Source organism: Anser anser (assembly GCF_964211835.1).
Source record: "Anser anser genome assembly, chromosome: 4".
Taxonomy (NCBI): Eukaryota; Metazoa; Chordata; class Aves; order Anseriformes; family Anatidae; genus Anser; species Anser anser.
In genome coordinates, this window is record NC_139724.1 from 71484174 (window position 1) to 72060889 (window position 576716).

At 40.3% G+C, this 576716-nt stretch overlaps 8 protein-coding genes and 5 long non-coding RNA genes across 42 annotated transcripts; 9 read left to right on the top strand and 4 right to left on the bottom strand.

Moving 5' to 3' along the window:
• Positions 1 to 7682: 7682 nt before the first annotated feature.
• Positions 7683 to 16078, top strand: NKX1-1 (NK1 homeobox 1). 4 transcript variants are annotated; one of them, XM_083835203.1, is made up of 4 exons: positions 7683 to 9670; positions 10143 to 11239; positions 11471 to 11899; positions 15129 to 16078. In XM_083835203.1, the coding sequence occupies exons 3-4, from the start codon at positions 11548 to 11550 to the stop codon at positions 15950 to 15952; spliced, it is 1176 nt and encodes a 391-aa protein (XP_083691329.1). In that variant the 5' UTR covers positions 7683 to 9670; positions 10143 to 11239; positions 11471 to 11547; the 3' UTR covers positions 15953 to 16078. The 4 variants fall into 4 exon arrangements, 3 of the variants coding, with proteins under 3 accessions (XP_083691329.1, XP_083691330.1, XP_083691328.1); XM_083835204.1 differs by having other exon boundaries at positions 10143 to 10241; XR_014584033.1 differs by lacking the exon at positions 11471 to 11899 and having other exon boundaries at positions 10143 to 10241; positions 15129 to 15262.
• Positions 12423 to 15706, bottom strand: LOC310899149. Its single transcript, XR_014584034.1, has 3 exons — positions 15572 to 15706; positions 14228 to 14558; positions 12423 to 13921 (listed from the first exon to the last, which is right to left on the bottom strand). It is a non-coding gene; the product is annotated as an uncharacterized lncRNA (long non-coding RNA).
• A 10908-nt stretch (positions 16079 to 26986) lies between the features above and the next one.
• On the bottom strand, positions 26987 to 79518 carry UVSSA (UV stimulated scaffold protein A). 2 transcript variants are annotated; one of them, XM_083836282.1, is made up of 13 exons: positions 79460 to 79518; positions 78765 to 79095; positions 74173 to 74293; positions 72449 to 72883; positions 71227 to 71336; positions 70505 to 70627; positions 55324 to 55432; positions 42220 to 42397; positions 40776 to 40928; positions 37628 to 37811; positions 36679 to 36790; positions 31561 to 31744; positions 26987 to 27380 (listed from the first exon to the last, which is right to left on the bottom strand). In XM_083836282.1, the coding sequence occupies exons 1-13, from the start codon at positions 79501 to 79503 to the stop codon at positions 27287 to 27289; spliced, it is 2178 nt and encodes a 725-aa protein (XP_083692408.1). In that variant the 5' UTR covers positions 79504 to 79518; the 3' UTR covers positions 26987 to 27286. The 2 variants fall into 2 exon arrangements, with proteins under 2 accessions (XP_083692408.1, XP_083692407.1); XM_083836281.1 differs by lacking the exon at positions 79460 to 79518 and adding an exon at positions 79187 to 79445.
• Positions 79519 to 79564: 46 nt separating this feature from the next.
• Positions 79565 to 97633, top strand: LOC310899643. 2 transcript variants are annotated; one of them, XR_014584440.1, is made up of 4 exons: positions 79565 to 79815; positions 80450 to 80573; positions 87026 to 87144; positions 89188 to 97633. It is a non-coding gene; the product is annotated as an uncharacterized lncRNA (long non-coding RNA). The 2 variants fall into 2 exon arrangements; XR_014584439.1 differs by having other exon boundaries at positions 87026 to 97633.
• Positions 96413 to 146822, bottom strand: MAEA (macrophage erythroblast attacher, E3 ubiquitin ligase). 7 transcript variants are annotated; one of them, XM_083836283.1, is made up of 10 exons: positions 146667 to 146822; positions 130590 to 130772; positions 126764 to 126967; positions 112548 to 112670; positions 111665 to 111778; positions 109605 to 109681; positions 103126 to 103234; positions 98900 to 99033; positions 98039 to 98234; positions 96413 to 97633 (listed from the first exon to the last, which is right to left on the bottom strand). In XM_083836283.1, exons 1-10 carry the CDS (start codon positions 146733 to 146735, stop codon positions 97538 to 97540), a joined length of 1305 nt encoding a protein of 434 aa, XP_083692409.1. In that variant the 5' UTR covers positions 146736 to 146822; the 3' UTR covers positions 96413 to 97537. The 7 variants fall into 7 exon arrangements, with proteins under 7 accessions (XP_083692409.1, XP_083692413.1, XP_083692412.1 ...); XM_083836287.1 differs by lacking the exon at positions 146667 to 146822 and adding an exon at positions 146191 to 146333; XM_083836286.1 differs by lacking the exon at positions 146667 to 146822 and adding an exon at positions 145881 to 146044.
• A 654-nt stretch (positions 146823 to 147476) lies between these two features.
• LOC310899646 lies at positions 147477 to 233020 on the top strand. Its single transcript, XR_014584447.1, has 11 exons — positions 147477 to 147537; positions 169137 to 169280; positions 169419 to 169584; positions 170049 to 170175; positions 200847 to 201007; positions 208863 to 209088; positions 210244 to 210425; positions 210517 to 215302; positions 215792 to 225617; positions 226727 to 231235; positions 232418 to 233020. It is a non-coding gene; the product is annotated as an uncharacterized lncRNA (long non-coding RNA).
• A 638-nt stretch (positions 233021 to 233658) lies between these two features.
• CTBP1 (C-terminal binding protein 1) lies at positions 233659 to 381029 on the top strand. 13 transcript variants are annotated; one of them, XM_083836300.1, is made up of 10 exons: positions 233659 to 233845; positions 338155 to 338371; positions 341976 to 342130; positions 353192 to 353336; positions 358073 to 358279; positions 364202 to 364416; positions 368420 to 368550; positions 370748 to 370875; positions 373909 to 374026; positions 379563 to 381029. In XM_083836300.1, exons 2-10 carry the CDS (start codon positions 338365 to 338367, stop codon positions 379747 to 379749), a joined length of 1293 nt encoding a protein of 430 aa, XP_083692426.1. In that variant the 5' UTR covers positions 233659 to 233845; positions 338155 to 338364; the 3' UTR covers positions 379750 to 381029. The 13 variants fall into 13 exon arrangements, with proteins under 13 accessions (XP_083692426.1, XP_083692417.1, XP_083692427.1 ...); XM_083836291.1 differs by having other exon boundaries at positions 233661 to 233845; positions 379566 to 381029; XM_083836298.1 differs by lacking the exon at positions 233659 to 233845 and adding an exon at positions 313196 to 313449.
• Positions 233852 to 248421, top strand: LOC310899647. The gene is made up of 3 exons (XR_014584448.1): positions 233852 to 240566; positions 241043 to 241165; positions 247821 to 248421. It is a non-coding gene; the product is annotated as an uncharacterized lncRNA (long non-coding RNA).
• A 42489-nt stretch (positions 381030 to 423518) lies between the features above and the next one.
• On the top strand, positions 423519 to 467422 carry LOC310898962 (uncharacterized protein). Of its 4 annotated transcripts, none has more exons than XM_083834767.1 (4): positions 423519 to 425155; positions 425416 to 425524; positions 463018 to 463129; positions 463511 to 467422. In XM_083834767.1, the coding sequence occupies exon 1, from the start codon at positions 424060 to 424062 to the stop codon at positions 424609 to 424611; it is 552 nt and encodes a 183-aa protein (XP_083690893.1). In that variant the 5' UTR covers positions 423519 to 424059; the 3' UTR covers positions 424612 to 425155; positions 425416 to 425524; positions 463018 to 463129; positions 463511 to 467422. The 4 variants fall into 4 exon arrangements, 2 of the variants coding, with proteins under 2 accessions (XP_083690893.1, XP_083690892.1); XR_014583877.1 differs by lacking the exons at positions 423519 to 425155; positions 425416 to 425524 and adding exons at positions 461252 to 462271; positions 462433 to 462515; XM_083834766.1 differs by having other exon boundaries at positions 423519 to 425524.
• A 7712-nt stretch (positions 467423 to 475134) lies between these two features.
• On the bottom strand, positions 475135 to 523056 carry LOC310898197. Of its 2 annotated transcripts, none has more exons than XR_014583071.1 (4): positions 522922 to 523056; positions 491520 to 491746; positions 491264 to 491403; positions 475135 to 477692 (listed from the first exon to the last, which is right to left on the bottom strand). It is a non-coding gene; the product is annotated as an uncharacterized lncRNA (long non-coding RNA). The 2 variants fall into 2 exon arrangements; XR_014583072.1 differs by lacking the exon at positions 522922 to 523056 and adding an exon at positions 495289 to 500427 and having other exon boundaries at positions 475135 to 485101.
• On the top strand, positions 500589 to 524169 carry SPON2 (spondin 2; the record flags this gene model as incomplete). 3 transcript variants are annotated; one of them, XM_083832756.1, is made up of 7 exons in its annotated part: positions 500589 to 500732; positions 517358 to 517421; positions 518235 to 518460; positions 518828 to 519051; positions 519324 to 519515; positions 520573 to 520747; positions 522944 to 524169. In XM_083832756.1, the coding sequence occupies 5 exons, from the start codon at positions 518238 to 518240 to the stop codon at positions 523120 to 523122; spliced, it is 993 nt and encodes a 330-aa protein (XP_083688882.1). In that variant the 3' UTR covers positions 523123 to 524169. The 3 variants fall into 3 exon arrangements, with proteins under 3 accessions (XP_083688882.1, XP_083688881.1, XP_083688880.1); XM_083832755.1 differs by lacking the exon at positions 500589 to 500732 and adding an exon at positions 505992 to 512911; XM_083832754.1 differs by lacking the exon at positions 500589 to 500732 and having other exon boundaries at positions 517254 to 517421.
• Positions 524170 to 529082: 4913 nt separating this feature from the next.
• Positions 529083 to 536626, top strand: LOC310898196 (transmembrane emp24 domain-containing protein 11-like). The gene is made up of 5 exons (XM_083832758.1): positions 529083 to 529341; positions 530172 to 530272; positions 531040 to 531165; positions 533421 to 533567; positions 534456 to 536626. Exons 1-5 carry the CDS (start codon positions 529212 to 529214, stop codon positions 534603 to 534605), a joined length of 654 nt encoding a protein of 217 aa, XP_083688884.1. The 5' UTR covers positions 529083 to 529211; the 3' UTR covers positions 534606 to 536626.
• A 194-nt stretch (positions 536627 to 536820) lies between these two features.
• RNF212 (ring finger protein 212) lies at positions 536821 to 560581 on the top strand. Its single transcript, XM_083832757.1, has 12 exons — positions 536821 to 537468; positions 539012 to 539073; positions 543023 to 543097; positions 546371 to 546427; positions 550990 to 551048; positions 552266 to 552330; positions 552420 to 552489; positions 553290 to 553335; positions 554599 to 554662; positions 556496 to 556565; positions 557346 to 557542; positions 558908 to 560581. The coding sequence occupies exons 1-12, from the start codon at positions 537357 to 537359 to the stop codon at positions 558943 to 558945; spliced, it is 915 nt and encodes a 304-aa protein (XP_083688883.1). The 5' UTR covers positions 536821 to 537356; the 3' UTR covers positions 558946 to 560581.
• The last annotated feature ends 16135 nt before the right edge of the window (positions 560582 to 576716 follow it).

A 576716-nucleotide genomic window follows, 5' to 3' on the forward strand; every position in this document is an offset into this window, starting at 1 on the left:
TATATTAAAACCAATTTTTTTCATTTTAATTATTTCAGTTAAACTGAGAATGCTTTGCACTGTGAACTGAACAAAGCCACAGCAAGATACTTGTGCCAAACTCTGCCCTAGAGCCCGTGGAAAGATGCTGCTTTCACGTTGCACACTTACCTACAGCAGCCTGCCACCCCTGACTCCAGAAAGGAAAGAATAGCTGAAAGTTATTTAAAATGAAAAATGGGCAGTCATTGCCAGTGTACACACTTCAGAGTGGTCTGTATATTTCTACTAATGTGACAGACACTTAAATGAAAGAAGTGAATTCACAGCTACAATAAAATAGTGGCCAGGTCTCCCTTACTCTTATTTTATTTCTAGCAACAGTAATAAAATGGCTGTTTATTGAGCTTTTCTCCTCTTTTTCTTTACCTCTTTTTCATGATCAAACAGCAATGTTATTTATGAGAAAGTAAAATAATCTATTTTATTAAATTCTTGTTCCTGTGGTCCCACAGTAAATGGTGGCAAGATTTGACATTTTAACACATGCTGATGACAATATTTTCTTATTTTAGAAATGCTTGGATTCATTTAAAGGGCTGAGGTTTTACTTGGGCATTACAGAAAATTCAGCCAAGAATGAAAAGTAAAACTGTGGAATTGCTGTAATCAATGAGCACATGGTAAGGATAACAAGGCTATGCCAGTTAGATTAAAATACCCATGAAAACCAAAACACTAACAGAATAAATATACCATATGACTCTGCATGGGATGTGGGTTTACCATTATTTCCGTATCCTTGTGAGCCCACGCCAACAGTTTCTGCATTGCCTTCTCTCTACAAAGTCCATCACCTGTTTTCAAATCTCTTTCTTAAGGAGGGCTGCTCTGTAGACATTTGCAAAGAGTCAGTCCAGCAGATACTGCCTTGCTCCTTTTTTCCCTGTTCAAGTTCCTCGGCTGGACCACACGGTCTGGTTGGGCCCAGCACATCCTGACACAGGTCCAGATGTTACTTCTCTTGCTCATCTGTGAATTCCCATTAACCTGACTTGGTTCTTACATGAATCAGCCATGTAAAATTTGACCCATTTCCACCACAGCCCTCTTCATTTAATCCTTCTGCAGAAAGTGTCACCTCAGATATTTGTTTCAATAAAGTTATTGATTTCATATCTTCACTGCTTTTGCTACAGTATTTTAGGTCAGGAGGTCATGTGGCCCTGCCTCATCCAATAGCTGTCTGGTCGATAGCTTAGAAAACCTCAGTATTGACTGCTGGAAGAATGATCATGCAAAGAAATGGACCTGACATCAGTCAAACGGATTGTGTTTGGCAACCCAAGGGGGTACAAAGTGAACCTATACTGATAACTGGGTCAGCCTAATATAGATACACGTGTCACCAGTTTTAAAGTAATTGATTCTCTTAAAAACGAAATGAAGATGTGGCTGAAATGGTCTTTGGGACTGAGCCAGTGTCCATTAAAACCAAGATCCCCCTCAGTTTCATTGAGGCTTAGAATAAGACCATAGGACTGTGTCAATGAATGAGATAAGAGGCACGTGTATCTGATGCGAACCCATCATCTTGATGCTGCAGTTTGGAAATAAAAGTGGATTTAAAGCAAAAAGAAAATGTCAGAACCATCAATTTCAGCAAGGCTTCTGCCCTTCCCTCAATCTCCCAAAAGAACCCAGGAAAGTGTTATGTGCGTTTCTGTGTTTGAACAGCAGATGTAATCAGGAACCTAGACCGATATCTCTGCCTGAAAAGGCAGAAGAAACAGCTGTTTGTTATCACCTGCATGATTTCCTCTGTGTGCCTTAGATCCTAAGAAGTCCAAGACAGGTGGAAAGAAATGCCCTATGGAAACATTTTCCTCTATTCAGTAGTTAAAGTGCCAACCCAGACAACTAACATAGAGTACACAACTTTTGGACAGCAGAATTAAAAGACAAAACTGGTAATCTGGTGACTCTTTCCAACCCTCTTCTATGTTTCATAACCATTTTGATCTATTTCTCAAACAAAGTTTGAAATAGCAGCTAGAATCTGGCAGGCAGGAGTTCCGTTCCCCGTGCCAGTTCCACCACAGGTACCGATTATTCTCATTGCCTGTATCTGTCATTGTTTCAATAGCCAGAAAATGGGAGTCGCAACAGTCATGAGAAAGAACCATTGTTACACACAAACCTCTGAAACAGCCACAAATTGCACCAGGGGAGGCTTAGGCTGGATATTAGGAAGAATTTCTTCATGGAAAGGGTGGTTAGGCGTTAGAACAGGCTGCCCAGGGAAGTGGTGGAGTTGCCATCTCTGGTGGTATTTATGAGATGTGTGGATGTAATGCTTGGGGACATGGTTTAGTGGTGGACTTGGTAGTGTTAGGTTGATGGTTGGACTTGATGACCTTAAGGACCTAAATGATTCTAAGATTTATGACTTTTTCTTCTTCAATTTACGATATGCTTATTAAAGAAACACTATATGTACAGCTGTTCTTACATTCCTGTCATCCAGCGGTAAAAACACTGGAGGAAATGATGCTTCCTCTGAATAAATGTTATTCTTGATCAAAGGCTCCAGGCCTGACACACAACTCTGCTTGGTAGACAATGATACCTTTTACCGAACAATGCTATTTTCAGAGCAAAGTCCAGTACACCTCAATTATAAATACCTGAGTATTTCTGTAACTGCGATTACTATACTGGCTGACACTTGTTTTTAATGTCCTGAGTATTGATACTTGGCTGCTAAAGAAAATAAATATTATCCTTTTAACTACTCTTTTTATATATATTAGGGACAAAGCAATGTTCTTTGCTGCTTTGGACTGCAAGATCTGTCACTTTTATGCCTTTATCTGCAAATGCTCTCCCCAGCTCTCCCTAATCTTCACAAACTGATGTCCCAATGATATCAAAAAGTGTGCACTTCCAAACACAACAGTATTATGAGACAGTGACTTACCATACAATATTATATTTTCCTTCACATTTAAGCTTCCCAACGGATGGAGTTCAAACCGGCTCTTTCTGTAGGATTGGCTCTGCAGTCACCTTGTGTCACGTACCTCCCCAGATTTCCCTGCAAATACCCATCAGCCTACATTGCTTGGGTCTGTTGCGACAAGCAAACAATCTGCGTGATGAATATTCTGATCGTTAAGTTAAATACTTCTGAAATTATAAATCAACCTAATTCGGAATTGAAGGTGCAAGGCCTGCCTGAGGATCCAAATTTTCATGTCAAAATCAGCTAAAATGGGAGTCCCAACAGCTTATAACTTGGATCTATATCCAAGCTTATATCTTGGATTCCTAATGCCTAAATTAAGAAACATTTACCTCTAGCACCAAAGCATGTGGCATTTCTGTTGCTTCTTGACTGGTGTAGTTTTTCATATCCATTGTAAGTGCACAGAAAATGGTTACAAAAACTAGTTTGATAGCAGAGTATATCTACTTTGTTTGATATGAACCAGAGGACATCCCTTCAATCTGCGTTCAGGCAGCCGAAAAAATTGCCTCGCCTCCTCCCCAGTCTGGAACTGAATAGTGAATTACCACACCTCAGCTGAGGCCATAGTAATAAGAAGTAACTGCATGCTAAGCATGCCTTAAAATACTCCGACCTCGTTACAGAATCACATTGAGCAGTGTCTTCACTATGCCTGCTTGAGTATACAGGAAGTTTCGCAGTACTGACAAGCCTGGGATTTCAACAAGGTTTTGCGATAAAGCATCAGGCAATTTTGCATTAGATTCCCTCCTGGTGTAAATCACCTGATGGAGCTGGTCTAATTTGCACCAGTTTGTAGAGCTGACCCTTTGACTTAACTCTCTAGATTAGATCTAAAAGGATAATCTTTTTATTCTCAGTGCATCTCATATCTCTATCACCTTCATTTCTAAATGCCTAAATAAAAAAATCATGATAGAGGGGGATTGTGCAGCCATCTGAGATTGTCTTTGACAAGTCTGATTCATAACTATATATGCAGCCTGTGTGCCTCCACTGTCCCCTCTAAATCCAATTCATCACAAATAGCATTGCGGGGATTTCAGTGAAGTTCTGTGGTGGAGACAGACATTTGGGATGTAGCTGAAGTTGGTCAGGTTCAAAGAACGGGGATGTGACTATGGGATGTGACTATAGGAACAGCTTGGCACTGTTTTCTGTAGCTCACCATATCAGAAACAGGTAGCCCAGAGCAGCCTGTCAATATGGGCAGATCAGGGATGTGGCAGCATTCTTTGAATTCACCAGGTTTGTTCTACTGAACAATTAAGCTAACAAGGGTGGAGTTTTGGCTTCTTGCTTTGCTCCTGAACTGAAAAACTTGGAGTCTTGGTTCTACCTGTCTCCTCCTGCCCCACAAACACACACACAGGTGCACTTCCCCAGCTGTGCCAGCATCTGAAAATCACACAGCCCTCGACAAGTGCTGGCAATATTTTAGCTAATCCATCACAGCTAATAAGCCCTAGACATATTGTTAGCCTTTTTTTTAAATATGAAGAGTAAACCATTTCAATTTCCTATTAATTTACTCCTTTGCATACAAAAAAAAACAAGAAAAGAAACAACCTTTTCCTCCCTCCTTGGCTAGTGGGAGAGGAAATTTCATTTGTTGAGAGTGTTGTTCCTGCCTGAGAAGGTGCTGTGAGCAGTGCCCCCAAGAGCTGTATTTCCCATGCCCATCCGGCAACTTCTCAGGTTTGCCTTCAATCAGCACCTCGTTGCCTTACAGCTGGCCTCAGTTAGGCACTGGCTGGGCAAAGGAAGGAAATAGTAGTGATGGATGCAAAGGAGATGTAGGGTAGGGTAACATCAGCTTGTTTCTGGCATCTTCTGCCTTGGGCTTCCATTAACAATGGAGAATAGTTAGGGAAGGACTGAATCCTACCGAACTATAACAAACAGTTTCCCAGAAGGATCTCTGTCATTGCAAGCATTTTTTTTAATACTTCTGTGGTTTCCAGATCCAAACAAAGACTGTCTTATAAGTACAGAGCTGGGAAAAGTATGACCAGGAGAGGTCTATTGAAAAGGATGAAATTAAGACGTTACTGGGGAAAAGAAAGGATTAATACCCTGGCTAATCTAAGCATAACTAGAAAATGTGTTTTTCATCATTCTGTATGAGAGGATGTTGTTCAACACACCCTCCTGTAACTAATAAGGGTAGAACTAATATGATAAATAATACACCCCTGGAAAAAGGATTATTGTAGCAGTAGAAGGAGCGATTTTTATAATCGATGTAAAATAGGTAAAGCCTTGAGTGTCACACCTAGAATATTGGTTAGTAACGCTGAGCAAGAAGAGAGCTTATAATTCACAGGGTCTGGCTTGAAGTTCATTTGCAGAGAAGGGAATAAAACCATTTTATGTGCCTGATAGATGCAATATACATGAATGCTTTAAGATAGATAAATAGATGTATTTACATATGTGCATTACTATGTGGTTAGTATTTATACTTTCACAAGTGTATTTGTGTACATTCCTTATAAAAATAGGTAGGTACCTATAGCAAGAAGTATCCATATATATATAATGTGTTTGTAGACATCGATATATACACTCACACGCATGTGCCAGTAGTGCATGGATGCAGGTATATGTCTTAAATGACTGGACAACCGGGGCACCGCAAGTGTTGTTCAGATGCCACAGCCAACATCAGAAGCTGTACCTGCAAAGAGAGGTTTAGCAGCAGTTGTAGGGACGGCTGAACTCCCCGAATACCTGAAGAGTGCCCACATCCCCATAATAAAAGAAAGCTGAGTTGCTGTGGGGTTTATTTGTTTGGGTTCATTTTGCTTCTCTGGGCTTTTGTTTTCTGTTTTTGCACGAATTCCTTAATACAGGTCAAATCTTTTTTTTTTTTTTCTTCATTCTCTCACTTCCCAGACACCACGCCACCTTAGTGAGAGCCAGGCCTGTGTGGCCAGCGATGAGTACTAGCATAAAGAAGCTGGGGGAGATGCTCTCAGGGGCAGCCCCTGTGCCTGGGCGCTGAGGAGAACAGAGGTGCATGCACTGAGCCTGCACCAGCCCTTCCTTCTCCTTCCCTCTCGCTCTATCTGAAGTCTGTTGTATATTTGTTCCTTCACGGCTCCTCGTCCTTAGATTAGATTTCTCCTTTCTCATTACCAACCTTAATAGACCCTTCAGACCTCATTCCAGCCCCAGATATTATCTGACCCGTATAATTAATTAATTATAGCCCAAATATTATAGATTATTAAAAATAGCATAACTAATAGTGTAATATCTCAAGCTGTCGACTTTAATAGTCAACATTGTCTTGGTCTCTCTTATCAGGCTGGGACACCCGGTGAGAATATTGATTTCTGGTAATTTTAACCATCATCTGCCATCCTGATGGGTAATTGTCAGATTTTCACCAGAGTCAGAGCTCATTTGAAATCGTTAAACCGTCGGCAAGGCTCACAGTTGATCTTAATGTTTCCTTTTTCTCCCCCTTCAATATGTTTCAGCAACAGAGAGGAAAATAAATAGAAAGAGAAAGAGAAGGAGAGAGAGAGAGAGAGAGCGCTGCCTGCGTGCCAGCCATCTGATTTCTCTCTCATTTTTTCCTCCACGCTCACGGCCCCCGTGGATGCAGCGTGTGCCCCCTCCACCACCCCTTCCACCCTCTTTGACCCTTTCGTTAGGACTGAGAATAACAGCGAGACGAAAATAAACGAGATGTTTGTCCCCGCAGCGCCCGTGTGTCCCGGGGGGGGGGGGGGGGGGCTTTGCAATCGGGACGGCCCCACTGCAGCTGCAGTCCCCAGCCCGGGGAGGGGGGACAGAAATGGGGAAGCCGTCCCAGCAGGGCTGTCCCCACCCCCCGGGGATGCTTCCCACGGCTGTCCCGGCCGTGTCGGGGGCTGAGGCCGCGGGACCTGGGCTTTTGGCACCCTTGTCCCCCCGCCTCGCCTTGCCCAGCATCCCGGTGGGCGGCCGGGGATGCTGTGGGCGGCGCGCATCCAGCCTCCTGCGGGTCGCTTTTCCGCGATGTGCGTGAAAAAGCGATCTCCCGGCCGGGATAAGTGACAGCGAGGCACTTTATTAGTGTTTTATATAAACTCCCGGCTGCTGGGAGATAAGCGCCTAAACCTGGAGGGGGGTGATGGGCTGTTTAAACGGGGATACGCAGAGATGAGGCTTGAAGGGCGACGACGAGGGACCGTGGATGCTGCTGCCCCCCTCTCTGCGGGGTGATACCCTGGGGGGGGGTGACACCCGGGGACTGTCCCATCCCGTCCCATCCCGTCCCGTCCCAGCAGCACCCACCACCCACCTCCTGCCGCCCCCCGGGCTGCCCTCGGGCTGCCGGGAGCTGAAAGGGAGCAGGCGGGAGAGAAGGGAACTGTTTAATAGATCCTCCGAGGATTCCCCTAGAGCATTATTTAAACTTCTAATTATGATTCATGTGTGTGATAATATTAATTTAATAATCAAGGAGCTGTGCAGGAAGCATTAACCTCAATTAAGCTCATTACTACCCTAACCTGGAATCCCCAGGGCTTTTAAATCTTCTACTATGAGGACCTGACACTGCATTGATAGAGGGCGAGATCTGCTTCAGAATCTTTTATTTTTTTTTTTCCCCTGAAATTATTTGCCTTCGTGGGTAGAGTTAATTAATTCCCCGACTTGAGCTCCGGGGGGGGGGGTTTCCCCGGGGAGGGCTGGGCACCCCGGGGTGACTGCTGGCCCCGGGATGGGGACCAAGGCAGGATGAGACCGAGAGCCGTGTGCGGGGCAGGTCTTGTAGCCCTGGGCATAATAATAATAATAATAATAATAATAATAATAATAATAATAATAATAATAATAATAATAATAATAATGAGGCAGCAAGAACAACAATAATGGTGATGTTGATGGTGGCGATGGTGATGATTTGGAAGGAACCCGCTCAGGACGGGATGGGTTTTGGAGCCCGGCTGCGTTTGGGAACAAAAGGGGGGAGTCGAGCAGCCTGCAGGACCCGCCGGGCCCTCGGAGGCTCGGTGCAGCCACCGGAGTGACCTTCCCGGCTGCTAAATTGGTGCACGGCGGCGATAAATGCCCGTAATTACCCGGAGTGAGTTCCACGCTCCCCGGGGACGGGGAGGGAGGGATGGCGAGCAAATAAAAAGAAATCAGGAAAGAAAATAAATAAAGGAGGAAAAAAAAAAAAAAAAGGAAAAGAAAAAGGATCGCTTGCCCTGGAGTTTGCCGAAATCCGATTTGAAATTCGGTGCTAACTGATGAAGGCCGAGGAGAAAAACCGAGCTCGGCTCTGAGCCCCGGCATCCCGGAGCGCCCTGAGCCGGAGGCCTCGGCTCTGGAGGCTGCCAGGGGCTGGGGAGCAGCGGGGAGAGCCGGGGCTGCCCGGTCCCGGCAGGGTGCTGGGCTCGTCTGAAGCCGGGGCCGAGGTGCTCAGCATCCTCCCTTGGGGGGCGAGGGGGGAGAGCCCTCTGCGGGTCCTCCCCGCAAAAAGCGGGCCTTGGAAGCGGCCTCTCCAGGGCGGAGGAGCTGCTCCGGCCAGCGGTGCCTCGGGGCCGTGGAAATATCACCTCCCCGCAGGTATAATTCAGCCTAAGTACAGAGATAACCATCGCTGAGGCGGGGAGGGAGGCTTGTCAAGCCGCCAGGGCGTTCCGCGACTTTCCGTGATTTATTTCGGGGAAGGGAACGGCTCCGTGGGAGCCCTGCCCCGAAGTGCACGGGGGTCCGGGGCCAAAATTTGGGGATCCCCCCACCTGGATGGCCTCCCTCCTGCCTCCAAAGGGAGGCTGTTGCTCGTCTCTCCGGCAAGAGATGGAAAGAAAGGGCTGCCTTCCCTCGGAGAGAGCCGGGACCGCTCACCCGGGCCGAGCAGGGGAGAGATATTGCATGTCACAACTCATCTAGGGCCCCGGAATCAGCGCTAACTTTCTGGTGAACAGATAACCAGAGATGGCAGATGGATGGAGATTGCACAAATGAGCCTCTAATTGACAATCAATTGTGATTAGGAGCAATAGAACATCTTTATAACACTCGATTTAAGCCGCCACCAAACAAAAGCGCCGGGCGGGCCGGGGCCCCTCATCTGTGGGGTTTGGTCCCCCAAGGGGGGCACATCGGAAAGGGGGTGCCGGGTGTGGGGTGCTCCCCGCGGCTGTGGCTTCTTCTCCCGCAAGCACCGAGGGCGATGCGGGAATTTGGGTTCATTTACCCACCCGGGATTCCGCCCCCGTGGGGATTGTCCCTGCCCGGGCCACCGGGAGGAAAGGTTTAATCGCAATTAGGATACAAATCTGCCGAGGTCTACTGACCCCAGAGATAAGAAATATCCCTACTGCTCCCCACCCTCCAAAATAATAATAATAATTAAAAAAAAAAAAAGTAGAAATGTAGGTGACTTCGGCAGCAAATCTGACCAAGACAAGCCCTTGGCATCTACCTAACCCGCCATCTCCTTTTCATAAATATCCCAGATCTGCGGGCAGAAGCACTGGAAGGAAAAATTATCCGAAACAAAAAGCCGATGGGAGAGACGGCCGGAGGAGGAGGAGGAGAGAAAGAGGAGCTGCAAACAAACCGCCAAAGGAGCCCGCAAACAAACCGGCAGACGTGTGGACACGCGGATTAAAACTTGGCTCTGGCTGGATGTTCGCGGCAGCCCCGCCGGTAAGGTCAGGAACAGGGGGAGAGGTAATTACCTACACACGATCAGAGATTATACATACCATTTCAAGCCAGGAGGTGATTTATAATTTAAAGATAAAGCATAATAAAGTCATAAAAGGGAAAGGACACTGTTGTGGTGTCTGATTAAAATCTAAGGGCTGCTGTATAATATATGAGCGGGGGCTGTTGTGGGCTCCCGCTCAGCGGGACTCCCCTGGGCCCAGCCCGCTGATGGACTAATCATGTCCAAGCCCTACCAAAATTACAAGCTGATTGTTTTACCCATTATTTCTCCCAACTTTTAATTTCTGCTTTCTAAAGGATCATTGCCCGCGGTAATTGCAAAGGACCTGTCCTTGTATGTGTCACCAGCCTCAAAGACAAAAAAAAATCTAATTTTCCTTTTATGCTTTCTGTATTTTCCTTAACACCCCCCCCCCTTTTTTTTCCTTTTTTTTTTTTTTCCTGGCAGCTAATTCACACTGAGTAGCGAGTGGAGCGCCCAAAACAAGAATGAAATTGATATGATCGAAGCACACCCGGCTACAACGCGCAGGGGAAGGAAATTAGGGTAGGAGAAGAAATTCGCCTTTTGTAATTCGCAGCTAATTCGTGTTCCCATTGCTTCATTTTCCGTAATTAAGCCCTCTTTTAATAAGAGAGGGATTTTCTTTTTGTTTTCTGGAAGTGGAAGTTAGCTCTGGCTGTGGCTTTCCTCCTGCAGGGAGGGAACACACCTTTTCTGCCGGTTACTCGGAATTTATCGATCCCCTTGCTTTGCCTTGCGCCGTTTTTAACGTATTAATTTTCTCCCCGCGGTTTCCTGACACTTACGTTTGGCGTTTAATTTTAATTAATTAGCTAAAGGAGAGAGAGAGAGAGGGGAGCGTGTGAGGGTGCGTGTCGGCCAACACAAGCCCTGCTCCAGCCACTAAACCATAATTTTCTCCTTTTGTTCTAATTTAATAAAAGCAGCAGGGAAGGGAAACAGGTGCTGGGGGCTGGCCCCTCGCCCCCCCTCCCCCCCCCCACGCACACACACAATCCCCTTTGATCACCTAACTTCCCTGCCAGGGATGGAAGCCCCCCAGGTTCTCATTTCGTCCCTATAATATCTTCGTGATATTGATCCCGCAATTATTTAAAAGAAAGCGTCATCTCCTCCCACTTCGCCAAATAAGGCTATTTAGATGCTTTCCAGATGAGTGGAGGTGTGCTGAAACAGAGCTGACAGCGAAGTATATCACGGCCAGCACCATCCTTCATTCGCTCTCTCCCTCTGCCCCCTTCCCCCCCCCCCGGCGCACACTTTCACTGTGCCTCTCTCTCCCAGCGATGAAGATTGCAGACTATTACGGGCGAGGGATTAATTTGTAGCCAATTACCAGCCGGTGCTAAATATGAATGCATAAATAAGAGCCAGCCTTGCCTCCGTGTGTGTGCGAGAGGAGGAGGAGGAGAAGGGAGGGAGAGCGGGGGGGGGGGGCCGGAGTGCCTGGGCAGCCCGGTGAGGATGATGAGAAGGAAGAAGGAGCAGCAGAGCGGAGGCTCGGAGCCCGGCATCACCTTGTGAGTCCCGGCCTCCCCGGCTGGCCTCGGAGCAGCCCCGGGGAGCTGCCGGAGCGGGGCCGGGGAGGAGTTTCCAGCTCAACTTCGCCGGAGGAAGGAGGGGGGGAGGAAAAAAAAAAATAGAGGAGGGGAAGGGGGGGGTGGGGGGCTAGAAGTTGCAACCGAGAGGGGCTCTGCAAGGAGTCATGAATGTGAGCAGAGACAAGGTGGGTGACATCTCCATCCCGGCAGCGGCAGCCGCGGCGGTGACAGCCCCCGCAGCCTCGCTTGGCATCGGCGGGGAGCCCTGCGGCTTGCCCGGGGAAGGCATGGAGAGCCACGGGGAGCAGCGGCTCTCGGCCGGCGGCGAGCTGCCCCTCTACTCCTGCCCTGGAAATAGGGACAGGCAAGGGGACGGGCAGAGCAACACCCCCGGACAAGAGGGGGCAGCGGGGGCCCTGCCCGCCGTGCACAGAACCACCTCTTTCTCCGTGCTCGACATCCTGGACCCTAACAAATTCAACAGCAAGAGGAGGCAGTGCGGGGGCTTGTACAAATCGGGGGGAGCCCAGTTCCCGCTGGGGGCGGAGGATAAGCCCGAGGACTCAGGGACGGAGCTGGCCGAGCAAAAAGCTCTCGCCGAAGATTTCGACGCGTGCAAGAAGTCCGCGGAGCTCATCAGTAAGTAGTTGGGGGCGGACCTCGAGCCCCTCGGGATGGGGGCAGCCTGGGGAAGGGGCTGGCATGCTTTTAGGGACACCTTTTCCCCCTTGGGAGCTCGGGGGGGGGACACGGTGGGGCTGTGGGAGCAGCAGGACCGGCCCCGGGAGAACCGGGCCAGGGCCCGGGGATGGGACAAGGGGCCGCATCCCACTCTTGTGGTCCCAAACTCTCCTGCACCCTGCTCCCACAACCCCCTGAACCCCTCCCGAGGCATTTATGACTTTTCTCTATGTTCTTCGCAGCCTTCAAAGCCGCTCTCCCCTTCCTCCTTCCCCCCCCCCCTCCGCGCGTTGCTCTGGGCGACAGATTCAATTTTCTCTCTCCCCTTGGCTTTTTTAGGACAAATCAGACTAATTGTGACAAAATGCTGGTTATCTCTGGAAAAACAATTAAATTCCTTCGATTACATTTAAGGTAAAATGTGCTTAGCAGCGTAAAGAGGCTGGATAATGGGGGAAATCGCCCCAGAGTGGCATGTAGGACTGCCTGGATCGATATCCTATTATCGAATTGTGCATATCTCTTTCAAGCACCTTGCAAACTCTTCCCTAACATCTAAATTATAGGGTCAAAATTCGGATAATTACTCGATTAAAACCTATTACACTTATTAGGGCTCGCTATTGATCGGGAATTGCATTCGACCCAAGCTCGAGATTGCTTTTTTCTTTCTTGGGTCCAAAATATCCCAACTTTCTCGCCTCTAAACACCGCGACTCTGGGGACAGCGGAGCCCTCCCGGGAAAAGCCAGCCCCCAGGAGAAATAGTTGGGGCTGCTCCGTGCCCTGAGAGGGAGAAGGGGATGGCGAGGGGCCGAGGATAAACTTCTCGCAAGGGGGAAAATAATATCTCTGCCTCTGGGGCGGGAGAGGGAGGACTCTGCGCTCTCCGATCCGGCCACAGCGTGACTCTTTCAATTAAAATTAAGCAGGGAAAAAGGGCTGAAATCTCCTCCAGCCCGAGCCTCGTGAAATCTAGAAGTTTTTAATTTCTAAAGCAAAAGCAGGAGCGGGGCGTTAATGGAATTCAAGAGAGATTTTTAAAAGTGGTCTCTACCTGGGGTAATTATTCGTCTAAACCCATCCGGCTTCTGTCATACTAAATAGATCTGTGCGATCGGAAAGACTGACGAGGTCAGCCTATCGCTAATCTTGCACTTTTATCTCCAGACAAGGAGAGAAATGCAACTCTATCGCTTCTCTACACCCAAATATATTTGGAGCCATCAGGAAGCAGCGCTCCGCGCACTGACAACTTTCCCAGGCGCTTCTAACCCTTCAGCCCTGACCTTTAATTTCATGTAAAGCGGCCGCAGTCCCGAAGAGATCTGGGACTGCCCGAAAATCACGAACCTTAATGCCCCCATCGTAATTAACGCAAGTTCAATCGGTGCTTTAATTTAGAAGTGTTCCGAGAAGTAGCTCCGGCCGGCAGAGAGCCAACACCCCGAAATGGGGAGGCTTTCTGGCAAAAGGAGAGCGAAATCAGAGATTGTCACAGGTCGCTCGTAAAACTAAGTGATAACAATAACAGTTAAAACTCCGTGTTTAATTAGCATTTAGCATCTTCCATATACAAAATCGCACCTTCAGCGTCAATCCCCATCGCCAAATGTATTTGTGCTGCATTTTTCTGTTTTAAGAAAATTTTAGTAAGCTCTTAAATTAAGCCACGGCTGGGATTTCCTACAGTTTATAGGGAAAAAAAAATTAAACTCAAAAAATTAAACTGTTTTAACACAACCCGCACATTCCCTGTTCGCTACGGCGCTGAGCTCATCCCGGGTCCCACAGAGTCGTCTACACGCACTTTTTGTGTATTGTTATTGCAAAAAATTGTGCACGACGATTTATACCAAGTGCTACAGGTTGGGGATACTCGTCTTCACGCGGTGTGTCAGACTGGGGAAAACCTGATCCCATTCCCGGGTCCGTGCGGCGGTGGTTGTGCGAGTTTTGTTTGCCGGTTTGAACAGAAAGCTGGAAAGGATTGGATAAACCCGCATCGTTATAAGGGATATTTTGGGGTGAAGAGGATTATAATCAACTTCTTTGTCCCTTTTTCTCCTAGCGAGCCAGCCGTATCTGCTGTTAGCCAAAATCAGTTTTTCTAACAAAACGCACTCTTTTAAAACACCCCTAATCTTAGCTAGAAGCTGTCCGGCGTTAGGATGCGGACCAAGTTTGAGGTGCAGTGGTCTGGGGAGTTTTGGGGGGGATTAAAACCAACAGAAGCGCACACGGGATGAGGGCGACAGACGAGCGAGTCTCTTGCTCCGCGCTTACCTCGGGTAACCAAAAGGAGCTTGGGGGGCTCCCGGAGCTGCGGGTGAGAGCGGAGGGAAGTTGGCGATGCCCGAGCCAGCCGGACCGAAAGGGCCGTGGTTATGGTCCCCTGCCCGAGGTGCCTCCGACCCCGGCCGGCACTTCGGGGGCAGGATGCGGCGAGCATTTATTTGCCTGCCCGTTCCCCCCGAGGTCCAGAGGAGCCGCTTTCCTCGCCGACGCTGGGTTCTTGCCGGCTTCAACACGACAGAACCGTCAGGAGCAAGTCCAACAGGCTTAAATATCGGATAATTACCTTGTTCTCCGATGAAGACCCCTTAATTGGAGCGTCCTATAAACCCAAATAAATTAAACGCCCGTTAACTAGTTTCTACATCGCGCGAAATGAGTTTAATTAAGTTTGCATCTGCTCTGCTAATCAATACGAGTATTTACTCCGCTTTAACACTTCCACCTCGCGAAGTGAGGAGAGGTCAAGCCAGGGGGAGAAAGGGTTAAAAACGCCAGAGCCCAAAAACCAGCAGCGAACCGTCGAGGCGGATATTTTTGTTACTAAAAGCGTTAAAAAAAAAAAAAAAAGTGATGTGCCACCTCCGGGGCCCGCTGCTGGGGTCCGGGGGCCTCCGGGCAGGTCGTGTGTTGTCCCCCCCCCCGGTTCTTTCTGCAGGGGGAGGTCGGACGGGGTGTGTGTGTTTTGTGGGGCCACCTTTTGGGGCCAGCTCTTGAGCTGAGGCAGCTCCGAGCCTTGTCGCCTTACCCCTGGTGCGGGGCGGCACGATGTAGGGTGAGGTGCCCAGGGGGAGCCGGGTGTCTCCTCACTCACCCCTTGCCCTGAAAACCAGCGTGTAGGGCCGGGCTGGGGGCTGCCGAGACCTAACTCCGCCTCGTCCCTTGTTTGCAGAGGAGGACGGCGAGCTCTACAAGGCCGAGGAGTGCGACCTGGACTGCAGCAGCAGCAGCCGGCCGAGCCGCAGCCCCGACAGCGAGCTGCAGGACGACGAGGAGCTGTGCGGCGAGGAGAGCAGCAGCACCAGCACCACCACCACCACCAGCACCACCACCACCACAGGCGGCAGCGGCTCGGCGGCTCCCGGCGAGGCCGACCCGGGCCACCACCACCACCACCACAACCACAACCACGCCGAGGCCACCCCGCAGCCCCCTCCTCAGCCCCAGCAGCCGCCCCCGGCAGCGCCCGGCGGGGGGCAGCAGAGCCAGCAGGCCAAGCCCAAGAGGAAGCGCACGGGCTCGGACTCCAAGTCGGGGAAGCCCCGGCGGGCTCGGACAGCTTTCACCTACGAGCAGCTGGTGGCGCTGGAGAACAAGTTCAAGTCCACGCGGTACCTGTCGGTGTGCGAGCGCCTCAACCTGGCGCTGTCCCTCAGCCTCACCGAGACGCAGGTGAAGATCTGGTTCCAGAACCGCCGCACCAAGTGGAAGAAGCAGAACCCCGGCGCCGACACCAGCGCGCCCACCGGCGGCGGCGGGGCGGGCGGCGGGGCGGGGGGCGGCGGGCTGGGGGGCGGCCTCAGCCCCCTCAGCCACTCGCCGCCCATGGGCAACCCGCTCTCCATGCACGGGCCCGGCAGCTACGCGGGGCACCCCGCCGGGGGGCTGGTGTGCGCCGCCCAGCTGCCCTTCCTGCCCAGCCCCGCCGTCCTCTCGCCCTTCGTGCTGGGCTCGCAGACTTACGGCGCCCCGGCTTTCTACACCCCGCACCTATAAGCCCGCCGCCGTCCCCACAGACCCCCCCCCTCAGGCGGCCGGGTGGGTCCGGGGGGGTTGTGTGTGGGTGAGGGGGAAGCTCCGAGGATGGGACGGAAGGGGAGAAGGGACGGAGCCGCCATGGGGTGACGGGGCTGCCGTGAGGTGACCGGCTGTGAGGGAACGGGGCCGCCGTGAGGTGACGGGACCGGCTGTGAGGGAACGGGGCCGCCGTGAGGGGACAGAGCGACCGTGAGGGGACGATCAACGGTCAGCGATCGCCAGCGGCCACCAACGGTCAGCAACGGTCGCCAACGGCCACCAACCGACGAGCCCCGGCCCCTCCGGGCAGCTTCATCGTCCACAACCGTTTCTACGACCCGTTTTTATACGCGACGTGTATACTGGGCTTCTGAGGGGAGGAAGAAAGCCTCCCTCCCCCCTGTACATAGCGGTAGATGTAAATCATCGTTACCTGTATATATATATATATATTTCCCCACCCACGATGTGCCCTGTTGCTGTGTCTTTTTGTTTTTGTCTTTTTTTTTTAATTATTTTTATTTTCCCCCGGTCTGGCCGCTCTTAAAAAAAAAAAAAAGACTTTAAAAAGCTTACGTACCCATTTGACTCTCAGGGTAAAACAGAGAACTATAGTCTTGTCCCTCGACATTGTTGAGACAACAATGCGCCGTTTCCTTGCCTGATTTCACGATTTTTTTTTTTAAATTATTATTATTTTTGCCCTCAAGCGCAGCCGCCCCCGGGGAGGGAGAGGGGGCGGCCGCCGGCCCCCTTGGTCCCCTCGGGGTGGGCTTTTTTTCCCCTCACGTCCCGCATTTCTGTATATTTCTGGTTGTTACAAAAGTTTTAACTTTATAATTAATGTATAAGGTACGGGAATAACGGTCGAAAGATGATAAAGAAAGCACTTTGTTTGCTAAAAACCACTTTAACGCAATCAATAAACTTTAAGGAAACCGCGACTCTACTCTCCGTGGTGCTGTCTCCCTGATTTTCGGGAATTTGTAGGAAAAGTTCCCTCTGGAAAACGCCTGGCACAGGGGCATCTGGAGCGAGGTATCGCATTAGGGTTTTGTTTTTCGTTTCGTTTACTCTGGAAACACGTCGTGTGTTTCTGACACACAAATAAACTTTATTCTTCTACGGCAGAGGGCATGTCCCTGCTTAGTTCCCGTGATTGCATTTTCTTAACTGTTTTTGCCGATCTTAATGCAATATTAAGGAAAAAAAATCTTTTTTTTTTTTCTTTTCTTGTAGATAAAATCCTTTGTTTCCGCAGACGGCGAGTCTGATATTTTGGATTTATGCACGTTTAACAAAGCGGTTCTTCCCTTCAGTTCCCAGCGCTTTAAAAATAAAGCAATCTTTCCACAGCACTTCCGCTGATTATTTGGGAACTGCTTTCAAAGTCTTTCACAATCCTTATTTTATTTTTTTCTTAATTGCAAAGCAAACAAAAGGCTGACCGCTTTGCCCACCAGCAGCCCCCAGCCCGGCGGACGTCCCAGCTCCCGCCGAGGAGAAGCTCCCTGTTTCCACTGTTGCTTTGTTGCTTGCCCGTTTCTTTTGTTTTTCAGCCCAGAAACGTGACGGCCGCTTTCCCGGGGTGATTTCACGAAAACAGCGTTTTCTCGAGTCATTTTAGCGGGCACGGGGACGGAGCAGCTGAACACCTCCCCGCCCGGAGGCCCCGGCAGGCTGTGGGCATCCCCGCTGCCTTCCATCTCCCCTCCTTTAGGGCCGTGCAAATGCCAGATGGCTCCCAGCAGACTCATTTGCCTTTGCTTTAACAGATCTGAAGTGAATTTTCAAGGGAGAACGCTGCGAGTGCTGCTTGGAGCACGGCTCTCCGTGGCTTTTACCTGTAGGGAAAACCAGCTGAACGGGGAAATGGATGCTTAGTAGGCTCTTCTGTGCTGTAAAACCATCCTGGTGCTGCCCAGGTTTGAGCAAACACTACGAGCATTTGTGCTCTTAGTTCAGATGGGGCATGACCCAGCTTCATATCAAAGCCTGTCTACACACAGCGAACTCCCAGCAGAAAATATTCCAGCTCCAACAGGGGGATGCTCGGAGAGTTGGAGCAGGTGATTTTCCTGCTCGAGTCAGTTAGCGTCCTGCCAGTGAAACCTGTTTGTGTGAGTGTTATTGCTCACAGCTGTTGAATGAAGAAGATAGCCTGAGATTCCCAGTCATTAAACTCGATTTAACAAGACTTCTGATATTTTATAGCAGTGCTGAAAGCAAACTCACAGATATCTTTCTCAGCGTAGTTTAGGAAGTTATTGATAATTCTTGCTTGAATGTCTCATGCAGCTGATCCTCTGCTTGCAGAAGTCAATAGGAGAACTGCAGAGCCTCGGCTGCAGCACGTCTTCCCCAGCACTCGGACTGCAGCAGTGCTGAGCACACCGTGGGCTCGGTCTCAAGTCACAGGATGTTGCCCACATGCGGAGGGCATTTAGTGTGAGTATGAGCAGCACCAAAGAGCGAGCTCTCAGATGCTGCTCCCTGGACCACTGCCCTCTAACCAGGCTGCATGTTTGGCAGTGAGACATCTGATGGTATCAGCTGATGGTATCGGCTGTTGTTCAGAAACATCCCTGGTCTGAACGTGCAGCAACCAGTGCACTAAAGCTCGATGCTCCCACCTGTCTGAATGTCCTAACTCCATCACCCTATGTCCCTGCCTCTGGCTCTCCAAGAGAATGGAACAAGCTGTGGGCTTGATGCAGCAATATGAGGTTATCACACCACAGCGATCCCACTAAATAGTCATAAAAAGACCCAAAACATGCTAACGCCTAGCAAAGCCCAAAAGCAGATTCCCATACAGTGATGCACCTTCTGCTCAGCATGCCATAGTTTGTGCTTTACCCCGCACGGAGGTTTTTGCAGAGACTCAGCTTGGTTTTCAGTGAGCAATAGAGATCCTGGTACAGCATGAGTATAATCTACGGACTGAAAGCAAGATGATTATTTCTCTGTGGCACAAGCAGAAGGTGGTTGCTCTGGTTCATTCTGTGAGTTATATTTTTTTTTTAAATGACTTTATTATTCATTCATAAAACTTAGAGGCTTCACAGGGTATATGACAAAGCATTTGCCAGAGGACAAACTCTCTTCTCAGTTACACCAGGTAACACATTCAGAGTCTGATTCAATGTTTTCAGCTGAAGCCTTTGGCATCTACCAAAGAAGATTTGGGATCATCAGCATATTTTTGAGCTAATTCCCACAAAGTCAATGTTAAATCCAAGGATGCAAGCCTGTATAGTGAGAAATGTTTCTGACACTAATTGAATCTTACCATTGTTCACTGTGTTTATGATAGAATTAGATTGAAAAAGAAGGAAAATGTGTCCATTTTACTTTGTTCTGAATATTTTAACTTATACTGAACAACAAATTTCAGTAGTTTATGCTTACTGAATAAATGGAGCAAAACTTCTTACTCTTAAAGGAACACATAAATGCAGGCAGGTATGTTCCAAATGTTTGGGAGATATTTGAAAATACTTTGAAATATTTTCTCTCATTGCTTACACAGCACAGTCAATTAAATTACACAAAATCATTGGAAACCAGTGCTCTGTAATTCTGCCCCCCAAAAAATTTCTTGGTGTTATTGTAGGTTGGGCAGATCTTCAGGTGGTTTTAGTAAGTTATGGTTTTAGGTGAATTCTTGGTGGTTTTTTTGTTTGTTTGTTTGTTTCTGTTTTCACAAGTATCACAGACTTTTTGTTTTGGGCTGAATTCACAGTCATGTTTCACATTTCTATTCTTATATTACATAAGCAAAATGTTAAAAAATAAAGTTTTGTCTTTAAGAACCTAAATCATTTCCTGAAAATACACTGTGTCTGCCCTGTTGGCAAATATACTTATCTATTAACAGGTGTTACAGGTATAAAATAATTCTGCTCAAACATAGACGTATTTAATTTAAATAGTCATAGGAATGTCATTTTACAATGTCTGGACAGTTCTGGTCTTGAGGTTGTGCTTCACACAGTAAGCAAGAAAGTGTGGTTGTCATAGAGAGTCACATAAGAACAAGTAAAAGAAGATTTATTTTTTTATCATATTGTGATAAAAAAAGATGTGACACACTTTGGGATTTAAACCAAGGCACAGACCAGAGTGGACACTGAAGATGAAGGGGACAGGTAAGTAAACGAATGGGATTGTAATCAGTTTGTCTCACAAAGTGGGTTTATATAAAGTACATTCTTCTCTATCTGGTGCACTTCTGTAAGTTTTTGTTTGTTTGTTTCTGACCATCCTGTTTTGCAACACACGGTCACACTACATAGACATCTCAGGGGGACAGAATGACAGCTGTCACGGTGCAAATAACCCTGGCGGGAAGAGCTCTTTCTACTTGTCCAATACCGTCTGGCAGAGATGTGGATTGATCATACAGAACAAGCTTCACAGCTATGCAGGAGGATATCAGAGCATCAGAAATCTAGAGCTGCTAAGTCTGCAGTGCCCATTCAGGAGAAATCCTACGGGTGCTGGAAATACTATGGATGCGCCCTATTCCAACAGAGAAACACCAGGGACACGGAGGGCAACTCATGATCAGGACCCAAAAGTCTGCATGCCAGGTTCAGGCAATGCGACAAATAACTGCAAATCCAATATATGATTTACTAATTTAATCTCAGTATATGACAGATCCTTAGCTAGTTAAAACCATCACTCCAGCCAAAGTGCTATAGATTTAAATATGTATTTTAAATATAGTTTATATTTTTGTCTGCTCTGTCACAAACCAGTAACATGTTAAAGTCACAGTCAAGAAGGGCAATCTACAGCAAAGAACTGCAAGTCACAGGAATATTTGTGAGATGAGGATTGACACAATAAAGATTCACTCCCTTTTGTAAACTGCTGCGTTTTCAATAGAAAAGATAAATCTTCTAACCTTAGCACATGTATTTCAACTATTGCCCATTTTCTGTTTTTTTTTTTGTTTGTTTGTTTGCTTGCTTTGTTTGCTTGCTTTTTGTTCTTCTTTTGTTGTTGGTGGTGGTTGGTTGATTGTCTTTGTTTGTTTGTTTGTTTTTGGTTTTACAACCACAGACACACACTGGAAGAACCTGCCCTACACAGCTGAGCATAAAGGGACTCTTTCCCAACCTTCCACCCATACCATAACTTTATTTCTTCTGCTTTGGACCCCAGAGACTGCATGAGGGGAAGAGAAGCACAGGAACAGAGCATTTTGGTGGGCTGTTTGTAGGTTTTTTTCAACTGGTTGTGTTGACAGACAGCAAGCTGCACTATGAACTGCTAAACATTTTGAGATTTGCAATTAAGAAAAGTCTTTGGGACTTAAACAAAAATACTATTACAAAAAATCAAAGATATCCAAAAGCAATTTCCAAACAAGCAGAATCATATATTACATTTCCATATACCTTTTACAGACTGGAGGATAAGAGCAGCCCCATAATGACATTATACATACAGCAAACTAATGCTGGATGCAATGCCAACACCTCGTCATTATGCAAATTGGACTGTTGGCAGAAATGGCTATCCAACAATCTCTTGCAAAGTAACCAGACCCCTAGTGCTGTCCATTACAGCTAAAATAATTATCACCACATTTAAACGATTTTAATAAGCTTTTTCCTTAACCTCTTGACAGAGACGACTCCTGAAGCTAACGCAGAAACGTACGAGCACTTCACACAGGAGGGCTGGGGTTTTGCTCAGGGCACTGACAGGAAGAAAAGCAAGGGGAAGTCTACCCGGAAAGCCAGATGACAATATTTATATTACAGACCTGTAGGGATGGAGAGGCAGATTGCACCGGAGTAAAGTCTAGCTCAGTTTGCCAAGGCTCTGGTGGAACCTATCCCTAGCACTTACACTGCTGTCCCTTCCACCAGAGACCTGCCCCAGTAACCTCTCCTGAACTGGTTCTACGTTTAGGCTCTGTATTGGCAAGTATAGAAGGCAATGGATTCGAAACCTCTCCATTTCAGACACTGCTCTTGGAAAGCTGCAAGAATGAGATACAAAAAGTGGCTTTTGCCTACCAGTGCTGTCATTTTAGGTCCACCAGTCTCAGAGGAATCCCTGTGCAGAAGCTGTGCACAGCACCCAACTTGCATAGGGCCAGGCATTGAAGTACCATGATCAGCAACAGCTGAGCTGCTAGGAAAAGCTCAACAAGGGCATGATTTCATTTCTCTCTCTGCTTGATCAGTTTTGAAGTAGAGGAAGAGGAGGGAAAGCATCAACCAGAAACCTGAGCAATTAATAGCTTTCTCTCCTTTTTCTTCAGAAGCAGCATCTGTCTCTGGCAGCTTGAAGGGCAATCATTGCCCAATGACATTGTCCCACAGGGCACAATTTGTCCATTTGTTAGGCAGACCCAGCTCTCCCCAGTGTGCATTTTCCAGGGGATGTGCTAAGTTTTGGGGTCTCCAGCATCAATTCCAACTGAAGGGGTCACCAGTGCTGCTGGACAGGGAAGGTCCACACTGGGCTTGATCTACAGGCTTGGAGCTCTTAGCTTAGGGTGCTTCCCACCCTCTTTCTTAAGTCCTTCAGCACCTGCAAAGGATTTTGTAATAGAAAGCACTGTCACCACATGAATTTAAGCGAGATGCTCTGAGGGCTCTGAACGTACCAACAGGCTCCAATTTCTATCTTTTGTCATCTTTCTCTGCAATCCTCCTTGGCATCCTCATCCCAGCCCCTGGCAGGTGTTTGAGGTCAGCACTGATGTGGCACAGCTGCACGACCTTGGCTCAGACTGCCATGACACCTACTTAACTGGGAGAGCCCTAGGCTGGGGTCTTTGCCCTTCAGTTGTTTGTGGGGGAGCTGTGTTTAGATGAAGTGCCTTGCCGGATGTGTGCTTAGTTTTGTACCTTGCCTATGCTTGCTGACTTGACTTCAGACATGCCTTTTATCTTGGTGGATGTGGACTTTCAGGTAACTGCTAGCTGTTGGCTGTCTCTGGTTGCTATCACCAAATTTGTTTTTCTTGTTTGGGTGCTGGGGGATTGGGCCTGTTGTCAGGAAGGCCACTGCCCCTTCCTGCCTTGTTGTCACCTTTTGCTCCTGGCTCACCTCTCCCTGGTGCCTAGAGCCTCTGTCCTGTCTCTTCTTCCTCGGTGTGTTACAGACTGGGCATTGTTGTGTGCTTTTTGTGCTGTAGAGTTTTCCTTGGGCAGCACTTGGTGCAGGGCTCTCCTTCCTGTTTCCAGACATACATTCAAATGTTATTTTCTCCCAGGAGCAGGATATTGTTCTGTTTTACTTAAATGTAGCCATCCCAGTGTGTACTAAGAGAAATTATTTTCCAGTAGTTGCCAGAGCAATGCCTTTCTCTCAGGGGCTGGTGTCCAGCAGGTCCTCAGGACTGATCTTCTACCTGGTAACAACAATTTTTATGAACAAACTCCAAGCTCTTGCCTGAATCTGTGAAGCTCAGCAATGTTTTTCATGGTAGATGCTCAGGGAATGAGAATGAGGTTCCAGTCCTCCCTTGCCCCAATCTGGGGACTGTAGTCTAGAAGGCTCTTCTCGCCTCATCTAGTCTCCTACACGAAGTATTTTTACGTCCACTGTGGTTGAGTTTCAGGTCCCCCACCCCAGAAAAACAAGTGATGAGAATTGTTTCCTTCTAGTTCCTTTGCTAGTTTAGTTGCCTGTGGCTTGGGTTGTCTCCCATGGTAGGATATGTGACTGTTAAGCCTTCTAGGCTGAGAAGGGACCTGGAACTTCACCTTCCTTGTTTGTGTGCTCCAGCACTGCAGCCATTAAGGGCACTAGGATTCCCACTGCCTCTTTAAAAACAGTGACTTTTAAACACAGGCCATGCATTTGGTTAGTGTTAGATGTGCTGTGAAAATACAAGTCAGATCAAACCACCTTAAGGGCTCATACTTTTTTTTTCCCCCTTTCCTCCTGGGTCTTATTAGGCTTAAGTGGGAAAGTCTTCCTTTCATAAATAAGTCTTTTAAAGAACACTTCTAAGAGCTGTTAAGGGTTATAATTTTCCAGTAGAAAAGTAGAAATCTTCAACCAGACCTGGATTGCTAGCATGCCTAAAGTATGTTTAGAGATAATAAAATTGCAAGGAATGATGTAAGAGATGAATATGAATATTTTCTATCAGTAACTTAAGAGCAATCCTTCAGCACGTGCCTTCTAATTCAGAAGCTCTGTGTGAGCACGTGCTCTGTTCACGGACCTCATACCAGGCCTGTTCATGTCACTATGCACTCACTACGTGCTATGTATCAGAGAGCCAGACCCTTCATTTCAACCTTAAACAGCACTAAATTTAAGTATGCTATAGTTTCTTCCCTGCAAGTTTTTACTTCCCAGATGCAATTGTGCTCTAGTAGGAAAAAACTGGAGAAGCCTTTGCTTTCTGTTCTTGTTTTTACCACGGAAATAGCACCCTTAGAAAAGGATGCCTCAGATGTATCAGCATAGCTCACTCCAGCTCAGAGCTACTGTGTCCTTTTAGAAATATAGAAAGATTCAACCAGAAGATTCTACAGCTATTCATCTTAATAACACCCAGATAACACAAACTGAGGGTCAAATCAACCAAGGTGTTTAGGTATCTGAAAATCCTATTAAGTATAGGAGTATGTTATGGTACATTGCAAAGGTATTTGAGTGAGTTATGACAACAAAAGTAAACACCAGAGATTATGTGAATGACCTTCCCCCCCCCCCCCCCCCCCCCAGCACTTACAGAGCACTTATAGGACAGGAATAGGGAGGTTTCCAGTAGAAAAGTCACAGACAGTTAACTAAGATGTTTGAAAAGGTGTTGAGCTCAGAATCATGAAACCTGAAATTTCTGAGTTGTTGTGATGCACAAAGAGGTCTGATACCTCTAAAAGGAGGATTCATTCCTTTTAAACTTGAAAGGATTTCTTCTTAATGAAGGTGTAGAGGATAATTGGTGATAGATGCTGTTCTAAGATTTTTTTTCTATCAGAGCTACAGTTAGCTGGCTCAAGTCTGCTGCTGGGAAACCTTAATTCTGCAAATTGCCTTTTTGCATGAGGCAATCTACAAAAATGTATGTGTATGTGTGTGCCTTAATTAAGGAAGGTGGGAAGTGACGAAATATACAGCTGACCTAATAGGATCAGGTTTAACTGTTGCCTTCGATACTTGGGTCCAGGTAAGAAGTTTCAGTTGATAACTACAGAACTGATAAGACTCTGAGTATGATAATTCTAGAACTGATGTGACTCTGAGTAGCATCATAATTACTTAAGCATACTACTTTCTCTCAGATTTCTATAATTTCCTTTTCCAATCTTGTTATTTTTTTTAAACTAAAAACCCAAAATGGGAAAATCTGAGGTGCAGTGAAGTACACCTGTTTGCTGGAAGCTTTATAGTGCTGACACCTCATGCCCACAGCAAAGAAGGGATAAGTGTCACTGCACCATACAAATTCCTCTTTCTTTTTACAGGGAGGAGCTAAAACATATCTTACAAATTAACACCTTCAGGCTGTGCAGGCTCAAAAATATCAACAGTGTATAACTGTTGTTGTGGCTCTCATGAATATTCATTTCCAGATTCATTTGGACTGTTCTGTAGTATCAGCATCCAATGATCTATACTGTACTCAAGTGTGTCAGCTTTGCCTTGTGTTGCTTTTTTGTTTATTTTTGCTAACAAATAAAATCAATTCAGCAGTTGATTCAACTGACCTGGTGATGAACATGGTTTGTTGCTGTCTACACTCTCACCTGCAGCCTTCATTGCCAAGTTAGCTAGACAGCTAGTAGATGTGGCTCTGATTCCCAGTGCAGTAAGTACCTTTGAAATTCCTGCTTAAACAGCTGCTAGCTATTTATTATTTGTTGTAGTTCAGGAGTGTATTTCTAAGTATGTATTGGAGAGGAAAATATCTTCCAAACTGTAAAGACCTGCAAGATAAATTATCAAGAGTACACATTGTTTTCTCAGCAGTACTTGCTCAAATCAAGAGGTATTTGGCAGAGCTGTAAATTGTTTTGTCTGAGGTGGTCAGAAGCTACACTGAGGATTTTAATTCTTAGAGACTCTTGATGCATGAGGAAATACCTCAAATAGGTGAGCGACTAAGCCAGTGCTGTAGAGAATCCATTCTAATTTGTATTTTGTGTTTTACTGGAAGTTAACTTTAAAATTGAATTTCACACACACTACCCTCCTTGATATTCTTGATTTTCTTCACCCATGAAAGCTGTATGAGACCCACCAAGAGCACAACTGGTCAATGTTTGTTTCACTCTACTTTAGGCATGACTAGAGCCAGTAAAGCAGGTGTGAGAGATCTGACTAAGTACTCAGCCAGTAAGTCACATCAGATCCAGTTGCTTGATTTCAATGTGTGTTAAACCTCTGGAGTCAGAGGAGTCTAGATGGTTGTGTTTATTTAGGTCCTTAGATGCACTCTTGGGGTTGAATGCTGATACAAGCCAAGCAGTTCACTTGTGCAGTAAGCCACCCAAGTAATTTTTTAAAACTTCCTATTTTCACTTTGTACTGCAGCTTTATTATTTTTTGGTATCACTTAAACCCCAGCACATTCCCCGTATCTCCACAACTTTTCATAAGTGCTTTCTAGATTCAGTTCCAAAAGATACTGGGAGAGTATCTTGGGAAGACAAGAGGTAGACCAGGACTAACTTCAACAGTTCAGCTTCTATGCTGGTGCCACAGTTAATGAATTTGAATTAGCTCCTGGACCTGCTGGAATCAAACTTGATTCCATTTGTTATCAGAAGCCATCAATTGAATGGCATCTTTTTTTCATATGTATGCAAGAGGCCTTCAAAGGTACTGCAGGGGCTAGAGGGCTGCTTGATGTGGTACTCTTTCTAGAATAGTAGGCTGAGCAAGTACTCCATGAATTGCCAACTCTGATTTAAAAAAATCTAATTGATATTGTTGCTAAGGTATCTTTCTGAAGGTATGAAAGTCGAGACAAATTACAATACACATGCTGACAAACAAGGTATCAATTACGTGAGTCCCTTAAGAAGGCAAAAAAAAAACCTGACCATTTTATTCAGAGTATGTACAAATCATAAAATAAGTTCTATTTCATGTACATTTCAAATAATTATCAACTTGTTAAACGCAATGATATACCACCATATCTTTGCCAAAAATTCATGTTCTTTATAAAATATATTAGAAGTTGAAAATAATTTAAAAATAACCCCAGTAAAAATACATACAGCACCATATTTTAGTTTAAAGATGAAGGCCTGTGCTAAAGGTTTTGAGCAGTTGCAGTCTTGTTAGTCTTCTTGCCCTTTGTTTTATTACAATTTAATTCAGTGCATAGTTAAACTGGTTGGCAAACTTCTCATGCTTTCTTTGGTCCATTTGATTCATTGCTTTCACCACCCGTTTCACAGCACCTCTGAAAGAGAAACAAAGTATAAAAACAGTTATGCTGATTCTAGGCAATCTCAGACTGTTTATGAATGTTGGGGGAAAATGAACTATGATTAATCGCTATCAGGCTTCTGAACACTGCACTGATGAGGCTGAACAAATTTGTCTTGTTAATCAAATTAGCTGCAGCAATACAAATAGTTTAATTCGGCAATGATTTTATTAACATGAGTAAACAAATTAAAGTCTTTCAGTTTAATAGCTGTGCATTCCACCCTCCTAGCATTATTTTTGACAGTCACACATAAGTTTAATTTTTTCAGAAGCAAATAACCACTCTGTGATGAAAAAAGTGACTAAAAGCACCTAACAGGATTTTAAAGAGCCTCGCTAACACTCAGAAACCCTTACCAAATACCACCTGCAAAATTTAGAATGTTTTTATATGGCAAAGAGTTGATGTTCAAGTATGACTCATTTAGCAACTTCCCTTCCAGAGGTTCCTAAAAAACCAGTTTCATCAGTCATATGCAGAGTAAGGCTCTCTTTTACTTACACCATCAGCATCCCCATTGCTGAGCAGCAACTGCTTAATCCATGAGCACAACACTAGCTTAGGAAAACAGCAGAGACTGTCATACCTCTGTATGCAGAGAAATAAATCAGTGTTGCAGAATAGCTAAATGGTGTCCTTCAATTGGAAAAGCAGAAGGAGTTCACAGTTTCAGAGGTGCAGGAAAGCAGAAGAAATGCAGCAGCAACAATCAAGAGTATGTCCTATTGTATCTGTCCCTACAAAAACTTATGGAAAGTGATGAGTGCAGGATGCCCAAGGTATTTTCTTCACTGAACTCCAGAGTTCCATTTTTTTCAGTTACTTTGGAAGCTCCTAGCAGGAAAGATCAAACATCTGAGGCTGATAGTTGCAGGTATGTTAAAATGTCACCCCGGTGCTGCTTTTTGAAAAGTCATTTCCCAACACTCTGTAAAGGCCTGGATGTTCTGCCAGTCTGGGAAGTATAGCAGCTAAGGGCTTGATCTGAGGGGCTGTGTCCAACTTAAGAACGTGGCACTCACAGATGTGTCCCTGTTCGCTTCTGTACCAGAAATGCAGTCTGCAAGTCCTCTCGCACCAAGGGGATGGTTTCAAGTCTAGTGCTGTTAGGCTCTGTGTTGTCACAGTCTACCTTTCTCTGCCACTTCTGAGGATGCTACAGGGTTTCAGGTAAAATGAGGAAAAAGCATCTACCAGGTACTGTGCACTAGCCTTTTTCAGGATCAGGCCTGACACTCTTCTAGCTCTGCTCCTATGGTTACCTCTGAAAGGCAAGTTGATTTCTGTTATAGCTAACTGCTCCTTTTAATGACTTCACTTTAAAAGCAATTTTGAAACATCTTTAGACAGAGGATACTTCTCAATAATGCTTCTAAATGGTGGGATTAAAGATTTTCTCAGCAGCAACTGTAATCAAAGACAGCATTCTGAAAAAAACACCTTGGAAGTGGGCTTTTTTAGCAAAATTCTGCCAATAAAGTTACCAGAGTAAAGAAAATGTGGTCATGGTTTTGCACTTCAAACATTGCCTAATTGGTAGGAGAAAAGTGAGCCTTTAGCAGTGCTGAGTGGCCTTGACACTTTCATGTCATGTAGGTTTTACATTAGCACCACTGGATTGTGCGATACTGTAAATGAAATGAGATCCCACTTTGATGATCTCTGTGCAATTTCACTTAACTGTATTGGCAGACCAGAGCCTGGGTTTATCACCTATACATTTCAAGTAATTTGGGGTTGTTATAAGGAGCCAAGGTTATCATCTTGTTTAGTGCTGCAAAGCATGAAACCTATTAAAACATGACAGGTTTGATTCCCTATGCCTGGCACTAACACACACTCAAAATCATTAGCACAAAGCATAGTAAACCAAAACCAACTTTTTCAATTTATTTTGTTTAACATGATATGAATTTCTTCTTATAATTGTATGCTTTTTTGACCTTAGCTAGTATTGAGTAACTTGAGAATTTAACAGAAAACATGTTATTTTGTAATAAAAAGCAACATGGATTTGGCTTTATTGTAACCATTACATCAGTAAAAGGGAAAATAGATTTTAAACAAATATTGTCTTAGATGTTGTTCAACTCATCTAGTATGCTTAGGGAATAACTTAATGATTTTAACCTTTTTTTGATTTGACAACTTTCCACTGCTTACTTGGCTTTAAATACTACTTTTTTAACATGTGAAACTCTTTAAATAGTTGTAGCTGCTTCTTGTAGGATAAAGACCAGAGCATGCTTGGACAAATTCGTTGCAGCCACACCTAACCAAGGCTAGATATAAGAAATGACATAACAGAGCGGACATACAGTGCTACATATGTTCTAACATCCATTCAGCCTGGGAGATTGTAAAATCCCACTTGCATCTGAGCTAGGTTTTTTGCTTTAAAGTTCTCATATATGTCTACATAAGTTACAGACAGCCCTTTGTCTGAAGTGTCTAAATGCCAGTGAGTGTCCATCAGGATGGCATGAGAATATTTTCTAGAAGTAAATTCTGTTTCAGAAAGAAGAAAAAAAGTAATTTCATCTGTAGAGTCATAAAAATAAGTGAACAGGTTTCTACAATGCCCATATTTACTGCAGTTACTCAAGCTACCTGCATAAACTAATAGTTCCCAAATAGCAGTGGCATGAGGCATTTTAGCACTAAGTTCACATCTTGTACCACTGTAGGTTTTGGGGTAGAGAGCTGGCTGACAACTTCTGGAACTTAAACATCACATTCACAAGCCTACTGTGAGAGAGGCAGGTACGCTGCAAACCACTTTGGTGCCATGTTTGCAGAAGCAACCCTGTGATACTTTACTTTTCTGTAATATTCTTGCTTCATCAGAACCACATTACTAACAAACAACAACCTGGAGTTTCAGAACTGTTTACCTCGAGCTAGAAAGTTGTGGGACTATCGAGGTGAAATTGTGAGAATGTTCAGTCAGTGACCCGAATAATCAATTCATTAAACTGTTATCTCAGAGAAGCCAAGCTTTCTTACAAATAACTACCTATTGGTTACATTTTTTAAAGGTAAGGGTGCATAAATGATCTTGGGTGCATTCATGTTTAGACTTCAATATGTGGAAGTTATTGATTATTTTAGGATCTTAACGCTTCTGAGGGTTGCTGCTTTGCAACCCAAATAGTTTGCTCTCTGGCTAAATGTAGGCCTGGAGCTACTCTTTGCACATGTGCTAGGAGGAAAGGGAGAAATATAGGAACAGCACCATCCTGAGAACGACACCATGTCTGCATGTCTCTGGTACAGGGAGTATTCATCTCCAAACTCTTCCACTGAAAAGAGATGTGCAGCAGGTTCCACTCCCTGATATTAACAGCGGATGGCAAAGGTTAAGTGAACAAGAAGCATAATACAAGGATCCAAATATTTTTCTGAACACATTCAATGCATTCTCAGTAAAGAAGAAAATGCAATGGCAGTGTCTGAGTAATACATAAAAAGAATCGCTGTGTATATTGGAAAGTGGTGCATCACACCTGGCTACAAGTTTAGCATATACAGGAGTGAGAAAAAATACACAGGAGCAAAGAAGCCCAGGTGGCAGTAAAAAGTTTGGGAAGGTCTCTGAACATACACCAGAGGCTTGAGGGCAACTGCCAAGCTACTGGTACATGCCAAAATGCTGAGGGTTTTTGACAGATGCTTTTTGACAGATGCTTTTGTTAAAGTACTGCTCAGGCCAGCCTACTGTGGGCTTTCAAAAGGTAAAAAAAAAAAAAACACTTCAATTTCACTTTATCAACACTACTACAGTGTATGTTTGGTGCCACAAGTTGTCACTCTGAATGCTTCATCTTCTCATCAGATCCAGTATTTTTTGCATACACACAGTAGCATTCATCTGGTTAACATATGATCATCCAAAGAAGCCACTACAGCAACTACAGGTTTAAAAAAAATAGGATTTTTTTCTGAATTAGCTGCAAATCAACTTCTAAGAAATAACCACGGTCATCAGTACCTGCTAGTCTCTGCCCTCCAGAGACATGAAAGGCATTTGTGTTCTGCCATTGGCCAAGGAAGCTGTTTGCTAAGTGCATGTTAATATAGAAAGGGAAAACACTGCTGAAACAAAGAGAAACAACAATTTAGCAGACTTTAGAAAACTTAAGTATCTTACTTATTGAAGACTTTCTTCTCAAGTCGTGAACGAGAAGTGTTGGCCTGCTGCTTCAGGTCTGTCAGATTTGGGTATTTCTTCCTCTTCCCTTTCTTTTTCCCTCCTTTCCCATCATTTTTAGAGGAACCGAGATCCACTCCTGTAGCTGCTTCAACTTCTCTCATGAATTCTGGGTCTCGCCACTCTGTTTAAAATAAAAAAACCACACACTTTGAAACTTCAAAACCAAGTAGAACTTGCAGTCTCCTAAGGTAACAACAGTTCTTGCCACCACTAGGCAAAGGCAGGGTCAGTGTGATGTAAGTTGCGTACACAAAAGGAGGGAGGATAAGGCAGGTAGCCAAAACCACAGACCTTGATGAAAAAGCCCTGCCAGGCTGGGATTGGTATCTATTAGCTGCTGTAGACAAAACGGGTCTGTATAAAGGCTTACGTTTTTACAGCAGCACAGCAGCAAAATTTCAAGGAAGCTAATCCATGCATGACATAAACACAGTGATCATCAGTTAGAAACTGAGCAAAGTGCCAACAAAGTAGCTGAGGTACTTACATCCAGAAATAAATTCTGGATAAGCTCAAAAATAAAAAAATATGGAATTTGTCAATTTTAGAGTGGGGTGATGATATTGTAACATTTCTTCATCTGATATTTTAAAAGCATTCTTGAATATGACAAAATAACCCTGTTGCCATGAGCCCAATTTTACATCTGAAAAAAATCTTTCAAAATATTCCACAGTTCATCAGCTTAATTATCTAAATCAAGTTTTTTTTCTCTTGACAATAGCACAAGCGAATTTCTCTCTTCACAAACTTGTTTTACGGTTTTATCAAATTCTCAATGCTTCAGAATCCAACCACCCACTGCGAGTGAAGTCTGTTCGCAGTTGCCACCATGGGAATAAGCATAAATGATTTAGACTGTAATTTCAAGGAAGCAGTCATCTTTCATCATTAGCATTGTGTCTTGCACACCAGAACAAGAAGAATGAAAAATAATAGTAGTAAGTAAAAAATGTAGCTAAAGGACAGATATCTTCAAGTACAAAAATTGACCTATGCAAACTTAAGAAAATGGTGCCACATTTTAAACATTTTGAGCATATGGTTTGAGAGTAATGTTGTCCAAATTCAGCGTCAATGTCAGAATTCCTCATTTTAATAACCACTAATTGCCAGTCATTTGTCATACAGGTTCACGTACGTCAGCCTGACTTTGCTGCCTGCAGAAACTGTAACGCCAAACTTCTTCTCTTATTTAACATCTATGCAGATACAGGAGAATATGCATTGCTAAATGACAATACAACTTCACTTCTGCACCACGATGGTCAGTGAGCGCGACAAATATCGGTAACACCATTTCAGGAAGGTCAGAGGCACTTAAGAACACGGTGTTTAGGAATCCCAAAGCAATTTTCCCAAGGAACGGTTGGATCTAACCTACTAGTATGATATACGAAAGCAAGGACAGATTAAAATCCTACATGGACAAAAAAACGAGGAAAATGGAGCTATGTAGGAGCTGAGCAGGAGAAGCACGAAGGGAGAAAATAGAGCACATATACTTGATAGATCATAAGACTTCAAGAGGTGGGTTCTTTTGGTGTCTTTTTTTTTTTTTTGAGGTAAAGGAATACAGAACAGCACAATTCAGATACAGGAACGATTAATCCAAGATTAAGGAAAACTGTCTAAACAGTTTATCTCCCAGTAATAAGAAGGCGTCACAGTTTAGGAACCCAGTGAATGGAGCAATTGTTTAAACACAACGAAAAAATGCCGGCATCCAGTAGAGATGAAATGAGCATTTGAGTAAAATGAAGGAGCAATTTAAAAGCCTTTGAGAAAAATCAATAGAATGCCAGGGAAGAGCAGCCTTTTTGAGCATTGATGGGCCCCTAAAGCTCTTCATACATTGTTACTGAGTTTAGCAGCAGGGAAAAGAAAATTACACAGTTTGCAGGGGTAGGCGGGAATCAATACTGTAGTTAGTAAAGAGATGCTATTTCACATCTGACTGGCCAGCGGCCTGCCTTCACCAGCCTGTCCTGATACCTGTTTGTTAACAAGTCACTAAGGGCTGAAAAACCAGATACTCTTCAGGGTTGACACAAAAAATAGGCACTTAATTTGCTCCTGTGTGCGAACTATTGGAAAAGGATGAACAGTGCAGATTAGCAGGTCAGCTTAATCCCTTATGATTCATTGTTTCAGGACCAAAGAGCCCAAAGCACCATTTTGTGGACATTAGCTCGGATTCAAAATTTTATATACTAAGTTGAAAAATGCTTCATGCTATCAATGACAGTGTTATCAAAACACAGGGCCTTATCACACGAACTGTGTTACTTTTACATAATTGTTTTCCTCTTCAACCATGTAAGGATGAAATTAACCTACTGTCCAATAGGAAAAAGATGTAGGAAGAATGTTTGTGGAATTTAATTATGCAACTGATCTCCCAATTTTAATGTTTGGCATTTTTCAAGCTGTCATCATTAGCAAATGATGTTTTCAATCATATGATCAAAGCACTTACTGTGGTTCTCTATTTGTACATTTTCCACAGCAGCACCTTCTTCAAGTCTAAGCTTAAAAAAAAAGGAACAACAAAAAATAACCCTCCCTCCACTCCCCAAACCACAAGCGCAAACCAACCAAACAAAAAACCCTTTGAAAAGGTTAATGAAAATATTATAAAATATATATAAAAATACAAGGCAAAGGAAGAAAAGAAAGAAACAAAAAGCAGCGGATAAAAGTATTCAGTGACATCTGGTGTATATATGGCTTTAGGAACCTTGAAGGTTTTGTCCAATAAATTAAGTGCTGTAGCCTGCTCAGTATCTCCCCAGACAGCCAGGATGGACCTTTGTGTGACATCTCAGCTTAACAACGGCACTCAATAATGCAACACAGCAATGTCAACACTGGTTTGGGACTAACACACACATCCTTGTGGGCCAGAGGTGAGAAGCCTCTAACAACACCGTGCTGACACTGTAATAAAAATAAGTATTATGTCTAGCCTCGAGCAATGGCAATTTCACAGAATAAATAAAAAAATCAATATTTTTCAGTGCAAGTGATTTTTATACCAAAGTATTAGTTTCCAGTTTGAAACTAGTCCCTCAAGAACACCTCGTAGCTTAATTTGGTGGTTTTAGTTCGTCATAACTGAGTTGGGAACTTTCCTTTTTAGCACAACATCCCCACTCCTGGCCTGCCTCCACTGTTCAACATTTCCTATATTTCCATTTCCACTGTTGGCTGGACGCCAGCTTAGAGCACTTCACTCTACTTGGAAAAGGATGGAAACTGCCTGTGAACGCAGCACTTCTTGACCCATGCGGACACCGAAAGGTGTTCACTGACTGCTGCTTTCGTGGGGCGCTGGTAATGCCCAAGCACAGTCACTTGAATCTGTACCACAGGAAACTGGTTGGATCAATTGTATGTTTAAATGCACCTTTATTCATCACTGACCTTTTTGGATAACGGATCAATTACTGTTCTTTAGGCTCGGAAGAGGATTTGTGAAAAACTCAGAAGCCTCACTCAGAATGTACAGAACTATGAAACTGGTGAGAAGTCAGCCTGAGCTTAAGAAAGAAATAACCAACTCTCTTCTTAAGGGACCATACTGCAAGGTATTAAAATGATAAAGCCTAAGGGTAAGTTTAATTGGAATGCAGAATACTCACCTAGACTAGTTTTAAACAGACAAAACTAACACCTGCTGCGGGAAGGCAGAGTAAATAAAGCCTCTGAAAACAAATCTGTTCCCTCCAGTTATACACTATGTCTCGCTGGATAGATCCCTCCCTCCCTTCTTCCTTTGTAGTGCATCAACTTCCTTTGGCTTCCTTCCTGATATCCTCTTGGGGATCTATGAAAATCTACCTTCTGTCTATTGCTAATGAGGTTTAGTTGTACCACTGAAAAAAAAACGTCCCTTAGTCTCCTTGGAAGTCTTCTGCCTGTGTATTCATTGGTTGCTGCCCTTTTCACTGCCTGCATTGCTTACCTAACAGTCCAGAGCTTTATCTCACCTAAAAATGATACAATAATCTTGGGGAATGACAGGGCTTCACTCCACAGCATTCGTCCTGAACGCAGTAGCCAGAATACAAGGATCAGACTAAATCATTAGCTTTGTAGTCCATCCCCATTGTTTAAAAACAAACAGAATATTGTGCATTAAACAGTAAACAATTAAATAGCACAGGTTCTTTTGCTGCCTTCCTCAAGCCCATTCCAAATACCAGGTCTGCTACCAAACTAGATAAAATGCCAACAGAGTTCTAGGTGAGTGCTTCCCTAAGTCAGACTATTTTGTAGCCCAGCACAGAAAGAAAGCATATGAAGGACAAGAATTCTCCTTCTAAAATATACATAAATACAAATGAGAACATACAAGAAAAACAAGTGACTGCATTGTGACAACAAAAACACTCTGCCAATATTTGGAGTAGTCCTAATAATATTAAAATTTCATCACATAAACTACAACTGTTAGGGACCAGCAAGGTTAGACAACATATTTTGCCAGGTGTGGGAATAGTCACAGTCAAGCATCTCCCAGGAAATAGGCTTAATTGTCTTCAATATACACGTTCCTTGTGATAAAGAAAGTAATTGGTCTGCCTGAGAAGTGTTAGGAACATTATGAGAACTACTGAAAATAAAGAACAAACGCAAAAGTTAACCTTACTCTGTGTATACATTCATCCATACTTATGAGATAAGCAAGAATCATTGCAAATGATCTGCAAATTAAAATCAACAGGAATTTAAATGAGGGAACAGGGCTAGGAGCAAAACAGAAATATGATCCAGTTCTATGGCTCTTAACCTGTGCCTTCTTAACAAAAGAATCAGGTTTTCCTCCATATAATCTCTCAATTGATGTCCAACTGTGTACTGAGCTTGTAGATATTGTAGATACTGTAAATAACGTAATATAAATATGTAAATACATTGTAGACAGTGTAAATATTTTATACAGTGTATGTAAGCATATGTAAAATAATCTTTGAAAAAAGCACAATATGTTTAGCTCCCACATCTATCTAATATTTTGACATTGTTTTTAGGTGCTATGGAGACACAAACCTGGCTGAGCTGCTTGCTTCTCAAACCGCATCTTTTCTTCTCTGGCTCTGTCCTCTGCATTAACAGGAATCCCAAGGTCATCCCGAGGAATTATCTTTCCATGGAAAGGGCACTGCACAAAGAAAGGGAAAAAAATCTCTAAGCTTCTGAATGAAAAGGTGTTTACATATTATCCAGCATAGCTTGTGCCTGGAATCAAGTCATAAAACTGTACACCTGAACCCCAGTCCTCCTTAGAAGGCATCAGGATCCCATAAGCATCATGTGTTGAATACATTCTGAATCTCAAAGAAACAATCTTTTTGTGATACAAATATTTGGTTTCAAGAGAACAGGTAGCACAACCTGTCATGTCTGGAACAAGGGTGCTCATCCTACATCATATTTGTTGTGTACACTACATCCTTATCACATAACAATCCCATCTGAAGTACTTCAGTGCATTCAGATCCTTCAATCTCAGATAATACAGGAAGAACAGAGATATTAGAACAAAGTATTTAAGCAAAAGATCTCTGCTCAGTAGAGCTCATACTTTGAGGTTGTATAGGATTTAGCTTTCATAAAATCTAATTTGTAAATAAAATCTCTTTGCCCCCCAAACACTCAAGTTTCTAAAAACAGTTTATGTCAAATATGCTCCAAACAAGGAAATTTTTTAAGCAAGCATCACTGCTTCCCTGTGAGGTACTTAAATGTAACAGTAATAAATATAAATACCTATAACGAATGCTCAAAATATTTTAGAGTTCTTCAAATTTCTACAAATTTGTTACAGAAAGGGCGCTTCCTATATAAAACACACACCAACAGCAAACTTCTCCAGAAATAACTTTCGTTCAACCCCTTGAGCCATATTTACAAAGCAAAATTAACATTTGTAGGTATATTTTAATGACATCCTCTCCATACAGCACACATTCTGGAAGTTACGTTACTCAGTGCCCACCTTAATCCGATCTTGTCTTTCGCACAGACTTCCATCAGGCATGGGCGCTCGACATTTATGCTTCACTGGTTCAAACTTGCCAGCAAATGTTATATATCTAGTTTTTAACATTTCAGCTATTTCATTATTTTCCACCTCTTCCTCTACTTCACTGGGTGCCCAAAATCGATGTTCGGAAGTAAATCTGGGAAAACAATAAAAAAATGTATTTGTCTATAGAAATGTTGTGCCCTTCCTGTCCAGGCTTGCTGAGCCATCCGCATCAGACACAAGTTCAGCGTATATAAAGCACATAAAGGGGCCAGCATAATCCTGTGGTAAACCTGCATGTAAAAGGAGGGGAAACTTTATAATAAATTAGAAAAAAAAATAAAAATAGGAATCTACCACTCTTTTTTAAGACTCCCTTTCTTTCTTAAGATTCCCTTATTGTGAAGGCAATTTAAAAAATATTACCAAAACCTGTCTACTGTCAATTTCTTGTTTAATCTGCTCACCTTCTACCAGTCTTAGCTCTAGCTGGTGACTTGGCATTGAGAGTCAGTTATTCAATATCCAGTTTCAGTGAATAATTTTGTAATTCTGTATTAATATTCTTCATAACAAAATACTTTTACAGTGAATCACAGAAGAGAGATCAGGGAGGAAACGGCTTGATCTTAACTTGCCCGATCTTATTCCTGGCAGCTGTACTCCTGTAGCAGCATTGAAACAGAAGCTGAAATCAGGGCATATGGCAATATTTTGATATCCAGAAAAAGAGCAAACCCTCCGCTGAGTCTTACAGATTTTTTTTCTTCTAGGTTCTGTGAGCTGTTCTTCTATATGGTGTTAATAACTCTGAGAAACTTATGAGGTGTTCCTCCAGGAAATTAAGCTAATCCATTGAAAATCTATTTTAAAATTAGAGAATCTTACCTACATTTACAGACATATATAGGCAAATAAACTCTTCATTATTTACTGTAAAGATTAGTATCATGCCAATAGATGTAGGGAATGGCAGAGAAGGGAAGCAAGGATTTCATGGTGCAATTTAAGCAACGCTTTAAAAAGGCAGATTTTTGTTTGAAAAAAAGATGTATGTGACAAGTAAAATCTTTTCTTAAGAGGCGTGAGTAGGGGAACAGATGAGCAGCCAGAAGCCCAACACCTCACTCCTACTCACGCAATCTACCAGCTAAAGAAAAAATCTTTGAAAAACAATCTTCCCAATAGCTAGTCTCACTATCAACATTTTAAAATCTTTCTCATACATGCTGTTGGGAAGCATAGTGTTAAATAAGTGAAGGGGAAAGACTTTTCCATTTCAGATTTTAAAAATTCAAATTCCATACACACTCCATTGTTGTCTATTGTTGGTGGTTTCTTTTTTTTTTTCTAGGCATGTCTGTGAGATAGTATGTGTGCATATAGAAAAGTTAAAAGAGTTGGTCAATGACTATCTTAATTTTTCAATAAATAGATTTTACATCCAGGGGTCAATGCTATTGTGTGTGCACAGTTACTTAAATTATCTTTGGTTAGATTGGCATATCTGCAGTTATAGACCATAAGGTTCAGAAGTGTGCCCTCTATTTTAATGGGAAGCATAAAAATAAAACAGTACAACATAAGGCAGACAGGCAGTGAAATATGCTTCTGATTTTACTTATGGCTTGAATAACTCATTTGCAATGTAAAATAAAGCCTTACTACCTTTTTGGCATTAGCACAGACAAATGCTTCTTAAAGCCTTGCTGAAAATCGTAACCAGTCTTTGAAGAGCTTACACCTCACCAGACAGAACCCAAAGCTTGGAGTCTTGGAGTATTTGTGTTAAAGCACTATTACGTATCAAATTTCACTTGTTTTCAATAATTCAAAACATACTCAGCAGTTTATACAAGTGAGTACTGGTAAAAAGTTTTCCCCTTGATCCTTTCTGCAAACACTCTCTCTTTATAGCTAAATCAAGTTGGAGTGAAATGTACCCAAACCAATCTAACTGATGGAATTGAGGGGGTATTATCTTAAAAATGCACTGGAAAACAGAAAATTAGGCTCATTTCCAAAGCGTGGAAGTACACCTAGCTATTGTGAAGAAGTGAGGAATAAAAATGTTACATGATATAAGGCAGGGCAGAAGACCTTGTCATGAAAACCTAAGTTCCTCTGTGTCCAAATGTGGAGACGATGATGAAGTGAACCCCTTGGGTTCACACTCAAGCACCATTTCTGTGGGTTTTTTTGTTTGTTTGTTTTGCATAGCATTATTACTCCAGCCCATATAATGCTTATGGGGTTTTTATTTGATTTGTTTTAGTAAGAGAACAAACTAAGTTAAAGTAATACTGCTGAGAATATACGAGTTTGATTTGCAATTCAGCCAGTCAGTGATTTTTGCTTTATTCAAGCCAAGTATGGTACTAAGTTTCTGGTGGACTTGTATGGAATTTATACACACAGGAAAGACTTTGCAACCCAACTTTCATATAAAAATGCTAGTACTAAAAAACAGGCTTTAAAGACAAACTGCCAGAAACAAGTTGTGATGTATACCTCCTAATCTATTCTCCCCAGCACTGCTAGAGCTTTCCCCAAACCAGCAACACTTCATCTCCAAGAAACACAGAAACTTCCCAGACAAGGATGAAAAGTTAAGAGATTGAAATGCAAATCCTGTAACTGCTACCTCCTCTTGTGCGACTAAACAAGCATATCAATTTCCTCAGTTACCACTCTGTAAAGTCAGGAAAAATACCCCCTGACACCTCCCTGGTCTTTCTCCTGCCTTGTCTGTTATTTATTTATACTGTGAAGCCTCCAGCAGAGGGACTGTCTATCACGGACTTGCACAGTACTTTACATAATCAGGTACCGATTTAAATTGGAGTGAGTGCTGCCATACTGCAAATAATACACAAACATGAAAAGAGCAGAAAAAATGTGCTTTGAAGCATCAAAGGATATTTAATTAGTACCACATCTTCTCAAAACAAATACCATTTTAAGGTAGAATTTCTGACTTTGTTTATGGGTCCTACAACACAAAGAAAAGAAAAAAGTAATTATCAAAAGAAATAGCAGTCACCCCACTGCATGACCTCTGAGTAAAAGTAAATCTATGTATTTGTTTAATTTGTCTTAAAAGAAAAAGAGCATTTACTTGAGAATCTTCCCAGCGCTTGGCTGATCCTGTCCCCAGTAGTGAAGATCTAACCCAAAAGGCATGAGGGGAGCTTTAGCTCTTTCCTCTTCTAGTTTTCTTCTCTTACTGTCAGGCTCTTCCGAAGCTGCTGGCTCAGTAGATGCAGACTCGCTGGAGAAAAATGATGAAAAGTCAATAGAGAACAACCAAAATCACAACTTTTTCTCTGTTTACATTAGTTTTTCATACCAACATTAATATTAGCTTAGATCTAGGACTACAACTACCTTTCCAGGGTTGTCTTCCCCCCACCCCCCCACCCCCCAAAAGACACAGACTGTAAAACCACACACTGTAAGTATAGCACAGTGCATCATGAAACTTAAGTGCATATTCAGATAAAGCAAGCTAAAACATATTATACCATGAATGTAGAATACTGCAGATCTGATGAGGGCAAAAGTGCTGTACACAGCTCATACATGCTATACTGTAACAAGAGCTACAGATCTGGTATTGCAAACCATTTTCAGAATGATCTTGCTTCTGTAAAACTCACAGCCGTGTTTGCATGACAGATGCACAGATTACAAAGTCTGTTTTTGTTGACAAAATGCCCCCTTGCAGACCTGTAATGCTCATTGTGCAACATCACTGCAGAATTCATTGGTTCTCAAGAAACAGCACTACTTAATTTGGGTATTCACTAATACAGCTTAGAATGATCTTAATCACCTTACTGAAACATTAACTTCTTAAAAATTAAAACTCAGAATGTATACCTGGTTATTCCAAACTCTGGAGTCCTAATGAAGTAAACCCCTTTCTCTTTCTGAGATCACATTCCGGTTTGCTAGGTTTTGAGGGCTTTCCCAAAGTGGCTTCTTTCGGACAACACAGAAGTGTCTTTTTAGGAACACACCACTAAGTAGATTACTCCAGACTTATCCCCCAGAGACTCACAGATAAATGTTAAACAAGATTAGAATTTCACCAAGCTTTGAATAGGATTGACAACAAATACTTCTTTGGAATCAGCACAACATGCCTCCAAACAGCACTGATAGCATAAGTCACTAGGAACAAGAGACTGCTGAAACTACTTTTTAACTTAACATACGATACGTTCTGTTTAGCCACAAACCGAAAAATCCCCCCAATAAATGGGGCTGGCTTTGTTGGTTAGGAGATGGGATAATGTTTTATCTTTTCATAGAGGTCACTTACACAAATCAAACCTAAATCAAGTGATTAGTAAAAGAGTCCTTAAGGGCCTACTGCAATCACTAACAAACCCCTACATTTTAGGCAGTATATCTGAGGAAAATAAACGTAATTTTAAGATGTAAACAAGACAGCCTAAACCTTAGCTTGCCCAGTTCAGGAGTACTTTTCTGTGACTAATAAACACAAGTAAGAGCAAGAGGTTTCTACAAATCATAAGAATTAAAATGAAAATAACCTGGCATCTGGAGGTGTTAACTTTGGTAGTTTGTCTCTGATGAGTTTCAGTGTTGCAGCTGCACAAGTTGGGTCAAGTTCATCTTCATTCCCTTTCAGCTGGGCTCCGGAGCTCGCTGGAGCTGGTCCTGCTGGTGTCTTCCTTGCTGGTGCTTTTGGGGGTGACTGAGGCTCTAGCCCTGAAAAAGAACTCAATGGTGAGTTTTGCTTGAGGTTTGCTTCCCCTGCCCTCAATGCTTCACAACAGGGCCAAAGTGGCTCAGAAGGCTGACTACATGTAGAAAGCTGTCTTCAATTTGCATTAGACATCAATCCCACTCACAGAGTGGGATTTCTATCTCTGAAATTTTTCTTATTTTGGAACAGAAACATACTGAGTAACTAACTGCAGCAAATCAACTTGTAAATTGTTATGACATGGTGTGACAACAAGGAGTGATATTGCTTCATCTTGGGAAGAATCGTTTTAACAATACATGTTTGCCTAAACTGTGATGATACATGTTTCTAATGTTTTTTGTATTCAAGTTCCTACAATAGGAATCATCACGGCACAGCACAGCTGGCAGGGAAGCACACCTGGTGGAAAAACTGTGTAAGGCACATCCCTGTGCTTTGGAGATTCTCTGCTACCATACTCAGCCTTTAGAGCAGAGACTATAAAAGCAAATATTTCTTTTTTCTTATTGTTAAGAGGCACCACTGACAAGAGTTCAGTTTCAATTCCTAAATACAACCTCAAACAGAATTATCTAGGGAACGTTCTTCTTTCGCAGATAGTAAAAGATACAATTTGCCAAGATAAAATATCGGAGCAGCACAATGGTATAGTCACAGGGTGTTCTGAAGAGAAAATAAATGCATGAATGACACCTGAGGAACAAGCCCACACTGGAAGGCAGTGCCAGACACAGAAGTTCAGCAGCAGCAGCTCAGTGGTGGGGCAACTTAATTAATTTATACAGCTCGATTAGACCATCAGCATGGACTGTAATGATGCAATTAGATAGACCAAGCAGTCAGACAGCACATACCTCTACCAGCTGAGCTAGAGAAGCAACTCCATTAGCTGGCAGTAGTTACAAGAACTTTTCAGCCAACGACAGCTAAAACGGGAGAGATGTGATCCCTCACACTAACATAATAGCATTTTATCCTTCGGAAAGCTTTTTCATAAAAGAATTGGTTGAAACGCCACCCACCCAAAAACTATCACTAAAAAAAGTCACAATTTCACATGACTAAAATTTTCAGCAAATATTCTCAGCTTTCTTACAAAAAGCAACCTGTGTTTACCCGACATGTTTTAGCTGTTATTAAATTGGGATTTTCCTTCCATCTCTTGCCCACTTCTAGACAATTCTGAAGCAAGTGAGTCCCCCAATCCTGAAGCTGTATCCTGAAGTATTCTTGCTTGGATAGTTGTTTTTTTTTAATCATTAATTATATCACAAGCTATCAACTAGAAAAGTTGACTTGGTATCTGTGACCTGACTACTACGTGACAAACTGCAGGACCAGCAGTGGCAGGTAGCTTTGGTGCAAAAATATTTGCAATGATAAAATTAGATCAACATGACTTTATATAGAGACCATATAGGCTTACATCAAAATTTGTCAGAGAAGATATCTAAAGTCTATTGCATGCTGTCTTTCCCTTCTTTGTTATCTACAATACCAAAGTTTCCATTGAGTGTACTCTGTACTTTATGTAATAGTCAGTAACTAAGCATTTCATAATTAAAGACTAAATCATATACATTTAAAAACAGAAAGCTTTTGAGGACAAGTAGAAATTTAAACATCTGCCTAACGCAGGCACCTGCTGCAAATTCTGTTCTGCAAGTGGAAACCATGAGACAAAAGTCTTCAGTGAGCCTCAAGTGTGACGACAGAACACAGGGTCAAATTGTCCTTTATGCCCTGGGCAAGCCTCCCAGGCTGACACACACCATCTGCACCCACACTGGGAGCTCTTACAATGCAAGCAGTGCATCCACACTACCCCCACACAGGACCCACTGAACAGGACATCTACCTTGCCAGCCCTGACCCCCCCCCCTTTCCACCTTACAAGGTCTTTCAGTCCTGATTCACGTGCACCATCCTGACCTGGATTCATCTGCACCACACGTTCCCTGTAACCTACGGGGTGCAACCAGGCAGAAGGCATTGCCTGACTCTGGCTACAGGTTACACTGGTGAGCTGGTGACCTTATAGATCTGCCCCCTAGGTACATATGGGCCTACACTTTCCAAGTACCTAAATCAGGAGGCGAGTCCTTGTGCAGGGAATGACATCTCCTCCGCTCCCAAGGCTCCGAGCTCAGGGCAAAGGAGGAAGCCTTGTCAGCTCCCTGATTAACCCAGCTCTTGCACATCCTCTCTCTGCAGGGAGCTACAGTGCCAATCCAAACTCCACAAAGCTGAAGCCGCTAATAAAGAGAGGGTAAAGAGAAGAAGACGTCCAACTGGATCTGGCTTGTGTATATGTATGGCCTTTCAATTTTGCTATATACAGTCACTTCAGTCATTCCCAGATCTTCTGAATACAACTGATTCCACAAAGAAGACAGACACAGAACACTCTCAAGGCTGAGGACTCTTCTAAGACCACTGGAGAACAAACGTCTCTCTCTAGTATGGTTTATGCTAGTCACAGCAAAGGAAAATGTTTTAAGAACAGGTGATGCAGGGCAGAGGTCAGTAACAACTGTGGCAGACGGCTTACCTTTCCTTTCACAAAAGAAAGAAGCAAGCAGGACTCAGAAGAGGATAAAAGAGCACTAGCCATCAGCAGTCAATAAGCACTCACGGAGACTCTCTTACTCAGCCATGCCCACATCATCTTCTCTAATGAAAGTGAGAACATGTCACATTCACCTTGTTGTCTAACTTTGATTCCTAAAGTCAATAAGGCTTTAAAGAACACTTTTTTTTTTAAAAAGAATCATTTATAAGAGCAACCAATACATTAGAAAACATTAGAAAACAGTCTCAAAATTAGCAGAAGGACCAGTAATAACAGAAATTATAATTAAGCATAATAGGATGGAACTAAGCAGAGGAATATCTAGGATAAACAGCAAAAGAAATGATCTCACGTCATTTATTCAGCTGTGGACTTGCCATTCAAGAGCTATAATGGTGCCTCCACAAAAGTGTTTTTAACAGTAGTTAATATTTCACTGAAGGGAGTAATTCTGAGTTTGTCTATCTGGTAAGCAGGAAGGATAGGACTGCACCTCAGCTTCATTGCCTAGAAAGGGAAGAAGTCCTTCTAAGGTGCTTTGTATCAAAGTGAAACAGAATTAACCTGAAATATTTTGTAATAAACTCTTAAAGCATCAGGATTTAGATGAGCAAACTTTCTTTTATGTTAGAAACAGTTACAAGCCAACAGAGCCTTTGGCATCAACAAGGTTAGCTGAGAAAAATGTGACGGACAGTACCTGTAACGCTTAGACTGTATTTGCATATTAAACATTTAGCATTTAAATGTTCTTTTTGTTCATCTTTTTCTTTAAGGACAAGAATACCTTTCTGAAAAGAGCTGTTCAAAGCAAATGTTCTGAGAGCACTTGCGTGTGTACCTTTTGCAAATTGCCTTTAAATCAAAAAGAAAAAAACAGGTATGCATCTCTCACCACACCTTTATTGCTCCTTCAGAGAGAATATGTGCATATGCGTCAAAAGTTCTCAGAAAATCCTCGTTTTATTCAAAAACTTTCTACGATGCTTATGGCAAGCATGATTGCTCATACACTACACTGATTTTGTTTGGGGGGAGAGAGGAGGAGCACAGCAGAGACAAGCACTCAGCAACACGCAGAAACGAGATAAATGGACAATGTGACATTTAGATAGATAAAATCACATTCAGAAGATCAATACAGGAATTCTTAAGAGTTACAAGAAAAACTATTTTTTCCATTGATTTCTTATTTTAAACCATTAACAGAAAAATGGCTAAAAGTAAATACCTTGCTACATCACCTCTACTGTGTGTGTGGTTGTTTTTAAGTCTCTGTTTATAAAATTAGTTCTTGCTAACCAGATAAAGAGTCACCATGCAGACACCGGTATCTGAATGGTATCCAATGTCAGGGTGGGTTTTGTTTTGAAGACACAGGTGGGATTAAGTGTGGTTTTCAAAGTAAAATTCCTCTTAAGATTTCTGCTGCTCTGTGTATTTTCTTTAATGCAAGTACAGTACCTAGGTTCAAATTGTTCCAATAGCAGCTGTTAGAAAGAATCATAAAAATGTTCAAATCCCCTTTTTTGTTTAAATTGACCAAATGGCACCTATTTGCCTGAAGCAATAAAGTAGACCGTGTTCACAAGACAAATCGATAGAAGGAAAGAGAGAGGCTGGGGTTTCAGCTGAAGTTAGGCTGCTGAATGCTGACATTATTGATTTTAGCTAGTTCAGCTGGCCTTGTAATTAAAATGTAAATTTGAGAAAGAGATTATGTCCTGACAGAAATGGTGGGATTAGGGGGAGATAAAAGCCCCTCAGTGAAAATTCAGAGAAAGAGCGAGCACAGGTTTCCTCAGCTGTGTGGATTTAGACGAAATCTAGCTACTTCAGATTCACTCAAGTTTAATTGAAAAAACAGAGATAGAATATAAACAAGTACTACTGACTTCAACTTGCCTTAAAAATACAGTAATTTCTGCTTCCCATTCGTTGAATCTTAGTCAAGCTGAATGTATGTGATTTGTATTAGTACAGACAACTCCAAAACTGTCAAGAAAATCTAGCAGTTGAGGTAAAATATTTATGCACTTACTCTCTACTGTGCTCACAATGAAAAAATCAGAATGTATTTTATTCAGGAGCCACAATAAGCTTTCCTGTTAAGTAAGCAGAACTTTGCAAAGCTTACTTTACATGGACTTACAGACCAGAGAATTTATGGCAACATCTGGGGCAGAGCTTCTGAACAGCTTCAGTGTTTAAGGCCAGTTTTGCTATCTCTCACCAAGCACAACTGCGTGTGTGAACACAATTATCATAGGTGATCAGGTGGTAGGAAGATTGCATTATCTCTGGTTCTGCTACTCACAAGGGATGAAACTTTGAATTACATAAATCATCCCTGACGGATAGCTGATCATTATGAAACCATTACAAATTAAAGGAATATTCAGTTGTTTTTTTAATTGGGAGAATGAGAAATTTCTCACTACTAGATGCTATAAGCGAACTCTAAAAAGTCTTCATACAGGGATAAACAGGTTACAACAGTTATCAGTTTTTTGGGGTAGGAAACTTCCTCCTTAGTTTTAAAATTGAGTAACAGATACAGTTTCTTATCTTACCCTTGAATGCCACTAATCAAACTGCTGCCTAATGCTGCTGTGGGAGGATGCTGAAATGCCAGAAGTGGTTTCAGCAGAAGTCTCACAACACAGGGAAGCCGTGCACACAACCCAAGGCAACTTATCGCATGGTCAGCTGCACATTACTGTTTCTACATGAATTACACTGCTTTCAAAAAGTTGTCAAGACTTCATAATCTACGATTTTAAACAACCAAAAGAAATGCCCACAGCTGCCTTTTAGTGCATGTGCAATCATTTACATTTATCAAAAATTTTTTGAATTCTACTTTGGAAATTCAAATTTGGAAATTCAAATCATTCAAAGAAAAAAGGTAAGTTAGTTAACTACAAGAGTTCATTAACATTACATAAAGTGTTTAAGTAAAGTATTTAAAGTATTTGTTTAGTATTTTTTTAATTATAGATTATGCTAATTTGTTATAATGATAATTGTCATTAATTAACCCTAATTTTTATGTTTTGAAATCATAGTTAAGAATCAGAATAAACCAAAGTGGCAGCATTTAGATTAAAATCTTTCTATTCCTTACACCCTGATCTTTCAGACTTCTTGCGTATACTTTTGCAATCCCTGGCCATTGCTTACTTCCTGTGAGGTACACTAATATCACAAACAACTCAGGAGTATTATCAGCATCCTGTACAGTCATTAATTTCTAAGAACTTCAGAAGGTATCCCATATATGCTGTGTCCTGTCAGATTTCCCGTGGAACTTATTTACATAGAAGGACCTTGCTTGAAAGTGAGGAAGGGCTTGCAGAATCTACTGATTAGGATGCATCAGAAGAAACATCTACAATCAATACTTCTACATGGATGTAGAAGTATTTTATTGGAATGTTTTTTTCCACAAATATGCAGTTATCTTCATTTTAAATACTGTATTATAAAAGCTTTACTCAATTATTGTCCTAAATGTAACTATATAGAATGTGTTTGCCTATATATATAGATATATACAAAATATTACTATAACGAGGTAATCTCACCAGTAAAATTGTAATTAAATACTTCTAATGTTGTAAATGCTAAGAAAAATTCAGACTATATGTCACATATTCAATTATAGCTGATCAGGACCAGGGTCCTAACTCCAGTGCTGATATCTGTTATCTACACATCTATGGTAAAACAATGCATGCTATTTCAATCATGTAACAACTTTGTCTGATTTATATTAAAGCACTTCTAGCAATATTAATATAAATCTTATTCTAAATAGCAGGCTCCCATCTAGGGAAAGAAACACAACTCTATGTGAACTGCTTTTTTTAAAATTTGGGAAAGGGGATCCAAATTTCACAGATTACCAAAAGCTGCAAGTAAATTCTGCTTGTCCTTCCTCCTGCAAAAGCTGATTTGAGTTTTCCCATAAAAAAGTTAAGTAATACCCACAAGTCCTTCTTTAGCCTAACAGGAAAGAGCACAAAGCATTAGTAGTGATAGCATGGTTCCAAGTTTCAAATTCAGTTCCCGACAACTGTGTTCCATACACACTGAAGCCTGTCAGTTTGCCTTCCCCACGGTCCCCACTGAGCTGTTTCTCCGTGCAGAACTGTTCTCCATGTTCTTCACCTGTAGGAAGAATTCCCTCGGGAAGCTCCCAAGGTATGGAGAACAGACAAATCAAACCAGACTAAGAAGCCATCAGGCTTTTAAAGCAGAACCCAGAAAAACTGAGAAGCCATCGTTTCATTTCTTCTCGTTTGAAGAAAAGCTTAAGTGTAACTTTTAATTTCCGTTTATCCATCATGTGTGTGTCTACTTAGTGATTCAACAGTCAGCAGAACCTCAGCAACTTCATTCCCAGATACTAAAGCCATCAAAAACATTTCATTACAGCTGACGTAGGACACAATCTTTTGGTTAGTTTCAGTGATGCACTTTTTTTCATGTAGCTGATGAAAACAATTTGCTAAGCTGCTCTTCTGACATACATCTCTCCCCAGATAAACTCACCTTTCTTTTTGTATGAAACACAGCAACCTGTTGGCAACAAAAGCTGCTGTACCAAATCCACAGTGTTCTCTTACTTGCATTGACTCATCCTTAAGTCTAGCCATGAGAAACAAGCTCTCTCCTGTGGACGCCTAGGCTTGACGGAAACCGAACCATTTCAAAAGCCATTTCAAAATGACTTTCAGTAAGTTTTGCAAATATGCCTACCACCAGGGAACCATAATCAATCCTAATAACAGAAAACTAAACAAATTATTTTCCTGAAAAACTAATAAGTACTGAAAACAAGTCTTTCACTAAGTATTCAGACATGTTTAGATGCTCTACTTAGACATGTGCTCAACACTAGGCACATAGAGTTTGTGCTTTTTCCCTGTGATTTCCAGATTTTCATGTATACCATTAAAAAACATGGAATAGAGAAATACCTAACTGGAAAATCAACAGACAGTAGAAATGTAATCTGTTAGTCTATACAGCGTGTATATATATATATACACACACATTTTGTTGTTGTTATTCCCAGTACAGGCTGTTAATGGTTATAGAAAATGCCAAAGCTGTAAAAATCCCACACCTTCAATGACTGGTTACAGCTGTGAGTTTATCCATGTTTCTAAAATGCTCAGGAAGCTGCGCTAGAATATTTTGTGTAGTCTGAAATATTCTAAGTTCTCTCGTTGTAAACTCAGGTGGTGCATTCTCTACTAAGGAAATAGTCTCGTTTTGTGTATATACTTGTCAAGTTGGGGTACAAGCCTTCTTTCCCGTGTTGCTATGACATTTCATAGAAGAAAAAAAAGGTACTTAACACACAGAAAAGACATGACCCAGACACCATCAGATTAGGAAAGGCAGTTTGGGGACATCTAACCCACAAAAGCTCATCACTCTGTGATGTGAAGAGGGAAGAATTTCTGAAATGGATAGAACTAACCCCTGGGATTTTAGAACTGCAGCATTGATCTTGATATGAAAAAAGCCCAAACAGATTTTAAGACACAATGTGAGCCACTGAAGTGGTTATCAGGGACCTAAAAACATTTTAGTATGAGGCTTAAATACAAGAGAAATAATCTGATGAACAAGATTTGAAATAACGATTTATGTTCTTGATTGCACAGTCCTTTCCCACATAATTCTGAATAAAGGTTGAAACTTGACAACCAGTTGATTGCTCCCTAATCAGATGGCTTCCCCATGTCACCACTTGTAAAATGGCAATACCACTTCCCTGTGCCTCAAAGTAGTATCACAAAAATAAATTTGTGAATGCCTGCACTGAGACCCAGGCAAGAATTACGAGTCACGAGAAAACCCATTAGTACCTTGATATTACTTAATTAGAGCGGGATTCGGCTTTTAGACAAACATCCACATTTAACCATTAGACATAGGTGCCTGAGCTCTCTCTACAGCAAACAGAGATCTATGCAATATAATCACTGGTGTCAGGAGAGATAACAAAGGCCCCTACATTCCCTGAGTGGAACAGATCCCCAGACTCTGTGGCCCTCCCTAAGGCACCAGCAGCAGAAGAGAGCAGTTGCTTGAGGAGATATTTTGGACTAGATCAGAGAATTGTTCTGTCTTCACCTGGAAAAGCACCTCTCTCAAACCTGATTGCTTCCCCATGTGGTTCAGAGCTCAGCTACAGCAACGTCAGGGCAGGAAGGAATCTCTTCTCCCAGTGTCAGCTCCAAATTCTGTCTTTGGCACAAGAACCGTGTCATAAGCCACAATTTCGTTCTTGCCCTTACCCACCTTCAGGCTTTAAGCCCTGACAGTTGACTAACAAAGGCTGGAATGTGGGAAATCTCACGCGGAAATAATGCTTTATATTCTTTAATTGTACTTCTTCTCTCCCCAAAGCTTGCTTTTAAATAAATAACGACTCAATTTTTAAGCAGTTAGCATACTGACCGTACAAGGGGCAGTTGCTCTTCAATAGAAATGAGCAACATTGGTGCAGAGCTCTGAGAGAACTGGAGTGCTCCTATGAAAATTATCTTCACAGTGCCATTTCTTTTTCAGCCCAGCATTTCTCTTTAACAACAAACTGCATTTACGACGGCTCTGTGGTACCACAGGACGGCTGGGCTCGTCTGTTGCAGACATCAGGTGCAAGTGTAAATAAGGATTATACAAATGGGAGGTCATTAAAAGTCTGGTAATGCTAATTTGGCATGACACCCCTAATGGGTTATATCTTCACACTTCAGTTATCTAATCACCTAAATTCTTTTAACAAATTTCCATTTCATCTTACACATGGAGATTCAAATTGACTTGTTTAATTCTCCCTCCACCCAAACTGTGCCCATGCTCAGTTTATCTTACATATTAAATATCACCATCAATTTTGGGATAATCATTATCAACTACATACACATGCATGCACACACACAGAGTTATTATTACACTTGTACATGGCTTCATGCTTATGCATACAAAACCTACCATCTTTATCTTTTCCTTTTTCACTAACTTTTCAGATCTCACAAGAACCAAAAAAGGATGTGGGTGTTATTGGAAACAGCATCTGAGCTTGAAAGGTTGTACCTTGTCGGTAGGATACTTCCATTTTCCTAAGAGAAGTGAAAGGCAATAAGTGACTTTTATATTAGGAATCTAGATGTCACATTCCAATCCAGTTCCACGGTCATGTTTTACATCTTTTTTTTTCCTGCTTAGTATAAAAAGTTAATTTGAGAAGTTGCTCACTTTTCCTGGTTTGTTCAGGTGAAGTAACACAAGCAAAAAAAAGCTTTAAATTGTTCACGCCTTCTCCACAGCACTGAGAATGTATTTTACATGGAAGGTTTAATGTTGCAGTTAAGGCATTCTGCTTGCACAGACTTTCGTTTTCTTAGCTCAGCCTCTTCATGAACTGAACGTGAACTAATGAAATGCAGCAAAAACCCAACAGGATTATATTAAGATAAATCTAAAGTCCTCGCTATGATAACTGCGCTTGCACACAGAATAAAGAACCATATTTAATTAGAGAGGTGGCCATCTAACACAGCCAACTCTCCATGGTTAACATGCTACTTTGAAATCAATAAATTCTTGTGTAATATGGTAATTCACCTTTCTAAACAAAAATGTGCCAAAGGGATGCTTACTTTGCTTTTGCTCATTAAAAATATATACACAAGTGAGTCCAGTAGAGCAAATACTGTTCCTGATTTTACTCATGCAGACCTGAAGTAATTACAAAGAAGTCAGTTGATTTATGCAACACTTATATACTGGCTTCTGAAATTGATTTTGAACTAGTAACTGATAAGTTGGTCCAAGAAAGCACTTAAGCATGAAAAGATGGAAGAAAGGACATGCATAAAAAGACTACCTGAACAGATACTCTTTCCTGAACTGGGAGTTTAGGTAATAACTTTAAACGAAAGTTTAAATGACTTCCTAAATGACTTCAGGAATATCAAGAACGGTTCATATCTTTCAAAATGCTATTTTTAACAAACATCAGATAAAGAACAACCAAGTGCGACCATTAGCTCCTACATAAATGCATGCAAACAACATGAGAGAGGTGTCATTTCCTGATTGGCTTTTTCACTATAAGGTATGTTCCTATCAGCAACAGTTTAAATACAAATTGAGAATTTCTTAATTAATTGTATAGATTTTTAAAATATCCTTGAGTAGACGAGTATGACTGGTAGGTGACCAGACTAAGTTATCATAACTTGTTCTTTTATCCTTTTCCACGAGCAGGAATTCAAATGGCAGCTAAGTGTTGTATTAGTGTGATACAAAGGGTGGTAAGATACTTTATTTTTTAAATATGTGTCCATGAGAAAGACAGGAGAAGGAAGGGAGAGAAGGAAAAGAACACATTTCACTTCCAGTAGAAGTTAACAAGTAACAAAGAAAAATTTCACGTTGGGACTCATCAGGCTCCTGTTAAAGATACAAAACTCAGGTTCCAGTGCCTGGAACTATTAAGGACCATAGCTATCTTAATAACCAACCTCATTTGTTCATTTATTTACTATCACCACCAACATTTTGTTTTACTCTTGTTAGCCATGCATGCATAAGAAACTTTTCACAGCTACCCAGAAGACAGCTATCCCTTTCTACCATTATATTCTTTTTTTTTGCAAGTCCCATTATTAGCAATAATTAGAACTTAAGAGTTTATTGCAGGACTGAGGCAGGTGGAATAGCCAACATATACTGTCGTCATTTTATCAAAATCTAGCATCATCTTGCAAGAACAAAAGAACAGCTACTCAGTTCCTATGTGTCCTTGTGTCCTCAGTCCTTCACCACTGTCCTGTGTTTGTTTCTAAAAAGTACACCCCATTCCCACGTCACTTTCCAGCCTCACCACTGTCTCAATACTCCCTGTTGCACTTCACCTTCCCCAGCAGCGGCTGGACAAAGTACCTGCCTGTTGACTGTTTCAAGCAATGCATGTGCTAAAAGTCAAGTCAAACAACATTGCAGGTGGGGAAAACAGACAGGTGTGCAGTCTGATCAATGCAGGCCTTCCGTCCAAGGGTGCCAGGGTGTCCTCGCAGGTTAACTCCAGATGGGTTAAGACGGACTGAGGCCCTAGCAGGGCCCGGCAGACCAGGAGATGTCCTTGAGCTGACCCGAGCCAATACAGGTTATCACTACCAAACATCTTTCGCTGTCTGTAGCCAAAACTGATAGCAGAAGACGGTTAAAAGGTCACCTGAGCCACATCTCCTTGGGTTTACGCAGGCACACCTCTTTGTTTTACAAAAAAGATACATTTGGCTCATAGAGATAATAGCTACAGCCTGAATTTTATGATGCAAACAGCAGGTAAATTACACATAAATATGAATGGGATCAAAAAAGGTAACACAGAAGCAGCCTTACACAAACACCTGTGGAGAAATGTAGGCACAAGAAACTTACTATGATGTCTAACTTTTTTTAACTTCTATGTAATAGCAGCTACCCTCTCCTCTCCTCTGAACCATAATCTTCTGACTCTTAAAATACACAATGCTATACAGAGCTGCAAAGCCGCAGACACTTAATAAGCTAGATGGACAAAGGACAAGAAGTAACACACTGAGATTTAATTATTTGAGATGAACTTTCTTCAGAAATTTCCCTCTCAATTTCACAGAAATACATTACAAGTACATAATTTGTTTTTTTTTTTTCATCTTTAAAATGTATTAAAAGAAGGCTTGCTTTATTTAAACAAAGCAGTCAAGACCAAGATTATATTTTGTCATCTGGTATGTGCTCAATGGCTATAATTCTGCACTTGAAGGTTGAGATCCTTTTCTTATCTTGTGATAGCAACATCCAAAAAAAAAAAAAAGCCCACTTTGTGAGCTGTAAATTGGCTACCCCACAGGAGAAAGCAGCTGCACATCTCCAACTTCTTTTAATACTACTAATTGAGACAAAACTTTATCCCATCTCACCAGACTGTTACAAATATTTCTATTATTCAGGCTTGTTTATAGCTTCACTTTGCAATCCCTTTGCTCCCTGTGTTTAGCACACATATAAGCACACACAGTGCTGCTTCTGGCTCTAAACTCCAGTGGAACATGATGGAATGAAATAAGCTTCTAGTCTCAGTTGCTCTTGCTCCTAGAAAGTATTTGTTTATCTAGAGCCAATCACTGCTCCCCTATCTATGTAATGACTTCCTCATAGCAGCCAGAGAGATTACCCACACCACTGATCACTTTATTACTTCATAATGGCTGTTTATTTACTTTAGTGCAGCAGTAACATGCAGGGATAAAGCTTTTCACAGCTGGGCAAACTCACCATATTCCTTACGCAGGTGGTCTGGAATGTGGGGCTCATAACCTTCCTTCTCAGGGACCTCCACAAATTCATCTTCGTCATCATCGTCATCATCATCTGAGGCTTTCATCTACAGAGATTTTTTTTTTTTAAATGTGAAGACAGCTTTTCATTTCCCTTCACATTGCAAATATTTCACAGACATCGTGATAGCTCTACTCAGACTCTGTGACAAAAGTATTTCCCTAATTATGTATTTAATCTTCATCTAAGATCAGAACTTTGCTTAACATTTTATCTCTAAAGCCATCCTCTATCCTAAGGGCTTCTTTAAAGATTACAACAGATGCCATTGGTTAAGTCTGAGAAAGCGTGAAGCTATAAATAAAACCAAAAAAATCTTAAAATAATGTCAAGATTTTGACTTAATGAGCAAATTACAGCCTTATCTCTTTCTCCTTTGGTTGATTTTACTCATTCAGCCGCAGCCAAATAGTCTGTGGCATGTTATGTAGTACTGAAAAGCTAAAGGGCTCATAAACAGAGCAGGCAAACAGGACAGGAACGATAAACCAGTAGGCTAAAAGTAGGAATATTCAGATCAAAGTAAGCCTATTCAGTACGAATATTCAGATCAAAGTAAGCCTATTCAGATGTGTCTGCATACAACAGTGTTTTACTGTGTTTCTTCACAGCAGCACTAAAAATACTTCGATGTATTCATTTCTTACCTAATTCATCAAAACCTAACCATTCATGCCAACAGACTGCACAAATTACTACCCAGAAGACCAGCAAAACAGGATTTTTCAACTGTGAACTTCATCTATATTACACTCCAAAATGGAATCCCTATGAGTACCTGAAATATAAAAACGCAGTTCTTACCAATTAACTGGGTCAATTAATAACCTAAGTGACCTCCCATATTTCATTTCAGCCAGCCACTACTGTACACGTGCCAGCAAGCCTCTACATTCTTTTCTAAGCTTGTTTCATACCTGAAAGTGAATTGTTTTTGCTATAGTACGCGTAAACTTAAAGAATCTGTGCCACCCAAACATGGCCTGTACGATCACAACTACAAAACAGCAAACGCCTACTACTCTAAAAGGCAGCAGTGCTGAAGGTTTATGCTCTGTTTTGTTTGTCCATCTCAGGAATCATTTAATTCTTAACAACAATACAATTAGCATATTACTGTATGTTTTCCGTGCACTTCTATAAGTCTATGAAACAATAAGGGCATATCAACTAAAAGCAACCTCACCACAGAGCTATTACTTTTTTTTTTCCCCAACTTCACTGCAATAGATAAGGAAAGGCATCATTTTTTGTATTTTCAGCTATGTTCTTTACTTCTCCTGCTGCACCTGACTTATGTTGATATTCATATCAACTGCTCATTGTACAAGCATGGGAGGATACTGCAGGTTTTGCCTGCAGCAGAATTTTCCCAATTTATTTCACGACTCTAATCGTGTGTCACAGCTGCACAGCTGAGTTCCTTTAAATCATACATATACTCTGAAGCCAAAAAAACCTAGAAACCAATCTTGGTATATTGAACATAGTTTAAAAAAATAAATAAATAACAAAACACCATTTCTTTTTGGTCAGTATTACTTGCAAGCTGAACTGAAACTCATTTCTAATAAGCAACATTAATTGATATTAATATACACTTGAACTTACACTGAACGGATGGCGCAAGTTGAAAGTATGATTCTTCCCTTCGTTTAAAATATGACTTTAGGAAAACAGTAGCTGCAAGTTAAATTATATATATTTTCTTTCTTGAAGAACTGAGTAGATTTACTAGTGCGTCCTTGCAAGAGAATACCTAATTAGTCTTTATTTTAAAATTAAGTCCTAGCATAACCATGTTTGGAAGTATCCTGCCTTCAGGCCCCAACCAGCATGGCCAAGACAGATGCAAGCTAAACCTGACCTCTACAATAGAAATCAAAATAGAGTTCTAATGAAAAGTCAAATACTCCACCACTAAAACTTGCGAAGGCACTAGATGTGAAAGAAGAGTATTTGTGTTAAACTGCAACCTTTAGAAGACCTTCCCAATGGCCTTTAGAAAGAAAAACACCATAAAGTTTTTTATTCTGTACAATAGGAGAGGGCTGGAGACTGAAGAAAAGTTCATTTGTATTTTGATTTCAAAATTCTGCTGGTGTTGTCATCCCCTTTTTATCTGTCAGGAGCAACTGAATTAAGTTTGGAAATAACAGACGTTCCTATTTCTCCAGCTAGGAGAAGGGCAACACCATGTTTTCCATACTCTGGTTCCATTTCTCATTTAGCTACCCAAAAAGACTACACCAAGCTAAAACTTGCCATCGATGATCTTAGTCTACAGCTTTGTTCCATAACATAAAAGAAGACTAACTTTCACATTATAAAACAGGGTAAGTAAGTTCAGCATATTTCTATAGTATTTACTCAGTAGTCTGTTCACAAATAAACCGCAACAAGTTTAAGGAATTGAGGAATAATGTCACACTAGTAAGAAAACTCAGTTCAGACCGATCATTTAACTTAAGTCTCCAAATAATACCTAAGGTATCAGTGGGTATACTACAAACACTCATGTGCATGACAATCTGAGAAGTCTACAAAGAATGCAGATTACTTCTTTAGCTGAAATTTCCTCTCGTTTTTTTCACATGCCACTGGAGGCACATGGCCCTCTGTATATTAATATACTAAAATTAAGCAGGCCTCAACATGAAAACTGAAGTAGAAGCAACTTTACTGTATTACCTGCATGGTCTGAAACTTTAAAGCACGTGCCCAGCCTGACAGAGAAAAGGCATAATCAGATGCAAATTCACTTTGTTTAGGTACAATCCATGAACTGTGCATTCAAGTAGTATAGAAAACATTAATCATAGGAAACTGTAATTTTTGTTATCAGTCTAACACTAATCAAAAGGGAAACCTGTCACTACCGCTGACCTGTGAAACGTCCCAATTATACTCTTCGGAAATGACAGGAGCACTTAACTTCCTCACTGAGTAAATGACGACGATCAATCAAGTTTGAATAACAATGAGCCACGGAGCTGAAAATTATTTTTTGTATAGAATCTACCCAGGAATTTATGAAAGGTGAAAAGCAACCCAAGGTTTTAGGGGCATTATGGCTTTCAGCTAGTGCACTGCATATCAAACACTAAACAGAATTTATGTGTTTTAATTTTCTAAAAGGTAGATGTGGACTTGGTGCTACAATGCATAACATATAATGCCAGATTTTAAATATGGGGGTCATTTTCATAAAATATTATGCTTATTGTTCACACCCTTGAATTTCACTGGGGTCTTCTATTAAATTTAGATTTCCTGTAAAAAAATAAATTAACTGCTTAGCTAACTATCGGGAATTAAGCCCCCCTCTTTTTCTTCAAATAGACATAAATCTTTATTTCGATAACACCTTTAACAAGACAAATAAGTTATCTTCTTGCTCTCAAATACGAAGATCACCACTGGTAGAAATTCAAGAAGTTGCACAGTAGCAGTGGCTAGCTATATCTCAATTTATTTCACTCCAGTGAAATAAAACACTTTATAAGAGCCATCCAATTTATGTTGTTTTGTTCAATTCCCTTTCCTCAGAAAGGAGGAGAGCTTATGGGCAACATTATTAGACAGAAAAGTGTGGTTTTTTTTTTTCCAATTCCACTTTTCAAACATATAGAAAGTTCCAAAGCAAACTCTAGAGATGTCATATAAAAGTTCACCTGTTATTTACTTTTCCACTACAGGTAAACTTTTTTAGTAATTAAAAAAAAAAAACACAAAACTATCAACAGTTACTCAGAAGAAGAAATAAACGTTTAAGACCATATTTTTAGTGGCAGAATTAGTAAATTGCAATCAATACGAGGAAAGTCACCAACACAGCTTGGCAGTCTTAGAGAAACATTAACTACTTTCTCTCTCCCACCAGAGGATGGTTATCCAAAGGAAGACCAAACAGAGCCCCAGACACCCAAGGCTACCTGCACCACCACTGCTCATCAAGTCCGATGCAAAGGGGAAGTTTCCTGGTTCATTATTAATCTGCTCTACGACAACAGTGACATTCACTTGTAACTAAATGAATCATGCTTCCACAAAAATGTGGTTTTTTTTTGTTTGTTTGTTTGTTTGCTTGTTTTTCCTTCAAGTGGTAGCATTCCTGACTAGGTATCTCACTGTCGAAGGAAACAGGATTTAGCTAGACAAGTTCCAGATTTTTGGGCTATACTTATTTGCAGATAAGAATACTGAAGAAAAAAAAATAAAATTACAGAAAACACACATGCATTGTTTTCATTGTAATCAGTTACAATGTCTCCTCAATTCTCCTAACTTTCATTAAAACCTTAAAATAGTGCTGACTTCTCTGGCTAGACAAGTGCAATCAAACCATTTGCTCCCTAACTCATTAAAAAAACTTGAAAATCAACAGATGTTTCCTTCCCAATCTACGTCTTAAAAAAAGAATAATACTGAAAACAGATATGGGATGCCAGTAGAAATGCAATTGTATCTTCTGCTTTGGAGTCATCACTCCAAGAGCCTCCAGCTGTCAGCGTAGCTCAGTGCGACGGCAGATCCAGTTAAATGCCTTGCTCATCCATCCCATTTTGTAATAAATACAAATAAAAATAAATAAATAAATAAATAAACCTCCACCCACGATACAACACTTTGGAAGATGTAAAGGAAAGCCTTTGGTCCTCTTCCCAGTCTCATACAAATTGACTACTACATTCTGTTAAGAGGATTTAAAAACCTGAGCTTCTGCAATCATAATTAAAGCAAGCAATAAAATGGCTGAAACATACAATGCAATCAGTTTATAGCACTAGATGTACAGCATTCACTAATTATTTCAGAAAAAGAAGAAAAAGATAGTGTACGAAGAAGTCATATCTACTTACTAAAACACCACTTGCAAACTACAGCTGGGACCATTAAATAAATTTTGCATGGTCTAATTAACTTGGTTTGCAATCTCAATTACTTTTCACCCAAGAAATCACTTTTGTTCAGTTTTATGCGTCTGTTTCCCTTTCTTAAAAAAAATGATGTAAGGCATCTTCAGACAAGTGAACTCTAAACTTCATTTGTCTTTCACCAGGCTTGATGGCTATGCATTTAAAAACCCATTCTATCTTATAAACTAAAAATTAAATGTACTCAGCTGTGATGGTCGTCATTGCATCTGCTATTTATATGCTAATACCCTCACTGGAAGATCTTGCAAATTATTCCACCATGCCAATATCTCATGTGCACCTACTCAAAGCCAACTAAATATTTTTCTAGAGGCAGAAGATTTCTGGTTAGGGAACCAGAATATTTATCACCATAGAACCCAGCTAAAGGGGCAACCTTAAGTGAATACATTTTTTATTCAGCCACAACACTGAACACAGTTCAGTCATCCTCAATGAAATTTGGGAATGCTCTATGCAGTCAAACACTGACTGGGGAAAAAGAATTTCTTCAGTACCGGTAATAGAAACTGAATAGTCAAACAATGTATCTTACAGGGAAGGATTTCAAAGGTCCTCCTTTTCTTTCCTTTTATATTATCCAACACAGGGTGAGAAGTAAATAAATGCTGGCACCTTGACAGATTTCAGACCTGTGCTACAGTTTTCCTCAATGCAATACAAACAGAACAAACTACTAGGAGAGCTACATGTATAGGGACCTCCCACACACATTCCCTCCCCTCTTCTTCATGATTTGAGCATAAATTCAAACTTAGATGACCACAAATTAGATATGTGGTCCAGGCAAACCCCATTTTATGTTTACCAGTAAAAGTATCACAGTTCGTTCTGTTTATATTTGCTCAGCAGCACATAGGCTGCTGGGACAATCTGACTTTTATTGGGGAGTGCACTTTTCACACTACTTCTTAATTTCCAGAAGTTAGCAGAAAGGCTTATAGGGCTTCTGCTGGACAAGTCAGAGTAAGTACAACGCTGATAAACCAGCATACCTTGCTGCAAATTGCTTTAGCAATAAAAAAATATCCAACTATTGTCACAGTCCTACAGATGCGAGCTTGAGGTCACTCAAGACTTGTGTCAAACCCTTCTCCTTTCTGGCCGGTGGTAAACAGAGCTTGGACACAGCCCTTGGAAGGACAACAGCAGTGAGGCACATTGCTCAAAACCTGTATCACTGTGTTACTAGCTACTGTGTCTCTGAACCTGAACAGGTAAGTAAGCTTTGGAAGGATTTTAACACAGGGCAGCAAAAATTGACTCAAAAAAGACCAGAAGGTCTCAAGGCACAAGGGTTTTAAAAACCTGTTTTGAAATCAATCATTTAAAATGAATCATTGCTCGAAAGAAACGACTATGTCCAGTAACATGTGCATTTACAGTTTCATAAAGAATAAATGAAGTTACTCTGGAAAATGGGTGCATTTAAAAGCGTTATCTCAAGAAGATATTGCAAAGCAAGGTTAGTACTTCTTTAGCAGTAACCACTTTAGATGCATCCTCAGATGTACACTGTGCCCTACTGCTTGGGCTCCTATCAACCACCACAGAATCACAGAATCATCTAGGTTGGAAGAGACCTCCACGATCACTTAGTCCAACCTCTGACCTAACACTAACAAGTCCTCCACTAAACCATATCACTAAGCTCTACATCTAAACGTCTTTTAAAGACCTCCAGGGATGGTGACTCAACCACTTCCCTGGGCAGCCTATTCCAATGCTTAACAACCCTTTCAGTAAAGAAGTTCTTCCTAACATCCAACCTAAACCTCCCCTGGTGCAACTTTAGCCCATTCCCCCTCGTCCTGTCACCAGGCACGTGGGAGAATAGACCAACCACCAAAACCAGCAGTAGTCAGTTGCACAAATATCCTTAAGCCTTAAGAAAGTATATCAGAACAGCAAAGAACTCTTGCATAATCCCAGCTTTTCATAGAAGAAATACCATGTTCAGGGGTACCAAAGATCCCCAAGTCTAACAACACATTTCTTTTCCACAAGAGCTAAAACAGAAGTCTGCTACCTTTCATTATTAAAGCTAATAAAGTTCTCCAATGTAAAAAGTCTCCTAAAATTTTCTGCTGACCACCTACACTTGATACCTATATTTAACATGTAGCACCAAAAGTGACTGTAGAGTGCATTAATCCCTTGAATGTTTTTGTGTAATACATATTTAAAAAATTTACACCTCTTTTCGATGTAAAGGAATGTACCTCTCAGACATGGTTACTGTACACACCTCAGGCACAACATCTTGCACAATTATATACATATATATATATATAAAAACAGTACAGCATTTTCTGCTGCTTTTTTCATCCAGTTTATTATTCACACTGGTAGATGAGCTAATCATATCTCACTCCATCAATTTCCAAGTCCTCTGGCTAAATAAAGATTGAATTTCATAATCAGATGTGCATTACCTGAGCGTATTCAGTTATTCAAAGAGACAGCCCCACTGCTGGGCTTACTGCTTGTACAGAAATCTTTTTTCTGGATTAGGTTCCAGCAAGTTCAGGTCCCTGCAGCAATAGGAGCTCTGGTGCTGGTGCAAGGGAGGCACTGGGAACCACCACGGGAGGAAACAGAGACAGGACTGCCTCTTCTGATTGCTGCTCACCAACTTTAAGCCAACCCCAAAATCACAACCAAAATATATAAGCTGCTTCCCTGTTCAGCTCCCACAAGTAGTACAACAGCAACCTGTACAAAAAAAAAACAACTACCCGCCAAGAAGTGGATTTGGTAACTGCATAACACACTAAGAAATACCTGGTAGAATTTCATTTTTAATGTTCTGAGAATTATGGAACGGATGAAATAATTTTAAAAGGGGCAAGCATAAAATAGCATTGCTCATTCCTGTGCCTGGAAAAAAACAAACTTGGTTTATTCTTAACTCATGGGTTATAATGAGTAAAGAATCTCTGTAAAATGCCTACAATCTCTTATTTGTCTTAACATAAGGGGAAAGGTTTGCAGGTTTGAAGACTGAGGTGTGATGAAGCCAGCAAAGCTAGAGAATGAAGAAGCCAACTGACAGGAAATCCTGTTTAGAGTCCACGCTCAGACAGGAACATACCAGAGCAGCAATCCTGAGATGTTTTCCATTCCTAAAAGCAGTAGGAAAACCCTCATTTTTGTCACCAAGTAAGAAAGCAGCTGTCATCGAGCCACTGTCACAGTTCCAGTGTTACCTTCAACAGCCCATATGCTTCAGCTCCCTCTCCCTTCGTCTCCTTTCCTGACCAGGTATTTTTCTCTCTGGGCTGTTCCCTGCACGCAGGCCTAGCTGAAATTGTTCCAAGCTATTGGTTAACGCTGCAGTGGCCATTTCCATTCCTGAACCAAAAAGTTGTTGTATAGTCTGATAACTCAAAGGGAAACTAAATACTTGTTTCTTTTCCCCTCTACAGAGGAACCTTTAGGTTTTCCAGTGCTTTTCAGTTAGTCCAAGTTATTTTTGAGGTGATGAACAGTATTTCCATAACCCCCTTGAAATATTTTAGGTAGTGTTTTGAATTACTGAATTCCTTTGTGGCTCAGAGGCTTATACATGATTACAGCCAAGTTTTAGAGATGAAGAAAAAAACTCATCACTAGTCATCATCTTTATGAAATTTTAAGAAATGTGATTTTCATCACAAATGTGATATAACAAGATTCCCATTAGCACTCATTTGTGCACTCACTCGTTCACCACTGCTTTTGACGGATTACCACCCATCACTCAGACGGGATCAAACTCATGCTACTAAACCTCTGTATCAACCCCCAGCGTCTATATCCTGACGTTGTATAGTTTGAACTCACATACACCATAAAATCAGTAACTAAACTGAAGTTTACTTCAATGATCTTATTTATGAATGAATCTGAACTACGTATTTGTTAAAAGTTGTTTCAGATGTTGTATTTTTAATAGACAAATATATGCCTCAGTTAAATAAACCTAGTTTGCTGACTTGCTGCCTGCAATAGATTATCCTATGCAAGACACAGATAACCTTACTTATATCCCTGATGGTAGATTTTAGGCACAAAGATGTCATTGATGTGAACGTATTTACTTTAATATTACTGCACGTACTAAATTTAAATGAATTACTGTAATAAATACACTTGGTAATGTTCCAAACCTGATTTTTTTTCCATTTTTTTTTAAATAAACACAATTAGCTATGTACTTTTTCTGAACTTCACATGTATATTCTACCCACCTCAATGTACAGTTTCTCCTTGTAAGGTACAATGGATGAAAGGCAAGAATCAAATTTATATCCACTACCTGCAGAACAGACATTGCTCGGCATTCAAAGATGAATCAAGGGAGATGACCCTTCGGCCTGGAAAACTTAAACACTTAACATAAGGGTTAACGTGATGATAGAGACATCCTACTTTATTTTACACTCTATTAGAAGAGCTCCAAATTGCATTGTGCGACCTGCGAATCAGATAGGGATCAGAGGTCGTCACAGTGACAACTTTAAGAATTCATGACTAGATCTGCATAACAAGATATTTTTAATAACTTCGTAACAGCGGCAGGCTGCATAGCTAGTGCGAAGCATAAAATACACCACGGCAGCATCCAGTTCTGGAAAAGTAGATCAAAACAACGCAAAATATCACACTAGCTGATTAAACACTTGAAGAAGGAAGTAATATTTTGAGAATTAATTTTATAGTGTTTGGTTTTATGTCAGCCTTATTTCCCAGCAAGGCTTAGAAAAATAGAAAAGCTCTTTTAGCTAAAAAGGGATTAAAAAAGATGTTTCATATATATAAATAGTTATCATATGAGTGTGAAAATGGGGGATAAGGGAAGAGGAATTCTAAGCAAACACTCCATCTGCATGATCTACCCAATATTTTGTGTTTACTTTTACAGTCATGGTTGACCTGACTTTTTAGATAAATATTATCTAGACAAAAAAAATTAAAATGTTGCCTGGGGTACTATTTTGACCCCTCAAATATTATTAAACTTTATTCTGAATACATTACATGCTAAAATGTATATAAACTGATTCAAGTGTGATACTGATATATAATCTTTAGGTGTATACTGTATATATTCTTTAGGGGTGATGCTGATCTAATTATCAAATATTCCAAGACTTCTCTGAAGCTTTAGAAAACTTACAAACAATCAAATTACTATTTAATCTCAACATTAAACACTTCTGGTTTTCAAAGCACAACTTTGCCAGGGTTTTTGTTTGTGCGCGATTTAAAGGCATCAACTGGGGGAAAGATTTCTTTTACGAAGTGTCTCTCTTGCTCCTTGGGCTATGTTCTAGCAGATGTGGATAAAGGCATGGTGAGGGATCACTATGGAAAATGACTTACCCCTCAGAATCAACTTCTCTAAAATGAAGAGAAGAGGAAAAAAAGTGAGAATGTGAGCACAAGAAGCTGTTACACAGTGCAGAAAGCTGGCAGCTGGACCTTACTCTCTATGGCTAAAGGATGATGCAGAAAGAGAAAACAATACAGCCCTTGCTTTTGATTCAAAACTCAAGTGTGCTTTTCTTTTTTTTAGTAAAAAAAAAAAAAAGGCACTCACCTAACTAAATGAGAGACTTAAAACAGAGCTGGTTATAAAGCCACAAAATGATTAGGTAGAAATAACTCATTAGCATTGATAAAATGTCAAGCTGTAGTTAAAGATACAGGAAAAAAAGAAATCAGCAAACAGTCTAGCAGCCAAGAAACTGGTAGAGCTTTTGGCTTAATTTATTACATAGTAAAATTTCAATCTCCTTACGTATTGAAATATTTTAAGACTAAATTATGACCATCAAATATTTAGCTTGTAAACATCATTTACAACATTTTTCTGATATTGTTCTTCCAGAAAAAATCTGAGTTGTATTGCAGCACGGTTTGGGGCTCAGATCAGGTTCTGTACTATACACGGAGAGCCTCCTCCGAATCTAATTATTAATGACATTATTGAATCCAGCCAGATGTTTCACATGGATAAAATTAAGTACATGTATAAATCAAGATCCAAGTGCACACTTAGATTTGACAGATGATAAGGAAAGGTGAAACAAAAAGTAATGAAGACAGTTAATGAAAAACTATATTTTCCTGGTTGTTAGTATAACTTGAAATTAAAAATGAAAAATGGAATAGACCTGTTAAATTATCACTCTGCTAATGACAAATAAGCAGGGTGTTTCTCACATCATATTGCTTACTAGCTTCTGTCTGGTCACATTTTAGTCAGCTTAAGTATTACATTTTTTACTGCTCCCCAAAGGTAACTACATAAGAGATAAATGTACCCTCAGTGTACAAAATATAGCCAACGAGCTACATTTCTATTAATAGTGTGAGAACTTCAAGTATTAATCCAAATGGGTAACCCTTTATGTAAGTGATGTAAATTAAAGGTAGTGTGCATGATTTAAAATACAATACACATCTGTGCTGTAAATATCTTTTAAAATTGCAAGAGCATTTGCATCTAATCAGCTGCAAATCAGACATTAAAAAAGAAGAATTTTAAATATAGTATTTTAAAAAAAGGGGGAAAACATTACCAAATAAAATAATTCCTAACCACGAAAGATATTTTTAAATGAGCATTCCAGCCTTAAGCAAGTTTTTCTTACAAAAGGAAAACCTTGGGAAATAGGAATTTCTATTAAAACACCAATCTCAGCCAATAATTACAATTGTTCTCCTACAATAACTCATTTCAGTAGAGTCAAGAACTAACGCAAAGTATCTCTAGCATACTGCTGTTGTACTAAGTTTACCTGGAAACACAGACTGAGACGATGGCTGGCTTTGGATAAAGGTGGTGTAGAGAAAAATGTCGAGCATGCAGTATGCACTCCCTCTACTGGACACTGAGATTATCCTGAACAGGCACTGAGAGAAAGGAAAGGACATGTCCAGGCATCCAGGTATCGTGAAATAAAAGCCTGTCATAGCGTCCGTACTCTTCCCTCAGATTCAGCTACAACTCAGACTCACAGAAAAAAAACAGATTTCAAAACTCTTGTTTATATTTCAAAACACATTCCCTAGCAGAAGCTAACACCTGATTCACTCCCCAAACAAACACTTAACTACGGTGAACTTGTGTAAGCACACAAAAACTCACGTGCCTCTGACCAGTACATGAGGACTGCCACTGTCTGTCCATCTCCCATCCCTATGAAAAATAACTCTGGCAGAAAAGTGCTGATGACTTCTGATCTGCTGGGGGAGCAGAAGGAATGCATAGTTTGGGCAGCTGGGATGTATTGACATTTATAAAAGCTGTTGCAAAAGATTTGTTTTTAGATAGTCAAAAGCTAACCTTTGTCAGTCTTTTCCCTCCCACAGCTCCTGAGAGGTACAAGCAGAGGGGTCTCACAGCTTACTTGGTTGTCAGGGTCTAAATGTTCCATAGGAATGACAGCTCTCCCTATCATTAAGGCTTTCTGATGGTTTGAGCTCTTCATTGTGGAGGCAAAAAGAAAGAGGCGGTTATATCGCATGTCACTATAATCCATTGCAAGTCCAAGTGTTTCACTGCATAAAGTTCTGTGCCCTCCTTCAAGTGAGTTTGTGTAAGAGAACTTCCATAAACTTACAGAAAGTTTTCGCAGAGATTGCAAAGCAGCGGGGCTTCACGTTTTTCAGTAGAGATAAAGGCAATCTCTCGCTAAAACCCTCCCTTCATCAGTTTTCTTGATCTCAGTTTGAGGGTGGGAAAAGCCTTCCTCCCCACACATCCAAACAGAACCCTAAGAAGACATTCTAGCTCAAGTGGGGACAGAACAGAAAGAAAGCAGAGAACAAATGAGATGAAAGAGGCATTAATTAGAGACCAGAGAAACACAGAGACTGAGCACAAAATAAAACCAGAAAGTGGAGAGTGGACAAGCCCAGGTCCCCCACCAAATTTCCAAATCCCTACTGCTGTATTTTATATTTGCTGATAAAATAAAACCGCATTCTCCCTGAAGGTAATGTGGTATAGTGCAATAATTACACTCCAAGAAATGAGCAAGTACACAAACAATTCACCTTTATGCTCTCCACCTGACAACACACGTACTTCAGACTGTGATCATTAGTTGCCAGGAAAACTGCTATCACATCAAAATGTAGAGTTATCACAGACCAACTACAAACCAGACGATTTACAGGGGTCCCTCTGTGCTCAGACACTTCATTTGCTCACTCTCTCCGCTCACAAAACGTTCCCTTCGTTTCTAGACGTGCTCATCTCTACACACACACACGCAGGTCCACAGCGCCCACTGACTCCACGTGCTAACAAATGACATTTGTAATGCACTAAGCTCTGTTGGGCTGGGATGGCTCTGAGCCAGTGCTCAAAAGGACAGACTATCAGTACTTCTTTTGGATCGAAAAATACAGAATATAGCAAAACTCTGGCATGGCAAGAACTACAGTTCTGGTAGCACAAGGATACGAAGACTGAAGAAGCAACACATGATGCAAGCAGCAATGCTGAATTGAAAACGAGCTGAGTGTAACGTTTCATATGCTGACGTAAATATTTGACAGATTGGGATCTAATAATCACAGTCTAAGAGATGCTGTTGTTTATTTTGCTCTATCAGATTCTCATTTTACCGTGTTTTTAAGTTTCAACCAAGTCGTCTGACACATTATTAAAAGATAATTTAAACAGCCTCTTTCTGCAGCACAGAGCTGCATATGGTCAGGTTATAAATTAAAATAACTCAGCACTAAAAACAAATTTGGGTATTTTCTACTGGAAAAAAAAAAGAACAACAACTACATATAGTTTTCATTGCATGAGTTAAAACCTCAAAATGCATTGCTTCATTTTGAATGTATTCTTTGAGAGCATTGCTAGATATTTTCCTTTTTTTTTCCTCCTTTGGAACGGTGGAATTTATTAGCCTTCACCCTTCCATACATAGCATTGATCAGTCTCCAGAAGTGGTAACAATACCACTTTAAACACATACACATGCACGCACGCACGCACACACACACACACACAAAAATCAAGGCTTGAATGTCCTTTATATCTTGCAAGAAATATAGCAACCAATATTCCATGCAGAGGTACAGCAAATGAAGGCCTGTCAAGCAAATGGCAGGAATGACAGCAGATGTCTGGATTCCTTCATAGCTGGTTGCATAAAGGTAGCACGCATATTTCACTGGGGGGAAAAAAGCCTCTGACAAGACAGTCTAACAGTACTTTTTATTCATAGTTGGCATTTTTGACTGGTGTGGTACATCAGTAGGTACTAAGATGATGAGCCAAATTAATCTTGATAAAGCTTCATTTGCACAAGGAAAGCAAAGCCTGCAACACTCAGTCATGGCTAAACCGGGCTACCACAGCTTAATCCAAGGTGTAACATCTGGATCAAGGTTCTTACAGTCCAGACTTTACTCTGCACCTGACCCAAAACACTTATTTTCATGTCAAACTATACAGTAATTCTGTCTGGTTGCAACCAGCAGAAACGAGCATTATGCAGCTCTGCTACTTTAGATACTCCAACAAGCCACAGACTTCTTTTTGGATTTGAATAAAGCATTTCATCTTTCAGCCTCCCTTTATTCATGAGGTTTACCTGTTTCACAAAAAGCTGTCATAGGGAGCTAATCTTTGTGCAGTATTTTGACACTTCAAAGCGTTATATACCGACTACTTCTTTTGAAGATGTCCTCAGTCATATTACCTGCCACTGTAGTAAGTAAATGCTACAAAGCAGAGACACTATTTTCCTAAATTCAGAGACACTAGCATGGTTTTGCATGTTGTGAAAGAGTAAGAGCTATAGAGTGTTACTGAGAAATACATAGCTGCACAAATGAAGCTGAGGACATAACATTGAAGAAATGAAGAAATTAAGTATATGAAATAATTAAGTATATGAAATCTGAACTTAACCATCTCCCTGCCCAAAAAACCAACAGCGCTGTCTCACATGGTTTTGTCTAATAACCTACCCCCTGACATATACAGGGAAGTTGCACTGAACACTTGCTGAGTGAAGCTATGACCACCTGAATAAGTAAATCCATTAAACTTGTGTTTATTGTTTAAAGTTCGCCACACTGAGGTTTAAGTGCATTTTTTGTATACAACCTAAACATTACTAATGGTCCTCTCCAGTAACACAGAATTTTTGAAAACTCACCACATTTCTCTCCTTAAAGCAAATGTTCATTTCCTTGTATTTCTTCAAAGCAGTCTCCAGTTTATTTTTCAGATCAATGGCACATCTCAGCCGATCATCATTTATTCCTGCTCTGGTAAATAACTGCAAAGCAAAAAAATCTACATTGTTATTCTTTTTTTCTAGACACCTGAGACAAATATTATTTGGTTTTCCTGCATCTTTAACGAAACAACATTGTCACAAATAGCTTTATTTTACAAGTAGCAATTACTGAATGCACTGCTTTTCCCATCTAGAATATGAAAGCTAACAGCAACTACTAAAGACAAATAAAGAATGAAAAACTGCTATAAACACCTCCTGAGAATGGCCTTCAGTGGGCCAAATTCCATGCATGAAGCTCCTGAGCAATAATATCAATAGCCAGAAAGGACATTGTATTTTTCTGATACTGACATGTTTCACAAAAACATTTTTCAAAGAAGCTGTATTTTCTGAAATGTCTTTTTTTTTTTTTGTAATTTAAACGTAGCATACCTAATGATGAGAGCTGAGCCATGAAACAAGTTATATAGCTCCTATAGTCTCCTTCTGTCCACCCCTACTGAAACAGCAGCCTTCTTTTCTATTTGCACCAATGTTTCTTCAACCTTACTTTCCTTCTTGCTCACTCTCCCTCAAGCTTTACAGTGCCCACTTCATCTTTTTATAGGAAGTGAAGAAATAGCTCTCTATCCCACCTGAATCCAGGACTGCACGGAAGGCAAGAACTTATTTCTGAGGAGTTTGTGAGCATCCACAACATTGTTTATTACAGCAGTATTGTCTTCATTCTCGTGTACCTTTAAATCTAATCAAAACAGGAAAATAAGAGTTAGAGCATGGTATTTATAGTTTTAGCTTCTCTAGTGAAGATACTAAGTAGAAGGAGACATGAACCTTTCTAAAAGATTTGATATTCAATATTAATTATTCTACTGTTATTATTCTACATGTTGAAAAAAAGAGGAAAAGATGAAAAGCTTTCAGTCCACTGTTGAGAGCTGTTAAGCCATCAGAACTAAGGAATCACTAAACAAACCAAAGACAAGTGCAGTCTTCCTATTTACATCACACCTTGTCCTATGCTCCCATCAATGAACCGGGCCTTATTGCACCAGTTTCTGCATATTCCATATGAAATGATCCTTGTCCCCCCATAGCAAAAGGCACTTGAATGTCAAAGAAGCCAAGTGTGCCACTACCCAAGTACAGATGGTACTTTTCACCTGTTAGTCACTTGCAAGCCCCCACAGATACCTTTCCAATTCTGTTGCCTGCAGGCACAGAAGTAGATATCCCGTCTCACTGGCGGTTTGCACTTGAAATTCCACTAGGAATCTATTTGTAAGAGATTTCTCTTGGACTAACAAAACACACTCTACGTTGATTTTTCTAGATGTAACTCATATTAGCAAAGTTATAGAGAAAAGATATAATCATAACCCTTAACTCTTCCTGGCAAAATACTATTTACTGCTTCTTGCAAGTTGTCAGTAACAAAGAAAAGCTTAAGAAGCAGTCAATTTGAGGACTTCTAAATTAGCAGCTTATACACAGGTTATAGGGAGAAGGCAAGAAGTGAATGGTGAAGCATATGGAAAAGAAAATTATATACGTTAAACAGATTGTTATTTTTTAAGTACTTGGAACTCATTACGGTACTACAAAGCACTATAATATGTTTACAACAACTAGTATGAAAATTCAATCTTAGAAACTAATTAATAAAATCTGTAAATCCTATGCAAAGGCATCCAAAACTAAGAATGGTTGCTAGATGAACCAGAAACAGGAAAGAACAATGTACCAAAATGGTGCTCAGGAACCTCAAACACTTAAGTCATAGTAAAAACAGAACAACTACAGAGCACTTCAGACAAAGACCATTTCCAGCTGTTTGTGAAAAACTGTTCCAGGTACCTGTGGAGATTTCAAGGTCTAGAGTATACTTATGAGAAATAAGCCCATGGTTCCTAACAAAAGTTTCGTAATCATCATCGTGGAGAGCAAGGACACCAGATTCAACTCCCGAGCATGTGCCTCCATCTAATTCTTTTTGCTCAGGCGCCTCCTGTTTGTCATCTAACTCTTCATTTTTCTCAGTTCTAACACCCTGAGAAGCAGAAAGGATGTCCTTGCTGCAGCACGGCTGTTCATCGTCCAGGCATCCGACATACGACTGGGTAACTTCTGTCTGGGAGGACAAGGAGGGTGCAGGACTGTCCTCATTAGCAGTCATTTCTTTGTGGGGTTCCAGAGTTGTGTCATTCACAGTGAACTCAAAAGGATCTGGCATCAGAAGCCGGAAACAGTTCTCCATCTCTGTCAGTGTTTCAGCAATCTCTTGGGACATTTCTATCAAGAGACAATGGTTTTAGAACACTGTTAAACAACGCGAAATGCTGATGTCTCCAGAGCAGAGACAGATCTACAAAACAAATACCACTGCCAAAGAGGTAATCCTTTACCTAGTAATCAGTCATAATTTATCCATATGTATCTCTTTCCCACGCAAAAATTGTCCTTATAAAAGTGACAATACTATTCTTAAGCAGGAAATCTAGAATTTTCTGAGCAAAATATTTGGGACCAGTGTTCCTCCTTTCCTATCCTCCCTAGAATTCCATTGTGTATCAAAGATGACTCAAATACCTCCATTGGTATACCTCCATACCTCAATTGCCTCAACTTGAGGCAGAAGGACAGTATTTGTAAGAGACAAATATTCTCAGTGATGTCCGTGGGTACTCCTTGTGCAGCCATGAATGTTAGTTGTTTGTGGGTGCACTGACGAACATATGCTACAGCTGAAAGAGATGCTACCAATAAAACTGACTTGAGGAAGGTTAAATCTCTTGAAAATTGCATCGTTGTGCAAGGAAATGTTTGCAGCATGCAGGATAAATGCAGGCATAAATGCATATATTGCAGAAACTGAAGCAATTTAATTAAATAATCCTTTGTAACTGCAATTTAATACATTATCTCTGTTCTTCTTCCATGCTGCAGACATATGTTGATGTACACATATTGCTTAGAGATTCAGCTCCCAGTTAGACACATTGTTTAGCAGCAATATGCTACTTTTCATAGACTTCCTACACCACACCCAGGATTACTGCAGACCAGAGCTCCTTCTGGAACACACACAATGACTGTGTACACAACATAATTAAGGTTATCAGTCAAGAAGGTGTTGAGCAGCCTGTACCTAGTCATAGACAAAGAATTGAGCCGCCAGCTCCAAACCACTTTGTGATATCATGGAATCACAGAAGCTGGAGTTAGAAGAGATGCACGAGGATCATTGTGCCCAACTCCAGACGTGCCTGCTTGAGATTACACATTCACACTTTACTGAATTACAGACCACACCTTTACACAATACCTTTTTTTTTTTTAAAAGCTTTTCATTCAACCTGGGCTTAAAGGACTGTCACTTTATTCTTTTAATTTTATTTATTTCGTGATATTCTTTAGGTGAGAGAGACAGAGGGTCAAACACTAACAAATGTATTATTCCTGCACTCTGTGGTCAGCTATTGCTTGGATAGCTATTCTGTTGGAATCTGTTTTACGTAACCTCACAAACGGTTGCTTTAAAAACAAACAAAAAAGCCAGCAAAAGAACCAAAGCACTTTACCTGCCATTTCTTTTTCAGCTCTTTTGGCTTTTTCTTTGTAAATGTTATCCAATCGTTTTTGCTTCTCCTCTTCCCTCTGCCTTTCAGCCACGGTTCTGGCACGCACATCTTGAAAGTCCACCTAAGGAAATAAAGAAAAAAGTATAACATTCCTCGGAAGAAATATATAGAAAATCCATTTCCTAAGATCCTTATCTGTGTTGAAAAATCCTCTAACATCAGCAATCAGCCAGCAGCTCAGCAGCACTTCCTTTTATCTCTTCTCCTCCTGGAATCAATAACTACAGTAATTCTGAATGGAGGTTTTGCTTCTACTAATAAGGGACTGCGGAGAATCAATGGCTTTCAAAAAGGAATCATAAGGTAGAAAAACAAAACGTTTAGTCCTACATCTAAACTGCAAAAATAAACTAGGCTGTGGGAGACCTCTGTCACAGCACTGGAGACAGGGGTTAGGGAGTTGGGCAGGAAGGGACAACACAGGGTAAGTATTCAAGTTAGATGAAAATATCACACCATCTCTACTTGCAGGAAAGGAAATTGAGGAGAATTTGTAAGCACTACTAGCACACATAACCAGTTACTAAACAACTTATAAGCAAGCAAAGTGCTAGGGATGATATTAAAACTTGTTAAATGAGATCACATTTTGGCTTTTACAATTATATTCATTAGATCTGTGGACCGAGGGAAAGGATATCAGTCTCACTTTACCTTCTGACTAAAACATAAACATAAATCTGAATGATTCAAAACACTTTCTTAAAATATTTGCAGTGGATTTTTTTTAGTTTGTTCTTAGACGGGCTTGAAGATTAAATATTTTTCACTTTTATTTCAAGGAAATGAATCCTAAATTGTGATATTAGATAAGAAAAGCCTTTCAAAAAGGAAAGCCACCGCATTTCCTTTTGATTGCCACCACATAAATTTCATTAATTTCACCACAGGTTACGCTGAGTGCTGGGCAAGCCCATACTTTACTGCTAATGAAGCCCACAGCCTCTCCAGCACGATTCCTGTACTACAAGCACCCACTGAACATTCATTTCCACTGTAATTGCTGGAAGAGAAAGCTTGTCAATATACAGTAATGGTTCCTAGATACTGACATTCTGCACCAACATTTTGGAGCCACGCAAAAGCAAAACAGTAAAATTATGGGGTAGAGGCCCATATGATGTTGGGATTGCTCTACACTGGACAATATCTCACTTTCTGTTTAGTCCTAGATACTACAGATACTTCAGCTTTCACAGCAACTGACAGGGACAGTCTCCACCTCTCTAGACAGATTTACCACATTTACCAATCTCTTTTTTATTGGGAGAGTGGGGAGGCATAGGGAAGGTACAAAGAAATTAGCTCCACAACCTATAGCAGCACACGGCTCCCTGTGGCGAGCTTTTTGCTTTTCAGGATCTTATTTTTTTGCCAACCTTGCGTAGTTCTCCACACAGCAGCAAGAGAAAGAGAACTGCCCAAGGATGCACCACTGGCTTTATATAAATCGACATCATCCACAAAAAAACGAACATACAGAACCCAAAAACTAAAGCTACCATTTCCAAGCATGCAGATTTGACTTGCGTAGAAAACCAGAGATACCGAGGGCTTCCTAAACCTCTGCTTCTTCCCCATATCAGAATAACTGTAACAGAGCCACCTGCCCATTCTTTCCCTTTCTCTGTCCCAAAAGGCAGCTACGGGCTGCTCTGCTGCGTTGTTTCATGCTGTGGTACTTGGCCAGAGGCTCCTCATACAGCTGTTAAATCATCAGGGTTTGCCATCGATAACGAAAGCACATCTCAAGTACTAGATCTCTATCACCAGCCCAGTCCACAGCACACACACAGCTTGGAGCTGCCCACTGCGAGGCACACCGGCCTTTTGCAGAAGTCCCACGAGGTCAGAATAACTCGAGGCCCGATTTATGGATGCACTCATGGACTCACAACCCGGTGTCAGTACAAACTCAGGGACTTGGTCAGGACACACCTGACCTCATTTACACAACACGGATACACACTGGAGTTGTTATGCTGCCTTTGCAGTGAAGCCTTTTCCTACTGGTCCATAATTTTGGAACGGGAAGAATTGTTTTCACCTCTTCACACCTGTTCTCTGTTTTGTTCTCATATTTAAGTATGTGTATAGGTATAGCTTCAACCTGCTATGTTTAAACCAGTGAGTAGCGCTCTGGGTTTATACCCTAAAAGGGCAGCACTTGTCATTTTCTGACAAACTGTTTATAAGGTGGTTTCGGTGATGATAAACTGAAAACAAAAAAAAAAGAAAGACACAGCTAACAGTCCTCCAATCACCCCATACTATTGTGCTAAACCTGTAATACAAAAGAGCAGATGTACCTGATTTCTGGAAAGAATCAGGTTTCTGATTTCTAGGAAGAACAAGTGCCTCCTCAAGTCTCCTGGTTGCCTCTTGCAGTTCAAGTATGAAGCTGGCATAAGGCCGACTAGGTCAGTTGGCTGGTACTAACTGGTGCAAGAGTTGAGAAACTAGATTAAGTTGTTTCTATTGAAACCTGTGTTCCTAGAAGTGCTCGAATTTGGCTGCCCTAAAAAATAGCACAGCCAGCCTTGCTGGGTAGCTCAGCCCCCATACACACACAGTGATCACCCTGTCAGAACTGGGGAGCAGGCACTGACCAGACGAGTACAGACAAACATGCCAAACCTCAGCTGACTTACTGTACGCTTGAGTATCCAGTCTGGGAAATCTGTGTTGTGTGTCAGAGATCCCTGCCTCAGTCCTGCATTTCCCTTTACCGCTTTTTTTTTTTCCTTTATTCAATAAAACCATAAGGGAGGATGCAAACACAAAGGGAAGATTCAAATACCCTTTGTGATCAGATGCCAAAAATTATACAGAGAAAAAAACACAATACAATAAATAATAAGAGGAGGGGACATTATTAGCTTAATATGGAAACAGAAAGGCAGACATGCATCGTTTATCGCAGTTGTTGTTGTTGTTGTTTTCTGTTTGTTTTTTTTTTTGGTCTGTTAAGAACGCACAGCACCCATCTTTCTGAAGAAACAGAATTAATACACTTCCTCAAAGTCTGGTGTGATCATTGCATATAACATGAATGCTAAAAAAGTGTTTCCAATTTCCACCGTCTGCATCTCAGAAGAGATATTAAAGCAGAAGGATGACCAAAATATAGTAATTTGAAACCTAGAAGGGAGAGCTAGAAGCGTTTACATGAGAAATTCCTCTTTAATAAAACTGTTGGTATGACACACGCTAGCACTGTGTTTGAGGAGGGCTGGCACCTACACTTTGTTGTGCTGTGAAAAAAGCCAGAACAGGACAGCTCAGGACAGAAATAAGGATATTTTAAGATTTCACATGATGACTTAATAGCTGATTATTGTCAGCTGAAGCTGTAAGTATCATTTCCACTCTGAACAGGTTGGACTTTATGGATTCAGGTGGAAATCAGCGGCTGGAGGCCTACTGGTGAGCAACGCTTATGCACACTGGGAAAGAGTTGGTTGAATCCCGCTCTTATTTCAAGCCTAGGATTTTTAAAGCCTTTTTGCCGTAACAAAAGATGTACAAAAACATCTCCCAATGGGTAATCTATTCCGATGTAGATGTGTCCTTTATGTTTTGTCCTAGATTGTTTGTTTTTAATCACTTTAAAGAAAGTTTTTCCCCGTTTATGTAGTTCAGCCCTTTCCACAAACATACCTTACCGCTATGTATCTGTCATGCTGTAACTGAGGTTGGAGACAGACAGACCTTCTCTTCAACTCCAGTAGCTGGCCATTACTTAGGACACTTAATAATACATCTGGGCAAATTTAATCACTGAGCTGTAAGTTACATACAGATGGTATTCAACTGAGAAGCTTAAAAAAAAAAAATAAATGGGAAAAGAATGCTGGAAAACCAGTGCCTTCAGTCAGGATGCTGTATGGGTCTCGGTAAAAAGGCATCTGCCTTGAAAGTAGTGCCAGAACACTTAGTTCAGTTTCTGGTCAGCACTGAATGTGATGTCAGTGCAGATGGTGAACTGTAAAACATTTCCTCTACCTAGCATTCACCTTGCTAGCAGGTTACAGGAAAGAACTAAAGAATGGCTTGGGTTGGAAGGGGCCTTAAGTATCACCCAGTTCCAACCCCCCCCCCCCCATAGGCAGGGATGCCACCCACTGCATCAGGCTGCTCAGAGCCTCATCCAGCCTGGCCTTGAACACCTCTGGGGATGGGACATCCACAACCTCTCTGGGCACCCTGTAACAATTCAACTCAAAGATATAACATTTTTGTAAATAACATCTCACATTCTGAAAAACCTTTAGAAAATACTTTATGCAAAGAGATAGACATTTGCTAGCTTTAATTTGTGGAGATGTAAGAAGAGCGTTCTTGCTTCACATGAGGATAAATCACCACAAGCCTAATGAAGACTAGGTAATTTTGGGATCTGTCTCTTAGGGACGCCTCTCACAGAGAGCACTTGACTCCCAGCGGGTTTCCTTCCCAATTTATCGATTCTTTCCCTTCAGAGGCCTAGACCTCACCACCTCATGACACCCGGAGGCAAAGCCGCAGCCTACCTTCTTATTCTGCCTCAGATAGTGGTACCCCAGCGCCAGCTTCTTGTAGGCCTCCCCGTACTTGTCGTGCCAGTCCTGCACGCAGCGGACAGCAGCCTTCCTCAGCTTCTGCGCCACCTCGGCGGGCGGCGGGAGGGGCTGCCGGTGCTCGGTGCCCACCGCCAGCTCCAAGAACTCCTGGAAGTCGGCGACGAGCAGCGTGCGGAACCGGTGGGACCTGGCGAAGAGCTCCTGGACGGCCTGGAAGGCCGACAGGCGCACCTGGGCGTGCGGCTCCCTCAGCCTCGTCAGCAGCAGGTGGTAGGCATGGCCGATGTGGTCGTCCGAAGACCTGAAAGGAAGGGAAAACAGACAAAATTTACCACACAAATTGTCTTTTTTTTTTTTTTTTTTCCCCGTTAATTTTCGAGGCCGCCTCATACTTGCAGATTTTCTTCAGCTCCTTCAGCCTGCCCGGCTCCAGCTGCGGCTCCCCGGCCGTGGTGAGCTCCTCCACCAGCTCGGCCAGCCGCTGCGCCATCGCTCGGGGGCCGCCGCGTCCCCCCCGCTCCTGTCAGGCCGCCGGAGCCCCTCACGCCGCTTCTCCCCCGCCCCCCGGGGGAAGAAGGCGGGTGGTGCTTTCCGCACGCACCCCCCCCCCCGGAACGCGGCGGGTGGTACAGCCCTTGCTCCCCCCCTCCCTTCCCGGCGCCTACCGCCGCCCCTGCTGCTGACGGTGTAACAGCGCGCGTGACGTCATGCTGGGCGGAGGAGGGGGGGTTCTTAAAGGGACCGTGACGGGATTTGTGTGTGTGGGGGGTGGTCCTTAAAGGGACCGCGACTGGATTTAATTGGGGGGGGGATAAATTACAAAGTTTCCACAGAATTGATCAAAAATCCACAGCAGGGCTGCGAAGCTGGTGAAGGGTCTGGGACACAAGTCCAGTGAGGAGCGGCTGAGGGAGCTGGGGGTGTTTGGTCTGGAGAAGAGGAGGCTCAGGGGAGGCCTCATCGCTCTCTGCAACTGCCTGAGAGGAAATGTGGGGAGCTGGGGGTCGGCCTCTTCTCACAGGTAACCAGTGACAGGACGAGAGGGAATGGCCTCAAGTTGTGCCAGGGGAGGTTCAGGTTGGAAATGAGGAGACATTTCTTCTCAGAAAGAGCAGTCAGGCGTTGGGACGGGTTGCCCAGGGAGGTTGCCCTGGCTGGCCCTGCAGGACGCTTGTGTCACGGGAGAGAAATGACATCTCCTCCCTCCCTGAGTGCCCGCTAACATTTAACGTTTCCATCCTGAGGTGCCACGGCTCCTAAAACTCACCTCCTGTCCCACGATGGGTGATTTTAGAGTTAAATCCTGTTTTTTTCCAGTGGTCTTCTGCCTCAATGGCCTTCCAACCTGCCACCCCCCTCTCTCTCTTTCCATAAGACACTAGATAAGAGGCAATAAGTAAAGCAAGGGGGGCAGGAAGCCAGCTCCTCCAGACACCACACAACCCGGTCCCACTTCACTTCTGCACCGGAAAGCAAATTTTGTTGAGTTGCTGCTGCTGTCCAAAGCCCGGAGGGTCTACGGAGCCTTTCTTTCACCACATGAAATGTCTTAATAACAAGGATTTGTAGGTTGGGGATGCATGGGCACAGTGGGGTGAGCGAGTAAGCAAGCACAGTCCAGTCCTTGCCAGGCAAAGCTACATTTTTTTTTCCAGTGCTTCGGCATGTTTGGCTTCCCCTTGGAAACAGACACACTTGGAAAGGGTGGATTTTCTCCTTGGGAAAGCTCCTCCACTTTGCAGTACTCGAAAACCAGGTTGCCTTTGGAGCATTTCACAGGTGAGGATTCTTGCGGTGTAGCTCTAGCAAAACGGTACTTCTGCATACCAGTGAGTTATGCCCCGAAGGAAGCAGAAGGGTGGGTAAAACCCAGCTGTTGGGACTCTCGAGGGAGCTTTTACAGCATAACTGTACTTAATGCAACACTTTCCACCTGAGAGCCTCAGAGCGCTTGGTGAACATTGTAGGTAACCCATCGGCATATGGAGAGAGAAGTTAATGCGCCTGTTGTATAAAATGATGAGACTTTAGTCTAGATAAATGGCTGTTTTCAGGTGGGCTGAGCAGCCAGATGAACTCAGCAGAGCACAGGGGTGCTTGCTATCACTGAAAATTAACATCTCCTTAGTGACTTCTTAAGGCGATCTATCAGGCCTACCTAATACTTGAGATGGCAAAATAGCTCCTGTGATCTCTTTAATTTCTATCCACATGGGTTTCCCAACCTGCAAACAAAGTGCAAATGTAAAAACTTCTCCTTGCCCAAACCCTGGCCTGCAAGATCTTCTCTTCTGGGCAAGGCTAATAAGACCATCAGTAATTCCACATAAGACAAAATGTCTACGCGGGTCGCTATTTTGGAAGGCATCTGCAGCATCACAGCTTCACTTCTCCCCTTTCTTTCCATTCTATGTGCACATACAACTTTCTGATCTTTTCCCTGCTTGTGTTTGATGCCTTTTAATCATAGTTGCAGCAGTAGGTGGCTGGTTGAGCCGAGGTACAATACGCTTTGATGACGCACTGAACATGCTCAGTACAAGCCAGGAGGAGCCAAATAGCGAGAGGTTGGAAAATAGTCTGAAATGAGTCAATTTAGATGCGAGGGGGGTGGGGGGAGGGTGATGCCCTGCTCTGGTGTCCTCCTCCAGCAGCCACATGAGTGTGGCTCAGTTACTGGAGGTCGTGGGGCTCTCCTGGGTTCATTCGTGGCAGCACTTGTCCTCCTTTTGGTTTTGGGTGCCTCACTGGAAATGTTCTGCAGGCCCCCATTTCTGAAAGTGCTGATTAAACACTGGGAAAGACTAAGCCCTTGCAGGTGCTCACTTTGAACATCTCGAAGAAGGGAGACATTTAAAATGGGTATTCCCATTTGAAAATGTTGTCAGGTATTTGAAGGGTGTTTCCCTTAACCCACAGTTAAGGCGTGTGTTGAAAGCAGCATATGTAAATTCATATTGCAGCTCTCTGTGCTGGCTTCTGGGATACGAAAGACATCATTAAACACTTTTTACAAGCAGTGAACTCATATTTTCAAGCACATTTACTACAGTGAAATCATACACACGTTTTGCAATGGTTCTGTTATTTTTGACTTGATATATGAAACTAATAGCATTTTACTTTTAAATAATGTTTTTCCTTCCTTGTTGCTTTCCATCTAGTAAAACGGATGTCCTACATTTCTGTGTGAAAACCACATACAATGGCACAGTTAATCTTTAAAGTTTAGATCCGTTTACTCTTTCAATATTTCTTATTCTTCTATTTCTTAACTTGATTGAAAGTGCCTAAACAACTGCTTTCTATTAGATTATTGCTTGCAACAATAACATTGCTTTAATGTTTAGAAACAGTATTTCAAAAGGAGCCTCAAGCAACCTACTTAACATCTACAAAGTCACCATTTCATATCCATGCATAATGTTTAAGAAATCCCTGCAAGGAGCCATATGGTTTTTGCGAAGGATCGGTAGATGAATGAATGCTGAGTTGTGTAACTCATTCATGGTGGTCCCTTAGGCAAATCCCAGCGACAGCTAAGCTGTTTGTTTATTTATTTATTTATTTATTTAATCGCAGGCAATTACATAAAATTGTGTTTGCTCGAGTTGCTGAGTTTCTTTCCCCATCTACTTTTCAACGAACATGGTAAATATCCACCATTCAAATATTTCCGTGCTTCCTTCATCTGGACCAGTCTGATAAAAGGCCGAAGAGAGCCGGACCATTTCAGAATTCATTTTGCTGCAGAAGTCCCAACCACTCTGCACTTACTTTGATTTTCCCTCCGCTCAGGGCGGCGCAGGGGAACGCAGGACACTGTGGGGTGCAGAGGCAGGAGCCAACAGCGCCTGCTGCCCCTCAGAGCTTCAGGGCTGAGTCTTACTACCAGTTTACACCTGGTTTCAGCAAAGCCTGAGTCTGCTGCTTCATGTCACATGGATTGGGACAGGTTGTTGGTTCTGTAAGTCCAGGAGCTTTGGCCAAATACATAGACAAAGAAATATAGGGCCACACAGAATTTTATCCATTGAAACCACTTATTTGTGTCTGAGGGGTCTTGCATTAAAGGAGAGCCAGCTGTTCTGTCCCATATTTAAAATGTCAGGATGATGGCTCTAGGAAGGATTGTTTCAAACTTTCATGTAATATTCAATTTTCAGGTGTAGTCTTTTTATAAAAGAAAGATCCAGGTAGGAGACAGTTCCACCATGTTATTAGATGATTCTTTGCCTGGGATTGTTTTCAGCTGTGCAGTGAAAGAGCATGTCAGGCAGAAAGAAACCCCACTGAACTTTTAAAATAGCTGTCTTCAGCTTAATGATATGAAATTAAAAAGGAGGGTTTATTCTCCTGCCAAAATGGAACTTAGGCAAAAAAAAAAAGCTTTCCTACAAACAATCTGGAGTTAAAATAACTTTGGTTTCAGGCCTGAAGATGCAGAAACATGATAAACACTGATATTAAGTTGTCACAGAGCTTGTGCCAGTTGGTTTGCAAAGAAAATACTGACCTCCTGTGTGAGAAGAATAGATGCTTAACCACTAGTTTGACTCAAGCAAAAGGATGACAGTTATTTGAGAGCCCTAAACAAGCTCATAAGGGGTAAGGACTATATTTAAACAGATGTTCTCAAGGAAAAAATGCTCTGTTCATTAAACCATCAATAACGCAAGGCCAGAGATACTTGGCGACCTCCTGTAACTATGTGAAATATTGACTGTGACAACACTTCGGCCTATTGTAACATTTTATAATTCTGTCATAGGAGGAGATGAATGAACCTGCTCCGTATGGTCTAGATCACTAATTAAATAACCATTTGTAAGTTGGATGGAGCAGGAATAGCTGCAGGAGAACCATCACAAATCAAGGAGCACCCACCTACACTTAGCTTATACTTGTGTCTAGAATAGGTTTTAAAATGATCCTACAGCGTTTCCTGAAAACTCCAGGCCAGTAACAACAAATTGCTATTTCTTCCGTGGAAAAATCTAACTGGAACCTAAAGAGAAAGGCAAATAATGACTCCCAAACCTGCTGGCATTCTTCCAGGTTAGATAGGTCTACAGCACAAGTTAATATTTCTATGAGAATGTGCCCAAAGAAGAGCAACCCAACCTGCAAGCAAGGTCTTTGTTTGTTTTTGGGGTGTGGATAGCAGCCTTTAAGGCAGGACTCAGATCGGGTGGCTCAGAAAAGGAGGATTTTGTAGCTTGTTACCATGTAGAAGAGAGAACAAAAGAGGAAATACAGCCCAAATTCTGCTTGAAGATCCCCTGCTGCTAAATTGCACAGTGACAGAAATGCCACATGTATACAGATGAGACTGCTTTCAAATATATGATATTAGCAGACATTTCTTAAACAACCTAAAGATACTGGTTTGGGTGTCACGTCGAGTCCATGACAGTGTATTCTGGAAGCTCTTTTTGCCTGACATCTGAGCCATCCCACCCCCAGAAAGCCATCACCTGCAGAAGAACCACAGTTGCTGTAGCTGGTCTCTCCAAATGAGTGGCTGTGCATAGTTGTGGTTTCAGATACCAAAAGGTATTGCTTTTTTCTTCCTTTCCTAAGGATGCAGAAAAGGGGAGAACTGCTCTGAAACTGCTAAAGGCCTCTGGTTAAAAGGGGAGGGTTTATAAATAATGCAGCTGTGAGGAGTTATGCCCCAATGTGATGTGCTTATCACAGTTTAGCAAGGTTTCATACACAACACCTCTAGATTAGGCCTAGGGGGAAATCGACTCCTTTTAGCCTTATGAATGTGTCTACACCAGTCACCTAAGAAAACCACCCATTTAGAAATGAAATGTCTTGTTCAGTTTAGTCATCTCAACTCTCTGTATCTCAACTCGACAACCAGCAAGAGAGCAGCGCTTCCACAGAGAAAGCCATGGAACATTGGGGGGACAATTGAGTGGAGTCTAACTCTTAATTGGCTCTGTTTTACCAGGATGAAGTCCGTTCCTGATGTGAAGCTGTTGTCACCTCCACCAGCCAACATGAACAGCATTGCACAAGCACTGGCTGATCGGTGCTGTTCTGTTTCAGATTTTTCCAGCCTTTTCTTACACCAGGTAGCTACAACCCAGTGATGCCATGATCATTCACTCACAGGAGCCAGTCCTCAGTCACCAGGCAACTGTCCCAAGCAGGCACGCTGTCAGCCTTCAGGCCTTTTTTTTGCATTTTCATCATCTTTCGTGAGTAGCGACTGAGAAAGCCACATGGATCAAAACAAGCTTTTCTAGGGAATTTCTTTTACTGCTACGATAAAAGAACACTTTGTCTGTATGAAGAGGTTATTTATACAAGTCAGCTTTTGCAGACAGAAGGAAAGTCCCTGGTTTGAGATTACGAGGTGGTTGGGACAAAAATAGAGTGCAAAGACCACAGTTAGGGAGAGAAGGAAATACTGAAGTATAATTAAAAGGAAGATGGAAGTATCATGAAAAGAAGAAGGCAGCAAGTCTTGTGAACTGTCTGGAGCCAATCATTTAGATGGATTTAGATGATCTTTAAGGTCCCTTCCAGCTCAAAGTATTCTGTGATATATATTTTTGCTTTTAAAGAGATGTTTTACACTTCTGTGGCTAGATATTTAAGTGGGAACAAAATGCAAAATGATATTTATTCATGTTTTCTTGTATTTGCACCCTCGTTTTTTTGCAGCAAGTGCATCGTGACAGTGCCACTGACCAACATAGAGCTGTTTTTTTACACTGTGCACTTCTGAGACTCCCAAACTGTTTCACAAACTTTCAGGCAATTGAACCTCAACACAATGCAGAGCAAGAATTGTAGATGCAGTCTACATATATAAAGACTAAGCTGACAAAAAGCCTTCCAGAAAAGCTGAGCACAGAGTTTGGAGCGCTGGCCCTGTTCCCTGGCTTGCAGCACCTCCAGTCACACGTCCCTCAGCAACATCACTCTCACAGCCCTGTGTTTCAGCTCGTTTCATGCAAGTGTTAAAAGGCCTCTTAAATGATTCATTGCTAGTTTTCGTCATTGTACAAGTCTTAACAGTAGAATTGATATAAAATAATGAAAAAGCAGTTGTGGTGAATACACCTGGGTAAAACATACACCAAGTTTTCTTGACTTCCTATTAAGAAGGTCAACATTTCCAAGAGAGACAGTAGAACAAGGACCAAAAGTTTTGCTCCTCTAATAATTTCCTGCATAAAAATGTATCAGTTATTGACACATGTAGCTAAGGTGAGAGGCTTTTTTGCCAACAGAGTCTGTGTGGATCTATGATCTATGGATATGCACAGGGCTGCCCTGGAACCGTCATTCATCAGCTGCTGGCAGGGCTCAGCACTGCCCCAGGTCATGGAACTTGAATTCCGGGAAACATTTTTTCTTTTTCTATTTTTTTTAAAGTTAAATGCAAACCTGGCACTCAGTAATTTCAGATGGACAAGTTATAGGATCAGTGCAGGCAGGAAACAGCACTGCCAATAGCAGTGAGCTGGATGGCTGTGACAGCATTCTCTCCTCTTAAATCACAGAAAATATTCTGTCACCACTTTCCTATGTGGCCACGAAGGAGGCACAACCACTGAGAACCACAACTTCCTCAGCTATGGAAAAAAAAAAAAAAAAAAAAGTTGTGATTGTTTAAGCACACAAAGCTACAGGAAGTATAAAGGGCTTTACATTTACAGATAAGAGTCAAAATGAACTTTATAAAGCCCTTGACTTCTTTGCCCTTTGGCAAAGGCATGCATAATGCTTGATAGGACGAGGTGTGAAAGCTTTAAACTAAAAGAGGGGAGGTTTAGATAAGGTATTAGGAAGAAATTCTTCACTCTGAGGCTGGTGAGGCACTGAACAGGCTGCCCAGAGGACCTGTGGGTGCCCCATTCCTTGAGGCGTTTAAGGCCAGGCTGCATGGGGCTTTGGGCAGCCTGGTCTGGTGGGAGGTGTCCCTGCCCATGGCAGGGGGGTTGAAACTATATGTTTTTACTGTACGATTGTATAAGGTTAATTATAAGCACAAATTAAAGTTCGGCGGCGTTTCGGGGCCGGGGCCGGCAGGTGGCGGTGCAGGGAAAGCCGCGGCAGGGCCGGAGCCCGGCCTCGGGCCTGGTCGTGAGGCGAGCGCCGCCTCAGAGAAATCCCGCCCGGGGTGTTACCGCGTCCCGCCCGGGATGCTGTCACTGTCGTTCCTGAAAATCCTTTTCACTCTCAGATGTTTTAATTTTGTTTTCCAGGATTTGAACCTACGGGCTCGGAGCATCGGCTTGTGGCAACAGGCTTGGCGTCCCAGAGACAAAGCCTTAGGGTGACCTGCGGGCATCGCCGGGTGCCCAGGAGCTTTCAACAACCAAAGGTGGAAATTACCATTCTAAAATACACGTATACGCACACATAAATACATATATGCACATGACACAGATATATATTTAGCACATTACACACAAATATCCATATATACACAAACACATATTACATATGTAAATATTGCCTATGGATTCTACCTACAACACATTCTCTTGCTGTACCTTCCATCCCTCCATAAGGCTACACTGTTTCCAGACCAGGAATTAGTCTTTAATTGGATCAGTCCTTAATGTGATCAGAGACTTGCAATAAAATCTGTAGAATTTTATTTGAAAAACGCATTCCTGGGTATCACATCAAGGAAACTACTTTTAACAACAATTAAAAAGAGAGCACTTCTCTCTTGGAAGTAGCCAAATGTGGAGGCATTTCCCAAAAAGAACTACTCACCACTGTCCCTGTGCTTATAGACAACAATGGATGTATTAAAATTTTGGAAAAACATAGAAATATTAAAAATTTCTAGTGGCACATGTCGCCTTTTATATGAAAAGGAAAAAACAACAACAATACAAAAGCCTTTAAGCCAATGACAACAGCACAGAAGATATTTAGACTTTTTTAAAAAAAAACAAACAAAAAATGAAGAAAGCTCATTTGTACGAAAAAGCTGATGAAGAAACTTAACTTTTCTTTCTCTGCATTAAAGAATAGTGAATAGAATAGGACCTGGTAGAATAGCGGTTCTTTCTTGAAAGGGCACCAGTGTTGAACTGAAATCACCACTGAGTTGTAAAAATGCTGCATGGGCACAGGTGGGTTAAAGCAACTCCAGTTCTTTCAGGATAGTCTAGCCCTATCTGTAGTGTTACAAGTTGCCAGAGTCCATGGCCTTGCTGGAACAAATAATGAAAATGCTGAGAAATCCAGAAAAGAAATAGCTGATAAAATGTCTTTAAAGATTTATATCAGTTATGATTCTCTAAGAAACAGAGGTAATTTTTCAAAAAATAAAAGGATCTTCAGGGAAAGATGTATTATGTATGAAAGAAGCTTTAATAAAGCACTGACAAACACAACAAACAAACGATGAATTCAAACTGGAAACAAGGCACATATTTTACCAGTGAGAAAACACATTCTTGCTTTCTTGATGATGTTTTTCTGACAGATGTGCTCTAACTGAACACAGCTCTGTATTATAAAAAGTTTGAGAGTGGTCATCTGAAATCAGGAGACTGTAGATACACAGCTCCTGACTCTTTTGTAAGGCAATGAGTCATGTAGAAGACTATTTGTCCACAAAACAGAGGAGGCAGGACTAGGAAAAGCTGGTGATTTAGTTACACAGTAAATCTTAAAGCAGGAGCCTTGGCTACTCCTGTGGTTCAGGTCTCCTCCTAAAGAGAGGACAAGATAGAGGGAGAGTATTTTGCAAATATACATACATATATATTTTTAAAAGGGTATTACGACACTTTGAAGAGTCCCTGAGTTAAATGCAATGTTTCAGAGAATGTTCTCAATTTCAAGACACGATTACGTGAGGATATACAAGGGTGGCAGGAAGGTTCCTCTAATGGCTGGAAGCCATAAGAGCAGCTCCTCTGGGTGCTTGCAGGGAGGACTGGTTGGAGCAGATGAAGTTGTGAGGTTGCATTTTTAATCTTTTGGATTTTAACAAAGTTGATCCATACTGGTACACTTAGTGGGATTTGCACAAAGCCGGTTTTATAGTATTCAAGAAACCAATGAACTACAAGACTAAGCTTTAGCCTAGACATTTTAGTTTAACATTTAGTGCGAGACTTTTGAGAGAAGCCCGAAGTTCAACTACTTTCAATGTGTAACCAGGCATAATTTGTGTTCTAACAATTCTGATGCTTTGTTTTTTCTTATGGTGTGAAATCAGGAAAATAATCATTCATTTTAAGCTCATCAAATCCTAGGTGAAGGAATTATTTTGCAACAACATTTTTTAAATAGGCACCTGAAGATACAAGACGAGAGTTGTTGACCCAAAGGTCATAACTTTTTCAACCAAGAACACGAAAATGGTACCAGTACTGATTTCTTTTTATGCTGTTCCTAGAAAGAGACTCCTGGGAGGAAGCAATGAAGACAAACTCTGCATTCAGATTCAGCATTTCATCCAGCATCTCACATCTTCAAACATGGAGATCCCAGGCTATGTTATTTATGGTTCCCTGATGCAAGGAAACCAGTTGTTATCCTTTGTTAATTGGTTTAGAATAAGACAGGTATTTCTGGAACCAGCAACTGCTAACCTTACTTCAGTGAGGAATTTTTCATTTTACCCACAAGTGGAGGGCTCTAAACATAGAGGTAGGTAATACACAGTAGCCAAGGGCAGGATAATCTGTCTAACAGGGCAGATGACATTCTTCCCAATTATTATAAAAGAAAAGACACGATAGGTGTTATGTCAAAGAAGGTCTGGTATTCACTGAACAGGCAAAATTTTATTTAAGAGAAATGTTTCAGCTGTGCCTACAGTGTTATTTTTTTTTCTATGCTTAGTAAACTGAATAATTTGCTGTCCTACAAAAATATCACCCTATTTATTCACTGTTTTTAGAAGTGGGAAGTGCATCACTGAAGCTAGAGCTTTGCAATGGGTGTGACAGTGAAATTCAAAGTAAACAGGTATCACAAAGTCTGGATCGTCAGCGTATGCATACCTGAGACCAATATTGACAAATTGCTCCTAAAAATAAATAAATAAATGAATAAATAATAATAAAACACTGAATCAGCAACATCAGTTCCCTTCTATTCTTCACTGTGTGACCACCCAACTAGATGAGGTCATGTCCCGATGGCATTCAGCCTGTACCAGGGCCATGGCTCCTGGAGCTGGACGTGGCTCAGTTCACATGCACCCAGGTGAGCTGTGTAGCTGCTCAAAGCACTTCCATACCCAGAGGATGGTTAAATTGCAAATGCTCTGAGGGCAAGACCCACTTACAGACTCCCAGCTTCTTCCAAAGCGCTGTAGGAGATTAGAAGCCACCCATCAGATTAACAGGATCAGAGCTACAGAAAACGCTTTATATAATAGTATCATTAATGATTACATCCAGGGTGACTTGAGCCTTCCTAAACCTAATTCCCCACCCCTTCAGTTTTTAGCAAAGTATTTCTATTGTTCTAGTCCCTAAAACTGCTGCTTTAAACAGAGGAGACACCTCCACATGGGGCATGCACAGGCACCCTGAAGAACTGCCCGCATCTCTGGTCTTGCCTCGTCTGAGCAATTTGTCTTGCTGTGGTTTGCAAAGGAGGAAAAGGAAATTGTCTGCTGATTTTATTATCTGTTTATTTCCTTTGGGGATTTGTCTATACGATCCTGCTTAATGTCCATGGGTGGGGAACAAAATATTTAAGTTAGTTAACGATCTTTTTGTCCTGAATTGAATGGGCTTTTATCATCTTTCTCTCATTCTTCCTTCTGGCTCCACCAGGAAAAGGTCCTGGCTGGGAACTCAGGAGGAGCTCCCTGGGAAAAACTGCTCCTCTGCAGGGTAGATAAAACTATTGCCTTAAGGAATGGACAACATAAACGTTAATCTCATGAGATAGGAAACAGGGTCCAAGGTACAAATCCAGTTATAGTACGCCCTTGGGTGTTATCACCCACTTAACCAGCCTTGGTTTTCCACAGGAATTTGGGAATAAAGGAAGCGTCCTATGCAGAGCCAGCTGGGCCAGGAAGGGATTTTTGGTTCACCCCGGTGACCACCGTAGCAGTCTCCCTCTGCTCCAGCTTCAGCGTAAGACAGCCATTTATGCAGTCATTTTGGGTTTGCATTTCTGTTTCAAAGATACAAGACGGAGGCTCAAAGCCCTCCACAGTCACAATACTTAATGAAGACTCTTTCATGTGAAGTCCTAATCAACAGCTGAATGGACTCCAGTGCTAAAATCATCTTATCTGTTTGTTATCCCACTCCTCCAGCTTATCTGTTGTACTTCCCGGGTAATATTCTAGCATCCTCCAGATTGAGGTTATTTTTGTTATGAGCACATTCCTGTTTTTTGTGCAGCATCGGTAATGATGGAGTATCAGCTCCATGACAGGTGCCCCAGGAACCCTATCAGTTACTTTGCCCTTCAAACTGCCAATTTTATCATCTCTGAGCCAGATCCTCATGCAGTTTCTAATTCCCATCTTCTCCAGCTATTAGCCAACGCACGTAATGCTGCATTACATCTGTACTTTGTTTGAGAAGACTGATCCTAACAGCAGCGATCATCACACCTGTATGGCATAATGAATCCTCAGGAAACATCTCCCCTTCACTCCCAGTTATCATTCTAGTGCATTCTGAAGTGCAGCACATTTTGAGAATATTTGGGCAGCTCCAGGTTACTTCTTTTTCCTCCCTTCCCCTGAAGATGGATCTACTCCAGCTCTCCATGCAGGTGATATCATACCCAGGCTGGATACTCTAACAGCTTCTTCCCATTAAAACCAAGCAATTAAGAACTCCAGGAGAGAGATTACTTGTTTTCTACAATTTGCACACATTTTGTTTTTCCCCACTTCCACATTGCCAAATTATTTCAGTTCACCATCCACCAACGTTGATCATCACCTTTATCAGAAGCGAGAAGCGAGGCGCTGGGTGCAGTTTTGCAATGAAGTCTGGCTCTCTACAATGCAGTTACGCAGTAATTTCATGTTACTTTTTTCCTCTTACTTACACTTTCCAAAAAAAATTTGCAGTTTTTTCAATCGCTGTGAAAGATAACTGGCTTTTAGCCATCCTTAACTCCACCATGACACCCTGTTCTCATTTTCAGTAAGTCAAAACAAAAAGCTGCTCTTCTTTATCAGCCCTTTCAATTTCTTGTTCTATTTCCTAATGTTCTTTTTGTGGTACTAACACTCCTGCAGCTGGCTTTCTCTGGCTTAAGATACAGATCTCTGGCAATTTTAACATGGTCAAATAGTAGAATTCTGTGGCGGAGTTTGAAATATCTTACTCAAAACCACGAGCTCCCCAGTGAAATTATCATTGCTAGTTAGCAACAAAGTAAGAAAATTTCATTGAAATGAAGAACTTCCTTTTATGGAGTCTTAAAACTTGAGTTCAGACTAAAATCAGGATTAGACCTTGAGTTTTTTTTCAATGAGTAGCTCAGATACATGTTGAACCTCTTAACAAAAGTCAGCTGTAATTGAGAACTACTTTCTGTTGGCTCCATAGCTATCGTGCCAAAAACCACTCCTGTCCTCACATCCAAAAACATCAGGGCCCTACAGCTGCCTGCTCCCTCTCGCTGGGCATGAGTGCAAGTTGTCTTTCCCTGACTATTTGCCAGAGGGATTTTATTCTACTTACAGAGCCCACCTGGCCATGAGAAGATGTGTTAGTGAAGAGCTAAGAACAGATCCTGCTGACCGCCTCTGCCCATCCTTGCTCTTTTCCTAAAGCAAACAAAGTTGAGCTGCATTCCTTTCCCAGGCAAGCTTAGTTAACAGAGCCAAGTCTTTACTAAAAATGCTGCCTTCCAGCCTGGCTGGGAGTTACACATATTGCACAACCAACCTGAAGACGAGTCTTTAAAAAACAAAAGGGCAGGGAGATCGCTTTCAGCACTGAACCTGCAGATGCCTCTTGTCATCAAATAAAAACAAGCTGTTCCTGCAGCATTCAATAACCAGAAGAAATGACTCGCAGCTTACTTGATCCAAGGATCAGATAAAGATCAGATTTTATCAGCTCTCCTGTGGATCTGTACTTATTTGGTGCGCTAGTTCAGAAAGCGTGGAGCAGGACAGCTGGAGCAGCATATTGTCACTAATACCTGGTTTTGCCTTTAAAGATGCAGATAACTTGTACCAAATGCTGGAAAGTCATGCCACAGAAGAGCAACTGTTCAGAGCCAGGTAAACCAGGAAAAATGGCCCTCAAGTGGAGTATGTTGGAGAATGCAACGGCGAACTCCGGCCTATGGAGTCCAAGATTAAAGCAGGGAAGGCAGGAAGACCCATCGGCCTGCCTCCGGGACAGAGCATGCGTTGCTTTGCAGACTTAGGATAGAGCAGGAAGAAGCAACATGCTGAGCAGAATCTGACACCTCGTTACAGAGCAAGGAAGAACAGCAGAGAGCTGACTACAGCTAGGCCTTACAGGTACTGATGTTCTTACAGCAAGGGACCTCTGTACAATGCTACAGAAGACAAATGTGTATCACAACGCAGCCATGAGTCCCAAAACCTGCCTTGATGAAGTACTTGCTCTAGCTCTCCCAACATACTCTGCCCAGGCTACCTGACACAGGAAAGGAGAAAAAAAGCCATATATATATATATATTTTTTTTTTCCCCTCCTCTCAACAATTGTCTGTTAAGAATGTTAAAAAGGCTTTCGACAGATTACCAACTGTTCCATAACGTTTTCATTCTTCCTCTCCCAAATCAATCCTCTCCCCCTTCCCAAAGTAATCTTACTAATAGAACAGGAACGGATACACTTAGAGTATTAAAAACAAAACAAAACCCAACAACAACAAAACCATACCAGCCCTGGAGTCTATAATACTTCCTGCAAAGTGTTTTGCCTGAACATAGTATCAGCTTCATTATTTCTCACCATAGAAAGTGTTGCCATCTCAGTATCTTGAACCTTCTGTACCCTGATGGGTAATGGAACACTTCAAGCTCAAACACACTGAAGAAACCCATGGGTCAAGTCACCTGCTGTGACAAATAGTACCATTACCTCTCTCCCTGTTTGCGATATTCAAGAACCTTCAGCTCTGACAAGTGATTTGGTCCACAAGAAACAGAAAAAGTTAAGGCAATTCTCGACCTCTGTGTAACTACAGAGATAAATCTGTTCTGACCACATCTGGGACAAACCGTTGCCACTCAAACATGAGCACCATAACTAAAATCCAGAGCCTCAAGTCTCACAAAGGCTGGCAAGGCTGAGAAAAGGTCACAGCACTTCCCAGTGTCATAAAGGATAGAGCTCATTTCCAGCTCAGCCAGATCCTGAGAGAAGATAGCATTCACTTTACTAATTAACCTCTTCCATTTCAAAAGGATGCCCTTCATCACACAGGCAGTAACTCGTTCCCTTAAGGAAACAAATGAATTGTCTTAGGTCTTCTGCCTCAGCATACTGCCAGGCATTTAGATGATGCAGGTCACCCATAAAAGAGACTGCGAATGTCATCTAAAGTAGCTGATGGCCATTTTTTGACTGATGTGAAATGCAGGCATCGCTGGTGACACAAGCCATACAATTGGCAGAACAGATCCAGTTTTCAGACAGCAGGATATGACAAAATTTGTGGAGTTTCCACGTACGCTGACAGTCAAGTCATATGACTGACTCCTCACCGTAAAATTTGATCTTAGTGCTATATAAGATACTGCTAGAATGGGACAGGTTTTGCAAACCTTTACCCAAACTTTCATCTGTTGAGGAAAACAACTCTGTAACTCTGTCCTACTTTCAGTCTTATACAAACGGTACTTCCAAAACCCTCTTCCCACTGTACACAGAAGCAGGAATCAATGCTGTGTTGACCCAGGATGTTGACAGAACATACCCAAACTATACTTACAGCCAAAAAGATTATGAAATGCAAGCATACACAGGATATCCCCTCTGTTGACACACAAAAATCAAGATGCAGAATAGCAAAGCAGAGTATAAAGTTATTACAATACTGTTTACAGGCAACAAGCTTATACTTGCTGTGAATCCCACGCCACTCTTGGTTTAATGCTTGAAGGCACCAGAGATAAGAGCTCTGAACTAAGACCTCTGCTGGACTCTAAGCTCCAGGCTGCAGAGAGCAGTCAGGGAACACAAACCAGAAATCCAGGCTGCAGCCCAGCAATCCTCCCCTGCAGCCATTTCTGACCCCCATAAAGCTGGAAGGCTTCTGGAGCCGTGCTGGAGGAAGCCAGAGAACGAAAGCCAGCCTATAGTGCATTTACTGGACCCCGTCCACAGGGGTCAGCCAGGAGGCTACAGTTGCTTGGAACTAACTGGGCTTGCTGTAGTCAAAGCAGGTGGTTTGACTGCAGATTTCTGATGCGAGCAATGACAGCTAAGAAACAGCTCCTTCTGGAGTGCCTTCTTTCTAAAACACCACTAGGGACATAGCCCTCAGGCTGGCACATGGCCTGCGGAAATATTTTCTGTAAATGGAGGCCCTCCTATTGCAGGACAGAAGCTCTCCTCCCCTCGCTTCCCAAACTAGTTTTATGGAAGTGTGGATTTCTGAGGAAACCACAGTTCTAACTAGCACTTAACGAAGCAAAAGCAACAATTTCCATGCCTACAATTGTTAGGCAGTTACCATCTGCATTTCCCCAGGACTTACTAAAAAATTAAATAAAAAAAAATCAACCCCTTCTTCCCTGCTTTGGGCTTCTATGCATTTCTGCAAAGCAGGGAGAAGTGAGGTTGCCATTCTTAAAAGTTCTCCTTGCCCTTCTCCTGCTATGATGCTGCGCATAGTCAACCAAAGGAAAAATGGATGCTGCTCCATTCGGATTTCAGCGATGCTGCTCCCCAGGGCACATTTGAGTTGATGATGCTTCTGCTCTTGCATCAACAGGAAGGAAGAAATCAGTTAGTGCTTAACTGATAGCCAATTACTCCAGTTACTGATGCAAGCTCCCATCATCTGTCTCCATCTAAGAAGAAAAACAAAGCAGGAGTCACCTGTATCTGCCACTTCAGAAAATGAAGAGGGAAACAAGACACTTCCAGCAGCAAGCGCAAGAAAATCTGCTCTCCGCCAAACTGACAGCTCTGCAGTGTTCCAGATCTACCAGTTCTGAAGCATCAATAATGTATGCTTATTGAAAAGGGGACCTTTGAAGACATACCTTACTGGAGGTATTTACAGATTCAGAGTAGCAGACACATACAATCTGTTTATATTTTTGTAATCTATAAGTAAAATTGTGGTCTTTCCAGTATTCGTTGTAGCTTTCTTTAAAGCACTCAGTGATGCATCAAAACCTCATACCTAGCATCTCCCACAAAATCATTTTAACAGAAGATCTCCAGGACATTAGGGAATCTTGTAGGAAGTGACAGAATTGACAGGAATGTAGACTACGGTGTATGGTTCATGAAGAGTTTAAACCAAAAATAGATATTTGACTGAGGTGCACTTATTTATAATTTATCTTGCAGAACAGTAAAAGACACATGGCAGTTGTATTCATTTGGAGACCCTTATAAAGATTTTTTTTTTTTTTATGTTTAAATACAAAGCAACTTTCTTATTTTATATAATCAAGGAATGGAAAACAATTTTTATTAACATGTTTTACATTTACAATCTTTTATTAGCTAATCAACATCAACATGCAAAAATAAGCGCTAAATACAAACCTCTACAATATGGTTTTGTTTAAACTACAATGGTTTAATTCTTTTCAAAAGTCATAAGGATGTGTTCTGTAGTCAGTAAAATTGAACTATTAGTTTCAGTAATGAATACTATTTAGACCCTAAAATTATGTAATCATCCTGCAAGGCATCTTCAGAAAACTTCGCCCAACACTTAAGAATACCAGCTCATTTTCATGTGAGTACATTCTCAAAGCAAGAAATAAGGCAGTAGCACTAATGATTTCATATTGAACCCTATGCACATAACTAATAACTTTAGAAGGACTTTAACACTATGGTAGACTGGAAAAAGAACATTTAAACAAGCATTGGATTTTGCCTGAAATGTTCTCGGTTCCTCTTGATACTTATGCAACCTCCTTAAAATATTTGGGTTTGGAAAAAGACTTCATACTCCTTCAAACCAGTCCCTAGTTGATCCTCCAGAGAAGCCAGTCTTGTGTCAATGACATCAACATCTTCCCATGGAAATAAGTTACATGATTCATGTTCATGATTATTCACGTTCATGATTACTTCACGAGAGGATCATAAAGAAGGCAAAGAGGAGCTTAAAGGAGAACATATTTGTGGTACTGAAATCTTTCATAACAAAAGGGTCTTGGACAATTGTGAAGAAGAGGGAAGAAAAATGGATTTAGTTTCAAATCTGTTGCAACTTTTCCCCCAGTGCAAGTGTCCATCTTTAAAGAAAGTTATCCTTTAGAAGATGAAAGTACTTTTGAGAAGAGTCCAATTTTTGACCTTATGTTACAAAACCTTAACAATCAAAATTTGTTTTTGTTTTTATTCAAGTACAAACTTAAGTCATAATTCCTCTCTCTTTTTTTTTTTTTTAAACGAGTGTTTATTGTTGCTCATTGATCTTTGGTCGCAAGAAACAATTAATGCCACCGACAGGTCTGATCGCCAAGGTGGCAGGTTTTGCTTCTTTGCCACACATTAAGGCCCCCCCCTTTACAGGGTATGCCAAGATACACTGTGTCAAAATTCCAGCGGCACTTCAACGTGTGTTTTACGGACCTACATGATGTAGACTTTCTCAGCTTGTGAGAAGTTGAAGACTTCTTTGGTTCTTGGGCAAATTACTTTGTCATCTTGACGAATAGAAAGCAGAGACTAGAAAAGAGTGAAATCAAAAGATAACATTCACAACAGAAAACCAAAACATCAGTAATTCAAAACATTACTTAACTGTTTAGTAAGTAACATAGTAAAAAAAGTTATACCCTGAGGTCAAAATATCTTTGTCCACAAAAGTTACTTACTCTGTATTAACACACTCCAGAAGAGAAAATTTCCATTGCCATTTGATATCATGCTATCAACTCCTGCATTCAATCATACATTAGTTTCTTTAAAAAACAATTTTATCACATATAGTCCCTTAAAAATTACTGTTAAAAGTTACGTATCTTCTGCTAATAGAGATGATGCTTCCGTCTGCCAAACAAAGTTTAAAAGCTTATTTTTATTAGGAAGTTCCTGTGACCACTTCAGAAAGTCATTGATATCAACACTTACATTGTATCCATAGACATATCCATTTGGTAACATCATAGGAGGATTATTTTCATTCATTACATCCCCCGAAATCTTGCAGACTAGTCGGGAGTTGGCACAATGTGCCATAGGCAGAGGCTGAGCCAGCTTGTTCAGGGATTTGCTACACACAGGGCAGTCTGGGTTTTTTGAACTCCCGTCCTCTTTATAACACTGTCTATTTAACAGCAAGTTAAGGCACAACCAAAGAATGCAACATGAATTAGTTTAATTAAATACATTAGAAAGGCAGTAAATTGTGCAATATAACATAGGTTATAGAATGTACTTAACTATTCAAGTTTAATATATACATATAAAAATCAAGTGCTTGGTTTCAAAAAAACAAGAGAGAGCAAAAAGTACCAGCCACACTCCACAGGTTAACTTCCCACTCCAAAGCATGTCAGTAGCATCAGTACTTCTCTAATACACCAGAGTGTGTAGGAAACCTCAGTTTCCAAGGATGCAGGATATATTTGAATATTCATATCAAAACCAAACAGGATAAATTTGTAAGTATTTTTAAGAAATCATAGTTCTGATCCAGCTCACCAACCTTTGCAAGTATATTATCTTAGGACAGATGGAAAGATGGCCTAGTATGAAAACAGCATAGATTGCACTTAATTTTTTTTTCCCACCTCCACTACCCCCTTTCTTTAACCTGTAAGGCCATTTATTACCATCTGCCCTTAATTTAATAGAGGCCAATTCATACTTCACTTAAACTCATGAATAAAAATATTTAAATGCCAGATTTCCCCTTTGAGTTCTCTGAAAAGCATTTGTAGAAGGAAAACCATTTCTGTGCTTGCCGGCAGTATGTGCATTAAAGGATACGGTGTTTTTATAGCTGAAAGGCCTGCCTGGAGTGTTATAGTAAAAACAGAATTGTTTCCCAGCTGATGTAGTCTGTAGTTATCATATCTAAACTGCTGGATCAGCATTCTCCATCGAGCAGGGTCCAAGAGATCCTGTTAAAAATACACCACAGCTATAAGTTGTTTTTAATCTAGTTGTCCTGAAAGGGGTAAATTGTACAGAACTCACTAGACTGAATCCATTACGAACTAAAAGTATACACGTTAATGCACAGCATGAGGGTACTTGTTTAGAAAGGACCTTTTAACACTAACTTTTAGAAATTTAAATCGATTATTACATAAAATAGATGACTGATATTCCACCTCCAAACTTACTTTTCATATTTGTGCACATGAGCTTCTAATGCCATCAGATCTTAGCTCAAAGAAAATGCTTTAGCTTTTACAGCAAACACAACTATGTTTAAATTAAATGATTCTGCGATAAGCGTTCTGTACCTATGCTCTTTGCTCTATCAAAAGCGATCTAATTGCAGATTTAAGTGTTATATCCACCCTCCCCCACTTCCCCATCTATCCAGTGCTCTAATTAAGGTACGTAAATCCTGGTAAGGCTTTTCTTTTTTCCTTTCTAGAATGCCAGTCTGCTCATGAAGCAACATTAGCATGCGGATGTTTGTTCTACAGCCTCTGCACCAACATCATACTGGGCAAACATCTGTTGAATAATTAGAAGCTTTCTTATTTTTTTACCTCAACTCAGGCTAATTCTACTGATACCTCCTAGTGATGTACTATATATATATATATATACGCACATATACACACACACATATATATATTTACAGAACTTCATATCACTTCTGAGGGGAAGAAGGGTTTTAAATCAAAGAGCTGGCACAACTCCAGGTTAGAGGATGCTATGCATTTAAGGACAGAATTAATACATATTGTAATGCTGAGAATTACCCTAAAGAACGGGGAATGGTAGTTAATGTAGCTTATATTTAAAAAAAAAAAAAACAAACCAAAAACAAACAAAAAAACTAAGCCCACAGAGTCATGTAGGAAGTGCAGACTGAAGATATATTTGTGATATTTCCTACATACAGGTAAAGACCTTCTCCTTTCCTCCTTCATATCCATAACCTGCAGTTTTTGTTATGAGAAATGGCAGTGCTGACCACTCTTAGAAATAAGCTCAATATTATCAACTGCACATTCTACACTTGGAGGCAGCTAGAAGAAACAGTATTTTTAGTTTATTAAGCATGTTTTTAAAGAAAGTTATTTGAAGACTTGATGACAGACAACACACAGAGAGAGCAGCAGCGAATTCAAAACACGTTATACCAAAAGTCACTAGGCAGTGACATCACTGTGATGCAGACATCAGTCTTCACGCTTCACTCTGTACCACCTCAGCCCTCTCTACCTCTCCTTAGTTTGCTGCTCATGCAAGAAAAGAGACTGAAGAAGGATGGACTCCAGCACCACCTTCTCTTGTAACCTGTACTCTTGAATTCCCCCACCCTAGAAAGATCAGACTGGCATGAAATTATATATATATATATATATATAATATATATATAAATAAAAAGGTATTTTATGAATAAGTCTTTCATTGTTATTTTAAAGTTACATGTTAAAAGAACTACATTTGAAAGAAACTTAGGAAATATGTTGCAGAACTGCAAAAGGCCAGCTTTTAGGGAAGTGCTAGAGTGGACTTGGAATGACCTAAGCACAGAAATTTCTCCATCCCTTCTGTAACTAACAACAGAGCTACCTGAATAGTGTGGAGAACTGGTTTACATATAACTTTTAAGTGTTAATACAGAATGAAATTGTGTCTCCATGAACAGAGGCAAAATGACTATTGGACTGGAGACAGGATCTGAAAAGTTGACATTTTTGGGGTTTTATTTTTATCTAAAGATGTTCCCAGTTTAAAAAAAGGTAGAGAACAGATGCAGCTCAAACCAGTCCTGGTTTGTTTTTCTGACGAGCATTTGGAGAGTGGAACTACACCGAAGATGCAAAACCACCAGGAATACTAGATGAGAGATAAAAGGAAAATGTCTCTCAGAAACAGTTGGACCAACTGTGGGTCTACAGTGAAAAAAGAAAAACAGCACAAAGGAAGAGGTGACATGACACGAGCAAGCAGCAGAAGAACATTCAGATGTAAATGCATGGGGAAGGAAAGAATCCTGTAGAATCTGTAAGGAAATATTTGCCTGGCTTTAAATGCTCCAAATCTACAAGTAAAACTGAGGCTGAGAACTCATACAGATGTAGGCAAGAGTTAAGGCAAGAAATGTGTATGCACTTAGTAAAGCAAGAAGCATTATTTCTGCCACCAGACTGCATAACTGTTTGCTCTATCAAATGCCCCATCTAGGACCGGAATGTTCCCAGAGTTCTAGCTTTTGTTCTGACCTTAAGGCAATTTCTGAGAAGAGTCTAAATTAGATCCCTAATTAAGAGCAAAAGTACCACAAATGATCAAGAAAATCCTATGACTGAGAGCGTAGGTGATCGGACACAAAAGCAGTCACTAAATGCCCAGATGGAATAATTCTAGCCAGAGCCACACAAGCGTGTTCACAAAATATCAAAAGAAACTAGCTTGTTTTTCCACAACACTAAAATGTCCATCTTTCTACAAGTTTTCCTCAAGTACTAAAAGACAGGACAACAAGCTGGAGAAAGTTCATTTAATTGGTTGTAAAGAACCTTCTTCCCCTGGGTTAACAAAAATCAATTCGTTAGAGATGTCTTTTCATTGATTTAAAAGTAATTCTACTTAAAGCTATTTTAAGGAGCCATTTACGCACACAACTCGCAGTCAACATCCTAAAAGTATCTCCAAACAAGCTTAGACTGATTCTGTTTTATCTAGGTAATTATTAGAGGACCAAAACCATAACTTACATGAACTAGAATTTTTACATCAGATTCATAAAGAATAGTAGGAAATTTGTTCCAAAAGGATGGCTGTATGTGAAACAATACTAGCTTTTTTTGTTGCTCTCTCTCACTGAAACACTCCATCTGAAATCCTCTATTCTGCTTCAAGTGCTGGTTATTTCCTGCCTATTTCTTTAACTAGCAAAGCAATAAAAGCTGCCTTACATCCAGTCTTTTACATCATCTATGTTCTTTTATCAGGACGAGGGGGAATGGGCTAAAGTTGCGCCAGGGGAGGTTTAGGTTGGATATTAGGAAGAACTTCTTTACCGAAAGGGTTGTTAGGCATTGGAATGGGCTGCCCGGGGAAGTGGTTGAGTCACCACCCCTGGAGGTCTTTAAAAGACGTTTAGACGTAGAGCTTAGTGATATGGTTTAGTGGAGGACTTGTTAGTGTTAGGTCAGAGGTTGGACTGGGTGATCGTGGAGGTCTCTTCCAACCTAGACAATTCGGTGATTCTGTGATCATACGTAGAATACAAAATACCAGGATCCTTCTGGGACTCCAGGATTAGCAAAGAAATTGACCTTAATTCTGTTTGTTTTTAAACCATTGATTTCAGCATCAATTGTTTAAAAAACACGTTTATATTGACATTGCCACATATTGGCATGGCACTTCACAGGATTCTTGTCTTGCATTGCCAGCTCTACTCTTGCCTACCTTCTGCCTCCAATACAACATTAAAAGAAATTGAAGAGAATTAGCACGATCACAGAATAAACTTGCTATCTGTAAGAACAGTAACTGCCTATGAATTTCATTTAATTCAAATTCAGATGTAGTTATTACCACTAATACCTATATTAATTTGTATAACTCAAATAAATGAACCCCTTTAAGCATTAGAAACACTCTTTTCAGATCATCCAAATGATCCTTCTTCATCCCAACCACAAGAACATTAATTTGAGTTCAGTAAAGAACTACTGCTAGTATATTAAGGCTACAGCCTAGTATCTTTTTTCCTTTTACTTCCCCATCTTCTGTCTCTTGCTGTAGATTTGCATGTCATGTTTCCGGTCCCCAGTCTTTAGTGCTGAGATTGTGTTATTATTAAGATCCAACTGCAACTATACAAGTACTATCTGTATTAATATAAAGGCAAGCATTGGTATTAAAATTAAGGACTATAAAGACAGATTTTAAAAAGACGAACTAAAAAAACTATTTTATCTACAGATTATCACTGCATTCTCCTGTGAGGAAAGAATTACAAGTATGTTTTATTATTCCGCTCTATCAGTGAATTTCAAGCATAATATTACCTTATAGGGGGAGATATGAGTGTCTGAAGGAAAGGCCAACATTCCCATCACTTGTCGAACCTCATCCAGCTGGCTTCCCTCAGCCTGACTGAAATGCTTCCTTGCATGTCTGAAATACAGAATTTAGACCTTTTAGATACGTTTGCTTCTAAATCAAGTAAATTAATATAGTTAAGTTAGAGTTCAGAGAAAAACTCTAGATTCTACTCCCAATACACAAAATCAAAAACGCGGTGCACTTAAGGGCTTTAAAAATGTCCTACAAATGGGAATGCAAGAATGACTTTAAACATAAGCAATTTTGTACTGTAATTTTTTTAGAAACCAGAACTTTCTCCTGTAGCACGAAGTCTAACCTCACCTACACCCAGAATGACGTGTCCGTGACCATTAGAAGAAATGTCTCCATTTATACAAGCTCAATGCATCACACTCCTTTTGCAAACACTTGCGAAAAGGAATGTGGTCTGATAACCAGGTATTACAAACCAGTAAAAATTTTAAACACTTCTGATTTTATCTTGTTTATACTGACATTTGGGAGAATGCTTGCTTTTGAGTAAGTGATTTTTTGGTACAGGCTAGAAGGCAGCGTCACTTTCTGTACAGACCACTAGAAATTGTAGGGTAATGCAACAAAATAAGCTTCTTAGTAGCAGCTTCTTACTTTTTGCCTGGGAAATGCAAGCGTAACCTATAATCAGTGTGAACTTGTTCTTAAGAGATTCACAAGACTGAAAACTTGGATATTTGAAGGAAGTGACAGAATTACTATCAATATCTTTCAAGCAAAAAAATTCAGGTATTCCACAACACTAATACCAAGAAACTAGAGAATTATCAGATAAGGCTGACTACTCTAAATGCTGTATGGTAACTTCCTTATGAAGTCTTTTTAACATCGTCAACTTTCAAGTTGGAGTTTAAGTCCGCGGGAGAACCCTCCAGCCTTTAAACTGGATGATTAGTTCAGCTTTTCTGCCAAAAGCCTGTTTTCAGTGCTGCGCAGACGTTGCATAGTAGCCTGAGTACAGAATCAGCTCTGTATTGAATTTCTGGCATTGCCTAAGTGCAGAAAAGTCTTCTCTGTGCTGTATTTCTCCCTAGTTTGTATTACAGGGAAGCCACAAAGTCATCTCTGAAGCACTCTGGTGAGTGTTTGTTCCTTCTAAACTTGTTAAAAAATCTTTTAAGATCTTTTAGAAAAGTACAAATTGTTTTAGAAGCATATGGTGTTCCTTAATTGTCCAATTCATGGGCTGAGTTTAAAAAAAGAAAGATCTAGATAGAACTTAAAGAGCTGTCTTCCACTCGCTGTGACTGGGTCACCAATACCACGAGAACAGGCTCTTCAGCAGTGTTTCAGAGCTCCTACTTCCTCTCCCACCCAAGGCAGGAAGCAGGGGAAGTTATGCAGGACAGACTGTTTCCACTCAGCTTCCTATTCTGGGTGAGCAATTCAGGAATGTAAATATTGCTCCCCAGGTGATTACTGGTATGAGAGCAGAAGTACAAAATCCGTGGCTTGAGAGCAGAGCCGAGGCAGGGTGAACACGCTGGAAGAGAGCTAAAGTGTTTGTGCAGCCCTGCAGATGAAAGCGAGAGCCATTTGAAGAAAGCTCAGGGAAAGCAAGAATTCAGCCCTACCAGCTGAACTGAATTTTTGTGTGCACACTCACGAGGGAGAAGAAAAGTCATCTTAAAATGATCACCGTGCACTTGTGTTCCGTGATGTTAAACAGAAGCGGTACTTTGGCTTCGCACCATCCTTGTTAGCACTGCGGTCCTCCTCCCTGTCAGGCCTCGACAATTTGCTCTCACATCCCCCTTTTCCAGGAGGACTCTGAGCTGCAACACGCAAATACTGGCCACACAACGCACGTGTTCAAGAAGGGCTAGAATAAATATTTTGCTGCGTGTATAAAAAACCCCACTACATGGGTGCTAGCCTTTCAAGTGAGAAGTGCTCAGCAACCCAACACTTCAATCGTTTGAAAAATACTGAACAAATTGCGGTGTGGAGGCCTTCTGGGGTTCAGCCAGAAGGAATTAGGTTTTCTAAAGTGACCTTCTGTTAGTTTTCACCTCCTGACTTTCCCTCCTGTCTCTGCCCCTTAAGAAAACAAGGAAGTCTTCCCATAAGGCTTGAGATGCTGATGTCTGGACTGACTTTATCCTCTGACTGCCAGCAAACAGAAGTACAAGTGAAGTAAGATAGCCTTTAGAAAGAGAAGCAAGTTTGATAATTCACAACATTTTTTTTTTTAAAAACATTGGGAAGCAAGAAGCAGTACTATGAGTACTTGTGACTGCAGAATGTTTAAATAACGCCTTATTTGCTCTCGTGCCATTCTTTACCCCTTCCCTTTTCATTCTGCTGTTCTTCTTTTCTCTATCCTTATCCAAATGTTATGCTCTTGGACATGTATATGAACCTCAGAATACTTATTTACAATGATTTTAGCACCACTAGCACATATTAGTCAGTATAGCTACAGCAGTGGGCTACTTTTTTTTTTTTTTAATGATTATCAGTGGACCATCTTTGAAACCACTAACTGAATTCTTGTGACAGATCAAAGTAATAGGCAGGAAGTTTTTTCCTTTCCTCAAATCCCAGAGCGATTCTGTAAACTCTACAGAGACAAAGTCGTCTTCTGTTTGTTTGAAATTGCAACGCCTCCTTGGGCTGGAGAAACAGCTAATGGTGTACTTGACAAATCCAAAAAGGAAAGGGTATTTATGAAGACTAAGACTTATAGTCTGTCTTGTAAGTGTACAGTGATTTTTAAAAAGCTTTTAAGCTATGGAATGTGTGAGCATCTCTAGACGCCTGAATACTTGAATTAAAGTATTTATCAGGAAGAATCAATAACTGAACACAAACATAGGGTGTTTTCAAGGAAGGACTTGTTCTTTCTGCTCAGTCTTTTTGACCCACGCCTGAACGCCCATATCTCAGAGACCATCGTGACTACTAGCAAAATTTATAATCAAAGCACTCAAAAGTATTTTTTAATTGGTAATTATTTTTATGCAACTGTTCAAACCCCATCCCCTCTCCCTTCAAGGAGATGGAGATGAAGGAACAAACTGTGTATATACACTCTTGCAGGAGGTAAGTAGACTGAAATTTAATAGACTGTGGCTGTTTTCTCCTTCTCTGTACATCACCAGCTTTTTTTTCTTATTATTATTACTACTTTTCTCCTTTATGTCCTAAGAAAAAGAGTGCAGGATGTTTTGTTAAGCCTTGGCTAAGAATGTGCATCTCTAGCCTCCCATGAAAGCAAAGTAGCAGAATGCTCTCAGATTTTCCCAGCTGAGGTTAGTGACAGCCCTGAAAGCGTGCAATCAGCATCATCAGCCATCCGCTGCTACCGCAATATGTACGAGCTTTCCAAAAACTTGGAGAGACCGTAGGAGTTAAAGGCTGATCATACGAGGCTACAAAAAACTTTGTGATGTACTTAAGCAGAAGTGATTTACTCTTTGTATTAAAGTAGTAGTTTTTGTACATTCGCAAAACAAACTCTCTCAAGACCACTCTGCTAAGCTACCTTAGAGCAAGGTCGGTTTGTACATATATTCTAAAAAGCTACAGAAATTCAAACACTTATTATATAAAACATATATTTTTAAGGCTCACATCCATTTTATCCTAAAAGCAGGATGCCACTTCAGAGGTTCTCAGCAGGCAGTAAGCAAAGCTTTCAAACTTATTTAAACACCAGCTGCGTTTCAACAAAATGTCAGCTCTCCCGAGTTCCACTCATACAGGAAACTACTTGGTAAACAGCCTCTTTCTCTGCTTTCTAATGGATGCCTGACCTATTTATTGCACCTCGGACACAATACTGAAAGAATCCCGCTGCAGGCACTTAACAGAAGCAGGCTAATAAAAACACCAGTTGCAACAGTTTGCTATAAGCAGCAAGATTTATGCTACCCCTTTCTAAAATATATATTGCCTTACTCGTTAGGCGTTTATTTTGAAACAAAGTAGAACGTAATGGCAAAAGCTAACGTTTTTTAGCCATGTTCTTTAAAAGGACAGCATTGAGAAGCTGAACTCAAAGTACAAAATTATCAAAACTTATCCTGTTAAAGAGTGAACTGAGAAGGCCTTCAGCAGCTCCTTTTACATTTATGAGAAGTTAAAAAGTTAAAGCAGCATTATTACCACTGGTAAGTTATAACTGCCAAGTATAAAATATACGGGGACCCTGAATTTCAATAGATGTGTGGAATATGTGTGCCTTATCCCTACTGACACAATATATGGAGATTTATTTGCAATGTAGGTAGGACCTGTAGGTTTTAAATCTCAGGAGGACCTAGATATGTTTTAATAGACATTTGGAAAGAAAGCCCCAAAGGTAAAGAGGAGGAGCCATAAAACAATAAAAGCCTATGCTAGTACAAATTATCCCATGTCAAGAGCACTGGGTCCTAAAATGCTGAGGGTGACAACTAGCAAATTTTTACTATTTCTATAAGGAAAAAGAAACAGAAGGAAACAAATTTTCAGTAAACATATAATACGGAATGACCTTAATTCTTTGTCCTAATTCTCAGCCCATCTCCTTATTTCAGCTCTGGTTTCCAAGCCACATAAGGAAGTTGCAGCTCAAAGAAAACAGTTTTTAGAGCATGGACTATTTATTGTTAAGATGCATGACTGCACATTTGGCAAAGAGGCAAAAAGAGGGTAAAGCTAAAGACACAGAGGCACAGTATTCACTGGATAAAGAGCACAATAGGCTTCAGAAAACAGACCAAGCAGTTGAGTCTCTCACCCTTTTCATCTGTACCTGACTTAATTCCTTAGGATCGAGAGCTCTACCAAAGGGTATGCGCACACCTCTAAGTGACAGCACGTAGGTCCTCCCCTCCAAATTATTAACATGCTAAAATTAGCTGCAGTTTTATCAGATTGCACATTTGGGTGAGACCAAAACAATGATCGTTTAGGTGCAAGTAGGGCAAAGTAGTAATGATGTGAGGTAGCTGAAAGCAAACACGAGGTATGAACAAAATTAGAAGTAACAATCCGTAATAACCCCTTAAAAATAAAAGGCAAGTCATTTTGGTGTAGGTGTTAGCATTAGACTGACCTCTCAAAGTTGTACTGCGTTTTCCTTTTTTCATTTTTAAACTAAGATTCTCTCACCCATTTTATTAAAACAAAGTCATCTGGTTCACCGTGCAGGGGAATTTCTCCATCTAAAGCAGACAACTGAGCTAGAACGCTTTCAGTCTATGGTTATGTTATGATACTTGATACGTTTCCTATAGCTCTGCACTCTTCTGACCAAAAAGGAGCTTTTCCACAAAATACAAGCCTCCTGCCGGCTTCCATTTCTAGCACAGCTTTACAGGCAGTAAGATTTGCAAATCCCTTAACATCAAACTTCATGGAAATGTTCAGGTACAACAGTGTTATCATCCTGATGCATTAAAGCATCAAGTCTGGCCATTAAAACTTGTCATTTCACCCTAGGTTTAAAAGTTCTTATAAACCAGAACCTGCTGTGACTTCCTTTTCCCCCTTTGTCTGTGTCTAAGCTCCAGTAGCTCTGCCACCTGCATCATATTTTATGGTGCTGGCAAGATCACTGCTTTTAAGAATTATCAACACATTTTATAGTCCCACTACCAAACTTTCACTCATTTCAGCAGAACTGGTTTCCTGCGTTATCCTGGGGTGTTAGTGGTCCTGATTTTTAGGGTTTAGCAATAACTTAAAAGCATAAATTGCCTTATGTGCTGAAATTGCCAGGAAGATCATCTTAATGGTTGAAGTCAGATTGTGATTACGTATAACTAGTTCTCTGACTCATTCACATCACCTTGGGCAGTGTTGTTGTCTTGTTCTCAAAGTCCTAACACTGAATAAGTTCAAAAGAGCTAAAAAAGGATATTGAGTTTGTTCCTTTATTCGGGACTAAGGGAAGGGAGTGGGAGAGGATAACATAGCTTGTTATCCTCACATAACAGTACAGAGTTGTATGAAACGTTAAGTATGAGATAGGCATGTCATTAACCTTTTAGTATTTTTATGATAAAATTTTATGATAAAATTTTAGTATTTTTATGATAAAATTGCAATGAATTCCTATAAGAAGCTAGCTGTACCTCTTGAAAATGAGTTTAAGGTAAATATGTTCATTACACATCACCAGCATACACAGTTGTTTTATAAACAGATAGCTTCCTAGCCCTTGATTGAGGAGTAAAAAAGATGCAGAGTTTAAATGACAACAGTAAGTTGTTAAAAAGGTACGGTGTCATTCCACCTTCAAAAAATTCAACCCCAACTTAAATGCAAAACCTGATCACAACAGTGCTAGCAAGACCTTTTGCAGCAATGGGGCTTCTGGGTATTGCAGTAATAATCACATGTTACTAATGAAATATTATACCATCTTATACCATCTTATTAAGAAATTTGTTTGGTAAGCATCCTAATTTCATACCTCACAGCATCCAGTCTCTTGTTCTGTCGAATGAGTTCAATGAACTCCTGAATCCTTAGGCTGAACTCCAGACAACTCTGAGATTAAAGACAAGACAGGGTCTTAGACGGTGCCACAACTGCACTGCACAGTATGTTAAATACTATGTGTGCACAACAAAGTGTTAATAACATGCAACCTTTTTTCCTTGCTTTTAGGCATTCATGAAATAGTTGAAATGCTGATTTGTGGACAAGACATCAGCACAGAATTCCCTAAAAGCAAACAAAACTCCTCCTGCCTCCTTCAAAATTTCAGTACTTAGCAGGGATAAACTTCTTCCTAATGATTGAAACCATCATTATCTGGGATGCAAGTGAGAATAACAGGCGGCTAGTTTCTTAGTGCTATCTTACAGTCTAAAGTAGCAGACTGAACAGAAGTCTGGGGCTATGTGATAATTTAAACAAGAGAGGTCTGCCCAGAAGACTGTAACGAAGAAACAAGTCTTTGAACCCCTTCTACTAATAAAAAGCAGCACGGAGTTTAGCTTACTGCGATCATCTCTCCCCCTCCCTTTCTTCAAACTTCTATCCTGCTGCTGCTGTCAAACATCTAAAAGCCATGCTGAAGACAAATTTCAAACAAGAAAACCAAGTGCCATTTACCTGTTTTGGGACAAGGGTAAAATTTGAAGCCTAATGAAGTTGACCGTGTCCCTTTAAATCAAATTCCATCACCAGTTCACAAAATCTATAAAAAACTTTGAATATATGGAATTAAACAGATTCTCCCCACCCGCCCCCCTTAAAAGAACAAGTCACTATGCTTCTTTATAGGGACACAGCCAACTGTTTTATTACCTTAAGAACACAACCAAAACCTAAAGTCCTTTGAATCTTGAAAAGTAACTTTACTCCTTGAGTTACCGTGCCCCATTTGCCAAGTGTATTTTCTCTTCCCCCATGCTTGTAATGAATAGTTGCCTTCTGTTTATTGTCCATCAGCACAATAATATCAAAATTCCTCAGTGACTTCATGAGGAATTTGAGCAACTCCAAATTTGTATCAGCTAACTGCCTGGGGTGACTAAGGCACATATTTCAGTGATTTGTTTTAAGATCAGAAACGTAGCCATTTGAATGTAAGTGATGCATTCTGTTACTCGTTAAAATATAGTTGTTTAAGGAACAGAAGAATTATTTTCCATTTACACATTTTTCTCTACTTGTATGTACATTTAGCAAAGAATAAAAATTTCTTCTCTACTTTACTTGGAATTTTCAAACAGAATTACATTAAAATTCCCTTTTGTTGAGATCCACACAAAAGCCTCATTTAGAATTTTAGCTAAGTTTGTTTCTATTAATAAAATTAATCAAACTTTCAAATGGTTTTAATACCAAATCCTACGGCTTAGTATTTCCCTTAATTATTTCAGCAGCAAAAAACCTACAGCCCAAGAAACAATCTTCAGTCTTTTTTTGTTTGTTTTTAATAAATCTTCAAGTAAGCCACAAGTCAATGGCTCTATCAGTTCTGTAGACAAGTGTAACTGAAAGAAAAGAGTCCTGAACAGTCAGATGATGCACGTATTTCAGCTTTTCATACCTTCAAACAATTCCACAGAAGCTATTCACAAGAGTTCAGATGGCTCACATCTGTAAAGACTACAGAACTACATGCTTTCCCAGGCCAACATCGTTTGATTTTTTGATTTTGCTCACTTTTAGATGGTGGCTTGGGTTTTAGAACATTAACACTGACGAGTAGCTAAGCAACCAGAAACAGAAGAAATGTCTGTGTTTCAGAAAGAAGCATAGGGACTTCTTTTCTTCCAACTCTGATCTTTCACAGCCTTAGATTTTTAAATATCTAAGAGTAGGGCTTGCAGAAATATATATTCTTTTTTTTTTTTCCAAGACGAGGGATGGGGAAGATTTTTCCTTCCTTGTTTGTTGAAGATTGGTGATGAAAAAATACGACATTCAGATTTTTATTTCTTATATTGCTTAGCATATTAAGATTATAATTTATTTTTTTTCCCCCAGCAGCATAATTATGCAATAGTGTTTACATACCAATTCTGGTTTTCCTTTAATGGTTTCCATAACAAGTTCATCACTTTCTTTAGAGTAATCACTGGCCGTTTTCCTTTCGTGTCCCATCTTCAGTTCATTCTCATTTTGGCACCCCTGAGTGACACAGAACGTCACTCTTTGCTTACCTTTAACTGCACTTAAACATTTTTGGTTAAAGAAAGCACTTAGTTTTAAAAAAAGACATCTCTGAAGGAGGCAGGGGTTTTGGTTAATATAGTTATAAAACAGATTTCTGCAAGCCCCATAAACGATTACAGGATATTGTAAAATGCAGAATTTAAGGGATAAGGAAATTTAAACCTGCTGCAGGGATGAATATACAGCACGTTCAGGTCACAGTATTCAACGGCAGACAACATAGTACACTTATTCCTTTATTAGACTTCTATTTTTCAAGAAACTTCAATTTCTTACAGGTTATTTCTTTACTCAAGGTGTTGTGTGTGGGTTTTTTTTTTTTTTTTTTGATGTATACACTTCAAAAATACTAACACAAATCTGTATTAGATTTCTTTCAGTGATAAGCTTCAGGACATATGTTTACCGATTCATCTCACTCTTAAAATACCTTCATATATAAACTAGGAATTGTATTCTCAGCAGGATGCAAGAAGAGCTATACACACAGGCTCACATGCATCAAGACACTAAGCACATTTGCTTTCAGGTTTGGCATTCAAGTGAGCTAGTTTAGCGCCAGTAACCTACACCTTAAAAGATGGATTTTGTACTTACTGTCCTTACTTTTATACAAGGCCTCATTCAAGACCTATAATTTAAACCAAATTGACCGCATCAAATATCCAAGTAGTTTAGAAAACCACTACTTAAGCAAAACATTAACAACACTACATTTTCATACCTTCATTTTCCTGAGCCTGGATTTGTTATCGTGACACCAAGCCAAGCAAGTCATAGTCTCTTGTCTTTCCAATGACTCTTCCACTTCTTTAGCAGTCAAAAACATCTCAATATTTACTAAGTCCTTCAAAAGCAAAGCAAAAGGAAAGTAGGGCTTGTTAAACTGTACTGATACTTTACACAGCAGTCCATGCAACAGAACCAAAAGACAGAGATACAAAAGACATTGTTCTAGAGACCTCTTTTCTAGGACAATACTTCCCTAAAAAAGTACAGATCTCCCAGGTTATCAAATATTTTTTCCCATATATTTTTTCTTTAAAAAAAACATAGATGTTTCCAAATAATGTGAACGAGAGCCATTCTGAATTGGCACCGCCAGAAGTTATTTCCGAGCTGCACAAACACATCATGCTGTGACAGTTCATACTTTGCTGCAGAAAATACACTGTGGGATACCATAATTCAATACACAAACAGTAATCCAGTACTAAAATATTTGATTAGCACACACTTCAATTTTGAATAAGTTCATTTTTATGTAGACTTCACAGCAAAGTTCTGAAAATTATACAACTGAAATGTTAAGTGACAAACATTGTAGGAGTTGCAGTGAACTAAACCACTCAAATAGGTGGCATTTTCAGCTGTTAGGACAGCTGAAAATACTTAGTCTAAGACCTTCCCATGACAAAGATAAAGAAACAGAAGCAGCAGCAAACTTACCACATTCCCATTTTGCTTTTCATTAGCCAATTTTCCCCTTTAAATAACCCCTATTATTAGGAAAACACACCACATTGCACTAGGTTTGTCAGAATGCTTATTTAGAGAAGTGTAGACATGCTCCATGTATTTCTAAATCACAACATAAGTGGTTAAAAATAAACTTTTCTTAAGGTTTTTCTCTCACATGACTTTAAAAAACAAAATATTAAGGGTATCTTACATGCAACTACATTTTACAAAATATATGATGACAGCACTATATCATCAGAAGAATAAAGGGTATCACACAGCTCTAGTGCTATCAGATCCAGGTATGTCAGACTGAAGTCAGACCCCAACTAGTTGCAAGTTTACAGAATTAAATTAAAATTAGACAAATACTGAACCTCCTACCCCCTTAACTTTTTTTTTTTTTTTTAAATCAATGCCTTCTCAAATCAACTGGAAGAATGGCAGTTGACTCCATAAAAAAATATAATTTTGCTTTTTGATAGTTCGAAGCACTTCCAATTATATTCTCAGGTTAAAAAAGTGCATTGTTCCCGTGCCTGATAATATGACCACCTAAAAACCTCTTGCCCATGTAACTCATCTGTGTAAGTAATTTGATATATGATGCCACCACATTCATTATCTTGTCTACATATTTTTCCATACAGCTCTGAATGGAAAGACAACTCAAGTTAAAAATAACATCTTCATACACCTCCCCACACTTATTTGTGCTATATGCATCCCCTTAATGAGCAGCATTGGATTTTACACTAAAACAAAAACATTTTCATCTACTTTTTTTTTTTTTTTTTAAAAAAAAAGATCTGGATATGCTATGCAGATGATAAATCACTGGTTTGTTAATAAATCACTGATCTGTTAGCCTTTCGTAGCTTAAGCTTCATCAAAAAAAAAAGTTTTATTTTTTTAAGAAGCATATGGGCAGCATTTTAGGTCAATGAGCTAGTGAGAGAATCCCAACTGAATGCATTTATCCATGAGGTGTTAGTATGGCAATCCTCAGCTATGAGACGAAAAGACTGTAGTTGCTGCTGAGGCAGAAAAAAAAATCCCTTGTAAGCAAGAAGAATTCCTGCATTCCTTTTGCAAATTCAAAATAAAAAGGTTCTATTTGGTACAGAAATGCTAATTAGACTTGTGTTTGCCAAAAGAAGTCAAAGCTTGGCAGTCATCTCCATTAAATAGACAGTATGTATCCAGAAAACAGAGGAGAACATTTTTAATTAAAAGATTTCCTTTCAGAACTACAATCACATTTGAATTGCACCAATAAACAGATTTTTCTTCTCTGCTGACTAAATAGAAAGTTAGGGAACAATCTCAAAAAGGCATTAAGAAGTCCATCTGTAGGGAAAGAAACAGCTCATGCAGCTGAAAACAAGTAGTTAAGCCTTAATCATGCAGATTGATAGAAGGAAATACTAAGATACAATCGCGCAATAAACCTTCGGAAAAACCTGCACATGCTCTTGTGACCTGTGTTTTTGGGTTTTGCTTTCTTTCGTTATTTCTAATCTGATCACAATTCCCTGTTTTGGTTGTGCCTACTCTTCATGCTTCCCCACAGTGTATTTCATTAGCTAGGACTAAGGAAATGGAAGGAATGAGTATCAAGAGCATTTGACTTCATTAGAAACAGCACAGCTCTTCCACGCCGGTCAGTACCACACTCTTTGGAGAACTCCTTGCGTCCCACATCGCGTACAGGTGAGTACATCTACCCATCATCCTGTGCTCTGCTCCATTTACATACATATAGCTTTTGAAACATCACTGCTTTTTTAAGTTGCAAGTGCCTACAGGGAGGGAGGCTACCAGCCCTATGATGCTGCACAGAACTCCAATAATTAAGGTATAAAACACTCTGAAGAACGAGGAGTCCTTTACTCTGATTATTACTACCTATACCCCTGGCCAACATAAAAGCTACAGCCCTACATTGCATTTCTATTTTCTTTTCCTTTGTAAGAACATCCCAAGCATGTATGTGCACGTCCCCTCCTTGGAGCACATCTTGGGCTCCGATCACCGCAAGCAGGAGATGATCTGGGTTCAGCTCGGAGCTTCTCACTCCTCGTTTCTCTGCTGAGCAGTGCCCTACTTTCAGGAGACTCCAACACCTGCCCTGTCCGGAGGGACAGGCTGCAGCAAACACTCGTTAGTTACTGGATATCAAACGGCCACCACTGGAAGCATCTACTGAAGCTTTTTCTCCACGGAGGGGGTGTTTAGAATTAAGCTCACATCAGCTGGAGGACAAACCTGCAGGAAGCCAGGCTCCACAAGTTCAAGAAGTCATTGAGTAACTGCCTTGGGATGGAAAATAATCACCAATTTCAACACCAGTTTCAGGCATCAGAACTAAGTGGAACATGAAAGCGGGCTCAGTTTCATGAATTCACATGGCTGTACTAGAAAAAAGTGATTCACAAAAATACAGTGAACGGTATATGAAGAATAACAGATGTGAAGTGAAACGGTGCGTACAAAAGGTAGTAGGATAATTTGTTTTTAACCGGTGGCTATTTTCACTTCACATAAATTTGAAATTAAAAACAGCTATATGTCTATAACAAAGTTGTGAACCAAGTAAGAAACTAGTAACCACATAGTGAAGTGTGGACTACTTTCAATTTAAACCTAAATAAGGTTTGTAACGTTAAAAGTCCTATAGTGAATTAGAATTCAGTAATAAATTGGAAATAAAACAGTAGTTACACATACTTAGAGGAATTAAGTACATACAAAAAAGCAGTCGTGCTAAGAATAATGAAAGCCTATCAAACCTGTTCCTCTTCTGCAGGACTTGTGCAACTGCTAACAACGTGCTCTAGTATTTGAGCAAAATTCCTTTACTCCAGAAGACCTTAAGCAAACTTTATTCACCTTACGGTGAACTAACTGCATCTCAGTAGTCAAAGTAAGACAAAGTTCAACAGCAATCACTCCATCCAGGAGTCTTTTACTGACACAAAAGTGACCTCTTCAAGCATGGCAATGCAGGAGCTCCCCTGGGATGTCTTTAGAAAGCTCTGACTTTCTATTTAAAGATCAGCCCAGATGCAGAAACCTTCACCCATTTTTTAGAATGGGAACTTGCTTATCCTCATAGAAGTGAACCATCTTTACATTGTAACCACACACTGAGCACATTAAAGCTTTATAATTAAATTACAAGTTAAACATTAGTTCCACAGTCATAACTAAAAGATAGCAACGTTTGTTTCATAGCAAGTAAAATTCTGAACTTCCCTACAATTTTTTGAGAAGCCAGCAATGATTCTCTCCAATATGTAAGACTGTTTTGATAAACTCACTCCCAAGTATAAAAACCAAACTCTTCAATAGTTTCAGATCTAGATACACGGCTTCAAGTTTGCCAAGAAAACTACTCATACATTTCAGCACCAAATATCTCAAAACATCAACTTTGCAGCTGTTCTTACGCCAAAAACAGATTTAAAAAAGAAAAACATTTCTCTGGTAGCAAGACAGCTTTTGCTCAAAGGTTCTGTAGTGTTTATATAAGGGTTTTAGTTTATTTAATACATTTTAAGATTTGGAGCACTCAGGTCAACAGTTATTTATCTCCACTGGTCTCCGCTCCATGCATGAGATGAAGTCATTTATTTTATTTAATCTCCAGCCACAAGTCCAGAAAACTGTTAGGAAAAATGTGTGATAAAGTCTCTTATAATTCACATGAACATTTATAGGTTTTGGAAAAAAAAAGAGAAAAAAACATATGAACTATGGTCATTTCACAAGGCTCAAAACCAAACAGAAAGTACTAATTTACAATAAACAATACTTTATGTTCTCAAATCGCCCTACAAACTGTCCCTCAAAATAAGACAATTCACCTAAAGAGTTAGGCTTATGACAAGATTGAAAAAAAAACGACTTGATTCAGGTAGAAAAAGGTAGCATTTTGTAGAAAGGAAGTTTAACTTAGTGTAAAAAAGCCAACAACAGTTATTAAATAGGCTATTTGTATAAGACAGGTGAATCATAATATCATATGATAATGTTTTTACATTTTTTGAACATGCAAATTGTTTTTTTAATTGCTTGCTAGCATCAATGCAAAGTTGAAAACAGGCCAGGATGCCTCAAGCTATCAGGGGCTTGATGCCAAGCGTTAATAAGATTGACTACAGATACTACATGCATAAGAGCACCATTCTCATATTAATTTTTTGCTGATGCACTTAAGCATCCAGTAGTACAGTAAACATTCATTTAAACTATGTGTGTATGAAGTACATTAAACACTCGGATCCCTCTAAAACAACAGCTTTAAAAAAGCTGCGTTAATCTTTCAGTGACTGCTCACACACTGAACTACAAAGCCCCAACTTGCAACCTAACCTCCCTTAGAATTGAGGATGCAGTTAGCTATGAAACAGATACAAGTCAAATAATGAACAGTTACAAATAAAATGGTTGCATTAGTCTTCCATATTTGTACACTACTTTGTTAAATTTTCCTCTGTGATGAGTACAGAGCAAGTCCAGGGATTACCTAGATGCCATGATTACTGTTACACAACTTGGGAAGAAGGCAAACAGCTACAAAGACAGACAACAAGGACAATCTGGGGAAGAAGGAGGTTAGTGTATTTCTGCAACAGGGAATCAGTGAAAACCATGTCAGCCATCAGAAGTAGGGAGACTAGAACAGCCCACAGTGGTGCTGCCTACTTGGAAACGTGCAATAGGCTTTGATGGCAGTAAGATGAATTGATTACAGTCTCTGCTCCTTTGTCCCTGTTCTCTCGCCCCCAGTAAGTCTGCTAGTTACAAGAAACGATCCTTCAAAGTAAATTCAGACTATGTAAAAATGACATTGAGATAGAAGGGAGAAAAATAATGAACAATGCTATAGGTGGTAACAAAACAGCAACATCACAGTTAATGAAGTTCATTTAAAAACAAGGCAAATTAACATTAAGAGGCCTCCTTACTCTCTGCTCATAAAATAATGCTGTCTGAAGTTCATTAAGCTACTATTAAGTGTTATAATGCTGCGCATTAACATCACTACAGAAAAAATAAACACAGTAATTGATGGAATGTCCCACTCAAAAGCCAGCTGCAGAACTAGTTGTTTGAAAGAAGCAAGGCGACGGCCAAACCACAGATTCAACAGACAAGCCAGAAAAGTTTGTCTGCAAAGTAAACACAGTGCTCCTTGCTGTACATAGTCAAACCTTCACATGAGAGCATCTTCTGTGACCTCTGTATAGCACAGAGCTTTGAATCTTACCTGGTTATTTTTGACAGGCCCCAGTAACTTACCCCGACTGATTATGGGTTTTTGGCACAAAGAGATGCTGCTACTTCTTCTGGCAAGTGGTTCTAAGAACTAAATCCTGTTCTAACCTTGTGTCTTATTTCAGGTTTGATTTTTTTTTTTTAGGACTTCTGATTCCAAGTACTGTTTTTTCCAAAAGCATTTCTTCACTAGAATAAGCCCTGTGGATTACGACTTTTGCTCCTGTACCCAGCAATTCTCTCAACAAGCCAGTACCACACCTGCATGTCGCATTTTTCAATCATCATCTCCCTCCAATTTTTTCCAACAGCTTTACTACGACGTAGTCACCAAAATGCACACATTCTGGTACTGACTGCTGCAGGGCCAAATAAAGAGAAGCGTTTTATCTGCCTACTTTTTGCATCCTGTACTCCTGTCTCTGCAACTGCTGCAGCTCAGCAAATAGCTGCACTTTACCCAGCAGTACACAGTAATAAGTGTCCACACCAGGGTACTGCAACAAAGCCTCCAGACCTTTTAAGATGCATCAGTGGGCAGGAAAAAGCCTCTGGTCACAGCTTTACTTTGACTGTTTTCTGTAGTAGGCTCTTGTGGTAGAGGAAAGAAGACTAATCCTTTGCCAGGTGAGCATGAGCCCTGCAGCTCTTGTCCAAGCAGGATCAGTCTGTACCAGCAGCTATGAATTTTCTGACAAATAATGAACTCCTGTCACTGGAACAGTAATAGGAGAAAGCGTGACATGTAGAGTAACATCTACATTTTTAAGGAAATGTCTGGCAGGAAGAATGTACAATGAGAGAAGTCTAACACACCTAGACAATCTCCATTTGATAACTTGATAAAATTTCAGTTCAAGATCTTGAGTGACAGTACATTGTGCTAGCCTTTCAGACTAAGTATTTTGTACTAAAATAGCTGCTAGATATACTTACTATTAACTAACCCATTTGTCTAAAAGATGACTAAAAAAACAGACACTCAGCATCACCGCATACTTCACATTGCTGGCTTTGAAGTGTCAAATGATTTGTAATGAGAAAGTTTGTTATTTTGGATCAATCTCGCCTATTTCACATTTACATAATTCTAATTCCCACAGATGCTTGAGACAAACAGCAGATGTAAGGCTGTGCAGGAATTACAGCACTTTGAAATTCAGATGAACACACCCAAACACTCATTATATCAATCTACCGAAAGTTGCTATGCCTACACTAAAAACGTTTAAAGGAGCTTCTGAGTTGCTCATAGCCTAGTGCTTTAAGGTGACATCCTGGCCAGTTCAGCGACTCTTTTACAGGTAGCAGTCCCAAATCTCCCTAGTGTGGAGTTGCAGGAGAGGGACACAATAACTGGCTTCAGACAAAGCCATCTAATGGCTTTTGCCATTCTGCACTTAGAAATTCAGGTTGTCTATGTCCTGCATGACAGTGAAACAAATAATATGTGCAAGTATTATGCTGACTTTTATTCACCTATTTAAAATGAAAGCGTTATGAATATAAACTTCTTTTGATGAATTAATACATACTCAAGAGTTTGCTTACAAGCCATTCCTGAACTACGTACCTTAAAGATTTCTAAGGGTGCAGCTGTATGAACTTTTAACTTTAACATCATACAGCCTCCTCCATTCAAACTTTGGTATTCCTAAACACTGCTACAGTGAGAAATACACATAAATCACATCATTATTACTGATATCCATCCTACTCCAGTAAAAAGCTTACTGATCCAATGTTTTTGAACTGTATTATGTTTCTCATTTGTTGTGACCATTTCTGACTTGAATTTCACTCTTACTTTACCTAACCATATAAATTAAATGGGAACAGCCATTTCAGGCTTTTGGGGTGAAGACTGGTAGAAAAGCAACTGTACCAAACAGCATTTACTTCTTACCTGCATATATACTATCAGTCTATGGCAATACTCCGTTCTCATTCAGAAAGTGGAAGGCAGCTTTAGCAGTGCAAGGAGGCCCAAGGGAGCAGAGATCAGCCTCCAGAAGAACAGACAGGTTACCTGCACGTTGCTCCTGGTGTGTACATCTGCCTGCAGTTCGCTGCCCACAGCATGATGCCGTTACCCTGCTCGTGAGCAAGAACACCAGCTATTCGTGGTCAAATATGCAACTGTCAGACCAGAGGTGCAGACAATTGGTTTCTTAAATACGAAACTTCCTTTAAAAATTCAGATAGCTCTAAATTCAACACCGTCTGCTCTTTGTCAACAACCAGGAGGCAAGCTTCAAAGCCCTAAACAAACCTAAGCGCCTATCACATTTTGACCAGAAAAGTACTGTTGGAGAGCATTCACTTTTGAGTGAATATTATACTTTCTTATTAAAAGAAGTGCATGCCATTTTAAGTGTTTTTTTTTTTTTTAATATAAAAAAAAAGTCACCAGGAGGAAGATCAGGTTACTCAGTGAAAGGTTGATTTCACAAGTTGGAGCAAAACCTGATGCTGAAGCTGCATAACACACACAAATCATGTAACAGATCTTCAGCTGAGACTTCAGAAGACAATTTCACAGTTTTGAGGACCTTTTTTAAAAATAAAGTGAGGAGAAAGTCTTTAGCTTTAGGGTGGGGGAAAGGAACAGTGGGATACTTCATGAAGAGATCAGGTACTTGGTCAAGAGCCATGCAACTTGACTGGAAAAATACAAGTTTCTCTTATTCCAAGGGACATCAAAATAAGCTTTCATGACTTGCCTTAACCAAATTAGATGATGGAACACCTGAGTTTGCTGCAGGCATCTTTCCAAATATTCGGAATTGGTTAATCCATTCAAAGTTGTTTCTAAATAATTAAAACCAAAGCTGTATCTATGCACAGAAAGGAGAAAAAACTGGACTAAAATGGAGAGAAGGAAGAACAGAGGATAATCAGCTTTTTGATACAGCGAGTGCTGTCATTTATGCTTATCAAAATCTAATTTAAAAAAAATATTTGCTAAACCAGTTTGAAAGATAAAGTGTTTAAAGAACGGCTTTCACAATGTCTACTCTGCTTTGATATTCTACAGGAGATAACAGTGACCAAAAATTAGTAAATTCTGCAGGAGAAGGAACACATTGAAAGAGAGACAGTGAAGATCTGAATCTCCACTTCAAGAAAATTGGCATCTCCTGTTGTTAATTAGTTTAACACTACTTTAAACATCAAGCAGCCTTTCTAATACAGGCCAACATTTACAACAGTCACAAAACTTTTGAAGTCAGTGACATACTCAGCTTTTTTTCCAATAATTCTCAAAAGCAAAAAACACACTGTGGTATTAATGCAAATGGACAGTCAAGTGTCTTTGAAGGATCACACACCTACTTAATCACTGATTTAAGACCACCAATTTGCAAAACTGATTGGCATGTATAATCTATAAAGCAAGGTCATGTTAAATAGTTTTAAGCCATTAAAAAGTTATTTCCAATTAAGTGCTCTCTTATACCTCCAACTTTACAGTGCTACTGCTCCACCAAGACATACACTCTGAGGTGCAGTAGCTCTTCTGTCCATCAGTTTAAAGATTTTTGAATTGTTTGCTCCCTGACCTAACACAGATACTTGGTTTAAATTTATATAATTTCACGAAAAAATGTGATTGTACAACTTGCACATTATGTGCATTAAGGCAAGGACATTTATTCTAGTATAATAAACTAAGCAAAGACAGAAAGAGGATTTACAGCACATGATAAGAGACTGGTGGCTTCAGAATCTAGATTTGTTTTCAGTGGTATTGGCACAATCACTACTGTTATTACATTATCAGCGAACATCACGATCATTTTTTCCCCTACCCTATTGAAAAAGCATCAAATTTAAAAGACTACCACCCCAAAGAACACAAACCAAAAGGTTACGTACCTAACTTAACCATAAAGCTTACCCTACAAACAGCAACCAACTTCCTACTGGGACACCACGTTTCTAAAACTAGATTTGCCTACCAAATAATGGCACAGAAATACAATAGCATTTAATGTAGCAGAACATGGAATAGCAAAGTAAGTTAATAGACAACCAGCTAGCTGAACATATGAATCTGTAAATGAAAATATGCATTTTTATATTGGTGTTGCACTGCAAGGTCACAATAGAGTCAAAATAAGATCATTATGAAGTGTAACAAGCTGATACTGATGAGCTTCATTTATATGCAATAAAAAACCACCCTTAACATCTAGTTTATATCTTCAAACCAAACCATTTTTCACATCATTAGTGAGCCAGAAGACATCAAGAAAAAACCTGCACTAGAATCCCTTCCCCCCTGTATTTATTTTGGCACAAGCGTGACATTTCTGTCCTTGACTGTCAGCTCTCTTATTTTGATTCTCAGATTTTGGTTTACTTTCCCAAGCAGCGTTACTGTTCCTCAAAGACGTAACTCATACCGTGCATGTTAGTAGTTTATTTCTGTGGTAACATGTGACATTATACTTTATATATGCTGCACACCAAAACTTATTTCTACCTGGAACTAGTTAATGGTGGTATTTACACTTCCTTATGATTTTCACAGAGCACTCCTTTTCATAGCTGTTTGCTTCTTAGCTTATAACCACAACTCTTACGTGCTTAGCTTCCATGACAAGAACTCAAGAATATCATTCTTGTTAAGATACTTAATTTGGAAAGCGGACTAGAATTTGCCTTAGTTCATCAATAATTATTAATATTGGACACCGTGGTGCATAGTGAATCTCCATGCAAGCTGTCTGTTGCTATTTATTGGTAAATATATGACTGATTGTATAGTTTGCTACTGGTCACTGGCGCAGAATAACTTCTGAACTGTTTCCACCCATGAAGTACCTTGGCAGCTCTGCAGGTCTCTTAGCATTCAGAAGCCATGCAAGGAACTTAAAACACGCAGGCTGAAACTTGTTCCCAAGACTGGTCTAACAGCTACTGAGAGATGCTGCTTAATGTAGGATCCACCAGCTGCAACCGAAAGGGGGAAAGTTCTTTCCTTCAGCCTTTCAAAACAGTGGCAGTGTTTTCAGCCATTTGGCCTGCAATCATAGGAACAATCCCAGAATGGTCAAGGTTGGAATTTCTGGAAGTTTTGTCCAATTCCCTTGCTCAAAGTAGGGTTGACAGAAGCGATTACTCAGGACCGTGCCCAGGCCAGTCTGGTCTTGAACATCTCCAAGGACAGAGAGACTCCACACCCCAGCACATCTGCTGGGGATCCCAGAACTAGATGCAGGACCAGATAGGTCTAACCAGTGTTGGAGAGGATGGAGCACCACTCTGCACACCTGCTGACATGCTCATCCCAAGGCAACCCTGAGTGCTCTTGACTCTTCTTTGCCACAAGGGTGCATTGCTTGGTTATGTTCATTTGTCCACCAGCCTCACCTCTCGTTCCCATCCTTTTCTTCAAAGCTGCCTTCCAGTCAGTCAGCCCTCAGCATGTTCTGGTGTCTGGAGTTATTCTTCCTTAGGTGCAGGGCTCTTGCTTTCCTTTGCTGAACTTCATGAGGTTCCCATTTGCTCGTTTCTCCAGCCATTTGAGGTGCCTCTGAGGGCACCACAACCCTCTGCTGTATCACTCACACACCCTGGTTTTTATCACCTGCAGACTTCCTGAAGACACTCTGTTCCATCAGCTAGGTCATTAACAATGATGTCGAACAGGTCTGGATCAAGTAGTGACTGGGCTACAACACTCATGACTGGCCTCCAGCTGGACTTTTTTTTTACCCCTTCCACAAAAACAAAAGGTTTGTTCCTCCCCCATCTCCTCCACAATCCTTTGATCCTAAGTATTGTGCTAAAAGGACCTACCCTTCATCAACTTCTAACAGTTCAGGATTTGAGGAAACTCAAGTGCTGCCTCTCAGAACGTGCCAAAAAAAAAAAAAGTCAAGCACAAAGCTGAACTTTCAGAAAAGAAGAAATGTTGCTCTTAATTATGCAGATTTTGTGGTCCCTTTTCCAAGTTCCTGCTTAGGGTACGGAACCTACTCAGTGGAAACAAGATTGTCTTGATGTATCAAAAAAATCAGGTAACAGACGTAACCAGATTCACTACACAGAAATGCAATCCTGAAGCCAGCAGTGGTAGAGACATTTATCAAAATTACAGTTAAGACTACGGTAAACAGAAAGATATTACTTTGGATGAAGGAAAAATACCATGGTATTTTGTAATCTCCACAGCAGAGCTGCATTATTAAGCATTAGAGAGCGATTCAATGCTCATATCCTTCAGCAAGGGAGGAACAAAGAACAGGGAAGTTGTCTGTTACTAAACCCATAACACCACAAATTCTGTGCGACTATCAGGTCTCATTATCCTACTGCTGCAAATCCTACTGCTGTACATCACCGTACAGTAAGAAAGAGAGAGCAGTGTTGAGACTAAGCGAAGCCTATCCTCAGTTAGCCAAAAAGTAAACTCAAATGTTGCCTAAAACGCCTAGTTTTAGAAAGCTGGAAGAAATACGGTCTCGCTGCATTCAACATGCGCAACTAAATTGTTTTATGCTTTGATGTTATGCAAATACAAATACTTCAGCTTGGAGGCAGAAGTTAAATAAGCTTATTTAATACATTCAAAACAAAAACAAAAGCTCCTGTTCAAGAGTGAGAAGTTACAAGGCTCCACAAGTGCACTGCTTTGTACCACAGTCTTGCAGCGTATCACAATAGACTTCCACGTGCGTATCTAAACCAGAGCTAAGCATTACTTAGTCAGGCATAATAGATCTTACAATACAAGTGAAAAAATATTTCCATAGTGCTTTTTCAGCACAACTAGTAAGTATGACAGCATGGTGATTCAGCAGGAGAGGAGCTCCTGCTAAAACAGAGGGAGACATCTACCACAAGTGGAAGAGCTGCTGACCGTTCATCTGCAATCACAGGATCCCTGAATAACTGTCTCACCCTGTTGTATTGATTCACATGCATGGGTTGTCTTCAGTGAGGCATAGCAAACTCTTCAGTGAGTATAAGCAAGATTATTTCCTACCAACAGTCTGTAATTCATTTTTTTCCCTTCTCCCTTGCATTCCATGTCTATCTGATGCTTCCTCATTGGAATTTACCAACATCACTGCAGCTTGAACAGAATCGGAGTGGTAAGGCAGCCGGGGAACAAGAGGGACACGCAACAGATAATGGTCTTTGTGTAAGACAAAGAACAGATCCTTACACTGTGATTTGACACCAGGAACTACAATCCCTTCAAGTTTCTCTGACCTAGTTGAGGTGTTCAGCTATGTCACCTGAGAAAGGCAGAGTACGTAACTCAAAATACCATTATCGCAACTATCACCACAAAAGCTGGATTTTAACCAGATGAGGTGGACATCTTCTGAAATCAGGAACATCAAAAGAACTTAAGATTCAAGAATCACTAAGGATCAAATAGCAAATGCTACCTAAAAATTAACAAAACGTCTCTAAATAAACAGCAAGTTGTTAAAAATAACAGTTTTAATGTCATTGTGGCTGTCAGAAGACAACAGCATGGATTCATCACTGCATAAAGAAGCTACGTCAAGGCATGCGAACTCCAAACTATTATTGAACATAGTTCAAATACTGCATAGGCATTTATGGGATAAAAGCAGCACCAACTAGATACCAAATGAAAAGGAAAATGATAACCATGGAATTCTGGATGTTGAAATAAACTAAACAGCATAAACGTAAGACATACTGGTACTAATAAATCCAAGTTATATCAAGATTTATTTTCCAAAGTGTAAGTCAGCTTTCCTCTCAATGTATTAAATAGTAGGATGATACAATAAAACAGTTGTTCCTGCAACCAGCATATGTCATCCTACTTAATCTGCTCACCTACACAAGTCATCTGAATGTAGCTAGACAGATGGGAAGCTCCACCAACTGCTTAGTCAGCAGCCTAAAGGACTTTAACAAGAAATTCACCGTGACATTTGAGAAGAATTTTAAATTTTTAAAGGGCAAGGAGTTTGTCCAGAAGCATTTCATTTGTGACTAAAAGTTATGCCTTCAATTTTGGCTTATTAAGCACAAAAGTACAATTTATGTGAAGGAGAACACACGCAGGCCCAAACAGACCAACATTAATGATAAAGGCATTCTTATATATAAAAAAGCTGCTATAGAGCTAAAGTAGCTAGTTTCTATTAGCTTTACTACCATTTTGTTTTTCCTAAGTTAGTACACATTGCTACCAACCTCAATACCACTTTGTCTTGCTAGCTTTACAGCCGTGTTGTAGTAGCCACAGCGTAAAAGATGTTCCACCATCATACGATCCATACGTTTCTTCTTCCACATGTTTGCAGCCGCTGGCTGGTCACTACTATGTTCTTTCAGATGCTCAATCCTACGTTTGCAAAGTTTTGCACTCTCATCTTCAGCCTGGATTGACTCAACTGCCTAAAAAGAAATAATTAAACAGGAACAATCAGAGATACATTTTTTTTCATTTGCTTTTAAATAAAAAAAATAAATAGGGATTATTTGTAAGCATACTTTATGTACTGCACAGTTACTACCAATAGTGTTTGTCATTTAGAAAGACATTTCCCATGCTAACAGGGAGGTTTCAGCATGACTGGCCCAGTTTTGAGACACTCTTGCATATTAATAACCAGCAGTTTTTGCATAACACAATTACTTATGAGCATATGCACTTCTAAGCAACGTTTTTTTCTGATTAACATTTAGTTGGTCTAAAAAAGGCAAGATACCAACTACAGCAGAAACTGCTGGAATGCCTTGCAAAGACATCCATGGAGGTTCACAGTCATCTTGTCCAAACAACTGGAACTCATGAATTTCCACCTCTAACCTATGCATGGCTTCTTCCTCAAGCAGCTGTCCTACTGAATTAGTTCTGCTGGGGAGTGACGCAGAGCAAACCACATTACTTCTAATACACTGGAGCCATTTTAATCAGTCCCTGTAATAATGAAAATTATATAAACATTTGGCCTTTTAGCACCTTTAATTCAAAGGTCTTAGAGTAATTTTTCTGATCAGCTTTGTTAAACCTGTACTGTTTTACCTACCTCTGCCACATGGATCTAATGTTACTTACTTTGGAAAAATAAATTTATCCAGAGGAAAAACAGTTGGACTCGATCTATTGAGAATAGTTTCAGTTGGAAGGCACCTATTCTTCTAACTTTTTTATTTAAAATCTACATATTGGTATGCCTAGTGCAAAACACATACAACAATATTCCCATAACTTTTTTTTGGTTAAGAAAACAAATACTGTGGTCATACTTGTTCTCCTTTAACCTTAAAGTTACATGGTTTATTAGTTATGCTGCAAATTTTACCAGGCAATTTTATTACAGCTGTATTTGTAGTTTAAAGCTAGTTGACTCCATACACAGCACGTGAGAGCTGTGAGCCACATCTGACAACACAACTCAAGAATGCTCGCAGTACTTCTATGCCTCTAAGGCAAAAGCAAACCAGAAGACGGAGGCTTACTGCCTTTCCCCTCTGTGATATATCACCAGCAGTGCAGCTTCACGTTGGGTTACCTGACTCGTGGCGACTTTAAACTTGTGTTTGAATACCTGCATGGCTATGACAATGGAAAAAAAAAAAAGTAGGTTTGTCAATCAGGCACAGACTAAAAAAGCAGGTAGCTTTTGGCAGCCCACACTGCACCATACTGACATGGCTCCCTTCTCAGTACTCAAGCTATTCAGGCTGCAGCATCATCCTTGGATAACACCTGCAGCCCCAGAAGTACAGGCTGATTCTAATTGCTTTTACCACGTATGTTCATTTACAGACTTCTTATGGAAGAGTTAATATTTGAAAAGCAAGCTGAAATAAAAACCTGTACAAGAAAATCCTGCCAAGCATTTGCCCCCATTAAGCCTGCCTCTGATCTGGCCCTTCATATAAAATTCAACATCTAACCCCCTAATCACTGTACAAGATGTTTTACTGTAATTCATATACATTTCTGTAGGCTGAGTTATTTTTATTACTAAATTTAGCTTTATTTTGTAACATATGGTTTGGAGATCAGTATTTTGTTTAAGTTATAAACTGAGTCTTTTCCTACTCAGCAAGAAAACACTAACTCGGGCCAAAACACACTCTCACTTTTATCTCTGCAGTGTTATCAGATGTGAAGACAACCACAAGAATTATTCTCAACACAAATAGGAGAATTCAAGGCATCCTTCTCATTCCAAAGGGTTCTCTTTATATGGTTTTGTACCTGTATTTATATTCCTCCCCCCTTTGTCCCTTTAATGCATTCAGAAAGGACACAGATCCTCTTCAAAATTCTCTGCAGCAAGTCTATGTGGAATTGCCCTGCTGGACATTAATAGAACTTGAGGGAACAAGCCTATTAAAAAGGATACAGAAGGGAAAACACAAAGGCCTAGGTTTCCTCAGGATCATTTTCAGAACCCAAGAAACCTGCTGTGCTGAAAAGCTCTAAGGGAGAGTAAGGTGTTAAATAAAGGGCTCATCTACGTCTACTGCAGTCATCTCAGCAGTTCCTCAGATCCTTGCCTAAACACAGGAGGAAACAGAGATCCCACTTGGGTCCAGACACTAAAGAAAACAATCATTTTGCTCTGGACAGATTACAGAGAAGACAGAGTAAAGAATCTGGAGCAGAGGCAAGACCTTTGTATTTCAGAATTTTTTTTACTGTTAAACAGATTTACTTATTTTTTGCCTACTGTCCTTTCTGAGAAGATACAAGATTCCCCACAGTCTTTCAGACAGTCGAAAACAAGTGAGCAATTACACTAAAATGAAGCCTTACACCCAAAACATCCAACAATGTCTTCAGACACACCCCTGCAGTCAGCAAAGATTTAACAAGTAAATAACTTACTCCTCCACATCATTACTGTACACCTACAAGTAAAATCTAACACCTCAGAAACAGCAGTAATTTCTTTTTGTAAGTAACAGACAAGTGGAAAAAAAACCCTCTCAGTCTCACAACCCAAAAACGAAAACAGCGATTAGATTTATGATGTCTTTTGCAGACCAGGTTTTCAGTGTCTAAGTAACCTGTTCAAGCAGAAAACCCCAAAATCAACATATACAACAGTGTTTTTATGTCACAAACCTCCAAGGTATTTTGACACTTCACTTAATAGTCTCAAGATTTATATCTGTTGGTTATTTCATTTAAGTTTTAATGAAATGCCTCTGCTACCACTTGTTTTGTCTATTTATTTTTAGAGAAGCACTACTCGAACGCCTGGCAAGAGAGCTATTTTCATTCTTCTGCAAGATTTATTTCAAGTAAGTTTTCTGATGAATCTCAGCATGAATAATATTCCCATCGAAAATAGGGATGCCCTATACTATATTTTGTTTTTAACTCATTCTTAGAAAGATGCTTTAAAGGCATGGAAGTTCAGATGCATTTCAGACAAGTGTTCCAAGCTTAACCGCTCACAGTTACCTTGCTAAAAATTAAAATGCTTTTAATATTACCTAGGAACCTTCCAACCTGCAAGTTAACTGTCTACAAAAAGTGTTCAAGTAACAAATCCAGAACAAACATGCTTTATACACTACAACTTGCACTTTTTTCCTGCAAAGAACCCTCAGCATCACAAGCAATTATCTCCAATGGGGTTTACATGTTTTCTAGACTTATCTCCTACCTTGTTCTCCTCAAGCAAGGAACTAAAGCAACCACACAAACATTCCCATTAAATGAGCAGGAATTGATATATATCTACTTATTTTGCTGCCATTTCTTTTCTGGCGGTAGAGAAATTCATTTTCAGGACTGCAAACACATCAATTTTACCTCTCAGGGTTGTTTTTTTTCTTCCTCCTATTCAGTCATGAGCACTAAGACATTTCATAAGCACAGTAAAGCAAGATTCAGCACGTTCTGATGTTCTGCCATGCATTTTCAGGCCTTTGTTTACAGTGCCATTAATACCTATACCTTGAAAACCGAATCTAAGCAAACAGCATTGCAGAAAAACACTTGTGTTAACTCTGTAAAGACAAAACAATAATGAGGTACACCACCACTTACCTTTCGTTTCAGAACACTGAGTTTTTCAACTACTCCATCCAGGAGACTAACAACCGAGTCCACGGCAGGACAACTGCTCAGCGTCTTCTCCAGCTCTGCCACAACCATCGTAACGTGACTTGTCTCTCGATCAATGTTTTTCTGTGCGGCTCGAAACCGTTTGTTCAGCGTTTCATATGGCACCTGAAGGAGCAAAACCACGTCATTAGAATTTCTGTACTAAAGGAAAGGTCTTCTAGAGTTTAGAGAAGCGGATGATTTTATTTGATGCATTTAGAAAAACACCTAGGTTCCAGGACACTGGAGGTCACGAGCTGAACTTGAGTTCCCATATCAAAGCCCTTATTTAAGCTCTCTCAGCAAGGAGACTTCAAAGATTCAAAGGCACTTCAAAGATTATGAAGAACAGTGACAGGAAATAAAAGCTTGTAGATTCTTTTCTGATACCAATTTCACCTATCCTGGCTTGACTTTAGCAAGCACTGATAAAAACAGATCAGCGAGAACAGAAAGCAAAGGCAAACGTGTATTTAAAGGAAAGCTACAACTAAACTACAAGAGATCACCCTTCAAAACATGATTTTAAGTGCAACTTTCTTTCCTGCAGGAGTTGAGAAAACAAATAAAAATTATGTATAAAGGAAAGCATGTGTTATGCATGCTGGCTTCTGACAAAGTTATACATGGTATACCAATAGTAACTCGGGAAATTTAATAGGTATCCTACTTGCTTCTTTCCACAAAGTACTACTTTTATTATTAGCTCTTGTATTACTGTAACTGTAAGAGGAATTTCAGGCAAGTTTCCTCTCGGTGAAAAAGCCCACACTGTATGATGAAGTTTGATAAATCCCCTTAAAACTCCATCCTTGGCTTAGAGACAAACTGCTCTTGGAGGTCCCCCGTCCTTTATTTGTCCTACGCCTTTACAAAGCAGCCATGCTGAAGCTGCTACTGATGGCCATTACAGACACATATGGGAGTAGCCTACAGCCTGGTCAAATTTTAGGCTATTAAAGATTTGGACAAAGCTTACAAAGTTAAGCTGCTCCCAGCACGTTGCTTCCACGACAGCACCAGGACTGGAGACACGAAGCTCTGTTACTTCAGAGCTCCAACGGCAACAGGAGTTTCAGAACTAAACATTCCAGCGCCCCATGCATAATTCATCTCTATCTTATCTTGAAAAAAAAAAAAAAAAGCCCAGAAGTTCTTTCAGGTAGTTACTATAGCCTTGATTGCTTTTCCATTGATCAAAGGTGTAATTTAGCGAAGAACCAGATTAGATAGCGAGGGGAAAGCAGGAAATGCAAATCAGCGTTGTGGTTGGTACATACCGTGTATATGTTTGATTACAAATCTTTCAAGTTTATCCTTGCTAATCACTTGTATCAACTTTGCCTCCATTTTCTTCCTTCTAACTAGCTGCATGCAAGAAGTGTCCCCAGGGTCCACTCTCTTTCCAGGCTCTATTAGAGAGGATCCTACATAACCGTCGCAATTCACCATTAGAAACGTGCCGATAAAGGCTTTAGGTTCAGCATGATGAAGATGAGCCATGACACTTGCTTGCTAACACTCCACCTGTCCTACAACGGGTTGTTCTGATTTGCAGAAGTACTAACAACATCCTGGTGAGATATGAAAGGGCTCCTCTTTCCCTAAGAAGACAGAAGTGATCTATTTACTGGTTTTTGCCATCTCACACTAAGACCTGAACAAAAGACAGAACAAACCCTTACCACAGGAAGCATCACGATAAAACAGTAATTTGCCTTGTATAAGCTCCTCTGAAACCCCAGCACCACAATCCATCCCCTCCCCAAACCGAAGCCACAAAATAAAACATCATGATGGGCTTGTTAATGCCTGCTCGCCTATATAACCACCTTTTATTCCACCTTTAGCCCTTGCTTTCCTTCTCCCTTTCCACACACACACACGTTAGAAGTTTCAGAGCTCCTCTACAGACAGCAGGTGGGGCATAGGGGCACATTATTTTGAATATATTTCATGTTTTGGAGAATGAAATCTTGTTTTAAACTCCACAACTTGATGCCAGACAGACAACTTGGCCTTTTTTTTTTTTTGCTTGTTCTTACTATTCAATGAAAAATACATTTTCTTCAGTTACCCATATTTACTGGGCTTAATTTCTGCAAGTACTTTGCTAATCAGCTTTCTGCATCACTCCGTAAAGGTGCTTCAGTCAGCAACCACAGAAGTTACTACTGACTTGAGGCACCTTTCCTTGACTACCAAAGAGGTTTTGTTAAATTCTCAACAAGCAATTGAACTGGACACAGACCTAGCCAGTTTGAAAGTCTTACCCTTAATCTCCCTTTTCCTTAGTTTCTTTATCGACGCGCAAGCACAGTAACACTTCCCGTTTCCCATGCCCTGTCTCCGTTGCATGCAAGTTTCTGGCACAGTCCCTGGTCCTATGACATTTAAAACAACTGGACTTTCAATTTCAGCTGGCATCCTCATACACCGTTCATATTGTGTTGTGGTACAAAAGGTTTTTGCATCTTGTTTTAGCCACTTCCCCTCTAACCAAGATTTTTTAATATCTTACGTGGAAGAAACTAGGAGTTGGTGTTTTATTATATCCTCTACAAGTAAAATCAAATATATTGCCAAATAACTTAATGTAACATATCAAGGGGAATGACTTTAAGAGTAAAAGGGAATTTGCACAACTGATAAACTAGTAGTAAATGCTCTTTACCAAAGTCTTTCATAGCTTGCTTGGGCAGTTGTTTCTTACTATAGAGCTTGCAGTTTTTAGGCAGTATTTGGAAACTGCAGACTTTACGGACCTGGATTCTAAAAATGCCAAAATGTAGAAGTTGCAGCCGCTCAGCTCCTTACAGAGGACTTGTCTAGGCTCTGCACCCTGACCCATCGGTTCTGTTTCCTGATCAGCTCCTGCAGCCTGGTAGGGATCCCTCCACCCAGCACCAGTGTGCTCTATCATGAGATTCTTCAAAACATTACAGGCTCTGTAACAATAACTGCACTTTTTATTCAAATAATCGAAGTAAGCAGAAGGAAAAAGTAATGAGATATTCTTGGAAAAATGTAATTCTGAGAAGATTATTCTTTATTATGGTTCATGTTTATTTTCACACTCAGTTATAAAAAAAAAAGTGGACACCAAACTTTCTGGAACATGACAACTGCAAATTTTGCTTATCAGTTGCCACAAGCCTGGTAGAGACTTTACATTTTCACTGCAAGTACCACGCTCTTACCAAGCCTGGATTAAACAGCTATCCTCTCACCAAGAAGACCAGTTTACAGAACTCAGCTTACTTTAAAGAAAAATTAAAAAAAGAAAAACTCTACTGAACTTTAAGCACATTGAAATAAAGCTGCAAGAACTGACCAGAAAGTATTTTGGAGAAGCTCAGTGCCAGTTTGTCCTAGTCATTAAAGCTTGAAAAAACCACACCGCAGCTGCCTAGCACCACGAGTGCACAGGAGGATATGAGGGACAGATGCAAAGTATTAGCAGGCAGCACATCTGAACTCAGTGTCACTAAATCAATTCTGCGTCTTTTCTTCAACTTCCACAGCTGCAAACGCACCAACTGAAGCATGCACTGAACCGGGTACAACTTCAGGCAGATTGCTCTGAAGATTTAAGTCAGAACAGCCCACACAAGGGTAAAAATACAGCAGGGAAAGTTTTTTCCAAGATCAGAATTTTTCTACTCAAGTTTTAAGGACAGTCTGCTTGGCTGGAGACTTCCACAAGTGGCATGCATGACTGTTTCTAGGTGCTAACTACTAACAGGGAGATAGCCACAGCTGAATAATCTGATCCAAGTGTTGTCTTCATTTCATTTCTTCACTGCAGTTTTACTAAGCCAGAAGACTTTGGTGGAGCATGTTCTGGGACAGCACAACCACCTCTCAATCGAGATAAGAATTAGACGATGATCCTTCTGGGTCTACAAGCAGCCTTGAGACTCATACCTGGGTTGTTGAGTTGAGTGGAAGGAAGGGAAAACAGCAGAGCTAAGAATGACAGTAGCAGTTTTTAAGCTTAGACTTAGGAACTCAGCTGTGACGTTAACTGCCTGGCCTTCAGCCCAAACGTGGTCCCCTTCCAGCCCGCGAATGCTAATCAGACTGACTGAGTTATCTACAGAATACATTTCCATCAAAATACATCCTGCAGTAAGCCATTCGTTTACTAAATGAGACTATTTCCTTGACTTTTTCTAAATACATACTAAAACTGGAAAGAAACAGTAAGTATTAAATCCTTGCATATATTCTATACCGATGGTTAGCAAACAGTATAAGTTTCCCAAGTAGTTATTATCACACTATAAAAAGAATCAGTACAGAAATATAAAGTTGAAACAGGCAATTCTCTACATAGCATCACACAATGCATATCCACCTTAGATTTTGCATTAATTGTGCAACATTTTAATGAGATTTTCCACTTTTCTCATGATTTTCTATGTACATCTACACATACACCTCCAGTACCCCACTCATAAATTGAAAATATAGAAATGGGCTGCCCATAAATATTCTTACCTCACCCCAAACTTCTCTATAGGGTCAGGGAAAATTGGCTTCAAAAACCATGCCACGAGGAGGTACCATCTTTAGCCATTAACGCTACAGAAAGGGAGAGTAAAATGGAAATCCCCCTCCCCAAGTTCCTTAATTATATCGATCGAGAAAACTCCAGTGCCTCAAAGACATGGAACACCGGTGGGAGTCAGAGCACCAGACTGGACTTCCGCTGCTTTTAGCACCTTGACTTCCACTAAGGACATCTTGAGACCACTGTGATGTTTTAGCCCTAATACAAACCGTCACCTTCCATGACCTACACAGTCATTGTTCATTCCTTAAGCACTGGGGTTTCCCAACGTGCTTTCTCCCAAGCACAGAACCCTTCAACCAGGTGTGAGAAAGAGCAAGATGAATCGTGGCCAGACCTTTGCCGAGGTGTTAACTCATCCTGCCACAACAGACAAAGCGTGCTGAGTCACAGCTGGAAATCCAGCACTCATCGCCAGCACGGCCAACACATACACCCATTTTATTCAACCAGAGCTCTAACTAATAAGCAGTTAAAATGACAAAAGCTTTATAGACACATCAGCAGCATAAGGAAGATGAAGTCTACAGAACTGGATGTGTGACCTAGCAACAAAGGACAACAGAAAGCCTCAGCACTAAATGCCTTCTTTGTCTTGACTTGTAAGGGCTTTTCCCAAGCTTTCCAGCTCCTGCACCAAGCAGCTGAGTCTGGGGAAGAGGTACTATTCCCAGCAGTCTTAAAGACAGCACGAGATGACACTGCAAAGCTGCTGTCATCTCTGAAAGGTCACGATGAACACATAGAGTCCTCAATAACCAGAAGGGGCAAGCTTATTGCCTCACTTCCAGAAGAGAAGCTGGAAGATGAGGAAGACCAGCTTGTAGTTTCCTACATCTCAGTTCTTGGGAAACTTATGAAAAAAAGATTCCAATGGAAGCCATTTCCAAGCTCACAAATGTGACTAGGAACAGCCAGCCTGGATTTGCCACGAGGAAATCATGCTTGGCACTGTCTGCTTTCAGTGATGAAACCACTACTTTTGAATGAAAGACAGCCCTGGTGGTCTTCATGCCAAATTTAGTAAAGTTTTTGATGTGGTCTTCCCACAGTACCCTCATAGCCAGACTGGGGAGATGCAAACCAACTGGGTGGAATACCCATGGTTTAGGCACCGACTGGGCAGCCAGGCTCCAAAGAACAATGGTCAGAGATTCAAAATCCACCTGACGAGTAGTCAAGACTGCCTGACTCCCAAGGAGTGTGATCAGCTCTCATATAAATGCCTTCATCAGTGCTCTGCAGAATGGGGCTTGGTCAGCAAGCTCAGAGGACAACAAACTCAAAGTGCTTGATAACGCTGGATGGTAGAGCTGCCATCCAGAATAAGCCTGACAAGCTGGAGAAATGCACCAAGGACTTCATGAAATTCAGTCAAGGCAGAAACCAGAGCCCTGCACCTGACACAACGCAACTCCAGACACTACTTCTGCAGAAATAGATGGAGAGGTCCTGATGGACCCCAGGTTGGACAGGAGTGAGCAACAGGCTTGTGGCAAGGAACACTAACCACATACTGGGCTGCATTAGCAACGCTGGAGGCAGTAGCTTGAGAAAAGCGATTATTCCCTATGCTCAGCACTCAGGCAGACTCACTGGGAACATTATGTCTGGTTTTCAGGCCCTTCACTCCACACAGCGGAGACGAGTCCGGAAGAAGGCCACCAACATGGTGGACACAACATCCAAAGAGGCTGAGAGGGGCAGCCGTGTTTCACCTGCAGAAGAGAAGGCCACAGGGAGCTAGGAGAGGCCCAACCTGATAGCAGCCCTCTGCTACCTAAAGGTGAAGGGCACAGATAAGGGCTGGCCAGACTTTTCTCGGAGTTACAGAGCAAGGAGGAAGGAGCCGTAGCTGACAACTGGCACATAAAGATACGAGCGGCTGTAACAGGTAAGACCAGAAGTCCCCCTGCCACTATCCTTTCCCCTGACAGCATCCAGAAAGGGCATGGTACTTGAAGAGGCAAGAACATGAAGTCACTAATCCCAAATAGTTTCTTAGGACTACCTGAGCAGAAGGTAGAGGTTTTATAGCGAGAACATTTCTCATCCACAAGCCCTGCTGGTTGTTGTTGACCTGCAGAACTTGAGCAATCCAGCGTCCTGTGGTGAGGTGTTTCACAGCCTCTTGCATTGTGTGAAGAAACACTTCTGGGTTTTGACTGGTCATCTGCTAGCCTCATTTGAAACCCTTTTATTCTTGTTTTGGAAGAAAAAAGGAGCATTCACTGTCTCCTCACCTCACATATTGTCGTCTGAGATTGAAGAGGCCCTTCATTCTTTGAATACAGCCATTCCTTATCTCTAATCACTTGCCCTTCTGTGGATGTTTTCCAGTCCTTTTTCAAGATGAGACAAGGGTGAAAACCGGGCTAACTCATACTACTCTGGAGAAGATGAAACTCTGGATTTTTACTGCTGTGTAATGAGGGTCTCCATTCTTCCCTTCCCCAACACGTGTCTTAACTTTATCAATATTACCCTGAGTATTCCCAGAAAGCATTCACTATAACCCCAAGATCTCCCTAAGGGATAACAATCACTTCACAGTCAGGTATTTCACGCTTAAGATCAGGGCTCTTTCCTTCCACAAACACGAACAACTGTATTGCGCTACACTTACCTACACTGAATTTCATCTACGATTTTAATACCCCTTAAATCTCTCGTTGTTCTTCTACAGTGCTTCACACTTGAGTTATGTCTGTAATACATTAATTACTTTAGTATCATCAAGGAAACAGGATCGCCTCAGTGCTCATTCTCTCCTCCAAGCTGGTCAAAAAGCTGAGTATCAGTAGTACTGGCAGAGACCCTGGCAGACCGCTCACGTTAACCTTCTGCCATATAGCAGCTGGCTAGGAAACCTTGAATTTTAGCTCCCGTCTTTCCCTCAGTTACCTACCCACGTAAGAACTTCCCTCTTCTTTCCTTCAAGAGTTCCTGGTAAGGGATAATTTCAAAAAGCAATCAGTAATACTCACATATTAACAACGTGTCACTGCCTCCCCCCCTTTAAAAAAAATAAATCACTGAAGTCCAGCGTCTCCGGATGACCTGACTCTCCTTTTGAAGCCCTATTAAATAATGTACTTCATTACATATTTGATTAGGCAGGATAGTGTATGTGCATCAATAAACCATTGGTTGTAAAGGGAAATCAATTACATGTACTGAGCACCTCACCAGAATTTTACTTAAGGAAGCAGAAGCACTGAAACAAATGCTTCTACTTCTTCCTGCATAGCTATCCTAAAAAAAAAAAATCCTCAGACTACTTCAAGAAAAAGTGTATTGACCAGCCTTTATCACAATTTCCAGAAAAAAATCCAGAAGAAAATATACCAGAATTTCCAGAAAACAATGGACACATGAAGGAAGGATTCTCCCCAGGGGAAATAAGCTTATTTACAGAAACTGTTACATCCTGCATTTCTGTTCCTTTAGGATGTAGGATGCTGAACCAGAGCATAATGTTACTGCATGAAATGTCAAATACCAGCCTGATGTTGCCCACAAGTTTTCCCAGCTGGCCTACATTAATACTGAAAGATTAAATTGCACACATTTCTTTCACAGCTGATGTTTTGTGAAAAACCTAAGTTAGAGGAAAAGCAAGCTTTTATCCATCTACAAGTCTTGAGCCTTACACCAGCCCTTTGGCACGCTACTTCTCAAACTGATCTGGCCCCACCCCACAATACAGACCAGATCCCTTCACTTATGCACATTCAAGCCTGAAGAGTTCCAAATAAAAGCAGAAAGCCCAACCAATCTCTATCTGACCAGAACATTAAAAAACACCTCTACTCCACAGCGATTGCATATAGGAAACTACTTCAATCACAGCAGAAAAACCACTCTGTATAGGTACCATTCAGCTATTGGAGATTACAGAGCAAGAGCGATACTTCAAAAAAAAAGTCATCACAATGGAGGAAGAATTATGTGATGGTACTTTCAAATGACAGCAGGACCCATTAATCATTTCCCAGCCTCTGGCCAACTGGAGTTCTCAAAGACTTATTTTCTAAAAGCCATTTTTCACCAAAAAAAAAGAGCATAGACAAACATAATTTACATAGGTCTAAAGTTTTGTAAAAGAACATCCAATTTTCCCCTGGATTTGGTGGAAAAAAGTTAATCAGGTGCAACTCGACCACAGTACCCACTCACAGGCAGGGGCCTGATAACGATAAATCCTGACTTCGTGGATGTCTGTATGAATCATCCTTCCTTACCATTACAGTCTCAGAGCTGAATGTAGATATACTTCTTGCCGTGAAGCGTCCAGCTGTTTAAAGACATAAATATCTATATTGTCTATCCTTTCAAGTGAACCCAGTCTTGGGCACAAGGGAATTCAAAATGGATTTTTAATTCTTATCAGGTACATGAAGTCAGTTAATTAGTGGGAGGGGGAGAAAACAAATTAAGAAAAATAAAATAAGAGTCCTACCAGATTAGGTGGGGGAAAACATTACAGAACTATGCTCTGCTTTCAAGGGAGAGGAAAAATGATGTGCTTCCTCTCACTTGTCTTAGCTTATGAGATCTGCAAAGCACCAGAGAGTTGTACGAATCTACACATTTCCAAGTTAATTCAATAGAAGCCTTTCTGAGATATAAAAAAGCTTTTTCCAATACTATATACTGTACCCTTACATGACATTAAGCCTAGCCATAGATAGGTAGGGAAAAGAAAGGAAGAGTGATGAAGCTCTCAAACCACAAAAACAAACAAACCAACCACAGAAGCAAAGAGAACTTAGTCCTACTTTATGCAAGGGGAAGAGGAAGTATGAGAATGTAGAAAAAAACATCTCCTAAACAGTTTGAAAATAGACAGCATTGTAAGAAAAGGTAAACTGAGCAAGAAAACACCTTTGAGCGCTAAGCTGCATCTTTAAGACACAATTAGGTCTCCATGCTTACCTTCAACAAAACAGAAAAAGTCCAGGACAACTATTACAAATGATGCCGGGTGAAAAATGACAGTACGATAAACTGTTGCAATTTACCCCTCAAGCCAATAACAAATCAGTATTTCTATGCAGAATTACTGAAATCCTGAACGTTTGTTTATATTTCTTCCTCTAACTCTTGGATTATTTTAGAGCTGAGATGGCATCACTATTTCTCACTGAACTCATCCAAAATGTAAATTACATCATCACTTATTCACAGAATGAATTCTTCTGATTCATAGCTCTTATCAGTCCCTTGTAGTAATATTTTTTCCTTGTTCTAGGCAAAATTGGAAAAGGAAAAGAAAATTAAAAGAAAGGAGAAGTAGCGTATAACTGAAAGGAGAGGCTTAGAATAATAGATTTAGGTTTAATTAGATACAAGCATGAATATGAATCCTTGAAGAGACAGATCAAAACAGAAATAATAATTGCATAAGCCTAAATGCAGTTGTAGATCATTTGGATTTTTTAAAAAAGTATTAATTTTTTAAACAGCTTAAGTTTCCAAAAACTTAGCCAAGTGTTTTACAAAGCCACCATGTGGGTATACAAAAGTGGCTCACATCTTCGCGTGAGCAGGCTGACGGCCATTTCAGAGTCCTGCCTAGAGCCACGCTAATGGCATCACAGACTGGTCACTCTCATGACATACGTTGACAGCTGCCACCTTGGCCTCACACCTTCTTTAGATCCTTTATTCGCCAAACATTTCTTCGTTTCAATCACAGTACCACCTCTTTAAATGAAAGCACTTGTCACTGTCCTCCTGTGTGTATGCACCACCATGCTACTGGCTGGAGCCTTGAGGCTAAGGATCCTATTTCTGCTCCGATTGCTCCCAAAACACCTGGTTCCAGCTCAAGTGACAGCACTGCACCTAACCCATAATTAAGGATTATTGGTTCAGTAGATCTGTATCAGGAAATAGGAATGACCAAAGTTCTTCTCCCTAGATTATCTGTATTACCTTAGTTCTCGTTGCAGCTTACAACCCAAGGCAATCCATAGAAGGCTCGAAACCAAAACCGAAGTAAATCAAGAGCAGACTATGAATCGGTTAAATTACTGGGCACCATAATAAAGATAACCTGACAATCTAACCCTGCTTTATTTAAATGAGCAATAACGTAAATCAGATTGGATTAGGTAAGCATCAATACAGCATATTTCACATCCTGTGTCAGCGAATACAGCCTGAAGATGTGCTACGTGGAAGTAAACTATGGGAGGCCAAGCACATCGTGATGGTGGCTTCTTAAGTTCACAAAGACTGATGGCACTGGGTGGTCCGTAAGATCCCATAAGAGCTCCACTCCTACCGCTGTACATTTTCCTCTTACTACGATAGCTTCAAACATTTGCTAGCTCATCTTTACTACTGTTTTCCAGCTTCTGAAAGCATTCACTGCTCAAAGACCCACGGATTTCACAGATATTCTTGCTTTACATCAACATTTGAAGACCCCAACATGTTAGCTACCATACAAACATCATTTCTGCATCTAAAACTTAAACAAACAAAACTCGTAAGATCACAGGGCACTGTCCTGTGAAAACACTACAAATCAAGTATGCGGCAACTGTGAACTGCAGCATCAGATTAGAATTCACATTGACGATACTAACAGGAGGTCTTCTGCAAAATGTTTGCGAGGATTTTCCTTGAAGTATTATCAGTACACTATTGTGCCTCCAGGAAAAAAAAATCAAGCAACACGCCTAGCTCATGGCCTAGACTGCTACTTACTGCCTTTTACTGTTTTCTTCCTTCATTAATCACTTGCAAATGTAGTTTATACGCTGAGGGCAGGGGTGGAAAAGAGACCAATTCCCACAGGAGCCAACTCCTACTTCAGCTGCCTTCCGATGTTAAACTTCCCCCGAAGTCCCAGAGTTTCAGATTTCCCATTGACCAGAGGCACGTGGAGCCCAGTGCAGGAGAACAGCACGCAGAAGATGTCACGCTTGTTTGCTGGCATGCTCCTGGTGTGTTGAAACAGGAAGTGCATTATTCAGCAACATACTAATGCTTGGTATGGCCATTTAATGCACGCTACGTGAGTCAGAGCACCCAGCCTGAAGACTGATTCCGTGCGAGATACGAGCGTTCATGCTGAGTTAGTACAGAGGTGACTTACTGCTACAGCCAGCTTCAGCCTCCCACCTGAGAAGTGTTCACTTTTTTATGCACCACTATATTGAAAGGGCACTGGGTGTTGGAGTTGTATTACTTCTGTCCTCTTGTTCCACCTATATCACTCACTGAACAACTTCTGCTGTTGTACGTTCAAAGCTTCGATATTACGAGCCGTTGAATACTTCTGTCAAAGTACAAAGCCATGTTTAAAATCAACAAATTCCAGTCAAGCTTATGAAGGCAGGAAAAAACGTAGCGTGATTATGCAAAAATGAATCTTGCACCTTCTCTGCTCCAGCAGGAAAAGACGCTGACCTAACAGCTTGCCAATCTTCACTACTGACCTAGACGATGGTTCAGAGCACACCTTCAAAATACCAAACTTGAAGAAGTTAATAGGTTAGATGGTCATGCTGCCATTCAGAGGGACCTCAACAGGCTGGAGAAGTGAGCAAACAAGAACATCGTGAGTTTGAGGGAAATGCCAAATCCTGCACTTTGGGAAGGAGCAACCACACGTTGGTTAAACACGCTGGAAAGCAGCTTGGCAGAACAGAACCTGGGGATCCTGGTGGACAAGCTGACCATGAGACAGCAGCACACCCTTGCAGCAAGAGCAGCCAGGTTGTGTTAGGAAGACCGTGGCCAGCAGGCCATTGAGGAAGGTAAGCCTTCCCCTCCGCTCAGCACAAGTGCAACTCCTCCCGAGTGCCGTGCCCGGTTCTGGGCCTCCAGTACAGACATGGACACGCTGCAGGGAGTGCAGCAACAGGCCACCGAGATCGCTCTGAAGTTAGAGATTCTGTCACACAAAGAGAGGATGAGAACTGGGATTGTTTAGCCTTGAGAAGAAAAGGCTCAGAGGGGAATCTTATCTGTATGTAAAAATACCTGATGGGGAAAGAAGGCAGAGCCTCTCTACTCTCAGTAGTGGCCAGTGAAGGGACAACAGGTAAAGGGCACAAACTGAAAGACAGAAAAATTCCATGTGAACAAAGGTTTTTGTTCCAACGTTTGACCCTGTTATGGATTAAAAACAGGTTTGCCCAGAGAAGCTGCAGTCTGCACCTTGGAGATATTCAAGGCCACACCAGACACGCTCCCAAGCGACCCGTTCCAGCTGAGGCTGTCACATGCAGAGGATGCTGGAGTCACCTCTCCAAAGACCCTTTCCAACCACAGTTACTCTGCGAGTCTGTGAACTCAGGACAGAAACAGCGTGTGCTTCGTAATCCTGGTCTGCTATCTGTCCCCCTAGTTAGCGATCAGGTAAACACGGTATTTCCATGAGAAATTCACATCTTATTAAGTCTGCTGCCAGAATTCCCCTGCCACAGCTGCCAACAAAAGAACCCAATCAGCTGCGCTGAGATGACGCTCAAGTATTCTGCGCTTCTACAGCTCTCATTTTGATCTGTCTTTTTCTTGAAGCAGTAACAGCACAGCTAACCCTAACCTGCTGCCAACGAACTGCCCAGATAAAAAAAAAAATTGACACGCGATCATCCCTTTCTTTCAGGTCTTCCATCGTGCAGTTTTGGGGTCTTATTGCACTCCATTTGCTGGTTCAGTTTAACAATTATTCACACTTCTAAGGATACGGACGCATTATCTGGTTTCCTGTCATCACTTGTTTATTAGCGTTTCAGCAGAGAACTACGGTAACAGTGTTCGCATTCATTCCTTTTCTAAATTGCCAGCTTTCACGTTACATCCTCTCAGAGGAGGCCAGCACAGTTCTCTAGGAGCAGGCTCCCCCTCCCACCCCCCCTCCCAATGCCACAGCACTTTGAAGGAAGAATAGCTGGCAACCTGCTTGTCCTTGACAAGGGAGGAGGGATGTGGGGGAAATATTCAAACATTATTTTGTACGCTTAAATAGCTTGCCTAGATTCATCTGAAGAAGTCCATTTACTTCTCCTGAGCCGAACCGCTGAAGAACAGCTGAAGCATTTCCACTTCTGCTGCAACCACAATCTAGCTATGGCAAAGGGATTTCCCTTTGCAGTTTTAAGCACTCTTTCACATGAAAGGCACTCTGGAGAACGTACTGTAAATGCAGAGCTATTACACAACCATCATCTAGCGATGCTGGCATGAGGAAGCTAGAGGGAGGAAACAGGAAAGATATAAATACAAGTCTACAATCTTTCATATTTCACTTACATCAGGGAAAATCACCAGCGTCCAAAGCTCTAAGAAAAATATCTGAGCCACTGTGTTGGTAACCGTAATTAAAAAAAAAAAAGATACTTATTCATTTCACATAACTGGAAATAAAAATTCACAGAGGCTCGGTCCTACAGAAACTTTTAGGCACCTACCTCCTACTGAACAAAATGGAATTTGGGATCAACGTGCTTCAGTAGACTTTAGCCTTTAACGCTCATTTCTCCCTGCTGCTTTTTCACCTCCACCACTAAAATGCTCTGATACATGACTCAGAGCTAACAACACTTAAGAGGACATATTCAAAGGATTTCAGCAGACACTGTTCTCGCAGGTTTTTTTTAAAAACAATGAAAAACGCTACTAAAGATTACAGAAACAACCCAGAAGTTGAATGGGTGCTGGGAAGGATCAACAAACATCAGCTTTCCTAGGAAATAAAGGAGTTTCAGTGCAAGGGTGTCTCACCCTTCTACTATTTAGCCTCCCAACATTACGAACAACATTCCATTCTCTGATGTATATTTTTGTTAAGATTTTTTTTTGGGGGAAAGCATGCTTGGGGAAACGTAAGAATTAGTCCAAAATATTAGCCAGCTTTTAAATGGCTGGCACCTTGACAACTCATCTTAAGTCATAACCAAGAAAACAAGAACTCGCTGATCCTCACTGCCAGTAATTTTTCAGGAATGTAACAAGAAAAGCTGTGATAACAACTGGAATACATCTGAAACGCGGCCATAAAACGATCGTCTTAACTTTAAAGGCCTTCACATTGTTCTGGCCGTGGAAGGTGCTAGAGTGGTCTCTAAACCTAATTTAAATTTTAAGTCTGGCAGCGTCAGCTTTGAAGAACGTCGCGATGACAGAAAGAAGCCTTCCTATGTGAAAATGGGAATCGAGATTTTGTCGTTGTCCTGCTCCTTGGAACTAAGTAGAAAGCCAGGAGAGTGGAGAATGAGGACATGCACAGGAAGAACATGGCTAAAAAGCCTGCAAAACAAACACTGCAGAAAGCACACAGCACTTACTGTGTGAAAGTGCAGCATGAGCTCAGCATAACAAAGTTTAGTCTGCAAAGCACCTTCTATGCATGGGGGAAAAAAAAAAATACAACACGTTGATACGCCAACCTGGGAGATGCTTAAATAAGCATTTTGCAGTACAGAGCCTTCTCCTAGCTCCCTCCCACAGTCGTAGCTATTAATTTGGTGGACCTCCAGACAGCAGACTTCAAACAAAGGTTTCCATTGATTCCTACGAGCATCTTCCTTCCAGTTCAACAGTTCTCGGAGGCGATGACCTTAGCGCTCGGCACCGAGTCCTTCACTCGCCTCACAATACCTAGGGAGAGCCGGGGAGCAGCCAGGGGGACCTACCGGCCCTCGGATGTTGCTCAGCACCTCGAGGAAGCCTCTGAGCTCTCGGATCCTCGCTCCCCGGGCTCAGCCGCCTCTCCAGGCCTGCAGCACGTCCGTCCCTTTTTGTCTTTCAGCTCATCCCCACCTTCGGGGAGCCGAGGAGCCAAGGATCCATCTTCCCCCCCCCCCCAACCCCACAGCAGCACGCCCCCTCCCGCCGCCCTCCCTCCCCCCCATCCCCAGCAGCCTCCCCAGCCCAACCGCACCCCCTTAGACCCCCCCCCCCCAAAAAAAACACCCCACAGCGCCCAAATTTCCCCCCACAGACCCCAACCGGCTCCCGAGGGGCTCCCGGCGCCCATTTTGTCCCCGCCGTCACTCGGGGGGACGGGGACGGGACACGGGGAGGGGGGCACGGAGGAGGATGGGGACAAGGGGGGGGGATACCGGGGGAGGATGGGGACAAGGGGGGGGACACCGAGGGACCTCCCCCGTCCCCTGGGAGCTCTCGGGGAGGGCTGAATATTCCGGGCACGTCCCTCAGCCCCGCCGCAGGGGGAGGGGACGGGGAAAAGCGGCGGTGGCAGCGAGCTGGAGGCCGAAGGAGGAGGCTGGAGCCGAGGCTGGAGCCTCCCTGCCTCCCCCCCGGGGGCTCTGTGAGGAGATGTGGGGGGGGGAAGGCACCGCCGTTCGCCTGGAGCCTTCCTCTGCCTCCTCATCACCGCTCAGCCGGGCAGCTTCACCCTCCCGTGTTAACTAAGGGAAGCAGGAGGAAGAAAGGGGGGGGGGAGGCCGGCCACCCACCTTGAGAGTGGGGTACTCCTGCACCTTCAAAGTCATTGAGAGCTGAGCAGCTGATTCCTGCACCGCCATCTTGGAGCAGGCACCAGCCGCCCCCCTCCTCCTCCTCCTCCCTCCCGCCTCCCCCCGGCGCGCGGGGCATGCCGGGTAACAGCGGCCGCCCGCCCCCCCTCCCGCGCGGGAGGGACGAACCAACGCCGCTCCCCCCCCTCCTCCTCCTCCTCTTGCTGTACCTCCCCCCCACCGCCGCGGTGAGGTGGTACGCTCCGCTGGGAGGAGAGGGAGAGAGGAGGCGGGGTGGGGAGAGCCAATGGGGGCGGGTCTTTCGGACGCGCGTTGGCGCCGCCTTCCGGGATGAGAAAGCGCGGCTGGTTGGGTGGTGCCGTGGAAGAGGGCGGGGCTGCGCGGAAACGCGGACAAATCAAATGTCTGAGATGAGGGTTACGGCACTAGGATAGGCGGGATTTTTGGGGGTGACGGACAGCGAGCTGCCCAATCGCAATAAGCGATGCGCACTCCCCACCCAATCAGAATAAGCTGTGGAGCGGAGAGGGCGGGGCCTAAAAGTAAATTTTCCTGGTGACTTGAAACGGCCGTTTGAACACCCCCATGAGGTGTCCGGGAAGGGGAGGGGCGGGGCGAAGCGGGGCGGAGCCCTTGACGGACGGTCCATCTGACCAATGAAGTGGCGCCGTCCCTCCGACGGGCAGGCGTCTGAGCGAATGGGACGGCGCGGTTGAGGGGAGAGGGCGGGGCGGCGGGCGGTGGCGTGTATATGGGAGGGGATGGAGGGAGGGGGCCGCCCCTGAGTCCCGCGGGGAGGAGGGAGGGGGTGAGAGGCGGTGAGGCGGCGGGAGGAGGAGGTTTAAATAGCGTGAGTCCCCTTCCCCTCGGCTCCTTCTCCCCGGAGGGCTTCTCCCCTTCCCCGGGCTGCCCCAGACCCCACACCCCCCCCCCCCCCAAGCGTGCCGGCAGGCAAAAAGGGGCCCGATCCTGCGGGGCGTCCGGGGAGTAAAGCACCCCTGGAGTGCCCGTGGTTGGTGTAAAGGGGGAGTAAAGCACCCCTGGAGTGTCCGTGGTTGGTGTAAAGGGGGAGTAAAGCACCCCTGGAGTGCCGGGGGTTGGTGTAAAGGGGGAGTAAAGCACCCCTGGAGTGTCCGTGGTTGGTGTAAAGGGGGAGTAAAGCACCCTTGGAGTGCCCGTGGTTGGTGTAAAGGGGGAGTAAAGCACCCCTGGAGTGCCGGGGGTTGGTGTAAAGGGGGAGTAAAGCACCCCTGGAGTGCCGGGGGTTGGTGTAAAGGGGGAGTAAAGCACCCCTGGAGTGCCGGGGGTTGGTGTAAAGGGGGAGTAAAGCACCCCTGGAGTGCCGGGGGTTGGTGTAAAGGGGGAGTAAAGCACCCCTGGAGTGCCCGTGGTTGGTGTAGAGGGGGAGTAAAGCACCCCTGGAGTGCCCGTGGTTGGTGTAGAGGGGGAGTAAAGCACCCCTGGAGTGCCCGTGGTTGGTGTAAAGGGGGAGTAAAGCACCCCTGGAGTGCCCGTGGTTGGTGTAAAGGGGGAGTAAAGCACCCCTGGAGTGTCCGTGGTTGGTGTAAAGGGGGAGTAAAGCACCCCTGGAGTGCCGGGGGTTGGTGTAAAGGCTGCTCGCGTGGTGTTGTAGGGGAAAAGCGTCGCGGTGTGCCCTCCTCGGCGTCCCACGGGGGGCTGCTCGAACGAGGAAAAACAGTAATAAAAAAAAATAAGTGTAAAGTTGCTGGTGGCAAAGTGCATGGGAAGCACCAGGCACTCACTTGGTTCTTGAATGCGGTGGTGAAATCTGGGGTTCTTGAAGCAGGCTCTTTGCTGTGCCCGGCGGAGATGTTTCAAGTCGTGTGCTTTTGGGGTTTGGGGCCCTAAAGAGCCCCAAAGCTGTATGCAGGTGCAGTCACCGTGGTTCTGCCGTCTTTCCTGAGTTTCTGGTGATGCAATTTCCAGGCTGCGTGAAGCTAGAAAAATGAACACAAGTGTATCTAGGAAGATAAAGCACGTTTAACTTTTATGGTTTGAAAAAGTAAGTTGTTTTTAGCAAAGGTGCGGCTTTTTTTGGGTATTTGGTAACATTGCCTGTTACCATAAGCCTGATAGCACTGCACGCATCTATCCCCCACAAAGGGCTGGTGGTAAATAAAAGAAAATGTATGCAGTCATAGAGCTGGGTGTTAGATCTCTTCAGTTTTTGCCTGCAAACTATTTGTGTTTACTCTCAGCTGGCCTTCAGGCTCACACTGCCCATAATCAGCAATCTTATGCCTAAACATAATTTGCCAAGCCCGCACCAGGTGCGAAGTCTTGGTTGAAAAGGTGTACTAGTAAAAACGTTTGCTTTAGTTACACCTGGGATTAACATTCATGTCTAGGCACGATCTGGGGGCCGGATTCTGCAGGAGGATTTGTGTAAGGAGGATTTTGCCTCCACGAAGGCTCTGTGCAGGGAATGGTTCACCTGGGCTCATCGAGGGGAGGACGGGAAAGCTCCGTTGTTATTGTATTTACAGACTTAATTATGGAGCACTGTGCATTCTTCCTGTTGTTCCTGTCTGCTTTACATATTCTGTAGGCTAATATTTACAGGGGAATCTGCTGTCTAGTATTCCTTGTCATTGATGTTACTGAACAGCTTGAACTAGCATTGAACTCTTTTAGGGCTGTGTATGGCATGTGCAGGGACTGAAGGAGTGTGACTTGAGTGTGACTTCAGTGTAGTTCCCTGAGTTCTATATATGTTTGTCCAAAAACCTTATTTATACAGGTTTTTGAGAGTTAAAATGGCAGTGGTCCTTTTTGATAATACAGTAGCTACTGTGGCGTAACACAGGTATTCTGTGGATGTAGGTTATGTGCTCGGACTGTACCTGTCTTTACACCAGAAAATTATTGGTGATGGTTTGTCAGACGTTAGTAGCCAAAGGTAAAGGGCTTGCTTAATGGAACAGATGGCCAAGCAACCATCATGTCAGAGAAAACAGCATGTATGCAATGTATTCTTGGTTTAACACAAGAGGGAGCATGTCTAATCTTTAACCTTTAAATATTGCAACTTCAGAGAGGAAGCTTTAATTGTTGAGTGTCAGCTAATTTATGTTCTAGGCTCCAGGTGCAAATATTGATACAACCTATTCATATTTCTGGCATGTTTTCAACTTCAGGTTGTAGCTGCCGATTTGTAATAGAAATGCTGGCCTGGTAAACATGGAGATGAAAACTACGCTGATGATCTTTTGAACTTGTTAAAATCTGTAGATTCCAGCTGAATTTAACAAAATATTTATGGTTATTGTTATTTAAGGGTGTGATTATTCATATACGGAGGTTGTACTTTGTTCTTTCGTATTAGGTTAATAAATGTCTTCTGCTTAACCTACCTTAAAAAGTTACAAAGCCCAGGTTTAATTTAATTAAATTTAGTTTAATTACCAATGCAACTTCACTTTTACAGTTCTTATAAATTCTACTGGTTCACTCTTAAATAGGAAAGAGAAATTTGGATTTACTGAAGGCTCATGTAAGATAACATTATTTTTCCATTGTCCCTTAGTGGTGTAAACAGAATCAAAATCCACTTCCATTTTGTATTTATCGGCATTGTCCAGGTGAATCATGACTTATTAATGTTTGTCCTTGTTTAGTATTTTATTAATGTGTATTAGTGATTAGTTACAATTAAGCAGCATGTACATATTCCTCCAAACCTTCAGGAGAGCCTTACTTGTGTGAAGGTATCTTCAGTGTTTCCAGTTGTTTTTTTCCCACTTTGTTCCAGATTAATGGTGAGAGGTAGATGTCTACTGTTAAGCATTTTTTGCAAATTATGTGTTTTTCAAAACTTTAATTACTCTGTATGGTATTTGATAGAGCAGAGTGGAAACCTGAGTGCTGTGAATACTCCTGTGGATCGAGGTTTATTACGCTTGCCTGTCTTTCCTTGTGGATGTCATAGCCTCTATAGCAGGGTGGCAGAAAGGAATGCGTGCCTCCATCACTTCTCATTGTAGCACATGAGTAGGAAGTTGTGCTGTGCTGGGCTGGGCAGGAGCATGTGTTTGCTTGCCCCATGGGCAAGGAAGAGCTATCTTCCCCTGGGTGGATGGGTGGTGATGGGACTATCCATGTTATAATGTAGAAATAGATGCCTTCGCTGTATTCTTCTGGTGAGTTATGATATATATTGAAGACCTTGCTTTTCATGTCTGTTATTTTTTTTTTCTTTTGAAGGTGGAAGACTTTTTTTGCGCATTTACATATGCATATATGCCTATACTAATCTCAGATCCCTTAGATATTTGGGAAGTGTTACAATTTTTAGAAGATGTATGAGGATTTGAGAAATGTTTGCCTCGAGTGTTTTGAGACAAACCCTACTGGGAAAATTGTTGCTTTACTGAGTTATTCACAGCAACAAAATGTTTTAAAGGGATTGCTCCATGTAAATAGATATTGCTTGATTTTATATAATAGATGCGAAACAGAACTGCAGAGTCAGAAATTCATAGAGAGCAGAGAAACTCCTTTTGATGAACAAGTGTTGATGCGCTGGGTTTCATCAGGATCAAGTGAGCTGCCTGTTGCCTTAGATATTTCTCAGTCACAAGGGGCAAAACTTGGGCTTTGCTTTCTTGCCCAGCAGACGTAGCCTGTTGAACACTTTTTACATTAAACGCACATCTTTACTTTAAAAGAAATTAATGATATGGCTGTAGAGTTCTTGTTTTGGTATTGTACCTGTTGAGCTTATAACTGAGAAATGTGTATTGGTTGTGTAAACAGGCAGGAGAAAGTGGTTTTATTTCTGTACCTGACAGGAGATTTTACGCCCCTTTGGTGTAAAACCTCAGCAGACCCCAAAAAACCCATGGCCAGCAGACCCCCAAAATCCCATGGCCAGCAGACCCCACTCCAGCTGCACCAGTGGGTGATGACTGGGAGAGGTGGTGCTGCTGTGGCACCGCTTGAACACCAACATCAAGCCCTAACTGAGGGCAACTGCGTGTAGTTTTCTTGAGTCAGAACGATTTTAAGGACACTTCTGAGAGCTACCTGGCTATGGGCTCAGCGGTGGGGTCCCAGGACGGGACCTCATTGCCCTCATGGGCCGGGGCCGGGTGCTCAGCACAGGCCCTGGCCTGGGCCGAGTCAGCGGCGTGAGCAGGCACTGGGCCGCCCCGGGCCGCGCGGTGCCTGCCGCTCTTGTGGTATCACTCAAACCAGCCTCATTGTTAGTTTGCTTCCACAAATTAATAAAAAAAAAAAGTGTGTGTGTGTGGGGGAGTCAAAATACACAGTACAAATCAATTTCTCAAGAAATTTTATTTTAAGTAGGGCTCTGTTTACATTACACCCCCCTACCCCCCCGAACCGTGTGGGACATGCTGTGCTGCCAGAGCGCAGCAGCTTTCGGAGTGGTCTAAATGGGTGGTTTAAAATGAAATCCAGAGGGGAGGGGGGGCACCTGTGAGCCTTTTTTTTGTTGTTGTTTTAAGCCACGAGGGATTTCTTTTCTCTTTGACTTGCAGCCTGCTGAAAAATGGGGGGGCTTAGAAAGAAAGCGCTGACCCAGCCCCAACTCCAGAGCGGTGCCCTCGGTGCTGCCGCAGCAACTGCCCGGGCAGCGCTGCCTGCTCCCCTGGCCTTGTGCTTCGCCTTCCTTCAACTGGGTGCATTTTTAACTTTGTGAAAGTTTGCTATTATTTAAAGCCCGGAGCGGGTGGGCAGCGCCGAGGAGCGGGGCTGGAGGAGCATGGACTTGTTCATCTCAGCCTGATCTTGTCAGTAGCAGCAGAGCAGAGAGGGAGAGGAACTCCGGCTGGGGCAGCGCTCCAAAGGTTTGTCTGTTATTTTTATACCGAAATTACGCCTTAGTCGCGAAGTATTCGGCGTGCGGAGCGTTGCTGGCGATCTGTGGCTTCGATACGTGTGTGTTTAGCGGCGGGGGTGGTTTGCCAGAGAGAAGATTTTTGCCTCTGTGTGTGTGTGTGTGCCGGCGAGAGCGAGTGTGTGTTGCGAGCGGGGAAACGCTGAAGAAGAAGAAACCCTGTTGGTTCTCCATGCAAATGACCGCTTTGGTTGTAACAAAAGCCTTGATGTTGGGCTTGGAAAAATGATCTGACAGTGTAACAACCCCAGGCCACTTTCGCCATGTTTTTGTTTATTCATGTTTCATTCCCTTTGCCGTAGCTAGCACACAGATGTTTCCCATTTCCCCGTTTTTACACCGTTGAGCCTTTTTGGAGTTAGTGAGAAAATGTGTGAAAGAATGTTAACAAAACAGCGAGGTGGCGCAGATGTTTATACTTTAGTTCTTGCGCTCGCCGATATTGGCAGAGGGATACCGTGCATATGAAGGAACGTAAGAAAGCATCTGCTTAAACTAGCGAGCTTGTAATTTCAAAATGTGCCCATTGTAACTTGAATTTTCGTATAAACAGATGAAGTGAGCACGTTACCAGTGCAGTGTGGCTGGTCCAGAGCTCATTTGTTTGCTACTGTTTCTTTTTTTTGGTGGGGGGGGCTGAGGGGAAGGCGAGTAAGAACAAGGAAAGGAATATCTGTGACACAACATGTATGCTCCTAGATAAACTCCTGCCATCACGGAGTGCCTTTAAATATTTGAACAGCTTCTGTTAAGTCAAATAAAATTGGTTACCATGAGAAACAAAAAAGTCTAATAGAATAGTTGAGCACACTAATGAAAATCTGAATGTAAAATTGTTTCAGAATCATTGCAAGAATTGAATTAGACAGCAAATCTTTTTAATAACAGTCATAGTAACACGTTTAAACATTTTAGCTTCTGAGATCCTGGAAAACAACACACAGGGCACAGAAACAGCAGGGGTGGATGGTTTCTTCTCTTACTGTCGCATAAATTGAAACGTAATTGTCTAGTAATGATATTAAAATCAGTCCGTTTTTAGGATTTGATGCTTGTTGAACATATCAAGCCATACACAAATAAAATCTTTAATCTTAAAGGACAATGATTCAATGTCCGGACCCAGTGGTTAAATCAGATGTGGTAACTATGGTGAGAGGTAAAGTTACTTAGCTTCTCACAGACCATGCATATGTGGATTTCTTTGCGTATAATGGAGATTAAGGAGAAAAGGATTAGAGAATCTAAAGGGAAATTTTGAGCAGGAGACCTGTAGCCTTGCTCTGGGAATTAGCACAGAGGAGGCTTTTAGAACAGAGGCAGGATGGAAGTAAACACTCTCTTGTAATATATATTGATGATAATTCTAGAAAGGAGTCTTTCTGCTTGGAAATATCTACAGCAGCTCACAGGTACAGGAATGAAATCAATCCTCTGCATGTGAAAATAATCCTCCCACTCCAACAAAAACAAATAAACAAAACCCAGGCGTGGACCTTTGCATTATACCAAGTGACAGCATAAAATCAGGTGAAGTCTGATATTCTGAATTAACTCATTTTAGGCTCTTGCAGAATAAAGCAATACTGATTATTTGGATTGCATGGCATTCCTATTTTTCAACATGCATGTCACATGTATTTAGTTTTTTTTAAAAAAAGCACTTCAAAATAGGTGGTAATATGGAGTGGAAAATAAAACAGAGCTTAATATTTTAGCTAGTAAATATGGGGGGGTGTTTGAACTGTAGCCAGAGAGACTTTGACCTTGTTCCTGGTTTTCCTTGAGTTGAGAGGGTGCAGTGTTACCCTGGGCTTTTCAGGAAGGAACTTCAGCTTGCGCTGATCAGCTCAGAGGGATATGGGAAGGATTGCCATGCTGGCACAGGAGTTGTATGGTCTGAGGGAGCCACCAGGGTTACAAATGAGTAAATAGCTATTTGGTATGTTTTGGAAACAGGACTGGGAGAGGTCAGGGTTAATTTTGAGTACGGAGGGACCATTTCTCACACTGTGTGAGTACATGCACTATTACAGTGTAGAGGTATCTTGGAGATAGGAGGTATGTTCAGCTTTCTAGTAATAGAGGTTAAAACTTACCAGGGTTTAGGCAATGTAGGAGAAACATCTTTATTAAAATACTTCAAGATTTTGAATTTTTCCTCCCAACTAATACAGTGGTTGAAAAGAAGCCATAAATAACCCTTAAGAGAAAGTCACAGGGGAACTAGGAGTTCAGCACAGTCTATACACTGCATGTTAAAACTTTTAGGGCGTGTGTGGATTTTCTAGGAAACTCTTTTAGCCTTTTGTGGGTCATAGTCCTGCACTTTTCCTTTCTCAACTGTTGTCAGCGTGTGCTACCAAATACCTGTTTGGGGGAGGTTTGGGGGAGTGCATTCGCTGCAACAGTGTGTATTAAACCTGGGGATGGAGTGGGTGTTCGTGGACTTCAGGCAAACTGATAAGTAATAGGCCCAACCTCAGGGTAACTCACATTTATTGCAAATCTCTTTCACAATAGAAATGACAACTCAGTATGTATTGATTTTTGTTTTTAAATTGTTATCTTTTGAGAAGTATTAAAACCCACTATTTACGTTATGCCTTAATAGGGAGATAGGGAAAGAAAAGGATTTCTATTACTGTAGATGATATTTTGCTTTTTTCTTTCCTTGGAGTTGACACTTGAATGGACTTGTACTTTGTTATTACATTAATAACAATTATTATTTCAGATGAGATTTTTCATTTATATAAAGAGTGTTATTTTATATTGAAACAGAAAGCTTCCATACACTAGAACAAAAATCAGATATAGCCATTGATGCAAGACAATTTCACTGTTGAATGTATTTCCAAATTGTGTTACCATTTTTCTCAATTAGGATGTACCAAATTTAAGAGAGATACTTGATTTTTCAGGTGCAGGACACTGTAAACCGTAACAGGTGGGGTAGGACAGTGAAATCAGTGAAAGTAGTATCTTCCTTGCTTTCCTATCAGGTCAAGTCAATTTACCTTTATCTTTGGAAGGCTTATGATGGCAATTCCTTCTTAAAGTACTTGAACATCCGTTGGTGAAGTCTTGAGACAAGCCATATTTTGTTATAGAGGGCCACATATGACCAGTGGATGGTGGATGCTCCTGTAATTCTTTTATATCTGCAACAAAAGTCATGAAGTGCTTAAAATAAATCACTAGTGATATTAATAATAGTGTTTCCAGAAGAAAAAAAATCTAGATGGGGCCAGAGCTGTTTAGGTATTTCCAGAGTACTGTTGCTAATTCTGAAGTTTTCTTGGTAGCTGAATATCAGGTTAGTATTTTGATGGCCTGTCAGTACTCAATATCAATCTCTGTCAAAGTTTAGGACAAGGGACAGGCTAGTTGACTTGCTCAGCTGTTCTGTTGGGATTCAGCCAGTGTTTTAGGATGTTGGGGGGGGGGAGAAGGAACTCTCCACTTCCCAGGGAAACTATTTACATGAGCATCGGAGAACTTGTGGCCTTCTCAGTTATATTTGTAGGTTGCAAAAATGAGCAGAGCAAGACTGAAAATTCCAGTGCAAACAGCTATGTTTGTGCTCAGCCTCCAACAGCTGAATACTTTCACTTAAGTCTTTGGGTCTACAGAAGTGAACAAGGGTTTTCAGGATTAAATTTTACAGTATTTATCTTGTTCTCCTCGCGTGTGGCCATGGAAATTCTCCAGTGCAGTGCAAACCCTTAACTGTTCAAAGGTCTTTGAGAGATGGTTCTCACTCCATTTGCACTTCATCTACAGCTACGTAAATTGGTTTCAGGTGCTGTGTAGGGTGTATGGAACAGCTTAGTGCTGAAAGAGTGTGAAGGGAAGTTTAGAAGGGATTAGAGTGAACTGTCAGCTTGTACAGGTTATTCCTCACAGTTTGCATTGGTGATTTGCCAAGGACTGATAAATTTTATCAGCCTGAGAAGAGTACCTTGCCTGAGAACAGCAGGTAAATATTAAATTCTGATGATAGAATTTAAGAAAGCGTAGTTGGAGATACAAATTGCATCTTAAAATTCAAGATTTTTCTTCAAGTGTTTATCCCCTTAAATGATCTATTGGTATCTTCACCTTTGTAGCTCTCAGAGTTGGTATTTCATTGCTGAAAATGGTTGTTCGCTGCTCTCTGCTTTTGCTGTAGTTGAAATAGCACCAAACACTTCAAACAGCAAAATAAAAATGTATTTTAAAGAGCAAGATTTTGTTCTAAAAGAACTTCAGAATCTTAAAAACAAATTTCTCAAACAGTTTTCTATTTGACAGGAATATTTTTTTCATTTGGCGAACAAGCCAATATGGCTTAGTTTGTGAAATTTGTTTATACAATGGTATTTTCTGTCTACACGGTGCCTGGAATATGTCTTAACACATACATAATAGGATAAATAAAAGTTTTTGTATCCAAACAGCTTCTGTTTATCTTTCTGAGGAAGAAGCGTGTAGGAAGAAGAGATTCTTTCAGCTTCGGGAAACTGAGTGCATGCTCTATTTGGTAGATTAGGACATTTGTTAGCTTGGTAAATCTTCGAGCCTCAACTATGTGACAGTTTCCTTTTAAAACAACAAAGATTAGGTGTTTTTTGTGTGGAAATCATTCTTTTTCTTTGTTAATGTATTTCTCTGCATTTTTCAGGTAACCAGGATGGGTTTTGTGAGGGAAGTTAACTGGTGAGGTTGGTGTGAACTGGTAGTGCCTGTACAGGTTGGAGCATCTGCCCTGTATTTTGCAAAGAAAGAATGACAGTCTGAAAGCTTTTGCGTGCACTTTTTTTGTAGAGCTGTCCCAATCTTTCTGTTTTTCCCTGCGTTGCTTCCCGTTACTCCTCCAAGAAGAACATGGCATGACATTTTCTTATGTCTCTTCAACTGTCAAATGTGTGGGTATATCCTCTTCTTTTGTACTTTGTTTATGCTGCAGTATGACAGAAAAGTAGAGGTAGAAGTTGATAATAAATTAATATATTACTCTAAGTACTTTTAAGCATATTATCTTTTTTTGAATATCCACTCTTTCACCCTCCGTTGCTGCTGTGAGGGAGTGATATCTGTGTCACAGTCATTCCGTCTTTTCAGTGTAAGTGATGTGAATATGGTCTAATGCTGTTAGTATATCATTCTCCCGGCCCTCTGGTAGAAATAGATATGAAAAACAAAAGCCATGATATCCTTCAATGTGAGCTGAGAGAAGGTGACCAGTGGAATTTCAGCCGTGAGGAAGAGTCAGATCAATCTGTTATACTCGTGTTGTTGTGCAGGGGTTGGTGTGTTCGCCCAAAATCCTGGCACAGGAATTAAAGGAAAGCTCTTGTTTACTTTTAGGGTCAAAGTATCTGGGAAAGATTCTCTTTAAAAAAAACAAACAAACAAAAAAAACATTTCCCATTTTCCTCAATAACTGTGGGACAGGAAGTTGGTTCTGCAGATTCCTACCTCCCAGGAAGGCAGCTCGAAGAAAGGAAGGCTTGGGGAGAGTCATTGCACTGTAGAAGTTAAGCAGATGAAATTCTTTAATCTATTTAAGATAAACTGTACTACTTTCAGCCCTAAATTGTTATACTGGTGAAGATGTCAAAACCAAGGTGACATTCATTCGTGTAGGAGCAGTTCAAAATCTAACTTTACTGATCCTGATGTCGCTGTATCAAGACAAACACACGTATATTCTGATTGTAGATCAAGGTTTCTGGACCTTATGGATACTTTGGAGGGACTTAGCTAAATCTAGGCCTTGCTGCTTTCAACTCTAGCATCTGTTTGCCTTGCTAAAGGAAAAGATTGCATTCTCCCATTGAGTCTTCGGGGTGGCAGGATAATTGCACAGAGACAGGAAGTATGCATGGGTTGTAAGAACAGATAGTTTCAACTATCTAATTAGCACTGTACAGCAAAATTAATAGATGCAGAGATGGGTAAGGAAGATATTTAAATCAATCTTTAATGTCATTCTAGGTTTTGAATGTTTGCATTTGATTTTCAGCTGTTTTATTCTGGTTTTGACTACAGATTTCCCTTTGTCCCTCGTTATTTTTTCAGCTTTTATGGTTCTTTGATAGTGTTTTGTCTTTCAGTACTGTGTTCTGTGTTTTTTTCTGATTTAGAGCCCACTGGTGATAGCTTTGCGTGCTAGTCACACATTTCCCAGAAATGCCAATAGGATTTCTGTTCCTTTGGATGCGTTTCTAGGTGAGGTGATGTCAGAAGAAGGTACAGAAAGGTCCAGCAGTTTAATCTTGAAGTGCTTAATAACAGGGTGTGATTGCCTAGATCCAACTTGAGAGAAACACACAGTCTGTTAGCAAGCTGGAGTTGTCTGGCTGGAGGGGAATATAAAATAAAATGCTAACCTGACCCTACCAGCACCTTCTAATGAATACTATAAGTAGTCTTGCAAGTTCCTCGGTGCGTTTGTGTTCACTGCTGTCTTATGAGATGACTTCTTGTCAGGTGTTTTCTCTCCCAGTTCTTTGATTTTTTTTTTGTAGGTGTTTTTCCATCTTCACAATGATGAATCAGATTATCTGAGTATTTTCAGCTGGAGATACTCCAATTGCATGGATTGGGGGGGGGAGGGTCCAGAATCTTTTCTAGTGTTTTAAAAAGCGGCCATGGCACATTCTGGCACGTGGAAAGTTAAGGTTGAAATGTGTGGGGCACCACACCATGTATTTCTGCTGCTTGCTTTAGGCATGGTGGGAAGAGCTGGACTGGTGTCGTCTTCAGGAAGGCACATCGGTTTGTGCCAACCAGTTCCATAATGTTATTTGCAATGAATTCTGGCAGTATCTCAGGACCTTTGTAATAGGATGTTAATGTATGAGGAGAAATGATCTGGACATGGAACAGTAGCTTGTTTGATACCTAGTGCCAACTTTTTCAACCATTTCTTGAGGTTAGAATACTGTTCCTTCACGATACTTTTGATAGTTTTGTTTTATAAAAAGGAAGGGTTTTGGTGTGTGGATTCTTAATTGCAGTGTTCAGACAGGAATAATTTTGTATCCTGAAAAGTGTTGTCTTAATTTCATCATTTGGCTTTGAACTTCAATTACCAAGATGTGTTAGCATTTGCCATCTTCCCTGCCCGTGGCAGGGGTTTGGAACTGGAAGGGCTTTAAGGTCCCTTCCACCACAAGCCATTCTATTCTGTGGTGTTTGTTAATGGATCACAGGGGACTTTTTTAGAGATACAAACATTAACTTCTAAGAATGTGCCCACCATAACTTCAGCATGCTTTCGTAAAGTGGTAACTGGTATGAAATCAGTCATAGATGGTAATAATGTAATTTATGTAGTTCTGGAAGAAGTTATTTATTGTATGTATGTCTTGAAGTCCACAAAACCAAAATGTACTTAAAGCTATGAAGGCTTTTTTGAGCCTACAGTTATTTATTGTGAATATAGAAAAGTCTTTTTTTGTTAATAGGCTATTTCCCAATGCGAACATAGAAATGACGGTTGTTATCGTTGCAAATAGTAACCACTGAATATTTGATTGAAAGCACCCAAAGCAGACTATTCACTGCAAAGTAGTTAAAAACATGCAGTGCAAATATTAATGTCCTACCATCTTGAGAAGTTAGTGTAGAGTAAGGAATGTGTCTGATGTAGCAAATCTGTTTTTCTCTCAAATTAGCTTTCTTGTTGTGAGCAATCATAGCGTGTGCTTTAGAGCTTTGAAATGAAAGGCACGATATAAACAATAAGTATTAAAAGGGTCACATAATATTAATAAAATATCTTTGAGAGATATTTGGAGAGTTTTGTCTTGGACTTGTTGTACTTTGATGGCAAAGATGTTATATTTCATCAGTCTGGGATCGTGGTAAAATCCTGATCTTGAAATACTGTTATGCCCAGTGACTTGTCAAAATAATCTGTGTCCAAATATAATGTCTGACATTTTTCCTTATACTAATGGCTGCATTGTTTAGTTTCACTGCTGTGAAAGTTTTACAGTTTGCAGCCTGATTGAACATTCTTTGAAATCGGTGTTCACACTGACGTCAAGGCTGACAATAAAAATAGGTCTCGTAAAAACAGTAGCATACCACACCAGATAATAATACAGCACTCACTTACTGCCAGCTTTTCAACATCTGGAGATGTATCTCTGCATAAGACAAGCTCAAAATTAAGTAAAATTCAGTTTTAATTTTAAATGAAGGAAAAATATGGTGGTATTTACTGTTGCTATACAGTGGCAAAGAGATTTTTCTGTTATGTGTACGCTAATGTTCTGGGGAAGAATATGATTATTTTTTTAACTATTAGGAGTAATGAAGGTGGTGTATATATACAAAATAAGTAATATACGGGGGGTTAACGAATAAGCGATGTGCCAGAAGGTGGTTTAAGGAATATTTTCTTTCTCAAACCCTGGTGTATTCGTTACCCTTTATGGGTGCAGCATGTCAGCAGAATAAGCAAACATCCTGTCCCTCTTTAGTCTTGCTACCAAAATAACATTACATTCAACTAAAATATATTTTACTTTAAATCAAAGAAAGACATGTCATGGCAATTGGCAGTCGCATATTCCAGAGCAGACTTTCTGATGAAGGCTTCCCTCGTCAGCCTCGACTGTGGTGTAATTAGGGAGGTTATGCCAAGTGCGTATCGGGGAGTTTCTGCTAGAGTTCTTGTGTGGGAAAAGAATTTGTCATACTGCCAACTGCAAAACCCAGATCCAACAAGAGCCTGGAATTTGAATTGACAGGCCAAAAGCCTTCATTGTTTGAGTTTTCAGACATCCTGGTACTAGCCAAAAAGGGTCCTGAGAGTTTTCTGTTTTCAGATGTGTGCTAAATCCCATGTGTGACTAATCAGGGATTAATCAATACAGAATTTATATTTAACGTGGCTATGGTGTCTAATAGACCGGTTTTCTCTTCTACTGGGTATTATATCAATCTTAAAAATAAAAAGATACATGATCAGGAAGCAGAAGATGGATTCCACCAGGAGTAGTTAAGTAGCTGGGCATTAACAGAAGGGTGTCTGCCAGCCTTACGTGCGATGCAGAGGAACCGCAGTGGGGCTTGCTTGGAAGCACAACAAACGTGCGGTGGATGTGCTGAGCTGATCAGTAGTTAGTCTCTCCTGGACTAAACAAGAGTGTGCAGATAAGGTGAGGAAAGGCTGCGTTCTTAAAAATACCGACCTTTTTTGTCAACGCTAGTAGGAAAGAAGGTTCAGTTTTGTGGATGTTTCCCTGATAGAAGCTTGAGAAGAATGTTTCAATGGCTTTCTGCACCTTCAGAGCAAGAAGTGTGCTACTGCAAGTTGTGTAGAGTAGTCCCCTGATGAGCTGTGTGTTCCTTCCTCTTTATAGAGGTAAAAAACAAAAACAAAACAAAACAAAAAAAAACTTTTCACCACCTACTTTTAGTGCTAGAGGTATCCAGCTCAATTTTTCAGTCTGTCTTCTCCATCCACGTGTTTGGATGGATTGCGTGCTATGGTCTAAGACCTGTTTACAAAGAGCAGCAAATTTATGGTGTGGCCCTGGAAATGCATTTGAAGAATGAGTTGATGCAACACATCTTCCCCATTCATTCTTTGCATTATTTCTCTCTAATTAGTGATGGTTCTTTGATACTTGGAGGTCCCTTATCAGGGGAGGATAGGATAGAGCTACTTAGAGAGCTGGAGGGAGTGTGAAAGTGCCACCTCATTTTCTGGCTGCTGTTTTTCAAACTAGGTATGACATTGACTGTTTCTTTCTGGGGATTTACTGTTGCAAAGAGCGGAATTAAAAATAATCTATTAATCATTTGCATTTGCTTATTTGTGCTTTCTAAGCATGGTTTTATAGAGACTTCATTATATAGCTTGCTTGAAGGTGTATGTGTTACGAGATCAATAATGTATTAAAGCATTAATAGTAGTTGTGTTTAATACAAAATGTTATAAGTATCTCACAATGTATTGTTAAAGAACAAATAAGTTGACCTCAAATTAAAAAAAAAAATCTTAATTTGGGGGAGGAATAAAAAATACTGAACTCATCTTTATTTTAACTGCACATCCTGTAATATACTTCAGATATAAAAGTAGAGCAATCTAAAATGGGATGCTGACAGCTTCCAATTTTGTACATTTCGAGTGTAGACTTATCTCCTTGGTGGGTCATCGCATCCATGTGGCTTGTGTTAAGTGTTAAGCTATGAAATTATTATTAACCAAGGTAACTTTCTGCTTTAAGTGCTTGAGTGAGCTCTGAAACAGGAGGAGGAGAAAGGGAATTTGGTCTGTGTGTGACTGGCCAATTTTTGAAGGATGAGGTTTGTGCTTAATTTTATATAATTGAAACAAGGATTAATTTTAGTTCCAATTCCATGTCAAATTTAGGAAGATGATCGCTTGTGAAGATTGTAACACTTTAGATATAGGTATGCTTTTGCATTTTGTACAGGTATATAGAAAATGCTTTTTTTGGTGAGGTATTGATGCTGGAGGGTTTTAGTTTCTTCTTTGGTCACTGAAAAAAGAGTAGACAACCCTGAGATGCTCCAGAAATTTGTGTTAAAACGAGAATTTGACATTGTGGAAATGGCTTGGGGCTCCTGGTTGAAGTGGTTGCACCTTTATGAGGTACAGATCTCCCTACTTCATGTTAGCAGTAAGAACATTTATGATTATAGATGACATTGAAGTTTGTGTTCTGGATTCAAATTGTTGCATAAAACTCTTGCCCTACCTGATGTTGATCAAGTCATAGATTAACTTGACAGACCCATTTATATGGTGTTTCTGTGTGGTCTTCATGGATTTGGATTCTAGTCGGTGAAATACAAAGATGGTGTAGACCTGAAAAGTAAAGAATAACTGCCGTGTCAGCCCTACATTTTAGCAATTTTTGCAGCACAGTAAAACACTGTCGAGCAATATAAAGCATAGTTAACATCTGTTTGGGATTAAAACATCGCTGGTACTGTAATGGCTCGTTCTTACTAGAGCCGAGCACTCCGTCTTCCTCGTACTTCCACTGAAATCAGCAGGGGATAATTTCAGGGATCTTAACTCATGGTATGGCCAAGATCACTGCGATGAAGTTACAACAATGCCTTTAGGGTTCCGCTGTGTTCCTTCTCAGTTTCATTTTACAAGAAGAGGGCTGTGTTGTTTTTTTTTAACGATCTGAACTAATGTGTGCACATTGACTTCTCACGTGTTTTCTGGTAGTGTCTTTGTAAGTGTCCAGAAGTATAGGGCTGAATATCTGCAAGAAGTCAACAGAGGTTGAAGCAAACATAGCTTTTAAAATAAGTCTGGCTGACAGATAGTCCTTCTTCAGCAATAATTAGACCTGTTACTTACAGACTGTTTTTTCAGTTTTGATGAGCTGAAGTTTGAAAACCAGATACAAAAAAGTTTTCAGTCCTGTTTTAAACAAACTTTGTAGCTTTTTCTATTGCTGTAGGATGGATTTCCAGAAGAATTATCATTAGAAATAGCAGCTTCTTTTTGTTTTCTTTTGGGCAGGTATTTTTGTAATACAGCATGTTTAATATTAAGACAAAATTAAGTAAATCAACCTGTAAATGAAGAAGTGTCTTTCTGTGAAGTGACATTGATATGGCTAGCGAGAAGGAAGTGTGAGCTCCACACCATACTTGTGGAATTGAAGCAGTATATGGGCTTAGTCCTTTCTGACAGTGTTTATTTGTTTTCCAATCATATCAGTCCTTTAGGGTAAGGGAAGGTGAGCAATGAAGGTAAGAGGATGTTTGCCAGTTTTACGAGGAAAAAGCATCTGGCTTGTCACTCCGCTAATGATTTTATCAGTGGAAGTCACAGATCAAATCCTGATGCATTTTTTCATCTGTAGTGCTGTTGAGGTTGGCTAAAATATCGAGACCAAAGAAACCCTTTAATCTCTGACATCCTGCTTTTGAAAATGTTTGTTTGGAGAGCGGTTGTTTCTCTGTTCTTCCCAGTCTTTTTGTTTGTTTTGTGGTACTCTGTTGTTCTCTGGACTTCCAGTTTCATTGCAAGCAGCAAGATACGAGGTACATTAAATTGTCATATAGACCTAAGAGTAGGAAAACTTGACTCGGAGAGGGAAATAAGAAGACTAATTAGAGTTTCTTCTGAAGAGAAGGTTATGAAGGGCAGATATAACAGCTTTTAGGTGTGCAAGAAGTTTACCTAGGGTCATGGAGGAGCACACAAGAAATAATGGACTTCAGTCACAGTGAGAGAGGGAGTCGGGTTGAGCTTTACTAAAATCAAACCAGCAGGTGTAGGATTTTTTTTAAGGTGGTGTACTGATACAGAAACTCTGGGATCAGCTGCCTGGCAATCCTGCGCAGGTTGTGTTATCCGAGACTTTAAGCTGCAGTTTGTACAACTTGTGTCAGGAATGACAGAAGTGTAGATGATCCGGGCTTGGGAAAGGAGCAGGCCAGATGACCTTTTGAGCTCTCTTCCAGTTTCTTTCTCCATGAGCCTAAGAATAGAATAGGACAAGCATGAAAAGTTTCTGTACTTCTCCCTTTTTTTCATTGTGGTTTGTAAGGAAAGGGATATAACTTCTAGTCAACATTTTTTATTTTGGTCATGTGTATTCTTGGGCAGCTAACTGCCAGCACCAATTGGCCTGTTTAACTATTTTCCAGTGCATAAGTACTATATTATATCAGTTAGCCAGGATTCAAGTTGTCTGTTCATTTCAAAGTGTTCTTTAATACTTCCTAATGTATGCAAGGCCATTAGTATGCAGCTGTTTAGGAGCACCAGTCAATGGGCTGGTCTGATCTGAGTTTTGTTTTTCATCGCTTTTGAAAAATCTCTTCAGATCGCGCCAGCTTTTCCTATTCTGCAGTTTGGCCTTAAAGGTAGGAGAGTGAGCTCTGGAGCGTTTTTCTTCCTGTGATTTTTTTTTTAATTTGGTGTGGCCTGCTATTTTACGAACTCTCAAGTGCATTTGTGTAAATGCTTATTCAGCCCTTGTGAGTTTATTCATGACTATATCGCTGAAGCATTTGGGCGTTCATTATGTTCATGCTTCCACATGAATGAAGATGTTTTCTCTGAAAGTAGAGTTTTTAAAGATTTTTTTGTTCATGTCCAAAGCTGTTGACCTACTGTTATGTAATTGTGCGATTCCTACTTACGTAATAAAAGCTCAGCAGTTGCATATATTCTCGTTTGGCTGCGTGCGCTAATTTTGACCGTGTCTCGGGAAGGCAGGTGGGAACTGAGGTGCGTGGCCGAGGCCCCGCTCGGCTCGCACCTTTCCACTGGAAGCACTTCTGGAAGCTTTTTGTGCTTTTTAGTTTGGTTTTATATTTTTTTTAAATTTCAATTTTATTTTTTTCCCCCTGAAAATGAGAAATTAAATGAGAAAATGTCTGAGTTCTCTCAGCACAGTCTTAGACCCCAGCAGTAAACCAGATGAGGCGCTTGAGGAGAACTGACTGTATTTACTGCTCCACCTGAAACCTGTGCCCCCAGATTTGATAATTATCTGTTTGTTCATCAGTGAGGACAATTCTGTCGAATGTTTTAGGGTGGAAGGAATTGATTTGGGCTATCTCAAGGTATCTCAACGGACAACCCAGTGTTACCTTGGAGAAACAGTAACTTTTATTCTTCATGGCCCAAGGGCGAGCGTTTCCTCAGATCCAATTAAGTTGGATTTTGAGACACCCACCTACAGAAACAGTCTGTTAAAATTGGTTAAATGAACTTTTAATTAAAGCATGCACCCAGCAGTGACTGTTTTTTATTTAAGGCTCTATCTACTACAGATTCATTCTCAGAATCCTCTTTTTCTTTTACAACAGATTTTCTTCAAGTGTCTGCATTCAGTTATTTTAAAAAAATCAAACTTTTGATGTGGGAATATCTCAATGTTGTTTAGACTGCAATTTGAGCTGTTCATTAATCCAAAGGTTTAATAAAACTACTTCCTAAAGACTGTTTTCAATGGCTTGATGGGAAGCTAAATTCTTGAATTTTACCATAGGAATGAGAAAATCTTTGAACTCCTAAACTTGGTTCTTTTCGTCTGCCTGTCTCAAGGTTAATTCTCCAAAACTTCCTGTTGTATCATTTGTAGAATTGTCTGCTTTCTGGTGCCAAAATAGCCCATGGAAACATGGCAGTGCTTCATGTGGTTCTGAAATCGAAAGCAAGGCTACACGGAATGTGCTACGTTAGCATGGCCGGGGCTGGGATTTGTTTGGTTCTCCTAAATTAGTCAAAATGAATTTATGCAACAGAAGCTACTAAAGCTTCTGAGAGCTTTTCTTCCCCTCTTACTTTGAAATTTCCGTAGCAGAAAGCCAGTTTCTAGATACCCAAACGGGTGGACCCACTTATCAAGAAGTGTTACAGATAAGTCAGTGGAATATCCCTGCTGCTATCGTGTGTGTTTTCGTAGCTCTCTGTTCAAGCAATACATTACTACGTGCTGCCTTCAGAAATGGATCTGAGCTTTTCATCTTGTGTTTTGTTGAGGAGTACTGTTGCCTTGTTGACCTTGCTCATTTTTACAGACTCTTCTGCAGATGGATCTAATTGATACTGTTGATTGAAAATCAGTTTCCCCTTAAGTCTGCTACACGGTGTCTTATGTTCCTTTCAGCTTGATCAATACAAAATCTGTGTTGCTGTTGCAAAGTTGTGATGTTCATTAACATGAACTAGAAAATAAAGTAGATAAACAATACACAAAAAAATGATGTGCAGAACTTCTTGGGCTGTAGCCATTGCTACTTCTGCAGCAGTTTGAGCCCTAGTAAATCATGCTGGGCCGTCAGAGTGATTCTTGAAATCTCACTCATGAAAAATTGGTACAAAATAAATTTCACCAAAGTAATTCGTATATAGTGCACCTCCTTCACTTTTTGTCTTTTGTGTTACTTTTTATGGTGCAGTCAAACCTCTTAGTATATTAAAAATGAACCAAGAATATATATGTGGTAACTAAACCTTAAATTATAGCTTATATTGTTTCACTCCTAGACTCTGGAGAGGCTGGAAAAGAGAATTTGCAGTGTTTTGTAAATGTTCTTGCATGGTACAATTTAAAATAATGAGTATCTCATTGTATTACTAGAATTACTCATAAATTTGCATTCCTTGTTTCTCACTTTCAGCATGTACACAGCTACAGGGAAATTGCAGGAAGAAGTATGCTGAGTCTCAGAAATATTTATTAAGTTTTCCTTTCGGTGATTAACATTTGTCTAATTCCCAAGTGCTTTAAATTGAAGTTTGAACATATATTTTAATAAACATATTCTCATTTTGTAATAAATGAAGAGTAGTTTAAGTACTATATCAGAATCTTCTTGTGGGTTAGGCATTTGGAGTAAATAAGTTTTTGACACTGAAGTTTATAAGTTATTAAAGAGGAGGGGAATGGAGGAATATGAGTGCTTTCAGTTGTTTTGAACTTTTCTTGTCACTCAGATATTTGGAATGGTTGCATTTTTTTATATGGCGATTGATTGTTTTTTGTTTTTTGCTAAAAGGATTTTAGGAAATAAGTATTCTAAAATGTCCATCAAGCAGTTTCGTGCTGTTTTAGTCTTCTATGAAATGCTATTGTAGATGTGTAGAAATGAGAATTGATCTTTCATTGGTGACTGAAAGAGATGGTTAGTGCGAACATAGCAGAGTTAAGACCAAAAAGAGGAGTAAATGAACTTGTGAAACTCTGCAGAACACTTGGTGCTTTCTGGAGGTACCTGAAGTAAATGAAAAGCTTTTGGATGTTATGTAAAAAGCTGGCTAGCAAGTCGTGTGTTTCAATATATACAACATTTAGATTACTAATTGCTTGCTTGTTGTTGTAACTAAAGCAAGTAAAGTGTTAATAAACTTCCAAAAATTGTATAGACTTGAATACTGTTTCCTTATTACCAGACATCAGTGTAGGAGTTGACCTGACTTTCCATACCAAGGGTTGAACCAAGGATGGAAACAGCAGACTGCGAGAATTTTTTGGTGTTTCAAACAAATATACTATTTCTTCTGGTGATACAGCTCAGTCAGGGATTTATTTGTTAAAAACAACTAAATGAAAAAGACATAATTTGATTTAAAAAGTAATTTTGAAACTTGGTTGTTAAAATCACCTAAGTCTTGTTGATATCAGCCGTTTATGTGACTAACAACTCCATCTTAAACCTTTTAGCCAAATGCTAATTTTATAGTAGTATGGGATGCTGTGAATAAAGAAATAAAAGGAAAAATGGAAAAAAAAACTTTAAAATGGTTATTAAAATGAATGTGTTTGTAGAATTAGGAATATCTCAAGAATATTTTCAGGAATTCTATGGAGACAATATTCTCCATTCCCAGAGGGGGTAAGGAAGAGATCAACTATCTTTTGATTTAGCAGCTATTTAAACATAAAACTAGTGATTTTAATGATCCAGTGTTTGTGAAGCATGGGTGTTCAGAACTCAAACCTCAGTGGGTAACAAGTAGGGCCCAAAAGAGCCTTAAATCCGTTTCTGGATATTCAGAAGCATATCTGTAACTGAGGAATGACTGAACAACTCTCCTCCTTTTTCAGACTTCACAGTGTTTGGCAGAAATTTGGGAGGCTTGCTTCTGGAATTATTTCTAGTTGATAGTTCACTGGAATGTGCCCCAGACAGCAATTTTGATCCAAACCTGCAAAAAATCACTGCGTGCAAATACAAACGTCAGTAAGGCAGTAAGTAGCTTCTGGCTGTGGAGCTGCAGTCCATTAAGAGTAACACTGCTGTCAAAATAAGAACAAAGGAGTTGAAAATACGAAATGTTTGGACTATTAAATCTTCCAGATGCTTGACTGTTGCCATTCCCAATGCAGGGGTCGCATGTTGAATCCAGACCAGGGGAAAAGAAACCCACTGGGGCAGGACTGATGAAACACCATTCTGCAGTTTCACGTGCGGAAAGACAAGTTGCTGTTCCTTCCTCCCTTACCCCTCCGCCCAAGTCTGATGCCTTTCAGCTGTATAAACTTTACCAGTGAAGTAAGCCGTGCCTAAAAGGTGGTGTTTTATTATTTTAAAAAAGAAAAACCATTACGGTGTTGTGTTCCACCACGCATTCCTGCGAGCCCTTGCATCAGCAGGGCTGGCGGGGTTCGTGGAGCCCAGCCCGACAGCCGCCTTTTGCTGCCCAGAGACAGCTCAGAGCTGTTTGTTTTGTAGGCTTGATCCAAAGCTGTCAGTGTCCGTGTGGCATAGCTACTTGAGCAAATCAGGAATTTGGGGCTCTCGTTAATACAAGTTCTGTCACATGGAGCGTTCCTTTGGTTTGCTTCTAAAAGTGGGCCTGGGGGCTGAAAGAATAGACACATTGCATATCAAAATACATTATTAAGTGTCCGTAACTCCATCAGAAGTTAGTAAATGTTGGAATTCAGATAAATTAAATCTGCGCTTCACTATGATGACATCTTCTATTACTTGCTTGTATATTCTGTTGTCAGCAGGATTTCTGCCTTACTCAGTGTGCGGGATGTGTCGCTTCTTGTTCGTGCTTGTTTTCCGTGCAGCCCGTTGGTTGAAGTCCAGCAGTCGGACGTGTGGAAGGGTCAGTCCAAAACTATGGTAAAAGAGGTAATTGCCTACGAGTTCCTTTACTTGGTATTGCAGAAACTGGAATGTGTGTGGCTTTCGAAGTAGTAAGTTCTTCTCCTGGATAGATCCCTTCCATTGGATGCAGCAATGGTGGGTATCGGGATTAAATTCAGGAAGTCTGCTTACTGAGGAAACGAGACGGATTCTTCGTTCTCCTGATGCAGTGCTCGAAGGGTTTGGGACTCCTGGGCTCTCCTGGGGCAGCCGCCAGTTTCGGCAGCCTGTTCTTGAGCCGCTGCAGTTGGGTTTGTGAGGCAGCCAGTCCCTCAGCTGGGGGAAATTCGTGACCAGGCCTTACAGAAGCTCCCCTCCGAGTGGGGAATCCCGTTCCCCTCCAGGAGATGGATTGCTTTTCTTCCTCCGCTTCTTTCCTTTCCTTCTCTTCTGCTTGTCAGGCTGCTTGACGCACAGCTTTGGCTCACTAAGGCAGCAGAAGCTGATACGGAAGCTGGTAACTTTTTTTGCTATCTCAGGGTGGTGTTTCTTTTTTTTCCTTTGTGTTGCACTATATTGATGTGTCCAATAGTCAAATACCACACTGTACAAGTACAGGGTGGAATCTCGTGCATGGAGGAAGGGACAGGAGAGGAATGACTTTCTTTAGCGGCAGTGAGAGCTGTTAGTCGACTTACAGGCTGTCTGTACCTTGGGAACTGTACTCTAACACAGGGAAATATTTGAAATATTTCACTATGATTATTTCACTATGATTGCAACTAAATATTACATCCTTTGAGAAGTCAGGTCTAGGAATCTCATTAGAGCCATTTAAAAACTTTGTTACTATCCTTCCTGTGCTTTAATTTCCGTATTTTACAGATTGGAAAATACCCTTTCTTCCATATGTGTTTTATGAAAATAAATGAATGTGTGAGATTTCAGGTATTACAGTGGAAAGGGCCAGAGAAAAGCACATTAGGAATTTCTTTCTTTAGAGCAGGAATTGGTATAAGATAAACAAGTTCTTGCTGATTAAGGTAGGGGAAAGAAAAATATTTGTAAATGTAATTTCTCTTGTAATGCTTTGCATTTAGAAAAATGCAGACAATGTTACTGTGTAATTTTAGCGTTTCCTAACTGTGGCATGCCTGGTTTTGCACCATTAATCATGTTCTTTTAAGCTGATGTAATTGTGTCAAGTAAGTTTTCTGCGCAATGAGACAAAATTGAAAGACACACTAAGAACAGAAGCCTTGAAAGGGGATTTAACATACTCATACCATCTTATTTTTATTAATCAAGAAGTTTAAACTTGCCTTTTAATGTAAGCTGTGTGAAACACTACTGGCTGTTTGGTCGACCATTAAGTCTTCATGGTGTTTGTTTTTAAAAAGTAATCATTTAGCTTCTATGTATTAAGGAAACGTGAGTTTTTACAAGTCTTATCAATATCAAATCTGAATGGAAATAATGACCACTGCTTGTAGCATCATTTTTTTAAAGTGATTTCAAACGGAAGTTTCGTTAACAGGGAGCTCTCTCTTGACAACTTCGAAAAATGGGTTTAAGTTGTTGTTGCAGAATTTTGTACTTGATGATAAAGAAATGTGTAACTAAGGCAAAAGAGTAACGCCACACTTTTGTGCTCTGTTTTATTCTTCTAGCCCATCTACTTGGTGTAATTTTGGTTTCTCATGCTCTTAAACCCAGCTCCTTTGCCTTTTTTTTTCTGGGATTGCTTACCTTGGGCAAAGCTTGTGGCTTTAAAAACTGCAAGGGATGCATCCATCTGATGACCAGCCTGGTGTGCGAGCTTCTTGTGCTGGATTTGCAGTGATTTGAGGATTCAGAGGGATTCAAGAGTTATTGCTGCTTACCAGACATTTTACCAACTTCTGCCTGTCTGTTCCCTGAACAAGGGGTAGTTTTCAGGAAGCTACCAATCCAGCTGCTGTTCGGAAAACCAACCTTAAAACACTTTTTATTCCCCCAAAACCTAAAACCTTTTTGACCAACTGAAAGTCTGTTGATCAAACAATTAAAAAAAAAGAAGGTAACTTCTTGCTGAGGATTAATTAAACACACCTATTGCAAACAGCGAGTGTAAAGAAAATTTCATTCGAGCTCTTTGACTTTGTGTAGTGTGTAACTACTGTAACTGGAGACTACCAAGAGACCCAGTAATAAAGAGAGGATTACAGCCAGAGGAAACAAATACCGATTCTTAATGCTGATTTTCAAAAATCTTCTGAAGACAAAGGAAATCTCTGTTTTCAGGGCCCAGATATCTGGGCACTAGGAGCCCTTTTTTTTTTTGAATCTACAGAGAGGTTAAATGTAATTTTTACTTTATTCACCGGAGAAATTGTAGCTTGTTTGAGACTTGTACACTGTCAAAAACTTTTTTTTGGACAGCATAACAGAGACTGATCCAGCAATCAAGGCATAACAGATGGCCGAGTTTCAGGAATGGAATGAAAATGGAATGAAAATTAAAGTGCGATTATAAGCTAGGTATAAAGTACATCACAAGATTTGCTGAGAGAAAATAGGAAGAAGTGCTTCAGGGGTCACTGCTGGGCACTTCTAAGAGTTTGCTTTTTCAAGATCTTTACAGTCATATGATTGTTCTATAATAGTGTTTTGTGGGATGAGACTGGATTGCTTTGTGCTCTGATCCCTGCTTTGATAACAGATGAATCATTTGGGGCGAGGATGGGATGCTGATGTGGCTCCCCTGCTGAGAGAAACAGGGTCCTCTACCGTACTTTAACTCTTCTTTAATGCTATCGAGGAGTTAGGGTTTCATACTGTCAATAGAAGTAGAATAGAGAATAATAGAGTGGTAGAGTAGAATAACAAAGCTCGTAGAGTAGAATAACAAAACTCCTGTTTACATGGGGAATACTTTGAGATAGCAGTCCTTGGCTAACAATTCCAATTATTTTGTGCCCAGCTGCTCACATTCCAGAGTAAGAATGTCTTGTTTTGAATTAGTTTCACGCACTTCAACAGGGAGTCTTATTTATAGATCAGAACTATTTGCATGGATGTAATCAGGAATGATATAAATTAATGTCTCATCATAAACAAGCCCAAAGACTTGTGAAGTTTCTCCAGCGCTCCCCTTGCCAAGTGAGACAAGTAGCTCACAGCTGCTCCGCGCGGAACAGCCAGAGATCTGCACTGCTCTTCCTGCAGTCTGCGCTGAGCAGTTGTTTACCGTTTCTAGCAGGTGTCAACATGTATTTGTTGACTGGTTTAGTGGGATATTTGTATGAGAAATATTTGTGTAGCCTGAGAATAAGGCACCAGGAACGCTAGCTTTACAGTAATTGTCTGCATGTCGTGAAATAGGAAAATGAACGCTGCCTCCTTACCTTTAGCCGTATAATCATCTTGAATAACCTGCTTTGGAAGTTGAACTGTCAAATCTGCTTATTTTTAAATATTCTGACTGCTTTCTGCAAAATGATGAAGCAATTTCAAATGCAGATACCAGAGCTGAGGTCTCTGTCTCGGTTGGGTGGCCTGTTTCTTACAGAGTAGTTGCTTCTACCTTCTCTCCCACTCCTTTCAGCTCTGGTACCATGGCTTGGGTGTAACCAGGTGGGTGGAAGATGCCCTATTCTAGATTTGTTTTGCCCAGAACACCTTTTGGTAGGTGAGGTGTGTTAATCCTTCGGCTGAAGTATGGCATTTGGGGATGCTGTATATAAAACGTGGAGGGTTTTAGATCTTTTTTTTTAAAAAGCTGGTATTTCATTTGGTAAGGAATCTAGTTTTATAGCTGGTCTTTGAGGATGTCCACTAGCCTCAGGCGTTGAGGTACTTGAGAGTTTGCTTGGGGCAGTACCAGGTTATGGAAGCACCTTAGGTCAGTGACTTTATAGATGTTTATGTGGGAGCTCTTCCCAACATCTCACAGCAGAAAACTCAGAGGCGCTTGTTTGAAAATGCCACAGGTCTGTTTGGTGGAGTCTGGCTTCATAGGTTTGGGGAATCATAAATTAATATCTCGTTATTGAATGAGAGGCAGAGGTGGTCATCGGGGTATGCAACACAAGTCTTCAAAATGCAGACCCGTAGGTTGTGAATAATGTAATGGAGAAGTGACGGCAGGCAGCAGAAGGGATGAAATTCAAAAGGTAAGCCAAATAAACTTCATAGTAGTGTGCTGAAGGCTTTATGAAGGGAAGGCTTGTATTCTCAGGAAAAAAATCCACACAATGAAATAATGAAGTTGTCTGTTATTAACACTCTAGACTAGCATTTTATTTGCATAGGAATTACAAACCTTTGAGTCAGCAGTACTTGGACCTAGCTTGAATTTAAGCACTTGGAGAGGCCTGAAACTAAAACTGGCTCCAAGGTCAAAAACTTAAGTCATAAACATCATGATGATGTCTACTGTGATCAAGACTTAATGTTGTCCTTCCTACCTCACAGATTTGTTTGTGCCTTTGTTTAACTTTAACTTTGTTCAGCTTAACAATAACAACAACAAAAATCAAAAAAACCTGCAGCCAAGGTTTGTTGTGAAGACCGAGATACTTTGTTTTGCCACAGATCAGTAAATTGAAGGTAGAACTTTCAGGTAACCCGTTCCACTCTCACGCTACCAACTTACTAGAGAAAATGCTTGACCTAATGGCAGTTCTGAAACTCCAAAGTGACAACGCTTCCTTTAAACCTTTTGTCCTCTCTGGTGTTGCTGAGAAGAGTTGGGCTCCACCGTCACCTCTAGCTGGCTCACACTCACCTTGCACCCCCAGCAGTAATCCCCAGGGCCTTTCCAGCAGGGCTGCAGCCTTGCTGATATGTGGCTCATCCTGCCCCAGCTGTGGAGCTTTCTGTCTCTTCTGGGTACCTCTCAAGGGGTTTTCTTTGCCCAGTCCTCAGGGTTATCAAGGTCCTTTGAGTTGAAGCTCTAATACATGGCTTATCAATCTCCTTCTTTCCAAGCTTGGTATTGTCCCTGCATTTGAGTGTGCAATTCTTTCTTGTCCTCCAGCTTACCGATAGAAGTGTTGAGCAATATTGGAGGTGGTATGACCACCTGGGGTCGCCTAGCTCACTGCTTTCCCCCAACCAACCCATGGATGTCATCTCTTCGGGCTGAACACTGTGGTTACAGCTGGGTGCTCCATCCTGGGTGTGTCCTTGGTGAATCCGTGCTGTCTTGTCCCCTGTGTGTTGCTGGGACTTCTTGTACTTGAATGTGAAATGACTGACCTGTTAGAAAATGTTAAAATAATTGGTGTCTGCACGATCTCCGTGATGTTGGATCCCCTCCTGCACCAGTTTGCCTTCAATGCAAGGATGCTTTGGGTTTTCTGCTTGGATTTTGTAAGGGATTGTGGAAAAATCACTTAGAAATTATTTCTTTTTTGCTTTTGTAATGAAACGAGATGCTTATACAAGCTGAGCTGTAAGTGAATTAAGCAGAGCTTATATATAAAAATCAAACTCTTATGCAGAAAACTAATTGTTAGTATTCAGTTATGGGCAACTTCAGTACTGTAGTGATGAAGCTTGTGACGGTATATGAAAGCTCTTCCTGGAGAAAAACAAACCACCACCACATCCCCAGTAAAACAAAGAACTGACTCAAACTTTTCACATTCTTGGGGTTTGAAAGAAGATTTGGATGTATAAAATAGTATTACTGTGTGTGTGTGGGGAAAAAAGCCTGTAAAAATACAGCACTATCTAGCTTGGCAGTCTACTGTCTTATTCCTATTAGAGCAACCTTGAAAATTAGAGGAAAGCAGGAATTATATGAAAAGAGAAAGAACAGAGTTTGCCTCTAGCGAAACATGTTTACAGTAACAGCTGTTCTCAGAGGAACTGCAGGATGTTCATAAAATAGTTTATTTTTTAGCTCTATAACCAGGGAAGGAATCAATTGACTCAGATATATGAGAGTCTAGTGTTAAAGTTCAGATAAATGGCCGCATTTTCCCAGTTACGGGGTTTTGATTAGTGTACGAATGCTTTTAAAAAGTGAAATGTAGCAGTGGCTAACAAAAGCAATCAGGGTGGTATTTCCTACACAGGCACGGGGGAAGAAGCTGGATATTTCTCACAGCTTCATTTGAAAGGCAGGCATTTACTTTTTGTCAGCATTTGCATGGTCCCTCTTATTCGGGTGACCTGTTTTCTGTCTTAAAGGTGAGGTGTCACTGATACAAAGTCAGTTAAATTCACTGGCTTAGATCTTTGATTAAAAAATTTTGCTTTTATTTTGCTGCTTGCTTTGTTGTTCCTATCTTGTAGAAATGCCATAAAAAGCTAAAGGTGGGGAGGGATCTGAAGTTTTTATAATGTACGCATTCATTGCTGAAATGCTGGCTAAAGGTTAGGAGTGTGCTTCACAATCAGCGGAGAGCAAATGAACTGTGGTGAGTAAGTCCAGTTCTTTGAACTGCTCAAAATGCTCAAGCACAGTATTAAATAAGTGTGATGTCCTCCTGGACGCTGGAGTAGATGCCCTTGTGGTTATATCCGTCTCTTGAATTTCCAGTTTCAGCCTTTACTGGTAAAAGCTGCTGTGTCGTATTAATCGGTGCCTGCTATTTTAAACTCAATTAAAGCTGCACTGCTCTGTGATGACACAATTTAGTATCAGAGAAGACAACGGCCCAGGAGCAGGATAAGTTTTGCTTGTTTTTCCTTTTTTTCTCAGTTTGTTGTAAGAAGCTGGTGCTACAGCATCATGAAATGTTGCTTGTGTTCATTCTTTGTATTTTTTGGTACAGACTTGGGTTTCTCAATCCTGAGACTTGTGCTAACTACTGAATGTAGAAAAAGGCAGTGTTTGAATATACATTTAACCTTCTTGTTGAGTTTGCTCAAAAACTGCAGAGGTTTAGTACTAACATATATTAGGAACATTCACACATGCTCTTCTCAGTGACCTTCCATACCGGGTTTCCCCAGTTGCATTTAAAGGTGGTTTCATCCATCCATCCCTGTGCTCGAGTGCCTCACCCCACTTTGAGCTCTTCCTGGACAAAGAGTTTGTAGAAGACAGGAACACTGCTCATAGCATGTGTGTAATACTGAGCTGGGATTTTTCTAATCTGTCAGATTTCGGGCAAAGTCACTTTGACAGCATTGAACACCTAATTTGGTGGACTGAAAACTGAATTTTGCGTTCACTACAGATACCGTATTTTAACACTTTGCTGTTCATGTGTTGTGATGATGTGTACCGACAGTCTTCCAACCCTGTGTTTTTTGGTATGTACACAGGAAAACAACTTAGATGTAAGTATTGTAGTTCCTGAATGCAGTTTAAAAGCATACAGTGGGTTGAGGAACAAAAGTGGATGGATTAACAGTCACTTAAGTCATTTAAATAAGTTGTAATAAGCTGCATATGAAATACTTATGTGAGAACGTTGTGGAGATGAAGTGAGATGTAGCTTTCATGTGTTACCTCCAGAGCCCTATGCTGAAAATGAAATAGTGTAATCCGCTGTCTTAAAACATTCTTAAAATATATAATAAAAGTAAGGTACAGAGACATTTGTTGTCTTATGTTGTATTTAATACTGTGTTATGTCTTGGTGCTGCAATACTTACCATTTTCTCTAATAGTACAGTACATGCAGTCTGGATTTATGTAGCATGATTTTTGCTTCTGCTTATGACCCTTTGCCTATCAGAGCCAATGAAAGAAATCACTCCCAGAAGACACCCCAGGGACAAGTCCTCTATTAAGGTGACTTAACGGGTCTGTCGTGTCTCTGGGTTGTACAACAGGAACAAGTCTAAAGTCATCTTGGGTGGCATTTCTGAATGCAAAGGGTGTCTGAAATGCCTTTGGTATTTTTTTTTCTTTTGAAGTGAACAATTCCATTTACTATGTCTTGTAACTATGAGAGGGATGACATATTTGCAGTGATTCTAACAAACAGAGTTGATTTACAACTCAGAGTTACAGAGTTGATACCTGGAACAGAAACATGCAAATCAGTCAAATCTTCACGTTGGTAGCTGGTTATCATGTGCATGTATGCAGCTATAGATCTCTGGAGCTGGGCTGTTCTGTGCTTGTTCATCAGGTTGTTTGCAAGAAAATGACACTATGGATGTGTTAAGGTTTTATCAGTGATACACAGCTATCATCAGACATCAGCTGCTGTGGGGTCTCTCCTAATTCTACAGCTCTACAAAATTCCTGAATGCTTTAATGTGTCATTCTCCCCAGACAAGCATAATGAATTACTATCTGGAACATTTCCTCACAGGTGTAATCCGTGCTTATGAAGTAATTTAATTGGAGTCAACTGAACTGATCAGAGATGTTAGATATCACCTTTATAAGCCTGGTTTTAGACTGGCCATGCAATGCTTTCGTTTTCTTGAAGCACATACCAAATACAAACTACATTTGGTCAAGGTGGACATACAACAAAATACGCACCAGAAAGGCTTGAATCAGTAACTGTTATAGCTGGAGTGGGGTGGTGTGTGTTTGCCTTTTTTATATTAGGAATAACACATCTGTCCATGAAGAAACAGTTGACTTGCCAAAAAGGAAGTACTGCAGATGTTTTTGGAGCGTAATGCAGTTGTGAACAATATTCAGCATGATTACATTCTAGCTTGTAATGAGAAGTAACGGAGGAGAACACAGTTTTCCTGTGCTGCACAGTTAGAACTGAGGCGTTCAGTTGTTTGTAGCTGAGAGAAATGGGATGGATGGGAAGGAAGATAAAACAAAGATAAAAATGAAGTTTAACTTTTTTTTTTCCGGAAAGAGAGAAAACAATAAGAAGTTACAAATGCATTTCTGAGCTTTTTTTTCTGGAAAAAACCTGCTCTAGCAGGCACATGTCTATGGCATGTTTGCCAGTAGAAGATGGCTGAGTTGGTATGGCTCTCAGTAGAAGGGAAGACAGCATATATTTTGTCTTGAAGAAGAAATGCTATCCTTTGGAACGACTGTAAGATCAGTGTTGAGTAAAAAGCCTTTTTCTCCTCCTCACTTTTTTTCCATACACAGATTTTAGACCAAGAGGGCAAAGTTGCATTAAATGCAGAAACGGTAAATGTTTCAAATTTGTGGTCTCCAAGTTGTCTCATGACTTGCAGATTTAATTTCCCTTGTTGGCAATTTGAGTTTTATCAGACTAATATTTGAATGGCAAGTTGCCTACACATGAAAAGAAAACTTTCTATAGTGCTCATTTATAAGCTTGTGCAATAAATGGGGGATCACCTGAAAATCCACTATACTGAGCAGACTACAATGAAAGTCTGCCTCGCTGCTGGTAGAAGGAGGGGAGGAATTGCTCTCAGAGGGGTGATTTTCAAATCAGTCAAATGACTGAAGTTGTTTTTCTCCGAGATCTTACTTGTGGAGGTTTCATGTAGATTTTAGTACCTCCCTTCAAGCATTGCCCTTGCACAGGCGGGGCTGCTCCTGCCCACCCCTGGCTTCTCTGCCTATTCCTAAAGCAGCTCTAATCCTTGTCTGGCTTGCTAGGAGTGTACCAAGGAACCTGAACTGTGTTTTGGTAGGGCTTACAGCATAACTGGCATCAAGCAATTCCTTTATTTTTTTGGCATCAACTTGACAAACCTCTTGACAACCTCTCAGAGGGTGGTGATCAGCGGCGCAGAGTCCGGCTGGAGACCTGTGACTAGTGGCGTTTCCCGGGGGTCTGTGCTGGGTCTGCTCTTGTTCAACATCTTCATTGACGACCTTGATGAGGGAATAGTGTCTGCCCTCAGCAAGTACGCTGATGACATGAAGTTGGGAGGAGTGGCCGACACGCCAGAAGGCTGTGCTGCCATTCAACGAGTCCTGGGCCGGCTGGAGAGATGGGCAGGAAGAAACCAAATGAGGTTTAATAAGAGCAAGTGTAGAGTCCTGCACCTGGGAAGGAACAACCGGACGTATCAGTACAGGCTGGGGGACAACCTCCTGGAGATGAGCTCTGAGGAGAAGGACTTGGGGGTCCTGGTGGATGATGGATTGACCATGAGCCAGCAGTGTGCCCTGGTGGCCAAGAGGGCCAACGAGATCCTGGCGTGCATTAAAAGGAGCGTGGCCAGCAGGTCAAGGGAGGTGATCCTCCCCCTCTACTCCGCCCTGGTCAGGCCTCACCTGGAGTACTGTGTCCAGTTCTGGGCTCCCCGGTACAAAAAAGACAGGGATCTCCTGGAAAGAGTCCAGCAGAGGGCCACAAAGATGATACGGGGCCTGGAGCATCTTCCCTATGAAGAAAGGCTGAGAGACCTGGGTCTGTTCAGCCTGGAGAAGAGAAGACTGAGAGGGGATCTTATCAATGTGTATAAATCCCTGAGGTGTGGGAGACAGAGGGATTTGGCCAACCTCTTCTCAGTGGTTTGTGGGGACAGGGCAAGGGGCAATGGCCACAAAATGGAGCCCAGGAAGTTCCGCACCATGCGAAAGAACTTCTTCCCGGTGAGGGTGACGGAGCACTGGGACAGGCTGCCCAGGGAGGTTGTGGGGTCTCCTTCTCTGGAGATATTCAAGGCCTGTCTGGACGCCTGCCTGGGCAGCCTGCTCTAGGGAACCTGCTTTGGCAGGGGGGTTGGACCTGATGGTCTCTTGAGGTCCCTTCCAACCCCTGCAATTCTGTGATTCTGTGATTGACAAGAGGTATTACCCACATTCCCTAAGAAACTGTTTTACTTTAGTTTTGTTATAAAATCTCTTACCTGATAAAAACATTTTCGTGTTCATGAGAAACGTGTCATGTATGTCTGTGTATTGCGGTCCTAGAAGCTGGCAGATCTTAGTGGTTCGTTAACGTCTTGCAAAGAATGCGATGGAGGTCCGTAAGGCGTGCTTAACATGGCAGCTGCTGGGAGGAAATCTGTCACAAACACTTAGGAAAAACTCAAATTGACTATGAGGAAGTCAAACCGTAGCCTTATTTTTGGCTGGGTAGTCAGATTGAGCTGTTTTCTGTTAGGAAATATTGTGTAATCTTCTGGTTATCCCTGTATATTTTCTGAGTCTGCTTTTTTCAGCAGTCTCAGGTATAGAGTCTGGGTCTCCGCTAGTCCAGCGATGATGACACCAGTGCTTACAGACTTCCTATTTCTTATTTTTAATATTTATACAACAAAGGATCTGATTACTTATGGAGTAAAACAATATTGAAAATATATTTGTTGTCTTATTGATAATAAGTTGGTCAGTGCGTGTAAAAATCTTGCCACGCTGTTGTCTTTTTCGTCTGCCCATATGCTGCCTCTAATGTCTTGACTGTTCGAGCATCTAAGGATAACTAAGACATACTTAATAGTTTTCAGAGGAAGAAAAAAAGATTTACCTCCTTAAAGGTGTAAAGGGGTGTGCTTGATAAATCCATGGGAGCAACCAACTGCCAGAGGTCTGAAATACGAAGCGCTCCGTGACAGGAAGCTTTTTACTTTCACAGAGACATTGCCACAGGTTTAGCACAAAGGACTTGAGCCACGTCATGGTCGGAGCTGTGTAATTGCATCTGAGGTAGGAAGGCCATGGAAATGTAACTGCAGCAAGCGAGAACTGTGGAACTGCTCTGTGCCTCCCTGGAAGACACAGCAGAGCAAGTAGTTCATTTGGGTGCGTAAAACTTAATAGGTTACTTTACTATGTAAAAGCAAATCACTTGGGTTACTTCTCAAGAGTTTTCATGGTGCTCATCCAAATGCTGAGGGGATGCTCAGCACTTTTCCTGAGGTTAGCTGAGCGAAGGGCAGGTCGTGAGAAGTTCTGCCCATCTGGCCTGCTGGTCCACCTGCAGTCCTTGGGCTGACCAGTAGCAATAAATGGGCCAGTGCTTAATGGATCAAAGTGTGTCCCTTTCTTGTTGGAAAGAAGCGTGTGCGGTGTGTTTGGGCTGTTCTGCCTCATTCTTACCTCCTGGTTCCTTCACAGCCCATCCCTGGTTGGCTCGGGCACAGCCCTAGAGCAATGCCACTGCCTTGCTTCTGTTCTTTCAGGTGTGATTTTTATAGTGAGGATTGTAGTAAGGCTGCTTCAAATACAGGGATTGCCGAGTTCATTTTAGGTCTTAAATCAATGAGAGATGCTTCTTTCGTATGTTATTATATGTATGAGAATTAAAGATACTATGTATACGGGGAGGGAAATTGCTGGCTAGTAACTATAGCAAATCCTTTTTTACTTTCTGATCTATGTTCTTAGAATCTAATCCATGTTTTTTCTTTATTGCTGTTTTTAGAACAAGGAACCTCTGTATGAACTTTCATTTCTTTAGTATAGAAGTTGGAGGAGATGAATTCAGTGAATGCCAAACTCATTGTAACCTTGTAGCCAATGTTGCAAGTTATTTTGGAGTTGTGAATTGTTCAGTCTAATTTAACTTCCAGAATAAGCAGCAGGTATGATAAGTTCAAATCCATTATACAGATCTTTGTTTTAAGCACGCATTTTCAGAGTAAAAAAGCCCTCTGTGGTTTAAATTGCAATATTCGGTAATGACCGGCATTCAGTATCCCTTGCAATTTTTTCCTTATTTATTTTCTGAGTTTTTTTGTAAAAACAGCTGTTTAACCTGATTCTTTGCTCCTGCTAGTTTCAGCTTACCAATATTAAAAGTTGCCTTTAGCTATAAGCTTTCTTAATAAATAAATCACTTTTGCTAAATGATTAAGTATGTTACATTTTTATTTAAGAGGCTTTGAGAAGTAATTTCCCAAACCAGCAACAAGAACATCCACAGTCTTAAAAACTTTAAACAAAACGTTTTTTTTAAGGGTCAAAGTTTGATGGACAGCCAAGCAGAAGCTACCACTTGATATGATAGAGCTGGTCTAGATTTCTCATCCTCTTAGGTGAAAATAGATGATAATAGGTCAGCTGTAGAAATTCATCTTTAACTTATTTTTTAACTTTTATAATCATAAAATAGCATTAGAATGAGGACTGTCCAGATTAATTGCTGCACACTTACGATCACAGGATTTTACATGTAGTTACGTTTTATATGGATTCTTTATTTCACTCGTGACCACTTAAAAACTTGAAAGCTGTTCGTGACATTACTGAAGGGAAGGCCTTTTCTGAAATTTATTACAAATTTGCCTTTGTTTTTGAATTTCAGTTTTGCAGTAGGACTGGGGAACTTCCCTGCTAATCCTGCGTTCATTATTTAAGCCTTTCAATTAAGCTGTGCAGTACCTCAGTTCACATATGTCCATAGTGGCTGTCCAGATATATTTACAGGTTTGTCTTCGTTTATAATGACACTGCCTAGTACTAAAGAGATTAGTAGCTGTTCCTTAAATCATTTCTGGAAGCTATATTTCTGTTCCTGAAAACAGACTTGGTTGAAAAATTAAGCTTTTAAGGGAATTGCTTGGGAAGGGAAGTGATGCTGTGAGCAGTACAAATTAAACATTGAGGTAAGAAGGAGGCAAGGAGACGTGTAAGTTTTTAGCTTTTCTTCAGAAATGTTTTGGTTTTTGTCCCATTTTTGAGTAGCAGGAATAAATGTTGAAACACTTACGTGTGAATGAATACGTGAATCAACAAGTTAAGTCAGAACTGGAATGCCTCTAGATTTAAGTAACCAGTACATTCTCTTACAATTGCTTGTTGCATAAACCCACTAAACAGTTTATAATGAAGAAATGTGAGGATTTATACCCCATATGCTCATATACATAAGCAGGTTACCTTAGAATAAAAAATTGACAGCTGAGGAGTATTAAATAATATTTAGTCTGCTCTTGGACTATGGCAAGCATAGGGTAAGGCAAGGTAGTTGAGAATCTTTCTATTACTACTAAATATTTATCTAAAAATTCTATCATTCAGGTCATACTTCGACAGTTTAAATATTATTTAGTAAAGTTTGATTGACATGACCGTTTTCCTTTGTAGTGCCTGGTGTCAACCCCAAGCAGGAGGTGTGCACAAATAGGACATGATCTGAGCAAAGTCAGTTTGTGAGATTGGAATAGGAATATTTTATAACTCCATTAAATGTTAACCTTTTTTTCCCATTTCGATGTATGTATTAGCTTTACTGCATACATATTACACAGTTTTATTGGCAAATATGATACCAAAAAGTAATATACTGTTTCAACATGATGGAACTTGACAGGTGGGCATTGTTTTCTACTCGTAAGAGAAAATTATTAGTTCCATCCTTCCATTATCTTCAGATAATAACTTCTGTTTCTGTAAAGCTCTGGTACAAATAGTATTATTACTTGAAATGTATGTAAGTGGAGAACAGGTAAAATAAACAAACAGACAAAAAAAAAAACAAAAACCAGTAGTTTAAAAGTTTTCTTTCATTACCACCCCCTTTGTTTTGCATAGCAGCATTTGTTACTTTTGATATCAATCGTTTGAAAGGGGTTATTTTTTTGAAAATATACTTCTGATGATGTAAAACTAAGTTTGCAGTATTTTCCTTAACTTTCACATGTGGTGTGAGTTAGTACTATTAATGTTCACTTAGCTCTAATAATGTTGCATATGGACGGAAATACTGCTGCAAAATCTGTTTTTTTAACTCATCCAGTAAGTTAGTCAACCAAAGGCTTACGGTTAATTTTTTATGAAATGCTAAAATATCAATAGTTGCTATTGCTCTTGAGAGGCTGAAAAGGTGCATTTATTTGAGCATTATCTATTTCATTTTGACGGCATGACAACCGAGAAGGAAGTTTCTTTATAATTGAGATACCCAACAATAGTTCTTATAATTGGTTTTAGGCATGGCTTTTAGTGTATAATAGGGGTCAGATATTGATCTAAGTAAAATAAAACTTTCTATGGGGATCATTAAATCATTTATTCTGTGCTGGCATCAGTGGAAGTTATTACTTAACTTGTCATTGTTATAGCCAAAATTTCCTTTGAAATCATTTACTGCTCTATGGGGTTTTTAACTGTGCTAATTAATATGATTATTGGTTACTTCCTAGTAATTAAATCTCTAGGACGACTTTTGGGATCTCGTGCCTTTGTCCATTAATCTGTCATTTACTGTAATAATATCCAAGATGTCAGTATCAATTCAACCTTTATAGACTCACCGCTATTAATTTATGCCATAGTTATTTCAGTCCTTAGGATACACAGTCAAAGGTATCCTAACTCCTGCGATCAAAAACTGCACGCCAGATCTCTGGACATCAGTTTGATTTCAGGGTTATAGGGCCTTTAATTGATTCTTAATTTTCTGTTGTTTGCTTCTGCATTGTCAGACTTGATTATTTTAATCAGCAGTAGATAGAACTGGAAGTGAATGAGCAACTAGCTTGCAGAATAATGGCTTTGCTTCTCTGAACCCGTTGTTTCAGCCGTGCACTTCTCCAGCTTAACGCACTGCTGCAAAAAGAGCCCGTTAGGGGTGGCAGCCTAACATCGGACTGAAGGTGAAGAGATGGCAATCTTCTTCGTTACGGAGTCTGACTGATATAACTTCTAGAATTGCATAGATGCGTTTATTGGGATAACTCCCTGTACATAGAGATCGGGATGAATCACAGAATCATTAGGGTTGGAAAAGACCTCCAAGATCATCTGGTCCAACCATCACCCTACTACCAATGTCACCCACTAAATGAAATGTGTCAGTATGGTTTTATTTTAAAAGGACGCATTTTAAAAAGTTGTTTGTGCTTACCAATAAAAATATTTTATTTAAAGTGCCGAGAAGCCTAACTTGTAAATGAAGTAGAATATGTCTACAGGCTCAGTGTACGAGATTGAGATTGTCATGTTTCCCTTACAGAAATCAGATATCCCTGATATTTAAAAGCAAAGCAGTGCTCTGTAATATTTTAGTGGTGTTTCCTCAGTACTGTGGAACCTGTTGCTCCATAGCAATACCTGAAAGTTTTGTACCCATTTAAACTTTACACTTATTAGTAAATAAATAAAGGGAATTGTATCTTACAGATGAAGACTCTAACATTTGGAGTTTGTAAGGACCCCATCATATAGGTGTCAACCAACTTGAGCACTTGCAGATTGGTTTTTGTTTTCTAATTTTTTTAAAAGCTGGATTTGGCTAAGAGCCTCCAGTCTGTGCTGGGGGAAAGGCAGATGGTGGATTTCTCTTCTGCAAAGCCAGAGGAGCTGTGTTGTGCCACCTCACCTTTCACTTGCTTTGTAAATCCAGAGAGTTTCTCTGGAAGAAAAACCTAGATCTGAGCTTCTTAAACTCTACAAGGCAACTGCATTCCTTGCATGCTGCCAATATTTACAACAGGTATGATCTACGATCTTGCTAAAACACCTGGGAGCAGAGATTTTTTTTCAACCTGGAATTTTATTAATAATCTGGAATGGAAATTCCTGCACAAATGGGCAACAAGCTTTATAAAAATCTTTGGCCATACGTTTTCTATTTTTATTTTTCCTGATGGGTATATATTTTCCTAGGGGAAATAATAGTTCAAAATCAAGGTCTTTTATTAACAAGTGTAGAACTGACCAAATGCCAGTGACAACTGAATCACTTATATTTTAGGCCATCTGTTGTAGAATAGTCAGATCATTCAAAATTGAACATTTTCTACTCCCTTTATATAGATAATTTTCATCTAGATCTTAACACAGAGAAGCTAGGAATCTCAATCCAGATATGTAACATAGTCAGAAAAAGTGCATGTTGTACTTTTGGTCTATTTTAAGACAATTTTTCAGAGCACAGTTCTTTGTTTTTGAACTGTAATACAATTGCAGATACATTTATCTTGAAGTGTTGAGCTCCTGATTCTATTTATTCAAGTGAAAGACATTCTCACTTTCAAATCTAATTATGTATAGCGAGATCTGTTCCTCAATTATATCGAAACTATTCAGGAAAAGGTTGCTGCAGGGTCCTTATCTTTCGTGGGCAGCCTTTGAACTACTTCTGGAGAAATAACACTAGCAGGCAAAGCAAGGTTAACATCTGCCTATTGTTAATGGGAAACGGTGTGCCAGTTCCCATGTATACAGATGCACAGATTTCTCAACTATTTAGTTGAGAAAGTTTTATCTAGTTTAGAATTCCTTTATGAATAATAAATTAAAACATAGAACTGATGGTGTTTATAACCAGACCATAAAACATACTCTACATTGCTGATTCTTCATGTATGAGAATCCTATGGTCATGTAGACCTCTGCTTTTGGTTTATTTGTTTTAAGAGGGCTTTAAAAACAAAGACTTATTTTATTGAATCTATATTTTATTTCACAAAATAAGTGGTAAGTGATCGAAATACAGTGGCAAAGGCATGCGAGCAGTTATACTGGAAAATGGATTTGAAATGAGCTTAGCAATGTCCATGATGAGAAATTATGAAATTACATTTTTTATATGAAATTACATGCTATTTTAGAAAATTGCATGGAAGTAATGCTAAAATAGCATTCAACAATAGTGCAAACTGAGTCCAGTAGGAAATATTAGAACAAACAGCACAGTATTTCTTCTGGCGAGGCAAAGCTGGATCTGCAGCATCTTTCAGCAGCTCAACTAACTGGAAAGCAGAGCTGTAGCTGAATGCGTTTGTGAACTTTTTGCCTGTTGCTTACCGTTAACAATGCTGCTGACCTCTTAATTGCAGCAAATAAGATGATGAGAAAGCTAGTGAGGCAAATCTGTCCAATGTTTCTGTATAGAAGACTTCTTAGAAATGTACCAGGCCTCTCTGACCGGAGATGAAAAGAGAATTCAGGTGTTGGTGGTAGTGCTACTCTTGATATTGTAGGACTTAATGATGCTTTCTTTGTGTCTTCTTGCTTTTAGCAGGTAAAAAAAAAAAAAACCATTTCAGTGAACAGCTTTGAAGACTCAGCCTCTATTCTGTTGTTTTTGTTTTATTTAAAGTTCTCTTTTTGACTAGGGAGATGTTTTGAAGGACTTTCTCACATTGCTGCAGTTCTAACTGTACACAGGTGCGGTTTGGTGAAGTTGCCATAACCTCCTTTCAGCCGTAGTTGCCTCCTCCAATGCTCATCGCATCTGGTCTAGTGTCTGAGAAACAGAGTTTTGCTGGGCTCTCGCCATTTGTGATACAGATGAAGAAATGCTGACCTACTAGCTTTCCTGAGAGAGGACTGAGTTGGTAGCACAGGTGGTCTGCTGGGTGTAGGAACTTTGCACAGTGCTGCAGCTAAAAGTCGTGGAGGAGCAAGGAGTAAGCAACAGCCTGCGGTGAGTTCGGGCGTCATCCTGGGGTGGAAGCTGTAGCTGGGTGAAGAGAGGACAACAATATTGGGAAGCCCAGCTCCAAAATCTAGGAAATCATTATTTTAAGGACCAAAGAGAAGAAGGAGTTGCTGTTTGCTGGCAGAAGGTATCAGAAGCGTAGCAGGGCACGGTACCATGCTGTATCAGCAGTGGAGCCTTCAGTGCTCCGGACTGGAGATGAATGTTGCAGCTCCTAATTTTTTTATCCAGGTTCTTATCTTCTCCCTTCTGTAATGTAAATAGTTTTCTACGTGCAATTTACTGTCTAGAAAAAGTTACAAGTTGGCTGAATAAACATAGATACCTGGGAAGGTTATAGGGAGAAGGGTACGGTTGAAGGAAAAAGGTGACCTCAAACTTGTTTGGTCATCAACTTTTTTTTCTCCGTTGTGTGCTGTTTGGTAATAACTTTCATCAAAATTAGTCTTACATACAGAGCAGTTCTCATGTCTAGTTTCCGAGGGTACAGTGTCAGTCCTCAATAGTTCACAGAGCCTTGTGATGAGTACTACTACGCTGTCACCTTATCTCGGGCATTTTATATGGCATGAAGTCAATGGTGTGTGGACTCTTCCCAAAAAGTTCACAGCAACAGGGCTTCTTCTTTAATTTTCACTGTCATTTGTGTAGTTAATCACATTCCTAATCACCTGTTAGCACTTCTGGGGCCCAAGTATGGTCTTGTCTTGCCAGGGTTAAATGCCTTTGGGATGTTGAATAGGAAAGGATGAAGTTCATGTCCTAAGACATGCTTAACAGTTACGAATGCTCTCTCCAAGTCCTGTATTTCTTCTCTTACTGAATCTGACTTCTGGAGGCATCTTATTAAATGCTGTACAGTACTGTAATAGAAATCTGTCTTGTTGAAAGATTTTACTGCATCACGTCAAACATTCTTGAGTTAAAACACAGCCAGCAATCATGCCTAAAAAGCATCCCTTTGAGATTTCTTTCTGTGGCTGATGTATACGCACACTTTGGAAGTATTTTGGAGTCAATAAGAAAAATGAATTAATAGGTTTGTTTCTGACTGGGCCTCTTATACAGGATCACAATGCTGACTTCAACCAAGCGATTGCAAACTGAAGAGTTCTCAAAGCACAAAATAAACAAATGGTTTTTTTAATTTACTTTTTCTTACTGTCTACAGTTTGCATCAATTTCATTAACCTCTTAATTAAAACGAGATGTTAATTTCTTCCCCTTTGAAAGCAGTTTGAGTATATGTCAAGTTGCTTGTCATGTTAATCTTTACTATGAAAGAAGGCAGGTAGAAATAAGCAGTAATTGACTGAAGGACTAGGTTTGGAACAAGGAAATAAGTGTGGAAGAGCCATGTTTTGCATAACGAGCGTTGCAGATCTCACTGTTAGAACAGTACTCATGAGAGGTATTTTGGGAGTAGTTGGCCTTGTTTTTCACATCCAGGGTTTAACGCAGGATTAAGGAACACGCTTCTTGAGAAATGCAAACTATTTTGTCTGTGCCTAGCTTTCAGTCTCCTTAAATCTTTGCTAAACTCTCTTGTTCCTATGTTAGAGAATGTTAGATTCTGGGTTTTGGCCTTGCCTTCAAGATGTAAAATGTTCTGAACTCAAGATAGCCTAAAACTTTTGGATAAAAACTTCTCTCTTCACTAACAGGAGCATTCTAATTAATCGAGAAGAATTGACCTGAAAGTTAATAAGAGTTGGGAATTTTTTTTCTTAACGTAGTGTGGAACTGAAATGAATTTCTGTTACATGCCACTGTGGTTTTCCCACTTTCCAGACCAGCTGCCAAGTGCACGTATTATTTGATCTTTCTTCTGTAACGCGATACAAACCAGTATATAATCTCAAATAAAGCAGCTAAACATTTCCGCATAGGAGAGACAATATATAGTGAAAGTTCATAGTTATATCAGTTATACTACAGAAATATACTGAGATACTAGGATGGATGTAGTTGCGCTGAAACCTTGATGGAATAAAATCCAGTAGTTTGTTCATTTGGATTAATTTATTAAGCTAGGTTTTTGGTTTCCATTGTGTAGGAATCTTGGATCCTGACATGAGCGTGAAGAAGCCTTCTGAGATTAATGCATTTCTAACAAATATAGTGTATGAAAACATAATCTGTTTGTCCCTTTCTGCTGACTTCAGAATTGCTTTACAGTCAAGGTAAAGCAGCTTTGCATTGAGGTCAGTCTTGAAGCCAAGCAAGCTGCTGCTCTGTGGCATTTGAGGTCGTTTGAATATGACTTCTGAATGTAGAGATAACACAATTCCTATATTTTTAAGGTCCTTTTTCTTTAGAGAGACTGTATCTTGCAACTGTATGTGAACAGAGGAGGGAATTTAAAAACTATGCCTCCTTTATTTCTCTGGGAAGGAAATTTCAAAGATTTCCGTAGTTAAACAGCTTGTAGTGACTGGTCCTCTCCTCTGCCTTCCTGATGCTGAATAAAAGAATAGGCGAGCTTAAATGTAGACCATAGACAAAACATAATTAATCAGTTTGCAAAACGAGTAGTGTATGTTAGTGTTGGTTACGATATATTAGCATCACATACCGTTGGCTGTCAGTCTCGGATGCGTGAGGCTATCTAATTGTACTTTTAATTTTTTGTTTCCCCCCACTTAATTGCATTAAAGGATACCAGGTCACAGCCACTAGCATTAATCTTCTACATAAGCAATTCCTGTAATTGCGATGGGAGATTGCTTGCGGAATTTAGCAAGGTGTGAAAAATGCTCTGTATTACCGTGATTGAGATGGGAGCGTAGTTGGCTGGAAATTTCTTAATGAAATGTCATATCAGGAGATGTAGATTGACACCAAAATGTGCGCAGAAGAATTAGCAATTAAACAATTTCTGGAGCCAGGTATGGAAGTTGTGATGGCGGGGAGCCAGGCGGTGGTGCCTCGTAGGCTAGATAACCATTGCTCCACGATGAGGGAGCCACGGTGGGAAGTAATCTGGTAACGATGCTTGTGGGTATTTGTGTAGGCATCACTCGGTTTTGTTTCTGTTTTGCCAGGTAGGGGCACTGATAGTTTCTTTCTCATAGCTGAGATTTACAGCTAGCCGCTTGCAAACTGATTTGGATCTATAAAATGTGAATGCACTTTACAGGAGTGTAGGTAAAGGTGTGAAGTTTGACAAAGATTGAGTTGAACTAAAAAGTAATACTCTTAAAGTAAAATGGAAGTTGTCAGGTGTTTGGCCTCTTGCCTTATCACCAAGCTTTTATTGCTTAGTAAAGAGCGAAAATATTTTTCCAATATCTAGCGTTAACCTTGATTTTTTTATTCTTAATTTACATACAAATGCTCATTAAAGAAATAGTTTTTTGGACACCAAAGACTTCTAAAAGATGTATGTACCAGGAGTGTAATTCTGCTGATACCAGAAATATCGAAGAAATGTAGAAAAGCTATTACTAAATGTTATTTATGATAAAATAATTGAGCAAGTTATCATCAAGCCCTGGGGCTGCAGAGTAAATGCACTTGTTATTTACCATTTTATTATTTTTAGGGGCTGGCAAATGTCTTCTCTCATTAAACTGCGAGAAGGTACTGGTCCAGTATTTGGACTGTTACTAAAAGAAAGAAGCAAACATGTAAATTGTGTACAAGATGGATTTATACTCACCTGTCTGAAAACTGCATGGAGGATGTCAGGTGTTTCTAAGATAGTGCTATAGAACTGCGCGTTTTGAAAATACAGAAAGCTAACATCTTGTATAAAAAAAAAGTTTATTACAAGGTTTGAAAGCAGTGTAAAAAAACCTGCTGTTGTGATACTGATGGGATGTTATTGCCACAGGCCAGTAATATGCACGAACTAAGAATGTGGCCTGTGCTGTGTAAGAATTGTATTTAGCAAATAGGAATACAATTATTTTACTGAAACAGTGATTATGTATGAAAAGCAATTTTGAGGAACTGAGGTGTAATAGCAGTATTTAAATACTACACGAGCACTTTACTGTTAGAGTGGAAAGTACGCTACCTCAAAATACTTTCCCCATACTTAACATGCTTTGTTACAGAGACATGCACGCACCTGGATACTTGTCCGCACAAATGCACCATGCCAGCCTTTTTGGAGGGGAGAGGAAAAACAAATCAGGTCCCACATTTCTTTTTCTGAATGTACACAGCCTTAGCTAACTTCCTAACCTTAATGTCTTTTGGCATGATTTCCTACCCGCCTGCATACAGCAACTCCTTTCTTTTCACTACTCAATTCCTTTTCCACTGAACAAACATGTTATTTTAATCAGTATTTTAATCATTAAAACGTGTTATTTTAATTTGTTAGGCACTGGTCTTTGGATCCCCATGGGCTGCTCCAGATAGATGTGTGATCCAGTTTCACGTGTGGAGTACGCACAGAGTCCACGTGCCTGAAGTTGTGCTGTGGGTTTGTGTCTGTCTGGCAGGAAGAAACAAAGGGGCGATAAATCGATAAAAGGTTAAAAGTAATCTTTTCTTCCTGCTGGTTCAAATCCTTTCTAGCAATGGAGATTCATGAAATGCGCCAGTAATTGTTTCCTCTCCCAGAGAATTCATTAAGCGAGACATTAGCCTTTTTATTGTCATAAGCCAGGACTAATTCTTCGTGTCCTGTTATGCTTTCTCAGGTGCATTAAAATATGAAGTATCTTTAATAATTTTGAATTTCTTATTCAGATAACAGAAATTGTGTATTTTCTGTAGAGGCAGTTCGCTTTCCCTGCTGCCGTCTTGCACAATTGCTGTGATTTTATTTAGCTCTTTCACACAGCTCCTGTCCAGCACTTTCATCAAACTCTACAAAAGGGAGGGACTCTCTCGGCAATTCAGCCTGCTCAGAAAAATTGAGTAGAGATTGATCTTCTTTCAGTGTCATTTTCTTTCATTTCAGACTTGGAAAAAATAGAGAAGCGGTTACTTCAACACTGATCTAACAACCCACTAATTCGACATTTTTTTTTAATGGTTTTCATCTGGGAGTTCCAAAGTACTTGGTAAAACAGTTTGTATGTGTGCTGGGATGTGTGTGATGCTGCTTTACAAACAGAGCCAGCAGCGGATGAAATGAAGAGTGCACACATCAGGTGTGTGTTAGGAGTTGTGTTAGGAATTCAACATGAGTGAATCAGATGAATAATTTGAGAAAAAATCCATACCAGTCTCATAATTTCCCTTAAATCTGTTTATGAGTTAGACTGGAGCTTTTCAGAACGCCTTTCTTTCTGAAGCTTGTACTGGGTGCCTGAAACGAAGCTTTTACAAGTCCCAGCTGATGTGAACCATAGCTGTTGATACTGCTCGAGTTCCAATGAGTGATGGATTTCCAACACTAATGACATCTTTTAAATTTGACTTGAATTGTAGGTGTCTCAGGTAGGCATCCTTTAATAATTTGTAATGGCAGTTTGAGCGTCTGGATGAGGTTCTGTTCGTGACCTGGAAATCTGGGTTAGCAGAGATGTTTCCCATCTGTCTGCAGCCGTACACATCTGCAGTCATATGTTTTCAGTAGCGAGTAATTTTTGGCTTGTAGACAGACCTATAATTGAGAGAGGATGTTACTGAGGGGGAAAAAAAGCTTTGGAGAAAAAAAAAAAAACCTTATGGTGAAGATAAATATCTCATAAAAAGCTTTTAATGACAGTATTACTATCAATCTCTAATGCTGTTTTCACCATATTCTTTTTTCAAAAAGGGCTTTTTATCATCTTGTGCCATAACTTTGGCTTACCGTTATCAAATATTACGTAGCATTTTTGGAACACATTTTATTTGGTACTAAAGTAATTTGACTAAAAACACAGAATAGTGCAAAAAAAAAAGTTATCCACCGTTTTTTAAAACTGTGAATAACAAACTACATAAAGGCAAACTTTGTTTTTTTAGAGGGATGCTGACAAGCTGCGTTCTTGGCCTTATTTTGAACATTTTTATCAACAGGAATAAAACCTTCACTGATGAACATAGTAAAAACTGATGGTTTGATGAACAAATAAAGAGGCGGAAGTGCTGCAGACCAACCAAATGTGCTTTGATAAGCTGTACTCTATGAAATTGCGTTCTCAAATTTGAGGTCGTAAATACTGAATGAGAGAGTCAGCCATGCTCACAGGGTGGAGAACTCCATCCTAAGCAACAGCAGCTTTGTTTGCATTAGTGATGCATAAACTGCTGAGCCGAATCTCCCCCAGGCTCTCCTCCTTAGGTGAGTCCCAGGCTGTACCCGAGGTTAAGGCAGTTCTGTGCCAGGCACCGATGTAAGTGCTTGTGCACGGTGTTGTCTCGCTCCACGGCCTGCAGACCAGCCCTACAGTGACTTGCTGTTGAATTTGAGGAGGCAAAGGTTTGGTGTGATTTAGGATTAGAAGCGTGACCTGCTAAGAGAATATCAAGGAGCTTGTTCTTGTCTACAGGTAGATGAAGGGATGCCATGGTGGTTCCTCTGAGTCATCGGCGTGGAGAACATGAGGGAATTCACCATTCAGCAACTGGTCACAATGGTCGCTTACTGTTGGAACAGTTTGCCATGTGGTGGGTCTACACCGCTGGCAACTTTTTAGTCATCGTAATTTTTTGTATTGGAGAGACTGGCATTCTGATGATTCCACCAGTATCTTTTAGCCATAATAGCACCAACTTAATTCAGCTTCATTTTGTCTTATGTTTATTTTTTGTGTGTGGGAGCTGTGGACCTCACTTCTTGCATATGGATCAACCCATTTTATTAGTATATTTCTGCGTTTCGTAAGACTCTAAGGTGTGCCTATGGATCGGAAGGGACTGCAGGTCTGTCTGTCCTGTTTGCCATCTCCAACAGTGGCCACAGGTGGATGCTGGAGGAAAGCATTGCTTTTTTGCATGTTCTGCTTTTGCTCTTCATGAAGCATCTCCCTTCGCAGCAACCGTTGGATGGTGAGCTAAACAGACAGCACAGTATGAGAACAAAGCAAGGATGCGCTGATATTTTTCTTTTGTAATTTATTTGCTTATGGATTTCTCACCTGGGCTTGCATTTTAGCCACCATTACTTACAGCCACTGATGGCTTTTCCATAAATACGTCTAATTCCTTTTAAGAACCACTTAGTGTTGGCATCCATGATACCTGGTGACACTGGATTTTACAGTTTAATTGTGTATTCCATGAGAAAGCTGCTTCTTTTTTTTTTTTTAATATGATGGGTTACTATTTCATTGTGTGCTCCCTAGACATAGAATTGAGGCATGGTGCATATTTTATATGTGGTTGTCATATTCCACACGGTCATGACTTCTTCAAGCTTTTCTTCAGTCAGTGCTTTTCCTTTTCTCCTTTTAAACAAGCCGTCCCATGCTTTTGACCATACTTACTGCCTGTACTGGCACTTTTTCTAGTTCTCCATCTTTTTTGAGATAGTTGTATCTTAGATTTAGGTAATGGCGTTATAACGTTTGAGGTTTTCATCCTTTTCTGAGTAGTGTCTAACACTTTTTGGCCTCTTCTTCGGTGACCTCTTCACTCTTGTGACTAATTTATTGATCTTGAAGCACCCTGCACAGCTTCTCTTAGACTGCACTGACATCTAATGGTAAGGCAAAGTGGCTTAGCCACACTTAATGGCGAGATAAATTGTCTGACAGGCAAACATATTAATTTTTGTATGACAAGATGGAATAACTTCCATTTTTGCACAGAAAGTCTGATTTAATACTTTCTTTTCTGGCAATGAATCTTCTTGTGCTGTTCACTGGACCACGCTTACTTTTTAAATGTAATTTAAATCTTTTGCAAGAATAATTTTCAGTACAATGTAAGCACTGTGATGATTTGATACTGCAGTAGTTTCTAGTAGGAGTCACAGTATCTCCATAAGGGGATAGCAGCGTGAAGTAAGTCTGACAACAAATGCTGTCCTGCAGAAGGAATAGGATTTTCTGGTGGTGTTGCAGCAGTCTTACAATTGCTACATTTTGAAGAAGGATGAAAAAAAGAGGCTTTGTCCTCTTTTTTTTTCCCCTCCTGTTTGAGTTTCCTCTGCATTTTTCATTTATTTTGGTATTTTTCAAAATTTTAGTGATAACTGTAATTGAATGTTACGTTTGAACTTTAGAAAGAGAAAAATACTGAGTTCAGATATTAATCTCAAAAATTATAAATCTCATTAATTGCATGGTCAGTAACATAGTCTGTGTAACTTCAGTGAGACGGAAGTATCACCTGACTGCCATTAAGAAGCAGCATTCCTCAGATCCCAAGGTTTTGTTCTATACAGAACCACTACTACTGGCAGCAGAAGTGTTGAACCACAGATCCTAGAGCAGAATGTTTCACTCATGCATCATCAGCTTCATTTTTCCCTCTGTTAGAGCCCATATCTATTGCCTCAGTCTCAGAAAATTGATGTCTTTGCTATGGAAATGCATCTTTGCTTTTATTTGAACATTAAGCTAATTTCTCTGTCTTAGGGTTTTTACATGTCCTTTTACTTTATGCTGTTTATAAACATACCAGCATCTCATTTGAACATGAGATGTTGTTTTATACTAATGTTTGGAAATACAGATGGACTTCCATTTCCCATTAACAGCTTCCTCACATTCAAAGTTGTCTTCGGTGTATGTCCCATCCTTTTTCCCCAAAGAAAGGAAAACCTGCAATTGCTCAGGGCCATCAATAATTAATTTAAGCAAAAAATGCTGTAGACGGAGTAATAGTTATTTGTGGGTGGTACATTGAGTTAGGTTTGCAGCAAGATTGCTTCATGCTCTGAGAAGAGTGAAGTCCCTAAAAATGGACTTGAAGTTGAAATTTGTACAGGTTTGGTGCTTCAGGATAATTGAAATACTATATCAAGAGGAACAACGTTTTCGTTACATTCACTTCTTAGTTCCAGGGCTGCGCAAAATGGCCATTTCAAGGCCTTTAGGTGTCATGGAAAATAGAGATCTTATTTATCTGGATGGGAGGGAAAGAGAAGCAAAGCAGTAGTCTGCTAAGGTTGGCTTGGAAACTTAATTTATGAAGTCATCAAAAAGTGGTAGAAAGTGGTGGCATTCCAATGTTGAATAGAAACTTAACCGGTTTTCTTGCAATAGCCTTATTTCACACCTTTTGAAAGTTGATAGTAGGAAGAAAAAATATTTAAATAACTTAACGTAGTTTCAGACCAAAGAACATAGATGAGAATGGTTAAGTTAAATGAAGATTGAGAGTCCCAAGGGTAGCACGAAGCCTCATGGTTTTATTCTCAGTGTGTTAATGATCTATCAGTCTGTTCTGGGAATTTAATTTCTGTCATGGTTTTCGTGTGCTTTGTCATCGTATTTGGGTTAGTCTGCAAATCCATTCATGTAAAGGAAGCTGGCAGTGAGGAAAAGGTAGGCCTTCTGCCTGGCCTAACAGTACAGGTGAAAGTCCATGCTCAGAGTTTGTATCCTGAATCTTGTGAGGGGGTTCATTGGAAGTTATGTGGTACAGGGCCCAGTTTTTGGTAGGCTTTCACCACCTGTTCAAATTTAGGTAAACAGATCACATTTCTACTAAATTTCTCCTGTGAGACTGAAGCAAAGGAAATTGTCCTACACTGCAACCTCTGGTGTTTGAGAGCTCTTCTCTAGTAATTTGGAGCTCACCTCAAGCTGCAAGTAAGCATGTATTTAGCCTACTGGTTTGCTTTATTTAAAACAATAATTAACTTCTTAGTTTTCTTATTTCATCATTTTTGTGTAGAGAGAGTGTGGTTTTGACGGGGCCTGCCTTCGGATCTCCTCATTCACAGCTGATGGTTGGCCTTTCCTCCGTTACCGTTACCTGGTTTGAAAGCTAAAGTCCAAGTTGCTTTACTTACTTTACATCCCTGCTTTGGCTAGTAAGATTTGCTCACTCTGCTATAAAAATGTTGGAGATTGTCTTTTTCTTTTATTTTGCTGTCTCAGAGTAAAACTCATCAAAACTCATCCTTTCTCAAGAAGGAGCTCAGTGCTCCAGGCTGCAGTAGCCAGAGGCATATTCTCTTAAAACTATTTTCAAACCCTGGAATCAGCTGTTTAACTAAAAGAAAAAAAAAATACTCTTTTTGATGGAGTATTTTTACTCTCAAATTGTACTGCACACGAAGGGTTTGGTATGTTGATGGTATCTCAGATGGCTTTGTAGCTAACGCTTGACATGTTAGGCAGTATAGATCCCTAGTTCATTTAGATTCTCAATTTATCTTAAAATATTGAACTACAGAAGTCTGCTCTTACATACTGTTTGGTATTTTTGTGTTCTTATTTTTAATTCATTAGGCAGCGTGCTTGTGTTTTTAGCGAATTTCTCAAATACAATTATTCATGTTGTGGCTTACTAATTGCAGTAACTAATGCTCCCGTAATTATAAGGCTTTTGTTTTGCTGGGAAATGCTTCCCATATCATCATCTTCTCTTTGTGTTAGAACATGAAGTATAATGAAATTGTATGAGGGTTAAATTTAGAACTATGTTAATATGTTAATTTAATTTTTGCTCAAAAATGATTTTTGAAATGTATGACATCTTGCTATGGATTAAAAATAAACAACGTTCAAAACAAAACTACTTGATTTATGTGTTACGCTTTGGAGCTACTGTAGATGGTTTGAAAACATCTGGTGACACTTTCAGCGGCAGGTCAATAGTTACAGATGGTCTGTTTTTTACAGCTGTCATCCAGCTTTGTACGTAGAATGAGTACAGTGCAAAAATCTTTTGCTGAATGAATAAACAAAACAGCACAAGGGGGACAGCAGGCATGTATGTTTCTACAAGACAGGAAATTAAATAAGCTATAAAAATTTAAACCAAGATTAGCAATGAAAATGTTCAGTTTCTGTTTCTTATCCTCTTTTTTTTTAAGGAAGTAGGTTGTAAAACAGGTGATAAGAAATTAAACACTAGTTTAGGATTGACCGAAATTTGGGGTGTTGTTGTCTTAAGAGAAAGGCAGGTAGCTATGGCTAGTTTTAAACATTTTTAAATGCAGTTGGTGTAATGCTTGTTTAATCTTATACCGGAGCCACATTCAATATTAAGAATGTTGTGTTTTGCAAGAATAATCAATGTTGGGAAATGGAATAGAAAAGGTTTAAAATAGCAATTTTCTTTGCGCTTGTTTTTTAAAGAGAAAAATTGGGCTTCAGCATTCATCATCAATTTATTCTTCTGTCATGGTGGTGTTATGTTCAGCGGGAATCAGACATTATGCAAAGCAGCAGAAGAATCTTGAATATGAGGATAAAGAAAAAGGTGGAGGGAAAGTGAATAGGTGGATGAGGTTGAATAACGTGGTAAAAACGTAATGAATATTGCACACCGCCTCTGTTTGTAAATGAAAATAAACACAGAGGAGCTTTGTTAAAAACCCAAATGCACCAAGCAGAGTACTGCTGGAAAAGATACCTATTTTAATGCAAATGTGCAGTTCTTGATATTCAAAATGTTTTTCTTTATCGCTTCACTTGGAGCGCACGAGTCTTCATAATATGTTGATGAAGTGTGCATATGTTTGTTTTTAGAAAAATATAGCATCTAGAAAGAAACGAGCAGATTTCTAGGTTCAGTCACTTGTAAGGCCATTTAATGTTCTCCATTGATGATGAAAGCTCTTGGGCAGGAATAAAAGGAAATGGGGAAGTTGATTATTCAGCTCGTTTTAATGCTCACTGTGCCTGTAACACAGCGTTCTCCAGGCTGGGTTCGCAGAGTCTACTGAAGTACTGAAAGGGGGACAAAAGCGCTGCTCTGATTATGCTTTTTAAAGGAGCCATATACTTAGCTTTACCCCGTTCACTTGCTCACGTGCGTTTTATAACCTGCCATTTGGACTAGATTCGTGTCGAGGGATGTTTCTTCTCTCCCCCCGTCTCCCTTTCCTGCTTCTCAGCTGAAAAAGCAGGCTGCTTGCTGCAATACCCTTATGCTGCCTTGCCCAGCTCCACGGCATCTGAAAAGTGCTTAGCTGTATTTGCTGCCAAAGAGCTTGCCTAGTCATGCATAAAGCTGTTTTAAATGCCATTTGCTTGATATAGATGTTGGCAGTCCGTGTGGTCACCGTGATGCGTTTCATTTACTTGCGCCTCGGATTGTTTCCCTGAACTTCCCAGCCCCAAACTGCGATGCGCTCCATCCGAAGCTGACAAGCTAGGCCCGAGAGGGGCATTTCCTTGACTTCTGCAATACGATGCAAAACTGTGGGCGGCTTGTTGTTCAGGTGGTCACCTTTTGGTCATTTTGGGGGGATCTTTGGGTACCAAGGTACACACAAGTAACTCTGATGGGAGGACAACGGCAGAAACCCCAGCTGTCCCTGGGCATTGCTTACCCTCACTTGGTAGAGCACTGTCGTGCACGTGCATCTACGCATGTGCATGTCATGAAATAACAAGCTACCCAGTGTGATGAAGGATTTTGCATGTTTTTTCTTATTTTTTTTATTTACTACCATTTCTAGAAAGGGGTGAAAAAATCGATGCCTTTAAGAATCTGTCTTTCTATTCACAGGTGAAAATACACTTATAAAAGGTGATAAACGTTTCTGACTTGTGGCTGGCTGGAGAAGTCCACCATCAAACTGTGCGGAGACGTTCTTTGAGCTTCCACTCTTATGTCTCTAATGGACAAACACAAAGTGAAGCGACAACGTCTGGATCGCATATTTGAAGGTTAGATATTTCAATTCCTAATTTTCACTGCGTTATCGTGGATTAAAGACATTGCTAGAGAATGGGACTCAGGTTGTTCGGTGTATTTCTAATTGAGTTGCAGTTCCTGTTGGGGTTATATTGACTGTGTGCAAATGCTGGTTTTGGATGAAAACAGGTCTAGACGAATAAAAGGAACTAGTGCGTGAACTCTGTAAAATTGTACAGTTGCGTTTGCTTTCAACTTAGCATTTTTACGGCATTCTGCCAAAATGTTGTGAAAGGTTGTGGTTTTGTATAAAATAACAACTGTAGAAGGATAGGAAGACCACATAGTCCTCTCTAGGGTCTTTCTCTACAGATGTGCTTCATATAGATTAAGAGCCTGTATCTGATCTGAGGAAGGAAATAGAAAATAAAGAAAAATATCCCAGGAGACCCCTGGACTTTAATGAATATTAAAAAAATAGCCCAAATCCTTGTGAAAGGAGTGGAATTGCTTGGGTCAGTCATTTTAGCTTGAGTCACAAATGTTTGAGTTGTATATTCCTGGTATTCTTTGTTTTCTTTTGGATTTGGTGTGAAAACAGGTTGAGGGATAAGTTGTGTTATTTTGAAGAATATACCCAAATGTGGCAAAATAAATTTTTATATTAAATGTTAGTTTCTCCTTAAAAGGGGGACGTTATTTTTTTTTACTAGACCTATTTTGCTATAACTGGAGAAAGTGTGCAGACTTTTGGATGTGTGGTCTTTGCATCATGTCTAATACTGAAGCAGTAAACTGCGTTTGAAGCACTTGCTTCTCTAGGCATTAGTCGTGAGACATTTCTCTAGCAGCTGTGTTGGTGTAAGCAGTCCCTGGCAGCTCCATTCTGTCCTCATTTTTCTTCCCTTTTTTTGTGCCAATATGAGTGCAACCATATAATGAGCTGGATTGGGAAAATGACTCATACTAAAAATAAACTTTTTTGTTGGTGTATTTTCTGTTTAGGTAATTTCCTCGGGCCAGGTCACTGTTCAGCTGGCACAACAGCTGCATTGAAGGGGACAGTTAGAACAGAGGAATGAGGGGCACAGGGATGTTTCCCCTGACATAGCCAGAGAAGGACAATTCATGAAGGTATCAGAGGGTACGATTTCACATTTGGGTTAGATTAATCTGCCTGTAAACCTCTGCAAAGAGTGAGCAAGCACACCCCTGCCTGCTTGATTCAAACTGTTCTTGTGTCACACCTCGGCTGGTTGGCCAAGTGGTCAGTTGAATCTGCTCGTTGAAGACTAATTCCTTCCAAAAGAGATTGGAACTGGGTGCTGAGGATGGGGAGCTGGGAAGGATGCCCCCCTTTCCAGCCAGCTCTGCATTTAGGATCAACTGGAAATGACCCAGGGGTGTACTGGTGCGGTGCATGGTGCTGTTCGTTCTTCTCTATTTCCAGCCTCTGTATTTGACCCCGCAGCAGAAAATACATTTTTTTGGCCTGTTTTAGCTGAGTTGGCAAACTGTGAGGAGTCAAAAATGAGGGAGGAGGGAGAAACCTGTCTCTTTAGATCGCACGAAGTTAGATCTAGATCCTAGATCGGATCAACCCACTTTGGGGAATTTCAGCCTTCTTTTAGGCTTACTGTATTCATCAATTGGACAACTTAGGAGAAAATAGTCTGTGATGATGTGGCAAGGAATGTTATCAGGGACAGAGGTGACAGACCATTAGGCCCTGTGACTGTTTAAAATAGCCGTGGCTTCCCTCAGGCTGCGTGTTCACATTTAGTGCCACTGCTTAATCAGAGCCTTTTGTCTGGTTTGTTTTTCCCAGCCTTGCACAATTCACTGCATCCTACCGGTGAAATCCGTTTGTGCAGCCATGCAGTGTAGGGAATTGATCCAGTTGAAAAATAAAGCAGGAAAAAAGTTTTTTTAGCCACTTTGACTTCTTAATCCCATTTACCATGTGCTAGACAAATTGAAGTGTTGGAAAAACAGTGGGAAGAGCAGGCAGAAGATGAACAAGAGGAGAGGGGGGTGAAAAAATGGATATGGAAAAATGCGTAAAGTTTTATGGTTACAGGAATGTAATTTGGCTTGTAAAATGTCAGAGCTGCATTCTGCTCTTGAGTGTCTGTGCTCAAATTCCAAATGCTCTTAGAGGTTTGTAAACATACCTCTGGCTGAGGTTTTTAAATCACTATCCTTGCTGCTGCGTAACGTGGGATAAAAAGCTAGGAGCTTTGTTTGTTTTTTAAAAAGGCTTTTCTCTACATGTGGTCCTGTTGAGGTTTGAAAATCAAATACACGGGATTGTGCTATAGAAGGTATGTCTGTGAGAGAACAACCTACATATTTTATATTTTAGGAATATGCATAACGTTTTTCAAAGCTCAGGAAACTTAATGAGCTGTATAGCTATTAAAGGTGCCTTATCTTCTCTGACAGCTTTTTTGTTCATCAGATCCGGTACAGCTTTCTTCTCTCCACCTTTACCCTCAGAAAAGAATTATTTTAAGACATGATTTTATTGCAAGTTCCACTAAAAAACAGGTAGCAGCGATTTACTAATTATTGATATTTCTATGTTTTTCAAATATTGTTTAACATAACCTGTGATAGGCAGACATTCATATGTTATATCTATAAAGAGATGCAAGTATCATTGTGATTGTGACGCGCACCCTTTCATAGTCTTTGTCTCCCTGTTTAAAGGGATGATAGTAAGCTGAAATTCGGTTTCTAGGAATTGAATGTTGTGGGTCCGATTCACAAAATGAAATGTTCACCTTATACACATGTGCACAGGGCTGCACACACATCTTTTTCCGTGGAGTTAATGGGTTGCTACAAACGCTCTCGTAAGTTAGATGACTGTGCATGCAAAGTGTTACGCGAGTTGAACTGCTTTCCTGTGGCTTTAGGCAATTTGCACACTTGCTTATAGTAACTAATCATGCAAATTAAGCAACAAATTGAACAGGCATCACTGGGTTTACTATTATGTTGAGTTAACGACAGTGCAGTAGTAGTACTACTACTAAATTTCAGTTAATACTCAATGGAGAAAAAACCTGATTCTATTACTTTGGGAGCAATTAGTTCTCTTTTAATGTAGTTGAGTAAGTAATTTTGTCTCGGAGGTACCTATGATTCCCTTCAGTGGCTTCTTAAATATGAAATTGAATATTTGCTTTTAATCCTGAAGCTGTTTTCAATTATATTTTTGTTCACATTTCAGTGGTCTGCCATGTTATGTTCTTGCATGTATCATCTCAAAAGAGTGGTATTAAAATGTGCTTTATCATCCTAATTTACATAGTTCTATAAACTGGCATTTCCTTAATGATGGCAGTTGAAGATCGTCCCTTGAAGAAGCCAGATAATAAATTTTGGGTTTTAGTTCCACTGGTAGCTGTGGAGTCTGCTTTGGCACAATGACATGATTTTAGGCAGTCGGAGATACTAATATTAAACTTGTTCATGATTTATAAAATAATGTTTAGGCTTCTTCCCTTGAAGAAAAATAGTATCAAGACATGTGAAAGATGTTAGTTATTAGTTACTGATTATATATAGTTATTAGTTACTGATTATATTGTTCTTTGTCCCCCTCTCCGGTGAAGCTGGTGATTGCAAAGCATAATTATAGTAGTATACATTTGGCAGAACAGTTGGAAGTGTCACAGTGCAAAAATAAAATGTGTTCATTTTCTGGGTAATTTGAAAAATTCTAAATGTTTTTGGCATTTTGAAAAGTCGTTATCTCTAATTAAGGTATTATTGTACTTCATATTGCAACAAATCTTGTAAACAATGCTGTGTATTTGCTTATATTCTAGAAATCTTTAATTAAATGTGTGTATGTCTTACTGACCGTTGCTTGGAAGTTACCTTGGGGATGTCTGACCTGGCAAGCGGTGTCGAGTTTGCTGGAGCTAATAAATGAAGCAGGAAGGCAATAGAAGGTGGCTGCAGCGGGAGGAAAATTTTGCTTCGTCTCAATTGCCTGTGAACAGGCTTGGTGAACACAGTACAGGGAGTTTTCTCTAAATGCATTCCACTGTATAAATAGATTATGGGCATTGCTCAGCCAGCCACTGCTTTCAGTGGGTTCCTGAGCTTTAGGAAACAAAGATGTCAGAGGAACTGAGAGGTGGAAGGGTATATATACTCCAATTCTTGCTTGATTTCAGAGGTGTTGGTGATTAGACAACTACAATACAGTACTGGAAATGTAACAGTGATTTTTTCCAGTTTGACACCTTGAAACAAAAAGAATTCTTTGCACAACACCTTGTGTGTGATATTTGTAGAAAAGACTTGTAGGCTGTGAAAGTTCAACAAGTCTCCCTGTCTGCCCCCACACAGGTGTGATATGTTTTTATAGTTCCGCTTTTGAGGAAGAAAAAAAAAAAGGCATCTTTGCACACCTCAGATTCTCAACAATGCTAACAAGCTTTCTTCCTTTTTATGAGTTATTGGTGTACATCTTAAGTTTATTCTTTATGCACACGTTGCCTCTTCCTTTTTTAAAAGTGTCCAGAAGAAAGCTTGAAACATGTTTTAGTCATTTTAACAGCATTGCTTTATCACCTAAGAAAAGGGGAAGAGTTGAACAGGATCATAAATTGAAAAGTGCGTATATTAATGGGATGTGTTTCTGAAATTTCAGATAAAATCTCTCATCTTTTGCTGTTGTGAAGGGCAGCCTTTCTTGGGGAAAGTGTGATTGTTGGCAGGTAACCAAGTTAAGCTCTTTAAAGGCCAGTAAACGTGTGTGATAAAGGAATAGTTTCTTTTCAAGGGTATAGTCTTTTTGTACAGAACTTCGCTTCCTTTTCTTTCCTTAAAAGAAAATATCTGTGTTTTTAGAGCTTCTTTTTCTGGCTGTGGTGCTGTATAGCGTGAGATTTAGTAAGATGAATCTTTACTTCTTAGTTGATGTGGTGTATTGGTGGCTCCACGAGGAAAGCAGAGAAAAAAGCAGGTATGAATGAAACGAGGTTTTCTTCTTTCTAAATTTATGAAGAGATCTTGAAGTACAGAGTGACTGAAAGTTTTAAAAAAAGTATTCTGCCTCCAGATTTTTCTTGTGCATGCAGCAGAGAGCCTGGCTTCTTACCACGCGAAAATACCAGATTGACAAATACCAAGTGTTATTTCCTGACCAGGGCTGGAGCCTGGCTGGCTTGCGTAAACTGTGATTTTACCCATTGCAGTTGTGAAATTAGGCAGTTAAGATGAGCTTTGTGCATATTAACGAGAGAGATGGCCTACTTCGGCAACGCTTGGGCTTTCCCTGTACTTGAAGGAATTCTTACCGAAGCTGGCGCGTACTGCTGATCTTGGATCTGTAAATAAAAGGAGAGGGGAGTAAATATTCCAAGGTGGTGAGTACTCTTAAGCTCCTTGTGAAAAGCGGGTACCGCGGATGTTAATTCTTTGGGAACCTAGCGATAAATCTTAATTGACATCCGAATTTCAAGACGTTCGTAGTTGTTTTGCTGTAGATATCAGAGAAAGGAAATAATAAAATTTGCAGACAGTTGTAAATCACATAGTGCAGCATCAGTTTTTCTTTACACATACTGATCTTAGTGCTAGGCATACTAAATATAACAAGTGTTTCTTAAAAAGAGAAGAATGGGATGCTGTTTTGTTGCTGTGCGTGTGTTCTCCCCCCCCCCCGACTTTAGAGGAAGGCTTATAGAAGGATTAGGGCAGCAGAGGGAGCTAAAAGATTCCTAATATTTTATTGTTTGTTGTTTCCAAAGTGAAAGTTGCTCTGTCATAAAGTACCAATTAACCTTCACCAAAAAATGTGCTTTTTGAACCTTAAGTGCCTTTAGCAAATAAATAAGGACTTTGAACTGGAGAAAATTCCTTTTCTCCCTAGCAATCCAGTAGAAATTAAATTAGGAATCAGGTAGTAAAAGCTGGCATAATCTTTCTGCAGGAACAGCCATCAAACCTTTCGACTGTAACTAATGAAAGTGTTTAAGCAAGCAGAGTTTTCTATGAATAACTCAAGCGGAATATTCTATGAATAACCCAAGTTATTCAGATTTAAGTGTCTTAAAGGAAAAATGCATGCGTTCTGGTGCTGAACTCAAGGGTGTTTGTTAACAATTCAATGCTATTTTTCTGTGTTTTGCATGTAAGAACTTTGAAAATAGTTTTATGAGCTTGAAATACAGAGAAGTAAAATATTTATTATGTAAGAGTTGTCTTCAAAGAACAGGAGGGGATTCTGCAGGCTAAGAGAAGTTGACCTTGTAAGAACAAACTGAAAATGATGCTACCATGAGTAGTCATATAACGAGCTTGTTTGCCACTTCCCACATGCTAAGGCAAGTTTTCTGTATATTTGGGGTATGTTAACCCTGATGCAAAAACATCCTCTCTCTCGTGACAACTATACGGTTGAACCGCTTATGGACAGGCTCACTTTTTTATTTTTATTTTATTTTTTATCCTCAATACTCAGTATTTGCTTTGTAAGGTGTTCTCGGCATTCTTTTGGATTGCTGCTGTAACCTGCTATAGTAACTCGAGTCTTCATTCTGTGCCACCTAAACAGCTTTGGAATTTGCATGCACTTAAGCTACTGCAAGGTTACAGAGGTGTTACCGGTAACAATGCGAGCTGTATGAAAAGAAAATTAGCTTAAAAGCCCATTCTGCCCTAAATGATGCTGAACAGTAGCTGCTAATGAAAAGCATTATTTTAACAAGAAAATTGGGAGGAGGGGGAAACTTCAGAGGAAAGAATCTCAATGAGCTTTTCAAAATCTTGCTGAAACATTCAGGTCACTGGTTTAATGTTGAATGTTTTAAAGCAAATCTGTGCTTTTGTGGTGCCCAGCATTACATATTTTGCTGGTATAATTTTATTTTCATTGAAAAAAATAACACTGCTTGCTTGTGGCAGCAGTTTTATTCAGTTACGATGTATCCAGAGCACTACTGTTTACTGGTATGCTGAAGTCAAAATATTCTTATTTTAAACATGTAAGTAGCAAAGCCAATTTTGTTTAAATATGGTAAATGGAATACAGCTTGAAACATATGGCTATGTTTACAGGACTATAATCATTGTATTTTTAATATTGTAGGTATTTGAATTAGAATCGAGTATTTAACCACACCTAGTTGCCTAATTCCTGAGTAATCTTCAGATACTTTAAAGAGCTTTTTGGACTCGAGATTTAGCTTGCATGCAGTGCAGATGAGCGCCTGGCACAACTTTGAGAAGCTTTAGAAGTGTAAGTGCTTGGTGGTTATGTATAGTTGCTTCTGCCTGGGGTCAGGGAAGATGCTTTAGAAGCCCTAGATTTTATACATTGCTTTACACTCTGCTCTGGAAAGCTGAATGAGACAACTGCACAAAGATTAAGTGTCTAGGTAAACATGTTCAAAAATTTAAATAGTCATCTAATTAAAGCAGACATGTTCAGCTTGCATAGAGGCAGTTCCCATCCTTAGGGAAATGCAGTCTGAGATGCAAAAAAGGATTTTATTTTGTTCTGGCCCTCGGTGCAGTAGGGGTGGGAGTGTGATTATGCAGCTGGAAATGGAAAAATAAAAAGTGGAGACGGTCTCCTCGTGGTGGAGGCATCTGCTGCTGCTTCCTTGGGCCACGAGGTTGGTACCGACCTCGAAAGGTGCCTTAAACAGGAGGAATTGTGCAGGCAGGGAGGCTTTGCCAGGGGAGGAGGATCTTACGGATATCTCTCTTCTCCTTAGAAAAGTCGTGGTGGTATGATGGGCAGGTCGTTTGGAGCCCAGAGACCTGTTTTATCTTTTAGCTCTGCCAAAATCAGATAACTTAGCAAAGAAAAGATGCCTCTATGCTTCTGTGTCTTTTCTCTTTTTTCTTATCCTACAGAGAACAGTCTGCGGGACACTTTCATAGTTGCTGGGATATAAATAACAGCAGGCTGTAATGCTCTTGGAATCCATTTGAAGTCGGAGGCTTTGCCAACTGAAAATACCCTGCCTTGGGAGCAGCTACACGGGCACCCATGGGTACCTCTGTAGATCCAGAACTGTGCAGTGGTTTGTTACCCTGCTTGGACACGTTGAATTAAGAGTTCCTTCCTCTGTCCCTGCCTGTGAGAATTAAACTTAAATTGCATGTGACCTTGAGTAGAAATTTTTTTGTTTGTTTTTTTTACCCCAGCCAGAAGTTGCTCAAAATTTCTCATGTTTCCTTTTTCCCTAATGCTTGTTTTTTCAAAGGAGCATCCTATGCAGTGAATTTTCTAACCTCTCATTCCGCCAATTAACTGGAGACACACTTAAGTAACCAATAAAAATTATAGACAATGGAGGAAGGACAGTGAGAGCTGATGAGAAAAGGCTCTTTCTTCTTTTGATCTTGCCTGTATTTTTCAGAAAGTTTCCTTGTGTACCAGATGGCACTCAAATACAAACATGCTAAGACTTCTGTTAATAGATAATTAAGAATAATAAGTGTTAATTAAGTATATGATAAATGTTCCTTTTTGTCAAGGTGTGCACTTTTAAAGAAATAGTTTTAAGTGCTAGGAAAACTTTTTTCCCAGGTAATTTTATCCCTACTTCTTGTTTCTTGCCATTCCTTTTTTTTTTAAGACTGAATCAGTTTTCTGGGTCTCAAACACCACTTGGGCAGGTGTTATTCAGCTTCCACAACATCTGCCAGTCATTAGTTGTTGTTGTTGCTGGTTCACCTAACCCGCAGATGGCCGTGTTTGTGCAGTGCTCCACGAACTCCCGTGCTCGTTCCCCCAGTGCTCCTCCGCACTTGCACGGAGGCATCATCAATTTACCAAACTCAAATAATTTAGTAACAGTGATTTCTGCTGGCAATAAACAAAAGCAGCTGCACTCTAGCTTATCCTTATCTGCATGAATGCATAGCTTGTGAAAGGCTTTTCTGGCGAGACAAAAGTTCCGAATTTCAAACTGGAATTTAGGGCACGTAAGTCGGAACGACCAGACTCCCATGTTTAGAAACAATATAATAATGCAGAGAATGAATTAGTTGCCATAGTAACTGCTTTGTTTTAATAATTTGGTGGGGCAGTGAATAGAAGGAGCTTAGAAAGAAGTAGTAGGAATTTTAATTACATGTTGTGCAATGCGAGCAGCTTTGTTCGTTAATACTGAAATTTGATTTTATAACAGATTGAGGAATGGGTGTATAACTCTCACTCTGGAAGGCCAATAAGGATGATTTGCAGGTTTCTTTATTTTATTTTATTTTTTTCCCCTGGGAAAAATAGGATCCCATTCTACATTTGATTATGGCAATGCAGACTATTGATTTCTTACCAATAAAACATGCTCGATACGTTGGGCTGGGAGCGTGACTTTCACCTGCGGGCGGTGATTTGCAGCCTGGGAACGTGCTTCAGCCCCCACCAGCAGAAGGAGGCAGGCACCCAAAGCTGGGAGGTACGGGAAGGTAGGTGTCTTGGGACTTCAAAGCCCATCCAAAATCATAAGCACCTTGAAGTCCCTTTGTACTTTACCTTGATTTCTCTCTCCTCTTGCAGGTTTGAGCAGTTTAACGTGTGTTGAGCGCTTAAGACGAGGCAGGATCCTCCAACAGAGTTAGCTCTGTCAGAGGAGACAGATGTAAATCAGGTAGGCTTTCTGTGATCACACACAGCCAGTTTTGTGGAGACATAGCAGACACGATGGTGCTTAACTCCAGAAAGTTGTGCAGGGCCATGTCCCAGCATCTCTCAAATCAAGCAATGGTTGCCCGCGCCTCAGGTGCCGGTGTGCCGGTGAGTCAGCGCGTGTCTGGGGACCGGCTGGTGTCACAGAAGGGATTACTGCTGATCTCCTGCCACAGCCTTTCACAAAGTGGGGCCTCTAATTTTGAGTCGTCCTTCTCATCTGGATGCCTTTTTTTTTTAATACCTTAATGAAACTCTCAGGAGCTTAATTCTCCTTGAGACTACTGGCGGCTTTCAGGTGAAATTGGCTATTGAGTTAAGGACTTAATTAAGGAGGGCCTGGCAGGTAGATGGACAAACACAATTTCATAAGCCTGGTTTTCTTTGAAAATCTGTCTAAAAGGAGGTCAGATATTAAATACATAGACTAGAAGTGTCACCTGGCCAAGGAAGCACCTTCCATCTGGACTCAAGTCCCGTTCCCTCCCTGCATCTGAGAGTCTTTAAATTGGTTCTGGAAAGTGGCACTGCATTTAACAGTGGCTTGCTTTTCAGGTAAGAGTCCAGGAATGGGGAAACTTTGAGTTCTAGATCATCAATATGAAGATGATGATTATTTTTGTTTTAGAGAGGTTAATCACCCTTTCTTTTTTGGGCTAGCTATTTACTGCAAAATTGATCCATTGTGCCAGAAAGAGGAGGGAAAACTGAGCTCAGTTATGAGGGCTCTAACTCAGGAAGGGAAATTCGAGCTTCTCATCCATGTTTCCAGTGTTTTTTATGTCCAAAATTTTGTGGACACCTAGGACTGTAGCCTGTATCTTTTTGATAAGATGAGGCTATCATCACTGGGCAATAGCCCCTGACTCCTTTCCTCCAGTCTTATAAGACAATAAAATATTTGTAAAACCAGCACATCGCACCTCCAGACCCACATGTTTTCTTCCTATTTCCCTTATCTCTTAGTTGAACCTTAATAGAATTAAATGACAGCATTTTTGAAATAGACACTAGCTTGTTTTGAAGTTTTCTTGAGTCATAATCCTTAACTGGAATTCTGAAATGCATTTTGGTAAAATCCTTCAGTTCATAAAATCTTTTCCTGTAATTTTCTAGTGTCAGCTTGAAACTTCTCAAAATGTTGTAAGGTGGAATGAACTTTGCCCCTTGTCCAAGATGTTAATGTATGAAGGTAGAAGGGAATTCATTCAGAGCTGAAAACATCAAATGAAGGGTTTTTTGTCAATTGCTTTCTTTTATCTCTGTTACTATAAATCAGTGGTTGTTTCATAGGTTTTTTTTTTTGTGATTACACTGATAAACAAATGCACGGTTGCATCCTAGAATAGTATCAGTTGGTGAAAGAAACTTTAGAGCAACTCCTTAAAGGCCTTGGTATAACAAGACAATAACCACAGTGCATCTGGTGATAATGAAAGATAAGACTGTGGTCCTATGGTCAGTTGTCTTTTTTTTAACTGCTTCTCTTCTTGTTTTTCTTTTTTTCCTCTGCAGTTCTGTCTCCTTTTTATCATTTTTTTCCTCTTCTATAATGAGGAAATAAAATCACTTCTGTGTCATTCCTTGTTTTTTACTTTTTCTAACAGTATTCTTTGGGATGTATTCATTTTGTTGTTGATATGCAAGTGCATTACCACTGGAAATCAATTAACATTAAATGTTAATTTTTAATTTCCTATTCAGCTCAAGTTTCATTTGCTCTGATTTCTTATTATATTAGTCTGTTATGAAATGGGAGCGTTTGCAAATACGTTCCTAAAAAGATAGTTTTCCACATAGTTAAAAAATGTAACTGTTTACGGGATTCTCAATTACAGTGCTTTTAGATGAAGACTTGAAGTTTTTTGCAGAGAGTGGTATCGACATGATTTAGCTGGGAGAATGTTAAACAGGATTCTGAAAAAAAACACAACAGCTCTACTGACATTGGCTTATGTTTCCAAAAGCTAGCAAGTCTGGAGGCTTGTGTGTCAGATATGGTAGATTGCTCCATCTCTTGTTCTGTCTGTAAATGATTAACTTGAGGAAATCCATGCTACAGGCATATGCTTTCTAACAGCAGATTTCAGTCTCTACTTCTGATTTCCACATGGAAGCACTCCCGCCCCCAAGTTGTGGATTACTCCCTTTACATAAGAAATACATATGGGATTTCCATGTCAGCTCTACTGGTTGTGCCAAACGTTTGTCAGATAGAAACTTTGGCCTTCCCAGATTCATGAGGCACTCCAGCAGCGTGATTGACTTGTACCTCCTTGACTCGATGTAAGCATTTCATTGGAAAACATATTTGCTAGATGAAGACTGTTGGACTGTTCCCGATCAAAGCTGTATATCGCATGAGGGTTTAAAAGCTCTCTTAAATGATTTACAGGCAAGTTTATCCTTTTGTGTTGATCAAATTTGACAGAAGATTTTCAGGTAGGAAGATAGAGTTCATTTTTTTTGAAGTACTTAGCCTCATTCTATGCAAATAATTTATGAATATTTGATTTAACAGAAAACATTTTTTATTAACTGTGATGGTTGAGCTCAGGTAGCACAGACAAGAGAACACTATTAAATTTTGGAGTACCTATTATTAATAACATTAAACTTCCTTCAGAACTCCATCAAAGTATGTGAGTATACAGGAAGCATGCACGACATGGATCACTTGAAATATAACCACATATTTGGTATCAAAATCCAACGTATTTTACGTAAAAGGCTTGTTTAAACTCATAGTTATGCTATTTCTGCCACCTGTCTTTGGTTTACTATGCACTCTGATTTGCTACACAAGTTTGCTTCTATTCCAATTTTTGTCATTTTGTGCAGTTTTATGGTCAGGATGAGGTTTGTAACTTCCCCCTCTCAGTTCTTCCTTCATCCTGAGTACTGCAGAGCTTGTTTTGTACAGGTTTGCACTCTGGTTCCTGATATTCATCATCTGTTCACAACACTTCCATTGGTCAGATCTTCTTCCATGAAGTAGAGGAATTAAAGGTTTATCAACATTTCTTTATGGGTGAATAGAGCTATGTTTTCTGTTGAAAAATCTGTCGTCTTGACTAGAATTTGAAGTTAAAATTGAACTACACTTATATCACGTCTCACAGGAGGCTGATTTATTTGTGGCAATTAATTTGAAAGGCTGCCAGATAGTTCCCCTTTCCTTTTGTAGGACAAGAAGGCCTTTTTGTTTCTTTCAGAAATTTTCACGTGTTGTTGAAGCATGGGACGGATCCTGACTTAGTTTTCCAGCTTTACAGGTGCCACCTCGTTTATAAATCTAAATTACCTTTTAAAAGTCAACACTTCATGAAGTAATAGATGTAGAATGTCCATCATCTGTAGATAAGTAGGTAATAAGTAGTCACAGTTTTCATTATTTGTAGAACATCCATACGTTCATACTTAGGTTAGTTGAGCTACTTTATAACATGAAAACCCAAATTGGACTAAGGTGGTTTAAGCTGAAAAAACTGTTAAAATTTCAGATTTTAACCAAAATATTTAAAACTGGAAACTTAGAGGTAATTGCATGCAGACATTCCTTAATTTTGAAAGGGAGAACACAGATGGGGTGGAGGGTGAACTAAAATTATAAATAAAAGTTCAAGTTATCCTTCACATTAGTAATATAACCCATAGTATAGGTTGGGTGTAAAACCTATTTTACCTACCCATCCCAAGCCAGTCTACATTGTTATATCTACTGACGTGCATAATATTTTTGCTGTTTTCTATTAATGACGTATTTCCCTTTTATCAATTAAATTGTAGTTAAATTATGTGCTTCCACTAGCATTAAAGGATTGTTGGGCAAGACAACAAAAAGCATTTGGTATAAAAGTACAAGGGAGAAGAAGAGAATTAATTTTCAAAAAAGAGAAAGATACTCATTCACTGGTGACCATCCAGGTAACAAGAGAAATGCTGGCATTATTGTCAATATTTTGTCCTTTGTGGCACCTAAAGCCAAGACTTTGAACCTGCTACTTTCAAGCACAGGCTTGGTGTTCACCTGCACTTGCTCCATCCATGGCCGCTCCTTATCTGTGTTGCTAATTTTGTTTTCTAACATGTTTCCCCCCAAATCGTAAAGTATTAAGGAATGGTTTTTAGTATTTAGCCCAAACCAGTGACGCTCATCTAGCTTTACTGTACTTCCTGCAAGGTTTTTTCTGTTCTCTTCAGAAGGTAACAGTAAGTCACAGCTTCCTTATTATGCTGAGTTTATTTAAGAATCAGATTGATCACATGATGTTATCAGCAAGCAGAGAATCAGCAGAGCTGCTACCAAGACAAAAATGTATCTAGCCTTGTGGTTTCAGATGTTAGTAAAGTTATTTTAAGATGCAAAAACCATTTGAAGATGTTCCATTAATGCTTAAGATTAGCATGTTAAATGGCAGAAAATATGATTGAAGTGTAGGCTGAAGGGGATGTTTTCAGAATTCAGCTTTTCTGAAGCTCGGATATTAGCCCTCACAGGTTTTTTAACCTTTTTTTTCTTTTTATTCTTTTTTTTCCTCCCAAACAGCATGACAGTGCTTCTTCTCCAAAAACCTTAACTGCCTTCAAAATAAGGTGGAAAAATGTTCAGGACTGCATGATAAACCAGGGTGTCATTCACCAAATTCAGCATTAGGCAAGTCAGAAGTAATAGTGGAAAATGTGTGTATTGGAGTTACAGATTTTATATTAAGATACCTGTGCCAACACCATGCTATCCACAAAGACCTTTAAATGTTTTGTGGGGCAAAAGTATATGGTAAATCAGGTAGTTACGAAGTTCTGTATTTCTTTTCTGGTATTTTCTCAGGCTATTTTATTTTCCTTGTGTTTCTTTTCTTTCTTTATTGTTTCGAAATAAGAAAAACAGGCTCAAGTCATGTTTTAGGGATATAGCAATGTGCATGATGTTTTAATTAAATCACAAGTTGCTTATTGATTATTGATCTTATAGCCTAAAATGAGACTCCACCTATCTGTATTCTGGACTCTTCAGTTTGCTATGAGGGAAATAAGAATTGAATTTAAAAAAAGCTGTGCGGTTTGAAGATGAGAAGTAGTAGCAGAATTAAGCTATACACTCTGGATTTTTTTTTGTTTTGCTGATTTCTTGTGAAAATGTCAGTTTCAGGTGTCTGAGCTGTCTGGCATCCTGTCTGGAGCAGGGAGGCTGCTGAGGAGCGCTGGAGTAGTTGAAAGTAGGTGTTTGCAGAGAGCAAAGCAGGAATTGCTTGGAGTTTGTGCTTTCCTCCACTGACTGTACGTGGATCCAATTGGCAAGTGGGGGTAGGGAGCAATAGTGCTTCTCGTTGGAAAAAGTCCTGATGAGCTGCGCTTGGAAAAGGACCTGACTCAGCATTGCACTCTCCGCTATTGATAGGCAGAACACCGAGTCCCTTTCTGGGAATAAGCAGGAAGATTTTGACCTACTGTAATGGAAGCGTAGCAGTTAAAATACTCTCCCCAGCCCTGGGTTATAAAGCAGTGCTCCTACTTCCCACAGATGTGTCCTGCACCCCGAGCCTGTTGCCTTTGCGAAACTGTTTCCGCTGCCAGCCCAATAACCAGCGGGCACCCAGTGCAACTGCTGTGCGTAGGTGTAGAAAACCTTTCCTCACACATCACCTGAATTATGAAACTCCTTGCTGCAGGATGTAGTAGGTTACTGAGGTTGCGCAAGGGCTGAAGAAGTGAGGAGGTGCGTTTGTGGAAGAGCAATCCACAGGGTTCGTTAAGACACTTCTGATTCACGGCTTTCTTGAGTCACGCGTTCCTGGAGGCAGGAGGACGTTCTGGAGACAAATTACTCGTCTTGCCCTTTTCCCGTGTTCTTTGTCTCACTGTTTTTATCCCAAACCCAGCAGCGGGAAAAAATGCTGCTAAGCAAAACGTGTCTTTGGTCTCGACCTTTTAGAAGCTGTTCGTGCACCGTTGGTTGTAGAAGGCTTCTCTTTTCCTTCCACAAACTCTGGTAGAACTGTGTAGGGTCTTTCTCCCATTTTTCGAGGCTTCCCCCTATGACACCAGTAGAGTCAAAAGTGAAAGGAACGCTGCCCACTTGCTGTGTATCACACCACCAACCTAGGACCCCAGGTACGTGCTGCTGTGCGTTTCCAGTACTGTTCTATCAGGCCTTTCAGTGCAATAAATAACACTGCTTTTCGTGACCCCAGATATATGTTTTATGGGTGTTGAAAGAAATGCTAACTTTAGAGCCTGCTTCTGTTTTTTTGTTTTTTTGTCTAACTCAGAATTGCTGAAGCGTTTAAAGAAAGAGAGGCAGGATACCTAAAAGCAAAGAAAAATACAAAAAAAAAGTTCCTCTCAGTATCACGTCCCTCTGGTTATTCGCAGCATGTGAATGATGTATGTAACAAATCTCTGATCAGATCTCCTGAAGCGGTGTGGTGTGTGGTTAAAGATACGTGAGATCTGAACAAGGCTTAGCCAGCTGTGTTTACAGTCCTGGTGGAAGCAATTTACCACTGTATTTGTTTCCTTAGCTGTGAAATGATAATATTTTTATTATGAGGTCTGAGATGTTATTGGTTTTACAGCAAGGTGAAAAGTCAGCTTAAAAAAAGCCAACACCTCCAAATGATTACAGAATAATACTGTTCAGTACTTAATAATTTATCTGAGTAACTGTATCTATTAAGGAATAATTGAAACATATTTACAGAGAAAATCTGAAAGAAAATAATACCATCATCGAGCTAAAAAGCTATAAACCATAATTATTATATACTTCTTTCATGATTCAGCAGTTGAGCTGTTTTTGTGCATGTAAATGATTTTTACTTAATGGATTATTGCAGCACATCTGAGCAAGTGGTGCAGGACTCTACGAAGGGCATACCTTGAGGACACTGCAGTAGCAATTTTTTGCTGTGTCACTAGATTTTATCATGCATAAAGGACAGATTTTTTTTTTTACTTGGGAGTTTTCAAATGGAAACCACTGCTAAACTTCTGCTGGCATAGTTCACAGTAATTAAAAAAATTCTTAACTGACAAATTCTTTGTTTGTGCAGGTGATTGTCCTTTTAAATATATCAAGTGTCTGAATATAACAGCTGCTATAAACTGTATCAATAAAATGATGGAACTTATGACTACTACTTCTTACAAGAATTTTATCAGTAATGTCTTTTACTGCTTTTTTTGAAGCAGGAGTAATAAAAATATAAGCAGATTTTAGTTTACTGTTAGAAAGCTGTATGGCTGTCAAGTGCTATTACTAAACAAGTAGTAAAATACTATATTTATTTTATTGCTTTAGTAATACAGTTACAAGAACCACTTCACTTGAGTTCTCTAAGATTTCTAACATGCTTGAGAGTTAGTACATAGAATTAATTCCTCGGTTTGGACTGCGTCCAATGCTTCATGAAAGTGATCTTTCCAAACAGCCATAGATTTGGATAATAAGGGAGGCATGGTTTAATTAGGGTGAGATTTACCTATGTAGTGGGAAAAAAAAATGTATAAATTGAACTGAACTGAGGATCATACCCTAAAACAAGGACTGTGAGAAAAATATTGACTAACAGGCATCTACAAAAATTTGTCAGTTTGTCTTAGTGGATGGTCTCGATTCCCACTCTGTCCGTGCCAAGCATTCTTTATCTTCAACATGTAAACTCTGCATGAACCATCTATAGGCTGCACAATACGTTATTGTGTTTTTTTTGCAAGATCATCATCTTTGTATTGCACTGATAAAGCAGAGGGAAGAATGGGGGAATATCCGGTAAACTCAGGCATTTCTGATTGAGCCTTTAATGTCAGTCCAAGAAGTAATAGAGTTACAGAGAGATGTGGAGATGCATAGAATGAAACTGGTATGGCTGTTTTCCTTGGCCTTCCCCCAGACATCTACACGATAAAAGGAAACTATTTGTTGAACTTGAGTCAAATCGAAACAAACATGCCTACATAAAAGAACCTCGTGTCCAGCTGAAAGGGTAACTTTTTTTTGATTTATTGTCATGTTATCCATCTCACACTATTGAAATATAATTAATGCCAATACAAAATTGTCTTTTTAGATGAGATGCTGTTTAATGTCTTTATTACCAAACCTGCATTATCATTTTTACCACCATTGATAGCAGTTAATAAACACTGCTGGCACTTTCAATGAGGACACCAGTTCAGCAGCCATGGCGATTGAAGCATCTTTTGATCCCCAAGGAGAAGGTTTGACAAACTCTGTGGAGGTTGGCTGTTTGCTGTATGAACTCTTTTCTTATTGTACTTGAATTTCGCAGTGATGTGGCAAGCCAAGTTAAGCTACCTTGCTAATCAGTGGAGGAAGAAAGGTAGTTCATAAAGAGACAGGGATTTTACTTGAGATGATACGGTCCGGATATTTCTGTCCTTTCCAATCACGTATAAAAGGAACTTCTACCTTGATCTGGGTACTTAATTTAGGTGCTGTAAGGGCTAATAAGGATCTGAGCCTAAGAGTGTCTTTGTGCAGTTCAACCTTGAACCTGAACTTATTACAGGAGAGCATTTTTTTGGAAGTTACAGTGATGACTACTACTGCATCTTCATGAAAAAGATAACTCTTATTCCTGCATCAGTGTGCATTAAGGAGCCCAAGTGTATCTTAGGCTCTTGACTGTGCTGTGTTTTTAATGTTAATGTTGAGAACATTGCTTTCTGACACTCCCTAAAAGCAATACAAGCATGCTTACTTTCTGAAGGAGGGGAACAGGGAGGAGAAAATATTTTGTGTGTTTGTGCCTAATCCTAGGTTTTGCAATCACGTTGGTGTTTGCATCCACGCTGCAAATAACTGCCTGGGTTTCGGCATTACCTTGACATTAAGAGGTTGGATTGCTTTATGTTTTAATTGAAACCCCTGTGTGTTGCGATGGTACTGCCTACGATTATTCTGTGCTGTATTTGGAACTCTGTCTTCTTTTTGTGGTTGACAGTTACATGTTTCGGTTGGGGTTTATACACCTTTTCAGTTTCATAAGTGCTTTCTTAAATACTAAACTGTTTCCAATTCAGAAAGTTGTACTTTCCCCATGTAGTCAACGTGCAGCCATTCTTGGGTGTTCTGCCTACCCCTGTTCCCTTCAAAATAAGTGGTGTAGATTTTTGTTTCCCTTTAATTCTGATGTTTGGTGACCCTTCTTCCTAATATTAGAATCAATTAGCATCATCCCAACTGATTTTACCACCATCTGATTGCTTATGGACCTTCATGTAATAAGGTAACATGGAATTAATTATGTTGCTTGACAGATGAAAGGAAGAACATTTCTTACCTCGTAGGTGAGGAAGTTGGTACAGTTGAAACATTGTAAAGACATACAATGTGCGCAGGGGGAAAAAAAAAGACTATCCATCTTCCTTGAGAAAGTGAAAAGTTGCAGCCTGTATGCCCTGTCAGAGCTTTTGCATCCCAAGGTACAAAAAAGGCACAGCAAAGATACTTTATTTTTTTTTAGGTGAATGCTTCAGTTATAAACTGACATGAAGTAAAAAACACTGATGAGAAAAAAGAAAGAAAAAGAAACACAAAACAAACAGATCTGAAGATACAGAAACAGTTGTCTGAAGCTTCAACCTCTGCTTAAGCCCTTGCATCAGGGATCTGCCTGACCAGATTCCAGGACTACATGTCTCCTGGTGATAATTTCCCGTGTGCTATATTTTATTTGCTTTTCGTCCTTATTTTCATCTGGGTATACCAGTGAGGCAGAATGCCTGCTCTAAGCACTTTGGATCCTATCTCCAAACTGTGCTTTAATCAATATCACTTGCAGTGATAGCGCTGTGCAGAGTTTTCTTTTCTTGTCTAACTTCAGCCAGGAAATACAACAGATGGGCTTCACTGTGCCTTTTTGGCAAAGAGGAACAAGAAAATAGAAATAATAAACCTTATTACATATGTGCTTCTCAGCACGATGCTTGTCATGTGCAATGAATATCAGTAAAAAAAAGAAGTGCAAACTTATTGTCAGTTAACCATTAATTAAAAAAAAAATGAGCTTGAGAACAAATATGTCTTTACCTTTATACTAAAAACTGGTGGTAGTTATCTTTTTTTTTATTGCATGCACTTTCTCGGTGTACTGTCGTGAAATGAAAAGACCCAGTTTTGTTTTCCTGGAAACAGCAAACCCACTGTTGTGTGAGTGATAGAACAAATGTGTAATGTATAACAAACTAGAGGAAGTAATATAATTAGAATAAAAAAATTGCACATCTATAATTTTGCTGTTTATAACAAAGGCTGTTTTCACTAATTACCAATTAACATTTCAAATAAACTAAAATCTGCCAGTAGAGTAAATCATGCGGGCCTGTTACATATTAAATGTATTGAAGAAAATGATAACATTTTTCTGAGCTCCAGATGATGACTTTTGGCAAGTCTTCGGAGGTGACAGAAGTTGATAAACCTTTAAAATACTTCCAGCTAGAGACAATACAGGTTGTCTTAGGTTGCCTGTCTGAGGTGAGAGTGCTGGGTGTGTCTTTATCTCTGCTGTGCACCCCATCGTGTTGGAGATGCAGGGGAAAGTTTTGATGTTTCAGCTGCCCCTTACTGTTTCTGGAGGTCATAGAATGGGGCTGTGTGTTTTTCTGGAGCTAACAGCAAGACTTTATTAAAATAATGATTAATTCAGCCTATCGTGCAGCTCAATTCTTACACTGATTTCTGTATGTTAGTATGCTAAGTGATTTTTTTAATCCCTTCAACTAAGGTAAGTAGAGGCTTAAAAATATTCATAAACTTAAAGGTTAATGGGTGCTTGTCTTCTTTGAATGAGACTGTGTTGCTGGAATGTCTACAGGATAAAATACTCCATGGGGTAATACTGTGCGGTTCTTCAGGACTGGCGCCGTAAATCCGTTTTCCTAACTGCAGTGTCCTCGTTCTTCCGGAGATTTTCTCAAATCTCTTCTTCAAGGATAAAGTAGCCTCTGTGACACCCAGAGTATGTACTGAAATTGAGGACCGTACATGGTTTCCCTTTCTATATAGTGGGTTATATGGATTCTGGTGGTGATCCTGGTCAGTCTTTATTTGCCAGTGGCTGATACAGCCTCCACTGTCCCAAAGCAGGCTCATCAGCTGCTTCAACAGTTCTCTGACAAAAAACCAACAAGGTTTCTTTTGGTAACTGGATAGTTACACACCTCTTCTAATCTGAGCAGAAAACTCTTGTCAACTGTTCATTCTTCTGGTCAGTGCTTTCATCATTTCACTGATGCCTATTATGTATGCTTCTACTGACATTAATGAAGAAAATAGTCAAGATTCAACAACAGTGATCTATATAATCTCTGAACTTTGTAGGTTTGCGTATTCAGTGCCTCAAATTCTGCAGTTTTCATACTGGTTGGTTGACTCATAGCAAAAGAAATGTATCCGCTCAAGTCCAGAGTAAATCAAAGCTTTGGAGAAGCACAAGAAAACAATGCAAAGAGTATTTTCTACAGGTGTAGTATTTCATGTCCCTAGTAACTCTGTTTTTTGGTTTTCTGGAGTGTCAGTAACCTTAAAACAGTTGAGACTAAGTTGGCTTCCAAAGGGCACATTCAGTTACACATCCTGCCTCTCCACCTCATCTCCTCTCAAGCCTGAAGTGCTAGATTCCCTATAGACATACACTTACTTACTTTTGTTCCAGGCTTGAACAACCAGAAATATTGAGAACCCTAGAAGAGTATTAACTAATTTAATGCAATCTGTTTACTTTGCTACCATTTTGTGGTTTTGTGTAAGTAACAGGTTACTTTACAAGTCCGTTACATATGAGTCTGTTTCTGCTCTTGAGCCGCAGTAAGACCATCAATTTTTTTTACCAATTTTGTATTTAAAAAAAAAAAATATTTAAGCTTCTTCATCTCTTTTTTTGACAGGTAATTCAGTCCCTTCAATTTTTTTTCATGACTAGATCACAGTGAGTCATAGCAAGTTGGTTTACGTATATTTTTGGGACTATAAACATTTTTTAAATACAGGCTCAGTATTCTTATTCTCTTTTGATTTACAGTTCTTTTTTAAGAGCTTGACTGTAATATGCTCTAAGTTCAATAGGAAAAAAATGAAAATCAAACATTTATTGTACAAAAATGTGCATTAGCAGTCCTGAACTCTAGTTACTGGGGAGAAATTAGCAAGAACTGTTAAAACAAAAAAGTTGTGAGGGGTTAGTTTTTCTAAGCTTACAGGGTCTTTGCCCCTTTCCTTGCACCCCGTAGCTAGGGTAGGAGCTCTGTCCTGGGCTCTGCCTGCGGTGGATCCTGTTGGTTAGATCCTTCGCTTGCTTGGAAGTTGAATATCAGTTTTGTCACTTCTTTAAGAAGTTGTCAGAAATACTTTTCAGTCTACTTTTACATTAAAAAAAAAATCCTCATACCCCCCAAAAGTCTAGTGGATTAAAGGAAAATTTGGTCTTTTCAAATGGTCGCTTTTAAATAGCCACTTTACGACTTCGGTGATGGGATTTCTTCTTCAGCAGACGGAGGTGGGGTGGGTGGGGTGTTTCAGATTCAGAATATACTGTTCTCAGCAAATGGAATAACTGAGCAATTTTAAAATGAGAACCTGATTAAAAATAGTTTGAAGAAAAGTGAGGGGGATAGCTTAGCGTCTGACATTTTTTGGTGCCTCTTGGTTTTGATTTATCAGATGTTATATAATCAAGTGACATTCAGTTGATGTTCTCATTGTAACAGTATTTCATGTCTGGAATATTACTGTGCTGTGACTGATTTTTTTCTCTTCTCCCCATCCATTGTACTTATTAAAAATAATAAAAAAAGAGTTAAGTCCAGTCTTTCTAGGCACAGTTTAGAAATTATTTAGGCACAACATAATAATTACAGAGCAGCATTTCATAATAAAAGTAAAAACATGTTTCTATTTTAATACTGTCCTATAATCACTTACATCAACACGGCTTTTCCTTGTGTACATTAGAAGTGTTTATAGCAGGAAGTGTGTTAAATGGTGCTGGATTTCAAAGAGATGAGACTGGATTTCCTAACCGGGTACTGTGGACATCACTCTTGTAGGGCTCGATACTCTACGGATGTCTGCAAAGACTTTTCTGCCCCAAATGCAGCACTTCCAATAGAGATGAATTACTATTCTTGCACCATCATCCTGCTGCTTTTCATTTCTTTTACCCTCCACAGTGTTGTGTGGGTCTTACTGTTAAATCTGAGTTCTTGTAATGACTCCTGCTTTCTTGTTCTGAAGTATTTGACACTTAATGTGGTTAAATATCTGTTTAAATGCCTGTTTAGGGCATTTGGTTAATTACACCCTGTGAAGTTTGCATGTGTGGAGACAGTCAAGCAATACAGAGGCTCTCATGGGACTGAAATCTTTCTTCTAGTTTCTTTACGGTATAAAAATTGACACATCCTAGTGTTAAACACAAAATTCTGTGGCCCAGATGAGAGATACTACAGAAGGACAAAATATTGTTGAAGGTGTGTGTTTGATTGGCTATTTCTGTTTCAAGTATTGGGGTTATTGAAAGGATAACATTGTTTGCTTAGCTTGTATGGGGAGTTTCTAGTTCAAACAAGTTGATACTAGTTTCTTCTTGAGAGGCTGTTGGTTTTCAACTCTTGTCAAGAGTGTAGCTTTGTCCACGCCAAGGACAGCTCCAGTGCTCTTTTCTGCCTTCTTAAACGTCTTCATATTTTTCCTTTTTTTTTTCAACTCAGTGGAGTGTTTCTTCTGTGTTTAAATAAAAATAACCTTGTTCATAGCACTTACGATGGTTAGATTTTTTGTGAGTCCTTGGGACATGATGGAAGCTGCTCATCTGTCGCTCGTGCGTTTGTTCTGCTGGTTGAGGAGTCGTCAGGAGCGGTGCGAGAAACACACCGATGGATGTTGCAAAGGTGCCTTTGGAGCCCGTTTGTCCTGTGGTATGTACAGAGATGTCACCTTACCAAAGAGATTGGAAATGTGTTCCTATAAAACTGGAAACCTCTTGCGTTTTGTCACTACCCTCCAACTATTTACAGCTGGAATTAAGTTAAAGCACTTCTTGCATCTATTTCTTGTCATCTGAAATATGTTTCATGTTTTGGCAGATAGGTTAAAAGAGGGCATTGAGCGCTGACAGTGGGGCAACATAGAGGCCATATGTTGAAAAATTCATACGGGTTTACTGAGAGTCACTCCAGATGCTGTAACAGTATTATTTCCTTGTAAATAATGCACTGGGTACTTTGTAAGCAGCTGGTTGCGGCAGTATTGTTTTGTTGGAGAAGGATTGAGGATGTGTACTCCTGTTAAGTGACCTGGACCGTGCGTGTCATACTGCAGAATATGCCAGAGGATGTTTTAAGCCCATCCTGCTGCCAGTTGTCACCTTCTTATTAGGTTAATGGTGGAAAAAGATGCATGCAGCTAGTTGTTGAGCTCTATGTCCTTTTCCTAACATTCTAAAATGCTTCTAGCCTAGCATGTGGAAGTTGCTTGACGTGGTACATTGTTAAATGCTCCTACAAGCTATATTTGCTAAGTGAATTTATGTAGAAATGAACTTAGCCATGAGGTATGTGGGTAAAATGCAATGTAGATGTACGTCAAAAGAACTGAAATTAGATGCTTCAGAGTATCGTAGAGTTCAGACTTCATTACAGTATCTGTTGCTGCTTTTTGTAGAAGTACAGAGGTCTTGTGTTCACAGAAAGGAACATCAGGTACAGGCCGACAGTCTGGTTTGAAGCATTAGTATTGTCAGTGCTTCTAAAAACGCTCAAGCCTCTATTTTTTTTGGCAGAACCATTTTTAGAGCTTCTGAAGCCTCCAAACTCTTCCAAAAAAGGAACATAGGAATGGATGATCTTAAAAATAAAATTGAAGCTGTTGTTTCTGATTTACCCATCAAAACCGTTCTGTTCCTTTGCATGTTAAAAGATGGACTGCATGAAGAAGTCTTGCTCTGGTGAGAAGTCTTGTTCTGGTAAGAGTGTCAGTGTAGAAGACAATGAAGGACGTTAATTACTGCATATCTCTGTCCAGTTTTGTGTCTTCAATAAATGGATTGGTTTCTGTATTTCAGATCGTTTCAAAAACAAATATGTACGTATCGTTGAAAAATGGGTTTATATTATCCTAATTGAACAATACTGTCACTCTGGGTAGACTAAATAGAAGGTTGTGCCACATAGAGCATCTCCTATGGTTTGTGCTGCTTGCAGTGTGCTAGGTTCTGCGTTATCTTTCTTCCAAAGAGCTTATGGAGGACTGGAGGGAAGGAGAGTACATCTGTTTCGGTTAAAGGAGTATGCTAATAACTTTAATTACATCTATTATTAATATTGTATATGTATAATATTATATATATAAACCCTTTCTCCTCTTTGCAGAGCTGCGATGAGCAGGTAGGCGAGTGAAATGAGGTGTGTTGACCTCCTTGTGAGCAAACAGCGAAGATAAGCATTTCCAGTTGAGCTGTTAATGCTTACGATCATTGAGGATTTTTAATCAACTGGTAGTTTCTTTCCAAGGGAAAACAATAGCTGAAACCAAACAATGTCAGTTCTGCAGGTAGTTTATTATGGCATTATGATAGAACTGAAATGTTATCTTAAGACTATTATTAACTGTTAATTGACATTTAATTCTACATCGCTTTAATATAAGCACTTTTCTACTTAGAGTTTGTTTTGCAGAACAAAGAGAAAAGTGTATTTGTGTATATATATACACGCACACACAAAGGCAGTTTTAGTGATGTCTGATCTAATACTACATCAAGGGGAAACAGCTGTGATTTAATGAGCACAAAACTAACTGAAGTTCATAACTATGACTATATTGTTGTTGTTGTAAGTGTTTAAGAAAAATCATCTTGCACGCATGTGGCTTCAGCATTTAACCGCTGAAGCAGGTTGGGTGCCAGGAATGAGAGTTGTGTAACGCCGCTCCGCCGAGCGCCTGCCGAACTTCAGCGCTGCGTCTTTGAGCCCTGCGTAATTGTGTAATTAAAAGCCAGCGTTTTGTTGAACACGCCTCGGCGCTGGTCCTCAAGCTGCTGCCGTCTCTCTGCAGAGAAATCCCGTCCTTTTGGCGATAAGCACGGCTGGGCTCTGGACGGCTCACCCCGAGGATGCTCCCGGCAGAGGCGGTGGCTGCAGCGTGCCGTGCCTCCTGGCTCTGCTCCTCTCGCCTCCGACGCCTCGCAGGCTGTCTTGGACCGCTTTAAAGACGTTGTTTGATCATTCTGGGGATAGGGAGACAGGTACGGGCAAACGCTCTGGTTTGACGCCTTGGTGTTGGCAGTGCTTCTAAACATGATTAAGCTACTTAATTTTATTTTATTTTTTGGCAGAACCATTTCTTAGGGGTTCTGAAGGCTCCGGTACGCCAAAGGCAGGCAAGCTGCGTGCGGGGCAGCCTCTCGTGCCTTCCCCAGGCAGTTCTCCACTTACAAACAACCACTGTTTTGAAATCCAGACGTTACCTGGCTCAAAAAAAAAAGCTTCAGCTCAGCCCTCAGCACTTGCAAGTGGTGCGTGTTTTATGGAATACTAAGAAGCGTACTGTGAATTAATTTGAGACTCCTAAAAACCAGTGTTTACTGCTGCTGAGAATTACAGACCTCTACCTTATGAGCTACCAGAAGCACTCAAGGAGAAGTGAGGAACCAAGCTAAGGTTTGGTTTTTGCCTTCTTGAAGGTTGGTGGTGCTAAAGCATCCACAAAGCACGTGTGTGACTCCAGCCAAGGAGGCTGATTCCTCAGGGTTTGCCCAGTGCTGTTGAAGACCTGGAGCCAGAGAATTGCACTCACTATCACCTGTTGAATAATGCCCTGTGATGTTACAGGGACCAGACTCCGTCTTTGTGCAAGCAACCATGGGCACAATTTCATTCTGTATATCTTAACCCTGAGCCTAAGGAAGCAACAAAGAAAGGACGGTGCTTGCAGCTGGACCAAAGAGCCAAAGAATTATTATTTTCACCTGCATAAATCACTGGCAGGTGTTTCTTGAGATGAAATAACCTTTTTCTAAAAGGTGTGGTATGGCAGAGAGGTTACCAGCAGAGTATTGAGCTTGACTTATTTAATGTGGATCACCTGGCATCAGTAGAGGGGTTGTGCTAATGACAAAATTGGAAGGCATCCTAAATATAGAAGAGAATCAGGATATTGTACAGAAATAACTGAGATGACATTGAAAAACTGGGCTAATAGAAGTGAAATCAAAATGCAAAATCGAAGGTCATATCTTCTAAGTGAGTAATGGCAGAGTTTTGTAAAATGGGAACTTAGAACAAGATCCTCATTATAGATAAATAGTGCTGGATGATCACAGGATGTGCGTTAGCAGCCCCTGTGGCATGCATAAAAACAAGTGAACAGAATTTTCTGCTTTATCAGTGTGAGTACAATTTTTTTTGTACAGTTTGAGGGAGGTGAAGAGACTATCAGGTAAGAGGGAGATGTGAGGAGTTTAAAGTATTCATCTTTAGAGAGACACAGTATGGAGAAATAGTGAAAGAACTGAAATCCGATGGCCACAGAAGCAAAACCAGGAGCAATAAATGCTGAATTAACTGAGGCTGAGTCCTAGAGGAGGTTTCCTGATTGCCAGAGTGCCCAGATTCTGCAGCAGCAATCCAGTGAGAGGGGTGGCAAAGGGTTTCCTTGACTGGAAGCTCAAGTTGATGACAGGACTTATTTTGTATAGTCTCTGTAATGTCCCAAGCAAAACCCTTCTTAGCCCTATGCTTCTAAGATATATGTTGTGCCAGTAGCACTTCTGGTGTTCTATTCACACTATTTTCTTTATCTGGGAAAAGTGTGGATGTTTATTACTGTTACCTATCTGCGACAATCTGCACTTGGAGTAAAAGCCCATTCTGGTGAACATTGTGATACAAGTACTTGGATAAACACGTTAGGAGAAGAAAAACTATCTTTTATTTAACTAATGTATTAAATATTTCACCACAATAGAACATGCAAGTATTCTTCAAAAGGAGCTCAATAGCTCCAAAACAACTCTACGGGGAGGAAAATTTAGGAGGAAGTAGAGGGACTACAGATCCCCGTTTCTAGATGGTTATCTTATTAGCTTGCTGATCTGAGAGAGCCGATGATTTCTTGAAAGACTATTTTAGATTTTCGTACAGCATCAACTGTTTTCTTAAATTCCTTATGCTCTCAAGATTACACCCATGAAACATCAGTTATGTTTACCAAAATATTTTCAAATTTAGATGAAGGTTGCAACACAAGGAGATAGTTCAAAGTAGGAAGCACATATCTGCTGTTGACAGTTTTGCAAAATGATGTGAAATGTGCATGTACAATATTCAAAATTTTCACTCTAAATAAAGAAGAAAATAATCTTCACTCTTCCAAAAAGAAACCAAAACTCCAGCCCCATCCCCATCATTCTAACAGGTTTTGACTTTAAAAATAGCATTTGTCTTGTGCTTTAAATCAGAAAGTATCAAGGCTTTTTATTGTAGCAATATATTCTATCACCATTGAAAGCCAGCATGGAAAAAGACAACTGCATTAAGTTGCCATCTTTTTATTAAGTTTCTGTGGAGAACCCAGATGTGAGGGAATCTGGCATATTTTAAGCCCTATAGGAACGCAAGGAAGAATGTCAAGAAATGCTTAGGTTTAAAAAGTCACCCAAGCTCATTGTTACATAATGTTCATTGCATAATGAATGCTGTAAATTTGATGTTTTAGGAAGTGAACGAAAGAAATACTGAATCCCTGAGCACATAGGTTGCTGATCCCACTTCCAGACCCCTGCATGCATCTGCCCTTCCCTAGCCCAGCAAGCGCTGGTGCCAGCTCTGGGCAAATGTGAGGCCATGCAGGTAGGAGCAGGGCTTCTGAAGAGGTGTGGGAGCTAACAGTGACCTGGAAAGCAATGGTTCTCTTAAAGATCTGCAGTGTTATCCTGCATCTAAGATGGATATCTGAACAACGGGATGCATGAAGAGGAGCTGTTGGAGGGGCAGCACTTCTTGGCATGGTAGAGATTGAGCAGAAGTGTGGCTTCCTTGGGAGAAATGGTGGTCCTACCAAGACCAAAACATCTTTGAGAACATTGCAGAGGTTGTGCTGAGTCAGTGCAAGAATAGCCTAATTTTCATTTGTTTTCATGTAGTGACTCAAGCTATTCAATAATTCTATTTTTTTCTCCAAGAGAAGTATGAGGTGACTTCATCTGGAAGTACTTCATGAAAAGATCATTGAGGTGGATCAGACCATAAATGTTGTCAAGCTCAGTGTCCTGTGTCTAGCAGCAGCCATGAACAGGCCAACTGTGCGCAATGCTCCTAATACTGCCAGCCTTTGGGTATATTTAAGAATATGGTTGTCTGGACCTGATGGGGCTTCAGTGTTGCACTCGGTGGTGTTTCGGTTTGGTTTTTGTCCCTTGGGGAGCTCGGCTGGTGGTCCTTCTGACTCCTCTGAACTTAGGTTTCTGCACTGTGGTTTGCAAAGGAGGAAGGATTTGGGGAAGAAAATACAGTGGGATCAAGTGACTGGTACCATAGGGATAAAGAGCAGTAGTGGGCATTTTTGCCCTCTGGAATGACTTTCAGATATTTAGGATAGAAACATTGTCATTCTGGGAGATAAGTTAAAGATGTCCTGGTATATTTGATGGTAGTTCTTAACATTATGCATACGGTTGCATTTTAGAGTAGAGTAGGATATACATATATGCATGTGTGCAGTCTCAATATCATGGATAAAGCTGCATAATTATAGTTCATAATTTGTCTGCGTTACATCTATTTTAGAAGTTAAATAATTGCTGATAGGAGGCAGTGGTAATTTATGGCAAGGAAAAGTGCTCTCGCCTCATCTTATCTTGAGGGTGGTGGGTGTAATTCTGAAACTTGTCCTGTTTGCTGCCTCTCTAAAATATGCGTTACTGCTGTGTGTAGTGGCGTTTCGGTGGCTGAGAAGACTCATAGCAGTGTGGGTATTTTCTTAGGAAACGAAAATGTGCAGAAAATTTGTAAAATCTTGAAATAAATGGTCCTGTGAAGGGAGGAATAATTGGTTATGTTTTCCAAATAGAGATACTATATTCTGAAGAAAAGAACATTTTATAAAAAAAAAAAAAATTAAAAGTTGTTAATAATATGCCAGAGAATAATTTTTTTTTTTACTGATCTAAGTTGCCGTAGTTAGGGAAGACAGCAGCTTATCCAAGAAGGAAGCCATTTTTTAAGGTCCCATATTTGTTTATTACCTCAGCAATATTCTATAAATGATTAAATTGAAATGTGGGTGTGGCCTTGGAGAAAACGAATGTCATGAGAAAGAGCTGATGGAATTATAACTTCAAATATGTTCCTGTTTGCATGTTTAATGTATTATTAAATGTCATTTGTTTAAAACAGGAATTCAATTCATAATGGGGTAGTGTAAACAAATAATGTTTTATATCACTTAGGCTCTAATTGATTTTTTTGTTTCATGACAGCATCTCAGAATTAGGCCTCTGTTATTTATTAGTTAGCAAGAAGGACGGGAAAGACCTTGTGTCCTGTGTTTAGTGAGGAAATCCGGGTAAGTTCAGAAAGAAGACAAACGTTGTGCATGTAAAATACCCCTGGACTTGATACAGTTCTGGAGCATTGTAACTGTGAAAGTACAGTTCCAGGAAATTATGGATGTTTTGCTATAAAAGAAATATTTGAAAGACCTGGCAGGACTCTAATCACATGAATACTGTGTGGGAGCACTGCGCGTTTGGTGATATGGAGGATTAAGGCCGGTTTTAAGACAGCCCTCTAATGCCAGCATAATTAGTGAACAGAGACCAAGTGCTGAGGAGCTTCAGGAACTATTAACTGTAAACTTCAATAATCAGGATCTCAGTGTTTTAAGTACTTAGTTTAGGATGTGTTTCAAAGCTCCTTCGCAGTGAGTTAGGTAGGGTGGTGGAGGCTGAGGGGTATGCGTCAGCGTGGTGTTCCTCACAGGAAAAGCCTGCCATAAGATGCGCTCTTTTCCTTTTCTGTCATGTTTACATGGGGTTAGGAAAGCTCTTGAGGTGTTTCTCAGCAGCAGATCGTCTTGTAGTAAGACCCTTAACCATGCGTGTAGGTTTGGGCCTTCGTGGAGGCCAGCGGGATGCTGCCTTGTGTCGTCCCGAAGCTGAGGGAAATGCTTTGGGTAGGCCTAAGGCACCTCAACGTGTTCGGGGAGACCACATCCATCTGTCAAGGGACTTGCTTCGTCTGCTTCCAACAATTCCCCCTCACCGTAAAGGTGCTGGAGATCTTTGTCTATCCCAATGAATACGGCTGCTGAAGTCCAATTGGGTAGAAAAAAATAATTTGGTTTAAATAGTCCCCGATGTAGGGGCAACTTTTTTATTTTTAACTCCAAAATGAGTGACGTTTTTGAAGGAATAAATTACAAAGCAAGAAGTCTCGAAAGTAATTATTGTGGATATGGTTGTGAATTTTTTAACCACCACTTCAATGACTTTTTTTTTGTTCCTTTTGGTTATACTTTATAAAACACGTTTATAGACGATGTCAGCAATGTTCTTCCTCAGTTGCTGTTGCAAAGACTATTTTTGCAGTTTATCACAAAATGCCAGATTTGCTCAGCATGTAATTTAATCTTATGCTTGGAAGCGTCCGCATTACTTGGTTATCACGAAATTATTCTTTAATATAAATGTGTGCTTTGTGATCTATATTTTATTAATTTGGTGAGTCACTTTATCGATTGTTGCAGATGCCACGAATGTATAATTTGTCACTGTTATTGGTTGCCTGTCAGCACTTCGTAGCACCACCGACTCCTCGGCTCTTGGGGCACCTGAGAAAGAAGTGTGTCTTCGTCTGCTTAAAGAAAAGATTTCTGCTGTAAATTAGCATCAGGACTCGCGTTGGTATCGGTTCTATCGCCTCACGGCGTGTATTATCCTGCATTAGCAAAGCACACAGCAAATTAATAACGTGTGGCCTGTTGAGGCAAGAGTCTTCAGGAGATAGGGTTTAGTTGTTTTAGATGCAGGGGATGAGGTGAGGAGGAGCAGGGCACCAGCAAGGGTTCCCCGTCTTGGTTCGCTCCGAGCTTACCAAGTACTGTTGTCATTGGGCCTGGGGGAGAAAGAGAAAAACATAAAGGAAGCTTTAAGCTGTGCTTTGTCCCCTCTACTGTTGAGTTTTCTGAATGTTGTTGATTGAAAAGTTTATTTTTATGAACACACTAATGAATTAACTTCAGTTTTTATATATGTGTAAAATTATGTATATATAATATATATGTATATCCACCCTGCTGCCTTCTGCCATTCCCAAAATGTTCACTGGGCTCTGAGGGGCAGGTGGCAATCAGAAGGCACCCACCCTGCTTTCTGATTGAAAAAAGGGGGGGGGGGGGGGAATGGGGGAGACAAATTAAGAAAAAGGGGAAAGAATGGGAGGAAGGGGGAAAAGGGGAAAAAGTGGGGAAAGAAAAAGGGAGATGGGGAGAGATGTGTGAAAAGGAAAATGGGGGGAAGTGGGGGGAGGAAGAACAGATGAAAAAATGGGGAAAGGAAGGAAAAGGGGGGAAATCAGGAAAAATGGGGGAAGGAAGGAAGAGGGGGAAAACGAAGGAAAAATTGGAGAAGGAAGAAAAGGGAAAATAGAGGAAAAATGGAGGAAGGAGGGAAAAGGGGAAAAATAAGGGAAGGAGGGAAAAGGAGGAAAAAATGAGGGGAAGGAAAAGGGAAAACGGGGAAAGAAAGAAAAGGGGGATAAAAGAAAAAGAGGGGAGAAAAATGGGGGGAAAGGAAAAGAGGAGGGGAAATAGGGGAGAAAGAGGGAGGAAAATGGGGACAAAAGAGGCAAAGGGGGGTAATGGGGGTAGAAAAATAGGGTTGGGAAGAGGAGAAATGGGGTGAAAGAGGGGTAAAAGGGGAGGGGAGCAGGGCGAGGCCGTGCCCGCAGGCGGGCAGCACCCGCCCCGCCCCCGCCTCCCCCTCCCGGCGTGGCCGCGCCCCTCCCCCTGGCGGCCGCCGGCCGGGGCTGCGCCCTGGTTGGCCGGGGGCCGGCGGGCGGGCGGCCGCCATTGGCTGGGCGGGGGGAGCCGCGTGCCCTGATTGGCCGCCGCCGCCTGCCCCCTATTTTCAGCAGCCGAGGCCGAGCGCGGCGGAGCCGGCGGCGGGGATGCAAGGTGGGTGCGCGGGGCCCCCCCCCGCCCGCGTCGCGCTCGTTGTTTTTTTCTTCCCGATTTGCTTATATTTATCCTCCTAACCGTTTTTACCATTTTCGTTGTGTTTTATTATTTATTTATTTATTTTTTACTCGCTCGCTGTGTTCGCCCCCACCCACCGCCCAAGGCTGCGCGCGGGGCGGGGTGGCCGCGCAGCTTGCGCGCGGGGGGGGGGCGGGCGGACGGACGGACGGACGGACAGCCGGCCCCGGCGGCCAGCAGGCGGTGCGGAAGCGCGGCGCCGCGGTTTGGCTTCGTTGTTTGGTCGTGACTGCTTTATTTATTTATTTATTATTTTTTGTTGTTGGGGGGGTGATGCGCGGAAACACGCCCGGGTGCGGCAGAAGTTTGCGCGGAGCCCCGCGGAGCAGCGGGCTTAGGGCGAGCGTCGCCGGCTTCGTCCTGGGGGGTCCCCGAGCTGCACCCTCCGGGGCAGCCTTGGCTCTGGTTTTCCTCCCTAGCATCTCCTCCTCTTCCTCTTCCCGAGGCGTTCGTTCCGGCAAACAGCCCGTGCATTCAGAGGGTTTCCCCCGATTAAACCTGAATCTCTTATTTTCAGTTCGGAGTTACCTATAGGTTTCCACTGAGGGGAGAACAAATGATAAAATAAGAACGATAAAAAGTTATTTTTGGTGGAGAGGTGCCCTCGGACGTGCCCTGTGAGTGCCTTGGGTGGCACGATGCTTGGTGGTGCCCCGGCTGGTGTGTGACAGCGAGGTGCCTTTGGGTGGTTGTTCCGGTGGGATTTGGAGAATCCGATGCCTGCTCTGCCCCGGTGCTCGAGGGCTTCCCTCGAATCAAGCTGCCGGTGAACCTTTATGGAGCCCCGCACAGAAATTCGGGTTAGAACCATCGGTGTTTGGCGGTGCCGCTAACCCCTGGTAGAGGCAGAGGGATGCTTGCAGAGCCAGGCCCGTTGCTTTGCCTTAAAACCTCGCCAGGAGCCGTGGAAGCGATGGATGGTGTCGGTGGGATTGGCGGCGGTGCCATTCCCATCAGCTCCTCAGAAAAGAGGCAGGGCTGCGGTTTGGCGGCCGCCTTCCGAAGTCACTCGTCGTCTGCACAGCCAGCTGTGCAGGGAGCCGGGCTTGGGTTTAACAGCAGGTTGTGTCCAGGTGAACATGGGTGCTGGAGCATGAGACATGCAGAGAGCTATGCATCGAGTAATCTTTGAATCACCAAATACTGTTTATTTTTCGACTAATCTTTGAATCACCAAGTACTGTTTGTTTATGTAAGCGTTATGTACTTTTAAAATGAAGCCAGCTGCAGTTCAGTAGGTATTATTCAGAGCTAGGAACATCCTATCCTATTCTGATTTCCTGACGCGGCGGCATATGCGATTTTCACGTTTTATGTGAACTTCAGAGCATCCTGAGGAAGCAGCAAAAATAATTCTGAGCCTGGCTGGTACCTAGTCGGACAGCTCTGGAGGGGAAATAGAAAATTTTGATGCCTCGGAGCGTGTAAACAAGCTGCAGGCGGGCGATCAGGCATTGCCTGCTTGTGCTGGCAGCAGAGATGCGAAAGATGATGTGCGCACTGCAGAGCTGAAATCCTCTGTTTCTCACCCGGCTGCCCATCTACAGGTGAGAAAGAGCAGCTGAAGCCTTTCCCCTTCCTTTCACAGGGGGCAGGTTTCCGAACCATGTACCACGCACAGAGCTAGAGGTCCCTCTGAGCTGAACGAGACCTTGTTTCTAACTCTTACACTTGCATTAGTGAACGTTAGCGTATCAGCTACTGCCTAATAGAGATGTACATTTTTATGCATTGAAAAAAAGTCTTTTCAAAAGAAAAATGGAGAAAAAAAATATCTTAAAAAGCATTTTGCTAAACAAACAAAACAGGCTAGGAAAATCGTACTTTCTCAATGACTTTTTTTCCCCCCTAAATTATGTAAGTTGGATAATAACTCCATTGTATGCGAGGAGATTTGTCTGGATGCAAATCCATTATACAGCTTACTGGAGGATCCATATGCATCAGTAAACGTGTACGTTTGTTCAAAAGCAGTCTCTGAATTACCTATTTTTTGCCTGCCTATGTGTCTGCGTGTTTGCAGGATCTCCGTGTTAGTAGGTGTTTGGTTGTTGCTGTTTTTTGTTTTTTTTTTTTCCTTTCTGACTTGGGATGGAGAGAGAATAGTTCCTTAGCAGAGCTTGAGGGATTATTGAATTCTTCAAGGTGGTGACGCCTGCCTAGCGCTGATGTGATTTACAGTAGCAGTTTTCATTGACAGCAGCAGTGTTTGTTTCAGAAGTACAATTTTCGTATTTAAATACATGCAGCGTTAGATTGGGAAACGTGCAATAACAATTGCGTGTCATTTGGTTTTAAATGGCCATTCCGATTACGCACAGAAAAATTAATTCATAGTTGTTAAAGACCTGGGATTTTTGTGTCTGGTATTTAATACAGCCCTAACGCTATCACCAGTGCTGCTAGTTCAGTACGAGGTGCGATGCGCAATATTTTCGGGTGGCAGAGTTGCTCTAAGTGGAGAAATAATTTAAGCAGTACAAGGATTTTTATAGTCCTCTTGTCACAATTAACTGCGTTTATGAAATATGAATTTCCATAACATCTGCCTTTTGGGGCTGCTGCTCCGTCAGAGCCTGCTCCGTTTGCCAGGCAGACGGGAGCCGGGGCTGCAGCCGCGGGTTGTTTAATTCAATATCAAACTTTCCTCCGGTTTTGGGAGGGATGATTGCTCCTGGAGAGCTCCATGACCCACGGCTGCTGTGGCCCCATGGCCCCATTCCCACTCCTCTCCATCCAGAGCGTGGTGAGGACCCGGGCAGGTCGTTTGAGCTGACATTTATATGGTGTTGCGTACCCAGTTGGTCTCGTCACGTACCACCATGTCTCCTCCTGCTCGATTTTCCTCTAGCCTCTCGTCCCGTCCCGCGAGGCTCAGAGCTGGTCATTAACATGGTGTGACTTTAATAAGTGGTGTCGTCAGCGTCATCGCCTCGCTCGGTGACATCGAGGTGCCTTTCACCCTTGGGTTTTGAAGGACCACGGTGTTGCGGGTTCCCTCTCAGCCAGGGGCAGCCCAGGGGAAGGAGCCGCGGGCGCTTTTTGGGAAATGGGATTTTGCGTCGTGGGTCAACTTGGGGCACGAGTAGCTGTAAATAGTAATGAAGAACAAGCAGGCGCAATGGGGAGAGCCGATGAAAAGCCTTAAAAATCATTCTCTACCTCTCCTCCCACTTCTCATATGCCTCCTGTCTTGACTTGGAAGCTTTTTAGGCCTGGCAGTAGGGCAGAAACCATGTAATGCATGAGGGCTCAACCTGGCACAGCTGGTTGTGCAATACGAAGTTCCTGGAAGTCGTTCGGAGGCGTTCACGGTGAGCACTGGTGGCACAACCCGCTGCAGGTTTTCATTCACGTTATTAGGAAACGAGTACTCGAAGCAGAGATGGAGTTGTGCAGCTTGGGTGTCATGGGTGACCAGTTGCTTAGACCATGGAGCAGTGTACATGCAGAAGGAGGAGAGAGTATAAAGGTAGCTGTACAGGTGGATGCTTGAGTATTTAGATGGACACATGTATTTTTAAAACCCTTTTTCTTAAATATACATACAAAATGGAACATTGTGGTCCATGGGTGGTGACTGTTGGCTGCTCTAGTGCTGGTGCAGCAACCACGTAATGTTAGGCAGATACAAATACAGTCAAGTTAGACGGAAAGTCTTTGTTTTGAATGTTGAATATCCTAGAGTAGCTCCTTTCGTTCCGCTTGAATTTAATTGATCTAGGCGGTCACTGCTGTTTTTGCTGGGGTTACTCCTGGCAGAACAATCGGGGCTGTTGCAAAGCGAGCTGTGTTACGTGGAGGGTAGCAGCCGGCGGTTGTGTGCCTCACCTTTACTTCGGAGTTGTAGCAGGTGAAGTCCAAATAACGCTAAGTAAGTCGAAATAACGCTAAATGCACCTAGCAAGAGCTCCTTGTTCTGGTGCCTCCTGGCAGGCAGGCAGGCTGCATTGCCAATGGCGCTCTCGCCGATGCCTGTAAATCGTTACGATTGTTGGGACGGGAGGAAAAGCTCTGTGCAACAGGTCGTTGGGGTTAGTGGGGAGCAGTCCTGTTACCCTGGAGCTCGCTTAATCTGGCGAAGGAAAGAGGCAGAACTGGTTAATTACGGCTTCCTTGGGTTAGCCCTCTGGAAGATGGGACTGATCACCATAATAAAAGGTGCTTTGAGGCTTAGTAAATTTCTGAAGCACTTAGGAATCACGGTTAAAAAAAATTGCCAAGTAAATTGTCTACCTAATAAAATGTAAAAATAAAAGAACTGGAGTATATTAAGGTTCATAATCACTTAAATAGATGCATGTGGGTTATTTACCTACTCAGCAAGAACTAACAACCAGTGAAAGCAAATAGTTCTTTAGGAGAACTATATTTGCAAAATGAAATTATTTAAATCACTGCTTCCAGTTCCCTCGTTTAAATTACTTTTACATTTATGATTTGGGCTTTGATTTAAATCACACTTTGTACTGTTAATGTTCAAAATTTATCATTAACATTGAAGCGGTGAACAAAAGACGTTCCTGGCAGGACTTGCAGCATGTAAGGTTAGTATTTTGCTGTGCAATACTGAAAATTTAGGAAACAAAACCTTCTGAGTAGTTACGACATTTGCTATTATGGGAAGAAAGCTGCACAATTGCATTTTACAAAAAACAGGTGTATTTTAGTCACCGGACTAGTGGTCTGCACACGGGAACGAAGGGGATGGGTAAAGGTATTGCTGGCTGCGTGGTCATCTGCTGTTTTAGAACTGGAGAAATACTGATAAAGCTTTTCACGAATAAACAGCAGCAATCTCTGCGTCAAACACAAACGGGCTGATAATCTTTGCCGTTGCTTTAGGGGTAAAGCCACGAATAAAACCGGAGAACGCTTAACTGGTCTGCATCAACAGCATAAGTACTGCAGAGTCATAAGGACTTCCTGAAGCTTTTCATTCATTTATGGTTCAGCCAAACAGTTAGGTAAACAAAAGCTTTTTAGATTGTCTTTACTCTTGACAAATGGGCATTTGTTGCTTTCTTTGTTTTTTTTTTTGAGGGGGGTGAAATAATGCAAAAAACTTGATACTTTCTTCAGTCCGGAAGGAAGTTTAGACCAAAATTTGCAGAATTTCTCTGATGAATTCTCACGTTGGTGCAGCTGGGAAGGCGAAAGGGAAGGTGAGCACCCTAAGGTGACGTTCTTGTGTGGCTGCTTTGGGGCTGTAGGGGTCCAGAGCCATGGTGAGCAGGCCAGGGCATCGTGACCACGATGTAGTTGCCTCCCCTGCTTCATCTTCTTGGGGTGGCAGAGGGATGGTGTACCTTCTTGCCCTGCCACGCCATCCGCTGGTTTCTCCTCCATGTGGGACCCCTGTATGCTCCAGGCTTTTGCCAAAATTGAATGCCTGTGAGATTAGGAGCAGAAAGAATTGGGTCTGGGGGGTGACCGACCAGCCCCATGCTTCCCTTCGATGGTGGTGGCAAATCCGGAGCAGATTTGTGCTCCAAGAAACAGAGGTTTGAGCTTTTGAAGTAAATTGTGGTTTGTGGTTGTGTCTTTAAGGTGAAAATACCAGATGGCTTACACAGGTACCCTGACTTGGTGCATAAAAAATGGAAAGCTGCCGCTGAATTATTCAGTATAGTTCAGGCTACCTTAATTTGCTGTATGGGTAGCTAAGCTGGATTTCTAATCCCGTGGTAGTATTTTGAAATGGTGTAAGGATTCTGATCTGTTGAGTTGCCGTTTGATCCATTTTTTAGTTGCAGCTTGTTACATTCCTGGTTTCATTCTTACTCATCATGCCTTGAAATAGAATAACTGCTGTGATATATTAGTCCCGTGCTTTGAAACCCAAGATCAATAACCATGTATCCTCTCAAAGAAAACCCAAAAACCCTTCCGTGATGTGCTGAATTGTTTGGAAGCGTTTGGCTTACTTTGTGCGTACCCGCTCCGGTGACCAGAATGGCAGTGGAGGCTTTGTTTAAAGGTTTTTTTCCATATTTTTCTCCCCCACCCCTCTCCCACCCACACATACACCTGTTCATCTAAGTCTTTTGGGCCAGACATGGGTTTATTTGGTTGGGCTTTCTGGCTTTTTCTTTCTTCCCTTGGGTTAACTGCTTGTTGTCAGCGGTTCTGCTCCATCCCGTTGCTTTCTGTGGGTCACCCGCTGGCAAAAGGCTTGTTTTGAACGGCAAGGAGTTAATCTGACTGGGAGTTGGATCAGGTATTGAGGTGGCTCCTGATAAACAGCTGCTGCGATACTCCCAGATGAGAACATTGCTTTCAAAAGTATTTACTGCACGCTTTGAACCTGGGCAATTCACTTGTGTTTTTCTTTTTTTTTTATCCTCCTTTTTGCTTACTTACTAAACTTTTTCAAAAGACCGTAAATCCAAGCGGTCTATCTCAGGAAACTGTGTTGATTTTATGATACAGAGAAATAAAAGCGATTATTGCATTACCGTGGTAGAGCTCCCAAGTACTTCTTGCCGGAGCGCAGCAGCCTGGGCGTTTCTTAATAAAAACCAAGCGCGGGAGCCAGCGTCTGGGCGTGCTGCCACGTGTGTCAGGGCTCCTTTTGTGGAGTCGTGTCCTTCGGATGCTGCCCCTGTGCGTGTTTTCCTCTTGCTCAAGGCTTGGCAAGGTAAGGCTGGGAGGAGTGGATGGAGGTCTGCTTGGACCTGGCGTAGAAGGACAGATGCGTGGTTCAACGGTTTGGCCCCTCGGAGTTGGACTTTCGCTGCTGAGGAAACTTCTTGCTAATTCCTTGGAATCTTTCTTTTTAAGGAAATTCTGGATTTAGTGAGCCAAATAATGGCAGTTTTCCCCTACTGCCGGTCTTTGAAGTTGGGGCTTCCAGCAGCCAGCTCTTTCTGCAGCTGAGGAGCGGCAAAGCAAGCTTTCATGTTTTTTCCTAAAACATAAACAACCTCCTCCTGCGCCTGCCCAAACCGCAACCTGAGCCTTTCTCCGTGTCTCTGGGAAAATAACTGGAAGACAACACGGAGTACCTTAAGGGGGGGGTGGTTTTGTACAAATAATTTCTCTTTGTTATGCTAATGAGGACGGTGCTCTTAACCAAGTCGTATTCAAAGAATTTTCACCCGTATTTCTCTGCAGGTGAAATATATTTTGTGCTGAACTCCTTATGTTTAGCGTTTCCTGCCTCCGTCAAAGAAAATGAGTGCTTTGCATGTGTGCCGATTGTCCCCAGGATTAACTCTGCAGAGCAGCCTGACGAATGTAGGTGATGAAATGGGGAACGTCCACCCAACATCGCTGCGTGCAGCAAAAAGAAAGCCTCTAACTCTGTTTCTTGCTGCTATCCTCAGGTGTGGCAGAAAGGCTTGTTTTTAGCAATAAATCTGCAAGAGCAGCCGTACTGATTCAGATCGAGTGTATCTAATTCAATATCCTGTCTCTGATAGTGACCAGCAGCAGATAGCTAGGGAAGCACACAAGAACAGAGAAAACGCAGCGATAAAAAGCAAAATCTCCTAGTTTACCAGTTTTATGGCGGTTTCAGGATTATCAGAATCGGCTTCCTAATCCATAATGCCAAAGTGACAGTTGTGCGGTACTTAATGGCCTTATCTTTCCCTTAAGGACCGTGATAGCAGTAGGAGGATAAAAACATGAAAAGTAACGGGTGGTATGTAAAGTAGAGTGAAATAATGGGAACGGAGCAGAAAAAAGGGGGAAAAAAAAGGGATATAATTCCAACACAGTGTCACGAAATGGCAGAAGAAGGTTGGCTTGTATCCTGGGAGGCAAGGGCTCCTGCCACCCTTGCTCTGCTGCCTTATCCTCTGTCACCTGCGTCCCTTTGTACGTGGGGAAACGTGGGCGTAGGGAGGATGTGGAGAAATGGCCTGAGCCTGGTCAGAGGGAAGAACGATGGTGAGGGCAGGAAAATGAAGCGTGAGACCCTAACCACACAGATCTGAGCTTACCCTGGTTGTGGGCTTCGTTATCCGGAAGCAGATCCCAGGTCTGCAAACATCTGCAAATTAATGAACAAGAAGTGTTGTGCGTGTGCAGAGAATGTTTTCTGCAGACTGAATCACTTGTAGCACTGCCGTACTTCCCCCAGCCTCCGAGCCACGCATGGTTTATTTTTAGTGCCACGCTGCGTGCTGGTTTATGGCAAACCTGCCTCAACCTGCTGCAGTCCTTGCTAGTAAGGCCGTATAAACAGCGACTTGAGAATACCTAGAGCGAGGTAAACACGTTATTTTGTCTCGGTGCGGCTTAAAAGGTGCGCCTGGAACGGACTTGTCCTAGGGTCGGTGTCTGAATGCTGTGGGGTGGGAAGCGTGACCAGCGTGCGGTGCTTCGGGTGGCAGGCACGAAGGCGTTGTGGCCGGGGTGTTGTTGCTTCAGCATATTCGCTTCTTAAAAGCAGATTTTTAGCTTTACAGAGGTATGAGGGAAACTGTTACTGGCTGTCTGAAGTGAATTCAAGAATAGTATTGATGAGGAGGTGTTGCAGTGATGGCTCAGTGAAGTCAGTCACGTTGCGAACTGTGTCAAACCTGACAAATTTGGGCTCTGCTGTGTGCATCAGGAGGAAGAGAAGATGATGCATTTGAGTACCAAAGGAAAAAAAAAAACATCCTGAGTTTAAACCGAGTGGACAAAATGCTGCGAGCAAGGGGTTTTGGTACAAGCAGAGAGAAATGGGTGCTTCATGGTGTAGAAAGAGTAGCTGCATCGGTAGGTGTACACCGGGCAAAGGAATTGTTCCAGCTCATAGGCAAGGTAGGTACAAGAGAAAAAACCACCACCACCAACAACAAACTGGTCATTAATAAATTGATATTTTGATGTATATCTACATTATTAAAGTATGGTATGTTTTGGTATATTACTGTATACAGTGTATACACTTGTATACAATGGTATATTACTGTATACACATGAAATACTAGAAAAAAATCATATAAGTAAAGCAACACAATTCAGAAACAGCCTCACGGTGTAGGCACTGGGGAGGAACTCAAAGCCATGATACGTTTCCGGATTGAGCTTCAGTTGCCTTTTGAAGAGGACTGTAGGAGATTTCCCAGTAAGTCAGAAAGCAGCAGACTTTTCCAAGCCTGGAGTTCACAGGTGTGGGGAGTCGGGAGTCCCGTGCTGGTTTTCTCAAATATCTCTTATAGAAACCTGCAAGGGGCTGTGACCTGCACCAGCTGCCTGTTGTTGGTACAGCGGCCGTGGGTGAATTTGGGTATAAAACCGCTGTTCTGCTGGCCCTGTCCTCCTGTCCTTGCTTGGAGGCATTGCTCCTGCGCTACGGACTGTGGTACTGCGGGATGGGGCAGGCACCGAACCACACCGTGCTCACTGTTCCTGTGAAAGAGGTTTGCCTTTTTTGTTGGTTATCTCTGCACCTAAAGAACCTGAATCTGTGTGCTCATCCTTTTAGTAATTAAAATAAATGGAACTTAAGTAGTTTCTAATCTCATTAGAAAAATGCGAGCTCTCATGATGTGTATACAAAATCAAAATGTTCAAAATACAATAATCCGGCATATATATGTTTGTTACTCTTACTGTGTGGCATTTTATCAAAAGGCTTATAAAATCAACATGCCAACATTTTGCTTTTTTTTTCCCCATATCTTAATGAAAAATAATACAGCCCCTGAAGAAAAAGAAGCATCCTCCAGTTTCGGTCTGGAGATGTATTTTTAAACACCACCGAGGACATTTTTATGGATGGTTTTGCATTTTCTCTTCTGATGCGTATCTCGACATTTGTCTACAAGTTTTCAGAAACCCTTTTTAAGCATCCAAATGATTTCCGTGGAACGGACAGATACTGGTAGTATTGTGTCTCTGTCACATATTTAACATAAAAGAGAATTGCCCCTTGGATTTCAACCTTCAGTTGAGGAATTTTGCTGTTTCCATACCCTCATAGATTCACGTGACTTTGAAAAGAAGATTCCTCAGAATCCAAGAGGAAGCTGTCGGCATATTTGTGCACTGGTTTACAGTAACTTTTTACGCTGAGACTTTATTACCTTGTATAATTTTGTTGTGGTTTCTTTAGTAAACAGAAGTAGCGGTATGCTTTTGTTTCTTTAATGTCTCTCATTCTTATGCCGAGCAGTTAATGGATCTGTTAGTATTGTTGAAGTATTAATAGAAGGATTGTAATTGCTCTGTTGTAATTGTATTGAGTCTAAAAAAGCATCCTCGTAGAATATTAATGAGAACCTTTTTATATGCATGAATTATTGTTCTCAGGGAAGAAAATTAAGCTACCAAAAAAAAAAATAAAAATCTAAATGGTACCGGTCTGGAGGAACGTAAGAGTAACAAAAAAAATAAATCAATAAGCATTCGATTTGGTCTTTTAACTCCATTGCTCCTCCTCTCCTAACCCCATTTGTACTTCCTGTAGGTACTGCAGAAATCTGCTCTGCACCATATGTGCTCCAGTACCTCGGCGTAGCAGGGGGTTGGGAGCCGAGTGGCAGATTCAACAATGAATTTTCTTCTTGGTTTATCTCAGCCTTTAAATTACTTTAACCTTATTCGGGTTTAAAACGGTGAAGGTAGAGCTAATATTTTATGCAGCACTGGAACGAGCTGGAAGCGCTTCTCATTGCCATGCGAAATGCGGACGGGGCATTGTGCAGAATTAGCAGCGCACAGCTGTGGCGTGCGGGAGGCTCAACTCTTTAAAATACCAGCAGTAGTTCATTTCTGTCATTAAATATATTGCTACCTTCTATTTGCTTTTCTTTTTCCCTTCTGCCCTGTAGTGCATGGCGTTGCAATTGCTAGAAGGTAGGAGGAATCGCAGAACTGCTGCAAACTGCCTTAAATCAGCGACCTTCAGTTCACCTCTGCAACTGCTGCTGGGAGCCGTAGTAGCTTTTTCCACGTCTAAGTCAGTAGCTCTGCTGGTCTTTTCTTGCATCAGACCTTACTCTGCTTTTTCAGTCCGAGTAGCTGACTTGCAAACGTAATCCAAACACAGGAATAATTCTTAAAAAATTGTTCTTCTGTAAATACAAACACAGGGTGTCAGTACATAACAAACCAACCCGAGTGTTTCCCGGGACTCGCCGAAGCATTAAAACCAGCAGAAACTTTGCAGTTTCGGGAGCGGAATGTAATTTTCCAACTGTTTTTCTTAGCGGTTATGCGTAAAGAGGCGAAGGAGCTGCCATCACGATGCTTGTCTTTTTGCTGAGCCGTCCATCTGAGTGCTCGATACGGAACAAACTTCGGGTTCATTGTCTTGGGAGATTTCAAAGGAGCTTCGCTTTATGTTCCCAAATGTGCCATTCCTCTTCCAGCCCCACGTACCGCTCCTTGCCATCCTTTATTCCCTCCCGTCTGACATCGGTTTCCCTCGTGTCCATTTAAAACCGAAACTTGAAAAACTGCAGTTTGATACTTTATATTATTCTCCTACCCTGGAGCTGTTTTTAGTGCCTTTATTGCAAGTAGACAGATGGTGATATTTGGTTTCCTGTCAGTTTTAATGAATATAGATAGGAGTGATAAGAACATTTGCTTCGTTTAGCAAACTTCCTTTTCTGGCTTTTAATTAATGAAGTGCTCACTGGTGTGCCGCTGCTTTGTATGTGGTACAGTTAAATCTTATATACGGTTCTGCTTGCAGTGTTGGGTAATGAAAGGAGGAGGAAAATAACTTCTTGTCTCAATAGTCCTTTAAAGTTTACTTACACGGCCTTTGAGTGCTGCAGACGTCGGAAATGCAGCGTGCCTGTAACATCAACCATAACCGTGTCTCCTGCTTCTTTGTATTTTAGAAATATTGGCTTTTTAAGTTTCAACTATACCTTTGTAAAAGAGTGATTTAAAAAAAAAATAAAAGGAAACGAGAGGCATTTTGCGTTGCACTTAACTTGGGTGAAGGGAGGCCCTGGCTCAGTCTCATGGAGGTTGGCTTCTCATGGGGCTTTTTAACCGGTATGAGGGCCAAATAAAAAATGGGATTAAATAGAAACCCCAACTTCTCAAGCTTTTTGCTACGTTTTGTCCTCCTTTAGAGAGAGCTGCAACATTAATCCTAATATTGATTTTGTTTTCAGCTGGTATGATTTTCTGTGTTAGTTTAGCACAGACATGATTTTCCGTTCTTCTAGACCATTTTAGATTCAATTTTTCGTAAAATCTTTCTGCGGTGGTTGTTAATGTTTAGCATTTTGTGGTACTGATACAAGTTCAGTATTTGTGTGAATAGCCCAAGTTGTTAAAGTAATTTCTGCCTTGCCATAGCAGTTTGAATTCTTTGAATGAGCACGTCTGTGAATACAAATATCTGAGTGTATAAAGTATGAATGCTATGTGTAGATACAAAGCCTCAGCTCGAGCTTTGTAGCTCTAAAAGGTTGTGCTCTTACTGGACTGAAAGGAATAACTGAAAATTTTGGGTGAAGGGCGAGAGGGCGATGATGGGAGAAGACGGTTTTCATAACCATCTGACCACTGCTGGTTCTGGAGAGACTGATGTTGAATTTCTTTGTCCTTTCCAAAATACCCGATCACAGTGTCTCTGTTCCCTGAGGAATAAAATAGACTTGATTTTGTACTACTTCGGGGGACTTCTGTAACCTTATAAGGATAGGGTTTGGTTCCTTGGTGGCAAATCTGTGCAGGAAAAAACACAGTTGGTTTATTTTGGAAAGCCATTTTAAAATATCCCAACAGCCCTGTCAGGAGGCAGAAATAGGAGTTGCTTCTTATTTCCTCTGTCTTTCTGGAGCCATCGCTAATGAAGTACAAACCCTGTTCCTCCTGGACACTTCACCTTGGTGAAGGATACCTCTAGTTGAAAGCAAACAGAAAACGTTTTCACTGATGTATTTGGTTGGTAAAGAAAATCATCAGGTCTTTGTGCTAGGTTTTTTGCATCAATATTACCTCTGCAAATGAACACGTAATCGCTTTCTGTACTTGCATTCAGCGTTGATAGCTTAACAGTCCTAATTCTGCTGTTGTTTTTTTTGCAAGAGGGATGAGGCAGGGACTCGCTAGCCCTTTTGCAGACAGAAACGAGGATCTCTGTTGGCAGCTCCTAGCACGGCGCCTTCTGCTCGGATACCTGGAAAATGGCTCAGATGCTGCGAGGACAGAAAGGGGTGGTTCAGCTCCCGGGCGCGTTCACGTTAGAAGTTGCACCTAGTGTATTTTTATTATCGAGGTCCTTTTTTTTCTGAACCAGAATCGAACCGTGTCCAGACAACAGTGCAGATGCTGGAGTCATTTTTAGTCTCGCTTATTGTCATTTCAAAATCGGTGTAAGCAGAAAGTGCCTTGTCGTGCCTATGTTCGTGAGCGAGAACATTTTAACGTTGTTAGCTGCAGTACGGGGGTCATGCTGTTACTGCTTTGATTCCTTGGCATCTTTCAGGAAAGAGGACTGAACGTCTTTCCTCTTGGAAGGAAAAAAGCGTTTTTTCATGTGTGTCTAAACTGGTGAGCACTGCTGCGTTTGACGTGTGTATTTGTGAATTTTATTTGAAATCCACACTTGAAATTAATGTGGGGAAAAAATAAACAGATTTGATTCAGACTGAATAAAGCTTCTTCCCTCTGGAAAGAAACCATAGTTGTATTTCATGGGTTTATTTTTCTTTAGCATTTGCTTCTTATTCTCCAAATAATCGTAGTTGTGTGTCTCTCTTTACTCAATATTTTCCGAATCCTCCAGCAGTTCTTACTCTGTCATGTCTCCTCCAGTCATAAACCAAAAGGAAAAAGAAAGTCATCTTTGGAAAAAGAAAAGCCTCAGGGCTCCATCCCCTTCCCACGCCCCATCATTTTATCTCCACGGTTTTGAAGATGTGAAGCAATTTAGATCGGCATTCTCCATCTTTCCCGTTTCCTAACCTGATTCCTCTTCTTGCAGAGAGAAACAAAAGGAAGATACAGAAGAGAAGTTGAAGAAGCAAGGAAAGAAAGAGAAAAGTAGTGGAGAGGATCAGAACAGAGTTGGCTTTTGTACGAGGAGTTGTCCAGGAGGCAGAACATGCGGCTTCCCTCCTCTTCCCCCCCCCCCCCATTTTCAGTCCATCCCAGTTACTGCTATTTCTAGATAAATGGGTCAGGCAAAAGGGCGTAATTAGTGGTAATTTCACAGTAGCTGGGGGTGAGGGTGGTGATGATAATAAGGATGGATTCAAGAAAACGTTGGCAGTCTCTCAACTGGAAGCTCCCAGCTGAGCCCCAGGTTGCGGTGCCCAGCTCAGCACAGGACCCCAGGCCATGCCAGCCAGGTGGGAGCTGAATTAAAGTGGAAACAGAGCAGATGGTGACGTGCAATGCATCCAGACTTCCCGAATTTAGTACAGGACAGTCCGTCGGTGCCTTTGTGGGAGTAGCTGGGGACGGGATGGATCAACCCTTTGAGCAGGGTAGTGGGAAAACTACTAGGGCAGTACCCTGTCCAGTGACAGTAGGAAATGGGACGTGGATTTTTTATTATTATTTTTCTCTTTGTTTGTTTTATGTCAAAGGTGCTGAGCTTATTAGTAAGGGTGATTTCTTCTGGTCCACATGCTCCTCCAGTTTTTGTTACCCTGCAGTGCTCGTTGGTGCTCGCGTAGCGGCAGGGAGGCTTGCGTGGAACAGGATGCGTATGTCGCCAGGTCGGCAGTCGGTGCCTGTCTGCCTAAAATGATCTCAGTCTTCACATCCGTCAAGGAGAAGGAGGTGACACTTGCAGCTAGGTATGGTTTGAGGACACTGCTGCGGAGGAACTTACTAACAGGAAGATCTCTGTCCAAAAAATGGGGCTATAAATCATATAGTGACAATGCTCTAAGAGAAGATGGAGTAACGTTGCTGGCGGTGTCTGGATGAGCTTTCTGCAGAGCCTACATTTCATGTGCTTTTCGGGCTCCTTTCCTGGTGGAGCGATGAGGTCCTGGTGGAGCAGCAATACTGCCTCGTGCGCGGGCCTGGCCTGGGATTTCGGGTGCTCCTGAAGCCGGAGATGTCTTCCCTGGATCAGGAGGAGATGGATGGATGAACACTCCTAGTGGCATCACTGCCTCCATTGTACACCAACATCATCCGCTTGCATTGCCACCAGTGCCCTTTAGTTTTTTCCTTCCCCCCAGCTAGAGAAGGCGCTGCTAGAGGTGCTTTTACATTGCTAAAAACGAGATGCCTGCATGGAAGCTTCTTAAATTCCTCCGACCCATCCATCTCTGCCTGGTCCTGCGATGGAGGCTCCACCGGCCACCTTGCAGAGGCCGCTGAGCCACGCTGCATGCTGCAGGCTTTGTGCCTGGGACTTGACACCTACGGAAGAAGGCTGTATATGAGATGGCCATTTCCCTGGCTTGGCGTGGGAGCCTGACACCTCGGGAAGACACTGTTATTTTGTGAGCCTCCAGGAGACGAAGGTGTGGAGATGTGCAAACCTGCCCGTGGGTGCTGACATGTTGCACAGGAGCAGGCTGCGCGCGTCTCTCCTTGCATTACGCTGCAGAGGATCAGGTGGAAGAGTCTGAGGGCAGTTTTGTTTTGTTGTTTTGTTTTTTCTTTTTTTAGATCAAGTCTGTTTTTTTTAGATTTTTAGGACGTGATAGTTCCCCATATGAATCTAGCTGTATGGTACCAAACGTGTCCCTTTTTCCTGGAAAATAAAAAATAATTCTGTCTGTGGCTATGCCCGTGTCGTGCTATGCGTTGGTTAAATGACTCGATATCATTACTCACATGATTCGAAATACTTAGGCATTATTGTGTTTTTTTCTTCCAAAAAAAAAAAATGTTCTGAAGGATTTTTAAGGAAAACATGAATTTCTCTGAAGGCATTAGCTCTGTCATCAGCCGGTCTGTTCTGGGAACGAGCGTGTGCATGCCCACACGGGCATGTTTGGTTGTCTGATAAGCATCAGGAGCTGGTATTTTCCTGCACAAAAGTACTTCTTACTACCACTGACCTATGTAGTTGGTTTTGTCAAAAACAACATTCTGAAAAAGTGTTTCGGAAAGGTCAGTTGTCTGTAAAACTTTGGAACATTTTAATTCTTCTAAATTACGGTACCGGTACAAAGGAGATAAATTGAAGCTGAAGGACGCTTTGCCATTTCTCTCCCTGGTTTATACAAAACATTTGTGTATCTCTATTTCCTTTTCCATATGTTGGAAGTGCCATATGGGGAGGTCACTCTGTATTTCAACTCGCAGATGAAATAGGCTAGGAGAAGCAAACCTCTCTGAAGCAAATGGTTTTTCAGTGACAAAACAGAGCTGCATTTGTCACTTGGTGGGTATTTATGCTGTTGACTAATAACAGTGATTTGTGGTATTATAACAAAGAGGCATTGCTGTGGGATTTTTTTTTAAAGGGAAAAAGATTACATACTTTGGAATAATGCTGTCTATAAAAGCCAGAAAGCTTGAAGGTGAATACAGCAAGCTGGCAAAAGGTACGGCGTATCCATAGCTGATAGAAAATGTAGGTGAGCAGCTGTAATTACATCTTTTACGTGTAGTAGGGTGAAAAACTGAGTTGTGCCCGAGTCGCTGAACAAACAGTAAATGTGGGGGCTTAAAGAGATGGATGATGAAAAGAACAAGGGAAGAAAATAGCCGAGTAGCAATGTTTTGCAAAGGCTTGATGGGGAGCACGGTTGTCATCAGGGCCGTTTGGAAAACACACAGGAGATGACTTAAAGGTCGTAAGGAAGAATTGTGTTCCCCATCATTTTTTTTTTTAATTTGCAAAATACAAGTAGCACAACTCGCGTCAAGCCCAAGAGGCCTAGGAAGAGTGGGAGACGAATAATTTAAGACGGGGGAAGGTGGAGGGCGAAGTCATGGTTCTGCTCTAGTCTTACTGAGCGCACGTGCCGTGCCTCCACAAAGCTGAAAATTGATTTCATCCTGGAGAAGCTCAGAATTTGAGCTGTCAGCATAAAGGTGATGTGGTTTGCTTGGATCCAGGAATGGGTTGAGCATAGAAAAAAGAGCAGGATGTCAGGATCTGAACGTCGGTGGAGGTGCAAGGAGGAAGAGGGCTCGTCCCCTGGACGGGAGGAAAAGAGAAAAGGAAGATGGAAATGGGAAGGAGTAGCTTCGTGAAGGTCAGGGCTTAAAAACCCAGGTGTGGTTAATACTGGGAAAGGACACGGAGGGTTAGAGGAGGATGAGGCTCTTGCAGACATTTTGGATGAGAAAGGGTTTAGTGCTGACCACAGTTTGTCAAGTGGAAGTAGTGGAAATTGGGTTACAGGCCTGGAAATCAAAGTCTGGTCCTTAAAAGGGATTTATCCATTTTGTTCTCAGACCTTTAATGGATTCTTGCTTTGAGAACGATTGTGGTTATTTTCTTTTCCTTTGTTTCCCTTTCTTCAGGCCACAAATAGAACTTGATGTAACAATAAAAGAGTTGAAATTTATTTCTTAAAGGAGTTCAGTGCTAACAAGTCAGGACAGCTTTTGGGTTTTGTTTCCCTTTCATTCCCCCAACCAAGAGAAGTCCTGTCATTACTCCGGAACGACAAAGTTTTTCTCAGCACAAAGTGGTTTTAGTCCTTTGAATTAGAAATGAATTTGGGAATCCCATCCTTTATTTTCTCTCTTGCAATCCGTTTGCCCCAATATTGTATTTCCCTTAGGAGTGCTTGCTTCTGAAAATCACGTCACTTTTAATTTTGCATCACAGCAATCTGTGATGGCCATACCTGCTTCGTAGGATTTCAGAGCAAAGGAAGACTTCCCAAGGCCTGTTCCAGCCTTTCTATTTCGGTAACAAAGACCCGCAACTTAGCGGTGGAAGGCAAATGATTCATTTGGCCAGGAAAATGCCACTTTTCTAAGTGGTTGTCAGGGCACATCTAAAGCAAATACATTAAGATTAAAAGCAATCATCTTATGTAAACGTTCGGCAGAGTACGGGAAGCAGATATTGAATCAACAGGCGAGCAACTTCGGGTAGGTTGCAATAAATAGCTCGCCGTGTATTTGCAAAACGATGTGGGCTTGGACATTTGGCGTGGGGTCAGTTGCCAGGAAATATCTGAACTTCTTTGGTTTATATGCTGAGTCGGATATCAATAAACAAAAATTGGCCCGGGTTTCCGTAGCTTAAGGAAGTTCAGAGTGTTGAGTAACTGCAAAGTGAGCTTTTCAGGCAAAGCGTTTTGTAGGGACAGGGAGTATCAGTTCAACGCAGCCACTCGTAGCAGTCCGGGGGGTTGCAGAAATCCCTTGGAAATTTGCTCTGGTTTATCAGCAGTGTATTGTAATGTATAAAGTATGGGGTTGCTCTATGCTTTTTTTTTTGAGCCAGGAAACCCCCTACAAGAAATGGGGGAATAGCAACAACATCCTAAGTCTTAAACGTTGTTCCCTTTTAATGTGACTGTGTGTCTTTCTAATTAAAACTGGGTTTGTGTGTGTGTATCCCTATTAAGTCAGCTAAGTAAACACAACAAATGCTCTTGGTCTCGTGCATTCTTCATGCCAAGATGTGTTCACTGATAAACTAGAAAAATTTCTTAGACATCATTATAAATACTTTGAGAAGTCTGTTTTTCCCTGGCTTTGGTGCTTCCCCAGGAGGAAATCATTCCCTCTGTTACCCACCCTTTGGCCCAGCATCACAATATCGGTGGGAGGGGGACGGTTGGGCTGGATGATTTTGGGGGGGGGGGTCTTTTCCATTTCTTAATGATTTTGTGATCCTGTGGCTTTCATGGAAGGGCTCTGGCACCAGGTGCTGCCCACAGCCGAGGCTTTTCAGTGGGTGGCCGGGAGGGGACCGAGGCTAGTGGAATCCAAAGGCAGCCTTTGGACCGAGGTCTTCGGGCACCTTCCTGGCTGAAGATGTGCTCCTTACAAATGACCGTGTACATCTGGAAGCTCCACTCGACTTTCTTTCCACCTGGCCCATTACGAACCCTTCGCATTCCTGCAGTAGCTCCAGCTTGCTGGTCCCACAGTCCCTTAGAAAACACCAGTTTTCATTTTCGGTTTAATTCCTGTAGACTGTGTAAGAGAAGAGAACAACTGATACGGGCTTTTCACAGAACTAGTCTGCCTTTTTTAGTGTGAGAAATATACTGCTCGAGACGACTACACGTCAGGTAGTCAAGGTTGACCATTAGGTTAGCAGAGCAGCTTGCTCATTTATCATGGACTTGGTAGAAAACGGGATTCCCACTGAGGTTCCTCCACCCAGGCTGCGTGTATCCAACACCCTATTTCCTTACCTGCGTACCTTCATTATATTAGATGCTTGCAGTATTTCCTGTAGAGGCTGGAGTTGGTTTCTTGGTGGGTTTCAGGTCTCCTCATCAGATTTTTGCTTGTCCTTGGTGCTGTCAGTCCCTCTGTTAAGCATCCCACTTCTTCACTTATAAAGCTAGAGCAGCCAGAGCCCAAAATTGCTGCACGCATTGCAGCAATCCGGCCGACTAGATGTCTTTGATCTGGCTATAGCAATTTTTTTTTTTCAGAGGGATGGAATTGGAAATTTAAATTTACACTTGTTTAGAGTTCGTCTTGCTAAATGTGGTTTTAGTTAAGTAAATCACTTTTCCACCAAAAAAAAAAAAATAGTGTAAGGAATCTGCGAGTCATATTGAGCAGCAAGCAGATTTCTGCAAGGATGCTGATGAACATTACCCAAATGTTGATGAGGGTGGTACCTCATTTCCTTAATTTTCTAAGATAATTTTGCTATTAAGAGAAAATGACTAAAAGTTGACTTTGACATCTGTTAGAATTGAGAAGGTGATAAAATGCAAATGAAGAAGCAGTTGCTCACAATTCAGAGTTGATGTGCATGTCCCACTTAGTCGTACATGTAGCCAACCGAAGATAAATCTTTATTTTTTTACATGTTTATTCCTAAAAATTGGATGTCTGGCTTCTTTTAATTTCTTACAAATCCAGTATGTTTTGTACAGTGGGTTGGCTTCTAGAGGAGAGGTGGTTTAGGTGAATTTAGGTGATAGTAGCTCTAATTTCACAGTCGACCAGGGCTAGGAAGAAAGCTGTGTTTAGTTGCTACCTTCTTGTTGTTCTTGCCTGTTTCCAGGATGGTAGAGAAATCTGAATCTGTGTTTGTCCTTTTCATGAAGGAAGTGGAAAATCATGTTCTGGTAAATTTTATAGGAAGCTATTTTAAAAAAAGATTAATCCAATAAATTGCAGATCCTTTGACTTCTGCTGGGTGTTGTAAGCTTGACCTAGTTTTGAATATCTTTGTGGCTTAAGGAAAAAAAAGGAAAAAAAAAAAGAAAAAAAAAGAACTTAAGAACATATTACAAAGTTCATTCTGGAGACATTCCAGCATGGGCTAGTATTTCGCATACATATTTAATATCCTTAATTCATGTCGGGGGCAAAAAGAGCATTGTTATAACGTTACATATGATTTAGATTTAATACGCTGTTTAAATTGAGCACTCTAAAGGACACTAAAGTGTTTATAAGTTTATTTTTATTCTCAGTTGCTACTAAAACTAGTTAAAGGGGTTGAAAAATGTCTCATTTGCAACTGTTTTTTTTTTTTCCTATTACCAAATATTGTCATTCCCCCTTCTCCTCCCCTTGCCTCCAGGTTTTGAAAGGAACCAAAATTAACATGCCTGTCCCTACTAATTATGCTTTCGATTTACACAGTGCATTATAATGACAAAACAACTTTGCTGATGTGCCAGCAGCTTTATGGCAAGGCAGCTTTGTGCGTCCGGCTGCGCCTTCCTCTCCCAAGGCCGAGTCCGGGGCCGTTTTCTAATTAGCACGGGGGGCTCCGAGGGACCTAGAGGCCAAAAGGCAGCAGTGGAGGTGAGGTGAGGACTGTCCCCGATTTGTGACATGGGTTGGACGGAGGTAGGAGGCATCAGAGGGGGCACGGGGCTGGTCCTGGTGCTGCCCTCAGCCTGCGAGTGAAGAGGGGACTGGGGATGACGCAGGAATGGGCCACGTTGCAAGCTTGGCCGAAAAAAAAATGGAAATGCGAAGCTGAGTTTCAGTCTCAATGCAAAAAGGAAGAGCTGAAGGAGGAAAGAAAGTACATCTTCTCAAAATGAGGTTCCAGCAGCAAGGCAAAACCCCTGTTTTCAATAGTATCCCGTTTAAAAGCTCAGGTTTGGCTTCAAAAAGCCGTGCGGGATCTTTGGATGACAGTTTTTGCGGGCCTGTAAATGGTTCTTGAGCATCTTCTCCCAAACAGTCTGTAAATCGCTTCCTGCTGCTCGCCACTTCTTGTTGCCTTTGCTGCTAGTTTTTTTATCCTACGTGGTACAACACCACGGTGCAGGCTGAAGCTGTTGAAATGAACGGTGATCTGCGCAGATTTATAGGACATAAATTACCCAACTGCAGGGTCTTCTTGTAGGATTACTTTTAATTAGGATAAAAGTGTTGACTTAACAATCTAGGTTTCTCTCAGACATTTAACTTGCTACCATGCTACGTTTTAATTAGAAAACGAGAACGGTACAAAACGCATGCTTTAAAGATTAAGTGGATTAAAAACGGGCAGCTTGTACCACAGTCCTGTAGAGAATCATTTTGGTCTTAATCCTTGTCGACATTTTTATCCGTGGCACAGCAAAAGCTATAAAAACATCACGGATAATGTTTGTAGATGAGACAAAGATGGAAGGAGAAGTGATTACTGAAAAGAGTAAGTCGGAGGCACAGAAGGCTCTGGACCGCCAGGTTTAATAGGGTGAATTCAATATATGATTTAACACCATCAAATAAGCCCGATGCACCAAACCAGAAGCTACGTGCCATGCTTACGGGGGTGCGTTACCTTGGTAAGCAGCTGCCCTAAATGAGATGGGTTGGAGAGGTGAGTGTGAGCTTCCAGAGCTTGCTTTGCGGAGCTGTGGCCAGAAGGAGATGCTTTGGGCACGAGGGGGTCGCTTCGCCAGCAGCCTGGGGCTGAGGAAGGTAGGTGCTGCCCTCGGGAACCACGAGTTCTGCAGAATGTGCGCAGGAATGGTTTAATGGCCATGGAAAACGTGCAAGCCAGGCCAGGGGGGTTTATTTTTGAGGTAAAGCCAATATTAAATCGGAGACGTCTGCCCACGAAGCAACATGCACAGTGTGCACGGAGCCTTTTAGGGGTGCATCAGAAGTGAGAGCTGCAAAAGTTGTTCAAGTGTACACGACACAGCTGGAGCGGCTTTGGGGGGTGGTGTTTCTGGCGTTTGGGGGTAACGCTGTAGGGATCAAACGTGGTTCCTAGCTTCTTACGTGGTCTGCAAGGGTTTCACTAAACGTGGATTGTATTTAATGAGCAGTTTGCATTCAGAGCTCCGTCCTTTTGTAAATAATACACATTGCGGTTTTAGTGTCCGTATTGTGTGTATCGCTGCGAACCTCTCCGAAAATAGAGATGGAATCTCCTAATGAAAATGAAAAGCCAATTAATTTCAATTAGGAGGAAACAGGCACTTAAGAGAACCGGGTTTTGTGAATGCAGCGTTTATTTCTGTTTAAAAGCTTGGGGATATCCTCCTTAAAGGAAGCCGGGGTTGGTTTCCGCTCCCTCCCTCGCTCTGGGGAGTTGGGTCTTGTTTCGGAGCACTCTTACCCCCTGCCTGTTTCTCAGCATCTTTTTGCAAAGCTCAAGGAGCTCGCAGCATCTGCAGCGCCTGGGAGATGTGGTAGCGCTACAGCAAGCGCCGGCAGCCTGGCAGGTAGGTTTCACCTCCGGATACGCTCACGTCACCCTCAGAAAAGAACCGGGCTGCTTTTCGTTAGACCTTGCTTCAGGCTAATTAGGAAAACAAAAAAACAAACCAAGAAACCAAAATGCGGACACGTAAGAAAGTGAGCGCAAGGGTTTTAGTGGGAGTGCTGTAAAGTTTGCGGTAACGTTTTGGAGGGGTGACGGATGCCCGGCAGTTGTTGCACGCCTCCGTGGAAGGTGCCGAGACGTGTTTTCGGCTTCGTGGAAGCGAGTGGCACCCACCGCTTCCCCGGCGGTACCTTCCGGAGGTGCGTTTGGAGTAGCTGGGAAGCAAGCAACGCAATTTTCTCTTTTTATAGATTTCCTAAAATACCTCGGGAGAGCTATTCCGTGCTGTCTTGAGGGAGGAGGCAGTGCCGGGGTTGCCATGGCGATGGGATGTGGTTGTCACCACCGGTCCCCGCGGCAGCACGCGTGGCCCATCTGTTCCCCGCGGCCGCGGGTGGCTTCGGGGTCTCCTGGGGGGTGACGGGGAGCCGTGGCCCCCCGCACGGGGGGGAAGGCAATGCCTGTCAGGTACAGGTGCCTCCTTTGCACTGGGGGACAAGATACTTAAGAAATATATGTATATATTCAGAATAAAATAATGGATTTATTTTATTTTGCAGACGTATTTTTTTTTCTTCCAGGAGTAATTCAGTGCTTGGGTGAGCAAGGATGTTCCGCCTCGTGGCACTGGGTTCGCGTCCGGCTGCGAGCTGGAGCTGGTGCAAGGGATCCCCGAGTCAGGAGATGTCTTCAGCTGCCAGTGGTGGTTGTAACTCAGAACCCAAAAAAGTGGGAATTGGGCTTTTTTTTTCCATGAAAGCAAGTGGTCACTAGCCCGGAGCTGCTGCTGCCCACGGTCCGGGTCAGGGCAGGTGGGTGCCAGCCTCTGGCCGTGCCACGATAAATGCCATCACCCTTTGTGGCGTTGCCCTGCCCCTTTTGGGGAAAAAAACACTGTTTTGCAGGTCCTGTGCTCCTTGCCCGAGTTCCCAGTAAAGGGAATCGATGCATGGTTTTTGTTTTGCTGCTTTTTGATACCATGCAAAAGTAAATAGTAAGTATTTTTGAGTGTTCTACTTTGAAAGTACTTTATTTTCTTAAACTTAGACCAGGAAAAGTGAGCACGGTGACAGCAACACGGCAGGTGTAGCGTAAAACAGGCACCTAGGAGCCACACAGCTGGAAAACTTTTGATCAAAAAAGAGAAAAATCTGAATTTAGGTAGACCCTTAAACGTAAATGTAAGCTATATTAAATGTAAACTACTTAAACGTAAACCTAAACTCCAGAAAATTCATTTTCAAAGCATTCAAGTTGGTGCAAAAGAAGATTGGAAAAAAAAAAATATGGATTTTCCTGTTGGCTCTATCTTCTCTGTCTTTTCCATCTCTTTGCCTTGCTGCCTTGTGGCTGTAGCCTGAGTTTTTTGGGGGTTCGCAGCCCCTCAGCTGGAGGTGGCAGCCCTTCGGAGGAGCCCGAGCACCACATCGCCGTGTATTACTTTTCTGATTCATTGTGCTAGAATCCACGCGAGGAGGGTGTTAGTGTACGGCAGCCTTACTCATCTAATTAAGCCTCCCGCTCATAAAACGTAATTAAGTACAGACTGCGGTAAGTGTAATTAATAAATCAGGGTGAGGCATCAACTTCGGAGGATCCCTGGCCGGTTGCGTGCGCTGTTTCGTGGGCCAGCAGCTCGCGGAGCTCCTGGTGTGGAAATAGGGGCCCCGAGGTGCCACCCCCTGCCCCTTTTATTTATTCATTTATTTGCAATTTTTATTCAGTTATTTATGTAACCGTTCTATGATTCTATTTTGTTTGCAAGCTGCATTGCCTGCCCGAATCTCTTGAGTTGTCTAAAAGCCCTCTGGAAAACTGGTAAAGCGATGACTGGGTTAACATTCCCATCAAGGACTGATATTCCATATTTCACACCTACACATCAGTCCTGAAGGTGAGGTTGAGAAGGCTGGCGGCGCTGCTGTAGGGGTTCTTTCCCCCAGCCCTTTTCAAACAGATCTGCACCAGTGATTCTGGATGTTCATAAATTTTATATTCAACAGAGCCCATCCTTTTCCCCATCATCAAACCTGATCACAAACCAGTAGTTTTAAAAAAAAAAAATATTAGGGTAAAAATTTCCAGCTATGATAAAGGAATTCTGAACCAACAGTCAGGCTTCCCTTCTCCTGGTTCCTTTCTATGAAACGAAGTTCTGTTTTTGCAGGATATTTTTGGAGTTGATATCTGTTGGTCTCTCTGTACTTCTGTCCCAGACCCAGTAGGAAACCACACTGTGCGCTACCGCAGGGTTTGGGGCTGGGGGAGCTTGGGGAACGATTTTCTGTTTGTTCCCCAAGGGTTTTAACCTTTTACCTGCCTCTCGCCCCGGGCATCAGGACCAAGAAGTAGCCAAACTTTAACCAAAAGTATTTGCTGCAGGTACTTTGTTTTCCTTTTCTTTTTAGAAAAAATATTATTTTTTTTAATGCAATGAATTCCTTGTGGTTGCAAGGAAGATGGGGCCATGTATAGTGTGGAGCAGCTTTCAGGAGGCAAGCCGGCTGCAGAGTTCACCTGCAAAGCTCCGCATAGATGGAGCGACGCTGTTAACTGTAAACACGAGATAGAGAGGCTGTGTTGGTAAAAGGCAGGCAGTCACACGACGAAATGGTTTATTCCTTAAGACAAGCACTCAGGTGTATGCTTCAGGGGCGGGCCCTAAAAATGTGTGATTTGAGCCTCCTTGTGAGGATGTTTCCTTCATCCCTCGTGCTGGCCACGCACTTACCTCTTTCAGTTTTCTTTTCTCCTGGAATTTCTGTTTGTGCTGGGAGACGCCTGGACCACCGTGGCTTGGTTTTGCCTGGCTGCCTCTGCTTGATGGAGTGCCATTCATTTGCAGGTTGTTCCTTTAGAAGAAAAGAGAATCCATTTGAAACGTGAAAACTTTGTTTTTGTGCCTGTGGACTCCTAAGGAACTCCGCCTGGAGCCTCTAAGCATCTCTCTTTGCCAACGGTTCTTTTGTTTCCTTAATAGAAAAGTGTAGAGGTGGTAAAATCACTTCAGTGCAGATCGATTGCAATTAGTCCCTGCTCCGTTAGTGTTTAGGCGAGAGCTCCAGTGGCAAAGGAGAGCTGTGGGATGGGATGTACTGAGGAACCAGGGAAAGAAATGGGACTTCAGTGACCTGACTTGTGCCCGGTGCATGGCGCACAGCTTCGAGGCAGCTCTTCAGACCAGGAGAGAAACCACCTCGTCCGCCGTCTGTATGGAGGAGGTGCAGGACAGATGGACCAACTCGTTCTGCTGAGTTCACCGCCGCAGGTTTCTGTTGGATTTTAGCTCGGGTTGACTCGTTCAACGCTCTGTCGAGAGCACGGCGGCGGCGATCGCAGAGCAATTTCAAGGCGATTGTGCAGGGCTTGATTCGATTGGAAATGCGGGTGTTGAATGGCATTGCTGCAGCTCTCACGGAGTTTATACAAGATTAATTATATATCAGATTGGGGGGTTATATTTGGAAATGTGCGCTTATGCCACGTATGCTGTGGCAGTAAATACTTCATGACTGCATGGATTTCAAATAAAACGTATGGTAATAGAAATGTTACTCTATAAAGCCTATTCCTGCCATGAATTCAAAGTGAGAGCCTTCCAAATACATATTTTTTTTTTTTTTCCATGTGTTATTAAGTAAAAGCAGTCTTTGGTAAGCAAATGGACAAGAGACTCTTAAATACTTCCCTAAAACAAGATCCTTGAATACCCCGCTAAGATATTTTAAGGACTTTCTGAAAGCCATGCCCTGTTGTGTATTACAGATGGCTTTTTACAGTTGGTTGTTCTAGAATTTTACAAATGGCAGGTATGTCTATGAATTGCTAGAGTCCATGGAATGGACTTAAAATGTGTTTTAATAAGGTTTTGGACTTAGCTTGTTTCTCTCCAGTATTGGAAGATCAGATGTTCTTATTTGCAATTTTGTCTGAATTTTCAGCCATTCAATGTGGAAGCTTGAACTGGTGAATCCGGGGGCTCTGGGATAACAGACAGGTCTGGCTGGTGAGGACCTCACAGATGCTGTAGGGTGGCTTATGGCAAGGCAAGTCCAGGGGCAGGTGAAGGTTTTTCTTAGATATTTGCCAAAACATCTTGGGGAAAGTCTGAATGCAGAGTTTTGTCTAGCTGGAGACCTCCACAGCACGATAAAGTACCCTGCTAGGTGACTATATATTATAATATATGTAATACAATCATAATACACATGCACACACATATATATTTGTGGCTATATATGTATATACACAGACACACACCTATAGCCATTTTAGCACAGGAAATAAGAAATTACTCTGCCCCCCGAGCATGAATTATTGCCAAGTAAAACAGTCTCTGCAGTTGAATTGCTGCTTTGATTGTTGTTTGCTCAGGAAGATAAACTTCATTAATCAATGTTTTTATTACTTTATTTATAACTCGTAATAAAGTTGTGTGATAGCAGGTTTTAAAGGTGGGAGTCTTTGTTACCTGAATTTGAAGTATTAGGGATTTTGTTTTCGTTATTTTTAGAAGTACTCTCAGTCTTAGTCATGTAATTTAAAGGAATAATCATGCAATCAGTCATCAGATTTAAAGGAGTAAAGACTTAGAAAATAAGAAAAATCTGCTTTACTTTAGAATTTATAGCTGTGTATTGGCAAGTTTTCCCAACTTTGCAGTTTTTCTGCTGAAATATTAGACCGGAGCGGGGAGGCGATAGCAACGGAGCGAGAAGCCCCCGGGCTCCGTGGAGCAGTTCCAGATGCCGGTGGGAGCAGTCTGATGCCCCTGTGCTTTGTAAGGGACCGCTTGCGGTTCCATAACTCTTCTGTATTTTAGGAAAATTTGTTTTAAGCCTAACATTTGCACATGTGGAGTCTCTTCTACGCGGTGAATAAAGGTGGGTTAGGGGAAGGTGTACTTTGCTTGAAAAAAAAGAACAAAAACTACTTTGTGTAAGAGTTTTTTTTTTTTTTTTAATATTCAGAATTTCACTTACCCTCTTACTTCTGAAGTTACATTTTCACTGTCAGATTGGTTTAATTCCTGACCAGATTCTTCATACACTTACCTACTCTTTTCACTTGAAATCCCCTGAGATGTGCATACCCTGTCACTGTTAACCTGCTCCCAGCATACCCCCTTTAATCCCTGCAGCCCCAGTCAGTAGAAATCAGATGCCTCAGAAGAATGGCATAGGAAAAAAGGTGAAGGAAACTGGGTTTTCCTCTACTCTGCTTCCTGCTCTGTCTGCCTTTGGACATTATAAGCAGGCTCCTGCCAAGGCTGGGTGATGCTGGGCACATGGGAACGCTCCTCCGGGGTTCCCCTGCCTTGTGCTGTGCTGGCACCTTTTTCCCCAGGTGTCTCTGAGGAGCACTGTGTGCTTGGGCATTCCTGTTCTCCTTGGGCATTCCTGTTTTCCCACATGTTTGCCTGTCCTGTGTGTTTCTAGCTAATTTGGGCATTATACATTATATATGATTATGGGTAGCGCCTTGAGAGCGTGGGTCAACACCATGTTACTGCCCTTCGTTGGTCAGCAGCAAATCACCGAGGCGACTTATTTTCATTTTTGCTGCGTATTGCAAAACGAAAAATAAAAGTTAAATTTTAACTCCAGGTAATCACACGACTTGCAGGGCAGAGGATGATGGTGGGAAAGGTTGCTGAGCATCTCGCAGCAGTAGCCAGCAGGGCTCAGGAATAAACGCTCAGCAGTGCTAAGAGAATTAACGGTGTATCTGTCAACTCGCGTGGAATAAGTTGTTGTTATCCTTGTTCTCCACAGCGTGCGGTTTTCCAGCATCGGTGGCGTTTGGCAGTTACGGGGTGTTCTCAGTTTGCAGTGGAAATACAGGTGTAATCGGTGCAGAATTGTTCTGCTCGGTGTAAAGCACCTTCAGCGGGTGCGTTCCCATGGTTTAGTGGTTTGCTCTTTCATCTTCGGAGTTTGGATTTTGTCCTGGATGAAACAGAAAACTCCTGCAGAGGACAGTTTACTGACAAACACGTCTGCACGAACAACGCAGGGATTTTACTTTAATTACATGCAGGGGAATGAAAGGCCTGGGATAGTGGAGCGGGAGCAGTCTGGGAGCCGAGGAGCATCCACGTGGAGATGAGAGCTGGAGCCCGTTGGTTTCTTGGGCCCCTGTTTGAGGGGAAATGGGGTCGGTCTGCAGTGAAAATGCAGGAGGGAGCGGGCCTGGTGCCATGGGGCCACGGGATGCTGAGCACTTCCCTTGGGGCATGGGGACTCACTAGGTTGCTTCTGGGGATGGAAATCAGGAAAGGCCGATGTACATACGTGCAACTTAAGGTTTTTTGACACCTAAAACCTACAAAATCGGGTTAATCGGGATCTAGTCGGGTTTATTAGCTGCTTATGGCTTCCTCGTGCTGGTGAGTTGAGCCTCCCAACTTGAGCGTGAGCTAGAAGCGTGCCACAGCCTCGCTGATGAACAGCCTGGGTCTTAATTTTTTTGGGGTTAATTACGTTCCTCAACACCAGCATGCTGTTACCTTTTAAGAAATGCATGCAGATGTTGTTCTTAACATCTATATTTATCTTTTTTCGGGGCCAAGAGGTTTCTGATAGCTATATATAGCTTATGTGCGGTTTCCTGAGGGACCGGAGGCAGTAAATCAAGCTCCGTCAGGCAGGTACGCGTTTCTCCTGCAGCTCGCAATTCTCATGAGAAAGTTGAAAGAATCATGAATTAAATTACACTTAATTGGTAATGAATTTAAATTCATTCAGTTTATTTCAGTTTCTTCTACTTGGAAAGTAATTAAATATAGGATGCGGATACTTGCAGAGATGGTAATGTCTCAGAAAACACTTCGTACTGAAATAGAAATGTCAAGTGAGGCAGGTAACTGGCAACTGGAAGAAGTTGATGAAATTATGTGGGATGGGTGAAAATACTTCTGCGTTCTCAGTCCGTGACTTAGAAAGCCAGTGTAGAAAGAAGGTTGGTTTTGCTTCTGTGTCTTTTGTTGGGAAAGGTGAGAAGGTTGTCATTATGTTTAGTAGCTACTTCTGGCGTAATACCTTATTTTTGTCTTTTGGAGGTGAATTGCTTCTTCTGCTCAAGGAAACGAAGGCAGAAACAGTCATTTCTCTTCCTTGGTTGCTAAACTTCTTTGTTAGCGCCATCTGTGCTAAGGCATTGGTTTTCCCCAACGAAAATGTGAAGGTTGGTTTATCAGTTGAGATGTAGTAGGACTTTGCAGAAGCGAATGGCCACGATACAGATGAGCAATTCAGGAGGCTTCAAGGGGCATTTGCAGATTCCAGCTGTGTAAGGAGAAGGGGCAGGGGTGGAAGGCCGTGTTGTTAGTGAGTGGTCCCAGCCTCTGCTCATTTGAGATGGGTCCATTGGCATTTACAGAGCGGGGAACTGTTCAGTAGAGCACTTTTTGCTGTAGTCAGAAACCATGCTTGTTTGGTTTTATCCTTCTCTTTCTTCCAGGGATTTAATTTTTAAATCCCATCTTTGTCTATGTTTTCTGTTACTGAAAATTCAGTGGAAAAATTCACCAGGAATTTGCATGGAAAATGCAGCGGCTCAGGTTGGAAGTACTGGTGCTTTGAATTGTGGATATCCAAATACTATTTTTTTGTAAATAAAAACAAGCAAAAAACCCCCAGTCATTTCCTTGTCCCCGCTCCTATCAGATGTGCTTCTTAGGCTGCAAATACAACGTAACAGATAAATCAGAAATTGCTGTTTAATAATGGCTTGGCAATAATACAACTGCTGGAGTGTGAAGGCTGATGGATGTGCATTCCTTGTGTGACACAGATGACTATTGTGTGTTACCTGCTGAGATCTGTATGGTGTTTGGTTTTTTTTAATTTGTTTTTTTTTTTTTGTATTTTTTTGGATGAGTTTGCCAGAATGAAAGCAGCAGCTTCGGATGAAGGGCGGGGTGACAAATTTGGGGATGTGCAACAAGTTCGGCAGCTGCTGCGTCGTGTTGTTCTACCAAACAATTAACAAACGCGGTTATGAAAAATCCACATATTTAAAAAAAAAACAACAAAAACACCAATCCTGATTGCCCTGCAGCTGGATAAACATCATGAGGCTTGTGCAACAACTGAGCCGAGTTACTCTGGGCTTTTTGAAGTGTAGTTGGAGACTTTGCCTGGTTCAGCATCAGTGCTTCTGGAGTGTGTGGTGATGAATGGGGTTTTATGCGCTTTCAGAGGGAGCTTGGAAGAGCTTTGAGAATTTCTGCGATTTTATTTATGAAGTTTTCAATAGGAAAAGCTTCTTGACAGAGGTGCTCTGCCAGAACCTGTGCAGGTACTGATCTGCTTAATTCAGGAGGGGGTAATTCAGGACCCCCATTGACTACAACCGTAGTACAACATTGGCCTGGTCATCGTCCCTGCCGAAAGGTGATTTTAGTGACAGAAACCAAGGTTCCTTCTTACACAGGAGCTCTGAAAGGAAGTCTGAGGTACGGTTTGGACCTGCCTGTGCCAGGCCTTGCTGCCAACCGTGCCATTTGAGGGAGGGCCCCAGGCTGGCAGAGAACTTTCTGGAGGCGGCGAACCCGCTGCGGCGCGCCCGTCCCCTCGGGGCTGCGGCGTTGCTGCTGCGATTACAGCCCCTGGTAAGTAACAGCACTTGGCTGCAGGAGCACCGGGCCGGCATTAGATGCTGCTGCCTTGGAAACCTCGGCTTCAGCATGACTTGCTCTTTTTTGGTGCCTTTCCGCGCCTAACAGTGCCTTTTTTCTTTTTTTTTTTTCTTTCTTCGTTGGATAATATATAAATTCCCAACTTGTTTAACTTCTTGTTATGCATCAAATATATTACGGCGTACATCAAAAACCTTTTACCGAGCGAGCCCTGAAGCTAATACCGATGAGCACACATATGGCGCGCCTTCTCTGCAGAAGCATCTTCCTGCGAAATCAACAGCCAGGCTGTGCCAGGGATGCTGAGCTGTTGGTGGAGCGTGCAGGAAGGGGGAGAGGAACGTTTGAGGAGGAAAAAATCCAAATGACGTTCTAAAAAGAGTACATTTGTCACAGATGTTACCATTGGCTTCAGGTGATTACTGTGAATAAGCTTTCACGTCGTGTAAAGAACAAACTTGGCTAAGGCAGCCAAACAGCGTGTTTAGTAAGTACCAAACCTGAGCGTGAAAGTGAAATTAAGGTTGAGAAATGAAGCTGCTAAAAACTTGTGGCATCTAATGCTACATTAACTAGAACGTTAACACGACCTAGTTAGTGTTTCTGTAGAAGTAAATATACTGTGTTAAAATTTAGTGGAGGCAAAAAAAGTACTGCTAAAAATATTACGCGTGTGAAATGAGGTGGAATTGATCTTCATTGAAATTACATTGTTAGGTAGCGTTTCCATTTCATAAATTGCTTTTTGGGGCGTGCAATTGATAAACTTGAAAAAAAATCCAGTTTATCTTGTCGCCTCTGTGAAGATGATTCAGACCTTGTATATAATTACAAGAAAATCAGTTTTCTAATAATTATTATTAGAAAAATACATTGGACCCCACCGGTATGTGCTGCAGGAGGCATCGCTGAAGCTGTTGTGATTAGCTGGTTTTCATTTCCTCACTGCTGCAAAGTTTCCTTGGGTTTGTTTCCTACTTTTGGTACCTTTTTCACAAGGCCACTTTAATCTTTGGTGCCGTCTGCCTTAAAAAAAAAAAAAAAAGAGAGAAATGAAGGTTTGAACAAATGAACGAAAAATAACTTTAAGAAGTGTGAGGCATAAATGTTGCAGGTGGCTTTATGTTCTGTGAAATAACACACAAAAGCTGTTTAGAACTTAAAATGTGATCAGGCCAGTTGTCCAAAGATACTGACAACTCTCTTTTTTATTCATTTTTTAATCAATTTCTGCAAAACAAACCAAATGTAATTTTATTTTTTTTTCAGTTGAGCCACCTTTTAGTTCTCTAAGCACAGCTTCAAATGGAGCACTGCATTTTATCTCGGCTGAGTGAAAGTAACCTGAAAACGTGATCGGGCTGATTTTTCCTTAGGTTTTCCAAAGTACTGGCTTCAGGGCTGAGGTGAAGCCTCCTGTCCCCTCGTTTGGATGCCTGAGGGGACACGCCGCAGTTAGGAGGAGCACAGGGGACACTTCTGCAGTAGGAGCACAGGGCACTGGATTAAGAGCCACGGCACGGCCGAGGCTGGCAGGGGCCTCTGGGGCCTTCTGCTCCGAGCCCTGCCCCAGCAGGGCCACCCCGAGCAGGGGGCCCAGCCCCACGTCCAGGCGGCTCCTGGAGATCCCCAAGGAGCCCCCCGAGGCTCTGGGCAGCCTGTGCCAGGGCTCTGTGTTTAGGGACATTGCTGGGACCCCCCTGACTGCCTCTCCTCACAGCAGGGGCGCCCCAGGCCCCGCAGCAGCTCGGGGGCCTCCATGTCTCATGCGCAGTGCTTGTTCAAGCGGCGTACCCTAGGTGAGGTTGTCGTTTTGTTGAAAGCCACTTTGTCTTGCGCTTCAAAATGTAGCGTTTCCTAAAGCTGATGAGCCATTTCTGCTTCCAAAGTCCGAGAGGAACAGCAGCGGATGGCAGAACTGGGTGGGCTCTTCCGCTTCGACCCCAAGCAACGCAGTTAAGAGTGCAATATATGGCCCCCTCCAGGAGGATGCAGTCTATGGGAACTGAGGCATGGATGTGAGTGATGCATTATTAGAAAGAGGCTGGCAACAGAGGAAGGTACTGTGTGGTTTGTAGGAGAACAGTAGTCACTTCTTTACCTTTATCACAAAGCTATTTCCTTAAAACGCCTCATTATTTATTTGGGGGATGTGAGGTGCTGAGCAGGATTGCAACAGCAGCAGCGCACATGAAAGCAAAGACTCGTCTGCACGAGGTGCACACCTCGAGCAGCGTGGTGCCGTCACTGCCTGTGCTGCCGCGTGTTTGCACTTAGAGTTGTCATGTAAGTGGTTTATTTAAAAATAAAGAAATAAAAACGCTGCTGTGTTGGGGCTCTGCCTGCCACCTGTAGCCGAGGGTTTGGCAAATGACAATTTTTAGTGCCTCCCATGCATGCTGCCATCACCTGGCTGATGGGTGGGTGAGAAACCCGAACCCTTGGCTTCTGCATGTCATGTCCGTGTGCTCGGTAGAAGCGATGGGTTTGAAGACCACTGCTGGGCACCCTATATCTTTGGATTATTACTAGCACCTCTATTGTCTACACCTAATATGTTGTGATAAGAAGCCCATAGGAATAGCCAGTGGTGTAAGGAGCAGAGGTACGTGGTAGCTATCTGGGATGACGACAGAAATGAGGATTTTGCCCGTGCCAGGCGCACCCGTGTGGCTGGAGCTGTTGTAAAGATACCAGCCTGGGGCTTATGAGAAACTAACAAGATAAAGTGAATGATTTCAATGTTATTGCTCTTTTTTATCGTGCAGTGTTATACAGGCGTGTTTTCCTTACCCTCCCTCATACTACACAATTATTTTAAAATCTCATTTGTTTCCAGGCTTAAAAAACAAAGGAAAATGCATCTCTTCGGAGTTCCCCTGCAAGGCAGCTGCATATAGTTCATTGTTCCTTTGTCACCTGCTGCCAGACCCCTGAGTCGTGGTACAGTTTCCCAAGTTTGCCGCATTTATTTCCTTGAGGTCGCTCTGGGGGTGCTGCGTGACCCTGTGCAGGTTGCAGGGAGCTGTTGTGGTGCAGGGGCGCTTTGCTGCTGTGGCCTTAGGTCGTCCAAAATCTTAGCAGGGATACTCGTGGGTGTTAGAAACATCGTCTGATGAGGCAGTGATGATGTAAAGAACGTGTTATGTAGCACTTAAGCTGTTAGGAAATTATGAAGCAGAGTTGTTATGGGATTGAAATACAGTATTAATCACATTCTCGTTCTATTACGGGTATGGGATCTGGCAGTTAAATTTCTTACTTGATTAGTAAACAAGAGTGGCTTGAATGTTTTTCAATTCTACCCTTGTAAGTCTCAAAGATAATTGTTCTTTATCACGTTTTCGCACTCCAGATCGTTGGTTGTGTCAGTACCACATTGTCTTGCATTGCCTTTATTAAAACTGCCTTTGTCCCATTGTTGCTAAGTGATCTATCCATCTTAATATTTTCCCGATGTCTAAGCTACTGTCTGTTAATGGCATCCTAATGCATTCTGAATTGACGTATTTCACATCATTTAAACTCTGCTTACCTATTTATCATGCATAGGTCATAACTTAGTCAGTGAAAGTCACTTGAAGGGTTTTTTCTTTGCCGTTTGCCTCATTTTCTGTTGCCACACAACACGGAAATTTCAGCTGTTCTGCTCAGTTCTTTTACATTTGGGATAAAGGCTCATCCTCACCCTGGGCCTCGGGTGCAGAGGGAGCTTTGTACGTCTGATTTCCTCCTGTTCTGGTCGTGTCAGCCCGACATGACATTAAAAACTGGGCACCGGGATGTTTTGTGCAGCTGTTTCTGGCCTTGGAAGGAACAAAGATGACCTGGCTGACGCATCTCTCCTCGCGTAGTTCGACGATCGAGGCAGTGCTTGCTGAGGCTGGGATTACGTGTCACTCAATCTTGTCAGAAATTCTATGAATATTCAATGAGGATTTTAATGTATTGTCATCAAGGAAGCAATTTCTATGTAGTCATATTAAGCATGTTGTCATGTCTTCAGTTTAAATACATTGTTTTGCCCATGAAGTGACCTTAGGCAATTTTAAAATGGTCTCGTTTTTTTCCATTTGGCTTACACCAAATAAATTAGTTTTACCTAATAGGAATGAACGTAATAGGGATCTAACACATTTGTATAGGGAGAAGCACATTCTCATAAATAATCAGGGAATTATTCCACATATACCGGGATTTATCTTTCCCATTTACGCTTGTGTAGAGGTATGAGATACGGCCAGGTAGGCCGCAGTCAAGTTGTTCTGTAGCAAAGGTTTTGTAATGAGTTCAATTTGCAAAAGGGAGCCCATTCATTTACCTTTGTATTTCCACTGCTGCTGATGTTTAAATCACTGCATGGTTCATCGCTGGGTGTTTAGGGGTCACTTAAGCTTCATTGCCCAGTCTAGCTTCTCATTTGCATAGAGTATAAATACATTTTGTTGTGTGCAGGTTACTGTGGATAAACCAACTGGGTGTGAGTGAAATCTAGAAGTGTGTTTTCCTGTGGACTTTCTGAATTTTCTGAAAATGCTGGGTTTTTAGAACAAGTGCATATCTCTGTATGTAAGTCGGAATGTGAATGTTGTATTTAAGATAGAATTGGTATCTCTAATGCCGTGATGATGTTCTGCAGTGTGTCCTGAATTAGCCATTTTCCTTCTGAAGTCAGAATAAACTACTTCAGGATATACAGAATGAGCCATTTAAAACATAAATGCGAGCAGAGCCTTGTTACTCGTGCTATATTGGGAATAACAGGTATGTGCGTGGTCATACGGAGCGGCAAGGTGGGACGTCTGCGCCTTGCAGCGAATCAAGAGAGAAAACATTAGAATATAGAAAACACTGGGTTAAAATGCTGTCCATTAGAAAACCTGAAAATCCTGAAAAGTACAAAAAAGAGCATTTTGCTTTAAAATGATTTGAAGTAGACTGCTTATTAACTCAATTAAACGTCATTTCAGGCTGGGAAAGGAGCAGTATATTCATAGCACCAAAGTGTACCTCTGGGCCACCGCTTTAAAAATCAGCTAGATCATTTTGGTGCCTCTCATGTTTGTGTGAGAACATGGAAGTGTCTGATATTTTGGAGGATGGATTACCTCACTTTCAAGCCCAAACAGCTGTCACTTTTGAAGGACAGAGGCATTATTTTGAAGGATATAAAGCAATTTTCTTAAAAGTGACCGCACTCCTGTACTGCATGTCCTGGTGCTGGAGGAGGAGTTTTTGCTGGTTTTGTAAGGTGACATTCACAGCCTGGAGCTATGCAGCTAGACCTGAGAAACCTTTCCTGAGTACCTGCCCAGGATCCTTTCATCTTACAGAAAAGCTATCAACGTAGCTTAGTGATAAGAACTTTTCAGAAGTTTACCTTATGTAACTTCAAGCATTACTTCTGCATGGGACTGGAGAGGCACTTCGGTCATAGCCTTGGCACATGGATAGATATAAAAAAACTGAACCGTGTTTAAAACATGGATGAATGCATCTCTATCCTTTGAAGTCACAGAATCACAGAATGGTTTGGGTTGGAAGGGACCTTAAGGATCATCCAGTTCCAGCCCCCTGCCATGGGCAGGGACACCTCCTGCTAGATAAGGCTGCCCAAAGCCCCATCCAGCCTGGCCTTGAACACCTCCAGGGATGGGGCGCCCACAGCTTCTCTGGGCAGCCTGGGCCAGTGCCTCACCTCCCTCAGAGTAAAGAATTTCTTCCTTACCTCTAATCTAAATCTTCATTCTTTTAGTTTAAAGCCATTCCCCCTTGTCCTATCACTGCACCCCCTGACAAAGAGTCCCTCCCCACCTTTCCTGTAGGCCCCTTTAGGTACTGGAAGGCCTCTGTAAGGTCTCCTTGAAGCTTTCTCTTCTCCAGGCTGAACCACCCCAGCTCCCTCAGGCTCTCTTCCTGGGAGAGGTGCTCCAGCCCTCTGGTCATCCTCGTGGCCTCCTCTGGACTCGCTCCAACAGTTCCAGGTCCTTCTTACACTGGAGTCCCCGAAGCTGACCGCAGGGCTCCAGGTGGGGTTTCATAAGTCACAAAGTTGTACATATGTAAATAAACACGTAGCCCTTGTTGGAAAAGTGTACTTTTTATCTGATAAAACCATTACACTCTATGATTTTGTTTCTCATTCATATTGGGGCCTAGATGATGGGACTAGAAAGAACGTAAACCCATATGTGTTTAGATAGGAGTCAATCCTGATTTTAATGGATAATTTTAATAGTTGTCTGAGTCTTGAGAAGTAGTTGCCGACACTTGGGAATGAGGTCTTGGACTTGTGGCCACCGGTCAGCCCAGGTACGGAGGGCATCACCCACAGAGTCCATGGGCAATGAGCTCTTCGCTGGTGCAGCTCCATGAACACATGAGAAAATTAGTATTTTTGTGGGTTAGGCCGACTCCAGACGAAGGTTGTTCCGAGTTTTCTGGGACAAGAGAACTTGTTTGTGCTAAAAACCAACAGCAGGGCTCTGGGGAGGGTTAAGAGCCGGGGCAGGACTGACGTGGTGCCAGTGTGAGCCATATATCCCTAAACAGGGACAGCTGCTTTTCTCCTGTAGCCCAGACGTTGCAGACATGAAGAGAAAAGGGTTGGGCTTTGTAGTGGAAAATAGTTGGTTGTGTTGGGTTTCACTGGATGTATTGTCCATGCTGATTTTCATAAATCAGTAAGAGCCTGCTTTTCTAAATGCAACACATGTGTATTTGATCTTGGTCATAAGAACAGCTTTATGCGTATGTGGAAATGTGCAGTTACAGGGATTTTCCATTTTTATAGGTGAGTCTTCTCCAGTCAGCTGTTCAAAGAGAAATGGTGGATTAGAAAAAAAGGAGAAAAACTGCTCAGATTGGTCGTTGCCGACCAAAAGGCAGGAACATCAAGCGTCCCCAGCTTCTAATACAGGATATTTACAGAATCAGGCAATATGAGTTTTCTTTAAGCTTTGTGTTTTCAACATTTTTTTTTTTAAATGTTTCAAAAGCCCTGTGGTAAAGTCAAAGCACGCTAGCACAGAATTAACAAATACGTCTCGAGCACGCCTGCAGGGCTCTGGGTATACATATAAAGTAGTAATCCTGTCTGAAGTGATTTCTTCTGGGTTGCTTAGAAAGTCTTTTGACGACTTTGTGTGTTTAAAAGCATTTATTGTTGTGGTCAGAATAAATGCTGTTTTTCTCATGATTTCCACTGGGAAAAGAATCTGTGGTATTCTGCCATTTCTGGTGTCTCGCGAAGTCACAAGCAATTAGTACTGGAGCCCAGGAGGAGGAATGGTGCGTCGTGACTTTACTTTGTTTCCCCCGAAATGTGTGTTGAATTTCAGTACTGCAAAAATTAATTTCAAATTGTTTTGTATTCTAAGCGAGCTCATTCCCTCGTTCTTATTGCTTTAAGATGGTCACATTGCACAGTTGCAGTCTGGTTTTAAATGAATGTGTAAGTATTTGCAGGGAATAGGGAAAAGTCTTTATTTGTAGAACTGGCTTGCCACTAATTAATAGTAAAGACTCTATATGCATTACTCTTCATTTAAGCTAATTGCTGCCTCACTGACTTCTCAAGACAGACACCTGTAATACCATAACCTGAAACTCTGGAGGAGTGTTTTACCTACGTGTGTAAATAAGAGCCCTGAATGATTAGCAAGCAGCGCACGGAGTATTTTGTTCAAAAGGTGTGAAAAATCCTGTGAGCATTTTCTGACTGCGTGGGTATCTGGGGCCAGGCCTGAAGGGACTGAGACCATAAATGCACGAGTTAACTTTTTCTGAGGATGGGTGTGAAGCGGCATAAGGAGGATTGGGATGGGACTTGCTTCTGAAACGCATTTTTACGGCTTGCGTCCTGCTTTCCCCACCCGCGCTCACTCTCGCTACATGGAATTGCTGGGAGGAGCCCAGACCCTCTGCTGCTTGTGACTGTAAAGGAAAGATGAAAATGCACTTTGCTTTTTCTGATTTTTACATACTTTACAGCGAGTGCTGTGAGCACCTGTAGCTACGTGAGGAGGTGCTGTCGTAACGCTCTGCTGGATTGAGCCTGTTCTCTTTCTTAACAAAAGGCGGTAGAAGGAGAGGCTAATTCTGCTGTCGTGCTGGTGCATCCCTGTTCTGTTATCTCACTAAACAACCCAATTTGGGCTGTTATTCAATATACCATTCTGGAACACTGTTCTGTTTTTAATGTTCTTGCCTGACCTAAAATAAATAATGTGGGAGCCGTCAACGTGTAACATTAGGCACATTATATTAAAAAAAATGTGGAAGAAAATTATATTAAGGTCAGGTAATATTTTTCTCTGCAGTGGCTTTTAAAAAATAACGTTAAAGGGGTTTTGCCCATTTAAAAATCACACTAAACTGACAACAGATATACAATTTTGATTTCTTTAAGTTTACATCCACTGTTGTTATTTACCTGCCATGTAGGTAGATATATGGTGTGTATATATACTTACAGATTTAAAGTTTACAACATTTAATAGCTTTTTTTAAAATACTGAATATTTCTTTTCTTTTGAAAAAAAAATGTTATTTCTGTTCTTTCTATTTTCTTTGGAAACTTCCTTATTGTGAACTGCTTCTGTCATGCTGCGAGAGTACCATTGCAACTGAGAAAGGCATTAGCTCTTGTGGTCTTAACACTGAATTGAGACCTTCCTCCTTTTGCAGTATTTGAACATAAAAATGTTACAAATGATAGCACTGTGTCAAACCAAAGTAAGAAGTAACTCAGCCCTTTGCCTCTGGGAGGGTCAGATACCAAAGGAAGAATATCTGACCAGAGCAGCCTTGGAGTGATGTATTCAACGGGTGCAAAATTTCAAGGAGAACTAAGTTGGGAATAATTGAGCATGATACCACAAAACTTTCACTGTCATAGTTAAGATGCTATTGCAAAATGGATTTTAAACTCTGGCTTTGTGTTCTTTTTCATAGTTTTTTCTTTCTGCTTACTATGAAGAAGAAAATTTGAGCATAACTGGAAAATTCTCTCTCTCATACACATGAATTTTCAACCTGTACCAACCTTTTATCGCATCAAATTTATGTACGCTTTCAACAGTTGCAGAATTAAGCTGGAGTACTTCACTCAGAGGTTAAAATCCCCTAGTTTCTAACTATGGATGTGTTTAACTTGGAAGTGCCAGAAAGTTGTGAGCACGACAGTGGATTTATTCCTTCCTTTACTCCGGGGTGAATCGTATTTAAACAATGCAGACCTTTCCACGGTGCATCTTAATCTACTTGAACCTGTGTCAGAGGCTCTTTGTGGCAAGACTATATCCGTACTTCCTGGCTCGCCAGGGCTGTACGTTGTTCCCTTACTGTGCTGACCGCATCCTTCTCCTTTTGCTGAAAGCACAATGATGCAGTGCATGTGCTCATCATACCTTATCCTTTGAGTTCAGACCATTGTATCGAGTGATAGCTCTAAAATGATTGAGGTGTTTCAACGCTGGTAGTGCTGTGGAAGATGTTTAGGAGTGGGTAGCATCATGAGGTTTTTTTAAGGGGTACCCTATGGTGTTGCTGTAGCTGGTGGGTGGATTACAGTGCTCTTTAGATCCCATCCAGCCCTAATTTTTGACTCTGTGATGAAATATAATTCCCTCTGGGGAGTAAGAATAATGTTTTGGAAAAGATCCTTTTCCCTAATAGAGTTTGATTTAATAACTAAGGGCCTGTATCCACATACGTCTATATACGGATAATTTATTTGTATACCGATTTAGTAAGATTTGTAAAGGGTAAGGAACTCCTGCTTCTCGTATTTCATCATACTATTAAGAAATAAAAGTAATTTGAATTCTGAAAACTATTCATACTTGTAATAAGATTTTCCTGTATCTTGAACTTGTAAGTGACAAAATAGGCTTTTAGGCTTACTGTATGTAGGGGAGAAATGATCCAAAAACCTAAAATAAACTCACTAAGTAGAAGACTCAACAACTAGATATCCATCTATAAATACAAAGAAAATACATGGATAAAAGTTCATGCGGTAGGCATGGATAAATATTTTTATTATTTTTATCTGCATTTTTAGTACTATTGTGATTATGTTCGCTGTAGAATACATTGACTGCTGTTGCAGAGCCAGCAGATGGAGCAAAAGAGCGTGATAAATAGTTGGATAAATATGTGCAGAAGCCACTCATGCTGAGCTTGGGGAAGGGATGTGTTTTCAGCCTTTTTTGCTCGATATTTGACCAGTCCCATGGTTTTCCATCTCTCAGATCTAGCTCCCGTTCCTCCCTGTAGCAGCATGCTTGACTTGCTCTAGCTTCCTGTCACTTCACCCTGAAAAAACAGGCTGATTTCAGTTCTTTACACAGACAGACTGGATTTCTTGCCAGTTCACTTCTGGAGAGAACAGTGCTCTTGGGAGAGAACAGTTTCAGTTCTCTCTTCTAGAAGAGTTTGGCTCACAGATAATCTGGAGCGTGAATCGTGTCCTGCAGATGCCGCCATTGATGAATTCAGCACAGCATCTTTAGACTTTATTTATAAATACATATACTGCAAGAATACTTCTATCTGTAGGGTCCACACAAGCTCCTAAGTTGAGCTCCAAATCATTCCTCCTTGTTCATGCTCTAGGGTACTATTGCACTACATGAGGAAGGAATTGTGGTAAAGCCAGACTTTTTTTTTTTTTTTCCTTTCTTCCTTGTTGCCTTTAGAAATGGATCTGGGAAATACCATGATCTGTGGGCTCTTTAAAAAAATACCCCGCTGTTGTTGCTTGATGGTCATGAGGCTGTTTCCAGTGGTGCCTTGGGATTTGGAACGGTAGTACGGAGGAGCTACTATTTCTGTTTATATTTCTGCTAATTTCTCTTCAAACTTTGTTTCCTTTTTGCATGGAATTGAGTTGTGTACATCACTTGATACCAATGCAGCAGTCTCCCTCCCTATCTAAAATAAAAAATTAATTTCTCAAGTTACACTTGGGTTTTGTGAAAACTACATTTTGCTGTCTTAGCAGAGTGCAGCAGCTGTCCCCTATGACAGCAGCAGTGCTACAGAGGTGCAAAATCCTGGTTGCATGAGAATGAGTGCATCCCACCTTCCCATTAAACATCTTGTTGCATCCTCTTTGGTAAGACAAGGTGGCTGCTCCCTTGCAATTTATAATAATGGTCGCATACTACTTATTCTGTACTACTGGACAAAATGTCCAGCATAGAGCTAGACAAATACACGATCTGGTGAGTGAAGTGTTGGCTGACAGGTCAGGCTCGAAGAGTTAGAGTAAATGGGGTTACATCAGGCTGGTGGCCAGTCAATAGTGGGGCTCCCCAAGGCTCCATTTTAGGGCCGGTTCTCTTCAATGTTTTTGTAAGTGATCTGGATGAAGGACTCATCTCATTTGCAAACTTAATTAGTATGTGTACTAACTTAGGAGGAGCTATTGGCTTCCTTGAGGGCAGAGAGGCCTTGCAGAGAGATCTTGACAAATTAGAGGGCTGGGCAATAAGCAACTGTTTGAAATTCAACAAGAGTTAAGTGCTGGGACGGGGCAACCCTGGCTGTACGTACAGAGTGGGGGACAAGAGGCTGCAGAGCAGCCCTGCAGAAAGGAATCTGAGGTTTTGGTCAACAACAAGCTGAACGTGAGCCAGCAGTGTGCCCTGGCAGCCAGGAGGGCCAGCTGTACCCTGCGGTGTATCAGGCACGGCATGGCTAGCTCGCTGAGGGAAGGGATTATCCTGCTCTGCTCTCTGCTGGGGTGGCCTCACTTCAAGCACTGTGTGCAGTTTTGGGGACTAAAATATAAGAAGGGCATGAAACCATCAGAGAGTGTCCGAAGGAGTGGTACAACAATGGTGAAGGGTCTGGAGGGGAAGACACACGTGGAGCAGCTGAGATCCCTTGGTTTGTTCAGCCCAGAGCAGAGCAGGCCGAGGGGAGGCCTCATGGCGGCCTGCAGCTCCCTCACGAGGGGAGCGGAGGGGCAGGCGCTGAGCTCTGCTCTCTGGGGACAGCGACAGGACCCGAGGGCACGGCATGGAGCTGGGACAGGGGAGGGTCAGGCTGGGTGTGAGGGAAAGGTTCTGCACCCAGAGGTGGTTGGGGACTTCCTCAGGAAAGTGGTCACAGCACTGAGCCTGCCAGAATTCAAGAAACGTTTGGATAACGCTCTCAGACATATGGGCTGATTGTTGGGTGGTCCAGTGTGTTGCCAGGAGCTGCACTCAATGATCCTTGTGGGTTCCTTCCAACTCAGGATATTCCACGTTTCATATGAGGATCTCCCACAATGCTTGTATTTCTGTCTGATATCACTATATAATATTTGCATGGCATTTAGTAGTACCCTGTGAGCTAAAGAGGTAACTGTGAACACCTGCTTTTACAGATGAAGCAGACTGATTTAGTTACTTTTTACAGGGAGCAGAAGGCAGTTCATGTCATCATTGCTGGTAGACCTTATACTGATACCAGCAATAAAACCAATGTGAAGAAATAACAGCTGAAAGAGGTGTTAACTTCTGACTGTGTCAAACCCTGAGTGAAAAACGCACCGCCTTCTTATTTCTGCAGAAGGTGGTTACTAACACAGCTGCACAGCGAGAGCAGCAGGTCATGAGGCTTCATCTGCTATATGTTGTCTTTTGGAGAATACTGGGGCAAGCAGCTGCGAGCTGAAGGCTGAAAGTGCTTAATGGTGGTACGGGCCCCCGTACTGAGGGAGGGGAGGTTGCTGGCTGTGCCGATTGCCGTCCGCACCGCGTTGCGCTCTTGCTGTGTGTGTAGGCATGGATGCACTTCTGCTGCTGCTCCTGAGGACGGGGAGAGCAGTTTCAAATGGGAAATCTCCGAAAGTTCAAGAAAGCAACTTAGTGATGCCAGCTGGGCTCAGGTGTTGGAAGACTTGAATTTGGAGGGTTGGAATTATCTGGAGGTCAGAGTTACAAAGATTGTTCATGGCTTGCATCCTAGACCACAATGGAGTTGGAGGTGTGCTGGCCTGACAGAGGTAGAAAGCAGTCTCTAGAAGGACAGTAGGAATAAGCAGTGGCCTCCAAGAAACACATAAGTATTCTGGTCAGGAAACAATGAGCAAGAAAAGAAGTGATGTCTTAGAGGTGGAATGATGGAGAGAGAATAACTGAAAGTCAAGCTGGCTTACTCTTGCAAAGAAAATTTAAATTATAGCTAGAGGTTATTCAGCTATGGAAATAAAATGAGGAAAGTAGAAGTGGGACTGCCTTAATTCTGGATAAAGCTAAAAGATTAAATGCAATTGGTTATACCCAGGTTATCCCTTTCCTTTCTTTTCTCAAAAGAAAGTTTACTAAAACTAAGGAACTGATACTTGTACTCAGCCTAGGCACTGAAGTGCCTAATGAGCATCACTTCAGGGAATTGTTGGTGAAACTGGACAAGATGAGAATTACTTACAGAAAGGAGACTATGACGAAGGGCTTCATGTAAAGAAACGTAAGGCAGAGAGGGGATTGTTTGTGGTGTGTGATCTTAGAACTGGTCTTGGGAGGTACTGTATTTAATATTTTTATTAGTGATCATGCAGGAGGATTGTTCTAATGAAATATGCTGAGAATGTGAATTAGGACAGAATTATCAATATATGGAATTATCAATACATCCTCTACTGGGAGGAGGACGTTCGTGGAGATGGCTATAATACGAACAGTGTAAAATTACATACCGTGAAGTGCAAGGAAAATGCACCAAGAGACTACTAATAAAATGGAGATATATATATATATATATATATTAACTATGAGCTTCTCAAGTCAGTATTATTCTGTTTTTTTTGAAATGGCAAAGGAAGAAGAAAATGCTGTTTGCATCAGATGATCGCAGGTTAACTGCTAGACCTTAATGAAATACACCCATGAAGAAGGTCAAGTATGATGCACTGTGTAAGAAACTTGCACAAGAGAGAGGGAAATAGTAATGGTACTGAATAAGGCTTCTGTCTTGTCTGGGAGACTGTTACTCTTGTCATCATTTGCAAGCGAAGACTTCATACTGGGACAGAGCAGAGAAGATCTGTTAATATGATTGAGGAGACCATGGACATGAGTTTCCTGAGAAGGTCAAAGGCAGCGTGTAGCATAGCAAACCGGGGGCTGAGAGCACGCATATATGTTTGCTGTCTATAGGAGTATCGGAGATCTGAAGAAGTTGTGAGTGAGAGGAGTCATTTTATCTGAATGCCAGCACTCACTGGCACAAAATGTAAGTTGATGCAAACTGACAATTACTACTTTTAGGCTTGACATTGGGAGGCTTCTGACCGTGAGTGACGACTGTGACAGACGCAGTGGGTCTGGACACCCATCTGGCTTAAAGGAGAGCATGATCTGCTTTTAAAAGGGCTTATGTGAAGTAAGTGGGAGCAGAGGTTGAAAACTAGACTCAGGCTTACGTGCCTCTACTCCTTAAAAGTATATGAATGACATTGTAACTTAGATGGAGTTAATATAAACCTTCTTGTATTTATTTATCCCATTTCTGGAATTCTCTGAAGTGGCTGGCACAAATGGAGAATAAAAACAAACAGCATTTCAGGGGTCAGCCATCCATTGCTAACTGTAAGTATGGTAATGTGACATTATAAAGTAGTCATACATTTTGCAAAGGAATTGTACTTTCATGCTTCTTTGAGCAAAGTTTCAGGTTGGCTTTGCCTTTAGGATATGTATTTATATGTTGTTTTTTTTTTTTTAGTCCTAAACAAAATAGCAGAAAGCATCACTGTGTTATGGCATGTCCGTGCAGCTGTGCAAAAAGAGATAATGGCGTATTCAGCTTTTGGCTAAGATTCAGTACTCTTCATCTGTCGTCAGAGGTTGAAGCAGTAATGCAGAGCAATGCTGGGGAAGTATTATTCTGCTACAGTGACAGCACCATTAAAATCAATATAATATTTTTTGTTGTTTTTGTTTATAATCTCTATTATAGCAAAAGAATTAACGTGCTGCTTAGTCGTATGAAAGCAGGAAATTATCTGTTTGTGTGTGCGTTTGCGGTGTGTTTGGTTTTAGAAGCCTTTGCCTTTCTTTTAAGGAACCCTATATCCTGCCCAGGGCTCTGAGGTCTTAAAAACATCAATATTAAGTTAAAAATCTATCCACTTTTTTTTAGGAAGGATAGATGTTTTGACATTATAAATCCCTTAAACATACCGGTTATAAAGATTACATTGACCACTGAGCTCTACGGTATGCATAGTGAATGTAACGTTAAAACCCGCGGTGATAAAGTGTCCATGAGCAGAATGATGACCAGGTACAGCTGTTGCATGGTTCCTTACCACCTCTTCTGCAATTCCTCTCTGTCTGCAACTCATCTATCTTTCACAACTTTATTACTGGAATTTTAAAACTGTTTTGTAGCCGAAAGTTTGCAGAAAGGATTTTTAACATTTTTTTCTCCCTTTTCCTGAAAGAAACCCATTTTTTTTTAAGCTCCAACCTTAGGTAGATATACATTTCATTATTATTGGCCTATATTTTACCTCCTGAGAACCTATTTATGGAAATAATTTATATTTATTTAATACCATAGATCAGTTTATTAAAGAAACTCATTTTATTTAAACCAGTCTTTAGTTAAATCAGGGAGTGTTAGATACTTATTTTCAAAGGCTGGGTTTAATTAGCTTTCCTGAGATTACAGAGGAAATCTGTGGCATAAAAGAGAATTGGCAACTTCTTATCTTTTCCACAAGGTTATAAAAATATTTTGTTACAGTTCTTCAAACACAAGTCTGTGCTGAAGGAAGACAATGCTGCATTTATTACCAAAGTAATTCAGGCTGTTGAACTGAGGTTTCCAAAGGTGAAAGGCGGATACATTAACCCACTGATCTGCGAGCGTATGACAGTTCGTGAAAAATGTTATGTATCGTTCTCCTTCAAATAGTGTGGCAAAGAGCATGATAAAATGGAGTGGAAACAAATGCAAATGTTAGCCCAGCCTTTTGTAGCAGAAAGTGTATTTTTTATATGTCATGAGGCACACAAAGGCTCAGTTGTGTTTTTTTTGGTGTTGGGGTGAGGTTTTCTGAAGAAATCCTGGGGGTCTGAGCCATCAGTTATCCAAACCTGCCTCAGTTGCTCAGGCTTTAATTTCAGGAGAATTTTTCAGTGCAAAGCAACAGACGTATGAAGAATGGTTCATTGATCGAAAAGTTTTTGAATGGCCGTTCTGTTTGCTTTTCAGCATTTCCCCAAACTCATTTATTTAATTGTAAAATAAATGCTCTCTGTAAAATGAACTTGCTTTTCCTAGGGGGTGGTGTGTTTGCATGCTGCTGCTGAAAGCTGCTCTGTGTGATTGAGCCCTCATGTGGGATGTGCTCGTCTGCTGGATGTTGGTGTTATTTTCACCGTTCATAACCTCTGTAGCCCCTGCTGTATTTTGAGTCTCTTTTTCTCTCTCATCCTTCAGACGCCCTGAATCTAAGGGCAATGCATCCAACCTTCACTTAGTTCTTCTGGGGGATGGATGTAACATAAGAGCTTGCCGTACGCAAACTTTTGAAACTCTGCAGTTTTTGTACATAAATGTTGCGAGTAATTTCTGAGAGATGCCTATCAAAGTATTCATCAAAGCATTTTTTCATCATTTCTGGCTCCATATTATTTTCCTTGTTTTCCCTGTAATGCTTTCCTGTGTGTTAGATTTAGATAACTCCACTATTGATGGGTATATGAGATATTTAGTAAGCCCTTATATAAAGGACATTGCCATTTAGAAGTCACCTCAGTGATAACCCTGTAAAAATGAGGGAAGTGAGGAGAAAATTAGTTCTGGTGGAGAGACACAGGTCCTCATTTTTCAGATCCTGTAACAGCTGTAAAACTTCAGCATTTCTTCCTCCTTCCCAGCAAAGGAAGTTCTTCCACTCTTATTTCTCAAGTGCTTCAAAACATTTTATTTATTTATTTTTAACCTGATGGCTCTGGTGGGAAGAAGAAAGGAGCTCTCCCTGCAGCCAGGGTTGAGCACGTATTTCAGTGCTCATGGAAAGGAGTTTAAGCCTTTTTCTCCTGCTTCCTTGTGGAGATGTAGGATCTCATCCGTGGTACCAACAGCCCATAATTCATTCCTCTTCCTGTCTCTGACCAGGTGTGCTCCTCTGTCAGTACCCGGTGACCACTGCGCTCTCCAGAGCTGCTGTAGCTCTTGGTGAACAAAGATTCTCCTGAAATCAGGCTTTCATGTATTGCACAGTCTCTTCCCTACTTTTATCTTCATGGACAGACTTTGAAGCTAGCTCACAAGTCAAAGTTCTTAATTACCACGCTTCATTAGTAAAATAAGATTCATTTTCCTGGACCAATGCTGCTGAATGCAAAGATGTATTTGCTGGTAAAGGTGTTAAAATCTGACATTTTTGATTTACAAGGGAAAGGAAGCAATATACTTAGCTCCTCAAGCTCTGAAGTAAAGGCAGCAAACAGCAGACGAAGATCTGTTTAATTTGGTAATCACAAAAGAATCTTCTGGGTCATAATAATATATTAAAAAATAAAAGTTGCTTGCTTTGTTCTTTGAGGGATGTGCTTACCACAAGAGATGTGACTTGTTTAGGGCTGGCACTTCAAAAAACACACCCAACAACACAAACAACACGACCACAACAACAACAAAACAAAATTGAAAAAAAAAAAATCTGTCCTGGTATATCACCCCCATTTCTGGAATCTCAAAAGAGAGAGCAATTTAGATCTTGATGTTGGGTCAATTCTTTATTTAGAGAATATCCAAAAAGGCAGGTTTGCACAGGAGAAGAACATTTTCCCTTGTTTTTACCCGCTCTTCATCCAGCATCATCTCAGGGCCACAGACAAGATTCCTAGAGGTGATAGGAATGGGATATTCTCTTCTGTTGCAGAGTATTTTTCTTCTGCCCTTCCAAATCCACATTCAGCACTCATTCACAAGAAGAAATTAGATCATTTTTAGCTTCCAAAATGTGTAAGAAGTGCTTTTGGGATGTAATGTCCTTCCCCTTTACAGCCTTTATTGTCTGCCTGGGGAAAATACCAGCTGGTGCATGATAAAGTAGTATTCTAAGACATAGTGATGGTGGTGGTTGTAGTTGTTTTTAAATGAAACACGGGACTTGAAAGCGATACTTGATCTTCTGAACGCATGTTTCCGTATCTGCTCTGCCTGTAGGAAGCACAGCTTCCTGCTGTTTCTCCTAAAGGACAACTCTAAAATGCAGGTATCTGCCATTTCATCTGTCAACGGCACAGCGCCAAACACCGTCAGCAAACACCATCAGCAGCCCTGGTCACGGTAGATTCTGTAGTGGTTGGAAAAAAAAAAAAAAGATCCAAATGTGGGTTGGTATAAGTGCATATTTACCAAGGGACAGAAGGTTTTGAGCTGGTTAGTTGCTCATACCATTAAACGCTGTGATGCAAAGTCTTGGAAAGGCCTGAACTTAAAATGTAACTACGTCAGGGGTGTCCACTAAATAACTGAATAATTCAACAGTGTATGCAAATTTTAGGAGAGCTAAAACCCTCAGATTTCCTGGTATGAGGAGGATTGACAATGTGAGGCAGAAATAAATGTATTTTTTCCTTACTTGCAAAAACTTGCTTTTCAAACATCAGGTACTCGGACAGCTTCCAGAGCCAGGATGTGGGCTAGATGGTCCAATTTTCAGCCGATAAATCTTAAGTATTCGTTTTTTACCGAGTCTTCAGAATTTTAATGATTTGGTATCTGCAGGTTTCGGCGTATAGTTCAGGGACTGGAATACTGCCTAATTTATGCTGTCTGAAAAAAATGTTTTCAACTTCATAACAATAATTCAACTGAACGTGAGCTGCGAAAGTCGACAAGAGCACGGGGAGTGGAGCTCGTAAGGGTGCTGCTGAGGGACCGGTCTCCATGAAGCCAGAAGAAGAAAAAAGACATCTCTCAACATCGGGTTCAACATAAGTAGTGGAGACAACGATTTAAGAAGTTGGAGATGGGGATGTTTAGTTTGGTATACCTAAATACGGAGCTTTCAGCCATATGTATGTGATTAATCATTTTAATGATGCAGTTTATAAATTGCCCTCCCTTTGTCTTTTGTATTCGGTTGTCAATTTTGTGTTTGTGCAGGAAGGACACAAGAGGTGGAAGACTGGAAGTGCAGGTGGCTGAGTCTGACTTAGTGAAAAGTTAGACTTTTTTCTTTTTAGGAAAGTGTAAATTTCTAATAAGAACAACAGAAAAAACAACTATTTTTTCCGATTCAGATATTACTTAAAAACAAATATTAGGGTTGTTTTTCTAGTTAAATAAGTAAATATGCTACAGTTGATGTTTTCATTGCTTAAAGTACTTCTAGAAAGTTTGTATTTGTCAGGAATTTAAATAATTATCTTTTGGTACCTTAAATAATGATTTTCAGTTTAATATGGTGTAGAGAAATACAGTTATGTCTTCTTCTAGATTTAATATAAATGGTTTAAAACTATTATCCCTCAAAAAGCATAGTTTGTCCCCTAAACATAAGATTGTTTGTACGTATTTATCTTGATTTTATATTTTTATGTAATAGAACAACGTTGTCACGTTGTCTTTAAAACAACATTGTCATGAAAATATGAAACATTGCTGCCATAAATGAGTACTTCATTTCCACTCATTAAGGCTGGAGTTGTATACACAACAAACATTCGTATGGTGAAAATGACTGCATTGCTATCTCAGTGTTAGAAATTCTCATAGTGATGTCAGCATATGGCTGAAGATCTCGTAAATCCATTAGGTTTATGATACGTAGTGCTGTTCTATCTGCTGGGTTTGACACGGAGAACACTTTAGAGCGTGATCGATTCTACACCTACCAGTGTTCCTGGTTGTTCTGGTTCAGCCGTGCTGATATATATACTCTAGAGTTATAACCAAGGGTGAGTTTTAGGAGGGCTTTTTGTACAGGAGGTCATCAACTCCATTAGGAGTGTCTGGGTGGATGACACAAACTACAGTTACGAAGTCTGTAGATTTGTGATCTGAAGATTTGGAAAATCAGCTAAATGAAGCGCGGGGTCGTCAGGTTTGTGAGCTGAGCATCTCCATCAGGTACACACCCGCTGAGATCAGACCCTGGCAGACTTGGGCTAACTCTAGCTTGGTGTAGGGATCTGGCCACCTCTCGATGCCTACAACGGGTATATCTGACGCGCTCGTCGCGAACGTCGGTGGAAGCGGAGTGAAGTGGAAGTGGCCTTTCATCTCGTTCAGCCTGGAGGTCTCTCATCAAGTGAGTTTCTCCCCCCAAATGCCCATTTTTCTCTACAGATAGCCTAACACGGCGAGCCCGTCTGCAGATGAGCACCAGCCTCTGTGCTCACAATTAGTGTCCGTGGCTGAAAATCACACCTGATGTCCGTAGGGTAGATGTGTGTACTGCATCCCCACAGACGTGTGTGTAAAGAAAAAGAGCATTTTTGAGCATACACAGAGATGCATTTATTTCGCCATTCTAATACTTTATTGAATTTAAATTAAAACAGATCTTCTACAACTTGAACTTTTAACGGACTAGTTATTGTCGTTCTGCTGTAATTGCACTTTAATGTCATTTGAATAACAATCGGAAAGGGGCAAACAAAATTTATGTGCAATTAAACAGCTGCAGCTGCACCAAACACAAGTGTGTGAAAGTTTCCAAATAGGAACTTTAATTTGGCAGTGATTTTGGCAAAATAATTGTCCTTTTAGTACGGCTCAACATCTGTGTGTAGTTTGAAAGTTTTGTTACCTCTCAGATAATTAGCTGCTGAGCTTTCATTGTGTTTTAATGTGGTAAAAGACCCCAGCATAAAATATTCCAACTTTAAAAATAGCAAACTGTGCTGTACTCTTGTTAAATTTATGTGCATTTCCACAGTTATCCATCGCTAGCGGGTATGAAAATATCTGAGCTGTGTTCCCTATAAAGAGCATTTCGAGGAGTAGTGTACCAGCAAATACTTGGGGGAAAGCGATGCACGCAGACACGCTTCCCACACTTGGCTAGGAAAAATGTGTTGTTATTTGAATTGTCGTTGAATCGAAGGGCAACGTGCGAGCATAGAGTTTTTCTTGGAAAAAATACGGAGCGGTTCTCCGGGGATGGATCCTTTCTGCTTAATGAAAGCCGTGCCGAGTTTGGGGTGTGTGGCTTTGTGAGTCCCATGTGTGCAGCAGCCCCTCTTAAAAGCTTTAATTTCTCAGACCCAAACGTTGACTTTTAATCTGCCATTTTTATGGAGACCCTTTACAAGCCTCAGTGAATACACCGCTGGGCAGGGCTCTTGTTCCATCAAATCCTTCGGCGTTAAAAGCAGGGGGCAATTTAATGGATCCGGTGGGAGATCAGCGTAAAACAGATGAAATAAATGAGTTACGCAGCACGTGGTAGACCTCCAGATCTCTCTGCTGTGGGAGGTTGAGAAGGCAACTCGTGCCCGGCTGATGGACTGAAATAGGGACTGGACGAGTTCTCGGATATCAGGTACATGGCACTAAAAGGAGTCCCCAGGGACGTGTCCTCTACAGCACCCGAACGCCAGAGCGGTAGGTGCTGGGAGCCGGGGTGATGGACTGCATCACCTCAGAACTTCAACCTCCGAAACATTTCCTTTGAACCAACTTGGATGTTAAAGGCTTGCTCTGAAACCACCTGTCACATGAACACTGCGTTTTTAGGGTTTTTCCGTCCTGCGCTCATCCTTCTCGGAGGTGGGCAGCCTTCCCCTAACGCCCTTCTGGCTCTGGGGTTGCAGGGTGAGGAGGCGAGGCCCTAAAAGATGAACGGGCTCAGGTCAAAATGAACAAAAACCTCTCTCGGGGTTAAAAGCCACCTTTCAACCATCCTTACTTCCAGCTGTTGTGACGTGTTAAATCTTTTTGAATACTTTGTAAATCAAATAAGAAACCATGCAATCTGCGCAGACATCTTTAGGCAGACCTTCTTTCTCTTTGGGTACGTACTGTGACAGAGCCAGAAAATTTTGGAAGAGAACAGTCTTTGTTTTTATAGGCGTGTTACTGCCAGGTAGAGAGACTGTTGTCTTGTGCTGTGGTTCTTTGCCTGTTTTAAGCTCAAGAGCAGAAAATTATTAAAGTCAGCCTTTTGGGTTATATGATTTTTATCTGCTTACAGTTCTGCTCTAGAAAATTGTTTTAAGCTCAATTCATTTTGCCATTATTTAACCTCTTGTTCACATGGGTAATAATAAAAAGAAAAAAAAATACAGACTCTTGTGGAAGGCTTGTAAGAGGCAAATAATTCAACTTTTAAAATGAGTTGTAACTTGATTTCTTGGCCTCAAATGTGCTCCATCTGTGCAATTAAAGCACCTCCCAGTCTGTCCTCCAGATTCCCAGATAAAGCTTAAACTTTTTATATTTCTAAATTTCTGGCCTAACTGTACATATTTTCGGCACTAACCACTTCTTGCTAGTCCAAGATAATTTATCCTCACTTAAATAGTGCACTTAAAAAGTGCACTGCTTGAAGAATCTGGCTAACATTTTAGGGTCTAGCTGCAGTAAATGCATCCTGCTTTTTCTCCTGGTGCTTTTGCAGTATCATTTGGTAACGAGAGAGCTTGGAGAGAGAACGGAGCGGAAATGGTGACCGAAGATCTATGGCAGGGCTTGAAGTCAAGGCAGATTCAGCGCGGAGGGGACGTGGAGCTCCAGGCTGCTCTTGCACGAGCTGGATGAGCAGAAACGATCTCCGCTGCCATCGGTAAACCCCGCTGGCTCTGCTTTGGACAGCCCCGAGCTGTGAATTACTGCACGTTTGGAAGAGCATTGTGGATGCTCAGAGCATTTTGAACATGGCCAAAGACGGGACAGTGTGCCACCAGCATCTTTGGTCTGAGCCAGGACAGCAGTTCTTGTGTTTTTAGTGAGCGTAGGTATTGTACACCTGCAGGGAGTGAGGATTCCCAGGAGAAAGGTGTTCAATGCAGGACAAGAAGCACAAGTGCAGAACATTTTGGAGTACGCAGTTATGCCGTTGGGCTTTTAACAAATAATTTATCTTCCCCTTAGATGCTTTCACAACTTTAATTTCTGCACTTAATCACTTGATACTTAATAAGCTTAATTTTCATGTATTTAGTTACATTTTCCATTTAGATGTGCAGAGCTGCAGTTTCTCAAAATTACGTAGGAAGTTCATTTTCAACATGTTTGTTCCTTGAAAGGCTGAAATGTACAACTCTATATGCATGTGACAGAGTCATTTCATCAGTCTGTCAACAACAAAGATAGGTTTAGAATGGATTTATTGTGTGGCTTGAGTCGTTTTGGACAAGAGTCCCAGAGATTTTTATTTGATGTATTTTTAATTTAAAAAATGTCTTGGATTAAATAGGAGAAGTTATTATATATTAATACATTTTTAAAGTATTACACTACCCTTAAATCATATTCTTTCTCACACATTATATAGACTTTGTAATACCAAAAGTGAAAAACAGCTTATAGACTTGAGCAGCAAAGATTGCCAGCATTTATCTGGATGCGACAGAGAGAAAATTAATTGAAGGCAAGGAAAAAAATGACGGTACGTGGCGATATTTTTTACCATACTCGAAGTCAGGAGATTTTCTTCATTTGGAGCTGGAAGCGTAATGTGTTCTTGTTTTCTCCTCGGCTATAGGAGGGGCTGATGTACTTAGGGCTTCCTAATGCAGCTCGGCAGAGCCATTATCGGTTTCCATCAGCTGAAGTGTGCTCTCACAAATTACCAAAGGGGAACCAGAAGCTTTGGGCTTCCGAGGCGTAGCTCTGCTGCTCTTTGTTGTTATGGCGCTAAGTAGGCAGTGGCACTGACATCTTGGGGTCTGGTTTTGATGGAGTTTGTGCATAAGAGACGCTTCCTAAATCTTTAATGTGCATCGTTACATGCTGCCATCCTTTTCTGTTTGCTTTGGTCAGGCTGCTGATAAATTCATGTTTAGTAAAACAAAAGGCATTATTTCTCCCGTTTTTCTTTTTTACTGATGTAAATTATATTTTAGCAACTTAATTTTGCACTTTCTCCCTCTCCAGATATACACAGGCCTAGAAACTAACAGAGGGAAGCATATTACGCTTTCTGTTTGCCAACTGCAGGAGCAAGGCTGAATTTCTGCAGTGTTTTTTGGCTGTGCGGTCACGTACCTGAGGTCTGCTTGCGCTCGTCCCTTGCAAGCCAACTCAGTGGGCTTCTTGTGCAAAGGCTCTTCCATAGCCTCCCCTTCTTGAGCTGGTATTAGGAACATCAGTGCCATAACCAGCACCGAGGTTGCTGTGATTCGTAATAGGGCTACCTAGAACTACCAGGAAAAAGTCAACCAAAACTACCTGAACTGGAAGAACTTTGAAATTTTTTCTTGCTACTGTTTGGTCTTTAGCTGGTGTGGTTGACAATGATATTGCAGTGACCTCTGTCAATTATCGTGTGAGTGGTGCACAAATTAAGGGGTGATAGGGCTATGGGTAAGACATGCAAGAGAAATGGCATTGCTGTTTAGTTTACAGATGCGTGGGGAAAGGCACGAAGAAAAAAATGCAAAATAGCCCTATCAGTGGTTTCTAAAAGCAGAAGTCAGATATTTGGGTCCTTTCATTTTATGTAAAGGGAACCTCTTGCCTTTTACTGAGATGAAATTTTTCTTTGCGCTGTTTATACTTGTGGAAGCAGAAGCGGAGGAGGAGGAATTCTGTGCTCCCAGGGGATGCCAGGTAGGGCTGTCTGCGGGTACCAGCCGAGGGCTCAGGTTCCTAACCAGGCTGGCGTAGGAAACTCCCTGACTTCGTATCGCACAGCTGGCCGGTGATGAATTCGGTGAGGTCAGCGAAGTCCCGTCAGCCGCCCGGGCCTCCTCCGTCTGCCTTATCTGCCTCATCTCAAGTCCTCGTGCTGAGCTCACATCATGGGGCTGTGATTTCATCTGGCGCCTTCACAATGTTACTGGAATAAAAAGATAACAATAGGTTGTTTGGAAAAGTTTTAAGATGTCCTATTGCTGATCTGGTTGATTTTCCAGCAATAAATGTGGGTTTCCAAGTTAATTTTGGCTTCCATTGCAGTAAGAGTGCCTTCCGCTGTATGTGGGAGCTTTAGGTGTCTTAAATGTAGAATTAGTGCGTTATGCATGTGTATATTTACGCGTGTGTCTATCTTCCAAAAACCTGCAAAAGCACATTTTTATTGGATGAGCTTGGGCTCAAAAATGGAATCACCCCATTTGTGTGCATATGAGACATAAAGTATTTGTGAAGTGTAAAAATGATGCATCTCAGATGGAGCCTACCCAGCTTCGCTGCCTTTCCAACTGCACGCAAAGTCTGTAGTTCGCTGGTAATTTTTTCTCTTTTAGCAATCTAGTGGTTGAGTTCTGCATACATTTGCTGCAAGAAATCGCTGAAGCTGTGAAGTTTTATCGTTAGTAAATACAGAATTCACTCTCTAGTAGAGTTCAAAATATTTTACACAGAGGTTGGTTTTAGTGGAGTTTGGCACTTTGCAATCTTAGTGAAAAGCAAGTATGTTTTACTTGTACCTTAATACTAGCTTGAAAGCAGAACTCAGTAATGTGACTTCTCAAATATATTTTATTATTTTATATACAACGTTTCTCCTTTTAAGACAATATTGACAGAGAGCAAAATTTATGTATGGTTTTACAGTTGTAAATCTTGTAACTGTATTGTTACTGGTACAAAAACATTCTGTAGAACTTAGGTAGAACTAGTATGATAAAAATGTAAAAATGGCGTAAAGCTGGTTTGGGATGAACTACCTACTGTTACATCACTCTAAACAGAACCAACACCAGGACTCAGGAGTAATGATAATAATTAAATTTATTTGCAAATACAGTTAATGTATTTGCGCATGGTTATAGTGGCTGTAACATATAAATTAGCCATTTTTCATATTAAATGAATAAAATAGGATAGCATCTACTTTTAAGGGAATTTCTTCTTACCAAGAAAGTCAAAATAAAAGAGGATAAAAGAGGAATAGCAGCAATAATTTGTTTTTACTGTATTTTCCCTCTACATCAAATAAAGCAGGAATGCCAGGACATTTATCTCATTTGCTAGGATGTCCAAATTGTTCGTCATCACCCCCTCAAAAACAACAGTCTGTCCCCCTATGTTAGACTCAGCTGGTCAGAAGAAAGCCTTCGTGTTACAGACAGATAGTACAGAGAGGGTGGCAACTGCACAAGTAAAACAAAAACCTGCAGAAACTTGTTATTTGTAAGTACACCTTGGGATTCGTCCTGAAGGTCATCTGGTTTCTTGCAGTTGCTGAACTCAACAAAGAAAAACTAAATGGATTTTGTTTATTCCACTTGCATCAGACAGTACCTAAAGTGCCAATTTCCAGTCTTTCTTTTGTTCTCGCAACAGAAAGGAAGATGATTCCAGCTGCTTGGTCAGTACGGAAATAAAGGGGAAAAAAAGAAACAAAGGAAAATAAAGGGGTGTCTGGAAGAACAACCAGCTCTCCCTCCCCAGACCTGCTTGTGCTGTGGCAAAGAAGCCTAACAACCCTGTTCGTGGAAGAGGGCCCACAAAGCACCCGAGTAACTGTGCTTTCATAGAAAGGACCATTTGAAAATGCTGCCTCCTTGCCACATTTTGATTTGGAGGGCTGGACGCAGAGCAGGGCTGGGATGCCCTGCAGGACCAGAGCTTTCCGAGGGCTGCCGCCGCTTGGAAAGCCCCCGGAATAGATGCAGAAAGCAATGAGCCAAATTATTCACTGGTTGCTCTCTGAAGAGTTTACGGGTCTTCCATGGTTTGAAAGCCCAAGTATTTGCTTTCTATACTCTCGGCAAAGCTAACTCAAGTCTGGTCTCGTCGCTGAGCTCGGTGCCCCCAGTTGGGTAGCTCTGGTGGGGACGTGATGGTCATGGAGCCGCACGACTCACACCGGGTTTTGCTTCTCCTACCTCTTGCAGATACAAGAAACAAAAATTCACGGCAAAACCACTCTGCCCCTTCGAACTCTTCCATCTGGCAAAGAAACCGGGATTGTCTTTTCATTATTGGACTTAATTTTTTTTCACATGAAGATATGTTATGTCAAAATAGTTTGGAATATGTACAACCTGCAATGATTGTATTTTATTTTTGTATATAACATGGAAAACCTCCATTTTTTATAATTTAATCACATGCATATTCAATATTTATTTTTTAATTTCTAATAAGTATTTTAAAATACCTAAGTTATTCACATTCTGTTGATGCTGTTTCTCCCATCTGTTTCTATTCTTTTTTTAATTTTCTGACCTTCATCTTTTTCATTTAGTGCAGTAAATTTTCTCTCCGATGGCAAGTGCTACTTTTCTTCAAATACTTTTTATGACCATTTCTTGATTTTTTTTTTGAATTATTTTTTATTGACGGACCACATAGGCCATTAGAAGAAAGAAAAACGTAGCTAGTGCAAGTAGCATTAAAGACATCATCAGGTGAAACAGGTAGACATCTGGTAGTTTTGAGTAGCGTGTGTAATGAGGAATTCTATCTAATTCTTATTCCTTTCTAGGAAAAAGTACTGACATCCGTATGTCCTGGTACTTCTTCCAGTTGAACTCTTCTGTTTGAATATCGCTCAGTGTTCCTCGGTCTCTTACCATGTGTGGGTGGTGCAAATGGAAATAATATTTTTGTGCCTTGCATACTTCTCATGTTCCCTGGTCTGGGAAAAACTGGCATTCTGGCCTGGAAGGATCCAGGCTTTGAATGTTTTACATATGTATTAAAATATTTCATTGTATCTTTTGACAGATTATTTGCATTTTGATTTTTCACCTACATTTTGCATTGCATCAGCACAAGTAGTTCTGCACCAAAACCTCTTTGTTACAGAGCATATTCCGCTTCTTACAGCAGAAGCTAATAAGGGATGTGTTGAAAGATCTGTTGAATTGTATTTCTTCAAATGACACAGAGCTAATCATCAGTAAGACTTGGGGAGGCAGAAATGCGGTATTTGTTTTGCAAACACTGTTTTCTTCCTTTTGTGTGCGCTGTCAGCTCAGCTTCTTGATCTTCCCTTGGTTAAGCCGAGGAAGGAAACGAAGATTGAAGTGGCGATTACAGGCACATCGCCTCTTGCAAATGTCTTTAGTAAATAATTTAGGAAAAGAATTACTTCCCTGCATTTGACTAGAGCACGACTTAGTAAGATTGACTATATTTTAATCATCACATTTGTGCTTTCAGTTATTAGAAGTATTTTGTTACATGGCTATAAAGGCTTGCAATTAAAACGTAATGCTTCTGTCTCATACAAGAATGATAAACTCCTGTTTAAACACTTCAAGAGATGGCCAATCTGCATCCATTGAATTGGTGTTTTGTTACCCAAACACCCATTTTGGTTTTCGATGCATCACACGCACAAACATATGCATATATATATTTTTTTTGTAGCCTTCTATTTCCCTCTATCTGCTATATGGACTTAGATACTGGATGTGGCGTGTTGTCTTCCAGTCCAATATTTTATTTTCAGCAGGGCTTTTATTTTATAGGAGAGCTGCCTCTTCCCACGAGAGATTTTTGAGATACCACTTGGCCTTGCTGGAACACTTTGGGGCTTTATTTTCCTTTATTCTTAGATTATACAGCCTTTAGGGGTCCTCTTCTTTTGCCCTTGCTTTTGGGAACGCTATATTCTATGTCATTCTGTGCCTTATGCCGTATTACAGTAATAATTCTCTATGTAAGTAATTGTTACATTCCTGCTTATACCTTCTACGTAGCTCACGCCCACTTTAATTCCCCTTTTAGCTGCAAACCTGCCAGGTACTCAGCAGAGAGCAAATATTTACTTCCTGGAGATTTTCTTTAATCAAATGACACAGCTGTATTACCCTTCCCTTTGGCTGGGACATGAAATGGCTATTCACAGGGAGAAATTTCCTTGTTGAGAAGCAGACAGATAATGCAAGTAAATTCGATAACCTCAGGGTATATTGTTTTCATACCGGTCTGCGCTGATGTGAAATCTGTTCATCTTCTTTGCAACCCTTGGCATCAAAATATTTGTGATATTAAGGCAGAAATTACTGAAAGTCCCATTGCCAAGTGTGTATTATAAATGGGAGGATGGAAACGTAGGTGGTTGTTTTCCAGGAGATGCCAACTTCGGTTACGCAGGTTGAACGGCGGCGGTACGTAATGCAGGATGTCCCGAGGAGGTGGTTTTTGGGGGGCTGGCAGCTTCTCCGTGCCGGCTGGGAGCGTGATAGTGCCTCCTGGACACGTTCCTGTGTGACCTGATCTAGGTGTTCCTGCTCCGACAGGGGGATCGGACCAGATGATCTTTCAAGGTCCCTTCCAGCCCCTAACATTGCGTGATTCTGGGATGGAGGAGGGCATGGTCCTGAGCTCTGGGGCTTGCTCCTTTTCTGGTCAACTTTATTTTTTTCCAACTAAATCAACCAGATTTAGTTATCTTTAGGGTAGACTCCAAAGCTCGAAGGGTGTTTTTGAGAGAGGACTGGAGTGTTTTGTTCATTGTCATGGTGAGTATAGGGAAATCTGTGCGTGTCTTCTAAGGTACTGCCGTGTCTGATTGTAACTCATGAATTTGTTACGTAAATAAACACAGTTGTTTTCCTTTTTTTTTTTTCCCAATTGTGATCAAATTACAGAATAAGTAGAAAACATAAATCTGTGTTACGAGAAGCTGTCAGCAGAATTTTCAGATTTTGTCTTTCAGTCTGGTAATGCAGGAGACCAATCCGCATGGAGTCAGCTCAGTAACATCGTCAGGATCCAACAGATCTCTTGCATCTACCTCCGTCAGAAGTAGGATGTAGAAATGTTACCTTCAACAAGACATTTTTATTTTCCCTCTGTACTATCGCACGGAACTGCCAAAATTTGCAGTTAGGCCGTATTAAATATTGAAGTCAAGAGGAGCACACACCCTATGTTTTATTTAGTAGTATTTCAACACCGTATGAAAAGGTTTTCACTAAAATCCTTTATTTCTATCAAAAATGGACTCATTTTTTTTCCTAGTAGCTGATAAAGAACTATTTTAGGTAGTGTAGTCAGTGCCAGTTTGAAATCCACTCATTGCTATAGCCAGGTGCGTGATAAAAAACCCAAACCTGCCCCTACCCTATGTATTGCTGATGCCATAGGAAATACTGGGGAGGATTTGAGGGTGAGCGCAGGCTGGTAGAGGTTACCCCCAGAAGCAAATTCTGTCTCAAAGCAGCCGCCTGAATGTGGCAGTCGTGGCTGTGCAGCGCCCCTACATCGCCGCGCCGCTTGCGGCGTCTTCACACAGAGAGAAATCAGAATAAGTCAACGTTAAAACGTTAAAAACTGCAGGTATGCTGATTTCAGGTACAAAAGTGCCTTGGCATGTCGCCATCTGTTTTTTTTTTTTTTTCCCCTGTACTCAGTTCAGTGATTTATCCCAGAAAATCACTCCTGTGATTTGGTCCACGTGGTTCGAGGTAATGAGCATCAAAAACACTTACATGAAACGTACTTTTAAAAAATGATCTGAAATTAGTGATTAGGAATGAAAAGGCCATCAATTTAATAACTGTCATCAGTATAGTAATATTTCCATGTATTATTTATGAACAAATATTTGATAATCTGGCCACATTTTTCATCTCTAGTGTCGTTTATTTGCTATTAAATAAAATATGAAAGCTATTAGAATTTTATTTAACCCAAGCAAACTCTGTAGGAAAACAAAAATCAGTTTGTCATCAGTTATACTTGCTGGAGTTTTGAATTATCTTCCTTTGATAGGAACATTTAGCAGATTGAGCCATATTTAAATTATGAGGTTTGCACTTAGATCACCTGAAGTCAGGTTACTATTTATATAAAAAACAAAGCAAAACACAGAAAACCCACAACCCTGTGCTCTCTTTTCAGTAGTGATGAATGCAAAAAAGAAAAAGGTTCCATCGCTGAATTTTAAGTGTGATGTATTTACTTAGTTGTGCTTGTGCATCTACTACTAAAACGCCATTTATATAACTTGGTCTATAACCACATGTACAGACTATACCAAAGGATGATACTTGTGTGGCTGCCAGAAGAGGGTAATTGGGGTATTGGCTATTTTTTTTTAATTGCTCAAGTTGCATTTTCTTCACCTAAAAATAACTAAATGGCTGTTTCTTTCTGAACAGTCGTACCATTGCTCATATTGTTTAGCACAGATAAGAACTGAAGGAGAGGCTTAGGCAACAGTTGAATTAAATTATAGAAGCCGTGCTCATCATATGAGCTGTAATTTCACTCCCAGTAGGGCTTTAGATGCTACTAAGCTGTCATCTAAGTCCCGTAATAGATCGTAATGTTTCTTAAGTTAGGTTTTGTTTAAAAAGAAAAAAAAAAAAACTTTTTCCTGAATGAAACATGGAAGCAAGCGATGAGGCTGGATTGCTTGGAAAACAATTTATGTAAATTGGAACTGCGAAGGAGTCATCCTGCAGCCTCCGGTGAGCTTGGAAATGGGAGGAGGTAATAGGGAGGTAGCAATGAAACGTGGGGCAAGAGGGGAGGATTTGGGATTCTGGAAGGTGGGGGTCACATGAGAGGCTGCGTTGGTGGCCCAAGGAGCTGGCAGGACCCTGAGGACAGCGTCCTCCTGGAGGACGGCTCGGGAGGACAAGCAGATGTATCAGCAGGGGCTGCGCCAGTGCAAAAGGGCAAGGTATGGGTGGAAGAAGGGAGAGGCTGCAAAGGAGGAATTTGGAAATCCTGCCCTGGCACGCAGGGATGGTGTGAGGAAAATCCAAGCTCAAGCTGAGACTTGAAAGGGATGTCAAGGGCAAGAAGAGGTTCCTGCCAGCGCGAGAGCAGGGTTAAGGACCTGGAACTTGTCTCTGATGGGGCTCAGTGGGGTGTGCTCTACCCTGAGGCTGGCAGCAAGTGGAGGGTTGCAGGGCTCGATTGAATTAGAAGATCCTGTTCATCTGGCATCAGCAGATGAAGGCACCCAACGATACTAGGTTGGAGCTGTAGCTTTTGACTATAACCAGTATCTTCAGATTTCAAAGTTTGCACTTATTTCTGAATCATACTCACTTGGGTCTTCGCTGAGAAGGCGTTAGCGTTGACTCTGCCTATGCTAAAGGAGAGTAAGGAGCATAGGACAAAGCCAGTGAAGATTTTATGCCCCCAATAAACTTACTAACACCGTCCTCTTGCAAGCCCTTTTAACGCTCAGGGAAGACCCTGCTTAGCTAAGCCTTGCGAAAAGCTGGGACGAGGGCAGGAGGTAAGTCGGTGGGCAGGTCCACGGCGTGAACAACGTGCTCGAGCTCAGAGGGCTTCCTGGAAAGGGTTTCAAATTGCCCCTTCAACTTCGTATGCTGCCCCGTCGGGTGTTAATGCAGATGCTGTTCTGCTCCTGCGGCTTCTCATCCCACAAATACCTGTCTAGCTGGTGTTCGGTTTTCTTATCATCTTGCCTATGGCTAATGTGCAATGGGTTGGGTGGTGTACCTGGAGACAGGGTAGTAAAAATTTGCTTTTACTGTCTGTGTTTTTCTAAAAATCAGAAAAAGCTATGGGTATGGTTAAACGTAAAGCAGGCGACGTCCAAGATAGTGTACAGTCCCGATTTAAACATTTACTTTGTGATGGCATATGTTATTCCTTCAGCTATAGCAAGCATGCTAATTAAATATGGATTTATTTTACTGAAAATCTTTCACTTTTCTAATACAGCTGTGAGCTGAAGTTTATTTTGGCACACTGAACTGTGCTGTCCTCTACAGTTTATTAAATGCTTAATTGAATCCCTCTGGTCTTTCATTGTAACCACCTGAAAACTACTGTCTGAATAACAGCGATCTTTGTTTCATGTTCATAATTTAGAGCTCTGGGAAGCAGAAATTAGCTTGCATTAATTGTTATTTTGCGCAGTAACGAGTTACAAGTTTAACTTGAAACTTCAGTCTTACCACATTGGGGTCTCATTCACTTTAACGGCAAACTGTCATTGATTTCAACAGCATCACGGCTTGGTCCGTAAAGAAAAATAAAATATTCCAGTTTATTTGGAAAATTAAGTACAGAAAAATGCTGTTTTCAGGCTTAATTGATTGTGTAAACTGTGGAGCAATACATATTTCACACTTACTTCATGTGCCATAATTCCTACGGTTCTCAAGTTATGAGCGCGTTTTCTTCATGGGGTCCAGAAAAAGAATTTGTTCTCCAAGAAGTGGTTTTGCAATTAGTGGCAGCGCTGGGGGCGTAACGGGGAGCTGGGGCCGGGGTGCCAGGATCCGTGCACACGAGGCCGGGTGATGCGACATCAGCAACTCGAGCAGAAACTTGTGCACCTCTCCACTGGGTGAAGCCAAAATTCAGGGTGAGAGGAGAATCCAGGCAGATGGAGGAGCCGCCACGTGGTATTAAGGAGCGCAGTTGTGATAGGAGTGGGGTTACACAGGCTGCTAAAAGCAAGGAGCTGAGGTAGCCAGTCGTTTGCGTCTTGTGAAAGCAATCCTGTCTTACACACCCTAATTCTTTTATGCAACATAGATATACCTATCACTAAAAAAATAAATGTAAGCCGGACTGGCATTGGCAGTCCTTTCTGATTCCAACAACAACAACTTCTTTGGTCGTGGAAATGTTTCATTGACAGATGAATATGATTTTTATTGGTTTTAATTTCTACTTTTCATACTCATGTCTCCAAATGACTAATTTATGACTGTTTCGGTGATCTTTCAAGGGTTTACCCAACAGGATTCTGTCATCATTTGTATGGTTTTGTTTCCCAAATGGCTTTTTATCATACAGCATTTTTTTGTGTTAGAATGACAGCAAGTTTTTTCCTAACCTGGACCTGCCAGGATTTTCTTGTCTGGACCTTACAAAGGACCACTCCTCTCTCCTTAACTTCACTTTTCATGTAACATTAAAATGTTCAGCACTAGTAGGCAATACCAAGAAGTATATTAAAATATGCACACGATTCCGTGTGAGGCTGCTCTAGGTGATATTTCCCAAACACAGTAGTTTTAATAAAACAAATATAATTTTACAGGCCTGCAAATTTCTAGTGTAGTTTGTTGCTGGCAGTAGGCATTTCAATTAATTGGATGTTGGGAGACCTTGGTGCATTGCGACAGAGCAGGAGTGCAAGCTGCAGGCTATATAGCTTGCTTCTTACAGGTCTTGCTTTAAGGTTTTTCTTTAAGGGTAACACAATCTAAGCTTTGCATACCCTTTTGAAACTGGGACGGTGACGTATTACTGACACAACTAATGTCTATACCAGGGTTGAATGTATACCTGTCCTTGGTCTCATTAGATGTATCTACCGACGGTGACTCCTCAGTTGTAATGGGAGGTCTAAATATTTTATGGATTAGCTCTCGCAGCAAACTTGAGTGTTTAATAAGTGAATACATATTTTAAAGATGAAGAACCTGGATACATAGAAGGGAAGTGATTTAGGATGACAAGGATGATGGGAGGCTGGTGACAAAGTCGGGAATTGATTGTACTTTTCCTGAATCTTGGCTTGTGCTTTAATCCATCTAATTTCTCCCAGTTACGAGACTCCTCGGTTCCCTTACAAAAGCACTTGCCAACAGATATCCTCTAGGCTCCATCTTACGCAATGTTTTTGCAAACCGAACAGAAAGGACTGTGCTGTGTCATCAATTGAGATGTCAGCAACTTAAATACCAAAAATTGATGGGCAACATCCAGTTCTACTTGTCAGATACAAGAATAGTCTTGCCGTGCATGATAGAGGAGGTGCTTAAGGAAGTGCTAACTGAGCTAAACCCAAGCAGGACGGCAAGTAGCACCGGTATGTAAGCAGTACGCATTGCCATCTCATCATCTGTCACTGGAAACACCTCTGCCAGTGACATACCCTGGGTAGTATGAACTTGAGGTCATTGCAGACCCGTGCTTCAAGCATGGCTGGCAGACCTGGCACAGTTTATTCATTGTGGGACTCCAAACGTCCCTGTTGCTGTGCACTGGGTAGCATAAGAGCCCAAGTCTCTGAGTTATTTAATGACAATAAAGCCAACTTGTTATTAATTTCTTGCTAAAAGTCCTTGAGTTCAGTAGTGTGGGTTCTGCATGGGACTTCTTGCTGAAGTCCAGTTGAAATCTGTTGATCTACTGTCTTTACTGCTTTCAGAGGGGCCACTGTGGGCTCTCTTCTCAAATTTATTTCTTTCGTGGTACTATATAGTATAGACATTCCTCTTCATCAGAACTTCTCGGTAATAATTGCTTCTTGTTAACAGACGTCAGGAATGGGGTAAGTTTTATATTGATAGGTGACGCCCAACGAAAGACTGAGATCATCCGTTGTGTTCGTGCCTACAGGGAGCGGAGCAATAGCCAACAGTTAGGGGTGAGTTTTTAGAGCTGCAGCTCTGCAGGGCATAGAGCTGGAAGGGAATTTCTTGGTTACCTTGAACTGCTTTGTATCGCGTATATCCCTGATATAGCTCAGCCCCCAAGATTTTATTGTGCTGGTGTTGATCTTTCATGAACGCCTTTGAAGTACTCAGGAGGAGGTGAAGACACCAACATAACCCTTGGTAGTGTAGTCAACAACACCCACCAAAACAAACAAACAAAAATACAACAAAAAACCCACAACAACCTAGAAAATACAGTCTTTTGGTGCCTGGTATTTCTTTCTACAAAGGTAATCATGTATCTTTCATTTTTTTGTTGGTAATCTGAATACACTACATTCTTTAAGACATTTTTCTCCAGCATGACTTCTATTTTTGCACCCTTTCCAACATACAAACCACGGATGCCAGAGCTGGCAGCAGTGTTTAACTGTTTTTCTCAGTAATCCCATCCACAATGGCAAAATTTTCCCCACACTTGCATTTAACTATTTCAAGGGAAACGTGATCTCCTCCTGTCTTGGTGTGCAACTTGGAGTTGAGTGGCACGTCCAGAATCGCCACTTTTTAGGCTCCAGTCCCCTACGCTGTCAGTGTGACAGAAGTCTTTTCTAATGGCAAAGCTTTCTGTTTTGGATTTATCAAGGCACGTTTTGTTGGTGCGATCCTCCTTTATCCATGTTCCAAAATGCCTGTGTGATTGGACTGTTGCTATTATTTTTTACAGACAACTATTATTGGTTTTGTGATGTTCACAGTCATTTTGGCCAAGATTTTCCGTGTCTGCATTGTTCGTGAAGATGATGACAGATACCCATTAGAAACATCTCAATTCAGAGAGATTTTCACTGACAAATATGTCCTAGGGTCTGTCAGCTAACTGACTCCTAATCCTTTTAATATGTGTTTGTTTTTATCAGTTTTGTATAGCACTAATTTTTTGGCCAGAACATCGTGTAGCGCTAACTCGGGCATCCTGCAAACCTCTAATATCTCATGCCTTCATGGTTACCTTAGGTGTTGGGTGTTTATGAATCCTGGTGAGGAATAAAAATCAAGATGATTATTTGCTAATGAGAAGGATTTGCTATTTGGTAGAAATAATCAGTAATGTGCCTGTTTGCAGTGTCCGGATTTCATCAGTCACTCATTCTGCGCTCTCGTTTGCCAGATCTAGTTTGGAAATAGATGTTTGTACAATGGCCCATCAGTTTCTACAGTCAGACTTTATCGAGACCGTAATCTGCTACTACAAAAGAGATACAAACCGGCCTTTAACAAATACTCATGGAGTAGCATTCTAGTAGAGGAAATGAACGTGGGATCTCTATTAGTGTTTGGCTCGAACACGGACATGCATGCGGAGCTGCACAAAATTAGAATTATTCTTTCTAATGCATCTGTGTGGGTGTTCCTGGTTCCTGTAGAAAAGACATATTGCATTCTGCAGCATAACTCCGTGTGTACCAAGGGGAATACGTAGTACAACTTGTTTGGATCAAAAAGAGGTAAAATTATACTGTGATGTTCTCACATACCTGGTAGTGTGAGCTGCTCAAAATTCTATTTTTTGTAATTATCCTGATTATTTATGTTCTTTGAACGTCCTTGTGAGAGTGATGTGTTGTTTTTTCTGGCTAAAATTATTTAGCTGTTTCTTTCCTGAGTTAATGTAGGGGGAGAAAATCAATATAAAAGATAATATTTTAGCATGAGTTGATCCTACAGTCTTATTCAATTCCAGCATAGCAGGCTAAGTAGCAAATGCTCTTAGCAATTGTTTCTGTTAGTGGAATTTTGAAAGCACTAAGAGAAATCTTGATCCATGGAGACAGTACAATAATTCACATTGACATATTTTCCCCATTCGCCACAGGGCAAGTGGAACTCTTAATGCTCCTGTACAAAACCTTTTTCTCCTTTTCTCTCTTTTTTTTTCTTTCTCTGAGAGCAGAACAGTAACAGTGGCGATCATAACAATGGGTTATATGTAAAAATTCAGACTACCCTGCAGCCACCAAAGGGGAAGAAGTACAGAAAATTTACTGTCAATGTATCTTTGCCTTTTTTAATAAAAACTCTTGTGCAATGAGTATACATATATATATATATTTGCATACTTGGTAGTGTTTTGGGGGTTTGATGGCTGTTTTAAGCTGGGAGGCACCTCTGGGGTCAGCGAGCAGGTAGCAGTGATTGTAGAACAAGCTTGTTTGAATACTGCATATGCGCATGAACTGATTCAAACAAAAAAAATCTCTTCTGAATCCATTCTGTGCCCCACGACGTACACTCAGCGCCCAACAGAGACAGACATGCCAGTGATGTATACACAAGGAATATTTGTTATCCATTGTAGTATTTTGCCTCCAGCTTCGAGAGACCCAATTTTATCTCCCCTTCAGCGGTAGAAATGATGTCAGCATCAGCGTGCCACTTTTTGCCTTGGATGGTTAAAGAGCTGAGAAACTGAACTGTTCAATGATAAAGATCTATGTAAAATATGTATAAATTTAAGCCATTTCACCCATTTAGTACAGTGAAACTGTCTCTGAAATGAGATTTAAAGATGAGTCCTTGAAAACTTTGGTTAGATGTTCAGGAAATAATAGACGGTTGACTTCTAATAGTGCCAGAAAGAATAATTGCACTGCAAGGAGCAGTAATGATAGATGACCAGATGTATTTCTGCTCAATGTGCATCACGTTGGATGTGTATGCTACAAAAATGTGTTTTATTAAATTAAAAGTTAACGAGAACGGTTTTCTAGGTAAATTAGCAAACAATTTCATTGGTGTCTCTCTGTCCTTCCCCTCTCTCCTCCCCACCCCCCTTTTTTTATTTAAGGCCGCCAAGAGACTAGGCTTAGGTCACAAATGAGATGAGTTTGATGACCTCAGCCTGTGGCCTCGCAGACATCTGTCTACATCTCAAAACATCCATAGATTTTAGGACAATTGGAAATCTCTTGTTAGGAGTGATCCGGGAACAGACTGAGAACACAACTCTGATTGCGATTGTAAGACCTCAGCAAACAAAAACTCCTCCGTTTCTGCTCAGCACTTGATACTGTGTTGAATTTACAGTCGTGGTGCTTGAAAGGGAAAACATTCAAAACACTCTAATTGAACCAAGGTAGTGTGGGCTGTTTCATTTATTTTTTTTTCATTAGACTATTTGTTATCTACATGAATTATGTTCATTCCTCTCTTGTGATAGTTCTCTGATGTGGGTGCCTCTGTAATGTTAATCACGTAGGTGCAGCCTCTGGGAAAGACACCAACTTTAACCTTTCTGGGTCATGGGTCTCAGAAGCCACGTTACTTAGAGATCAGCACAGTACAGCCATACACAAAGTATTCCCATTTGTTTCCAGGTCCTTCAGGAAAATTTGATTAATTATTTATACGTTATCTATAGACACTTATTTATTATTGCAGCTCAGTTCTCTCTGGCCTCCAGTAGTTAACTTAAAGTACGTTTTTCCAAGGTGACTTCTACATCTGTGCTATATCTTGCACTGCTCATAAGGCATATCAAATCATTTCAATTAAGAACCCAATCTGTTTGCAAAGACGTGGTAGTATTTCCCTTTTTGTCTACGTCTGCTGAACTTTCCTCTTCCCACAGTGATGTACAAGCCAGTACTGTGATCACTCCTTCAGATGCATAAAATAATGCAAATTAATAAAAGCTGATTCTAATATCACTGCCTCTTCTTCTGGTCTTAGGGACAGGTAGGACCCAAGTGAAACATGGGAAATTGGAGCAAGTAGCTTGAGTGTTTATATGCCATAAGATGTTCCCTAGAATTAGGTGATGAAACAAAATCGTTTGGATTTTTGATTGCATCGGTGCTGCCGATGTTTAATTGTTAAATGTGTTTCTTGTGACCTGGAGGTTCACGTGGCATGTCAGCGTAGTGAGAAATAATTTATTACACCAAAGGAATATTAGATACCCGGTTTCATAAAGAAGACGACAGCATACTTTAAGAGACTGAATAATTGTCTTGACAAAAGAAATGAAAAAAACCTGAAAAGAGTAAGATAAGCAACATGGCATTAACTGAAGCTGATATAGTGTTCCCAGTGCTGTTCTGCGTAGCCCTCTGTTGTCGGAAGCTTACGTTGTAAAACTACTGTAGAAAGTTCTTGCCTTTATTTTAATGCATTCTGTTTGTAGAGCAGGATGAACTCTTTGTGGGCTTTTCAGTGTCAGCACGAGTCGTCAGCGCTGCCAGCGCGTCCGCACAGCAGCCTTCCTGCACCTGCCGGGCCCAACAGTAACCACCTTCATGATCTGCAGCGGTCGCTGTGAGGTGGTGGAGTTCCCAAAAACACCCTTGTAAGACCACAGCTGTGATGGGCCATGGTACAAAGCCAACACAACATCTATCAGGTACCCTTTGACCACAAGGAAGAGCTGAACCACTCCCAAGACAAGGGTTTGGCAAACGCTTTCATGAGATGTGTCCCTCCACAGCATTTTCTTCTTGTAACGGGGTCAGGCTTTTGGCAAGTTCACCCAGAGATCTTAACATAATGCCGTCATGTGAGGTGCTGAAGCGCTGCCTTAGCCTATAAGTCGCAGTATTTGGCAATAAATGTAAACTCGAGTAGCGGTAAATCTGTTGATACTGATTATCACCTACCTGAATCAACTCGTACGCTAAAGTTGTGTATTATACAAATACAAGTGGGGTGATCAAGTCATGTTTTTGTTAGGATAACAGGCGTTTTCTCTCTTTGCATTATTCAGTAATACAAAGGGAGCTTTTTCAAAGGTACGTGGTTACCTTATTACTGTGTAAATTGCCACCTAAACCGATGTCTTTTAGGGTTCGAGTTGTGTCTCAACCCTTGCATACTGATAAGGATTTCTTGCAGCTTACTTGTCAGCTGTTGAGATTTAAATCTTAAGCACAAGTGAAAAAAAAATTGCACAAAAATCAGTATTTTGGTTCAGTAAAAGAAAAAAAGGTAAATTACTTTACTTTTAATACTGCCTGTAAAATCTTTGTTAGGTAACTATACACTTATTAGGAGGGGTATAAAAATATTAGTTTGCTGCTAGATTTATGGAGACACACCACATAACCACATATAGAATGTGTTTCCGTGGCCAATGGGGTATGCATTTTAGTCATGAAATCTTGCTAGTTTCTTTTTACTGTTCCAAAATCATCAACCATTCCCTGTTACGGATTGCCTTGCCTCTATATTGTTCCATATGTTGTAACTATGGAATTGATTTTCACTGCCTGTCTCTTACTTGCTGCCGTTTTCTCCATTCTAATTTTTCTGGTTTCTTAGAGTACAAAGGGCTATTTGTGGAGATTGCTGCTGTTTTTTACACATCTAATAGGATGTTTTTCTAATTTTATTACAAATTTCTGGATATACTACTTTTAAAATGAAATTAAAGCGAGTCAAAAATGATCCAGTTAGAGCTTACACTTTTTATCACAGCCCATTCAATTCTTTAATAGTTATCCGTAGGTAGATTTTGTTACATTCAAACAAATGAGTTCATTTTTTTTGGCGAGCCAAGGGTTTTCTGCCACTTGTTATAGCTGCTGTGCAACGTGCAGATACTGAAGGTGTCTGTGCACAAATGCTGACGACTGTTACTTTGTGGTATTATCAGATTTTAATTGTATATGGACATGATCAGCCAGAGGAAGGGAAGGCGCTGCTGGGAGCTGCCGCGTGTTTCAGGCTCTGGAGCGATGCTTCACTAGAGGTCACTTTTTACTCACTAATGAACCGTTCTCTTATCTTAGTGGTGGGTGATAGCGGAGTGCTGGCAGTGCAGTATTTCATACGGGCACAAAGCTGGAAGTGTTCAGTTTGGAAGAGGATGAAATTCAAGACTGATAACTTGTAATCATCCCAAGTGAATTTGACAAAGCAAGAGGGTTCACTTCAATGTCACAGATGTCTGTAATCCTCGCGCGTGGTTGTGTTCACGGCCCATGGCAGCAAAGCGACTTTATTTAACACCGGTTTGTTTTTTGCATCCTTTAGCATCCTTCCTGGTTTTTCAGATGTGTTATCCTCTTGGTTAGTTGGGAGACAAGTCTCCAGATGAGTACTTAGTGAGCTGTTACTTTGATTTCATACACTTTTTTATAATTTTTGGTGGAGTCCTCAGTTTTGTGATACGTTTCAAACACAGAACCATGATATTCTCTACGCCACTTAATGAATGAATTTGTAAGTGTGAAAGTAAGTGTTTAGCAACTTTAAAATTATCTCTGATCCAACTACAGCTTTTTTTCTGGCTCCTAGTTGTGTAACTTCTACAAAAATAAGGTCTTAAGTGTGTTGTGAGGGAACTAAAGAGACGGCAGAGTGCAAATCGCCTTACAGCACAGGGACCACTACCTTAGTGCCAGAGCAAGCAGGTAGGACTGCACAGCATTTTTAAAGGTGCCAAGTGCTGCTGCTTTAGCATCGTGCCAGGCCCAAAATAGTAAATCCCACTTCTGAGCAGAAAATTGCCTCGGGTTTGGAGTAACATTAGTTAACTGCTCATGGCTTCAGAGCTAGAGCAGAGCAGAGATGAAACTCCTGAGCATCTCTCTGCTGTCTTCTGGAAGTGGCGGTGGTGTTGGTATGTCCCTGGGTGCAGTGAATGCACCTCCTGCGCGTCGCTTCTGAATTTGAATTTCTGTATCCACTGAGTTTTGTGGCTGTAGCAAAGACTGTAACAAAACTGAAGACATATCCCGACAAGAAGTTCATTCAGGATACTATGCTGGTGCTGCTTATGCTGGTGCTGCTTGGCCACTGGAGAGTTAATTATTTTCCGTATTACCTGTGAAATGACTACGACCAAACAGGTTATTGAATGTATTACAAACTTGCAGGTTTTTGATCCCTGCAGCTGGCTTTGATATGTATGTCTGTCTGCCACTTCACTTGCTGCGTCTTGACGTACGGAGCGCAGCGTCACAAAGAGTATCTATTTTTCATGAGAAAGAGGAAATCAGATGTCGTAACTGCCCTGCGTGAGTCTGAGCCTGCTGCCCTTCATCATACAGAAAATAACACCTTGCGTCATGACCAGGCCCACTGATTTAAAACTTAAGAAGCAAATTACTGCTCAGCTGTAGCTTGCTACAACCCAGTTCTGTAAAAGCAAACGCAGAATGTTGTTCTTCTCGTTCATTATGTTGAAAGGACGTTGTATTAGAATTTTTAATGGAACTTTTCGTGTAATGTATTCTTCCCAAACGCCTGTTTGAACACCTTTGGAGACAGCTGGATTAGTGCTCTCACTCGCTGATTGAGGAGCTCTCCGCTGCCCGCAGGATTTTGTTAGTAGCCGCAGTTAGCTTTCTAAGGACTTCCCTGGGACGAGGAGCCTCAGCACAGCGTCTCTGCAACTTACACAATTTGAACGGGCTCCAAGATTTCAGACAGGTGAGAAGGAGAAAGCCTCCCCCTGGGTTACAAACACTGTTTGTTCTTTCATGTTAATTGGCTCTCCGTTCCTGGGAACACAGATTGTGCTGCTTCTCCTTTACCTCGTACAATGTCAAATCCCCAAAGCAGCCCTGGCAGCGCAGAAGGGAGCGAGCCATATGGGGCAGGTTGCAGTTGTTCCTTCAGGTCTGGACTGCTTCCACTGTGAACAGATGGACAATGGCTGACATCCACTAATGGTTCTCGATAGGTTTCTTCTGCTGTTCATCTCTATCTTCTTTTTCTCTTCAGCCAGAACGCAGACCTTCCTGGAAACGGTCTGTTAACTCCTCTTGACTAGATGGAAAATGATACTTCTTATTTCATGATAACCAGAAAATGCAGAGGATTTAATTCCACCCTGGTTCTTGTGGTTTTAGCACTTATATGAAGAGGGTGAGATCAAGAAGAAAATCCCTTAGTCACTTAATACAGATAACATCAGAGGAGAGAGGTTTTTTGTGTTCACTGGTTTGAAGGGAATTTATTCTTCCTTTCATTCAGCACACTGCGAGCTTTTTCACTTTTGTGTGGCTGTTATTTCCAGTATAGAGCTAGTGTAGCCATTCCATTTTGAGAAAGGAGCAGCGCGCGTTTGGCATTTCAGAAATGACTTTGAATGTTTGACACAGCTGAACTTCTTGTTCATTAAGTGGAACTTTAATCTACTGCTTTGATCCTTTGGTAAACCTTCTTTTCTACAGTAGATGAAGGTCCTCTATTTTATTTCATGCTTGCAATGACCACCATTTCTTAAAGATTAAATGTCTCCCTTTTGTCAATTATTCTTTTTTTCCATTTTCCCCTCAGAACCTGCTGAAAATGGTTCTCCAAAATGGCCTTTCTCTTTCACATCTACCAGAAAGCATTAACTTCCTACAGTGGGGAGTTACACAGAGGAAGTAATACATTAAAAAAAAAAAAAAAAAAAAAAAAAGCTCTAATTATATGCAATTGCAAAATGAAAGTAGACTGATCTGTATGTGTGTGTTTTATTAACAAATGCTTTTCAGGATCTCAGTGAAAGAAGGAAATATTTAAATCCAAAGTCTTCCTTCCAGATTTGAAATAAATTGCATTGACTTATTTTGATTACACATTTTCAAGATCTATTTTTAGGATAAAGTTGAAATGTTGAGCCTGCTTTATTCAGCCATTCTTTTCTTCTGACATAAATCCCTTTCAGGATCTCCTAATAGCATCTGCGAGATTTACTATTGACAAAAGCTAAGATATTCCTTTGAAACAGATCTTACATTTTGATTAAAAAGTGCACAAAGGTTTTAAAATGACGGCTTTAAAAACTGCTACAACGAGCGTTCCTATGAACGGTGCATGTTTGATAATGAGGGAAAAACACACGTGAACGAGCCAGAACACACAGCCATGGCGAAATAAGGAAAATTTGTAAGTACACAATCGCAGTATCTAGATGTAGGAATACTGTCAAATTGCATTATTCACTTTAAAAAGAATTCAGCAAGTATCTTGGCTCATGCTTAGATGATACAACAGTAAAACTTCCTCTTTCAGTATCTTCAAAGTCACATCTGCTAAAGATATCCTACCCTAATGTATCTAATTTGTGAAAGCCCAAGGTCATGCCCTTCTGATTAGAGATTCTGAGGGGAATAAAACTTGTACTTAAATTATACATATGGCTGTTAACAGATACACTTAAAGCAATGTATTTACTCTTCAGCACGTGTGCCTCCAGCTGACTCTTAAGAAGGCAGGAAACAGTTTGGGGGCTTTGAAAAATGCCATAATTCTTGGTGCAAAACAGGGAAGACTCTCAGCAGTGTAATGTTACTGGTTTTATTTATTTTTTTTTTTTTTTGAGTTATAGTGACATCAGTGCCAAATTGTGATAAAAGGTTGGGAATTGTTACATTCTGTACATTCTGGGGAATATTTACTTACATTGTAGCTGCACAAATCATAGCCCAAAAGATGTGAAGAGGACCGAATGTTTCGTGACCCAGAGGCGAGCCTGAAGACGTAGGAAATAAAATGGATGGGGGTAGCTGGAGTCAGCTGGTTTGCTCCTGGATTTTCTCATACCCGGTCTAAAACTAGGCCACTGAAAGCCACATAGAGGGGAAGGAAAAGAAAGCCCCGAACTCCGGGTGAAATCAAGCTTGATTTTCTTGCACAGAAACAGCATCGCATTGCGTTCTGCAGTTAAACTTCAGTCCCTCCTCAGTTATTTTGTTTCCTTTTCCACCCTGAGAGTCTTCCCAGCTCCTTCCCTAGAGCAGGTGCCTTGTGGCAGCTGTGGAAGAGCAGGGTGGAGAGACCTCACGACTTGGGAGACAGGGTCAGATAACCTCTCTCCTTTAGCAGGTGCAAATCAGCTCGCTGCTATTGAAAGAAACGCAGTCGGCCAGTTACAACCAGCCGAGGACCCAGCCCTTGGTGTTTTCCCAGGAAACATGAATTTGTGATGCGTGCACGCGTGCACAGGGAGGCGAGTAAGGACGTCACTACCTACAGCCTGCGTATTTGTTAAGTCTGCATACAATCAGAGAAGAAAAAGAGCAAGCATATGAGTCCCTTCATGAAGTAGCGTAGAGAATACCAAACTGCAGTATTAATAACCTCCTGTTATTGAATACTCCATCTGTTCATCATGCCAACTTATCCTCACTTAGAGCACTCCCCTTGTCATAATATTTTGTACCACACTCCCCTCCCTCCTCGGAGCAGCAGCTCCACTTCAGAACTAAACATTTGCCCAGTCGCATAACCCCACCGAGGAAACGGTCTCATTGCCTGTGTCTGTTTACGTTTCTATATAAAAAAAAACACGTAGCTCAGCTCAGATTTCCTTTCTGAATTTTCATTTTCGCTATTAATTTTTTTTTCCCCCCGAGATGCTTCCATGTCCATATTGCTGTTCGCAGACACCGCGCTTGCCGTCTGAGCACGCTCTATCCCTAATGCCTGCTCCTGCTGATACGTTGCCACATGGCAGCGAAGAAAAAAAATATATAAAAATAAATCCCCATTTTCTCCCCAGAGCTTTGATACGTATACATTTCCCTATTTGCTAACACCTATAAACGTCAATAAAGCGGTTAGCCACTTTAAAGCGGTTAAAGCCGAGTTTATTCACGCAACCCCCCCCCGAGGCGCTCGGCAAGCTGCTGTCCTAGGGAAGCGTAAGAACTGGGGGCTGTTTGAGGGGTTTTTTTTGTCGATGCCCGTGCCCCCTTCCCGTGGAGGCAGGAGGAGATGGAGGCCGGTCAGAGGCTGCACCACCACGTCCTGGGAGCCACCTCCCCATCCTGCCGGGTAACCCAGAGGACGAAGGGGAAAGCCCAGCCGGGGCCGAGTCGCCAAGGGCCATCTGTCAGCTAAAAGCAGCGGCTCCTAAAAACAGGGGGCTTAGCTTACAGAGGGGGGGGGGGGTCCCCAAACCCAGCCCCCCCCCCCCCCAGGCTGAGCCCCGGGCCCAGCCCTTCCTCCTTCCCCGGGCCGGGCCCAGCCCGCCCGAGCCGGGCGGTGCCGCGCACACTTTGGTTGGCGGCCGCCGCCGCCGCCGTTTTGGCGGCTCGCGGGTCCCTGTGGCGGGCGGGGCGGGAAGGGGCCCCGCCGCCATCAGCGGTGGTAACCGGGGGTCATAAGTTCCTGAAGTGAACCACCGATGGTTATTCTCAATAATTATTCTCAATAATTTCATTAAACGATCCATCAATAATAAATATTAAGAATAATTTCCTGAAATGAGCAGTCGAGAGAAATTATTAATAGTTATTAATATTTTCCCAAAACGATCCATAAATAATCATTATTGTTAATAATTGCTAATAATTTCCTCAAATGAGCCATCAATAATAATTAATAACTAATAATAAGTTTCTAAAACGAAGAGGGTGACTCATGAGGTTACATTCCGGGGGAACCCTGTTTGTTGTGAGGCGCATCAAGGGGTGAGATGAGTGTATGGGGAGCCCCGGGTCTGCCCTTAAAGACTGAAACGAGCCAAAACCCACCATTTTAGGTTCTGTTGGGTCTGTTGGAGAGCTGGCCTGACCCCAGTCTCCAATCCCATCCTGCTTCAGATGACAGGAGCAAGATGCTGGATTTCTGACTTCCACAGGACCGGGGAAGGGCACATCGATCGCTGGGGATAACCAGCAGACCCTGTGCTATGGGACTCTGGAGCGTCCAGATCCTTTCCTCCAGTGCCTCAGTGCTTATAGGCAGCACCCAACGTCTCCTTAAGTGCGCACCATATCAAGTGTCTTGTTTTGTTTTTTGTTGTCTGCCCATTTACCATTTTCCCCCAGTACTATGTGAAAAAAGGAACTGTTATCACTTAGGCTCCTGCTGTGGCCCTGTGTGGGGTGAGCGAGCAGGGCTGGGGTGAGGCGGTGCGGGGCCCGGCAGGATGAGCGGGTTGTGGTCTGTAATCACTTGTGAGGGGGGAAAAGCCACAGAAAATAACAAACTGAGAGAAGGGCTGATGTTTGGGGAATCTGGGGGGTCGCAGTGAGCATTAACACAGTGTTAATATTGAACGCAGTGTTAACGTTGGATGCAGCGTTAGTACTGAACGCAGGGTTAAGGTTGAACGCAGCGGTAATGTTGAACGGTGTTAACGTTGGACACAGTGATAATATTAAATGCAGTGTTAACATTGGACGCGGTGTTGATATTGAAGGCAGTGTTAACACTGAACAGCAGCAGGTATCTCCCACTACAAAAGTTTCAAAGCACCACCGGGGCTGAGGGCTGCCCTCCAAATCCCGCCGCCCGCCCCGCTCTCTTCCCATCCCCTCCACCCTCTGTGCACCAAGAGATCGAGGCGGCGGCGGCGAGGAGCCAGCCAGCCAGCCCCGAGCCTCCGCCGGCTCGGAGGCGGCGAAGCCGTGCGCGTGCGCGCGGCGGGCGCAGGGGGGCGGTGCGCGCGCGGGCGCGGGCGGGCATGCGCGCGGGCGGGCGGGCGCGCGCGCGCCGAGGCGGCGGAGCCGAGGGGCGCCCAGGCAGCGGCCGCCATATGCCGCGGCGGCGCCCGCCTGCCCCCGGCCCAGCCCCAGCCCCGGCCCCGGCTCCGGCCCCGGCCCGGCCGTGCCCCCCCCGCGGCCTCTTCCTCCCCCTCCTCTTCCTCCATCTCCTCCTCCTCCTCCGCCCCGCCGCCGCCGCCGCCGCCCGCCCGGGCGCAGCGCTTCAATGGGAAGTTCGCACTTGCTGAACAAGGGCTTGCCGCTGGGTAAGGAGCTCGCCTCGCCCCGGCCTGCCGGATCGCCATCCGGAGCGGGATCCGGAGCGGGATCCGGAGCGGGACCGGGAGCGGGATCCGGATCGGACCGGGGGAGGGGTGTGCGGGGAGCGGGGCCGGCCCGGCGGCTGCATCACCGCTGGGAACTTTGCCTGGCCGTGATGGGGTGCCGGGGTAGTGGTAGGAAATAAAATAGGAGTTGGTTCTTTCTTTTCGATTGTACTTCTTAATTTTATTTATTTATTTTTATTCATTTTTTTATTTTTTATTTTTAACTTTCCTGATTTTAGTTATTATTTTTTTATTTTCTTTTTTACTATCTTTTTAATTCCATCTTTTTATCCTTTTAAATTTCATCTTTTCCTCCTTTTAATTTCACCTTTTTTATCCTCTTAATTCCATCTTTCCATCCTTTTAATTTCATCTTTTCCTCTCTTCATCTTCTATTATTTTTTTTTTTAATTTTACCTTTTACACTTCATCTGTCTGTCTTCCTAATGTTACCTCTCTCCTTAATTTTACCTCCTCAAATTAAAACTGGGGTGTGGGGAGGGAGAGACGTAAGGTTCCCAACTTGCCCGCCGCTCGAACTCATCCCTTGGAAATTAAAAAAATAAACCAGCAGCAGCAGCGGGCTGAACCGCCCCGCTTTCCGCCGACCTGGTGCTCGCCCGTCCCCGCGGCCCTTTCCCAAAACAGGAAGTTTCCGAGCGGCGTTTTTCCCCAGGAAAAAAAAAAAAAAAAAAAAAAGCACTCGAGGCCTGCCCGCTGCCACCGTCGCCCGAAATCCGCGGGCGGGTTGCGTGGCCCAGAGGTAAGGTTGTCCTCCGGGCGCTGGGCGTCTCTTCTCCTCCCTTTTCCTCTCCCCTTTTTGTATCTTTTCCTCGCCGTTGAGGCGCCGCCGGAGGCGTTTTGGGGCTGGCGGCTGGTTTTTGGGGTGACGCGGGTGTCGTGCGCGGGGCGAGGTTAGAGCTACGCCCCTGCGCAGGGTGGCCGTGCCTTATTGTGTGAACTCCTGCGGGGTTTTTTTTTTTTTTTCTTCTCGCAGACCTAAGACAATGTCGAGCCTGTTTATAAACATTATCATTTTGTAAGCAAATGATGCCGGGGGAAGGCTGCGAAGCGGAGAGCGGGCTTGTTTACCGTGCTGATGCCCTGCGCTCTGCTCTGCTGCTTTGTTTCCCTCTTAAACATTAAATTCGAAAGTCAGCTTTTGACCGATGGCACCGGGCAGGACGGGGTAACCGTAGAAAAACCCTTGTTATCAGCGGTGGTTTTCAAAATTTCACCTGTTGTAACCTAAATTAAACAATTGGACGTCACGCTATATTTTAATAACTGCTGTCCTTATCGGGAAGAATGTTTGCTTTTAGGCCACGGCGGAGCAGCTCAAGATAATCATCCCTGTAGCCTCGCTGAAAATAGTGAGGCCTAATAAACCCGAGCGAGTGTGTACTTTTTACCCGGTGAATTAAAATCAGCTCTGATATATGCGGTGTACGCGTGTGTTTCGAGTGCATCGCGCCGATTTCCTTCTCCGGGGTCTTAGGAGATGTAAATAGTCTTATTTAGCATTCCAGCCCCATGGCAAGTAGCCTGATGCCCCATTAAAATGTTTTGAATCTCGTCATTGTGTCCCCGTAGGAAGGGAACGAGAAAGCACAAAGAAAAATAAAATTCGTATGTAAATAATTTCTGCCGTGGGTCGAAAGCTCATTAATCAACGCTTTAAATTTATTTTTTTCTGTCTTTGTAAATAAAGAAGGTTAAAAAGCTCATTATCAAGTAGACCATGCTAGGAGGGAGATAATTGTCCAGCGCATCTCTTTGTTCTATATTCGTATCTGTTTTATCTATTTTTAGCTGTGTGGTAGTCAAGCAGGCATGTAAAATTAGCAGCCCAAAGTGCTAACTTTAGTATATTTCATGCTGCTGCTCTTTATTGACCCCCCTCCTCCCCCAAAGGCAGCCAGATTTCACTATTTGAATGCCGTGGCGTTTGGCAAATAATACCCTCTTTGGTTTATTATCGTGTCAACCGTTCGGGGAGAAAGCTGGTAACAAAATACTTTGCCCACGTGCAATTCTCTGGTGTATTTCAAAACAAAATGAAGCAGACACCCCCACCCCTGCCCTCGGCCTGCCGGTTTTCCAGTGTGACTGAGAGAGAAATAGGTGGTTGTGAGGTGGCTGCGATGCCTCGGTGGGCAGGAGAGGCCAGTCAGAGGGCTGAACCTTCCCTCGCTTTGGTCAGAGACGTGAAATAACGTCAGCGAGGCGAAGGGAGTTTGTGTGTGTTTGTGTGTGTGTTTGGGCGTAAATGGGAGCAGCGTGCGTGGTGCGTTCGCTGTCCTGCTGGGAGCAGCCCCCACCCCCCAGGGCAGAGTCCGCGTTTCTCCGTCAAGCGACGCGTTATTTTATGGCTGGATCGGCGGACGAAGTCGTCACAGCCCCCCGAGTTGCCACAGTCGTGCTCAGCGGAGGAGCATAGTCAATGGAAGCGCTGTTGGAAATGAAACTGCTACAACCACCCCTGTGAATTTCTGGGCTCAGCGTTGTCATGTGTAGTTAGAGGAGCTGGAGCGTGCGGCTCCCGAGCGCACAATGAACTACTTGTAAAAAGCTCATCCTCGTAAATAGTGTGCACGGGATGACGCTTTATCATAACGCGGAGCTCCTGATAGCGTGACAAAACAAATGACAAGTGTCCCGACGTTTGTCAGTTTGGTTAGCTCTTGACTCGTCCTTCTGTATCATAAAGATAAATGGCAGCTGCTCTTTGTTAAAAACGCGCGATGCTTCAATTTACTAATCTCCCCGGTCCTGAGAGTTATAGTTTTATTTACAATGTAAACAGAGCGGTCACAGCGTGTAGCCAAAAGTGTGATCCGAGAGATTAGGGCCAGGCTGGGTACCGGAGAAGTGTTATCGAGCAGATACAGGAGCGCGCTCGCCAGCGTTGGGAAGTCGATCCCTCTTCACTGAAGGAAGAACAGCTACCCCAGTTCGGTGGCTAGTCCCTTCTGGGGACAAAATCCGCATTACCCCCAAGGTATCTGTTGGTGTGAATGCCATAAAATTGGAAAAAAAAAATAATAAATCACTTATTTTGCCAGAAAATAGTTTGAACGGCGATAAGTGTCTGGAAGGGCACGGATTTAAATGTCTCGAGTGAAGAGGACTGGGAAGCAACGCGATCTGTAATTTGCTGACGTGAAATACAACACTCGCTCAGAGCCGTGCAAATACTCGGGGCCACAATTGCTCGTTGCCATTTTGTCTTCCCGTACCCGCGATGAATTTCTCATCGCTGCGTTGCTCCAGAGCGTCAGGGGAGGCTGGCTGCTCGTGTGTGTGCTGGAGACCCGCGTTTAAGAGTACGAGATTCAGGTTTTTGCCTCCCAGGCCAGCTGGGAGCACTGATGAGGTGATACTCTTCCAGCATGTGTCAAGCTTTCAAATCCCCCAGCAGTTGGCAGCGTAGCAGCATAGCAGCCTCAGCTGAGGCTCCCTAACCTTCTGGCCCCATAATTATTTATTTAGTGAGGGAGTGGAGATGGAGTTACACGTTTAATACGTGTCCTAAAATTTAAGGTGAGGATACCAGTTGTACTACACGGCCCTTTAGCCTTAGTCCCTCTGCCGCACGCACTTCTTCACTCCCAGGCAGCGTGGAAAGGGATTTATGGCCTTGGGAGATGGAAGCTCCCAGCTGTGTTTTTGGATTTCTTTCTCCCCCGCTGCCATAGGAGCAAAGATGACGATTCATTTGAACCTTTGCATTGATCAGGACAAGACCGCAAACGTTCATTAGAGAGAAATGTAAAATTCCCATTTCCAGCTGCAGAACCGTAACGCGCTGCTCCCTCTCGGCGTTTCTCCGGGAGGACTGGGGGAGCGCAGCAGCCTCCACTCGTGGTGGGCGTGCTGGGATCTCGGAGCTGCGATTACCATCGGGTCTCTTCCAGCGCCCGGTAATCCTCAGCCCGTCTTCCCGAATGATTAACGTGCTCAGCAGCGCTTTGGGAACGTGAGCGCATCCGGGCGCTGCCTGTCTCAGGCTGATGGACGACCCCATGCAGCAGCGCCGCGGGCAGGGGGAGGCAGAGCCGGTGCCTCAAATTGTTCGGGGTGCGAAAAAGCTGCCAGTCCTTGGACCACGCTGCTTCTTAGGTACTTGCGGGGCACTGCTCCTCGTCCTGCTTCGCTTTGCTGGTTGGAATGACCACCAAAAACTTCGAATTGCTTTTGAACCCGACCAGAGAGCTGCCTGGTTCCTCAAGGAGTTAGAGACAGTCCTCAGGGACAGGGAGCAAACCTCCCGAGGCACGACTGAATGCCCGATAAAAGGAAATCACCCAGAAGGAACATCTGTATGGTAGATGGATAGGTTAATTATTTTTTGATGTGCAAAACATAACGTACTTATGTTTGCCGTAGTAGAGCAAGAATTTAATTTTTGAGGAAGATGATTATAAATTAACTTCTGTGAAATATTTTCATTTCATCTCAAACGTATTACGCTTCCTGTATTACTGTTCCATTTGCTAATTATCCAGTTTGTGTCTAATCAACCTAATTGAAAATTGACATTGTTTGATTGTTATTAGTTTTTTTTCTTTGAACTAAATGTTCCTGTGCTACAGTGGGTTTCATCTTGGTGTTTATTTCGGACGATCATTGCTTATCCCTGCACTTTCATCTTTTCATCCCGTTCTCAGGGGGCTTTGGAGGGATTTCCTTGCCGTGTACCTGCCAGTGCAGCCGGCCCGAGGGGCTTCTCTACAGACAGCAGAGAAAGCAGATGGTAGGGCAGGGGGCAATCGTTTGGAGTAGTTGTAAAACCGAGGCTGTTTAGTAGAAAGCTCTCATTTCCATCCCACGTGAAGGCATTCGGTATTAAAACACGAGGTAGTGCGACTGTGCGATTTCACTTCACGTTTGCTGTAAGGCATGTTTTGGGAGTTGTATTTACAGGTCAGTGGACGTCCCTTATCCGTGCCCAAATCACAGTCAGCGAGTTGTGTCACCACCGGCAAAGTTACAGAGGGCTGGGATGGAAGGAGCCCAGGCCTTGTGGCCCCGTGTGCCCGAGCTCAGTTACCCCTCCTCTCCTTGCGGTCCCTTCAGAGCAGCTGTGATGCCGGCCCACCGCGAGGAAGGAAGCAGACGAGTTCCTTACTGGGCTTGAGCTGCAGCGCCAGGCTCCTGCAGTCCAAATCCTCGCTTCTGGATGTGCACCGACCCACCCTGAGCAGCCCCAATATTGTTTCACAGATCGCATCTGGCGCTGCCGTACGCACCCCACGATAGGAGCGGTGAGAGGCGCACCCAGCGGGATCTGTCGGGTCCCTGCCGTTGATCCACATGTAAACCATTTCGCTGCCTTTAAAGCAAGCGTGGCTTTTGCCACCTTCGACGCTTGGCTGGGACGTGACCTTCAGAAACGAGAAGTGTCTGTGGCTGGGAAACCGTGCAGGGACAGTCCGGCGTGCTACGTGTGGGCCTGAACGCCGCTGCCTGGTGCAAAAAGGTTGTGGGCCCCCATCTGCTTCGGGTGGTCAGAGCCGAGCCTAACCATAGGCGCGAGAGGTGCTGGTTTAGGGCAGATGAGGGCTCTGCTTTCTGTTCTGTTCGTGTCAGAGCCTTGGGAAGCCGGGCTGGCGGCTGTTGCTGCTGCAACGTGAGGGGTTGTGCCTCTCTCCTACCCTCCAAAACGCTATCAGTAGCGATTAGCCCACGGCTGCTTTCTGATGACAGCAGGAAAGGCAAATCCAACTCTCCAAGGCTCTCCCGCTGCGTTCCCGTTGACCTGTGTTCCTTTCCTGAGGCAGGAGCCTGCACCGTAAAGCCTGTACCTGGCCACGTAGAGGAAAGGTGCTCTCCTGCATCCCACCTGGCCGGTGTGCCGGGCGGTCAGAAGGCAGCCAGGAGAGGGGCAGCACTGCAGGGTATTGCCATCATCTTCCACTGTGTGCACTTTTTTGCTTTGCAGACTGCCCTCGTAGCCCCTGGGTGAGTCAGAAATTGGGTAATCCAGCCCGAAGGGAGCTGCAGGCAGCAGTGTGCTGATCTACAGGGGGGCTTGCAGGTTGGGAGCACTGCCCCCAGCCCTTCTCATCCATGCACCCCGACAGAGGTGCCGCTGGGGGCTGCCCTCCCCTCTCTGTTCCTTCCCTTTAATTTACAGTCACAAAGTTTCTCTTGGCTGCTTCAAGAGTTTTACCCGGACATGAATTTGCAGACTGAGGCGCTGATTTTTGAGCCAAACCATCCAGAATTACCGCTGCTTCTCCCGTAGTTGCAGCACGGCGTTCTCAGTCTCGTACAGAAAACGCGCGGCTTAGCAGAAACGGTGGTGCGGAGCCCTTGGTCGGAATTCCCAGATGAGTCAAATTTCATTAGATGGTTGCAGCCAGCTTGTCTCTTGCTGAGTACGTAGCTTTACTCTTTGCAGAGTCATGCAGGACAAAAATGTTTAGCAGAGATAACCACAAGCCAGGCTCCAAACTCTTAAACTGATATTTAAATATTTTTTTTTCTCTTTAATGTGTTGTAGCAGATATGTTAAGCTGTTTATTTTTCAACCGGATAATGAGCGTTTTCACATTTGTGGTCTACCAACCATCTTAATGCGTGTCTGGTGCTTCACTGAATAGTATTAATGTGTATCACAGCCTTTCTCATGTTGTTGATTTTCCCGTTCGTATAATCAGCATTACTGAGGGAAGGGATCTTCAGTAATTGTGCTGTATGTGAGAGTTCCCATGCTGCCTGGAACTGGCTAGCCACCTCCTCACAATGTACTGTTTCCTGGGTGAGAAAGAGCGTGGAGGTGCTGGCCAGAGCCTCTGCAGCATTTTAGGTTTGATTTTTACATCCTTGCCGAGTTCTCTCCTGCGTGCTAAAAGCGGACCTCTGCTAGCGGAGCTCCTTTTTTAAACTGCCTTGTGCCAAGCTTTCTGTCTTTCACTTCTGCTGCAGGGTTTTGGCGTGGAAAGTCTCGTTCGTTTAGGCTTGTTTACATGAGCTTTTGGGGTGCTTTAAGATGAGAAAGTAGCATCTATTTCCATTATCTCCAGTTGTTTGCACCAAAAAGACTTGCTACCTTCACCCTCAGTCACGATTTGTAGTTAATACTGCAATCGCTTTATTCATAGGTTCTGTCAAACTTTGGTTGATTTGTTTTCAGCTCCTGTGAGTCGTCACTGCCTGTGTGAATTGTGTTGAATTTCCAGACAGTTCTTCGTGTGGGACCTTCTCTTGTTATCCTAAAACTAAAGCAGCCTCCTTCATCTGCCGTGGTAGAGTCTGGTGGGCAGCAGCGTAGCCACCAAAGCCCTGCTCCTTTGTGATCTCCGGCCTCAGCTCAGCTAGGCAGCGGATTTTTATTTATTTTTTTTACAAGCAAAAGCAACATCTAAGAAAATAACTTTTTATCTGTGTAGAGCTGGATGTATTTTAGCCACGCCAGTCTAGATAAAAAGAATGTCTTGCATTTTTTAAAAGCTTGTGGGAGGAGGCTCACAATAGAGGCTCCATTGTGCTCTTAGTACTGAGAGTACAGGAAATCACAAATTAGCTATGACGAGAGTATTGCAGGGGAGTTTTAAGTTTACTTAATTCCCATAGTATTGTATGGTTTTGAAAGGGTTTCACAATGCATTATTGCCTTTCGGGTTTAGTTGTGTATGTTGTTTGTATTTGGCAGTCCTCTGTTCAAGGCTTTCTCTTACCATGTCTTTGTTCATGTTTTGAATCCTTGAATCCAGATGACTTTCCTTCTTACTGTAAATACAGAGGCATACGAATACACTTGGTATTTATCTCATGACCACCCTGCAGCCATCTAAAATTTAAATCTAGCATTATGTATTCAGCAGTGAGAAAGAGCTCCTTAGAGCAAGCGATAAGAAAGGATTTTAAGTAGGAATCTGGAGAACAGAAAGCTGCAGGCGCAACTTTTCCTCTGCTAGCAGAATTTGATTTTTGATCCTGCAGGATGTCGAGTCATTCCACTTCCAACTCATATCGAAGGGAACTGGAAGGGGCTTGCAAATCCATGGGCTCCTGGCTGCATCCTACATACTGAGCCAAAGTTACTGCAGGATAACCCTATATGTTGTCCAAAGATTGCTTGCAACTGAGGAACAAGTTCTGTCTCTCAGTTGAGAGAATTATGATTATGAGGGCTCTTCACGACCATGAATCTTCTTTTCCTAGTTGAGTGAATAAAAAAATTCTACAATACAGCATATTTTCCTGAGTTGGTATGTTAGAAACTGAAGTACGGTGTGTACTATTACTTTATTTTGCCTTTGTTTTGTTGACTTTGCTAGGATTGTTGCTCCGGACTTGTTTGTCTGCCTGTTAAATTTTTTTTGTGATTTTTCTGAGCTTTGTAGCTCAAAAAAACAATCTGTTGACAAAATTAATGCTCATGTTCTAAAAGGAAAATATTTTCTTACAACCACAAAAATGAAAGAAAAAAAATCAAGAAACAGAAAATGAAGTTTTTTTGCCTGTCTTAGGGATACCATCGTATAGAAATGATGAAGTTTTCGAAGTGTGCAATTCTAGCAGGTATTGAAATGAGGGTGTTTTTTGTGCAGGAATAAAAAGGGCCTCAGAAATCATCTAATTCTCTCTCAGACTTTCAAAGAGAATTAGTAAAGATTAGTTTTCATATTAGAAGACTAATTCAAAAAGAACATTAAACAGGGATTATTTTTATAAATAGTAAATAACCTCCTGTCATATCTAAGGGTTCTTTGATCACAGAAATGCATAGTGAAAGAAGCAGTTCATGAATACGCCTTATGATACCTGGGAAACTGCTCACATTTAATTAAGTGCAATTTTAAATCAAGTTAGTTAAGCTAGTGCATGCCTGTTTGAACTCTTTCACGTTTGCATTAGGACGCTTAGGAATCGGGGAAGCCAAATTAGAAGGTGGTAATCTGCAATGACTTATACTGGGTGTTCGTGTTCTGGTGTCCGAGCATGCTTTAGTGTGAGTACAGCTCCTGTGGGGGATTTGTACCTCTTTATATAGGGAACTTAATTGAAGCACTTATATTAGGAAATTAATAACCAATATGGGAACTGAATTGCCTTCTCCAACTCCTTAGCTTCATTTTTTCCCCCTTTGGTTATAGAAGTTTAGCATTGCTCAAAATCTTGGGCGGGTAGTGAGTAAGATGAAGTGTGAACTTGTTGACTTTAAGGGGAAATTTGGTCAATTTACTGACTGGAGGACTGGAAGAGAGGGGAGCAGAGGCAGCAGTGCTAGCAAGCGTGCAGGTGACAACGGTGTGGCCTGGCTGGTCCTGGGGCTCTTCCGTCACTTGTGCGTAGCCTGCTGTGCGTTACATGCAGGTAACTGGTGACCTTACTTGTGAAAGCACTCTGAGATCTGGTGAAAACGCCGAATTCGAGATCGATTCTCTTATTAATGGTGCTCTGAGTCGGTGCTGGGTAGATGTTGTTGTGTCTTGCTTACTTACAGGTGAAGGGTTTGGGAGGCGAGGCAGTGTGCTTTCAGTTGTGGCCTGAATTAAAGTAAATGCACGTAGGAAAAGACAGCCTGTGGCTTGACGGAACACAGCTCCGTACAAAACATGCTGCTGTGATTGAAAGCCTTGTTTTTTCAAATTAAAAATGTACTTTCCGCTACTAAAGCTCTTTCTCTTTAAATAAAGAAAAACAAACAGAAAAAAAGCCCCATACCCAAACCATCATCTATATTTGAATTGGGAAGCTGTATTTTGCCAATTAGCTTGACGGGACACGCATGCAAAGAAACCAGCGAAACGCTGCTAAGTGCTGAGGCTGCAGCTACGCTGTGCCCTGAAACACTTGTGCTAGCACCGAGTACTCCTGACCATGCAGAGATACGAAGGTTTGGAGCAGAGACATGACTGCGAGCTATTTTTACTTAACAGTTGAACTTTGGAAGAGAAGAAGTAAGGGATAATTTCTTTCAGTTGGAGTTTGCACGTTGTGTGACTATTAAAAACTTCAAGACGACTGCTGAGTAAAGACAGCTCCTTGAAGTGCCAGATGGAAAAGAGCAAGAGAACTGCCTGCTGTTTGACACAGAAAGGGGATTTTCGCAAGCCTTGTTTTGGGGTCTTCCCCCAGCCTGCCCTGTTGCTGTGCCAGGCTCTTTGCTGGGCTGCAGTTTCTGTCATGGGGGCCCATCCAGACATGAGATAAGTAGCCCCCTCATTAATTACACGACAGAATACTGACTTCAAACAGCATCTTCATCACTCAAGCAGCATCACCGTCACTTCACTCAGCAGGTCTGCATCACGGCTCCGTGCTGCTGGGATCAGCACGGCTCTGTTCCAGTTCCTGCTCGCCTTGTCCAGTAAGTGCTCTTACGGGCACGGCAAACATTTCTGCTATTCTAGAAATGCGCTGGCTTTTTTGAAAGCTGTCGTGGTTTGTGAAATACGAGTCTGACTGTTTGGTTTGGACGGGAGACCCCTTAATTCATTCTTTCGCAGGGTAGCCGGTCGCGTTATTACATCCATTTTATATGGATTTCGTTCAATGCCTATGTTTACACATAGCTGGGAATAATTGGAAAATGTGAAAAATGCGGAGTATCCTTCAGTTGGCTAAAATTTGAAAAAAGGGCGTTGTTTTTTTTTTTTTCCTGCCGGCAGCTGGAAGGCAGCCAGGTGAAAGTTAACATTCCCACAATACCTTTTTTTCTGTGGGCTAATGGGCAAGTTCAGGGCAGCGTTCTTGCAGGCGGCTGGATAAACACCGGGCCGGCCAAGGCTGTGGCACGGCTATTGCTGAGCGTGGAAGTGTTGCCGTTTGCCCTCGCGGTTGTTGCTTTGTTGACGATTTTATGTCATTATTGTTTTCCTGTTTATATTTAAATAATATGTTATTTAACACGGAGCTGCTGAGGAGAGCCCGGCGGAGGCCCCTGAGCTGCTGCAGGGCCTGGGGCGCCTCTGCTGTGAGGAGAGGCCGAGGGCTGGGGAGAGGAGGCTGGGGGGGGTCCCAGCAATGTCCCTAAACACAGAGCCCTGGCACAGGCTGCCCAGAGCCTGGGGGGGCTCCTTGGGGATCTCCAGGAGCCGCCTGGACGTGGGGCTGGGCCCCCTGCTCGGGGTGGCCCTGCTGGGGCAGGGCTCGGAGCAGAAGGCCCCAGAGGCCCCTGCCAGCCTCGGCCGTGCCGTGGCTCTGTGGAGTCCTGTTACCATTTAGGATATCGCCCGAGGCAGCGCTGTATGAAAAATCACCATAATCCAGAGATGACCTCATGCGTGGTAGTGAAACGAGGCAGCGAGTACAAAACTAACTTTCAGAAGCTTTCAAAAGCTTGGTAGAGAGGCATCTGTACAGCAGTAGTGTCTTTCTGACAGTGGCTGAAAAGAGGTGAAGGGGTGAGAAGCAGATCTGCCCTTTCGTCTTGCTCAGCTTTGGGCACCCCTGGTCCTTCAGTAGGAGCAGGCGTGGGGCTGGGTGTGCAGCTGGCAGCTCTGGCTGGCTCCCAGCTTGCAGTCACCGCTACTGCTTCGAGCATTGGTAACTTTTATAATCTTAAAGCCTCATCAGATTTTATAAATACATTTTTTGCTTGTCAGAATTCACATCTTTGTACTTCCAGAGTCGCTAAGCAGTTTATGTTCTGCAAAAAATACTGCAAAGTGCATAACTTTGCATACATAGTTTGATCTATTAAGAATATTCAACGCTTTAAGTATTTGTGCAATTTATTTTCTTTTTGATTCCTAAATAGCAGTGCACTGTGTACTGCCTCAAAGTAATAGTGTCCTCTTGAAGTGCAGGAATAGTGGTCCTTCCACCCAGGTGAATGATCATTTTTGAGCTACTGCAAAAACTGTAGTAAGGCTGGGTGGGTTAGCTGTGGCCATCTAGGGACAGTTTGGGGAAAAGGGAGTCAGAAATGTGCAGAATTTTGGAGCTGCTAAATGTCTATAGCTTTATTGGGCTGTCATATAAACGTTGTTATTATTAAAAATCATCTTAGTCATTTAAGATCTTTTCAGCTTAATCCCTTTCTACAAGAACGCCTTTTTGCCTTTGAAGGGCAATTTTCCTAGAAAATTGAAGGTTTTTTATTATTGATGCTTGTTTAAAAGGGTAGCAAGTGAGTGTCACATCTAAAAGTTCCATTTTTACTGAGTTGGGAATTGACAAAAGAAGAAAGTCACCGGTGAAACTCGATCTTTTGTGCTTTCTGGATAGGTTGCGACAAGGCCATGTAATTATTCTCCTTCATTCACTGATGTCCCTGAGGTCCTTATGCTCACCGAAGCTAGTAAATGAACGTAAAGTTCATTATATGTAGATTTTCCATTTTTCCATGCAGTGTGTAGGCCCGTTGTCGTGTAGTCTGTACGGTCACATAATTATGGAATCACTAGGATCAGTATAACCACTTGTAATGTTCCGTTCTCTTATTCGAAATACAGCAAAACAGTAAAATACAAGTGCACTAAGGTGTATTAATGGTGGGATTTCCAGCTCTCTGATCTGTGACCACAATTTTTCATCAGTTTTAAACCTCTAATGCCTCTTAATATGTTTTCAGGAACTAAGTAGGAAGAAAAGCACTGTTGCTTACTTGATTAAAATACAGACATATTAAGAAACAGAAATCTATCGTCCTGACTTCAATTTGTATTCATTTAGAACGCAGGTTTTATGGACCTTTTAGCAGGAGATTATTTATTTCTCTACGTTGTAAAGAACAAATACTTGAACTGCTGGTTTTATTGGACATAAATGCCAGTATTTTGGAACTGGCTATATTTAGATATATAGCATCCTTTTCTATTTAACATTTCCTTGCCTCCTTGCATAAAGTAAGTCTGGTTATTCCACACACACACACAGATACATATATACATGTGTGGGCTACGTGCTCCCTAATTTTCAGCACAAACTTCAAACTTGTTTTTTGCTGTAGCACAGAGTGGTAGCATCCTTTCATCATCTGAGAAACCAAACTCCTCCATACACGTAAAATGTATTAATTACGTCAGATATGTGTGTTCACATCAGTGTGTGAGCTGCTTGGGTGCAGATGAGTATCTGCTCGCTCCCAATGCTCTCGGTTTTGCAGCTAACCCTCAAGCAGCAGGCTGCCTTACCCTGCAAGCAGCTCTGCTGCCTGATTGCAGAACCCCAGTGCAACTCCGTGTGAGTAGGGAACAAAAAGCAAGACCTTAGATGAAGACAAAAAATAAAATCCTAATGAAAGATGTGCACTGAATAGTAACTTGCGCTTTCATGTCTACCAACTGTGAAACCTCTGTAAGAATTGCTACTGTTGTGCGAGTGTTCCCTCCTTCTTAATAGAGGTGTTCTGTATCCTGTTTTTCTTGTTGACTAGAGAATGACAGCTTTTAGAAGTATTGTAATGATGAAGTGCCATTAGCTGTATACCATTCATGTCTTAAATTTCATCCTTTGTTGTGTTCCTCGCTATTCTTGTAAAATAGTTAGGTATGGTCAGGATCTTGATTTCCAGCACTTCTGCTTTCTTTTTATTTTCTTGTTTTGTAGGTTATTCATTTTTTTGTTGAATTATATGTATTTCTGTGATCAGTTGGCATGGAAACATGGCTGCTTTATAGGCCAGTTGCTTTTAGCATTAATTTGCAGGTACTTGTTTTTGAATGTGAAAATGGAAACCATTTATGTTCTTCATCATTCCCCATCATTAATACTTGCATGCTTTCCGACGCAACATAAATTATCTTTCTTTCTGTCTTAAGGGGAAAAATGTACTTTAAAAAAAAGTGGAAAAAAAAAACCAAAATACTCTGCTACTTCATGTACACCATATTAACATGGCAATACTTGGTATAAAAATAATTTCTATGTAGATAGCTTGACAGTACAGTGAAGCAAAGCCTAACACCAAATCTTACTTTAAAACCAGAAAGCTTATAACGCTTTTCACAAACTCAAAGTCTTTTTTTCATGGACCTATTTTCATGAACCTTACTTTCATTACTCTTCCTCTTTTGATTTCAAAAAGAGCCCTATTTTCTTAGAGGGGTTTGCTGAGTTTCGCTTGAAGAGAAGTTAGAGGTTTGCTTTGATCAGTAGTGAAGAAAATGGAGGAATACTTCTTGCTGTTCTGTGACTTTAGTTAGTGGGGTTTGCGGTTTCTGGAATACCTCGGTGTGGGCAGAAGTGAATTTGTAGGCTCTTCTCTGCTCACCGCTGCAGCGGTGACAGGACGCTTCAGTGCCAGCTGCTCGAGGAAAAACAAGTTGCACTGTCACACGTCTTCATAATGAAGAATAGCTGGACTACCGGCGTGTGTTCACATTTATAGAAATCTGAAACTGTCAGATTACGTGCTATTTTAAGTATAGGTAACTAAATACCTCATTTAAGACATATTATAAGCAGGTGCAGATTGTCTGCTCTCAGCATAGTAGCTTTCAAGTTCTTTAGGATCAGATTGAACCTCGTTTTAATTTCTAGTAGCTAAGACCGTTGTCTGAAGAGCTTATACAGATTGGATATGTGGAATAAAAATAAGATTTGAATTAATTTACTTTGGCTCCTACTTCTTCATCCCGTTCCAGACTTCCAACGCTTTGTTTCGGTAACTGTTTCATAGGGAGCATACAAAACAAACAAATTCAATTGATAATGCTCTTAACTGTTTCACATACTGTTTTCTTTACAGAAAGACTTCAGTACAGGAGGTGAGGGCTTTCTGTCTTGCTCTTGGCAGTTTACAGATGAGATTTTCACTAACCCCGATGCAGCTGTGAAAGAAGTTAGGCTGTGCCGCTTCCTGTGTGACAGCGTCTCATCGCAGGCACAGAATAAACCCATTTCTCCCCCCTTTCCTACCCCCCTTCTACTCCATTCTCTCTGATAAACAAATAGATCTGTTAAGAGCAAAAAATAAATGGGTCCCACCCTCTCAGCATCTCGGCGTACTTGTCAGAGTAACTGGAGACAGGATGTCCTTCTTCCCCAGCTGTTGTAAACTGCTCTTTTTTGGTTCCCGTCCTCTCCTGAAGAGCCTGATGGCACTCCTGATCCAGGAAAGGCAGCAGAGAGAACCAGGGTGGGGAAAAAAATATGCTGTTCATCGGCTTAATTGCCATGCAGAATTACTTTTTTTTTTCTGGGTTTGACTGATCACCTCTTATTTTCTCTCTGCAACTCATTTTTTTCAGTGCTCAGCTTAGCCTCTTTCTGTGTTCTCAGTTGTTTGTCCAAGTGGCTGTCCTTGTTCGATTGTCCTTGGTTGTTCTCCTGCAGTGCTCCCAGCTCTCGGTTCTGCCCGACGGAAGACGTAAGCTCACGCAGCAGCTGCCAGTTGTGTGGTTTGGGGTTAGGTGCCCCCAGATTTCAGGATGAAGCTAGTACGCTGAGTGTGCTTGCTGTCGCTTGATCCCAGCTCTGTACAACAGTGGGAAGAGAAGGTTTGTCTTGTGTTCATTTATGGACTGGTTGGATGCAGTCCTCATTGAAACCAGAGGCTTCCCTTCTGCTGGGGAACGCTCCCATAGGCTTCTGTGGGCGTTTCACAGACCTCCCAGAGAATTAAAGTACCAACTGTGTTGTCCCTTAAGTATTTCTGACATAAGTTGTTACCCATTGCTCTTGTTTGGTTATATTTAACAGGCATTAAGGAATAAATAGTCCAGCTTAATTTGAGTATTTTATCTAAGCATTCTGGGAAGTACTTACACAAGTATGGAAAGAAAGGTATCAAAACGTAGGTGTCAAACCGTAACCAGAAAAAGGTTTATATTCTTCAAGGGAAAAATGACTATGGCTTTTATTAGCTGTGCAGCTTTCAGTATTTCCGTTCATCGTACAAGCCATTTGGCTGCGAGATCCTCATTTTCTAGCTTTGTACGATGCCTACCCCAAAGTTGGTTGTCTGCAAGGGAATAATGCAGTAACGGTGTTTAATGGCATTTTGTTAACAAGTTGCTATGTTGCAACTTCCACCCGAGGTAATTTCACAGTCACTAGCATTCAAGAGTTGTTGGCAAGCAAATTCCTGATGAAAATACTTCTAGGAGCCCGGATGGCATCGGTACTCTTACTGTGAGTAGCAGCTCAGAATCTAGGCTCCAGAGGGACACATTTTACAAGATATTTTGGTGATGTAACTTGTGTAAGAAATAATGATGCCAATTAATTATTTTTCCAAAAACTAATTGCAAATGCATGCAGGTGGAGTTGCCTCTTTAAGCAGTTAGCTCTCTGGGCAGCACCAGCTCATCCACCCCTTGTAGCTACCACATTTTATGTGCTGTGGGGTCCAGACCTGATAACTGATCCTCATCTGGGGTGCCTGTGGATGTCGGCTTTTCACTGAGAGTTATTTTCCAGATTTCATCTGCTGTTCTCAGCACTCATTTCCCTTCTTCCTTTTGTAACCGGGATGACAGTCCTGACCCGGGAGGGACAGAAGGAATGAAAAGATTGATCTTTTGGAATAAAGTCTCTGAGGCAAATACCGTGAGAGCTGAAATTTCCTATGAAGTCACTCTGGTGAAATAGCAAGTATGCTATCAAAGTACCGAATAAACACAAATAAAAACAAAAATAAAAAGTGGCAGTAACAAAAATTAGGGAGCAGAAGTAGTAACTTCTCATTTTATTACTTTTGCAGTGATACACCTGCTCTAATTTGGTTTGCTTTACATCCAGAAAATAAGGAAAAATCAGTCTCTTACGAAGACCTGCCTGTTCTGCTGTTGTTTCTCAGTCTCAGGAACAAGGATTTGTGTTTTCTAGCCACATTTTAGAAAATAGTCTAATGCTCTTGATTTCTGGGGGTTATCAGATTTTGCAGTGGGCAAGCAAAAAGTTGTAATTTCCCTGTTTTTTTCAGGAATTACAGGCAGCAGGAAGCACTTAGACTTGATTTCCAGCATCTCTGCTGCGTTCATTTTTCAGACACCAGAAGCACTTTCAAAATAGACTTTAATATTTGCGTGAAGTTGGTGATCCTTTATCTTTGCATGATAAAATTCAAAGTGATTCGAGTGTTTCCTGTGCTGGTCTGCTTTTAGAAATGTGATGCCCAAGCAGGTTGTCCAGCATGCCGCTGTTTATCCTGCTGCTGACATTCCTCACGTTTCTGGTTTCAGAGTACGTAGAAATCCCACAGAACAGGCTGCCTTATTTTGGAAATTCTTCCTCGAGACTAATACATCGGTCTAGTCTCCACTTAACTCGCTTCTCCATCTGTTGTCAATCTCTCTCTCTTTTGTTTTGAAAGGAAGTCGCTGTGGTCCCTTTCGGTAACTGTCCATTTTTCACAGACTGCCGTGCTGCACAAGTCTGAGGCTGTCAGAGCGAGAGGGGGAGATGACATTTGGGTGACGCACATGTGCGCCGTGGGCAGGCTTCGTAAATGTCTCTGCCTGCAGGCTGGGGGACACGGGCGCTATAACAAGTTTATTTTTTTTTAAGATCAGGCATAGATGGAGAAGGCAAGAATAAAACTGCAAACTGACATCTTAATGCCGTTTGCTGGGAGAGGTAATAGTGAACTCATTTCCAAAATACAGTGCTGGATCACACCAAGAATGTACGGTAGGAAAGATGACCTGTTAAGAAATCTTGCCTGTGTGACGAATGGAGGGTACCCTTTTGCCTTAAGATCTTGTGACTCTTAATAGAATCGATAATTCCTTTTATAACACTTTCTTGGAACTGGTGTTTTAGCGCTGATTAAGGCTTTATGCAATTTAGAGAGATGGGACATGATTTGTGCCCTGAAAAATTGATAATTTGAAGCCTTTATCTGCAGACAAAGCATTTTTATGCCTGTGAATGAACCCTTTTCAAGTTTAAAATGGTTAAACTACAGAGACTAAAATAAATGTTATAAAGCCTAGTGAAAAAATGCAAATACGGGTCATTTTTAAACACTTCTGACTTCTCACCAGATCAGTGGAAATAACTTAAAGCGTTCAAAAACCTTCTATAAACCCCTTTAGTATGTGGTATGTGTGGGAAGAAATATTTTGCTTGTCTCATCAAGTCATGGGAATAAGTCCCGGTTTTAACTGTTTTTCAGTACAGCTTTAACTGTGATATTGGGACCAGAGCCTTTGTAATTGAAACTCAGAATCTACTTGAAGAAAAGCTCAGAAGAACAGCTCTCTTACATCATGTGCTTTTATTATATTATGATTAAATGTAACACGATAATATAAACCCAGCCTTTGCCTTAAACTGCCTGTTTTATTTGGCACATTGGCTGTTGTTACTGGCCCGTTCTCAGGGAGCTTGTCATTTTCATACATCCTGTTTGCTTACCTTCAAAATGAACATCTTTTTTAGAAAATCCTCTTTATTCAAGGTCGGTTCGGTTAGCGTGGGTTAGGGTCCCGAGTACCCTGGATGGGAGGTAGGTGCATGACTTTGGTTTCATCATGCTGGCGACTTTCTCCTTTTCCCATTTTTACGATGGAAGTGTTCTCTAGCTTGCAATCCTCATCAGCCATTTTCTTAATATCGATGGAGAATGGCAGAGGTCAGTGGCTGTGGGAGGAACCAAAAAGGGGGAGAAATTAAGAAGAGCTTTAAGGAGCCCTTTGCACTCGTTGAGTGTTTCTCAGAGTTCCTTTGGCTTTCAGGAAAACACAGTGGAGCGTAACTGAGGAAAGAGAGTGTTAGCCTCATTTACCAGAAATCATAATACTGTGTTGAATTCCCCTTTTTTAATTACACCGGTCTTAAATATATAAACATACGTATAGCACAGGCTTTTGAGAATTTTAGCTGTAAATCTTAGGGGAAGTTCCTAGCTCCTCTTCCCTCTTTTCATCCCTACCCAAGAGAATCACTCTATTTTTGTCACTCTAAGATAACTGACAATAATAGCACCATGATTTTCAGCTGAAAGTGAAGAGCATTAGATGCTTTCCTAACAATACAAATAAAAAAACCTTACAAAATAAATGGAGAACTGTGTTCCAGAGGCAGAATACTTTGGTACTGTTATTTTTAGTATCACTGGAATGTGTTGTGCCGACCTCAAAAAATTAAACCTTGTGAAACTAATTTGATTATCCAAGGCCCCACACTTGCTTATCTTCATCCTTTTTGATAAGGAAAATAAGGAGTGCCCCGGGTAATAGTTTAACGTTCTTGGTCAAAGTACAGGTGTGCTGTTAGAGAAATTGCTTTCAGTGTTTGGGATCAGAATAAAGGAAGCCTTTGATGTTGGCTTTGCTTGGGTTATTGGGTTTCTTTCTCCGAGACAGCATCCTGTGCAACATCTAAAATACGAGAAAAGCACAAAGAGTCGCCATTACAACTTCTGAATATAGTCTGTCATATTTTGTAGTACATTATTGGCAGTGCCTTTCAAACATCATGTGAAATTAATGCTCCGAAAGCGGTTGTATTGATTACACTAGTAGATGGTATTTTTTTTCCCAAAGCGTACTTACAGCTCAGGTGGTGGTTTAAAACAAATCCAAACCTGCTGTAATAATATAGCTTACTGTAAGAGAAACATTTTAGGAGGAGAGGGGGGAAAAAAAAGTCGTCTTTATTTCTTCCTAGTTCAAATACATAATATTTTACAGGCGGATCAAGAGCAGATCCTTGAGTGTATTACATTGTAAATTAACGTTATGTGGCTGTTCAGCTTTTATGCAATTCACGGCCAAGATGCTGATTCTGATAAGATGACAAACTAAGAAATAAAAGCAGTACTTCCTTTTATATTGAACACATGGGTGAAGGAGCTAGGCTAAGGGCTGCTGATGGATCGCGCTTCGCGTGGCGGTGCAGCCGCTTTGTTCCAGCCCCTCCGGGCTTGTGCTCTGTATCCGATGCATTGTCCTCAAAATCTCCAGGACCTCGTCCTTCTGTGGAAAGTGTTTCAGTAAGTCTTGGCACGGCCCGTATTGTTACTGGAATGGCTCGGGGAGTTAATCATGCTGCTCCTATTACAATAGTTGAAGCAGATTGTTTTTCCAGTTCCTGTCAGCAGGAGTTCTCTGGCTTTTTTTTTTTTAAGTCACACCCACCAACCTATAAAGTTTATGGGCTGAAATGTAAGTTCCATTGTATTTTAAACTAAAAGCTTGGGTGTGTGTGAGGGTGGGTGGTGGCTGCTCCCCCCCAGCCGCTGTTATCGGGCTCCTCTTTGGTGGCCGTGCCGAGGTGGCAGCAGCTGTGTCCCCAGGTGCGCTGCAGGGACGTCTTTGGTGCAGGCTTGATTCCTGCATTCGGTTCCCGCATTCGGTTCTCTATTTTGGGGCTTTGGCCTCGCCAGCGAGGGGAAATCGATGCCTAGAACTTGGTGTGGGTAAAAGTGAGGGCTGAAGTGTGCCGATTCTCACCTGGCGCATGTCGTAGGGGGCTTCTGCTGGTTCGGAAATAGCGTTGGCCTCAGGCACAGCCTGCAGGCAGGGGCACTCATCTCAAAACTGGAGTTACAGGAACAAATTTGGCAGCCTTAGCCAGGAGCTCTCTGCAGCTGGGACTAATGGGAGTGTACTCAGGGCAGTTCCACCATCGCTGATTTTTTTTTTTCCTCTCCTTCTTCCTTTTCTTGTTACTTAATGCAGCTAAAAATACTCGAAGCAGACCTTTCAACTGTCCTTTAAAATGTTTTTGCCTTTCTCTGGGGCTTGCTTTCATGCATCTGTTACTTGAAAACAGGGCTTCTGCGATGTTCTTTCTTCTGTGTGTTTTATTGCTCACACTTGTGCTTTCTTATTTTAGTACTTGATGTAGTAGTTACTGAATATTGTCATTTGCTTTTGCTTTTTAAACCTTGATAGACAATTAAAACATTTTACAGCAACTCATTATATTATTGCTTGTTCATTTGACGTTAAATAGGTGTGATTTATATTGGTTTTGTTCCTATTTTGAAAAGTATTGGTGAAGATTAGGCATATCATTATAGCCTGCTTCTGAATATGTTGAGTAATTTTTTGACAGATGTGTAATGCTTCCAGTTTTCACCTGGATGTTTGAAGTACATGTGTAATTAGTAGGAAGTGTTGCCAGATGATTTTATTTCCCCGTAACGGAACTTTATTTCTGATCATTGGCTTTCAAAATCTGTCATGTGGGACATCTGTGTGTTGTACCCTGACAGGCATTTAGGATTTCATGTACATGCTGCCAGGTATCCGACAAATAAGAGCAGAATTACTAGATGTTTAATAAAGACAGGTTAGGGAACACTAATAAAAAAGACGCAACAAAAATGCTTATCCACATGGTTATCAGACTAATATCTGAGAATGGCACATTTATTTTCTGTGTCACTGTGGAGGAGTAATGAGAAATCATGACTCCAGGTTCCAGTAACAGCAGGGAAATGTGACATTTTATAAACAGAAATTACTGGCTTATTTTCTTCAGATAGTATTAAAAGGGAAGATCAAATAAGCTGGTGGCATGGAAATACTCTCTGCTTGGGGCTTTGTACTGGATGCTGTAGAAATCTTCTTGGATACCCATGCTGATTTCTCACAAGTGGTAAAATAATGATGTGATGCATTCATAAGTCTCTACCGTGGAAGTGCATGGACGAGGGTGGTAATTAGAGATAGCAGTGCTGTTGCTTATGTATTTTGTGTAGGGGAAAGAGCAGTGAGTGTCCCGGAGAGCGGCTGGGTGTATTTCGATCTTTGCAATTAGCAAGAGGATATATGTGGGTGTGACTGCTGTGCACATCATTGGGTCAGCACAGCGCCGGAAACCACTTCTATTTTTCTTGGTCTCTTGCAAATTAGAAAGAAAAGAAGGAAGATGGCTTGTTTTTACTGAGTTTAGGTAAATAAAAAAGCACAGTGCCATAATATTCGTCATCTATTCTTTTTCAGGGTACTTAGCATTTACCTCCAAGCTCTGCAGACTTAAGCAGAGACCGCATATATGCTTTAAGTGAAGCTAATGCTTAGTTTTCTCTTGTATGTATACTACGAAGTCCAAATCTTACTCCTTTGAAAATCAGCTTGGGATTGTTCCCATTCATTTCAATAAGATTTACAGCAGGTTCCCACAATCTTAAGAAGCATAGTTAGAAACCTTAAATGAGAAAAGACAAAAATTCATCTAATAAGAAATTCAGGCTTGCAAGGCTAGCTACCACTTTTTCGTATGCTCTGCTTGTTGGTGCTGTTCTTTATTTACCCCACACCCAAAGTCTTAATCCCACATCGCAAGTCATGGGAGATGACAACCTGCTTATGCTGAAAGCAGTGGCAAAAGATGCTGGATCCGATTCTGATGGAATCGGGACATTTGTTTTGCATATTCAGCATATTTACATGCTGGTAAGCACTCTTTTTTTTCCCGCCCCTCTCGCATCTATTTCACTGATCCGTGCACCTGCATTTCATTTCAAAGTTTATTTCTACTTGATTGCTTTTTAGTTTTGTTCTACCTTGAATCTAAATGTCACCTGAGGTCATGGCACACACAGGAACGAGCCTACCAAAACAAAGTCCGAAATTTAAAAATGCATTACGTGTCAGGAGCCATAACATATGCTTTTTAAGTATGGCGTTTCTGGGAATTTTAATAGTGCATTTTGGCAAATCTAATTCATAACAGCTTCTGTGTTCATGTTCTGAGAGGGATATTTTTTTGCTTGTTTTGACAACTTGTTCTTTATTTGAATTAATATTAACATTTATTTTTAAAAAACATGTTATTTTTTTGGAGGACTTCTGGTAAACAAGTGACAGCTCTGACTAAATTTACAGCCTAGGTAAGAATATAAAGCGAAGGTAAATGCCAGAGGGAATTAGTCTAACGTTACACGTGCAAGATTGTAAATCAGTTGAATGTCCAACCTGTCATTTTTGGGTCTTGTTTTTGTAAATATAGATCAGATTTTTCAGCAGTTCATATTTTGTTTAAAAACTGAAATCCCTTTGATGTTTTTACTGTGTGTAAGGGAAGTTTTGTAGGGAAAAATCTTTTAAAAGGACATTGTCAAGGGAGTTTTCCTGCTTGTTTAATCCTTGCACTTGTGAGGATACTCAGAAATGTGAAAATATAAACTCCCCTTCCCAAGGCTGCTGTCCTCCATTTGATGTACTATTGGTTTGTCATTATAGGGTTACTGATAAGTGTTGTGCTTTTTGGCATTGATGTATCTTTCAGAAAAAAGAATTGAAGCATTTGTTTTGAAAAAAGAACAGCACATTTAAAGAATTACATGGACTTTGCAAACAGATTTAAGAAAATGAAAGGTAGGTCAAATTTTGGGCCTACAAACCTGACAATGTCCTTTACTTATAATGTGTATGCCTTATTTGAGAGACATTCGTGATCCTAATGATGTCATATTAATCATCAGCAGGAAAATGTGAAAATGACATTGCTAATCCTCTTTACTCTTAATAGCTTATCTTGTTGCGTTTGGTATGTTTTCTAATGTCAGCGAACGGTGACAGACTGCTTTGAGATCTCTGTTGTGCGGCCTGATCACTTTAATTACTGTCGGTTTGTGACATAAATGGTTGTTCTGGGAAAGGCTTAAAACAAGCTGAAAGAGCCCAGAATGTGTCAGGGCGAGCTCTCCTACCCTCCAGCGGCCTCCAGAGCCTCTGTGCCCTGGCAGCAAGGCGCGCTGAGGTGCGCCTTTGTTTCAGGAGGGGCAGGTAGGCCTCGGGAGGGGGAGGAAACCACCACGCTTGGGTAGGTCTTTGTTTTCTTTCAAGTATTTAACAAAAAAATTACATCGAGGGCTAAGGCTGGGCTGATAATTCTGAAGTCACCACACAGCCAGAGGTGTGGAGGCAGTAGTTGGAGAGCCTCCCCCTCAGGTTTTGGTTACAAGAGCTGAGGGATAAGTTCTTCGATCCTCTGGTTTGCGAGTGCTGGGCTGACCTCTGATCGATCGGGCTCACAGCTGAAAGCTGCTTTTTGAATTTTTCGAGCTTTTCCCATAAAGGCTGGACCAGAAAAGGGTTTAGATGCTGTTTTTGTAGAGCAGCTAGTCCAAATTGCAGCTCTCAGAAGGCACTTCTGCTGTCCGTCCGTCCGTAGCAGCCGTGCACCACGCGGTGACCGCTCTGTCTGCATGCACCCTACACGTGGTATTATTTTAGAAAAATTCCGGCAGTCACTGGCACGGGAGCTGCTACTGGGGCAAGAGCTTCACTACCAGATTTTTTCCTTAGTGAGGTAAAAAAAACCCAAACCCACTAATAGCTGGATTGAGCTAACCTTAGGGTTAACCTTTGGGGGTAACCCTTTGAGGGTAGCCTTTGCTTTCCTTAAATACATTTAGATAACCTTAAGGGCCTGACTTATACCCAGCCGACCACCAAGTTCAGAGTAAAGGCTTCTCACTCCATCCTCAGTAGTCGCTCCGGTGCTTGGCTCTCAGCACGGTGCTCCAGGAGATCACACGCTCTCCTCGCATCCCTGCTCACCTGGGCAAAACCTTTGCCGCATGAGTGGTGCCGACTGGTCCAGGTACGTCTCTTTACAATGCACCTGCTTGTCCTGCTCTGGTGCTGTGTGCGTCTTAACAGTCCCTGGTATGTTAATGGCCGGTGGCAGCACAGCAGGTGTGGTGGAAAACCAGCAGCCAAAGGGGGAAGGGTGCAGATGCAGTGAGAAGCTTTAACTTTGAGTTTCCTGGCTTCTGTGAGCACAAGTCAGACCCTTAATGTTGTTTTAATGTATTGTTTGTGTTTAATTTTTTAGTAAAAATTTGAACACGATCCAGGCTACAGAGGTTGCAGTGGATAAGAAGTTTAAAAGCTTTGGTTCAAGATTACAGGAGGCTGCAAGAAAAGTTAAAGACATGGAAATGAGGATCGAATGACAGGCTGCTATTTTGCCTCAGAATACTGAAGATTGTAAAGCATTGAGAAATCGAATTCATGACCCTGGAAATCAAGCTCAGATTAAGAAATGTCAGGTTGGTAGGGGTTCCTGAAAGTCTCAAGTTAGGATAAACTGAGATTGTTTTCCCTTAACAAAGGTTCTAGGATGTGGGGGTGGATGGTATACTTGTTATTGTCTGTGTTATATAAAATGCTACCGTACCATATACTTAAATAAGCCAACTAAGTGAAATTTTTTTTTTTTTTTAAACTGAGTTTTGTGCTTGTGGTTCTGAATGTTGCTTTTGACCAGTTTACAGTCTTACTCCTCTCTGGCACTGAGTTGCATGATTTACTGTTAATGCAGGAATGGAAAATACTGCTGTTAAATACACATTGCTTTATCCTGCCACACCAAGGGTCTGCTGCAAAACCAAGCATGTGGTGCAGTATGACATTTCTAGATAAGAAACAGGCCGAACATATCTAAATGGTGAAAGAAGTATTTTTTCGTTCAAACGGTTCTGATTCATAGCGAAACTGTGTCTTTGCAAATGTAAACTTTAAATAGTGACTGCCACTGTGATTAAGTTACTGTAAGCTTACTGAAGTGTTGAGTTATTGTCTGCGATTTAGCGATACGGTATTTAGGCAGAAAGATTGTGCAACAGGAAGTCCATGCTGAAGTTCAGAAAGGATTTTGGCAAGCAAAGGTTTGTGGGGTTTTTGTGGTCAAGGTCACTGGGTATATTTGAGTTCTGGGGACTGTGTTAACGAGCCTGAGATACTCCTGGGGAGGGTTACCCTCACCACTTGTTTTTCTGACTTCAGTTTTTATACTTCAGGGCTTGGTCTGGCACGCTACTTCGCACCAACATCAGGCAAGATTCACTTGGTTAAAATAGGTAGTTATACTGGCCTAAGGGAAAAAGAGACCACACCTTTATGTATTTTAGAGGAATTGTTATTTTTAGAGAGCTGTGTTTTGTGGTACTGTATTTTATGTTTTTCTGAGAGAGTTCTAGATGGAAGAGTGATTCTTGAAGGGGACAGCTTTTAATCTTATCTGTTTGGGCTGCGTGCACTCCTCTGACAGAGATGCTTCTGCTGTAGCTCTGGGGGAGATGAACTATGTCATGTTCTTCTTCCATCTTCAACAGCTTTAGGATCAAAGTTCTATACATTTTCTCTTATTTACTTGAGCTTGGATTCAGACTTGTCATTGAAATCCTGGCTTTGCTGGACTGACAGTTAAGAAGATGACCATAAGATTTCGCTTGTAAAACAAGCACAGTAATTATATTCAATATGAATAGGGCTTGCAATGTCATTTTTACATTTATGTTTCAAAACATAATTGCATTTTATTAATGCTATTACATACACTATTTTGAAAGAAACATGAACAAGTCTATAACATGCTTTACTTTAGGGTGTTTCAAAGTAAATTTAATATGGGGTTTTATAATTAAGTTCCCATTAAAAGATAGTAATTATTCTTGGGATAACTATGTAGCATTTGCATTGTGTATTCATGCTGTGTTTGTCCTGTGCCACATTATTAGTGTGTGGTTAGTTTATTAAAAATGACTGTATGAAGGTTATGTGGCCATTTCTGGTTCAGATGCGTAACAACAAGCAGTAAGTTAGCAAGGTGCAGAATTTCTGAAAATGATATTAAAAATGCTTCCATTTAATTTTGGTGGTTGGATATTAAGGGCTGGTTTGGAAGTAATTGGTGAGATTTTTCTGTGCACCAGAAGTATTTCTAAGGATGTCTGTTACAGTAGAGATTAGGAATTAATGGTTTTGCAACAGTGAATACTTGCCATGAGTGTTGTACCCGTGGAAAACTTTGTTGGTGAATACTTTTCACGTCTGAATGCCTGTCTGCTATGGTGAGAATGCTGCAGGTGCACTCCCATTGGCATAATCAGTTGTTGAAAGACATTGAGACCAAAATGAAAAACAACCAAATGAACGTCGGTGATCCAATGCAGAAGGACTGGTGAGGATCTGTTGTCCTTCTGCCTTCGGTCTGAAAGATCCTTTTGCTGCTGAATAAGCAATTAAGTATTATGCAGGTACATTTAAATTAGAGCCAGCTGCCCTTTTTTTCCAGGTAGGGCGCTAGCTGCGAGTGCATGCATGTAGGAAAAATCTCAATGACCCTTGTTGAGTTGTCTTCAAGTACAAAAACCGTTTGAAGAGGTAAAGAACTTAATGCCAGATGTCAGGAAGTCCTAGCCCTAGCCTTACTGCATTGGGTAGGGGCACACTTGAAATTTATGGGTGCAGGCTAGACAGGTAATTGAGGCTGAAGGTAATGATCTCCTTGGTGCAGCTCCTTCAGCACTAGACTTGGGCTTGGCCCCAGCAGGAAAGTAATGTGCTACTTCTGTTGACTTGTGAAAATCCCTTTTCCCAACAGCTGTTTTCCTTCACTGGGTATCTTGTATGCAGAACTGGGACTCTACTAATTTTCCATCCACTTACAATGCAGATGAGTTTTTCAGGGCTTGCTTTTTGGTGCAGTCTGAGGCTTCAGAAGCAGGGATTTCTAATTGGAGGTAGCTGGGGAACCTCAGTCTTTCTGAATTCATATTGGGCTAATTCATATTATCAAGCAATAAGCAAAACTTTAAAATTCGCACTGCAGCAAATCTGTGTTGTTGACATTTGTATACAAGAAATATCTAGCCTGCTTCACTCTCTAGTTTTTAAAAGTACTTGTTTTGAAAGAGGAAAAATCATGTACTGTGTTCTTGTTTTCATTTTTCCTTCTCTCTTCAGGAAGTCCCTTTTTTCCACCCACGCTTAACTACTTTTGTGTAAATGGTTTAATATTATTCCCTTGAGTACTTTTGTGTATTTATAGCCCCTATACAGTAAAAAGATGCTCTCTGAATATCTTGCTATACGGATTACTTTTCATTTTAAGACTCCATAAAGAGGATATAAATTAAGTCTGCACTTTGAACTGATTTTTCTCTACCCCAAATGTTTAATGTGTTTATTTGTCACTCTACAGTGTTCCAAGTGTGATGCTGGTTTAAGGATGGGCGTTTTGCTCACGTTTTGTAAGAGAGCTTTCAGGGGTGGATTAAGTATGATGCATTAATTTAAATCTTACAGAATCGTTGTGTAAAACTTATGAGTTTAAGCAGGCCTACGTAGATTAGCACTAAGCCTGTGTACTTGGACAATGGATCCTCAGTAAATACACATTTTTGCTGTTGTAGGTTTTTTCAGTTAAATTTTAGTGTCAGCAGATCATAGTGATATATGTAAATTGAATACTCAACTCCGTACTGAATTGCGTATGGAATTCCATAAGCTACGTTCTTACAAGCCTGGACAAGATCGTTCTCACTCTGTCTAGAGCTCACAAAGGTGTGGAATCCAATCAAAATATAAATCTTGGATAAGATTGCACAGACACTTCTTAATAGTGCAGTGAGGGTGTCCGTTTAAAAAAATATACTATTCCCTTAACATTTTTGACCATCTTCTATTATTCAGCTTCCTGAGCCTACACTGCGTTTTTTCTTAGGGGTCTTTTGTTTGTTAACGGTAAATTTGTCCCTGCTTTTATTCGCTCTAAATCTTTTTCTGCCATCAGAATAAAGAGACTAGCTATAACGTATTTTTGTTACATTTTCATCCTTTGAATAACACATCTTCTCTGTTTCTTCGTAGGCATTCGACCTCCGATCATGAATGGGCCCATGCACCCACGCCCTTTGGTAGCATTGCTGGATGGCAGGGATTGTACAGTAGAAATGCCGATTCTGAAGGATGTAGCCACAGTGGCATTTTGTGATGCTCAGTCTACACAAGAAATTCATGAAAAGGTAATACTACGAAGATGTAATTTAAGTATTTTAGAAAATGCAGATACTTTAATAATTATGAACAGATACGGTGTTAGCTATGAAAACGTGTTAGGCACTGCAGTTTCGTTAATAGTCAATTAGAAATGACCAGCAGATCATTAAGGTAATAAATGATGAACAAAGACAAAAATATCCGTTGAAGTACATTTCTGTGAAGCATATCTTTGGCTGGATGTTGTCCACGTGCTTACAAACTGAATTAGATTCATGGAGAAAGTTAAATCAGGGAAAATTATATTACTACATGATATTTTGAAATGCTTCTTGGAAACACTGTTGCTAAGCTTTCAACTGGAAAGCCGAATATTAGTGTCAGATTGGAAGTTCTTCTCACAGCCAAACTTCTCTGCTTAGCCAAGGAATTGTACAGATCGGGTTAGAAGGCTGCATGCACTGCAAATTGATGCTGGAAAACAGTTTTGGAACAAATGCTAACCAAAATTGTATTTAGAAAATGAATTTTAAAAAGTATGTTATCCCACAAGTTTGTACCCTCCCTGATGATTAGGGGAGGTGTAAAACAGCCAGTGGTTCTTAATGTTGTCAAAGGTTTCCTCGTTTTCTTAGAGGGATACCCATTTTTGTGATGATAGCCAAGGGTGCCAGCTGGCGCGTACGCCTGAATTTTCTCTTCAGAGACTTCTTTCAGCACGAAGGCCTAGCATCTACCCCAAATCTTTGCTACTCTCCAGGCAGCAATAGAGCCTTTTCACATCCATATTTCTGCAGAGGTAGAATTAATTTTGATGAAGTTATTGTTGGCTGGCAGAGTAAGCCTCAAATGTCAAGTATTCCTTCACCTGATGAAGGATGAAACCTGCTTCTGTGGAGGTAAAAATTGTAATGAATATGACAGCAGAGGAGGGCAATCAGGGGTCTGTTCCAGGGGAATTTATTTTTCTCCTCTCCAGTGAAGATCCACGATAGACAAGTACAATCAAAGTATTAACTTAAAGGCTTGTTGGGTAAGTGTCTAAATCCACTTCTGTGAACAGTGCCTGTGGTTTGTGTGTACTGCTGAGTGTGCTTCAGCTGTGAAGGAATTCTGTCAGCTGAACTGAGGTGCACCGATATTCCTGCTTCTCTACAAATATATCGTTGGACTCGTTCTATGCTAATTATAGTAATCCTCAGGCTTGTTACAGGTTTTCAGAACCTTTTCACTAACTTGTAATTGCTTATTTGCTTTTCATTTTCTTACGTAGCACTGTTTAAACATTTTAGAGCCTGGTGTCTGTATATGATGGGAGACTTGATCTTTTCTTTGACTTTCTTACAAAGCCAGCCGCTTGCAAATAATACCAATACAATAATTTCCCTTCTGGCATTAAGCGAATAAACTTTTTTTCTGTAGTCCCTTTCATGTCAGCATCTTCTTGGTGAGAACTCACCAACAAACTATTCAGCTTGTAATTATCTAAGAAAAATATTTTTATTCAGTAAAAAAAAAAAAAACAAAACATTTTCATTGTTAAAGCTTTGAAAATTTTTAAGAGCTACTGTTGTATTTTTCCTTTTTCTTTTTTTTCCCAACACTGAAAGAGAAGATTGAAGAGGCTTTTATGCTGTATGGTACAGCAAGCTAGAACAGCTGATTCTCATGTTTCAGGCAAACATAAGAGATGAATCTCCTCTCCTGAAGCCCTGCATGTAGTTCCTCGGTGGCTCTCTGCAGACAGATATCCCGTCTAACCTCCACCCCTCTCCCCATATAGGAATATGCTGTTCCCTTATAGAACATTAGTTAAGAATGATCTTTAAAGTTGTTTTTGTCATCATCAATACTGACTTAATATCACTAACTTGTTTTGTTCAGCTACTTGTTAGATATAATTCTAATGTAAATAGGAGAATGGAAAAGAAATAAAAATAAATTGTTCCTACTAGGAAGTCTGCATTCCAAACACCCTGTTTTCAGTTCATTAGTTGTTTCTCACGGGATAGTTAAAACTTTTTAGGTTATTCTTTAATTGTAGGCTAGATTCTGAGTTGGAAAAATCGTAGTTCTGATCTCATGACTTTTGTAATGCACTTACACAGTTACATAGAAAGCCATCTTTGTAGTGGGCAGTCAGTGGGATAGAATAAACTCAAAACCTGAACGTCTGTTTTGCTGTGACATTCACTTTTGAAAGAGAAAGATTTTACTGAAACGGAATGCAAATTTCAACCTGGTTTTTACCATCTCTTGAAGGAGACCAGTGTTTTTGCTGCGCATGTGACCAGGACTATTCACTATTGTGGCAATGAAAGAGAACCTGAAAGTAACGAGAGAACAAATGCAAACAAGTGAAAACTTCGCTGTATTCATCAGTAATTTGAGATGCTATTTTTTGTAAAAAAAGAGTTAATTTGTAAGGGTCGAAACCAATAACAATAATCTAAGTATAACACTGTTCTTTCATTTAAAGAAATACTTAACCCAAGCATTTTGTCTCATTTTTATATCTTCAGAATTAAAATGTAACATCATGCTTTATTTCTGTCTTGTCTATTTTTCATCATGTTTAAAAGTTGTTTTTATCTTACTGTTCTCCTGTCTCATGCCGTCGTCAGACATGTGATACATGAAGTAGCTGGATTCTAGTGACAAGGACTGAATAGCAGGTGGAGACTAAGTAATATAAATGCTGTTTCACTCCCTTAGTAAGTAAGAGCAGTCTGCTCTTCAGGTGATCACTGACAGCTGCACCATCTGTATGGTCTGCTTTGTTTACTGAAATCAACATTATTTTTTTTCTGATGCAGCAAGGCTGGGGAATTCCTGAGTGACATGAATGCCTTTCCTTAGAAACACTAAATATTTTCTCTTATCAGTCGTGTGTAGTAAATGAATTTTTCAGATCTTGAGACTGAAAGTCAGCACATGCATCTCAAAATGTAGCTTTGGAAAAGTATTTAAAGTAACTGAAACTTGATGAGTAACAGGTAATCTGTTGTTGATCTTCACAAGAGTATATTCAGCACATATACTTAAGCTTGCTTCCTTTGCTTCTTACCGTAGCAAACCAATTCATTCTTAGTGAACTCGGTAATTTATCTGGAAAATGTGTTTTCACTAGCAACCAGTATGTTGTCATAATACAGCTTTTCGCAAGTCAAAAGGGTGATAAGTCCAAAAATGTTTGAGCTTACAAAGTGTTTGCCAGGTGATAGGTTTCTGCAACAAAAATCACAAACCCTAATCCATTTTCATACTGTTAAAGTAATATAACGTAGATCAATTTAATGAAGTGCTGAGCACTGCTCACTTCCATGTGAAAAGCATTCACTTTTTACTTCCACTGTTCCCTTGCAGTGAAAAAATGACTGTTTCCAAACCATGTTTGAGGTACAGGAAAGAAATATCTTCATTTTAGTCCTGCTTGTTAAATACCTTATTTGGAAACGGTGTTTTAATAAATCTTCAGAAAAAGCTTTAAGATCAGAAGTTGCATGTTTAAAGCAGCATCTAAGTGTTTGTAGATTTGTAATGCATATTCCTGGCTGTTCTAAATGGCAATGCCTAGTTAATTAAGATGCAGATTTTAGATAACAGTTGTTAATTTGCCTAAATCTGGCATTAACTCAGCTTGTGTGGTGATGTCTGATCACAGGGAAGTGAGGGGTCAGCACTTGGGCAGTAAACATTTTGGAAAACGAGGGATTTTTGCTGGTCGTGAGAGGGTTTCAGGGACAAGATGATAGTTTACATTTCTGTTTTAAGATGGCTAGACAACAAAGGAAATAAAGAAGAAAAAAAAAGAGGGATGTGTAGTAGTTTCTGAGACAGATACCAGCAAACCACATAGATTACTTTTTTCAGAGAAGCAAGGAGGCTGCGGTGAGGAGGAAAAGAAATTAGGATTTGAACGCCACTTGTATGGGTGAAAAGCAGGACGTTAGCAAATGCTGTTATACCTTAGTATGTGTGCTAATGAAGGAAAGTTTTCATCAGATTGGGTAATGCCTGAGTTTCAGTAGTAGTGATTTCCTTATGTCAAAGAGTTTATTTGTCATTCTCTTTTTATGGCTGAGGAAACTAAAGTATGGAAAATAAGTAACTTGCTTAAGGTCACAAATAAATAATAACACGTATTAGAACTCTGCTTCATCGCAGGTCAAAACATTCATTGCTGGTGCTGCTGCTTTGGAAAGCAAGTTGGATGTTGAGGCTGTGTTTCTTTCCTTTGAAACGGCTGCCAATGCTTAAGTGAATACTGACATTTACTGAGAGTGACCCAAAGTACTGAAATGACTTTGTACTTGCGGACATTTATTGCAGTTCTTCAGAAATCTTCATGTATAAGGTTTTACTGACACCGCCTCAGTCCCTCTGCAGTAGAGAAGGCGGTTTGTTTTCAGGACTGTCATAGGTATTTGCATCTGAGAGGATGCAGTATGCATTTAAACTTTGCCTTCTAGGTTCTCTTTTATTATAAATACTATTTATGGCTGTGTGAAGTTGAGCATTATGCTTGTCAGACTGTATCATGGGGAGTTGGTGGGAACTGGGTTATCTGCATCCTATCAGGGGAGTTAACTTAGTCATTTGGGGTAAAAATCTACTTTAAGATTTTGGTGTTTGGTTTATGTTTTAAATAGGGATCATATTAATACCAATAGAAGTTACCTGTTATGTTAAATTTGTTTTTTCTTTCACAATCCTATATAAATCTGCCTTCTCAGAAACTGTCTCAAATGTATGTGGGGGATTAGTGTCTTCCACCAAAAATGTAGGTGTTGATCAACAAAATAGTAATTAGGTTGCTTCCTTCCTCATTCCAGGTAGACTTGCTTTTTTTCTGTCCCTTGCCCTGTTCTCTCCCACTTCTGCCCCCCCCCCCCAAGTCCCTCTCCCTTTGAGCGCCATTCACAGCTTGCTGCTCTTCCTCCCTCCCTGGCAGCTTCCCCAGCCAGCGCTTCTCCTTCCTGCAGTCTTGTTCCTTCTTTCTCTCTCTTTTGCCTCGGTTTGCAGGTGTCACAGACTTGAGCACACCCTTGAGGTCTTTGTGTTGCCTGAGAGAGATTTTGGGAGTTCATTTTCTTTACTCTTCAGGCTTTCTGACTTCTGCTGTATATATAGAGAGTAGGCTTTCCAGCTACATAGAGCTAAACATAAAAATAATATGCAAGTTCTGGTAATAGAAGTCTAAGGTAAGCAGAGAGAAAATAGTTATCCCTGTAAACTTAAAAAGATAGGAAGCACAGCTGACTAGGAATGGTTTTAAAACAAAATGCATATGCTGGAAAGAAGTCAATTTATGTGAATCTGTGTATGTTTTCTTGTTCTGTGTTTTTTTGAGATTATGTGGTTTCCTACATGTTTTCTCAAATCATTTGGAAAGAGAAATTGGAGGATGGAGGGTGGGGTGGGCGGTGTTTCTGACTGGATTTACTGCTTCGTGCAGATGCCCAGCTACTCAAAAATCTGAGGACCAGGGTTTTCAGTGGGAAGTGGGAATACAGCCTGGATGATAAATCTATATTCCAGCCTTACAAGTGCTTAAGTTAAAATGCATCAATTCTCTGGACTCCTGTTAAAAGCACATAATAAAATCACCTTCACAGGGATACTATGTTTCCATATTTTTACTTTAAATATAAATGTTTAAAAGCCGAACTTCCTGGTCAGTGGTGTAGGACGAGGAATTTTCAATCACTCGTGTACCTGGGAATTACCTATAGAAGCATTTCCAGTCATTACAGTTATTATCTAAGGCTGTTTCAAAGAAGAGCTGAAGAGCTTTCATAATGGAAGAAATGTTTTGAAACTGATGCAAACAAATCAAGCGTGCTGCTGTCATTCTCAAGAGTCTTTGATTTGTTCCTATTTTATTAATGGTCAAGTAAGATGATCTTTCTAGGTTCTTCGTTGTTCAAAGCAGTGAAGCTGTAATCTTGCATTTGTACCAACAAACTAAATACTGGTTGAGCATGCTGGGTTTTATTTTTAGTTTTAACTACGTTAGTTTGCAATGGATCCTTAACACTGTTCTGGTGAGACTTTGCGAGCAGCTGCAAGCCTGCTGCAGCCTTCCTCTGTGTTACCACGTACTGATCACAAATTTGACATATTGCTGCTTTTTTGCAAGTCAGATAATACAAGCTCTACTCAAATTAAGTAAAGTACATCATCTATCTGGATGTGCAAAATACCTCAAGTCTGTTGGTGACACTAGGACATTTAACTGGCGATGACACAGCAAAATCCAAGCCCAAGAAATGCAGTATCCTGTATTTCTAGAGCCAGATGAAATAGATCACTTTCTAGTGATGACTTCCAAGAGGTTGGCTTAAAAAAAAAAAAAGGCTATATTGTCATTCTGTGTGTGTTTTGTAAATGTATTCTGTCTCTGCATTGAAGTAGTTTAGTATTTTATTTACTGTTATGTTTTTGTGCTCTGGATTGATCTGTGAGCCTTTGAGATCAGTCTTTCACAGTGAAAACTAGCAGTGTATGTTTAGATGACTGAAGAAGAAAATACCTTGCTGCTCCATTCTTAACATGTTATATTTATGCTTTTGTAACATACTCAAGATCCTAAGTTCTTCTCCAAATCATGAGGCATGTATGCTGTAATGGTGACCATGTGGCATTTGGCATGATGGCTAAAATAGCCTGGTGGTGAAATAAGAAGAAAAAAAAAGAAAATGTTTTAAAAGGATTTCAATGTTCCATATTCGCTGCTCAAGATCTGTTAAGCTCTTTGAAATAGAAATGTCTCCTACTACAGTGTCATCAGTTCTCTAAGAGCCTTGGAGACCTGGCACGCTGTGAAAGCAAAGTAGTCATTTTGAGGTTGAAGAACAGCAGAAAGACCTGTCTGAACAGTTCTGATTGGAAACGATGTCAGCTCGTTGAAGAGGGTATGAAAAAGACTTTCAACAAAGCTGTAGCTTCACCTGGAAGTCAGTCAGTAACTGAAGGCATAAAAATTATGCAGAGGGGCTACATAATCATTTGGTAACAGAAGGAAGCCAACTCATGTCCCGTGTTTCAACTTTTATCTCAGATCCTTTCTTCCCGAAAAGCACAGCTGTAGTCAGATGAAAGCAGGAGTGGCTGCTGAAGGTATGCAGCTACCTCAGCTTGTTCTCTGTCAAATTTTGCCTGTTTCCTTTCCATGCAGGGGATCTTGAAAGAGTGTTGCCTGACTGCCACATACCTGAAATTGCTTGCTTGTTAAATCTGTATCTCGCTCAGATTGACAGGAGTTGATATTTTAGTAATAAAGTCGTTGTACTAGAATTCGGTGAATGTTGCATCAATTGAGTTCATTATGGGGAACTATGAAAAAGCACACAAAACCCCAGCATCTCTTATGCATCTGCCCCTGGGTGTACTTTTATAAGTGATCAGTAAATTACTCCTATGTGCAATTGTTTCCTAAAGATTTGCCAGAACTGCTTACATTTATGTTGGATTTCAGTTTCCTGTGTTACACTCAGATTTAGTTCAAGTTTTGTTTCCACTCTGGCAAGCTTTTTAGACTTCCTTGTGTGCATTTACTGTGTAATGGCTGAGAATATAATTTATAACAATAATAGCAAAGTACAGAAACCGTATTTTTTTTAAATCTGTAAGTGGTGTTATTAAGTCATCAATGCTGAATGTTTCTAACTTCAGATTTTCTATTTTTTGCCTTTTTTTATTGTACTTCTATCACATGGCCAGCTGCAAAAAGCAGTAGCATAATAAATTGATGCAAGATAATGTACAATACCAAGAGACTGTATTCTGGCAGTGCACTTCCTTGCTAATTGCTCCATAATCCTAGAAGTTCAAACACTGTAAAGAAAATCCTAAAAGATTTGTCATGTGTATCTGTTTGTTACATATCTCATATGGTGGGTAACGAGTGTGGAAATGGCTAGTGTCAGCATTAAGCCATAGCTGAAAAATACTTTTCCTTTCACTGAACACATTCCCAAACTTCCAAATATTTTTCAGTCTCCTTCCAGTGCCAAGCCATAACCTGAACGGGCCCCACAATGGAGCGTAATGAGACCAGGCCAGAGATCTTAGAGTCCAAATTACAGTCTTGTCTGGCTGAGTTAATAAAATGTCAGATTATGAAGTGAAATTCCCAGATGAAACACTGGTTTTAAAGCACAAATGCCTCAGCCAATTCAGCTGTCTTTTAGCCCCTACTTAACGGGGCTCTCAGAGTAGCAGCAGCTCTGTGCGCACAAACACAGGCCCCGTTGGCCTTTTTCAGATGGAGAGCAGCGAAGGAAGGGTCTGCCTCCCACAGAAGACTTAGGTGGGCTGTCAGAAGCTGTAAACTACTTCAGGTTACGTACGAGCAAAAGGTGTTTTCTCCTGGATCACAGCCCTGGAAGGAGAGGATGTGGTGACACAAGGCAGAATGGAGAACGGGGCCAACTGGAGAGGGCCAGGAGGATATCACAGGGAGCAAGAGGTACCTTAAGGCAACAGTATAAAATTTGGGGTTGTGACTTGGAGAAGGAAGCCCGGCTAGAAGCTTGGGAGTGTGAAATAAGACATGCATTAGGAAGGGAAGGCTTCAGAAGTGTGCTTTAGTCAAGGGATCGGCTGTCAGCGCACCGCTGGCCATGCGGAAACACGGGTCATGCGAGACTTCATTAGGAGAGGTCTCCAGTAACCGTAGGGTTGCTGACAGTACTGGTGTTGGTGTAACAGCGTAGGGAGAGAGACCTCAAATAGCACTGTGCCTGCAGCTCTGGTCACCTCGGGGGAGTTGAGTTTAGGCTTGTATGAGCACAGCGCAGCGCAGAAGTGTTAGACCAGCCAAGGGGTAGAGAGATGTCATCCTAGAAAAGCCTAGAAGGACTAGGCTTGCAAAGTGCAGCCAGATTGTGACGGGGGATATCATCGTTGTCTATAAATAAATTTGGATTGTAAACACCGAGGAGACAAAGTACGGTTGGAGCAAATGGCCAACGCTGGCACCAGAACAAATGGATGCAAGCTGGGCTGTGAATAAATTGGGGCTGGAAATGAGAAGAAAACTCTGTGTTGTTGGAACAGGGAGATTTTAGAACAATCTTCTTTTAGGGATTAATGGGACCAAAAAAATGCGCGTAAAGGCATTTTAGGGAGGCATTTGGTCAAGTTACGAGAAGGACTGTTTCAGGTGCAGATTGCACCAGGCACATGGGCTTGGTGCTGTGGGAAGTCCCCACCAGCTACAATGCCACTGTGGAAGCAAAACCAATAAATTGTGTTTTAAACCTGTCTGTAGCAGCTCAAGTAAATGCCTTCTGATGAGTGCAGTCTTGCTGATTAGTGACTGTTAGCTGTAATCTCCAAAGGACTTGTTTGTACCATTAAAATCAAGGAGTTTTGTGTGCATATAATTGTTTATAGCATCAGAGCCTACAGCTGTTCTTTGAATTATGTTGTGGCCACATACTTCAAGGCTATGTCATTTCTAATTTTCTTGTAGTTCTTCGTCTTACAAGTAAATCCAAATTCAAATTCTGCTCAAAGGATCCTGGTCTTTAGCTGATTTAGAGCTGGGGTTACCAATCCAGGGGCACCTGTTGAAATATCATAATTAGTTTGTGAGATATTCAGTAAGGAGCAGTTTTCTTTCATTTTCATGGATTTTGTTTACGTTTGCTTCTAAAATATTTTGTGTATCTTATTTTTTTTAAATTGTTGCTTCAGATCTCGGGTTCCAGCAGAGAGTTATGATGCTTTTTGTGAGATCATGTTTTGCCATAGTAGGGTTTTTTGGAATGATTTATGTTGATTAATGGTATAATTTTTCCTTACACTAGAAAATGCCCATAAGTAGCTCAGCTGATAGAATCTGTGCATGCACCAGGCCCAAAAGTCTATTGAATAAGAAATGTAAAGCCTCCACAAAACTTTCATGTAAGGTGCTTGATAGGAACCACTTGAAGTCGTTGCAGCTAGCTTGGATGTTGAAATGATTTGAGCACGTTTTGTATCTTGTAGAACTTCTAGGTTATTAGGTAGTGCACTGAAGGTGGAAACAAAGAAGTGTTTTGAAGAAGTGAAACAGTCCAGTTTGCATACAGAGGAAAATGTGTTCTGCTTTCTGAGCAATAAACTCGTGTATCAGCTGTGTGACATGCAGTTTCATGGCTTGTTTGTTAGCAAAATTTGAAAACTCCTGGGCCTTGTGTGCTAACCTTTCTTCCCCTTCACACCCCCTCCTTTTAATCTTTCTTGAGTAGGTTGGATGTGCTTTCACATTATTTGAAAGATATTCAAGCCTTTATGATCCTGTCAGTTTATTTTTGCTTACGAGTTTTTTCCTTTGCAATATTTTTGTCCTGGTACAATTTCTTACTTCTTAGAGGTGTTAGTTTTTGTGGATAATCTCACTTATACCAATTTCTATGACTTCAGTTTTCCATCTGTGAGAGCTCGGAGTGTTGCAGCATCAGTAAACCAAGGGACAGACACTTTGGTTTTGTGTATAAATTGACAGATTTCAGTCTCTGTTCTCCAGGGGTTTTGTAATGATTACTGAATGTTTTCTATTCAGGGTTTTGTAATGGTTACTGAATGTTTTCTATTCAGGTATCAAGTGGTTTAATATTGCAATGGAAGCCTGTACCACTGTGTGTGTGGGGAAGAGATTGTCCTGTTACTCCACTCAAAACTGAATGTCAGCTGCCTAAGCATAAAAATGCTTGCTGTTTAAATTGAGTGCTTGCTCCCGTGTGTTTTCAGGATGCATATGTAGATGCAGTCTGGTAATACTTGTATTTAGGGTCCAATATTGCAAAGTATCTCCTGTAAAATGAGAACATCTTCCCTTTGTAATAAGAACACAAATACAGGTCACTTCGCTCTTCCTAAAACTAGTCTCATCATGCTGGGACAGACATATCAGATGGAAAAAAAAAAAGTCTAACAAGAGGCTGGAACATACTTGGGCAAATCACCTTTAAAACAAAAGATGTGGGTTTAATGCTTTTAAAGTCTTCTATACCTGAAAATTTGTATAGTTGATTAGGCTGAGATACTGTGAAAGAAAGAAAAAATAAGTATTTTTTCTTCCATTTTACTTGTAGGTACTAAATGAAGCAGTGGGTGCACTGATGTATCACACTATCACTTTAACACGAGAAGACCTGGAGAAATTTAAAGCACTTCGAATAATTGTCCGAATTGGCAGCGGTTTTGATAATATTGACATCAAATCTGCTGGAGATTTAGGTATGACTATTAAAGACATTGTTTTACATCTTATACTTGCCTCCAGAAATTTGATAGCATCTAAGTCTTTGCATTAATGTTTTCTGTATAATTTATACTAACATAGTATGTAAGCTGTATAATTTTCTCATCAAAGTGTTTAAAAATCATTATGGAGATATTAGCATTAGTTAATTAAGTGATAATATTAATAGCTTTGTGACAGGATGACAATCTGCCTGTTCAAGATAAATCCAAGGAGTAAGGCCATAATTTTTCCTCTTGTTCTTTTTTTCTGTCTTTTTTTACCCCAGTTGTGTTTTTTAACTACTGCCTACTGTAATCCAATCACAAAATATAATTCCATCAGCATGGAAAACTACTACTGTTTGAATAAAAAATGAGATCATTATCAACTGTCTGGGACTTATTTATGATGCATGAGATTTAGTACTAAAGCACTCCATAAAGTAGAAATATCGATTTTATAGGAGAATCAGTTGTTACAGCTTCAGAATAAATTTAGATACTGGAACTGTGAAGAGATACTGCTTAGTGTTTCACTGCTTAAAAAAAAAAGTCTGATTTATACTTTGCTTACTTTAGGATAACCCATCTGTTACCTGTAATCTACAGGTAAAACTGTACCACTGGAAATCGATGTATACATTTTCTTTGTTTCTTTTCTAAGTAGGTTGAAATTATCAAGTATCATAGAATCACAGAATGGTTTGGGTTGGAAGGAATCTTTAAGAGCATCTAATTCCAGCCCTCTGCCATGGGCAGGGACACCTCCCACCAGCCCAGGTCGCCCAAAGTCCCATACAGCCTGGCCTTGAGCACCTCCAGGGATGGGGTGCCCACAGCTCCTCTGGGCAACCTGTGCCAGTGCCTCACCACCCTCACAGTAAAGAATTTCTTCCAAATATCTAATGTAACATATTTCAATAATAAATATGTTTCCCGTTATGAAGATCTTGGAAACAAATAAGTGTGACAGTGCTTAGTCCTAATAATAGCCCCACTGATGTAGTGAGGAGGTGTACTGTGGGTCTGCTTATCAGTAAAAGAAAGTAAAATAATCGCCAGTGTCTAATGGCTGTGTAGTTTGCACAGCAGGCAGAGGCTAAGAACTTTTTCATGAGTTTCTATAAAGAACAGGTAGATCTGAAGGCATGCACAAGGCTGTGTTCCTACTTACTCAAGTAGTGCCAAAATTTGGTACCTGACTTGTGAGCCCCAGAAACCATATTACGTATGTAGAGATTGCCCTGGGGTAAAATCCTGGATCCAAAGCCCCAAAACCTAGGTATAGATCCAAAACCCCAGAGGCATCATGAGTCTGATTTGTGTAGAGAATCCCTGATGAGAGGAAAATCTTCACAGGTTTGTTGGCTATTTGGGCAGGTCTCCATGCTGGATGGTAACCCAGGCTTACAATTCAAATGCAAGACTCAGGGGAGACGTTATAGCTCTCCACAACTGCCTGAAAGGAAGGTGTGGGGAGCTGAGGGTCGGCCTCTTCTCGGAGGTAACTAGTGATAGGACTAGAGGGAATGGCCTCAAGTTGTGCCAGGGGAGGTTCAGGTTGGAAATGAGGAGACATTTCTTCTCAGAAAGAGCACTCAGGCGTTGGGACGGGTTGCCCAGGGAGGTGGTGGCGTCACCGTCCCTGGGGGTGTTCCAGGAAAGGTTGGGCCTGGTGCTTGGGGACATGGGTTAGTGGGTGACAGTGGTAGTGGGGGGATGGTTGAACCAGATGGTCTTGGAGGGCTTTTCCAACCTTTATGATTCTGTGATTCAAGCCACATTATAGCAGACTTGGGACATTCTCATTCCTATGGCATGGTAAACGCCACATGCCTAATCCTTCATAGAATCACATTGTGATTAGGCTGAGTTACACAGTTAGGACCCGTCCTGTTTGTACATTCCAGTATTTACAAAATCGAATTGTCCACTCTTTCAAAAGCCACTAAATGCTGGAAGGCTTACAATGTAAAATCTCTCCTAGTAGTTAGGGCAAAATGGTTGGAATTAGATACTAATGCATTGCTACTGGGACAAATCTCTTTCCATTCCTTGAATATGCATCTCAAGGAGATAACCTGAGAATTAATTGCTCTTTGAAAAAGGCTTTGATTCAGTCTTGAAATATAATACAAGGTTAGACCTTAAAAAATTTTCCTGAAATTTTATAGTAACTTTTCGAGTAATTTTCAGGGAGCTTACTGGTGAAGTTGTTACCAGTTTTTCCCATTGTGTTATTTTCATGTTAGTGCTTTTACTCTTCTTGAAATGGATGCAAACAGATGTTTCTTGAATAAAAGCTTGAAGATCTGGTGTTTTTTTTAATTCGTTTTATTAATTGTTGACTAGAAAACATGTTCAAGTTGTAAGTGTAACTGCAAGTGGAATGGGAGTGAAGGGAAGCACCAGTTGAATATTTACATGTGTTGATAGTGATAGGACAAGGGGAAATGGTTTTAAACTGAGACAGGGGAGATTTAGGTTAGATATTAGGAGAAAGTTTTTCACTCAGAGGGTGGTGAGGCACTGGAACAGGTTGCCCAGAGAGTCCTGGAGGCATTCAAGGCCAGGCTGGATGCGGCTCTGGGCAGCCTGCTCTAGTGGTTGGCAACCCTGCCCAGAGCAGGGGGGTTGAAACTAGATGATCTTTAAGGTCCTTTTCAACCCAGGCCATTCTATGACTCTATGAATGCTGAGTTTTTCAGCATTCTGTGCTGTGCTGTGCACAAAATCACTGAAAGCAGGGGGAAAAGGGGAAAGGTAAAGGAGCACAAAAGCAGTTAGATATGAGAAGAGTGCGTTATCTTTTCCTATGTGAAATGTCTCTTCATATCATTGTCTCTCTCCAGCTGCTCGTTGTGGTTTACCATGCCTTTGCCTTTTATAAATTAGCTGTTTTTAAAGGTGGAGGAAAATAGAGAATAAGAAATTTGTACAACTTAGGAGAGAAATTATTTTGCCCTTTTCCCTAAAAGGGGAAACCTTTTATAGGGAGGAAGGTGTAAGGCGAGTTGGAATTCCTTAGCTTCGCATATATGTAATATAACTTAAGGTCCTTTTAAACCATTTTTTTTTGCCAGCCATTAGGAGACATGCTTATTGAATTTGTTTTGCCATCTAAAACCTGCATTTTTGCTCCATGAAAAAGACCTTTTGTATAAACAAATGCAGCTGTTTAATGTGATGCACTTGAAGGAATTTTACTTTTCAGTCTTGTACTTTTTCTCCCATTTGTGCTCTTTTTTCATTTTTAAAATACCGTGAGTTTCATACTGCCATTGATGTTAGCAGACTGCCAAGATTAATAATCCAGCAAATGATGCTATTTTATCTTTGTGTAAGTCTATAGAGCAGTGACTCAGCAGAGAGAAGAAAAATAGGTCTGCAGCTTCCTTCTGTTGGCTGTAGAAAGAAGGAAGGCATTTGAATGGAAAACATAGATAAATTCATTATAAGCTTATTATTTGTCATATTATTGTTGTTACTCTCATGGAAGAGCATGTTGGGTTTTCTTCCTTGCTTCACAAGATATACTGGTGTTAGCTGAGGACTCACTGAATACTTATTTATGTAAAACCCAAATAACTAGACAGTGAAAACAGTATTAGGGTGTTTTTTTAGTACACAAAACACTTTTTTCTCCACCGTGAAATTATACTGTATGCTGTTTGTGATCTCAGTCAGCAGGATTGAGAGCGAAAAATTAGTGGGAGTTGATGATTACAGGGAGAATGTAGTAAATAGAGAGGACACAAACTTTTTCAAGTAAACATTTTGCTTCACTGCTGTACGTGTACTGGAAGTACATGCTTATCCAAGAGAAACAGAATGGGGTGACTGACACGCAATTACATTTGCTGGCTGCCTGAGCTGTTTTTTGAAGTAAAAATGGAATATCGTGAGTCTTGGCTCAGTCCACCTTCCACAGCTGGCTGTGGAAATCTGTAATGGTCTTTTCATTTCTTGATCTTACACCTTTCTCAACCATTAAGTCTGTTTCCTAATAGCTGAAGTTTTGCATTATCTTTCCATATCATGCAGAAGCAGATTTTGTATTTCTGTACTGATATTTAGATGGGTTCTCTCTTTAATTTGAAGGACCAGGGAAGGACTTGGATTCTGTTTGTAGCAACTGCACAAACCCATGTGCAACAAGAAACAGATCGTTCCTCCCTGTGTTGTTACTACCCATATATGTACTGGAAATAATAGGTATACCGTGAAGGTTTGTAAGAGTTGCTTTCATTTTAAATTAATCTTTTTTATAATGTGTAGATAGCTTTTGGGAGGGTATCTGCTCGGTAGTGCAAAGTAACTGACACAATGAAATGTAAACAATGATCTTCAACCTTACTGGCTTTGTGCTGAGAGAAAGGCATATTTCCTTCTGCTGTTCAAAGCACGTAGCCCAGTGTGCGTGTAAAATGCTTACTAAGACATCAGCTTGGTTACTAAGCTGCCTGACATCTCATATACTTCTGTGGTTTCAGTAGTCTGTTTGCTGTTTGCCTTAGTTTGGAAAAACAAAAGTTTAAAAAAAAAATTCAGAATAAAACCTTTACAAGTATTTACGAACTGGTTTGTCATGTATTGTGTCAGTCGTTGCAGTCAGAAACTTGGTATATAAATACCTGTAAATTTAAACATCATGCTCCTGAATGGCCATCAAATAGGAAGAAGAAAGAAATATTTGGCAACCTGGTATCCTTTCCACCCATTCTTTGCAGGGATTGCAGTGTGTAATGTGCCAGCTGCCTCAGTAGAAGAGACGGCGGATTCTACCATGTGCCACATTCTGAACCTGTACAGACGAACCACCTGGCTTCACCAGGCTCTGCGAGAAGGCACGAGAGTACAAAGCGTCGAACAGATTCGGGAAGTAGCTTCTGGAGCTGCCAGGATCAGAGGGGAGACCTTGGGCATTATTGGATTAGGTATGTTGGCTGGTGAGGTGGTTTAATACTCCTCGCCTCCCATTGCTTTAAAAAAATTATGAGGATTTGAGCTGTTAAAACAACACAAGTTCACTCCTTTCCATGCCAAGCATTCTGTATAATGCCACTTCGTTCCTGGTGTTTATATATCTCAAATGTTTTCCCTATAGGCATCATCATTTCCCTCAGACAACTATTTTTGCAATTTTTGCTGTTGATATTCCTCAGTTCTTTGAGCTTCTGGACATCTTTTTGCTGGTGTCAGGCACGCTGCTTGTAAGACTCCATCGCTTCCCTTTTCCAGGACAAGGATCCTGCTACTCCAACCCATTGTCACATGTATTTGTTGTATTCATCGTCTGTTGTCATACCTGGTTCTGTTTGTACTGTTTTTCTTTTGCTGTTTTTAATATGTCTGAAAAGTGCTTGCTGCAGTAACAGCCTGCAGAGCAGTTATTTCTTGCATTTGGTTGGGCTGCATCTGAATCTGTATTTCAGCTCAAATGAGAGAAAAAATAAATACAAGAAAGTTTGAAATGCTTCCAGACCTAATAAAATCACCTACTTACCTCTCTGAATGTCCCTAAATGTGTTTCGGCATCTAACAGATGGACAAGCTTGCTTGAGATGAATTAATTGCTGTCTGTTACAGACGCAGAGAAGAAAAACAAGCAAGTCAGTTTCTATATAAAAATTATTCAGTCATGTGCTTGTCTTATCAAAGATCTGATGGGCTGTGGATGTAATTGCCATGGTATTCATCCGCAGGAATTAATAATACGATTTTGACAACAGGACATCATACTTTAATGACTGTTCCAGTTACACATTGCTGTCAGATATCTCAAGCCACGAACTCTTACTTTTTGGAATCTGAAAATGCTTGGCGTTGCATACCGCTTGTTTGAACGAGTACACAAGGCAATAGAAAGTGTTTTCACACTTAAAGAACTGCCTTTAAAATGTGACTTTCAAGGAGTCAGTCATGAAGTTGCTTTCTCAAATCTATACCTGTGTATTAATGCACCTCATTTAAACATGATTATCGCACTCGCAGTCACAGCATCTGTACATAAATAATAGACAAATCACCTGCAGTGTTTTAAAAATGGAAATACGCATCAAGTTTTTGAACCTTAAGTCTTAGCTTACGTGCTATGTGCTAATTTGCTGGAGACATCTGTCCTGTTGGCATTGTGTTTATTGTGTTACGCTTTAATTCCAGGCTGAGCTGAGAAAAAAGCCTTCATTTATTACTGAATTTCTTAAACGAGTTTTCTGTGTGCTGTTTTTGTTGCGAATGACTGGAAAGTATAGAGAAACAATTTGGATAATCAGATTGCCAGTATGTAATGCTGCATGAGGTGCTAAGGTGTTTTTTTTTGCTTTTGTTTTGTTTCTGTTTGTTTTTTTGTTTGTTTGTTTGTTTGTTTTAAAGATGCCTTTTGCGTGCATGGTATAGTAAAAGGCTAGTAAATTCTGATTTTAAAGGTACACTTCTGTTGCAGTTATTAACCAGCAATTTTCTGTAGTCTTTGATTGTTCCTATTTCTTTTCCTTCAATGAAATATTCACAGCTTTTAAAGTGAATGTTCTAAAGTTTGAACACATACACTGCTCGGTTTTGCACATGTATATGAATATGCACAGCGTTGTGACTGAGCTCCTGTTCTAACAAAGTCCTATATAGACATGTATTTATGAAGAAGTCTTAGAAGCATAGTCTTCGAAGATGTGGAAATACAGCTATGCTAGATTTAGCATTTTGGGCACTTGAGATGCTTAGACTGTGACATACTCCCTTCCCTATTCCAGATCACTACAAGAGGGTAGCTATCTCTAGTTTTAATCTAAAATGTGTATTTACAACCATGTTCAACAGACTGTTGCCCTTAGGTTATGTTTCTCTACTAGTGGCCTCTTCCCACATCTGTAGTTTTGCCTCAATTTGTAATTGTCTTATTAGGATGTGTCAGCATCAGAGCAGCTGAACCACTAAGAGGCTATGAAGTGAACGTAGCACATACAAAACTGTTCTCATCTTTTGTTCCTAAGTCCTGCTTCTTTCCTCCAGCTTTGTGTAGTGTCATCGTTTCTGTCCTTTCTTGTACAAGCTTCTGAGATCATCCCTTATCTCAGCCCCAGCTATGTTGTGATCTTGTCTTAAACTTTCTTCAGCAGTGGGTTGCATAAATTGCATCACTTTGCTGCTGCAGCACCTAAGGCCAGACCTTCACATCCGTTCCTGGGCATTTTTTGTAATTTTTATTTTTATTTTTAGCCGAAGATAAGCATCCAAGCTCTTGCTTATCTCTGCGCTAGGGAACAACTATGTCATTCGCTCCAAAGCTCCAGCTACTCACTTCCTTATCCACTGGTCTAGCCAAGTTTCATGACTCACTTGCCTTTTTCTTTCCATCACCCACTCTCTTTTCTTTGCCTCCTCTCATGCATATTCCTGCTTTGACACTTGGTCTATCCTGCTTAATCCTATTACTCAGTGCTCCTCCTTTAAAGTTAACCCCATCTCTCATCCTCTGCTTGTATTGGAGATAAGCAAAGACTCAACAGCATAATGCCCCCTTCATGTGCTTGTTGGATACCATCCGTCATTGTTCCGTTGTTTGGTTAGCCTCTGGGCTCCTCAGGGCAGAGCCTGTGTTTCTTTCTGTCTTTCTGAAGTGTGTGATTCTTTGAGCCTTACATAAATAATAATATCACATCATTAAACAGCTGTCTTTGTCACTTCTAGTCTTTATTGCTACCCGGTGTCCTATATTTCAAGCGATGCATCACAAGCTTTGCAAGCCTGGATAGGAAGCCCTGCACTGAAAAAAATGCTACCTTTTCACCTTTTATCTAGGCAGTTAGGTTGTGGGTATTTCTGTTGTGTGCTTTTTAGATTTTTTTTTAAGAATATTTATGAGCAGCAGTACGTAAGTACTTGGATGAGTAGATAGCTGGAGCTGGTTCTGCTGTAATGATGATTTTGCAGCAGCGAAGGCTGTGAAATCACACTCCCTTCCTCTTCCTTCCCAGTTACAAATGCTGGTGACTAATAGCTAATGCATTTCCTCGCTCACAAGAGGTGAAATTCTTCCAGATCCATTTGACAGTGCATCATAATCAGCGTTCATCACTCAGTTTGTCTTTCCTCACCTGCTGTGTTGTCTCACTGGTTCCACATCCTGACTAGATGCTGGCCAAGGCACTGATCAGCGCATCAGACAGTGAGCTTTGAGTTGGGTGGCATTGCCACGCAATAAAAGTGGCACCCCTAGCAGTCCTACTAGCTCATCTAATGTGCTCACCAGGAAATACAAGAAAAAAGCACGCTCCACGAAGCAAGCCATGGATCGGAGGTCTCCGGGAGGGATTAAAAATTGCCCAGATTCCCCATAGCTGTTGCAAAGAGCTGCTAAGTGTGAGCACTTCTTACTTCCGTGGAAGTCTACAGGCGCCTCATCAACATTTCCGTGGTACCAAGGGCGTTTAATAAAACTTTGTAATACCAGCATAGATGCAGACTCTTTGCCCAGGGGCTGGGTAGGGATCATTGCCAACTGCAGCTCCTATAATTGTCAAGCTCAGATCAGGTTGGTGTCAAGGTCAGGATCGGAGACCCTGCAAACTAGGACACTGGGGGGAAGTCGCTGAGTCCGACTAACAGGAAACTCAGGAGTTCTTCGTGTGTCTCTCTTCACACTGCTGGTTTGACTGGAGTGAAGAATGGGCTTTGCGAGAGCTTTATACAAATCTCTTAATGTCTGAAATAGGCTTGGGTCGCTTTTTCCTCTCTTGGAATTGTATGGAGAGTGCATTTTGTGTGTCCTTCCGTTACCACAGACCGAGAAGTTTACTTAATATTCTGTATTTCTGAATTTACCTCTCCTTGGAAGCACCCCAGTCTCATGAATATTGATAGCAGTTACATATGCTCTTAAGGTAAAGTTGCCTCGAAGGTGGGATGCTTTTTGAACTGGTCTGTTCTGGCAGTGCCGAGGAAGGTTTTTAGCCACCCCTTGTGCCCAGAAGAGTCGTATGTGTAATGGAAGGGTTTCAGAGCAGGAAGAAAACTCAGAGGCTTGCAGTTGACTGCAGTTTAAAAGGAATTGGCAAATTGCAAATGTCCAACTGTTTGTGTAAGGACTGTGACTAAATATGAATTGTCATTTATGGAGGATTTTATCTCATAAAGCATTTGTAATATGACGATGCTCGCCATGTGATTCCTGAGTGTTTCAAAAGGAAACTGAGCCCATTTAAGAGTGTTCTTAATATATTGGCCAGGCTGCAATGAATGGAAAGTGTAGTTTTAAATGGAGAAGCTGTTGTAAGAGGTTTCTCTGCCATGAATCCCCTCAGGTATTAATGTTGTAAAGAGTGTGAAAAAGAACAGATGACAGAACGTCGCATGTGAAAATGAATGGAGCTAGAGTAAAAGCGATCTGCAAGCTTTTAAAAAAAAGAAAAAGATTGTTTACAGTTGTGTGACTGATTTCCTGAGCTGTGAACATGCCAAAATTTGAAAATAATAGTGTTTGTGCTGAAAATAGTCTTGCTAATGTTTTTAAAAAACAGCTTGAAAAGCAAACAAATAACATGTACGCAGGTATTGAAATAAAATATCTTGAAGAGCATTTTAAGTTGGTGTCCCCAAAGAAAAGCAGACAGCCCCCATCAGATTGACACGCTGTTTAATATTCCAAGCACATCTGTTCCTAAGCACTGCAGAACAACTGTGTTCAGGTTAAATGATCAACAAAAACCCTTTCTTCCTGTGGCTTCTTAAGTTTATTGAAAGAGAAACTGAAAAGCAGAGGGAAATCCCTTCAAGCACAATTGGAAAGATGCAGGATTTCCCTGTGTTAATTCGGTTCTTTTTTTAAGCAAGCTCAGATGTTACAAAAGAAAACTCGTTGACTTTCTTTTTTTTTTTAAATGAGACGTGATTATTATGGTCTATCTAGTGACTGATACTCTTGAAATGTCTTTATCTAATATTTGTAATACCCTACTGCGAATAACTAGTGTGTAGTCTTCTAAACTGAAGAATTTTCATTCTCATTCTTCAAAATATCCTTACTCAGTGAATATACTTGCTCGTTTTCTGTGTTTTACTGGTAGTGTTTCAAAGGGAAATACACACCTCCTGATACACGTCTCCATGGAGTCGTGCCCAAAAAGCAATTTCGAACACGAGCTCTTTAAAATAATACGACAGTAAGGAAAGATGAACAGGGAAAAGCTAAGGGCATTGTGAATGATGAATGGTACTGCACTCTTCTTAACTAGGTGCCATGTGATGGACTGTATTTATTTATGATTTAAGTAAATGGGTACAGAATTTTTAAAAGCTTCAAATGACAGGATTCTTACAGGCATTTTAGTGCTGAAAGGATGTTACTCAAAATGAAAGAAAATACTAGTGCGGAAAGGAGATCCTGTGTGCTGAGAATCACTGAGCTTCAGATTAAACAAATTATCTTTTATTGCATCCATTTTTGAGGATTAATTTTATAGCTTTTTATTAAAGCCAGCTGGTCCGACATGGGTAAGAATAAGTCCTTGGCAGGATGTGTTCGCAAGCAGTAGTGTTTTACCATAAACAGGCCCAGCAGGCAGGCCCTTGTATTACACAGATTAGTGCAGATTACGTGGCATCTTCTGGCATTTCACATCCCCGGTTGCAAAAGGTGCAGACATGCATTGTTTCAAGCAAGGCTGTGTGCGGCAGTCCCGGTGTAACGTTACTCATCTAAACGAGGATTTCGAGCGGGATGGGAGGCGCCTCTTTTTTATCCCCTTCCAGTTGCTGTACAAAATGGTATCACTTGATGGAAGCGTTTGCAGTGGGAAGGAGGAGGGTGCTTTACACCAGCTGCCTCACATCTGTTCTCATTCCATCTTTTCTTGTTCCAGGGCGTGTTGGGCAAGCAGTAGCACTACGTGCCAAAGCCTTTGGCTTCAGTGTGATTTTTTATGACCCATACCTCTCAGATGGCATGGAGCGTGCTCTGGGACTGCAGCGGGTGAGCACTTTGCAGGACCTGCTGTTCCACAGTGACTGTGTTACCCTGCACTGCAACTTGAACGAACACAATCATCATCTTATTAACGACTTCACTATAAAGCAGGTAATAATCTCTGTGCGTGCCCTCCGCACAGGTGCCGGTGGCTGACACTGTACAAAGTTGCTTTATGTAAACGTGCAGATTCTCATTTGAAAGCAATTTCCCTTTTCCTACGTTGAGATTAAGCAGGTTTATAACCGACTAGGAAATAGCTGGTGCCTTGTGTATCGTTGCTTTTCTTGTCTGTTTTCCTCAGTAACATTGCACTTGTGGAAATAATGTGCTCTTCTCCATGTCGCTCGGATTTAATTAAGTTGCGTTTATGCACTTTTTTCCTCTGTCTTCTGGTAGCTACCTCCTTTACCTAGACTTGCAGGTAGCAATTCTGTCTCACTCCCTCGGTTGGGATGGTCAGGCATAACGGAGGGATTGTGACTAAATGCCGCCCCCCTGTGCTCAGTGCCCAGGCTTGCAGAGCGCTTCCCGGGTCGATCACATTTCCAGCATCGCATTATTTGGGAAAATCAGGCCTATTTGAATTAGTACCAAACTCTCCCTAAAGCTTTAGGTAATATTAAAATCACTTCAGAATATAGGCGTGTAGAAACTGCTCCACTGCGGGCTAATTCAACAGTAAGCTTTTTATTAAATCTCTAGGTTCTAACTCCAACCTCAGCGTAGGTAACAGTAGGACATAAAGCATAGATTTAAAGATGTAGATAGTGTGCAGGAAAGAAATCCTAATGATATAGTAACTGATTTTTTATTTTTATGTTCATTATACATGTAGTATATGCATGTGTTGGTTACAGTGACAGTTGCACTCTTGCAGTAAAATCATTGCTTGGTTTCTGAGAAATAGTTTGAACCTACTGCATTTGAACATTAGGAGAACTGAAGCAAATACTGAATGTGTTACATCTGATGATATCACATGTCTTGATTTGAGAGTTCAGGGATGTTGTAGACCCATCCCAATGTAAAATCAGGGTTTGGGTTTTAAAACTTCAAAAATTCAGAAATTTAAAACCCAGATCACTCAGATAACTGAGCTCTGTCACCCTGCCCTGAAGATTCTCTTTCCTTCTCTGCTGATACATTGCGATATACATTTTTTCTATGGTTAGATGTCCAGACATCTGAACCCAAACAGAACTGCACTGAATTCAGCAGCACCATTTAGAGGCTTAGCAGTAGTCACTGTAGTGGGCCGTGAAACTTGGGCCAGTCTATCACAGCAAGTTTTTAAGCAGAGGTGGATAAATGGGATCGGCTCTGGAGAGTGCTTAGTGCATTAATCAGAGAAGAAAACAGAAGAGCTTAAAAGTGAGTGATACCATCTGAAATGAAATGCATATAATAAAACCTGTACTGGGAAGGATATCATAAGCATTTATCTTGCTACTTGTTGTCCTTTATTGAGAAGCTTAGGTTAAAGTGTTAGCTTTTGCTTTGGATAAAAGTTTGGATGAAGCACTCTTATTTTGTAACAGCTGATGTGAATGTTACCCTGCTCTGAAAACCAGAAAATCTGACTACCTCAGATCATTCTTGAGTGCTTGGTTTGTGTAGACCAGATCTTCTGAATATCTATTGAAAAGAGCAGAACGGCTTTTTGAGGCTGTCAGATGCTAGAGTTGCTCTGAAATTTTTAGAGCGCATCGCATGCCGTTTTTACCCAGTATTGCATGCTCACGTAATAACCAGGTTTTAAACAAAGTGTGGAGAAGTATGGTGCATCTCACAGAATATTTGGGTTGGAAAGGACCTTAAAGATCATTAATTCCAACCCTCCTGCCTTGGGCAGGGACACCTTCCACTAGACCAGGTAAACTCATTTCCCTGAATTCCCGCCCTGAATTTTGTTTAGAATCTGAAATCACATAGCCTTAAAATGTCTTTGAAAGTTTGGTGCCAGTCTTCTCTTTCAGTGGCCTTTCCCTTTAATTAGTCAGCATTCTGCCTAGCCGTCATGCTTGGCCTTGTAGTTCCAGAGCAGCTCAGAGAAGTGTTTCAAGCTTGGGTTTTTGAACCCGTGGTAATCAAGTGCTCTTAAGAGAAACTGAGATCGTTTCAGTTCTACAAATTGGAGAAGATGATGCTGCAATTAAACACAATACGCTTTTAAAGCAGCTCTGCAGGTTTAATGCAGGTGAACGCTAACAGCTGTCAGCAGTTCTAGCTGTGACATTCTCTTTCAAGCTTCCACCCCTTATAAAGGGTCACCTCCGGCTGCATCCACCCTTCTGGTTTGTCATGAGTCACGTAATTCATTCCCACTAGAATGCATTTATGTGTCCATGTTCTGTTTGATTTGGGCTTGTCTTAGTACTAGCTTCAGAGTTTTGTAAATAATCCTGAAGATGAAAACTTAAGGTTATTATGGATGGACAGGAGATTTTAACAGGGTTCACTGATGAAAATTTTCAAGTTCTTCAAAGCGCATATGAATGCACTAGGCTATACTTAAACCTCAAAATTACTCTTCCATTTCCAAGAACGCAGAAATAGGAAGTCAGTATAAGCTCCCACGAGCCTACGTGGCACGCCTGTGTAACAGGTGTGATTGCTGCTTGGGTGAGCCCTCCTGTGCTAGATTTAATCTAGTTCTCACAGCTTTCTTACTGAGTGGAGATGCAGCGATGGCTCCCGTCAAGAACGCCTTATTGTTGCACGACCAACTTAAGGTCATGCCACCATTTCCTCACAGCTCAAACTCCCAAGTTAATTGCATAAAACTAAAGTATCCCTTAATTCCACTGTAAATGGACTTTGGTTTTGATATACAGACCAATAAATGTTCTCCTGTAAGCCCAAGTCTCTGCAAATGGGGAGAGGGAGGGAGAGATGAAAGCTAGTGAGTTGGCCAGTAAAATACGTTTTCTTTTTTTCTTCAAACTTCACTGCAAGCATATGCATGTTAATTGTTTAATATATCCAATGATCTCATGTAAAAAAAAAACTTGTAGTTGACTTTCATCCAAACCTCCTTGTTGTTCATGAATTTGGCATTTTGAATCCCCTTCAGAGAAAGGAGCCATTTACATAAGCTTCAGTTTGCTGTGTAGGCTTTAAGTAGTTGATGTGGTGTCAAAATGTTGGAGTTTTCTTCTTCTTATGGTGAGAGATGGAGTCAGTTCAAAATGGGATTTTTATCATTCATCTTCATCATGGTTCCTGCTCTTCATATGCTTACCTTCATATATTGAAATGCTTCTGAGATCAGAAGCTGTGTATGAGATGACTGGTAAAAAATGAAGCATTAGGGTGGCTGGAAGCAAGATGTAGGGATTTTTTTTTTTTCCGTACCATCTCTCTTATTTAAACTTCCACTTTGTTTTCATGTTGTGGATATATTGTGGTATAAATTCTTGTAGCTCTCCCCACACAGTGTCATCTACAATGCTAATCTGCACAATGCACAACACAGCTTCTCTCCTGGGCACACAGCATTCTCAACCAAATTCATTTTCATGCCTTTTAACTGTATAACGTAAGAATTCTTTAGACCTTTATTTCAAAAGTCTTATGGGGAGGAGGAAGCTGAAGTCACAACAATAAATAAAACATAGGTCTACTGTGTTTTGGCAACTAAAGGGAAAAGTGTTTGAAAATCCAAAAGCATTGATTTTTCTGAAAAATTCATACAGGCTTTTATTTGTGTGAAAGTTTAAAACCACAAAATATGAATTTGTTTAAGAATGTACTGTAGTTTCTGTCTCATGCAATTTCACAGTGGAATAAAAAGGCATAAAATGATCTGTCCGTTTCATATGCACAGTTGTATCTTTTGATCATGTTACTGCACAATATATGAAACAAAGCTTCTATAAAAAGACACTACTTAAAAGAAACAAGGTTATTAAATGCTGTGAAATAGCATTTTATGTTAGAAGCATCACATTTTGTGGTACTTTCCAATGGAAAGGGAAGACAACTGTTACAGGTTAAATCAGCTGAATAGCCTTTGTTGTATTGGATGCTTCTTTTGAGTAAAAAAATAATGCCACAACGATTTTATTTCATTTATTTTTATTTCATCATTCTTGTTTTTAACTTTCCCTAGATGAGACAAGGGGCTTTCCTGGTCAACACAGCTCGAGGTGGGTTAGTAGACGAAAAAGCACTTGCACAGGCCCTGAAGGAAGGAAGGATACGAGGGGCAGCCTTAGATGTACATGAGTCAGAACCATTCAGGTGCTTTTCCTTTTCTTTTCTTTTTATTTTGTTCACTTTCTTATTTTTAAGTCGTAGTGCATGATACGATCAACAGCAACAAGTAAATGAGTTTTCCCTTCATTTGGTAGCTAAATACTCCTTAGTAAAGCAACATGAATCTGTGCAGCACTGGACTAATGCAAAAGTAGATGGAGCTTGTGTATATGGTCAGAAGTGAAAAAATGACATCCAAGATTAATGCCTTTTTTAAAATAAAATACAAAATCCAATGGGTTTATTCAGTAGAAATGTCAGGGACACAAATTCTAGTGCTGGGCACAGCTTTGTGTCCTGGCATTGAGAGGAAGTGTTCCTTTGTCATTGACGAAACTCCAGAGGTAACTAATGATGATGTCTGAACAGGCTTTCAGAAGGTAAAGGGTTGAGCTTTGGTGTGAGAAACAAGTACTTTATGACACCTTTCTGGAGGAAAAAGCATAATTTCTGTCCACATTCCCTCTGCAAGAAGGCCATAAACATCTCAGGTTGCAAAAAAAAAAAAAAGATGTAAAGAAAGGTGCTCAGAGTTCAGGCCTGGTTTTCTTTTACCCTTTCTCTTTGTCAAGAGAGTAGTAACTCTGCTGTCATTAGCAGTGCTGGGAGCACTGGCCTTACTTTTCTGAATGACACTGAGCATGTCCAGTGTTTTGGGCAGAAACGTTCCACTCCCAAAGCGGCATTGGTATTCTGATACCAGCACTGCTAAACAGAAGCGAGCCTTGTTGGTATGTCCTGGAATTTTGAGCCTGACTTCTGAATTATGAGAATAGACTGCACTAGCTTAGTGCTTTTACGTGACAAGCCTTTTTCAGATGCTCAGTCTGGGCAGGGAGAAATGTTAATTTTAACAGAAACAATCCATGTAGTTTTTTGAAGAGGAACAGATTCAAGACCCGAGGGCAGGTTGTGAAGACTGGAGAGAGGACAGTCTCTCTTGAATCAGCTTGCAAGGGAGAATAGGACACTAAAAAAAATAGCAACACTGTCCTTTTAGGTAGAATTTTTATTATCTGCTGAGACACAATGCCACATCTCAAATATTTAATTTTATTTATGCATACCCTGCATTCATGTACTTCTAAATGTGGTTATTACAATGCAGTAGTGCTGTGCAAAGCCAGAGTCTAACAGCTCAGGAGACTTTCAGCGGTATACATTCTTCACAATTCAGATCTCCGATCTGCACAAGCAGACCTTTGCACCTGTAGGAAGCCCCATTTACTGCATGGAGATGCCATCTGCAGAGATTCAGTTGCAGGATTACAGCCACAATTTCCTTTGGCTTCAGTGCTGCATGTCTTATCTGATCGCAGCATGCACCTCTTTATTCAAGAGTTTTGCCAAATATTCAGATGTTTATTAAACTCCGAATGTAATCTATAATTTTATGAATTCCTACCAACTCTGAATACACACTTATGTCTTAAAATATTTGTTCTACAGTTGTTGCAGCTGACTGTAAGATTATTAAAACTGAAAATAGGTAGGAGGAGCAAGTTTCCACTATTTTCAGTTTTTTTTACTCTGTGATAGCACTTTATTCATTGCTTTCCCTGATAATCAATCCATCATGTAAATTTCCGTCTTTCTTTGGAGTTTCTATACAGAACAGGAATGAAAAAAATAGTTTAAAATAACAGAACAAATAAATGAATTATCAAAAAGTTGATGCTGATTGATAAGCTTGTATCATTAATAAACGTGCAAATAATTGTTAGATTTATTTTTTAATGACTAAGTGTCAGACCTTTGAGATAGCAAAGTTAGTGCAATAAAAGTAAAACTGATGGATGGACAAACAGATTGGCATCCTGAATTGATTTGGGTCTTGCTTTATGCATTTCTGCACGAGTACTGGAATGGCAGTGGCTGTAGTTAGCAATAAGCGCATTGGACAGAAGCTGATATTTCTTTCTGCTAATGCTACTTAACATAGGTTCTACCCTTTGAGTCAATGAGAGGTGATTTCTATTTATTTATACTATGAATAGTGTATTAAATTAATTGATGGAATTTAAAATAAATCCAACAAGGAATACAAATGCAGTTCTTTTCTGTTGTAGAAATTAATCTGAATGTATATACAAATCCCTCTGGATCTCCCCCTGTACCCCTTTCCTTCCCCTACACCCCCAATTTTTTTTGTCATTTGATCTTGTTTTAAATTTTCATTTAGCTTTAGTCAGGGCCCTTTGAAGGATGCACCAAACCTGATCTGTACCCCACACGCAGCGTGGTATAGTGAACAAGCCTCAATTGAGATGCGGGAGGAAGCAGCACGAGAGATCCGAAGGGCAATCACAGGTACTAACTCACCTCATTATCTCCTTTACTGTGTATTTTGTCTTAACAGACATTTTCATTCTTCAGTCATGAAAGATGCTGAAAAGAGCCATACTCAGGTTTTGTTTATGCTTTTAGTATTTGGGACATAGAAACCACAAATACCAAGTTTGTTGTCAGCACTGGAACAGATAATTTTGGATGATCATTGCAAGTACAAAGAAAAGGCAGGAAGTGCAAAAGAAACATTTTTTCCATATAACAGAAGTGTGCTTAACTGTGAAAAAAACCCTTTTTATTTTTGTTGCTTGTAAATACTAGCCATGTGATGGATTTTACTGCAAGTCATCCAGATACTGCTGGCATCTTCCATAGGTTTTCATAGATGTCCCCTCAAACTTGTCATGAGCAGTTTCTTTTCCATTGTTCTTTTCTCTTTGTGTTTTCCAAATTTCATCTAAATTTGTCTTAGAGGACAGTCTGAAATTTCAGTTTCTTTAAGGTTGTAATGCTTGAAGATAAAGCATGTAGAGTTCCATGCTGCTCCAAGCAAGGCTTATGTCACAACTCATTCTTACATCAGAACAAAGTTTTCAGTAGTTGTTGGTAGGTACTCTGTTTCTGATGTTCCTCTTTTTAAAACATTGCTAAGGAAGTCCAGCATTTTAAAGGACAAAATCTCTTTGTTGTATAACTACCATGTAATTGTAAACTGTTCACATAAGAAAAAAACAGTTATGTCTTGAACATGCACTGCTAATAAATAAAATGAGAAGAGTGAGCCATTTGGCTTTGGTTTGAATCCCTTGTTAGCCTAAAATAAAAGGGAGTATTTTCATGCTGGAAAATGATTCATTAAGCACTAATGTTCTCTCTTTAGTAGGACTTTGCTGTTTTCCCCTTGGCAATATAGGCTGAATGCTCTACAGACGTGAAGGGCTGTCTGTGTCACCTTGAGAGTGGTTCAGTGCCAACACATTGCTCTGCTGTACAAAAACCACTAGCAGTAGCCTGTCCTGGATCTTGTGCCTAGAGAGGCTAGATGATTCGGTTTCATTTATAGAAATGAAAGAAGAGGATTCTCTGGGTGGTGATTAAGGGCACCTCTAAAGCTCCTGATCCGAATTGCTCTTTGCAGGCCTATTTCTCTCTATTCGAGAGGTAACCTGAAGAGCCTGACCATCCTTTTCCTGGAATTAGTCTTTGTGCCAATCCTCCAGAAGAACTCGAATAGTACATTCATGAAGCTGTTGTATAACTATTACAAGTGTCCAAATAGCTCTGGGAGATATTGCACAAACCAGCATACCATAGCTACTTGGGGGATGATTGATGTGCAAATAAGCATTAATGGGCTAAGATCTGAAAACAGGAGTCAGCTATACAGAGCTAGTTTTAGGTTAAATATTGTGCAATAGCCCAAATGTATGTGCCTGGGAAGACAGGCCTGTATTTTCTTAAAGTCTGAGATTGTGCTATCAGCGATCTAAATCATTGATTTGTATTGAAGCTGTCATCGCTTCAGTGTTTGCATATGGCTTGTAGCAGGATCAAACTAAGGCCAACATTAGGGAGGTGAGAAAGACAATGAATTGCAGTGAAACAAATGTAGGAAAGGTACAGGAAGTGTGGGATGAAGCTGAATATGAGAACGCCACGGGAACAAAGAGGAGAAAGGGTGTTGAGAGAGAAACTAATTGGAAAAAGGTGTACAATAAATCAATGCATGCTGAAGACAAAAATGCTAACTTGTTCTGCTGTTCCAAAAAAGTCAATGATGTTCTGCTGTATAAAGTAAAAACAAGAAGCAAAGATCCAATATCCTTGAATATGAAAATAGTAAATAAGGAGGAGTGCTGAAAACAATAATGGAAGAAATAAGAGGGCAAGCATGGCAATATCATTATGAAATAAGTTTAAAATAAATAATATTTTGCAAGGGGAGACTAGTAGAGCGTGCCTTACAGCAAAATAAAGGCTGAGAGGGATGGGGAGGAGGAGATGACTGCAGTCAAAAAATGTCTGAGAAGGGTAAACATCAGAAAAAGAAAGATACTGTTTAAATTTATGGGTAATTTTGATAGAAGATTAAGTGGTTATATATATATTGGTTATATATTTCAACTAAAATTAGAAAATTATTTCTAATCAGGGAAATGGTAGAAATACACTCATAATGGGGCATTTACCTTACCTTGTCTAATACTGGACTAAGAAGCCCTTTTGGGTTGTGCATGGGAGATATGGGAAGTTCTAATGACATAAAGTGCAGGTCATGGAGGCAGAACTATTTGATAGTGTTCCCTAGATAAACTAGATTCTGTGAAAGGTCTTTTTTGCAGCCCCGTCATGGCCTGGCTGTTGGATAGAAAGAGCAAGCAATGAGTAGTAAGTCTTTAATCAAATTTCCAATAGGAAGTTTGAGACAAAGAGCCTGAATGCTTAAATGGTGGAGCATGGTCAGGTCTTGGAGGTGTTCCTGGAGTACTGTTGCCAGCAGAATCTGAGGTTGTCTTCAGTTTGACTCTTTCTGCCTCCGTATTTGCAAATCCACAGCAAGATTAAACTTTAGAAGGAATACATTAAAACAGATGTCAGAAAAAACACAGGCTCCAACTGATCTTCTGTTGAAATAGGTGGAAGTATTCCTGTTGCCATAAAGAAAATCTGGATTGTATCTGTATACTATATATAATAATATAAATTTATTATTATTATATAATAATACATATACAGCCATGCTGTATAGTCAAATTTTAAGTTCTTGGGAAGTATGAATCTTAGTGGTTATTGTTTTATTGAGACCATGTATATAAAGAGCAGGATATATTAAAGAGAGACAGAGAAATAAAAATTAAGCTGCACATTAACAACTAAGTCCCAGGCAAAAGGAGAGAAGTGAGGATCAAAAATGATCTCTTAATTTGTTTTTATATATTTTAAATACACAAATGTTTATAACTCTGTTTTTAACGTGGATAAATTGAGAGTATATACCATACTTTATTATTTTGTTGTTGTTGTTTTCCCTCCCTCTCCCTTGCTTCATCCTAGGTCGTATTCCAGACAGTCTGAAAAACTGTGTTAACAAAGATCATTTGACTGCAGCTACACATTGGGCCAGCATGGATCCCGGAGTCGTTCATCCAGAGCTTAATGGTGCTGCATACAGGTAAGCACGCTGCAGGTGTAAAAGAAATACTTGCTTAAGTCAAAGGTAAGTATTCTGGAATAAAGAAATGACCTTCCTATTAATAAATGAAGTCTTTGGATCAGGCTTCAACTGTATTGTTTTCGTAATTGTTGCATTCAGGAAGATAATCTTGTTTTGCTAGTTACTGAAAGCAGTCATGCAATGCATAAGTATGTTTCCTTTTCTTATCTTTTTTTTTTGTGGTTAGTAATATCTGAACAATATACAGTCTTCTATATGTTCCACTGAAAAAATTCTGGTCATCTCGAGTGAGTGCAATGGAAGTTTTTGTTCTTTTTTTCTGAGCAAAGCAGTAGGTTAAAGAAAGACTTTCAATAATAAAGTATTGCTCTGTGTTTTGTGGCCTCCAGACACGAGGGAACAAATAATTCAGTTAATGAATACAGTGGAATAGCCTGTGGTGTTTATGAAAATATGTTTCAAGTAGTGTTTTTTAAATTTTGCATTTTATTTTTAAGACGTTCTTTACAAGCATTTGAGGGTTTTAATCGATGCATTCTCAATCAACTGTGAAAGCAGCTTTTAATAATCAGTAGAAAAGGGTAATTTTTTCCACATTGAGTATGTATGTTCCTTAGTTTACTTTGCTTGGTAGTCTTTCTCTATCTCTTTAGCCCTAGCAGCTGTCCTAGCAGCAGATTTTCCTAGTAGTGAGCTTCACACAATTTTTATTAATAAAAAAGTCTGCAATTTTTAACTTCAAGTATGGTATTTACTCATAAGTAGGATGGAAGTGACTGAGAAAGCTACAAACAGCTGCTGAAAGGCAATGACTTGAGGGAAGGGGCAGTTCAATACTTTTTTTTTAACCTCTTCTAATCTTTCTGCTCTCATTCTTCGTACATCTTTCTTATCATCGTCCTTCTTCAGGAGGACTGTCCCTTACTTTTATTGGGTGTAGGAATTCTTTTTGTGTTACGCTGTATGAGAACCCAACCATAAAGTGCTGAGAAGTGTGGCAAAGCTCTTAAGTCCCAAGGAGTTCTAGCAATCTCTTCAGAAAGCGATGGAGAGATGACAGAGGGAGCATCACCACCCTCTGCCTTAATCTCCTCAGCAGTAGCTGTAAGCTCATCAAAGGAAAAGAATAACTTTGATTCGATCAACACGCACATACCTCAGTGCATGTCAAGATACTTACTTTAGGGAAAAGTACCCATAGCGCTAAATATCTGAAGAAGGCTGCTTTTATTTGCTGAAGTGAAAAGTTCAAGTGTACGTATTCTCTTCCACACAGCATTTGGTTTCATTGACTTCAATTTGAATTACTCGGGGCATATCTGAATGCAGCTGAGGCTTATTGGCAGGTGTTCCTGAACTGGGGGTGATAACTCCAACTATGTCATGGCAGTTGAGCACAGGGTTGTGTGCCCAAATAAAATGCAGTTGCTTGTTCCCTTTTGGGGGGGAGTCACAAGTCCAGCAGAAGCAGGTTTCACAGTTAGAAATGGATTTTAACTTAGGAACGTCTGGGGAGTTAATGATTTACAAGGTAAAGACCATATGTATTTAATTTAAGCAGGATAAGCACAGAAATAAATGCCTTTTGTAGACATTGTTTCAGTCAGTTTTTTCAAAGGATAAAATAAATCATAAGTTAACTGTGAATTCACATTTGTTTTCAAATCCAAAAGAGAACTCACTTTGGCAATTTTGAGGGAAACACAAGAGTAATACAAGAAACACGGAAAACTGCTTTTTGGAGGGCTGATGGAGTGGTCTTTGAGTTTGGGCTAGAGCAGTTGTTATTTTGTGCAGTACAAAATATATGGAACTTGGAGCTCAAGCTTTATGAAGAAATAGGTTTCAGTAGCAGTGTTTGCTGGTGCTTAATTCCTAGCTGTATTAAATACAGAATTTGAACTGGTTGTTTGAAACAAATTTTTCTGTCTTTTTGCAATGCAAGATCGTGCTCAACTAGCTGAGTTGTGGAGCCTTTCACAAGCGATGTGATGTTTCAGATGTGCTAATAACTGTATCACAGTCATGTAATTGCATTAGAAGATAAGACCTGGGATAATAATTTATATGTTAAAAAATGCAAATAGCTCTATCAGTGCACTAAAACTAACAAGGCTATTTAATTTGGGATATATCATTTACTTGAATTTTGATAAAGGAGAGAGCTCTTAAATTATCAGATATTATCGCTAGCAAAGAACATTGAGCATTCATCAGCAGAATATAATCTAGATATTCTGAATATCTTCATTTTCTGTGGAAAACAAAACCATTTGCTATGCAAAAGGCAAGACACCCCATCAACAAAAAGGGTTAGGCTAACAGGACCTATCCCATAAATGCAGATTAACAATATTCCCGAGAAGGAAATATTTGTAATAGTCTTGGTGAAGCGGGATAATATACCCTGCTTTTGTGTTATTATTGTGAATTTTCTCCTGAGCCGCCTGCTAAATAACACCCTGCCATTTTCTGTGTCACAGAGAGAGCAGGTTATAGGAAAAATGAAATACCACAGCCAGTAAACAGTAGTTGTACAATTTATAGACATCTTGACATATCTTTCTGCCTTCTAACAGGCAGAAGACGAGAATATCCCAGCCCGTAAGAGGTACTTGGATGAGAGTAGTTAGATAATGGTAACCATTCAGGAGTTTTTTCACACCAAGGTATTTCACTGGTCATTTTCAGACTCTGCATGTAATGTAACATACGGTAGGTGCTTAACAGAACCGCAGACTGCCTGAGGCTGGCAGGGACCTCTGGGGCCTTCTGCTCTGAGTCCTGCCCCAGCAGGGTCAGCCCGAGCAGGGGGCCCAGCCCCACGTCCAGGCGGCTCCTGGAGCCCCCCAGGAGGAGCCCCCCAGGCTCTGGGCAGCCTGTGCCAGGCTCCATCCCCGCCCAGCCCAGCAGGGCTGCCTGGTGCTCACAGCGAGCTCCTGGGCCCCGGGCTGTGCCCAGCGCCTCTCGGCCTGGCCCTGGGCACTTGAATTTTAAGTGCTTTTGGGGCAGACTCAGTTTTTTTTTTACAGTGCTCAATGTAGTGAAAGGTGCTTCTGTAAAATAAAAAAAATACAGATTAACATGGAAATTAAAGTTGCATTTCAGTTCCAATTAAGAGGACTACTGTAATTTTCTGCATAAAGACCACATGGGAAAGGGGAATGGAAGAGTATGAAGCAGCAGATGAGATGTAACTGACCTCTCCTGCTTTTTTCAAAAATTTAATTCAGTGGACATTTTACCTGGAAACCGTTCTGACTTAGTGCTGCCAGAGGAGGAAGATTAGGAGCAACTCTATGAAGTGAAAGCTTGCTTCTGAGGAGAGGTGCTGGCAGATAGAATAACACAGTGTCCAAGGGGATCATTTTTATGTACAGAAAGAATATCTGAAGTCAGTGCAGAATAACAGATGTGTAGTCTGGACTGCCTACCGTGCCCGTAAGAAAACTGCTAGTGCTTCTCGTCTCGTTCTGCCCACTTCCAGGAGGGGAAGCTCTGACTTTTCTTCCTGAGGGAAACACAGATGGAGAATTTGCCCTGATCTGTCCCTGTTCTGCGTGTGTATGCTCGAGGAATATGGTTTTAAAAAAGTGAGGGTCTGTGTTGGAAACGGTTGCTGTGTTGGGCTTATAAACAGAAATTCTTGTCATTTCTTGTTGTGATTTTTACAAAGCACCTAGAGTAACAGATAAGCTGTTTGAAAATTAAATTTGAATAAATAAAAACAATACCCAGTCGGACAGTTTTCACAGGAATTGAAGCAAATTTGATTAATAAGATTCAAATTGAAGTACCGAAACAAGCAACTAATTCCATTAGCAACTGCAAATTAATTCTAAGGAACCTCTCTGGAGAAGGAATTAGCATAGGAAGCCCTGCAAATACGTGTACAAGTGGGAACAAAGTTCTCTGGCCTACAGGTGGTGTGGTCCTTCACATCCTGGTTATCCATCGCAGGTAACAGCCAGCATTAGGATCTGTAGGAATCTTTCCCATGGTGACTGCTGTGTCTTTATTGTCACTGTGCCATATCATATAGCCATGCTGAGCCCCTCTGGCACAGTCTGCAAAAAGCAGGTCCTGTGGTAGAAAAAAGAACAGATAAATGGGCTTTCATCCTGCTTTTCCTCGGAGTTTCCTGGCTGTTCTGCATAAGTTCTGCACTAATGTGCTATCGGTTTGAGGGAACTCGAGGTGAGCAGTACAAACATGCATTACTTTAGGAAAGATGCTACTGAAAGGGGGTGAAATTCCCCGAGGGATTCAGTGAGGAACTCAGAGGAGAGGAAAATCACCTGCAGAACAATGTGGTATTTGAAAAAGCTTGCCTAGACTACATGTGCTTTTTCTTCCATTTAATTTTAAATAAACACTAGGCCAACAAATGCCACAATGAATAAGTGGTAGGATTGTGTGTTTAGGCTTTCAGTACGGATAACACTCTCACTAGGGAGCTTGAGTAAGCAGAACACAGCAGAAGAGAAGAAGGGCTAAGTGTGCAGCTGTTTGATGGAGTGGGGGGGAACGGGACCAAAGGGGCAGTGTAAGTGGCCAGCATGGGCCAGCAAGCTGGGACCGAGGTCCTTGGCTAAAGAGAAAACATTTTTGGAAAAGCCGTTTGTTTATAGCTGTTCTTTTTATGTATAGGCACCATGAGATACAAGTGTTCATTAATTCCATTTGACCGTGGGGACTGAAACAGTAGATGGGAAAGATTTTCTTTTAGCCTGGTAGTATCAGAGCCATCATAAAATCAAGCTAAATCAGAGTTGGTTTTGTTTATTAAATTCCTAAAATTAAATTTATAAAAGGACCGTGGTGTTCATCCAGAAAGAGTAAGAAGTCTTGAAAACCTTCCACAGGTTTTTTTGTGTTTGCATCTCTCTTTACTGCAGTCTGCCTAAAGCACTTTGTCCTTTGTATAGCTAGTACTGGTTCTCTTTCAGACAACTACTGTGGCAAGTTCGGAGCTTAAAAAATAATAAAAATCTTGGGTGTAATAGGTGTGAATTTGTCCTCTCAAGAGTGTGAGTGTGATCCCTCTTTTAGGGGGCTGTCAGAAAGCTCTGATTGCAAGATTAGTTTAAAGAAATAGTTTTTCAAACCACAACAGTGAAATTTCAAAATTTAAAAAAAATTTCCAAAGGTCGACTTGAGGAACAGTCCCAGAGGACATACGTATTGTGCAGACCTAGCGTGAGTTGCTTTGTGCTGAGATATACTTTGAGAGGAGCAGTTGTTTCCATTGCTATGCTGTCAGTCTTGCTATTAAATCTCAAATTGGGAAAAAAACAAAAACAAACCAAAGCAAATCGTAGCAAGTCTTTGTTTCTCATTTGGGCGAAACACAGCATGTTTTGCTTTATTTGACAGCATCCACATATGGTATCTCATCGTGAGCTTAACCAACTGTATTTCTCACTGGTCTGAAAATAAAATAAACATCTCTGTACCTCTAGGAGGAGGCAAGGTGGGCTTTTCTGTCAGCCATCTCTTGGTTTTAACGTGTGCTCTCCTCTTCTTCTCTCAGCAGGTATCCCCCAGGTGTTGTAAGCGTGGCTCCAACTGGCATACCTACGGCAGTAGAAGGAATAGTCCCCAACCCTATGTCTTTATCACACGGCCTCCCTGCTGTAGCCCACCCGCCCCATGCTCCTTCCCCCGGCCAAACTGTCAAACCAGAAGCTGATAGAGACCACCCGAGCGACCAATTGTAGCCTACGAAAACAGCATTCCCAACATCAGAGATTTCAACTTCAGCGTGTGGAAAAAAAAAAATAACCAAACACAAAACCCTGGATTTTGATTAAAGGCAAAACCATGAACTTACAGGAGGAGACGATTATTGTTTTAGAAACTGGTCCAATATACAGTATAAAAGGAAAAGGTGGGAGACAAAAAGAAGATTTGGAAGCATTTTTTCCTCCGTATAAATTGTAGTTTGTCCCTGTCCAGTGGACTGATTCACTGTTTCTGTGTCCTATGGGTTCTTTGTTAAGCAAGAGAAGTTAGTAGTTAATTATATCATGAATGTACTTGTCTGTGTACAGTTTTTAGAACATTAAAAAGGGTTTGTTTGCTTAGCTGTCAACAAGGAAAAACATAAGGGAGGCATTCAACAAACCAATTTTGAGATTAAAAATCTTTTCTTTTATATTTTAAAACATGCCCAAAAATGAGGCAGTTGGCAAACTTCTCAGGACAATGAATTTTTCCCATTTTTCTTTCTACGCCACACAGTGCATTGTTTTTTCTACCTGCTTGTCTTATTTTTTAGAATAATTTAGTAAACAAAAGAAAAACCGTTTCTCCTAATTTTGGCATGAGTTCCCTTATTTCAAAATGAAGACAACCTTGCAAAGAGATTTTGAGGAAAAAAAAGGTTTTGTATAAACGAGCATTGTGCTTTTTGTCACCAGTTAAAGTATATATTATTGGTGGTATGCGAAAAAGGCACTAGACTACTGAAAAGTAGCAGCATTTCATTGCCTACATTGATTCCTTCCTGGTAATGTGGTAGGCTAGCAATATTTTTGGTTAAAATCATGTTTGTGACTGTAACCATTTGTATGAATTATTTTAAAGAAATAAAAATCCCAGACAAATATCATATGTGTAAAAATTTTTATTTCTAGTAACTGTTTATTCAACTTTTATTAGGTTTCTTAGCTGTAATTTTTAAACAGATGCTGTCAAGTATTTCATTTCTAGCTTTACTTTGCTCTCTGTTGTTTGTAATACCGTCTTGGAAGCTTGAAAAATAATAAAAAAAAAAATTCTTTCCGTACCATTTTTCCCTTTACATTTCGTAAATGTTGATCTTTTTTTCCTGTGTTTCTAATGGAGTTTGAAATTAAGATGGATTTTGATTTGTACACCGGCATCATCAGCTACAATATGGTAACAGCATTTATGCTACCACTGTGGGCAGAGCAGAGCAGGTACAACAGCAACACGACAATAATAATAATAATAAACGTCTTTTGCCGAAGTCCAACGTGAGAAGTGTCCATTGTTTTATTTGCTTTTGTGATGATGGAAGTGTGCAGCAGGACGTGTTTGTATTTGCTGTATTGCAAGAGGTTGTTTCACAGGCAGAAGTGTTCTTACGGCAGGTTTTCATCTGGAAGCTGTTCTGGCCTTACCACGCTTCTTTCAGGATGTCCTTTCATCCCTGCACAGTGTAACGAGCAAGTTTAGCTGCTGCACAAAGGAGATAGGGACGGGAGAGAAGTGAACCTGGAGATAAACCTGGTAGGTTGTCTCTTATCTGCGTGTTCATCATTAATCTGAATTAGTAACTGCCTGCCTCTGGTTGTTGAACAGTTCTTATGGGATCCATGGAAAGTTCCTGTCTCCCATTCCCACCTCCACTTCTGTTAGGAAAACGTCAGGAGGCTGCAAATCAAGAAAGGCTGATAAGTGCGGGTCTGTTCCCAAGGAATACATAAAGTAAAATTTTGTCTCCATGGAAGAGTGGAAGGTTTTTTCCTTCTAGAGACCAAGATGTCACCTAGTATGATTTATTTGATGGCAAAGTCGTTCCAGAAACATATCAGAAAACAGCTGTAAACTGCAGGTTATCCCAGCAGAGAGGCCTCTAGTCAGCTTTGTGGCCAAAACATTGGTGCAAAAAATCAAATGCAATCTCCTGCAGTTGAAGTGGATTTTCATATTTCACTGGTAATTCACGTTTTAAGATGATTCCTTGTAGGGCTGCAGAAGCTTCTTTAACGTTTGTAAAACAAACATTTAACATCTGGCTGCGGAGAATTGCTGACAGTCTTGCTAGCAAAGGAAGCAGATTTCTAGAGAAAAAACAGGAGTTTTTTTTCCTTCTCATGCATCAGTTTTGACACAGCATTTGTAAGTAAGCTTTGTTTCCAGTGAATCAATAAATGGAAAAAAGATGAAGACACCAGTATTTACAGCAAGTAGCTCTGAAGCTTGCTGTCCTTCAACCGTGCACATGTTCAGCCCATCATCCGTGCTTGTTCAGGCAAAGCTTTTATTCAGGATTTGAGCCTGAAGTACTGCACTGATGGGTGTAATAGGGATTTGCCACTGTGGTAATGCACGATCATTGCTTTTATGCTGGTACTTGAGATATATCGGTCAGTTTTAGTGCTGGAGAGCAATCCAGTTTCCTTCTTGTATTGGAGCAAAAGGGAGAAGTCATCCAGGCAATGACAAGACCCACGTGTACTGACTTCTGGGTTACCACCTGAAGAGCTTTAGAGCAAATACTGGATTTCAAAATATAAAAGGTTTGGAATAAATGACTAATTGGAAAAGTGTACCGTAATAAACAAAGGTTGTTTTTCCAGACTAACCTTAATGTCTTTTACGACTGATTTTGCTGGGTTGTGGAAATGTGATTCGATCTCCTCCATCTGGTAAAGTATGTGCTAAATAAGGTTTGTGCAGAAGGCAGCGGGGAAATACCAAGTGGCAATGGCAGAAGAGGGCAACGGAAGGTGACCTGGGCCTGCTGAAAGGGGAAGTAGTCAAAGTGGTTCTGGTTTCTGTTGTTACCTGAATTAAGGATCTTGGCTAAGAAGTAGGCCGAGCAGACTGGAAGTGCTGATGGCTCAAGGACTGTAGGTACGGAGGAGGCTCTGGAGTCCGCACAAGAGCTGGATGGTATCAAGGAATGTGCTGGTAGCAGTGGACAGTTACGAGTTGTGCAAACACAGGGTCACGTAGCTGGAAGTCAAAGATTTGTCAGGAGTCAGAAGCGATTCCCCGTGGTAGGACTGATTCATTGCCACCGTGGGGCAGCTGTGGAAAAAAGCAGTGGGATCACAAGACGCGTCAGACCAAGTATTTTTGGTAGGGACGGGAATGAATCAGTGATGCTGCTCAGGACCTGGAGCATTTGATCCGTAGTTTTGCTCGTGCATCTTCCAAAGGATGAGCTCTAGCTGAAGTAACAGCAAAGGCAGACTCAAAATGACCGGGCTGGGGGGCTTGTTGGGTGAGAGGAATGGGAGTAACTTGGTTTCTTTAGCTTAAAGCAAAGGCTGACTTGAGGTAAAGACTTTATAAATAGTAAGTATATGCTGAGGAGGAGGAAGAAATGCTAAAGAAATGCTGACATGAACAGACAAGCATAAATGGGGATTAGGAAAAGATGTCTATCAGCAGGGAGGCTCTGGGAAAGATTTCTAATTAGAGTATCAGAGCCAGTCCTGAAGTTCCTTCAGTTTGTTGTTTGTTTGGTAATTAACTGTTTTTTCATCCAAAATATGAGATCATTTAAAGGTCATATCAAGTGAAGGCTTTTTCCATTCAGGCTAAAACACATTGACTTTCTTTATAACAAGCCTCGAGGTTTTTTCCTTCAGTCTCTTTTAATTTTATATTTATTTTTTAGAGAGAAATCCTCTATTATTTTCTTGTGCAGCCTCCCACCTCAAAAGATGAAGGCTGGCTTTCCCAATGAGTGGGACTGCTGTAATCTGGCTGTTACCCACTTACTCCTTGCCTCAGACCAGAGAGTTCTTTTATTTGGTTTGAGTGAACACTTTGATAATGTCACTTGTTCTGCTTGAAGTAAGGCAGTACTGCCAGTGTTTGCTTTAGTCATTCAGTTCACCCTATAACTTTTCTACCTTTTGTAGATTGGAGAGGAAAAAAAAAAAAAAGAGGGGGAAAGCAGTCATTGGTTTTAAGGGAAGAGAGTAATATTAGATCATTTTGCCTGACCACTTTGTAAAGCTGTAGATGTCATATACTTCTTCATTAAACCTGGTATCTTGTTGTGGCATAAGTAAATATTTCAGAAAGATTTCTAGTCTTTATATTAAAATGTCAAGGTTTTTTTATTCTTTTTTTTCTTTTTTTTTTCTGTTTCCTTTGGTAGTTTGTTTAAATGCAAAATAACCCTCACTATAATTTTAAACTGTGTTATTTAATTTGGCTTTCCCTGGCTCTAAATTCCAGTTATTGTTTCATGTTGAACATGAGGTCATGTAGACTGACCTGTATTTAGCGAGGAGGTTACATTTTAGCCAGTTCTCCTTTATACTGAGGTCAGTGACACATCTTCCAGGAAGACCAAGCTGTATTATTCATCTGTTTTCTTTTCCAGTTTCTGTCATTACCAGATACACAATATTGCACATCCTTTCCTTTGTGGCCCTCTATTTTTGTCCTTTAGAATGGCATAGTTCTTGGTTGAAAATGGTTATCTTCTGCAGATGAAATTATAGGATTTTCAGTCTTCTCTGACACTTTAAGCTATTGTCTCCTTGCCTCTGTTGACTTTCCAATTTCCTTGGTAATCTGTTTTCCTGCAAAGTTACAGGTGCTCAAAGAACTTGATTAATCATCTTCCCGGTCTTCAGACTGTATTTGCCTTGGTAGGGCTGAGCACCTACCTCAACAGTCGTGGAATCTCCAAATTGTGCATATGCTCAAGTGCTTGAAGTAGTCCTGTTCTCGTAGATCGTCCTTGCTTTCATCCCATCATCTGCATCTGTTTGTGTGTTTGCCTCTTGCAGAATGCATCCCGCTCATGTTCAGGGACACAGAATGTTACTTTTGGAATTCTTCCCTTTTTTAGGAAAAAAAAAAAAAAGTCATTTGGTCAGTTCTACTTTTTCTCTTTGCCTGGGAGTTCCAGCTCAATACAGACCAGTCATTTTTTAGCTCTCCTTGGCTGACCTCTATGCACAATCCCTCACTACACCCCATATTTTATCTTTTCCATCCCCTTTTGACCCTGGGATCTCTCAGTTGGTATTTCGTTATGCAGTTCCTCATCTGGAATTTCCATTTTCTTTTCAACAGAGACACTTATGGCTCTTCAAGCCCAGTCTTAGCATTTTTCTTTGCCTTTACATTTCTGCTGAGAGTTGTAACAGAGTGTTTTCTTGATAGAACTTTGTTTGTTTTAGGGGTGTTGTGACACTGTGTGTCAAGGCCACCATAAACAGGATGAAATATGGCCTTGGGACAGTTAGAGGCATTTGATATATTTCCAAGATGATGTGGATCACTCTCTGAGCATGCCAATCCATTGAAGACATTTGTTACTCGCATAGTCTTTAACTACATCTCTATCCCCTTCTTTCATATGCTGCCTAAAAAGGACAAGTGGTTGCCAGTTGGAAGCATTGACTCTGCTCAAGAAACAAAGTAAGGAAGTTTTGTTGTTGTTGTTTTAACGCATTTAAATGAATATGGTTTTAGTTGCAAAGATTTAAAGTAATAAAAAAGGAACATAATTGTTAAATTGCCACAAGGAGCCTTTTTATGTATTAAATACGATGTACTAGAAGCAGACAATTATGACAGCAGAAGTGCTATTTCTTTGTAGGTTCTGTGAAAGCAGAGTCCTTGTATGGCTTGGGAAAAGCTTATGGAGCTGGTCTTCCCTGGTCAAACCCTAGGAGTTAGGGCAGCAAATCAACACCTAAAAATAGATCTACTGAGGACCGGACATCTCAGACTTGTGTTTTCAAATCCCTCCAGCAGTTTTCAGAAAGTCCCACCCGATGCAATTTGTTAAATTCTCAAGCCAGTTGCCTCCAACACAGCTGCCGGCTCTGCAGCATGTTCCTGTCTTCAGGAATGGAGCAAGCAGCAGCGCTGGCTCTTCAGCACCCTTAAAAGCATCACAGTAAATCCCATTAAATTCCCTTTGCTGTTCAGTAGAATGTTGAGCCCTGGTGTTAAGTTCAGTCTGTGCTGCATTTTATCACACTTAAACCACAATAGAAAGAGAATCTGCTTTTGGTGTTTTCCAGAAAGAATTTTGCCATTATCTGTATCAGTAGTTTTTATACTAAAACAGAGTCAGGGTACCTCCAAGTTTTTTTCGTATGGGTTTTCCGTCAGTTTCTCATGTTTTTAAAGGTCTAATGTATGTGAAATGTGTTTATCATGTTATAAAGAAGTTATGATGATATATTTATCTTTATTTCTAAATGATAGACATTTGTAATTAGCTACAAGGCCATCACTTTCCATTCCAAGAAAGCCTGTCCTTTGAAACGGTTTGTTGAAATTGGAGATTTCCAAGAATTCATATTCTGAAGAACTGTCTTTATTTTTTTTTTCCTTCCACAGACCAGCCATTGTAAGCACAGGATACAGCCTTTTATTATGAGAAGCCCAGGTAAGAGATGAAAAATCTCCACTGTGACTCAATGCTTATTTTCAGACATTTTCAACCTCTGTAAGTTCTAAGTATGAAGGCATGATTTCGCATCACTTAACTAGTAGATGGGATCTGATCCCATTTTACAGAAAAATAAAATCCTAAGGGATTTTTATTTAAGACCAATATTAAATTGGGACTTCTTGGATTGCCGCATTTCTCCCACTTGGATTTTCACACACAGCCAGGAACAAAGCGTGTCACTCTGGTGTACGTGCTTCGTGATGCCACAGGCTCTGGAACCAAACCTTGCCATTTGGAGAAGTTTGTTCGATATGTCCAGTGCTGCTGGAAGTTGTACAAGCTTTCTGATGTTGATGCAATTCCTGATGCATTTTAGTTATCATCTGTGATGAACTGGCAGTAGAGCTACCAGGGATTCACAGTAGTTTGTGAAGACAGCTGTGAGTTCAGATCTAAGCAGGCGCTGCCTGTTCCCCTTAGAAAAGGCCATTGACTAGCCATCAGATGGTGACTGCTTTTAAATCTAGTTACCTGTCTGTGCTTCCTCTTCTGCTTCTCTTTGGTGACCTAAGTGAAAGCTTAGGAGGAATAGCTCTTCACACATATAATCATCTCGATTAAGTGCTCAAAGATACAATAGAATAAACCAGGGGCAGTCTCTACAGATCGAAGTGTGTATGGTATAAGTTTCTCATGGCAATTTCTAGCTTCAGAGTGGCTTCATTGCTTAGGAAATGTACCCTGTAGGAGTGAAATGTTATCCAGAAGAGGTACCTGTGTGTATTGCTGCTTATCCCCTCTGTCTCCAGACACCTACACCCCATGGAAAATTTATCCCCAGAAGGGAGGGCTCTCTGACTGCTGGTGAAACTTCTCTGACTGCTGGTGCTGTCTTTGAAAAACAGGCTGAACTGCCTTGATAATCCTCATCTGGTAATTCACCCTCAACATCTATCCAGTCTCTATGGGGAGGTAGATCCCTGGGAAGAAAGGGTGGTTTTTGTTTAAAGGTGGTTTTTTTTAGCATTATAACACCCAGGATGAAAGCAGCAACCCTGCTGTTTCTATTAGGACATCACTAAACGACACATAAATTTTTACAATTTATTTTTGAGTGCATTTATCCGAGGGCTCTGGACTTTCAGACATGCTGTGTTTGCTCAGCTTGGGGAGCGAAGGCTTGCCTGCTGCTGCCTTCACCTGGGTGAATGCGCTGGGAGAGAGCAGTCGTGCTCTGGGCCTTGCTGTAAGTTAAATACATGAAACGTGAGGGGAGAACCCAGTGTGATATGGCACGGTCCCATCTGACCCGTGTGGGCACCCATGTCCTCCGAACCCACACCTTTGGCTGCGGTGAGGCCTATGCCCTACACTTGTTCCCAGCCCACCACCGCCACGTGCCCCCCTTGCTGCCTCCGGGCCCCCTCGCTGCTCCATGGGTAACACCAGGCCCGCACCCTGGCCCTGGGCTGCCCCACACGGGTTTTTCCACTCGCTTCCCCGCTACATTCAACATCCACGGGTGCCGGTGCTGCTGCCTCCTCGCCTCCCCCTCTCACAGGCCCTGGAGCAGGCCGGGCACGCCGCTAGCGGCAAGGAGTTTGGAGAGGGTAACGGAGCGGACAGCGGGGAGGGACAGGGGGTGAAGCGGTGTCGGCTGGCCCAGTGATCGCAGTGCGGGTGCTGTTTCCCTTTTTGAGTCACAGAAGGCTCAAAGACCTCGCACCTGTTCGGGAGAGAGGCTCTAGAAACGCATTTTTGTATTTAGAAATATGTAAATAAATATTTGGAAGTAGTCCCCACTCCAAATATTTTCCAGGCACAAGTGTGAAGGCAGGCTAAAAAACCAGAAGGGCAGCATAGACCCCCTAGATGTTTTTCAAAGCCAGTGCACGGGTTATGCTGTTTGTTGTCCTGACAGTCTGCGATTTTGCGGAATACGTCCTGCTGCTTTCGCCGCCTGGAGATGTCTCAAGTTACAGCTTTCCATCAGGGGCTGGTTTCTTCTTTTCTCAATCGCTTCAGGGGCCCTTTCAGGGAAGTTTCCAGTTCCCTCTCTTCCTCTCTGTGGTGACAGCAGTGCTTTGGCTGGCTCCATACAGAGAGCTTTCATGCGTCCAGGCCTGCCCTGCCCTTCCTCGTCCTGTTCCCTAACAGTACTGCTTATGGCCATGCACCTTACTGCTCTGCTAACCTCACCTGGGGGTGGTTGTGCCTCTTCCTCAGAGGTGCTGGGACGTGAAACTCATCAGCTGCACACGCAGGGTCTGCAGCGGCCATCAGCAGCATTTGTCTCCCTCTCCCTCGTCTTTCAAGAGGAGCAAATCTGTTTTGCTCCAAAACACTGATCTGAAATACCATGTTTTAGAATGCAGTGGGAATTTCCCATTCTGGAACAATGAGAAACACGGGCAGAAGTAGATTTCCTCTGCTTCTCCCTGTGTTTTGCAGAACTGGATGTTAAAATACGTCTACGTGTTAAAATTAGGTGCAGTAACAATGGTTATACATCACACAATAGCATCAGATCCAAACAGAAACAGCGCACACAATGCAGATTTTTAACCAGTCTTTTATTAATGGAGCACTGGCCTTCTGAATGGAAGACCAATATGTAGTGTGTATATATATATATATATATATAACATACAATGCTATGGATATAGTATATAATGCTATGGAAAGTAGAGCACAATGCTTGGCATTTCAGGATCATAGTGTTCATGTTCATGTGGCTATGCTGAGATTTCACAAAATATCTGCAGTCTGGATTTTGCTACCTTTTGAGTACTTGACTTCTGAATCTTAGTGCTGATATTCTAATATTTGTATTCATAATTTCATTTTTAGTTCTCGTGGCCTAGAGGAATTCTGGCTATTTTGACTGTGCGATGGGTCTGGGGAAGGTGAGTATCCCACTGCCACTGCCTGGAGACTTCACTGCAGTTGGAAGGCTAGCTGGAGGCCTGAAAAATGCTGCTGGCCCCTACCCTGACAATAGACAATTGTAAAATAACTCACTGCGTGATAAGATAAAACAAATATCCCCAGGCCTTCCTTGTGGCATGACAATTTTCAGCTGTAAAAGATAGCTTCCTGGGATGTCCTTCAATTTGCAATCACTTGCTATGAGACAAAAGCAAAAATATTACCTACCAGTGAAGTAACAACGTGCTGTCCGAGAATGTTAAATATATAAAAAAAAAAAAAGGTACCAAAATTACAACAGATTGACAACACGCGTTTTTCTTTGATAGGTGTGAAAAACATGAATAGCCTTGCAATATAGCCTGGTGGTCCCATTTTACAGCAAGGGCAATGTATTTGTTATTTATAACAGGTTAATCAATGATTAACAGGCATCACAATTAATGGTTAATTGATTGTTTTAGACTTAGTTCACACGTGGCTTGCAGCAATCTGTAACATTGCATTCACACTGTAATGTATTTATAGCAGTTATTAATCACACACTAGTGTTTTTTAAATGTTCCCATTTTATTAGGTGTAACCAAATTCTCAATAGCACTTCAGTGAATGTGAGTTCTGCCTTCACATTACCAACAGGGAAAATACAACAAACCAGCTAACTTGGCCTTGCTTTCTGCAATGTCAGAAAACTATAAACTGCATAAATGGGAGGCACTACCACATTATGAAAGCAATTTTAAGAAAAATGTGCCATTTATGGAAGAAGCACACTTAAAGATTTTTGTAATTACAAATATTTGTACTGTTAAGTGAATTGCATTAAAGTATTTGTCGTTGTTGCTTTATTTCCCTGGAGGACTCTTATGTAGTGGGAGCTTTGTTATGCTGATAAATGTGCCTGAAAGCTTTATAATGTACTGATGCATTGTAATGATAAATAGATCTGGTTAAGTAGTAAAGATCAAACACACAATTAAACAGACTGTAATATACATCTTGCTGAGCAAGGCAAAACAATAGTGGAATCAGTAGAGATGAATACAAATGGTTTTATTGAACCAAGCAAAAAATATTTTCTTTTGCCTACAAAATGAGGAAATCTGGACTGGTACTTGCATAAACAGAATTATAAAGTCCTGAAACATAAAAATATCTTTGAGATGCTGAGTATTTATAGTTGATGGACAGGGCTTTCTCTGACCACTTAGAGCTGTAGAGATATACAATAAAATGGGGGTTAAGCAGATTGGCAGGGCATAGGATTGCTTGGAGAAGAGCTTGGGCACAGTGGGCAGGGCTCGCAGGTCTGACGCAGCCGTAAAACTAACAAAAACATGTTGCTCTTGACAGAAATATTAGAACTGAATATTGGCAGCACCTGCTTCCATTGTCCCAGATTTCCTTTCCTAGAACCTTTCCCAGCAGGGAGGCTGCTGGTTCATGCTTGGCAAGGTCACGGAGGCTTCATGTGTCTTACTGCCATTTGCTCTTCCGAGTACCAGGAGAAAATGTGGTTCAGAAGGAAAGAACTTAGAGAGGGAATATGGCTGTGCCTTCCTCGAGATTCACAAAAATAAGCCTTTAGCATGAAGGTGCTGAGAGGGTTTTTCATTCAAAACTCAGAGCAGTACCAGTGCGACCTGCTTGCAGCTTATCCTTGTCCTTTCCAAGGCTGAATTGCTCTGAAGGGTGTTTTAAGTGGATTTCCTTCGCAGGGGTACCCATGGCCAAGTCGGTGCAGTAGGAATTTTATAGCTCGTTGTACAGATGCTGTGGTGAAATAACTCCTGGAGGATTTAGAATTAGGCGGGATATAACAGCCAGAAGAAACAGTTAATTCTCCTGGATTGACTTTATGTGGGCTCTTACCCTACACAGCGCTTTGCCCACCTGGAATAGCGTAAGCAGTTTAGATTCCTTCGCAGTATCTGGGTATTAGCAAGACTCAGGGGAGAAATCAAATCCCGCTTCACGCATGCCAACAGCCAGCCCCCTAAGCTGTGTGCACACTGGCTGATTATGGTGTAAACCTCCCCCCCGGTGCTCCCCAAGTCCTGCTGTACCACTGGCAACCTCCTCGGAGACAAAACCCATCCGGCTCGTGCATGGGCTTGCCAAGGATGTACAGCGGGGTAGGTTCCAGCCAGCAAACCTGTTATTCCTAATTCGCCGTGCACTGCTAACTACTAAAAGCTTTGCACGGCCTCCAGGAAGTTGGGTTTATTTAATGAGAGGCAAGGGGGTAGTAAATACTTCCAATTTCTGGAGTTTAAGGGGAAAAAGGAGTGGCCAGAGAAGGTGGTGTGCCCCCATGCATCTGGCTTCTCACCCCCTCAGCTGCAGGTGTTGTTCAGCGCAAAGAGCCCTGTAGGAGTTTGCAGCAATATGCATTCAAATAAAGCTGTTTTCATCTCTGTAAAGAAACTTATGTTGACCCCAGGAGCTGAGTGGGACTGCACAAGGATGCCTAACTGCTGCTTAGGCATCTAAACCCCTTTACAGAGCTGGGCTGTAGACCTGGGTGCTGCAGCTGTACCCATTTTGTACCAGCTCAGAACTGACTGTGGAGAGAAGCCCAGCCCGACAGCCGTTGACTTTACTTTAATCGGGTTGAGCTGGTCCATGGTCCCTCGGCCATAAATGTGGTTTTTCCCTCCTTGAAAGCAGAGTGTCTGCCAAGGCTGGAGAGAAGGCAGGAGCTGCATGGAGGCGGTCACAGACTGGCAGGGACAACCCCGCTCGGCGGGACGTGGACGTGGGAGGATTTTGTGATGTCTGTCGCTTTGTGCCGTCCCTTCATCGGGGAGTTTCCAGCCCAAAGGTTATTTTGGATGCCTGCCTACTCCCATAAGCTCTGCATGCTCGGAACAATTTCAGCTCTGCTTTAAGATAATAATTGTAATCAAATCTCATGCTCTGCTGCCTCGGCCAGTCCCCTCCGTGGAGCAGATGGGAAGGGGGCTCGAGCCAGCAAGGGTTTTCCCTCTCATCCCAGCACACAACTGGCCCGATGTATTTGGAGAGGGCGTCTTTGTTTTTCCCTTTGGCTCCCTTCTGCTTCTCTCCAGGTGTCAGGGACAGGCTGCAGCTGGAAAATCCTGGGCAGGGGTTTGAAGTGCAGGGAGGGAGGAAGTTTTTTCTCTGCTGCCTTCTGCTGCCCCTTGCTCACATGTCCAGGCTCAGAGAAAGCCCGGCTGAGAGCAGGCAGGCAGAGGAGATGTTCTGAGGTATCTGCCAGTTGAAGACCAGCACTGATGGTGTCAGGTCAGCTGATTTTCTTGGATGGTCCCTTGGTGCCTCCTTGTGTCACCTCCTTGCATCACCTCAACCAAAAAAGCAGGATGGCACCTGGTGGGCTCTTGTGCCATTTGACCACCAGTAAGCCTCATTTAATGACCCCCATATCATGTGTTAAGTCTGGAAAATAGAGGAAGGAGATTTTTTTTTTTTTTTTTCCCTCATACTTCCCATTGACTCTCTCCCTTGATGAAAGCTCCCAGGGATTTGATGTTTTATTTTATTTTCAGCAGTGGCTGATGATGTTTCCTTTGTGCAGCAGCTCTTCTGTATTTTCTTCCCATTTTGGCTTATCAGAATAGGAAATTACATGTAAATGTTACAGGGAATAGCTGCTGAATGTTTAAATTTTCACTTTTGCTGCGTTCTTAGTGTTCAATTTCTCTTCACCCTCCTCCCCCTTTAAGATTTTTTTAAGGCCACTGAGGCTGATTATGGCTTTCTGCATTATATTGGTTGCAGAGTTCGTTCCTGCATCCCATTGTACCCAGTGACTGAGATTAATGGGATGTTCATTCTCTTGAAGGGTGATGGCAATGACTTGATTGTTAAAAAAAACAAAACAAAACAAAACAAAAAAAATCACAAAACAAACCACCACCACCAAAAAAAAAAAAAAGTTCTGTGCAGATTCTTTTCCCAGATTTTGGGACCTTCAGGATTGAAGTCAGCCTCTCCAAATTTATGATGTTCCTTTTGATCTGGATCCTCGCCTTATTCATGACCGACTGATTCACCAAAACACGCCTGGGGAGTGTTTTAAAAAAATCGGCTGTGCTTGCAGGAAGGGGGCAGGCAGCACCCACAGGACTGCAGAGGGCCGTGCTTATCCCATAAATCGGCAGCCTTGGCTTGGCAAAACACCTGCAGACCTCACAAGGCGAGCTCCCCAGGTACAAAGCCAGAGGCTCTCCTGCCACCCAAAGGCCCAGCCACCAAAACGAGCTCCTCACTCCCACTTTTTTCACGTCGCCGGGCTGCCCACCACCATCTCCTCTGCCAGATCCTCCCATCTTGGTCCCCTTCCTCCTTTTCCACAACCCCACAGGCTGCCCTATGTGCACCCCATGCATTTGGGGGGCTGGCACGAGGGTGCAAGGCGAGGGCTGCTGCTGTTGGAGCTGTTGTCTTTGAGACCTGCTGTTCCTTGTGCTTTTCTTAAAGGATGTGCGGCAGTTTCACATCCGCTCTCACATAAGCAGCTGTCTTGATGAATATTTGCCCAAATCATTACGCTATCTAGCAGTTAGCCTGCAAAAAGGCCCAGCACCATTTGTGTGGTAATGGAAGGCTTTCTCAGAAATGTTTTGGAAGCAATCAGCTAAACTAATAGGATTTTATGTAAACCAATCTCTTTCTTTAGATCAGGATTTTTTTTTTTTTTTTTTTTTTTCTGGAGAGGAGGGTAAGGGCTTTTTTAATAAATGCAAATTGATATTCCAATGAAAATGGAAATGAGAGAAGTTCACTGCCAGGGTAAAACGCTGCAACTTTGCTCTGGTGGCAGGCTGGCTTGTGATGCTCTGCACATCCCCCAGCAGCCGCACCGGATTTCTCAGGTGCCGAGGCAAAAATCTTTCCTCCCACTGTCATGGTGTAGTGGGGCACGGGCTGGGCTGGACTTTACCTCACCCCATTAAAGCAGCGTCGTGGGAGGTGCCCCCAGCTCTGGACTTCTGCAGAGGGTGATGACAAGTGGTCCCAGAGAGGTGGACGGGCGGCTGGGTCAGTGGTCATTGCTCGTTTCTGCTGTGAATCAGCAGCTCTGGTACCGTGAGACACGGGTGTTTTGTGCCTCTCCAGCAGGGGTTGAGCGAAGGATGAGAGAGAAACGCTCAGAAAGCTGATTTATGTTGTATACTCAGCGCTCCGCTTCTGAGATGAGTGCTTTGCACTAGGGAAATTGCTCACTGCTGAATCCACCTGCTGCAAAGGGCTTTTGCTGCAAGCCCCAAATGCTTCCTCACCTGGGACACTGCTGAGGGGACTTTCCTGGCTCTGGTCCCGTCGCCTCTCTGCGGAAGGAGCTGGAAGGGGCCTGGCATGTGACAACAGATTGGCCATGTGGAGCGTGGGCGGGCTGAGGCTGCTGCAGTCAATCGTCCAGCTGCTTGCGGGTTTGGATGGAAAGAATAAAATAATAAAACCCCTCTGACCCGTGTGTAGGCACGGTGGTGCTGCTGGAAGTGCTGTGCCGGGAGGTTCAGGCCAGAGAGGGCCAGGCAACCCGGAGGATTTCAGGGAAGACACTGCCTCCCTGTGAGGCTGGAGCTGCTTTGGGGCAGCAGGGTTTGGGGCTTGTCTGCCTCGTGTAGCAAAGGACAGCCACTGCTCATGGCAGAGAGGTGCGATGGGTGCCCCAGGCTGTGGAGAGCACCCCCCAGCATGCACAAGGGCTGCAGAGCATCAGGGTCCTGGTGCAGCCTGGACATGCCCAGCACCAGCCTGGAAAGAGCCACAGTGGGGTCACACACCCATAAACGCTGTTGCACAATGCTGTTTGAACCCGATAACAGTGTAAAAGTCTCTCTAACAAAAAAACTATGCAGGAAGTGGGGTAGTGAATACCTGTTTGTCATCGTGCACTGGTAGGTGATACCGGGAAGGTATGCAGACCACAAAGGGCAAAGGCAAACATGTCAACAGGGCACGCAGTCCCTTGGAAAGTCCCTTCCGAGCATCTTGGATGGGAGGTGGAGAACATAAATGGTTTTCTGCCTTACTGGATGTGGCACAGTGGCCACAGAAATGGCAGGAGTCTGTTTTCAGGAGGGATGTGTTTTGGTGGGCACTGGTGGTCGAGGAAAGCGAGCAGAGGTCAGTGCCGTATCACACCAGCACTGACCTAAACCCACTGCTCTGGCTTGCCAGTGTCTTTAATTAACCTCATGCCCTGTGGTGTACTGCAAATCACTTATGAATCATGTCTGGAGTAGGGACCTGAGGTCAGCTGAGGCTCGTAAACCACCTGGAGAGTAAAGGAGGGCGTTTGTGGTGTGCTGACTTGGATGGCAAAGCTGGTTTTAGAAACATCTTCTTCCCTCTGGTCACTTTTTTCTGATCTTTAGTTTTTGCCAAGACAGCTGTTGATGGTGTTAGCCTGAAAATGAAGCGATTCAGGGTAAAAATTCCTTAAAAATTTTTTTGGAGGGGTTATATTTAACATGCATCTCTTCAGCGTGAAAGGCTGGTGCAGCAGTCCTCCTCTGAGATGGACTTGCTCAGCGACCTCAGTGTTACTGAGGTACTTTGCTCAGGTTTTGGTCAGGTGCAACATGAGTAGTGTAATCAGCACCTGTGATGTGAAAACCAGGACCCAGAATACAAATATGCCTGGTGTGGTACTATTAGGCCTGCCTGAACATTTAATATTCAGGTTTTAATCTAACAGCAGAGTACAACTTTGCAAATAGAAGAGTCAAATCTAACATACTACATATGCATTTATTCAAATATGTTTTCACGTTTGAAACCACATGTAACGGTATAAACAACGTTGGAAGAAAGAATATGATTTTACACCGCAATCTTTTTCTAACCTTCCTAATTGCAGACTGTCCAAAAAGAACAAGAGAAGAGCAGGGGATTTTGGTTTTCCACATTCCTAGCATATACAATTCTGCTCTTCCAGGTAACACAGGTAACACCCACTAGATTATTTAATTGAATATCTAAACTGTTACATGCCTTAAATGCTTAGTGTGTTTGTCTGGGCTATGTTAAGTATATATGAATAAAAAGTCACTCTTGAATCACAAAGTCAAGTAGCTTTTGTTTGCCTGACATCTCAATCCGCCTCTGGAGATACATTCAGAGAGGTCTTGGAAAGTTTGTTTAAACAATTCGGTCTCTGGCAGATCTATAATTTCAGTATTCAATAAAAATACTACTGAAGTTTCAAACTGCACCAGATTTTATATCTTCTTAGACAGAAAGTAAAATAAACAGAAACCAATCCCGATACTGACAGGGAATGTTAAAAACAGTCTTAAAACCAATTCAACTTGATCAGAAAGGGTCAATTGAAAATATTTTTGATGGAAAATGCAGTTTCTGCAAAAAAAAAAAATAATATTCAGCTTTGATTTGTAAAGTTGAAACAAAACCTTTCACTGTGGTTTGGATCTGACAGAATAATAATAAAAATCTCTTTTAAAAAATGAATCCAAACTCTGTCAGGGGAGGCTGCCTCTAGTGTAAGCTGTTGTGCTTCATTTGGCTTCTGCAAGCTGTGGATCAATGCCACCTATAAACAGGATATGCCAACAATGCGTGGACAGTCCTGGAAACATCTCCTTCCCACGTCTTTTTCCTTACTTCTCTATTACAGACCTCTCAGGAGCTCTCTGCTACCTGTGTGAATGGCAGACATGGGGAAAGTCTTCTCTTTTAATTGAGTGGTTGCTGATAGAAACACCTGAGGGTTTGGTGCTTGTGCTTTGCATCGCAGCAGGGATTTTGGAGATAAAAAAGGCAGTCCTAGTTCTTCCCATTGGAAGGGAGAAGCTAGGAAGGGCTGATGTTCCCTAAATACAACAATCTACTTATGCACTAGTAAGTTTTGGAATTTCATAGCAGGCTTTCAAACCTGAAAAGTGGAGGGGAAGGCCATGGGGAGAGGTGCGCCTGCAAAGGAAGAATTTGTTTCTTAATGTTTAGAGCGGCTGGACTTCTATTTCAGCACAAAAGATGGAAGCTGCATCAGGAAGTTGTGGAGTTTTCAGTGCTGGATGTCTTTAAAGGCAGGCTGAATAGATTTTTCAGATATGACACAGTTATAACCGCAATCCATAGTTATAGCACCTCCCCTGGTGTCTTCGAGTCCGGGTGGGTGGTGTTGAGTTTTTGTCTCATGCAACTCATGTAGGCTGCAGGAGAATCTCATGCAAGATGCAGCTGAGGTGCTTCACATCTCCAGGTGTCTCTGCAGGCCATGTTCTCCATGTGGACTGTGCAGCACTGACAGATTCCTCCCTGCAGGATAACTTCATCCTGTAACCGTTATGCATGAGGAGAGACATTTTTCATCCAGGGAGGTGGTCCAACAAGACAAGGACATACCGTGTTACCCTGACAATTCAAGGGGAAACAAATTGAATCAAGTATGGAAAAGATCTCAAAACTTCATAGACATAGTTTTGTGCAAGACAGATGGGCAGGAAGAACATTGACATTGACCTTCTGTAGTAGTTCAAGTGAAAACTTAAAGAAACCAGACACTCCTGCAGGATGCAGGCTTCTTTTTAATGAAGGAATGACTCAAATCTGCAAATCCTTTTGCTAACCATGACACAAGCTTCCTTGCCGTCTTCATGTAATATTAAACTAATTTAATACATTAAAACAGTATTGCAAAAGTTGCAGTTGTAGTATCTTTGAATCTATTTATGTCCTACTTGTCTTTCTTCTGCCACAGTCTGAAGTTGCTCACCTCTGCAATAGCTCTAGCTCCCAGCCATCTGAACTCCCTTTATGATCAAGGGAGACCAAAGCACGGCATCTCAAGCCCTTCACCCTGTACCTATCCCTTTGGCCAGACACCTACGTTACAGATGTTGATTTCTGGTGAGGTGAAGCTGCTCTGTTCCATGGCTTTTTACCTCAGCTATAACTAGTCAGAAAAGGATCAAACAGATCTTTTAAATTAGCCACCCAAAAATTGTTCAGTAAAGTTAAAAATTTTGTAACACTTCCTTGCTTTTTTTTTTTTTTTCCCTCATAAAACATTTATTACCATCACTTAATTAAGTTGTCACAGACTCCAAGGTGTGTTGATAACCACTTTACAGGTTGTCATTTGTGCTCTGATCATGTCTCAATGGCTTTCTCAGCTGTCTGGACTGAAGAGTTTGCCTGTTTAAAATATTTTGGAATCCATCCACTTTGGCTTTTCTCTAGATTTTTCATGGCACAGAAGAGCACAGTTGGACACTTATCCTACTCAGTGGAGTCCTCAATTCTGTTTCCATCTGGAATCACACACCAGTACTTGTGGGGCAGTTAACTTGGCCGAAGAACATATTATGGAATTGATCCTCTGAACTTAGTGAAAATCTGCTTAAAGGGTAAGTTCCAGTTGATCACAGTTTCAAAACCTCTTCAATTCGCTGAGCAGCACCAGGAGGAAGGACCCATCCTTGTCTTCTCTGCTGGGCCGGGAAGACCAGCAGGATAGGAGACAACACTTATACCTTCTCTCCTTCAAGACACCACATCAGAAATATTAATGAAGGTGGCAGAGCCTTGGCAGCCTGTTCTTGGAACAGGTTCACCTACCTATGTCTGAGACCAGCCTTTACTGATTAGTAAAGTTTGTATGGTGTATAATGCTTTATTTTACATTAGGTAAGCAAGAAGCACTGATACATGTGTTGCATTCCCACTAGTGCTTTATTCTTTTTATGTCTTTTATTTTACTGGTCTTGATAGTGGTGCTTCCAGATGGTGAGACCTAGGTGTTTTTTTCTGTATTTCTTTTTAGTGCCTCTAATTGAGGTAAGTCTAGTATGCAGATAGCTGGTAAAATAAGCTGCCTTTAAGTGGGAAAAACTGTGCTGTCTGTCTAAGTTCAAGTGCTTTTATGGCTATTAACTCCAGAGGCTATAGCTAATTGCTCTTTTAAATACAGGTCAGAACTGGTGCTCAGGAGCTGTAGACAGGAGGGAATAGAAGCTTGGGTCCAGACTGTCTCTTCATGTTGCCCAAGCATGTGTATACTTACAGAACAACAGTCAAGAGCAAGGACCTGGTGCATGTTGACTGCTTTGTGTCCCGTAGTATCAAAACTCAGCCCTGGCTCCTTCCTAAATGCACAGTGAGCATGGAAGCTATGGGATATCTCTGCAATGAACACACATGTGTCTGAGGGCTACTATAGAGGCACAAGAGTACCCTGTGCTTCAGGTAGCCTGTCTGTGGCCTTAGGTGCTGCTGAATTTTAGAGGTGGACCCAAAGTGGCTGTACAACATGATAACTGCTGGTCCTACATTTCCTTTGGGAGTCAGAGAACTGCTGCTCCCCCAGTGACTATAAATGACTTATTGCAGGGTCATCTAGAACATCTGTTGCTAAATAGAAATGTGAATTCTGTTTTCTCAAGTCATCAGTGTCACCAGGACCCCAGGACCATCTGACCTCACTCAATGCTTATAGCACATTAGACCATGATCTATATTGGGCCCCAGGGGACGGCAGGAGAGCGTTGCATTGGCAGGTGCATTGTCACAATCTATAAGGGCTAGGTTGTGTTTGCGAGGCTTTATAGACAATGTGTCTGCTGTGGCTTTTCTCGCCTTTATTGCTTTCATCCACCCCATCTGTTGATTCCCCGAGGAAGAAACTTGCATGAATCATCTGATGACCATTTTATAAGATTCACTGGTGGGGCTGATGTTCCACTTTGCTGAGCAGTGCTGGTGCTGCAGGGATATATCATTTCAGAGAGCTGTCAGTATTTCATACAGCCGCAGTCCTCTCTGCTGACTGGGAGTTATAGGAGTAATGAAACACTCTAGCGTTTCCATGGACTTCCAGGCTGATTCAGAAACCCTAAACGCTAAAATCTGCCCTTCGTGCTATTGACGTCCAAGGTCCAAGTTCCCATCCAACTAAACTCCAAGCCTAAATTTCAGAGTGGTTAGTTAAATTGGACAGCTGTTTGGGGGCTGAGTGAGGTGGGAATGGGAGGTAAAAGTGGTGTGGGTTTTGTAAATTGTCTGCAGAGGTTCCTTGTGCATGGGGTAGTCCCTCCTGCAGCCCGAGCTGTGTGGAGCAGCTCCAGCTGGCTGGCAGGTGTGCGGCAGCGGTGACCTGGTTTGGGAGCAACCTCTGCTGACCTCCCCGACATGCCAAGATAAAGCTCGGCCACATGTTCCAATGCACAATTTTGTGCCAAAAGGTCATCGTCCAGGTGGTCTTCGAAAAAAGTTGCTCTTCTGTGGAAAAAATACCTTAAGATATCCCAGGAAAAGGGAAGACTGCTGCTCAAACACTTTTTTTTTTTTTTTTCATGGATTAATAATGCAAAACAAAAGTGTTTAAACATCAGGGGAATCTGCTCAACTCTTAGCTATGTCATTAAAATGCATTTGGGTGCAAAGGCAGGAAAGGGAAGCATACAGCTGAGGGTCCCGGTACTGCTGATTGTGCCAAATAAACCAAGAGGTAAATGCTGTGCTCCCACAGCCCAGTTTGAAGTACCATTGCTGAGTTTGAGGGCACTGAGATGTTAGTCCTGAGAAGCTGTTAAAAACTCCTGGCTGCCGTGGTGGAAGTGGAAAGGTCTGTCTGTATCGCATGGTGATGGCTTGTGGCTCCAGTTTTGGAAATCAGTTTTGGCTTTTCAGAGCACTTTTGAAGTTGAAGAGCACGGTGCTTGACTCCTAAAACCCAGGTACAGACAGACTCTTGATGTCTTTTTCCTATTTAATCATCCTATTTTATTAGGTTTCTCTAATGTTGGTGAAAGTTGAGTGCCTTAACAGAAGTCAACTGTCTAAATTCCCTGTAAATTGGGATCCAAGTCATATCTATCTGAAGAGGAAAACATTCCTACCTGACTTACATACCTTTGGAAGTGTTAGCTGTTATCTGAGCAATAAAATGTCTTATGGGGTCTTGAAAATTCCACATGGGAAAGGATATTTTATTGTATTAATCCCAATTTCTACATAGCTGAGACACAAGGTGATGCCTAACTGCAGCTAGAAATAAAAGCCCCATGATTACAAAGGCAGCTCAACACTCTTTCCTGTTCACTCTTTAGGAGGTTGGACCATATTTTTGGTGCTGCCATTCATTCCCACTCATCAAATTTCCATCAATAAACCTTCCAGTCAAGTCCTTATCTGCAGCTCATAAAACACTGCTCTCTGCCTCACCTTTCCTGCATGAGAAATCCGCAAGCATGAGTGCACACAAGTGACCTGCCAAGGCGCCGCTGAAAAGAATTTATAGGCTTCCTGCATATTCATGTGGTTACTTACACAACCTTCCACAATTGTGTTATTCTATATACCTATTCGGCTCCTTGTGCTTGTGGAGGTGAGGCTGTGGGCACCCAACATTTGCTGTGCTCCCATCCGTACGTGGTGTAGGGCTTCTTGTAGCCCTCTGCCCATGGGCACATCTGCAGTGCCCGCCCCAGCTGCAGGGGTACAGGGACCCAGCGTTGTGGCTGAGCTGCTGGCACCCGGGTGCATGCATTTCCTACCACCTGATCTGGAGGAAAATGGCTCTGACGACTCATTTCTCACATGGTCATTTTTTCCGACCAGACCCAGTCATTCTGAAAGAGCAAGCTGCCAGCAGGCCCCTGCACTTGCATTACCTGCACAGAGTCAGCTTAGACCAGGGGAAATCCACCCCCCTTCCTCCCTCTGCCCTGGTGGAGAGAGGATGTGTGTCTGATGGGAAGCAGGACAAGGCAAATGTGCTGGCTGTTCTGCTTTGGTGGCCCTCTCTGGGATTTTCTGCTGGACTTGTAGTGCCAGAGGGGAGATGGGGTCCTGCTGCGGGGCAAGAAGGGGCACCCTCGGCCAGTGAATCATCTTGGCAGCAGTCAGACATGCTGCAAGAAAAGGGAGATGCTGGTGAAAGACGTTTCTGAGATGCGTGTTCCTCTGTCAGTGGAACAACTGAGCATGTTATTCTTGTGGTATAAATTAAAGCTGCGCTTTGCAGCTTTGACTTGTATCGAAGCCAGACAGAGCACAGGGAGGGAGCTCTGAGTTAAGTGCTCGGATCAGTCATATTGTAAAACCCCAAAACTGAGCCAAAAGGCCACCTCGGTTCCAGCTCTGGAGGGGAAGCAGGAGTGCATATCGTCTGTGGTCTGTCTTTGCTGGACCCGAGGTTTCGTTCACGTGCTCCAGACATATTGGGGCATCTCTCCCGACAGAGAGCTCCAAAGCTTGTTGTTCCCAAAGTGCAGCACTGGAGACATTGCACTGAGGTAAGAGCCAGAAGGGGCAGTGGGCAGCACATGTATGCTGATGTACTGAGTAAGATTTTTAAATTTTATCACTGTCTCCCTCTTGGCCCCTGGCACTATGCTTCTAGGTGCAACGGAGATCTGGAGTCATAGTTTGTGAAAGTCCACGTAGCTTTCATATTGCAGACTTATCTCTGGCTTCATGCACTTGGTGTGAAGGTACCTGCAAGTGCATCTGAATGTCTCTAAGCAAAGTGAAATGACCCTCTTTTTGTTACTTTATAAAGCCATATCATGCTCTCAACTTAAATGTTTCCTACAGATCCAGCCACACTATCTCAGGAGCACAAAGTAGAACTGGAAAGGTCCAAAGAGTGGGAACAGCTACAGAAGAATGAGGGCCTTTGGAGCAGGTCTTCTCTTAGGGTTTGCTCAGCTCAGCGTGAGGATCTTGACTCACTGAGATTTCACACAAAGTGAGAACTCATAGCACCAAAACAATCTGACCAAAGTACTTTTTTTTTCCCCAGAAAGTAGCTGAGGTCACTAACCTTATTGGCATGGGCTGTCACAAAGGTGGATTCAGAAAGGACTTCGACGCGTTGTCAGGAGGTCAGGCCCTGGAGATGGTCGAACAGCACAGGGGGCCAGATGCAACCCCCTGTTCAAGCTGTTGCTAAATTCCGCTTGCAAGAAGCTTGGGAGTTTGGCCAAGAGTTACATCCTCTCCTTCCCTGTGCAAGTCACAAGACGCCAGGCTCTGGATGGACCTTTGCTCTGAATCACATTCAGGCCCTAACATTTGGAGTTTACCTGGCAGCAAGTCCCGATGATGTAAGCAAAAATTGAAGTGCCAGCACTTGTCTGGGATGTGACATTTGTTTGGATTGTCCTGGTTAGTGTCGTTTTCCTTCTGTATATTGAGTTATACACCCTAGTATTGTTCGTGCGGTGGAACAGTCACACCCTGCTAGCATTTTTGTGGCCCACAGATCTATTTCCTTGATTCTTGCCCTTACACGGTCATGAGACTGAGTAGCGGCAGCTGGGCTTTGCGAAAACAAGTAGTGATTTTCTGCATGCACAGGAGGATACCTTCAGAGAAGTTTCAATTTCAGAGAGTGCTGACCTCCGAAGCTTTTTTAAGATTAGGTCAGGCTGGACAGCTCAAACCAGAAGCGTCCAAAATCACCAATCACTTGAAAAGCTGGCACTAAAGCCATCAGAAATAAGTCAACCCTCGCATAAAAGCTGCAGATAGTTATTACCTGCATAAAATATGATTTGCAAGTTTGCTTTAATCATTATGCAAATGGAAGTTAAGCCCTCACTTAACTGTGATAGATTCAATGTCATTTATCCCGTATAACAAAACTGATTCATTAAAGTTTTCTGGCATTTTGCAATCAGTAAAGCCTGATTTTGCCTCTGTGATGGAAAAACTCACGGAATAAATACCGGGCTTCCCGGCGTGCATAACAGCGCTGGTGCAGCGTTTGTGTTTGTAAATGATCCTTTAATCGAAGAGAAGTGAAATAAGAAAACAACATAAATCTTTGAAGAAAGCTGTTAACTGGAAAGAAAGGTTAACTGGAGCTTTGGTTCCTCTGTGACTGCTGAGATGTCATTTTTAGCTGTAGCCACCTGGGCTAGGCATGCAGGTCATGCATGTGGTGTGGAGGGGTGGAAGATGAGGTATATCAGGTTTGCCTGCTCCTGGGTCGGGCACAACCCCCCTGGCCACCCCACTATTTCTGCATTGCTCCCACCAGAGCTGCAAGGACAAGGTCAGGAGAAAAGCTTCTTGCTGCCAACCTACAGCATTTTAGAGGAGCATACATCATCTGTGAGCAGAAAGTACCCCTAGACACCATCTGTTGCTACTCGCTAACCAGCCAGCTTGGTGCTCTCTGAGCTTCTTCTTGCTGGTCACTGCTGGGGGGTCCCCACAGGGCTGGAGAAGATCAGAAGGAACGTCTGGCAAACACACTGCTTCCTTCCTGGGCTGTCTTTCCTCACTGCGACTGCCTTGTCCTGTAGGGCTGTGAATGCTTCATGGAGGTAATTACACCAGTGAGCACCACATGCTTAATTTAGATGCCTCATCACAGCTCGAGTTCCCCGTGGAGAGCGCAGGGCCTTCAAGGAACGTGGCGTGTGTCCCTCCATTGTGGGGGAGATTTTCCCTTCCTGCGCATCTGTACTGCATCCATCAGAGCAGCATCCCAGCCTCCTGAAGTGCAGGGACACGTGCCTGGATGCTCACTGATGACACAGCTGAGAGCCCAGGCTGCACAGGAGCACCAGCAGCACCTCCCAGGGGAGGTGCAGGTGCTCTAACAATACTCACTGTATGTATTGAGAAATGCCATTCCCAGCCACGAGCCGGTACAGTGCCACTCTCCTGCAATCCTGACAGAGTTTGCAACACTCTGGTCGATTCACTAGCACTGTTTGTTTGAACAAGGAGCTCTTTTGTTGCTCTATCAAAGTCTCGCTGACATAGCCTGCGGCTACGAACAAATGTGTGGCTGCAAGCTGGAGCATCGAGGAGGCAGGAAGCGTGTTCAATATTGATAAAGAGCAGAACGGGGGCTTGTTTAAATTGCGCGCAGACAACTTTTCCATAATTAAGGGAGCAGCAGACGTGATCCCTTGCCTGCAAATGAAATGACTAACAAAAGCAGGAGACGCACACGACGCCTGCAAGCAGGAGTGATCATGAAGGGGACCGGAGATAGATTCCCGAGGATGGACCGTACATGCCACTCATTCCTCTGCTCCCAGCTGGCAGCACGGGCGCGTGGAAAACTCATGCTATGTCCTCAGTCATTAAGCAGTGCATGCCTTGAGCCCTAATTGGATGTGCAGCCCCCTTGTACGAGGCCCTGCACAGCTCCTAATCCCCTTGTTCGTGCCAGAATGATTCAGCCTGCAAATGGAGCGCGTGGAGTAAGGGACAAAATCAGCCTCTGCACACATCCTATGTTTGTTCCTGGGAAATGTGTGCCCGTGCTTTAATTCATAATAAAATGAAGACTTCTGGGCAGTGAAAAATGGGGCAAGGGAACTGCTGGGAGAGGTAGCTTGCTTGCTGCTGGAGTTGAGCATGGTGTTTACTTGGAGTATTTCTTTGTGCCTGGTGCACGTTGGTCTCAACTGCGGTGTTAAACACATGGTGGAAGAAGCTAGCCAGCTTCTTCCACATGCCACTTGCTCTGTTTTGCCCCTGGGAATAGGGAGGTGTTTCTTCTTTCAAAGCTTTGTGTGCCTTTCACCAAGCAGAAACTTGAAAATAGCTGAAAAATGCTGGCACATCTCGCCTCACCAGGCCATTTTTAGTCATGATCCCGTCGTACAGGCCATGCTGAAACACACTTGTCTCACCCTGGACCCCCCCTGAAGTCATGGGGATTTTGTTTCCAAGTTCTTCTGATCACTGATGGCTGGAGCACGCTGATCTGCTCACAGGACGTGGTCCAGCTCAAGGCAGCTTGCTCTCCGCACAGATCTCATCTCACACTGTTTAAAATGGGCACACGCACCCAGGTCTGTGCCAATGTTGTAATTTAGCAGCTGGCATCTTTAAATGCTTGCAAGTGGGATCAATCTTTTTTAAATCATTTATGCTTAATTATTGTTTCCAGCTAACTCTCTTGTGTTTTATTGCTAGTGAGCTTCTAAAGAATATTTTTAAGCTTGAACTGAAAAGCATAATGTCACCCAGCAAAGAAGAGCTTGTCGCAGTTCAGTTGGGAGAATTCTCCCATGCTTGGAGCTCTTGGGCAGGTTGATGGTAGGATCCAGGGTGTTGCTACTTAATGTAAGGTGTTCGGGTTAAAACACACATAGGGAAGTAAAGATTTGGGTCTTCCAGCACCCTTCCCTGAAAGAGAAGTAAGTGGTCAAGGAGCTGGTGAGCTTGGCTCTGGCAGAAGGTGCAGGATGTCACTTGTCTCTCTGGGTGTAAGGCATGGATTGCCTTTCATTATCCTGGAAAAAGCCCATTCTCCAGGCTCACTGTTCAGAGACCCTTGCTGTTGTACGTGGCCAAAAGGAAACCACAGACTCAGAGATTTTTGGCACCCCTTTAATTTCTCATTTAGTAATTAGCATTTAATTGTTATTGCTCAGTATAATCACCTTTCCTGAACTCTCTATTTACCTGATGTATGGAGAGAACAAACATTAAAGACCCAGCTGATTTCAGCTGCCCAACATTAGTCATTCCCTTCTATTTTATAGCATAATTCAGGTTGGAAGGGGCCTCAGGAGGTCTCTAGTCCAACCTCCTTCTCAAAACAGGGTCAGCTATGAGATCAGAGCAGATTATTTTAAGTGCTGTGTTGAAGATTGTGTTTTTGTCACAAATGGTGTGTTTGCTGATGGCAAAAACATGTTCAGTGTTTGCATGCCTCCCCATGCTATACAGGAAAGGAAAGAAATGAAAAGATAGAGCAGGCTCCTTGCTCTCACCAGAACGTCCCCACGGGTTGTACAATGTGACATTTTGTTTATGAATGACTTTAGATGTCAATGGGTTCAGTTGCAACAGGCATTACATTATCAGCCTCCATCTACTGAGGAATGAAAAATCACGGATGCCAACCCCTCCTTCACTACAGAAAGCGTGAAGGAAGATGATGCTGGTAATTGGGTGTTTGCTGTCTAAAAGAGGAAGTTTGTAATCCATTGCTATCACTGACATGATGCCTCTGTAAACCCCTAAGCCACGATTTATCTCAGCCATTTAATATCTGTGTGGAGGGACAGAATGGCATATTCAGGATGAGCCATTATGATCTGTCTGTTCAGGAATACAGAGCGTTTTATAATCTTCTGTGAATGTTTTTTTACTTTAAATGAAAGAAATTAATGGCTAAATTCTGCACAGAAATAATGTCGCAAGCCTGATGTGGAGCACAGTTTGAAGGACAGTGCTACATGAAAGCTGAAATTGTCTTTCTCTTTCAGCATGGTATCTGTTTTCTTTTAATCACAGGAATGACGGACTAGAGTTTCAGCCTTAACTGTTAATTTCCTGTCTATTGTCTATTCAAACAAGATCCTGCTGTATCTGTTATAATAAATACATTTAGAGACAGGCTGAAACCTGGGCCTGCCCTCTACCCCTTTCCAAGGGCAGCTAATTCCTGCTATCTGGGCCACCCTTTCCACGCATTGCTCTGAAAGCAAGCGATAAAGCGACGTGCTAGGTATTAAAACAAAATGGGGGCTGAAATACTGAGGAAAGAGCAATAGAGCCAAGCTGAAAGGCTGAGGAACGGGCCCTGGCATACTGATAGGAAGGGCTGATAGAGCCATGAGAAGATACAGGTGGGAGAACAATGCCCACACGCAATGGGGCCATGACGAGGGCACGACCGAGCGGCAGCTTGCGACGGCGGGGCGTTGCAGAGCCCCAGCACAATCGGAGCAATAAGGATTTTGGCACAGCTCCCATGCATTTGAGAAGGAATTGCTGAGATTGTTTGAAAGCGGGTATTTATAGTGGCCAGAGGGTGTCCTGGGCTAGCCCAGCACTCTGCCTGTGTCCCACACTAACAGCAGCGGTTAATGGTACAGCAGGACAGAAATATTTAGGACAAATTGTTAAAATTAAAAAAAATAATAATTAAGGTGATGTCTATTTTATATTTCTCGTGAGAACTTTTTCTGCTTTGTTGGTGTTAGCAGATATTTTGGAAAACTTCAAAATAGCACTGTTTTGTTCTGACACACCTACATTTACTCTTATCATGCACGGGGAGCTACTGGGAAGGAAACATTCTTGGTAAATGAGCTAAATAGATGTACGTAGCTCGATGTGATTTTTACCCCTGTTTTAAAGCTTACAATTCTGGAAAAAAAAAAGAAAAGTGATCTTATAGGAATCCAAAACTGTAATGTTGAAGCTCTTGAATTATTCATATGATCTTATTCAATGCACTGTGATTATTTCTGATGCTTCAAACTCCTGGATAGCTTTTGATGCCTGTATTATTTCTATGTAAATTCCAGCCATTAGTTGGTTTTATCAATAAGGTTCAGATTGAATCATGCCTCCCCTGCAAATTAATGCAGACTTGACAAATGGAAGAGAAGATTTCAACTATCCAACCACAGGCTGTTGGATGTGATTTTAAAACAAAAACATATATGTATGTATTATTTCGAGCTTTAGAAAGTGGTATTTGAAAATATTGGCAAGTATAGGGACATTAGCAGATTGGTACATGTGGAAGAGTGTGCTAAATTGCAGGCTTGGAGAGGTTTTAAGATGTGCAGATAGTTTTAGTTCTGCCGTGGACTCAGGACTTCACTGCTTACTGGGTGGAGACCAGCAGATGTTAGACCAGCTATTGACTTATTTTCTCTATATCTAATCAAACCGCAAAAAATGTTTTCAAATAATGTTAAAGATCAGATTTAAACTCATGAAAGCAGGAAAATCAGGAGAGGGCTGAAACTGTCCCTCCAATTCGCCCCAGTGTGCCTTTAGGCAGTCTTTTGCACAAGTGGCATGTGTCATTGATTAAAGCCTACCCAGCTCAGAGGCCCACTGGGAGCAGCAGGACTCTGAAGGCTGAATTCTCATGCCCTTGTGCTTTATAGACTCTGCTGTATATTATTTGATTTTGTTGTTGAAATGGATGGAAAGTTTTCTGATCAGAGTGCAGTCAAGGCAGTGACTGAGTCAAGACTGCAGGTACACCGTGTTGTACCTGCAAATCTGGTCGAGAAATTAATTCCCTTAAAGCCATGATGAAACTCATTTGATTAATAGTAAAAGCTTACATCTGATCTGGCCTAGTAAACTGTGGGAGATGCTCTTATGGTATGCAAAGGAAACCCAATTTCCCTTGCTATTAACCCCTACAATGTGTCCAAAATAAGTAGCAAATATTAAAGGAAAGCTTGAGCAGCTGAGGCCAATATGGACCATCAGGAAGAGCAGTTTTGACCTCTTCTAAGAATACATGACAGCAGGAAAATCTGGGCATGAATCTGGTCTCCTCTAAAGCAGAACAACATGTTTGGATCCATCTTTGCTCCAGAGACAAGTTACGCCTACCAGGTGGCAGACCCAGAGGCTTTCGTAAACCTGATCTCCCTCTAAATGTGCCATCCTTCTCTTCCATCACCCTTCCTTCGTACTCCTGTTTTTTAACCAGGTACTTAAATCTCCCCATAAAGACGATGATCTCCCCATTCCCTGGCTAGAACAAGAGCAGACCTTTTGAGCAAGCTGCAATGAAAAGAACAAGTCTAAATTTTCATGTAGCAGCGCTCCCCAAACCTGCGCACTGATCCTGCCTGGTCCACAGCTGGCCGGAGTGAATATGAGGGCTGCACACAGGCAGTTACTCAACATGCCTTCTGCAACAGATGCCTACAAGGCTTAATCCCCCTGCATTACACAGCATTGTGCTGATGACAGGTGCATGAAAAAAAAGGGGGTGGGATGGGGAAAGTTTGTTTCGATTAATTTCTACTTAAGCTGTTTTTCAGGGTTTTAACAGAGCAAATGTTCTACAGCCTGTGGAAGATGGGAGCTGAGCTATCTCAGATTAATTTATGGTTTATACCCAAGTTTCTAATGATTAATTGAATCAGAGATGACTGAGCAAAGGGATTCACCATCTCTCCTGGCTGGATTTTGCACAAGAGAAGGCCATTTGGCTTGCAGGAGCTGGGTCACAGTCAGTGGATTCAGCTGTATGCTGGGAAGGGGGGAGAGGAATTTAACCCAATTCTTCCCCTGATATTCTCCCATGGTCAGTGCAGGCAGCTCTGCCTTGAAGGGCTCAGGTCTTTTGCCTTCAACATCTGCTGTTGGTTACCATCCCCTTCCTGGGAAACGACTACAGACACACCAAAACTGCTGGACCACACAGCACTCGGGGGCTAGAGATGCAATATATCAGCTTACATTTGACTACAGCGGACTCTCCTGACTCATCTCACCCCCTGCACAATTTTTCTGCTTGCTGCTGCTTGGAAACAGGCTCCTGCATTTCTCTGGTCCAGCAGAGAAAAAATTCTTGGCTGCAAAGCTGAGTCTCACAATCTGGTCTACAGGCCAGCAAGCCCTGGCTGGCTTCCAGCCACAGGATCTTTCAGATGTGGGGATTTTCTGTTGAGGGTATTCTTGCTGCCTCTTCAAATATTGAGAGAGATGCATTTTGAGAGTGGTTCTTGCTGATAATCACCGCAGAAGGAGAGGAGAAAAAGCTTCCAGTTTCCTACAGGGGCTGCTCCTGAGCCCTGTGGAAGGCTGGAGGCTGAGATCAGCCCCTGGACCTGTGCCTGGAAATAACTGGCCATTGGTGTGCCTACAACATTTTGGGGCTCATCTGTCCAGCCAGAAGGGCAGCTGTTGCCTGTGTTTCCACAGGCCAGAGAGTAAAATATCTGACCAGACAAACAAGTCAAAAAAAAGGAGATTTTTTTTTTTTCTCAATATGTTTATAGGCATATTGAAGAGAAAGGCTAACACTGTTCAGTTCTTACCATCTTGATTATTTCTTACTATTTTATGGGTATCTGAAACACCCCATCTCTATTTTTTTTTCTCAAATGCCACAAGCCTTACATGTTACAAGGGAAAGGCCTGAAATAGGCATTCATGTACTGAGGCACCCAAAGAAATGTCTCTATGTGTGAGCAGTGTGTTGTTAGAGCATGCCGTGTGCTGCAGTTGGCTCTGCTGGCAGACACGACCTCTGTGGGCACCAGCTGCTGCACGTCATGCCCAGTTCCTCAGTGGCCTCCAAAAGACAGAGCCCTTCTCACCAGCTCAATGGGGGCTTGGTTCTCTCTCTGCAGTGTCAGGAGGAAAAATCGCCTTGCTGTGAGGGTGGTCTGACATGGGGACAGGTTCCTGGAAAGGTGGCTGATGCCTCCTGCCTGTCAGTGCTCAAGAGGCTTTTGGATGATGCCCTCAGAAATGTGCTTTAACTTTTGGTTAGCCCCAAAGTGTTCAGGCACTTGGATTCAATGACCTTTGTGCTGAACTTCCAGCTGACCCTTCCAGCTGAACTATTCTATTCTATTCTATTCTATTCTATTCTATTCTATTCTATTCTATTCTATTCTATTCTATTCTATTCTATTCTATTCTATTCTATTCTATTCTATTCTATTCTATTCTATTCTAAACGGGGTCATGTGGAGGGGGATGTGCAAACAGCCAGAGAGTTGCTCTTTCTGTTTTACATCTGGGTTTTGTCTTACTAGGAATAAAACCTCAATGAGGAGCTGCTTAGGCCCAGGAAGGGCAGGCTGGTCTGAAGTACTACAGAAGATGGGGTTGGTGTCAGTGCTGATTTCTACAGCAGAAGACTTGCTGGGTTATTCTAAGCATGGGGGATGCTTTTCCAAAAACATAGCCAGTTGTGCAAGTATCTGCTTCTGCGTGGTGGTTAAATCCTTGGGAGTCAAAGACTTATTTGGACAGATTGCCATATTGTGTATTCTGAAGTTCTATCTTTTGGGGTTAAATGGCCCATATGAGTCTCTAAGCAAATGCTTAACATTTATTTTTATTGTTTTGACTACTCCTGAATGGGACCTTGGAAGAGATCCATATATGCTCCATTTCTGTGTTGGGGCACAGAGAAATGCTGTATTGTATAATGAGTGTAAAGAAGTTCAAGGTGAAAAACTCATCCCTTGTCCACAGAAAAAAATGAAATTTATCAATGAGAACAGGTACCAAGAGTGTTGAAATGTGTCTGCCACTGCTCCAGGAGAGGCATCATGCTCTTGCTTTCTGTGTTGGCTACACTGTTGAGATTATTATTTTGATTTCTGAAGGCAATCATAGGAACAGAACTTTATGTTTGAGAGAACATGGCTCACGGAATTGAGGATCAGTAAATTTGTCACTATTTTGAGTAGAAACAAACTCCTAGGCTCTCAAAAGCTATGGATTGCTCGGACACTACACAAGCATGTGCTGGTAGATTCCCTTTGTATTTCTCTTAAAGTTTCTCCTTCTAACTACTGTTTTCCTACTCGGCAGCTGAAGTGCTACATTTTGTTCCTCTGTATGTTCAACTTTACTATTACTCAAAAGAATGAATGGCCATTATAATTACTGGATGATTTCAAAAAGTTTAGAAAAATTGCTTCAGGACTTCCATTTCAGAAGGCGAAGGTGGGAGAAATCAGGTTAAAAGCAATGGGCTTCAAGAAGACAGATGTCAATAAGCTCAAGTTTTGTAAATGAGATTTTCCAGGTAATGCTAAGGGCATAAAATAAAGTTGTCAGTTCCTCAGAGTAAGCTAAGGGCACAATACAAACTCTCCTAATGCAAGATTAGGAAATTCGGAATTCGGTAGGTGCCAAGCTGGGTAAATCATGATGATTTTTTTTTTTTTTGGTAGTTTGAACACCAGACAAACACACAGAAAAAAAGAAAGGGTCAGATTTCTAAGAATAAATCTGAAAGAACAGCACAAGCATTCAGGGATAAAACCAGAAAGGCTGAGGCACAAAATGAGACCTCAGAGATAACCAGAAATAATTCTGTAAGAATCATTAATAGAACGAGGAAGATCAAAGCAGGGATTGGCCTGCTACTCAATGGAGAATGAAAGCTGTCTGCAGATAATTACAGGAAGCTTGAAGAACACCAGAGGAGAAAAAAAATAAAAATTCCCAGAGTATCTTGGGAATTATAGTCCAGTAAGATTAACAACAATTTAGAGAGAAAAAGAAAAATCAACCAAAACAACTTGTCCGTAACTGGATAAAAATATTTGGAAGATGAGTAGCAGTCAATACAGGTCTGTCAAAAATGAGTTGTGTTCAACCATTTTAATTTCCTTTACTGCAAAACAAACCACTGTGGATTGGGTTGGGGAGGGACAAATGTCAGAAATCTTGATTTTAGGATTTCAGCAGCGCAATTTGCATTTGCATAAGCAAACCTAAGAATACGTACATTGGAGGGAGCTTCTATAATATGGGTGTGAAACTGGCTTGGTTACCATAAACAGAGCAGCTCTCAGTAGCTCATTGTCAAAGCAGAAAGAAGTGTCAAACAGGATTCCCATGTTGTCTATCCTGAAGTCTGTTCTGGGCAGTGCTTCATTAATCACAAAGGATATTCAGCTGAAAGTTTGCTTGATAACTTTGCAGCAGACCTATTGCTGGGAAATATTGCAAGCATATTGGCGAGAGGGGTTAAATTTGTGTGATAAATTGAAAAAATGTCTGAAAAAAAGGGGTTAAATTCATCACAGGATAAGCAAAAAGTACTCTTTAGGCAGGAACTCTTTGCTATGTAAATAGGCTGGGAAACAACTGACTAGAAAACATTTTTGCAGAGAAGTATCTTTGTGTTATAAAGGACAAAAAATTAGCTGCAAGTAGGCAACGGTATGCTGTTGTGAGAAAGACAAACATCCCACTATCAGGTTCAGACAGGAGTGCTCTCAGCTCTGCTCAGCATGGGAATACAATGGCCAGGTTTGATCAGTGAGCTTTTAAGAGAGTTGTGGGTGGCCAGGACAGAGTTCATTATCCTCATCTGATAAAGGTTGTGGGGTTTAGCCTCTTTTTTTTTTTTTTTTTATCTTGGATCTATGAGTAAAAATAGAAGGACCTGGGGTTATGCACTGGCAGAAAAGAAGGGGTGAAGCAAGGCCTTTGAGTACATAAAAAGCCATTTCAAAGAGGTGGAAAAGTTTCCTTTGTTTGTGGTGGTTAGGACAAACAGCGATGGGCTTAAATTAACATAAGAGGAATTTAAACTAGGCATTATGAAAACCTCTCGAAGGGTAAGGACAATAATGCACTGGAATAGATTGTTCAGAGGGGCTGTAAAGTTCCCATGGCTGTAGGGTTTTTAGGAACAGATTGGACAAACATCTGTCAGAATGATATAAACCCATACCACCTTCGAGGAAAGGCATCTTTGATTCCTGCCAGGGTTATTGTTCGATGGCTCTCTGTGCAAATCTAGAGATGTAAGTGACTTACTGGGAGAAATTTCTTCTGGCCATGCCATTATCTTCTTCCTGAGAGGATAGTGCTTTGCAAAATTCAGTTGGTATATTGCTGTTCACTTAACGTGCAATTAAATACCGGAGGTGAGCAGGAGGAGGGCACTTGTCAGACCCATTTATAGGATGTCTTGGCTCCAGCTGATCAAAGATGCCATGATTTGGACAGTACATATTCAGTTAAGGCAACACGATGCCGTTGCTCTAACTCTTCTGCTTGCTGTTCTCTTCTCTAAATATGTTGTCTTTATCCTAGAGAGCCTGGGGAGATGTAAATCTCTGAAGAAATTCTCCATATGCTGATGATTTTCAGGGAACTCTGCCATACATAATTTCTGATAGGAATGTTTGAATAGAAAATTAATTTACTTTGGGTCCTTGATTATTCTGTCTTGCAGTAAGAAGAGTGTTGGCATCAGGCTGAAAGTTAAACAAGGCGCTAGTTTCCCTTTTCTTTCTCTCTGATCTTCCCATTCACAATAGGACTGTCAGAAAGCAATGCAGATGGGATGTACAGTGATCCCAAAAAATTGGTATTGTGTAGCTGAAGTAATCGCTTTATTCCAGGAGCTTCTAATGAGTAATGAGGCCATGTTTCATATAACTCCTGTTAACATGGCAACATATGAGCATGCATCCGTCTACAAGCAGAGAGGCTTTAATAACACACGAGCAAATTACCTCGCACATTTCTCTCTCTGAAACAGCAGACTTCTCTTAGGAGAGATAAAAGGCAAGAGCCCTGAAAATTGCAGGAAAGTGTCATAAAGTGAGGAGAGGGATGAATTAATCAAAATTGTGATACTTGAAAAGATTTAGAATCATGGATTTTTGGACCAAAACATATAATCCAATTATAAAAAAAAACACAGCCCTGGCCATCGACCCTCACAGAACGACTCCTTTCTCCATGACTTCTGTTTGATTTCTGACAAGAGTCTGTCTTGGAGGAGGCATGATTCACCACACAACTGGAAAACTTGTTCCAGCTGTTTGAGGACACATGTTTCTAATAATGATGATCATTTTGATTTTACTTGTCTTCAGCTTTTGAGCAGTGAATCTTGCTATGTGGCATTCTCCTGGGGATGTTTACAGACTGTACCAATGCTGGAGAATCATATACTACTATAGCAAATGATGGGCTAAATTCTGTGTGCTTTCTTTTGGAAAAAGGGTTAAGTAAGACAATAGGGCATCAACTGAGAAAACAGATTAACTAGTGGTGGCCTTGCATGATACAGCAGTCTGCTAACAGGCACAGTTCCTTCCTGCATGGTAATGCTTTGTTGGTGTAAGAATTTGTTGCAGTAACTGGGAAGCTCTCTAGATAGAAGGTCTGTACCATGCTCTGGTGTTCCAAGGAATGAAAATTCTAACATTTGTAAGTGGTCCCTACATTTCTATTCTTCATCTTAAATATACTTTTTAATATTTTACTTCTTCTTTTTTTTTTTTTTTTTTTTAAATAGAAAAATGGCTACAACAGTGCTCAGTCAAATTCTATATTCACCTTTTCCCTAGGACTTGGGATAGCTCAGAACTAAAGACTTTTCAGGCTCCTCTTACAGAGAGCTGCGTGGTCTCTTAGCGTCACAGCTCTATCTGTCAGACTTGATTATTAGCCACATCTGAACTTTAAACATGAAGCAAAGTTTATTAAAAATCCGTGAATATCAGTTTTTGCCATAATTTGGCAAGTAATGTGGATAATTTCACTAAGTATTACAGCACCTTTAAAGATAAACCAACCCAAGGACTGCTTTCAAATGTAGTATAGATTTTGTAAGTACACTAAAATAGGTCACAGTGACCTCTTAGCTATGTTAGAAGATATTTAGATAAAATTTTAAAGGACCTGAAGTATTTGGCTATTCATTAAACGTATAAATCCATGTGATTTGTCTTTGCCCATCTGGAGACTGCAATGTTAATGAGTTAACTGCCTGAACATAGTCTCTATAGAGTCACTTGGATAATTTGGAGCCGTGTCATTTCAAACTAAGGATAAATACAGCTTTGTATAAAATGAGTTCTTGTTCCAGCAATAATTGCTTGTGTGCTATATAAGATGGTCCTGAATCGCCCCATCAGACTTATTCCCAGAGCAGTAAGTGATATGGATTTCCATAAAGAGGCAGTGCATCTACTAGTAGATTCACTAATCTAGGGGGGGTGTTGGCACATGGAGTCAATTTACTTTAGCAGTCAGAGACCCTTTTCATGGCAGAGAAACCAGTTAGTGGAAGAAGAAAATGTACACAACTTATATAACACTTCCATACTTTGGGTACCAGTAAAACGCATTTCCCAACATAGATAAGGTAATCTGTGGTTATTTTTATACTGTAGTTAATGATAGTACTTCACAAGAAATCATTTCTTCCTATTGAAACTATCTATGTGTCATTATGCTCATAACAAGCTTGTTTTTATAAGCTTCAATATTCAAATATAGAAATCCAGCTTCACCGAAGATGAAACTCACAAAAAATAACCATCTACACTCCTGATGTTTTGTGTCTTGACTTCATTGTCAAAGGTGAGTAAGATGTACATGAGATATCTGATATGTTTGTGGATGAGCAAAGAAAACATTAATATTTAACATTTTAAATGATGTACTAAAAATAATAATTTTGCAATAGTAATATTAGGATAATCTATGAATTAAGAAAAAAAATCTAACCGGTTGATCGTTAGTTGACATTTAAATCTGGTGAATTGCATTACCTCAGTTAACCGATAAAGAAGTCCGTGCTTCAAAGTCCTTGAATGGAGAATTCTGTATACAGGAAGGTTTGATACAGTGCGATCTGGCAGGTTAGACAAAAGTAAATTCTTCCCTAAACAGAGGGAAAAACTCAAAGCCTTTTTCTTTACAATAAAGATAAAAGTCAAATATATTCTGGGAATTATATCTGTAATGGAAACTTCAAAGGTAAGATCATATACCATACCACTTTCCTGTCTAATTGGTGTTTAAAAAAAAAAAAGACAGCTAGGTGAACCTCTGTTCTTTTATAATCCTGGGCAGTTGGGACCAAGATTTCACTTTCATTTTTCTTCTTCATTGCTTTTAGTTATCAGAAATAAGAAAAAAAATCTCGTCTACAAGAATTCATGCTAGAAGAATCTGTTCTTCTTCAAGGTAAACATCACCAAATATCATGAAAAGCCGATGAAGACAAAATTCAGATGGTGACTAATACTCCTCTAGGTTGGAGTCTCTCCAGAAGTCTTGAAATCAAAGCTGGTTGCCAGTCAGTGCGTGTTATGGCAAAATGCAGCTAAGAAGTGAACAAGACAACCAATGCATTTAATGTGACAGCACCACTTGAGGCATTTTCAGCTGCCCGAAGAGAGTTAAGTCAAGACTGGATCAAGCATTTAAATCACAGACAGACCTGCAAAACAATTCTATAACCTGCCAGAATAACCCTTTTGTTTCAAGCTAAAAAACGCCCTTTATTGAGCCTAAAGTGAATTAAGCAACACCACTTTCCGTCAAAAGTAACCATGATGCAAATGGTTTTATCTGCATGTAACCAAGGCAAGAAAACATTAACCAGCTGGTCCCCATTCAGAAGCATCTGTAACCATCTGGAGCGAGCCCCAGTCTGCAGTGCAGCAGCTCAGTGTGGGACCAGGCATGACTCAGTTTGCGCCTGCCAGAATCAACATTCACTGACTGGAACATGTTCAGACTCTCCTTTTAACAATTCTCCAAATAGTCTTTACCAAGCTTTAATGTAACCTTATTTCCACGAGCCGAATGGGAGCTGTATGGTTCTGGCTGGCAAAGGCTGGTGTTGGGTGGTCCCGTGATGTTGGTGGTCTTGGCACATGGATTTCACTTCTGGGAAGAAGTGATCTTGGGATCCTTTCTGCACAATGGCCATTCTTGCTGAGGTTGGGTGATTACTGTCATTGTGGGGTCAGAAATGAGAGAATAGCCAGTTTTGTGCTTGTACTTTCCCACTTGCGTGCTTTGGCAGCTTCATATTCTCATCAATGATGTTTCAGAAAAGGTCTGTGGTTAACTACAAGTGGCTCCTCTTATGTCTGTCTTCGTGAGGGTGATGACTGTGCTTTGCTTTGGCTTTACTATTTGGTAAAAGTTTTCTTGTTTCATTTGGATATTGAGTTTGTCCACCAAATTAGTTAAAATGTGAATCAGACATCAGCAGATATGGCCAAGTTCACCCAGGTCTCCATCAAACAATTCTCAAGTACTGTACGAGATCAACCTGCTGTCTGTTGTGAGTGCATGAAGCCTTTGAGATGCTACGGTAACCCTCAAGTGCTTAATGGGCTTTCGGTGCACTTTACTTTTTGTCCTGTTGGTTTTGTACCTGTAACCGTGAATTGAGAGAGAAGAAAAAAGGCACAACATAGTTATTCATCAACAGTTAATTTTCATGTTACAATGCCTTTGGTGTCACCAAAAATGGACCTTCGTCCATATCTCTAAAATTTTGGCATGAAAAATAGCAAAAAAATAAGGGTGCCTGGGCCTTATCTGTTACATCAAAAAGTTAAGCTAGTAGTAAATTAGACCTGAAGAAAACAACGTTTGCTCCAAATGGTGAACCCTCTAGTTATGCATAGTGAACTCAATCCCTCTGAATCCAGTGCAACTACTTTTAAAAGTAACTGGTTATAAGTATGATTGAGAGGCTGTCCTAACTGGCCTGACTTTGGAGAGTTTCTGCTTTCTCTGGAAATGCTTTTTGAATGTTGCAGACACTTTTCTCAGTAAATTAAGAATCTCCATGTATCTTCTGCTAATTCTCTTTTTATTTAAGTGAACAGAGTTGAAAAGATGTATTGTACACTAAATTGTCATATAAGATAGTAGAATACAATTCTATTCAAGAAGAAAACTTTGTGCTCAGGCCACTTTTCAAAAGGAGCTGAATGAAGAATAAATTGTTAGGATTTAATCATTAAATATCCTGCTTACCACCTTTCATGTTCAATTATTTAAGACTTCTGTGAGAAGGACTGCATAAAAGATTGCTGTATGAATGCTCTTTTCATTGTGCCACAGATTTTAAACATGAAACTGATTACCCCTAAAACTATTTGTTCCTTTTGGGATTTTCGAGTCATCAACTTGAACTTTCTCTGGTTTTGCGTTAGTTTGAAATAATACCGTCCAATTTATCTGTTGTTTACAAGGGCTTTTGTAAACCAAATCACTGGACGTCTCAAAAAAATTACAAAAAGCTTGCTGCAACCTGTAATCATAGAAGAATTCATATTATAACAGAGTAGGATTAATAATGCATGTAATTATAATATACAATTTTCTTTAGGCTTTTCTAATTATAAAAAAATTACAGATAACATCAACAGTGTGATTCTGAAATGCCTCTCATTTATTATGTAGCTCTCTTAATCAATGCTCTGCCACTGGAAATCAAGTCAGAATGTTATTATGGTCTCTCCTTCTGGATTTAATTACAGTAGTAACTCATGACTCAAAGTCTGAGAAAACACCATGCAGTTTATAGCTTTGAAGAACAGCTATTAATCCTGCCATCTACCTCCCAGTGCAAGCCAATGAAAGCATTTAAAAAATCTTTATGCCTGAAGATAAACACACATTTACACGTGGGCTTAAGGTGGAGGTGCAGAGAGCACAGGCACCATCTATTCTCCACATGCACAGTAGAGCATCCTCTCCTGGGGAGAGGATCTGAGTATCTCTGAGCTGTTTGCCACACAGATTAAGGTATTAATCTGTGGCATTAATCTGCACTGTTAACATTTACAAGAACGGGTTCAGGATGCCAGCTCCTGTCCGTTGATAGCCTGGAGTCAGGGCAGTGCTTTTGCCATATAGATAGGCTTGCTGCAGATATGCATCTGTGCCTCTCGTATGATTGTGGAATCAGTTTCCATCGTGAATTTATAACCTGACAATTAGCTGCAAATGGGAACAATGCACTCTTCCAAGAACCTGGATCAGTATTGGGAACTGCTTTTAGTTTTGGCAGCAGCCAGGGAGGATGTCTCTCCCTGCAAAACAGAAACATGCTCAGCCACATGCTGTTGACTGGGAAGCTGGAGCTGCCAAAGAGCTCTGGGTTAGGGTGAGGTGGAGCATGCATAAGGGTGTACATGAAAGCTTGTTTTTTGGAAGAAACTCTTAAAAAAAATCTTGTCTTCCAAAGGGAAGAGAATTTAAATACCAAAGACTAACATCTACCTGTGCCTGTGTCTTTCAAAAAATTATCTAAATCATCATTAAAAATGTTTCGCTTGACCTCTCAAGTCACCATCTTGAATACCAGCTTTTTATATGCTCCGTATTTTGAGAAAGAGAAAATTGAAACATAACCAGCCTGGTTATTTTATTGAGTGGTTTATTTGATCTCAGCAGGGGTGCAAGGACACCAAAGTCATCTGCTGGCTTTCCCAGCCACCGGAAGGACAGCCAGCCATTTGATGTTTGTCATTTGGGAAGCTGTGGGAAGGAACCAAGGAAACTTTTGCGCTTGAGTGCTGTAGCTCACATTTGCAAGGTTATCAGAACTCATCAGAAATGTGTTTTGTTTCTTTGTTCATTTTGGACCTAAATATTATTTCATCCGAAAATGCCAACTATTTGTAGTGGGAAGCATTGGCAGGAAAGGCTAAGCTTTGCAAATTGGTCTGATTGAAAGACTCTGACATTTCAAAATTGCTATTTTGAAATAGCCAAATGCCTTGTGGAAAGAAAAAAGAAAAAAAGAAAAAGGTTGGTATTTTACTGAAATTTTTCAAAAACATGGAGATGAAGTACTGTGACTGACCAGACTGATCTTTGTGTGTTTTCAGTTTGCTAGCCCTTTCCAAGTTTCAACATTTTGGCATTCATGGAGCATGCTTTTAAAAAATAAAATAAAATTGAGAGTTGTCTAGGTCAGCAGTCTTTGCCCAACCCTGGTTTCCAGCTCATGTTCCACAGAACCTGGGATCCATCTCACACCAGTAACCCGGATCGGAGGGACTGAAGGCACAGCAGGACTGGGTGCAAGATGTTCTTTGTCAAGCAGGAGAGAATAAGAGTAGGAACAGCACTTGGGTAGGAGCTCAGACTAAGCCTGCAGTTAAAACATCCCTGTACTCTCATCTTGTCTAAACATCAAATATGTTTAAATGCATGAAAAGAGGTGGTATGAGCACCTCTGTGGCCTTTCCTCAAAGCAGTCTATTAATCTAAGGGAAAAGTCTGAGAAAATATAGCTAATTAATTTCAAATACTGTGGACAGCACAATTTATTTTTTTTTTCAAACATTGGCATTGCTTAGGGTGAAACCTGCCTCAAAAAAGCCCTCTTCTCTCACACACAAACACAAGAATATTCCATGTTTTAGACAATAAAATATACAGCCAACTCTGTTTTCTGAATGTGCTTTCAAAGTCATCACAGGAAATAAACACTACACGAAATAGAGGAAATCTATAACTCTGCCATATTTCCAGAAAAATCTGTGGGAAGAACCTCCTGAATTATGGATAGTATTCACTGGGGATAAGGAAAAAAAACAACGTTCCCTTCCAGCATTCAGATTTACTGTGGTAGAGAGCCATGTCCTCGATGGCAACAAGCCATGGTGTCATTTTGGAGCAGAAGAAACCAGGCTGGAGTAGGAGAGGGCTCCTGGCTGCAACAGTACGACGCTGACACATGAGGCTTTAATTTCAAGGCAGGAGCTGGAGCAAAAATCATTGCAAAATCCGGTTCCATAATGGTCTGTGATTCTGCTTGCTGTGCTTGACGTCATATTCGTGGTCTTGGTAGAAATGTCAGCTTGGTTCCATGCAAGATAGGGATGTGGGTGGAGAGCAGGCTGAAGTGAAGGAAAAGCAGGGATCCTTGATGTGTCATCAGGGAAATGAAGAACCCTTTCATCTCTCCCTGACTAAGAAGAAATGATAAAGCATTTCTTTATACATTTTTTTAAAGTCTATTCTGTGTTTATGACTTGTGAATACTTTATGACATGAACGTGAAGATTTCCACACACTACAGGTAGAGCGTCCCTGGGCTCCTCGAGGACCGCAGTGTTGTGTTGCTTTGTACCAGGTTACCCCAAAACTGCCTGATGAAACAGCTCACAGGCTGCGGGAGGTAATTTGCTCTGGGAACTGGGAGGAGAGCAATCCGTACAGAATCCTTAGAGCAAAGCAATACAAAGAGAAACTATTGTGGAGAGTAATTACCCTCTCGTAATCCTCCAGGCTCACGTTGCCACAGTACTGTGCCATGAGAGCTGTAAGAATTCTGAGGCTTCTGCAATTCCCTTTGCCATCTTCTGATGTGGAGGGGAAGGTTGTTTTTATTCGAAGGCGATCACTTACCCTTTATTTACTGTGAAGGATGGGGATGGGGGACTCAGACTCCCAAAGCTTTTCACAGTTGGTTTTGTTGTCTAATTATTCCGAGGAAGAGCTTCTCCCAGCAGCGGGGCTGTGTCCTCTGCAGCTGAGCTGAGGGACTCCTGCCCTTGCAGAAGGTCTCTCTAGAAGCAAACACTTCTCGGTGGGCTAACACTACAGCCCACGTGCCTGTTTCACTTTATTTATTTTTAATGGAATCACATGAATAAAGAACCACATCTTCCATATTGTCTTTTGAAGGTAGATAATTGTGTTGCTGTTGCATTCGCTATTGGCTTGTCATGCCCAAATGAATTTATGCATATCTGCCTTTCCCTTAAAAAAGCAGCCCTGCTGAGTTTTCCCAGTTGTTCAGTCAGTCACAAAACACTGTTGTTAGCAAGTGCTGCTTTATATTGTCTAAATAGACACGGTTCTTCTCTTGTTCCTGTTGTCATTGTTAAATTTCTTTGAATTTTCAGTGAATTGAAATTCTCCATTCCAAGGAGAAAGAAATTATTACTTGTAATTAAGATTAATTGGATAGTAGCACTTTTGACTCTAGAGTTGATGACTTACCATCAGAGCATATCCTTTCATTGGTTTAAAATATCCCCATCGTTATTTTGATATAGTGATTTTTACAAAAATGTTTAAATAGCAGTCCACTTAAAACAGCAGAAACATACACAGCTTCACAGGCTACCTCCTAAAGTTATAGATGACTAAATGTGAGCCTGTGCTATTGTGCAAAATCCTGCTGAGGCTAAGGAAGAGTCCCACTGTGGTGTGCTGGGTCAGAAACACACCAAAGGATCAGTTATCCTGCAGTGTGTCTGAGACAGAATTTCAGAAAAGATTTCCATTTGGAGTTGATAACAAATGGAAAATAAGCGTGGAAAACTACATTTCCATCATGTTTATCTCCATCTTCCTGAAATGAAAATGATATTCTCCAGAAATCTCTGTGCTGCCATTCAAAGTTCTCTTCTGGTGGATGTTTGAAAGCACAATGGCATACAGAAAAATGCTGGAGACTGTCTGTGCTACACCCTGTCAAAACCCTTCCCTCCTGCCTGCTTTTGCCTTGCATGTGTCCAGGGGGATGATTTTTGTGACAAAGCAGAGCAAGGAACCACATTGCCAACAAACTGCTGGCAGACATCAGATGCTTTTTACTGATGGCAAGACTAAAGAATTGGGCTCGCATGGTTCAGGGATAGATGCTTATAAAGGTAGCATAGGAAACCCAGATGTCGAAGAAACTCTTCAGTAATTTGGAAGGTAGATTATAAAGTGGTGAGCTTCAAAGGTTAGAAATGATTCTTTGATCTTCAAAAGATTGTAAATGAGAGCACGGTGTCTGCTGGACTCATCACATGTCCAAACAATTACAAGAAATGTATATGGAGTTTTGAAGCACCAAAACCCTGCAGAAAAAGAAAAAGAAAAAGCAAAAGAAAAAGAAGAAGAAAAAGAAAAAGAAAAAGAAAAAGAAGAAGAAGAAGAAAAAGAAAAAGAAAAAGAAAAAGAAAAAGAAAAAGAAAAAGAAAAAGAAAAAGAAAAAGAAAAAGAAAAAGAAAAAAAGAAAAAGAAGAAGAAGAAGAAAAAGAAAAAGAAAAAGAAAAAGAAAAAGAAAAAGAAAAAGAAAAAGAAAAAGAAAAAGAAAAAGAAAAAGAAAAAGAAAAAGAAAAAGAAAAAGAAAAAGAAAAAGAAAAAGAAAAAGAAAAAGAAAAAGAAAAAGAAAAAGAAAAAGAAAAAGAAAAAGAAAAAGAAAAAGAAAAAGAAAAAGAAAAAGAAAAAGAAAAAAGAAAAAGGAAAAGAAAAAGGAAAAGGAAAAAAAGGACATTATTCAGACAGTCAGCCCAAAAAACAGCACAGATGTCTCAGCTGGTTTTAGTGGACTTTGTATAATACGTTATTGACTTAAAAATAAACTTCTTGAATTGCTAGCTGAATTCCTGAAAAATTAGGGAGGTGAAGTTTAAAAAAATAAAAGTAAAGATGTGGACCTGTAATAAGAAAGACTTCAGACTGTGCAAGTTTCTGAAAAGATCACAGCCTCAAAAACAAAGGAACATTTTTAGGTGGGAGGAAGTAATGAAAAACATTCTAAAATGTTTTTGTTGTGGTTTTCTGACTTTTTACCAAGTGCTCTAGGCCTGCATGAAATGCTGTGCTGTGGGGTGAATTTGTTTGCTGTTAGGTAAAGCATGTCTTTGTGATGGCAGCTGTGGGCAAACAAAACTCAGAGTCGTTAGATGGACCCTGCCATGGCCATCCAAACCTGGGAAGGCTCTTCAGGATAACATTTGATGTACAAATCTAGGATCAGCTCTGCAGTGATGCTTATCTACCTGGTTCCCAATGGAATAAGGCTAAAAAATTAAAAATACCTCAGCAGTTTTGGACCTGAATTATTGAAAATGCTGCAAGGGGCATATGTATGAGCAGTAAATGTATATCCTTTCCAGAGATGTTTGTTGGCTCATCAAAACCAAATTGCTGAATTCATTTGCGTATTTGCTTATCTTAGAGAGCAGAACATGACTGGAGGATATATCTAATCTGTGTGCCTTGCCTTTTCTTCTTAATGTCTTACCATCAATTACAGCATTAGTTACCCATCTTTTCTATTTCTAAATACATCTGGAGTTTTGTTTTTAATTATTCATTGAGACAGAGGCTTATTTTTTTACCATAGTTTCCAAGTGTGCTTTTAAAAATATTGGAGCCAACATGTGACAGCCAGAGGAAAAACAGGAGTGGACAATGGAGTTGGTGGTGTCAAGACAGCCATGTAAAGAAATGAGGTAAGATTCAGCATTTGCTTCTAACATGCCATCTCGCGGTAACCTATTGGAGTTTTGTAAGACAATTGCTTTTTATAAATGGGTTGTGACAAGCAATTACACACTGCTCCACACATCTTAAGAAAGGAAGAACAGAATAATTGAAAACAGGGCTGGGAGAGCTCTCAGGAGGTCATCCAGTCCATCTCCTCACCCGGATGGGACTGGCTTCATGCTAACCACTCCTGACATATGTTTGCCTCACATGTTTTCAAAAACCTCTGCTGACAGAGGTCCTACAACCTCCATAGGAAATGCTTTCAGGGCTTATCTCTGCCTACAATTAGAAATGTCTTTCCTACTGCCTTGCTTGTGTCCCCCTCACTGCTGGTGTGACACCGCTGCTTCTTGCCAGGCTCCCAGGGAGCACATGGGATGGTTATTTCCTTTATTCTGCAGCTACAAGTCTATCTGTTTGGAGACTGCTATCATGATTCCTCTCAGCTTTCTCTTTCCTAGACTAAACAAATCCCATCCTTTTAATCTTTCCTTATAGTATATGGGGTTTAAAACTTCCCTCATTTTCATTGTTTTCCTCTGGACTCAGACTAACTGGTCTGTGTCTCTCCTGAAAGCGTTGGCCCAAATTAGGCTGCCCCAGTTTCGGTGGCTGTGTTTTCTCATCCTTGTATTTGTTTATATTTGTTTTGCAAGGGGTGTGTTACCCACGGCAGCAAAGAGTTTCAGGAGCCTTTGTTAAAACATTCTTTCATAAATGCCCTGTCTTGGATCCAATCTGATGTGTAAATAAAGCAGTATGGACTAGAGTATGGACAGCATTGCCAAACTCCAGTAGCCCAAGGAGTGCTAAATTTTAAATAAAGAAAAGAGGAGGTGAAAGGTAGATGTTAAAAATACATTGTGGCTAGAAATATTTTTAATTCTCTGTGTTGGCCTCCAACCGTCCATGTCAGCTGAAATTTCTCAAGCAGCGCATCTGCAGATGTGACTTTCCGGTGCGAGCCTCTGAGCATGAGATCAGGTCAGGAGAGCCAGCTATGATGAAAGCTTCAGCTAACAGCCCTAAAAAAATTGTGTTGTATGTCTTATGGGGGTTGGTCAACAGGATTCTCCCCTCCTGGAAGAAATCCTGACAAATCTGGCTCCTATTATGCTACCTTAGCTTTGAAACCTCCTCTGATATTGGCAGCAAAATACCCTCTAGGGGTTAAGGCCATGGTGTCTCACAGTAGGTTTCTAGCACATGCATGGTTTAGGGTAGAAATGTGTTTCTCTTCCCACAGAAGCTGAAGGACTAGATGGCTTTTCTAGTTACACACCTCTCAATAAAACTTCTAAAGCCCTTGAGGTTAGGCAGCCCAAACCTCATCATCTGGGTGGGGGGAAAACATATCAGTAGATAAAGATTTGTCTTGTTAAGAACTCAATACTTTGTTTATTAATTTGAGGAAAAAAAAAAAAAAAAGGAAAAAGAGAAGAGAAAAGAGAAATAAATAGAAAAAAAAGAAAAAAGAAAAAAAAAAGAAAAAAGAAAAAAAGAAAAAAGGAAAAAGAAAAAAGGAAAAAGGAAAAAGGAAAAAGAAAAAAGGAAAAAGGAAAAAGGAAAAAGAAAAAAAAAAGCAATATTGCCAAAGAGAAATATGGAGAAAGGAGGAATTAACAAATTTATATTTCTTTTAAGATATTGGTAAATGTTTCATGGGTCAAAAAAGATAGGCCTCCCAACTTGTCTCACCAAGGCAACCAAGGTGGAGATCCTGAGCAGTCCTTAAGAAACTGGTAGAGAGAAAGGGTGGCTCATGCATGATGTGATTCCTTTTGTGTGGAGGTTGTTGCTGGCTATCCTCTCCAGCAGTAATGATGGGGCTCTCTTCAAAACAAACAATTATAATTGACTTCAGTAGCATGCATATAACTTTTTAGATTCCCAGAGCTTTTGCTGGGAACTGGGCTGACACTGCAGCTTGTGCTGGGTATCTGGAAAATAAAATGAAGGCAAATATCCTTGCTTTGAATATGTAAGGTTAAACTTGTTGCTACCTCTCTCAGTTTGGGGTTTCTGCATCCAACAGATTGCACATGCTTTTAAGTAAGTAGAGTTTTCTGTTTTGTGCAATATAGTGTAACAACACATGAAGCAAGAAGAAGAAAAGGAAACTGCCTAATACTGGAATTGTTCTGGTGTTTTCTCATACAACAGAATGGCAAATTGTTTTCCTTGGCTTTCTGGAAAATATCTGACCTTGATACTTCATATTCAATTTATGTAAACAATTACAAAAGCATCTAAGCCAAACAGAAAAGGCTATTTCTTGAAAACCTGCAGGGAATGCACATGGGAATTTCCCACATGCTGTGGCAATCTTAAAAATACCTCCTTGTAACCCCACGATATTAATGATTAACTCTGGAACTGTGAGTTTTTCCAGACTTCCAATGAACTTGGTGATTTGTGTGTTCAGCTGTGCTAATCGGGGAGGAGTATTAAAAAAAAATCATTTACCTCTTCTAGTAACTTTCATGTAACAAACTATCTGTCACATTTTTCCCTTGAAATTCAGGGATTCCTGCAGATTGCACAGTTGATAAATATCACAGTGCGGGAAACACTGTTTTGTGGCAAAGCTGTGTGCTAAGATGCTCTTGCAAGAACAAGCTGGAACCAGTTTTGTTCAAAAATTACTCAAAGACAGAGCTGCTTTGCTCAGGACACTCACCCACACAGTGCAGCACAAACCTTCAGAGATGGGCTGAACGTTGCTAATATCGCGTTTACATACATCTGAAATTCGGTATTTCAAGTGTTAGCTTTGTGATTTGTTTCCATTACATTTGCTGAAAAAGAGAGAAGCAGCGGAGTGCACTTTGAGAGGTGGTTTCCCAGAGCAAGCGGGGCTTGTTGTGCGGGCAGATTCACATCACACCAAATCTGTTCAGCTTGTGACATCGTGGGCAGCACTGCTGAAAACGGTTTGAGAGTGCAAGCTGTCAGATGAAGCTTTCAAAAGGTGCTGAGTGCCAAACCCTCACCTTTCTGCACCAACAGCCTTTCTCATAGCAGTTTGGACTATTCACCCTTTTGGATCATTTTTTCTGCATCTATTCTGGTCATGTTTAATGTAGCAGTATGGTCCATCAGCCGTCCCACTGTGCCGCTTGTCGTGGTGATAATATTTTTATCATTAAAATTTCTGGAGCGCAACTTTTTAATTAATTCAGCTTGAGAGACTGGAGCAGAGCTGTCATGGGTGCCAAGTCAATGTTCATCTTTATGGGGTTGTGGAGAGATGGAATAAAATTGGAGTACCTTATGAACCAGCACACCTCCATTTTTGGGGTATTTTTAACATGATTAAATCATACATCATTTAGTCATATATAGATCATTTAATCTCTTGATAGATAGATACGGATATTTATTCAATTATATAGTGGCTCCTCTGGATGCTTCTTAGGTCCATATAAGTCACTTCTTATTTGTGGCAGAGTTTTCCAGCATCCCAGGGACACAATCACATGCAAGTCACAACCACATGCAGTTTCCTAACAGTCTCAGCCACTGTGATTTCTTCCAGGTGCAAAGATGTGTTAGCATGTTTTTGTATGTGTGCACATGTGAAAGGGATGATGAAGAGGTGAATTTCTTTCTTGCGATTATCATCTTTTGAGCCAGCACAGAAAGAACACAGAAGACACAGCTTTGCTAGGTCCTCAGTAGGTGAAATTTTTGGTTTTGTGGGGAAATGTTTGGCAGAGTCCCTATAACAGGTAGGGGTGCGGGTTTCTTCACACAGAAGGTTTCCAGCAAGCTGCACTGAGAGCCATGTTTGACAATATCAAAGTGATTAAAATAACTTAATCTGATGAAGTCTTGCTAAGAAATGATTGTAGTTATGAATCGTGTATTATTTAATGACCATTCTTGACACGTTAGGTCCTGGGAGCAGCTCATTCAGTGAGTGCTGGTTTTTAAAAATCAGGTTGGCTTCTGCTCCTTCCAGTTGTGAGACATGACCTGGAAATCAGACCTGAGTACGTCTGAAAGTTTCAAAACTCAGAAAGTATTCAAAACCAAATCTCTAAAACCAGGGACTTTCTATCTTTCTAATATTTAAACACCGGTGCAAATATGAACGTGCAGTAATTATTTAAAGGATAAACATGCATAGGTGGGTAACTGGCAGGCAGTTAAACCTCATCTGAAAAACTGCTGGCCCTTTCTAACTTATCTGTTCTTGGCCCCATAAGATTTTGGGCATAATTCATTGCTCAGTGTCTGAGTGCACACACAGTGCATATAAGTATCTGTATTAAGTTTCCCTTCTGTGCCTAATATGCAGAGGATATTTCTTCATTTCAGCCCTGTTATGACATTTACCTTTCTGTCTGACTGTAAGGGCTCACATGATCAGCATAAGATGTCCTGGATTTAGTTGTTGTTGTCAAGCTAGATGTTGATTATAATTTTTGTGGGGTTTGTTTTAGGGTTCTGACTGTGCTAGAGTACATGTGGTCAGGACATCTTGCCTCTGCAGACAGGAAGCAGATTATCATCTGGTCAGTATGGTACATCTCTCCCTATCTATCTGCTTGATTAATACAGGATATGGGTCTGCCACAGATTTTACCTTCAGATCTTGGCTTTTCAGTTGTCTCATGCTTTTAGCCCCAGAGAGCTTAATTTTCCTTCCAGATATGATTTATTTAACTGTTTCTTTTTTTCTTCAAAGAAAAGGAACCCAAACAAACTTAGAAGTATCCAATTACTGGCACCTAACTCATGAACTTTTCCCCTGTCCAGTGTCTTCCATTTCCCACTGCTTTCAGTCTGACTGGAGCCACATGCTGTCCCCATTCATAAGCTGGCCATTTCCTGCTGGAAAGGCACTAGGAAGTGTAAACATTTGAAAACCCCATGAATTTTGAAAAGGAAGACTTGGAAAAACTTGTTTATATACAGCACTTGCTGTACTATGGAACTATGGCTTATTATTTTCCTAGTAGACAGCACAGGACAGCGTAAGAACTTTACCTTACTGCCAACTGGTATGATAAAAGTGTATGATATGGAGCTTGTAGTAGAAAAGACACATTTAACTGTCAGGTTTTATCACTTTTACTATATTATGGATATTTTCTGAGTGCTCAGTTGATAAAATACCTAGCTGGAAATGAAAGGCCAGACTCCTTTCCCTGTTCTGGGCAGGCAGGCAAAGGTTTCACGTCCCACCACATTGCCCGACTAGGAGTAGTGCACCTTCCAAGGCAGTTTTTTAGGCTTCAGGCCAATGGCATCCTGGTCTGCATCAGAAATAGCATGGCCAGCAGGGCTAGGGAAGTGACCGTCCTCTTGTACCCAGCGCTGGTGAGACAGCACCTTGAATATTGTTGAATCGCCAGCAACCAGCTTTTACTCTGTACCCTGCCACAAATCAATCTCCTATGTTTCATTTCAGTGACGATAATTGCAGATATAAATTTAAATGTCTGCCCTCCTTTAAAGCTGTTGACTCCTCATTTCCTCTAATGTTTTCATAGCAGTTAGGCACTGTAGAAAATTTTTCTTTGACTCATTTAAGAATTTTTACAACTGCATTGACCTATAGGGAAACCTTTAAGAAAACCGAACACCTGATTTTACCTTAATTTTCTCAAGATTTTCTTTATGTTGTACACCTCTGTTCTGCCACCTTTTACTTGCTTGCCTCTAAATTGAAGGCTGCTATACTCCCTTAAATCCCTCTGCCTATGGGAGTCTTTTCAGGCTGCTGAACATTGTAATTAACCACTTTGGACTTTCCAAGTTTTATTGCATGTACATTTTGCTAAAATTCAATCACAGGTATGGCAAACAGGCTTCCAGATGAAGGCATATTGTTAACTAATGTAATGGCATTATACATCCAACAATGCTCCTTTTTAATGACTTTGCTTTTTACTGTTGCAGTGCAGCAGTCAAATATACCTTTTTTTTTTTTTCCTATGTATTTTGGCAAATGACAGGCAATAACTTTAAAGGTATTTGAGCTTCTATAGTTGAGCATCTGCATTTTATTGAAAACCATTTTAGTTACCTGATTGCAAGTCTCCTAAGGAGCGAGGAACCCCCAAACCACCTTTTAAATTAATGAGCTATGCCTGTTATTCCTGTGAGGAACTCTTGGCTGAAACAACAGGGGTGGCCTCGGTCCTCCTCTTGGTGGCAGCGGGGGCAGGTGAGCCCAGCTTCGCCCTGTGCCACCAACATGAAGGTGAGGTTTGTACCATGCTGAGGAGATCCCAAGCTGCAGAGCAACCGGCCTGATGGAAGGATGGGTCCCACCTTGCTGCAGCCCAGGGATGGGCTTTATCTGGGGATGGGGCAGGCTGCAGAGGGTGCACTGCCCACTTGAGTACTAAACTGGGTTGTGTTGACGCTGTCAAGAAACATCGAGGCAGGACTGGCTGTGTCACAGCACCATTTACAAAAATATGCCATATTACACAGACTGTAACAGGATTAGGCAAACCATGATAAAGTAAACCTTAAACACACAATACAAGGCATCCAGCAGTTCTTGCTGAAGTACTCTTGCAATGATCCACCCAGCTTATGTTTGCAATAAAAACATGCAGATAAGACACTGGTATGTCCTACCATGTGGATGGAATATGGATTTGAAGAATGAGTGTTGCTGTGCCTGTACATGAGCACAGGCTTGCTAGGACTTATTAAAGTGTTGTGGGTTTGCCTCTCTATGGTTTGGTCATGACCATGAATGAGACAGCTCAGCCAAGAGGAGCTACAGAGATTTCAATTCTGACAACATTGACTGGGGAAAAAAAAAATGATGCTGATATTAGTCATATAGAAATCTCTGATGATGCACAATAACTATGTATGAAATTACAAAGGATATGGAGTAATCAGCATGAACATGAGAAATTGGTCATGTAGGATTGAGAAACTGCCGGATGCATAGCCAAAACGTTGATGATGAATGCACAGCCAGATCTATATTTGAATTAAAATTCTCATCTGTCCAGTGAAAGACATCTTTCCCCTTGAACGGGTCTGGAAGGGTCATACAATATCTGAAAGTTCACAATCCATAGCTGTCAGAAGAGGTTTTTAAATAAGCCAGCTGGTGATCAGATGCTGGGACTTGCTATTTATTTTGCAAATCATACCTGCGGACATGTTTCCGTAGCAAAGCCACTGATTGTGACAAATGTGTATAACAAGTGCAGTCTTCTATTGATTCTCACATTCTATTTTCTGCTTTTGGTGGAAACAGATGGAATTCAATTTTCTCACAATTACTATTAGCCAAGAATAACATCACTTAAATCAGTGCGGGGGAGGTGGAAAGTTGCAACTACAAAAACACACAGCCTGAAAAGCTGGATATTGAAATGTGACTTGCAAATAACCATAACTGATGTGTTAACCAGGCCCCAATTCAGAAACACACTTAAGCATTTTCTGGGCTTGTAGCAGTGTGTCCTACTGACATTATACATGCAGCCTTCTGCAAAAAGGATGATCCAGATTGTTTCTGTGGGTTACTCTCATGGAATGACTGATGCTTAAATGGTAAATTCTCAGAACATTTTCCACTAAAAATAACAAACCCAGGGCAAGGTTAGATGCAGCTGATGTTAATGTAAGCATATACAACTGTGCAAAATCTTTGCTTACCTTGCAAAACAATAAAGGGAATCCTTAAGAAATTAAAATATCCGTCTGTAATTAGAAAATAAGTCAGTAGTTAGGCATGTAATAAATCAATCGTTTCCAAATTTTGAAGCTGGTTTAGATCAGAATGTTGTAAATTTGTAGAGGGTGTGTTGCATAGCTAATATATGAGAACACACACACAAAAAAATCCCACACTGTGTGAAGGTTAAGGGTAAATCAAGTACCTGAAGTTAGTAAGTACTATAATTAAAGGTTTTCTTGAAATCCCAGTTTGACACTGATTCTTTTGCTTCATGCTGAGCTCTCAGATGACGTGAACACAGGTATTTCAGTTCCATTATTAAGTATGGCTTCTGGCTTTGTTTAGTAACTAATATGGGATTATTAGATTCATCCTAGGCTTCCTTCTGTCCTTTTCATTGTTATAGTATTTTAACAATTTCCCCAAACTACTCGATTTCTGTTCACAATGGCCATGTAAAGAGGCGTTATTAGATCTATTGTACAGATACTGAATGGAGCCGGACACTTCTGTGTCAAAAAGGCACCAAGATAAGAAGATGATGATCCTTTATTTCAGAGCCTTTAGTATTTTATGGTGCTTTATGTGTTCATAGCAAAGATTCATGGGAATCATACAACTGGTGTCTGAAATAAGGCACGTGAAAAAATAAGATGGCTTTCCGATGGTCATCTGTGAAAGACTTGCACCAGAAAACGTGAAATCTATAGCTTAATGCCCAGTAAATCCATTTTTTCTCCAGGGCAGCTCCCAATATGTGCCAGAAAAAAGCCCAATAAACTCTATTTTTGCTCCTGCATACTGGAACTGGAGTTACATTCCCACAGTTTTTGGAAGTTGCACTTTAAATCCTTAGCAAGTTGACTGAAACTATATAAGATGAAGTGTCTGTTTTGGCCAAGTTTGGGCACATATTCATAAAAGCAGAAAAAATGCATGTCCTACTCCTGAAATGATGCTCCTGACATATTTCAAACATCAGAAGCTTTGGGGCTGGCTGGAATATTTCATTTTGTCTTTTCACATGGCCAGAACAATATTTTGCCTCAACCTCCTCCTAAGAAACAGCAGAGACAATTTTACTGAAAGTATTTCCCCATGGATATCATGGATAAAATAAATAAATAAATAAAATTAGGTGATTATGAAGTGCTAATCAAAGCATCTCAGTCTGAGTAGTCACATCTTGACCACAACCTGAATGTGGAATAATTAAAAAATGGAAATCTATATTCCTTTGTGCAGCATTTGTCACTTCCGAAGGCACTTGGTCAGAATGGGCAATTCATCTTTCAAACCAGGCAAAGAAAACATGAATGAGCTTGGCAACAGAAAACCCATGGGTACTTCTGGAGCTGACAATCTGGGGCATGGGAAGTGCTGGGGGGGTGGCACCCGACCCATCTTGGCATCCATCTGGCAAAGAAACATCTGCATCCCCAGCTCCCAGCCTAAACAACTGGATTTCCCATCCCTCTGCACAGCCATTTGTACCAGGGCAGAGTGGCTGCACCCAGTAGAGGTCTGAGGACACCAAAGTTGGTCTCTCACTTCTCCTGGTTTTCCTCCACTCCCTTTGCCCCTGTGGCTCTTGTGATGACACATTTCCCCCCCTTGCAACCCTGTGCTGAAAGGCTGTAATTTAAGCCGAGGTTGCAGCGTTGCTCTCCCCACTGTTTTCTGTCATTTAAATGTTTCTCAAGAAATTACTTTGAGGGTTTTAAATTTCTCACATTAAAACCCAGCCGTGTGTCAGCATCTGATACATATTTAAATAAGTTTCCAGTGTCCTTGTTTAATTTGCAGCACTGAATATTCACAGAAGTCAAATTATGAAGCACATTGGCGTCAGGATATTTCCGTACCTCCCTGTTGTTTTTCACTTGTAGCTTCCAATTCTAACATCTTCGTTTGAAGAAACAAGTAAGGACAAAACAATCTGAGCTGTTCTTATTGTGAATGGATTTCTAAGCAAAGGCTTAACAGGCTTAGCATTTACGTACACAAGACCTGCAAAAATTGAGATGTTGAAATAGTCACAAACTTTACATATGAGACAGAAGCATAACTCTTTTACTACTCTTGGCATTGGTTAAATCTACAGAGGAAATTGAAGATTTTTATGATTCTATTAAAATTACTGTTCAACACATTCAAAGGGATGATAGTGAAACATAAAGGGCAGTGTCTCATACGTTACTGTTATCCTGGCAATATCATTTATATTGAAATTTGACTTGACTTTCAAGCACCATTTGAAAGGTTATTGCATGCGAAACTAAATTAAGCAATACAGTTGAAGTTTGCCCTTTTATAATTTAAAATAAGAACTACATTTTTCTTTCCCTGAGTCCCCACTCAAAAAAAAAAAATCTAAAAAGTGCCGTAGGACTGTTCCTCATCCTACCTCCCACCAGTAAAATCCCTGACTTGTCAGGGGGGTGGAAAGCAAAAAAAGCAGGTGAAAAAGCCATACCCTTAGGGCAGGGCTCTGGTGCCAGAGTTCACTTCAGCCAGAAAGCACATAAATGAAGCTGTTTCACCCTTACACTGGAGTACCTGTAATTAGATACCCCTCTTGCTCTCTGGTTTTTAAGTCTTGTATTTCCATCCCTGTCTCTATTAATTTTGGGCTGATGAAATCTTTTCCCATTCCGTCCCAACCTTTACCTCTTAGACTGCTCTAGTTATTTGAAGCACAATAACTTGTTTAGCTAAGTTAGCCCGCTGTATACGTATGAGTTGGATCGAATAACCCTGCTTCAGTCACCTCTTTAACTTTTCCAGGAATTGTATTAAAAACTAACATCCATCTCCCCAAGGGTTTGTAGTTTGCCTCAGCAAGCCTACGTAGTTTTGGTAAATAGCTTGGAAATTTTAGAATTCGCGTGAAAACATCCTTAACTGAGTGGGACCCCAGGAAAAAAAAAATAAAAATCAGAGTCATCCTCATCCTGAGACGACCCTGGAAAATGCAACTTTTTATTGAGGCTAGCTACTTCAACAGAAACTGTCAGGCTTTTCTGAGAATCTCTCCACTGTGCTCCTGCCAACTCTACCACTTTGGGCATTAATCTACCAGATTTCCAGGCAGCTGGAACGCTCAGACAAATGGTCACTGTGCACGCAGTGCGGAGTCAGCCTGCGTGTGTGCACAGCGCCTGGGCATGCCAGCTACTGCAGACCTGTGAATATTGGCATGTCTGGGCCTGCTGGTGCTAGCAGGGGAGGCAGGATGAGGCCGGCAAACAGAACCTCAGTCCAGGCAGAGAAGATGGTGCTTTCAACATAATGCAAAGATGAGGCAGAGTTAAAAATAGGAATTTATGTTTGCTGCACACAGGCGGCTTAACAGAACAGGGAGGACCCATCAGAAGTTGCCTTTACTGAGAACAATTTTTGCTAAATGGGGAATGGATTTTCTTAGTTTAGGAGTTTAGCACAAGTGGAAAATTTGGAAGCAGGAAGGACTTTCCCTGAGGTTTATTGTTGTTGCTTTGCAGCATTTTTCAAAGAATGCATTGTGTTCTGTGGAAAAATGGAGGGGTATGAAAGGTTGCAAGAATCATATAAAAATATTTCCCCCCCTTCAATATATCTCCTTTAATGGAAATACTTGGATTTGACATTAGGAGACATATTCATATTTTCTAAATGAAGTTCTAGATGGATGAAATGTATTGAACTGTCTACTTAACTTCCCAACCCAAAGAACCATGTTTCCATTGTATATTTTTATAAGTACATGTGTGTATAAATTCATCCATCTCTATTCAATTTTATTTTATTTTATTTTTTTGTGTCATGCTGAACAGTTCTGTCTCTACTCCCACCAAATTCCTGCTTCCTGTGGTTTTGAAAGTAAACAAGCTCAGAGGACATGAATGGAAGCAAATAATGTAAACAGGAGTTCTTGTGCTAATAGTACCACTGCTTTGCTATACTTAGAAGTGGAAGTCAAGTCAGTGGCTGGTGAAGCAAATCTCCTGCAACCAAGAAGGAAGCAGAAAAATAATCAACAGGCAGGTCATTCAGTCTGCAGAGGAAATCCGAGGTGCAGTTTCACAATATGTCAAGTCCACAACAATATCAGTTCAAAAGTTCCCCCTCTGCCTGACCTTGGACTTTTAGTAAGGCTTGGGAAAAGGAAAGAGTGTTTTAAAACTAGATAGTCCAATCATCTGATTTGTAGTTTGACCTTGCAAGAACACATACTGATACAACTGGGGAAGTGATACTGAGAGGAAATGAGTCTGGACACAGAAAGGTCTCCATGGTGGAGCTACATGGGCAGAGCTTTCTGCCAAAGCCTGATATACTAGGAACAAAAAAAGGGAAGACAGATAGTCCATTAGCATGTCCTTTGATTTCATTTATCATATTTAGTGAGAGTTGGTAGAGCCAGAGCTCCTGGGCAGCCTCATTTCTGGTTGGATGGACTAATTTCTTCCTGATGAAACAGCTCTGGTGTCATCTCCAGTTGCTCCGCTCAAAGTGATGTCGTTATGCAAGAGCCATCTGCCAAGCTCAACTTTTTCATGAGCTGCTTTGGGACTTGTGAAAAGATACAAGAATTTTTACTTTAGGAGAAGGTGGCAGCAATACCCACATACTTCAAGTTTTACTTATTATGGTTCATTAATAACACACTTCATTTTGTTATGCAGCTTTTTATTGTCCTTGACCGTGTGTTTTTTCTTGGTTACTTTGTTAAGCTTGCTGCGCAAAGCCTAATGTCGACAGCCACCTTGAGCAACATACAGAGATGCTTCTTTGCAGGTGAGAATGATAACATTCAGCAACACTGACATCTTGTGGCTGATGAGAAATGACTCGGACATGCCAGATCAGCCAGCAATGTACCTTCATCCATTGTGTGTATTCAGCAGCTCCTAAAATATGGTGGTGCTTAAAGGGATGAGTACCAAGAGCCCAGAAACCTAGAGGTTAAAAGGCAGAAAACACATAAAGGTGCCATTTTACTACTTGACTGAGCTGTCCTGTCTGTGTGGATAATCCGGTTGCATGCTAATCCTTTTGGTTAATCTTCTGCATGTGAATGATTCCCTCCAGAGGATAAGGATGGAGTCTGGGATGTTTGACGTAATGAGCAGAAGATGAGACTCCCCGCAGTTGATTTTCTTTGTGTTTTTCCTCCTTCATTGGGAAACTGTGAGAGAAAACACCCCTGGAAAAGGCCCCAGGAGGGGTCTGTTTTATTACCTATTGTTGTCACCAGAAATAAGATCAGCAAAACCAGGCTATGAGTCTCGGCCTCACAGCCAGTGGAGCTTCTGGGGGAAAGGTGTATCAAAGAGACCGTATGGAAAGATTTGTAGGAGCAAATCCTGGCTAGCTGGAAATTGGCAGGATTTTCTGCACATTTAGGCCACTGAGGTTTAAATATGCCATGTATAAAATGGCCTTTATGCTTTAAGGGTGGGTATGATGACAAAAATCCAGTTTACACTCCTATTGATTGTAGAGAGGGCAGATTTCTTTTTTAGGTTTAAAGATAGATGTCTGTGACTCGGCAACATATGATGGTCAGCCTTGGACTTTTCAGTTGTTAGCAGCTTCTTGGATTGCTTCCTTGTTTACACATGCTTTTGTTGATAATGAACATCTGTATCCACTTTATCATCTGAACCCAATAACAAAATGATTACTGAACATGAAGTGTTGTGCAATTGTCTTTTGCAAGTATCTAGAGAACTTTCACGCTTCCTTGAGGACGCTAGAGGTGGGGTGGCAAAGAGCAACTGTACACTGCTTACAGCCTGTGCTCCTTGAAATCAAAGCAGTTGGCTCATTTGGAGGCTGTATTGTGTAAAAACCTTAATGAAAGCTGTGGGAAGAAATTGAATAGGCCACACCTAGCTGGTGTTTGGGATTTTAGATTGATTAAGAAAATCTTTATAGCTGGCCTTCGCTTTTAAAAATCCAAGAAAAAAAATGAAGCTGCTTCATACTTGGGGTCATATTTGCTTATTGTCTTGGGAGATGAGGAAGAACATTCTTTTCCTATTCCTGGAATGAGTTTACTTTTTTTTTTTTTCCCCTTCTTGCTCTTGTTTAGAATTGATTTAAGTAAGTTAACCTAGTGAGAATATGAAAACAAACAATATTAGAGGTGAATTCTGCAATTTTTAGTGTGTTTTGACACTTTTTATATCACTGCATTAAGTCACCTGAAAGCACTGACATATACAAATGCTGTAGTTTAGTATACTACATAAAATTCTGATTTAAAACAGTTGAAATCATGTTTTGGAGAAAAATACCCTTTTATCTGCTCCGTTGACTTCACTCAATAATACAAGAGATTATTCTTAGTAGATAGGAACAATCTGCAGTGAAATCTATTATTCAATATAATTTAAAAGTTGGTATTGTGGAGCTTGCAAGAACCATTCACTCATACTGATGTTTTTCTCTAAAACACATCTACTTGTATTGTCTAACTATATTAAAATCTATCACACTGAATCACAGATGTTTGTTTCAAGAATAAAAAGTGCTCAATTCAGCAGAAACTTGCAGTAGTATGCTGAGTTAGCACCTTTCAAAATGCCAGCCAACTTGGTGTGAATTTTGTTTATTTGCTTTCTGAAATGTATTACACTGACTTCGAGAAGAGTAAATATCTCTGATCTGTTCCCCCTCATTTCTCAAACAGAACTTTCTTATGCTGTTTACAATACGCAGTTTTTCATTTATCAAAAACACAAAAGTGAAAGATATGCCAGTATGTAGCACTTGGTGATGTGTAAAGTAACATCACGTCCTATTTTACATTTAGAAATAACATTTTTTTCCCTAAACCAGCAAAGTTATTGCTGTTTTAACAGCTCATACCAGAAGCTAAACCTATAAAATTAATGTATCTTTTTGTGAGTTCTAACAGGGAACAGCACAAGCAACTCATTTTAAACTTGTGACCCTAACTTTGACACTAGGATTTGAAAAGAGGGCATCAAACATTAAATTATGAGTGAAAGGAGCCCTTCAGTCCCTTCATAATTCACATGCAATGAATTTGAATGGATGCATTGTTTCCAGAACTGTAAGCATGGGAAAATTGGGATATATGTTGAAAATTGTAGTATGCCCTAATTTGATCTTAAACAGTTACACTATACACAGTTGAAGCTTGGTGAAACAGCTGATGGTACAGACATGAGATGGTTTGGGTAAATTGCAGGCATTTCTAATGTAGGCTGTTATTTGTATCATCATTAGGGAAAGTGAAGCAAAGAGATCCCTGAGACTTTCAGAGGTATTCAGTTGTTAGCCCAACTGTGTGTTTGTCAACAAGTCAACAACATTTCTCCATTGCCCAACAGCCCTACAGAATTCACCCCTTGTTGGAGCAACAGTGATGACATGACTGGATTGCTGCTAGCTTTGACCCGTGTTCATGTATTGAGCCTACTACCATTTTCTTCCCCTCTCACACTATATATATATATATATATATATATTTTATAACATATGGTCTTTCATCTGTAGGGCTAGAAAGCCAGATGTCCACAGCTCTTTTGGTCAATACAATCAGTTATGCTGCCAATCATAAGCCCTTTGAACACCGCTACAGAAAATAACAGTTTGTTTTCATATTCCTAGTCTAAACCTATTTACCAGACTCATAATGATGCTCTAAAACAATATCTGTACATTGCCTCGTCATACACAAACTGCTGTATTTTATTTGTTAAGTAATGGACAAGCAATGAAACAGCTGTTGAAACATTGCACTGTTTTTATTTTTTCCTCTCCAGCTGAATGACAGAATTTGCCAGGTCATTTAATCAATTTCATACTGATTTACACTTGATAAAGTTAATCATCTTAACTCATAGATTTGGTAGCTAGAAAGACAGTGTTGTCTACATTGTAACGCTATACTTTAATCATTTAAAAATTAAAAACAAAAAGATCCTTTCCAGTGTCCACAACTGAGTAACCCAAAACCTGCTAAATTTTTGAGTGCCTGACCATTGGAACTAGAATTCTGAAATGACCAATTTATAAACTAAGAGGTTTTATGGAATAATTAATCAAAATATGGATCCAAATGGTAAGTTGTCCTCTTCTCAAAAGTGAATTACGTTAATCTAATCAATAGCTTGATAAGAAGGAAAAAAATCCATACAATGTTTAGAGCTGTTAATTTTTGTGTGCCTGTTTTTTAATAAAACAGCTGTTTTCTATATTATAGAGGCAATCCATGCATTGAGAAATTGAAAAAAAAAAGGGAATTTTCATTCTCTATCTCCAGTGTAAGCCAAAACCAATATAGATACTATTTACAATGAGATATAGAAGCATTTATAATGTTTTGAAGGAAAGTCACAAACTTAAACTTTGATTTGCATAACAGATCATGAGGGTGTGAGGAGGAAGAACCAATAACTAGTCTTATTCATTTGACTTTTATAAAAGCTCTGTAGCCCTTCATTAAGCAGGGTTTCCTTTTTGATACAAGGAATTTTGCCTAATTTGAAAATTAGAGCACAATCATTCCGAACCATGATGTGTGAAGACATGAGAGTCAGGTACTACTGACCAAAAGAGTTCAAAGCATTGGGAAGAAATGTATATGTCTAACATTTAAGCATGAGAGGCCACTCTTAAGTACCCAGCCTCCTTGCCCATGGACAGCAGAAGTCATGTTCAGCTATTTCAGTTCCTTTTAGAGTGGCAATCTGTGGGGATTTGGGCACCCCACAGTGGCCCCAGCAAAAGCTGACAAGGCAAGCTGAGAGTTGAGAACAAATGCTCAGAGAAAGGTCACACCTTGAATCTCACCTCTCCAGATGCCTTGTTTATGGCTGCAGTGAAGTTGTCTTCATGCATTCTCCAGGACCTGAAGATAGACTGATTGTCTGAGATTTTTGGATATTTCTGTTCTTTTGTGGTTGTTACTTGTCCCACATGTATGCTTCTTACAAGATGCCCAGCTCAAGAATAGCCTCGGTTCTTATGAAGATAAATTGGCATTCAAACATCAGAAAACTTAGCTTTAAAATGTGTTCATTCAGAAGCTATTTTTTTCTTTCTAATATTACATAACAGCTTGGGGTCAAGAGAACTTGCCTGGGAAGTGAAACACCCAAGTTCAATTCCTTCTTCATTCTCCAGGTTTCGAAGACCTACCTCTCACCTCTTCTGGGAGCAACTGAGAGGATCTTGGCTGATGAGAGGTGTGACCTTCACACACCCTCTTTTTCTCTGTTCCTCTTCTCCTGTCCAGATGAAGCTGTGTTGTTATGAAGAATGAAAGTTAGGAATAAGAGGAAGACCTACAAGATTCATGGCCTTTTATTGCACTGATCAGGGCTCACACCTGGGAGAGGTTTCCTCTGCTGTGCCGTATTAACCTTCCTTCTGCAAATGATCAGTTGTCCCATAATGTGCAGCTGGTTTTCAAGAGTAATTCATCATTTGTGTCAGAGGAGGGAGGTCTGCAGGAGAAACTCACAGAACAATAGTTTTTCCACTCTTTTTTTTTTTTTTTCTTTCCCCTGGCTGGTCCATATCCTACAGCTTATTATGCAAAGATCTGTACGAGCGAGTACACAGGACTATGTGGATGAAATTTCTCTAGTATTGTATTTCATATCTGAAATTATCTGTCATGTCATTTTCCAGTTTCTTTCACTGTTTTCCGATGAAATAAGAATTTGCTTAGGGTTCTGAACACCCTACTATTAAAATAACCTCACAATCTAGTAAAATAGGCTCAAGTCTTGTGATTTGAGTGAAACCCCATGGCATCAATGAAATGGCTGCTTTCAGGGAGCAAATTGGCATGAGTTTCCAAGTCACATATCAAAGACTGGCTTCACTTTTTATTTTCAATTTGATACTTGTCTTCAACGTGGACTTCATAAAGTCAGTACTACCTTGTGCATTCTTCATAAAGTCCACATCAGGGTACACTCCAGAACAATGCCACACTTTATAAACTGAAAATTGTCTGTGCAAACTTTACTAAATATATGAAGTTGCTGTTGATGTCTAATCGCTCTCCAACAGACATACTGGACTAATACACAAAGGCATTGCTTTTCATCATGTCTGTCGGTTTAAAATAATTTTGCTTTCTGATTCCAGCAATTAATGTTTCATGAGCTAAATAAAGCTAGGAAAATATCTATGAGGTGAGAATACCTCTGTTTTTGACTCCCCTAGTGCAAATATTCACACACATGGTATGGTTTACCTTTAACTGCAGAGAAGTCCCATCACCGGGGATGGGACTATACCTATGTAGAATTTTAGGTTGATAGATTTTGGTGAGTTGAATCAGGAGCTAGGAATATTTCAAACTATTTATTTTTTAAATTATTTTTTACTTTTTATATTTTTTAATATCTCAGTTCTGTATTCAGGATGGTAATGCTTACCTAAATATTAGCACCTGGTACTAGATTCACAAGAGAATTTATACCCCAAAGCTTCTAATCCCTTCTACTCTTAAAGACCCATTTTGCTGTCACTTGATAATTCTGCAGTACCCAACTTTCATTCAGAAAATATCACAGACCTCTAAACATTTACATGTGGCCATGCACAAAAGATTTGTCTTAATCTACAAAGACAGCCATGCAGTGAAAAATACTTACCTTAAACCTGGACTCCCTCCAGTTCAGACAAGTCCTCTAACCCACCTGACTGTTGAGTAAAAGTGGGAAATGGCACCATTCCCCCAGGTTAATATTGTGCAAAGCCTAGTGTGGCACATACATTTTCAGAGTACTACCACATGTGGCCCTGAAGCCAAGTTAAGGGATTGCCTACTTTGCAGATCTTTTGGCTGCAAGTTCAGTGCTGAGTTGCTCGATAGTTTTCTTAAACCTTAAATCTTAAGACTTAAATCCTAGGTGTGTTCAGTAAGAAACATTTAAATAAATTTATAAGTCCTAGGGAGAACTCTAAGTGTTGCAAATCTCAGCATAGATCCCTTTGTGGCTCCACACAGTCTGCTAGTGCCATTCCATGTTATATTTTTGTCTGAACTGTTATTATTTGTAAGTCTGGATGGCACATGATAGCACTCTGTGGTTAGAGAAAAAATATTTCTGTTTTGAGTATCTGTCAGCTCCCCTTAATTTTGGGTTACCAGCCTTCAGGAGCATTTTATCTGCTATGGCTGTCTGGAGATGTTTTTTTCAAGTTGGCAGAAACAAGAAGCTGCATATAAAACCATTGTTTGATACCTGCTGCTTTTCCCTTCTTCCAAAAAGTCTTAATTATTATGTTTCTTCTATATTACCGTCAAGGAGTTGCTGTATTCTTAGGAGTTTATTTATGGGTATGGTAGACACATATGTACAGCATCATTCTTGGTGTACAGCTATGACATTTGTACTGAGGTAGGGGCTACTTATGACAAATATCCTTAAGGACGGAAAAACCTACAAGTAAAACTTTAGGAGGTTTTAAACCATTGTTTTATTTTTGAAGTAAGATCTTGAGTATTGTGTTCATTTTTGGGTTTCCCAGCATGAGAAAGGCAATGACATTACCAGAGCGAGTGGGGAGTCCCTGGGATAGTAAGAGGACAGAAGAACGTGAAGTACAAGTAGAAACAGAGTAGGCAAAGGCATCTTACTGCTGTGTCGAGCAACGTTACCAAGAATATAGAGAGGACACAGCCAGACTCTTCTTGGAGGTCTGAGACAAAAAACAAAAGCTGAAACGGGAAATTCTGATTAGATACAAGGAGAAGACTTTTCATCGGGAGGTTAATTGCTCTGGATCAGGGACCCAGTGGGGTTTTGTAAACTCCACCTGTGGAGGTAAGCAAAACTCAAGTCGCTCTGTAGGTTGATATACTGGGACCTGCTTTGAACTGGTGGTTGGGCTAAGTGACCTCTAGGGTCTCTTCCAACACACATAATTCTGTGGCTGTATAAGAAAAAGAAACTTTCTTAATTCAGTATTTACCAAATACAGAGTTTCAGTAAGTACTAAAAAAATATGTAGAAAATTGTTGTCTATCCTTGAAGAGTTCATGCTACAAATAAAGCAAAGCCTTATGTGTGTGGAGGGAACTGGAGGTGCACTGAGGTGAAGTGATTTGCTGAGGTCCTACAGAAATTCAGTGATGGAACAAGTTAAAGAATTATCTTAGTCTCATTCTTTCCGCTGTCTCTGTTCAGACCATGGTGTACACAGAAAGCATTGTTAGGTTACACAGGATGGAAGGATTGCAAAAGTAGGATTAATGTTTTGGTTTCTTCACTTTAAAAAAAGATATTTCTGTCAATGACATTTTGCAGCAGTGGAGGAAAAAGTCCTGCTCACAGGAGTGTAATATCCAGATAGACACCCTATCACTGTTACATGAAGCTTTTCTGCTGAAGATGCAAAAAACAGTTCTGGGCAAAGGGTTCTCAGTTAATTGTCTGTGCAGTCCCTAAATGGGTATATTTTGGCAGTTCTAGTGTTACAAGATGTAAAAATAAGTTTGTTTGCAAAAAAATGTTTGAACAAAGGAACTGCATCTGTCTTCTCTCTCAATGGGCCACAAGTTAAAATATAGTGCAAATTTTGAATAACTAATTTCCAAAGAGATTCACAGTGGCTTGCAAAAGAAGACAAATAAAAAATGACCCCTTTACATATATGATGCATTCTGTTTCTTCTGCCCTCCCTCCCCTCTCCCCCCCCTTAATAATTAGAAACATGGTTTCACTGATACACTTTACAAAACCATTCTGGGGATTCATGAATTTAAAAGAAAAAAATAAACTAGACGTGAATAATTCATACTTAAATAGCTCTGGGCCAAGATATTGCTTCAGTATTTCCAAGTATGCAGGTTTTATTATTCTCTTAAAGTATGAATAAAAACAAGGTTGTTTTATCACACTTGGACTAATCAATGATATGCCCAAAGCACAGTTGGCAGTAAATGATCTGTTTTAGTTTAAAACATTTTTTAAATCGATGTGTATTGTAAGGGAGTCATAAAAATCTTCACATTAATGATTTTTGAGCCATAAAAACAAGTAATATATATTTTTTTGATTTTTTTTTTAAGGCAGTAATATTTCCAAGTAAATAGGAGATGGGCCAAGCAGTTCCCTCTGAATTACTGTTCTTCAGGCTTTCACACTCTATTAAGGTAACCTTCATGAAATATTTCTACATTACACTTCATGATGTAATTTGAATGCATTAGAATTAATTTGCCAATAAACTGCAGGGAAAATATGGAATATGGAATATGCTATCCCCATAAGCTTATGAGCTCTTTCTATTTAGATTGGGTCACATTCACAAGGGTTTCCAATGTAAAGTTTGCAGGCAAAAGTGACTCCTGCGACTACAAGGCTTTATTCAGGAGTGTGTTCGTTGCCCAGGGAGGGAAAGCAATGCTGTCCGTGTCGAGCCACCGTGTCTGTGTGCTGGGTTCAAGGTGTTCAGCTCACTGAATGAATGCAATACACTGAGAACCCAGGGAGCCCCAGCTGACTTTGTGGGATAGAGACTTCTTTCCCAACCTCAGGCAAGTTCCTCCATGGCTCTTTTTTGCCAGCTAGTTTTCAGCAACATGTGTTGTGGTGCCAGTCCACCGCTGAGCCTGCTTCCCTGTCTAAAGAGTGGCTTACCTCCTGGTGAACATCCAGAGTTGGCCCTTAGCTGTATGGATGAGTGTTAGGCAACTTGAGCTCACCCAGTGACATCAGAAGGACCGTATGTATGCAATAAGATTTGCAGGGCAGTGCCCCTTGGGACAGTCTTCTTTTGTTTCGTCCAAATTCTGTGTAAATGTTTAAGGTTGCTTCTAATCTCTGCCACCCACCTTTGGTGCTGAGGGTGTAACACAACAGCCAGGGAATCACCCGGGAACATAGGGGAAAGCAGTGATGAAGTTTTCTCACTCTACCTCCAACTCTCATTCACATTGCTGGCAGCTTTGACGTCTGCATTTCTGAAGAACCTCTCACTGTTGGTTTTAGTTCAAAGGCAATAGATGTTCCATATGTGTTCACGTCAGAAATGCCATATTGAGGTTTGGAGAAGATCCATGTAAGGCGAGACTATGCTTCCAGTATTTCTGCTCATTGCCTTGATTATGGTCGATGAGAGTGAATGGAAATACTGACTGCAGGGCATAGCTTGTAGTGAAAAACTGGCATGTGACATCTCATAACCTTCATAATTGCAATTTCCTTTTAAAAACATATAAAATACATGAGCTAAGAAGGTTAAGAGCTGAGTTTTTCTAATCCTCAGCATTTTATGCAAAATAACTGGCAAAAAAAACAGCTCAGCAAGAAATCTCACTCACTCAGGACTCGAACCGGACATGTCCAAATACCAGGAGACAAAATCCTGTTTTGTAGGATTTCCATGCATTAGTGGAAATGAAAGTACAGAAAACCTCAGAACCAGGACTATTCTCACAAGAGTCCTGATTTATTTATAGATCCAAGAGGTTTGCATCACCAGAATGAAGCTGGAAATCTCTCTTTCTACAGTACTTACACCATTTACCATAGTATGGAAGGTCTTACAGTCAGATTGTCTTAATCTCCCATTTGTAAATAGGGATAGTGAAGACATAGCAAAGGTTTTTAGCAGCCAGTTGTCTCTCCATGTTTGAGATCCACCTCTGATATCCTCAAAGCCACTGCTCAGCAGGAGCCTAGATTTGGTCAGGACCAAAGTGTTCAGGGATGAGCTCACCAATCCAGAATACATTGACCTGTCTCACAGCTCTCTGGAGATTTTCCCTGGAAAAATGTGTTATGCTGTTTGTCCAAGGTCCCACAGGAGCTGATGGTAAAAAAGGCATCTGAAACGTAAAGGAAATTAGAGTTTGCTACCTCAGGCAGAACAAAGGTCTGGAAAGTTAAGAACAGCTAAAATGGAAGTGATGAGGTGAGAGGTGCAAGTGGTCACCCAGTTGCCTGGAATGGATATTTGTGCACTGTCATTTCCCCAATAGGTTTAAGAAATTGGAGGGCCAAATTTTGCAATGTTTGTATATTTTTTCCCCCTGCTGAAGGCAAAAACAGAAGAGAAGGTAGGATGTTGCCTGCAGCATTTAGAGATATTGTAATGGGCCACGGAGAGATGATCCTAGCTTGAGGTCAGATTAGTGGAAAACATCAGGGAATCAGCTGCTGAAAGTGTTTCTCCTGGCCAGTCTCACCTTGATTTTGTTTCAGGTCTCTCCTCCTATCACCTCCTACAGATTTTTATGTCTGCAGTCCCCTTACCCAGAGGATGATTTTGGGTATGAGAAGGTCTGACCAGAGACCTGAAATATGTTGGATGTACGTTTAAAAACAAATAAAAGCGTGCAGTTCATGATCTGAGATTGCAGCAGAGAGCTGGGGCTGATTCTCTTATCCATTCTCTTGTTCCTCTGGCAGAAAAACCTTGGCACTATGTTGAAGGAGCGTATTATGTTTCCAGTGGAAGGAAATAATTCCAGTCATTCTCAAGTAATCCCTCTGTCCACTATTGCATTAATACTACAGGTCCTTAAAAAGAGACCCATCTAACTTTCTTTGGCTAAAATGTGGTCACTGAATAAAGAGGCAGGAAATTAGAGATTTTTTTTCTTTGAATTTCAGTAGAAGCTATCTCCTCACACTCACTGCCAGAAGTCCTGAAAAAAGTTTCAAATTCATAAATAACATTTATTCTTATTGAAAATTTTGCAGAAATATTTGGCAGTGGAGAAAGACCAGTTGTAGATTCTTTACAGTAAAAAAGTTTAAAATGGAAAGTCTGACACATTCTTAAGCTATAATAACACAAATGGGATCACTATAATTTTCAGTTCTGATTATAGGTTATAAAATCACTGCCAAATACCCATATATTCATGAGCCTGCAGAAAACAATCTGCAAAATGAAATATGGAGAACTGCAGAAGGAAAGTACAGGCAGCTGTAAATATAGGAGATATAAAGATGAAGCCAAACCTAAAATCAAGATACTGTTGATAACTAGTCAGAGAAATTTCACACATACCCTATCAAATTGAATTTAATCACCGACAATTTCCATTATCTAAGAATACAGTGATTTATTTACGCACGTTCTAAGACAAAAAGCTTTTCTAAGACGGGATTAATTCTGAAAGCATATGTAAAGTACTAAACAGGAAAGAAATTATAGGGATGTTATATCCAAACTGAATAATGTAAACCATGGAAATTCAGACTCAAGGTTACATCAAGGAAAAGGAACCAAGTTCTAAAAACTGTTTGTGTAAATATTCATTAGTTTTGGTCACATGAAAATTAATATTTTTCTCATTGGAAAAGATGTATTTTGTCGACAGTGCAGTTCAGAACACTAGGATTAAACACACAAAAAAGGGAAACTAAGGAAAACTGTTTTAGCATGAATATACTACTACTGTTAGAGCTAATATGGATCTTTTCTCATTGGATTTTGTGTTATTTTCTAACCGTGTGCAGTTGGTTTTGCAGGACGTTCGCTGAGACAAAAAAAATAAATAAATAAAAACATGGAGCTATTCCATGGGTAGAAACAGCACAGCAAGTTGTCGACACAAATTTTTGCTATGATAAATTGAGGCAAAGAACCTCCCAAATGTAATCAGACATATAATAAAATGTAAGAAGAGGAAAAAATTCCAGTGTGAATTAATGGAAATTAAGAGATTGAAATGCATAAAGTATATTATTTAGAGCAAAACTCTTTCTGGATTGCAACCATCCATGGTATGGCTTTGATTGCTGTAGTTTCCTCAAAACTGACGTGTGCATTTCTAATTTTTTTCTTCTGGTAGTCCGTAATTTCATTTCAGTTTGTATTAGCTTTGCAATGAGCATCCTTAAAAAGTGATAGCAGCAGGAATGTTGACGTAGAAGTGGGACTCATAATCTTGAAGATATTGTAACTTCTCTGTTTATGAAACTAAGCAGTTCAGGAACTAATAGCTAAGGAACTATGCTGCTGAATCATTGCCTGCAACGTGTGCTTCCCAATTAAAGTAATATTAGTAAAGTAATTATTAAATTAATTATTATAAAATACAGATTATGGTGTGAGGACCATAGGAGGTATGGTCAGCTTTTTCTACCTACACGATAGCCATGCTGAGGACTGTATAACTGAGATGAAATTATTAAGGGTTCTGTGAGAGTCATTTTCCATAGGTCTGTTTTTCAGCAATATGAATTCTCTTCCCAAACCTTCCTTTTCACCCTTTCCCCATATCATTTCTACAAATTCCATTTCTTCTTCCTGCATGATTGACTGTGACTGCTAGTGACTTGTGAAAGCTGTTTGTAGAAAACACTACACACTGAAATTCATAAGTAAAATATGTGTTTTAATAGCTGTAATTAATGCAGAGCTGCAAGCCCAGGTGGGACTTTTCAGCTGAGAGTTTTAGATGTTTCCAAATAATGAAGTCAACCTTAAGATGATGGGTAAATATAATCTTACCAAGAACCAAAGAAGAACCAAAAGTAAAAAAAAGATAAACCTCATAATTCTGAGTTCAGACACTTGAAATGTTATATTGGCACGTCACTAGGTGTATGCTTTATTTATTTATTTATTTATTTATTTATTCATTCATTTATTTAATTTTATTTTTTTGACGCTTAATCAGGCTTGTGTCTCCAACACACTTCATTACAAAGGTCTTCAGATTCTCACTGGCAGGTCAGGATGACCACCAGCTGCTAGCATAAAAAGGTCTTATTGAGTTTATTAAATGTGGACGTTGCTGTTAAATATCAGATCTTCAAATAGTCTTGAAGGGAATTGCTCAGGGTCATGCGATGCCTCTGGGAAAGACCTCAAGCCTCAGTTCCTCGCTCTAAGCAGCAGCACTGTAATGCAATGCGCTCAGTTAATCACTTCTGGTTGGGAGTCAGAAGGTCATGCATAGAGAAATTTTCCCCTGAGCAAAGCCACCAGAAAATGAAATGTGCACACAGAGCTGGAGACTGCTCTTTTAGGTTTCTACTTTGAGGCTGTGAGCTTCTTCATAGAAATGATGCAATTCCAGAAACACCTCAGCTTTTGGTTGGCATAGTTTATTTAGTGACTCACTTTTTCAATAAATACAAAAATGTTAATTAAGAAGAATCCCAGACCTCCACATCATCTGTCTAAAACGGTAGCTTGGGGGAACCCACTGTTATAGCTTTTTATCTCACCCATTTTTCAGAATGAATTTTAGTACTAGTTCCACATCCTCAACCAGTCTGAAACATGAATTAACTATCCCTCCCTCTGCTGTGTTGTGCTATGCAATAGGCTGCTTGTTTCTTGTTCTTAGCTGTGAAACACGTCTTTTTCAGATCTCTTCTAGTGATTGCAGTATACACAGGGTCTCTCCTCTTTTTGCGTATGTTAGGGAAGGGAGGGGAAAGATTCAAAAGTAAAGAATAGGGGACCTTGTGATTGCTATGGGGCAGGCGATGCTCCACACCCAGAAAGGGGCGGAGAGGACTCCTCCTTATGCCCTCATAACATTCAGCCAAGCTGCTGTTGTGGCTGGAGAGGGTGTCTGAACAGCACACTGCAGGGTTATTTAATAAATAATTGGGAGGTCTGGACTTGAAGGTGATCTTAAGGTCAGCCCTAAACATTGAGGGAAGCTTTTCATCCCTCTGTTTCTGATTTCATTATGTTGTAATTAGCTGAACAAGGATAGCATCTTCTGTGGAACAGACAGAAAAAAAAAAAAAGAAAAAAAAAACCTTCTGTTTATTAGATTTGGTGCATTAAAGCAGAATGCTTGCCTACCTGCTAAAACCTTTATCTTCTGGCCTGGCAAGAAAAGTCTGCAGCACTCGGAGAACCACAAACTGCGGTGTGGTGGCTGGGGCACCACGTGTCTCGCTTTGGTAGCAGAAACAGGGGTGGGAGGCAAGAAGTGCTCCGACTTCTCACACCAACCTGCAGACCTGGGCGAGATGTGATCAGCCAGCACTAACCCGGCCTGGAGGGAGAGCTGTGAAAGCATCGTAGACAAGTGCCAGATCTCCGTCATGATCCGTCATGAGCTGTCTTTTATGGGAGGCCCAGAAGCAAGTGAAAGACAGTGAGGAATAATCATGCTATCAGATTTTTGAAGATATTATGGCATTTTCAAAAATGTAATTAGCAGAAGTTTCTATGAATTCTAGAAGGGATGAATAAAGGAATATAATTAAGATGGTGTCACCCAAAATCCATGCATAGTGGAGGATTGTGCTTGGAACGGTTGGGTTTTGTGGATGGGTTTTTTTGGATGCAGGAGGGGAGACCAGGGGATCACCACAAACATAGCTGATAGATTAATAGATTAAAAAAAAAAAAAAAAAAAAAAAAAGGTGGTTGTGGGTTGTACTGAGTGAAAAGATAACAAAGAGGGAGAAGAGATTTTTATTTCATTTATTTATTTATTTATTTATTTTTCATTTTGGAAAAGGAGGAGAGAGGAGGGTCAGAGCAGGGTTTCTGAGACAGGCTGAGCATACTGAGGTAGTTTTGGAGGATGAGACTGTAAAATAACACTCAGGAAGTGAGCTTTTGCTGAAGTGTGCTTGCAGCTTGCACAGCTGGGTGCCGGGGGAAGTCCTAATGACAGGGGAGGAGACTGGTTTCTGTGTTCTCCATGGGACTTGTTTCCAACTTTATCCTCAAGTATTTCACTGTTGCTTTGCTGGGATGAAACTTTTCTGCCTTTAAGCTGTCTGGTGATAAGAATCATGAGAAACGAATCTCAGAAGCATGAGACTTTTTTTTTCCTTTTTTTTTTTTTTTCTCTCCAATGGGATCAATGATTGCAAGTAAGATGATACATAAGAATACCCTTACTGACATTTAGGAAATCTTTAACTGAACTGCAAGGACCTGTTTGGGTATGATTTTAGGTGCCATAATGTGATGGTATATTATTATAAGAACATAATTTCCTGTGGTTGGTGACAGCCAGCCCCCCTTCGGCAAAGTTTATGTTGCGGAGAGATCCTTGAAAACTGGGTAACTTCAAACCACAGTAATTCATACTGGCAGAGTCTAACAGCGGCAGCAACAGTTGCTGCTGCCCTTTTTCTTTCTTTACTCACAAAATTTTTGCTAAAATAAAGTCTGCTTTAAACTAACCTGAGCTATCAGGACTCCAGTTGCTCTTTGAAGTCATCATGAGTATTGCTCAACTCAGCTCACTGTATGGCATAGCCTTTATTTAGCTCCTGCCAAAATTAACTCTGTTTGATTTTCTGTAAGTCATAGCACTACATCTGAGTTTTTTGGGACTCTATTTCTTTACATTTCTTCCAAGGTCTGGGTCTGCACTGTGGTTCTCTACCAAGAAAAAGGAGACAGATGTTAGATGAGAGGTACTCTAGAGGAAAAAAAGAAAAAGAAAAAAGCTAAAGGACGGTGAATATCAAAAGATGAGAGAGCATTTCTGAGAGTAATTGGGCAAAGGAACTCAGAAATGATATAATCTTAAAAAAATGCACATTCTGTTTTCAGTTATAAGGAAACAAAACCAGTAACCTTGTTTTGAACTTTGTTTTTGTTTTTGTTTTTATACTTAGAGGTGTTATGTTTAGGAGAGGAAGGGAGATGTGATTTTATATAGCCTCCAGTAAGATGACATGTATTTCATACAATGCTTTTCTGTTCATTCTTTTTTACATTTATTTTTTTAAATATATTTTATATTTTGGGTTACTCATACAAACGAATTTAAAAGAAATATTCTCCAGCAAATTTCAGCTGTCTCTCTAGTTCCTAGCATTTTAAAAAGAAACGTCCTCTGTCTTGTATATTTACATAAAGCCTGAATGCCAGATTTGGAAGATGTAATAAAAATATGTTTTTCTGGGATTTGTTCTTAGGGAAAGAGAATTCCCCATGACCAAAAATACCCCTGTAATAAGCATTTGCTCCGTGCTGGCACCACTGTGACCTTAAATTATGAGCTTGCCCCCATTTGTAGCCAGTTTCCCCTCTTTAAATGTACAGTTAAGTCATTTGTAAATATCATAACTAAATCTGGAAGTGTAATTTAGTGACTCTATTTGAGGATTAAGAAGAAGAATAACATTACTTAGAACCATATGTAATCTTTTCTGCTTTGTTTAATTTAGTTTCTATGCTATGCATGCCTTATCTTATAGTCATTCTTTACTCCAGTTCTCTTGATACATTTGCAACAATGTTGATAATACCATCAAAAAAACTATCCAAATGTTCATTTTCTTTGGGGAAAAAAAAATCAAAGAAAAACACACACATGCCAAAACTATGTAATATAAAGTGTATTCATATAACACTAGTGACATAGGATCATTGTCCTTAGGAAGGAAAAAATGTTGCTAGATCATACTGCTCATTCTCCAAATAGAGAAGATTTAAAACTGTAGAAAGTAGGCATTAGATTTTACACTTGATCATACTAGCTGGTTTTATTAAGCATTTGGAACAACACTCTAGTTTTCTTTACCAAGAGTGCCAGAGAGCTGAAATTCTCTGCTGAATATAGTCTACGTCATGGTGCCACCAGTCTTTATTTCATGAAGGTGTTATTCATCTATTTTCTTTTCAGAGGGAGTACCTGCCTCCAGGGGCTGTGGGCATATGATGTTTAGTTATTGTGCCAGAGAGAGGCTGACTGATTAATCTGCATATATTATTGTTCATTACAATACTCACAAGTTTTATTCTTGCTGGGCCCACTTTGTGGTCTATTATGGTAGTTTAATTCACACCTTATTATTTCCTCCAGACAGTGTGGATAGTGAAATAATTTTATAGTCCCAAGCAGCTGCTTTTGAAGTTTTTCTGACTGCTTTTCACATCAAATAGTCTTAATTTGTGGCCTGACTTTTTATTCTTTTCAGTGAAAGCCTACCCATTTCAGTATGAATGCATTGTACTGTCAATGAACATAATTCTTTGTCATATACTTGGAAGCAACTTGAGGCAGATCCTTGCCTGGTGCAAATACTCACAATCCCATTCATTTTCTGGCACCATTTGAGTTTATAGCAGCAGAAGACCCTTGTGAGTGTGTGTACACAATGCAAAGAGCTTGCTAAGACTCACAGAGTTGTTCATTATAAGACCATACCACCCTCACACACTAGATATAAATCAGTGAATTTTGCAGAAGACACTTTTCACCCTTTGCTCAGCATAGCACTGAGGCAGATGCACAGGAGGAAGTGCCTGAAAGATTACCAAGAACTGGGCAGAGCAAGGACTTCCCATAAAATAGTGGTGTCCTATGTCATCGACAGCTAGCTTTGGAAAATCTGAGAGCTAGGTAGAACGAGGACTTTGGAAGCTCAGCAGAGCTAACACAAAGCTGTTCCCAGCATTCCTTACCTCCCAAACCATTCCTTCAGTAGTCTAATCCAATGCCCAGAAACAAATAGCCACACACAAATAAATCCTCTGGCACAGCAGGAGCTAAGAAACAGAAATAGCTGTGTCTCAGTTACAAGAAGGATAGATCTTCAGCCAGCAGTGGCCCCCAACCCAGAAGACAAATTAAACGCAGAGACAAAAACGAAAGAGAGAGAACAATGTTTTGTTGGAAAAAAAAATAAAATTAAAAAGATCAACCATCAAAAAACAGATGTAAGAAAAATCACTGTGAAACATACACACGTGTGCACACACACTCGCACATGGGACCAGTCTCATAGTAGAAACTAAAATAACAAAAAAAAAAAAAGAAAAAAGAAAAGATTTCTTAGGAAGTGACCATTTTCCCCAGTGACATCAAACACAGATTTGTAATGTTTTAAAAACCTTGATTTTCCTCTTTTTGGTGGTTATTTCCTTGCTGTCTTCATCTATTTTACATAAAAATCAGCAGGAAGCCTGATGCTTGTTTTAGTAAGAGGTGAATCCAGCTTAATGTTTTCAAGTTGTCATGAAACCTAACCGTGTGCCTGTGCAGTCCAGTTTAAGATTTTTAAAAACCTTCACTATAATTGACAAAGGAAGAAATATAATATAGAAAAAAAGGCAAAATATCTTGTGCTTGAATTGACAGAACTGTAACTGGGATTGCTGTAGTCTTGCTGTGTTTGCAAAGCAATCTGATAGGTACTGGTCACTGAGCAGTTGTCAAGGCAAAAAGCTGTACATGTAATTTTGCACTCTCACAGCAAGTAGCAAATTGTGCTGTTAGAACTGGAAGCAAGACTGCTATCTAATTAAATACCAGGGTGAATTATCTGGTGTTCAATAGTAAAATTAGGTTTAAATAAATTTAATTTTGACAATAGAAATTAATTGTTTTACTGGGCACAGGACTGAATAGTACTTTCTAAGGACGTCTGATCAACAGCAGTTCTAACACTGGAATTGGCATACGAGAAGCATTTGTCGACATGTAATTAGGACTCGATCTAATCCCCATTGAAACAAACTTTCCATTGATTTTAATAAGAAGTACATTAAACTCTGGACACCACAGTTCACAATAATGTGGTATCTCTGCTTTTAGAATTTGGCACTAGACCAAATTCTGTAATTTAGCTCGCTACAGGGAGTGACCTTACCCATATTATATGGTATGACAGCTACAAAACAGCTGCCATCAGCTTCAAAGAATGGTAGTTTTATAAGCTGGGAAAACAGTTTGTCATAGTGGATTGGTATATTGAAGTAGATGCAACTCCCGGAAACATCGCAAAAAGATAATTGCTCGGTAAAAAGACCACTGGAATACTTCGGTTTCCTACCTGTGCAAAAGAGCAGCAGTTTTAATGACTTAACAAAATGCTCTGCAGAAACTTTTCAAAGCAACTTACATGGCATAAAAAATCAAAGGCAAATTTCTTATATTCCTCTTATCCACAGTAACTGGTATCGTAGTAATCAATTGACAAAACAATTATTCACATCAGTGAGAGGGAGATACCTCTTTTACTATCTTCATTTAATCAAATTTTTAAAAGTTACTTATTTTAATAACGGTACCCAGTGTTCCATCTACATTTCTGTGAATATAACTATTCTTCACAGATCTTCTGTAGGATTGGTCATTCTTCCAAGCTCAGTGTTTAAGCCAGTGTTTGTCTTACACTTATGCATGGAAATAGGTATCTGCACAAAAAAAAAAAAGGCTTCATTTTCTTCCAGACCACCTACAGCTACATCCATCAGAAAGCCGGGGCATTTGAACAGCACTTAAACATCTGTTATGTGGCTGACAGTAGCTGCCTACATAATTTCATTAATACTATCCAATGATATTTTGTCCTATGTCCTCTCAAACGATTAAAATGGGAATTGTGGAGATAGCTGCCACCATGCATCCTAACAGCCACAGAGGCTGGCACTCTCCTGATCGGCAGAAAAGTTTTGCAGTGCAGATGTTCACAGCTGAGCCAACTGTCGAGGCTTTTTTTATAGCCAGGGGGAAGAAAAGGGGAATTTTAGGTTGTGATTCATCTCGCCCTGCAGTATACTACTAAAGTCAGGCAACTGAACTTCATTTTAAAACTGTGTAGTGACCTAAAAGAAACTGATGGTGACTGGCTTTGATATGGGCATTCACACTGTAGATATGTAGCGCAAAGTGAGATTAATCTTGCCCTGCTGAAGGGACTTGACCTGGCAGCACTTAGCACGACCCACTGATGCCCAGCAGCCAACAGCCAACAGTAGTGCAGGAACATTATTTAAAATAGTGCCCAATATTTTTTGTACAGGGAGAAGCTTTTAATTTACATCGTGGCCTAATGATCTGCCGTAGATCTGGTCACCAATAAAATCTCCCTTACTGTAACAAGGTGCATTTTTGGGGTCATAAGAGAAAGTGTATTATTAATTCATCACTCATAAAAATTATTCCTGTAAATAAATGTAATAGTAGCAATCCCTACTGTCTCTTTAATGACTTATTTGCCAAAACCCCAAATAATTTAAACCATTTGCTTGTCCCAGGGACTGGATAATGCATGTAAAATTATCATCTTGGGCTTATCTTGGCATGTGCTGAATGGTGAGTAATGTGTTCTTACATTATAGTCACAGTGCAGAAAAAATTGTGTGTACTGACATCCATGCTGCTGCCCTAGGTTGCTAGTAGGGTCTAAGAAAGTTTAGAGAAGGTTTAGGTGATTCTGTTTTGTCCTTTAGTTACTTCTGTAATGAAGTGTAGAGGTACTTTAGGAAGAATTGGGTAGCTGAGTATACCCAAATGGAAAAGTTGTCTCAAATTTGTACTTTCGATGGTGGTATTGGTAAAAAAAAATACTGCATATTGGGACAATAAACAAGATAAATAATCTTGAATCATTTTAAATTTGATTGGAAGAAAAACATTTTTGTAAGAACAATCATGTCTCAGTCTCTTGCAAAACCCCAGAGAGGATAGATTTGTGATTACTGAGAAGAGCTAGTGAAAATTATGCAAAGGTCTTGTCTTTAAGTGAAGAATAATGGATGATCACATTCAAATATACTGGGCTGAAGTGATTCTTATGCATATTAGTGTCAGGCTGCTTATAGCATGTCTTGAAAATAACTGTACTGTGCTTAGGAAGAGTCAAACTTTATATGTCTACTGGTGGATTGATCTGTGCCTAATCTGTGTAGGCTCTATAACTAAATTACTCATTTCTTCAAGGGCACTTGGAGTACTTCAGAGTTGAAACAGTGCATGCTTCTGAGATTTATAGGCTGAAGATGAATTTGAGCATGGGAATGGGTTCAGCCACATTTGGTGGTCATTAGGACTGCAAATGTGCTCCACAATGTGGGTGATGCCCCAGTAGTCACAAGGATTTTCCAAGACTTTCCTTGTTACTGTAGGATCTGGGCTTTCCTTCCAGAAGTTGTGCTGCCATCTGATGAGCATGTGTCCTGTGCATGAGAAATGGGAGCAGCTAAACCAGCCTTGCAGGGGTTATATGGTATTTTTAATAGACGTGCCTCCTGCTGGGTGTCTGAGGAAGAATCTATGGGAACTCAAGTATAAATTACCTCTGATGTTAAGCAGTTGCTCTATGAATCAACTTGGAGTGGGATTGAAAGAGTGATCCCTGAGAAGGGAGCAGAAAGATCTAATTAATAGATTGCAGTGCTGCAAAAGACTACTGTGACCATCTGATTCCATGTAGCACAGGTCACAGGTCTTCCCTGGATTCATTTTTACTTGAATGTCAGCATCTCTTTCTGAAAGCCATCCAATGTTGATTTATATGTTGCTAGTGCTGGAAAATCTTGCAGACATCTTTAGGCTGTGCCAATGATTAATCATCTTTGCTGTTAAAAAAAAAAAAAAGAGGTCTGAATTTGACTGATTTCAACTTCCATGAATATCAACTGTGAGCTGTTTCAGACAATGTTGAGAAAATTTCCATTCTTTTTCTCCTCATCCAGCAAAAGGTATGGTTCTGTTTTACTTGGAGTATCTACAATATTTTGAGGTCAATGAGAAAGAAAAAAAGAGAGAGAGAAAAAAGGAAAGAAAGAAAGAAGCCAAAGGGCAGACAGTGCCAGTATGAGACTTAGGATTTCTTGCTGTAACACGGTCCACTTCACTAAGCTGACAGAAATCATTCAGAGCTGTTTTGGAGAGTTGTTAGGCACTTCATGATGCAGCAGGCATACAGGGAGCTTTTAAAAACAACTCTGCACCCAGCTCCATGTGTCCATGGTGGATCCAGGCATGTCTGAAGAATCCAGTAACAATGCTTCAGTATTATGCAGCTCCCCTTCCCCCCCTACCCCAAACCTTTGATTTCTCTCTGCCTCAGTTCTCTGTTTGCAAAATGAGGAAAATCTATGGGTAACACATTAAAAGTTGTAGAAGTGTCCATGTGCAGGAGCAAAGGGGACAGTGGGAGTATGTGAGGTAGAAGTGTTGGCTGATAACTGTGCAAAGGAAGGACTTCCATGCCACACTTCCAGGTGGGAATCTCTGAAATCCACAGCTTTTTCAGGACTATTGTAACCATGCAATCAACCATCCATTTCTTTTCCAAATACCCCAAGGAAAGGGCATAACCCCTGCCTGCTGATCCACACTGCTGATTTGGGATCTGCTCCATGCCCCTCTGAAGCCAGCAAACAAGCACTTCTGGAGGGCAGAAAGGCCTGGGTTTTCCCCCAACCCGCTCCCCCGATGTCCTCTTGCTGAGGAATGCTTCATTCAGTGAGCCTGATCATTGAGGCAGTCTACATTTCTTGTCTGGCTGGCGAGTGATTGAACATCAATTCTCACCATTGGGACCTGCGACCATAATTATGGTAGAAATGAAAAGACAGTATCACTGATGTGACTGTCTTTTGGGTGAACTCAATGAAATTTCAGGTGTGACCAGATTGTTCCAATCAGGTTTGCTCCTTTTCTTTTTCTTTCTCGTCCTCTTTTTTTTTTTTTTCTCTTTTTATGCATCTTTCATTTTGGGGGGCAAGTATGACCTTATTCTTGGGTTTGAAGAACTCATTTGCTGTTTCTCTTTAATGAAGTTTTGCTTCTTCTAGTGAGAAACAAGGGCTGTGATACTTAATAGAGATTTTGCACCTCAAAGAATTACTTTTTTGAATATCTGAATATTTTGAATTTTTGAATATTGCTGAATATTCCAGAACTGCATCAAAAAAAAAAAAAAAGTTCATGACAACTAGGTGGTAAAAGTTCTCAGAAAGGAAAAGTTTGTTAGGAAATACAGAAATTCTTTCAAATGTGAAGACATTAGTATGGACCTGGTAAAGATCCAACATGAACGGGGATTTGCAATTAAGATAATTTCTTGTTTTTTTCCTCTTCAATTTTCACTTTGAAGGAAATTCTGCTTTTATAGCTTTTAGTCTGGGTTGTGCTGCAATGACAAAGATTAGTAAAGGATGTTTTGGATTTTTTTTGCCTTTTTTTTTTGGTGAACTGCCCCTGATTATGAAGCAGAATGAATTATTGATTTTTGAATGCTCAGGATTTTCAAAAAGAATGTATTTGTGCTGTTTCAACAAATAATTTTTAAGGTTATTTTATGGAAAAGCTTTGAGGGGTTAACTGCTAGTTCCTATGCACTCAAATACATTCTGCCCACACTTCATCCCTGTTGATCACTCAGGAAAAGGACCTGTTTTTCTTTAATGGGGACCTCGCCTGGGAATGGATGTCAGGATGAAGGCGTGTCTTTTATTCAGCTCTCTGTCAGAGTCCAGCTGACTAATATTGCAAGATAGTATTAATAATTTGTTGTCAAAACTTGTCAATCCAGAGAGAGCAGATATGACTCACTGGAAAATATCCCCATGAGAAAGAGACTTTCACAACTGCCTATCTGAATGCACGGAAAGATAAATGCTACAGTTCAGACTTTCCCTCCAGAGAGAGGCTGTTCTTCAGGAAAAGTCAAAACAGACACATGCTCGAAGTAGGCTCAACAGATTTTACAAGATATGACATAAACGACAAAGAATTTCTAGCAGTGGCTCTCTGTAGACAGATTTATGGAAGATCGAGGGCTTGAGGATTAAACTCTTTGTTGGCTGGGGTGAGACAACCTGATTATCCTGTCCAGCTGGAAAAGAGACTAGTAGCAAGGTCCATCTCAAGAAAATTAATCTAGTTAAGTGGTGCAATGCTGTCTTCAGCTGGCAGTGTCTGGGTGACACTGAACATAAACACTCACAGGTTGTGGCTTGCATTGACATCCTTAAGAGAACAACAAGAGGCATGAAGAAAATGGTACTGCGTGTTAAATTCATCACCGCAGAAACTGAGCAAAGTGAACAAAAAGTAAATTGAAGGGATGGTTTCGTATAGCAGGGAACTACGCAACTATAGGCCATCAGGGAGATGTGTCCAAAACGTGAAATGAAGATTAATGCTACGTTTAACACACTTAAATATTTTTTGATATGAAAGTACATTGGCAGAAATGCATCTCAGAAAATTTCATTGTTAAAATTGTGTTTTATAGTCCATACTCTGCTGTTTCTTTATTTTGCATTTTTGCTGAAAGTCACACAGCCAAACAGATCTTCGTTGGCATCTAGAAGACTCATGCAGAGAAGCAAGGCGCTGGAAGGATAAGATGGGAAAAATTATGTGAGTAAAAATAAATGGGGAAAAATTGTGTTTAATGGCATTTTAAGAAGATGCAGATGAACCTTAACTTCATAAGACTTTTTTTTTTTTTTTTAAGTAAAACCACCTTGAAAAACATGATGATAATTATCTGTATTATTTTTTTATGTGTCACCTGGCAGAATGTCTGAAGAATAATTAGTTTGTGGATGCAGAACTAGAAGATGCTAAGGAGAAACACATTTTCTGAGAAGTAATGCTGAAGGTCAAGTCCTGAATGTATTTGTGTATTTCTTTCTAGCGCAACTGGGGGTGAAATGACACAGGTCAATATTGGGAATTTATATTGAAATTCTTGCCTAACTTTTGTTTCTTTGAGTATTCTGCTGAATTCTGTGAGGCTGTCCACAGCGGCAGAAGGGAGCAAATGTGTTGCCCTGCTCCAGCTCTTGCAGTATACATGAAATTTGCAGGTTCCACCAAATGCTGGGTGTGTTGTTACATATATTGCATATGTATTGCATAATACATACATGCATATGTATTGTATAAAACATATATTGTTATCACTGACTTTCCTGCACTGCACTTTCCCCACAGGAACTGGTAGAACCCTATCTCCAAGGATCATCCTTGGAGGCCACTCAAGAGTAGTACCATCATGGCAATGCAATCTGGATGCATATTCTTTTCTCTGGCTTATTTCTATGGTGCCAGTAATAATGTGCATGGTTCTACTTACCCTGCTCTGTCCCTCTCTGTTCCAGGGGAGAATCTGGCCCAGGGCATTCTTCTGTTCCACATAGCATGCTTCCATTTGCCTTCACCCCATAGGAGATGAAGAATTTCAGATTGATGGAAGAGCTGACCTGCTTTTGGGTAAGCCTATGAACTGTTACAGAGATCAGGGCTGATGTTGTTTTGGGGGGCTTGGGTAACTCTAAGTACCACCAGACCATACCACCCCAGTATTTTCATTTGCTGCTGCTGGGATTGGACTGTCCAAATGATGTGGAAAATGGAGAAGCCCCCAAGCCAGCTTTTGGTATAGTAACAGGGAAAGGTAATGCGCAGGATTTCCTACATGTGCTTATCTGGGGCAAATGATGTGGAACAGCTTTAATGAGTAATTTGTCTTCTGAAAATGATTTACAAACCTTAATTAGAATACTTTCCTGTTATGTATTCGTCTTCACTAATGAACCCTAAAGTTTCTGATGAAAAAACCATTGGTATTATTAACTCTATTTTATAATGCAGGTATTAGGATCTGGGTGTCAAGCGGGCTGGAGCCTGTAATTTCTTTAGCTGGAACAGAGGACTCTATTGCTTCAGAGAACTGAGTCCAGCGGTATTTAACCAAAGCCAAAGGCAAGTCACAAACTGTTTTAGGTTTGTAATCAAAATTTCCTGGTTTTCAACCCTTTGCTCATTCCACTCAACCATACTGGCTCTCTGAAGTGCTAGCGGTGCGGAAGGAAGAAGACGCTTTATGATCCTTGATGACTATAAAGTAGCAAATAAAGCTCTAGGGTGCTTTCAAGCTCACAGTGATTTCATGGGGTGGAAAATTAATCATGCAGCAGCTACTGAAGAATATATTTTTTTTACATTAGCTGCTTGGGTCTTTTTCCAAACCAGAAGATGATAAAGCGCTTCCCAATACTGGATGAAGACAAAAGAAAGTGTCATCAGCACAAGCAGTAAAATAAGCTGAATAAGCTTGTTTGGACTCCTGGTTACTAATCTAATCCTTTTACAATCATTTTTGGCTCTAGAAATAAGAACTATTTGCAAAATAAACATTTTTTTTGGTGCCCCAGTCAGATTATTGCAAATGTTGAATCTAATATCCTTGATCTAGTCTTTCAAACTTCAGTGACTGCCAATCTGTACTTACTACAGAATGTCGGTGTATTCTGTGTAAATCTATAGACAGTTAAACTTTTGGAAAGTGCTTATAAATTTTTCCCTGCAGTCAATATATATCGGTAGATACAGCTAAAATAAAACACAGACAGTGGTTTGAGGTTTCTGGAGACTCCCAATATTCCTACTAAAAAAAAAATCTTAGTCAGCTTTATTTTTTCCACTGCTATTTCACAGACCACTTTTCTTACATCATAGATCTTTCCTGAGACCTCTAACGTATTACAAATATTGGGGGTCTCTTTGGGGCCCCAGATTGTCTATATGGAGGATAATTCACAAATGCTCAAGGTTCATATGCACAGGGTTTATTTTCCTGCTGAAACTTGTCCTTATCTAAATGAGGCCATCTGGGGTTTCTGGCATGATTGCAGTCTCCTTGTAAGCCTGAACATTCCCCTTTTCATAGGCTGCAGCAGCCCATGAGCACTGGGATTTCATATGCTCTGAGCAAGGTCAAACTTAGCATTTTCCACCAATGTCATTACATCAGTGCAGCATGGATGAAGAATGGAAATCATGCTGCTGTTACAGCAAAGCCAGCTCCCTGGTTTTGCAGTGCTGCCACCCTTTCATCATCGTGTTGCACCTCTGCCACCTTCCCAAAGCCTAGGTCAAAACCTAATACTGAACTTGGAAAGGAGGTTAACTTTTTGACTAGTACCTGTCCTCAACTTAACCGAGCATTTTTTCTTGAGATAAAGTGGAGCCTTGTTGCCAAGCAATTTATATTTACCTGTTCCTTGAGTTTCAGCAATAGAAGGATCCTTTTACCCTTATTAAAATTCTAGGATCAAGGCTGTATAATTACCAATATTTTTCTCTTTTAATTGCAGTCTCTTAGTCTAAGAAGGTGCTACACATCATCTGTGGCACCAGAACACTTCCACCACAAGCTCCTAGTAAGGAGAAAACCTGGGACTTCACCAAGAATAACTTAAAGCAGGAGAAAAAAAATGGTCACGAAATGGAAGAAATACTAAAACAAAAACAGACTTGGAGAAGCCCATTGGTCATCATTAGGTTTTTCACCTCTTCTAGTGCCAAGCTGTAGCATGTGCTAGATTGTGCTGAGGAGCTGTGTGCAGGCAGAAGGTCAGGAATAACTGTGGGGGTTGGCACCGGCTGAGTTACAACAATTCCCATGAAATACTTCGTCTTGCAGCCAGCTGTTTCCTGACATAATCGGCCACAATCCTTGTTAGCCCACTGCCCAACAACAAATTTAATTTGGAGTTAAATAACTCAGCAAGTTGAGAAAACTGAATCATGTCTTTTTTTTTTTTTTAGAATGATATATTCATGTTGTGTAACATGAATGCAGAACAAGACCTCATGATGTATTTTGTTACTAACTTTGTGTAAATTAGTAAAAGCAGTTCAAACTGTATATTATGTTGTGGTGTTCTCTGAATTGCTACTGTAGGACTTACTTTCATTGTATTTCATGTTCTTCATCCTGCTCAGAAGTGCAAATGGTATTTGGAGTTGAACAAAGAGCCTGTAGCTCATTGTCATAGCTGAATTCTTGACTAACAAGCATGGTCTAAGTGCAGACCCTTATCCATGACTTATGGCTACTGTTGCTTATTCCCATTTGTGCAGAGTTCATTGAGGGGAATGAGAAAATGGTGACTTATTTGCCCTAGTGCCTGCTTATTTGTGCATCCAAAATATTGGATCCAATACATCCAACACATTTCATTGTAGTATCTGACCCACTATGTATTCAAAACTAGATGGAGCTGTAATTCTCCCCCTCTATGCCTCATCTACTTGACAAAATGTGGTTGCTTATTTAGTAGATGTGTTGCAGCTTGGCCTCTTGTTGGGAAAAGATCTCAGCTGTGTGCAGCCTCTGAACAGTTTCCATCCCTCCCAGGAAGCAGTGCGCCCATTTACTAGTGCTTCCACAGAAAAGTAGATACCTTTGGGCAGCCATTAATGGGGAGAGAAGGAGCTGGTAATTAGGGTGAAATCCAGGGAGTACTTTGAGTGTCAAAACAATGTTCAGCCTATTTGGTGCAGTGCAGGGAGCAAGTGCAGAGGATGAAACCTCAAGTGACACTTAACAGTGGCTTCTGTTGCTAACTGTCTCAATGACTTTTTATATATACTTGTTTATTTATATAAACAAAAATAAACAAACAAAACAAGCAAACAAACCAGGTTCAGGAGCAGATCTATGAGAGGGAAGCCTATGGGGGCATAAAAAAAGTGTTCTTCACTAAGCATGGGTCATTATATGGGCTCTTGTGCAATATTCAATCCCATTTTGGATGGAAGTATACATTTTTTATGCTGTCATTAAATGATCTTCCAGATGCAAGAGGAACACAAAAGACCTCTAGGACTGAAGTGACACTTAGCAACCTGAGGATGGACATTTAAATATTAGGTGATGCTGTGGAAAGTATTAGTTTTTTTGAAACATGTTATATGAATTCTTATCAGTATCATCTTGATCTTTTCTATAGTCAATGATTTTAGCTGCTTTCCCTCCAAGTATTTACTGCACAATTTAGGTAGTGATACTGGGTAGTGAGACAGAGAGAAACCCGAACACAAGTATGTATTGCTCTTCTGATCCCATCCCCAGGGAATCTATCTGCCTCTTCTCTTTACTCTCTACAGATGTTGAATAACGCTGGAGATAGGATTGTGGTTGAATGGGGTTTGCCACTGAGGGCTCTGGAGAACTAAAAAGGAAGGATCTGAGACATTATAAGACATCTTTTTTAATTTTTGCTGTCTCCTGGCGGTGAAATAAAGTACAATGCCAGTAAATAGCATGATTCTGTAGTAATTTGTCCTTCAGTAACACAGAACTTCTCCTTCAAAGTTGCTCAATATGGTATTTTCTTTCTCATGCTCTTGTGATACTATATTGAATTTCTGTTTCCTCCCCACTTCCAATTAATGCAAGATGAGCCTTTTTTCAAAGGCCCTGTGGGAGTTAAGCACCCATTTCTCGGCAATTTTCCATGTGAGCTGGCACCAAATTTACTTCTGCAGTTCTTGAAATCTCACCCATAGAGTTTGATCATAAACTAAAGAGTCCTCCTGGAAACTATGATTATTACAAAGGTTACCAGCAATAAACATTACTTTGTTATGCCTGTGACGTGTGTGCAGTTGATTCATAACAATAATGACACTTTTCACCTAGGTAGCACTTTTCATCTGAACTGAAGATCAGAGTCAGTATTTCCATTTTGTTGGTGTTTCATATAAATCTCTGCATTTGTCATTGACAAATGAAAGAGTTTCAGAAATGTTTTCTCCATCATTTGTCTCTTGGAACATTAACCAAACAAGGAAAGTTCGTGTTGTATCACAAAGAGTAGGAAAAAAAACTAAGTTTGTTGGCTCGGAGAGCTTAGTAATGGCAGATATGATGAAATAGCTGGGGGACACGCTGGGCCTCACACTAAGTGCAATGGAAGGCATGCAGTCAGCGCGTGGATAGAAATGCCCTTGGTAGTTCCTGGGGCACTGTATGTGGGCCCTAAAAGCATAGCCTGCCCCTTGCCTTTTCAATGGTATGGTAAGTAGATTGTATGATTTTGCATCTGTGCTCTCAATGCATTCGTTCGAAATCAGCATGTAGCAGTGAATCACTGTGACATGATTTTCCTTTTTCAAGCACAGTGAGAAAGATATTTTCCAGATAGAGTTCAGCTTATTTTCTTTTATGTGTGATGGGAACCACACTTGGTATTTACAGACTTTTAAGATTTCCTTGCGACCACAGCTATTCAGGCTTTCATTACATGTGAATGAAAAGTGTCTAACAAACTCCTTCGTCAGCAAGACTGCAGGTAAAAGAGGAGTATGTGCAGAAGTAGCTTTCTGGGTGGATGTTGTGAAGCACTTCCTATGCTACCTATGCTGAGTTTCCTCTTTTCTGAACAGCAAAAATCTAGTAAGACAAAGTTCACAAGTAGGATTTTTTTTCCAGGTTACTTTATAAGTTAAATTTAACACAACAATTCTAAAAGCATTTGCTTCAGGCATCACATAATCAGTTCTAAAACATCATTTGCTGTGTAATGCTATTAGAAATGGTTGTGCTAGAAGGTGCACGGTCCAAAGAGACGTGACATAAAATCTGGGAGGGAGGCAGAGTAATATGCTTCATTGTTAGGAACTGTATAGAAAAGAGGTTGCAAACTCCTGTCTTAATCTGAAAAATCTTTCCCAACATTTCTGGCAGATTTGGTCTGCTTCTCTTTCTGCCCTGAGCTTTTAATGTAAAAAAAAAAAAAAAAAAAAAAAAAAAAAGTTATGTCACAGAAGTAAAAGCTACAAGAAAACCACAAAATAAAATAAAAAAAAATATATAATCAAAAACATACCAGTGAATGACTGCTCTGTGGTTTTTGTAATGTGGACCCCATAGGAGAATGCAGTGTGTGGGACTTTGGATGTAGCTGTAATTCTGGAGCTCTTTTTCCTGACTCCAGTGATGTGTCCTCAGGGCAAAAGAGATTCTTCTCAAGAATGGTTTACAAATATTCAACCGAGCTTTTCCATGAGATGATGTACATAAAATACCCTTCAATAAAATGTGCAAAGAGTTCTCGATGGGGTACTCTCACACACACACACACAAAATGAAAAAAGAAAAAAAGGAAAAAAAAAACAGCATCAACAACAGAAACTGGCTGTGGAGACAGCTATGAACTGAAGCTTTTCAAAAGCCTAGAAAAATAAAATCATTCAAAGGCTAGTAGATCATATGAACCTTAGCTGCTTGCCATGAACTTGTATTACATCTGAGATTTCAAAAGACTACTGCTGTTGCACTGATTGTATGGTTTTAAATCTCTACTCTTACAGCTGTGTTCTGTAGAAATTAGATTTGCATCTATCTGATCCACCTGTTGCCATTGTCACACAGTAAGTTGTAAAATTTACAAATTTTGCTATTTTTTTATCTAAGTTTTTGGAACAGAAGAAAAGAGATCAAAAGTTGCAAAAGGACTTGCGTGTTTCTTACAGGAGTAATAATAAAGTGTAAAAATAATATAAATATAAAAAAATAAAGTATAACCTAACAAAGACATACAAAGATGCTTTAACATACCGTTTTTCTCCTCAGCAAAATTTATAACGGTGATAAAAGCTTTCTTTGCTGAAAACTTTTATTCAACCAGAAATTTCCAAAGTGACAGTAAAAACAGCAAGAACTTCTACACTGTATCATCTTTTATTTGTCCTGGGAGTAATTAGAGATCTGTGGGTGAGCTTAGAGCTGTTTGGACACTGCAGCTGAGGTTCAGAGGGCTGTTGTGAGAGGACAGAGGACTGCAGAGGTGTGGGTTAGGTGGAGGTAGTGAGATGTGGCATAACTGCTCTTGCAGAACGCTGTATCATGTTGGTGTGGATGTACCCATTGTCCTTCTGGGCAGCCTGGGCTAAAGCTGGGCTCCTGGTCTTCCCAGCGTCATTTCTGCAAAGGATATAGCACTGGTAAAGACAGAGCAGGTAAGAGTGAGGGCGTCTTTAATCACAGTGCACCTGAATTTTATTTCCTTGGTGCACTAGTTGGACTCTTTCAAAGTGGGCTGTGAGGACACTTTTGCAATATATAAATGCATAAAATGTATGAAGGTACATAAAAATACATAGACTATTATATTATATTCTATATAATATATATATACTATTATATATATAGACTATATATTGGAGAAATTTAACTTTGAGGCTGCCTTTACACATGTTGCTGTGCAGTTAAAAAGAAAGGTGTAACCAAATACCTTTATTTGCTTCAAAACAATTTGGGAAGGAAACCCCCCAGTTGTCCTTCTCTGATTTTGGTCAGTTTATCTTGAAAAACGATGGTAATCAGCCCACCTTTGGAAGACTGGGAGGGCAAAGAAAGATGCCTGTTTTCTAACTAAAGGCAGAAAATAGTTCATTTTGAACGAAAGCTTCACTGTGAGGAAGAAAGATTGTGTGGGGGCCCGGCTACGTGAGATGTGATGTCAGCCTACTGTAGCTGCTTCTGGCAACAAGTTAGTCAGTGCAGTGGGACCAGCAAATGGACATTGCAGTGCCATTTTGGGGGGTCATGTTGTCCTTAATGCTCTCCTAAAATTGTTTCACCCTGTCTGATGATGGGATCCTTGAAAGGATCCAAAGAACTTATCTTACAATAAGCATAACTTAGCTTAAATTGAAAGTAAACAAACAAACAAAAGATCCTCTTTTATTTCTCTTAATCTGGCTGGACATCAGAAGGCAGAAAAGTTGATTTTCTGGCTGTATTTCTAGACTTCTGATTTTATTGGTGCCTATGACAGGGAATGGAGTGCAGGGAGCAGAGCTGGCTCCATGAAGTCTATTAGAGGTATTGTCGTGCAGATATATTTTACCTGGAAAGCACATTAACATATGGGTGGAGATAGCCAAAGATTTTGGAATAAAGTATACAAACTTTGTTCTGAACTCACCCTTCTTTTGTACATTGGAATATTTATATTTTTCTTCTGATATCTCTTATATAGCGATTCCCTATTTTTTTTTTTTAGGAGGGGTATTTTTCTTTTTTTCACACATGGCTCATTGTTATGCACACAAACTTTACATATCTATTTTCTGAATAGTGTCAGTGTTTTATAAAACTGACTTAAAAGACCCCTGTTTATTAGAACAGTCCTAATTTTCTTAGTGTACACTCAGATATCCTGTGTGAAATGGAAACTGTCTTTGCATTCCTTTCCCTCTGCCACTTGAGCACTAGCTTCATGAACAGTGGATGAGAACTTCAGTTGTGGTTACTCAGACATATATCACTCAATTTTCTGTTTTTCTTGGTTAGTTTTATATCTTCTGGTATCTTTTTCTGCTCATCTGAGAGATATGCTTCCAGTTCAAAACAAGCACTGTTGTGCAATTTGTTGACAGTTGATTTTTGGGAGTTTGGAGGGGATGGAAACAGTTTCACAACATGGACTAAAAACAAACATGCATGACTTTTACCTTTCTGACCCATTTGCTCACCCGCTTCCTGTTTCCTTTATTGCAAAAGTTGATCTCATTAGAAAAAATAGCACAATCTCTCTTAAAAATAAAACAAATGTTTCCGGGCCTGTTTGTTGTATAGGAGGTGGGAGTTTCATGCAGAGCTACAGAATTGAAATGTCTTGTAGGATGTCTGCTGCTTTTGGAAGGAAAAAACTGAGGAGAAAATGTGTATCTGCTTTGCATAGCAGACAGTTCACAAAATGTTGTATTTATAGATACGGAAGCAAAGAAAACTTCACCAACAGATCATCTGGATCTCGGTTAAGGATTTTCAGTAATCTCCAAGCCAGTTAATGCTTCTGGCTTCCTGCGATGACATTGAACTTCGTCAGTTCACTCCATCCTGCAACAAATTTTATGAGTGCAGGAAGTTGTCAGTGGCACTTCTCAGGCTTTTTATAGTTAAACACACGTTTTTCTAGAGGGATGCAATAGTGGGGAGTGTTTCAGAGGCTTGAGCTCTGTGACATTTTCCTTGACTTGTGCAATCTTGTGCTCAGTATTCGATAATCCACGGTTTTCATCAGCTGTCAGTTACAAGAACTTGCCTTGGGAGTTTCACAAATAAACTACAGTAACTGGGAGACGTGAAAACTGTGTGCAGTCCCTGAGTGCTCATGCCTTTAAATTTCCTTAAGACTCACACCAGTAGACTTTTGTATACAGAGAAAGCTACAAGCAATATAATCAATCATTCAATGAATGTGGGTTTCTGAAACAGCTGCATATCTGGATAAGCTGCTTGATAAGTTACCAGAGACAGTTTATGGGTGGTGTTTGTGCTCTCTACACATTGTGCTAAGTGCTGTTCAAACTGCCCTTGACTTCCAGCCAACAGATGGGAAAGTCATTAGCAATCAGATTTGAACAACAGTTGCTTTCTGTGTTTACAAAGTCCTGTACATGATCTGTATGTTGACGAGTTATACACTGAATGGAAAATGTCTGACATCTTCTCTATGCAATTTGTGTAAAATATTGCAGTAATCAGCACAGAGCTGATTTCGCATGCTGCAGGTCTCTTCTCCATCGTACAGATGAGGGCTATAGAAACTGTCTAAAAGGGGACAGTTATGTGGTGAAAGCACAGGACCATCAGGAACAACAGCACAAGACCAGTTTGTGACTAGGACACAAAGTGCATACTCCTAAAAGCCTGAGCATTTCCTGCGCTGTCCCTGAAGTCAATTTCAGTACATGCAAGAATAGCACTACAGGTACAGAAATCTAAATAGTCTTTAGGCAGGTCTAATTCATGCATCCCTAGCACATAACCTGTGCTCTGCTCAGGCCTGGCAGAGTTGCTTGGGTAATAATTTCTCAAAAGTAAACTGCTACAGACAGTGGAAAGCGTTCTGCACAACTGAAACATAATTGACATCAAGCGTGGTATTATCCTCCTTTTATTTTTTTCTTCTTATTAACTTGATTCCTCAAGAAATAAACACATGGTCAGATTAATCCTACTATTCAAGGGTTTACTTTAGGGATGGAATTGGTTCATTATATTTAATTTATGGGTAAAGAATCTCCATTAGTTCGTAATGTTTCCCTGTGCAGTAATAATGCTCTCTGCTTTCTGAACTACTGTCCAGAGGCAGAAGCTGGTTAATGCAGAACTAATATTTTGTCAAGGTACCTGAGGGGCTGACTTGGTAGAAATAAATCAGTTCAGATAAGAATTATTTCACCAGTGGTCGTTACAGACTGGTTATTTATTTACTTTTTGTAATCACAGTATTGAGAATATATATTGAATTATTCTTTATTGAAAAAAAATATATGAGGGAAGATTTTTTTCAAAGATTTAAATAGACTTAGGTGGTCAGCTAACTATTTTCAGTGACTCAGACACCTGTTTTTTTACCATAGAACCACAGAATGGCTTGGGTTGGAAGGGACCTTAAAGATCACCTCGTTCCAATCCCCTTGCCATGGGCAGAGATGCCACCCACTAGATTAGGCTGCCCAGGGCCTCATCCAGCTTGGTCTTGAACACCTCCAGGGATGGGGCATCCACAGCTTCTCTGGTCAACCTGTGCTAGTGCCTCACCATCCTCAGAGTGAAGAATTTCCTCCTTTCATTTAATCTAAATCACTCCTCTTTTAGTTTTAAACAATTCTGCCTGAGCAAAAAGTTGCTCTCCACCTCTTCTATAAGTCCCCTTTATTAAGTGCTGTAAAGCTGCCATAAGGTCACCCTTGAGCATTCTCTTCTTCAGGCTGAACATCTGCATCTCTCTCAGCCTTTCTTCATAGGAGAAGTGCTCCAGCCCTCTGATCAACTTCATGGTCGTCCTCTGGACCCACTCCAACAGACCCACATCCTTCTAACAGACCCACATTCTTCTAACAGACCCACATCCAGCGCACTGCTGGCTCATGTCAAGATTTTTGTCCACCAGTACCCCTAAGTCCTTCTCTGCAGGCCTGCTTTCAGTGAGTTCTTCACCCAGACTGTATTCATGTCTGGGATTGCCCCAACCCAAGGCTATTACCTTGTAATAACCACAGATATGACTGTCTCAGTTCTTTTCCCATGAAAATCTGAAGATCAGGTAATTATTTGCAAAACATATAGCATAATAGTTACCAGAGAGAGGTACTGTCTGGAGACACAGGTTGCAGAGGCCTTCTTGAAACTCTCCTACATAAGAGATGTATGGTGTAACCTGGCTTTGAATTATTACCAAATAAAAGAACCATTTCAGCCTGATCAGTACAGTGATTACACTGTTTAGAAACAAGTCAACAGCCAGGAATTTCTCAGTTCTTTCAGGAAAATATCTGCAGATAGTTTTGTACCTCCTTAGCAAAATGTATTCTGAAAGCATTAATGTAAACATGGACATACTGTCTTTAAATCAAACAGATAAGACCATTCTTTTGTTTGTCATAGGTGTTCAATGAAACACCTGAAACAGGTGTTTAAAGGGAAAGCCAGTTGCTGAAAAAGCATTTTCATTTTCCCCTGATATGTTAATATGTTTTAGGAGTAGGACCCTGAAACATGGAAAATATCAATGAGCTTTGCATTCTTTCTGAGTACCTATGATATCAAAAGAGCTGGTGGCACAATAGCTGAACAAAAGTCAGCAAAAGCTACAGTATTACAAAAGCAGAGATTTGTGTGTAAAATTATTTTCCATTTATAAAAATAAAACTCTAAACACATTTGCCAGAAAATTTGATCCTGATACTTCAGTGCTGAGGTTAATGAGTATTTTTCTACTTAACAGGTGATGAAGTCCTTGGTTAGAAACAATCCATCTTTTCTCCCTGTAAATATACATAGGCAAATACACTCTCATGCAAGTACCTACTACCTATGCAAAAGGGATTGAGAACATAGACATTTAGTTATTGCATTGACCTCCATGAAATGGGGAAATTTTCAAACACAGTCTGTTTTTCAAAGCAGAAGCCCAAGCCCAACAATGCACTCCTCATTCTCCATTCAACCATGAGACATCATTTGCATCTGTGAACAGTGAGTGCAATATGCTACCGGCACGAGTAAACCAATTTCTAATTTCTTCACATAAGTATGACATTATAAAGCATAAGGAAGTAGAAAAACAGGTCATCTGTGTTGGCAGGAGCAGGTCTCTAGATGCTGTTCCCATGTGTGCCAGAATTTTCTTGCCATATTTCTCAGGTAATTAAGTTTGTTTATGGGAAACCTTGTTCCTTCTCCTGCCTGTCCCCTTTTTATAGTGATTTTGCCCTGAAATCCCGTGCTGAATAGAGATGGGTATCAGCACTGCTATACCTCTCTTACAAAGCAGCAAACTGGGTCAAAGACATGATGTGTCACTGAGATAGCTGATATCAGAGTTAACTGAATAAAAAGTTTCTGTTGTTATGCTGGAGACAATCCTTTAACACAGATCCAAGCATTATTTTTGTAACTGATGGTTAGTGGTCTAGTAGCTTTGCATCTGTACCTTCAGCACCTTGTCTTTAATGTATCCTCTGACCACAGACTGACACTTCACGTCAAATTCTGTGAAAATGAACAGTTAGAAAACTGACTCTAGGCAAGAAGTTTAAATCAAAGGTGTTTATTTATTTATTGAAAGAGTGTAATGTGGAAATATTTCCAAACTAAACCTCTCACTTCATGAACTTTTATTACCAAACCTTTGGAGTCAGCATTAATTTCTAATACAGTTTAAACTGAAATTCTAGCTCTATGTGCCCTGAAATTACGAGACGCTTCTGATTTAGACCTATCCTTAACTACTTAGGATAATATAGCTTTTTTTTTTTTTTTTTTTTTTTAAATTGCTAACTTCTGTAAAATGCTGATCATATTTTCTTCTCCGTGCATTTCCATTTGGAATTTTTGATCCTTGTGTTGTTACACGAGGGCATTAGGCCATTTTCTCTAGGTGTAAAAAGTATAGGGTATTATCCAGATCTTAGTCCCATATAGTGCTGAATGTTCCAGCCAGTATCCAGCAAAGCACGTAAGCACATATTTAGCTTTCAGCACCTCAGGACTCTCTTTCCTATCAATGGGCTTACTCAAGAGTTTTGGGGGCCAGAACTCCCAGCATCTGCTGAATGAGGAGATTTGGATATGGGAAGACCTGCTCATCTCCTGATCTTTGAGATATTCTGATATTTTATGACGAAGAGAGTGAGAGCCAAGAAATATAAGCCTAAATAATTTGCTCCTTTTGATGAGAGGTTGTGCAAGGGCTAACGATGGTTATTACTGCTTCTAGGAGACACTGCTACACATAAAAAAGGCAACAAAGAGAAGCCTGTATTTGGATGGCATTGACTTGGAAATACAAAAGGAAAAACTGCAGCTTCAGTGAGCAGGGTGGGGTAAAGAATTGAAAAGAATAAAAATAGTCAACTTTTCTTGACGTGAAATTCAACCATATTTTCCCCAGGAAAAACGAAATGTAATACTGGTAATTTATACAGACTGTTGAACAAATTGAAACCATATACAGAAAATTAAGTTATGTTTTTATGGAAAGAACAGAATATGTTTAACAATCACAACCTAGAGCCAGCAGTCTTTCACTGTATAACTTGCAGGGTGTTTTAATTATTCTGAGGTCAGAATGTCTGGTTCCAGCTTTAATCAGTTAATTCAAGATTTTATTGGGTCTGAAAAAAAAACTAATGGTTGTTGTTGTTTTTAGATTTATTTTTTTATGTCGATATGAATTAGAAATAAAAGAAAATATATCTCTAAGTTCTTATGATGCTGTTACATTTATGAAAATATCCTTAAATAGGAAGAATATCCTTAAATAGGAAGAAAAAGAAGGTAAAACCACTTAGTTCAGTTAATACATGTGCTTGAGTTTTAGTGTTTTGTGAATTCTTTATTCTTAACCACTGGTTTTCAGCCTAATTTTGTGTTGTATGACTGCATGGTATGTATTACAAAGAGATGGTTAAAAAAGAAGGGAGCAGACTCTTCAAACATTGTGTGGCCAGGGTGGGCTCTTCATTGTAGAAACTGAACTATTCTGTCAGTTGTTAATGGATATTTTTATTGCCTGTTTTCAAGTACTGGCTCACTGATAGTAAGAGTGAGTTATATGTAGATGAATTGCATGTTTTTTTTCCATACTGTTTCTGCAAGGAAGTGACATATAGCTATAATTTTGTATCTTTCTTTATATGCAGAAAAGAAGAAAGGAAAGGAAAGGAAAGGAAAGGAAAGGAAAGGAAAGGAAAGGAAAGGAAAGGAAAGGAAAGGAAAGGAAAGGAAAGGAAAGGAAAGGAAAGGAAAGGAAAGGAAAGGAAAGGAAAGGAAAGGAAAGGAAAGGAAAGGAAAGGAAAGGAAAGGAAAGGAAAGGAAAGGAAAGGAAAGGAAAGGAAAGGAAAGGAAAGGAAAGGAAAGGAAAGGAAAGGAAAGGAAAGGAAAGAAAAGAAAAGAAAAGAAAAGAAAAGAAAAGAAAAGAAAAGAAAAGAAAAGAAAAGAAAAGAAAAGAAAAGAAAAGAAAAGAAAAGAAAAGAAAAGAAAAGAAAAGAAAAGAAGGCTGAATAGATCATTTGTGTATATGGCAAAAATAACGGTAATTCAAATGTTTTTTACCCAAAGCACACACTGGATGAAACCTGAAGAAGCAGGCTTTGACATGGGGACTGAAACTGGAACCTGACAATATTCCCTTCCTGTGACAGCCCTGAACATCAGGATAAAGAATCACTCTCATTTTTTTCCTTTTGCTGTTCCAACGCTTTTTATTATTATTATTATTATTATATTTTGTATTTTTGTGCAATAGAGCATTTTCATCTCATGGAGATGTAACTAACTCATAACCACCTTGTGCTGAAGATACCTTCCAAAGAAGCTGTAGGATATAGTTTGAAGTTTTGTCAGACAGAGGAGAGAATTTGAGCCCATCTCTTCCATATGCTTATTGAGACTAATCAGATTTGTCCTGGGGGTTAGAGCGAGAGGCGGACAGAAGTGTAACTCTAGACTCATCTGTTCCTGCTGGACATAAAAAGAAAAGAATAATTCTGCTTGTGTGGCTTTTTGTTTTGTTTGTTTGTTTGAAGGAGAAGTGGCAGCAGCTATGTTCAGGAAATAACCTTTAAGCTCAGGTGGTGCCTTTCTGAAGGCCTAAAGGCTTAAGACATGCTTAGCTATTCCTCTGTGCTTAGTTCTAGATGGTTCCCTCTAGACTGTTTTGAATCTCATTCTGAGATGTCTAATACTTCCCTGGCATCATTTTGAGAATCTGGTCACCTAATACAGGGTTGTGAATGTGGCTTGGACAAAAAATTAGATTTATGATGCTTCATTATTGCAGCTCGTAAATCATTTTGTGGCTGTAGCTCAAATAGACTATTTTTTTCCTTTATACCTGGTGATTCTCTGAGCTGGGTGTTATTTAAGAGAAGCAGCATATGCAGGATACCCCCTAAGAAATAATTTCAATCAAAGTATCAGTTGAGAGGAATGAAGATGTCCAATAGTATTTTATTTCTTGTAATTAAGATATGCATTTGCTCAGATTAGATCCACAGCATCCAGAAAGACTGAATACCTTGCAGCTGCTCTCTGCAGCTCTGAATCTTCATCATGTGTTTGAGCCTTTGTACTGAAGACCCTACCTTTTTTGTTACCTATTTTCTCCATTTAGATCAGGTAAAGATAGAGTATAACGATCACTGCATGTTCAGAATATCAATAGCAGAAGTGTGCCTTTTCAGTCCTTGGTTGGAAAGCTGTGAATGGAAAGTTCCATTATTTCTGCAGTATTTATACTAAATTAAAAAGCTCATTTTTTCCTTTTCTATCCTTTTACTCCATTAGGTTCCCAGATACGTAAGAACTATTTAATAAGATTAATAGGTGTACCCACAGAATTATCTGTAACTATTTGCCCTGTTGTCCTTGAAGAACATGTGACAATTTTTTAATTATTATTATTATTTTATTTTATTTTATTTTATTTTATTTTATTTTATTTTATTTTATTTTATTTTATTTTATTTTATTTTATTTTATTTTATTTTATTTATTTTATTTTATTTTATTATTTTATTTATTAATTTAATTTAATCTATTTCTTTTTCTGATGATGTGCTCCTCTCCTTCTCCTTTAGTGCCTGGATATTTCTCTAGTCAGCATCTAGTGCTCTACACAGAATCTGGGAAAATTTGTAGGTGAGGATCCATATTTCCTGAAATAAAATGGGGAACAGATTTCTTGCACCATATTACCTCTAGTCCCACTTTATAGAAATAATGATTTTGCTGCGGCTCGGGAGACTGGCCTTACAGAAGCAACATAGCTATCATTATGTGTGTGTATACAACCCCAAGGGATTCATAATCATTTCCATTTGTTGATTGGATGGCAGCCATTTGGTTAATCATCGTTCAAGTGCAGGGAGACCATGTAGCACGTGAAACCTCTACTTAAGACAACAAAACTGCCGAAAACATCGAAGTATGTAACTTGACTATACAATTATACTAACAAATGATGATGGTTAGAGTTTTAGATCGTGGGAAACTAAATGTAGTACAATATTTAACTAGTTATACCTTCTAAAATGAAGTACATTCCACTACTCCGTGTCAATTTGTGTCCCAGTTTTTCTTTTTCCCTATTACTTCTCCAACAGTCCTCTCTGTCTCAGCTTCTGTGCCACTGAATCATTGTGCTGTAGTACCTCACCTGCATAGATAAAAATCTCTCCTACCTTAAAGTGTATTTCTTTTAATTTATCCTCTGTCTGAAGTAAATTCTGTCAGTGGGTCTATTTCCCCATCTCTGGAACATGACCTAATGTCCAACAAATTTGAAATAAATAAAGCCTGGTTCAACATTATCTGCAAATTGTGGCTTGGAAAAAATCAGCTCATCACAAAAATAGTAAACTGTTCACCTTATCAAGAAAATGGCAATATTGCCAGCTTTTATTATCACACAGACACTAGTATGATTCCCATTGTCCATGCTCTTTAAAGGAAGGTTATAGATAAACTTTTGTTAAAAGAGATATATTTATAGTCTTCCTGTCTGCAGAAAAATTTTGAAAATTTGACCTCAATATGCCCTAAAGGCTTCAACCCAGGAAACAAAATGTCCCCATGCATATATTTTTAGATTTCATGATTTTAAGCTTTAATGTGGGACTGGTTTACTCAGTTTTTGAGTGCTTGAGGTTAGCAACCTTACAATGTTTTTTTTTATAATCAGCAAAATATGAGATTACACTCAAACCTTCAAGTCCAAGTGCTAAGGATGGAGAACAGATGCATTTCATATACTGATGTATTCTTCTCACAAGCAATATCTTAAAAACACTTGACAGAATTAAAGACAGGGAAGAAAGTCTCACCTCAAACCCATTGAACTGACTGTTTGGGTTAGCAAAAATAAAGAAGAAGAAAAAAGTGATTTCAACAAGGGTTAGAAATTTGATCAGGGATCAGCGAGACAAAAATAAAGAGAATATGGATGCAATAAACTCATATGAAACAACAGCTAAGATGCTCACATTCATGGTGCCTAGACTCTATAAATAGAGGTCAGAGAAGACAACAGCTGCATCTGTGAGGAAGTCTGCAGGCAATCAAGGCAACTGGTTTGAAAAAAATGAAAATCAAAAAGTATGATTGGCAATTTTTACTAGGTCATGGGATGCCTGCTTGTGACTGGGGGAGATGTGTACAGGCTGTTGCTAGTTAGGTAATCTGAGTTTAATACCATTTTAGTCTTGTGAGTGAGCACATGCATTTGAAATTGCAACATCATGGAGATCCTGTTACCATTAATAACATGCAACATAATCAGCAGATTTATATTCTGCAGGGGATGTTTGTTTTGACTTGTTATACACCCTCAAGTGAGATCTAAGAGGCATAAATCACATGCTCCAGTATTCCTGAGATAGGGGGGGATGGTATCCTTGCCTGCAGGAGCTGTGCACTGGTCGAGTAGCTGTAAACAAGTAAAAGAGCCATGAGAGGAGATCATCGGACTGCTCACCATCAGAGATGATGAGAAAGGGATCAATCAGTTCTTCTCTGAGATGGTGCAAAGATGAGAGCCTGATCTGCAATGAAAGAGGGACAGGTAGAATCTGTGTTTATCAGGCTAGAAATGGTGGTGAAGGCTGGAAGCTGACAACTTCTGACATCTGGAGGAGGATTCCTACTCCAGTTGCACATCTGCAGCTACAGAATATGTTAGTACCTTTGTTTCAAATGGCTGGGAGCTCTGTCCAACAAAGAACCCAAGTCTGCTGAGCCTGCACCATGCAGCAGCACCAGGAGGAGGCAGCATTAGTAGTACGCAACTCCTTGTTTTAGGGGATGGAGGCCCCATCTGACAACCATGCCAGATGTCTAGGGAGGGTTGCTGGTTGTCAGGAATTGAGATCTGAGACATTGTAGAGTGGCTGACAAGGCTTGAATGACCCTTGGATAATTATCCTCTGCTGCTCTTCCCCATGGGCACCAATGATCCTGCTAGGGAGACCCTGACTGTTTCAAGTGTGCCTATATGTCTAATAATCTGGGAAGCAGATTTGCGGAAAGGAACCTGGGTAAGAGATACATTAAGAAGAATGTTACCAGGAGATTGAGGGAAGTGATCCTCTTCCTCTGCTCAGCACTGGGGGGACACATCTGAACTGCAGGGTCCATTTCTCTGGTCTCCAGTATCCCAGAGAGAGATGGACATAATGGAGTCCAGCAAAGGTCAAGAAAGATAAGTAGGGACAGAAGTATCTGACACATGAGGAGAGGTTGAGAAGGCTAGTTCTGTTTACCCTGGATAAGAGAAAGCCTAGGGGGATCCTATCAATTGGTATGAATACCTGATGGGAGGTTGTAAAGAAGAAGGAACTTGAAGGAACCTTTCTGTAATGTCAGCTGAAAGAAAAGAGGCAATGGGCACAAATGGAAATACAGAAAATTCTGTTTATACATAAGAAAGAAACCTTTAGTTTTGTGAGAGTGGTTGAACACTTAAACAGGTTGCCCAGAGATGCTGTGGAGTCTCAACCTTTGAGAAATTCAAGATCAGACTGGGCATGGCCCCAAGCAACCTGCTCTAGCTGATCTTGCTTTGAGCAGAAAAGTTGGACTAGATGATCTCCAGAAGCCCCTTCCAGCCTCAGCTATTCTGTGAGCCACAGCTCTTGAAAATTAAATTGATGATGGCAGCCAAATAGGATTTTTTCCTTTCCGAATGCTCAAGGCAGGAAAATTTAGTATAGTTCATGGTCAGCTACTAGAAGTTCTTCAGGACCTGCAGAGAAGAGTTTTCTGGGGCATATTCTTCATGTTTTTATTTGGAGAAGATAATAAAACACTTTCTCAATATATCACCTGGCCATTGTGCTGAAAGAAACTGATGGCAAAACTGAGTATTGACAGATGGGAAATGGAGGAAAAAAATGCTTCCGAACCTCATAGAGTGGTGGAGAATAAGGAATCTGCTTTGTTTTTAATGTTTTCTCTAAATCAGAATTTGGGCCAGATGTGTGGGATGCAGACAGGAGTGTAGCTTCAGAATGGTCTATGTTACTGTGTCAGTAGTGTGGAGAGGCCCTCAATACATCTGCAAACTATCTGCTTTCTTCCAGTAACTGAACTTAGCAGGATTTCAAGAAAACCCTGAAAATCTTCCGTTCAAGTAGGATATTTTTCCAATAAAACAATTTTAACAGGACAAACTGATTAAAGGAATATTTAATAATTCTCTTTCCTTGTACTAGCTATGTCCCACTAAAAGTTTGTGTTTATTTTGTACATAATGGGCTACAGTTAAGTTCAAAACATTTATATTAGCATTTCTCTTGAATCAGCTGATTTATATGAACAACAGAATGACTTTATGAAGCAAACATTTTGTCAGTTTTCAACAGATGATATTGCCCCATTACTTTGCAGAGTACTGTATCAAGAAATATGAAATTCTGTTGCCTACTGATGTTTACAAGTACCATAAGAATGAATCTGCGGATGGATAAATCATATAGGCATGACAGTTATAGGGGGAAAAAAAAAAGAAAGTGACCATTTAGGAGTCCATTTTATTCAGTTAATGAGGTAGAGCTGAAAAAAAAAAAGCTCTAATTTAGTATCCCTATACCATATACAAAGCATGTTTCAAAATCTAATACTAGAAACAGACCTATACTTGATGAACTCCAGATGATTTCACTGATGTTAATACAGAGAAAAAAAAAAAAACAACACAACAGCATCTTCCCTTCCCTTCTCCATTCCCTTCCCCTGCCAGAGGTAATCCAGAGATTCTTGCACTGTTAAAGTCATTATGACATATTTTGGAACAAGCAAAAATGAAAATGATTCATCTCATCTTTCCTATGAAGTTTAAAAATGTATTTTGCAGTAGCTCTAAGTACAAGGTACTTAGAAAACTTTCAGCAATTTATATAAATAAATATTGTAAGAAAAACCTTTGAAGTGGGAGATCATGAGTGAACATATCTGCTTAACAGAACTGAAAACACAAGGGTTTGAGACCTTTCTCTTCAGTTCTAACAAATTAAATAGGAAGACATGCTTTGCTTTAATGTTTTACTTGTAAATTTTTTCATTGCTTTGTATTTTTGCACTTACATAGCAAAAGGATTGTATAGATAAACAAATGTCTCATTTCTCTTAGTAGCAGAAGTATTCTGATTTTTATTTAGCATAAATTTATGATTTTTATTTAGCATAAATTTATGATTTTTATGTAGCATAAATGTCATCTTTGATAGTAAGACTTCCCTTTACTTTTTTTTGACTTAAAAGAAGCCTGTAGAAGATAATGTTAAATATACATATCTATCTTTGATTCTTTAATACCAGTCATGAGAAAAGTTTTTGAAGGTACTACAATTTAAACAGTTCAATATAATATCCAAGAATTTGATCTTGTTTTACAAAGAGTTGTCTCTTGATCAAAAGGATGGAGCACATGAATTAAGAAGTTCTTTCCATCCCAAAATACTAGAATTCTGTGAATCATTCTATTCATAGTATAGCCAGAAACCCTTTTTTCCATTATTATCCAGGCAGTAGTGTTGAATAAACTTCCTTGAGCCTACTGATCTTACTCAAATATTTTTTGAGCAGAGGAAGGGATAGAACAGACATAATCAAAGAAAACTCAGACCTCGGTAAAGATTTTTCCTGTTGGGAAAATGAGAGAACTATTTTACGATAACTTTCCTCTTTTTCCATATAAATGTGTCTTTTCTTTGGACAATGTATAAATAAGGTCTCACATGTTACTGCCTGCTAAGGAACCTGTGACTAATATTACTAGTAACATTACTGGAAATGTTCCCAAGTGGAAATGACCATCACCAAACCTAGAAGTTTTTGTACAAAGAAATGGGTCAACTTTCCTTTTACTACTGAACATTGTATTGAATACAGAACAGTACAAGAGTGGAGTACTAACTCGTCCCTAAGAAGTGCCTTGCTTAAAAAAACGAAAAGCCTAATACCTATAAGATCAGAAAGAGCCAGCTTTACTGATATACAAAATTTTTAATCATTAAAAAATGTTTATGATAAAAAAAAGAGACAGGGTTAAAAATGAAACTGCAAACAGATTTTAGTAATCTTAATGCACTAATGATAATGGTATGACTTAGATATTCCAGCATCTCAGCTAGTTGTGAAATTGGCTGCCTTCTGCTATTTATGTTGTGTTTGACATGTGTTGGAGACTTCTAGTGCTAATTTTACTCACCAGAATCACTGCTAGTGACAGATCTAGGCAATTCTGTGGTCCAAAATGGAATGATAGCAAAATGGAACAATTCAGGTAATTGCTATTTTTTTTTTTTCTTTTCTTCTTAAATTCTTGTGCTTGGGTGTTGCATATCACTTGCTGGCATTTGGTTCAAGCCCCCAGCTGGAATCATGTAAGCTTGGACTGAATATCTCACAGGGGAAATAACTCCTCTGACAACACTTCTGCCTACTACAAATTTCATTCTGGACACCAAAAATGGCTTTTAAAAGATGTTCATTCATTAAAATTATACATTGCCAACAAAACTCCATTTTCAACAAATCTACGCTTTCTTGCAAAAAAATCCAAAAGAATAAAAGTGTTCCTGACCAATGGTTTATATTGAAAGGAGGTGTAAAAGGGAATGGTAAGCATTCAGAGGATCATACGAGTTGTTACTGGTCTGAAAGAACTGAAAGAAGAAAGCTTTGATGTTGAAGGTTATGGTAAATAGGGATTTTACAGGATTTCAGTCCTTTACTGTATTCAGTTCTGGGGTCTCCAATGTAAGAAGGACACAGACCTATTGGGGCAAGTCCAGAGAAGGGCCATGAGGATGATCAGAGGGCTGGAGCACCTCTCCTGTGAAGACACACTGAGAAAATTGAGGTTGTTCAGCCTGGAGAAGAGAAAGCTTATTTTTAGTTATACAAGGATTTATTTTCATGACATTAGGTAGCAAGCAGCAAATGAAGCACTGTGAAAGTACTCAGTCTAGCAAAAGCATCATCAAGTACAAAAATGTGGTAAACAAACAAAAAATTGGCACTGCAAACAAAGTTAAGAGGTATCATGGAAAGTCTCAGATCACAGGAAATGATGGAGTTCCAGATAAAATCTTACTTCTACAAGCATGAAAGCAATCGGGAAGCAGGTCTGGTGCCTGTACAAACAAAATGAGGAATAAAGGCAAGAAAATGAAGAAAAATATGAAAAAGCTAAGTCAGGAATGTCTAGAACAATATATAAAGTGCTGGGAAATATATTTAAATGGGACTTCAATTTCAGGAAGGACAGATAAATCTGTATTGTATTCTAAGGAATTCTCTATACCTGCTCCATGTCCAAATCACAGTGAACTTCCAAATGCGACTCCAGGTGTGGATGGAAGCTGCCTCTGCAGCATAGGGGTACCTATGTGCCCAGTGGTCTAATGACCTGTTGGTACAGCATTATGCAACAACTATCACAGCAAGTAACGCTCCCAAGTGCCAGTAAGGTCCTTTATCTTTATTGGAATTGGATCTGCAGCCATATATATTTAAAGGGCAGGAATGCTGGCTTCACACCCATAACCAAGATGCTAAAAAAGGATTTGTAATTGCTGAGAAATCCAATATCCACCTGTAACTTTGAATATACTAAAAATACTTCACCAGAGATAGGATTGTACATAAGAGATGTCATTCCAGATTACACAATAGCCAATACTAAAGGACCAGTAAAGGTCAAGCTAATGAATTAATACAAAATTGGTGATTAATACCAGCATGATTACATGGATAATAAATTCAAGATACAAGGTTTCAAACCAAGAGAATCAAGAAGGGGAACAAAAGACATGAAATACAGAGATATTTTACATGGTGCATATTATATGTAAAACAATGTGGAGAAAGGCAAAGAGAAAAATGTCCAATTTTTAGGCAGTAAAGAACAATGTGTGGGAAAAATAATCACTTTATCCTTTAAAGTCATGCTATCTCAAGAAGAAAAAAATAAGTAATAATCACCAAGGCTGTAAAAATTTCTAGTAAAAGGAAGGATAACTGCAACGTAACTTTAGAAAACTAAGAGAAACTGTGGATGAAGTTTTCCAGAAGAATGCCAATGATTCCATTTCTGTTTGCAACTATGCTGTTAGACCAATGTCTAAATTCAATTGCCACTGGTTTATGGATCCAGGTGCAATCTAATGCCAAGAACACCAGTAAACAGCACCATTAGACTGGAGAAGTGAGGCCAAGTGTAGTTCATCTACAATAAACTCATTCAGGAGCCAGTGGACAAATAGAAACTCTTGGTAAAAAGCCCGTGAACCAACAGACAAGGAAACCAAGGAAATGGTACACCTAGAAGTAAGATGAAGCTAGAAATAGATTCTCACACAGTCTGTAAAACTACAAGAACACAGAATGTCTTTAATGTTTCTGTAGCAAATAAAGATGGACTTAGGTGCCTGCAAAAAAAGGCATAATTTCAACCCTGGAAATTTTCAATGCAGCTATCTAGAACTCATGAGAAAACTTTCAAGCAATTTGAGAGTTTGTAATGCCAAAAGATCACTTAATGGAGAGTCACTAGTCTCTTCCAATGACTAAAGACATATTCTTCAATGTACCTAGGATGAAAATGTTCACTTTTCAATGTTATATCTTATGGCAGAATACTGAAAGATGCAGCTGCAGCTGAGAAGTAATTTAGACTGTAGCACAATACCACACCACACTAAGTCAGCAACATCTAAGTCAGCAAAAGCATAACATTTGAAAGCTTACAAAGAGGTGGCCTTTACAGCTAACATACATTGAATTCTAAGGGAACCAACCTATAAGTTATTAAGGAAATCAGTAGACAAATAAATACAAATAGAATCTGGTGGTTTATAGGGATGGCCAATAATTTCCTGGATTTAGCTCGGACCTGTGAATGAAGAAGGTGATGCTCTCTCTCAAAGGCTCAAAACCCAGATAACGTAAAGAAAAAAAGAAATCATTACCATGATATAATCCTACAAAACTACTATCCTGCAGAATGATTAGAGTGAAAGTGTAGTTTTCAAAGGTAAATTAGGAAAAATTCTCATCTAAAACTAGCAGGCCAGAGCTGTTGCCAGTAGATAACTAATATGCTCAGAAAATTTATCTGGAATAATTGTATAATTTGAGTATTACCTTGTTAGAAAAAAGACTTTAAAAAAGCACCAGTAATTGTATCTGAGTGGTTGTCATACATGCTGTGAAAACTTCTGTGCAATGAGTTTAGAAAAGAAGTTACTCAAAAAAAGCCACTTAAGAAACCTGCCAGGGCATGGAGAATGTAACGAATCATGAGATAATGTCATCAGTACTTGATAAGGCCTCTGCAAGACTGAAAACCACAGCAGAACAGGGGCAGTCAGCCAGAGGGCTTGAGAAATGACCAGGAAGAGTCTTGGGCATCTCTTGGCTTCATGCAGGAGAAATATAACACGTATGTATGTATGAGCTACTTGGTCAACACCAAACACTTCTGAAGACATAAACTGTGTGACTCCCACTGGTAGCAGCACAGACAATGAAACCTTTTAAAGACATCAGGCTGGGAGAATTGAGATGTTTAATTATATGTGGTGTCAATATGATTTGCCTCTTCTACATTCCTGTAAGCTCTAGTCCCAGCAATTTATCAAACATTTGCAAAAAATCACAAAGAAAGCAGTATGTAAAAGGAAATAAAAGAACCTGTAAAGAGCCTGAATATTCTTCAAGAAGTCTTAGTCTGCAGGAGGCAGTTGGAAGTCAATGTTTATGTGACTGGATTAATAGCTAAAGATCTAACCCCCTATTGTAAATGAAACTTTTATTTATCTAGGTGTTCAGTCATTAGTCTTTTTTTTCTTTTTTTTTTGGGGGGTATTCATCAGACTGTAGTACATAAATTAAGTTTGATTTATTATTGATTTATTATTGATTCATTATTTATTTATTTATTTTAATTTCCCTTTGCAGAAATAAATATCTATCATTATTCTGACAGGAAGAACTGCTGATGGTGTGGGGGAAGTGGTTTTTTTTTGTTTTTTGTTTTTTTATGAGCAATATTTTCAGGGACTTGAGAAATTTTCCAGAACCTGCTCCAGGCTATTCTATTGATACTTCCAATTCCTCAGAGGCTGTAAGAAGGGATTAACTGTTGGATGATATCCACATGAGAGACCATGAACACTAGAAGTTGAAGGCTTTGCAGCATAATAATCTGTGGAAATGTCATCTGAAAAGCTGAGATAATGTCTGAAATTTGCCAGTGGGCAAGAATACTGTATCTGGGGATGTAAAAAAGATAGGCTTGAGCTTGATTATAAGAATTCAAGAAAGAAGGAATTGAATTTGAATAGAGAGACTTGTGGCTCTTTGGCTTATGCCTCACAGGAGATAAGCACTCGCTGACCTTCAGTCCCTCAGTGCTCTTCTGCCCAGACTTTTTGTGAACTTGAATGTTTGTTTCCTGACCTTGAGACCTAGCTAAGCAAGAGGTTTAGAAATACTTGAATTGGATATGTTGTTATGATGATCTTTTCATGAATAATTTTTTGGCGAGCTTAGTGTAGCTCTGGATGCTGTTCATGAACTGTTAGTATTGCAAGGTACAGAGGAAAAATCACCAATTCTATGAGAAGAGCAAATGGCAATGTGCTGTCAAGGGTATGTTCTTATCTGCAGGACAAATATTTTGATGAGCTGTGCAGACAGATAACTTGCAACTCAAGAACTGCTGAAAGCTATTAAGGAAAATATTATGTTGAGTTTCTGTTCCCTTAAGTCCATTATAGATAACTATGGTGAGAAGACAATTAGAACATGTAATATATTAGATATGCCTTCTTTACTTCGGGGCATTAAATCCGTAGGAACGTATCTGTGTAGCTCTGTGTGCAGTCAAACAAAGGCCAAAGAGCTATTTCGGAATTAGAAGCAGTGGGACATCAGCATGCACCTAGCCATGCAGTCTTGCCAATCTGTATCTTTCTTGAGCTAATGTGTCTAAAATGGGACATAGTATACAAGCTGATGCCTTTCCACAGAGTGGTAGGGCATAGGTTAAATATATCATTATGTCTCTTTATGAGTTTTAACATGATTTTTAGTTTATTTTTGCAATTGCATATTATTGGCTCTAGTATGATTTGTAGCCTGTAATAACTCCTAAACTTTATTTCTGAAGAACTACTCTTCTACCAGCTCTTCAGCTTCTTCTTCTACCAACTCAAGAACTACTCTTCAACCAACTCTTCTACCACTTACAGATGACTTTTTTTGAAGAGCACTTTGCTCATACATTTACTTTTTGCAAGCAAAGATTTCATTAATCCCAGTGCTGAAGTTTGTCTCTTGAAAGTTTATGTGTTAAGAAAGTCTTTTTTTTTTTTTTTCTTGTTTGAAAAACAGTATCTTATCTTGCAGCTGAAGATATTCAGAGTTTTTGGATCCTTTTTCTTTTGATGTGAATTTAAGGAGACTGTACAGTTTCTGTCTTTTTCATATTATTTTTTTTTTTTAAATATTTTGAAGCAGAATAAGACCTGGAATGTTTCCACTCTTTTTGCTATGGTAAGGATTCATTCAGTTATGTACCAAATCAATCTTGGGGTTTCTAGTCATGGGCATTATTTCCCCTCCCACTCTGTTTAGAGGACTTGATAGATAATCTGGGAGAATACAGGGTGTCCAAAAGTTACAGATTCACAGATTTCTCTAGGTTGGAAGAGACCTCAAGATCATCGAGTCCAACCTCCGACCTAACACTAAGTACTCCACTAAACCATATCCCTAAGCTCTACATCTAAACGTCTTTTAAAGACCTCCAGGGATGGTGACTCCACCACCTCCCTGGGCAGCCCGTTCCAATGCTTAATAACCCTTTCGGTAAAGAAGTACTTCCTAACATCCAACCTAAAACTCCCCTGTCGCAACTTTAGCCCATTCCCCCTCGTCCTGTCACTAGGCACGTGGGAGAATAGACCAACCCCCACCTCTCTACAGCCTCCTTTCAGGTAACTGTAGAGAGCGATGAGGTCGCCCCTGAGCCTCCTCTTCTCCAGGCTGAACAAGCCCAGCTCCCTCAGCCGCTCCTCGTAAGACTTGTTCTCCAGACCCCTCACAAGCTTGGTCGCCCTTCTCTGGACTCGTTCGAGCACGTCCATGTCCTTCCTGTAGCGAGGGGCCCAAAACTGAACACAGTACTCGAGGTGCGGCCTCACCAGAGCCGAGTACAGGGGCACAATCACTTCCCTCGACCTGCTGGCCACACTGCTTCTTATACAGGCCAGGATGCCGTTGGCCTTCTTGGCCACCTGAGCACACTGCTGGCTCATATTCAGCCGACTATCCACCAATACTCCCAGGTCCTTCTCGGCCAGGCAGCTTTCCAGCCACTCATCTCCCAGCCTGTAGCTCTGCTTGGGGTTGTTGCAGCCCAGGTGCAGGACCCGGCACTTGGCCTTGTTGAACTTCATGCAGTTGACCTCAGCCCATCGCTCCAGCCTATCCAGATCCTCCTGCAGAGCCTTCCTGCCCTCGAGCAGATCGACACACGCACTTAGCTTGGTGTCGTCTGCAAACTTACTGAGGGTGCACTGGACGCCCTCATCCAGATCATCAATAAAGATATTAAAGAGGACCGGCCCCAGTACCGAGCCCTGGGGGACTCCACTAGTGACCGGCCTCCAACCAGATTTGACTCCATTCACCACAACTCTCTGGGCCCGGCCATCCAGCCAGTTTCTAACCCAGCGAAGCGTACGCCAGTCCAAGCCCCGAGCAGCCAGTTTCTCGAGGAGAATGTTGTGGGGAACGGTGTCAAAAGCCTTACTGAGGTCAAGGTAGACCACGTCCACAGCCTTAGATTAATAGATTAGATTAATATGGGCTGAATACTATATATTCCAAACAATTTTGTGTTTCTCGGACAATCTTTCCACAACCTTTGAGCAGTCTGGGTCTGCTTGCAGTTGTGTGAAGATCCTCCTCCTCCCCACAGCCTTCAAAGCTACAATCTCTGACTTTCCTGCATCTCTCACTACCTTCACTTAAAAATACGCTCCAGGCTCCATATGTTCATTTGTCTTCAGGGAATCAGAAATCCACTTCTCCTTCCTGAGAGCTCTTTAATGTCCTTAAGATGATATTGTAGTTACTCAGAAGTAGATGGGTTGTTTCTTACCTGATAAATAAATAATTAAGCATCATATTAGTCTTTGACTTAGCACTAGTAGCAGAGCAGTTGATGCTCTATCTGATCTGATACTTTTTTAAGCACATCTCAAAGCAATACTTTACCCTCCAGAGGCTTGCCATCCTTTGTCCATGTTACGTATGTTGACAGGGTTGCCTGACAGGCAAGATGAATCAGAACATGTTTAGGCCATCAGTCTCAGCAGACTACAGATGAAAGGCAGGTGCAGAGACATTTCAGCTCACTCAGATTTTGAGCACTTCGGCACAAGGTAGCTGGAATTCTACTAAATTCTACTAGACACAGAAACGTCTAGAAGATGTCACTGGTCCTTGGGGCGAAAAAAAAAAAAGAAAGCAAAAAAAGCTTAAACATAAAAAGAAACTGCTAGGTGTCCCTATTGACCTTGTATGAATACTGCTGTAGCTTGACAAAAGTACATGAGTCAGACCATGTATCTTACACTGATCGAATGTTCAAGTTTCTTAACCAAAATAATCCCCTTTACTAGGTTCTTCCTTCCAGTTATGACTTGATCAGCTAGCATTGTTATGAAAGTACTAAACTGTGTGCAGAAGAGATGCTAAGAAATGTTTCAATTCATTTTCTGACACTTGACCTGCGCAGGAGAGGAAAATTCATTGTAATTTCTTTATTTTTATTTATTTATTTATTTTTCTCTAGAAGCTTTTAAGAGTTAATTACCTATGCATGACTTTGTATTCAGGTGAATGAAGTATGACTGCAGCTTTTCCTCTTTGGGGAAATTAGTTAAGACTTTAAAATTAGGTCTTCATTCAAATGAATTTCCTCAAAATAAGCAAAAATCTTGATCTTCTGAAATTATTTGTCTGATATTGAGTATATAAATCAAAATATTTTGATTTGATATTGAATATCATCCCTGACAGTAATTTGTATAGTTGGTGTATTGGGCACAGTCATTGAAGATGTTATGTAGTTTGAGAATTTGTATACTTTTTGTATTGGTTTTCTACACTATCCTCATTCTTCAGGGATGATATAGGGCAGTATAAAATGTTTTAGAGTGACGGATGTTGCAGAGAAACATCATTTGTCATAAGAAGTGTGTAGTGTTGATGCCTGAAGACTTTATCAGGAGCTGTGGGGAAAATATATTTTCAGGTCACTGGACATAGTTAATGGGTGCTGAGTCACATTTCAAATGCCTGATATATTACTTACAAATCCTGGAGCAGAAGCAATTAATCTCTTCAATGTAAATAAGTTCATTAATAAACTATACCAATTTTTGAGCACATAGAGAATAGAAGGCTTTATTTGAAGAGATTTGTGCAAGCAATGATACTTCTGGTGCTCAGCTCAAAGTTTTGTCTCACAGTCTCGTGCTTAGAACTTCAAATTATACCTCTGGCTAGGAAAAAGAATAGAAAGCATTTTAAGGAAAAAGAAAAGTTTCTTCCAGTACTTGGAGCCTTTCTCTTGCTAGCAGCATTATGCTTTTTTCATTCTTCAACTTCATTACTCTTTTTTTTTTTTTTTTAATTGATCTACATTGTCAGTGCCTTGTGGGCACCGGTAGGTGTTAATGGCCCCGAGCAACCTTACCTAGGATTCCCTCCCACATCCTGTCCATGGGCCCAGAACCTCATTTCAGCTCAACCAAGGGCCATCGGTCCCTGCCCCAGTGATGCTGTATGATGTTGGGCTGTGAAAGCCCTTGACTTCCCCACCATAGGTATCACTGAGCTGGGCTGGACCTGTGGGCTGATGTTTGGCCTCGCCTGGGTTTATCTCTGTTCCAATGCGCTGGGCTGGGGCATGCTCCAGCTGTCACCCCAAGTCTGCCCTGCTCTCCGGCAATGGCATGTGTTGTGTACTGGGGGCCCCCATGAAGAGCCCCCATTGCTCTTGACATCCAGCCCATAGGGACTTCTAGCCCCTGCTGCACCCTGGCATCCGTTATATCATAACTAAAATCTGAGGCGGAGTTGTTAATTTAAGCTGTAGACCAAACAAACATTCACCCATCCATTACACAATTATATTCTGCTATGAATCTTCATGTCTGTCTCTGTAAAGGAAAGCTTTTGTAAGCTGAATGTTTTAAGATATGAACTGTGGATCAGATTGATAAGAAAAATGTAGCTTTGAAATTGCTTAGCACTGGTAAAGTAATACTTGAATAACTAAGTGCTTTTCTGGTCATACATTCAAATGATTTCTATGAGATGTTAGCCTGACCATTTTCTTAGAGATTTTGAAAGTAGATCATACCGTATATTTGTTATTCAAACAAACAAACAAACAAAAAAACACCTCTGCTTTGGCTAAGTGAAAAGCTTCCTGTTTATAAAACCTTTCTGAATATTTACACACACGTTTCATTAAATCGTCCAGAGCCATCATTTTAACCAGTAAGATCCAGAAAAGTGAACTTCCATTAAACTTATAAAAATCTATTATTGCTTACAGAAAACATTTATGGTACTGTTCTGTATTATTGTTACTCTATGTACTCTTTAGAAGAAAGAACAGAGCACTTCATTTACATTTACTTGTAAACCTGGAACTAAATGAAGCTCTGCCTTTCCAATATCAATTGAAAAGGTGCTGAGTACTCAATAATTAATAACCCTGACACACTGAATCTTCCAGGGAAGCCAAACAAGAAGAATTTCCATTTCCATCCTTCAGAACCTGTCTGTATTTGGATTTATTTCTAGATACCTTTGGAAAGCAGGAATACATAAGATGCTATGTTTTTAGGGGAGGAATATTTAATGGGTAAACAAATAGCTTTGGTTTTATGTGCATTCATAACATTACTTTTTTTAGCATTAATGACTGGTACTAATCCTTTCATTGTTCATCCTGAAGTTATTTTTTGATTCTAAGTCCACCTTGTCCAGGGGGTTACCCTTGCAGAGCGTGGATCCTGGCATTCAGCACGAATATGTGTAGGTCTGTAGAGTTTCAGTGGTTGGGTTCAGCATCAGGGCAAACGAAGGCCATCCTTGAACCCCTCCCTAAAGCCACACTGCCAAGACTTTCATTGCAGACAGCATAATAAATCCAATAACATATTTTTGGCTGCCAGAGAATTATAATTTCCTTTTGGGAATTCTGCAAAGTCTGATATAGTGTCAAAGTATTTTTGCACTTATGAAATAATCTTTCTCATCTGAGGATCTCAGTGTGCCTCGAAGACACTAATTGAAGACAGGTGTATATCTGAAATAAGTCTAAATGCATTCAAAATTAACACAGTTTAATTTTTGACCAGATTTAGTCTTGTTGTAGAATGATATTGGGTTTGTTTCACAGAACGTATTTTTCATGAAACTTGTTGAATAGTATTGATAATATTTTTATTCTTTCTGGAAGTAGTCTAGTAACCTTCATGCTGATTATTTATCCTTATATAGAGAACCTTATTCTAGAAAGTGAACTCTGATGCGGGAAAACACAGGATCCAAATAGATCGTTGAAAATACTCAATTGAAATGTAGAAAATTCATCCAAAAGAATTTTGAAAATTGAAATGTAGAAAATTCATCCAAATGAACTAGAAGAGTTTTCTCAAGAAGGAAGAGAGATGCATTAATTACCACAGTGATATTTGGTGACACTATTAGACGAAATCTGTGTCCCACCTTGATATTGATGGCATAAAAAGGACTTTTGTAGGTGTTGAAATCTTGGAGAATATAAGGATTGCTACAGCTAGGGCTTATTGTCTGCTATGCAAATTGAACTCTTCAGCTTATTGCAAGATTACTTGTTACTTGAATTTAGTCCTTGAGTATCTGTAGAAGCATATATGATACTAGAATATATATATACATATACATATACACACACACATATATATATGCATGGAACACATACAGCCATCACCATGCAGGAAGTCAGAGTCCTGTGTGCACGTGACAGAACTAGCATGACAGTTCCTGGTAGAGGGAATTAGCTTGCATCAGACTTCATGCCACAACAAAATGGGTCATTTACAGATAGCATGTAGACATACTGCAAGGAAGACATATAACATAATCAAATTTAAAAAAATAAAAAAAATGTCTTGGATGGAATTACTTTCACAGAAATGTGGAAACCCAGAAGTTAGATATTACAGTTTTAGCTACTCACTCTAAGCTCCCTTTGTAATCAACAGGGAGAAATATAATTTCATTGTGAGGGATATTTGCTTTTATATGTCCAGCAGAAAAATAGGAGACAACTGCTGCTTCTCTCAAAAGCTGGAGTGCAATGGGTGCTTTTGGTAAGCAGCTAGGAGTTATGATGCTAACTCCAAAATGGGATATATGAGTAGATTTTTGACTCTTAATTTTCATACATTTTCAAAAGTTAGGTCTTATCATTATCTTAAAACAGTTTGTGCATATCAAGAAATGACTTGAAATTTTATTCCTAACAGTCTGAAATTGACTATTTTTCATAGTTAATCAAGTTCTGGTGTCTGGGGTTTGCATGATTTTATTTGCTCGTTTCTGCTTAGAAATTAAGAGTCAATACTACATACAAAATTTTGCAAATGATTTCTCTTATTGTAGTACCAAATGTCATCACTTATGTCTTACACTTTGGTAATTGGTTGGATATTTGTCAAAAGATAAAACATATCTACTAATATTTATAAAATATGGCTTGTAAATGAGATGTAAGCCATGAGGAATATTAGACATTTATTCAGGTTTTGGCACAGGCTTGAGAAGATGCATATTTGGCAAGCTTCAGAGCAATCTGAGAAGGGGAAATCATACAATGTTATCTGGTTCATTCCATTCTCTAATGCTTTTTCTGGTTTTATACAATCCAGAAGACGAGGCTCTTGTTATCAACTGAAACTAGTATTATGTGAAATCTAGTTAGTGTCTTCTTTTAAAAGAAACCTAGCCTTGTAGGATGGATTTTTATTTCTTCTTCTCTCTCTTTTTCTTTTTTTCCTCCCATATTGCCAGTCATATTTGCATGTGTTCTAAACAGAGCAAAGCTTTAATTTATGCAGTCATTTTGGAAAGCAGAATATCTTGTTTACATCAAATAAAACACATTCATATAAGAGTAGAAAATTAGACCTCTCACAGCAGGTCTTCATCAGTAACGTAGTTCTAAAATATCTCAATCAGAAATTGCCTTTGGAGATGTGAACGTTTCTAAGGCATTATACAGCTGTGGAAAAAATGCTTAAGTGATGTTGGGAGCAGACCAGAGTTCAGGACTCTTCTGTCCCAAGTTTCTGTTTCCTCCTTGCTCCAAGCACGTATGAAGGAGAAGATGGCTAATACTTGATACATTAAATTTGCAGATATTATGGTGCATCAGTATTATCCACTAACCAGTATATATATAACCATACTTGTTTTAGTCCCATTGACTCTTGCATTGTTTCATTCAGTAGCACGTATTAACAAGAAAGATGGAGAATACCAAACTAGCCAGGAACGTAGGATTATGGTCTTCATTCGGAGTTGAGAGTTATGGTTTTGCATCTCCTCACACTTGTGGGTGGGCTGTGAACTTGTCTTGTGGCCCCAGCACCATTCCACATCAGTTATTCTAATGTTTCATCACAATTAAATATTTACAAGATCTTCATAATACTGCAGATTTTTAATATTTTCCCAGTGTTCTCTTATTACTGCTAGTCCACAACCAACATGAACACTGCATTTCCAAATAAGGAGTTATATAGATGCATACATACATACACATATTTATATGAATAAGTATATATATGTGTAGAGTTAGGTAATGCATGTTTCATAATTGCTTTAGTATTATTTATTCATCATTTTGTTTGTAACTGTTTACTGACAATTTTTTGAACAACTGCTAAATATTAAAGAAAAATTTTCAGTATTCTCACCACAATTACACAAGAATCTTCTTTCTGGAATAAAAAAATAATTTAGACATGTGGAAGGTATATTAAAACTCAAAACATTTATTTCACTTGATGTTAGTTTGACTATATCAGCAGTTCTCTAAAAGAAACTAACGCTTTCTATAGTCTATGTCCCTTAAAAGTCCCTTATATTATCTTTAGCTTGGATTAGCCTAAATTATTATATCCCATGGGTGCTTTTTGCCTTCCTGTTGCTCATTCCTTTCCCCTGAAGATGGATAATTAACATAAAATTGATGCTAGCATAGACTGAAAACATTCAAAGTGTTATTGAGCTTTTGTATTAAAAAAAACCAACAAAACAAAACACAAAACAACAACTTATTTTAAAAACTTATTTTAAAGTTTCCAACATAGAGAACAATACATCAATGAATTCCAATATGTGTCATCTTCTTATTCAAAATACTTCTAAGTAATTACTTATACAAATGTATTTATTGCTGTAATGAGAAAGAGTAATTTTGTACATGACAAATAGCTAAAGTCAGTGCAAACTAAGAGATTCATTGATAAAATTATATAAAGTTCTTTTTTTTTTGGTTTATTTGAATATTTTTTTTGTCTAGGAATGATGGGAAGTCTGAAAGAACCATAAATCTTAGCTCAAATCTTTCTTTTCTTTCTTTTCTTTTTTCTTTTTTTTTTTTCCACTCAAAAATCTTATATTAAAAAACTCATCTGAGTTCACTTCTCCTAGTGAGTCCTCTAAGATTGTAAACTTTTCCTAAAGGTCCAATACCTTGCAGTCTACCCAATAAATTACAACTCCCTTGTAATGAGTTACTGTTATAATGAAGACTCACTGGCAATGCAGTGTATTTTAATAGACAAATTACTCTAAATTAAGTTCTAACCATCTGTTCCATTCTCATTTATGACTCTAAAAAGAACATATTTTAAAATTATATCATTTAAAAATAATGTAAATGATTGAAGCATGCAGTAAAGCTTCTACATATTTGTTCATTCAGTGTAGCATACTTATGGTAATAGTGATGTTGCCTCCTTGCTCCAGGCATGTATGAAGGAGAAAATGGTTTATGCCTGATACAATAAATTTGCAGTTATTATGACGCATTAAGTATGTCAAAAAAGATATTTTACTCCTAGAGAGTTACACTGAATGTAAATCTCTGTATTGGAGCATCCTGATGGGATACCTGGAGGCAAAGCTTTAGCTAATTCTACAACTTGTAGGGGGTTAAGGATATCAGAGACATTAAATGCTGACAACTGTAGTTTTAATATGCTGGGGAAATGGAGCTATTCCATATCACTTTCTGTATTTGTTAACAGTTATGCCACCACCAGGGATCTCACTAGGATTTATAGAGAAAGGACATGCTGATAGCTATTTAGAGGGAAAACAGTAAATTTTTTTTTTTCTCCTGCAGATTCATTCCGTAGTAAATTGTGGTACAGATTGATAGAGCAGCAAGGAAGTGAATAGTAAAAAACATGATATTCTTAAAGATGCAACTAAAAGGCCAACTAAATCCTTTTTCTTTCTACTACCTTTCTGGTCTATCTGTGTCCCCCATGTTTTAAAAGTATTGCATTAAATATTTATATTGATCTCATAAGCAAGATAACTTTATTATGGTTGATTTTGACTTTAAAATAATTGTCATCAGCCAGAGAATATTTCTGCCTGACTTCATGTGACTGTGGTACTTGACTGTGAGGCCATTCTGTGGAAGTGGATGAGAGCGGCATACTTTCCATGCACGTTTTCTCCTGACAACACTGGACAGGTTTCTGATCTCAATGAAACATAAAACGAGACCAGCAGAAGCTAAGATCTGAATCTGACCTGCAGCTTGCTACCATATTTAAGTAAAGGACAACATCAATCTCATCTATTTGCTGTTTCAAAGGTAGCAGCTTAGCCTGGACTCAACACAACCAGGCTGCCTCTGCAGGCAGCGTAGAGTGTGATAAGGTTGTTCTTCTTCGTATTTTTAGCATGAATTTCTTTTTTTCTTTTTTTTTTTTTTTTTTTAATAGGATGAGTGTCCTTTTTTTTTAATAGGATGAGTTTCTTTTGTAATTCTGGAAGTACCACTGTCTATGGAGACAGCCAGTTTGACTGAGGCAGGCCAGATGCTACGCTGTTAGACAGCTAAAGTTAGATAAGAGGAAGGCCAAAGTTAGCATTTACTCATTGCACTCCATTTAACGTCTCCTTTTCAATCATTTACAGAATGACATCAACGATTATAAAGGGAACATCTGCTGATGGCTTTAGGAGGTATTAAGTTTGGAATGACTAATTTAGCCATATAATTAACAGAAATATGGTTTGTTTGGCAGAATAGGAAAACCACACTATAGAGATACTGATGATAATTGTGAAGGCCAGTAATAGAAATGAAAATGTATCACTTCAGTTCATTACATGTCTGAGTCTGTCATTCCAAAGTAAGTGCCTCTTAAAACCAGATGCTCCCTCCGTAATGTTTGATGTGTGTTTATAATGGTTGGACAAAGGAGATATTACATCTTTTGTTACCACTAAGTACCAAGGTCAAATTTGGTAAATAAGCAATTATTTCAGAGTTTTAATTATATATGAAATCATTCTGTTTAATTCCTGCAGAAATGTTTCTGCCTCTGGAAGGATTTTCTAGAAGGTAGCATTTTAAAATTAGCCATCTCTTTTCATGTGTGCAGACACACATTTAAAATATACTTTATTTCTAACCTTGTAAATATTAGGAACATAATTCAGATCTTCTCTGGTTTGGCTGAGGGTGGACTGCAAACTTAATAAGATGCATGTGGATGTTTTCACAGTATAGCATAATGAAACTTTGACAGAGATGTTTCTTCTCTAGAATATTAATCAGTGGAATTGCAAGATATTTTAATATAGAACGCACTGTGATTTTACTCTATCTAAATAAAACTTCTTGACCTTTCATTATTTAAATTATTTTTTTTACTAAGTCTTATGACTTTATTTTTCTACTTCCTTATTTATTATTTAATATGTGATTTCATCCCATTCCATTCAAATTGGTAAACTAACCTTGTAACACTGAACACGTGCCAGTATACAGTTAAGAGCTGTGATTAAGGCTGTTTATCTGTGGTTCATTCTTTTCCATTTTCCACCCCAGTGTTTGTAGTATTTTGTTTTGACAAGCTTTTAAAATTTATTTTCTTTCGTGTGTTTTAATTAGGAAAAAATGCTCCAAAAGGAATCTTGCATTTGAGAAAAGAAAGGCAGAAACCTTCCCTCCCCTTATTTTCAGAACTTCCCTACTTTTTTCCCAGTTATTTGCACTTTTCAAATCAACTTTTTGTTCAGTCTCACAGAACTCCCACTTTTGGTGGATTTCTGACTGTCTGATGCTGTTCCATTAATCCCAGGAGGAATGGATTCATGATCAGAGCAGAGGTGAGGAGTTGAAAGTTCATGGAAGATGAATGTTCTGATATTATTCCATGATTTATAGTGTGGATATTGCTGCTATACAAAGGGAATAGATGGTATAGATGCATATATTTTCAAAAGAATTAAATAGCTGATTTTTTCCTTAGTGGGAGCTGAAATTCTGCTTGTGTCTCTGTATGACAGACTCATTCAAGCTTTCTCGGTGAAAAGAAGACTGATCAGAAAAGCACAGTACAACGGGAGAAAAAGAAAATGAACATTTTCAAAATTAGTTAAAAGGTTTTTTTTTTTTATTCTTTTGTTGAATTTGGTCCATTAACAATAGCTTAACTATGTAACTTAAAGTGTACTTTTTCTCTTCTGAAAGTTCTTTGCTAGATGAGAAATCATGTTTAATTCTCTTCCTGTCTAAATTTTCCATTTTCTATTTAGGAGGTGATAAGTTTGGGGCCATAGTGGCTGTTACTGTTCCTTTCTATGCCCTTTGAGAGCTCAAACTATGAAATGAAGCCAAAGCTGCAGCTGCAGCAGCAAATATGCACTTTTTAAATGAGAAACATCTTGCTGATTTCTCCCTCCCTTCAGTAAATTTGTGCATAAGATGAAGAATAACACATCATGTAACAACTAGGCCAAAATCTATTAACATTTCAGTTTGTAGAAATGAAGTTAAATACAGGTATAACAGCTTTTTCATGTATTTGTTATTGTTGTTGTTGTATAAACTATTGCACATATACCACTGTATGTGCCGTTCTTCATTCAGAAGAAAAAATACCTTCTTACGTCTTTTCTGTAAAGGTTTTTACTCTTCGTTTTTATATGAATATTTTAAATTGGTAGCAATTTTATATACATCCATCACATTGGTATAAAATTTTGCTACATTTCATATAATAATTTTATATAAACAAAGCTTCGATTCAGTGTGTTATCATAACATTTGTTATTTTCCTGTCATGTCAGCTTCATGTACTTCTCCAGTTTGATTAATTCTAACAGTTGTCCATTGGAGGGGTAATGGTTTATTGTGTGTAGAAATTCCACAATACCCTATTTTTCTTTGACAGCTGTATTTATTCCAACGAGCTAATTAATGGGAATCCCAGTTGCTAAGATGATTTTCTGATGTGTTGACAAAACCCAATGGAACAGCTGACAACTACACACTGTGCTTTCAGGAAGAAAAAAATGGTTTGCTTTCTTTTTTTCCTCCCCTGCTCTTCAGGTACAGAATCCAAGGATTGTCTATTTGAGAGAACAATGAATACAGCCAAATCTTTCAGTTTCACTCAAAAATATTTTTTTTTTTTTGGTAATATTTTCTTTTTAAAATTTGTCTATAATATGGCTATAAAAGGGAAAAAAAGAAAAAACATTTGAAGCTAAAATAATCATATTCTACTGTGGTTCTTTTTTAGCTATCTGAGCTACTTCCCACAGTGGATTAAACAATGTGATTATAATGATTAATTTTCTTTCATAGTCTCCTTTATACAGCACTCTGTGATCTGATACATAGAAATCTTTCATCTAGCAGTTAAAGGCAAGACATAACTATGGCTGCAAGCAGAAGACAGAAATATTTAAACTTGCAATTAAATGCAACTTTTAAGAGCAGGATGAACTTGACCTTATTTTTGAGCATTTCACTACATTGAGAGCAATTAATAATTGACAGTTCTCATAGAAAGTGACAAATTGATCATAATTTAGAATCTTGAAATCAAAATTGGATGCCTTTGAAAAAAAAAATTCTTTAGGTCAGTCAAAAATTAAGACTGACAATACTAATTTATGGTAAAAAGAAAAAAAAAAAAAGTCCCAATATGAGATAGCAAGAAATTCTTTGGTCCATGTTGTTTAGGAGTTGGATAATATAATTACAGTGGATTTTTCTGGTTTTAACTGTCTGAATGTACAAAGAGCTGTTCAAATAACACATGAGTACAAGCAGAAGATAAAACATTTTGAAATGAAGGATAACATTAGGGAGGCAGTCTGGTTTAGCAATTAGTGCATGGATTCACAAGTCAGAAATTCTACATTCTATTCCCATATCTGACATTGATTAGCAAGTCACATTAGGACTTATTATCAAAAGTCAGATATGCAGCTGATCATCTAATTAAGATCATCATGCTATTAGCATAACTGCATTTGCAAATCATGCATGCAGAGCTTTAGCCTTTGTTTAACCTTGATCTGTGATATGAAAGCAATCTGTGTTACAGACTTATACAACCCTCTTATTTTACAATTTGAGCAGCTCAGTTTTTAATATATTTAATCTCATCAGATTCTGTCAAACTGGGTAATATTACTTATCCCCTTTTTAAGAAATTGGAAATGCAGCACAGAAATATGAGGTTTGAATTTCAAAAGATGATTAACCATTTAAAGATGCAGATAACCAATTAATGACATTTTCTTGTCCCAAAGAAGATCACATCCTTAACTCCTATATTTATTTTAAAGACTTTCAGTGCCTAAAGTGCTTTAGAATTTGGTTCTGCATCTTGTGAGGTCTAAGTTCGGTTGGAAATTATGTCCACATTAGCAAGTAGCGGAGACCAATAGAAGTAGATTAATAAAATGAAATAGTCAGTACTAAGGATCTAGCATTCACATGTTTTAGGGGGCTTTAATGCTGGGTTAGTTTTAGTCTTATCCTGTGGACTGAATGTGATATTGGGTTCTGTGGACCCAAAGCTCACCTTCTGGTTACTTCCATTCCAAAATTCAGTTTGCATGGGGCTCCAAGGCCAGTCCATAATATGAATGAAAGCATGGTAAATGGGAATGATCAGGAAATTTGCTTCAGAAGATCACACCCAAGGTAAAATATTGACATAGACTTTCTCTGTGATTACTAGAACCAAAGCCACCTATCAATTATATTAGGTAATTGAATTTCTCTCTGCAAAGCTGGAGAATATTGATGTCCTGACCTGAAAAGTTTGTATTAGCATGTTTGGTCATCTAAAAGGTATGGTAAGATTGCTTTGTAGTAGCTCACTGAGAAGCTGGGTAGAAACAGTTAAAACTAACTTGAGAAGGGATATACTTGATTTATGGAATGTTAGCCAAATAACAAAACAAATATTTAGCTCCTGTCCGACTTTGAAAATAGTGCTGCATTCTGGGAGTATTTTAGTAAATATTCCAAATCTTTCTTGGCCAAGTTTATGAGAGAAAGCACTAATTTTCCATCCACTGAACTACTTTCTCATTTTCATAAATTTTCCACCTGATGAGAAAATGAAAGAAGAAATATCTTATTTTAATATATCTAAGTATATAGAAAAAAAAATGAAAGGCTTTTATGACATAAAATGCACTTTCATGCAATAAAAGAAATTAAAAGAGAGAGAAAAATTTTAATGAACAAATATGATCAGCCAGGTAAAAATCCCCTGGATTTGCTAAATCCACTAGCTACTGTTTCATTCTTTTAAATTAATTATTTTTTTCACTCTTACATATTCTCTTTCTCTATATATGATGAACATATGAAAGGCACTCTGTGAACTGATATTCCTAACCTAAATGTTCCATTTTTTTTCCAAAATATGAAATTAACTTCTTTTATCATTGTACATATAAAAAACCACCTGTCCATGTGATATCCACAGATGTCTGTGATTTTCTATGCTGTCTAGATTTCCTCCCTTTTTTTCTCATGTTTTGGTTACACTGAAAAAATAAATACATTTGAGCATTACTCAAGAGAGCTCAGTGAAAGAATGCTGCAAATAAGAGAAGGTACATCATTCCTCTAAAAGCCTTTTCATACCCTGAAATATTACATCAGGGTGAAAAAGAAAAGGATATAAACAACAGATACTGAAAACAAGTGAATGAATTGAATAGGGTCAGAGGTTAGTACCTCAAAAAGAAAAATCTACATGGATTTTAGACCAAAATTACTTCTTTGTATCTGGATTTCTTATTTTATTTTATTTTATTTTATTTTATTTTATTTTATTTTATTTTATTTTATTTTATTTTATTTTATTTTATTATTTTTTCTCTTCCCCTAGGACCTCAGTTATGAGGTAATTATATTGGGTTTCCAGAATTTCTTTTCTTTTTTTTTTTTTTTTTTCCAAGTTCCTTGGTGAAAATCTGTCTTAATCCACATCCTTTCTCTGTCTTTGTCTCTGAGTGAAAACTTACAGTCTTGATGACTTGTATAAAATACTATGGATAACTCAAGACAGTCTTGTATCACTCTAGAAAAGCAAGCTACTTCTAGAGATTTTCCAGATGTTACTGTCTGAAGGATTTGTGGTGTGTCTCTTCAGAGGCTCTTTGTCTGATGGATAAAATAAAGGAGATAGATTTTTTTAAAGTATATGACCCTTTTCTCTCAGTACTATACACACAGAACACCTCAGACATCCTTTTAGTACTATTGTACTTATTAATATTGTACTTATAACTTATTTCCATTTACATTATTAGCATTATATATATTACCCTAATTTATGAACTGAGTTTTTGAAATCTGACAAAGCCAAAGAATCCTGATGAAGTGCTCAAAAAAAAAAAACCCTCAGATATGGTTATGGGAGAGTCATTCACATTTCCAAAGGGGTTCACTTAATTCTTGTCTATTTTCTCCCCTAATATCCAGCAGGGGTAAATCCCAGAGGCTGTCCTTGCTTCAGGTGAGAACTTCAATTCACAGTATGTCACCTTCCTACAAAAACGTACATTCTGTAATAGACTTCTCTTTCACCGAGTATTCCTGCAGCAGAAACTTTCTGATGTTATGCTTTGCTTTTCATCTGCACAGATTCATCTGCACGGTGGTGTTTTGTTTCTTTTTTTTTTAAATCTTAGGAGACACTCAGATGCCATGACAACAGTTAGCAGTATTAGAAGCTGGGCAGATAATTATTTGACATTATAGAGAGTTACTGCAGGGGTGAGACAAAGAGATGGACACATTTTAATTATTTTTGTAACACCTACCCATTTGCTCTTTTCTGGATTCTGCCTAATATGAATATATTCATATTGTCCTCATTCTGGACTATGCTATTTTAATCCAGACTTGGGAATATGAGTGTAAACCTAAAACATTCTGGCTCATGTATCTGGATCTTCTCTCCCCAGAAACCAGGGCCTAAGGAGAGTTGATGAGTCCAGGTCTCACCCAGGTCTTATCTGAGGTAGGAAAATGGCCAGGGTGCATTTCTGAATTCAGAAGCTGGGAAAACCCTTGCAGGGACTGCAGAGTACCTCCTGTTTCTGCTCCTTGTCTTCATGACAGATGCCAAGATGGTGTTTTGTTCATTGTTTAGCCTCCGTTTTCCGTTGTTTTGTTTTCAAAGGGTGTGACAGAGCAGCAGCGAGAAGGGCTGCTTCTGCTTTTTCCTGGCTGTGGTAGCCTGGGTCAGGTGGACAGAGGGTGGGAGAGGAGATTACAGTGTCTGCATGCAGACTGGAAGACTCCTGAGAAAGCACATGGCTTGCTTGTAGCAAAGGAGCAGATCTACAGCCAAGCCTCAGAGGTCAAGGAGAGGATACATTCCTAGAGACCCAGAGGGAGACTGTGTGAAGGCTGCTGCAACCCATGAAGGCAGCGAGAATTGCTGGACTCCAGAGCATCTGGAAGGAGAGACTCGTTCTAAAAGGAAATAGAAAACGGGGAAGATTTGTTTTCAAAACTTGTATTTAGTCTGCATCATCCAGAGGATCTGCATTTGCTTGATTTTAAGGGGTTGTCTGTGCTCAAAGAAAACACAAAGATTAGAACCACTTTAGTGTCTTAGGGCATGCTCATTCTGCAGATAAGATTGGTTAGTACTACCTCAAGGCTCAGACTTCCTCAGAATCACATCATAACCTCATAAACACAAATGTTTAGATATAAGCTTTCTGAGATGGAGGCCCCCTCTTCCTTATTTGGAAAAGACTATAGAAATATTAGTAAATTATCCCTGGGGTAATTTATTTGGCCAGTCCTGCTGGTAGCAGAAGATGAATAGCTACTATAATGGACTAGATACCATGGAAAAATAAGCTTGCTGTTCAAAATCTTGAAGCTGATCTAATCTGTGATGACAGCTAGGCTCTGGTTAGTACAAGAGATCTAAGAGCATACTCTAATACTGTTTTCTTTTTCCTCAGTCTTTGCATGCTTTTCCATCTGTAGATGCTAAAATCAAACAATTAAGTTCTCCAAAAAAGCATCTATCATACAATCCACACCACAAAGTGTTTTTTCCATTCTGTTTATCAGATCATTAATTTATAAAATCTGTGGTTCGACATTACAAATTCAAGGACTTATGAGCCCCCGTGCAGTGGGCCAAGTTCTCTGCTGTCCTATATCCTCAGACAATGCTACCATGGTCCAGTAAAATGAATGCCTAAGTTACTGGATGAAATTATCAACAAAAAACATTGATCCCTCTGTGAACTGTGCATAAAGCATTACACTCAAACTTTCTTTTTTAAACCCTTCCCTTTGTGTTTTGGGATAACTGACAGTGTTACTGAACATAAACTGAATCTAGATGTCACAGGCTTTGTAGAAGCATTGCAACCTACATTCAAATTGTACAATTCTTATAAAAGAATTAAAGTTGCACCATACTTTGCTTTGTTACTATCTGTTGTACTACACTAGCTAGCTGAGATGACAAGGGATTGGTGTTAGAAAGCAATGGCTGGCAAAAATTTTAATACTTATTGTCTGATTTGACATATTTGATAGGACATTTTTGAAGGATCCAACAAAGAAAGTGTGTAAATAATTTGATCCTATGAAATTATGGGATTTCTGTGATAATGGTTTGGGGGTTGTGTGTAATATGTCTAGACTTATCTTCATAAATGACTATGCAATTCACTGTAGATTTTATGAACTATTGTCTTCAGAAGTACAAATTTATTTTATTTTACTGTGGTGGGGAAAAGGCAGGTCAAGCCATTCCTGTCACCATTGTAAGTATTGCAAAGGTAGCTTCTCATGCTAAGAATAAGAAAAGATTCTCTCACCTGCAGATGCAAGGACATGACTGTATGTATTTATATCAGTTTTTATAACACTAGAATAACAATTAAAGGAAAAATATTGATATTGTCGCTGGGGATGATCCAAAATTTGGCAGATTTATGCTTCTGCAAATTCTTTCACTGTCGGCATCTCAGTATCTCTATTTTATTCACAAGTAGTAAAAGAGTAAGGCTGCTTACACAATCTAATTTGCCAAAAGTAACTTAGCCAAGAGAACTGTCAAAATCACTATTAAGATAAAGACATCTGTGTCTGAATTAGAACAGCAGGGAAGGCAAATGCTGATGTAGCTTCTGAAATAGTGAACATGAAAAGCAGGAGATATAAACATGAAAGAAATGTGTTAAACAGAGTATTGGTAGTGACTACCGAAAGCTTGTTAAAAGGAAAAGTCCTAGAGAAAGACTTCAGGACTTCCAGAAAAGGCAGAGGATCCACACCTGGAAAAAGGTAAAATTCTTTTTCTTTATATCATACTACATAGTACTACAAACATACAGTATTTGAGGAAACAGTGTATCCTTGTCAAATTTGATGACAATACCAAATCAGTGGGGTAACTGACAAGACAAACAGCAAATCTGCTCTCCAGGTAGACCTTCATAATCTTGAGGAGAAGATCAACATCAAAAAGTTCAACAAGGAGTCCACAGTTCTGCCCCTGGGGAAAATAACTCATGCATCAGCTCAGGATGGGAACCAACAGGCTGAATGGAAGCACTGCTGAAAAGAACCTGGGGATTATTTGGACCCCAAGCTGAATGAGAACAAGCAGCACTTTCTCATCACGAATAAAGCAAAACACTGGGCTACAACAGGATTTGCTAGGCCGGCGGACTGAGGGGTGTTGTTAGACCCTGTACTAAACACTGGAAGGTCACACAGATTATTATATTCAGTTCTGAGGTTCCCAAATCAGGAAGGATGCTGAGAGACAGGAAAGGGTCTAACAGAGGCCTATCAAGACAAGTCAGACTAAAGTACGTGACATATGGGGAGAGCTGAGGGAGCTCAGACTAAACTGAGCTTGTTTAGTCTAGTGAAGAGGAAGTTAAGGGCAATCTAATACCCTACAAAAACTTGAAAGGTTTTCCCATCAAAGACAACAAAACCCAAATTCTTATTGATAGTGGCAGACGAGGTAGTAAGGTTGCATCTTGGGAAATTCAGATTGCTCAGGAGGAAAAACTGCTTCACAAGGAACAACATTATAGTTGGTTAGCCAGGTGAAGGAAATCTTCACCCTTGGTGCTTTTAAAGACTCAGACAGACAAAACTGGCTTGACCTAGTTGGGGTACAGCCCAGCTTTGAGTAAGAGGTTGGACAAGAGACAGCCAGAGGTCGCTTCCAACTGGTGTTTCTAGGATTCCGTGAAATAAAATGATTAAATATTTTTGATTAAATTGATTCATTAAATATCAAGTAATGTCCACAAAACATTTAGGAATACATTCTTGTACTTACCACATAGGTTTGCTGAGTCAAAACAATCACTAAAGAACATGATTTTACCTTCTATATACATCCAAGATTAGTGTTTAGTTTGCACTGCTTTTCTGAGCATTCATTACTAAATACGAGGCCTATTATTTAGATGACTAAATCAACACTATTAAATTTCCAATTTTAACTGGTCTGCCTTTTTCTATTATAGTAATTCTAGAGACAGCTAGGAATGTGTCATATTATAATGGTCATATAGGCCTATTACTGTCCATATAGCAAACTAAAGGTGAGAAAGGGAAGAATGTAAATTATCACTGAAGTCTTTACCCAGTTCTACGCTTATTTACCCCTCAGTTTTATTAAACTGTAGCACTTTCATGTAATATATATATATATATTTGCTTCTAATAATGCATTCAATTCATAATTATAAAAATGTCATCCAAGCAGCTGCTAGAACAGTTTCCCAGTACATGTAAGTGACAATATATTCAGTAAACTACATTGTAGCTTTGAAGAACAGGTTAGGACAAGAAGTGAAGAATAATATCCTTTCTTAATGGAATCTGCAAACAGAATTCAGGGTGGTTAATTAAAATGCTGTCTGGCCAATGGCTTTTCTATTGACAAAAGAAATTACAATATGAGTTTTACATATTTTAAAATAATAGGTCAGATTCTGATTATATTCATGCTGGCATAATCATAGGGTGTTTGTGTTGATGCTTATTCATATTTATACCAGTGCTTTAGAATTAAAAATCCATTCAAGCATTTCTAGCAATACAGTGCTTCCTAGAATGATACTTTGCACTGATTTAGTTTTAGAAGTAAAAGAAGTAAACAAGCAGCACAGCTTCCCAAAATATAAATTGATATCAATTTATCCTTTATTTGTAGTTAATGCAGAATATAATGGAGAAAATTTACATTCTCTTTGTTGAGGTCACTTTTTCATTGTAATAACTGATAAATAAAATTCACACTCAGGCACTTATGATTATTAATAATGCAGGGGTCTGAAACAGCAGTAAAAATTACAAGGAATTATATAACCCATTATATAAAGAGCAGTTTTCTTCAATTTCAAAATAACAAACTTTCTAAAAAATTAATTTCACTTTCCACAATACTGGCCAAAATAATCATTTAGAAAAAAAAATAAATCTTACTTTTCATGTTTCCCTTACTTTTGTTGAGAATCAAAGAGTGAATAGAGCAGTTTATTTAATTCATTATTTCTGGATAATAGCAAGTTTTTTGTTGTGGACAAGGAGCCTAGCCTGTGGTCAGAAACAAAAATCTACGTAATAGTCTTGCTTGTGCTGTCCTTTACTACCCTTAAGGCTTTTTGTGCTCTTATATATTCCATAAAATCTTTTTTTTTCTGCTGTCAGAGCTGTTAGTTTTGTTGAAAGCTTCTTCCTGTACATTGGGTCATATTTATAAACAAGTTATAAAACAGTTATTTATATATGCAGCATCATGTCTTTATTATAACTTCCAAATTCCATATGTTTTAAATGAGGATGTATTTGATTCCTTCAACAAAATGGTGGTAGTGTTGTTAATTAAGAGAATCCGTTTGATAGGGGTTGACTTCATAACATGTTTATAAAATGCAGTAAAAAATGCTTTGCAATATTGCTTACTGTGTGGAGGATTACAAAATATGTGAAGTTTCCCATAATAAACTCAGTGGGCATGCTTTTAGTACTCTGCAGTATTATTTGTGTTCCATGCAGAGATTCTCAACAAGCACATGAACATCTCTATGGAAGTTGCTGTCATTGATCAATGTGCAGAGATAGTTGCATAGAGTTTTTCTATTCTCAGAACTCAAAATAATACTGTGTTAGCATGGCATTTTTTCGGAGCTAACAGATCCTGTCTCTCAGTCAATTAATTACCTTTGTGTTCATCAGTGCATTCAGCTTTCGTATCTCTAGTTTCAGACAGAGATTGGTTGGTGCTAAATCAAGGAGTTCTGCAATGTATTCCATCAAATGCCACAGATGTATTCTGTCTTCCATTGAAATCAACCCTAGGTCACTCTCCTTTACAAGCCTTCGTTTTGCTATTACATACCCAGTATTACATATGAAAGAAATCACAGATGTGTACAGAACCTATGAGAGTATTAGATAAGTGATAGTTTTGTGCCGTTACCTGAAGTGTTGGAACAAGCTCAGAAAAAATGCCGTAGGACCATAGGATACTTGAGGTTATAAGGCACCTCAGGAGGTCTTTAGTGCAACCTCCAGCTCAAAGCAGGGTCAGCTTTGAGCTCAGATCAGATTACTTAGGGTTTACCCAGTCTCATCTTAAAGCCTCCAAGGAGGCAGACTGCACTGCACCTCTGGGCCAACTGTTCCACTGGTTGACTGTTGTGATGGTCACAAATAGTGGACCTCTTACTGAATGAGTTAGAGCTATGTGCAGAATCTGATATATGAATGACTTTCCACGACAGGTCAATTCATTTTTAACATTATTCACATGACTTAAAAATGCAACTCTTAAAGGTATCATTTAATATATTAGTATATTTAAGGCCTTTAAAAACAAACAAACAACAACAACAACAAAAACAACACAAGAGAAATCAACAAAACTTATGGTGAAGAGTTGCCTTGATAGTGACTACTTTAGAAATTTAATTTGGTGATCTTCTACAGTGTTGCCAGAGGGATAAAAACATGACATTTCTACAAGGCAAAAGAAGCATCAAGCTGGTTTTAGAAAGCCAACATGTATCAGACTGACCATGAGGTATTCTATACAGGCTATACACCCAATGTAAAAAATGAATAATGGAATGAAGTAATATATTAAGACACTTCTTTTTTATATTGTGTGTGTGCACAATACCACAAAAATAACCTGTCTGGAATTGCAATGAAGCTGTAGTACACTATATATTAGATTCTCTTCAAAGGAATTTTTTGTTTGAGTTTGAGGTTTTCTTGAAAATATCAAAAGTAAATTTAAAAGCAGGGATTCCCACAAGTGTCTGAGTCAGGTCTACAAGGTTAACATCTTCTAAATATTCAGCTTGTTTCAGAGTTCTGCTAAGTCATGTGTACTGGACAGTCCAGCGAGCTAATGCTGCTGCTGCAGGCACTCCACAGATTAGCACAGGGCTCTGAAAGCTGGCCCTCATCCCACAGCTCAGAATACCAGCCTGATGAACAGGTCAAAGAAGCTGTTTTTCTGCTCAGATCTGTGGAGTTTTGGAGGATGGAAAAATAGCAAATTAGGCTTTTCAGTACTAAAAGTGACTTAAATATAGATGATAGATGAATGCTGGAGCTGTTTCTTACTGAGCAGTGTCACCATGGTCAATAAAGCTAGAATTTTTCCTTATCTTGGTCTGAATTCTCAATGAGCCCTGAATTAAAAAACAAACAAATAAAGCAAACCAAGAAGCAACACAAAACCAATACCCAACACCCTTGTAATGGGAATTTGTAAACTCAAAATACAAGGTGCAGCAGGTTGAACTACCAGCAGGCTGAACCTTGATTATAGCCATCAATGGGAACATTTAATGAAGTCCACCTGCTTTTAGATTCAGTAACAGATAAAGATACCTGAATCAGTTACTTACGTGGGCTAGGTGTCTGGCCAATGGAGAGCCTAATAATACAGTTAGTGGAGACAAGAGAGCTACTCATTGGTTATTCATTTGGTCAAATATAGGTATGTATTAAAGGGTGAGCTGAACAGTTCTCTAGATTATATTGACTATAATGATTATAACTCCATTATACATAGTGGTAATTTACATATCTAGATCATATGCATACACATATTTAACTGCCTTAGTCTGCAAACTAAATCCTTATCCCAAAAGCTAAGTTGAAATTCAAAGTTGCCTTAACTACCATTGCAACATCCAGTATTGGGAATGCTTTGTTCTCCTATATAAGTATTGTATTTTATAAAGTCTTCCAAATCAACACCATAACTTCTTCATGGTACAATATTTTGCTGCTTACCACTCTGATATTCAGATTTTACAATTTAGAGGGTTTTGACTGAATGTAAACCTTTTGGCATTTTTGAGTGCCCATAATTGTATGTGTATCCATGGTAACTGCAGAAGAGGAAGTATGGTTGTTTAATCCTTGTTAAGTAATACAATGTTATGTTTTTCTTGGTACACAAAGAGATGCTAGTTATTCAGAAGCATATTAAACAGCCTGCACATATCAAAGTTGTACATATACTACTTACCAGCAAAATGGAAATTGTTTTAGTAAGGTTTTAATGTAAGATAATAATTTAGGAATAGAGAAACAAAATTTCTGGAGCTTCTGTTCTGAATAAAGGTGGGCAAGCTAACTTCAGATCAGTCATTTTAGTCAAATCTCCTTTCTCTTAATCTTACAGGTTAATTGAAAAGTCATAACTAATCATGCCAATCTCATTGCTTACCAGGGAAAGAGCTAAATTATTCTGTGGCTAATCAAAATGGAATTTACACCCTTTTAATGCATTATATTCCTGTGTAATAGCCTAAACGTGATCATATAAATGTTTTCACATAGTGTAAATGATGCAAGAATCAACATGATACTAAATGTACTGCTCTATCTTTAAGCAGAGTTTTTTTTTCTTGTTTTATTATTTTAGGTTAGCAAAAATACAGAATATTTTAGAAACAGTTATGACTGTTATTTGAAAAAACACAACATTTTTGTTTTATACTTTCCACCTTTCACCCTTTGAATCTTGGTAAAGCCTGCAGAAAATGTAAGACTGTTTTCTTATTGACAAGAAACAGCAAGAGTTGCACACAGACACAAACAAAATTAAATACAAGGCACAGTTCAGCACTGATGTTTAAGTAAAATAAACCTTGTCTGCCTTAAGCATTCAGGGTCCATAGAGGTATGCATATGGATGGAAAATAGGTGTACCTGAAAACACACAGACTTGAAAAAATATGTATATATTGCTGTAAAAGAAAAAAAATCCAATTCTATATACAGGCAAAATGGTTTCTAAATGGAAGTTTTTTCCCCCGGTTTTTCATGAGTTTTCATCTGTTTTTAATGGGACATGCACACCAAAGAAGGAATGCAAGCAGAGATTCTGATGCTACAGCAATTTTTTTCTCCAACTACTGGCCCACAGAAATTTGGCATCTGTGGCTTCCCAGCCATGAATGTAATTCATTGAGTGGAAATCTGTTTGTTTTTTGGGGGGAGTTTTTTTTTTTTTTTTTTTTCCAACTACGAGATACTAAATTTGATATTCTGTCCTTCACAATGTCAGAGACTGATTATGCTTAGCACAGTTTCCATTTAAAGTAATAAGATTGGGAGTTAGTATTTTCTGACATTATTAGGTGTGTCTTTTTATTTTTTCCCCTCCTTCAGCCATGAGGGTAGCAGGTGATGAGAGGGGGAAGGGAAGATAATTAAATAAAATTTAAATTTGCTGTACTTTGTCCAACAATTTTACCATGGAAACCAAAAAAGATAAGAATAAATTTGTAGGTTCTGAAGATTTTATTCCTCCTGAGAACTCTGTCTCAGCAGAGCACTTATTGTAAATAAGGAATGGTCTACTGTAGGAATGTTAACAAAGAAAACTTACATTCTGGACCAGGATCTGAGAGAGAGCCTAAGGACTATAATCCAGGTTCCTTCTAAGTACCTTCATACTTTGAGGAAAGAATCCTTCTCCAGTTTTTCAAACTTCAAAGTCCCTAATTCCCACATTGGTAAGGTAGGAAAGTAAAATATCTAGGCTCATTTTTTTTCCATTAACTGTATATTTAAGCTGAAGAGTCTGATAACCTCAAGAAATGGGAGTAATGGTATTCTAGAAGAAGGATCAACTGGTTGCGCAAAATTGTAGATCTGGAAGACATCTGAGATGCTCAGTACAAAGCATCATGAGGTACTATTCTAAGAGAGAATCAAGTACAACTTTTCTCATTTTTGATATTTCTTTGTGTAATCCGTACTTAGAAACCTCAAATGACTTCCCAAGTTCATGACTTCCGACAATTCAGTCTTTCATCAGTTAGTAAGTTTTCCTTATAATATCTGAGCCAAATTATGCTGCCTGCATATATTGTCCTATTCCTGGAGCTATTCATAACATGTAGTCATGGAACTAGAATGGTCTAGTCTGGTGATGTGCCTTTTGGCAGTAATTTCTGTTTGAGAGGAAGAATCTGATCTCCAAAATAATTCTGTGCTGGATGCAGAACTAATTGCTTTGTTCTTCATTTAAGTGTTCTCCTGGAAGTGTCACAGTATGTTTCAATATGTGAATTTAGCTGGATCAGTAATTGTGATGATAAAGATAACCACAGAACCGACTGAAGTTTAAAGATAGTAGTACACAATTATATTTTAACAATTCTATCTGCAACATATTCTAATACTTATGGGACCTTTTTATAGCCTCTAGAAGGCTGCATGAGCTGGAGACATCACCCACTTCTGATATAGGTAGACTCAATTCTCTAAGGAACCTGTGGATCTGGAATTCTGTGCATAGGAGGGCGAGAGCTGGATGTAATTCACATAACATCCTCCAACAAACACTCAAAAAAATGATGTAAAAATATCCACAGCCTCTTTGTTCATTTTCTTAGGGAATTCTGGCTCCTAGAACAGAAGTAATTATGGGAAACATGGATATTTTCACTGGGAAGAATATAGGACACAGGAAGAAACCTTGGAAATAGAGGGCACAACCATGTCTAAATAGTTAACCTGCTACAGTGTTCCCAAAATCTATCCAGATATACATGAATTATTGATATTGGGTGCTGAATCCATGTATATTGAAACTTTCAATAGATTCCATCTTGCCAGGACAATAGGGAAATGAACGTCATTTAGACATCACAGTTTATTTGTATCTTGGCTTTTCTTGCTAATTTACCGTGGGTGGGAGGCAGAAGGGAAGGAGAAATTTCCATTTCAAGTGCCACAAAGCTCAAACTGCTTGGTTGGTAACACCCTCCTGGTGGACAATCACTTATGTCACTTAAGCTATAATCCTATGATGGCCTGGGATTCTCATCTGAAAAATAACATATTTTTTTTTCCATATGCTGTACCATCTTATTAGATATCTGTGGAAGTACTTCAGTGACATTCCTCACAATTTCAAAAGAAGACTCTGTGCAAGACTTTCTTCATGGTTCATTGTAAACTTTTGAACTTCCTCTGCTGATCAGCCGCAGTAGCATTTGTTAACCTTATAAGCATGGCACAAAGCCCTTATTTTTCCTACAGGCTTTTTAAAAAGGTTGTAGGGAAAATGATTTAAAATAAATATTAAACATTATTTTTTAATTGGGTCACTGTATTAAGCATAATTCTTCATAGGCAATTTAAATAATTTTAGTGAGTTAAGTATATGTACGGTGTTACAGAAGATGTATGATTTAACTTTAATAATGAGATTTTTATTTGGGGGTTTTTACTCTGAAGACAGCTAAGAAAAATTTCAGAGCTTCCCAAAACCACTCTTTCCAAAGAAACCACAATGTTACAGAGCCCTTTCATCATCCAGCATACGGTACCGTAGAACACAAAAATATACACTGTACTACTTTAAATTAATTCATATTTGCAGGAGACAGTCTGTGTGAGTATGTGCAATTATGAAATGCAACTTTTTTTTCCTCTTGACTTTTTTAGCTGCCTCACCCCTTTTATTTGAACACATGCATATGGTGTGTGAGAGTGAGCAAGCTCTCTGTAAATGTTTGGAAGGAGCATCTGTCAGACAATAAAACTTACAAGAAAACATGCTTCTCATTTAAAGTGTATTCACTAGAACTATTCCAGCGTTGGAATCAGTTCATTTGTATAGCTTAGAGGCATTAATAAGAACAGAGAACTGTAAAGTCACCAGAAAACCCGAATTATTAGTAAGAATCCAAGGTATTTTTTTTTAAAGCATTTCGTCTATTCGGCATTACAAGCTTCTGATAGGAACCTGAACCAGTTGACATACAGGAAACCTCTGATAGTCCATCCAAAAAGATTGCAAGTAAGAAGATGGCATGCTTTTTGCAAACCTGGAAAGTCTAAAGATTACAATAATTGTTGGACCAAAGGGACCCTCTTCAGGCATAAATAGCAAGACTCCTACTGTCTTCTCTTGCAGACCAACTCAGCTGCCAGCAAAAGCAGGTGCTCTCCCCCTACCAGTGCTCCAGAGGAAATATTTAGTGAGTATTCACTGCTCTTTTTACAAATTAATATATTATTAGTGTATATTATTAGTGTTTTAGTTATGTTTGTATAGTTCTCTCAAAGGAAAAAAAGCATTTAAAAGTAAGTTTTTAAGGCTTATTTTAAACAATTGCTTGAGTTCAACAGCCTGATGCAATTATCATATTAATTTAAAAACAAAATTTGCACAGCCTATGACAGCAACTTTTAAAAAATATTGTTTTTTAATAACTCTGTAGCTTTAACAATCTGAAGCAATTGCGATGTATTTTTTAATGCACAAGTTATGACAGCAAAGTAATTTATATATATTTGAAATGTATTTGATTTTAAATGTTATGCCATAAAACAGTCTTTGTAGGACACAAATTTAAAATAAATCATTTCTTTTGGCAAAGTAACCTGCAATTTAATCTTTAGAAGAATAAATATACCACTAACGTTTTCCACAGAAACAGTTGCTACTCTAATTAATTCAAGATGTGACTCTAATAAGATTTCAAGAAAATCAGAAACAGATTTTTCTGAGGTAGTACTATGAACAAGGTTTAGATATTTTTATTTTCATTAGAAACACTTGTCCCAGGTAGAGTTACAGATTTGTAGTATATAGCCTGGAAATATCAAATCCGAAAGCATTATAATAATGTTTTTAGAAGCATAACAATTTTAGTGTTTTGGATATATGTTTTCTTTTTGTTATATCTTATGCTCTGTTACATTTTATTAGGTAACTCTTATTCAGTTTTGAGTTTAGAGTGACTAATACGTCTAACTTTTTTTTTTTTTTTTTCCTTTTCACGTGGAAGGGAATGGAAAACTTGATGTTTGTCTACTGCTCCAGCAAAATTATCTGGACATTGCTTGTAACAATTCTAGGTTATGCCAGCAGCCTGCCTGTGCGTGATGATTCTATTTGCACAGCAGAGGAACTTGCAAAGTACAGCATAATCTTCACAGGGAAATGGAGCCAGACTGCTTTCCCTAAGCAGTATCCACTTTATAGGCCCCCAGCACAGTGGTCATCAATGCTAGGTAAGTGAATTACATATAGTTTTAAGACCAGATAAATCTCTTGACCACTGTGATTTTTATTTATTTTTCTTCTCAATAGTAAATTTTAATATAACTAATGTAAAAAGAAAGAAAAGAGCCAAAGTTATTAAGAATGAAAAGCAGAAATTTAAGTATCCACAATGCTTTCAAAAATCTACAACTGTTTTCAATTGACTTCTGTTTTCAATTGGTTACAGCTGAAATAAACAGTGATAAGTCAAATGTTTTAGTGTTCACTCATTTTTATACACTTTTTTTTTTTAACCTCAGAAATAAAAGAGAAACTGAAGAAATAGGGACAATCTAAAACAGACTTTTATGTCATGCAATGTATTCACTCAAATAGGTGTTACTCATAGTTCTGACTACAGCATGTGGAAAAAAAATGAATATGCCAGCAATGGTGTACGTGATTTTGCTGAAAAGGGTGAAGCATGGGTATTAATGAAAGAAATAGAAGAAGCTGGAGAGAAAATTCAGAGTGTACATGGAATCTTCTCTGCTCCTGCCATTTCCAGTGGTACAGGACAAACTTCCACTGAATTAGAAGTGCGTTCAAGACATCCCTTAGTAAGTAGATATGCACATATTAATCTTTAAAGTTTTTTTTTTTTAATGGTTACTATCACACAAAATTAAATATTTGAGTTCTCATTGGTAGGAATAAAATAATGCAAAAATGTTACTAAAAGAGCATGTCAAATTGCAGGGAGCACTGTATGGGTTCTATAAAGCAGAAGTGTATAAAAGACCATTTCCTTCAAAAATGTTAAGTTATAATTACAATAACTGGGACTGGAATATAAGTGATGCAACCCTGATGGGTTGTTTTGTTTCATTAGGTTTCATTTGTTGTACGAATTGTGCCAAGCCCCGACTGGTTTGTGGGTATTGACAGCCTAAATCTCTGTGAAGGAGACCACTGGATGGAAGAAGTATCAGTAGATCTATTTCCATATGATGCTGGAACAGACAGTGGTTTCACATTTTCCTCCCCAAACTTTGCCACTATTCCACAGGATACAGTTACAGAGGTAGGTGTACATACATAGTTTAGTACCCTGTACTATTTTGAGTCCTCCCTTTAAAAGATAACTATCCTTGAACTACTCAATGGATTCTCTTGTGAAATTGATTTCTGTATTTGAGAGTGCTAACGCGCTCTTTACATGGATTTATTAATAGCTGATAACCCTACTGCTCTTGTTCATTTTCTATACCTTGTTATTTTATTGAGTAAATGTAGATGGATCATAAAAAATTGGCTTACATGTAAAGTTATTTATGTAAAATATGAGCATTTTAACATGGTTTTTAATAATTCTTAAAAATAGAGGAAAATAAAAAGATTCCAAAAAGTCTTGGCATGACTGAAAGTGTCTAAACAGGAAAATTCTAAGTCGAGAATTTTAGGTACTGATTTGGGGAGGAGTTTTCAGTAGAAAGTATTGCTGAAACCTGAAACTGCAACATTTGAGGGAAGGGAGCTAATGGAAAGCAGAAACTTTCTTCATTGCTACTGCAGTGACCCCACTTCCAGTCTTCTTTTCTTGCTTTTTGCTTTTGTCATTTATGGGTGGTGGGAAACAGAGCATCTTGACTCAAAGGTTTTGAATACTATAAACATTCAGTCAGTCCTTTCCTTAAGGTCAGTTCTTCTAAAGCCAAATGCTGTGCTAATGAGCAGTGAGAAAAAGAACAGAGAAGCTGGAAAACAATCCATCTGGCCTCCTATACCCACATAACAGCTGCTACAGCATACCTAATACTATTATTTAATAATCTTGTATTTTATCTTGTAATAATATCCACTGCTTCCCATCAAACCATTCCAAATATATCTCTGTTTTCAGTACCTCCCATTCCAGTCCTCCATCCAAAGGTTGGCACAATTCATTGTGCCCAGTCCCAAAGCATTTTGTGTAAAAAGTCTGGGATTACCGGCAGTAGTCTGGAGAACTGGGATTCAAAGAAACCATTTTAATGCATTTTGCTTGCCAAAAAGAATCAACATGATGTGTAAACATGATTTTCCAGTTATTTCTTACTAGTATGATGTAGTTTCCTTAAGGTTTCCTGTTTATTTCACAGATCACTTGTTCCTCCCCAAGTCACCCAGCAAACTCATTTTATTATCCCAAACTCAAAATTTTGCCACCTATTGCTCAAGTAACAATGGTGAAATTAAAGAAAAACCAGCTGGGTCTTCCTATACCTCATCTTAATCAGCCAGCTAAAAGTAATGAAATATTAGACTCCATCTCAGGTAAGTGATTGGCACTTTGATATGCTCAATTCTGTTATTTCTATTCACCCAGAAAATATGTGGAAATCTGGCGGGTGATGTGGATGAAATAGGTGATTAGGCAGAATATTCTATCTGCATTGCAATAGTTTCCAGACTTACATATGGGAAATAAAACAAGCCAGTTGACATAAAAGAGAATCCCTGAAAAAATAAGGAATGGATTTCATATTTGAGCTGTAGTTCAAAGGGTTGGGTTATATCCACAGTGAGGGTTACTCAAGCCTTAGTATCACTATAGATCAGTGAATTTTATGAGAAATAAACAATATTTGATCAGAGACAAAGTTTCACAAATCATTTGCAAGTTTGAAGTAAGTACTCCCACTTAAATTCTTGCATGATGATGGAAAAAGAGAACTAGTACTGTTGTTTCTGGGTCAGAGGGCTTAGTAGCTATGTGAAATAAGAATTTAAATAATTCAATTGATTTGGACATATTTGTGATAGCAGCAGACATCCTGACAACAAAAACATTGTTCTCTTTTTTCTTTCCTTAAAAATTTACCCGAAAAACTCATTTAGGTAGTGGTGACGTTCAAATATCTGACTCAAGTCAGTCTGAAGGGTAATTTTCCAATCTCCAAAACAAAAAATACTATATCTGTTCCAAGGGAAAGATATCAGTTAGTGTCTACCTTTGGTATTCTCTTTATAGTCTTCTAGTGATTTTTAATAAATTGTAAGAGGAATGGTTAAGAATAAGAAGACTGACATCCCAAATACTATTAGAGGGACAGCAATGGGCTAAATCCCCAATGTATTTCCAGAATATCTGCTATGTTCCAAGAAGAGCTTCTCCAGAATAAGTTTAAAGATTGAATGCCACTAGCTTTGTCCTAAAGTCACCTTGTAATCATTAAAATAAAGCTAATTCTCCACACATGATTTATACTTTAATAAGTGCATTTCTCTATCAACTTATGCTTAAATGTATTACTATTAGTAAACGACATATTCAAAGTGAGTGCTTCAAATCACATTTTCAGTCATGTCTTTCCCACAACATCTGAAAGGAACGTTTGGCCCTTTTTAGCATTTAAATCTAAAACAATTCATTTAAAGTACAGTATTTAAAAAAAAAATTAAATCCTACATCCTCATTTTATAATATATTAACCAGTAAACCAGTCTATTCAAAAATGTATTCCTTAAGCAAAAGGACAGATTTAATTATCAGAGATCAAGCTGTGTCACTTGTTCCTGCTAGAAGCACGGGTATTGGTGATTACAACAGAAGTAGTGGGTTCCATTGTAATGCCAGAAATTTATACCAGAAGTCACACACTTGATACAGTAAATCTTGAAGCTGGTCTTGTGCACAGTTATTTTACCCACAAATGCTGTAATACACAGATTTGATGCAATTTCCTGTGACAAGCAATATTTTTATTTAACCTGTTAAGGAATAGGCACCTATATTTTTAAGACAGATATTTTCAATGAAAGTATACAATATGAAAAGTACTTTAGAGTTTCTGATTTATTTAGTTCCAGTATTAAATTAAATTAAAACTTTATTGAAAACACATTTAGTATTAGAAGGCTTGTAGTTACAGAATATCTTTATTGGTAAAGGGAACTGTAGCATACATACCGAAAAATATTGAGAAGATTTACTGATTAAAAGATGTGACTTCTGTTACTTCTGAAGCAAATTGGAATTAGAGTTCAATGGAATTTGATATGAACAACTACAGGAACAATATACATCGCCAAAGAAATATATGTATACATAAATAAACTAGATAAAACTTTTAATCCTAGTGTTTTTAGTAAGCTATGCAATGGCAAATGAGTTATAAAATTGACAGTACATGTTTTTTGGAATGTAATCTTTTTAATGCAATTACTTTAAAAATAGTTTTATTTGATGGGAATTCTATATTTTCAATTCAATAAATAATCTGCTGTACTACTGATGTAGTACCTCAGACAGTCTCTGGACTGCAACAATAATAACACCAATGTCCCTGGGTTTAGGAGCTGAAAACAGACTTTTTTATTTATAAGATGACATATGGATTTTATTAATATCACATGTATTTTTGTATAAGAAAGGACACTACTCGGTCATCATTCCTTAATGCTTTGCCAACTATGTATTTGCCTTAAGCACAAATTTCTGTAGTTACCTTTTTATTGTGTATATTGCAGAAACACCGCTGGACTGTGAGGTTTCCCAATGGTCTTCCTGGGGTCTCTGTAGAGGTCCTTGCAGAAAACCAGGGACCAAGACCAGAACTCGTTTCGTACTTCTTCACCCTGCCAATAATGGAACTCCTTGTCCAAATCTGGATGAAGAAACAGGATGTGAACCAGATAATTGTGTCTGAAATAAATAAAAGATAATAATTTAGATAATTTAAAAGTAGGATAAGTTTAACTAAATCTAAACTACATGTCATTCAATGTTCCTTATAATTCAGATATGCTGCGCTACTTTGTGGAAAAGATATTAGACTGGTTCTGAAAGTTGTTGTTTAAAATCAAGATTTTGGGGGGGTTAAATTCTTCAGGTTTAGTATGACAACAGTTCTCGATCATTTACAGACCAGAAAACCCAAATAAATCTTTGTTATAAATATACTGTAAGTTCTTGGAGTACCCTCTAGTGGCAGAAAAGAAGACATTTGGAAAGATTATGCTTCACACATGTAAAAATCTTTCTATCACAAAATCTAAACTGGTAACATTCTTAAATGCTGTAATTTGTTGATTTACAACTATTTATACCTAGAAATTAATTTTTCTCTAAATTATGTTTATTATAATTTATTGGCATTTTTGTCGTCTTTCTAAACATGTTTTACTTGCCTTTCTTCAGAAACTACTTAAGTAAATCAGAGTGACCAGATGTTTGCAGTATGGCTAAGAGAATAGTATGACTGAGTAAACTTGTCTTGAGACTTATGAATACATGAACATGTCTTTTTTTTTTTACTCCCCTCAAACATGAGAAGAATACATATCATGAAGACACTCAACCAATAAAATTACTAAAAAAAAAAAATCCCAGAAGTTTGGATACTAGTACAAAAGTTTTGAACTTAATCAAAAATGTTAACTGAGATTTAAGACCTGACTGATAGTTGGCAGGTGTCCCCCATGAGAGAGTTGTCTGAAAAATAACTGTTAAAAAGTTATCACTGTTGACCATAACACAAATTACATAATTCTCTTTATATGTGCAGTAAATGTCTTCATGTTCCTTTAAATGTATTTGCTGTTATTTGGGTCATCCTAGCCTTTGGACAGAGAAAACTTAATGAAGTTTTAATATTATCTACGACTGAGGTATACGCAGATCTAACAAAACACAGTATGTCAGAAACTGCTCCAGATGGCAAGTTTTAATGCTCAAATAATTGTTATAAAATGAATGTAACATGTGGCTTATAAAGAGTTGTGGCTACCAACTGGAAAAGAATTTTGAAGTAAGACTGTTCAAGACTGTTCAGTACGTGATATTTATAATCAACCCTGAAAACTTTTACAGCACACTGCAAATCTACAAACACACAGCAAAGATATTGAACAGGAGATGTTGGGTTGCATATGTGTAGGTTCATTTTGGAATATATCAAATATCGCAATCTTTATTATGTACTTAAAGGAACACGCTGTATTCTCTGTAGAGTAGAAACACATAAAAAGTTCTCTATATATTTTTACAGGAGATAAATCTTGCAAAGACCCAAAGAAACTTGAAACTTTATCAGGCTAAACTAAGTTGGTCTTGCAATGCTGATGAATGCACAGTTGTTAGAGCTAAGTATAGGAATTTCTACATCTTACATTCTTCAGATTCCCCCTGTTGCATGTTTTCCAAAATTATTTCAGTATTCTTTTTATTATACTTTCTTTTCTTGATGTTCCCCTGTGCCCATTCTGTAATGGAAATAATGTTATTACATTATCATTTCCATGTTTTGTGTTTAGTCAATTTCTACATCTTTTCCATTTTTTCTGTCTCCTTTTTGTATTATTTTTTTCCTCACTTTATGTTTTCTTTTCTGTTAAACTTATTATTGCATATACTTAAATGCTCTCTGAGGACAGAAACTAAATTCAAATTGATTCATCAGCTGCTCATAGGACTAAACTCAAAAAGGGTCTTGGGCAGAACTCAGATGCAAGTCTAAATTATGAATTAGTGAAAACAATCCCACAAAGTTTTGCTGAAGTGCAAGGTATCCTTGAAAGAACCTTCCGAGACCTTCCCTTAACACTAAAGTTTTGCTTTTTCACATGTTCAGAATAAATGAAGGGCTAAGCCCAGCAGAAAAATACCTCCACCTGTAACTGTCTACATGACTCAAATGTAGGATGTCAGCCCTATAGGATATGATTTGAAAGCAGAGTCCCTCATATTCTTGAAGCCAAAAGTTTCCCAAGGAGAAGATGGAGTAGAATGGGAAGTGAATATACAAAAGGTCAACACATTTCAGTAAAGTCCAGTTAGTGATAACTTTCCTTTCTATTTTAGTGTTTACATATGAATATTCGTTGCAGGTTCCTTCAAACAAAAGTTTCCTACCCATTTAGTTATGTGGATAGGCTTTTTTTATGTAAGCAGTGACTTCAGAAGACGCTGGTAAATATGGAATCCTGTCTGGATGCCCCTGTGGTACTGTAGTATTTGGAGAAGGCCATAAGTATAGTTTCAGATATTCACTTTGCAAATACCAGGGACAGACATTTCTTGGCAAAACTGTGGGTACAGTGAGTTCTAGTGAAGCACATTCTGATGATGGAGCACATTTCTCATAATATACCTTTATTAAACTGATTAATGAGGTATGTGATCCCTGTTTGGCTTTGGGTAGGCCTTTAAAACTTCTACTTTCAGCACAGTCTTGAATTTGTCTTGACAGTTCTGGGACAGCAAAGAAAGTTCTGTCCGACAGTCAGATCTGACAGATCTGACAGATCAGTTCTTCCTTACTCTTCCCTCACATCTATTGTTACAGATGGCTGGCAGCCAAGATACTATGGTACTAAATACATGGAATTTAGCGAAAGAAATATTTAAATTAATTTCTTGATTAAACTAATCTCATAAAACACTTTGCGAAGAAACTTAGAATGGATTTAGAAACACTTTTTTTTTTTTTTTTTCAACGAGAATGTTATGCTGGAATAATCAGCTTTGATGTCAGGATGGACATTCTTACAGCAAAGGAAGACACAGCTAAAGGTAAGTGTAGCAGCAAAACCACTGACTTAAACTGTGGTCCTACAAAAATCATGAATGCCAAATTCAATTCCCATAGGAACTGTGGAATAGGGTACCCCGTTACTGAGAACAGCTTGTCCAAGACTTTAAGGAATTTAAGAACACTTAGCTGTTAACACATGAAAGCTCTTCCTACCAGTAAGTAGGAACACCAGCTGAAGCTGTGTCTACATTTACGCTTTTTTATGGGATGTTGCTTCTCTGCAGACATCTAGAGTAGCACCTTGGTGCTAACTGACTGGGAAATATCAAGGTGATTTTGTAGATAAGTGAGGGTACACGAGAGATCGATGTGATCCATGGTACTGAAAAGTTCTCCTAGGTACTATAGTATAAACGTTAGGTGGACTAAAGGAGAGGGTAGATATTAAGTACTACCAGATAGTACGGAGGGACTGGTGTGTGTGTGTGCATGTGTGAAACAGACTAATTAACTGCAGTTTGAAGCCCTGTTCAAGTTTGCCATGTACATATATCTTCCCACTGTGAGGAGATGGAGAGGGTGAATGTATCAGAGGGGATGAGCGAGCTAACTGACCAAATCGCATCCACAAAGCCTGCTGAGAAATGTTGCAGGTGAATGTCAAAATGGCACAGGGTCCTCTACTAAAGATCATTCTGGAGAGAGACAGTCTTGGGTTCATTGAATACCAAGCTCCAATATCCAAGTTCCAATGCCCTAGCCACACTGCCTAAGGTAAGCATGATAACAGAAACCAGTGCGTACCTAATTTCTAGAACAGGAGGGAATCTGCATGCCAGCCTTTCTGATCACAGAGTTAGAACTGTGCCCAGCAGGACATAACTGGTCTGTGGGCAAAAGTTCTGAGAGTACTTGCTGGCATCGAAGACAAGACAAAAGACAAGACAAAACCAGTTCAGGATACTCTCAGTCCCGGGTAACTGAAGTACTTTGGGAATATCAGTCCTGATACAACATAATAAAGGCAATATAGACTATTCCATGATAATATGTAATATGCTTAGAAAATGAATCTAACACCTGAAGCAGCAATTCTGAAATCAGCTAAATCCTGCTTAACGGGATGTAACATGTAGAAGTTTGGTCCATGATAAATTACAGGTATTCTGAATGCCTGAGACAAAATGCTCTCCGTATGGTGCATGGCATCCTGATCACTTGAAGACTGATTTATTTTTGTTTGTTTGAAATCCAGCAGCTCTACTATCTTAGTATTTTGCTAGACAGAAATATAGAAGTAATGTGTCTGTCCCAGCTGTGCCTGGGCATAGTGAAGAATAAAGTGACATCCCCTTCTACATCTGTCATTGGAACATACTTTTTTGGAGACCCCAAGAAATAAATAAAAAGTTGAAAGGGTGGTTGCTTAAGTAGCTCATGGTCTGCAGCCAAACATATAATTCTTGCAGATACGGAAAGGAATGAGAATTTATACAGGTGAATGCCAGTGAAGATCTCCCTGTGCTGGAGGGCTAAGAGTCCAATTATGAAATAAGATTCTGAGTAATCTAAAATTAGATGTGATGGATAAATGTTAAAGTAGTAATGGAGTCCTAACATCACCCTTGAGACTCTTCAGGCTTCAATGGCCATGAGATGTGATTTGTATCCCTCCAACCTTAACCATATGGAGTGAAAGAAAAAGCATTAATGTTTAAGGAATTGAGGCTTCTCGTTTTTGAGACTCTTTATCAGTACAGGGATAAAGTATTTTGCAAGAGGTAAACTAATACTTGTGCCAGAACTTCTGTGAAGATACTTCATGCTATAAAATATACTGAACTGATAACCACAAAATCACACAGAATGACTGACTGGTTTAGGTCTGAAGGGACCTCTGTAGGTCATCTGGTACAACGCCCCAGCAGGTTGCCCAGGACCACGTCCAGGTGGCTTTTGCAGGTCTTCAAGGAGGAAGACTCCACAACCTCTCTGGGCAACCTGTGCCAGTGTTCTGTTACATACACAGTAAAGCAACGTTTCTTGATGTGCTGACGGAACCCTTGTGTTTCAGTTTGTGCCCATTGTGCCTCTTGACCTGGTACTGGGCACCATGAAAACAGCCTGACTCCATCGTTTCTGCACCTTTCCTTCAGGTATTTATAGACTTTGCTAAGCTCACTCCTGGTCCTTCTCTAGGCTGAGCAGTCCCAGCTTTCTCAGCCTCTCCTTGTAGAAGAGGTACTCCGTCCCTTCGTCATCTTTGTGGCCCTTTCCTGGAGGGAAGGGACTCTCTCCAGTGGCTCCATGCCTCTCTGGTACTGGGGAGCCCAGAACTGGACACAGTATGCCAAGTGTGGACTCACCAGTGCTGAACAGAGGGGAAGGATTACCTCTCTTGAGGCAATACGTTGCCTAATGCAGCCCCAGATACCGTTAGCCTTCTAGGACACCCAGGTCCTTTTCTGCAAGGCAGCTGCTTTCCAGCTGGGTGGCCAGCTGGTTTTGACCATTGACCAGTGTTAGATAAAGATGTTTTTTATTGAGGCAGCGTCAGAGATAGCAGGTACAGTGAAATGCAATAAGCACAAACCAGTGCTTCTTTTGCAAATGTGAAATAATTCATTAAGAGCTACCAACCTGAAATTTTAGGTATTTAGGTTAGTGTTTCAGATTGGTTTCTCCCCCCTCCCTCTCCTCCCTTTTTAATTTCTTCTTCATATTTCTTTTGGCCTTTTTATGTAGTCCCTACGGTTTCTGTACAGGCATATGCCTATGTCCAATGATTTAGGTTACAAATTACAAGATTTCTTGTAATTGTCACAAAGAGGAGTGAAGCTTTATCACCCATAATCACCCTGGATAAATAGGAAATATAAGCTATTAAGTTCAATGTAAGTCGAAATTTTAGCAGGTTATGGAAAGAGATAGCCAATGCGGTTGCTTACAGTGATCTAGAGAACCAATCTCAAGTACCTGAGAAGTGATTTCTAGTTTCATACTACTCTGTGTATAAAATGAAATTTTAATCTAGATGCTGGGAAAGCAGAAAGATTTTACAAGTTATCTTTTTCTTGTTATCTCATTCTACAGAACATACTGTAGTTATTTATAAATGTGTAACCACCAGCTGCCTTTTCTCACAGTTTTTTTTCTCTCTCAAAACCACACTGATAAGCAGCAAACAAGGAACAACCACAGGACTACATACATTTGTAAATAGTTATTTTCAAAAAGCAGTACTACTAGTATACATAAAAACAATGAAAAGCCAATTAATAGGATTTCTTATAAACTTTTGGATTTCTTCTTCAATTGCTTTGTATTTTCACAGCGGAGAAAGAGAAGAGAAATGTATAATTGAAGATGTTCCCAGTGACACGTTGGTAACTGGTAGGTACCTGTCATTGCTACATAAAAATGCAATCTTATATATATCTTATATACCTTATATCTTATGCAATCATAAAGATAGCTTGTAATTTAACAGGAAAATCTGTGATTAATGAATATGGTAAGACCATGTTGATAAAAAAAAGTGCACACTGCAAGTAAGTCCCTGCAGCAGTGACTAGCCATCTTGTATTCACATGTGTGATTGCATTACACACAAAAAAAGGTTTCCAGAGTGCTTAACTGTCTGAACAAAGAAAAATATTGTCTTCTAATTCTATGGCAGTGGGATTGCTGTTTCAACATGTGCTTCTATATATTATGACTCATTCATACCACAATATTTTGATTAACAGTGATCTGGAAAGAAGCAATTCAAGATGTACTGAAGTTCCATCCCGCTGGGGATATCATAAATATATATAATATATAATCATCTTTTTTACTAGTAATGTGATAAATATGAAAGAATCCAAAAAATGTAATTTGAATACTTACCCTTACTTAATTTGAACACTTACTCTTAATTTGAACACTTACTCTTTTGGTGGTCTCAGCATGCCCTCTGGATGCTTATCTTGCAAGAGCATTAGGAGCAATCAAAAAGTATTACTTGTTAATCAATCATTTTTGTAGTATTCTAGTGTAGTAAAAATTCATTGCATTTCACACTGTTATAAAATGCCTCCTGAGTAATTTTAATTGTACATAATGAAATACATACATTATTTTTAATCATTTATCTTTATATTTTTACTGAAAAAACAATAAGGACATTTAATATTAAACTATGTTTTATTTATCAGATTTTTATCTATGTTTTTATTCAGGGAATTACAAAGTACAGAGATGGGATATACATAAACACGATTTTCTTGATTCTGCTCCTGGTTTGGGAATGTTTGTGACTGTTACAACTCCTTCTGCTGAGGTAAATATTCTTTATGAATGTTTCTATACAATTTATGTATTGACTTTCAACACTGGCAGTCAAAACTCTCTAAAAATATGGATGCTTTTTGGGAGAAAGTAAATCTGCAATCAATCTGCTAATTCAGTATTTTCATGTTGAAATGCATAAGCAACTTGTGGTAGATATCAAAATAAATAGAAATGGCATGCTTGAAAATAAATAGAAATTGAATGTTTGAATATTATTTTTGTGGACAATGTTTGCATTATTACTGGAATTGGGAAACTATGCCATTAAGACAAGTAAGCCACAACTGAGAAAACATATTATATTTAAAAAGAATGAAAATCTACTAATGAAGCAAAATGGTTCAGAAAGTATTTGAGCAGCAGAAAGGAAGGCTAATGATAAAATTAAATGCAAAAGACTAGATATTGTGAGGCTGCATACAGCTATCAGGCAGGCATAGCAACTGCAACATGAGGTCCTGAGCTTTTTCAACAATGACCAACTTATTCTGTGCCTAGACAAGGTCTTAGTTTTCAACCTTTTAATGCTTTAGAGACCATTGGCTTTTGTACATTGCAGAAATTCATAGCATTTCAATGTTTACTGTGAGATAAAATTGTTTATCATTCTCTAAATCTCTTCTGAAATTCAGAAAAGTTTTATGTTTTCAGGAGGTTAATTTATTACTTTTTACATCCAATTCACAGTACTGCATTTGATTATTTTATTAATATATTTAATGTACATATCCAACATGTATCATATCTAAATTGCAGGTAATATTGTCAAAACTGTATGGGCCAAAAGCAACATTTTCTTTTACATCCTATCTATCTGGGGAGCATATTATCTGTTTACAGTCTAACTCCACGAGACTTGTGGCATTTGCAGGAAGTAGACTGGTAGGTGTATTTCTTAAATATTCTTTGTTGTAATAGTATTAATTGTATACACACTATAGAGTTTACAAAATGCATTAGAAATTTAACTTCTGGCAGAAAATGCAACATTTCCTAGTGATTAAAGATGATAAATCTAAACTTATGAAGATGAAGAGATAAAAAGACTGTTCTGCTATTTAAGAAGTTAAGATTCAAGAGGCAAGACTTAACTACAGATTGATTTAATGTTTGCATGGTGCTTTGAGTGTGAAATGGTTCTGATCAATAAGAACAACTGTTTGGTTCAGAAAGATAGATATGTGAGATTGACTACCACACATGCTGTCACAAAACAGTGACATCGTAATGCTATTGCATGGTTTCAATACCTTAGATCTAAGTCTTTCAGAAAATTTAACAGAAATGTTTGCAAGAAATATAAGATATATAAGAACATATTGGCATTCTCGATATTGTCTACAACCAACAAAGATTTTCTTCATACATATTTTGAAAAGAGGGGCATCAGAGGTGATATCATGGCTCTAATCTATTTTGGTAAACCATTTCACAAACACTATTGAAAAATTTATCTATATACCTATTCTCAAAAGGTAGTTTAACAGGTGAGCATTACTCTCTAGAGTTGCCTTTTTTTTTTTTTTTCTACAGTTGGCTGCAAAAAAATGTAAATGTTAGATAATATAAACATTTTGTAAATGTGTTAAGCCAGACAGGACAAATTCTATCCTAGATGTTTGCTTTAGAAACATGTAGATGACACAGAACTGAGAGATGTTAACATTACTGAAGAAGAATAGGAATAATTAGGTGTTATTATTAACATTTTAATGGAAATAAGTTGAAATTTAATCATATACTTTGCAAAAGCACTTAGAATCCAGTAATAATAATAATAATAATAATAGTAAAGTAAATGTGGAGCTCATCAACTAGACAGGATAAGGGAGGTAAAATATTGGTTGGTCAGAGTTAACTACAGACCATCGGTGTGATACTGGGGATACACGAGGAGATTTTGATCTGGTATAGACGGAGATGTACTAATATTGTTTTATGTGATCCATGCACCATGTACAGTTCTGGCCATCCTCTTTAAAAAGAAGTAAACCGGTGCAAGGAAGGTGAAGATTAATAGTATGGATATTAAAAAGAGTTTGGCTTAAGAATACAGAAATAAAAAAAGGAAAATATTGTTCTTTATATCTGCAGGATTAAAGATCAGAAAGGGAAAAACATTCTTTAGCTAACTGAAGTAGTCTTGATGTAGCCTTCTGTAAGAACCAAGTGGTTATCTGAACTGCTTCAAACCAAACTTTACTAAATTCACAGGCTACTATAATGTTGTGAGAGGGATTTCTGGATGATCAGTTAGCTAACTCTAAGAGACCTGAAAGGAGATGTGGTCACCATTTGTGGTTGACGTCTGCATAGATCAAACTCCTATTGCGTAATTCCAAACTCTAGGATTTCAGATTATCTGCTGGACTACAACTTTTTTATTTTCCCTTAGGTACAAATTGGCTTCTGGGGCAACTTTCTCCTTTTAGTTTTAGCAAAATTTTCAATTCATGCCTAAGTTTCATGATACTGCAAGTTTTATTCACCTCTTTTCTTTCTATTGGTCTGTCACCTGGAGGGTTTGGGACAATTCTGCTATTGCTCTAACAGTTGCTTATAGGATATTGGGAACTATTTCATACCTGATATACCGTGTGTGGAGAAACAAGAAAAAAGATGCTTTATGGACTGTTCTGCTTTAACACCTATGATAAACTGCAAATGATGATTTGGCTGGTCTCCTTCCAGTTTTCTATTCCTAACTGTAAGTGGAATACCTAGAAGCGCATCTATTAAAAGGTTCCTGCAGCTTCCTGCATTCTTCATTGAAGAATGTCATTTCTGCAATATTAAGATGGAATGTGAAATATAATGAGCAGTCCTAATAGTGCACATTTTTTTAACTAATTTGGGCAGAGAACAGAAAACATTTTCATAGTAGTTAAATCAACACTAGTATAAAACAATAACCTAATGTTAATTTTTAAATTTGCATAATTAATTTTAAAATAAAATTAAGAAACACTTCAAATATTCTATCTCGTTCTAACTTTAGGAAGGATTTATAAAAGCATTTAAAGCTCTTTTCCTGTAATGAGCTTAAAGGGAAATTATCTGATGCTTTTTTTTTTTTTTTTCCTAAGGAATTTTGAAAACAGGAGGCACAGTAATGAGAATATTTTTTCTGTTCTCAGCGTATCCATTTGGACATTAGAGTTGGAGAACATTTTCTGGATGAAACTGTTGTTCGAGCCAAAGACAAAGTGAATGAAGTTAACTTTAGACTAGAACATCTAATTGAGCAAATTCATCACATATCCAAAGAACAAAACTATGAAAGAGTATGTATGTTCCCTAATAGAAAAAAATGTACAGAGGCTTATTGATTTATAAAGTAATCTGAGGTTTATTATTTGTTTAATTGCAGTATTATTTTTAACTAACCCATAAAAAGCTATTAGTATTTAACCAAAACAGCCCACATTACCTTACAAAATATTTTTAAGCTGTAAAAGGAAACAACATAAAAACTAATTACCATGAACTCATGGTTATAGCAACAGGTGTTATTTTAAAGCTGGAATTTCCAAATATAGTTTTCTTGGCCAGAGCCAATAACAGCAGTGGAGCAGGTGGCAGGTACCATTGCTGGTGATGTTGCCAGTTGTTGTTTCCATGCTGGTCTGTGTGCATAAATTTTATTGGAGCGCATAAAGAAATGACTGTGTGTGTATTTATATATCCTCATGCACTTAGAAATAAAGCCCTCCTTCAAACAAGAGTAAACCCATTGTCTTCACTTTTCTACACATACAGAGGCACTCAGACTGTGTTTGAAATCTATCAACTAGTACCCTAAAAAATGACATTTGGCTGCCAAAAGGTTCTTGACTGCAATGTGCAAGCAACTGTAAGCCTAAAAAGTCTTAAGCATGTACTAGTGGGACATATTTAAAATATATATATATATTGGCAACAAGAGAAATTTGCTTGCATTTCTGCTTCAGGACAGCAATTTGTCTGCTTCTCTGTTGTGGTTTGTAAATATAACACCTTATGGAAGAACAAACTTTCATTTTTATCAATATGAGAAAAGTGCTTGCTTACTACCATGCAGAAGAAGGATGCATGTCTAGTTAATATGATAGCAGCATGAAACATGCAGATACTGGTAAGTAATAATTATGCTTTTTCTTTTTTCTTTTTTCCTTTTTTTTTTTTTTCTTCAGGAACGTGAAGAAAAATTTCGGAATATAAGTGAACAGACCAACAGCAATATTTTGTGGTGGGCTGTTGCACAAACATTTATCCTTATCTCCATTGGAATCTGGCAAATCAAATCTCTCAGAGATTTCTTTATAACTAAGAAGCTTGTTTAAGTCTTATGAAGTAAATGCACATATTCGAAATTTCCTCCTTATCTAATACTTAAAATTCAAAGAAACCATGTACCTATGAGCAAATATGTTGTATAAAATTCTCAAGCTTCTCTCATTTTCTACTCTATTTCTTACTCTAACTCTGGTTTCAGCCTCTGGCCTCCCCTTAAATTTTAATCTTCGAATCCCATCTTTTATTAGTTTCTTTTCCTCTGCAGATGTAAAGCTAAATCTAGAAGACTCAATGACTAAGGCAGCATTTAACTTCAACACAGGATTGTTAAATTTAAAATAGAAATCTTTAAAAATAAAATCCTAATATTTTAAAGTTCTCTACTTGCTTAGTAATCTTTTTCTGTACTAGCTTGAACAGGTCAGTGTTTCAGCCTGAGTAGGACTCAGATAGTAGGCAGAGAAAAAACTATATCCCCTGTGGCACTTAATTTGGTGAGAGTTGCATATTGCACTGTATGTACACTAAGTTTTCCTTAAATATAATTGTGACTATTTTCTTTTAAAATATTCAAAGTTTTACATGACAGTGGAGCCTATCTTTACTATTATGATCAGAAGATGCAGCAATTACCATGGAAGAGACAGAGACCCAGACAAACAATTTGGAATTGTACTCTTTGTTCCCAGATAAGCCCTAAACATTAAGCTATAGCGGAGATCTGACCTTTTGCAGTTGTGTATGTAAATTATAATCTTTATGAAGAATGCCAACACAGACCAAATTAGAGTTTTCATTGTAAACACTGAATTTGTTCCTGTATATTATATTTAAGTTGTGCATATACTAAATTCTGCAGTCTCATTCTATGTCGGAGAATTATTTTTATTTTAATTATTCAGTAACTGTAACATGACTGTCTCAGGAACTTAGCAGTTTTTGTCTTAATTATGTATTTCCATTTCACATTGCAGCTTGGTTGAATATATTTTTATGTCTTAATTTAGCTAGTTTATGTACAACTAGCTAACTAGCTACAGCATCATGCAGTTACAAGTCAAAAGAAAGTGTTTAAAATTTCAGATAATTAGCTTGACAAAGCAGCAGCAGTGCAAGAATGAGGTGGAGGTGATTATAAAATGATCTATCTAACAACTTGGTTAACACATGAAAAGACATTCTTGAAAAAGGTCTTCCAGAGAGCACTGTGATTGCCCTGTACTGCACTTTGTCTTCCTATTTGTCTTTCCAGACCCTTTGCTGGTCTAAAAGGTAGTGCAAACTGAAATATGTCTGGAGCAATTATTGTTTTAAAGGAAATGCCTTTTTTTTTTTTTTCCTATCTTCTCACCTTTTGTTTTCATTAGCAAGGAAATGACATTGTCCTTTAACTGCATTTATTTTTACAGTACTGAAATGTGAACACAGTTGTGAGTATGTGAGAATCCATATAGTTGACAAAAGTAGAGACAAAAAGCAATACCCCATGGACCAAATCAATCAAAACAAAATCTTATGAAGCTACTCACTGGGGTGTGTCCTATATTTAAAATTCTCAGACTTCAGAATTGTCAGTTGAAATGACCAGTAAATAAGTGTTATTAAATTCACTTTTACAGAACACTTACTTAAAACATGTCTTGTAATAAAATCTTTAGTGGTGGGAAAGAAGGAAAGACAAGTTACAACCATATGGTATGCTAAGTCCAAGAAGAAAGTTTAATAATATGTTGCTATGATGTCGTGGTCCAGATTAGCTGATATGTAGTTCCTAACTATATCTCAATTATAAACTTAAATCATCTCACTTAAGATGCACTTAAGTTTTTAAACCATGGGAAAGCACCACGTCAGAAATTACAAAGCAGCTGATTATACTCAGTATTAATTAGATATAACCTCAAACCAGCACTGAGACGTTGAGCCTTGAATATACCTTCACGGTGCTTTATTCTTTATCTAGAATTGTTATTATTAAATCTCTCTGATTTGGTGAAATGTTTTCAGTCTCCTTTGAGATTTTTAATTAGATCTACAAAACAGAAGTTGAAACACAGCTCTTTTGGGAAGCATTTTGGGCGCAGTAGTCTTTTCAAAGTTTAAAATCAGAGGTTCCTCCAATGCAGTCTGCAGCTCTGTCATACTAAGAGCAACCTTAAGTAGGCCAGTAGGGGAATTTTCCTTAAATTTTCAAGGGAAATCTGCAATCTTTGTTTGTTATCTGAAAAAATGAAAATCCAAATGCTTCTATTTGCCTTCTGTTCCCCACCAAAGGAAGCAACAACAAACCTTCCTTACATTAATAACTTTCCCAAATCAGGAAAAGAGGGAAAAAAGAAGAAAAGAGGAAAGAAACTCCACTGTTTTCCACATGTCCTGACAGCAGCACCTGTTACACAACCGTCTCTGTGAGGAGAGCTGGCTCATGGCGAAGCACCCACCTGCAGCCCTGGTGGTTGGCACAGTTTGGTCACCTGTGTGGGGAAGAGAAGGAAACCTCACAGAGGGGATCTCCTCCGCGGGCACCCTCTCCAGTTTGGTAGCAAAAGGCCACAGAAATCCTGTGTTTTTTTGTTTGTTTGTTTGTTTTTGGAGTGAGGGTCAAATCCTGCCTCCTCCAGGTCCCACGCTGGGTGGGGAAGGGGTGCTGCCACCCCTCACCTCAGGGCCCTGAGGCTCCTCAAGCCGGAAGGGACGCGGCAGAGGCAGGCCTGTAGGCCTCGACCCAGGGTGGCAAGGAGGGACAGCGTCTGCTTCAACCACCCGCTCCCTGCTGGCCCCTCCTGCCCCTCTGCTGCATGGCTGTCCGAGTCTTTTGCAATGCCTGCTTCTGCGAGCCCCGCAAGGCCACCCCACGGTTCCTCTTCACCAGCTGCGGCCATGTTATCTGTGAGCTCTGCTTCCAGAAAGGTAATGGCTGCCACAGGCTGGGCTCCCTGCTTCAGCTCATCAGGCAGCGCTGGCGTGCCTGGGCCATTAGCACTTCCTACTCACTATGGAAAAAAGAAAGGCCTTTCGTTTTGTTGACCTAATGTTATGGATAAACCTTTTCAGTTGTTTTTCTTTAAATAGTAAAAGCAACCTGTGAATGCTTCCGGATGAATCTGGCTGGAGCAGTCGGATTTTGAGAACAAACCTTGGATGCTGAAAACTGGAAGCTTTATTAAAAGCTGAGTCCCAGTGCTTATGATCCATGTCTGCATTGTGAAAAACAAAACAAAAAAGTGAGCGAGCAATTTGCAAAACATAAGATTAGTATTTTGAGCACAGATTTTGATATTAGTCTGAAGACATTTTGAATATCAGTATTGCTACCGAAACACTAGAAAAATTCGTTAGGGTTAGAAGGATTGTATGTGATGTTTTGATGCTTTTATGTGTTTTATGCAATTCCTGAGCCATATTCTGGGACTTCTGTGATTTTCTTACATGAGGATCTGTGGAAAAAACATAGGGGAATATAGCAGTTTCTTGTCAGAAGAAAAAAATAGCAGGCAAGCTTTAATGCTTTTTCCTTTGAGATCATGTTAAATGCCCTGCTTTTGGTAACTGCACACTGAAAAAGTGATACATCTATATTTCAGAATTAAAAACAAATCTTTTAACTAAATGTTTTTGCACTTTTGCTGTAGAGGAAAGAGGATCATAAAAAGCCATCTCTAAATACAATTTGCAGACTCCTAGAGCATGAACCACTGTTTTCCTTTTGGTTGTTAATATCCTTTAGCAAAAAAAAATCCCCGAGAAACTATTTTTTCTGTGAACTCAATAATAATGATAATGAAATGTATTTCCTCTTTAAAGATGTTTATGAACATTGATCTTTAGAACCCTTAGAAAGAGAGCATAAAATAAAATTATCAGATTTATTGCAGCCATATGCATTTACAAGAAATAGTTGCTAATATATTTGCAAATAATCAAAGAGATTTAAAAAATGATGAAGTTTTAAAAAGTGAGGTGATTAATTTTTTCACTAGCAAAAATCACAAGGTAAGATTATTAATTCTTTGAAGTTAAAGTTTCACATATTTTATAGAGAGAGCAAGACAGTCCCAACCTAAAAAGTCATATATCTGGTTGGCTCTAACTCATTAGTGCTCTTAAGCATGCATTTAATTAAACCAGGCAAGTAGTCCTATTTAAATCAAAGGAACTAAAAGTCACCTGCATTCAGTGACACTAATGATATTCATTAAATCATTTACATGAATACTTACTTGCAGAATTAAGACCAGATGACATTCACACACATTTTTCCTGTGCAACTGTGCGCTAGTCATCGTAGAATCGAATTCTTTATTCATGTTTATTTGCATTTCTTATATCACCTTCACATTCCTTCAATAAGCTCCAAACAAAGGTTTCAGATTCTAGGCCTCATATTCTATTAAAAATGTATTCAATAGCTATTCTGTTTGATGTACATTTTAACTGTGTCTTTACCTTACAGGCAAAAAAGATGAATGTTTGATCTGCAGAACTCCTTGTCGTACAATATTCCTTTCAAAAGAGGTAAATGAAGCTTTAGTACTATTGTGTTATAGTAATCTGTGGTTTGCTTAACAGCTAAATTATTTGCATTACAAAATACTTCCCATTTGTTTGCCCACTGTGACTTGAATTTACTGATGATCGTTTGGTAGACTTAGATACTTTTCACTATACAGTTTTTAGCTTTACTGGTTTTCAAAGGAAAGCTTGTGTAGACTCTTTACACCCTCTTAGTCTGTTGTACTGTAAATCACTCTGACCTTTTCAAGGAATATAAGTGGCTTCCGTGTAACATGAGTGACTACTGTCAAAATGTGGAAAATGTTGTTTGTACATCAGAGAAAGTGGACTGCAATGAATTAACTTATGTAATGGACTGAAGCAAAAATCTGTGTAGGGGCCCATCAATGTTTTCAAGTGTGTTGGTCTTTTTTCTAAATTTTCTCTTTTGCTTGTTTTCCTCATGGCCATGTGATTGAGAGATGATCTGGGGTATTTATAGAAATTCTTGTTATTTACTAGAGAATTAATAGCTTTTAGTTCTTTTTCTTAGGAGATCATTAAAAAGATTTAATTTTCTCATTTCTCCCAGGAACCATCTTCTCCTTATCTGATTTCGTAAATGGGCTTTGAAAACAGTTATATTTTCCTAGACTGACACCTGCCTAAGAGACAAATCTACCTTACAAGGGTAGAAGAGAAGTACTCAGAGCATTCAGTACAGATAAAACATCAGTCATACAAGGCTATAAGGCAATCATGCATATGAACTGGAGGATAATTTGGGACTAACCCTGAACAGGTGACCTTAGAGAAGGGCATGATTCCTCTAGCTGTGTTCAAAACTGAGTTGGTGTACATCTAAATACATATGCTACATTACATGCTGTATATAAAGAAAATTAAAATACTGTTACACTGTATTTCACATCTGTAAACAAAGAACCTTGCAGAACTGAGACGGGGTGAAGAAGGCAATTCTATCTAGAAGTAAAACATTACAGCAAAACAGTAAAATGCTAATGTAATAAAAAGGAACAATGAACATTGCAATCAAATAAAACAAACAAAAAAACCTTCATAGAACCTCCAAAGGAGGCGTTTTAATTATCTTTCAGTATCAGCCTACTCCAGTGTAAGTTTCATTATCAATTTCAGTCACAGGGTTGACTGAAACACAATTTAGGTTGTCAGGAGCCTCTGGAGGTCATCTTGTCCAGCCCCTTGCTCAAAACAAAGCTAACTTCTAGGTTAGATCAGTCTTAAATTGCAGCATATCAAGAGAACTTGATAATTTAGTTCAAAAATACTGAAGGAATTTAAAATCGTAATGGTTGTGATACTAACAAAAAAATTAGATGTTTCATTAGAACCTGCCATTGCTCTGGAGGGCTGGAAGGAAGCAAATTATCATATTCTTTAAAAAAGACATTAATGATGATTACTTAGCCTTGATTAAGAACAGATAAAATGATTGGAATGTTAATTAAAGATGCATAGAAAAAAAGTCATATGGCTCTATAATTCAGGAACCTGAGTGGAAATATACCTGGTAACCTTTATGAGCTTGATGCTGTGGCAGAATTCCCAATGAGTAGGAGGTCCTGCAAATGTGTTACAACTCCTTATTAAATCGTATATTGGGGTAATCAACAACTACACATTGAATATTCTCATCTTTACATTAATGCATACTTGTCACCTTTATATTTTCCTTCCTTGTCTCATGGTCCCCACTTGCTTTTTCCCAGAGGATGGTTCAGTGTTCTGATAAATCAGAATCTCACTGTTCATTATTTCAGAATACCGTGTTAACATCTGCTACTCCTCCATGCAAATAAAATCTAAACAGTTTTCTACAATCCTTTATTTTAAAGAGTTTATAAATCAGCAATGAAGCTCATGGGATTTTTATTTCCTTCAGGATCTAATAGGGACTCAAAACCAAGGTCGTTGCTTTGTTAGGACTCTGAATAACTTTCTAGAGCTGCCTCCTGTGAACACATTTTAAAGGCACCAAAATTTTGTCTTGCTCGTATTTTCTTTACTCGTATGCAATAGTTTAGAGTGTGCTATTGGTCTATCTGCTTTTCTCTTTCTCAGCGAGCCAATTCACCCTTTTGGAACCTTTTGAAAGCTTTGGCTACTGTCAACTAAATTCAAAGAGCAGAGAAAGTTTCAAATACAAATAAATTTCTCCTGTGAGTTCTATGAAAATTGGTAGCTGGGCAAAGCAAGGAAAGCAGTGTAGTTCTCATGGTGAGAGAAATGCAAAATCAGCTCATCAGTAAGTAGCAGGGCATTTGGCAGCCACACGTACAGTAACCAACAGAGTGTGCAACACAGAGTAACCAACAGTGTGTGCCATTGCTGCTCAGCTGGATTGCTGTACACGACGTAGAAGTAGATATCAAAATATGAGGAACAAAAGATATAAATCTGCTGCAAATGTGGGTTATTAATTTAGCCCCTCACATAATTATTTTTCATATATGTGAATATTAACTTTATTTTGCTATCAAAAATATAAAATAAAAGTACACATTAAAAATAGGTTTGGGAAGTGAAGCTGTTACATAGTCATGGTTATTTGACTTTACACTAGTATTATACTACTTCTGGACTAAATAAAAGTATTGTCTCTCTACAGGTTTGTTCATTTCTAAATAGAGCAAAGTCTAATTCTTTTTAATTTCAATGTAATTTTTTTATTTAAGTAGTAGAGCTTAACTTTCTAGTTTCTTGGTAGCTTAGAAGAACTGCAGTTTCATTCATAGGTGGTCAGCTTCTTCTTTACTTAAATAATTCACCTTTCTTTTATTTTTCAAAATTTTAAACTTTCTAGGATTCCTTGGAACTTCTAGTATTAGTTTGCATTTTACCTGCAACAGTTTCGGTTCTGTTTTTGTATTGGCTTTTAAAAGGTTGTTCCTTACATGAAGGGCGTCTATTTTCTGGTACAGTCCTGCCTCATGATCTAAGTACGTTGGGATTGTTTTTGCCGTTTTAGATTCCTCATTTTCCTCATTTTGTTACAGTAGAAATCTTGTAAGGTTCTCCCATGAAGAATCTTGAAATGTGATCACTGATTACTATCACTCTGTAATATTTTAACTGAGTACTATAACTAGCATAAGTATGTTGAGGGAGTAATTTGTTTGTATTTTCTTATGACTAAATTAAGTCAGACCTATTCTGGATTAAAGCAACAGTTAACTAACTACATTGCTTTACAGGTTTGAATAGATGTCCAAATGTCACTATCAATTTTAAATTCACTTTGCATTTTGTAGCATTTCTCTCTCAGCACAAATAAAAAATATATCTTTATTACAGTGATAGCTTAGCTACAGAACACTTTCTCTCCATTTTTTTTAAACACAAGTGCATTTTTTTAAAATGCAAGTTGCCATTTGCAAATCCATACCATGTTCTCTGAATAAAGCCTCAATCAGAAAATATCTGATAAATTCAACTATCATTGTAGGGCTTTTTTTCTTATGCTAGGATGGCATTCTTCTGCCTGACAGGCAGGAGAGAGAAAGGGCCATTTCAAAAAAGGCCTTTGAGCCAAAACCAATGATAAGGTGTATCCATGTGGCTAGGGATGGAGAGAGCCAAAAAGCCCAGAAAGGGCCTGCAGGAAACCTGACTGTTGGTCTGAGGGCAGTGTCTCCTGCAGGGCAGCACAACATCTTCCTTGAATGTCTTCTGCGAATTGTTACTGTCTTTCTTACAATAAATGTATTTGTGTCTAATATAGTTAAACAAAAGCACAAAGCTTTCCAGATATTTAATACAGGAAATAAAACTGAACTTGTTTTCAGTTTCCATATTATCCTACTCCTGATCTGTCCATTTTTGGTTTATGTACATCATTCAATTTAAGGAACACTTCACAAAATGCTTTGTTTAATATAGCTTGCAAAAAAAAAAGTACTAACCTTGGTATACTTTCTTTTCCTGCTAGACAAATCCTGATATTCAGTCACTGTTCATGGGAATAGATACATTATGCAAGAAATATTCAAAAGAAATAACACAGGTGAATCACTCTTAAAACATTTTTACTATATAAAATAATCAGAAACTTCTACTGATTTTTATGTAAGTGTGGAAAAATGTGTGAATGAATGTTTGAAAATGAATGTATGATTGTTACTGTCTTCACTTCTTTAATTTCACAGTTTCAAAGTTCTTAGGAAGCATAAATTATTCATCATGTTCTCTGCTTAGGTTTTCAAACTCTCTCTGAGGACCACTAGTTCTGGTTATTTCAGTGGTGTAGAATCACTTTCAATGCCATGAAATGAAAAATTAGATCTGCCAGAATCTTAAACAGGCCCAGACAATATACAGTAATTATGGCAATAAAAAGTTACACAGTGAAAACCTGAGCTAGCTAAAGCCCTAAGATGAATGCTCCCTCCTTTTTTTTTTCCTTCTTTTCTTCTTTAAAAAAAAAAGAAAAAAAGGAAATAGTGAGAGAGTAAACAAAGATTCCTGATCTCAAAACCTAGGTTTTACTAAAAATAATAACAATATAATTCCTAAAATGTGAAAACAAACCCTGATCTGCCTTCTTAGACGGATACAATAAAAGATTTCAAGGTAAATTTTCTCCCTGCCTTCATTAAACTCTGGACAGGTTCCTTTCTTTCACTCTTAGTTTCCAGTCCATGAACTTCAGTAATTCTCTGGGTTAAACAAATACATAGAAACTCCCACTGTCTTCTCATTTTCTCTATCTCTTCAGCTTGTCTTTGCAACTGGTTCGCATCCTTGTCCCTCTTATTGAACATTTCAGTGGCAGCCTCAGCCGCTCTAGGCTGGACTGTAAGTAGTACATCCTTCCTCAACTGAGCTGCAGCCTCCATTTGTTTTCACCTCCTTTGTGCTGGTACTTGTTTGGTCTTGCGGTGAGCTTGCTGATCCAGTAGAAAATTAACAAAGTAAAGATCACCTCTTCCCTTCATCTTAGGAATCTCCTCATTGACCATGGTGATTGTAGGGTTCATATTTGCTCTATTCTGACTTTGCCAAAGTTGAGCATGGTCCCTTTCCTCAACAATCATCTTCTGAAGATCCACAGCTGACACAAAGGTAAATGAGATGCCTTCCTGTGTCCTTTCAGACACACACTTTTTAGCAACATTTACAAAGATGAGCAGTTATTATGTAAACTGAACAAATTCAGACAGCTATCTTGCCAATCACACCTGAATATAAACTTCTGTAATGTGCCAAAGAAAGGAAAAGTAGGACATGATACCAAAAGTCTAAGGTGGGTTTTCTGTAGCTTGAGTTAACCCTTAGGAAACAGGGAAATGTAAAATCTGGAAAGCATTAAGAAATGGCCAGAACTTCCACCAGCATCAAAAGACTTTAAGAAAAAGCTTGTTCTATGTTAGGACAAAGGTTTATCCAACATAATATTTTTGTCACAGCAGCCGGTGCTTAGGATAGCATATGAGAGCAAGACTGCTGTGCAGTGATAAGTCTTCAGAACAGGATCCTACTGTTTAACTGTTTGTTGCGAAGGGATTTCTCAAGGTGGCATGATGCCGTTGCATTCAAAAGCTTTTGGTGGATATTTTTCCCCATGTGACTGTCAAGTTGTTTTCTGAATATTTAGCATTTATCACCTAATATGGAAAGGAGGTTCACAGGTTACACACTTTGTGATGATCATTTCATTTTTTCAGGTTTTAGCTTGCTACTTGTTAGTTTTGTTTGATTTCTTGCATCCCATGCAAGAAGAAAAAGCAACTGTTCCTATGTACTCTATCTGTGCTGTTCATTAGTTTTAGACTGCTAACACATCCCTTCTTCAGCTGTCTCTTTTTCAGACACGAAGACTCGTAATCCATGCAGTCATTCTTTGTACTGATGCTATTAAATACCTCTGATTAATCTGAACTGTTTCCAGATGTGCTATATCTTTTCTGAGACGTTAAGAAGACTCAGAATACAGTGTCATAGTGCATGCTTACAGTGAAATAATGATGTTGCCTATACTATTCCTTTTTTAACCACTCCTAAGATCTGGTTTCCTTTTTTGACAGATACTGAGCACTGAACTGACATTTTCAGAGATCGCTCTTTTATATACCCAAGAACCCATTTCTAGGTGGTGGGAGCCAGCTCACAGCCCATTACTTTATGAATAAATGTAGATATTTTTGTTCTGCTCTGTATATCACTTCACACTATCTAGACTGAACTGCAGTTACTCAGCCATTCAGTCTCATAAAATTGCTCTGAATTTCTTTACTGCATGAACTTAATTTCATTAACATGATTAATGTAGTATCATCAGCAAACTTTGCTATTATAATATTAATAATAGCTTTGCTAGTCACCTTCTTCTGGAGGTCATGTATAAACATGCTGAACAGCACAGGACCCAGTCTGGGTATTTGTGGAAATTCTCTGATGATCTCCTTCAGCTGTGTTAAACCAGTGTTTTACTTGCCAGGACAGCATGTTGGGAATTCTTATTGTTCCTTTTTGGCTGTTTCTTCTATCAGTTCTTCTGAAGACGCTTCTGATCTTTTGATGAGCATCGAATGGAAATCTCCCAGACTCTTCTACAGTCAACCAGAAGTAACCATTTCAGTTAGCAATTCCACTGTGGGTTTATCTTCTCTGAGTATTTCTTTTTGGTTGCCTTTGGACCTACACATTTTCTGGCATTTTTCTTGCTCCTAAGAGGTCAGAAGAAAGATTTATTAGTAAGTTTCTGCCTATTGTAATTTGTTCATCAAACTCTTGTCTTGCTTACCTTTTTTCTTTTTACTTTTAACCTGTAATAGTTTATGATCCTCATTTGGACACAACAAGAAGTGCTTACACACCACTGGACAGTGTATCTAACAATTAGTTTTTTAATTAACAAGATATTTTACAAGGCAAGTTATAATTGCCAGTAAGATGCATTAATTTTTATGTTGCCATTAATTTTGTGTATTTGGTTAACATTAGTGACTAAGAAACATTTCAGGTAAACTGCCTTTCCAATTTCTTTACCTTATTATTGAACAGTGTTAAAATACAAATTCAGTGAAATAAATCTACCACTAGGTCATACTAAATTAATTTATAAGACTTTCCGTGTCAGTGATAACTTGGACTTTGAATGCTTTTTTGGAAGAGGATTTAAAGAGTTATATAAAGGAAATGTTAAATACTTATTGAAATATAGAAAAATGTGTGCTGTGAAGTAGTTCTTCTTCACTACTTTTTTTTTTGCTGAAGTTACATGAATGTAATTAGACAAAGCTTGATATAACCGTATAACTAAACATTTTACTTTTAGATTTCAGAATTTCAGGAAAAAAATCGTGAGCATTTATTAGCATACCACAGAAAAAAGGTAAAACTAATTGTGATTTTTATTTTTTTTGTTGGCTATGTTTGCCTTATTACTTTGGTTAAGTTTTAGAAAATACATTCACCTTTTATTGGAATACTTAGAATTATCAGGCTTGTCACCTTTCTGTCATTATAAATATCAGTTTTTAATTGTTTAAAATATGTGAGGACTTTATTAATTATAGTTTGATAAGATGGCTGCTAGTTGTGGGGTGACTGAGATTAAATGAGGAGTCAAAAAATTGGGAGGGAAGAAACTAACTCACTGTATGGAGGTGAAAGTGAAAGAGGCAGAGAGAGATTGCTACAAAGATGATAAGCCTAAAGAAAAAGAAGTCTAGAGCTGACAAACTAAATGAAAAGCTTGAACAGTATGAAAGAAGATTAAAGGCTAGTACCCTGAATCAGGGATAGTTTGATGGGGAGAGAAATAGAATATATCAGCCTCAGGAACAGGTACTGAATTCATGTCTATGTCTCTTGCTTTGCAGGTTGGAAAGAAATCCAACATTTCTTTTTGATTTCTGAGCTAATTCCAAATATTTGCAAAAATAGATGGCTGTTTCATTTATTTCTAAGGGCATGGCCAGCTATCTTACTAAGAGCTACTTGACAGTACTGGTGGATCAGCACTTCAGTAGGGGCCCTAAGTATGAAATGATAGAGGCAAACTCATATAGCTGTGCAACTTGACTCTTGTGTGAGAAGAGCATATGATATGGTCCCCATGGACAGAAGAGCTTGTAAACTTAAGTGCTTTCAGGTCCATTCTCCCCTTGTTTCATGATGGTTTTTTGAGATCAGTCCTGGTGTACTGTGGAGTGGGTGTTTCTTTCAAGATCCAGTCCTGCTTTCAAGGGCAGGCCATGGAGGAATCCTGACTTTGTGGTCCCTTATAACCTATTATAGTGACTCCAGATGGTAAAGCTCAGACCTATAGACAAAATAAAATAAAGCTCTTACTAGATTTCTACATAAATTAAAATGATATCTCCAAGGAATCTTTGGAGATTTTTTAATGCTTTTTTATGATTACTTTCTCAGTTAATTGCTGTTAAGATACTCATTCACCAGTGGTTGTAAAGCACCAAAGAAGATTGCTTGACCTAAAGAAGATGTTCAGGTGCCAGGGTAGAGACAGCTGAAAGTTTGGCTGGTTGCTATTTCAATGGCACACTGTTTAGGGTGCTTTTGTTGTTGTTTTGTCCATTTCATTTAATTATTTTAAAACTACTTTCATTGTTTCTGGGTGAGAAGATGCTAATTGTCTTAAACATCCTATCTGAAGCAATGGCTAGCATTGGTGAAGCTGTTTTGGTGGCGAAATGTTTTGACAGTGAGGGTGAGGTGAGCAAGGATTAGAAGAATTTCCCTTTGTGATCATACAACCATCCCCTTTCTACGAATTTCAGTTAGCAATGCTCCCTCTTTCAAGGCTACTGATGGGGAGTCTGAAGTGGCTAGGGAAGGGTAGATCACAGCTGGCAGAGGCACTTGGGATGGCAGAGTGGGAATAGATGCTCACACTCGGGTTTACAATCTCCATTGAGGCTTCCTGACACTGGCTTTGAGATGAGGTGAGTGGGAAAAAGATGGAGCAAGAATGATTTACAGCATTAACAGTTTGGTAAATGGCAATGACTCCTGGGAAACTAAGGAAGCACATGTCTCCCCTTTGACACAAGTGATTCTTCCTGCCACCCTCCTCTCCATGGGCCTTGGCCTCTGGGAAAGGCAGAGTACTGCATAAGGGAATTCACAAAAGGGGGTTCTCATGCTTGCCTATTTTGTTTGTGGTCCCTTTCCTTATTTCTAGTCTGTCATCCTTTCCACTGTCAGCCAACAGGTCTGATGACCTTGATAAAAGCTTTGTTGCTGTTCCTGTGAGTTTCAGAGATACTGGGTTGCAGATGATGGCATGTGGTGTGGATACTTGATGTCTGTATTCCTGACAAGTCTGGCCCCCGTGTTCTGCAAGAACTGAGAAATACTAAAAAGCACATAGCTGTTCACTTTCTTTAAGACATTTTATTATTAAAATGATGCAGTCCTAGAGACTGGTATGGTAAAGTACATTCTTCCTGACATCTGTACTGCTCACTCTCTTAATCAAACCTAACTTTCATTAGAAAAAAAAGAAAGAATATATATATATATATAAACCAAACAGATCCTACATATGTTAGATTTTTATCTTTGATCTGTTGTGCAGTTTCACACCTGCAAAAGCACATAATATCTCCCACAAACAGTGTGATCTTATAAAGGAGGAAATGTTTTAAAAGAATTAAAAAAAATATTGTGAAGGCATGAAACTTTAACAAGAAAATGTATAACTTGTCTTCAAATCAAAATATAATAGTGTGAAGTAGCAGAGATCCGAAGTCACACAGGAAATTGAGGATAAAATGCAAATGCAGTATGGAGGCTATTGAATAAAATTTTACATCCTACATAATAATTATGTATGATCATGTAATGCATAACTGTAAAAAATACACATAGTAGGGAGTTAGCCTAATATTCTTTGGACTCTTTAATTTTGCAAGCTGGTAACCTTCTTTAATTATTTTTTGGTTGTGTCTATAAAATAATAGGAAATACTCTTCACATAATCTTAGTACAAATAGATACTGCTAAGAACTGAATACATTTTGAATCCGTAATGGGAAATATGGGCATACAGTATTTGGTGTTTTGGAAATATTGTTATTAGTATCTTTTCCAGGTGATTACATACTAAATGCACTAAAACTTTTGTGTCTTCAATGATTCTATGATTGTATGATTCTAGGTTGGAAAAGACCTTCAAGATCTCCAAGTCTAACCATCATCCTGACCTACCAAGTCCCAGCACCAAACCATGACCCTCAGTGCCATGTCCACACACCTCCTAAATACCTCCAGGGATGGGAACTCCACCACTTCCCTGGGCAGCCCATCCCAATGCTTCCTTCTTTGTGAAGAAATTCTTCCTAATGTCCAGTCTTAACCTTGCCTGGTGCAACTTGAGGCCATTTCCTCATGTCCTATCACTTGTTACCTGAGGAAGGAGACTGACACTGTCCTCACTGCAGCCTCCGTTCAGGTAGCTGTAGAGAGCAATGAGGTTTTACCTCAGCTTCCTCTTCTCCATATTGAACAACCCCAGTTCCCTCAGTCACTCCTCCTAGATCTTATTTTCTAGTCCCTTCACCAGCTTTGTTGCTCGCTGTTGTTCTCTTTACTGTATTCCAGCAACTCAGTATCCTTCTTGTAGCAAGGGGCCCAAAAGTGAACACAATATTCAAGGTGCTTTTTCACCAAAGGGACAAACACTTTCCTAGTCCTGCTAGCCATGCTATTTCTGTTGCAAGCCAGGATGCTCTTGGTCTTGATGACCACCTGGACACAGTGATGGACATGCTGTTGAGCAGCACCCCCAGGTCCTTTACTGATGGGCAGCTTTCCAGCCATTCTTCCCCAAGCCTATACCACTGCAGAGGGTTGTAATGACCCAAGTGCCAACCCATCATTTAGCCTTGTTGAATATCATGCGTTTGGACTCAGCCCATCGAACTAACTTACCCAGATCCCTCTACACAGCTTTTCTATCCTCAGGCAGATCAACACTCCTGCCTAACTTGGTACCATGTGCACACTTGGAGGTTGCACTCAATTCTCTCATCCAGATCATTGATAAAAGTATTAAACAAAACTGACCCCAAGAATGAGCCCTGGGGGATGCCACTGGTGACTGGTCACCAACTGAGTTGAGCTCCATTCACCACGACTCTTTGGCCCAGCCATCCAGTCAGTTCTTTCCCCAGCCAACTGTACACCTGTCCAAGCTCAGAGCAGCCAGATTGCCCAGGAGAATACAGTAGGAGACAGTGTCAAATGCTTTACTAAAATTGAGGTAAACAATATCTGCAGCCTTTACCTCCTCTACTAAGCAGGTCATCTTGTCATAGAAGAAGATCAGGTTAGTCAGGCATGACCTGCCTTTCATAAACACGTGCTGGCTGCTTCTGATCACTTGTATGTGCGTTATGATGGCGCACAAGATGATCTGCTCCATCACCTGCTGAGGGACTGAGGTCAGACTGACAGGCCTGTAACTCTCTGGATCCTCCTTCCTGCCCCTCTTGTAGATTGGAGTCACGTTTGTCAGCCTACAGTCAACTGGGACCTCCCTGCTTAGCCAAGACTGCTAGTAAATTATTGAAAGTGGCTTAGTGAGCGTAGCGTATCAGATATGGAAGAGAGAAAGAAAAATAGAAGTAAACTATTTTAAGCACTTTTCTTGGTATTCATTTATCCAGTATTACACTTTTTAAGAAAAGATAATCAAACTAAGTCTGTAGCTGCTAAAAAGCAGCTTATCTTTTTCAGACTGGCTGGGTAATGCATCCATATAACAGCTACAATCTTACCTCATTGTACCTAGTAAGTCTGGAATAACAATTATACCTAGGATTAAAAGCAATAAGACACAACCTTTCAACACTTTAGAATGCTAGTTTTATGAAAATGAAGTTGTATATCATACAAAGAGAGCTTGTTTAAATCTTTATGTCACAGAGAATAAAGCTGGAAGAATCTCTCAGGAAAGCAACACAACAAATGCATCAGATACAATGGTAAGAGGTTTAATGCAGTGAAAGTAAATGACAAATATTCTTTGTAATCAGACTACAGTAGATTTCACTGTTAAACAATAAAAAATTGCTTTGTTTGCCTTTCTCTTATATATCATGTTGTATAAATAGAAGAATAATATTTTTGCAGAGGTGAATGAGCAATGATTTGTGTCATCAGGTTCATTTTCTTCACGTTAATCAAGCCTGTCAGGAAGGAATCCTTTCAAATCAGTAGCTACTCTAAAAAACTTCAAAAAATACTGGAAAATTACTTGACAGGCTTCGTTTGCTTTAGAGTTCTTGGTGTTTAGTTACAATGTTGTACTCCCTGTAGATCCATCTTCTTCAGAGGAGCCCCTCTCCATAATGTCACTTTTATGAATACCAGTGAATAAGGATCCTGAAATCTCCTTGACAAGACAGTTCACGAACCCAGCAATTTAATTGCAAATTTTTTTTTTTTTTTAGGCTTTCTTTTGACTATGACATGCAAATAGTACTGCATTATGTTCTCTTATGGTGCTCTTGTGTAATGTAACTGAGAGAAACACAGTTTAAAGTAACTAGGTATATGGTGGATTATCATAGTCTATATGTTTTTATCCACTGTCTCATTTTCCTTGTCTGCATCTCAAATTAACAGCACCTTGGTTATACCAACTACAGAATTCTTACTGGATTTCAGACTTTCACAGAATTCTACCAAAACAGTGTGACCTAGGGGTTCTCCTTGCATGGCCAGTAGACATGTTCTTCCTATTTATGGTTATTGGGAAAATCTCCATTTTACATAGCTGTTGGTGAATAGCATAAGTGTGCCAACATTCCCTTTGAAAACTCGATTTTTTAAAGTTGGGGAAATATATACATCACGGTGAAGATTTTTGTCACAACTGTAGTAAATATCTGTTGTAAAAATCTGTTTCACTATCTGTTGTTCCATAAAATTGCCATGTTGTTCCATACAGTCTTGTTCCATGAAAAGCCATGTTATCTTAAATTGATATTGTTAGGCATGCAGTGACTTGATACAGACTAATAGAGAAGATGAATTTAATAGCTTCTCAAATGTATTGCTTATTTTGCTTCACGGCAAAGAGTGTTATGTTACTATGTAACTATTAATGGATACAGTACTTTGATATTGACCAGTTAGAAAAATGAATTAACCAAAACATCTTTCAATTTACATCCTTTTTTTTTTTTTCCACTTTTAGTATGAAACCTCCTCAACAAACTACTCCACTGCCATTTGCCAGTACAAGTAGAAACCCACTTTCCAGTAAGAAGTGCTGTTTTAAGATATTAACTATGGAATACGTATCACTGGATATAGCAATGTTCTAATATTAAATTTATTAATAACTTTAGTTCCTTCAAGAAGACCGAATGGCTACTCTTTATGTTCTCTTCAACCTAGTCATCCTTCCACTTCTGAAACGTAGGTGGAAATCAATTGATTTTCAATGAAAATCTTAACAATGACAACATACTAACACCTTATACACAAAGCCATTTCTTTTACAGTGAGTTTAAAATGATTTTTGCTTTTTTGTTTCTGTAAACTCTGTCAGCATAAAAGAAGTGGGGATATCTACTCTAGTGTACATAACAGCTAGTTGTCTAGATTGCCTTTGTGCTCACTAGAAAAAAAAATCTGAGACATGATGCACCTTATTCGAAAGATTTTCTGGATAGATAGATTGATTAATTGGTGAGTAACTCTTCCCTTTAACTGTAGTGGAAATCTAAATGACTTGTACAGACAGCTATGTTTACATTGTAGTTGTCTAAAGTTAGATGGGATGAGCTCCTTTAAGGCATTCAGTGCTCATAAAACGTTAAATAAATTAAACATGCAGCTTCCTGAAGCTAAGAGACTTCTTTTCCTGTGACTAATTCATTAGAAAAAAAAAAAAATCAGAATGCCCTTATTGTGTAGACAAGTGATAAATGTGTATATATTTATATGTAGATTTAAATATAAGAATAATGTTAATCATAAAAAAAAAAAGTTTTCTGTAAATGTCTAAATCAAAGCTCAGAATCAATTAATGTATTTTTCTTACCTCTAGAGGGTTTTGGAACACGTTCTATATACTTATATGTGTTATGTGTTAGACATTATGTTTTTGTATTATTAGTCAAATATAACAAAAGAACATAACACAATGTTAGTCATTATAAAGAATTTGTTATTTTTAATTACAATGTCATACTTATTTTGACCTTTATTGTAAGAATGGAGTCAATGGAGATTGATCCTTTACCTTCGCCAATGAGGAAGGTAAGGTTTCTTTTGTATATATCTATGTATTAAATATGTACTCGCATGCTTTTGGATTCTCCAGTCCTTTTAATACTGTAGAAAAAGACCACCACTTCCCCCCTACCTCCAATTCAAACCAATTCTTATGTAAATGCTAATTTCAACTATGGCTGATGTTTAGAAGTCAGATAATCCCCAGAATGGAACAAAATGGAAAGAAAAACTCAACACCATTTTCTAAAATTCTATTCTCCACATGCCATATCACAGAATCACAGAATAGTTGAGGTTGTAAAGGACCTCTAGAGGTCATCTTGTCCAACCCCCATGTTCAAGCAGGGCCACCTAGACCCAGCTGTCCAGGACTATGTCCAGACAGCTTATACAGAGTTTTAACCTTCTGTTGGTAAATTAAATGACAAATTCTTGAAATCTCACAATGTTTTCATTAAAAAAGTGTTCTAACTGTTTTCAAGAGAAATGTTACTAATAGATGAACTTGGTCTAGTGGAATGTGTCTCTGCCTATGGCAGGGGGGTTGGAATTTGATGGTCTTTAAGGTCCCTTCCAACCCAAATAATTCTATGATTCTATGAAACGAATTTGGGATTAAATTTAATTTTTAATATGTTAAAGACTGGAAATGTTTGTAAGACCAGACCTCGTGCAGATGGCTCCAGTGCAAATCTACGCTAGCATCCCAGGATTTGCTTTATAACCTATGGATAAGTTATATCAATTATACCTATGAATATAGGTATAACCTATGGATTATTATGAGTTATTTATCTCATTTTAAAGTATATTCATTCCTCTTCCTTGACTATAAAGAGCATTTAAGGGGATCAGACTAGATGTAGATGCTTTCATTTGAGATATCTGAAATTAAAGAGGTAAATCACTTGGCACCCTTGGCACTCTGATTTTCCAAGCATTCCTTAAATTCCATTTATGATGGGTAAAAGTGTTTTTAAAGCACATACTATGATAGTCATTTTGTTTCACCTTTCATAAACATTTTGTTTGCTGCTTGACCAGGTGATCATGCTGCAGGCTTTGTACCTGGGCATTACAAGTGTATTACTATCTTAATTACTAATAATTTATTACAGTAACTTAATTCTAAGGTTTTATTTCCTGGCATTTTAGTTCCATGAACAAACCTGGTTGTAGAGAGTGGCAGAAATCTTCAGGTTTCTAGTCCTGAAAACTGTAAAACTGTTGCTTAAAATACCTTAATAATTAATGTACACTATAATTAATACTATACTATTCATTTAGCCTGAGACAGGGACGGTTCCAATAAGATTATCGTTAATAACTCCACCTCAGGATGGACGTATGGGTACGTAAGACTAAAGTTTGTAACTGGAAAAAAAAATGTATTTCTTTAAGAGGGTTAAAAAATTTAAATCCATACATTAGCAATTTACTGAGCAAACTTGAATTGTGTTGAGTTGTAAGGAATTTACCATATAGACATCAGTCCAGCAGATGGGAAGTAGTTAAAAATGAAGAATGAAATAAGTCTTCCCCGTACTTACCTACCCAGTTCTGTGAATAATTTCTTGTAACCAAAGTGATATTTGCTGAGCAACCGTAGTCAACATTTGCAAAGAAAATACTGTATTGTTGTGTATGGTTGAAGAGAACATAGGTACTTGCAATATGTGTTGGCCCGCCGCTAGCCTTCACGATTATACTGGTTTATAGCTACCAGAGGTTAACATTGTCCACAAAATCATGTTAAAAATCACTTGAGGAAAAGAGAGGAAACTAAATTTTCTAGGAAACTAGAAAAATATCTTGTAACAGAAATAAGGCAATTAATTTTAATTACATTAGAATTTCTTCATGTGAGGTGATTATTTTTTTAGGCATGATATCACTCTATTAGGGTAGAAGACATTTTATCTGCCCGTACTGCCTTTCGTTCCTTGGCTGTTGCAGAGCTTGGGTAACTCTTTGGCAGCCTTCGTGTAAAAAGACATGAATGGCAGCCTATTGAAATACTGCAATTTCTTTGGGCATTGTTTATTTGTGAGGAGTTTCCCTGAATTTCCAGTGCTTTGCAGGTCTATCATTTATGTGTCCCTACTATTCTCAGTTTTACATTCAGCATGCTTCTGTAGTAGTCTATTCTCAGGCACTCTTACAGCTGGCTCCTGTAGTTAAGAGCCACATACGGAACTTCTAGCACTCATATTTTTTCATGGTGTAAAAGGCCTGAAACAAGGATAAATGCAATTGAAATGCAGTTGTAATATAATTACAATGAAGGACTAAAAATTAATTTTTCTATATTGCATTTCATTTATATGTTCAGATCCTTCCTAAATGCATGTTTGCCTATTAAATTACTAATTTATTAATTAAAAAGATATCCAGAGTCTACATAATTTTTGCGTGTGTGTCTAAATATAAATAGATATTTAATTAGATAGTAAAATTATAAGACAGTTATGTGCTCAGCGCATTTCAGAATCAACCCGGAAAGTTTTGCAGTGGATAAACTTCATGAATCAAAGCATACTTGCAAAAGTAAGGGCGAGTAGAAACAATGATGCAATGGTAAACTAAGGAAGGTTTCTTTATAGGAGATCAATGGGGCAAAAAGCAATAGCTGAAGAAGTGGAATACTTCCGAACTATTGTATTAATCTAATCAGTGAGAGAATGTGAAAGAAATCAAAATATCTGTATTAAACTTGGAAAAGATTTGAAGGAATGGTGCAATATGATGTCTTTGTGATAGCTAAGTTCTATGTAGGGATTAATCTATTGCGACTAAAGACAGTTTTTCACCTTTACCATCACTGGAGTGCTGTTGAGTAGTTCTGATAGTTTTCACTTCTGCTGGAGCTTCTTCCAGCAAGCGGTACTGGAAGACAACGCATGCTTCAGTAATGCCTTGTTTGTGCTAAATCCCCTCCAAAACTGAATTAATTTTAGGGCTATTTTTATCATTTCTGAAGTGACATGTTGACTTCATTTAGTCAACAATTCCTTATCTTTCATTTTCTATTGTATTTTTGCACCATTTTTCATTCTTAAATAAACCGATCACGAATTTGTGCCAGATAATGCTATTAAGGTATTAATCCTTGTTACCGAAGTGATCTCTAAAATAAAGAAGGTAATTAATTTTGGTCCTGTTTTCAAAAATGTAATTCTGACAGGTAGTGTATCGTACAGAAGTTCTCAGTCAGCTGGAATAACATCAAGTCAAAATAAAGCAGGATCTACAAGGTAATTAAAAACCTTTTAAAGATGTTACAGTCTCTCATGAGATACTGAATTGGACTCTTGCCTGGCCTTTATGAATCTGCACATTTAAAGGCTACATTCTATATCTGAAGAAATGTTACTGTGTAAGTTAGCTGTCACCTATATGAATTTGTTTATTGTTGGAAGGTTATATTTTGAAATTACTTTCTTAAAAATGTGCAGAGGTAATCTGAGTTTTTGTAACTGTGGACATATGCAGTCATGATACTTCTATACAAATGGAGGTAATTTTATACTAAGGAAGTGGAACAGCCTCTCTGTAACTCTTCTGAAAGTCAAAAATGACAACATGGTATCTACACAACAGCTGTTCTCTGAATAACTTGAACATCCTTATGCTGTGTGTCACATTTTTTCAGGTTTTCCATCTAAATAATGAAAATGTCTCAATCTGTGAGAACTGTTACCATCAAAAAAAGCTTAAAATGGTTTTCAGTAAAAAGTACTCTTGTAGTCTATAGTTATTAATCCCAGTGTACTTCTCTAGCATAAATTTAATATTTATGTAACATAATATTCCTTATATAACTATATAACTTATAATTATAACTTAGTATATAACTTATAACTTATATAACTATATTTCTTATATAACTAAAAATCAGATAAGGAATCTATAGAACACAAGAAAGTATAGTATTTTTAATTAAAATGTGAAAAATATGAAATTAAAGGGTTTTGAAATCTCTTGTTCTGAGAAAGGAGCATCAAATCTTATCCATGAATTAATTTCATTAATAGATCCACGCCTATAAGCCTACCACATAATGGATATTCACTTATATCACCATCTGGATCACAATGCAGTAGAAGGGGATCGTGGACTGCTTCTGATTTCAGAACCCCTCCATTGTATCCACTTACATCACCTTCCCCACAATCATCTATAACAAGACATCCTATCACCATCTCTGGAATTCTACAAAGACAACACTTAGGCAAGTATATATTATCAAAAGCAAGTATATTTTATCAAATATCAACATTTATCATTTTTTCCTGAAAAATATCAGCATAACATATGTTTATTACTAATTTCCTGGAGAACAGTAAATAAGTATTTTAGTATGGTATAATTTATTTCTTATTTACTGTTCTCCAGTAAATAATATAGTAGGATAACAGTAAATAAGAAATAAATTACGCAAGACTAAAATTATATTTGAAAATTGGAAGTAGACTATTAGCAAAATATGAAAAAAATTATATTTATGATCAGTGTTTAGCCTTAGCCGTTTGTTAAAATAGAGTATCTGCTGTGAAAATATGTTGTTGCTTCACCCCTCAATACTATTTTCAGAGGTTTAAATTTGATTATTTCCTTAATTGTTTTCTAGAAAAATAGCATTTCTAAATAATTTGGCAAATCTAATCTTGCAGCAAGTCTCAAGTAAAGAGCAGAGAAAAGAAAAGCATTAGTGGTAGAAGTACAGTGACTCGGTAGTCACAGCAAAACAGATCATCAATGGGAATCAATATCTGAAAGTTACAGTAAAAAAAGGAATTACTCTAGGGTAATTGTTGCAGCACAAAGCTAGCAAAAGTAGTTACATAGAGACCAGCCTAAGAGGCGTGTAGGTAGGAGATTAATTTGGGCAGATTAATTATTTGTATTGCAAAGTTTACATCACAAGTGATAACTTATTTACATTAATTCTTCTGTAAAGAATTTTTTAGTCTTAATTTGTAAATGTAACCTTTCTATTCTAGGAATAACACATGCCAAGCAATTTTGAGCTCATAGATAAGCTGTTCTCTAGATATAAAGAAAAATCATGAAACCAAAATAAAGATGTTTCAAGAAATTCACTCATATTCAAATTATGAATGCCCATAGACAGTGAAAGTTTACCTCGTAATTGTTTTGAATCTGGAATTGCTGCATCTGAAATGAGCCCGATAGGTTCTGTAAATAATGGAGTATAAATCTACATTAATAAAACAAGCAGCTATATGGAACTTCAGTATTGCTTTTCTTTGAGCTGTATGTTTACCAGCTAATTGTGGTTCAGATGCAGAACAATAATATTTACTTTGGACATTCGCTTGTGTAGCTGAAGTTGAAATATGGCATATTCTCCTACAAAAAGAGAAATCTGGTTATATTAGTTACATAAAAAGGAGCATATTTAGATTCATAAAAAAACTGTATAAAAGTTCTCATGAAAATGTACGTTTTGTATTTTTAAATTTTGCTATTTTTTACTTTCCCTTTTCCTTGACTAAGTTCCCAAAATAATTTACATGAATAAAGTTTTCCTTTAGACTTATTAAAAATATTTATATTTGTATTTTTATTATAGGATCAGCTAATTTTGGAGGACATACATCAGAAAGATAAGCAAACATCTGTGATTTGTTTTGTTCGATAAGCATCTGGAAAAACTGTATGGATATCAAAGTATTTGTAATTTCTATAAAATATCAAACTGGCATAAAAGAGCTAACTATCCAGTATGAATAATGTATTTAAAACATTGCTGGTCTTGCTGATTACCATCTACAGTAACATTAAGCAAGAGTACAAAAAGCTCTGGCTTTTTTTAGAAATTTTTGTTTAAAATATATTGTAAAAATAAACAGCCTTTATTAACTGTGTTAAGACAATTGTTTGCTTTTATATTTAATGAACACGTCTTTCTGTGAATGCAGTGAACTGCAGCAGAACTCTGTTTTTAAGTAGTTGTACCTGTATATATGAGCCCCACTCCTGAAAAAAAAAAAAATTTAATTTATGGACATTTGTTTCCAGAAATCTAAATTTGGGTTCTTATTAGACAGATCACCTTTTGTTTGCACTGTTGAAAAGGGTATGGCTTGAGGGATATTACCTTCTAGTAGGCTCTGCCAAGCTCAAAGCAGCATGCCACACTCTGAGCAGCTTACCATTTGACTTAGGTAATATCTTCCCAAAATGCGATGAAATGGGGGAACTGGTATGAACGTGCCAGTGACTGCCTTTACTCACATACAAGAATAGCAACTTGGTGTTCCGAACTGAGGGTGCCAGAATGCCACCTTTTTCTTTTGAGAATAACTCTTCCATTGAAATTCCCATCATTACTGTGTATATCTGGCAAAATTTTGGTATGAATGACTAAACAAATACGCACCTTTGTTTTGTTTTGGCCCTAACTTTACCTGGTCTGTTTTAAAAATAGTTAAACTACAAGCTGTTTTTTGAGATCAAGTCCACTAAGTAAATGATACATCTTCTTTTGGGTTAAAATGTTTTGCTTGACCTAAAATAAAAGCTAAAACAGGAAGTGGTATATAAAAGTGGTTTTTAGTTTGTTTTGCTGAAGCAGAATGCTAATTCACCCAGAAAACAGAAGTGTGAATGATTGCTCTTCCTGTTTCTGAATTTGATTTAATCATTCTGATGTTTCCACTGCAAAGTCACTACATTGGGTTTAAGTATGCCACTCAAAAGAGAGTAAAACAGATGGAGAAATACCAGGCTTGTGAACATGCATGGACCAGGGATTTCAATAGCCAATTTTAAGCTTCATATTTCCCTTATTTCACTGGAAAGCTGTTAAATAAGTAATTGCTTTTACTTTTTTACCATGGGACAGTTTGTGTGTTTTCTCCTCCCCAGTGTTATTATACTTCAATTTGTAGATGGGATTTCAAAATAAATTACTTTTCAAGTAATATTCTGTTTGAAAATTTTAGTTTTACTATACCAGAGACACATACAAGTAAAGGAGTAAGGCATAACTTTTTCAAATTCCTACTCTCCTCTAGTTCAAAATGAGCTAGAATAGCTTGAAAAAATGAGGCTAGTAAAATACAATTGCCAGCTTCCATTATAATTGTGCCCCAATGGTTTTCTATTTGGTTGGATCACAGGAAGGTACTATTTCAAATTTCTGTTTTATCACACTGCAGAGTCATCAGCCAAGATTGCAAAGTCAGATTATAGCTTTCATAGCTTTTATGGTTGCTGAAAATTACATGCCACAATCAGTTGAAATATCTGGATTTTATTTCATTTTATTTTGTCGTTGTTGTTTTGTTTTGCTTTGTTTTGTTTTCCTGTAATTTGTACGGTTGTAAAGGAAGACAGAATTTGAAGTTGATAAAGTTACAAAGTTGTCTTTATAAATGAGACTTGACTGAAGAGTCACTGGAAAGAATCATATAGGAAAGAGTCATATATGCTTTCAGAGACACTAGTTTGACAAAATTAACAATAATAAAAAATGCATGCTGTCATTCAAACATGAATAAGTACACCCACAGAGCAGAATGATTTCTATATTGCTGCTAACCAGAAGGATTTGCACACAATTCAGTAATGATCTTGATGATTCTTGTAGTCTTCACCACTTTTCTGTGGTAAAAGCTTTGCTTAGGTAGAGCACGTTTTGTGTCTGTTGGTTGAGAAGAGGACTTGGAACATCTCATCAAAGATATATGATATAAAAATAGGTATTTATATAAATGTTCTTCTGCTTCGTACTACTTCCTTGTATCTGATAATATCTTCTACTTAAAAGGCACTACCTAATCTATTTGAAGCCACAGTTCAATCCTGAAGGAAAAACAAACAAACAAAAACACACACAAAAAAATACAACTCATCTTTGGAGATTTTGCAGTTTTGAAATGTATTTTGATGAGAAAATGGATTGTCATTTCAGTCAAAAATAAATTACATAAAATCTGCACATATTGAACAGAAATGCCTCTGAGTGACACTCTCTTGCATCTCAGTTCAGGTAAAATGAAAATTCAAAACCACAAATTAATGAAGTTATAGTGTGAAAATTATGAAACTTATATCTAAGTGATTTTCATATCATACAAAATAATTTCTAGAAAAAAAAAATAAGAAAAAAGCCATGTCAGTAATCACTTTGCCAAGTTCAATGCCTTTACCATTTGCATACACACAAAAAATAGTTGAAAAATACTTAATTCAGCATCTTCTATGTATTCATCTCTTAGGCATCCCTCTTCAATGATTTTTTTCTCGCTTTGATGATAATTTATTTACCCTCCTTTAATCTTAAAGAAAATTTGCAGTACACTAATGATACACCAGAGGGTGCTAACCTACCTCTAAACAAATTTTAGTCACCACTCCTGGGTAAATGGAGTAAAACCTGTACTGTTTTGGCCTTTACAATTTGGAATTTATGTAGAAATGCTACAGAAAAAGAAAGGAAACAAAGAGATGTGTGAGTCTTAAGATAAAATATCAGAAAAGTATCTGAAGATGAAAAAAAGAGAGGGACTTGAATGAACTATACTGACAGTTATTACAGTCATTCAGATACAGTATTCCACAAATACATGGAAGGTAATAATAATGGAAGCAGAGATTAGTCACGCTGGTGGAGTTAGCATGAGTGGTCTGAAGGAAGAAATTAGTTAGACTTGGTACTGGGAAATGCAACAGAGAATGTTGGCTCTGTGCTAGTCTCTCGGGACAGGGTCACTGCACCCTCACGATGGATATTCAAGACTTCAGAGTGAAGATGCCAGTGGTAATGCTATGGTGTATAGCTTTGAAAAACACAAAGTTCGTTATGAAAAACACAGAGACTGAGTGAGCCACGAGTTCTCTCTACAGAACTTTCTGGCTCTGACACATGGATGGCACTAATTTCTCTTTTCAACTGTTTTGTGGGACAGAACATGAGAGTGTATATATTTCACTGCAAGGGTGTTTTATGCACATATGAACAATAGCACGAGATTTTATTACAAGTCAGAATCATGCTATTCATGCAGTGGGGTCATTGGTGATGCTTAGGGTATCCTCTTGTTTGCATTATCGTTGCCAAGTTTAGCTTCATTTCAGTCATCACTTATCTTTTCCACAAGGTGACATTTATACCATTTAAGGTAACATCACATCTATTTATTGCTTTGTAATACAAAGGAAGTCTGTGGTAGACAAATGCTTAGCCTGTTAGACATAATACCTGATATTTGCCAAGTAGCATTTTCTACAATTGTGCCAATTAAAATGCGAAATTGCTACCGCTTATTTTTGAACTTTCATGTTCTGCCAGTCAGGAAAGAATGCTGTAACTGATCAAGATGCAGCACTTTTGGCTTATCCATGGTAGTCCTATTTTTCTTCTAGAATTTAACCTGCTTGTGACCTGAGGAAAGGGAATTTGGTAATTCTCTCCTTCTGCGATCTCTGTGTCAAAAGTGTGCCGATATACTTAAGTCTGCAGATTGGTTTTATGTGCCTCTTGGGAGCACGTGCTGCTTCTGACGGTCAGACGTGCTGTTGTGTCAGACTCTTTCTACAAGTCTCTTCTGTGAGGATAGCAACATCACTCTGAAGAAGGTTACTTCTCATGTCTGTGTTGTGTGCTTTTGGGATTCTTCCACATTGCACCTTCAGGATTGTTGGTTATCCCATCAGTTCCAGCAAGCTTTATCACTATCCAGTCCCTAAGTTGCATGAAGCACTAGCACCCTTGACTGCTACAACACTTTGTGAGGAAAACTGCCTGAGTTGCACCAATACGCACCAGTGCTGTGCCCTTCATAACAAAAGGATAGGCCAGTTGAATGTCTTCATGGAGAAGGTTAGTGATTTCCTGCTGTCCTAACGCTCCTTTGGCTGGTGTGCCCTGTGAGCTCTGGTCAGCTTTTCCCCCAGTTATGTCTACAGCCCTGATACTTCGTCCCTTGAAGAGACACTAAGCATTTGGCCTGGACTCTCGAGAGGACAGTAGTGCCAGGGACAAGGGTACCAGCTGCTCGGAGAAGATAGGGAAGTAACTTCCTTGGGACAAGGTGGGGAGGGACACAATCATGAGTATTAAAGGCTTTTTCAGGGTTAGGAGTCAGCGAACAAGCAGTGTTATGACACTGTTCACGCTTTACCACCAGCAAAATAAGAAAACTGTCTCTAGTCTACAACTGAAAACAGGGTCGCTTTCCTATTCCACACATAGTAAGCAGTAGCCCCTGACCTTGCTGCCCTAGAGCTATTTAGAAACCACCAAAGTCTAGAAGGAGGCTGTTCTATATCCCAGTCCACCTTGAAATACTCTTGAGCCCAGGCACTCAACCAACAGTGCTGTGAAGGCCTGAATAAAAAAGAAAAAGAAAAAAAAAAAGTATATATATCTATATATCTGCAGAAAATCAACAATGCCAAGAGAATCCAGTTTAATTTTGGCACTCTAGAGAATCACCCCATGAAAGTGGTATTTTCTGCTAACCAACACAGAGCCTCAGAAAGAAAGGTATACAACACATTTCCTGTCAGGTCAGCCTCTATAACAAGATCAAGGGCTGTCTATCGCGGTGTTAAAGAACCAGGAGGAAACAACACAAAAAGAGAAAAAGGAAAATCAGTCCCACTAGACATTCCTAAAGGCTTTTTCTGGCCCCTACCTTAACCAAGCACACGTTTTAGCCACGTTTGACATCCTTGCCCAGCTCAGCGTTGAGCCAAACAGAAGCTGACTTTGGAGATGGTCTGAGTACATGTGTCTTTATGCACTTGGCTGTGCAGAATATGGTGAAAAAACATTTCAGCCATCCCCAGCTCCTCTGAGCACAACTGATTTTCAAATAGGCAGGCCAGAGCTCTGGGAGTCACAGGGGGTGATGACAAGCAAGGCTTTGTGAAATGGGAGTAAGGAACAGATGGGCCATTTGGGATTACACGGTCCAGTCTCAATTAGGTTTTTGACCTATATTTGCAAACAAGATCTGACCCAGGAGGGGTTCAGCTCTGCATGGGTTAGCTGTTGTGTCCGTGGCTGTCTGTAATATGTAAGCTTTGTAAATTGGGGATGGTGAAGAGGAGAAGCAGGAAAACCTAGGTGGGAGATGGAGAGCGAGATAAAGGGAGGAGGAAGGAAAGCAGCCTGGAGCATTGGGGTATGCTTTCAGTGCAAACAACCTAATTCTAGTCTCACTTAGCTTTTCTTCCTGTGCATACTCAGATGTTCATGCACTTTCTCCTTCCTGTTGTAGCCCATTTGTGGTCGACTGGTCCTGGGAGGTGTTTAAAGCAAGGAGGGACTATGGAAGTCCTAAAAGAGAGCTGGTTGAATGCCCCTTGTTGACACTTCTGCTGTTTTGTTGTTTGGTATCATGCCTTTAGGAATAGATACCCAGACTGGGGTATCCCCTCTTTTGTTCATTGTGAGCTCTGAAATGAACATTTCCAGCTTTCTATGTATTTATTTCCCCTTTTATCACTATCTCTGTAGTTCATAGCAATAACTAGCAGGACTTTTACAAATTGTACAGCTTTACTAACTAAGGAACAGTTTAAGGGCTAAGAAGCAAGGCCAGTAACACTCATTAAGTAGAGGAATTGTACAGTTACTGTTATTTCTGACAGCATTTCACAGCGTACCAACAGAGTCTATACAGTGTGCTGGATAAAACCAACACAGCCTTGTAATGCTACAAGACCATATATTAAATCTTTACCGAAACATTAAAAAAAGGAGCTCCAGCTTGTGTGTGTGAATTACCAAGTTTGCAGATTATTAGAATGAATGTAAAAAGCTTCTAGCACAGCATATGGTAAATACATTAGTGCTATACTCCAACAAGCATCATTTCCCCAAGCTATAGGTCTTACTGACATATGTGGTGGAAAGGCCAGTTCTGCCAATTGTCTGCTTCCTTCATATCCTCTGATTTTTTGTGCAAGTTTAAAGCAATGTGCTTAACAGCCTTAGTGTAGTATTTTGAAAACCTGCAACGCTATATATCTGTGTGGAAAGTCACATATCAATGACATTTGGTTGGCACAGTGGGTTTTGAGAAAAATTGTAAGAGAAACAGTTGGCACAGTTAGTTTTGAGAAAAAATGTACCAGAAACAGTGTGAGTCTGTATGCAGTAAACTCACATTTTATTTGCTCATATATCACTTTGTCAGGGTTTTCAATAGTTCTTGTGGAAAATGTGTGAATGAAATGTACAGCAGCTTTTACATCTAGTAAGGGTTTTTCCTTTAAGCTAACTGGTATTCTCACAACCTGTGACATACACAATATGCATAGTACACTGCTGTCTCCCTAAAAAAAGTGGTTTCTTTGTCAAAGAGCCCACCCATTCCCATTTTGTGGTACACAGATGAGGCAGTGTGTGCATGCAGAGGCTCAACAACTGGTACCCTGTCATGGATACATGTGGACATGGTAGGTCTGTATCTTCACTTTCTTTTGTAAATATGATGAAGTGGCTACAGATTTAGAGGAAAGCTGATGCATATTTCCAGTTCAGCTCCAATCAGGAAACTGAGCAAGCTGCACCCCAGCCGCAGCCACTCTTCTTCACACCATAAATCACAGCCAGCTAATAATGCAAAGGCGTCAGTCTCCTGAAGCCTTTTTTGCACACCAGACAAGACACAGGAATAGGAAGTTCGGAGTCTTACTTACATGTCAGCATGTTGGAATCTCTCTGGGGTCCTTGCATGGCAGTGCCTTGCACTCCTGATAACATAGTAGTGAGTGTGACTTTCCTGCAGCCTATTATAAATTGCTGGGGGGAATTAATTCCCCACTTTGGCAGGGAAATCTGCTCCATGCATTCTGGCTTGGTCATTCAGATCAAGGGGGGACTTCATAAATATTTTTCATATGTGCAAGAAATTTAATGAGTTACAACTTGAGCACTCTTTATTTGGGACAATTTTTGTTTCAAACTATTATTCTCTTAGAACTATTCTCAGGTTTTGATGATGGAGCTGCAAATATTAACACTAAAGATTCAAGCTTTTAGGACGAGAGGGAATGGCCTCAAGTTTCAGCAAGGGAGGTTTAGGTTGGAAATTTGGAAAAATTTATTCTCGAAAAGAGTAGTCAAGCATTGGAATGGGTTTCCCAGGGAGGTGGTGGAGTCACCATCCCTGGGGTTGTTTAAGGAAAAGTTGGATGTGGTACTTAGGGACATGCTTATTGTGATATTGGTGGTAGGGAGATGGTTAGACCAGATGATCTTGGAGTTATATTCCAACCTTAATGATTCTATGATTCTAAGCTATAAAATGAACATCACAAATATATGTGCTGTATATATAACTAAACACACATTGAAAGCTTTTGTGTCATTTGCAATGATTAAATCATACATAATTTTCTTGAGAATAAATTGAGAGAGGGAGAAATCAGCAAATCAGCTCCCTACAATGTGCAGTTGAGGTAACTGCAAATCTTCTAAACTGATTGTTAATATGGCAACAGAGTGTTTGAAGGGAAAAACAGGGTTGGAGAGAAGGGAATAGATCTTGTAAGACTCAGTTGTGCCTGTCAAAACTGTTAAAAGAGTAATACTTTTTGTTAGGCAATAAACTGGAATCCCTGCCGTGCTTCATTTAGTTTCCAAAATTCACAAATGAAGCCCGTTTCAAAAAAATTAATTAGCTCACAAGTAAAAAACCTGAAGTTTATGCAGAAAGCTTTTTCTCATAGTATGCTAATCAATGTTTTGTTTTACCTGAATTACCATTCATCAGTATCAAGCAGATTGAATCCACCATGTATAATGTCATATTACTGCATAGATTCCTTTGAATGAGATATTGCTGTATGATGTATTTTCCCCCATTTTGCGTGGTGTTTAATCCACATTCTCTATACCCCAAGGCAGTGAAAATTGTGACTATTCGAGAAATACAACCTCTTACCTTTTCCTTTAAGCAGATCCCGAAACGCTATATTAACATTGCGCAGCTAAAGCCGAGTCAATGGGCACAGGCCAGATTTTGCTATCGAGGGGCCCAGCACCCAGTGGTGAATTTGCTCCAGCAAAAACCATCAGCAGACAAGGACAAGAGTGATACGTGAGGCTGGCCACCTGCACAGTTTTATTCTTTGTGAAGCTTTTGGGGCAGATGTGCCTGGAATATAACTATTTGCTGCCAGGGATTATTTTTAAAACAGAGCAGCCAGCCTCTTTGTATTTCATGGGAGGAACAATGGCTCTGAATTCAAGCAGGGGTGAAACACCAGAGGCCACGCTCACAGTTCCTACACCCAGGTTTTTGTGGATTAAGGAGAGATATGTGCACGTGTTTTGGCAGATAATTTCATAAATAGCCAACCTTCTGGCAACCAGACTCTTATAACTGGGAAGACAACAAATATAAACATTTGCTTAAGGACTGGTAGGGGTTGCATCTGTTTTCTTTTCTGTAACTCTGATATTATTGTTTTGGTAATACAAAATATATCTTTAAAATCTGGGGCTGATTATTATTTAGCCTAAAAATTAACGAACAAAAATCACAAACCATTGTAACATTAAAAATGATTTAGAAATGTCAAAAAAAAAAAAATTATACCAAGTGGTTGCACCTCTATGCATCCTTTCTTGGGGTCCTAGTTGTGCCCAGTTGTTCTGCCACAAATGATTACATTACAGGTAACTGATATTTTTAACAGAGTTCTCAGGGATTTTCCAGTAACCATTTCATGCAATCTGGTAGGGCAGAGAGTGCACTTATTATTTCACTGTTGAGCAAAGTCCAGCAGATGCAATGGTGTTTGGGCACCAGAAAAGCCCCATGGGCTGCTGACAGTAAAAATCCGTGCCCATGCAGTTCAGTCATATCAGACACGCACGAATCCACTCCACCTCGAGGTTTCCTTGCCGTGAGGAGCTTGGGATGTCTAATTAGCTCTGAACTCTGTCTGAACTTTTCCTTGGGCTCAGTGCTACATTGTGTAGCCTTTCTGGTGTCTAATAAGGGTGAAATCACACTGCGGCACTAATCTAATTCGGGTAAAAACAAACAAAGCATGAGATAACCATCTGATGGAGGCCAGCCTGTTATTAGTTCCTGTACTCAAAGATGTGCTTGTTCGTTTAACCCAAAATAGCCATTTTTGCCTCACATTTAGTCTAAAAAGGAGCAGCAAATCATTTGCGGTGGTGATCTGCGACACAACCAAGGGAAGTTCAGGCTGCAGGTCCCATCCCTGTACTGATTCTGATTTCACTGATTTCACTGGTTTTCAGCAGCAGAGCTGGCTTTCAGTGAAAAGAATTAAGTTTTCCAAGGCAGATGATTTTCACTGAAACGTATGTGGGCTTTTCATATTTCCCACTTGTGAACCAAAAAAAGATCATAAACTCAAAATGTTTTACCTGACGTAGCGTATTCTTATTCAGCGGACAGTGAAACAGGTTTCCTGGCTGCCTCCTCTCCCATCTTTTTCTTCTTGGAAGAGCAAGCGTAGCTAAGACAGTCAGGATGTCATGCAAAAAAAGGTTGGCCAAAGGACTACCTCACCAGCCCACTGCAACGAAGCAGGGTAAATATTAGCTGCTTGCTCATTTTCCACAGGGTTGTAGGAGAGACCTGTTCTGAGACAGAGGGGATGTCTTCGCATTTGGTTGCATGGGATTTTCCTTCCATCAATGTCCAAATAAATATTAAAGAATTTCTGTATGTATAGAGGTGTGAATTCAGCCATTTGGTTTCAGAAGCAATGGAATCTTTCTCTCATTTCTTCTACATCCATGAAAACACACTGGGATTGTGTAATAACAAGAATTAAAGCAATATACTTGAAAAATTAACAAATGAACTGAAATATTTTGCTATTAACATAAACAGCACTTCAGCACAGATTTTCACATCTAATCAGTTGTTAAACTTCTCCAGTCCATGTTCCTGTTTCTGTGTAGCACAAAACGAGAGCTTAGGACGTGAAGTAGAGTAACCAAAGAATTTACCTTGTCTTCACTGATGCTAATTTAATCCTGTGAATTTTCCCATATTCAGCACTGTAGAGTGGACCCACTATGAAACAACAAGAAATACAAATCTACAAATCTGAATACAGCTCACAATAAACTGGGGCAGCATTTCCTGGTGGCTAGGCTAGATAACAGGGCTGACTGGACGTGAAAGTAAAAGGCACTCTAAATAATGAACTGCTGAGTAAGAGCGATGTCAGGATTACAGCACATACCGTATGGCTATCAGCAAGCAGCACAGTGAATGGTAATGGTCTCTGAAAAATGCATTCAATCAGGGAAATTGCCCCACCTGTGGCTCATTAACAGGATTAAGTCCTGATACAAAGTGACAGTCAGTATTATTTGTTTAGGCAAAATGCTCCCTCTCTTTGTAGTTTTTGGCATATCCAGCTGGCTTTAACAATATGGATCTGAGACAGCTAGTGTAGCTTTAATGTTAAATTAGCCAGGGTTAAAAGCTTGCCAAGGCCAAGCAGAAACAAAGTGCTCTTTTTCACAAAGCTGGCACACGGGGCCGGCTTCGTTTCAGCAGTGCCCATGTGGTAGGTGCTCCATTCCCCGCACCCGCGGCACCATTGTTCCAGGCATTAAATGTCACTTTGTCACCAGAGCCGCACGTTATCGCAGTACGAGGCACATTGTGCTCTCTGGGGCCAAGCAAACCACGCGAACACCCCGGGCCCATCAGGAAACCGTGTTCCGTGCTCAGCGGTGTCAGGAGTGGCTGCGCAGCCGCTCTGTTTACAGGAGGCTCAGGCGGCAGAGCCCAGAGGTCTGTTCTGAAGTCTAAACAAGTGATAATGGCTCAAAGTCCTCAGCTGGTAGAAATTAGTGCCGCTACTGTGAACTTCTGGAGCTGCCGCGGCTTGGTTTGTCGGAAGACAGCTGGAGCATGGCCTGCAGCGTGTCGCGGGTTCACCACCGCGGCCTTCCGGCTCCGCGCTGAGGGGATGGTGCTGGAGAGGTGGTCACACTGCGGCACTTGCTAAACAGGGCCACAGGTCTGGGGATAGCTTCAGAAATCAAATATCAGATGCTGTTTAGCAGCTGTTACCTTGCTGTTTTAGAATCAAGCGGGTCCTAGTTTAAAGTCCCTTTTTGTGTCTTCTTGCACTGACAAAATAATATGGAACTAAAATTACATTTCTTGTTCTCTGAAGTTATTTGCAATGCATCTTTTTCAGAGCTTAATCTAATGCCTAGGGTTGTTGGGTTAGGAAGAATTGTTCTTTCAAGGTTACCCTAAGCCTGCACCATTTTTCCCCTGTGGCCAGTGCAGGAGCCATGGGCAGAGCTGGGGCAGACACAGCAGCCTTGGCACTTCTCTCCAGGAGTGCCATGGGGTGTATTCCCATGGGGTCATCCCCAAACGATGTTCAAGGTAACCTGACTTTGAGAACTGCGATTCATTGTCTTTAAAAGAAGCCAACATTACACCCTATAACAGTCTTCAAAGTCAGAACACTACATGCAGATATCTTAAATACAATGTCAAGTGTGCACAGTAAGTTAAAATCCATAAACCACTGTGAACTTTGGCATTAAAGGGGAAGAAAATTCTGGAAATGTTTGTTCATGTCATAGCCTAGTTACATCCCCATGATTAAGAATCACCATGCAAGATAAAAGGAACAGTGTTCAAAAAAATTCTGATACATTCAAAAAGTTTGATCAAAACCAGAATAGAGTATTTCCAAAGAGGAGGCTGAAGTGCTCAATCAAGCTGCAGCAGATCTTTACAAAAACAAAGTTTTTATGCCTATTGTTCTAATATGGAAAGTAAATGGGCAGTATAGCTACATAAGGCACCAGAGTCTCCCATCACTTATAGCCAGAGGAAAGCCACAGATAAGGGACTGTAATGCAGTCTAAGTGGTACTGCTGTGAAACCAGAGTAATTTCATTTAGGTCAGAGGATTCTGTTTGTGTGGTACAGACTTATGAATATAATAATTCTTAGTGATGACAGATTAGCCTGCCAATGTGGTCCAGCATTCTGGGCTTTTACAGAAATGCCATGTTACATGTTTTTTTTTTAGCCTGTGTCCTGTGATATGCATTAGATTTGTGATATGTATGAGCCACTAAAGACTGAACTGAAATCCCTAAATCCAGTGTAATCTCAGAGATCATAACATAAGCTGCCCAAAACAAAATAAATTGTGCCATTAACCAAGAGGATGTAGATGATCATAAGTAGTTTTTTGAACAAATATGAAATAAAGTCATGAAGGCCCAAGGACCAGAGAATTATCCCTGTTGCAGGAGAATGTCAGCCAAGGAAACTAATGTCTGCCTTGTATTAAACTATGTTTAAGAGTGCTGGAGATTGGTGATTGCACACACTTAATTCATAAATGTGGGAAGAAAGTGGGAAACCAGGAGAATTTCCTTCTCCATCCACTTGAAATGGCCTGTTTCAGATTCTAAAGGTATGGAAAAGCTTACAGTTCCTCTTCTTTTGCTTTGATTATATCTATTTTATGTTAGCACTTGTTTAGCAACATCTAGACAATGCCTGTCCATCTCCCTTTGCTATAAGTTCCTGTGTCTAGGCCTAAATATTCCAGCAGGAAGGATGGCTGTGCAGCCAACCAAGGAATATAATGGTCTGTGTTCCTCACAAGCTCGCATCATCCCTACCAGAAAACCTTCACTATTTTTTTCCGGACAGAGCATCATTCTTTAAATGAACTTTTCTCTTTCAGTTATCTCCTTATTTGGAAGCTGGCACTGAAAAGCAGCATTGTGAATGGGACCACTTTGTTGCTTAAAATACGTAATATTCACCAACTTGACATAGGCTGGCACAGCTGTTTGCCTTGTATCTTCTGCAAGTTGTTTTGAAGCATTTTAAACAACCTTAGGCTGCAGGACAAGTGCAGTCTCACACAAGCACAGCAGGGATCCAACCCTTGTTGGATTTGGCTTTGGCTTTCTTTCAATCCATGTGCCTGGGTCTTCTTCCCAGAGGTTAGAAAAAGAGGGCAAACTGGGGGAGGGTGGAAGAAGGAGGTGGGGAGTGGAGATTTATACTTAGGGTACATCCTATATGGGAGCTGGGCTGTAGCTGGAGCTCATACTCAGATTTACAGACAAAGAAGTGCTCCAGGTTCCTGCAGTTTATGCTCAACCCTGGTTACTCCATTCTTAATGTGTAGACAGAGACATCATGAAATGTGAGCAGACATTTCTCAGCAGTGTGCTTCTTTGGAGTGTCAAATCAATTTGTGGTTTTAAGTCTTCAATTGAAGTATAAGTAACCCACAAATGCCCATATTCATGTTCTATCAATGCATGTCCAAAAGTTTTATAACTATGGAAAATATGCAGAAAAATATCTTGAGGGACCTAAGGCTTGCGTAGAAAAGAAGCCAGATGGATTTATTTGGCTACTGCATGTTGGATCATTGAATAGAAACTCAATAGTAGCACAGTAACATAGAAACATATTTTTAACTTATATTTATTCCAAGCATTTTAACTCCACAGAGATTCAGGATACAGTCACTGTGACCCACAAGGGTAGTTAGTTCTCAGCTTGTAATGCATATATGAAAAAAAAAAACACTCATCAGCTTAGCCAAGGTTTGCTTGCATTCATAGCATATGGAGCTGAATTTTTCCAATTTTCTTTTCTGGCCAAAAAAGCATTGGGTCAAACTTATATCTGGTGTAACAGTGCTGATTTCAGTAGAGTTACTTCAGCAATGAATAAGACCGATCGCTTATTTTTAGGCCAGATAATGATACCAGTAAAACAATACTTACAACTGTAAGTTTGGCTCATATTAATAGACTAAATGTGGGTAGATGCAAACAGATGGCATTGGTTGCTTTGTCACTTCCTGGCAGAGCTGGCCTCATTAAAACAGCAATTTTGCTGAAGCTTTTGTGCCTGTGATTAAAGTTGCCAAAACTTTTAAATAGGCAGGATTTCAAAGTGATAGTTGGGATGGTTTCCAAACGTATCTGGCATAGTACAGCACTCCACATTAAACTTGTAAAGCTTCATGTTTTGGAGAATAAAGGAGATCTTTCATTTGCCCAATAGGCACTTTTATCATTTCATATGTCATCTGTTGTATTTGTAAGAATGTTTGTTTCCCTCCGAAGAAAACAGTTGGAGGGATGCAACAAAGAATTATTTAGTAAACATTATGCTAGATGGCTGTAATATCACTGACGTTTCTTCTCTGAGCTTTGTCAGAAACAGAACAGGATAAAAATGTTCACACAAATGAAAATTCACAACTGAATGTGGGCTAGAGGAAGAGATGAATATTTGGAAGACTGAATGCAACTTTCACTGCTGAGCAGTAACACAGTGCTGACCAGCTTTTATTCAAACTGCGATTTGCTGCCTTTGCAGTGGGAGGTGGCGCTGCTGGCAGGAAGAGCACCATTGTTCTCCAGTCAAATTCACGAGTATTTGCAAAAGGATTAGTATTTATTGCCCAAAGGAGGGGTAGTTTTCAGTGCTGCACTGGCACTTGTGGAAGATGCTTTGATCGCAGTGCTCCAGTGCAACCACGAGCAAACCATTTAACCTGTCCGTCCACTGTTTTTTTCACTCTCAGGGTGGTTTTATTTTTTAATGGAGGAGACAGAGGTATTCTGGTGCCAGAGGTTTAGGATTGGCTGGAGATTAATTTCTGTGGGGTGCTAAGACAATAAAACTATCTGCTAGTGGCTGTAAAAATAGGTAAGTGTAAGGGTAGAGGAGAGTAAAACTAGTCCAATATTTCTGAGTTTAAACTGAAGTTGTCAGAACTTCTGTTATTAGCAGGAAATGTTTTGCCTAGATGTAATTTCTTGCTGGTTAAAAACTGAGAGTTTACTTTTTGCTTGTAATTAGCAGATTAAGGTTTGGATGTGATGGCAGCAGACTGAATGACGAAGTTGAATCTTTTGAGGGGAAAACTTATTTGGTATTTGGAGAAATGAACCCAATCTTTTATAGGTCTCAAATATATAGCAAACATTTGAATTCCCTGGGTTCCAAGAATACTACAACAGGCCACATAGAAAATCCTAAGTATGATATACGGTATCTGGCTTTAGGAAGGAGATTATGCTTCCACATGTGCTTGGTCTATCGTAGTTAATGACATATGAGAAACACAGCTTTAATGGGTTCACAGATTATTTATTACAGGAGCAGAACATCATAAATTTGATAACCAGATCCTAGTAATTTGCCAAAATATGTAAGAAACACATTGATGTAATTGTGCTTTTACTGTATTCACTTGTGTGGAATGGTTTACTTTATAGTTATGGGAAATTTCCATTCAAAGACAAATTATGCAACAGTATGCGCTTCTTTGTGTATGTGTACAAGACACTAGTATCTCCAGGGGGAAAAAATGTATGATTTTACAATTACAAATTACAAACTATCATAAACTGGTAAATTACTGGAGGAAGAGTTTTGAACACAGTTATGTTTCTTCAAATTTATAGAAAAACATTGCTACATTGCCACAGCAATAAAAGTAGAAACTAACACAACATCTAATGAGAATCATTGATTTATTGGTGCTGATCCTGGAGATGTGAAGGTCAGCCTCCATTACAATTCTGTCCCACTGTACTGTTTGAACCATCTTGCTTCTCACTAATATTTAGCATGAAGTTGAGAGTGGCACAGCATGAGGGAGCTTCTGCATACTCTGAAAAAGTTTCCTGTATTTTAAAATAAAATTAGAGAATGATTCTAATTATTATTGGAAAGGGACCAATGGTGTAGTTGAAAGGTGGGTTATTACTGAAATGACATGTTCCCACAGCATGGTGTTTTCGTAATGAATACATTATCATTCATGAATGGCAAAAACATCTCCAGTTTTAAACTGAAAGCAAGATTCCCATTCAAATTAGTGTAATGAACTGTCAGTAATAGACCATCTCATGAGATTATTATTTTCTCTCTCTTAAGAGGATCTGGCAGGGGAAGGCAGTGAAAGAGGGAACTCAACGAAGTTGTGCAAAAATTCTTGTTTCCCTGCAGTGAGTGATTCTTTCATCTCATTCTTTCCTGCCTTTGCAATGGAAGTGGCAAGTTACTTGACTTGCACACACAGTTTAGGGCGTAACTGTGGTGTCTTCAGGAAAGATCTCGTGCTCTTCTCAGGAGGGATATTATTTCCTTTCACTGCTTCGAAGCAATTTAACTGGCTTATTGGATGTATGCTGCACAAACCTATGGCATATAGGGCTTTTTCCCAAGAAGGAAACACATTTGAATGGGACAATATATAATCACATAACAATTTGTTATCCATGAGTTCCCAGCTCTTTTTTTCATGACCAGTTTTCATGATCAGCCATGATGGCTTCCTGTTTTCATCACGAGGAATTTCTAATATTTCTTTTCTTGTCAAAGCATCGTGGGAACTCAGCAAGATTTGGATGATCAGTAACCTCAGGTCTAGGTGTGACCAGCTGGGGCTGGGTCCTACATTTCAAGGCTGTTTGGCAGCTGGTGCTGTCACAGTGTGCAACAGTCCACTAAATGCCAATGACAACAATTAGGCTGATGTGTTGTCATCAGCTTAGACTGCTTCCAGATTTCAAGGAGGAGATAGAAGTGCTTGTTTTATTCAACAAAAAGCTGATTCTAGCAACATATGCATCACAGTTCTGAATGCTGTGACTCCAGCTGACTGGCAGCACGTGTGGTCCTGGATCCCTCGCTTGGTCTTGCGTTGGGATGACAGGTTACAGGGTGCAGATAACTCATCTTTTCATTGAACTGTCATGAAAATTATGGAATGGATAAAAAACAAGAAGAATTGTCCAAAATGTCATAACAGGTTATAGAAGAGATATGATTCCCTTAATATTTTCCTGGCTCCAAAAAATATGAAAGTACTAACAATTGGGGAGCTCGTCTGTCATCTCTGAGGGCTGCAGGGAAGGAAGACCCTGGCACATGGTAGCATTTCTCTAAGTTTTCTGGGAAAAGTAAGCCTTGTCACAAAATTTGAAGACCTGAAGGACTTATTTGAATATTAAGGCTGAAATCCTTAGCCTGGAACTGCTAGCGGAGCAGCTGGCTACCCTCCATGTACTTACATGTGTGCACAAAGATACGGGTGTATATGTTCAAATTTCAGAATGCCAGCTTATGTCATGGGTCTTGAACAAATATTAAGTCTATTCTATGTGAAAGTATGAATTGAGAGTTAGGAGAATGCATTCAAAAGAAGGATTTATATCTGCAAATAGCTACAAATAACTGCAACTAAAAAAGAGACCAGAAAGAAGAGAGAGAGAAGCTGAAAGGCTATTTTCAGTGCTCCTTCAGGCTTTCAAAGGCCCCTCAGTTTATGAACCCAGTGCTTCCTTTGGTCTTTGACAGCAAATATTCCTTGATCTTGGTGGTGTT

Coding starts and splice junctions, on each gene's coding strand:
- LOC310898196 (XM_083832758.1), top strand. CDS start 529,212: ATGAAAAGCCAATTAATAGGATTTCTTATAAACTTTTGGATTTCTTCT. Junction 530,273..531,039: donor TTACAACTCCTTCTGCTGAG/GTAAATATTCTT, acceptor TCTAAATTGCAG/GTAATATTGTCAAAACTGTA. Junction 531,166..533,420: donor CATTTGCAGGAAGTAGACTG/GTAGGTGTATTT, acceptor TTCTGTTCTCAG/CGTATCCATTTGGACATTAG.
- MAEA (XM_083836283.1), bottom strand. CDS start 146,735: ATGGCGGTGCAGGAATCAGCTGCTCAGCTCTCAATGACTTTGAAGGTG. Junction 111,779..112,547: donor CCAGGCTCAGGAAAATGAAG/GTATGAAAATGT, acceptor TGTGTCACTCAG/GGGTGCCAAAATGAGAATGA. Junction 98,235..98,899: donor CTTTCAGCTATAAAAACACC/GTATCCTTTAAT, acceptor GCTGTTAAATAG/ACAGTGTTATAAAGAGGACG.
- NKX1-1 (XM_083835202.1), top strand. CDS start 11,425: ATGAATGTGAGCAGAGACAAGGTGGGTGACATCTCCATCCCGGCAGCG. Junction 11,900..15,128: donor GAAGTCCGCGGAGCTCATCA/GTAAGTAGTTGG, acceptor CCTTGTTTGCAG/AGGAGGACGGCGAGCTCTAC.
- CTBP1 (XM_083836290.1), top strand. CDS start 313,410: ATGGGAAGTTCGCACTTGCTGAACAAGGGCTTGCCGCTGG. Junction 353,337..358,072: donor CAAATCTGCTGGAGATTTAG/GTATGACTATTA, acceptor CATTCTTTGCAG/GGATTGCAGTGTGTAATGTG. Junction 364,417..368,419: donor ACGACTTCACTATAAAGCAG/GTAATAATCTCT, acceptor AACTTTCCCTAG/ATGAGACAAGGGGCTTTCCT.
- UVSSA (XM_083836281.1), bottom strand. CDS start 79,284: ATGGCGCAGCGGCTGGCCGAGCTGGTGGAGGAGCTCACCACGGCCGGG. Junction 79,096..79,186: donor GAGCTGAAGAAAATCTGCAA/GTATGAGGCGGC, acceptor CCTTCCTTTCAG/GTCTTCGGACGACCACATCG. Junction 70,628..71,226: donor CCGTGCAGTCCTGGATTCAG/GTGGGATAGAGA, acceptor TTTGCTTTGCAG/TTATTTACCAGAGCAGGAAT.
- LOC310898962 (XM_083834766.1), top strand. CDS start 424,060: ATGAGAGCACGGTGTCTGCTGGACTCATCACATGTCCAAACAATTACA.
- RNF212 (XM_083832757.1), top strand. CDS start 537,357: ATGGCTGTCCGAGTCTTTTGCAATGCCTGCTTCTGCGAGCCCCGCAAG. Junction 546,428..550,989: donor TAGCATACCACAGAAAAAAG/GTAAAACTAATT, acceptor TTTATGTCACAG/AGAATAAAGCTGGAAGAATC. Junction 556,566..557,345: donor AATAAAGCAGGATCTACAAG/GTAATTAAAAAC, acceptor TTTCATTAATAG/ATCCACGCCTATAAGCCTAC.